Here is a 576,716-nt window from a genome sequence, read left to right as displayed (position 1 = left end):
TGCCTCACAACTTTTCTCTGTCTTGCACAAACATTGTGTTCCAGAGGAAATGCAGTTCCCCAAAGCACCATGCTCTTTTCCACCCCTGAACCCTTGCACGTGCTGTGCCCTGCCCAGGCCCCCTTTGCTGGCCTTGTGGTTCCTGGTGGCCCTTCAGAACTCAGCTCTCGTGTGCCATCTCCCCAGCTCACATCAGATGCTTCCTCCCCTGGGCTCTCGTGACACGGGCATGTACCTCCCTGCTCAGTGTTTATCTTGTTGCATGCTAACTATTTTTCTACACACCACATCTTTCTCTCACGAAGCTGTGTGCTTTGTGAGAGTGGAGTCCAGGTCCTATTCCACCTGGAACTCTAGAGAGAACTTAGACCCACCCCTGGCACAGAGCAGGCACTTGGGTGTCTGTTGAACTGAACGGAAAGGCTTTGGACTCAGATCCTGTGTTTCATTCACCACCTCTAATATTAGTCTCCCTGGCGCTGGTTGGGCCAACGTGCCATGAAAGCCACATGAAGGGCTGACCTCCAGCCCTTCAGCCCCTGAGGGACTCACCATGCTTCCCACACGTGTTGCTTTCCCTTTGCCACAATGTCACCCCCACTTTTGATGGGTCCTCAACTCTAGTGTAGCGTAGGCCCCAGACAGGCACAGGGACTTCAGGGTCTGAGCCAAAGTGGGGACTGACGGCATTTCAGAAACCTCTCCCCTTGCCGCCCCTGCCTCTCCCGCAAACGTATCCACTAGGCTGACACCTAACACTACAGCTTCACTGCCGCTGTGCCAGCGCGTCAGAGAAACATGCCCCCTTTTGACCCTGGCTTCTTCCAGCAGCACGTTTGTGAGCTGCGTTCCACTGTCACACACAGCGGTCATGAGGTCATCTTCACTGTCGTGCGGATATGCCCTAACTCGCTTATCCAGTCTGCCTTCGATGGCTATTTTGGATGTTTCCCGTGTTTGCCCCTTACATGTGATGCTGCTATGAATATTTCTGATCAGTCTTACAATGAGCAGACATGCGCATTTCTGTTGAAAAGAAACTTGGAAAAGAAGACTCACTGCATCATGGGGTAGGTATGCAATTTGTCAGCTTTAAAAATATTGCCAGTTTGCTGAAGTGGTTGCACACCATTTTTTTTAATAACAAAGAAAGTCTAAGCCTGCACAAACATACACATCCACCTCCCAATTCCCTACATGGTTGTTGCGGGAGGGGTAATGGTAATAGTGTTCAACGGGAAGGAGGGGCCTGAGTGGTTGGAGCACTCTTGCACCTTTGGAATTTTGGAGCATGTTAAAGTATAACCTAGTAACAATTTTTTAATTTAAAAAAAGAAGGGAGAGAAAACCCATATGCTGTTCAGACACCTTCTCCGGGTCTTTGTTAACAGCCCAGTTTCCACGCACTCTCAGACCCCTGTCTCAGAGTGATACACTCCATCCGACCCCTCTGTTCTCCCCCACCCCACTTACAGTTTACTTTCAATGTTATTTTGTATTGATTTCAGGTGTGCAGGTTAAGAGCTTAACAATCAAATACTTCACATAGTGGTTCCTCAGTATTTCCAGTACCCACCTGGCACTATATACAGTTACTGCAACATTACTGACTGCATTCCTTATGCTGTACTTTACATCCCCTTTACATCCCCTGTAACTACCGATTTGTACTTCTTAATCCCTTCACCTCTTCCTCCCAGTCCCCCAACCCTCATCCCTTCTGGCAACCCTCAGTCTGTTCTCTATGCTTTTACCTAAATGCCAACAGTTATCAGAGAACAGAGAGCTCCTCATCTGAGAAGGGCGGCACCGTCCCCCCTGGGAAGGCACTCCCAGCATGACGTGGAAGAGGACTGACAGAGCCTTGGAGAGAACTGAGGAGACAGACGATAGCAGTGGGTGAAAAAACAGGGCCAATCACATCCACGAATCCCAAGGAGACATAGAACTAAGGTTGGTCCAGATTCACTGGAGATTATCTGGCCCAGCTTGTTAGTTAGGAAGGGTTTAAAGGGCAAGGGTGGCAGAGAAAAGGGAAGAAAGAAACCCCACCCAAAAGTGTGGGGGGGAGGCAGGTGGAGAGTATATGTGGATGGTGGGGCACTGCTCCCCTTCTCCTTCCCCCTTAGAAACTTCCACCCATATTTTCCCTAACACATACACACCATTCCAACCCCCAAAACATGAGACAGTTCTCATTCAGTGATACCACCTGCTCACTCAGACCTAGGGGGGAAAGCACACAGAGCCCTGGGTCCAGCTCTCACCCCACCCACCCCAGCCTGCAACCAGGGGGCAGCAGCATCTCCAAGTGGAGCCAGCTGCTGAGCTGGGCCTGGAGGAGGAGGGAACCAGCTCCTTGTGGCTGCACAGCTGGCTCTCAACCCCGCAGCCTTCGGGAAGCGTGAGAAGTGGGTAGGCAGCCAAGGGTTACCCACCTGCTTCTCCCCTTTCCAGCAGAGTCAGAGTATGTCATTCACTCACTCATTCGTTCATCCCCTTAGCAAAGCAAATACCATGGACCAGGCTCAGTGACAAAGGACCAACATTACTCTGCTGAGCTTATGACTAAGACAGTGTCTCTGGCTTGATGAGATTTTGGAGCAGGCAGGAAGATTCCCACTCTCCAATGAAGCTTTTCCTCAGTTTCCCTGAGATCCCACCATTAGAGTTGCTTAAATGTAAATCAGCAACAGGATATGGGGCCTGGAACTCAGACAATTTGGGAGGGGGCAGTCTTAGAAAAATAATTCAAAATGGCAATTTTAGGAAACCACATGACCATGGGAACACATCACTGTGGCCCATGGCAGCGAGTGAGAGAGACCCGGATGCTTCAGCTTCATGAGCTCCTAGGTAAACCTGGCTAAGGCCCTGCTTCTTAGAAGTGCAGGTATTGATGAAAGGAACCAATCCGCAGGATTAGGCTCATGGAAGGATGCTGGGCACTGAAGGCTGGCATTCTGACAGGGATTGGGGCTCCAGGACTGAGTGAGACCCAGGGAAGATGGTGGGAAGACTCCTCCCCCACCTGTCTGACATCTCTCCCACTGTGGGCTCAGAGCACAGTCCCTGTTCCCTGTGGAGAATCTGCTCCCTCCTTTCAGGGGCAGCCTCTCCCCTCCTTCCCAGCAGAGTCAGGGAGGAGGTGCAGCATGCAGAAATGTGGCCAGTCTGAGCTTTCCCTCCACCGGGGGGTACCTTGAGGAGAGACAGCAATGCCCCCACAGGGAAGATGGATGAGCGGCTTCCACACTGACCCTGTGTGGACTTTCCCTCTCTGAGTTTCAACCCTGTCTTCACGCAGGCTCAGGGCAGTAGCTGGAGTACGTACCAAATGAAGGCCTGTGAAAGCCCAGGGCCTCTCACGATCTTCTGAGCCAGAGACTTTCTGTACAAGGAGATGATGGTGCCTGTCTCCATCTCAGGTCTTTACAATTGTAATAAATGAAATAATTCCTTTTTCACCCTGAAGGCCTTTCTAATGATGACACAAAACCTAGAAGTTGTAAAATAGAAGTTTGATAAATTCAACTCAAACCAAAAAAAATTATTTTAAATTTCTGAATTGCAGAAGCTGTCATAAACAAAACCAAAGGTCAAACAACAAACTTGGAAAAGTATCTGTAGTTAACATCATAAACATACAGCTAATTTCCCTAATATATAAGAAGCTCCTACCACTCAATAAGAAAAAAACCTACAATCCTCAATAGAAAAAAGTGAGCAAGAATATCAACAGGTAATCCACAGGAAAGAAAATTTAAATGACTCAAACATTTGAAAAGATGCCCAACCTCACCTGCAATAAGGGAATTGCGTATTTAAACTAGCACTGACATACTATTTCTACCTATCAGATTGGCCAAGGTCAAACATTTACTTGGCAAAGAGGTGTAGAAACACGACTCCATTCTTCCTGCTGTGCTCATAGATTGAAACAAACCCTCTGGAGAACAATTCGGCAATGCTATTGAAATTGTAAGTGCATGTTTACTCTGTCCCCCAATTCCACTTTGCCTTTGTAGTTCTTGCGTTTGAAACCATCTAACCATATTAGTTATTCAAAAGTAAGTTAAAACAAATTAGAAAGTTTCCCCCCTAAATCGAAGGGAGTGCCCACTGAGTGAACAAGCAGTTCTCATGACTCAGTCTCTGGGGGCTCAGCTTCTTACTCAGCTACACGCGATAGTTGGTGTATGTTTCTTGACCATTAAACAACTTCAAATAGTTTTTAGATGTTGTCACTTAATGTCGTATGCCTATCTACAATGGCTGGTTACTTAGGGAAAGGAAAACAAGTACGGAGACTGAGCACAGGAACCCAACAAAGAGGTACGCAATTTGCCTCCAAGTGCTCATCACCAGGTCTGTCGTTTGCACTCATCTGACCAAAATGATTTTAAAGCACAATAAGATGTCATGGGTTCTTCAAAAATACTATTGAAACAAAACAAGAAAGGACTGATTTTTTTCAATTCAGCTTTGCTTTTATTGGAAATGGAGACTATGTGTAGCCATGCCGTGATATGTGTGGAAACGTAAGGAGACCTTTCTCTCATCACGTGGAAACCACGCTGGCAAGGGAGGTCGAGGAACCAGCTAGCTTTGGTGATGTGGAATGGAAGGTTTCCACGCTCCACATCTCAAAACAGTGTCTGACAATTGTTGATGTTCTAACAGGAAAATCTTTATCAATCCACTTTAACATACTTTCAATCACTAATTTAAACATGATATGACTTGTCATTTTTAATTTGTCCAACAAATCATGCTTTTCCTTAAGTAGTAAATGGCAGTTACATTAGAAAAACTAAAATTAATCTTTTACATTGTAAGTGTTTAATTAAAATGAACTCTATAATTTTTAATAATTTCTAAGATATATATTTTAACTGAAAAATAGTCATCATATATAAAAAGTGCTAAAATGACCTTCCAAAATATTTTAGGCAATTCCCAATATTACCTATTAGTGTTGAAAAGTGTCAGAAACTTTTTTGTGTTTTTTTATTTAAATTATTTCTTATTTTTCAATCAGAGTTGACATACACTATTGTATTAGTTTCAGCTGTATACCCCAGTGTTTAGACATTGTATAATGTGATTATCCTGATGAGTTTCCTACCTGTCTGACTATTATTGAATATATCCCCTATGCTGTACTTACATACCCATGACTGTTTGTAACAACCAATTTGTACATCTTAGTCCCTTCATCCAACCCAAAAACACCTTCCCATCTGGCAATCATCAAAATATTCTCTGTATCTATATGTCTGTTTCTGTTCTGTTTGTTTATTTTGGTTTTTAGATTTATTTGTTGATAGACATGTATTTATTGGTATTATATTGTTCATATCTTTTTGTCTCTTTTCTTCTTCTTAAAGAAGACCCTTTAACATTTCATGCGATACTAGTTTGGTGACAGTGAACTCCTTTAGCTTTTTGTCTGTGAAGCTCTTTACCTGTCCTTCAATTCTAAATGATAGCTTTTCTAGGTAGCACAATCTTGGTTGTATGTCCTTGCTCTTCATCACTTTGAATATTTCTTGCCCTTCATTCTGGCCTGCAAAGTTTCTGTTAAGAAATCAGCTGACAGTCTTATGGGAGTTCCCTTGTAGTAACTAACTGCCTTTCTCTTGCTGTTTTTAAGATTCTCTCTTTGTCTTTAAACTCTGGCATTTTAATTACAATGTGTCTTGATATGGGCCTCTTTGGGTTCACCTTATGTTGTACTCTCTCTGCTTCCTGGACTTGTATGTCTATTTCCTTCAGCAGGTTAAGGAGGTTTTCTGTCATTATTTTTTCCAAATAGGTTTTCAATTTCTTGTTCTCTCTCTTCTCCTTCCATAATGAAAATGCTGATAAGCCTGAAGTTGTCACAGAGGCTCCTTACACTATCTTCATTATTTATTGGATACTTTTCTCTTTTTGCTGTTCTGATTGGGTGTTTTCTGCTACCTTATATTCCAAATTGTTGATTTGATTCTCTCCTTCACACACTCTATCGTTGATTCCCTGTAAATTATTCTTCATTTCAGTTAATGTATCCTTCACTTCTGACTAGTTCTTTTTTATGGTTTCCATCATCTTTTTCATGCTGCTGAAGTTTTCACTAAGATCCTTGAGCATTCTTGTAACCATTGTTTTGAACTCTGTATTTGGTAGTTTGTTTGCTTCCATTTCATTTAGTTCTTTTTCTGAAGATTTCTCCTGTTCTTCATTTGGGACCTGTTTCTTTGTCTCCACATTTTGATTGCTTCCCTATGTTTGTTTCTATGGATCAGGTTAGAGCTGCTATGTCTCTGGACTTGGTAGAGTGGCCTTGTATAGTAGGTGTTCTGTAGAGCCCAGTGGTACAGCCTCCCCTGTCCTCTAAGCTGGGCACTCCAGGTGTACTCTGTGTGGGCTGTGTGCACTGTCCTGTTGTAGCTGAACCTTGATTACTGTTGGCATCACTGGGAGGGTACTAACCCCCAGGCCACTCAGCTGGGAGGACCAGCTGCTACCACAGTGGAGGAACTATTGTGCTAGAGTAGACCCAACAGAGCAGCACTTGCTTCTTTGGGGCTTTAGTGCTCACCAGTATGTCCCTCGAGTGTGTCTGTTGTGGTGGCAGTGGTAGGGTTGTAATCTGGCATGATCTGAAATTGTCCATAGAGTACACTGGCTCTGGGGCCTCCCAGGAGGGGCAAGGCTGGCCACCACCTGTACCCTGCCTGGGGACACCTAGCACAAACTACAGAGTAAGCTGCAGATGGCTACTACTTGTGCAGGGTTTGGAGGTGCTCAGGAGAGACTAAGCTGTGAACCAAGGCAGGCTGTAGCTAGTGCCAGGCCTGGGGCCACTTAGCAAGTGATACAGGGTATACAGAGGCCAGATGCTGCTTGTTTGAGAGATTTTAGGAAAGTCCCTGAAAGATTTTAGGGACATCTGAAGCATGAGGCAAGACAGGCCATTTCATGGAAAAGGCTGCAATTTGGTGGGGTGGAGTCTCAAGGAATCACCAGGGTGGGGCTGACAATGTGAGCCAGGTTGATGGAGACTCAGATATAGAGCCTGCCTGTTGGCGCTATGTGGGGAGAGCTCAGCAAAGGAACAATGGCCTCTGTTAGCAATTTTGTCTCAGAGAAAGCTGCCCCCTGCTCTCGTCCTGATTCCAGACAATGCAGCTCCTTCCCTGGTATGTCCCTGGTACCTTTCAAGCTGCTGCCTCAGCACTGGAGCTCAGAGGGAGTAAGTCAGAGTAAGTCCATGTGTGGGCCCTCCAAGGGGAAGTGCCTGGGACTCCAGAAGCCCTGTGTCCCAATCTTCAGCCACAATCTTCTCTGGTGTTTACAGCAAGAAGTTGTGGGGACTTGTCTTCCCAGCACTGGAACCCTGGGCTTGGGGGCCTGGTGTGGGGCTGAAACCCCTTGTTCCTCAGGGAGGATACCTACAGCCAAAATATCCCTCCAAATTTTTATCCAACACTCCAATTTTTATCTGACACTCATAGATGTGAGACCAGTTTATTTTGCATCTCTGCCCCTCCTACCAATCTCCATGTGGCTTCTTCTTTAATTCCCTAGTTTTAGGACTTCCATTCAGTCAGATTTCAGGCAGTTCTGAATGATGGTTGTTCTTCAGTTTAGTTGTAATTTTGGTGTGGTTGTGGAAGCATGTAAGTACTACATTTACCTACCTGCAGTGTTAACCAGCAGTCTTTTTCCAGGTTTCTTTTCATGTCAGAAATTTTTGAATGATAGCCATAGCTTAGATAAACACTGTCTAAGCTATGACAACTACAACATTCTTGGCTTCCAAGTTTAACAGCTAGACATGTCATCCCTCAGCATGTGTGACTGTCCAAACGCTAACAAAGGAAGCCAAGCCAGGAGGTAGTTAAATATTTTCTTATAGATATTCCCTAACTTCAGCAATCTGTAATACTCATGATCTCACTTTAGCTTTGCAAAACTTCTAATATCTATCTATCTATCTATCTATCTATCTATCTATCTATATTCCATCCATTCATCCATCTACCTAATTATTCCCACTTTACAGACAAGGCCCAGAAAGGTTTCTGTCACTTGCCTAAGGCACACAGGTGTCAAAGCCAGGCCTACAACTCTCTCTGCCACTCGGAGTGGCTGTAACAATTCCCAGCTTTTCCTCCTCTCCTCATCCTCCTTGTATTCTGAGGACAAACCTGGCACTTTATAATGAAAAGTGGTCAGAGCAATGGTGTATGGGGTCTAGGAGGTGGACCAAGGCCAAAGGGTTCTTATGTGGTGGGGACTGGGGAGGGGGGACTGGGGCAGAAGACCTGGGCAGGGGGCACTGAAGTCAACATCAGCAATTCTGCTCTAATGGATGGCTGAGTGATACTCAGCGGTCTCATTGCCTGATGGGACCGACATCCCCAGAAAAATCTGCTGACTGAGCACTGGTTAATGTTTAAGTACCTGAAATGGTAGTAAGCACCAAATCTTGTGGAGGAGAGGTGTTCTGATGCAAGAAGCATGAAAACAGAGACTTTAACCCAGGAGTGGGTCATCGTCCTAACTTGCACCATGTTTCTCAGAGGCCAGGAAGGGGCTGCCTAGGTTAGGCTGGTGAGGCCCCTTCCCAGGAGTCCTGCTCTGAGCCATTCTTAGCAAGGGGGAGGGTGAAAGACCCTTGAGTTCAGGGGCCCCTCCCTCATCTTAACTGAGGTCAGTTAAGTCAGGTTGGGCACTGAATAGTGGTTTGGCTGATTCATTTTCAGGGGTCAAACTTTTATGAGTAGGAAACTACAGAACACAGAAGAAAGAAATTGAGGAAGATAGAAATAAATGGAAGCACACACTGTGTCACTGTGTTCATGGGCTGGAAGAGTTAACATCATTAAAATGTCCATACTACTCAAAGCAATCTATAGATTCAACACAACTCCTATTAAAATACCAATGGCATATATCACAGATCTAGAACAAATATTCCAAAAATTTATATGGAACCAAAAAAGACCCTGAATAGCCTCAGCAATCTTGAAAAAGAACAAAGTAGGAGGGATCACAATACCTGATATCAAACTATATTACAAGTCCACAGTAATCAAAACAGTCTGGTATTTCCATAAGAACAGATACCTAGATCAATAGAACAAAATAGAGAGCCCAGAAATAAACCTATGTCTTTATGGACAATTAATGTTGGACAAAGGGAGCATGAGCACACATTGGAGTAAAGACAATCTCTTCAATAAATAGTGCTGGGAGAACTGCACTGGTATATGTAAAAAACAAAAAATGAAACTAGACCACCAACTTACACCACATACCAGAATAAACTCAAAATGGATAAAAGAATTAAATATAAGTTGTGATACCACAAAAATCCTAGAAGAAAACACATGCAGTAGAATTTCAGATATCTCATGTAGCAACATTTTTGCCACTACATCTCCTAGGGCAAGTGAAATAAAGGAAAAAAATAAACAAATGGGACTACATCAAATTAAAAAGATTCTGCACAGCCAAAGAAACCATCATCAAAGTGAAAAGGGAACTGACCATATGGGAAAACATATTTGCCAATTATACATCAGAGAAGGGTTTAACCTCTAAAATATACAAAGAACTCATATGACTCAACACCAAGAAGACAAACAATCCAATTTAAAAATGGACAAGGGACCTGAATAGACACTTCTCCAAGGAGCATCTACAGATGGCCCATAGACCTACGAAGAAATGCTCAACACCACTAGCCATCAGAGAGATGCAAATTAAAACCACAATGAGACATCACTTAACTCCTGCCAAAATGGCTATCATTAATAGACCAACAAACAAGTGCTGGCGAGGATGTGGAGAAAAAGGAATCCTAGTATATTGTTGGTGGGAATGCAGACTGGTGCAGCCACTGTGGAAAACAGTGTGGAATTTCCTCAAAAAATTCAAAATGGAACTGCCTTTTGACCTACTGATTCCAATGTTGGGAATATACCCTAAGAATCCTGAAATTCCAACTCAAAAGAATTTATGCACCCCAATGTTCATAGCAGCACTATTTACAATAGCAACATTTAGAAACAGCCTAAGTGCCCATCAGTAGATGAGTGGATTAAAAAACTGTGGTACGTTTACACAATGGAATACTATGCCACAGGAAAAAAAGAAGGAATTCCTACCTTTTGCAACAGCATGGATGGAATTGGAGACTATTATACTAAGTGAAATAAGTCAGTTGATGAAAGACAAATACCATATGATCTCACTTATAAGAGGAACCTAATGAACAGAAAACACTGATGGCAAAATAGAACCAGAGGCATAGAGTCATGGAACAGACTGACAGCTATCAGAGGGGAGGGGGGAAATTGGGAGTGATTGAAAGAAGGTGAAGGGACTAGTCAATGAACACATATTAAGGACCCATGGACACAAAAAATGGTGTGGGGATTGACTATGGAAGTCGGGGGTGGGCTGGGTGGAGGAGGACAAGGGGAAAAATTGAGGCAACTGTAATAGCATAAATGATAAAACATTTTCAAACACTCTTATGGGCGTGTAGTTGTCTGACCTTTATCCCTCCCCATCCTTTTGCCTCCTGCTGACAGGGTCACTTTAAGGGCAGGGAACCACCGATCCCTGAAAGTCTGAATGTCCCCTGGCCCAAGAAATTGGAAAATAGTAAGAGTTCATGTGGCTGAGTCATAGAAGAGGGCATCCAAGTAGGACTGGTGTCCACAGCCTGTTTTCCCCTTGGCAGAGGCACTGGGCTTCCCAAATGGGGTTGCTATTAGCTGGAACAATTGTCTTAAACCACTAGCACCCCCTTCATCACCATCAGCTTCATCACCACCACCATTTGAAGGCTAAACAGGTGGAGTTGTATTTCATGTACTCTGTCCACCCAGGATGGGAACCAGTTCCTTTGGGGGCCAGGAGAACTCTGAGCCCTATATTGAGGCTGTTAGTTGCCATCTTGTATCTACCCTCCTCTTCTTCCTTATCATACTGCTGTACTGTTGGAAGTGGCAAGGTACTCAGCTTAAAACACACAAACATTTCCCAGACTCCCTTCCAGAGCAGGGTAACTGATGATACATTGTTGAGCCTGGGGGCAGGCAAGGGCTCAGAAGAAATAAAAGCTCCTGACTGAGCTGACAGGTGCCTTTTGCCCTCTCACAATCCTTCCTTCCTCAAACTTGGGTGTGCTGGTTGGAGCTCCAGCTGCCCTCTTGGACTATGAGGTAATCCTAATAATGAAAACACATGCAAAGGATGGAGAGAAAAAAGCTGGAAGGAGCCTGGAATATCATGACATCACAACATCACGGAGTTGTCACAGCAACTCTGGACTTGGGAGAAAACAAATTTTGAATCTCTCCTACTAGCAACCAAATGCAATTCCTGACTGAAGTATTGAGCTTTCTTAAATTCCCCTCTGAGCCACCACAAGGTGCCATCCCCTGAAGATCTCAGCCATGAGGGGATGGTGTCACACACCATTGTCTTTGGGCAGCGGTTGGCGGGACTGGGTTGGGAGCAGTGTAGAACTTGATCCGGTACTCAAACTGGAGACACCATCTACCATCGCAGCACCTTTGACAGAGGGAAGAGTCCTTATCACCGAGTTATCAGAAACAAATCAAAAGGCTTTGGAGCCAAGGTTGACTTCCAATCTCAGATCCATAAATTTCAGCTCCTCCCCACTTGCTCACTCTTCCAGAAGGCTTCTGGGCTGATCAGCAAGCCCTCCTAGGTATCACCACTGGCTGATATCCGTCTAAAGCAGACACCCCATTCCCAGAATCACATCTGCTTGGCACATGTCTGGTTTCAGCCATAGCTGTGGTAGACAAGCCCGTGTGAGCTTGGACTCATGCCTCCTCAAGGTGGCTGCTTTCTGCCCCCAGACTTTCCCCAACATCTCAACAGCCTGCGTGGTTCAGCTCACAGCTTGGAAGTCCAGGGGCCAGCTTCAGTCAGTGGGATATTGGGCCCTGTGGACAGATGCTCCAGCCTCCTGTCTTGCAGATGGACTACTTTTGGAAACAGCATGTACAGTTCTCAGGAGGTCTCTGCCTCATGCCGCACCTCACAACCCTTCTCTCCTCCTTCCCTGTCTCAGTCTTCTCATTCCCCTGCTCCTGCTTCCTGGAACCACCTCCCAGACAAACCACATCCCCAAACCTGTATTGCAGGCTCGGTTTCAGGGACCCCTGAATGACTCTGCCTTTCACCACCTTGCTCAGCTAAGCCCTGAAATGACATCAGACACACATTCCTGTTTCCTGCCTGACGTCGGTGAGCCCTGAGGACCCTGGGTGGATGGTGTTGGTGGGCTCTGGAAGCAGAAGTTCCCTGAGGACAGGAATGGTGTCTATTCACTGTAAAGTCGAGCAGATTGTCAGTTGCCCAATGTATTTTTAAGTGCTTGAAGATGATGGTGATGATGATGATAGCAATTATGATGATGATGGTGATGCTGGCAATCCTATAAGCTGCATGAAGACAGCCTGGACCAACATTGTTCTTGAGGGTCCCTCAGATGTCTCTAGATGAGTGTCCAATGGGAAAACTATCCAAACAACCAGATCTTTAACAGCAAAGAGCACCCTCTGTGGAGAGAGAGCAACTACCCATCACATCCAAACTTATAAATTCATATCCTCTTCGACCCAGAAATTTCACTGAATTTTTTTTTCTGTAGATCGTATGTGCACCAAATGCCATATGTATAAGGCTATCCATGGAAGCCTTGCTAATATTAGCAAATAGTTGGAAACAACTTAAATGTCCACCATATAGCACTGGTTCCAGAAATTATGATATATATAAACAATGAATATCGCACAGCTGTGTAGGAAAATAGGGACAGCCTTCACGTGGTGACAGAATTATCTTCAAGAGCAGAACAGGATGAAAAGGAGAAGGGATGTGGTGGCTAAGGACAGGAGTAAATAAGACTCACTGACTTCGGGATCATGTGTCCGTATTAATTTTCTTAAAAAAAAATAAGAGGAACAGTTTAACAGCAAATGCAGAGATCTTTCATAGCCATATCCATTTATTGCACAGATATTTATCAAGAGCCTGCTGAGTGCTGGGCAGTGTGCCACAGATTAACAGTACAAGGAAGACTTTCACTAATGCCTTGTATGGGGTGGTAGGTGGGTGCTGCGGGAGACTGTAAGTGAATCGACAGTTACAACTCACTCATACATGCCAAGAATGCAGGAAGGACAGATGCTGTGGGTACAAAAAAGAAGGGCAACTGAGGCCAGATACAGAATCCAGAAAGGCTTCCTGGAGGCGGTGGCACTTGTTTCAGCCTTGAACGATGAGTACTAGTCAGCCAAGGGAGGAAAGGGGAAAAGGGAAATCTGGGAAGAGAGAACTGCAGGAGCCAAAGTTTGGAGGCATGGCCCAGCCTGACAGGGGACATTGAGAGGATGGCCAGTTTCAAACCAAACTGAAGGGAGTTCATGCTCTGAGGTAGGAGCCTTAATAAAAACCTAGAAGTACATGTCTCTTTTACTAAGAAGCCAAATCAGCACTGGAGGAGGGGCTTCAGTTCTTGAGGCTTCAAATTGCTTTTCTTCTCCTCCCTCCAATCTCACTCAGTTTAACCCAAAACCAGGCTGGAGTCAACCTCGCTGTTAGAGACTGGCTCCAGCATGTCACCTCCCTCCGTCCTGGATGTCACACTGGATCAGTCAACAAGCATTTACTAAGGAACCACAGGGTCCTGCCAGACACTGCTGAGGGGCACAGGAAGAGTTTAAGAGACGTCTTCGGCCTAGGAGGAGATAAACTTTACACAAGAAATGACCTAAAAACAGAACAACTCAATTTATGACTTTATGTTTAAAAGCAGGGACTCAGACAGACACCTTGTGCGGTGTTCACAGTATTATTCACAGAAGCCCAGAGGTGGAAGCAACCCGAGTATCATCAACAGATGAATGGGTAAACAAAGTTTGGTCTGTCCATACGATGGAATATTATTCAGCCGTAACAAGAAATGAAATTCTGACACATGCTACAACATGGATGAACCTTAAATGCATTATGCTGCCCTGGCTGATGTGGTTCAGTGGATTAAGTACCAGCCTGTGAACCAAAAAGTCGCTGGTTCAATTCCTAGGCAGGGCACATGCCTGGGGACCAGGCCCCCAGCTGGGGTGTGTGAGAGGCAAGTGATCGATGTATCTTTTGCACATTGATGTTTCTCTCCCTGTTTTTCTCACTCCCTTCCCTTCGCTCTAAAAATAAGTAAGTAAAAATCTCTGAACAAAAAAAAGACATTTTGCTAAGAAAAGAAGACAGACACAACAGGACAAGCACTGTGTGACTTTATTTATGTGAAATACGTAGCACAAGTTCTGCAGTTCTCTCTTCCCAGATTTCCCTTTTCCCCTTTCCCCCTTTGGCTGACTACTACTCATCGTTCAAGGCTGAAACAAGTGCCACCGCCTCCAGGAAGCCTTTCTGGATTCTGTATCTGGCCTCAGTTGCCCTTCTTTTTTGTACCCACAGCATCTGTCATTCTTGACATGTATGAATGAGTTATATAGAGACAAGATCATAGAGTCAGAAAGTAGACTAGAGGCTTCCTGGTAGGAAGGGTAGTCTTTGCGTAGCAGGTACAGAGTTTGTTTGGGTGATGAAAAATTTTAGTGATAGTGATGAGGGTTCTACAACATTGTGAATGTAACTAATGGCACTGAACTGTGCACTTAAAAATGGTTAAAAGAGCAAATTTGGTATTTGTATTTTACCACCAAAAAAAGTTTAAAAAATCATTGCCAAGGTGAAGGCGACAGTGAGGCCTCAGCCAGTCTAGGAGGACTCCTTGGGGAGGGTGACATTTGAAAAGGTCTGGGAAAATGTGAGCATAAGAGAAGGAAAAGCACTGTGATGGAGGTGGGGAGGGGGTGAGAAAGGCCCCAAGAGGGGTGGATCTGATGGCCTCTCGTGGACCAGGTGGAGGCGACTAGAGAGTCATGAGAAGCAGGGGCTGGTAGGTGGGAGAGGACCTTTGATCCATGGTGTTCATGACATAGAAATACAGCAGGGAAAGACTGAACACTCCAGGCAGATATTACTAATTCCATTTTACAGGTGTATGAACTGAGGTTCCTCAAGACCTAGAGATCTGCTCAAGATGGCAAGTGGTACAGTGAGGATTTGGTCCAGAGTCACATGGCCCTAACACAGTGGCTCTCGGCAGCCCTGGCTGCACGTCGGGTTGTTCTGGAGCACTCCAAGGAAACACTGCCAGCACCCCATCCCCAAAGGCCTCGTTCTCATCACCTGGGGTGGGGTCTGAGCACTAGCTTGTTTGAAAAGCATCCCCGGGATTGAGTGTGCAGGCAGGAATGAGAACTCTAGGGCTCAGCACATTTCATTCCCTCAGCTCTTGGGAATGTTGCTGTCTAGTTGCTGTCAATCTTGGGCAAGATGCTCAACTTCTTGAACCTCATCTGTAAAATGGGCAAAAAATACTTGTCTTGCCTCCCTCACAAGGCCATATGATGATGGTGGTTATCTGAGTTTCCCTTCACCCCCTTTGTCTCGTCTCTTCTCTTCGCAGAGTGATCCGCACCCAGGCTACAGCCCGAGACAGGCGGTGAGGGCAGGGGCTGCCCAGAAGCTCTGGTGCCCGCCCACTATTGACAAGTCAGCTCAGGGGCTGCGGGCACGGGAAGGTAAACCGACTAAGCAAATAAGTAAATACACTGGGAATAATGGTAGCAAAGTTTTTCACCATCAGAGAGGTGCTTTACAGATGTGGAAAGAGGGAAGGCTAGAAAGGATCATGAGGCTTGGGACAGAAATGAGGTATTGAAATAAATTCATGATTTTAAAATCTATTTACACCAACAGATACTTAAATAGTAGAGATGCCTGTGTGGGGTGTATTATGTGTGCATTGTATATATATATATATATATATATACACACATACAGTTGAAATTCATTATTTTTAAATCTAGATGTAATTGACACGTAACAGCCTCTTAGTTTCAGGTGAACAACATGACTTCCACACTGGATACCCTGTGAAACGATCACCGCAGTCAGTCTGGGCAACATCCATCACCACACACAGTTGTAGTTACAACGTTTTTATTTCTTGTGATGAAAACTTTTAAGATCTATTCTCCTAGTAACTTTTCAATATGCTATACAGTAGCGTTAACTATAGTCGCTATGCTGTGCATCACATTTCTGTGACTTATTTATTTAATAGCTAGAAGTTTGTACTTTTTAACCCCCTTTACTCATTTCACCCACCTCCCCCAACCTCTGGTAACCATCTATCTGTTCTCCGTACCTGTGAGCTCAGAGGTTTGGGGTTGTTTTTTTTTTCTTTTTAGATTCCACATACAAATGAGGATCATATGGTATCTGTCTTTCTCTGTCTGACTTATTTCACTTAGTATACTGCCCATGAGGCCCATCCATGTTGTCACAAATGACAAGACTTCCTTCTTTCCTATGGCAGAATAATATTCCTTCTTTATCCATTCATCCATCAATGCATACAGTTTGCTTCCACATCTTGGCTATTGTAAATAATGCTGCAATGAACATTGGGGTGCATATAACTTCTCCAGTTAGCATTTTCTTCTCTTTTGGATAAGTACCCGAAGGTAGAATTGCTGGATCATATGGTAGTTCTACTTTCCATTTTGGGGGAGGTAGGGGGGACACTCCCACACTGTTTTCTATAGTGTCTGTGCCAATTTACATTCCCACCAACAGTGCACAAGGGTTCCTTTTTCTCCACATCCTCACCAACACTTGTTATTTCTTGTCTTTTTGATAATAGCCATTCTGACAGGTGTGCTGTGACAGCTCAACGTGGTTTTGATTTTCATTTCCCTGATGACTAGTTATTGCACCCCTTCTATGTACCTGTTAGTCATCTTGATATTGTCTTTGGAAAACTGCCTATTTTTGATGGGGACTGTTTGGATTTTTGCCACTGAGTTGTATGAGTTTAATCCTCATTACTCACCAATTCCATATTTATGAATTCATCTACTTGCTAAAATGTATTTGCAACCCCAAAATAAACACTCATGGTCATCACAGTCATGCACAGAGCAGTGAAAAATTTTAGTTGTTCAGTGGGCGTGTTCCCAGGTCTCCACTTTCTTGTTTTTGCTCTCATACTGCAAACGAGCATCCTTTTAGCAGTCTATGTAGTGCCACTCTTTTCTCATTTTTGCTTTTGGTTGGTGAGTTTGCTGTTTACAATGAACCCCAGGAACAGTGCTGAAGTGCTGTCCAGCATTCCCAAGTGCAAAAGAAAGCTTTGATGGCCTTATGAAGAAAACATGTTAGATAAGCTTTGTTCAGGCATAAGTTACAGTGCTGCTGGCCAATGTCAACAGTGTAATTTAGTAAGGTGCCTTTAAACAGAAAAACCCATAAAATGAAGTTATGAACTGATTGGTTGGTGAAAATATTGTAACCAGAGGCTCACAGGAACCTAAGCCTATATTTTCCCTAGGGGCAATGGTTCAGTGTTGATGAACACAGTGTTGGTTGAAACTTTAGAAAGTATAACCACTGTGAAACAGTGAGAAGTGGCTGTATACACATGTGTGCCTTAACTCTGTCTTCTGAGAGAAGCCACCGTGCACCCAGACCTCAGTTTCTAAATACTATCCTCCACTGAAAGGAACCAGGGCTCCTTGCAGACATGGTTAACTCCAGAGCTGGAGTAAGGAAACTGCAGATGAACCCAGAAAGTGTTATTGTGCCAGAAAGTAAGAAAATGCTCCAAGAATGATGGGGATATGTCAACAGATGCAAGGAGTCAGCGTGAAGCTGGTCTGTCTGGCCCTATCTGGGGCCATTTGAAAACCAGAATAAATAATACTAGCAGATTTTAACCAATCACATAAAATAGGAATCCATGAGATAATCCTGATATAAACAAGTAAATGGGGGAGATAGGAAGGTTTTCCTTTCAGCAGAATGCGAACTAGTCAATGGTGGAAGGAATGCTGAAAAAAGAAAAGTTCTTATTTGACAACCACCAGCGACGTTTGCTTTAGATGGGAGTTGTCAAAAGACACTCAAGCTCAGGGGCAGAGGCTCAATGAGGGCCAGGATTTTGGTATAATCTTATAACGTCTTCCCACAAAACATGTATTAATTAGATAGGGGACATGGTGACGTGGCAGTGGGGGAGCCTGGCAGATACCAACCTGATCAAAAAATGAAGGCGTGGAATCGTTCTGTGGTTTTCCTGTCAAGAAAGTATGGATGGCTTGGGTCTGGTCAGGAGAAAGTGTCAGATTAACCCAAGCGGAGGGTCATCCTACAGAGCAGAAGGCCTGAACTCTTTAAGACTTGTAAGAACACACAGGGCAGGGAAACACGGAGAGACTATTCTGGGTTGAGAGATGGATAAGACATGACAACTCAGTGCAATCCTTGGTTCCCAGTTCCATCCTGGACCAAAAAAGGAAAAAGACATCGTTGGGACAGTGGGCAGCATTTGAACAGGACAGCGGACAGAATGGTCATTTGTAGCAATGTCAATTCCCTACTATGGAGAGCCATTGAATGATTCAGAAAAGAGATTATTCTGGTATTTAGGGGTGATGGGCATCATGTCTGCAGCTTGCTCTTAGATTCAGAAGAAGATCTATGAGTGTACATAAAAGGAAAGAGGGTGACAAAGCAAATGTGGTAAAAAGATTAAAGAATCTGGGTGAAGGGATTAAGGAAGTTCTTAGTACTGTTCTTGCACTATTTCTACAAATTCAAAATTATTTCAAAGTAAATTATTTTAAACAACAGAAGGCATACACAAGTGCTTTGCCGAAGGAAGAAAGGTAAAGAGACTATGGTTACACATGTTTTAGAACGTGAAATTATTGTGAGACGGCGTGCTGTGGGCTGGGGTGGTGGTGTTGCCATGGAGTGTGCACTTATTTATTTTCCATCCCCCAGATTAACCCCTTCTTCCCCAGGATGGCAGGAGATGCAGTCCACGTTGTGGTGAGGGAAGGGCCACACCTGAGCAAACACTGAACACAGGCTCCGCTGGGATGAAGGCTGCGCTGAAGTGTTTATGACTCTTCGTGTCTTATCAACCTTTCCTGTCACAACTTCTGCTCTCTGCCATCTGTTTATTCAGACACTTATGAAACAACACAGCCCCCTGCCTTGCTCAGAGCCTTGGGAATATCCACACAGTCCTGCTGGCTGAAACAACTTGCTTTCTGCTTCGCTGGCTGAGTTTCCCACCCCTCGTGGGCCTCTGTCTCAGATTGGGGGGTGGAGACCCAGGACAGAGAATAGGGAATCACCAACCCAGAATCACCCAGCAAGGTCATGGCAGGGTGGGGTTGACTGCAGTTCAGCGCTATAGGTATTTATTATGGGCCTACATGAGCAAGGTCTAACAAACGTTTCTTTCAACTCTGCTGTGCCAGGAGCCTACTAACAGTTACAGAGAGGCAAGAAAAAGGAAGGACACCATCACACCACCACCACTATTGTCACCACCACCATCACCACCACCATCATCATCTTTTTCATCTCTGTTACAGGTTGTGTTATAGCCTCCCTAAAAATGTTGAAGTCCTACCTTTTTTGGAAATAAGGTCTTTGGAGATGATCAAGTTCAGATGAGGCCATTAGGGTGGGCCTCAATCCAGTGGGACTGGTGTCCTTATAAAATGGGGACATTTGGACACAGAGAGAGACATGCACACAGGGAGAATGCCATGTAGATACTGGGGTGATAGGTCCACAAGCTAACAATTACCAGCAACCACCAGAACTTAGGGGAGAGACATGGAACAGACTCTCCTTCATACTCCTGAGAAGGAACCAACCTTGCCAACACCTTAATCTTATACTTACATGTACATGTACTGTGAGACAACAAAAAATTGTGAAACGATATGTTTGTATTGTTTAAGCCACACAATTTGTGGCACGTTGTTGTAACATCTCTAGGAAACTAATACAATCTCCACCACCACCAGCAACATCATTACCACCACCACTACCATCTTCACCACCAGCATCATAATCATTGCTACCTAACTAATGTAGGTGGAGCTACTTACAGGCCATCACTCTTCTGAGTACTTCATTTACGTGAACTCATCTAATCCTCACCAGAACACTATGAGGTAGGTACTGCCACTATCCCCGTTTTCCTTAGAGTATGAAACTAAAGCTCAGAAAGGTAAAATTGACTTCCCAAGGCCATATAGCCAAAAAGTGTCTGTGTGTTGTCCTCCACAATCCCTGACTCTTCTCCTTTCCTCTCACCTCAACAGCTGTCTTTCTCCCCCAGCCGTCAGCCGGCGTGCATGTGTCCCGGGCTCATCTCCTCCTGCTTTAACTGAATGAAGGCTTCCACACCATGTTCATGCTTCTCAGGCCCTTAGGGACACAGGAGTGAGTGAGGATGGTTCATGGAGTCCTGTCCCCAGTGCTGGTCCACCCTTTGCCCTTAGAGTGCCTGCTCCCCACAGACTCACGATTGTCTCAGCCCTGATACCAGCAATCATCAGCAGAGGTGTCAGTCACCTTTGGAGGCAGGTTTCAGGTGGATTTTGATGAGTTTTTATTGCTCCTGTTGATAACCAAGAGCATTAGTCAGGTACACAGTAATTGTGACTCAGAAGGAAATCAATCAGATAGGTGAAGGTATTCTCAACAGCTATCAGGAAGGACCAGGGGTACCGGAATTTCCATGGGGTTCTCCACATTTTCCATTGTGCCCAGCCCCATTCTTAACCCACAAAAATGCTTCCATCAATGTTTGTTGAATTATCTTGACATGTTTCCAACACAACCAGAGCCACTACCTTTTTTATTTATCAAATCCACTTGTCCTTCTCCCATCCTTTCCCGTGTTTATCCTAATAATTATTTCTATGGAAAGGGTAGGTCATGATCAGAACTCTAACAGTGTTCTCAGGTTTGGGCCTGTAGGGGAAACTTTTCTAGCCTGTTGGGAAGGTTTGTGGAGGCTGCAGGTGCTTGCAGACTAAGGTTCTTATAGAGCTGGTCACTTTTCGCAAAGGCTACAGCTGTTCATAGATCCCATAGCTATTTGCAGAGCCTATCTTTATTTGTAGAGCTACTAGTTTGTAAATGTTTTTAAAAATTTTTGTCACAATTTATAATTGTAATGATAATTTTTAAGTCACAATTTATAATTGTTTAAAATATGCAGGTGTTTGCAGAACTTGAAGGTGTTTGCAGAGCTTATAGCTATTTGTTGAGACTGCAGCTGTTTGTAGAGGTCTTTGTTATTTGCAGATGGTATAGTTTGCAAAACTTGTTGAAGTTGATCAGATGTTTCTGGCTGGGCTTTTCTCCCAGAGCTAACCATGGGCTCACCTTATTAAAGCACAGGTAATGTGTCCAACGTGGTGCTGAGAGATTCAAAGGGCACAGAAGCATGAAGAAAGGCTGCTCCATACAGCTGAGAAACAATTATGGAGCACACATGGACCACCATGAGAACAGTCCCGAAAGGTGCACAGGGTTGGGGGGATGGGAGCTAAGTCAGGATTAGCTCACCTGGTCCTTATATACATCTGGTACCATGCAGCTACAGGTCACGGAGGCCCCTCCCATGGTGGACCCCATCCCCACCCCACACTGGCAGCTTTAAAGTTGCCCTCTGCCCCCTGCATCACACCAAAGCACACAACTACCTCTGTCCTGCCCTGCCCTCATTAAAACTCTTTTCTCTTAGGGTCCTGACCCTAGCTAATCCACAAAGAGAAAAGGGGACAGATTTGCAACAAGTTTTTAGCCACTGGGATATGAAGGACATTCATGTTTTCAAATAAAAACCTCAGAGGCTGCTGTACCATCACCTCCATGGCACGTCCCCTGATGGAAAGATCTGGGCACAGTGGCAGCAGCAGGCATGAGGGAAGTACATGACAACCTGGCTGCCCAAGAGGAAGGCTTGCTCTGCAGGAACACCCCACTCTCTGGCCGCAGCTACAGCCTGATTGAATCTTTGTTAACTGAATTCTCTTTAACTAGTGACTCACATGCCCATTTCACAGCAGGGATGCGTCCAGAATGAGAATCAGTTCCAGTCTAGGCAGGAACTGAAGGACGACTCAGTTGGTTCAAGGCAGTGATTTCTACAGAACCGAAAGGTCCGTCTCTCTGTGTGTTCCTATGTGTTTGTTTTTGTAAACATCAGGCTGGACTCTGACCAGACATGTAATTAACGGCTGTTTGGATTCCAGTTGCGAGTTCAGGAGGCTGGACCAGTTCTCCCTCTCCTATCTGTCCCAGCCCTGGGATCAGTTTACATCCTTGACTCAGCGAGCCTTTCTCTTTCTCTCTGAGAGCTCTGAAGCAAGCCACCGCCGCTAACATCTTAGTTTTCCATCCTGGGAACTGGAGCGGAGCAGTTTGGTCCACTTGGGAGAAGACAGTAGCCATCTGGCGGTTCTGACCACTGAATCTCTCCCTTCAGATTCCTAAACTCCAGGTCCTTCGTCCCCACTGTTCTCTGGGCTTCTTTAGCACCTTACCAGTAGTAACCCCCCCCAGTGAGCGCATTACCTCTCCCACGTGCTGTGCTCTCTCCCCCTTATTCCAAGCTTGGCAGTTCACCCAGCTGTCCAGGTAAGATGAACCCTTCCTCTCCGAGTCCTGATACTCCTGCCTCACACACCCCTCTCTCACCACCTTCTAGCTGCGCAGCACTCCACCTCACCCTTCCCGGGGCGAGGCAGCAGCCTCCTCCCCACCGTCACCAGTCCCCATCTCCAGTCAGGGCCCCTACATTGCAGAAAACAAGATAAATTAAACCATACGTCAAGGTTTTAGTCAGCAGGGTCTTTCGGGGCTTGCCTGGAAAAAATATTTCTTGCTGCTTAGTGTTTAATATTTTTGTGTCCACAAGCAACAGGCATTCATTAGAAAAAACAAACAAACAAAAACAGAGCTTCTGGTCAAGATGGTGATGTGGGCAAAATGGCTCATCTCTTTGCACAACCGCATCAAAATTACAACTAAAATATAGAACAACCATCACTCAGGAACATCAGGAATCAAGTTAAATGGAAGTCTGACAACTACGGAATTGAAGAAACCACAACCATCCAGACTGGTAGGAGGGACGTGGACTCAGAATGGGCTGGCACCACACCAACGCAGATAAAAATTCAGGAGGGATATCTTGGGAGTGAGAAGTCCCAGATCCACTCCAGGCCCCCCAGCCCAGGATTCCGCTGCCAGGAAGAAAAGTTCCCACAACTTCTGGCTGCAAAAACTGGTGGGTATTGAGTCAGTGAGGAGGCTGCTGGAGCCCTAAGCAGTTTCTTTTGGAGAACCCACACATGAACTCATCTACTCAGATTTACTCCGAGGTCCACACCAGAGTGACAGCTTGAAGGGCACCGGTGTAGAGACTGAAGTGTCTGGCATCTGGGAGAGCAGAGGCCGCTGTCACTTTGCTAAACCCTCCCCCCACAGAGCTGGTAGGTTGGTACCATAACTGAGACTACATCAACCTGGCTAACACTGTGTAACAGATCTCAGAGATCCACAGGGGTTCCACCCCACCCAATTTACAGGCTGATGCAAGCTGCTTTTCCATAAGAATGGCTAGTCTTGACTCCTAGATCCTATCAAAGAAGCAACAAGTGGCTTCAGTGAGCTCTAGATTAGAGACATAGCTTGGCTTCACCTGGCAATCTCCAAGCCCAGCACAAGTAGCAGCCACCTCAGATTGCTTTATAGCTCAGGCTGGATGCTCTGGGAAAAACACAGGTGGAGGCTGACCTTGGCCTGTACCACCTGGGAAGCCCCAGAACCTATGTACCCAGTGGACAGCTACAGACCACATTGGAGCACCACCAGCCTGTCCCTGCACGGCTGATCCTCCCCAGAGGTTGGAGGTAGGTGGTCAGTGGTCACAGACAGTGCTTGCAGCTGACTGGTCTGGGTAAATTCCTCCTATTGATCTGCCAAGAGCAACCAAGCTTCAACTACAAGAGGAGGGTGTACTCAGCCCACACAAAGGGCACACCTCGAGTACCAAGCTTGGGCAATAGGGGAGACTGTGCCACTGGACTCTACAGGACTCCTATTACATTAGGCCACATTGCCAGGACATGGAGTCAAAGCAGCTCTACCTAATACATAGAAACAAACATGGGGGTGCTACCAAAACAAGGAGACAAAGAAACATGGCCCAAATGAAAAAACAGATCAAAACTCTAGGGAAAGAGTTCAACAAAATGGAGATAAGCAGTCCATCAGATGCAGTGTTCAAAACACTGTTTATGAGGATGCCCAAAGAACTTACTGAGGACCTCAGCAGCATAAAAAAGACCCAGTCAAAAATGAAGGACATACTAATTGAGATTTAAAAAAAAAAATTACAGGGAAACAACAGTAGAGTGGATAAAGCTGAGACTCAAATCAATGATGTGGAACATAAGGAAGCAAAAAACAACCATGCAGAACAACAAGAAGAAAAAAGAATACAAAATAAATGAGAAGAGTATAAACAGCTTGTGGGACAACTTCAAGAGGTCCAACATTCACATCATAGAGATGCCAGAAGAAGAGAAAGCAAGAAATTGGAAATCTATCTGAAAAAAAAATAGTGAAAGAAAAAACTCCCCTAATCTGGTGAAGGAAATAGACATGCAAGACCAGGAAGCGCAGAAAGTCTCAATTACGGACACAAAGAGGCCCACTCCAAGGCACAACATTAATAAAAGGCCAAAGGTTAAAGATAAAGAGAGACTCTTAAAAGCAAGAGAAAAGAAGTTAGTTACCGGAAGGTTGCCAGATGGAAGGGGTGGGAGAGAATGGGTGAAGAGGTGAGGGGATTAAGAAGTAGAAATAAGTAGTTATAGAATAGCCATGGGGATGTAAAGTATAATAGAGGAAATGGAGTGTCCCAAGGCAGAGAAATTGTACACATTACCCTTGGACATGAACAATGGTAGGGAGATTGGCTGAGGGAGTAGGGGGCACTGGGTGGAGTGGGAAAAAGGGGGAAAAATCAGGACAACTGTAATAGCATAATCAATAAAATATAATTTAAAAAAGGGAAAAAACTAAAAAATGCACATAAGTAAACCAAGGCAATACAAATTACTCCTTTTATTCAGATACAATTGCATACAACATTGTGTGAAAGGTATACAACTTTTGGTTTGATACATTTATATATTGCAATATAATTACCACTGCAACATTAGCTAGCACCTCCATCACGTCACCTAGTTATTGTTCCTTTTTTATGGTGAGAACCTTTAAGATTTAGTCTCTTAGTAACTATGTGAAAATCACTCTTAAACCTACCACCCTTTCCACCTCTTACTACCCTCCCCTGCAAATAAAACATTGTTAACCTTTTAGTGTATTTATTTCTGAACATTTTTCTTTTTCCTATTTGAATATTTTAAAACACCACTGATGTTCTTTCCCACCACAAATGAATTTGTTTATTCAGCAAATATTTGTTATAAAGTGCCACCATGTACCAGGCCCTGGGCTGGATGCTGGGAATACAGAGACTGACAGTAAATTGGAGGAGATAGATAGAAGAAGAAAAAAATCATGTGCATTAACTTATGGTTCTCAACTGTGATTCTTCTCACTAAACCAAGGTGCAGGGAAGCATGTGTGCGTACAGTAGGGGCCATGAGCTTGTCATGGGGACTTGTGGAGGCCAGGAAAGGCTTCTCCAAGGAGGAGCGTGGCTTGCCAGAAGGAAGGGAATGTGTTTGGGGAAGTAGAGACTGAATCCACAAACAGGGCTGACTTACCCATTAGCCACAGCAGGTGGTGTCTCAGGACCATCACACTAAAAGGAGCCCATGCAAATGTTTTCATATCTTTTAAAATCAAAGGAAAAAAAATGAAGTTTTAGCTAGAAGAAAATATTTTAAATATATTATTCATGTATTTGTCTTTCTATTAATACATTCTTAAAATATACAAGTAATTTATGAGGGAAGGGACCCCACAAAGGCAAAGATGTCCATGAAAGTCACAGCGTGGTCCTGGCCTGAAAGTTCATGTGGCTGGAGCAGAGAGAATGGACTGAGAAGGTGAGAGATGCGACCAGAGAGGCGGCTGGAGCTTCCCTAGAAGCTGAGGTAGGACAGGAGGACTTTGTGCTCCAACGACAGCAAAATGGAGAAGTGACAAGTCCTTTGAGTATATTGTTTAACCTCTAGAAAACCATAACAAAACCTTTTTTAGACCATAATACCAGATTATACCTTAAAAATATTAACATCTTGGAAGGAATAACAGTGATGACATAGCGAATGTACTTAATGCCACTGACTTGTACACTTGAAAAGCACTAAGTAGTAAATTTGATGGTGTGTATATTTTACCACAAAAAAAAAAATTGAGGCAGCAGATAGTCAATGGGGGAAAAAACAAAAACTTTTTAATATCATCAAATGTCCATTCGATGTTCACATTTCCAGTTGTTGGATAAATGTTACAAGTTGTTAAGCTGCCTTGTTCATGTTTTTTACTGTTTGAATCAAGAACCAAATAAGGTCTATACATGTAATTGATTACTCTCTTCAAAGTCTTATAATCTACAGGTTTCTGCTCAATCTTTCACCTTCCCTCCCATCTTTTTTTCTTGTTATTTATTTTTTTAAATTGACTTGGCGGGGGGTGGAGAGAGAAGCATTGATTTGTTGTTCTACTTATATATACATTCATTGGTTTATTCTTGTATGTGCCCTGCCTGGGGATTGAACCTACAACCCTGGTGTATCAGGGACAAAGCTCTAACCAACTGAGCCACCCAGCCAGGGCCTGTTTATTTCTTAGAAGATTTTTGACTTGGATTTGGTTGATAACATCCCAGTGCTGTAGTTTAAAACATATTCTTTGCCCTCTGTATTTCCTACAAAAGGTAAGTTGGATCTAGAGAAACGATCAAATTCAAGTTCAATTTTGGCAAGTCTACTTCAGGGTACTGTCTACAAGGGGGCATACTTTGTCTGCTTTGTCTCCCTTCTGGGGATGTTGATAGCCACAGATGGTCACATTAGTGCAGAACCTCCCAGGTTCTGATGCTGTGGCACCAGGGGGAGCAGGTTAGGGTCTCAGGTGAGCCCAGTTTCTTCCTCTTTATCCAGGGAAGGATGTGCTGGTGGATGAAGGGGCAGTTCTGGCCCCTGGGCCAGCTTTCCACCACCGCTGAGCACCGACAACTCTCCCTCTTGGTAGGGAACTTCTCTTGCATACAAAGCCACTCCTAGCAAATGAGGACAACCTCACCTGGGCTTTCCTTATGCCTTAGGTTTTTAGCTTTGGAAGTCAGCCGGGCCAATAGTGTCACACTCCAACAGGTAAAAGCCTAGCTTTGTAGGGTCACAGGGCTGGGTGCTGGAGGGACAAAGTTCACTCTGGCTCCTCCTTGTCTAAGTGCTCAGGGGCCTCTGCCATTGGACCAGTCTGGGTGCCAAGCCTGGCTTCTCCATGTACCAGATTGGGCAAGTTACTTCCCCTCCCTGAGTCTCAGTTTCCTCACAGGTAAAATGGGAATTAATACCAGGATTACCTTACAGGGTTGGGAGGGTAAAACCAGTAATGCATATAAGGTGGTGGGTGCAGGGCCTGACATATGAGAAGCGTGCAGTAACAGTTGCCCGTGTCATGACTGCACTCGTCCCTTCCTTGGCCTGACAGTAAAACAATTCAAGGAAAAGGGCTAGGCCACGCTCATCCTCAGTAAGGTCCTTGAGCTGGCCCCCAATCAATGGCTTTTCCAGACTAGATTAGCTTGAGTCGCTGACACAGGGTAAGAGGATTTGGGTCACTGGTGTGAGGAGACAGGTGTTTTGTGACCTGGGACAGGAATTCCAGTTTCTTATGATATGAAAGGAACAGTAATAGATACATTATAAGCCCCATAATAAGGTATGGGGCCCAAAGCCCCAGGAGCCCCAGTGCCTGGTGAACCATCAGCCAGAAATATGTGTCCCAGGAATCAAAGGCCAAACTCCTGTGTGTGCTCAAGTTCTGTTGATTGCCCAGCTTGCCCCTGGATGTTTGCTCAGGAGGTAGAAATTCCAGGAATCTTGGTCCCTCCTTCCCCTTGGCATACTCTTCATCCTCCTCCCTCCCACACTCTTCTCCATCCTCGGGCCTCTGTCCCATTTGGTGGACAAGTGGTCAATTGTCTCTGGGATCCTTTTCCCTTAGGAGCAGACACATTGGGGCCAGATGTGACTGTTGCAGGCCTTAAACACTGGGTCTGACTGAGGCCTCCCGGAGTTGCTTAGGGCAGCCAGAGGGTGAGCGAGCTGAGGGGAGCCTGGCTCAGTGAGAGACTGTGTGGGAGCCAAGTGTTCAGGCAACAGGGGATGGGAAGCAGATTTCCATGGGGGCCACACTCCAGAATGCAGCAGGTCCTGCAGACAGCATAACCTAGCAGAGCTCCAAACAGTGTCAGCCCCTGATTCATGAAGCTGCTAGCTCCTTAACATCTACTGAGTTATCCCTGCCTCTCACTGCCACAGTTCCTACCTTCCTCCTGGTCCCCATTGTCTCACCCCTGGGCTCTTGTTCTCACCTCCTAAAGGATACACCTGATTGGGTGAACTCTTGAAAACGCTAGAGATAGGGTACTTGCTTAAAAGCCTTCCAGGCAGAGTGCTTCAACTTTTTTATTTCATCCACCCCCCTGGCTGTCGGGTGAAGCCTGTGGACTTCTAACTAAGATGAAGTTTTAAATGCACACAATAAAATGTGCCACATTTTAAAGGCAACCAATTATATTAGAACACAATAATCAAAAGTGTTTTAAAAATAAAATTTGTGTATAGTAATATAAAGTCAGGTGCCACATATTGACTTCAATCAAGGATGGACGGCATGCACAACAGTGGTCGCATAAGATTGTAATGAGCTGAAACTTTCCTATTACCTAATGAAATCATCACAATGTCATCGCACAAGGCCTTACACAAATCCTTTTGGCTGCATTACAATGTGTTAAAATTGCCTACAGCAGTGATTTGTCAACCTTTTTCATCTCATGGCACACATAAACTAATTACTAAAATTCTGCGGCACACCAAAAAATATATTTTTTACCAATCTAACAAAAAAATAGGTGTAATTTTTATTCACTCACAGCAGATGGCTATTATGTTGCTGTTTTCTTTTTTATTATTATTATTTGACAATCTAAGGGAAAGGAGGTCAGTGGTCATGACTACATAGTCAGGTACTGGCATGTTTTAAAAATTCTTGCAGCACTCAGGCTGAAAATCACTGGCCTATGGTATTCAGTACAGTAACATACTGTAGGTCTATAGCCTAGAAGATGTAGGGGAGCAGAATTTGTCACCCCAAAATATGTTTCTTTGGCATAGGATTATTTTAGGCTGGTTAATTTTTAAAACAGCAGATGTGAGAGAAGCTTGGAAAACTACATTGAAGTTACCCTTGTAAAATATATTTACATTTGTAAGAAAAATCTCCATCCTAGTGGGTAGCTCAGTTGGTTAGAGTGTCCTGATACCCCAAGGTTGTAGGTTCAATCCCCCAGAGTTGCAGGTTTGATTCCTGGTCAGGGCACATACAAGAAGCAACTAATAAATGCATAAATGAAACAACAAAACAATGTCTCTCTTTCTCTCTCTTCTTCTCTCTCTAAAAATCAATTTTTTTAACTTAAAAAAAAGAAACATAATTTCCATTAGTAAGGGTATCCTCCTGGTTCTACCGGGAAGAAGAGTGCGACCTTACCCTTCCTTATCTCCAGAAACTCTTATCCAGGGAACAAAGACTTAAATCTGCATAACTATCTATTTAAGAATGTTCAAACCTGTAGAGAATTTTTATGAGTTTATTTGAGTCAAAACTGATGACATTTGCCTGGAAACAAGATCTCAAATGCTCCAGAGAATGACAGTATTGTTTTAACACTTCTGTTTGCCTGGTGCCCCGTCCCCTTCCTTTCCACTCACCTTTTTCCTCTTTCTCCTCATCAACCAGCTCCACTCAATGTTTCCAAACCTCCCTGCCTAAGGTGCTCACAGAGTGGTGCGGCCCTGAACAACCTTGGTCAGGGGTAAGGGCAAGGTGCTCCTGGGAACCCACAGAACTTGCATACAAGTTTTGGTGGACATGTGCATGCTCTGAGGAAACACTCAGATACTCATCATTGTGACCAAAACAAATAAAAAAGGTTAAGATCCATAGAGGTAAATTGTTAGGGTGTTAAAGCCATACTCCTTTCCTGGATTTGAAAAGAGGTCTTAGGGAGAGGGCAATGTTTAATGGAAAAGGAAATACTCTCAAATGGTGAGATTCCAGGGACCACTGACAGTTTGAGAGAAAATTCTGGGGATAGGTCCCATAACACACACCACCCTGCTGTGTCCCTCTAGAAGTGACCCAGTCTAAGGAACAGCTTTAGATGACCTCTGAACTGGTCAGCAGGGGCTTCTCTTGTTACTGAGTTGTTTATCCTGGTAGCAGAAATTTTAGATGTTGTTGCAAAGCAAGAAAATTCTGATATTATCATGTTCCCTTTGTAAGAAAGAGACTTTTAAAGAGGGATGCAGATCTACCTGAAATCTCTAAATACAAATAATTCAGAATCAGTGCTTGAGCTCTGCTCTCACCCCCTGTGAATATGTTTCTCCACAGCTGAACTGACTCTCAGAGCAAAGGACATGTAGCCTTGGTGTTAAGGGGAACGGAAGTCCTGCTAAGACAACACTTCTGTGATTCAATTATTATTACCTGTGACTTAGCCACATCGCTCTCCTCAATGCCTGGCTAATCCTTGTAACTTCAAATGTCTTACATTAAATTAACAAGTTCAATTTTTACTACTTCTTGTGGGTTTTTAAATATATATAAATGATTATTCATAAATTTGATGCCAGTTTATAAAATTTAGCATAGCATTTTTACCTTAAATCTTACATGTTACATAAAATTTACCATCTTTTTAAGTGGACAGCATGGTAATGTTAAGTATATGCTCATTGTGCAACAAATCTCTAGAACTTTTTCATCGTTACAAAACTAAAACTTGATCCTTATTGAACAACTTTTTTTCCCCCTCCCTGTCATGGCCACCGACCGGCAGTGACCACGGAACGCTGCAGATGGCTCGTCGAAACACGAGAAAAACATACACATGGACAGCCGAGTCCTGTGGAGAAATAGGGACAGAATGGCCACCCTCCCTAGGGGAGACCGCCTCATTCGCCTGCCCGAGCACACTTTTATTGGGTTCGTTTGCATAAAAATTCAGGTAAAGCTCATTAATCATTGCCAGGAAGTAAGGATCAAACAATAGATAACAAGGAAGTCTGAGGGCCTATTTTGAGTCAGGGTCAAATAGCTAAAGAGCTGTAAAACTTTGAGGAACAAACTTACTTCTTGCTTGGACCCTTATCATTTCATTGACAGCATTCTAAACAAAGCAGGTTTCACAGGATTTTACATATTCTTTCTTAGGCCTGATCACCTAGGGAACCTGCCCTTTCCAGCACAGGGCTGCACCACCCTCTGTCATTGTTTCAGGCTTAGATGGAGCAAGGGAAGTAAGGCAGCCAAGAGATTAGGAGATTTTCTCTCAGACAATGAGGACTCAGGCTTCGTCAAAGCCAAGGGGCGAGGATCCATCACCCCCTTTTGCTGTGGCCCCCAAAGTCCTTCCTTGGGGGCCTCCCATGTGATCATGCCTGTCTTAGGTTGTTCCCCCCTTGGGGAATCTTACCCGTCATTGGCTAACCGACCAAGCATTGGGGTTCAGTTATGGATGAAGTAAAAGGAGCAGAAGCAGTGCTCCTGCCAGGGAGACAAGCTTTTGTCTTCTTGTTGGCTTCCAGTCCAAGGTCGTTCCCTCAGCCTTAGCCTTGGTGGGAGTTACAGCTTCTGATACCAGGCAGGGTGGTCCCCAACACCTCCCTTCACCCCTGGGCCATTGCTCTTTCTCTTTCTAAGAGTCTGACTTACACAAACCAAGGTGGTATGGGCTATGTTGATGTAAGAACAATTTTTATAAGAGTTTATCTGAGCCAAAATTGACTACAGTGTTGGGAAACAAGATCTCAGATGCTCTGGAGAATGACAGTTTTGCAGTTTCTTTTATACATTTGGAATTAAGGAGGGATCAGAAGGAAGATTATATAAAGATAGAAGGTAAGATGTCTCTATGTTTGGATTAAAGGATACAAGATTAGGGGCTCCCTTGAGTGTGGTTATATTTCCCAGGGGATTAAAAAGTAGGCACAAGATGTTAACCTAGGTGTACAGGAACAATGGACTTTGCTTAAAGCAAAGATAAGCTTTTTATCTTTTTAAAAGATTTTAATTCTTCACTTTTAGAGAGAGGGAAGGGAGAAAAAGAGGGAGAGAAACATCAGTTGCATGTCCCACATGCCCCAATGTCACAGGTGGGCACAGGTAACCAGGTTCTTGGTGATCGAGGACAAAGAGTTGAATCGAACACACAGAGTTTATAGCATAAAGAAAGAGAGAAGATTTATTAAGCAATAGTACACTCCACAGAACAAGGGAGCAGGCCAACTCTGAGCAGAGATTGATCTCCTGGGCTGGAAGGATTCTATTCTTATAGGGCAGAAGCTTTCTGGCTAGTTTTTGGTGGGCTTCTATTGCACATGTACAAGTAGTTGCATTTCAAAGCTACTGTACATGCGGTCTCCCAAGATTTTTCTTGATGGGCTACTGGAGAAGAAGGTCCCACAATGTTAACTTATTATAATGTTATTATAATGAAGCAGAGGTCATGTAGCATCTTCTGCGCAGGAGCATTCTTGAGTCACCATGATTCAGCGCTTTTCCAGAAAGCAGGAACAACTGGTCTTAGAGGGTCTTTGTCTTATGTGGATGTCCTTTGTCTTAGCCCTGGGGCACCTCCGCAGTTTCCTCTTTCCTGACTATCTCCTGCCTCACCAACCCAGCCCAGGACTGCCCACAACCCAGGCATGTGCCCTGACCAAGAACCAAAAGGTGCCCTGACTAGTGACCTTTTGCTTCTCAGACGATGCCCAACCAACTGAGCCACACAGGTCAGGGCAAAGATGAGCTTTTTAGTAAAGAAGTTACAGGACTGGGATGTGACTGCCCACCATGACCTGCTCAGTTAGGAATTTATAATCAGATCACTCTGTGAAGTTACTTTCCAGAAAACCGTTCCCATTCTATTTTTGTTTTTGTTTTTGTTTCTGTTTTGTCCACAAGAGCTAGAAAGCATTTTTTTTCTTTTTTAAGGAATGAAGGTTTTCAAGTGATTGTGCTATTGAATTGCTTTATGCTCTTAATGAATCTTTATATGCCTCCTTAGGTAAGGTGGGGAATTTCAGAGAGGGACTATTACCCTTAAAATTCCTAAACAGAATATAAACAGAGATAAAACAGTAAGTGTTTCAGCATTATGAAAGCATTATCAAGTATTTCTCTTTCGAGAGGATAATCCCTTCACCTTATTGAAAGAAGGAAGTCACAAAGGTGAGGAGGATCTTTTTGTGCACAGAATTTAGGAGCACGACCTTGAGGAAACAACCAATCTGCTCTGCCAGTGCCTCAGTGTCAACCCAGGTAAGTCTAGTGACCTATTGCTGTCAAGGTGAAACTCAACTCAAAGCCAATTGCTTTTCAAAAGATGGCACACTGAAATGATTATCAGCCACAAGCTGATAAATAAGCATAATAATAAAGTCATTGAAATACCTTTATTTATCAGCGGTGCACCCTGTGCCCCTCCCCCACACACCCACTTTTTCCTTTCCTAATCTTGAGGCTCAAGTTGTCTAGACATTCATTAGTTTCAGCACAGATTATATTTCTAAAAGCCCTCACTGGCTGCCGTGCAGAGAATGGACATGACTCCTGATCTCCATCGGAAATTGCTGATCCAAATGTGTGGAAGGGGCTAGGGAGGGTGGGGGAGGGGGAGGAGAAACACCTTCAGTATGGACGGGGACAAAGGAGACAGAGGCAGGAGCAGGGAGAATGGAGAGCTGGGTTGAGGGTTTGGGAAAATACAGGAAGATAAGGAGGGGGCAACAGAAGGAGAGGGTGAGGGGAGAGTGAGCATGACATCGAGAGGACTGGAAAGAGAAAGGGGTCAGGAGATGAAGAAATAGGCAAAGTGGAAAGACAAAGTGGCAATTATAAAAACTTCGAGTAAAAACCAATTCATCTTAAACTATGCTACCATGTTTTTTGTGAGACAGTGAAACTGGAATAGGAAGAGGACCTTTATTTTCTTAGGAAGAGAACACAGTCCATTGGTGGGAGAGGAATGGGACAGAATTTTCCAAAGACAGAGCCCGTGGTCTCTCAAACTGTCCACCCCACGCTGGGTGAACTGTTCACACCACAGTCCCTGACTTTCTCCACCCAGAGAGGGGGAACCAGACAAACGCCTGGTCTCTGGAAGGGCTGAGGGCTGGGGAGTGGGACCTTCCAGGAGTTTGGTGCAGGCTGGGGAGGAGGCAGGCAGGGTGGGAGGGCTGTGTCCAGGGTTGGGGTGGGGTGCCTGACTGTGAAGGCTCCCTCACATCCAAAGGGAGCTACCCCAAGACTTCACTGAGGCTTCAGGTAGAGGCGAATCAGGAAACCTGGGCTTCTCAGCTTCCTACTCAAGCCTTCTGGGACACACACCATGCCATTGAGGAGAGATGGAAACATATTCAGTTTTCAGGCCTGCATCCCTAGCCCCTCTGCTCCAGCCCAATTTGGAGATCCCACAGATACCTCTCCCTTCCTACCCCTCAAGTAAAAACTGGCCTAACTCTGGACACCTGAGAAAAGACCACCTATTTCCCCCATAGGAAAAAAAGGCCTTGGCCAGGGAGCAGTGAGTGGACTTGACCTGCTTACTGTTGCAACTGCCCCCACACAGGCCAGAGAGGGTCAAGGCCACACCCGGGTGCAGAGTACGGAAGGGGTGTGTCTCTCCAACTTCTGGGTGTTGCTGGTTCAGAGACTTTGGACACACAAATGCACCCCAGCACCAGCTCCCTCACTGCAAAGTGGGTATAATGACAAACCCTGCTTGTGACGCTTGTTGAGGGTGTAGCACTACCATCTGGAAATTGTGGCTTCCTGACAGTAACTGCTAGCAAGGTGTGTGAGAAATATCATAGGCAGGCATGTTTTTGTTGTTTAATAAATTTGGTTAATTTTATATTGAGATATTATCAACATATAACATTATATTAGTTTCAAGTATATAACATAATGATTTGATACTTGTATGTATTGTGAAATATACAACACAATAAGTCTAATTAAACTCTATCACCATATGTAGTTGCAATTTTTTTCTTGTGATGGATGCTTTTATGACTTAGACTTTTAGCAACTTTCAAACATGCAATAGAGTATTATTAAATAAGCCATCATATTGTACATTACATCCTCAAGACTAATTTATTGTACTTCATAGCTGGAACTGTGTACCTTTTGACTCTCTTCACCGATTTCATACATCCCCACCCCCACACCTTGCCTCCAGCAACTACCAGTCAATCTCTGTATCTGATACCTTGGTTTTTGTTGTTGTTGTTGTTTTCATTCCACTTACAAGTGAGATCATACGGTCTTTCTCTGTTTGATTTATTTCACTTAGCATAATGCCCTTAAGGTCCATGCCTGATGTTGCAAATGGCAAAATTTCATTCTCTTTTATGGCTGAATAGTATGCCATTATACAGATATACGCTACATTTTGTTTATCCATTCATCCATGGATGGGCACTTAGGCTGTCTTTATGTCTTGGCTATTTTAAGTAATGCTGCAGTGAACATGGGGGTGCATATATTTTCTACAATAGTTAGTGGCTTTAGTTTTCTTCAGATAAATACCCAGCAGAGGAATTGCTGGATTATATGATGGTTCTATTTTTAATTTGTTCAGGAACCACCATTCTGTTTTCCAGAGTGGATGCGCCAATTCACACTCCTGCCAGCAGTGCACAAGGGTTCCCTTTCCTCCACGTTTTCTCCCATACTTGTTATTTCTTATCTTTTTGATAGCAGTCATCTGACAGATATGAGACGATAGCTCGTTGTGGTTCTAATTTGCATTTCCCTCATAATTAGTGATGTTGAGCATCTTTTCATGTATCTGCTGGCCATCTGTATGTCTTCTTTGGAAAAAGGTCTATTCAGGTCCTCTGCCAATTTGTTAATTAATTTGTTGTGTTTTGCTATTGAGTTGCATGAGTTCTTTATGTATTTCAGACATTCATCCCTTACCAAACACATGATTTGCAAATATTTTCTCCCATTCTGCAGGTTGCCTTTTCATTTTGTTGATGGTTTCCTTTGTGCAGAAGTCCTTTTGGTTTGATGTAGTCCCACTTGTTTATTGTTGCTTTTGTTGCTTTGACTTTTAGAGTTGGAGCCAAAAAATCACTACCAAGACCCTAAGATTGATTCAAGAAACTTACTATGTTTTCTTCTAGGAGTTTTATGGTTTTAGGTCTTACATTCAAGTCTTTTACCCATTTTGGCTTAATTTTTGTGTATGGTGTAAGATAATAGCCTAGTTTCATAATTTTGCATGTGATTGTCCAGTTTCCTCAATGCCATTTTATGAAGAAACTGTCTTTTCTTTCATCGCATATTCTTAGTTCCTTTGTTGTTCATTTATTTCTAGGCTCTATTTTATTTTATTGATCCATGTATTTGTTCTCATCAAATAAAAAAATACTATACTGTTTTGATTACTATAGCTTTGTAATATAGTTTAAAATAGGGTATTTTTGATGCCTCTAACTTTGTTCTCTTTTCTCAAGATTGCTTTGGCTATTCTGGATCTTTTTGTAGCTCCATATAAATTTGAGATTGTTACATACCTTTGAAAAACGCTATTGGATTGGCTGGGGTGAAGGACAGTGGTGGAGGGGAAATGCAGACAACTGTAATTGAACAACAATAAAGTAATTTAAAAAAAGAAAAGAAAAATGCTATTGGAATTTTGACAGAGATTGCACTGAATTTCTAGATTGCTTTGGTCAGATGGACATTTTAATAATATTACTTCTTCCTATCCATGACCACAGAATATCTTTTCATTTATTTGTGTTTTCTTTGACTTCTTTTAATCAATATCTTAGTTTTCAGTGCATGGGTCTTTCACCTCCTTGGTTAAATTGATTCCTAGGTATTTTATTTTACTTTTTGATGCTATTATAAATGATATTGTACTCTTAATTCCTCTTCCTGATACTCCATTTGTAGTATATTGAAGTGTAATTTAGTTTTGTATATTGATTTTATATCCTATAACTTTACTGTATTTGTTGATTCGCTCTAACTGTTTCTAGATGGAGTCTTTTTTGAAAGGATTTTATTAGTTATCTTTAGACAGAGGGGAAGGGAGGGAGATAAACATTAATGTGTGGTTGCCTGCCTCTTTTGCACCCCCAACTGGGGACCTGGTCTGCAGCCCAGGGATAGGCCCAGGCGGGTAATCCAACTGATGACCCTTTTTTTCGCAGGCCAGTACTCAATCCACTGAGCCACACCTGCCAGGGCTTGATGGAGTCTCTGGTAGGATTTTCTGCACATACTCTCATGTCATCTCTAGTGACAGTTTTATTTCTTCCTCTCCAATTTCAGTGCCATTTATTTATTTATTATTGTACAGTTGCTCTGGCTATAACTTCCACTGGATGTGTGCTTTTGACTATTATTTACTTTTTCATTGCTGAAATGTTTAATAAGCATATACTATGTAAGAGGCCCCGGGAATGTGTCCAGACTCCCCACCCACAATCTGTCATTTTAGTGTTGTAGAGTATATTAGAGTTATACAGTATATTTGAAAAAATTTAGTACCAGGAAGAAAATATGGCTAATAAGGGGGATCAGGAATGCGTGGGGGCGGGGGGGGGGCGTTGCAATTTTAAATAGGCCTGGGAGTATCAAAGAGGTGAGTTCTCCTGAAGCTAACAATGTGTGTGTAGTGGGGATGTGGTAAGGGAGGGGTCTCGCACAGAGTGCTGCCTAGACTGGTCCTTCCCCGTGTGGGGGTCTCACGCCAGAGCAGGCGAAGCTGGGACAGAGTGAGAAGTCACACCATTGTGGCTGGGTTAATGCCTGCTATCCTGGTTCTCCACAATTTCTCCAGTCCCTTTCTGACCACCTTTCCCCAGGCTTATAATTTTTGTAAGGTGTTTGAGACAGAGGCTGAGATCGAGTTTTCTTGGCAGAAACACCAGTAAATGAAAACCGACTTACAGTGAAAATAACAATAGTAATAACTTCCTGATCCCAGTCATTAACACGTTAATTTTATTTAATACATTAGTACTAGTACCAAGCGCGAGTCCCAGAGACCACAGCCGCTCAGGCTTTCAGCACCCGGCACCAGGCACCAGCACGAGGGAAGCGCCAGGAGTGTTGAAGCTCTACCCAGCAGACTGCGTGGGGCGTGGTCTGCGCGGGGGCGGTGCTGGCGAGGGGCCGGCCCCGGTCGGCCCCTCCCCCACGGGGGGGGCTCGGCGCAGGCGGGCGGTACGCGCTCGGGAGCTGATTAAAGAGGCGCGCGGAGGCGGGCGCGGTGCTTCCTTCAGTGGCTCGCCTAGGGTGGCCCACGTGTCTCCCAGAGTCTGGCCCTGAGTTCCCCAGCTGCTTTCGCCACTGTAATCCAGGGCGACCCCTATCCCCTAGGTGTGTGCTCATCCCCGGCCCGCGTGAGCAGGGCCACGCACAGTTGCCAGCGCTCAGGGGGCCAACTTGGAGAAGCAACTTGTTCGGAGAACCTCGCCGGGGATACGGAGCACTGCGCATGCGGAGCTCCAAATTCAAACAGCTGTTTCCAGAGGCTGGAGGGCCGGTGGACCCGGAGCCACTGGGTCTAGGGGACGCTTTCTTGAGGAGGCGGCCTCTCGGGAGCCATGGTGGACCGGGGCCCTTTGCTCACCTCGGCCATCATCTTCTACCTGGCCATCGGTGCGGCGATCTTCGAGGTGCTGGAGGAGCCGCACTGGAAAGAGTCTAAGAAAAACTACTACACACAGAAATTGCATCTACTCAAGGAGTTCCCGTGTCTAGGCCAGGAGGGACTGGACAAGATCCTGCAGGTGAGGCGCCGCTTTACCCGTATAAACGCCTGAAGCTGGCTGCAGGTTTAGGAGTGATGAAGGGCACCCCTCACAGCTTTGGATGACCCACAGTTCCTGTGGGTTGGCCTGGGAGTGATAGGAGAGAATGTCTCACCAAGGATCTGGCTGCTGGTATCTTTCGTTTACCCGTGGACACAGGAGTCACCCACGCGCGGAGGCTCTTTGGAAGCCAGTTTGTCCAGAGAGAAGAATTTAGGGCTGACCTCCGGGTGAACCGGGCCCTGCAGTGGCTCGGTGTGGGTACCGCCCTCCTTGGAGGAAGGCTGTGGGGCGGATAAAAGCATTTATCTTTCCTTGGGGACGCTCCGGGAGTTCGGGAGCCGAGCGAAGTGTCACCCCCCACCCCACCCCACCCCCAGCGTCTCCACCTCCCATCTCCGGGCCAATGCCGCTCCCGCACGGCTTCTCTTCGGGGATGTGAGCCCGGCAGAATTGCGGGCGAGTCCTCAGAACCAGCCTAAGCAAAGATCCCCTTCTCCCCGTAGGGCTGAGGAGTCGGGTAAGGGGCTTTGTCGGGCCTGAGCCACTGGGGTGGGGGCTGGTGACTGGAATGCTGGAGATGCGCTCAGGCTTCCGGGAGAGCTTATCTGTTTATCAGGGAAGGCTAACTCCAGGGGCTTGGAATTAAACTTTGGAAAGTAGTAGGTTGAACAAAACAACAAAACCCAGAATGTTCCTTGGGGTGGGTGGAAAGAGGTTATGCAGAGTGGGAGGTGGTGGGGAGAGTTCCTCACCCATGTTAGCATTGGGAGTTTCTTCTGGTTCATAAGCCCTATGGATGGCTTTGCCCTCAGTGGGATAAACCGACCTTTCACTGGGAATAGAGGCCTCTACGGCAGATTCCTGAAGGCTCTTAGCTTCAACCATTCGCCCTTGGCCTGCACTAATGGCATCCCTTCAGTGAAATGACCAGGACCAGAGTAAGATCCGGTGAGGGTTCTAGATTGTGAGGTGGAATAGGAGTAGTTGATCTAAGATGTTACATTTCTCTTGGGGTGAAAGATGCCATAAAGGAGGTTTGGTGAGGAACAGCATTTAATCTACAGCAGTCCTCCAAAACATTATGGCTGTCTGGCTGTCTCATTTTTCTGGCCTTGATTTCCCCATCTATAAAATGGAAATGAACCAGTCCTTGTCTGTCTTTCCTGCCCTGAACTGTTGGAAGGTTGAAGCATTGGAAACCATGAAGCTGCTTGTGTTTCCCTTTTTGTCCCCAAATCATTAGACATTCACAAGTGAGCATGTTACTGCCTCCTGGCAGCTGGGCAAGTAGACTTGTTCTCTCTGGGACCACTGGAAAGGGGCAGGCTCAAGCCAGCAGGTTGGTGTTTGATTTCAGTGGGGAGGGTTCCCAGGGTGGGGGCTCGTGGGATGTGAGGTTGGTAAGGAGGATGAACTTGAGAAGGTGGGCTAGCTTGTGATGGCAGGAGTTCTGGGGTGACGCCGGTTCCTCTGGCTGGGTATCTGCCCTGTGTGCATGTGTTGGGGAGGGGTCACTTTATAATTTCCCTTGAGGAAACAATTCTTCTGGACAACGAGCTGTTGTTTAGTTTCTTCCAGGGCTTTGTTTAGAGGGGAAGAAGTGAGGCGAGTATGATAAAGAATCGAGCTGCCCTCGAAGTTTCCCTCTTCGCTGCTCCTCCACCAACCACTGCAGGGGAAGGAAGGAAAGAATTCAAGGCTGAATGTGGGAAAATAAACTTCAAAACAGGAGGAGAAGGGAAAAGGGGGGTCAGGGTGAAGCAGCCTGGTGCAGCTGGTGGTAAGGAGCTTTGGGGTTAGACAGCTTTCTTAAGGTGTTTGAGCAGACAAAATGTCTCTTATTTTGAGGTCCTGTTAGATACCATCCCCAAAGCAGGCAGGTAACTTTTAGAAAATGGATTTGGGCATTTGGCCAGCACGATTTAGAGATGATTATGGGTAGCCCTGTCCCCATCCTCAGCCAGAAACTCTCCAATCATCTCCAAATGGTTGAGTCTCTTCTCTTCATAGGAAAACCCCAAGAAATGAAAACCAGTGGAAGCATTTTGTTAGCGTTACTTTTAGTCTCCAGAAGTCTTCTGGGGCTCGGCTTTCTGATGCGACTCTGGGCATTGCCTCAGACCAGAAATTGGTTTAACGGAAAATGAAAACTCAAAAATCTTTCCATTTGGGTTGTTTGGGCATTTTCCACCTGAACTTCTGAATCACCTTTGTAATTCTAAAGAAGTCCCTGGCTAGGAATTCCTGGGGTGGGGGCAGGCTCTTGGGAAGGGTTGTTGGAAGGGTGTGGGGGTGGTGCAGTCTAGGTTGGGGTTTTTCTCACTGGAAACTTTGCTTTCAGATTTGTGAGGAAGGGAGTTTACACACCTTTCTTTAGATCTTTGGAAATAGGCCCTGAGTTATCAGGTGCTTCCTCCCCGTTCAAGCTGTGGTTGAATTGAGGCAGAGGTTGACTTTCATATGCTGTGTGCGCCCCACCAGCCTTGTACCACGTGGTTGCCCTCCTTCCTGCCTTCAGAACCATTTTGAATCCTTTGTTGTGACCCTTGTTCCACCAGGGTTTGGGGGACCCTGTCCCCCAGCCTCTTCCTAAATTGCAGAGGCTCCCGTGAGGAGAGTTAGCATGGACTGATCCCCTTAATGTTGGGCATTGTGGGCAGTATCTGCATTTTGTGAGAGAGGGTACAGTCTGATTTTGCCGTCTGGCTTGGCCATTTACTCATCAAGCCATTTAAATATCTCATCTGCAAGATGACGGTCTGGTGAGGGTCAAATAAAGGAGCAGCATTCAGCTAGATATAACTTAGGCGACCAAGCTGTCACTTGCACTTGTAGTACACACATTGATCAAGGCAACTGGCCCAGTGCTTTACCTGTATTAGTTCAGGTACTCATTATAGCCCCCTTACCTATTTAGATAAGGACGCCGAAGGTCAAGGAAGTTAGAGTGGCGTTGGTGACAAATCAAGAAAGTATGGCCTGGGGTGGGGACCAGCTGCCTGCCTCCTCGCACACCCCTGCCCTTCCTCTTGGGCATGTGAAGTTGTTCGGTGGTTGGTCTGTAAGTGAGTTTAGTAAATTGGTTCAGCTGGACTCTGGTCTGCTGGGAAATTCTATTTTCCATTCCCCCAAGAACAGGCCTCTGCTTGCAGGCTCCTCTATTCTGTGCCCGGCTGTGCTGCTACCTCCTCCGTTAATGAAGTAGGCGTCACTCCGCTGAACCCCACTCCTCTGAAAGCACAAAAATGCAGAGGATTGGGGTAAAGGGGAAGAATGAGTCTTTCTCGGCCGTCACCACTGGTGTGCAATGATCATAAACAGGAGGGATTTGAGAGCTCACCAAGCACCAGGGCTTCCATTAAGCACTTCACATATATTCTTATTTTCATCTAATCGTGGTGACCAACCCCAGTTACAGATGAGGATGAGGCTCGGAAAAAATGATATCATATTGCCATTCTCACAGTGCAGAGTCAGATTTCAAATCTAAGTGTATTGTATTCCAAAGTACATGGAAATTAGTCAACAAGCATTCATTAAGCACCCACTGTGTGTCAGACACCAAGCAAGGTGCCGGAAGTGCAAAGGTGAATTAAGACACAGCCGAGATCTGGCTGGCTGCTGGAGATAAGAATGGATAAACCCACCTTGACAATGGTTTGTGAGGGCCCCACAGAGGTGTTCAGGGGGGACTCTTACTGAGCACCGCCAGGTCCAGCCTGAGGGGTCAGGGAGGGCTTTCAGGAGGAGGTGACCTCAAGCCAGAGTGGGGTCTTGGAATTAGGAGGGTTTAGCAGGGTAAAGAAGAGGAAAGAGGATGGGGTATTGCTTTGTGCTGTGGCTCTTGAGATGCCCAAGTCTCATGGGTGTGTGGTAAGTAGGGGTCACCCCAGACACTGCCCTCCGCTGGGGCACCCCATCCCTAACTCTGGCTATTCCGAGACTGCTCACATAGATGACCAGTTCCCAGGAGCTTCTTGGATGTTACAGACCTCCTTTACTGCCTAAGCTGCAAACTGTGTTATCCTATTGGAAGGTTTTCTCTCCCTTTTATTTTTCTGGACCCCCACCTACTCTGTACATGCTCTAGTTCAATAGTGAGGCTCATTCCAATTTTGAGGTCCTCACGTCCTGTTGTTAACACTAATCCTCCTCCTAAAATATGAAAAATACAGCCATGTGGTAAAATTACATCTGACCAAAATGCTCAGAATGGGCCACATTCATTGAATTTTTTGGAGAATCGAGGGTTAACATGAAAACCTCTTTTGTGTCAAGCCGTGTTAGAAATTGTAAAAGTGCACTGGTCCATTTAAATGCCTTTGTAAGTAAAGGGGACACAATAGATCTTTTGATTGTCCAGAATCATGGAGGCCCCCACGTCATTAGTTCACATTTGAACTCTCACCTTCTAGGAATGGAGAAATGGAGAGCAGAGAAGTGGGTTTGGGAGAGGAAATGGAAGAAAAGGGTCCCTTCCCAAAGGCTCTTCCCCCCCTCCCCCCAAATTAATGTTTTGCTCAAAGTCCAGGCAGCACCTCCTTTTTTTTTTTTTCGGATTGATAAATGGGCCTTAGTTAACTGTTCTGGTTAGAGTTTTAACAGTAAAGTGAATTTTTATTGAATGATTTCGAGAATTTTACTAGAGCCCTCAGGACAGTTACAGATGGCATGCTAATAGAGACTTACTGAGGGTAGAAATTAGCAAGTGTTGAAATGTTCTGGAGGGGGGGCTTCTTATTGTGGGGGGGGTGGAGGGTGAAAGGGAGGTGATGACTGCTGCTTCTAAGTATTTTCCTGGGGTTTTGCCATATTTATAGTCTGTCCTATAAAAGAAACAGAATCTTCCAGTTTTGAATGCTGTGCTTGGCTGACTCTGACCTCAGGCCATGGGCTTTCATCTTGAACTTGGCTGTTGGCTGTTAGATCAGGCTCAGCCTCAGAACTCTTATGTGTGTGTTTTGGAGGGAGCGGGAGGAGCAGGAAAGTACAAGGCTTTGGGGAGCAGAGGAGCCATGCTCCTGAGAATGGTACTCCCAAGGCAGTCTTTGTACAACTTGAGAAGTTAGATCTAAGTGGTGCTGCTGGCCACAACCAGGTGATACAGAGAGGCCAGGTGAGGTGCGTGACTAGGAAAACACTTGGAATAGATTTATCTCCCTGTTTTTGGTGTTCCTTTTGGGGAGTGGAGAAGGTAGAGGACAGTCTCAGAGATTCCCGGGAGCATCCCGCCAGAGCAGCCCAGCGCCACGGCCTTGGCCTGCCGCCACAGGGCAGAGAGATAAGGGCTGGATAAGGAAGCTCTCTGAGTTTAGCCAAGGAATTTGTGCTTTCCAAATTTTTGCAATTTTCAAGTCAGGGAGTGAACAGCATTTCAGAAAGTTTCTCTTCACAACCGTTTGTAACTTAAAAGAAGTGTAATATTCTCCTGTAAAACTAACGGTCTTTCTCTGGGTTGGTCCCTTCACCCCATGAATTGTTATGATAAGGACACTTCCTCCCTTTTCTCCTTCTGATATGATAAGAGTATCAAAGCCCACAGAGCTCAGAACACCGCCCCCCCCCCCAAAGAGCCTGCCCATGCTCTGTCATACCCCAGCTTTCAGTTAAGATACTACTCTCTTTCTTCCCTGAGCCCCTTGGGAGGTCTGGGTCCTTCTCCCTGCCAAAGACATCCCCCATTTGATGTGACCCTCCAGACTATGTCTTAGTTACACCTTTGTGTAAACGTGGGGCAGTGTAGTCCAGCTCTGTATAACTGCCTGAGGCCTCTGGGCTTTTTACCAGCAGTTAATCTGATCTCTGAACTTCAGAGACCTGGGCAACATTAAGGAATCACAGAGGAGTCCCTTGCTGCCAGCTGTCATTTCTGTGTTTGCTGAAGCCTCAGAATCCAGACGCAGCTCCAGCCCCCAGGAGCTCAGTCTAGCTGGGGAGAGAAACAGGGCCCTGGTGGTGAAATGAGGGGAAATACGGTCCTGGTGCTGAATGATGGTTTACAGATGGTTGAGGTTGGAGAGACGGATTCGGGTCAAAGGGCCTTGGAGAATTCAGTTCCTGTTTCCTGAGGCCTGTAGAACCTCTTGGCCTGCAGGGGATCTGGCCCTGAACAAAACATAACCCCTGCCCTCAGGGAGCACCAGATCTAGAGAAAGAAAGGTAAGGAGCTACTACCTGGTGGACATTGGTAAGTATACTGGAGGTCCCGAGTGTGTGCCATTGAGAGGTTCATTTCTGCTCTGGAACTTAGAGAAGGGGGCTTTGAGGCAGGCGGGAAGGATAACCAGCCCCTGTGAGTGTTCTGCTCAGTACTTGCTATATGCCAGGCATTGATCTGGTGCTTTACCTGTGTCTCAGTGAACCAGTCCTATGGGTCCACTCTTATTATTGTACCTGTTGTGTAGGAAACCAGAGGCCAGAGCATTTGCTGGGGTCTGCACAGCTAGCTAGAGGCTGAGATTCACCATGCCTTGCTGACTTCAGAGGACCGCGAGTGGAGGTAGAGCCCAGGGGTTTGGAGTATCAAGTGTGGGCGGTGGTGCAAGCTAACAGTTCCTGAGCACTTGCTTGGCTGGCATATGCTGTGTGAACTGTTTTGTGCACCATCTCATAAATCCTTGTTGCAGCCCTGTGCAGTAGGTACTTTTGCTGGAACTTCCTCATGGGGGAGCAACAGAATGGACCATAAGTCATGGACCAGAATGGACCAGAGGTTCCATAAGTCAATCGAGGCCATACTACTCAGAAGTGGAAGAACAGGGATTTGAACTCAGGGCCCACACTGAACCATTTTATTTTACATGAGGCCACAGTGAAGGTGGGAAAAACAAGGAGCAAAGGCCTACAGGTGGGAAATGCAAGCAAGGTTTGAGTGGTGTCTTCAGAGCAATGGGATGACTTTCAGGAGGATTACTCAACTGTGAGACTTCAGCAAGTCACCTCCTCATCTGTGAAATGGGATGATAGTACAGGAGCACCCACATGCCTGCAGAATCCTCATAAACACCTAGTCATAGTGCCCAGTACATGTGACAGGTAACTGGCCATGTTTCAGCTGCTGTTCCTGCACCCTATCTCTGTGGGGGGCAGGGAGCATTCCCTACATGCTTCAGGCCCCATCATGGACAGAACCTCCAACCTGCATGCAGGTAGAAGCACAGGTGATAAAATAAATGCACCACATTCCTCCATTTTCCATTTTCTGCCAATTTATCCACAACCTTCTCTAAAGAGTTCATGGTCACCACCTTAAATTATGAAAGGTTTACTTCCTTTTCTTCCAGCATAGCCCTGCTCCCTGCTCTGGAGGAAAGAGGAAAGGCTTTCCCTGCTCAGTCCTGGCTTGTCCCAGGCCTTAGTTAAACCTTTTCCCTTCTGGAGGATTCTCGTGTCTGATGGTCTCATGGGTGACCTCCCTAGAAGTGGCCACGTGGGATCTGGGGGTCAAAGCTGTACCCTCCTTGGAGGCAGACACCACCCACTTCCCCTCTCAGAGGGTCCTTGGTAGCCAGGACTCTTTGATTGGCTTGAAATGTATATTCTATTTTTCCTCTCCTCTCTGTAAATATTTGGGTTTCCTGCCTAAATATCTAGGGAGGATTGTGTACTTCTGGCTGTTGTCACCTCCCATGGCCCACTGTAATCTTGCTGTAGCCACTCATCCGGTCCCCTTGATGGGGAGAGGCCTGCCTCAAAGTCTAGGAGAGAAGCCCAGTCGAGTCCCTCCCTTTATCTAAGCAGCCGGGTGCTTGTGTCTGAATCACTGTGTAGAGAATAGTTCCGATTCTCCCCACAGTGCTGGTCTGTGCTGTGAGATCTCACCCCTCTCTTCTCTACTTTCTTCGAGTAAATTCATCCATTCTTTCGAGAGGGCTCGGAATGCCCGTTAATGGTTGGGGCCACAGCTTCCCACCTTGGCCCTGGGTTCCCAGGCCCAGCCCACAAGACATGCTCCGTATGTGTGTGAGTTTTAGGCAACCACTGACTTGCTCAGAACATGCCTTTTGGGCCTGGGTGCCCAGCATTGTGCCTGGCTGTGGCGGGGACACAGAGAGCCGTGTGGACCTCTGGGTTAGAAGTACAGTTAGGAGGGGAGGAGCCTCTTACAAGATAAGGTGGTTACCTGGGTAAATGAGCCAGGCCCAGATTCTGGCCCTGAATCCTGGAGAGGTGAGGGGGCGTGCCATTATCAGAATTTACTCCCACCTCCCCCTTCAAGCCACAGGCGGTGGGGCCATGTTTGTTTCCTAGTGGTTAAGGATGGGCCTTCACGTCACCCGAGCACATTCCTTCATCGGAACACCCTTGGGAGTGACAACAGCCGAAAATGCAAGTAAAGCTCGCTCAGTTCCCAGTTAACCTTTAAGACCAGCTTAATGTTATCTCCTGTTTGAAAGATTTTACTGAACAGACTGCCCTCTCCCTCCCTGGGTCTGTTTGTCTCCAGGAATCCCCTTCTCTGCTCTCGCTACCCCTTGGTTCATGAACTTTTCCTAAACACTTACCCCTGGGATTAACAAGGCAGTCGGCCTGAGCACGTTTAGCAGGTCTGTCCCTGCAGGGTTTAGGAGCAGGATGGTTGCGGCGCTTTCTGCTTTCAAGGAACTTGAGACAAAGCAAATAGTCAGTCCTCCATTCAGCAGATGCTTATGTTGCACGTACATCACGCAAACATCATGCATGTATACTATGTGCCCAGACCTATTATTTGAGACCTGCTGCAAAGAGAAAGTTTCATCCCTGACTTTTGGAGAATGTCTCCAGGCCACAGACTGCAGAAAGCAAGAAGTCAAGTGATGTGGCAGTGGTGGAAGGGGACGGAGCGGGGAGTGGACAATGCCCCTCTGCCCTGCCCCTTCTTTGTGGAAACTTGTTTGATCTTCAGAGCCTTCTGAAGAGGAGGAGCAGGAGGGAGCCTGGGCTGTCTGCTTGGGAGAAGGGCATGTTCCTAGCTTATATCTCCTTTGGCATGACTGGAGCCTGCACTGGGCCTTTTCTGCCCCATGGCCCACCCCACAGGGCACCCCTTCCAACAGCTGACCAAGGATGCTGGCCCCAGGGGAGGGCTCTGCACACCCATCATCTGAGGTACCTTCCTGTGACCTCTGTGAGGTCTGACAGTGAAATGCCATCCCATTTGCCAGATGGAAAAAACCAGGCCTGGTGAGGAGCTCAGGGTAGACTGTCTCTAGAACCAAGCTCGAGTTAAACTTAGCCCCTATGCCTAGTCCAGAGCCTTTCTTTATGGAGCTGTTTGTCACCCCACCTCTAGTCCCTTTTTAAATGACCCTTAAATCAAAACCTTGATGGTTTGGGAGCGTAGAGTGCTTACTCAGCCTACACTAAACTGGTCTGCCTGGCTTCTTAATGTGCCCAGCACACTCCTTCCTGTCATCTCGGGTGCCAGCTTCCTCACCCACCGGTGAGTTTTTCTGGGATAAGAGGCAAAACTTGAAATTGTGGTGAACCATAGACCGAGAAAGGAGGATGTTTTTTGGGGCCATCCAGAGCCTGGGGCAGAAAGGATATGATACCTTCCCAGGGAGTTTCCGGTCACAGGACACCGCTCCCCATGTGTCTGTGCCCAGGAAGCTGTCGTTGGCTGGTTCGGAGCCTTGGAGGCTGGCACGGCCGATGGGGGCAGAGGGTCAGGCTCTGAGCACCTCTCCTGGCAGCGAATCATGAAATGTTGAAGCTGGAGGGAGCTTACTGGGTATCTAACGGGTCTCCCTTTACAGCCCTGGAGATAAGGCTCAGGCTTTGTGAGGTTATTTAACTTTGTCAAGGTTGCCGGGCTTGCCAGGGGCAGGGTTAAGTGCAATAGAGGGGTACTTAGAGCTAAGTGGGTCAATTAGGGAAGGCTTCTTGTAAGGAGTGGCCATAAGTGTCAGCTTAACAGGTGATCGCCACACCTAATAGGTTCCCTGGTCACTGCCACAGCATCTGCCATCCTTGGGGTCAGATCCAGACCCCCAATTCAAAAACCCTCTGTGGCTTCTCCCTGAGACTAAGGGTCAATGTTCCTGCTGTGGCCCAGGTGATCTGGACTCTGCGACTTGTGTGGCCTCGCCTCACCCCACCCTTGGTCCCGGTGCCTCGATACAGACAGGAGGCCATCTCATGAGGGCGGAGAGGCCCATGTCCCCTGATACCATAAATGACTGGGGAGGGTGGCTAAGGCAGGCACGACAACTGTCACACAGCACTGGGAACACGAGCTGGCACTTGCTGAATTGAAGGAAAGCCTGGGTGGGACAGGTCAGGGCCATTTCACCAACCCCCAACAACGTAAGACAGGGGCTGTGGGGAACCTCATTTTGTAGGTAAGGCAACTGAGGCAGAGAACTTGAATGACTTAATCAAGGTCATGCCGCTAGTTACTGGCCTGAACCCAAGCTTTCTGAGTCCAGAGCTCTGCAGAGTTGCCTCATTTTAGACTCCCCGTGTCCTAAATTCCCGCCAGTCCTACCGACCTTGCTGAGCTACCAGACGCTCCTTGGGACTGTTTTCTGCTTGGGCTTCATTTTAGCACCCAGCACCCAGCATCACTCTGCTCTCTTCGTTTGGCTTTGCACACTGCTGTTTCTGACCACATTGACCATATATAGGTTTGTTTGCATTTTCAGTGTGACAGTTTTAAAGCAGGAAAACCTGAGTTATGTAAGTGGGTGCCGCAGCTCGGAGTTGGGACTGTCAGCTCGTCCCCTGACCCTTTGCTGCAGGATTTATGGATCAGAGGGCACAGAGACCAAGTCCTCAAGGAAAATCAAGGAGCTGGAGGGGGAGGCACAGTTGCCTCTGAGCTGTGGGGTTCCTGTCTGCGTTCCACATTATCATTTGTCACCTCCCTGGTAGCTAAATCCACACTCATGACACATCTCCCCATTTGACTTCCCAGGGCTAGCCCCAACAGGACTCTGGTCTGCACCTTGGGAGAGAATAGCTGGAGCCTTGCCTTCCCCCTGGGGTGAAGCACGCCGACACGGCCTGCACTGCTAGGGACAGACTGGTGATTTTGCTGCATGCTGAGGACTGGGGCAGGTCCTTCATGGGCTGAATGTTTATTTTGGCTTGGGTGCCCTTTGTGTCTAGGCAAGTTTCTTGTTCTTCCCATGCCCCCGATGCAGGATGGCACCTGTTCACAGACCCTCTGTAGGAGAAAGAACAGCAGCTCATACCTTCCCCATCGCTCCTGTTCAAATAAAACTCTTGCCTCCCAGGTCATGGAATGCATCCTGACAGTGTTAGCTTTGGAAGGGTGCCCTTCCCTTCTCAGCATCCAGGCCCCCTTTCGAGCAGCGGGTGGCAGAGCCGCCTCTCACCCAGGGATAAATGCTGAGTGGACTAAGTGGAGCAAGCTGTGCACTAGTGTCTTGTCGGCAACCCCCGGGGAGCAGGAAAGGGGAGGGTGTCCTGATTATCAGCTTTTCCACACCCACCTCTCCCATCCCCCAGATGCTAGCTGAGGCCAGAGATCTACTTATGAGTGGCCTGGGAGGGGACTAGAAGACAGTTGGGGCCTGGCTTGGCTGATTTGCTGTGTGACCAGTTCAGGTCATTGCCCCTCTCTGAACGAAGGACTTGTTCAGTAAGGCCAGTTAGACATTTACTGAGCACCAGCTGTATGCCCAGTGTTGTTTTAAGGGTCTTGGATGTTATGAGAAGGATTAGGTATTATCCCTGTCTTGTTAATGCACGACCCCACCCCAGTGTACGTTAAGGATTGTTAAGTAGGGTGTGACGTATTGTGGGGGTGGTCTCAGGTGCTCCAAGGTGAAAAGTTGCAGTCAGGGAACATTCCCCTGACCATCCTGAGCCTGGGGCTTGCCTTTCTTTGAGCCCTGTCATTCTCTGGACACCCCCTCTCCCACCCCAGCGACACTGGACATCTGCCTTGTGTGCACTCCCTCCTCCTGCCCTAATCCCACAAGGCCCTCAGACTGTGCCCCATTGGATTCCAAACCTAGCACCAATAAAGAGGGTAATTATTAATGAATGTCTTGAGAACCGTGAAGCTCTTATGTCCCTCTCCTTTGGCCCCCATAGCTCCCAGAGCTCAGAGGCAGGACCAGCAGAACCCTCCTTTGCCTTTCAGATGGGTCCACCCCCAATCTGGAAAACTGCTGGCTCTAACTCCCCCAGTGGGGGACCCATCAGGCCGGATTCTGCCCTCACCCAGCAAGCCCTCTGGGACTGTCCTCCCCACCCCCCACCTCACCTCTTGCATGTACACTGGCCTCTTCCCTGGGGACACTCCGTTCCCTTGGGACAGGTCAATAGGGTGCGTGGTGAAGTGCGTCACCAACTCCCTGGTTCAATCTGTCTAGACCCAGGACAGAATCCTGAGAGCGTGGGCGGGGGAGGCAGGTGCCTGGGTAGGACACCAGGGGCACTTTGGATCCTGCTCGAGAAGGCTCCGGTGCTCACCAAGCATGCGGGGACTCGAGAGTTCTCAGATTCAGGCTATTTTTTTAGTTTGCCCTCTCTTTTCGGAATTCCCCATCTCCCTCCACCTGCTTTGTTAGGGTCACTGTGTACATCTTAGACTTCCCCCTTCCTGAAGCCAGTTCCCCAACTGTGCACACACTGCTCCACACCTCTCCTGGCTCCTCTGCACAGTTTGATCCTTGCTTATCCGTTGGCTTGCTGGGCTCTGGCTTGTGGAGTGAGGGACCCTCAGGCCGCCTGCAGCGGCCAGGCTAGGTGGCGCGCACGCTGCCTGGGTGGGGGTGGGGCGGTTTCCTGGTGTCTCAGTTTGGTGTTTCTCAAAGTAGGTCTGTCTAAGCCAGCGATTTTCAGCCGTTTTCATCTCATGTCACACATCAGCTAGTTACTGAAGTTCTGCAGCACACCAAAAATATGTTTTTTGCCGTTCTGACAAAAATAGATATGATTTTGATTCATTCATACCAGATGGCTATTGTCATTTTTTTATGCAACGATCTAAGGGGAAAGAGGTCAGTGCTCCTGACTAAACACTCAGGTAGTGTGTGTTTTAAAAATTCTTGCGGCACACCATTTGAAAATCGCTGGTCCAAGTCACGAGCCAGACTTGAAGTCGCAGGAAAACAAGCCCGGTGTGATGGCAGAAGGCGGCTCGGGTCTGCGTGCAGCTCCTGTTAGCACTGGGTCAGGGAAACCCAACAGGTGGGAAGCAGGCAGGCGCTGCTGAGTGGTAGGCAGGGTTGTCGGTGCCTTTGTCTTCCTCCGCCTCCCCAGTCTTCTGTAATGCTGTTGTATTGCTTTCAAAACAGCAAAGTTGAGTTTTTTTTAAAGGGTAAGATAATGCATGTGTCATTAGCCCCCTCCACACTGGCAGTTTTTTAAAGGATTTTAAAAATTTATTTTTAGAAAGGGGGGAAGGGAGGGAGAAAGATGAGGGAGAGAAACATTGATATGAGACAGAAACATAGACTGGTTGCCTCTTGTACACACCCCAAGTGGGGACCGAACCCACAACCCAGGGATGCACAGTGACCCGGAATCAAAACAGCAACCCTTCACTTTTTGGGATGACACGGAACCAGCTGAGCTACACCGGTCAGGGCTATACTGGCTATTTTTAATGTACAGTGTACACAAAACAGATAAATATGGTTTAACAGAACACACACTGAGAACTCACACCCCTTCTACAACCACTAAACACCTTCAGGGGAAAGGTCTCAGAGACTGGGGGTGGTGTGCGGGGGGACATATGCCCGACGGGCTTTTGGTCTGCAGACCTGGAGATGTGAGATGGGCACAGGAGTCACAGTCACATGCAGAGAGTGTGGCTCCTCAGCACAGGCCTGGCAGAACCAGGGGGCTGTCCCCAGTGTTGGAGGCAATGTCCCATGCCTAGAGGGGATTGTTCAGAGCCCCGTGGACAAGTATATCTTTGCCTCTGTGTGTACCCAGGTCTCCCAAGCCCTGTGGAGCCCAAGAAAATCTTGCCCTGCCTTTCCAATTAACAAAAAAAGCAAGCACAGGGAAGGCTTGGGACAGCCCAGGACCATGCAAGGAGCCCACTGTGGACCTCGGCTTGGGCAAACCTGAGGGCTCAGGGGAGGCAGACCCTGCCTGGGGAGGGATTTGGATAGTGACCACCTGCACGTCACCAGTTAACTTTATTACTACGTGATATGACTGACTATTATAGCTGGTTAATTTTAAATTAAAGTTCATAAAATCAAAGTTTAGATCTCCAGTCACACCGGCCACATTTCGAGGGCTCGGCAGCCACAGGGGACTGCTCCGATACCGAGCGTTCCATCAGCACGGGGCTCTGATGGAAAGCACTGGAGTGTTGGCGGGAGTCTGTCGGGGTTTCCAATGGCACCCCAGCTTCTCTGCATGCCTAGGCAAATTTCCATGCCTGCGCTGGGGTGGGAGAGGGGAGGCCTGGCCTAGCGGCTTTGGAGTGGGGAGGGTGTGCTGAGACCCCGTGGGAGGGTTTCCCCATCCCCACACACCAGGAAATTTGCAAGCTTTCCCTAGGTGAGCATACGCACTGGTCCCGTTTACAGAAAACAGAGTTTTCAGAAGCCTGCTGACTGGCTGCCTTGCCCTGTCTGTCCCACCAGACTCAGATGAGTATGTATTTGGCAGTACATATTTGGCAGAAGGGCCCAACCCAGCGTCATTGGTCCTCCTTGGCTCCACTGGAGGTGGGAACAAGCTGTAGAAAGTGAATATTTTTTTGTGTATCTCTAACCCCCGGCACCTCAGCCCACCAGTCTGCAGTGGTGTGCATACTATTGCCCAGTCCTTTGGAAGAAAGCTTTTCCTAAGGTTCAGGGTCACAGGTCAGGTGAATCTGCTGGCCACATGGGCACATCTGCCCTGTGGGATGAGCACTATGAATGTATCTTTGCACCACAAATCTAGACAGAATGGAGGAAAGGGGTGACTGGCAAAATGGCAGGGCTTTCCTAGTTATGAATTGGGCCCAGGGTCAGGGGCCTGGGCCAGGGAAGGTGGAAGATGAGGGTAGGGAGGCGGAGTGGGCGGCTCCAGAGCAGGCAGAGCATTGGACTGGGAGACAGCCCTGGTGTAGTCTGTTCATGGCTTTTGGCGTCACTTTCCCCATCAGTGTTTGGGCTTCTTGTCCTACTGTGGGCCCCTTTGCTTGGACTTGAAAGGGACATGGTATGGGTCCCAGGGGCTGTCCTGGACTCACCGTTGGCTTGCCTGCTGCCTTGTCATGCTGTCTCCGCTGTCGGGTAGCTCCTGTCTGCCTGCCTGCATCTTGTGAGACTGCGGGGGCCTCCTGGAGGGGCCTCGATCTTACACTCCCTTGTTTAGCCCACAGCGTCAGAACACACGGCTGGTGCTTAGCAAAAACTTAGTAAAATCAGCTGACCCAACTTTGAGCTGCCCAGTTCAAAAAAAGGTTGTCCATGACTCTCCTCGCATCTTTCTTAGTGTTAAATTACTATGGTTACATTGTTCTGTATGTGGGTTGGGACTTGGTGACTGGCCAGAGGTGGCATTTGTAGTAGGCAGACACTTTTGCCCCTCCCAAGAGGGGAATGGCCCAGGACCCCGAGGTGGGAGCGAGGGTGATGGGAACCCTTGTTGCCTTCTTCCTGGGAGGTGGTGCATGGGTGGGGGTGGGGGGGAACAGGCTGTGCCTTGGATGCCCACTGCTAGGTCACTTGTTTAGCCCTCAGCAGCATGGAATGGCCTGCTTCAGCAGCCTTGAGGATGAATGGTCCTCACTGGGTAAGCCTGAGAACTGGCCACCCCACCCGCCACTCACAGCGTTTTGTGGAAACTGAGTTCCCCAGGGACAGGATGCAGTCATGTGAGGAGTGGGTCTTGCTCCCCTACCCCACCCCTAGGTGACTTGGAAATTTGGTGGCATTTACTTTCCCATCTTCCAGCTTCCCCTGGCTGCACACAGTGCACTGGGAGGCTGAAAGAAAGCCTGCCCCGACCATGCCAGGGTTTAGAAGCTAGGAATTCAGAAGTCAGGAGCATCTTCAGCTTTGCCTGTGTGCCTGCTTCATGCTCTTCACATTCACATCCATCAAGCCTTTGGCCTCACAGTCTTGAGAAGTGTGTGTGTGTGCTATGGGGGTGGGCAGGGATGCAGCATTGTTCCCATTTTACACGTGAAGAAACAGTGGTCCTGACAGTGGGGCCGGGGGAGCACTGACGTGTGTGTCAAATGTTCCTGTACTCTGCTGGGAGGATAGGGGGCCGCCAGAGCCTGGTGGGCATCAGGGATTAAGCAGCCTTGGAAATCTTAGCCTTTGTGAATAAGGGAGAGAGAATGTGCGAGTGTGTGTCAAAGGCATGGTCCTGGGTTTCTGCCCCTGCCTCTGCAGTGAGGCTGTCTCAGAGTCAAGATTCTCGTGCTGGGCCACCCAGAGAGTTTCCATTTCCTGTCCCCCTGCCCTGTCCCTGGTCTTGGGCCCCAGGTTGGGGACAGGTTTTTCCAATCCCCACACCACCCCTCACATCAGTCCAGCGTTCCTGTGTTAGGAAGCCTCTGTACTTTTCCATACCTTCAGCACAAAACAGCTCTGTTTCTTCGCCCTGGTCACGTTCGCGCCTGGTCGGCTGGGGATGGGAGGTGGAGGGGGGACTGTCCCCACAGCTCACTGGTTGCATACATCAGGCTCCCTCTCCTTTCCCACACTGTCTGGGGGTCCTCTTTGTGTCTCATTCCTGTGGTCTTCATCCAAACGGGGGTCGTGGTAATCAGAGCCCCCAGTGCAGCTGCCGTGGTGTGAAGTCTGTGCCTGGAAGCTCCGGGTGTGCGGAGTCTGCACATTAGGGCAACACGCCCCATGTATCTGGCCCCCAATTACAGTTTTGGGGCATGATTGTCTTGGCTCCTGTCTTCAGCTGTGGTTCAGTGGGATCTGATCTGGACTTTGGGGGCCATTGAGGCAGAAGTCTCCCTTGGCCCACAAAGAGTACCACCCATCCCAAAATGCTTATGCCAATTTGCCAGTAGTTTCTTCTACAATTTATTCCAGAGAGGATGGAGGCCAGCTGTCGTCCGTCTCCAGCTGGAGGGTGAACCGAAGGAAATGGGCTTGGACTGCAGCTGGGGGGACTTAGGTGAGAGTCAGACAATAAGGAAGGGTTTGGTGGCAGGTGGTTGCCCCTCAGGAGAGTCCTGTGGGGGGCTTTGTGCAGAGGGATGGGAGTGGGGCCGTGCTCGGAGGCAGCAGGCCAGGCTGGGGTGGGAAGGGGTGTTTTGTGATAAACAGGCAGGGGGGTTACTTCATAGGAGTAGAGAAATTCAGCTGCCCATCCCCGCTGCAGGGTTAATACCACTGCCCAGTACATCCTGGGCTTTTGACTTTTTAATTAGTAAAGAGGTTTACAGTTTAACCATCATTAGGTCATCCTGAACAAGTTATATAAAATGGGTAGGTTTAATAATTCCTAATCATCAGAACTCTAGCCTTCAAGGATGGGCAGTTTACTCATTACCCAGAGCCGCCAGCATAGGTGAAGGGGGGCAGGCAAGGAGGAAGGGGCAGGTTCAGAGGCTGCTTTCTGGAGGCCTGGGTGGAAGAGAGTTTGCCGGTGGTTTGGGACAAGAAGGTGGGGGGTCAACCACAGCCCTTCTCTCAAGGGTGTGGGTGTTTATGGGAAGGGTTGAGTGGCAAGGTTCGGGCAGGTTCCCTCCCATGGTGGCGGGAGTCCGGGGATGTTGATGGGGGAGTCTTGGCCTCAGCGCCCCTGCAGGGGCCCCAGGAACAGGGCCGGTACTCACCAGGGCTTATAGGAGAGCTTTGTGGAGCACAGCATGCTTCCTTTCCACTGGTGGAGGAGCAGGGAAGCAGAGGCATGCTTGGGGAGACCTGTGGCCCCTGACTGTGACTTCCCTTCCAAGCCCCCACCCCCTTCCTCATGGTTCCAAAGTCTGCAGTGCTGCTGACTCACCAGGGCTGGGATCTCTGGTGGTTTTGGCCTGGCGGACAGGTGGGTGGGGTGAGGTAGGGTAAAGGCACTGAGGCAGAGAAACACAGAGACATCACTGGGCTGCCCGTACCTGCCAGGATGGCCCACCTCCTCCAGCGGAGCCAGAACCAGAACCCATGTTCAGTATAACACCGCACCCACTCTTTTGTGCCCCAGAAGGAGACATGGTGGAAGACATACATCTTTGGAGACTTGGTCATTTATTTGGCAAATACTGAGTACCCACTAGTGCCAGACTCTGTTTTGGGAAAAGGGGTGAGTGAAGTCTCTGCCTTTAGCACTCACAGTCTATTTGCAGGAGATATAGGTTAGGTAACAGAAACCCACAAGAGTGTCATGTGGTAATAAGTACGGTCCCAAGCCCCAGCCTTCCGGGTGGTGATAGCGAGGAATAGGGCACAGCTGTTGACAGCTAGCCCAGCGCTCATCCACAGCTCTGGAGGTCCCCTGTGCAGCGGGCACAAACCCTCAGAACTGAGCTGGCCTCCCCAGCCCTTGTCCTTCCCACATTCACTTTTCTGCCTAGGACCAAGCCTTGCATCATTTTATGTAACCTGTACCCCAATCCGATGAGGCCTTGGTACCCCCACTTTCCACTGTGTGGGTCTAGGACAGAAAGTAAAGCTCAGAGAGGTGAGAAGACATGTCCCAGGTGACCTGCTGGTGGCTGGGGGATCCAGGGTTTGAACCCAAATGTGTCTGCCCCAAAGCCTGGGCCTTCCCCCTCTGCCCCATGCTGCTGGCAGAGGGTTCCCGCATTGATGTTGGTGAGTTTGGAGGTGGACTGGCCATCCCAGCTTGTGTCGTGGGGCAGGCCAAAGTGCGGAGCTGTGTTCTGGAAAGCAGGAAGCAAGCTGGCACAGGGTGGGGCAGCTGGGCTGACAACAAACCAAATCTCCCTCAGGTCATCTGCCCAGATGGTGAGATGGCAAGTCAGCAGTTTCTGTGACCTCCTTTGTGGCCTGCTCAAGGGCTGTTTTTAGAAATTTCGAGTGGCTGGTAACTTCCCATGGTTCCTTCTTTCACCCTGTAAGATCGGGGTAACCTAAGGCATCTCCAGGAGTAGGGGGTGAGGAGCACCAATCCTAAATAATACTGAGATTAGATCATGGGTGTGATTGCTCAATCCTGTTACAGCGCTTCGTCAGCTGTCACCTGTGTCTGCCTGCTCCACTTTGGTTGGCATTTCTTAGCCGGGTCCCAGGAGCAGGGCTGGTGGTCTGGTTATTTCTTAGGAAGGGCCCTCAACTGAGAAGTGGCTTCTGGCTGGCTCTTCTCTGCGCTTTGTTATCAGCTTGCTATGTGACTTTTACCATGTCACTACCTTCTCTGGTTAGTTTCTTCAGCCACCAAATGGGAGTGGTAATATCCATTTTGTCTGTCTTCCCTACAGAGCCTTAAGTCTCAAGTGATTAGGACCAGAGGAGTTTGTAGGCACGAAAGTTGCCTGATGCATGTGGGGTTTTGGCAGGAAGGAGGGAGGTGTGGACTTGATGCTCTCCTTACTCTCTTACAGAGGAGTTGATGAGGGTCAGAGAGGTTTGCTCTGCTTGGACAGGACAACAAGCCAGGAGCCAAATCCTATGCAGGACCTCCCACTGCCTAGTGACCCACTCCCCTGTGGGGAAGGAGGAGGGGGCTGTTCTGTCCACCTGATGTGCTCGAGGGCTGAACAATTTCCTGCCCTCAAGTTATTGATCCAATACTTGGGAGACACCTTTTGGCACCAGTGAAAGCAGAAAGATGTCAGGCACTCCCAGGACGTGGATTCTGGGAGTAGGGAAGGGGCCAGGTCATGAACCCAGACCCCAGGCCACAGCATCCCAGACAGGGAAGAAGAGACACCAGTGCAGGACCCTGGGCCGGGCCACAGACACTCCAGAGCAGGGCAGTGGCTATGAACTGGGGATAGAGAAGTTGCTGGTGGAAGGAGGATGTCCCTCTTATCATTTAAGTCTCCGGGCATCGCACCTGCCCTGAGTCCTTTAGAGGATGGCGCAGGGGTTGATTTTGAGAACATAGCTCCAGAGGGTCATCTGGCTTGTTTGGGCCAGAGGAGGCTCTTTGCTGCTCGCAGGGCCACCTCTCACGCAGCAGTGCTGTGGGCCTGGGCCGGAAAAGCTCCCTGTGTCCCCAGACATAGGGAGTTCCAGTCAAACCCATCAGCTGGGCCTTCCAGGTGCCTCAGAATGCTTGCTGAGCTCCCATCCTGACCTCAGACCCCTCCAGGCCTTCACTGTTTGCTTTAGCCAAACCTGCAGCCCTCCCAGGTCAGCCAGTCCTGCAAAGCTCCGCTCTGGGCTCGACTCCCACGGGAGGGGCGCCCCGCTGCCAGGGGGTTACCGTCCCAGCCTGAGAACAATGGGGGCAGGGTCACCTCCTTTGTTTTCATTGTCCCTTCTGAGTGAGGACAGGGCTCCCGGGCCTGAGAAAGTCGGAAACCCAGAGGTTTCTGCTGAAAATGTGCTCACATCTGGCTTGGGCTTGTCCCTGTGAGCGTGAGACCTACCAGTGCCTCTGGGTTCCGCAAGGGCTGCTGAGAGATGGCCCGGGAGGGCCGGCGAGGGGAGAGCCCAGAGGTAGATGAGACAGTGAGGCATCTGTGGCCTGTCTGCTGGCTCCAGGGAGGGCCAGACCTGGGCCTTCCCTGTAGCAAGGAAAGATGAGGGTTTGGGCCTAGGGCAGTGGTTTTGAAACTGGCTACATATAATATTAGAGTCACCTGGGGCAGCTTTCAGGCATGTCTGACTCAGGGCGGAGGACCAAGGAGGGAGTATTTTCCTAGGCTCGCACAGATAACCTCCACGTGCAGACCAGATTAAGAGGCAGTAGTGGTGACGGTGACCCTGTGGTGTGCATCGGGGGTGGGGATGGTGTCCCACCTTCCCTATTGCCTAATGAGGCTGCCTGGGTTTGGGGGGTTGAGGCAACAATTTGTCTTTCCTTCTCTCTTCTAAAAACATGAATATTTAGGTAGGTATTGGAGCAAATCTGAAAATTTAACAAAGTCCTTGTTGCAGTAGCTGAGGTCTGTTCTCAATGGAGACGTTTTGCCCTGTCCCGTTAGGCCGCTGCACTTGCCCCCCCTCAGACACCCAGTCCTCTGGGAGAGACAGGGCCTGGTCGAGCTGGACCTGCAGCTGGCGCCGATGTCAGCATGGCACCAATGGGCCCTCGCCAGTACCTTGCTCATAAACTGGGCCTGCGTCTGAGCCACACCCTGGTCACCTGGGCTAAGGCCGGAGGGCGGTGAATACCATGGATGCCTTCCCTCTGCCCTCAAATCCTCCCTCCTCAAGGAGATAAAAGGCCTGAGTCCAGCGCCCATACCTCTCCTCTACGGCAGTGGCTGCACGTCTGGGTCACCTATGGAGCTTGTTGTGGCTGAGGCCCAGACAGCCTCACAGATAACCTTCGAGGGTCGCACTGTATCAGCCTGAACTGAGAGCCACGACCTCAATGGCTGTGTGGTGTCTAAGGCCCCCAGGCCTCAATTTCCTCACCTGAAAACAATCCCAGCACCCCCTGAGGGAAAGCTCAGGAAGTTTAGTCTGTCAGGGAGATGGAGAGTGAGGGAGGGAAGATAATTGAGGGATTAGCTAGTAGAGTTAAATTCTCTAATTGGTCTCTGTAATAAGAGTTAACAGGGCCTTACCTTCTCTGCAGGATACTTGGGATCTGCCAGCAGCCCCATCAGACAGAGGGGACTAGACAGGGACTGACAGCGGTACTCACTACCCCTCAGCCTGCTCCACTCCCCCACAGAAACTGCTGCAGGGTGTTGGAGGGAGGCCCAATATGTAGGATCTGGGGTCCTCCCCCTCCACCCTGTATCTTTCTGTGAGTTCCTTGTGTTAAAGAACTTGAACTTGAAACCATTGTTTCAAATAAGCCCAAACTGCAAATATTTGCCTGAAAAGTGCTCAGTCTGTCCTGTTCAGACTTCCCCTACCCACTCACTTGTGGGGCCTGGACTGGATGGACATACAGACAGACAGGCATGGACACATACGGAGAGCCCAGCACAGAGACAGGGCGGGGCAGTGGGGTGGGGACTGGCTGCCTTGTGAAGTGGAGGCAGCTGTCAGGAGGTTGGAACTGGGGTTCAAAGAAGTCTCCATGGTCCCCAGGCTCTGCCTCACTTAAAGAGCACAGTGGGGAGACAGAAAGTTACCACTGTGTAGCATTGTGTTTTCTGCAGGCAGGAGACGGGTCGGGGCTGGGAGCCTCTGGGTGACAGAGATCAGGAGAGATGGGCCCTCTGAGGGGTGAGGGGTGAGGCAGAACGTCTTAGGTATACCTCTGTTTCTCCTGCCCTCTGCTTTGTCTGCAGAGAGCCTTTTAACATACACTTCCCTTTCCCCCAGGTCCCTGGACTCCGTTTGTCCAGTGGCCTGGGGACACCTGGGAAACACCTGCTGAGCCTCAGTTTCTCTGTCCACCCATGGCATGTCCACCCATGGCACTCTTCTCCTCAGTGTTGGAGAAGACACCCTGTGGCCTGAGGAAGCCAAATGATCAGACTGAGAAAGGACAGTCTTCACTGCTCAACAGGGAAAGTTGGGAAGAGGTGGCAGGTGCAAGGAAGCTTGGGGGCCGTGTCCCTGTTCTCGCCTAGGCCTGTCTTTCCCCCTGGGTCTCAAGTCCTACAGGGCCTGGTTTCCTAGCAAACACATACAGTCATATCTCTGATTGCAGGTACATTTATTCAGTGCTCGCAATGTGTTAGGTACTTTTCCTATGTTCAGAGTAGGTGTCAGTTTGGGCAGATGGAAAGACTGAGGCTGATAGGCTGATGGGTGCTAGCAGCTGAGAGACCCCTCTAGATTCACACCCAGGTCAGTCCCACATTTCCATGAGCCTCTGCCTGGGAGAGAACACAGGTCTGTCTTTTGCTCTCTTGGAGTTTCCAGAGGGGACAGGCCTCCCCTTCCTGCAGGAAGGACAGTCTCTCTGGTTACCCAGGGACTCTCCCAGCCCCACTGCGCTCGCTCTGCCTTCTTGGATGAGGGAGCCATTGGATGACTCCCTCACCTCACCCCAGCCCCAGCCCCCGCCCCCAGGACCTTCAGCCCCTGTCCTCTGTTCTTACAGCGTGGTGACCAGCCCCATCCCCTACCCCCTGACACCAGTTGGATGCTGCTGGTTTCAGCATCCCCTGCATCCATCCCCTGACCCCACCAAGCCCCACTCTTGCTGGGGTCTGACTTTGCTTGCCATCTTCTTGCTGGATAAAGGCTTCTACCTTGTTGCTGATGAATTTAGTTAAAATCTAACTGCAGAATGATGCTGGGGAGGTTGAAGGAAGGACATCAGAAAATGAGTTAGTTCAAGTCAGAGAATTCACCCTCATTTACTCAAGTTAATTCAATCACTCATTTAACAAATATGTATTGAGCACCTACTATGTGCCAGTCAGTGTTTGAGAATACAGTAGTAGAAAAGAAAACATAACAGTCCTGCTCCTGTGGAGTTGGCCTTCTAGGGGAATCTCCATTCCTGTGGATGTCTCCCTTGCAATGGCCTGGGAAGTTATGTTCCAGAGACTTGGCTTCACTCCCTGTAGCCAGATAGCTCCCCGCAACCCCGCTACCTGACCCCTCAGGGTTACTAGCTGACTATCTGCATTCACACCCCAGCTCCACCACTGAGTAGCTGTGTGACCTTGGGCAAGTTACTTAATTAGCCCCCATGCTTCATTTTCCTCATCAGTAAACAAACAAGGGTACAGTAGTCCCACCTTATTCGTGGTTTTGCTTTCTGCAGTTTTCCCCACATTCAGCTATAATCCAAAATATGAAATGGAAAATTCTAAAAATAAACAATTCATAAGTTTTAAGTTGCATGGCATTCTGGGTAGCATGATAAAATCTCTCATCATCCTGCTTAGTCCTGCCTGGGGATGTGAATCATTGCTCTGTCCAACGTGGGTACGCTGGGAAACCCCCCTGTCAGCCCCCTGGTGGCCATCTCAGTTATCAGATCGACTGCCTTGCGTGTGAGGTGTTCGTGTTCAGGTCACCCTCATTTTAGTTAATGGTGGCCCCAGAGCACAAGAGCAGTGATGCTGGCAATTCAGGTAGGCCAAAGAGAAGGCATAAAGTGCTTCCTTCAAGTGAAAAGTGTGCGGGGGGCGGGGTGGGGGGGGGGGACGGGGAGAACACAGTATATTTAGGGTTGGGCACTATCCATGGTTTCTGGCATCCACTGAGGGTCTTGGAATGCATTTGCCTTGGATAAAGGGGATACTGTAATCGTATCTGCATTACAGGGTTGTATATAGATTTCAGTGAGCCGAGTTAAAAGGCTTTGACTGGTGCCTGTCTTGTACCAAGTGAGCGTTTATCAGCTAGTATTCAAATATCAACTATTTTATAATCTATGATTGAGTATTGATAAGCCACGTCCACCTCACAGGGTGGCTGTGAGGGCTGGGTGAGAGGAATGGCAAAGGTTCTTTCTGGGCTGCCCCATGCCTTGCACATGGCCCTAAGCATCCTTTCCCCTTCCCAGCCAGAGGGACCAGGTGAACCTAGATGGAATTAATTAAGGATGAATGCAGCCCAGGGCCGTGTATCAACAGCCCACAGGCCTAGTCTGGAAGGCTGCTGCATAATGGGAAGGAGCTCTGTGACCCCCACGTGATGCCTTCCATGTGTGATGTCTGCCACGGGAACTGGCGGCAGGGTGGGAGTAGCCCTGTGGGTGCCAGATAGCCACCATCCCCAGATAGGCTGCCTTCCTCCGGTTCGCCGCACCCTGCCCCATGACGGGAAAGCCCGACCTCAGCCCCAGCTGTCCTGTCCGAAGGTGGGTATTGTTTCCTAATCCCTGCGTGTGCCTTCTCCAGAACTGCCCTCTCATCAGGATGCACCCCTTCAGGAGTGGGGGACATGGCAGATGCCTCTGCATGGGGAACCCTGGCCTCACAAAGATAAGGAGCTGTCTGGGAACCCAGATTTCAGACAGTGAGAGCCCAGGAGGGAAGGGTGAAGGCAGCTAGTTGCCTGAAGCCAAAGGCAAAGGAATGAATTTGGCCTCCTGGAGGGCCGGCTGGGGAATGCTGAGCTCCTGTCAGAGTGGACAGACTGGTTTGAGGGCACTGTTTTTTCAGCTGGTGTGAGGGGTGGAAGTATGCTCTGGCCTCCTTCCTGTGGCCTTTGTGGGAAGTGGGAAGGGTAACAGTGGCTTGGACTAGCGTGGACCCAGACGGGCAGGGCTCTCCTGGCTTCACTGCTTTTAGCGTCCTGACCTTAGGCTACTTAACCTCTAAGCCTTAAGTCCTCATTTGTAAAGTGGAAAAAATTATAGTTTCTTCCCAGCAAGATTCTGTCCTCATTAAATGAGCTAAAGGCTTGTGAAGTGCTTAGCATAACACTTGTTGCATAGTAAGCCCTCGATAAATCATAGCTGCTTTATTATGAGGATGACAGAGGCAGCAGGGAGCTCTGTTCCGTCCCCACACGAGCTGGGCCTGGGCAGTGTGCAGGGTCTCTCTCTTGTCACTGTCCAGGGTTGTGTGGAAAATGAAAATATTGTCTTGTGTGAATTTGGGAGCCAAGTTAAAGAATCCTGTGAGTGAGCAGGGGCCACCTCCTCCTGCGAAAGCTGTTTCCCTAACCCTGGGGACAGGACACCGGGTCTAACTGGATGTTGGCCTGGCTTCCCCACACCACGCCCCCTACCCCCGGGATGACCTCAACCTGGGTCAGCCCCTCTGTTCTAGGAGACCTCCTCCTCCCTTGCGTGACCCTGACCATAACCAGTGTGGAATCCCGACCAGAGCTACAGCTGCATGTGGTGGGGTAACAGGGAAGGAAAAGACACCCCAAGTTCACATTGGGAACTTTGCTCCCGAGATGAGCTGTCCTCATCCATCAAGTGATGCCTGGCAGAATCCTGGCGGAATCGCAGGAAGAGCCCAGTCGGGTTAGGGATCTGCAAGCCCCAGCGAGGGGTATCTAACATGCAATAGCGCTGAAGTCCTGTGTCTCTCCCCCGCATTGAGATGGAGACCAGCTGGTTCCCAGGCCAATGCTTGGACTTGTGGGCAGAGAGGAGGCAACCACAGGGGGCGCTGGGGCACCCAGGGCAGGCAGCAGTGAAAGGAGGGAGGTGGGAACTGTGCTGGCTGGCAACCAGGCTCTCTAGAACCTATTCCAGTTCTGCCACTTACCCTCTCAGCCTCAATTTCCTCACCTAACAAGTAGGCATAAATACTACCACTGCATTATTGTAAGGGATAGTGGTGCCTCTAGTCCTGGGGGCGTGAGGCCCTGAGGATGCCCCCTTTGCCTGTCCCTCTCTAGGTGACCTTGAGAGACAATAGAGGTCATGTGGCTGCAGCTCCCTGATAACTCAGGGCCAGAGGCTGTGGCTGTGCCCTAGAGGGTGCTCTGTCATGGGGTGAAGGGCAGGAAGCTCTGCTTTTCTGACTCAAAATAATGCCCTCTTCGCTTACTTGTCTTGCCAGCTCTTGTTTTCCATGTCTCTTTAGCATTTCCTAAATGATTCTCAAGTCACATAACACCTTTGGTACCCTGGTTTCTCTTCAGATTGGATAAATCTTTCTCCTTTCAACACCTTTGGCAAGCCAGTGGTTCTCAGTGGGAGCAGTGTTGGCCGGCACGGTGCGGGGCTATCCTGTGATCGAACCACATTTAGCCTCTGGGCCCTGCCCACTCAATGCCAGCAGCACCCCCACCATCACTGGAATGGATTTCGTCTCTTTGCTGCTCCCTCCCTGGTGCCTGACACAATCCTCCCCTGCCCCCCAGACAGCATTTCTAAACACTTCCAGAATATGCTGCCACCCTCAGGGGAGAACCCCTGTTCCAGCCACACCTTCAACACCCCTGATGTACAGTACTCACACTTGGTCTAAACACCTTTCATTATCCAGAAATGGACAACTGCCAAGGACAGTCCACTCTGAGATAGCTAAACGTGCCACCCCTGTGCCCTCTTGGACCCTGACCTGTTAGTTCACATGTTAGTTAACATATCATGTGAAGTTGACCAGAATGGAACAGAGTGACCCCGAATGGCCTGACCCAGGGAGAACAACGGGCTGCTACCCGCCCCACCCTGAGTAGGTAATGTGTTGACATGGCCCAGGACGTATTTACTTTTCTTTTGGTAGCCACCCTGGTGTTTGCTGGTTTGTGCTCAGCTGATACCCAGGGACTTTTCCCCTCTATACTTTCCAGCCCTATACTGGTCTTTTCTAACCCAAAGTGTAAGACACGAAAAATTTAAAGGGTTGTCATGTCTTGTTGGATCAGGCCCAGTTTTCCAGTACGGATGTTTCTGCATCCCAGACTGTCATTGCAGTGTGTTAGCTATTTTCCCATCCCAGCCTGGTACCCAATTTTGCATCCTTTGCAGATTAGACTGGTCATCCATCTCTGTCCTCACTTTGTTGTTGATTAAAATATTGATGAAGCCAGGCCTTTGGCATGATAGTGGAGACCTCAGGCCAGGTTGATAATGATCAATACTTCTTTTTCTTTATCTGCTCTTAAATGGACCCAAATTAATCCCAGCTCTACCCTACATCTCTCTGTCTTGTCCACATGAATATCTTTAAACCCATGTGTTCGGCTGCCTCACTAAATCTAGATTTACTGCATGTAGATTTCCACCCAACTGCAAGGCTTTGCAACCCCTTTGGAGGGGGAGATGCACTTCACCGAGCATGACTGGTTCTTGGCGACCCTGGGCCGGCGTTCAGTGCCTACCACTTCCTCTCTGAGTGTGCCAAACATTCTGCTGTTGAGAAGTCTGCAGGAGTTCAGGCTGGCATTGCCAGAATCCACCCCTTTTGTCTGTATGAGAATAGGGGTAGCTGGTCTCCTGAAATCTCTTCTGTTCCCTGGGATTCTGTGGGGATGACCAGAGGCAGCACTTCAGGCACATCTTTCCCTGGTCAGTGGTACATTTCTCACTGAAAGGTGTCCTTGTGTGTTCTCTTCGTCGCTGACAATTAACTGTGCTCTAGTCTCCACTCTCAGACGGCTGTCCGAGTGGTTCTGTTTGCCCTGCCATCTGTCCTACATCAGGACACAGACAGCCTCATTCTCCTGCTTCAAACACAGATGTCATTTTTTAGGAAACCTCTTGGATGGACCTTCATATTTGTTGTAGTTCTCCTGTTGGGCTATTAGTATCAACATGTTCTGGAGCCTTCACGTGGACATGGCCTGGCCTGCTAGACAGCCAGCTCTCTGCGAGCAGGGCTGAAGGCAGCCTCTCACAGCCCGCAGAGAGATGCTGTGGAAATGCTGCAAGGAGGCAGGGCAGCCAGTGTTGTGGTGTGAGGGCCTGTCAGACAAGCATAGCATAGTGGGAAATTCTTTAATGTCTGCAGATCCGTTTACACGGGCCTGCTGCTGCTGCTGCTGCTGCAGACCCCACGTTCCTTCAGAACAACCTGCCCATTCCCTTTTCCCACCAAACTTCAGTTGTGCTGCAGGTGGGTTAGAACTACGGTTTTCCCATCTCTCCTGCTTCCGTCCCTCACTGTCTTCCCTCAGACCTAGGCTTGATTTTTTTATTGGAAATATGCCTGAGTTCCTGATATCTGGACTGGATGGGACATCCATGGCCCTCCTTGGGGGCAGACCTGGAGCCCCGGATCTGGAGCAGACCCTGGCCCTTGTGAGCTGCCTTTTGGGGTCCAGGCCCTGCCATTGATAGGTTGGGGTGACTGGAAGCAGAACTGAAGGATGAGTTGCAGGAGTGTCTAACCTGCAACCCAGGACGGCTGTGAATGCGGCCCAACACAAAATTGTAAACTTACTTAAAACATGATGAGATTTTTTTGGTGATTATATGTTGCGGTGTATTTAATGTGTGGCCCAAGACAACTCTTCCTCTCCCAGTGTGGCGCAGAGACACCAGAAGGTTGGATACCCCGCTAGAGGCAGGGTCTGGTCAAGTGGAAACAGGTTTGGCAGCTATCAGTGCTCCTCGGACAGATAAGGCCTCCCCTGGGGCCTCTGCCTGGACTTCCCCTTGTGGCCTTTCATCTGCAGCACACAGTTGCTGGAGGCTCTGTGGGGACTGCCAGTGCCATTTTGAGTCACTCTGAAAAGTATGTACCTGATGATCCGTCCTGTCCCAGATGTTGAAATTGCTGGGCCCATGACTGAGATAAAGGACTCCAGAAGAAGGAAGGGGGAGCCTGTAGGGGGAGAGGATAGAGTCCCAGGCAGGGAAAAGGAGGTCTTGGAGGACAGATCCAAGAGGACACTGAGCTTGACCTTCACAGGTGTCCTGACAGTGGGGGTGAAGGGTGTATGAGGGGCCCTCCCAGGCCAACCTTACAGTAGAACACTTCTCTACGGAGGGCTGAGTGTGGCGTAAGGGTCCACCTGAGTGCCTGCCTCACATCTGCCCTCTTCAGGAGGCAGAACAGTCTAGTATAGTGGTTCTCAAAGTGTGGTCTCTGGATCAGTGGCTTCAGCGTCACCTGGGAACTTGTTAGAAATGCACGTTCTTGGACCCCTTCCCAGACCTGCTGACTCAGAGACTCTGGTGGGGCCCCGCTGTCCATTCAACGAGCTCCCCAGGTGACTCTGGGGCACCCTGGTAAATTTGAGAAACACTTGCTCAGTTAGAAGAGCCAGATTGCCTAGAGCTTTACTTACCATTTTCTGACTTATAATGGTGTGAAAGTGATATGCATTCCGTAGAAATATACTTTGAATTTTGAATTTGAGCTTTTTCTTGGCTAGTGATATGCAGTAGGATACTCTCTTGTGGTGCTGGGCAGCAGCAGTGAGCCACAGCTCCTAGTCAGCCCTGTGATCACGAGGGTCAACAACCTACTCTCTATAGTGCACTGTGTTTTTGTTGCCAGTGTTTTTGGAATGCTGTGTTATGCACATGTTTGAGGTAGGCCAGGCTAAGCTGCGATGCTTGGTAGGTTAGGTGCACTAACTGCATTTTCAACTTACGAACTTATGATGGGCTTATTGGGATGTAACCCCCTTATAAGTCGAGGAGTAACTTTACTTAACAGCTGTGTGACCTTGAGAAAATCACTTAACCTCTCTGATCCTCTATCAAATGTATTGTCATCTATAAAATGGATGTAATATTACCTCTTGTTATTGTGATGACTACATGAGAATTCTTATAAGGAGTTTAATAGAGCGTGGTCACTTAGAAATCATCTGCTAGGCTGTCCTCCTTCGATCTTCACTGTCTCTCTGTTTAGGTGGTATCTGATGCTGCAGATCAGGGCGTGGCCATCACAGGGAACCAGACCTTCAACAACTGGAACTGGCCCAATGCAATGATTTTTGCAGCCACCGTCATTACTACCATCGGTAAGTCTTCAGGGACCCTCAGGATACCCACTGCCATGCGTTAGCTCCACAGAGCATTATAGGAGTACAGTTCCCGTCCCATGGCCACGTCAAGGGAAAATTGGGTCATTTGCAGCCTGTCCTTTTGACACTTTTCCTGGTGATTTAGTAAATCCTTGGTGACTAGTTGTGCCTGGGAGCCTGTGTTCAGGAGTCCTGACCTGAGCTCTTGAAATGACACGGCCTGATAGTCAGAGCCATGCAGGAGGTTGCACAGGTTGCACACTGTACAAACCCAGCCCGAGCTTGCTCGCCAAGCTGCGTGTCGGTTCTGGTTATCTATGGGTGACTGCATAAGCAGCCACTTCAGAAGTTAGTGACAAAAAACATAACTTCTTATCTTTTGCCATCCCGTGGGTTGACTGGTTTCAACTGGCCGGCTCTTACTGGAGGCCTTCCAGGCTGTAGCGGTTGCGGTGGCCGGTGCCAGAGTTGCCTGAAAGCCTCACTGGCAGGCGCTCACGATGTCTTCTTCCATCGCGTGTTTGGTAGTGGAGGCTGCCTGTTAGCTGGGAGCTCAGCTGTGGTTATCTCACAATGTGGCAGCCGGGTTGCAGTAGGGAAAATCTCAAAAGCACGCATTTCAAGAGATCATGGGAAGAAGCAGCAGTCTTTTTAGACTGAGCGTACCCACTGTTACTAGTCAAGCAAGTCGCTAAAGCCCAGGTTCAAAGGGAGGGGAATTAGACACCAGCTTGACTTCAGCAGCAGCGGGGGTGCAGAAGAAAGGCCGGGATGAAGAATGTCCATGTTTGGAGACCTTCTGCCACAGTGGTTCTGGGGGGTCTACCCAGAGACGGCGTCTTTTTCTGATATGCACGTGGATGTCACACAGACTAGTGGAAGACTTGCTGGTGGTGGAGGCTTGGTCTGCCTTCAGCAAGCTTCCAACCTGATGGCAGAGACAGCCCCATCCCACTGTAACTGTTATAAATGATCATGATCATAGTGAGACCGAGGGAAAGGTCATTTCCTAACTTTGGCATTAGATCAATAGGAAGTGATCTTGGAGAATGGGCCTCCCTCAAGTGTGTGTGTGTGTGTGTGTGTGTGTGTGTGTGTGTGTGTGTGTTAGAGGCAGGGGTCACTCTGAGTCTGGGCCCAGTACCCCCGTTATGGCTCTGTTGCTCTGTTCTTAGCTTTACTTCTCTTCTTCCTCAGGCTATGGCAACGTGGCCCCCAAGACTCCCGCTGGTCGTCTCTTCTGTGTCTTCTATGGTCTCTTCGGGGTGCCCCTCTGCCTGACGTGGATCAGTGCCCTGGGCAAGTTCTTCGGGGGACGAGCAAAGCGGCTGGGCCAGTTCCTCACCAAGAGAGGCGTGAGCCTGGTATGCCCCTAACCCTAGGTGCTAGACAGAGATGGGGAGGGGGGCACTGGCAGGAGATGGAGGATGGGAAGGATCCGAGAATTGGACAGAGGTGTTAGATGGCCAGAGGGCAGTTTCAGAGCCCCCAGTTCTCCCGGGTTGGGCTGGGAACACTGCCCCTCCCTCCTTTCCTGGGTGGTGAGCCTCCTCCCAGGTGTGGTGCCCTACTGGCCTCCCCTCTGGCCACTTTTCCAGCCCTGGAGGTGTCCCTGTTGGGATCCCCTAGTCTGCACTGCTGTCTGACTTGGACCTCCCACCACCCCATCAGCGGAAGGCGCAAATCACGTGCACGGCCATCTTCATTGTGTGGGGCGTCCTGGTCCACCTGGTGATCCCACCCTTTGTGTTCATGGTGACTGAAGAGTGGGACTATATCGAGGGCCTCTACTACTCCTTCATCACCATCTCCACCATCGGCTTCGGGGACTTCGTGGCTGGTGAGTCCCGCCCTGCCCCCTTGCCTCTGCCTCCCCACCTTCTCTTTCTCTGCTTCCCCAATCTCAATTCAGCTGACCTTCATGGGGACCCCCAGTAAGCGTTTGTTTCCTGGGCACTTCCTCTACCCAGTAGGGTCCTTACCCCACCCTGCCAGTTGAAGGAGAAACCAAGGCACAGAGTAATTACAGAAGACTCCTATTTCCCGTCCTTGGGACATGGCTTTCTTCTCCTTTCCTGTCTTCGTGTTAGTGTCCGAGCTCTCCCTAGCAGGCTGAGGACTGGGAAAGACACATGAGTGACCACCTCCTGGACTCAGGTGCACTGGCTAGGAGGAAGGACCTTCCACCTGCAGGATTTGTGCCTGTTGTTCAGAGAGCCCCTGGGCCGAGCCAGGGCCCCTCCTTGTCACAGAGCTGCCTTCCTTCCATCCTTTATCAGAGTTGAGGAAGCTGTCCCAGGGGCTTGGCTCAGAGACCCGAAACTTTGCTCTTGCCACAGGAGGCTTAAACACAGAGGCCTTCTTCCAAGCTGCCTGGGCCCGGACACTCCCTCCTACCCCTCCCCTGCTTAATCTAGGCAGGAGATAGGATTCTTTGGCCCCTCTGTCTGCCCAGTCACTTGGCCACTCTAGTACTTGTGCCTGTGGCCTGCATAGCATCCTGGTTCTTCATCTTCTTGACACCCTGTTTGGCTGCATTGCCCCAGTCTTTGTTCCCCCAGTGCCTGCTGCCCTGCCCAGTTGACCTCAGCCTCTGCTCTGGGGGCCACTGGTCTCCCCCTTTCCTTCTCAGGGGGCAGGGGCAGGTCACTACCCTTCTGCCCCATTGTAAGTGGAGACTTGGAATGCTGGGAGGGGGTGGCTGAGTGGGGGAGGAACAGGAAAGAGGCCTGAACACTCCACTGATCTGGCAGATCTGGGCCTGCTGTTTTGGGAGATAAATTTAGACAGAAGCACAACCCTGCCATTGTGTAGCCTTTGGGGCCCAGAGCAGGCAAAGGAGAAACCTTTGTGCTGGAGCAGCACAGCAGGGCATTTAGGTGTATTTTCTCAGCTCCAGCAAGATGCTAAACCTCCGCCCCAGTGTCCTTATCTGTAAAACTGGTTTAAAAAACAAAACAAAACAAAACAAACAAGCCCCTGCTAAGGGAGCCCCCATTCTCCAGTGCCTTTTCCAGGTTGTTCCCAGTCTCCTGAGGAGGAGTGGGGAAGCACAGGATACATAATGATGCACATCAGTATGCTGGAAGAGGAAAGTTACACGAATCTCAGATAATCCCGGAGTGTAGGAAAGCAACCAGAACTGTGCAGGGTGACCCCAGAGGGCTCCCTGGAGCAGGTGTCAGAAGTCTGGCCATGGGAGGAACCAATTCAAGGATGTCAGAAACAGGAAATCAGGAGGCAGGCCAGACCTTACTGAAGGAGAATCAAGGCTGTCCAGAATATTTCCTCCTGGGACCAGTGCCCACAGTCCTCTCAGGCCAACCACCAGCCTCATTTCTATCGAACCCATGAGTCCATGCCCTCACTGAGAGTATCAGAGCCCTCTCAGGTAATTTCCATCTTGGTTTTCACTGAACTATAACATATACCCCCCAAAAAAGTACACAAAACAGCTAGGTGTGGGGGTGGTGACTAACTGAAAGGCAAACATTCATGGACTGTTCCGTGAACCTCCCTCAGCCCAGCGGAACCACTCTGACTGGGAGTGGCCCTGCAGAATGATGGGACTGCCCAGCTTCCAGAGCAGGCCTCCTTCCTTTCTCAATGTGTCCCCTTCTGTGTTCTCATGCTGTGCCCACTCTCAGATGATAACAGCTTTGGCCTTTGAGTGTTTCTGGATCCCACTGACCCTCCTCCTGACCCTCTGGGCTTTCTGTTCTGTCCTCAGGTGTGAACCCCAGTGCCAACTACCATGCCCTGTACCGCTACTTTGTGGAGCTCTGGATCTACCTGGGGCTGGCCTGGCTGTCCCTCTTTGTCAACTGGAAGGTGAGCATGTTTGTGGAGGTCCACAAAGCCATTAAGAAGCGGCGGCGGCGGCGAAAGGAGTCCTTCGAGAGCTCCCCACACTCCAAAAAGGCCCTGCAGATGGCAGGGAGCACGCCGTCCAAGGACGTCAACATCTTCAGCTTCCTGTCTAAAAAGGAAGAGACCTACAATGACCTCATCAAGCAGATTGGGAAGAAGGCAATGAAGACGAACGGGGGTGGGGAGAAGGTCCTGGGGATGGGACCTGGACCGGGACCGGGACTGGGACAGGGACCAGGCCCCGGGCCAGGGCCTGGGCCTCAGGGGGACAGGCTGACAGACGTCCCTGCCTCCCTGGCCCCCCTGGTGTTCTACTCTAAGAACCGGGTGCCCAGCTTGGAAGAGGTGTCTCAGACACTAAGGAGCAAAGGCCATGTGTCACGGCCCCCCAGTGAGGAGGCTGGGGCAGAGCCCCCCGAGGATAGTTCCCCAGCCTCTGAGGTGTTCATTAACCAGCTGGACCGCATCAGCGAGGAGGGCGAGCCGTGGGATGCCCAGGACTACCACCCACTCATCTTCCAGGATGCCAACATCAGCTATGTGAATGAGGAGACCGGCCTCTTGGACGAGGAGACATCCAAGTCCTCACTAGAGGACAACCTGACTAGGGAGGAGAGACCCCAGGAAGAGGCTGAGGCTGAGGTGCCCCTGAATTTGGGCGAGTTACCCTCATCAGACGAGTCCACCTTCACCAGCACCGAGTCGGAGCTCTCTGTGCCTTATGAACAGCTAATGAACGAGTACAATAAGGCAAACTGCCCCAGGGGCACGTGAGGTGGGGCCAGCTCCCCACTCCACCTTTGACTGCTTCCATTACCTTTATCCTGGGGCATCCTGCCATGCCTGGGAGCCCCTGGAACTGGGAGTGGGGAGCCAGGGGCCCGCCTCACCTTTCATCCCTACAGCTAAGCAAGGTGTGTGTCCAGGACAGAGCCTCTGTTCTCCAGCTGAGTGGGCACCCTGGCAGTGGGAGGCATCTGTCCTGAGCGTAGCTGGTTTATTTGATGGTTCAAAGACATGTGTGGGCTGGCAGGGCTGACCTTTGCCCCATCGTACGGTTGAGAATGTCACACGGTTCTCTTAAGTTGTGGCCTCGGCCATTTGAGTTTACCAGTATTAATGAGCTGCTTCTGTGTGTGGGCTCAGCACTGAGCTAGGCATTGCTGGAGGGATAACTGGTGTGGGGGCTGGGCACTCAGGTCTCTGCTGGAGCAGGGCCCTGCCTAGGGCAAGGATTTAACCACCTCCCAATCCCTCTGTCTACCTGACTGGCCCCTACTTCAAACCTCCTTAGGGAAGAGACTGCCTGGGGGAAGGGAGTGAGGAGATAAAGGGCAGGTACTGCAACACTCCTGATACCAGGGAGGCCTGGGGGTGCCCCTGGGGTCCTAGACCTTATTGATGTACTGAGGCCCAGCCCAGCCCAGCCTGGAGACCAGCATCCTGTCTCTGGCACCCTTTGGCCAAGTGATGAAGGGTGCAGGCTTTCTGCCTCCCAGAAAGTGGTGGGCGGAAGAGTAGGGGAAGGCCATGGCCACCGAAGCTGCGACTCCTGGGGCTGGTCATCAGGGAGCTGCAGGAGCCAGCTCAGCTCTGCCCCCACCTCCCTGTTTCCCTGTGCCCAGAACAAGGACCTCACCTCTCACTCCCCAGGTTGCTCTGGGCTCACAGGTGGAAATGGCCAAATATGTGAATCAGGCTCCTCCCCCTAGCCTCCTCTGTGTGTGTGTAATAAAGGATTTGTGATGGGGGAGCAAAAGATAATGTGAAACTGTATACAGACTGTCTCTGGTGAGGGGCTGCAGAGTTCTTAGGTTCTCCATGATGCACACTCTGGGGCCTGTCCACTCTGCCCTACGTGTTTTGTTATTTTTTAAATAAACTGCTGTTTTTATATACCTGGCATCTGTTGTCAGCTTTAGAGCCAAAGGGGGAGAGAAGGAAAAAGAGCAGAGTCCTAAGGATCGGGACATTCCCTGTTCAGTCTCTTTCCTCCCAACTCAATTGGGCCTTTCTCAGTGACCTCGGCCAAGGTCATGAAAGAGTCCCTACATGGACTGGCGGGTGAGCAGAGTTGGGAGGGCACCCATCACAGGCGATGGATACGGGGCAGGAGGTGGGTGACCACCCTTGACCCCAACACCCTCTCTGCCTCTTAGCCCCCTCCCCAATACTGTGGGTCCAAGCAGGGCCAGAACCCACCCCCCCCCACACACGTGAAGACTGTGACAGGCACATGTGTCCACACCCCTACTCATCCTGTAACCAGGGATGTGCTGGCTGGACAGTGGGGCGAGAAGCAGCGGCATTCTATTTTTCTGTGAAATGTATTAAAATGCTCGTCTTAGTTTCCTCACCCCACCTTGCTGGGGTGTCACTGGCTGTTCTGGAATCACACACACTATGTACACACTGGCAATGATGTCAAATGTAATTTATTTTAACATTTTTACAATAAAACATGAGATGGACAGGCCAGCCTGGTATGTGCTGTGTGGGGTGCAACATGGTGAGGCAGTGCGGGAAGACTGGGGAGCACTGAGGACAGCCTTGGGGGGAACTGGGGTCTTGGCGTCTGGAAGGGAGAAAAAGTTGAAAGATGAGGTGATGGAGGAAGAGCAGGGTACCTAAGATGAGGTGGACAGAACAGGCCTCTTGGAGGAGGTGACAGCGAACAGGTCTGAATGGGCTAGGGAGGACCATTGCAGAAGAGGGTCTAAGAGCCAGGAAGAAGAGTGAAAGGGAGAGGAGAGAGTAATAAACTGGAGGCACCAGTCTGCCCAGCACTGGTCTACATGCTTTAACTCAGTGATATGTGAATGAACTCGGTTGGTCTTGCAACAGCTCTGTAAAGCGGGTATTACCTCCCCAGTTTTACAGGCGAGGAATCAGCCCCTGAGGAGTGACTTGTGCAAGATCTCAACAGGTGGGGAGCCTGGATGCAACCCACAAGGCCCCGCTCGAGTGAGGGGAGATCGGTGCCTTCTCTGACAGTTCAGGGCTTTCCTCACACCGCCACAGGCCAGTCACAGTGCTGAGTCTGCTGGGGGAAATGAAAAGTTCTGTGATTTCAGGAGTGACTATTTTTCATGAGGGTGCAATTGGTTTATAAGGACCATTGTTTAAAATACCAACGGATTCTTAATTACTTGATAACATCCCTCCCACTGCCCAAACATCACACACTTCCTCTCCCTCCCTCTCTCCCCTCCCCACCCCCTACCTCCCCACACACAGGTCTAAGGTTCTTGGGTTTTGCTTAGGCCCTTTCAGCCTCAGGGTGACAATTTTGTCACACTAAGCTACCTTTATTTCGCACTTGACCATTTCACAATGTCCTTCGACAAGTACGGCTCAGAGCTTCCCTGTGACACGGGTCATCCAGCCCCATTAGCAGTTAAGGAGATGACGACTGAGGCAGTTTCGCAGAATTGTGCACATAAGTGATAAGGCACAAACGAGGTTGGGGTGGAGGTGTGGTCCTGGCCACTGTGGCTAAGATCAGTTGGGAGCTTTCTGAGCAAAAGGTCTGGAAATGGTGGGGAAGAGCAACTGGAGCAGAGGATGGGGCCTGGGAGGCACCCCAGGTTCCTGAGGGATCAAGAGCATAGGAGGGGTACTGTGCAGAGGGCACAGTCACATCGCAGGTCCTGTGGAGGAGCGGAAGGTAGAAGATGTGGCTTGGGAGTCAAGGGAGAGGGCCCTGGAAGGAAAACCCCTCTTCTGACACCAGATTCGTAACCCAGGTCAGTGAGACCTGGGTGAGACCTACAGGCTCATGGGGTACATCACTCAACCCCCAGAGGTCCATGGGGCTCCCAGGCAGCACTCCCACTCCTGTGGGCCCCCTCCCAGCAGCCTCCTGGCCCCTGGCCCTCCCTGCTTCTCATAGTGGGCGGGCGCCCTGCACTCCACAATTACCACCTGGCCTCCCCATTCATTTCTTCAGCTAATGTCCACTGAGCACCTACTATGTACCAGGCTCTGTTCTGTGCACTTGGAAAAGAACTAAAATGGACAAAAATCCCCATCTTCATGGAGATTATGGTCTAGTTCCCTTTGCTCTCATTTCTGGCCATTTCTCATAAGTACAAATGCTTTGTACTTATATCCTGTCCAAGCCTCCTTCACACTTCTCTCTTCTATTTTGTCTTTCAATCCTCTTGACAGTTGTTATTATTTTTTTGCAAATGCAAACTATCAATCAGCAGCAAAACAGCTTCCCTGACTTACATTACCATTCCTCAGCCTTCCCTCCAGAAGTTCCTAATCTGATGGGGGAGACACCCTCAGAAAGCCCAAGTCTGATGAAGGAGATAGTTCTTACCCCCAGAGTCTGCCATCTGAAGGGGAGCAGAGCACAGAAATAAACAAGCACAAACTCTGTGTCCCAGCTGGGCCTCTGCCCTCCATTGTGATCCCGGAGGAGTCACTCAGCTCCCTGACAGGACTGACAAAAAGAAACTGGGAGTCTGGGTTTCACCCCACTACTAGAACTGGCCAGTGCGGATCATCCTTGGCCCCACTGCACGGGAGTTTCCTAGAGCCCGGGGCAGCCTGAGGGGGAAGGATGAGGTAGGCAGAGTTTTGCTGCTGTGGGTGGGGTCTCCTGAAATAGTTCAGCCATCCCTGCCAATTAGCTCTCCACCCTTGAAATAGCAGGTCCCCAATTTCCAAACTCATACACAACTGGTCCAGGAACCAGATGCCAGTTTATGTTTTGCCGGGATGTGTTTGCGTAACAGTGAGAGTGCCTCCCCAAATCTCTGCCCCTTCTCTCCATCCTGGCCACCATCCTGGCCACCATCCTGGTCACTACAGCCCCTCACCTGGATCCCCACAGTGACACAGGTTCTGCCACCTAGAACACTGCCACTCCAAGTGTTCATTGAATGAATGAATGAGCCCCATTAGGTGTTGGTTGCCCTTCCACCTGGCCAACACCACAACCAGCGGTGTGTATCCTAAATTCGGATCTGATCCCTTTATCTCCTGCTTTAGACTCCTCAGGGGCTCCCATTGCTCTTCTCAACCCACCTCTCTCTCCAGCCTCATCTTCTACCCTCCCCCACATCTTTCTGGCCGCAGTGAAGTTTCTCAAATGAGCTAGGCCTCCCCAAGGCCACGCAGTTTTCTCTGCCAGGCATATGCCCTGCCAGTCTCCTGGCTAAGTTTTAAGACCTGCTGAGGTTCAAGGTGGACATAAGCTTCTCTGGAAAGAGTTCCACAATTACCTGTCCCACCCCCACTCTGGATTCCACATCGTTGTCCCTCTTCTGTGCCCAGAACATCTTCCCCAGCAAGCCCGGTGCTTCTGTGCCATTTCTGGCTGCCTGTCTCCTGGTCTCACACACTCCGCACCAACCTGGCAGCCTCGGAGAGAAGAGGATGTGGCTGGCTCACCTTTGGATCCCTACCTCTGGGCCTAGCATGGAAGAGGGCTCAGCTGTTCGGTGTTTACTGAATGGAGGGTGAATGAACCCGAGTCCGGGACTCTTATTGGTAATTCAGTTCCTCTCTTCCCAAAGTAGAGGCCAAATCCAAAGGTAAGGTTTGGCTCACAAGAGCAAACCTCAGCAAAGCTAGGTGGATGATCTTAAGGGACCTTGTCCCAGGCTGTGTGGCCTGATGAGTCACCTAAATTTGCTAAGTCACCCAAACGTGGTGGGCAGGACAGGGACACAGCACACCTGATTTCTCCACATGCCAGAAAACACCTCTGTCCACACCCCCTTCGGTATTGCCCCACACTGCTCTGCCCTCACCTCGAGCCCTCTCCTAGGCAGTCTAGTGACCACTCCCTGATGACCTGCGGGGCTCGGGGCAGGGCAGGGCGGGGCCTCCCACCCCAGTGGCCCCCAGTGCCCATCCTTCCCTCTGGAGTACCTGTGCTCAAAGCAACCACTCACCTCAGCTCCCAGCGGCCAGTTTACAGAGCCCTTTCACATTCATTCCCTCAGAATTACTCAAGAGGCCTGGGTGCAATATTTTACAGCCCCCATTAAGGGGCTTTTCAAACAAAGAAACTGGGTGTCTTGGTTTGGTTTCTCAGGAGAGGAAGGACTAAGACCAGAACTGGGGGATGTTTGGAGGAAGTAGCAGAAGGGGAGGGGGAGATATAGATGGGGAAATAGTGACAAGCAGTTCAGGGGACATTGTTGAGCTCGTCCACTGTGGGCATCTGGACCTTAGTCCTGCTGGCAATCCCCTAGAGAACCTGTCCAATATAGGTCAGAATTTTTCCTCTGAAGGGCAGGGGACCTGCATGTACCCACCAATTCCTGCCCTCATTGCTTAGGGATGGCTCCAGGGGCACTAATGCCCTCCTTCTTCCCACACACGCTGGATGTGACAGACTGTTGTCAATGGCCACGACAACATCTCCCATCCTACATGCTGGTCAGCAAAGTGACCTCACCACTCCCTCAGCAAGAGGTGGAGTCTGTTCTTGCATGTGGGCTGGCCCTGGGACTGTTGTGATCAAGAGAATAATATGCAAGTGACCTTCTGTGCTTTCTGATCCCACGTGTCAAGAAGGCCTAGCAGCTTCTCCTTTTGTGTTGTTGGGGAAGCAAGACACCTGTAGGAAATCTGAGCACCTTGAGACTCATGCTCTGAAGAACCAAACCTGTCGGGTGGAGGAGCCACATGGAGAGAGAGCTTGTGCAGCCAGGGCGCCATCCTGGGACATCTTGCCCAGAGGAGGCCATGAGTGCAGAGCCCAGCCATCCCCCCACTGCAGACTCATGAGCAAAAACACGGTGGGTGTGGTTTTAAGCCTCTACGTTTTGGGGTATTTTGTTAAACAGCAAAAGACAACAGGAACCCTGACTGGGCCTGCCCTGAGCTAGGTGAGCTTCTGCCCAGTTTCAGAGAAAGCTCTGAAGTGGAGAAGCAGAGAGGCACAGAGGCACTCGGAGCAGGCAGTCGGCAGCACGCCTGGGGCTATCTGCAGGAGCTGCACTGACAGCCAAAGAGGACCAGGGGAGGGACACAAACAGCATTTACTGCCCTGACACTAAAACTCCCTCAAGTGGCAGAGTAGAGACCAAATGCCACCAGGTCTTCTAACTCTTTACACAAGATCAAAGTTTTTCAAGATATTCCCTTTTACTCTGGGTGCTCCGGGCCTCTCTGCTGTGTTTAAACAGTGCTGTAGGCCTGGAGTGTGTATGCTACCAACAGGCCATGTGGCCTAAACTGTCACACCTGCCATTGGTGAGATATAGGCACTGACCAGGACACTTTATGCCTGTGATCTCATTTAGTCCCCACAGCACTGTGAGGTCAGTATTCTGATCCCCATTGGGAAGCTGAGGCTTGGAGTGGTTAAGGAACTTGCCCAAAGTCACACAAAAGTGGAGCCTGGGCTCTAACCTGAGAACCCAGAGCCTGTACTATTAACAACCATGCAAGCCTGTGTTATTGAGCAGAATGAGTTTGTCCACCCGGTGCCAGCAGAGCCAGCAGAACCAAACACTAAACACCAAGAACTACAGTGGAGAAATACTGGCTATTTTATTGATGAATGGCACCATCCAGAAGAACGGGAAGCTAATGCCCAAAGCCCCAACTCCCCAGTGGCATACAGGTTACAGATTATATAGGGCAAAATCACAAGACACTGTGGGCTAGGGGTTCAGGTTGTGATAGCAGCTGATTGGTTGAGGGCAAGGTAGGGGTAATAAGTCATGTCTTGAGGTCTTGAGGAGAGTTCTGAGGTCTGTTCTGCCACCTCTCTGACTGGTCTCATGGGAAAGTAGCCAGGGGGTCATTCCACCTTAAGGCTCAGAAACTGAAACATAAAACTTTGGTCAAGATGTTATTGTTAGCCTGCCAGAAGTCCGGACCTTGTGATCATTAGTCAGGTCCTGGCTACTGTCTTCTGCTACCTTGGGATTTGCTGATTACTGGTGGCAGGGCCGGGGTGGGGGTAGTCTCTGAGGGGCATATATATAGAGAGAGATGATTTCTAGAGCTAGGATCTAAAGCTAAATTTAATCCAAGTCATAAGGACCCTTGGTTTCACCTGCTGGAGAGAGCCTGTCCTGCTCAAGGGCGAGGGAACCCAGAGAGGGTGCCCAGGCTGCAGCTGCCTGCCACTCCTCACTGGGAGACAGGGAGGTGAACTAGTCAGCAGATCCCAGCCCTGCAGGGGCCGAAGCACCAGGGGATTCCTGGGCGCCGCCTCTGGAGATTCTGATTCAGCAGGTCTGGGGCAAAACTCAGAAGCACCCAGGTTCCGGGGAATCCCTGGCTGGAGAGCTCAGAAGTCAGGTCTCTCTGTGTTCCTGGCATCCACTGCCAATCCCTCTCTGTCTGTGTTTACCTCCAGACATGTTCAACTTCCTTCTCATTCTTTAATTCCTCCACCTGCCCTCTGGCCAGCTGAGCTGGTATGTGTGGTGTTGACATCACATTCTATTAAGTTCAGAAGGCCCGTATTTGTTGAGTGTCTCTTAGGTTGCCCAGAACACCTGTTACTGGGAACAGAGGAGGGAGAAAAACGAAGAACAATTACCAACGAGGTGATCGGGCCTTCACCTCTGTCTCTCTAATCACTTGGGTTCCCACCCTCAGCAGTTCACTCAGGGGGAAGGTTCTGATCCACTGGTCTGGAGCCCATTCATACCAGCTCATGAGAGACCCTGCTTAAAGTTTCAGAAACTTTACAAGATGGTTGCATTAAAATTAAATTACATAAACATACAATTAAACTGTATTAAGAATAAAGGTAAATACTCAAAACTCATCATTTCCTAATTACTTTATATATTATGGATTATCCATGCTTTGAGATTATCCATGCTTTATTTGCATCTACTGTTAGGTGTATGGTGGAAATATTACACAATGGTATTCTACTACTGTGTTTCTCTTCCTAACTTCATGTTCTTTGACATCTTGTTGGTAGCTCAACATCAGCCACAGTGGCAGTATTTATACCACAAAAATGATCAAACCCCACACATTAGGGTTCTCCCCTCCCCAGAAAGCCAGATGTCAAACACTGACCAGAACATCACAGCACTGACCTTCTTCTGGACTGGCTGTGTGGCCTAAGTGGGGAGGGGGCAGTGAGGTTTTGCCTACCTTGGAAAGGAGAAGCAATATCTAGGTTTCAGGGGGAACTTATTTCATAAAGTTGTCACTTGCAAACTCCCTTGGGCCCCTCAGACCCGTGTTGACTTGGGTTGAGAATTCGAGGCCCGTGAGAGCTGACTGTGAGGGTAATAAGTGTGCAGGTTACCCACGTATGTACATGGAAGCTCTTGGGTCATCCTCCAAACTAGAGGCAGAAAGGGGACCATAGGCCTTATGCAGGAGGCACTTCTGCCTTCAGCTGGAATTCTCAGACCGCCCAAAGCCTGGTCCAGGAGCTGCCTTGCACTCCGCCCAGCTGCACTATGGCTTCAGCTAAGCCCCCACCCCCTGGGTTTCTTACAATTAAAGGGGAGACCGTCTTAGCAAACACTAGGTCTGACAACTGAATCAGGGAGATTAGGTGAGTTGGGATCCAGACTAAGGCTTCAAGGATCAAATTGCTGAGCAAAACCACCTGCTAACACACAGGATTATATGCCTGATATGAGCCAACACAGGAGGGAGTCTAACGCCTTCCAGAAAGTCCCCACCCCCAGTGCAGGGGAGGAAGTGACTCCATGCAGGTTGTCCACAGTCCAAGTCAGAAGTGTGTGCTTCAGAGGTCTGGTGCTCCTCAGCCCCACCCCAGAATCCTCCCAGCAGTGAGCCAGCCATAGTAGGGCCCACCCCTCAGGACAGGCACTGTCCTGCAGGCCACTGGGCATGCTCTGGGCTTGAGAGCCACTTATCATGCTGTCCTTTAACAAACACAACTTTCACTACCACTTGCCTTTGTGGCAGGCTCTGTGCTGGGCACTTTGTAAGAGGACCCAGGGAAAAGGTTTCCCTTTCTTCAGTTTCTTCCACTCTCATTCCCTATGTGTGCATTGGTAGTAGGAAGTGGAAGGAGAGGTCATGTGGGGTTGGTACTGGGGATCCTTAATGGCCCATATAGAACTGCAGTGTGTTAGTCCAGGTTCTCTAAGAAGCAGATGCCATGGCTGGATTCAGCCAGGAAGGATTGTATTGGAGGAAGCAGCTGTGAGAGGTTAGGATCACCATCTAACCATGATGCAAGTCCAATCCTGAGTGATGGTGGGATGGGGGTGTCAGGTGGAAGCATCCTAGACAGCCATGCAGGCTAAGGGAGGTTGGGCTAGGCTTTTGGTGGGTTCTCCAGCCAAAGGCAGCTCAGTTGAATCCTGGATACCCTGCTCTCTATGTCACTGGCCAGAGCAGCCCATGGTCTAGGCACAAAGTTGGCAATGGATTTCAGAGGCAGCAGCTGGAGCCTTCAGTCAGTCATGCTCCTTGCAGTTGGAGGTGTGTGGGGTGCACTTTCATGGCTGCCACAATTATGGGGAAGCAGCAAATATGCTCATGTGGAAGTCAGATGGTAGAGAGAGGAGAAAAAAATAAACACACAGAGAAAGGCAGAGGGGCACGCATGCATGCATGTGTGTGCGTGTGTGCATGCATGGGAAACATTAAGCCAGAGAGAGAGAGAGAGGGAGAGGGACTGAGAGTAACAGAAGGTCAGAGAGATAAAAACAGACAGAAATAGAGAAGAATAAATACCAGAGAAGACACATTTCTAGCCCCAGGCATCTCCACAAGGAGATGCTGGTCTAACCTCTGGATTTCCTTGGGATAACCTGCTGAATCCTGACCACAAACTTCTTTGCTTGAGCTAGCTAAAGTGGTCTCTGATTGTTACCATGGAAAGAACCCTCATAGCAGCATCCCCAATTCTCAGCCCCAAAGACCTGACCTGTCATGCCAGAAGAGGTACCCCAAGACACCAGTTAATGAGAAGTTATTTCTTCATGCCCCTCCTCAACTGGGTGGCCTGGCTCTACGCTAACCTAGAAAGACCCTCTGGGCTGCAGCACCACCCCTTTAAGGTTTTCTTCTCTGCTCTTCTCTACCAGACAGGTTTGTGACTGCTAGCTTGTTCTCCAGTGTGGGGGGCAGGGCTCTGCCCACAGGGCCCGCCTGGCTGCCGTGAATGAGAATAAGTCTACCAAGACATGATCTGCTTGGGGAGGAAAGGTGGCCAATCTCTCAAAGGAGAAGGGCCAGGAGCCTGTTCCTCAATGGGCTTTTATTGGGTTCGTTTGCATAAGAATTCAGGTAAACTTGCCAGGCAGTAAGTATCAAACAATAGATAACAAAGAACTCTGAGGGCCTATTTTGAGTCAGGGTCAGATAGTAAAGAGCTGTAAAACCTTGAGGAACAAACTTACTTCTTGCTTGGATCCTTATCATTTCATTGAGAACATTCTAAACAAAGCAGGTTCCACAGGATTTTACATATTCTTTCTTAGGCCTGATCACCTGGGGAACCCGCCCTTTCCAGCACAGGGCTGTACTACCCTCTGTCATTGTTTCAGGCTTAGGTCAGGCAGGGGAAGTAAGGCAACCAAGAGATTAGGAGATTTCTCGCAGACAGAATGAGGACTCAGGCTGTGTCAAAGCCGAGGGGCGAGGGTCCATCACCCCCTTTTGCTGTGGCCCCCAAAGTCCTTCCTTGGGGGCCTCCAACGTGATCGTGTCTGTCTTAGATCATTCCCCCCCTGGGGAATCTTACCCGTCATTGGCTAACTGACCAAGCATTGGAGGCCAGTTATGGATGAAGTAAAAGGAGCAGAAGCAGTGCTCCTGCCAGGGAGATAAGCTTTTGTCTCCTTGCTGGCTTACAGTCCAAGGTCGTTCCCTCAACCTTAGCCTTGGCAGGGGTTACAGCTTCTGACACCAGGCAGGGTGGTTCCCAATACTCTAGATGGTACATGGGTGTCTGCCTCATCTCCCCAATGAGCAGGTAGGGTTCACACTATTCTTGGGCTCCCTCAGATTCCAGGCTCAGCCCTCTCCTAACTAAAAAAAAAAAAACCTTGGGCAAGTAACTGCACTTGCCTGGTCCAGTTTCTTCATAGGAAAAATGGGGACCATAACCTACCTGAAAGGTTAGCATGTAAGGTGCATGGCATTACTCCATGTACCTATTTGTAGAAATAACAGATACACTATTGTCATTCTTTTCACACTAGGAAACACTTAATGATGATTCATTAAAGTTCCAGGGAGAACTGTGACTGGACAGAGGTTATTTTCCTCTACAGACCCTGACAATTCAGTGCTCTTTCTCTACTGCCCCCTCGGGGAGACATTAGGTAGCAATATACCTGGGATGTACCTGAAACTAGGCCTCATATGAACAATTCTTTACATTCACTAGTGCTTTCCAGTTCTCTGTCTCCCCTAATCCTTTCAACAATCTAATGAAAGGGGAAATATGTATTCTTGTTTTAATGTAAAAATCTAGTGGGTTTATTGACTTGCCCAAGGTCAGAGAGCTATTGAGGGAAAGACCCCCAAGATTTCATCCCACTTCCACACCCAATGGGAGTCAGAGATTTCAGGGAATCCAGCTTGGTTCAGCTCCAAAAAAATGCTCTGAGATTCCTCCTTAACTGGCTGTGCACCCTTCTTCCAGTCTCTTTCCCCCTCTGGTTCTGAGCTCCCCAGTACCCCAAAATCTACCTTGAAACTCGGAACCAAATGTTAGCTGCAGGGAATTTATTCCTTCCAGAAGAATCTATTGAGCACCTTTTATGAGCCAAGTACCACGTTAGCCATTGAATATTAGTGATAATCTAATGATGGATTTCAACCCTGGCTGCATATTAGAATCAGGGGGGCATTTTCAAAGTACGTCACCCAGATCCTACAGCAACCAATCAGAATCTCAGCAGAAAGGAGTGGGATAGGGGAGGGAGGCCAGTTATCAGAATGTTGTTTTAAAACTCCCTAGGTGATCTAATGTGCCCTCAGGGTTGAGAACCTCCAATCTACTTGAAACATAGTTCCCCTCACGTTACGGAGGAAGAAACTGAGGCCCACAGAGGGGTAGTGCCTTGTGCGAGTCACAGATCTGAGCCTGGTTCTTCAACCTTCAAACTTCTAGTGTCCTTTGTGCGGGTACTTGGTAAATATTTGCTGAAAGTATGCATGGATGAATGGAGTGGGAGCGAGAGAAAGGTGGTGAGTGTAGTAGGTATGTTTGCGATGCTTTCCCCACCCACAGTCCTCCCTGAAGATGGGACAGCCTCCCTAGGTAGCTGTCTTTGAACCATGTGACCCACCTTGGCAAAGCTGATTGGACTAGAAGAGGAAACCTGAACCATGATGGACCAATGAAATGACCTGGTAAGACATTTGAAATTAAGATATTGAGAGAGTGGGCCAGTAAGCTGTGGTGAGCTGAGCCGGAAGATCATGGAGGCTTGGGAGTGATGGTAGGCATTTGGGATCATGTATGAGCCAGGGAGTAGGGAGAGGAAGAAGGTGTGCAGTGAGAAGTAGGAGGATAAAGCAGATACATAGCAAGAGTGACAGTGACAAGGGATTAGTCAGGCCTTGGTTCCCTTGAGAGCTATATCCTTACATTGACCCTCACCTTTTATGACTAGTGAGTTCCTAGATACCGGAAAGGCCTTGTCCATGGGAACAGCCCATGCAAAAGCCTTTAGCCACCAAAGACTTTTATGCGTCCCTCACTTTGCCCCTGACCCCCAAAAGTGTCCCACTGAAGAACTGAGATTCCTGTCATTCAAAGTGCTCAGGCAAAGGGTTGGTGTCTACGTCTTTGAGATATTGGCAAGTTGCTCTCATAGGTCTTGTTTAACCACATGCTTCTGAATTTCCACAATGGGCAGGCAGAGGAGTATTTTAAGGTTGTTTTTTCTGCTTCTCAGTGCCCAGTGCCCCATGTATGACACCTGATCCCTGGCAAGGAAGCCTGTACCCCTGGGGATGGGAGTGGGGCACACGGTAAACAAAGAACACAAGAAAGTTCCTCTGACCCGCCCCGCACATCAACACGCACATCCCCACGGTGGAAGAATGGCAGGGGTGGAGAAACAATGGGAACCTGTGAGTCATGGGGGTAGCCCGGATAATGTTCCTTCAGAAAAGCTCCCTCTAGCCTTGTCCAGAGGAGCTTACGTAGGCAGCTGACAGGCAGTGACATTTGGAATGACCCTCAATTCTGGGCAATCATTTGCCCTGCCCTGGGTGACCTGGGTTTTCTCCTTATCTCTTAATTCAACTTTTATTTTTGGCGAAGTGATATATATAAATACTTTTTCAAAGTCAAATAATACCACACACATGGTAACGGAAAACAGCAATTGCCTGGTTCATCCTTCCCCACGCCCAACCCCCAGCAGCAACTTCTTTTAGACCTTCCAGCTATTTCTTCCTATCTTTCCTCCACTTCTTTAAATAACATATAGTTATTTTTATCTCATTATTGTTTTTATTTTACTTTAGTTAGTATAGATTATCTTCCTACTACAAAATATGAGGACTGGCTCCATTCCACCTCCAACTCACATACTTTCTTTCCTATCCTCCCAATATAGTTAACCTCAGTTTGTGGTTAGATCGAAATTTGGTGTTTATAGTAATTATGACTCAGTAAATATTACATGATATACTTGGTTTACACTTTCTTTCTGGCATGACATTTTGCTTTCTAAGTTTTTTTATTTGCTTAGTTTTATATGTTTTAGTCACAAATTCCCAAAATCCCTGCTACAATTATAAAACTTTTCTCAGAAGAGTAATCTATCAGTCCCATTTTTTTTTCTTGGTGAATTGCTTTTAGACCCGACCATATTTATGCTCTTGGCTGGATGGCTACCCTCTAGGCCTGCTACATAGCTAGCACCCTAAAGTGTTCAGCATTCATTGGCAACTCCCTTTGCCTCCTTCCTACATTGGAGGCCATGTTTTTTTTTAGTCCAATGCTTTCTACCTCTTTTCATTTACCTCATTTTTTGATGGAGTAATTCCTTCATATCTTTCTGAGAAATAGTATAAGGAGGCAAATTTTTTGAGACCTTGTGTATCTAAAAATATCTTTATTCTACCTTTAAGCTTGACTGATAGTTTGGCTGGGTATCTAATTATAGCTTGGAAATGTTTTCCTTCAGAATTTTGAAGGTTTTTTTTTTAATTATTGTCTTCTAGCTTTCTGTGTGGCTATGGAAAAGTTCAGTGATATTCTGATTCCTAGGCTTTCTCATGTGATCTCTCCCTCCCTCTCTCTCTCTCTCTCTCTCTCTCTCTCTGGAAACTGGAAACATTTTAGAATCTCTTTATTTCCCAGTGCATTGGTTGGTGTAATTTTTCATTCACAGTGCTGAGCACTCAGAGCTCCCTTTCAATCTAGTAGCTCATGACCTTTGGCTCCTGTCTATGCTTATTACATTCTATCTTTCTGAGCTCCTCTTGAACTGGTTCTCTGGTTTTATGATTTTTATTTTTTTTCTTCTTACCCTACTTTTAAGAGGATTTTCTAAACTTTATCTTTCAACCCTCCTGTTGTTCAAAACAATTTTTCTACCTTATCTTTATTTTTGTTCTTTTTCCCTCTAATTTTTATTAAGAAAATTATAAATTTACAGAAAAAGGTAAAAAAATAGCGTGCTTAACATCTCTCCTCACCATGTAAGTCAGTGCCATTCACTGGAAACATAATGTGAGCAACATATGTAATTTTAAGCTTTCTAGCCATCACACTAAAAAGGTAAAAATAAACAGGGGAAACTAGCTTTTATATTCTATTTATTTTAAAATATCATTTCTGACTTCCGGCAAGATGGAGGAATAGGTGGACGCACCATGCCTCCTCGCACAACCAAGATTAGAAAACCAATAATTTACAACAATAATTTACTATCAGAATAACACCCAGATCCGGCAGAGGATTTATCTGAATGGAAGTCAGGCAGCCAAGAAGTTGAAGTAGACGCGTTCATCCGGACTGGTAGGAGAAGACGAGCCGGCGGGCGCGGGGCTGGCTCGGGTCGGCGGCGCACGGAGGTTGGGGGAAGGTTTGGCGCGAAATCGGCGCAAAAGCCATCCGGCGCGCAAGAAGGCAGCGGTGATCCCTGAGTACGCAAGCTGCAGCTGGCAGACCCAGAGGGGCAGCGATTGTGGACCAGGGCAGAACTCGCGGCCCAGAAGCCCAGACAAGGGTCTGAGTCCAGGGGAACGGAACTACCGCCATTGTTTTCCCCCGCCCACCCCGCCCCCACATATAACGTCACAATCTAGCGACTGGGGTGCCCAGCCCCGGTGAGCACCTAAGGCTCCACCCCCCACCGTAACAAGAGCAACCAGACCAGAAAAAAAAAAGGAGAGACAGGGGGAAAAAACAAAAAACTATGTTTTCAACAGAGCAGATCAGTCCCCCAGGACTCATCCTTTTGAGCGACCAAGAACTAGCCAATCTATCAGATGCGCAGTTCAAAACACTGGTGATCAGAAAGCTCACGGAACTGGTGGATTTTGGACGAAATTTAGATGAAAGAATGCAGATTACCATAAAACAGATGCAGGAAGACACGCAGAGGAGAGCCAATAGTGAAAGGAAGGAATATGAGTCTCAAAACAATACAGTGGACCAGAAGGAAGATAGAATCAACCAAGCAGGAAAGCATGATGAAATAAGAATTCAAAAAATTGAGGAAAAGATTAAGAGCATCCAAGACACCTTTAAACGTTCCAATATCCGAATTATAGGGGTACCAGAATCGGAAGGGGAAAAGCAACAGATTGAACATGTATTTGAACAAATAATAAAGGAGAACTTCCCCAATCTGGCAAAGGGAACAGTCTTCCAAGAAATCCAAGAAGCTCAGAGAGCCCCAAAGAAGTTGGACCCAAGAAGAAACACACCAAGGCACATCATAATTACATTAGCCAAGGTAAAAACGAAGGAGAGAATCCTAGAAGCAGCAAGAGGTAAGGGGACAGTCACCTACAAAGGAGTTCCCATCAGACTGTCGGCTGATTTCTCCAAAGAGACCTTACAGGCAAGAAGGGGCTGGAAAGAAATATTCCAAGTCATGAAAGACAAGGACCTACATCCCAGATTGCTCTATCCAGCAAAGCTCTCATTTAGAATGGAAGGGCAGATAAAGTGCTTCTCAGATAAGGTCAAGTTAAAGGAGTTCATCATCACCAAGCCCTTATTTTATGAAATGCTAAAGGGACTTATCTAAGAAAAGAAGATAAAGAAAAAACATGTATAGTAAAAGGACAGCAAACTCACAAATATTAACAACCACACCTAAAGCAAAACCAAAAGAAACTAAGTAAACAATTAGAACAGGAACAGAACCACAGAAATGGAGGGCACATGGAGGGTTAGCAGCAGGGGGGTGGGAGGAGGAGAGAGGGGGAAAAGGTATAGAGAATAAGTAGCATAGAATGTAGGTTGAAAATAGATAGGGGGAGGGCAAGAATAGTATGGGAAATGTAGAAACTAAAGAACTCATAAGTATGACACATGGACATGAACTAAAGGGGGAAATGTGGGTGGGAGGGGGTACAGGGTGGAGGGGAGAGAAGGGGGGAAATGGGACAACTGTAATAGCATAATCAATAAAATAAAAAAAATATATCATTTCTGCCTGCAATCAATATAAAAAATTAATAGGATATTTTATACTTCTCTCTTGTTTTACTGTCTTTGAAATTGAGTGTGTATTTTATACTCATAACATAACTCAGTTCAGGTGATTTAAAGTGATTAGTAGCCATAAGTGACTAGTAGATTGAATAATGTTATTATAAATTATCTGCCTGTATATTTGGGCAGAACCATTTGAAAGAAATTTATAGATGACATTATGCTTGATTTTGGAATACATTAGCATTCAGATCCTAAAATTAAGGACACTCAGCTACATAAACATACAACCATTATCACAGCTAAAAAATTTACAATAATTCCCTACTATCTTCAATATCCTATCCATACTCAAATTGTCCCAACTGTGTCCAAATTTTCTTTTATAGCTGGTCTGCTTGAGCCAGAATCCTATCTTGTTTCATTTGGTTGTTAGATCTCCTTAGTCTTTTTAAAATCTATAATACTTGTCCTATCTTTTTGTTTCTCCTGCAACACTGACACTTTACAGGTCTGGGCAAGTTGTCTCTTTTTAAAAATATATATTTTATTCATTATGCTATTACAGTTGTCCCATTTTCTCCCTTCACTCCCCTCTACCCTGCACACCCTTTCCCACCCACATTTCCCCCTTTAGGTCGTGTCCATGGGTCATACTTATAAGTTCTTTAGCTTCTACATTTCCCATACTGTTCTTACCCTCCCCCTGTCTATTTTCTGCCTACCATCTATGCTACTTATTCTCTGTACCTTTTCCCCCCTCTCTCCTCCTCCCACTCACACACTGATAACCCTCCCTGTGATCTCTATTTCTCTGGTTCTGTTCCTGGTCTACTTGTTTGCTTAGTTTGCTTTTGTTTTAGGTGTGGTTGTTAATAATTGTGAGTTTGCTGTCATTTTACTGTACATGTTTTTTATCTTCTTTTTCTTAGATAAGTCCCTTTAACATTTCATATAATGAGGGCTTAATGATAATGAACTGCTTTAACTTGACCTTATCTGACAAGCACTTTATCTACCCTTCCATTCTAAATGAAAGCTTTGCTGGATAGAGCAATCTTGGATATAGGTTCTTGTCTTTCATGACTTAGAATACTTCTTTCCAGCCCCTTCTTGTCTGCAAGGGCTCTTTTGAGAAATCAGCTGACAGTCTGATGGAAACTCCTTTGTAGGTGACTGTCTCCTTATCTCTTGCTGCTTCTAGAATTCTCTCCTTCATTTTAATCTTGGGTAATGTAATTATGATGTGCCTTGATGTGTTCCTCTTTGGGTCCAACTTCTTTGGGACTCTCTGAGCTTCCTGGACTTCCTGGAAGTCTATTTCCTTTGCCAGATTGGGGAAGTTCTCCTTTATTATTTGTTCAAATAACTTTTCCACTTGTTGCTCTTCCTCTTCCCCTTCTGGTACCCCTATAATTCGGATGTTGGAATGTTTCAAGATGTCCTGGAGGTTCCTAAGCCTCTCCTCATTTGTTTGAATTCTTGTTTCTTCATTCTTTTCTGTTTGGTTGTTTCTTTCTTCCTTCTGGTCCACTCCATTGATTTGAGACCCAGTTTCCTTCCCATCATTACTGAATCCCTGTACATTTTCCTTTATTTCACTTAGTGTAGCCTCCATTTTTTCATCTAGTTTGCAACCAAATTCAACCAATTCTGTGAGCATCCTGATCACCAGTGCTTTGAAATGTGCATCTGATAGGTTGGCTATCTCTTTGTCCCTTAGTTGTATTTGTTCTGGAGCTTTGATCTGTTCTTTCCTTTGGGCCATTTTTTTTTTTCTGTCTTGGTGCTCCTGTTAGATAGTGAGGGGCCGAGCCGTAGGTGTTCACCAGGGTGGGGCAACCCACATTGCTTGTGGGGGAAGGGCCCTAGAGGGAACTGGCACTTGCTCTGCTCTCTGCCAGATTTCAGTCCATTCCGCTGCTTCCCCCAAGCAAACTGTGCCTTTCTGGTGCTGATTTCCATGTAGATGGGCTTGTGTACATTCTAGCACCCTGTGGATCCCTGCAACAAACTCTCCTGTGAGGTTGGGAGTCTCGCCAGGCACCTCAACCCCCACAAGTGTTTTCAATCAGTGTTCTGAGGCTTTATTTCCTCAAGCTGGGACCCTGGGTTGTGCAGTCTGCCTCGCTCCCCAGCTTTGCCTGGTTTATCTGTGTGTGAATGTGGGACCGCCCAGTCCACCAGCCGCCTTGTGTGTGGCATCCCTCCACAATCCACTGCCTCACTGGGTCTGCCTGCTGCCACCCCGAGCCTGGGGTCTGCCAGCCGCCGCCTGCGCACACAGGGTATGCCAGTTACCACTTTTTTGCCACAACTCCTCTCTGCTGAGCCGCCCAACTCCATCCCTCCTATCGGTCTGGATGAATGTGTCTATTTTAAATCCTTGGTTGTTGGACTTCCATACAGTTCAATTTTCTATCAGTACTGGTTGTGTTTTGTTTCTAAATTTTTGTTGTCCTTATTTTGGCTGTGCAAGGAGGCACAGTGTGTCTACCTATGCCTCTACCTTGGCCGGAAGTCAGCAAATTGTCTTATAGAGTGTCCTACATTCTGGATTTCTCCAGTTAATTCCTCAGAGTGTCATTTAATTCATTCTACCCCATGTAATATTTATTGGAAACTGAAAGTCAGATTATGGTTACATTCAGGTTAGCTGTTTTTAGCAAAGTTACTATATAAGTTGTTATATTTTCAATTTTCAAGAGCCATTTCTTATTCTGTAAATGTCACTTTTTATAGCATCCTGTTCTTGTTTCAAAGGTTGCAGTATTTTTCTTATTTCTGACAATATTAACTATTTCAAAGAAATAAAAAGGATTCTGCTTTCTGTATCATCTACCAGTTATTTGATTATTTTGCTTATTTTGCTTGCTTTGCTTATTTTGGTTTCTCTTTTTCATAGGGATGCCTCTCTTCCAATGTTCAGTGATCCTCAGTTATCTATTCATATTTAAGACTAAGGTTTTGATTATATGAGCAGGGCTTGTGCCTAGTGGACTCGGTGGCAAGCTGATTTCTTTTTTTTTACTTAGAAACCACTGAATGTCAGCATTTGTAGGACTTTTCTTTTGGGCCAATTTCCCTAGAGAGAATCTTTGGAATTTGCTGGGGGTTATAAACCTGTTTTCAATGTTTTGATGCAGAGTGGGGAAGGGCTCAGAGAAACTCACCATTTGGTTTAGACTTGTACCTAATTCCCTGCTTCAGCTGTGTAAAACTCTCTGTTGCTAAGGCAGCCCATTTTCTGCTAGAGTGGGGAAGGCAGTGGCTATTTATGTAAGAAGTAGTTGTGGGGGGTGGACCTGGGCTCCCTTTATTCACTTCCAACCAGTCCTCCTTACCCCCACCCTACACCCCCTTTTCAGAGGGGTCTGGCCTTTCCAAGTGTACCAACAGCTTGAAGCAACCTGCTTCTTATTGCTGTCCCCTCCCTCCCCCCATCCCTCTGCCCACCCACCATAGGCAGTTAAGATACAGTTTCTGCTGAACTCTTCACTCTCTCCTTCTCTCTCCTTGTCCTTGTGGGCTCTACCTTTTCAAGATCATCTCAATGAGGTTTTAGGAGAGGAAAAAAAATAATCAGTCCTGCATGCTTTCTCTTCAACAATGACCCATCCTTTGGAGGTGAAAACTGAGGTTTAAAGAAAGTTTGGGAGGTCCCACATTCAAATTCCAACCTCACTAAGAAGGCATCCTGGCCAGAGACCTGGGAGAAGTTTGACCCCTGAAAACTCTGCTCTATGGCCTGGCTTCTGGGGAGGAAAGGGATGCTAGGACCTCAATTTTGGCCACAACACTGGAGCTCTGAGATGGCCACTTTGCCCCAAGCCAGCTCCTGCATGGCCTGTTACATCTCCAGACTCCAGCACAATTGCTGGGGCCTGATTACCTACTCACTGCCCCCAGGTCCTGGCCCTCCAGGGCCTGGTCTTCACCTGTCTCTGAACTTGCTTCTCCCTTTTGCTTTTATTTTTTTCATTTATCTTATTTTCTCACTCTCAATATCTCTCCTTCTTTTTCCTCTCTCCATCTATTCCTCTCCATCTATTCCTTTTTTCCTTTCCTCCATTTTCTCTCACTCTTTTTAAAAACAGATTTTATTTACTTATCCCTAGAGAGAAGGGCAGGGAGGGAGAAAGACAGGGAGAGAAACATCGATTGGTTGCCCCTTCTGCGTGTCCCGACTGGGGATGTGCCCAGGCACGTGCCCTGACGTGGAAGTGAACCAGTGACTTCTTGCTCCTCGGGACAATGCCCAGCCAACTGAGCCACACTGGTCACAGGTCTCTCTTACTCTTTCCCTCTCTCCCTCTCTCCACCCATCCCTAACTTTCTCCTTTGGTAAATCAGGGGATGTTAAATCTATATTAGTGGTTTTCAACCAGGGTTGATTTTCCCCTCCCTCCCAGTAAATATCTGGCAACTGGGGTGGGGGTTGGTGCTACTGGCATCTAGAGGGTAGAGGTAGGGATGCTGCTAAACATCCTGCAATGCACAGGACTGTCCCCACAACAAAGAATTCTCTGGCCCCCAATGCGAATAGTGCCAAGCTTGAGAAACTCTGATCCCCTGCAATCCCTGCTTTACACACACCCTCTAGTCTCTCTCAGAGAAAACAAGAGTGGAGAGCAGAGGCCCAGTGAGGGAGGCATTGCCAGCAGCTGGCTGGGGTGAATAGCCCAGAGAGTGGGCGGGATTCAGCCTCTGGAATCTGCTGGTGTTGGTTTTGGCCTTCTCAGGGTCAGACAATCTGGTGAGAAAGCACTCCTTAGCCACTCTAACAGTTGCTGCCAGCTGTTTACCTGGCTGTGGGACCACCCCTGGTCCTGGCTCAGGAGCAGGTAATGAAAACACAGCCAGCCCACTGCCCACCCCTTCGCAATGGGCAGAAGGAGTAGCCTCTGACAGGAAGTGCAAGCCATGGAAACCTAACCTCTTCCCCAATCTATCCTACTAACCTTCCAGAAACTCTCCTAGAACTCAGCGTGATGGAGCTCTGCCATGACTGCCATGACTGTAACCCTACACTACCAAAGCCTCCACAGGCTGCATTTACTTCCTGAAGTCGGTAAGAACAGGGGTGAATTGTGGGGTAGAATGGAACCCAGCCCTGATGAACTCAGGGAAGCAGGCCAAGAGTTCAAGTCCAAGAGGAGAATCCTGGAGAGACCTGGCTGGGTGCCCGGGCTCCAACTCTAGGTTCAGACTATGAATCACTCCCTGGAGTCCTCCAATATTCATTCTACCATTCTTACATAGTAATAGAATTTTTAGCTGGGCACATGGCTACCCAGCAAAAGACTACATTTCCCAGATTCTCTTGCAGCTAGTAGTGGCCACATGATTAAGTTCTGGCCAATGAGGCATGAACAGAAATCGCAGGTACAGTATCTGGATCATGTCTTCAAAAGGAAGAAGGGTGAAAATGTGATGGCAGGAGCTGGAGCATTCATTTTTAACCATGTGAAGCACTATGTGTTGGGGGTGGCAGAGCAACAAGGTAGAAGATGTCTGTCTCTGTACACAATAACTTTACCATCTACTCAGAGAAATGAAGTTGTTTCTTATTTAATACTGTATTTTGGGGTTTCTTTCTAATAGCAGCCTAACATGCATCCTAACTAAAATAACTCCTCAGGAGAACTGACTTCTGGTCAAGATGGCAGCATAGGTAAACACCGCTCACCTTGCACAACCACATCAAAATTACAACTAAAATACAGAACAGCTCTCAGAACTCTCAGAAATATGGTTGAATGGAAGTCTGACAACTATGGAATTGAAGAAACCGCATCCATCCAGACTGGTAGGAGGGGTGCAGACATGGAACAGGCTGGTCTCACACCCATGTGTGGTGGATAAAAATTTGGGAGGGATATCTCAGGAGCAAGGAATCCCAGCCCCACACCAGGCCACCCAGCCCAGGTTCCAGTGCCAGGAAGGTAAGTCCCCATAACCTCTGGCTGCAAAAACCAGTGGGGATTGAGTTGGTGGAAAAAACTTCTGGAGTCCCAAGCAGTTCCCCTTAAAGAACCCACATATGAAGTCTTACTTCAGTCTTACTCAGTCTTACTCAGACTCACTCCCTCTGAGCTCCAGCACAGGGGTAGCAGCTTGGAAGGTACCAGGGGCATACAAAGAGAAACTGAAGTGTCTGGAATCAAGGTGAGAGGTGGGGGACAGCTTTCTCCCAGACAGAAAGGCAGGCAGAGGCCATTGTCCCTTTTCTGAACCCTCCTCCCACAGAGCCACAGGGCTGGCAGGCTGGTCCCATTTCTGTGACTCCATCAACCTGCCTAAGACCATTTGCCCCACCCCAGAAACTCTGTCCCACCTGACTTATGGGCCCACCCAAGCTGCTTTTTTATATGAATAGTTGGTCTTGGCTCATGCTTCACAACTTCCTACATCCTCTGAAACAAGAACAGCCAACCTCTGTGAACCCCCAGCCACTGTACCTATTGCTAAGTGGTCCCAGGCCCGTCACTAGCAGCAGCCAGTCTAGATTCACAGCTACGCTACACCTGGGAATCTCCAAGCACAGCACAAGTAGCAGCCATCTCAGATAGCTTTATAACTTATGCAGGGTGGCCCCAGGCAAAACACAGGTGGGGGCTGACCTTGGTCTGCACCACCTGGGAAACCACAGAGCTGGTGCACCCAGTGGACAGCTACAGACCAAGTTGGAACATCACCACCCTGCCCCTGCACAGCTGGTCCTCCATGGAGGTCAGAGGTTGGTAGTCAGAGGTCACAACCTGTCCTTGCAGCTGAATGGCCTGTGTAAATTTCTCCCATTGACCTGCCAACAGAAATCAAAGCTCAACTACAAGAGGAGGGTGTACTCAGCCCTTGAGTGCCCAGCTTAGGTAATAAGGGAGGCTGTGCCACTGGACTCTACAGAACACCTTCTATATTAGTCCATTCTACCAAGACCTGGAGCCATAGCAGTTCTACCTAGCACATAGAAAGAAACAAATACAGAGAAGCTGCCAAAATGAGTAGACAATGGAACATGGCCCAAATGAAAGAACAGATCAAAACTCCAGAAACAGAAATGAACAGAATGGAGATAAGCAATCAATCAGAGGCAGAGTTCAAAATATTGGTTATAAGGATGCTCAAGGAACTTAGTGAGAACCTTAGCAGCATAAAACAGATACAGTCAGAAACAGAAAATATACTAATTAAAATACAGAACAATTTACAGGTAAACAACAGGAGAATGGATGAAGCCAAGAATCAAGTCGATGATTTGGAACATAAGAAAGCAAAAAACAACCAATCAGAACAAGAAGAAAAAAGAATGAAAAAACATAAGGATACCATAAGCAGCCTCTAGATAACTTCAAGAGGTCCAACATTTGCATCATAGGAGAGCCAGAAGGAGAAGAGAAAGAGTAAGAAATTGTACATCTATTTGAAAAAATAATGAAAGAAAACTTCCATAATTTGGTGAAGGAAATACACATGCAAATCTAGGAAGCACAGAGAGTCCCAAATAAGATGTATGCAAAAAGGCCCACTCCAAGACACATCATTAATTAAAATGCCAAAGGTTAAAGATAGAGAGTCTTAAAAAACAGCAAGAGAAAAGCAGTTAAGTTACCTACGGGGGAATTCCCATAAGACTGTCAGCTGATTTCTCAAAGAAACTTTGCAGGTTAGAAGGGATTGGCAAGAAATATTCAAAGTCATTAAAAGCAAGAACCTACAGCCAGGATTGCTCTACCTGCCAAAGATATATAAAATCAAAGGGCAGTTAGAGAACTTCCTGGACAAGAAAAAACGAAAGGAGTTCATTATCACCAAACCATTATTACAGGAAATATTAAAGGGACTTATTTAAGAAAAAGACGGTCAAAACTATTAACAATAAAATGGCACAAAATGCATATTTATCAAAAATCGAATATAAAAAACGAACTAAGCAAACCAAAAAACAGAGACAGAATCACGTATATGGAGAATGTTTTGATGGTTGCCAGATGGGAGGGGAGTATGGGGAAATGGATGAAGAGGTGAGGGGATTAAGAAGTACAAATAAGTAGTTACAGAATAGCCACGGGGATGTAAAATACAATATAGGAGCTGGAGTAGCCAAAGAACTTATACACATGACCCATGGACATGAACAGTGGTAGAGGGATTGCCTGACAGAGCAGGGGACACAGTGGAGGGGGACAAAAGGGGGAAAATTAGGGCAACTGTAATAGCATAGTCAGTAAAATATAATTTTAAAAAGGGGGAAATAAATAAAAGTATCCTCCACAAAAATAAATAACTGCTCAGTGAACTTTCAACATGAACTACTCCCAGCCTAGGCAAGTATGTGTCACTTCTTGCATCCCCAATACTTTTCAGATGAGAAACTCATGACCCAAGATCACATTTACAGTTAATTTATGATGAAGCTGAGGCTTAAGCCAGGTGCAAACCAGTGGCCTGGATGAAACCCAAGGTTCTTTCCATTTCTCACATTCTAGGATTCTCTGAAACCCATTAATCAAGGGGTGTGGCAGGCACCTTGGAACTCTGGCTTACTGGAGATGTTTACACACAGTCTCATCTCATACAATGGTCTTTTCTCCAGCCACACTGAGCTTTAGTTTCTCAAACCAGCCATTCTCCATCTCAGCTCAGGGCCTTGGTTTGTACTATATCATCTGCCTGGACTATGCTTCTCCCCCTTTTCACCAACGTAATCTTGTCCAAATGCAGCTCAGGCAACACTTCTTTAGGAAGGTCTTTTCTGTTGGTCCCACTAGCATGAAGACTCCCAGAGGGAAGATACCATGTCTTTTTCTTCTTTTTTTCTTATTATTGTATCCTAATGCCTAGTAGGGTGCCATAATTAACAACTGTAAAATGAATGAATGAATCTATATGAAAGATCAGAGGTGTAGCCACACCTAGAGGCGGGGAAATGGCTAGACTGACCTCACAAGGGGCCTTCCAGTTTCAAGAATGGAGTCTACTAAGAGTGATGTCCTCATCTATGCCTCACCCATGAGGAAACCCTCACCCAGGGCCCCAGAAAGCTTCTAGAGAAACACCTCCAGAACTTGAATATGTATATAGACAACCAGGTCTGGTTCAGTAGGTCTGGGCTGGACCCAAGATTCTGTATTTTTAAGAAGCTCTCATGTCATGCTGTTGTTTGTGACACTTTGAGTAGCAAGGCCCTACGGGTCTCAGATTCTCTCCAGGAGTTCATCTGTCCATTTGTTAACTCTCTTGCTCAGTCTCTGCATGGGATGCCAGAGCCCTTAGTCCAAGGAGGCAGGTCCTGTGTCCTTTCAGCCTTGAGGATAGCATCCAAGATCAAGGCCTAGTCTGTTCACCCCAACTGTGCCATACTACAAACCTGGCAACCGCACCCTACATGCCCTGTCCCTGCCAGCTACCACCTCCTTCCCTCTCCTGGCCAATTCTCCATCTTGGCCTTGGCAGCAGCTGTGACAGCCTGGACCAGAGCCATCCCTTTAACTCTGTGTTTTGCCAGGATTTATTAATTGGTTTTAAAACACAAAGGCTGTGTGTGTCTGCGTGTGTATGTGTGTTTAGGGAAGCTATATCAGAAAACTGAACATAGCCTTGTCAACAGAGGTCCCCTTGATTGCAGGGGGGCAGTGTGTGCCTGTCTGTGTACCCCTTGGTGTTGATGTCCGGGCGTGTAGGCTTGGGCCTCTGACTCTAATGCAGTGCTCTGAGCATGTGATGTGGGGTGGAGAAGAAGAAAGGAAGGGCTGGGACACCAGCAGCTTCATCCCTGAGCCTCCTCTTTCGTCTTCACTGAATAAACATCTTGTTTGTCCACCAGACAGTGGCCAGAGGTCATACACTTCTCCTGCTGCTCCCCCAGAGCTCAGGACTGGCTAGACCTGCACAGGAAGTCTAGCTAAACTATAATCCAGCATGGGAAATGCCAAGGCCGGGAGGGACATGCCAGGCCTGTTAATGGGACCAGGCAGTGCCCAGGCCCCATGTACTTTCATTACACAGTGGCTCAGAACACAGTCTCCTCCCCACACCACTCTCACCTCCCTGGCACCTCCTGGAAGCACAATGGGGCCGTTGCAGAACAAAATCTCATCCTTGAATTCTGTCTTCCCAGGAGTTCCCAGACAGCTGGGAAGGCTCTGGAGCTCTGTATAAATTGAATCTCAAGCTCTAGTGCCCCATCTTCTCTGCCAGGGTCTGCTGCGGAGGCCAGGGGACCTCACAGCCTCACAATCCAAATCCTCCTCCCCTCATCTGGTCAAGACTAGGGCAACTTCAAAAAGAGAGTGAACTCCCCATCAATAGGGGTGTGACCTATCATGGGGAGACTAGCTCTCTTACCATTTTGAGCTTCTACAATTATAGAGGACAAATTCTTCACCCCTCTGCCCTCAGAATGACTGAACTGCAAGGATGACAATTGGTCCTGAGTTTAAAGAGTCCTAGAAAAGCTGACTTTACAGCATCTCTGTATTCTCTGTTCACTCATGACTTCCTTCTCTACAGTTTTCATTTGCAGAGTGTTAATTCCAATGGATAGCTTCTAGTTTCCATGTTTATGAATGAATTGGAGTGGCCCTTTTCTTGGGACAGAAAGTGACTAGAATCATGAAAATAACAGAATGTTTTCCAAATATTATGGGAATTAACCCTATGCAGGGCCCTTCCTGCTCACCGCTTGAGCAGGAAGACTCAGCATGGAAGCCTAAACAAGAGCAATGGGACTCATCCCTGGAAGATGCTAAGGCCTGCTCTCTCCTCTGGGCTCTGGAAGTGAAGACAGGTGTGTATTCATGTGTGCATGGGTGTGCGTGGCAGGGGTTGGGGGTGATTCTCTGTTCCTTGGACTGGCCTCCCATCTGGAGCTGGGACATTTCATGCTCAGCCCACTTCTCCATCACACCCTATCCCTCTGATGTCCTCAGTCATTGTATGTGCTCCTAGACCCTTCAGACCCTCCTCCCTTAGCAGCCAAACCATGCGTGGGTCATGTGAGGCTGGCAGGGAGCAGCTCAAAGGGATGAGGCTCACACCCCATTCTGGCTACCATGAGATGAGGACACATCTCCCGGTGTGGACAGTCCCTCTCAGAGCCTCAGAGGTTCAGCAGGTTTAAAGCCCCGAGTTCAGATGAGGTCCAGAGCTTCACCCCTGGCAGTTTAACCTCAACCTCTTCCCTGAGCTGTCGCTGAGTCTGGGTTTCTGTAGTCCTTGGAGTCTGGACTGTGTTCTTGGCATTTATGGAGATTTGGACTTCTGAAAGTATACATTTGTTTGTATGTGTGTTTCTGTATGAGCACGAGAGAGGGGGGAGGGAGGGAGGGAGAGAGGGGGAGAGAGAGAGAGAGAGAGAGGGAGAGAGAGAGGAATAGAGGCAGCAAGACAGTGGCAGGGAGAAAGAGGGCTACTCTATCAGAGACCTTTGAAGACCAGAAACTGTCTCCCCTCAGACTGAGGCTCCTTCAAGGCAGGGCGATGTCTCCCCTCAGGCTGGGATTCCCTGAGGACAGGGCAATGTCTCCCCCAGTCTGGGGCTCCCTGACAATCTGATCTACTTCAGATGGAGAACTCTTCTAAACCACAAGTCCTCCTGTATGTTCATACCACGAGGGTTCAATGAGCCAGCTTGCCTTAAACCTTCTCTAGAAGCCCGGGGATGCATTCTCTTTCTGGGATGGCATTTAGGGACATCCATCCTGGGGGTTCCTTGTTAATAGAGACAATTTGGATGGACTTGGAGGCATGGGACTCCCCCACAGGGCTGTGGGGAATAGAGGTGAGGGGGCCTGCCAGCTGACTGCTGCCGCTACCTCCTGTTCCTGAGCTCTTTTCCTCCCTGTGCTGTGGGGCAGACCACCGGAGTCTGAGACCTGCAGCCCGTGGCAGTCACTGACAGAGCAGTCCTTCTCCTGCGGTGGCAGCAAACCGACTCCCGGGCGCCAGCGCGGGGCCAGGGCAGCCTGCCCAGGGCTTGGCACAGCAGGATCTCTGCTCCTCCCTCTCTGGCCACCCAGGTGAATAGCCTCTCAGTCCTCACTCCTCGGCCCTGTGGGATCCTGAGGGCCTGGCCCTTCTTGTCTGTCGTGGTGCCTTTTTTGGAGTAGGAAGGGGAGGATGGGTTCTGGAGCCAGAAAAGGTACAGAAGACATGGACAAGGACACGAAGAAAACAGGAGAAATCATGAGGAGGGTGGCACATGGGCACAGAGACCATGAAACTGGAGAGGTAGGGGTGGGTTTTTCAGTATTTCAATATTTATCTTGACATTTTTGCTTTGTCACCAAACAAACAGAATTCCCACTAGAATTTAAGCTTTTTTTTTTTAACTCAAAGGCAATTTATTAATAGAAAACCATAATTTAAAGAATCCTGTTCAGAGATGGTGACCCTGGTGACCTCCCTTCTTGCGGGTGCTGTCAGAGGGGCGGTGGCAGGGGTGGGGTGGCAGCCTCAATTGGTGAGATCTTCATTCCAGAGCAGGCAAGCACTCCGAGAGCTGACAGGCCCCTGGTCCAGGGGTCTGGGCCCTGTTTCCTACTGTGGCCCAGAGGACAGTGATGCCCAGCGCCTTGCACCTCTGGGCCACACCCTGGGCAACTAACATGGCAGCATATGGAGAGGACTCATCTCTGTGAGCCAGTCACACTGCAGATGGTTTCCTTGCCAGAAAGATCGGCAACAAAGTGTCATTGAAGGATGCAAAGATGTGGCAGACACCCAATACATTTTCTCCTTCAGCACCTGAGGTCCACGGTTGGTGAACTGTTCTTCATTTTTCTCCTTTCTCTTGTGAGGTGCCATTTCTGTGCATCTTCTCCAGACTCCACCACCAGGAAGGGAAAAAAATAAAATTTAATATTTGTGTTCACCGTTTCACCTATGCAGCTAGTTGCCTGGCACACCGTAGATGCTCAATTAATATCTGTTAATTGAGTGACAGATTCTAACTGGTATGGTTTTATGGGCTTTTGGACTTTTCTATGGTGTTTCTGACAGTTACAAGCTTCCCCTGCTCTCCCTCCACAGCCACCAAGGCACACCACCCAGCTGCCCACAGGTGTGGGGTGGGCCTGGTGGCCAGGAGACCTGGACTCCAGGGTTGATTCTGCTCCTCTTGAGGTGAGGTGTGTAGCCAGACAAGTCTCTGTCCCTGGGTCTCAGTTTTCCCATGTGCAAAATGAGGAGAATGGATTGGGTTAACGGTTTGCAAAGACTTTTCCTCCCCACTCCCCGAAGCAGTAGAACACTTTCTTCAAAGAAATCTTAAGGGAAAAAAAACCTCAAAATACAAAATAGCTGATGCTCGAGGTTCTGTAAAGGGGCTGGAGTCAGTCCACCCTGCCCCATTCTTCTCCTCACAAGTTCTCTGCAACCCCTCTTGGGGGGCCAGTCAGTTCTGCTGAGCACGCAGTTCCCTGAGGGCCAGGAGGGAAGGAGTAAAGGCCGGAGCAGCCCCTCTCTGCCCACAAGGCCCAGGGAGCAGCAGAGGGGGTGCTCCGTGCGCATTCCATCCTAACTCAGTCCCCAGGGAGGCCTGAGTGAGGGACCAGTGATTCTGAGTTGGGGGTAAACATGGGTGTTTTTATGGGAGATGCGGGTGGTGGGTGGGGAGGGGGGCTCCTCCAGCACCAAGTCCAGCTCCAGCTCAGGAAACCCTGGAAGGACTAGTTTGAGTCAAAGTTATGTGTCCTGAAAGCTGGTGAGACTCTCTGGGAGCAGGGGCTCTGAGAATGTCCCAGAAGCAGAGCCTCCTCCCCACCTGCAAGGGAGGAAAGCTCTGATCAGCCAGCAGGTCATCACAAGACGCCACTGCCCTCTTGTGGTCACACTGACAGTGAAGCTGAAGTCCCTGATCCTGGGGGGTGCTCCAAGTGCCTGGGGGATGAGGACCCCCCCAAAGCCAGATTCTCTCTGTCGGGTCAGGCCCAGGGAGCTCAGGATATCTCTGCCTCCGCCCTCCCTTTCTCCCCACGCCCAGCTCGGAGATTTCCAGAACAGGAAACCAAAGTCACACAGCTCCATGTACCCAGCTGCAGGCTGGGAGTCAGAGACCCGGTGTTTGAACACTGCTGGCTTCAACGCGCTGTGTGCCCCAGATAAATCAGATAACCTCCCTGGGCCTCCAGATCCTCATTTATAAAATGACACTAACACTTTCTGTTCTGCCAGCCTCAGGAGCTGTTGTGAGGGCTTGTGAAACGCCCTTTGCGTGAGGCCCTGGACAGGTACAAAAGGTCCAAACTGGAGAGTCACTGTCAAGAGGGGAGCAAAAGAGGCAAGGCTGGGAGAAACCAGCCTGGAGAAACCGGTGCTCAGGAGCTGGAGAAGATGGTCCAAGGAAAGCGGGAAGGAGGAACTCACCAGGGTGAGCCCAGTAGCAGGCCCCCATGTTTCCTCCCCCCTCGCCTTTAGAAATTCAACTCATCTGCAAGAAATTCAGCCCATCTGCAGGGCTTCTCACATCCCAGCAATTCCCTGACAGGAGCTGCCCTGACTCTCCAGTCCCCCACTGTTGAGCCTTGGGCTGCCTCCATGGGGAGACACACATGATGACATCAGAGCCCTCACGTTCGCTGAACAACTGATGCACAGAGATCACGGTGTCGACTCCCCCCAGCCCCGAGGCACACAGAACAAGCATCACCTTTCCTCTAGTTCCCAACAACGCGGTCATTCTGTCTGAGGCCTCACCTTCACATTCGTATTTCTCGCAACGGTCTCTCACAGCAATGTAGACATTGTCTACCATGCATCTGCACACTCTTCCAGCCTGTCTCTACCCCTTATCCAATTCCAAAGTCACGTCTGCATTTTAGGTGTTTGTTACTGCAGCAGCCCAGAACCCCCAGAAGCTAGGAGAGAGGCCTGGGACAGCCTGTCCCTCACAGCCCTGAGCTGGAACCACTCTGCTGACACCTTGATCTCAGACTTCCAGCCCCCAGAACTGTGAGACGACACATTGCTGTGGCTTTAAGCCACCCAGTGTGGTCACTGTGTTACCGTAGCCCCGGGAAACTAGCACGCGTCACTTCATCCTCAGCTGCCGCAGGGCAGCCCCTCATCGAAGGCTCTGACCCCACCTCCTTCTCCAGTCTCTCCAGCTGGCCCCACTTCCTCCTGTGACCTCTGTCCTTGCATCCCTGCAGTGATCCCAAATCAGATTCCCAGTCCCCTCATGGTTCCACCTGTTGAGTCCCCATCACTCTCTTGACAATGATTGTCATGGCTCTTGTTTTCTGCCCTTGTCACGTGCCAGGCCCAGGTTAGTTTTACTTCCATTCTGTCACTGAATCCTCACACGAGCTAAGTGCCAACATCATCCCAACTTCCCAGAGAAAGCTGGGATTCAGAGAGGCTAAGTAACTCACCAGTGTCACACAGCTGGAATACGCCCCCAGGTTTGTCTTAGCTGCAAGTCTGTGCTCATAACCACTGCACACTCTGACCTCACACCCCCTGTCCTGCCTCTCTCACAGCCACCATTTCCAACTGCCTGCTGCACATTCCACCTGTGTCGCCCGAGGTCCCCTCCAGCTCTCTGTGTCTAAAACAAGCTCAGTGGTCCCCCTCACACACCTACCTCCCCGCCCAGCAGCTCTTCCCGCCACTTCCTGTGAGGGCCTTCTCCTTGACCGTGCTCCTGCCACTCTCTGGGTGCGGGAGATGCTGGGCCGCTTCTCTTTGAAGCCCTAGACTATCTTTTCAATTTTAAAGTGTTATTTACTGATTGATTTTTTTAAAAAGTTAAATACACTAGTATTTACTTTTTTTTTTTTGCTGTACAGTTTCATGGATTTTAGCACATGCCTAGTTTCTTATAACCATCACCACAAACAGGATACAGAACAGTTTTAACAATGCTAATCTCTGGAAACTTTGATCTGTTTTCTGTTCTGTATTAGTTTCCTGTGGCTGCTATAACAAATTACCACAAACTTAGTGGCTTAAAAGAACAGAAGTTTATTTTCTCACAGTTCAGGAGGCCAGGAGTCTAAAATCGGTATCGCTGGGCGGAAATCAAGGTGTTGGCAGGGCGGCGTGGCTCCTGGTGGAGGCTCTGGGGAGGAAATTGCTCTCTGCGTCATCAAGGGTCTGTGTGGAGGCTGCCAGCATTCCCTGGACGTGGCCATATTCAGTCCGTCCGCAAGGACAGCATTGCCAGTCTCTCGCTCTGTTCCGTCGTCCTATGGCCTTCTCCTCTGCATGAAGCCCCCATCTGCCTCCCGCCTCTTACAGAATGTAGGACCCACTTGGATAACCCAGGGTCGCCCTACCTCAAGATCCTTCACTTAATCACTTCTGCAAAATCCTTTTTTTGCTAGATGAGTTAACATTCACAAGTTCCCGGGATTAGAATATATAGATACCTTTTGAGGGGGAGGGGCATAGTTTAGCCTACAGCATGTCTCTGTCACCTTTCTCAGAAGGTCATATAAATGAAACCTTGTAATCTTTTGAGACTAATTTCTTCTATTCAGCAAACGCCTTTGAGAGCTATCCAAGTTGTTACATGTGTCCATAGTTCATTCTTTTTTATTGAGGAGTAGTGTTTCATCTTATGAGTGTATCAGTTTCTTTGTTCACTTACCAGTTGAAGAACATTTGAATTATTTCCACTTTGGGTGACTATAAATTGTGCTGTATAAACATTTATGGACAGTTTTTGTGTGAACATAGTTTTCATTTCTCTAGAGTAAAAATTCCAGGAGTAGGATTGCTAGGTTGTGTGTTGTGTGTATAACTGCAAGAAATGGACAAACCATTTTCCACAGTCACTAAACCACTGGTATTCCCATCAGCAATGCAGGAGAGGGCCAGGTGTTGCACGTCCTTGCCAGCACTTGGTTTTAGCTGTATTTTTTTTAAATTCTAACCGTTCTAATAGGTATATACTGGCATGTCATTGTGGTTTTAATTTTGAATTTCCTTAATGACTAAGAATGTTGAGCATCTTTTTATGTATGTATTTGCCATCTGCTTATCTTCTCTGGTGAAGTCTGCTCAAACTTTGTCTGTTTTTTTTTTTATTATGCTGTTTGTTTTCTTGCTGTTGAGTTTTGAGAGTTCTTTCTATATTGTAAAGACAAGGACTTTGCCAGACATGATTGGCAAATATTTTCCCCCATTCTGTGGCTTGAATTTTCATTCTCTTTTCTGTGCCCTTAGCAGAATAAAAGTTTTAAATTTTGATGCAACTAAGTTAATCTTCTGTTTTCTTTTATGGATCATACTTTTGACAACATATCTAAAGTCAATGTCACCAAGACTTTCTTTGATGTTTTTCTCACAAGAGTTTTATTGCTTTACATTCTATATTTAGTTTGATAATCCAGTTTAGGTTAATTTTTGGATATGGTATAAGATACAGTCAAGGCCATTTTTAAAAAATATAGCAGTACCTCAGTATTTGTCATTAATTCATTCTGGAACTTATGACAAGTGCCAAAACTGACAAGTACCAAACAAATTTTTCAAGTGACAAGGGATGAAGTGTTTTCTCTTGCAGGGTGGCATTGTGACTCATACAAATTCTAGCAAGTAGTGAAATATTTTTTTTTTCTCATCAAAATGCAGTAAGTACCAGGTTAAGTGAGTTCTGAAGCCAACAAGTACCAAAGTATGACTATATATGAATATCCAATTGTCCCAACACCATTTGTTGAAAACATCTCACTAAATTGCATTTACACCTTTGTCAAAAAATCAGGTGATCGTAAAAGTGGGGGGCTGTTTCTGGACTCTCTGTTTTGCTCCATTGAGTTATATGTGTATTCTTTCCCTAATACCACATTGTTTTAATTACTATAATTTATAGTATGTCTTAAAATCAGGGAAAATTCTTCTATTTTAATTCTCTATTTCAAAAATTGTTTTGGCTATTCAAGTTTCTTTACCTTTCCATGTAACTTTTGGAATCAGCTTCTTTATATCTACAAAGAATCTTTTTTGTGTGTGTCTTTGTAATTGTATATTTAAATTTATTTGGAGATACCATCAAAAGTTTACATTGTATACTTTTCTGAATATGAGTCTTGGCCCCAAGTCCAGCACTAAATCTCCCTGTAGGTCCCGGGTCACTCTTTGACCACTCCACATGTAGTAGCCAGGTTCTGTTAACTCGTTCTTCCATTAACTGGCTCACTGGAGTCCACCCTTCATCGTCACTGTCAAGGGTGTTGCATAAGAGGTTCAGCTCTTATGACTTATGTCTTATGACTTTACTCCTGAATGAGCGTTATAGGTTTCTGCTGATCCCTGCTTAGCCCACACCACCCTTCTGCATCTTGCTGAAATCTGTACTTGGAACCCTTCACTGGCTCCCCTTTGCTTATTGAAGCAAGTCCAGATTCTTTAGGTTGGCATTCAAGGTCCCTTCAGTCTGATTGCTTCCATTCTCCCAGCCTTCTCTCTTCCTTTACCCTTGATATACCTCCTATCTGGTTGCACTGGGAGGAGATATCTTCCTCTTTGAAGGCCTCAGAGTTTCCTACTTCAGTGTCCTTACACTTGCTGCTCCTTTTGCCCAGCGTGTCCATCAATCCCCTGCTGCCGGCCCCTCACAACCCTTCTGTATTCATCTCCTGCTGATTGGTATAGTCAAACAATGTTAATTACTGAGCATTCTACTGAAGACACCCTGGCAGACAGGAACACACCCCTGTTCTGCAGGACAATACATGTACACAAATAGCTGGAATGCTATGTAATTTGCGCTAAATGCCAAATCTTAAGGACTTAGAAATTCAGAGAAGAGAAGACAAATGCTTTTAGAGATAATCAGAGAGTTTTCTTCAAGGCCTAGGCCAAATTCTACTTCCTCACAAAAGCAGACCTACCTCCTAGCAGCCTAAAGAATGGGTGTGTGTGGCTCTGACTAGTGCAGCTCAGAGGAATGAGCACCAGCCTGCGAAGCAAAGGGTCACTGGTTCGATACCCAGTCAGGGCACAGGCCTGGGTTGTGGGTCTGGTCCCCAGTAGGGGGTGTGCAAGAGGCAACCACACATTGATGTTTCTCTCCCTCTCTTTCTCCTTCCCTTCCCTCTCTCTAAAAATAAATAAATGAAAGCCTAAAAACAAAAAAGGAATGGGCGTGTGCATGTGCACACACATACATTAAAGGTGGGGTGGGCAGGAGGCATGTGGGAAATCCACCTCTAGTTTATGAAGGGAGCTTAGTGAACTCCTTGGTGATTAATAATATTTATTTATCTGTATAACAGGTAGCTTGTTTAGTAAACAATAAACAATTCTTGTTTTGATTACTCAGAGAGAAAAAAACAATATTACTTTAGAGTTTGGGAAATTCAGGGGGAAGAAATACCAGGCGTAGCTTACACACACATTATGAGACTAAAAGAAAAGGCATATAGTACTCATTACCTGACTCTGAAAGGGAAGTGGCTGAAAGAGTTTCAGGAAGGAAAGTCCAGTCCCACCAATGGCTGATTATTGCTATAGGAAGTAAACAGTAGAATGTAAAGACGCTGGTGCTTCTTCTTTATCTTGGCACCCCCAATACTAGACTAGCAGGCACTCAGCAGATAAGTGCAGCAGGCACTCAGTAGATAAGTATTTGAGCTCTGCATTGTTCTTGACTTGTTTGAAAAGTTGAATGGAACATTACTGGTTTGGTTTTAGAACCCAGAGATAGGTACAGGCAGGCTTACTCGGAGGAAGAGCCAAAAGACTGTGGCACAGCCGCCTTTCAGCAGCATTGATAAATCACAGGCTAAACTTCCAAGAAGACTTAATTTCGAGCCCTGGCTGGTGTAGCTCAGTGGATTGAGCGTGGGCTGTAAACCAAAGTGTCGCAGGTTCGATTCCCAGCCAGGGTATATGCCTGGGTTGCAGGCTATAACCCCCAGCAACTACACATTGATGTTTCTCTCTATCTCCCTCCCTTCCCACTCTGAAAATAAATAAATAAAATCTTTTAAAAAAGACTTAATTTCTTGACGTTTCTACCAGTTTCTTCCCTATTCCCTAATGTCTCAGCTGGCAGGGTCACTAATCCTTCTAAGAGTGACCATTTCCAAGCAGCTCCTCCTCATGCAATTGAGACCTTCAAACTTATTAAAATGCAAAATGGTCAGGGCTAGCTAGGTGCTATATCATTTAAGCCTCTAGGTCCCTCTCCCATGCCAGGCCCTAAAGCAGGTGTTTTTAACTTGGGAGCCAAGGATGGGCTCGGGGGATGCATGAATCCTTTGACACTGTTTGTCAAAGTGTGTGAGCATATGCATATGGGCATCTTTTCTGAGGAGGAGGTTCATATCCTCTGACTAGACTCTCAAAGGGATCGGTGACTCCAAAAAGATTATAAAATCTCTGCTTTGGGGAGACAGGCCAAGCTGACCCTCAAAGACGGAGCTTGTTGTCTAACCGAATGAGTCAGAGCAACAGAAGACATTATTGAACCTCTGAACATAATAGAAGCTTTGATCTCTCTCCCTTTTCTTTGCCTCTCTGCTCTTAACAGCACCCCTCCGTCAGGCCCCTCCCCTTTACCACCTTGGGGAGTAAGGAAGGAATTCAAATGCAGAGAAGTGACCATATGTCCTTCCAAAGGTTTATGAAAGAAAGGAAGAATTTTATAGTCTTCTGGGGAGATAGATTAATCCACATTAGCTCGAGGCAGAGGAATCAGGCTATTTAAGATAACATCATCTAAAAAACAACCCTCTTATTTGTCTCCAGATCAGGTGCCTGGGCTCTGTATAGGAAGCTGATAAATGATTTAGTTATGTTTCTCATTTGGGAAAAGCGCCTGCTTTTATCTCTGTGATTGCTTCTTTATTTGGCAACTCACGAACTTCTTATCCGTTTTCCCTAGTATAATTGCCTGGCCCCTCTCCACTGCTAGCAGTAATGTAAGCAGGTTTATCTTTCCATTTTCTTCTGGAGTTTAATATTGTTTAAGCAAACTAATTGTGCTCTATTTCACTTTGCTTTATTTTCCTGTGCCAGAGTTAGCAATTGGCTATCTGGGTTTTACTTGTTCTATTCCTTCATAAAGTTTCACTTATGAGGTTCCCCATCTCTTTCTTTCCTTGTGTAAGCACTGCTCTCCCCCCTATACTAGGATAAGCATAGCTCTAGGGGAGGTGGGATATGCAGAGGTAAATGAGGTTCAGGCCCTAACCAGAGTTACTAGTGAGAACCACCAAGGTTGTTCATTGTACAAGGGTGCCTGGCTAAGGAATCAGCGGGGACTGAAATTTAGCTGCCACTCTGCCTGCACAGCCATGCACCCTGGAGCTAGCCTGTGTCCACTGGGAGGAAAGAATGCTTTTTTTTTTAAGTCCCATATGGGCTAGAAGCAACCCTTCTCTTAGTATATAGTTGTTATTTACTAGAATAAAGGCATATTAAAATCCTAGACATCCAATTAGAAGTCTTGACATCCAGGTTTGGTCCTCAATACTCAGGAGCTTCTTCTCTCTGAGTCTCAGTTTCCTCTTCTGTATAATGATTGTGTTTGATTCAAATTCACTTTGGACTCTCTAATACTTGTCAAATTTAAGTGAAGTGATTCCACTCATCCATCTATCCATCCATCCATCCATCCATCCATCCATCTACCCATCCATCATAAGAATATGGGCATCCAGGGGGACAGATGGGGTTAGCCCTTGCAGGAAAGAGATGCCACCTGGTGAGACCTTTTCCAGTAAAGTATGCTTTCATGATCTCTGATGACAGATATCTGTCTTTGACAAAGATCCTTTCTCTCCCATCTGAAAGTCAAGGTATTTACATGTCTCACTCCAGAGAGCAGTCATGTCATTATAGATACAATCAATCAATACGATCAGCCCACAGCCAGTCATGCAGCACAGAGAGACTAGAGGATGTGTGGGCTGATCCACCCACTACCTCAGCATGAAATATGACCACAGCTATAAAGACTAATGAACTTCGCTCTCACAGCCTCTGACCCCAGGAGAGATGGTGGGTGTTTTTACAATTAAAGCACCTGGAGTCCAAATAGAAGGCAACAGACAATTATAAATATTGGATGAAATTGACCTTTGGTGCGTGGGGTGGTCATAAAGCCATGGCCAAGCATTGGGCCAAGCATTCGAGCAGGAGGGTGTAGGTGGTGTGCTGAGGCAGGAAGTGAGAGATGGCTCTGCTGGGAAAGTGATTCTTTTGGGGGTCCCATCCCCAGTACCCAGGCAGGCAGGCTGGGGCATTTTGCTCCTTCAGAACCCATTTCTTTCATCTGTTAAAAGAAAAGCCTGATTTCTTTTATCTGTTAGACCCAGCCCTCTGCCAAAGAGTGTTTGCAGTGGGTAGTAATAAAGATACCTCACAGTAAATTTCAAACAAGCTGGAAGGCTTTTTTAAAGCCTCGCTGTAGAGAGTCAACATTCATTCATTCACTCATTGGTCTACTTGGTGAAATAACACCCAGCACTGTGCTGGATACTCAGTTTGGTCCATATGGTCCTTGTCATTTAGGAGTTTATGAGGTGATTGAGGGTGAAAATGTATATTAAGAAACTAGAGAAACTAGGTTTCCTGGTATATAGGGATTTAGGAAAGGCTAAGAAAAGACCTAGCTTGTAATCCTCATTCTGCTGCTTCTGATTAGGTGGCTTCAGGACCTCAACTTCCTCAGCTGTTAAATGGATCGTGGGACTAGGTCAATCAGTGGTTTTTAAACTTCCACAGGCATAAGGATTCTCTAGAGAACTTGTTAAGCTGCAGGTGCTTGAGAATTTCAGAGATTCTGCTTTCCAGTGCCTGCAGAGGGCTGGAACTTGGACTTTATTAGTCCCCTGATCCTGACCCCACCCCCTGGAGGATTCTGATGTCAGGGTCTCTGGACATATTTTGAAAAGCTCTGGGCCAAACACTCTAAATAAAGGTAATTTTCTTGAAAACAGTTCAATAGTTCAATGGTAGGCAGAGAGTAATCAGATGGGAAAATGAAAGAGCCAGGGGAGCTCAGAGATGGGTGATTTCAGAGTGAGGGGGGGACCAGGATTTGGGTGCTCACAGAGAAACTGAGGTTCAAAATTGCTAGGATGTATGAGGTTTGGCTGAGGCTGTGGTTCATCCTTCAATCCCCTGAGGGAAGAGAGGAGCTGTGTTTCTTAGCTATCAGTGCCACCTCCAAGAGCAAGTACATGGTGAGCTGTTGAAAAATGTTTGGGGCTGTCACTGCATGCACCAATGGAGTCACCTCCAACCATTAGGATGGGACCAGTTTCTTGGAATTTGGAAAAGAAACGGGTATTTATACATATTATATTTTCATAACATTTAAAAATATTTATCATTACCTAAACTATGAGAACTAAAACCAAAACAGATATGTAGCAGGATAAAGCTTAAGAGGTGATCTTTATTTGAGTAAGTCCAATTTTTTTCCCAACTTAAAAAATTCAGAGTTGGCTTACTTGGTCAGGCATAGGCAAAAAGGAAAATAAAAGAAATTGTAAAATGGTAAGCACAAGCCCAATATTCAAAGTAAACACTTCTAAAGCACATAAATGTTCCCAAAGTTCCATTCAGTGGCTCAAGCTGGAAGTCCAAGAGAAGGCCGTGGTTTGTCCTGTGTGTGACACCAAGAGGCAGGTGTGTGCATGAGGCAGTATATGGGGATGCTGAAATGTGGAGGCCACTCCTTGGATGGGAATGGCCAAGAGACTAAAGATGTAGAAGATGCACATCTGTGAAATACTTGAATGGCCTTCATTCCTGGTGAAAGCCCAGAGAATCTTCTCGTTCTGGAAGAGCAGTTCCAATAAGAATCCAAGAAGGAAAATGGGTGGAGGCCCCTAATGTGGCTGCAAGTTAGGTCCAGTCACCTGGGGAGGTGGCATCCTCTTATTGGTGAGATCACATCAGCACTCCTGGGACAGCATCAACTATGTCACCCACCATTAGTGAAGGAGAGAGGCTTCTAGAACTGGGTAGAAGCCAATTGGAAGTCACAAGTTCACTTCTAGATCCAGACTTTAAACAGAGAAGGATTCACTCAGAAAAGCAGACCATGATTCAAGAGACAGTCAGGGCTAGCTTTGTGGACTTGGTGTTGCACAGGGCCTGATACCCAGACAGCCCCATGCTTGGCTTAATGCTCTGCTGTTGTCATCTTGAAATTCCTAGCAATGTTCTCTTTGAACTTGTGTTTTGGCTTTCTGAGCACAGAATGCCAGTGGACCCAAAATGCATGGAAGTTGAGTGAGACAAGGTACAAGGTAAGCAGTGTGTGAAGTCTGTGACTGAGTTAGCCAAGCTGCTGACAGCCCAGAGAGGCACACTTTCCCTTAGAACAAGAACTGGCTTCCAAAGAAGAAAGAAGGCAGTGGCATTCTAAGACACATGAAAGACCAAGCAACTTTTCACTTATGCTACTTTCCTGTATTTGCCAACCTCTTACACTGAAATTGATGACATTAAAAAAAAAGGAAAATATAGGGTAACTCAATAGTTCCTTTCTCTCAGTCCTTCCTTACTCATTAGTAGGCCAAAGGTAGAGAGTCTTGGTAGAATGTACAGGAATCGAGAAGCAAAACTTAAAAGTTTAGTTAGTTTTTTGTAGCATTTCTACCATTCTGGTAAGGAGTAAATACATATATGTAACTGAAAATGCAAGTTTGGTTGCCTGCCTCAACAAAAGCCAAATTTGTGAGACAGGTGCTGGTGCAAGAGGAAAGAGGTTTATTCAGGTGCTACTACCCAACCTGGGAGAATGGTGGACTCCCATCTCAAAGACCATCCACTGATCCTGCTTAAGTCTGCAGTTCTTATAGAGATAGGGAGGGGAGGCCTCTTTTCTGTCCAATTATCTTGCCAGGTAATGGGCTCTCAGGCCCTGTCCATTAATCTTTCTAGTGTTCTGACACACTTAGGTACTGTCCACTCATATTTCTGGTCTTTGGCATTCTTGGTTCCTATCTATTCATATTTCTGGCCCTCTCAATGTAAGAACCTCCCCTGCACCATCGTGGCCAATGGGAGAGACTCCCAGTGCTCTGTCTACTGTAATGTGTATACATGTAACTACAAAGTGAGAATTGTATAATTTCAGTGATTGTGCATACAAGATAAATGCTCCTATATTTAAATGCTCATATATTTGCATTTAAAATGCCATAGAATATAAAAATGAGTGGTAAAGTTCATGCTAATAATGAGGAAATTTAATTTTTCTTAGATTGACATAAAAAATAGAAAACACTACATCAAGTCAGACACTGCAGAAAAAAGAAAAGAGCTATGTATTTTAATATTTTTAATGGCATTTTTCTTGCTTTGTGGCCAAGGGACAAATTTTTATATTGCACTGTGCCCAGCAAATTATGTAGTTGGCTCTTGGGTAGATAACACCTTCAGTTCTGGCAGGTGGATCAGAGGGCAGTTTGAGCTCAGAAGAGTTCTCTGTAGTGGGATTTTATATCATATCTTTTTGGAGTTACAGTCACTGGAAGCATTGGTGTCTTGGTTTTACTTGTATTAGTTTCTGACCTCAGCTGGTAGCTTGCCTCTTCTCTCCAAAATGAGTTCTTTCTGCAGCACCAGCAGTGTGCCTGCTTTCACAGACTTTCTGACCAAGATGAGCAATTTAGGGTTTATTACATCTCATCCACCCCTACTCCATAATTCTTCCTCCTATTCATAAAGTCTCTGCTATCAGCTTTCACTCCCTCAGCACCTGAGGGCACTCTCTCTCCGCCTCCCCATTCATCCTCCTGCAGAGCCATGCCTCTCTGCCAGTCCAGGTCATTAAGAACCTGTGCTCTGGCTGTGAGGCTGTGCATCCATTTTCCAGGTGAGCTTTGATGGAATGCTGTGTCCCAGGGTCAGTGTCCAGCTTCTTTGTGCCTCTAGCTCATGCCTCATCAGTCAGTTAGGGTTGGAAATGGACTACATTTGTCAACCATTCTTGTTTTCCCTGACTTTTGTCTTCTCACCCTGGTCATCAGGCATTTCAGCAGCCCAGCACAATTATTCAAAATGAGAGTCTCATCTTTTTGTGCAATAGAGCTTCTTCTAGAACTTTCTGAGATTTCGATAGGATTTGATTTATTTACATAGCTCAGTATTTCATTCATTCTGATCTTCATCATCGTATTTTTGTAACAATTTAAGGCTGGAATTTTCTTTTCTTGAACTTAATAGTGCACAGGTATATCTTCACTTTATTTACATTATCTTTATTAGAGATTCTGTTCCCTTCTGGAAGTTTTATAAAATACCAGTAAGAATGTGTAACCTTTCCATAGAATTCCAGGTTTCTAATAAATTCTTTACATCATGCTCTTCTTAGCTCCCCAAATAGCAAGCACATTTCCTGTGCATTTGAGTTATTTCTTCAAGTCATCTGATTGTATCTTTAAATCCAGACACTTCCTGAGCTACAGGTTTTGGGGGGTCTTGATGTCTCTAAAAAACAATCTTTGCTGTTTTTATATTGTTCTTAATTGGATAACCTTTTATTTTGGAAATTTTGTACCTACAGAAAAATTGGGAGATTAGTGTCATGAATATCCCATATACTCCTCATCAAGATTCACTAATTATTAACATTTTGCCATATTTTCTTTATCTTTGTGATATATACTTCTTTGCTGAATAATTTGGAAGCAAATCACAGATGTGACACTGCATCCCTAAATATTTCAGCATAATTCTCCAATAAATAAGAACATCTCAGAAAATTAATAATTCCAAAATTTAAAATACAGCCCAATTAAAATTTTCTTATCTGTCCCAAAATGAATCTGACAACTTCTCAATCATGTTTAAAAATTCTGCTAAGATCATTTCAAACTACTGAGCAATCTATTATTTGATCACTTGATGTCTTCTACTCTTCATGCTAAGGCACATCCCTGCCCCCAAAGAAACAGGCAAGTGCACCAGTCTCAGGAAGGAATAGAAGTTCCACACCCAGGGCACATGATAAAAATCCAGCCTGGATGAAATTTCTTAGGTAGGGTGGCCAGTAGATCTCAGTATATCAATTTAGGAACTCTTCTCCACTGCTGTCAGACATAGTTGCTTTCCTGAGTTTATTTCTTGGCCAAATTCTGAGGCGCTGATGCTTCCAAGCTCTGGTGCAATTAAGTTCCCAGACTCTCCCAACATATTTAAATTCTTTTCAGGCATTTTCAGTCTAACAGAAAAATGTTAACTTCTCTACCAGCAAGTGCCTCATGTAATTCCTTGCTATCTTCCACTCTGAGTGTCATTTGGGATAGTGTTGATCCTCCTATAGTTTCTTCAGAAAAAGTTCAGAGAACAGTCTTTCCTAAGTTCTTGCATGTCTAAAAATGTTCAAATTTCTATTTTTAAAATAAAAACTTGGTATAAAAATTTTAGATCACACTTTCTTTCCTCGAGGAAATTTTAGGACTTGCTCCACTGTCTTCCAGCTCTGAGAGCCGACTCCGAGGAGCCTGAGCACAGCGGGCCGCTTCTCCTGTTCTCTCTGCCTAATGGCCCCAAAGCATCTTTCTGTGATTTTGCTAGAAGGGGTTTTGGTGATGAGAACCCTTGTCAATTTTTTCTGGAATCAGCTATCCCTTTTCAATAGCTAGACAATTCATGTCTTCCTTGCTTTCTGAAAAGTTTCAATGAATTGCGTCTTTATTTGTTCTATTACATAATTTCTGGTGTTTACTTCAGACCACCATTTGTGTGTGTGTGTTAAATTTTCTCAGCTTTTTTTGTCCTTTTCTTAATTGTTTTTTTTTTTGTAGTGTTTTTCGTACATTTTATTGAGGTATAACTATAAACAAGAAAATGCACATATTTAGTGTACAATTTGATAGATAAGTTTTAACACATATATACACCCATGAAACCATTGCCACAATCAGTGAACATATCACCCCCAAAAGTTTCCCTGTGTGCTTTATAATCCCTCCCTAAATTCTTTCCCACCCCTTCCCCATTCCCGTGTACCACTGATCTGCTTTCTCTCATGTTAGATTAATTTGCATTGTCTAAAATTTTATATAAATGGTATTGCACAGAATATATCCTTTTTACTCAGTATATTGAGAGTCAACCATGTTGTTGCATGTATCAGTAGAAGTGGTGAGAGCAGACATCCTTGCCTTGTTCCTGATAACATGGGAATTTTTCACCTGAAGAATCATCTCTAGGTGATTCTCTCCCTTGACCCCTGACCCCCTGCCTCTTCAAGTAGTTTCTTCACATGCATGCACTTATTTTTAATAGATTTCAGTTGAAGCCTTCAGAGGGGCCTGTGCGGATCCCTGGAGTTATCTGGAGCGTTCGCTCTTGCTCTCGCCCTCTTCCTCTGTTCTCTCTATATTATTCCCTGACAACTCTAGTCCCCTTGAGACAGGATAGTTAAGAAGCAAGTGGAATAGGGAAACTAAGATAGGTGAACACAATAACCAAGCTATTTACAGCCAGGTGGAAGGTGGTCACCGGGGCAGAAGGCCCTGAGTGCCTGGCAAAACTGGGGAAACAAGGACCTGGCCCCCAAGGTACTCTTTCCTCCCTGGAGACAACATCTAGGCTTCAGTTGTGTTTCAGCTCCAGGCCCATAACAGCAGCAAAACCAGGTGGGTGATGCCAGAGCCAACTGTAGTGACTAAAGACCCTCTGCCCTGTCACTGACCAATCAGTGGAGACCATGACCCTGAAAGGGAACACCTGGAGAACTGATGAATATTCTGCTGAAACCCTCCTCTGAGAACTGCCCTAAGATTCCCACCTGCAAGAAAGAAGTAAAAACCTCAAGACAAGGGACCCAGATAATTCTCTCCCTCTAGGAGCACCTCTGAGGCATTTTCCTTCTCCCCCCTCTGACTTCTTTCCCTACAAGCACACATCTCCTAAACTCTAAGCAGGGGCGTCCAACCTTTTGGCGCCTCTGGGCCACACTGAAAGGAGAGTTGTCTTGGGTCACACATTAAATACACAAACACTAATGAAAACTGATGAGCAAAAAATAGTTAAGTAAATTTATGATTTTGTGTTGGGCCGTCTCAGCCATCCTGGGCTGCATGCAGTGGGTTGGATACCCCTGCAAGGCAATGGGCAGCTGGCAGCTTCTCCCAGGCTGATCCCCTGGACCTGTTCCTATAGCCCCCTTTGCTCTGACTTCCCAGTGAGTTAAGGCAGCCCAGCCCAGGCTCTCCTGTTGCTCCTTCTATGCTAAGCCCTTCCTTGTTTCACTGTCCCCAACTTTAATAAATGGATCCTCATAGTCACCTGGACTCGTGTTGTGAAATCTTTCCCAAACGAAGTCAAGAACCAACACACTACTAGCTGGCCCTAGGCAGACCCACTCAGGGCCAGGCCCCTGTCCGGTAACATCCTTAATCTTCAGGTCTTCTAGCTCCTTCTACTGAACTGAAAGATCACCAGGCTCTGACTGGGTTTTCCCTTCTCTGTGCTGTAACTGGGGACAATTGTAGGATTTGTCTCATTTATTTACCATCTCTCAGGGATCACTGAACATCATTGGTGACATCCAGTATTTTGAACATCATTGCTTCATATAGTTTGTCTGCTTTTTAGTTTTATTGTTTTTTTAATGAGGGTAAATCTAAGTCCCTGTTATTCTACCAGTTCACAAGTAGAAGTTATTGTTGCATAGACTTTTGTTGAATAAACTTTGAATGAGGGGTATTTTTCCTCCATCTGATACTTGCAGGAGCTCATGCAGGAAGTTATGTTCCAAACCAGCAGGATTTTCCCTTAAAACCCAGGCCTGGTATTAAAGTAAAACCTCTCTCCCCACATTCTCACACTAGTATTTGTTAGGTCGGAGTCGCTCAAGAAACCAGATGGACACAGTGAGCTAAGGAGAACAGGGTTTATTAGTGGGGAATAAGGGGGAAAGTGGAGCCAACCGAGGGAGGTTAAGAGGAAAGTGAGGCCAACCAAGGGAGGTTGGGACTTAGATCAGGGTTTTTAAATGCAAAAACCTGTGGCTGAGGTATTAGAGTCTGATTGGCTAGAGCTGGTTGCTGGGTGAAAGCTGCATCGTGTTAGGCCAGATGAGCCGACCCCAGACCCCAATCTTCTTGGGTAGGGTCTACAGGCAGCTTCCTACAGTGCCCTTTTCTCACCTGGTGATTTTCATTCCTCCTAGGCCTGCCTAGATCTAACAGTATTTTCTTACAAACATGGTAGGACTGTGTGATTGCTACCCCTCTCTTTCCTTCCTCAGGACCAAACTAGATCCAGGGAAGTTGTTTCCTGGTCTGGGTGCTGAATTTTACTCTTTTAAGTAAAGGACTCAGGTTTTAAAACCTAAGGTGTGCCCTCACCTTGGACAAGTGTACTTTGCAAACTCTGAGGTCTGCAGCCCCTACACTCTCTCCTTTTCCTTCCCTTGCTCCTGATCTACTTCTACATCTTTTGACACTCTTGCCATTTATTTAGAGTTTTGACTTTCTTATAGTTTTAACAAAATAGAGTTTACATTTCTGTTTCATGTTCTCCTTGTTTCTTTTAGGGGATTTCCAGAAGGACAGAAAAACATCAACTTGAAACTATCATCTTCAAACTGGAAGTCAGGGGGCATGCAATTGCCGTGGTTGTCTCGAGTATATTTTTTACATCTCCACTAAGTCTGGCACAGTCTCTGATCTCTAATAGGAATCAATAGTGTTTGAAGAATGACTATCAAGCCAATACAGCAATCTCCTTATAAACTAGGCCTGCATATTAAGGTAACCCTTTCTTCCTCTCTACCAGAGATGTCCCAGAAGACATGGACATCTTTCCCCCATTGAGTCTGGAGCTTCCTCAGGCATGGATAGAGCTGATGAAAGTCTAAGAACATGAGGCTGTCTGAAGTCTGTCTTCCAAGAATGTGGGCTTTTGTGATGGGCAAATGTGAATTTGAAACTCAGCTATAACATTTGCTATTTGTTGGACCTTATACTCATCAGGGTTTTCCAGAGAAAGAGAACCAATAGGATGGAGATAGACAGATTGTTATAGAGGTACTATTTATCTACTTATTTATCTAACTATATATTTCCTCTATATCTACATCTATCTATATTTTTTAAAGCTATTTTTAAAAGATTTTATTTATATGTATTTTTAGAGAGAGGGGAAGGGAGAAAGAGAAGGAGAGAAACATCAATGTGTGGTTGTCTCTCACATGCCCCTGACTGGGGACCCAGCCTGCAACCCAGGCATGTGCCCTGACTGGGAATCAAACTGGTGACCCTTCAGTCAGCACGCTGGCACTCAATCTACTGAGCCACACCAGCCAGGGCTGGCTATCTATCAATCTATCTATCTAAAGAAAAATTTTAAGGAACTGACTCATGTGTTTGTGGGGATTGGCAAGTCTAAAATCTTCAAGGCACGTCAGTGGGCTGGAAATTTTGGCAGAATTAATATTACAGTCTTGAGTCTGAAGGCAATCTGAAGGCAGAATCTTCCTGTTGGGTGGGTAGGGAAACAGACTTGAGTCTTTTCTCTTAGGATTTCAACTGATTAGATGAGGCCCAACCACACTATGGGCAGTAATCAGCTTTACTCAAAGACTATTGACTTAGGGGTACTTCCTGTCAAGATGGTGATATAGGCAGATATGGCTCACCTCTTCACACAACCGCATCAAAATTACAATTAAAATATAGACCAATCATCACTCAGGAAAGCCAGAAATTGAGTTGAATGGAAGTCTGACAACTATGGAATTGAAGAAACCACATCCATCTAGACTGGTAGGAGTGGCGGGGACATGGAATGGGCTGGCCCCACACCCATGTGGATAAAAGTTCAGGAGGGATATCTTGGGAGTGAGGAGTCCCAGACCCACACCAGGCCCCCCAGTCAGGGATTCCAGTGCCAGGAAGAAAAGTTCCCACAACTACTGACTGCAAAACCCAGCGGGTATTGAGTTGGTGCTGCTGGAGCCCTAAGCAATTCCTCTTGTGAGGAACCCATGGACTCACCTACTCATACTGACTCCCTCTGAGCTCCGGCACCCAAATGGTAGCTTGAAGGTCACCAGTGGCATACAGGGAGAGACTGAAGTGTCTGGCATCTGGGTGAACAGAGGCCATTGTCTTTTGGCTGAGTCCTCCCCACACAGGTCCAGTAGGCTGGTACCATAACTGAGACTCCATCAGCCTGGCCAACACTGTGTGACCCACCTTGAATTCCCAGAGATTCCCAGAGACTCCGTTCCACTGAACTTACAGGCTGACCCATGCTGCTTTTCCGTAAGAATGGCTGGTCTTGGCTCCTAAATCCTATCAAACAAGCAACAGCTGGCTTTATTGAGCTTTAGATTAGAGTCACAGCTTGGCCTCACTTGAGAAGCTCTAAGCAAGCCCAGTACAAGTAGCGGCCATCTGAGATTGCTTTATAGCTCAGGTAGGGAGCCCTGGGTAAAACACAGGTAGGGCCTGGCCTTGGCCTGCACCACCCAGGAAAACCCAGGGCCAACATACCCAATAAACAACTATAGACCACATCAGAGCACCACCACCCTGCCTCTGCACAGCTGATCCTCCACAGAAGTCAGAGGTTGGTGGTCAGTGGTGACAGCCGGTCCTTGCAGTTTACTGGCCTGGGTAAATCCCTCCCATTGATTTGCCAACAGCAATCAAGGCTCAACTACAAGAGGAGGGTGTACTCAGCCCACACAAAGGGCACACCTCGAGTACCCAGGTGGGTGATAAGGGAGGCTGTGCCACTGCACCCTTTAGGACACCTACTACATTAAGCCACATTACCAAGTCACAGAGTCAAAGCAGCTCTACCTAACACATAGAAACAAACACAGGGAGTCTGCCAAAATAAGTAGACAAAGAAACATGGCCTAAATGAAGACAGATTAAAACGCCAGAAAAATTGCTGAACAAAATGGAGATAAGCAATCTATCAGATGCGGAGTTCAAAACACTGGTTATAAGGATGCTCAAGGAACTTGAGTGAGGATCTCAGCAGCATAAAGAAGACCCAGTCAGAAAGAAAGGATAACTAATTGAAATAAAGAACAATTTATAGGGAAACAACACTAAAATGGGTGAATCTGAGAATCAAATCAATGATTTGAAACATAAGGATACAAAAACAACCAATCAGAGCAACAAGAAGAAAAAAGAATCCAAAAAAATGAGGCTAGTGTAAATGTCCTCTGGGACAACTTTAAGAGGTCTAACATTCACCTCATAGGGGTGCCAGAAGGAGAAGAGAAAGAGTAAGATATTGGAAATCTACCTGAAAAAAGTGAAAGAAAACTTCCCTAATTTGGTGAAGGAAATAGACATGCAAGTCTAAGAAGCACAGAGAGTCCCAGTGATGATGGATACAAAGAGGCCCACTTTGGGAGGCCCACATCATTATTAAAAGGCCAAAAGTTGAAGATAAAGAGATACTCTTAAAGGCAAGAGAAAAGAAGTTACCAGCAGGCTGCCAGATGGGAGGGGTAGGGAGAGAATGGGTAGGGGTAGGGAGAGGTAAGGGATTAAGAAGTAGGGAGAGAATGGGAGGGGTAGGGAGAGGTAAGGGATTAAGAAGTACAAATAGGTAGTTACAGAATAGGTATGGGGTATAAAATATAGTATAGGAGATGCAGTAGCCAAAGAACTTATATGAATGACCCATGGACATGAACAATGGGGACGGGATTGCCTGAGGGAGTAGGTGGTGCTGGGTGGATGGGGGCAAAGAGGGAAAACTCAGGACAACTGTAAAAGCATAGTTGATAAAATATAATAAAAAAAAACACTATTGATGTAATCACATCTAAAAAATAACTTCACAGAATCATCTAGACTGGTGTTTGACCAAACAACTGGGCACTGTTGCCTAGCCAAGTTGATACATAAAATCAACCATCACATACCTTGTGTAATTTATTCAATCTCACTGATCCTCAGTTGTCTTGTCTTTAAAATGGGGCTATTGTTATATCTTCCTCACAAGACTATTATGAAAATAGAATTGGGTAAGTATATAAATCCATAAGTATATAATAACATAACATCCATCATAACACCTGGCAAATAATAGGTACTTACAAATGAAAGAGACTCTTGTTTTGTCTAGAAGATATGCCTTGTATGGTCTCCTGGAATCTGGTCCACTCTCTTCCATGTTCCCCTACCCTCTGTCTGTACTAAGGGCTAGAAGTTTCAAAATCTAATATGCTAGACTCCCCTGCAGGTAGAATTTAGGCTGGGGTAAATTTAGGCAAGATTTGGAAGGAGAAAGTAAACAAGATTGGACAGATATGCTTGCAGCTATCAAAGGCCAAGTTCTAGCTGCCAGTCACCAGCTTCTTGAATTCACATCATTGTGAAAGCAGCAGTAGCAACAGCAGTTTCCTGACTTCTGGCCTATAGCTGTGTAGGTATGACCTTGAACCAGTAGCCTTGAAGTGGCCCCTGGCTTCTATTTCTCTTATAAGCACCCAATTGCTTATATTAAGTCTAATTTCTTTGGGCCTGAAATACCTAGAGTGGTTTCTGTTTCCTGTGCTGAATCCTGGCTGCTACGTGTGGCCTCATGATGTGCTTCCTTCTGCTTGCTGGAGGGTCTACAGATTGGCTGGCACTCTACCCACCAGGTCTAGGAAGGCTCTGTGGAACTTCCTCAACAGGACCTGTCAGAAAGCGTCAAGGCCCCATGATTAGAGCTGTCATGATGATGTAAGAAACAGAGGATGCACCAGCAACAGTCCATCCAACACAGAGCATTTTACTAATTGTACTGATGGTGCTCTTGCTTTGGATTAAGATCTCAGTGTAGAACAGACTATTCTGCTAACTGGAAACTTTCATTAACATGATGCCACTTATCACAGGGCTGGGTGTGTGGTCTGTTTCTCAGCAGGCAGATATTACTGCATTGTAATATTTGTAGCTACAAACATTTGGGTGCATTTAAAGGAATGTCTCCTTCAAAAAATAAAAATAAAATTTCCCAAATGAGAACAAAGACCACAAAGTCTTCATCATGAGATAGCAACAGTGGCCTCTTATCCACCCATGCCCTATTCCCCACTGTAGCCCAGTTTCAGGAGGGTGAGATGAAAGAGAGATTCACTCAACAATCCCTGGAATACTGGGTGAGAACCACAGATACATTGGTGGGCTGGGGGGTGCTGACTTAGTAATGAGCCCAAGGTTAAAAATTAAAAAAAACATGGAGAGACAGATGGGCCAGGGAACATGAAGACAGACAGACTATGACTGCTGAGGGCAGGAATGGTATACAGAGGGGAACTATTTCCTTAATATGTTTAATAACAATAATTTCTACTTTTATTAAGTGCCTACTGTATACATTTCAAATATGATCTTATTTAATCCTCATAATTTTATGAGATAGGATTATTAATCCCATTTTACTTATGAGAAAACAGGTTTAGAAAGATTAAGAGAGTTCCCCCAGGACCCTGGTGGGAGCACGACTCAGCTCTGAACTCAAAGCTAGGTTTACAAATACTGAGCTACACTGTTGACTCCAAGGATGATCAGAGGTGTTATACCAAAGAAGGGAATAAAATCCAGTTTGCAAAACAAGTTTTAAAAATTCTGGATTAGAGGAGTTCTGGGCAAGATGGAAACGTAGGTGGATACACTTTGCTTCCCCCACACAACCAAAAGAAGGATAACAACCAATTTAAAAACAAAAAGCAGCCAGAACTGCCAGATATTCAAACTGCATGGAAATCCGACAACCAGAGTAGAAGAAATATTCATCCAGACTGGTGGGAGGGGCAGAGACAGAAAGCCAGAGCGGAGAGGATGAGTGGCAAGGCAGTGGACTAAGGTGGCTGCCAGACCAGGATATCCCACATTCATGTGTGGATAAGCCAGGAGGAACAACTGAGGAGTAAGACAGACTGAACACCCAAGGTTCCAGCATGGGCAACTAAAGCCTCAAACCTCTGGCTATAAAAGTGTGTGGGGGTTGTGGCAGTGGGAGACATTCCCAGTCTCACAAAAGGGTCTGTTTGAGAGGCCCACAGGATCCTAGAACTTACACAAGCCCACCAACCTGGGAATCAGCACCTGAAAGGGCACAATCCACTTATGGGAAACAAGGGAAGTCATGGAAGGTGGGACGAGAGCCAAGCAAGCTAGCAAGCAACATTGTTCCCTCTCAGACCCCTCACCCACAGACAGCACCACAACACAGTAGCCTGGGTTGCCCGCCCTGAGAAATACCTAAGGCTCCACCCCTTACAACATAATAGGAGTTCCAAGACATAAATATGGCCTAAATGAAAGAATAGATCAAAACTCCAGAAAAAGACCTGAGCGATGAGGAGATAGACAACCTCTCTGATGCAGAGTTCAGAACACTGGTAATCAGGATGCTCACAGAAATGACTAAGTATGATCACAACGTAAATGAAGGCTATGCAAAGTGAAATAAAGAAAAATATACAGGGAACCAACAGTGAAGGGAAGGAAGCTGAAACTCAAGTCAACATTTGGAACAAAAGGAAGAAAAAAAAACATCCAACCAGAACAGAATGAAGAAACAAGATTTAAAAAATTAGGAGAGGATAAGGAACCTCTGGGACAACCTTAAACATTCCTAGATCCAAATCATAGGAGTGCCAGAAGAAGAAGAAGAAGAGCAAGAAATTGAAAACTTATTTGAACAAATAATGAAGGAAAGCTACCCCAATCTGACAAAGGAAATAGACTTCCAGGAAGTCCAGGAAGCTCAGAGAGTCCCAAAGAAGTTGCATCCCAGAAGAAACACACCAAGACACATCATAATTACATCACCCGAGATTAAAGATAAGGAGAGAATCTTAAAAGCAGCAAGAGAAAAGGAGACACTTACCTACAGAGGAGTTCCCATGAAACTACCACTGATTTCTCTAAGAGGCCTTACAGGCAAGAAGGGGCTGGAAAGAAGTATTCAGTCATGAAAGGCAAGGGCCTACATCCAAGATTACTCTATCCAACAAAGCTATCATTTAGAATGGAAAGACAGATAGCGTGCTTCCCAGAAAAGCTCAAGTTAAAGGAGTTCATCATCACCAAGCCCTTATTATATCAAAAGTTAAAGGGACTTATCTAAGAAAAAGAAGAAGGTAAAAAACTATGAACAGTAAAATGACAACAAACTCACAACTATCAACAACTGAACCTTAGAAATAAAAACAAAAACTAAGCAAACAACTAGAACAGGAATAGAATCATGGAAATGGAGATCACAGGAGGCTTATCAGTGGGGAGGGGAGGGCAAGAATGGGGGAAGAAGGTACAGGGAATAGGAAGCACAATTGGTAGGCACAAAATAGACATGGGGAGGTTAAGAATAGTATAGGGAATGGAAAAGCCAAAGAACTTATATGTTCAACCCATGCACATGAACTAAGGGGGAAATGCTGGAAGGTGGGAGGTGCAGGGTAAAGGTGGATAAAGAGGAGAAAAACTGGGACAACTGTAATAGCATAATCAATAAAATATATTTAAAAAAGAAAGAAAAAATTCTGGATTAATCAAAGCAAAATAGGTTGGGTGTTTTGTCTGTTTTTGCTGCAGGACTTCTCAGAGCATTTAATATGCTATCAGATGAAGAGATAGAACCATTGAAAGATGGCCAGGGAGGAAGAAGAGCCTTTTTTTCATACAACGTTGATAGATAGAAAGATATAATTGCATTACCTAAAAAAAAGTATTCTACATCCAACCCCAGGCAAAATACCGAAGAATGAGAATGGAGAGAAATTTTTTTTTTTAATATTTTATTTATTTATTTTTAGAGAGGGAAGGGAGGGAGAGAGAGAGAGAGAGAGAAAGAGAGAGAGACATATCAATGTGCGGTTGCTGGGGGTTCTGGCCTGCAACCCAGGAATGTACCCTGGCTGGGAATCGAACCTGGGACACTTTGGTTCCCAGCCCGCGCTCAATCCACTGAGCTACGCCAGCCAGGGCTGAGAATGGAGAGAAATTTGTGTGTCCAGCAATAGACATCTTTTTAGTGTAGGAAGGAATACATATGCACACACACTGTATAAACCAGACATTGGGAAAGGAAATCTTGACTAAAGTAGTCATCCTTAGGTGAGTTACACCAAAGGGCTGGTAATTTGTGTTTATTTTTATTTTCTACCCTTGTAATGGAAACATCTGCTGTGTTTTATACTACTGCAGACAGAGCTGGCTACCTAATTTGCAGGGCCTGATACAAAATGAAAATGCAAGATTCCATGTTCCAAAAGCAGGAAAAAAAATTATTGTTAAGTACAAAAATAGCATTTTTTCCTTTCTTGTTCAGTTCTCAGTTGGTCATGGTGTTTTTTTTATTTCCTATTCAAATTTTTTCTAAATAAAGAAAAATTAAAGTTTAGAGTTATTAGCATAAATTTTACTGCTCTGCAAATTATGCAATGCTTGTTTTAAATGCAGACTATAAAACCAAGAGCAGGGCCCTTCTGGGCGCAGGACTGTGACTGAGCAAGTCACATGCCTGTAAAGCCAGTCTGGCAGCATAACAACAGCAACAAAACAAACATGGCTTTTACAATTTTCAAGCAGTTGATTTTGTGCTCTTTGTATACAACTATCAGGTTTCTGACATTTACAGTGTTTTCCTGTGGGAAGTTTGGCGTATCTTTGACCAACAGCATCCACCTTTAAAAGACTATAATGACAGCTTCATTAGATGCAGAGAGAGAGAGAAGAGTCAGCAAGAAAAATGTTCCCTTGCACTTCTTGAAGCTGTAAATGTCACTGCTCATTTCAAGGAAGTGTTCCAGGACCAGGGCTGATAAACCAATCAGGCAGCCTCAGGTGAAGGCATTTCATAAATGTGTTTGGAACTTGCCTGGCAGCTTCAGGGCTGAATGGACTGCAGAGGCCAGTGGCTGAAGGAGAGAGAGGGACAAAAAAAAAAAAAAAGACATGTTTCCAAACAGGAGGGGCAGAGAACACACACAGCACTGGGGAGAGCCCCTTTCTTCCTGGAGGCTGGGACAGAGTTAGATCACTTGTCTGCCTTTTCCTCCCCATCTTTCCTGGCCACATGGGACCTGGTGCAAGCATGTCCATGCCTTATGCCTACGTATAACTTATGTTCCCACTCATTGGTGCCTTTCTTTGCTTGTTCATAAAACTAGCACTTATGACCCTCAAAGCAACTTTATGAGACTATTTATCTTTCCCATTTTCCTGGTGAATCAGCTAAAGCTTCAAAGAATAATGTGATTGACAGATGTCACCCAGTCACAAAGTGGACTTCCCTGAGACTGGAGGCCAGGCCTGTCTGGATCCACAGTGCATCCTTACCCTCAGTCTTTCCCTGCCTCTGGATATCATCCTGAGCCCTGACTGTCTGAGGTCAGGTACTGGGTTCCACATCACAGCATTGGCTTCAGGCTGTCTTCTGGTCTCACAGGGGTTGAGGATTTTACTAAATACTGCATGCACACACATACATACATGCACACATGTACAAATGTAGTGTATAATCTAAACAGAAATCTTTACCGTCTGAGCATAGCCTTTTGAATATCCTTTATGGCAGCAAATCTTTATTTCTGAAAGTATAATTTAATTTTATTTCTGAAGGTTTTAATTTTTAGAAATGGGAGAAAATCATTTGGAGCCTGTGATATTGCGATTTATAATGAGAAGTATATATATTTGGCCTTGTCCCTAGTCCCTGACACAGGGCTCCTAAAATCCTCGGAAATTCCTAAGTGTTAAAAGCCCTGGAAGAATCTTTTGTTTTAATGAGGTGACTCTGGGTGGGCTCCTGATGGGAGCTGATCATCGGGAACACCAAGCCCTGATTAGAAGCTTGGAATAGAGAAAATGAGACAGATAGCTGAATACAATGGCAGAGCAATTTACAATCAGATACAGGTGGTCACTAGGGCAGAAGGCAAAACTGGGGACACAAGGACCTCAACCCCAGGGTAACCTTGAAGATAACATCTAGGCTTCAGCTGTGTTTCAGCTCCAGGCTCAGAAAAGCAATACAACCAGGTGGGTGATGCCAGGACCAGCTGCAATGACTAAAGACCCCCTGCCCAGTCACTGACCAATCAGTGGAGACCGTGATCCTGAAAGGGCACACCTGGAGAACCAATGAATATTATGCAAAACCCTCCCCTGAGACCTCCCCTATGGAGAGAGACACACACACACACACACTAAGACAAAGGACCCAGGCCTCTCCCATGCCATTCCCCTTTCCTTCTTCCCCCACTTCTTCACAGGCATGTGTCTCCTGAACTCTAAGGCAATGGGCAGCTGGCAGCTTCTCCCAAGCTAACTCCCTGAACCTGTCCCCATAGACCCCCTTTGCTCTGACTTCCCAGTGAGTTAAGGCAGCCCAGCCCAGGCTCTCCTGTTGCTTCTTCTATGCTAAGCCCTTCCTTGTTTTACTGTCTGCAACTTTAATAAATGGATCCTCATAGTCACCTGGACTCGTGTTGTGAAATCTTTCCTACATGAAGTTAAGAACCCACACAGTACAGCTGGCCCAGGCAGACCCACTCAGGGCCAGGCCCCTGTCCAGTAACACCTAACACAGAACTCCTAAAATCCTTAGAAATCTCTACATCATAAAAGCACTGGGAGAATCTTTTGTTCTAATGAGATAATGCTGAGTGGGCTCCTAATTCGGGGAGGATATTCAAAAAACCAAGCTGTGATTAGAAACTTGAAAATTTCAGCCCCCTCAACACCCCCATTTCTCTAGAGAGGGGAGAGGAGAACAAGTGGAGTTATAGTTGATCATGACTACATGAGGAAGCCTCCATAAAATACCAATAGTATGAGGTTTGGAGAACTTCCAAGTAGATGAACACTTCCAAATAACAGAAGGGTGGCCCAACCAAGTTCCCCAGGGCAGATCTCCTGTGCTCAGGTCCATTCCAGACCTTGCCCTATGCATTTCTTCATCTAGTTGTTTGTCTGTATCCTTTATCATAGCCTTCAATGAATTGGTAGATGTGTTTCCCTGAGTCTTGTGAGCTGTTCTAGCAAATTAATTAAACCTAAGGAGGGGGTCATGGGAACCTAAGATTTGTAGCAGTTGGACATAAATTGTGGGTAACCTGGGAACCTATTCCTTGCAATTGGCACCTGAAGTTGGGGACAGTCTTATGGGACTGAACCCTTAATCTGTGGGATATGACATTATGTCCAGGTAGATAATGTCAGAATTGAGTTATATTATAGGATGCTTAGCTGATGTCATGGATAATTGTTTAGTTGGGAGGGTGGGACCTTACACATTTAGTGACCAGAAGTGGTGGGCAGACCTGTCATAAGTGATATGTTCTGTGTACAAGTAAAGAAAAAAAGACACAGAGGAGAAAGACTTAGTTTTTTCCAATACAGAGCTTGATACTTTAGTGGGCTATGAATTTATTTAGTGGAAAGTGGTCAGTCAGGATAGGGAAGGTATGTGGATGTGGATGTGTTATGAGAGAAACTCCCAGAAACTCAGGTCTTCTCACCACCACAGTAAAGAATTACAGATCAGTGAGTCTATTATTGTGCAAGCAGGGTTTATTGGTGACTTGTTCTCATGGAAGAGAACAGGCCTTGCCAAAGCTGGGGAGAAAGGCAAGGGCAGAGGTGGCAAGAGCAAGAGAGAGAGCCTTTGCTCTGAAGACTCTTATATAGTTGGCAGGAAGGGGGAGGGTGAAGAAGTTACATATGGATTGACAGGTAAAAGTGATGCTAGTTTTCCAGGGCGGGGTCTCGAATAACCAAAGGTGTTAATGGGCTTCTTCCTTTAGGCACTATGGGCCCTCTCCAACCTTTTAGGCCTTGGGATGATAGCACAGTTTCAAAGGCTTTCCCTCCCAGATAGTAGAAATACACAGAATTTCAAGGACCTCTGAGTTAACGGGTGGGATGTGTATCCTTCCTCCTCCCTGCCTTGGTTTGCTATCTATCCTACCTAACAGATGTATTAATGTATTTTACTGCCTACCTTGAGCCATGCATCCTGCCTGATGTTGCTGTCCTACTCCTTAGCTTGTCAATGGCCATACCACAAGATAAATATTATTGTTCCCATTTTCCAGGAAGGAAATCAAGGCCAAAGGGAGAAAATTACAATCCTCTGTTAGTTAGTGGCAGACTGGAACTAGAATCTAATTTGCCTTAAGGGAATAAGAGCTTTTTAAAAAAATTGTTCAAAATATAAGAAGAAAAACCACATGGCTACAAAGCAATGAGGTGCTTTTCTAATTTGGCTCTAAGAACTGGCTCTGCAGATAATTTTAAATCAATGAATCTGAAAATGTTTTGAGAAATGACAGCACCATTAACATAAGAGTCAAGTTCCCAAGGAGACCAGCATGATGAAAACAAACACCCCACTCGGCTGCCTGTGCATTATTTTTGTTTTAAGTCAGAACATTTTCTAGTCACATTAGATACACTTCTTTAGAACCCAGCATCTTGGCACTGAGCAAACCCTGGAGACCTAATTTAGCACCCTTGTTCCAGGAAGGCAAAGCTCAGCACCAGCGAGTAACTTGCTCAAGTTCACACAGGGAACTTATGCCAGAAGCTTGACAAAAACCCAGGTGTTTGACCAGAAAGTGCTGTTTCCCACAACACACTGTCTCCTCCCCACTGCTCTCAGCTCCCAGTGCTACATCTTCCTAACAACAACAGTGAACATTTTTAAAGAGAACTTTCTGTCATACACTTGGATGTGCATTATCCTATTAAGTTTTACCATCCCCATTTCAAGGAAACCTTACCATTCCCATTTCACAGATAATAAAACCAAGGCTCAGGGAAATGAAATAGCAGGGCCAAGTTATAGAGCTAGGAAATAGAGGCCCCAGGATTTGAGCCCAGGTCTGCTCACCTCTCGGTCTCACATGTTTTACAACACCCAACATCCATCCTTTGTCTGAGCTTCTTCTTCCTCCTATGTCCTTTAGGGGCCCAGGAGAAGGCATAGCACATTCCAGTTAACCCACCCTCCCTCCAGCTGGTCACTTCCCTGCTTTCCGTGTTTATGAACACAAATAGCCTGACCTCCTTGCACGTTTGTTTTGTTGGAAGCCTGCCTTATTCCCTGGGAACCCTGAAGAACAATGAGTTGTTGCTCCAGCCCTCTGGCCCGGTTCCCATCCGGGACTGCTTCCTCAGATTCCCGTGCTCACACTGGCCCCCAGCACAGACTGCCCAAGGCCCCTCCAACGTATCTGTGAAGTGCGTCAATCACTTGTTTACTTGCTTTTCCTGCCTGGCCCTGGGGGTTCCGTTGGCTATTTCTTCTCTCTGGAAGTTCCCTTGAGGTGAGCTTTGATCTTCAGAGAGGAGGGGGCAACAGGAAGATGATGAGAGATGCTACAAGTCTGTAGCATGTGATTCTGGGAAGGAAAAAAAAAAGCCTCTCTTAAAGCAATCAAGGATGCTGCTGAGAACGTCTGTGCATCCTGCCTGGTTGGAGGTCTTCCTTTTCTCTGGGACAGAATTGGAAAGGGATAACAATTCCACAAGCCAGAAGCAAATGCCTTATGCCTTTCTGTACTCAGCCCAGAGTATAATGCATTGAGTAACAAACCAATGTACAACCTTTTCACAAAAAGCCAAGGCTGCAGATCCACCGCCCCCCCCACCCCCACCCCCTTCCCCGCCCATTGGAGGGAGATGTGCCTCTTTCCCTGGGCAAGGCTGCTTGTAAAAACAGCCTGCTGCAGGGTCTGATTTGAGAGCTGACAGGAGAACATCTCTGGAATACTGCCCAGAATACCACCCCATTAGCTATTTATTTGGGGTTATAAGGGCTTTTTGATCCTCAAAATCTATATTAACATGAAAATGCAACCCTGGGCGGGGGAACCTAAATATTCAAGTATCAGAAAGGGCCCTGCAGGAAATGATAAACACTCAAAAGGGTTTAATGGAAGAAAACTTAATATGGACTATTTATAGGGATGTGCGGGAGATTAAAGGAACAGTAAGGTGTGACAAGGAGGGAGAGAGTAAGAAATTCTTTCCCTTCTTCCTACCCTTTACTATGTTCACAGTGCCTCCCCTTGACAGAACCCAGCTCACAACCAAAGAAGAAAGGAGCCTGGGTGACCCCGTCATAGAAGCCAGCCTCTGGTGCACAGAGCAAGGTAGACAGGGCAGAGGACAGACCAGGAGGGGCAGGGCGACAACACACAGCCACCCGTCCTCTCACTAACAGCTTAGGGAGTGGTTCGAAATTGCTTCTTTATGCAGAGCTGTCTGTCATGGAGCTCAGGTTATTACATCAGGATTATTATTATTATTATTATTTTATTTTAATTGTTGTTCAAGTACAGTTTTCTGTCTTTTACTCTCATCCCAGCCCACCCTCCCAGCCCTCCCCACCTCCCTCCCATTTCTACACCCACCCCCTGTAGTTTTTGTCCATCTGTCCCTTATACTTGTTCCTGTAAACCATTCCCCTGAAATTCCCTCCCCTCTCCCCTCTGGTCACTGTCAGCCTGTTCTCTATTTCAGTGTCTTTGGTTATATTTTGCTTGTTTGTTCATTTTGTTGTTTAGGTTCCTGTTAAAGGTGAGATCATATGGTATTTGTCTTTTACCACCTGGCTTATTTCGCGTATGCTCAACCTAATAAATGAATTTGGCAAAACAGCGGGAGACAAAGTCAATATCCAGAAATCAAAGGCATTTTTGTATACCAACAATGAAACAGCAGAAGCAGAAATCAAGAAAAAAATCCCATTCAATATAGCAAAAATAAAAATAAAATACCTAGGAATAAACCTAACCAAGCAGGTAAAAGACTTGTACTCAGAAAACTACACAACACTGAAGAAAGAAATAAAAAGACACAAACGAATGGAAACATATACCAGGTTCATGGATTGGAAGAATTAACATCATCAAAATGTCCATACTACCCAAAGCAATTTACAGATTCAATGCAATACCTATTAAAGTACCAATGGCTTATTTCACAGACATAGGACAAACACTCCAAAAATTCATATGGAACCATAAACAACCCCGAATAGCTGCTGCAATTTTGAGAAAGAAGAGCAAAGTAGGAGGGATCACAATATGTGATACCAAATTGTATTACAAGGCCACTGTAATCAAAACAGCTTGGTACTGGCATAAAAACAGGCACATGGACCAGTGGAACAGAACAGAGAGCCCAGGAATCAACCCAAGTCTCTATGGTCAATTAACATTCAACAAAGTGGGCAGCAACATAAAATGGAGTAAAAATAGCCTGTTCAAAAAATGGTGTTGGGAGAACTGGACAGCTATGTGCAAAAAAAAAAATGAAACTTGAGCATCAACTTATACCATACACAAAAATAAATTCAAGGTGGATAAAAGATTTAAATATAAGCAGTGATACCATTAAAGTCCTAGAGGAGAACATAGGCAGGAAAATCTCAGATATTTCATGCAGCAACATTTTTACATCAGGATTCTAAGTGCTGTAAAATCAGTTTATTAAACTGGCCTAAAAAACCTCAGTACTGAGCTGCTGGTTGGGTATTTTAGTTATTCCTGCTGCCTCTTGATCAGGGCTCTGAGAGAGGGAGGACCTCCTGGCCCTTTTCATTTCCCTCCATTTAAAGCCCAGAGAGTACATGTGAACATGTGATTTCATTAATTCACAGGTTGGCTTTGCTTGGTATGTAAATTTTACTATGAAGTGTATTATATATAGAAGAGTACTTTCAAATATATGTAGAGTTGAAAATACAGTACATTTAACACCTATGTACTTATCATAAAAATTAAGAAATAGAACATTAACTGGGACCTTAGAAGTCCTCCAAATACTCCTCTGTAAATAAAACCTCCAACCTCCTCCCCAGAGGTAGCCTTGTGTTGACTTTTGTGCTAATCATTCTCTTGATTTTCTCAATAGTTTTACCACCAAGGTATGTATCACTAAACAATGTGTATTAAGTAGAAGCACAAATCCAGCTGAGGATGAAAGGGCAATCTTGCTTCTGTTTGATCAAAGTGTCCAGGGGAGATAAGTTAAACAAAATCTTTGGGTGAGTCTTGTTCCAGTTGCCCCAAGAGTTTACAAAAGTCCCTTCTGGGGAAGTCAGTGAACAAGGTCATGAGCTGGGAAACAGGGCTCACCAGAGTTGGGAATCTGGTAGAGCTGTAGGCAGGCCAGCCACTGAATACGCAGAAGAAATATGGTCCAGAGCATGGATTGCTCTAGATTTTCTGCTTTATCACAGTCTACCTTCAGCTTTGGAAGTATATCAAAGCAGAGCACTTTTGTGGGGTGAAATGAGCAACTTCAGCTGATCCATTAAATAGATCATAGCAGAAAAAGCAGCAACCTCATTAGAAATGATTAAGGCAAGTTAAGAACTTATCATATCAGCCAGCCTCACCCAGAAATTCTGTCCTCAGGTCCTCACACTCCAAAAAAGGATCAATAGCAGTGGGGATCTTGGTGATGACAGCTCTCACCCAGCTACAACCAGCATTATTCTAATGTTGACATTTATGATGGTCTTCTCTTATTTTTATTCTGTTTTCTTCTATTTTCCTTCAAGCATGTTTGCTTTGGGGGGATGGGAGTAAGATGAAATGCCCCCAATATTATCTTTCCACCCAATTAGAGTTTTTTAAATGTCTCCTAGGAGATTTCTCATTTTCAAGAGATTGTTAACATCACTTGAATTTCTAAAAAAAAATAGCATCCTGTTCTTGTTTCATAGAAGTTCTTCTTAGATTTTTCAAAGTATATTGGCCATAAAGTGTATTTGGAAAAATTTTTTCCTGCGGTTTTTGTTTCCTCCAAAATACTTGGGTTTTGTTTTGATCTATGTCTCCAGTAATACATTCTTACCTTAGATGTAAAACTTGGCTATATGCTTATGATAATGAATGGGAAGTTTAAAAAAAAACTAATTGGGAGTTCTGAGCAGGGTGTGGGGCCTGACAACTCTGAGATTCAATTCAAAGTAGGGAAATCTGGCTCAGCTGTTTGCTAGGAGAACACTAAATATAGACATTTACTTTTCAGATACCCAAAGAATGGTTTTCCAGTATCTTGCTATGAGGGTTTAAGAGTCTAGATGCTAATGTACTAGAAGCCAGTTAAGGCAATAATATAAACATATTCCAAGTTAGTCCTATGTCAGAGCTTTATTTTTAATGAAGTAAGTCTTCAAGAATAAGATGTGGGAAGGTCATTGTCAGTCCATGCCTACAAAACCTGTTGTAACCTTGTTATCAACCAGGCTTGGCCTTGCGGTAGTAGAAAACTGGGCATCAAAATGATGGGGTTGGAAATAACAAATGAGGTTTGCTGAGTATTTCTCTTATTTAAGAAGTATGGTAGTAGATGTATGTGTATAAACTTGTTTAATATCCACAAGAGGTCTGCATGGTAGGCATTGGAGAATTACTGAAAATTTATATTTTTTATTTTGCAGTAAATAATGACCAGTGAAGGTTAAATTAGCTGGCCTAAGATCAAACAGTTATTAAGTGGCAGAGTTAGGATTCACACCCCAGGCCTTTGATTTCGAAGTTCTTTATTATTACTTTATTTAAAAATTATTTTTTCTGAGTACAGAAATATGTGCTGTTACAGCTATTTTAGAAAATACATAAAATTCCAAATCCATATGTTAAAAATATATAAGGCCACCCAAACACTGTGTAGTATTCATAGGGACACACCATAATTTATAATAATAGTTCATCATTTATTTGACTGTCTCCTAATTTGGAATCATTTAGGTTGGTAACCTATTCTCTTTTTACTACATGGCGCCAGCCAAAGGCAGCAAGCATGACTAGGAATCAGGGTCAGGAAGGAGCAGGATTGTGGGCAAGTCCCTAGGTAGAGAGCTGCTGATCGAAGGCAGTTCAGATGGATGTGGTTCAGTACCCTGGAGAGCTCCATAGAGTACTAGTCTACGAGGAACTGAGCCCAAGGACAGCCGGAAGATCTTAAAAGTTCTGAACTACTTCCCCAGAATGGAATGTCTAAAAAGACAGTACATAACTGTGATTGGAGGTCTCTTTGTCCTTAAGAGATTCATCCTTATCACTCCCTAATTCAAAGATATTTATGGGAGTAGGTCATTGTTCTCATCACTATGCCTTTTCTCATGCTGTCCATTTCCTTAGCTGGAATGCTTAGCTAATTTCTACTTACCCTTTAATGTTCCATTAATTTCTCAAAAAAATTCTAAGCTCCCTTTACCTACCCCATCAAAAACTTCCCCCTTTCTTCTTCTGCATTCCTTTTGGTCTTCCTATATATCATACTGGATTATAATTTTCTGCTTGTTCTAAGTAGACTATGAGTTTCTTGTGGGTAGGGACTGATTCTCAGTTAACTTTAGTCTTAGTAAGTACTCAATAAATAATGTTAAATATTTGATAAATGAGTGCATTTTCTGGATAGCTACTGGAGAGCTATTGAAAGTGGTTCTCAATGAGGGACAATTTTGTCCCCTGAAAGACATTTGTGAGTGTCTGGAAATAATTGTTGTTAACTCAGAGTGAAAGAGGATGTTACTGCCATATAGTAGGTAGAAACCATACATGTTTCTCAACATATTTTTATGCACAGGAGAGCCCCCACAAAAAATTATCTGGCCCAAAGTGCTACTTGTGCTGAGGTTGGGAAACCCTGTTTTAGAATAATGAAATGGGTTTAATCAAACCCTTCTTTCATCAGTTTGAGTCTTCAGAGAACAGTGAGTCCAACTGGCTCATTTTACAGATGGGAAAATTGAGGTAGCTTGTTGTGGGACCAGGGCAAAAGCTTGTACCATTATACCCTCTCCACACAGTTGTACATGGCTAAGATTATTTTTACCCATTTAGTACTCTGAGTGATATAGAAATAGAATAGTTGTCTTAATGCCCACTATCCTGGGTTCATGAATCAGGTATGGGAAAGAAGACCAGGGAAAAAATTTTGAAGTCACTGAATGGGTACGGCCAACCATCTCCCACCCCACCCTTGCATTGGCCTCTTTTCCTCTGGGAATATATGTTGTCAATCCAGGGCTGAATGAGAAGAAAGAGTTCTCTCAAAGGCTCATTTCTGAACAATTCCCAATCTGCTCCAAGAAATGAAAGATTAGCCTGTGGAAGAGTGAATTAATTTTAACCCACTCTGCATTAGAACCAATTAAAGCTCTGGAGGGCCCAGCCTGCCACAGGAGAATTCACTCTAATTTCTGCAGACCAAGAGGCTCCAGTATAATTTTTCTCCCATGAGCAAATAACAGCATTTAGGGAGACACACTCAAACTCCAAGGGTTCAAATGCCTCATATTTAGAATGCTCCTTATCCTAAAAAGTACCCTGATCAATTCTTCTCATGAGCCAAATCTGCCATTTTCCCAGCAGTAATCACATGTCTGGACTTCTCCCATTCAGCTCAGTTGACTTAGAAAAGCCAAGTGATTCAGGCATGGTATACAGTGATTCAGCAGAGGAAGAAATGTAGAAAAAAAAAAAGAATCTGCATGGCATCCTGAATAAAAGTGACTTCCAATAAATTTGGTAAACCATCTTCAAGGGATTCAGCTGAATGTGTTAAGCATTTATTGTATATCTTAAGTGTCTGGCGCATATGTGATTAGTCGAAAATTATATTTGTGGGTCCACTAAACTCTGAAATGATGCAAAGGGGAAGATAGTAGCTGCAGAAGGAACTCAACTTTATTTGCTGAAGTTTGCCTTGGAACATCAGAACCTGTATCTGTCTGTATTGGCTGCTGCTGACCTGAGAATGGGAAGGTGGGGCAGGTGGAAAAGGATAATAGGCAGCAGGTCCCAACAAGGAAATGCTGTCTCTTCATCTCTGTTCCTCATCTCCTTCCTCTCCCCTGTACCACCCCCTGATCACCTCCTACACACACACACACCATAGGAAGAAGTAGTTTAGCAACTCAGAATGTGGACTTAAGTAGGTTTAGATTTGAATATCTGTTCTGCTCATTTTCTAAGCCTTGAATAGGGATTAATACTGCTAATATCCCCAACTTGTCAAATGGTTTTAAATGAAATTATGTATATAAAGCATAGGGTTCATGAAGGCATTGACAATGTTCTAACATCACCACAGGGCTCAGTCTCTGCCTGGACAAGTTTTCTGAAGGCCAAGTAATTCAGTTGGTTAGAGTACTGCCCCAATACATCAAGATTGCACATTTGAACCACAGTTAGGGCACATGCAAGAATCAACCAATTAATGTATAAATAAGTGGAACAACAAATCAATCTCCCCCCCTACAAATCAATAAAATAAAAAAATAAATTTCTAATGACAGGAAGCTTAGTCCATGGGATATGGATGGTAAAATGTAAGAAAAAAATCCTTATTAGAGGTCCACTTGAAATTTTGAGGTCTGATGACTTCTCAAAACTCTTTACAAGATTTAAAATGGTTGGATTTGTGGTTAACCAAACTTTTGTGGTTAAAAAACCATTTTATAAGATGTAAACATCTTGTAAAACAGTTGGATTTGTGGTTAACCAGCTCAGTACTTAAGTTTCTAGAGAATAGACTTGCCGTTTAGCAGACTTGAAGAAGGTCCAAAACTTCTTGGACATGGCAATAACCCAGGGCTTAAAGTTTAGAGAGAACATTAAACAAGAATCACCCTGCCATAGGTCCAAACAGAGAAAAATGCTTTAACCATGAAAGAAAAAGAAATCCAGTTGATGGATCTGCAATTAGAGCAAATACATAGTGGTGATAAGTCCCTTAAGTGCAATGGTGCCCATACCCAGCTCTTTATCATAACCACTGGAAGAATTTTACAAAAATATATAAATTCCTGAGCCCTATTCTGGAGATTCAAGGGCCATGTAGGGGCTCAGGATCCTGTTTGTTTATTAAAGTGCTGAGGTGCTTCTGATGATCAGTCGGATTTGGAAACAGCTCAAAAGGTGGATGGCTTAGGCCCATGGGATCCTGCTTTAGAAGTGATTCATTGAGTATTAGCTTCTCGACTCTATTTCCCTTTGTAAAGATCTGGCCCATGTCTCTCCAAAATGATATAAAAAGCAATTTAGGAGAGTCTTAAGGGCCACCTGGATCTGATTCCCATTTCAGGGGTAGTGATTTTGGAATATGTGACTAAGAAATGAAACTAAAAGTGACAGCCATTATCATTTTTTGACATTCAAGTCCAGCACAGTAAGACCCAACCTTCTCCCACTACTTCCCACCAGGCATTCAAAGTGTCTTCAAATATATCTTGAACTTAAAAAAAAAATTCACATCTTCTTCCCTCATCTGCAATGTGCTCAGCTTCACTAATAGAGACAGTATGACCTGGTGGTTAAGAGGCTGGCCTTGGAATTAAGGCAGGCTGGAATTCTGACGTGGTTGTGAGCCAACCTGTACTATGCTGGCAACACCCTACAAATGGCAGAACAACAAGATAGAAGGGGCCTGGGTCACTGCCCAATGATACTCTCAAGTGATGCTGAGAAGGAAAACAATATAAAGTCCTATATTGTTCAAGCCACTATTATTTTTGGTCTTTATTCAAAAATCTTAAACTGTATCCTAACTAGTAACCAACAACAATAGCACAAGTAATAATGGTTGCTACAGAGGATGCATTTGGTGCTGGGTAAGCATATCTAAGGAAACCAAATCCTACCTGGGGAGTAAGCCCTGGGAAGCTTCCTCAAGGAGATGTTTAAGTCAAGCATGCAAGATGAGTGGCACTTAGACAGGAGAGGAAAAAGGGAAATGATGCCCCAGATAAAAAGAAAAAGTATGGCAAAAGTACAAAGGCAGGAAACAACATAGGATGTTTGGGAAATTAGAGTTTAGCAGAGCTAAAGGGTCAGGTTTGAATAGGAAGTAATGAGGCTGGGGCTTGGGAGAGGATTTTATGTGGGAAAAGATGAGGGTGTGGTGACATAATAAAAGCTCTAATTAGAAAATCCTTCACCATGGAATCTCTTGATGTCTCTTACCAGCTCTTGGTAAGAGAGAGGACTGAAAGCCAAAGAAAAAATTCTACATAGTTTCCCCCTATTATTAGCTTTCTGATGGAGACTGTAAATTCATACAGGGACTCAGTCCATGACCCAAACAGCTGGATTTCTTATGAGACAGACAGAAAGGCTACAATGGCTCCTACAAAAAGACTGTGGGAATCTAGCTCAGCTATAGCCCTACCAAAACCACCTGAAAGTGACCTCAAGTGAGATTAGTGGTTAAGTAAATTTGACCCAAGCCTATTTTTAAAAATATTTTATTCATTTATATTTAGAGAGAGGGGAACAGAAGAAGAAAGAAGGGAGAGAAACATCAATGTGTGGTTGCCTCTCATGCATCCCCTACTAGGGACCTGGCCCGCAACCCAGGCATATACCCTAGACTGGGAATCAAACCAGCGACCTTTGGTTTGCAGGCCTGTGCTCAACCCACTGAGCCACACCAGCCAGGGCCCAAGCCTATTTTTAAAATATACTTTATTGATTATGCTATTACAGTTGTCCCAGTTTTTTTCCCTTTGCCCCCTCTACCTGGTACCCCCATTCCCTCCAGAAATCCCACCATTGTTCATGTCCAAGGGTCATGCATGTAAGTTCGTTGGCTTCACATTTCCCACACTATTCTTAACACTCCCTGTCTATTTTGTACCTACCAATTATGCTTCTTAATCCCTGCATATTTTCCTCCATTCTCTCCTTTCTCCCTACCAGCTAATAGCCCTCTAAGTCATCTCTATATGTATGATTCTGTTCTTGTTCTGGTTGTTCACTTGTTTTTTGTTGTTGTTGTTTTTTAGATTCAGTTGTTGATAGTTCTGAATTTTAATGTTCATAGTTTTGATCTTCTTTTTCTTAAATAAGTCTCTTTAACATTTTATATAATGGCTTGGTAATGATGAATTCCTTTACCTTTACCTTATCTGTGAAGCATTTTATTTACCCTTCAATTCTAAATGATAGCTTCATTGGACAGAGTAATCAACATGGGAGGTCCTTGCTTTTAATCACTTTGAATATTTCCTGCCTGCAAAGGTTCTTTTGAGAAATCAGTTGACAGTCTTGTGGGAACTCCTTTGTTCCCATAAGCAAGCAATGCTCTGCTTTTCTCTTGCTACTTTTAAGATTCTCTTTATCCTTAACCTTTGGCATTTTAATTATGATGTGTCTTGGTGTGGTCCTCTTTGGATCAAACTTGTTTGGAACTCTCTGTGCTTCTGGACTTGTATGTCTATTTCCTTCACCGAATTAGGGAAGTTTTCTTTAATTATTTTTTCAAATAAGTTTTCAATTTCTTGTTCCTCCTCTTCTCCTTCAGGCACCCCTATGATTCGGATGCTGAGTATCCTTTCATATATCTCTGGGCCCTCTGTATTTCATCCTTGGAGAAATGTCTGTTCAGGTCCTTTGCCCATTTTTAATTGGATTATTTCTCTTCTTGGAGTAGAGTCGTGTGAATTCTTTATATATTTTGGAGATCAAATCCTTATCCAAGGTATCATTTGCAAATATGTTTTTCCATATGGTTGATTCCCTTTTCATTTTGCTGATGTTTTCTTTAGCTGTGCAGAAGTCTTTATTTTGATGAAATTCCATTTGTTTATCCTTTCCTTTATGTCCCCTTCTCTAGGGGATATATCGGTGAAAATATTGCTGCATGGAATATCTGAGATTTTCTTCACTATGATCTCCTGGAGGACTTTTATGGTGCTGCGACTTATATGTAAGTCTTTTATTCATCTTGAGTTTATTTTTGTATATGGTGTAAGTTGGTGGTTGAATTTCATTTTTTTGCACATAGCTGTCCAGGTCTCCCAACACCATTTGTTAAAGAGGCTATTTTTACTCCATTTTATGTTTTTATGCCTCCTTTGTCAAATATTAACTGACCACAGAGACTTGGGTTTATTTAATTTCTTGAGGAAATTCCATACTGTTTTCTACAGTGGCTGCACCAGTCTGCATTCCCACCAACAGTGCACTAAGGTTCCCTTTCTCCACATCCTCACCAGCACTTGTTTGCTGATTGGTTTACAATGCCCATTCTGACAGGTATGAGGTGTTATCTCATTGTTGTTTTAATTTGCATCTCCCTGATGGCTAGTGATGTTGAGCATTATTTCACATGTATGTGGGCCATCTGTATGTTCTCTTCGGAGAAGTGTCCATTCAGGTCCTTTGCCCTTCTTAAATTGGGTTGTTTTCCTGCTGTTGAGTCATATAAGTTCTTTATACATTTTGGAGTAAACCCTTGTCAGATGTATCATTGGCAAATATGTTCTCTCATATGGTTAGTTCCCTTTTCATTTTGATGGTTTCTTCAGCTGTACAGAGACTTTTTAATTTGATGTAGTCCCATTTGTTTATTTTTCCTTTATTTCCCTTGCCCTAGGAGATATATCGGTGAAAATATTGCTATGTGGAATGTTTTCCACCAGGACTTTTATGGTATCACAACTTGTATTTAAGTCTTTTATTCAGTTTGGTACTTTAATGAGAATTGTGTTAAATCTATAGATTGCTTTGCATGGTATGGACATTTTAATGATTTTAATTCTTCCAATCCATGAACATGGTATATGTTTCCATTTATTTGTATCTTTTTCAATATTTTTCTTCAGTGTTCTATAGTTTCCTAAATACAGGCTTTTACACCTTGGTTAAATTTATTCCTATATACTTTATTTTTCTTTTTTAAAAAATATATTTTATTGATTATGCTGTTACAGTTGTCCCATTTTTTCTCCCTTTTATTCCCCTCCACCCTGCAGCAGAACTCCCACCAGCATTCTTCCACCTTAGTTCATGTCCATGGGTCGTACATAGTTCTTTGGCTTCTCCATTTCCTATACGATTGTTAACCTCCCCCTATCTATTTTCTACCTACCATTTATGCAACTTATTCCTAGTATCTTTTCCCCATTCTACCCCTCCCCTTCCCCACTGATAAGCCTCCATGTAATTGTGATCTCCATTTCTGTGATTCTGTTCCTGTTCTAGTTGTTTGCTTAGTTTGTTTGTTGTTTTTTTAGATTCAGTTGTTAATAGTTGCGAATTTGTTGTCATTTTAATGTTCACAGTTTTGATCATCTTCTTTTTCTTAGTTAAATACCTTTGACATTTCATATAATAAAGGATTGGTGATGATGAACTCCTTGAATTTGACCTTATCTGGGAAGCACTTTATCTGCCCTTCTATTTTAAATGATAGCTTTGCTGGAAAGGCTACAATGGCTCCTACAAAAAGACTGTGGGAGTCTAGCTCAGCTATAGCCCTCCAGATTCTGCCCAGACTTCTACACGCAGGCCCAGGCAGCTGACTCCTCAGCAGGGTATGAAGCTTTGCAGGGTGGGATGACAGGAAGTCTAAAGGATGGGTAACTTTATTCCCCCAGGATGATACCATGCTCCACCCAAAGATGAGGAGTGCTTCGTGTAAGAAAGGTGGTGTTTGTGATGTGGGAGAGTGACTCAACACAGAGGTCTCAGTGGCTATGCCCTCAGCTCTCTCCCCAGAGCCACAATAACTCCAGTCTGCCTGACCCCAGGGTGAGTGGCTGCAAATGAGGTTTTGTGTGTTGGTCCTTCAGAGGGCATCTGTGTCTCTAGCAGACTCCTGTCTCCCCGTGGCAGACAGAATCCCTGCTGCTTTTCACAGCCAGATGTTATGTAGGTGCCTCTTTCTGGCTTCTGGTGCTCTGCACTGGGGAGCCTGGCATGGGGTTTAGACCCCACACTCCTCAGTGGGAACTTTGGCAGCTAAGATATCCCTCCAGAATCTCAGCCACAGCCCATGGGGGCAGGGCCAGTCCTTTTCATGTCTTCACCCTTCCTACCAGTCTTAATGTGACTTCTGTAAATCCTTGGTTATAAGACTTCTATTCCGCTAGTCTTCATTTGGTTATTCAGGTTAATTGTTCTATATTTTAGTTGTAAATCCAGTTTGGTCCTGGGAAAAGGTGAGTGTAACATCCACCTAGTCAGCCTACATCTTGGATTCCCCCTAACCCACCGGGAAAAAAAAAGCTTTTTAAAGGAAGAACTCAAATAGAAAATGTTTCCACAGGATACAAATCTAGAAAAGTAACAGAGAAGTTGGAAACAGGCCTAGTGTTGGGTAGGAACTACCTCCCCTCCCCTCCCCTCCATCACTTCCACCTTACTGCAGAAGCAGTAATGTTCCCCAGGATGCAGAGCACTGAAATGACTAACAGTTGAGCAGGCAACCAACCACCAAGCAGAGTTAGGGGCACTGGCAGTGTTGCTGCTGCTAAATCATGCAAAAGAAGCCAGCTGTGCCTACAAGCCTCAGCAGCAGCCAATGCTATTAGGATGAAAGATGGATCTATTTGGGCTCCAACCCTGGTGTTCAGGCCAGACTCTAGAAAGTCAGGGCTGAAGAGAAATGGAAGGGTTTAATCAGGAGTTCTCAGGGAAGAGGTTGAGTAGCCAACTTTGTCAAATATCAGAAAATACACTATACAGACGTGTGTGCATGTATTTTAGCAAAACAACCCATTTATTCAAAAGACTGTTAAAGGGCAACTTGATTCCCATACATTAACTGTGGTGTAGCAAGCTCCTCTGAAACACACAATGTCTATTGCTTTCTTTATGTGCATTCTCAATTTGCAAAGAGATTCTCCTGCAAATACTTTCAGGTAACTTTGAGTTTTGGAATGTGATTTACATATAGATTATCTTTGCTGTAATTCTATGAGCTTTGTCTGATCATCTGTCCTGCAAGTCCATGGGACAGTTCTCTGAGTATCAGAGCTAAGCACAATAGAACTCAAAATAGAACAAAGCAAGTTAGATGTTAGATGGAGGAAACTCACAACCTGAGGTCTTGGAAGCTAAAGGGAGTTTACGTGGTGCAAAAAGGGGGAACAAGGAAGCTTAGATAATGGAATCAGGCAGGACTGGGAAACCCAGCAAAGACTGTTGAGGCCTCCTGGAATACAAGATCCCAGTAATTATGGGGAGAGGTGGGGGACAGAAGGCAAAGCTCAAACTAGCAGCAGCTGTAGGAAGTTGCAACCACCAAGCCAAGAGCAGTTGGGAACAACAGGTCAGGCAGCAGTACCTTTCAAAGCAAATATACGATAGTAATGTAAAGAAATAGACTATCACCAGAAATACATATTGTCTACAGCAGTGCCCACCAATTATATAACCTCGCCAGTTTTCCTTCTCTGGCCTGTCTTCCCTGTGTAATTGTCTCTTAATGAGTCTACCTCCCTGACTGGATCTTAAACTCCTCAGGGTTGGGACTGTATTTTATTCGTCTTCGTATCCTTAAAGCTTGGCACAGGCTGGCATATAAAAGGTGTTTGATCAACATTTGCTGACTGAATGGTCTCTAAGTCCTTGGAGAACAGAGTCACAGAATGATGCATCGGTCATTTGGACTCTGTCCTCTACAGAGTCCAGTATAAAGTATGGGCCAAATTGTCTTCCCAGCTGTCCGGAACAGGCTGCTTCAGTTGAAGCACTGTGGCCCTCCCCTTTCCTTCCTTTCTCTTTTCCTTCACTTCTTTATTCCCATCTCCAAATAACATTCTCCTCGGATTATCTAAAGCCCTGTTTTGTTTGCCTCAAACTTCCAGACAGAGGGCTCATAAATATGAAATAGCAATCAGCTCTGTAGTTTACTTCCCTTTCTGCAAGCAAGTCATAGGCCTTGTTTAGGTCTTATGTAGGTATTAAGTTTGGGTTATCTTGGAAGATTCTGAGATGATTTGAGTGGAAGGGGTTAAATGGGAAAGTGACTCCAGGAAGTGCTGATAGTGGAGCAGGTGAGACACCAAAGGGAAGAAAGGTGATATATGTGCTTTAATAAGCAGGTACTACTGTGGGCTCATTTCCTCCTGAGGACCCTGGGAGACTGTGTAATATCTCAAGGTCATTCCCCACGGGGATGAGGGAACTGGAGTACTGTTCCATCAACTCCTGTCCAAAACTGGTTGAAGGCTATTTGATAGGTGGGGGAATAATCCCCCCACACTGCTAGTCTGCATCACGTATTAGTTAAACATACTCCTGCAGCCAGAAAGTCCCAGGTGCTGATACTGGGTTGGCCAAAAAGTCCATTTAGATTTCTCCATAAAATAAAAAGACACATTTTTCATTTTCACCAATAACTGTATTGATTTGGATATTTTGAGTATGTTGGCTATCTCCTGCTATTGGCTACTAAGGGGTAGAGGCCAGGGGTGCTGTTTACATTTTCCAATGAATAAGACAGCCCCACAGTGAAGAATTATTTGGCCAAAATATCAATAGTACCAAGAAACCTGGCAAACCACTTTTAACATGTTCAGTCAGTCACAGCACTTTTTCTGTATACTGAACAAATTATTTTTCATGTTTCGGTTGCATTTTTACCTTTCTTGAAATAATATAGCATAATATGCCAAAAATATTGTGTATTTTCTTCCATCTTCAATACTAAAATGGGTGTACAAAAATTCACAATTTTCTGGGTTTTTTTATTTTTTAAAATATATTTTATTGATTATGCTATTACAGTTGTCCCATTACCCCCCTTTACTCCCCTCCCCCTTGCACACCCCCTCCCACCCACATTCTGCCCTTTAGTTCATGTCCATGTGTCTTAAGTTCTTTAGCTTCTACATTTCCCATACTATTCTTGCCCTCCCCCTGTCTATTTTCTACCTACCATCTATGCTACTTATTCTCTGTACCTTTTCCCCCTCTCTCCTCCTCCCACTCCTGTTGCTATCCCTCCATGTGATCTCCATTTCTGTGGTTCTGTTCCTGTTCTTGTTGATTGCTTAGTTTGCTTTCGTTTTAGGTGTAGATGTCAGTAACTGTGAGTCTGCTGTCTTTTTACTGTTCATATTTTTTATCTTCTTTTTCTTAGATAAGTCCCTTTAACATTTCACAAAATAAAGACTTGGTGATGATGAACTCCTTTAACTTGACCTTATCTGAGATTAAGTGCATGCTGATATGACAGCTGTCACAATATAATCTAACAAAATTGTTTTGAATGAAGTTAAAGACAACTAAGCGCTACTAGAGCCACCTTACAGAAAAAAAACTAATCTTTTTGGCTAACCCAATAAAAAGAAGCCATTAGCATGTCCACCAATAGTGAGATCTGAAGGCATATGGGCAGTGGCATCAACACTTTATATGACACATTCTTATCCTGATGACCCAAGGTTTTCCATTCTCTCTTCCCAGTTTGATCTACTTGGACTGAAACAGAGTTCTCCATTTGGAAGAGATTTGGCAGTAATCTCAGTTAACCAATCCCTTCTTCAGTTCCAAAATCCTCTCTACAACATTCCTGACAGGTGCTCAGTCAGCCTCTGCTTGAATGCTGCTAGTTTCAGGGAGCTCACTGCCCTGGAAGGCAGCCCATGTTGTTGATGTTTTTGAGGTGTTGAAAAAAAAACCCCTTTTTTTTTTAGATTCTACATTTGTCACCTTGTCATTTCCAACTGTTGGCCTTAGTTCTGCCTTTTGGTGCCCCACAGAATGATTCTCCTGCCCCATTCACAGTAGCCCCTTTAACAGTGTTTCTAAAACTGTTAGGTTTTCCGTATGACTCTTGTTCTCTAACCCAAATCATCCACTGCCTTCACCAGTCTTGCAACAATATGGTCTCTAGACCAGTCTTTCCCACCTGGGGCCAAATTTGCCTCCTAGGCAATGGAGGCAAATTTTTCTCCAGGAGACATTTTTGGTTGTTATAATACTAGCAACTATGAATTATGGCCAAGGAGGCTGCTAAGAATCCTACAAGATAATGGAAAACAATGCCCTCAAGAGGGTACTCAAGAGGCAACCACACATTGATGTTTCTCTCCCGTTGTTTCTCCTTCTCTATACCCCTCTCTGAAAATGAATAAAGTCTTTAAAAAAATTATTGGAATCTCATTGGTGAACACAGGTGCAAAATTCCTTTAAGAATTACCGAGCTGAAGCTAGTTTTTAATTTTGTACTTTATAAAGTAACTGAGTTTTGTTTATTCCAAGAGTGTGGAGCTGTTTAACAGACACTCTATTAATGTAACTCACTGCATTAATAGATTGAAGAGGTGGGAGTCAGGAATACACACACTCGTGCACACACACACACATAATTTCATATATACAAAGTTTTTAATAATAAAAATTAAATTCATACATTATAAGAACACTTTGAGACCTTATTTATTAGAGGAAATGAAGTCAGATCAGCAGTTGTTCTTCATGATCATTTCTTTCATCTTTACTTTTTTCTATTCTTTCAGACTCTTCCAAAAGGATTTAAAGAGGTTCACAAAGCACTGAGATAAAATAAATCTATAATAAATCAGAGAGTGAAGCAAATGGGAAACTTGGTTACCAGAGCAAGATAAAGCTGGGATAACATTAGCACTTGGCTGGATATTCCTCATTTATTCCTCTCAATTCTCTTCCCATCCTTCTCCTGCTCTCTGCTTCTTTATGGGCTCTGTAGTACCCAGCTTCTCCTATAGCTGCAGGTCTTGCTGGGTTCTAATGACCACTCTGTCCTCTTGCTGCTGAGGCCTAGAGGCTGATAACACTTTCTGTGAAATGACCCTTGCCTTGCTGGTTTCCTTAATCCCTCTACACTTTTGTAACAAGCTCCTTCACCAAACTCTTTTTATGTAACCCTTTTGAAGGTTCCATGTTTCCTGCCAGGGAACCCTGATTGCAGTAGCCCACAAATTGCATGCCTTAAGTCTAAAAGCCTACCAGAAGTAGACCATAAATACAGCTTTAAAGTCTCAGTGTGATTATCAAGTGGGAAACACAATCAATGAAAGAATTCCTAGTCCTTCAAGAGAAGCAGACCTACTACCTCTCTGTAGCCTTTGGCAGCAGTTTCTCCTCCTGGATGCTCCACAGGAGGGCCAAAGGACAGCGCCATCCGGTGTGTTGTGTCCTAGGATGCTGCCATAGTGGAACCTGGCAACTGGTAGATGCCAGTAAAATCCTCAGGTGATGCCCGGCACATCTTCCTTGGCTTTCCTTCCAACAACACTTTTTAAACAAATCTATACAAGCTGTGTTTTCTGATACCTCTTTGTGGTTTCTGGAGCTGGGGGTCTCCCTAGCCCCTTTACCTGGTGTTAAACTTTTTTTGTGTACCAAGAAACCTGGGTGCACAATTCATTGTATAAACTGGAAGGGGGGGGGAGGGGGAGGGGGGGGGAGGCAGTGCGCGTGCAGAACATATTTACTCCCAAAACCAAGATGAGCAAGAAATTTTCTCTCATTTCTTAATCAGAGGTCACTGTGGTAAAATGACCTCATTCTTTTCCGTCTTACAAACCACTTCTAATTATTCAGGGCTCAGTCCTAAAATATCTTCTCTGCTTATCCACATTCACTCTCTAGTTGATCTCACCTAGTCTCACAGCTTCCAATATCATACATATGCTGATGATTCCCAATATGTATCTCCTGTCTTGACTTTTCCCTGAATTCTAGTTTTTACTATCCAATTGCCTACGTTGGCTATCCAATAGGTATCTCAGACTCTTGTCATGTCCAAAATAAAACTATCTATGTTTATTCCATAATCCTCTCTCCCTGATCTCCCATCTCAGCAGTGGGTCCCAGCATCATTCATTGGTTGCTTAGGGTGTGTGTCTGGGGGCAAGGGGAATGGGCAAAATCTACCATCCTTGATTCCTTTTTCTCACACTCCACATTCAATCCATCGGCATACCATGCTGGCTCTGATCTTCAAAATATATTCAGAATTGACCAACTCTCACCATTTCCATCACTACCACTTTATACCTAAAACCACAATCTCTTATACTACTGTATCTGCTCCAAACTGGTATTTCTCTTACGTTTTCACTCTCCCGTGGCCCCACCTCTAGCAGCCAATGTGATCCTATAAAAATGTCATGTCACCTCTTGCTCAGAATCCTCCAATAGCTTACTATCACACTCAGAATGCAATACGAAGTGTCCATCATGGCCTGTACAGTTTTACGTGAGCTAGCCCTTGGATACCTGTGCATCTTTATTTTCTACCATTCTTTTCCTCCTTCCCTCTCCTCCTTACTCGTTATACTGGCCTCCCTGGTGTTCTGTGCACAGGTCAATCACACTACTTGAGGTCGCAGAATCTTTGTACTTGCTGTTTTCTCTAAAACACTCTTCTCCAGATTTTCACATGCATCACACATTTTATTTAGAGCTCTACACAAACAGCAAATTCTCAGAGAAGCCTTTCCTGGTCATTAGCTCCAAATAGCCCCACCATTCCTATTATCTTCTTCATAGCATTAAGCAGTACCTGACATTACATTAACTATAAATATGTAGTTATGCATTTGGTTGTCTGTCTTTCCATTTAGAATGTAAGCACTAAGAAAACAGGGGTTGATTTCATTCACTCCAGCATCTCTAGTGCCACAATACCTGCCACATAGCAGGCTCTTGATTTGTTTAATGAACAAAAGATGCCATTCTAGTTTGTCTAGTTTCTTGATTCAAACAAAGCAAGATCCAAGACATGTTTGAGTCTCAATTATGTTAGATGCTTAGAGCTTTAAAAAGTATATCTTACAGTCCTTGTCCTGAATTGTGACCTTTTGGGTGAGAAGTGATTGGGAGAGGGCACAAGTGAGCCCTTGATGTACCAGAACAGTTCTTTAGCTGGGTAGTAGTCACACAGGTGTATATCTAAGTACAAACTTATTGAGCTGTACACTTAGGATGTGTGTATTTTAAGGTGCACTTCAATTAAAGTCTTTAAGTTTCTGACCTATCTAGATGCACCAACAGGTAGTTTCCATTGTGGCAACAGCAATGATAGAGATATGCACAGCCCTGCAGGCAGTGAAAAAGCCACCAGCCAAGTGCTAAAACTGGCATACGCGTTAAAAAGAAAAGACTGCATCCTGTTTTCGTTCCAAAAAGGTCCTTCTTCAACGCCCGTTCCCACGGACATTCTTCAACGCCCTGGGATAACATTTCCAATCTGGTCCCCAGTACGCGCTCCAGCTGCTGGGGAGCAGATCCCTGACCTCAGATGGAGGAAAGAAGAGAAACCCGGGTCAAGAGAGAGGGACAATGGAGGAATCTTTAAGCTTCAGATTCTTAACTCCTATGCCTGAGAAGATGGACACCACGTCCGCGTGCTTTCGGAAGGGACTATTAGCACATACAACCCACGGAACGTCACAAACCTAGCTCACGCTGGAACGCCAGACCCCAGCGCGCACGCGCAACAAAGTGCCGCCGCTACGCAGGCGCACTGCGGCCTACCGCCGCGCTAAACTAGGCGCAGATTCTCCGAGGTCGGCGCGCGCTCCCGGACTCCCGGGAGTGAGGCGCGCACCATGGAAGAGCGGTTAGCCGAGTTCCGGGCGGCCCGAAAACGGGCGGAGCTTGCGGCAGAAGCCAGCACTTTAAGCCAGAGCGCACAAACCTCGGGAAAGAAGGCGGAAGCAACTGCAACTCCAAAGTCAGCTTTGGGCTGGCTAAAACTGTTCCTGGTGTGGAAACGGAGGCCCGAGAGTTCCCAGGCCCAGCCCAGCGTAGTTCAGGTGAGAGGCGGGAGGCCTCGCCTCCAGGGACGTGGCTTCTGGGCCGCTTTGGAGGCTTCTTGGGAAATTCCGGCCGGCCCCGCCCCTGCTATCACGTGGTAGTCTTCAGGCCCCTCCCTGGTAAGGGATTGGCCTGCCCGATCACGTAGCGGCCCCGCCCACGGGTCCTGGCCCACAGGCCCCGCCTCCTGGGGTCTTGGGGGCGGACTGCTGGCGGAGGCGGAGCTGCTGGCACTTTTCACCTGTTCCTGGAGTTGGGTGGCACGTATGTCACACGTGTCAACACTGATGAGTGGGTTTGACAAATTCTTTTTCAGGTAGCTCCGGATTACTGGTGGGAAGCAGGGTCTAAGCAGTGATTTTCAACCTTTTTCATCTCATGGCATACATAAACTACTAAAATTCTGTGGCATACCATAAAACACATATTTACCAACCTAACAAAAAAGTAGGTATAATTTTGATTTATTCATGCCAACCAGCTACTGTTACATTGACTGCTGTTAATTTTTAAAAAGCTTTTATTTATTTATTTTTAGGGGAAGGGAGGGAGAAAGAGAGGGAGAGAAACATGAATGGGTTGTCTTCAGCACAGCCCCAACGGGGAACCTGGCCCTCAACCCAGACGTGTGCCCTGAGTGGGAATTGAAAACCAGTGACCTTTCCGTTTGCAGAGTGATACCTGGCATACTGAACCACACCAGTTGGGGCTGCTGTTGTAATTTTTTTATTTGACAATCTAAGGGGAAAGTGGTCAGTGCCCCTGATTAAATAGTCAGGCATTGCCTGTTTTAAAAATTCTTGCAGCACACTAATTGAATATCGCTGGTCTAGGTGCTGGAAGAAAGCACCTCTGCCCTTGAATCATTAAGAGTTGAGTTGAGTTAGTTAAGAGATCATCATTGTGACACCCTGTGGTTTTGTGAAACCTTTCCACAACTGTGTTGAGCCACAGCACTCTGTTAATGGAGGGTAAAAGGTCTAATTGGATAGCGATGAAAAAGTGTCAGTAATTAAGGCTTTATTTGATTTCACACCTGGACCGCGTGCAGCCAGTAACCCACATGGCCTGTGCTTTAGAAATGGTATTTGAATACTAAACCTGTGAAAGTGTGGTAGTTGTAACTGCCAGAGGAGGCATGTGTTTGTGTGTTGCTGTTGAACAAGAGAAGCTTATTCAGGTTCCACAATGCATCTTGAAGGTGAAAACAATATTTAGATTAGTATGATAGTTTTGCCCTTTAATTCTTTTAGTAATCTTATTTTACAGATGAACTTAATTCACATCTCTGTACCTTCATTTAGTTTTCACTCATGAGTAAGGTGACAAGGTGACTTGCATGTGAAATTGGAGTATCTAAGTGGGAATACAGGACAAAGTACCAAGGGAAAACCAGTGCTTTGAGACAATCTATGACATAACCTTTGTACTTCAGAAGTGTAATAAGAGCCAAAAATTCCTTCCGAATTCCTTATTAAGTTCATTTATTATTGCACAACATTTGGTTTTAGGGAATTTTTTAAAATCGTGAATTGTTACTCAGTTTTGATATTGTTCTCTATGACAGCATTCCAACTGATTTGCAGAAAAAGAGTGCTGCAGGGTTCAAACAAGCCATTTTCTCAAGTGCCTTTTGTCTCAGGGTAACTTTATTGTTGACTAGAACTCACTGAGCACAATTGCTTAAGCTTTTGGAATCCACGTTCCTTACCCCTTTTTCTTCCTGCAGATAAAAAAAAATGTCTCACCCACACAATGAGTTTTTGGCTATATGTCTCATTGCCAAAGGAATATGAGATCATTGAGTTGAACCCAGAGAATCTGAACTTGGAGACAGCTTCCACTATCAGAACCCAAAAGCTGATTGCCTGACAAAAGGATGAGAAGAAATACTGGACCTTTGATTGGTTCTTATTAATCAAGCTGTTTCTGTCCTAAGTTCATTTTCATTGACTCAGTTATCACTCCTGGGTTTGCTCTGGTGTGACAATTCTCATTAAATTGTTTTTTTCTAATTTATAATCTATCTCTGCCTAATAATTTTGGTGGCACACAGTGGTGTGTCAGATTTCTTAAGCCTTGTATTTGTAATTACTTTTGTTCAGTAGTCATTGATAAGGAAGCATCCACATCCTCTCTCCCCTACTCTCGGATTTAGCTTGGGGAAATGCAGTCCCCAAAGTATAATATAATATTTCTTTCTGTGACAAACTTCCACAAGATTAGGACAAAAGTGCTTGCAACTTTCTAAAATCCTGTAGAAACCCCCTGTCTCCCTCCCCAGACATATTCCACACCAGCCCCCAGGGCACCATCTCGCCCCAAAGTTCACTGCCCACACCTGTCTTGTAGCTCCTCACCTCCAACCCTTGGCTCAGGTTGGCCCACTGCTCAAATGCACTTATTCTTTGGAGTCACCTGGCTAAGCACAGTCTTTGCATTAGCTCCTCAAGTCCAGAAGTCTCCTTTTAGTTTCCTCCTTTCCCTCGCCACCATTCGTTCATTCAGCAAAATCCTAGCATGTGCCCACCTTGTTCAAGCTACTCTCCTGAATTTGGGGAGACAGTGTGACAAAGACAAAGCCCTGCTTTCACAGAACTGCTGTTTGGGCTTGGGGAGGCAGATAGTAAACAGAAAAACAGAATGATGAATGCTATGAAAGGGGGAGAAAAACACACACTGTGATAGTGAATTGGGGGTGTGGGGTGCAGTGTGCCACTTTAAATTGGGTGGGCAGGAGAACCTCACCAAGGGGGTGACATTTCAAAGAAGGAGCCACTCTTGCAGAAACCTGGGGACAAGGCCAAGGACACATGTAATGGCATTTTTGTTGAGGTTTATAGAAGAGGGAGCCAATGAGGTGATAGGAGGGGACTGGGGCATTCCTCTCAGAGAGAAGTATAAGTGCAGAGACCCTGTGGTGGGAAGCAGCTTGGTACTTGGTGAATGGAAGTAGGTATCTTCCCTAAACCATGCCTATATATGCTTTGATGACCACAAACACTTCCCACTTGCACACAAGATGCACTTGAATTAAAATGCCAAATGAGGCAGAGGAATTCCCCATATCCCTTCACTCCTTTCTTTGTCTCTTTGCCAGTTCTGTTAAGCATCCCCCACTTCCTTCTACCTCTCTGATCCTTCCACTTGCCATCTCCCATAAAGTCTCCTAACTAACAGGGGCTTTGGAGGGAGATCATCCTCAGATCCTAGACCAACCTCATCTCTGCCTATCACTAGCTGTGTGACTTTAGGGGAGTTACTGAACATCTCAGTGATTCCTTATCAGTAAATTGGGAATAATAATGCCTGCCTGGATTATAGGAGAGCAGGGATTTTGAAATCACTTAGTAAATAAATGATGGCTATAAGGATTATTTTTATACTACCTCAATAATATAATAAATTCTGTTTTACTGTAAATTTCAAGTCATGCACTGTCTTGCTGATGTTGCTGAAAAAGAAAGCTCTAATGAATAATATTTCTGAAAGCAACATAAATCAGATGACCTGTATTTTTTTATCAGGACCAAATAATATTTGTGGTCCCTTCTAAAATTAAGTGGAAAGTAGGAGATATAACTGAAGAAATGAACGGACAGTTCTGCTGTTTATTGAAAACCTATGTATGGGTACTGCGTTTGGCTCTGGAGACATCAAAAGGTAATGCCAAGTCTGTGGCTTCATGGTAGCAATCGAGGGACACATGCAACCTATATTAAAAGAGAAACACTTCAGTAAGTATAATTTTGCCTGTTTATTTTCTTAGACAATTTTTTTGATAGTCATCTGTATATCATACTGTGTGTTCACCACCCTGAGTAAAATCTCCTTCCATCACCACTTACCCCTTCTTTACCCTTTTCTGTCTCCCCCTTCCCCTCTGGTAATCACCATGCTATTGTCTGTGTCTGTAAGTTTTCTTTGTTCCTTTTCAAAAGATCTTATTTATTTTTAGAGAGATGGAAGGAAGGAAGAAAGAGAGGGAGATAAACATTAACTTACGAGAAAAATATTAATCGGCTGCCTCTCACATGCCCCCAGCTGGGGACCTGGCCCGAAACCCAGACGTGTGCCCTAACGGGGAGTCCAACTGGAGACCTCAGCGCACTGAGCCACACCCGCCAGGGCTACGAGTTTTCTTTCTCTTTGCTTAATCCCTTCACGTTTTCCACTCAGCCCCCTGCCCCCTCCCCTCTGACAGCTGTCAGTCTGTTCTCTGTATCTGTGAGTCTGTTTCTACTTTGTTAGTTTAACTTACTGAAAAAATAAATAGAATTAACAAAAAAAAGAGAGATACTTCAATGCTGAATAGTTTGGTGCTCAATGAGAAAGAGCCAGTCAGTGATTGGGGAGGCAGAGGGAGTGCCCTCTGTGCCTTCTTGGCCTTCCGTAAGGCCAAGAAGGTCAGGGCACACACAGCTTGGCAATCGTGCTTGCCTGGGAGGAAGGCAAGGGGCTGAGGGTTGGAGAGGAAACAGAGACTGTTCCAGGCCACAGACAGGTAGTGTCTTTGGGTAGTAAGACCAACTGAACTGGAGTAGAGGGTGCATTTGTTCAGCATTACATTGTGTTGTACAGGAGATTTTCTTAGAACATCATTTTTGAAATGGTAAGTCATAACCTTTTAGTGAGTGTTGACATCAATTTAGACAAATCTAGCCCTCTGTTAAATTTTAAAAAATAGAATAGAAAATGACAGCTTCATATGTAATGAAGGTATTTATTGATTTGTGAAATGTTTTTTCTGTTGCATATATACATATACATGTACATGTGTATTATGCATACTGGGTCACAGTACAAAATTTTAAAAAATGTTTTAATTGTAGGTCATACCCAAAAAAGTTTGGAAAATATTGGAATAGAGGTCAAGCTCCCTAAACCTACCTAAATACTTGTGTCTCCCATTAGCACTCAGCGCAGGAGTCTGTGTATTGGCATTTCTAGTACTGGCATTTCTATCTGTTGAATAAATGGAAGGCCTTGGATTCTAGCCCAAAAAGTTTAAATTTTAACCTGTAGGCAATAACAGTTTGTCAAAGGCTTTGTGAACAGGTGGTCGACTGGTATGTGGGAGATTCGTTTAGCAACTGTATGCACAAAGAATGGCATGAAGAAGGAAGAGACAGGAGGCAGAGAGTCCTCTCAGGAGACCCTGCCTGAGTCTACGGATGTATAGGATGGTCACCAGATGGGTTGTGGCTATAACAGTAATTTTTATTTTTATGTGGAAGGGGTTTTTGTTTTCTCTTCTGGTGTAATTCTCATTTTAGAATGATGTCACTCAAAATTTTAGCTCATCTAATCCAATCAACAAACATTGAATCTGTGTGTGAAGTATACATGTGGTTCTTGCATTATCAGTTACTGGGGAGCTTCTGTGTGAGGCACAAATTAGTGCATGTTAGCATCAGACTCATCTGAGAAAATGTCTCTCATGAAGGGGAACCTGTCCACGTGCCGTACAGTTTTTATCCAGTCATCCCACTAAGTGCTGATCAGTTTTGATTCAGTCAGAGCAGAGCAGGGCAGGGCAAGGAAATAGACATCAATGAGCCAGAAGCTTTCCCGGAGCAATGGGAGCTGTATCTTCAGATTGGTTTTCATCCTCTCAGGCCCATTACCCTTTATTCTTTCTTCTGTTTGTTTGTATCCTAGGAAGCCTCTCAGCCCAGGAGCAGCACATCACAGCCCCCACGGAGAACAGCCATTCCCCCGCCATTGCCACAGGACCAGTCCTTCCTGACCAGCATCACCTTCTTGAAGGTTCTTCTCTGGTTGGTCCTGCTGGGACTATTTGTGGAACTGGAATTTGGCCTGGCTTATTTTGTCCTATCCTTGTTCTACTGGATGTATGTCGGGACACGGGGCCCTGGAGAGAAGAAGGAGGGAGAGAAGAGCGCCTACTCTGTGTTCAACCCAGGCTGTGAAGCCATCCAGGGCACCCTGACTGCAGAGCAGTTTGAGCGAGAGTTACAGTTTAGACCCCTGGAGGGGAGATAGGGCCAGCTGTGTGTTATCAACTAGCCTCCTAGCAACTCGGCCCTCCTGGCATATGGCCTGGCATATGGACTTGTGGGTTTGTTCAGGTGTCCCAGATTAAGGACAATTTGCAAGTTATTCTTTTGACCATGCAGTTCTACCTGCTTTCCTTCATCTTCTGCTGCAGTTTCATCTCTGAACTTGTATTTGGTTTTGGTGAAACTCCCTGAAAGACACTCACTATAGGTTTGATGCAATTTATAAAAACTAAATACTCAAAAGGAGACTTGTTTGTCTCATTATTTTGAGAGAGATGATTTTAGAGCACCAAAAAGGCACTGGGGAGATAACTGTAAAATATCCAGCTCTTTGTTTTAATGGTCAGGTCCATCAGGATTGTGCATTAAAAGTAAATGTTCTCTTTAAGCCTTTTCATGGTTATAGCATTTTATTTCCTGAAAGGCTTAAGTTGCAAGTTTTGGTTTTCGGGGTCTTATTTTTTTTTCTTTCTGTTTTGTTTTGCATTTTTGGTCATTAATAGTATTGAAAAATAAAAATATCTTTAAAACTGCCACTGGTGTGGCTCACTTGGTTGGGTGTCCTCCTGCAAAGTGAAAGGTCACCGGTTTGATTCCCCATCAAGGCACATTCCTGGGTTGTGGGTTTGGTCCCTGGTTGGCACGCATATGAAAGACAACCAATTGATGTGTCTCTCCATCTCTTCATCCCTTCCCTACTCTCTCTAAATTAATTAAATAAATTAATTAAATAAATAAAACAGCTACTTTTCAGAAACAGATCCTATTGCCCATCTCCATCCTCTACTCTCCTCAGTGATTCTGCCCCTACTCAGTGAAGGATGATAAGAGAAGACAAAGCGCTGGGTGACGTGTAGGGTGGGGTCTCACAAAGTCGATATGGGTAGATTTGATAAGTAGTTGTTAATGATAAAGTCAGCCAGAAAAAATTCTTGAGTGTGTACAGAGGGGACCTCTGGAAGTGGAACTCCAGACTTATTGGTTGCTTGGGGAATTTCTTGTATTCTAAGGGCTTTAGAGTAAGCAGTCCCCATGCCTGTGGGCCTTTGGTGAGAAATTATGTAAATATTGATAATTGGGCATGCTTTCATTGTTTTCTTCAGTACAAAGTCAGAATTTGGGTCATGAAAATTGGGCTAAACAAATCATTAAAAACTTTTTTAGTAGATCATACTGATGAATAAGAGGACTCTAGTTTTAAAGCAATAGTGTTTTCCAAACTTAAGATTTTAAGAAATTAATGATTCCTCAGCAGGTTTCCCACTTCAGAATTCAGTTATTCTTACACTATGAAGGTAACTTTACTATTTATGAGATGTCATTTGTAATGGAGGCCTGCTGTTAATTCTTTTTCTTTTTATTCTTGCCTGATTCATTTGTTATAGCAAACTCTTAGCTCAGTTTAAAGTTAGCTTTTATTCATTGAATGCCAGTACTCTACTAAGTGCTTGAGATACAATGAGAAAAGTAGACATATCCCCAGTTCTTCAAGCATGCAGTCTAGCCAGGAGTGGGGTGGTAGACAAAGTAAAACAAGCATTTTCAGCAACACAGTGAGATAAGTTTTAGTTATAAGATGTGTACGGAGGGCCCTGGCTGGCGTAGCTCAGTGGATTGAGTGCGGGCTGCGAACTGAAGTGTTGCAGGTTCGATTCCCAGCCAGGGTACATTCCTGGGTTGCAGGCCATAACCCCCCAGCAACCATACATTGATGTGTCTGTCTGTCTGTCTGTCTGTCTCTCTCTCCCTCCCTTCTCTCTCTAAAAATACATAAATAAAAAAAAAACTTAAAAAAAAAAAGATGTGTACGGAGAAGATGTTCTCATTTATCACACTTTGTGGTCAGCTCACCCCATGTGTTTCAGCCCTCAGTGAAAATTCTGCTACTCATTACTCCTCTCCACAGCCCTTTGCTGACTGGGAATTTAGCTGTCCCTCAGAGTCATCCAGTTGAGCGGAAGGTCCTTTTAGTTCATAAAGAAGTCTTTTCTCCCATGACTTCTGTGTGAGGTGCATCTGTGGAGACTGTGGGAAACAGATGAATCCCTATCAAACGTTTTGATTGCATTTAAGATACATGATTCTGTTTTCTCATTTATTTTCTTAAGGCTTTCTTCATCTCCCTGATATTTTACTTGGGCTTTTCCATTTCATAAAAGCCAATACAAGGAAGAAATCTCTTTGATCAATAAGCATTGTTCTAGGAAACACAGAATTTGCATTTAAAAAATATATAATTCAAACTTTTCCCTAAATCAAAGTGCCTGTAACTCTATAGTAGGAATATTGGATCCAATTAGTAATCCCAGCAAGATAGAGACTTCTCTTAAATATAGAAGAGAATCAACTTATGAGTGGACCTCACTAGTGTTCTTTGAAAATGTAGCTGCTTCTTAATTAGGCAGAACCTAGATTGCCAGAAGCCCCTCTTTCGTGGGATTTTCTGGGAACCATTTGTCACCTGTCCTTGCTCACTTCTCAAAGGTTGCATAAAGACAGCATTAACTTCTAGGAAAAGTGGGGTGTGAACCAATTAAATGCTTGGCGGGGAAGAGAGGAAAGGACTGTATGTATTTGCTGTTCTGATCAGACCATTAAGCTTTAGGTGCAGTCTTGATTTCCTGAATTTAGAAAGCCCTATTGATCTCAGAATTTCCACTCAGAGCCTGACCATTAGCCCAGCAAGCAGCTTCCTTTAAAAGGCTTCTTCTGTCATTAGGAAACTTGAATCCCAGGGTTGCATTTAGTTCCTATGATAGCTGCGTGCACAGGTGAAGTAATTTCTATCCATATCTTACCAGTAAATTGCCTTTTGCTCTTATTCACATTGTCCCTATCTTGCCTATTCACAGGGACTGTTAAGAGAGCCTTTATTTGTAGGGCTGGAAGGGACCCCAAAATGCCATCAAGTGTGTCCCTCCTGCCTAGGGCAGGGCTGCATTTATCCCTGACTAAATTTTCCCCCTAGTGATCCCTAAAGAAGAAGAATCCAGGTACAAAATTCAGGCTCTTCTAGGCAGTTCTTCATCAAAAGAACTTGAGCCATCCCCCTCACCACCACCCCAGGTTATTTCTTCTCATTCTAATCTCAGTGGACACTAAGCGTCCCTAGAGTGGTAAAGCCTTACTCAGTTATCTCTTTGTCTTCTCTGTTCTTCAGGCTAAGCCATATGAGCTGTGCCTCTGTGACAGTCACTTTGAATCTAGCCCTGACTTGCTCTGAGGGTTCCGGGTCTGGGTGGGGGGGGTGAATGACTGTTGGTAGGTGCAATGACTGTTCTGAATAGCTCTGGAGTTTTATCAGTGATGATTTAGTCATGTATATTTTGCACTATTGGGATTGTGCTTTGAGTCTCAGAGATCTTCCATATTAGCCTTTTGACTGATCTGTACATAAAATTAAGCTCACAAGCTGCACAAAACAGAAATTAGGAAGTTAGTTGGCAGAACAAGTGATCCTCAGTTGGGCAGAAGAAAGTAAAATTCTAACTGTGTTTTTGTTTCCTGCCACTCACACTGTAAACCTATTTGCCAGCAAATATTTGTAGGCACACTGGGCTTGGCACTGCTGGGGACGTAGAATGAGCTTCTGCAGTCTGAGTCCCCTGTAAGGGCCAGGCTGCAGATGGGGCTGGGGTGCCATGGAGCATCTTGCCACCAGGGGGTTGCAGGGAGCTGCCGCTGTTCATCAGGCCTCTTCCCATCACACTTGATAAGTTTGTCACATGGAAAACCTCTGGGATGTTATCTGCACCACTTCTGCCACTTTCCAGGCAGTCTTCTCATTCTTAAGATTCACAGAGGAAAGGGTTCAGCAGGGGTCCGGAGAGAGGCACAGAAGCTGCTAGGGTAATTTATACATATTTTTAAGTAAAACAACAGTTCTCTAGACTTAGCAGGCAGTATTGCAGTCAAGGGGGTTAGCACTGTGCTTCCCCACATCTGAACTTTGTGGGGAGGAAAAAGGCTAGTAACTTACACAGCTGGCAGAGAAACTTGATCCCTAAATCAAGAGAGTAACATTTGAACTGTATGCTTTGGTTTCTGTCACATATACTTTTATTTCACAACATTGGAGCCATGAGTTAAAGACTTGAATCCCCGTCTCCAAAAGCTGAGAGAGAACACAAACTAACTACACACAGAACCACATTATAAAGCATGTAACATAACATAGAAGTTTATAAAGGTATAAGATGTGTGTGTGGGAGTCATCAGAAAAAGGGATTGCTTTCAAATCTAAATTTTATACTAGGTAGGATTGTCACTTGTCTATGAAAAAGGCTAAGTTTATCTAAGTCGAGGATGAATGTTCTGCCAAATGTGGTCTATGGACCACTTGCATTGGGATCTCCTGTGGTAACGTTAGCATGCAGATTCCAGGCTCCCCCTCAGACCCACTGACTCAGAATGTCTGGGGGTTGGACCCCAAGACCATGCATTTTAGTAACCACCCTGGGATAACCTCTAGTTTACTAAAGATAGGAGCCACTGATATAAATCATAAATGTTAGAATAGGAAGAAAACAGTATACATTAGATCCAAACCAAGAAAGACAAATGTATATTTTCTTTTATCTTTTAATTAATTAAATTTATTGTGGTAACACTGGTTAATAAGATTATATAAGTTTCAGATGTAGATCTCTATGATACATGATTTATATATTGCATTACTCGCCCACCACTCAAAGTCGAATCATCTTCTATCACCATACATTTGGCCCCTTTTACTCTTTACTACCCCCTTCCCTCTGGTTACTGCTACACTGTTGTCTATCAGTTCAGTTTTATATTCCACATGAGTGAAATTGTATAGTTCTTCACTTTTTTTTGACTGATTGACTTTGCTTAGTGTAGTATCTCAAGGTCCATCTATGTTGTCGCAAATGGCAGTATTTCATCTTTTCTCATGGCTGAGTAGTATTTCTTTGTATATATGCACCACTTCTTCTTTATCCAGTCATCTGTTGAAGGATGCTTTGGTGGTCTCCATTTCCTGGCCACCATAAATAGCACTGTGATGAACATAGGGTGCTCATATCTTCGAAAATAAATGTTTTCAAATTTTTCGAATAGATACCCAGAAGAGGGGTTGCTGAATTACATGGTAACTCTTTTCTTAATTTTTTGAGGAGTCTCTGTACTGTTTTCCATAGTGGCTGTTCAGTTCACATTCCCTGCAGCAGTGAATGAGGGTTTTTTCCTACACAACCTCTCTAACATTTGTTATTACTTTTCTTGTTGATAATAGCCATTCTAACAAATGTGAAGGAGTACATCTGTTGTAGTTTTGATTTGCATTTCCCTAATCACTAATGAAGTTGAGCATCTGTTCATATATCTGTTGACCATTTGTGTGTCTTCCTGGAAAAAGTGTTCAGGTCCTCTGCCCATTTTTTAATTGGATTGTTTGTTTGCTTGGTTTTAGGTTGCATGCATTCTTTACATATTTAGGATATTAACCCCTTGTTGGAGCTGTTGTTTGCAAGTACCTTCTCCTAATCAGTTGGTTGCCTTTGTGTTTTGTTGGCAGTTTCTTCTGCTGTGCAGGAGCTTTTTAGTTTGATACAGTCCCAGTCATTCATTTTTGCCTTTACTTCCCTTGCCTTTGGGGTCAAATTCATAAAATGTTCTCACCCTGGCCAGTGTGACTCAGTTGGTTGGAGCATCATCCCATACACCAAAAGGCTGTGAGTTCAATTCTCGGTCAGGGTGCATATTTGGGCTGTGGTCTGATCCCTGGTCGGGACACATATGGGAGACAGCCAGTCACAATGTTTCTCTCCTCTCTCTTTTCTCTCTCTCCCCCAACCTTCCTCTCTAACAGCATTGAAAAAATGTCCTTGGCGAGGATAAGAAAATAAAATCGAATGTTCTCTATGACCAAGATTCACAAGTTTAGTGCCTATGTTTTCTTCTATGTGATTTATTATTTTAGATCTTATTTTTGATCTATTTTGAATTAATTTTTGTAAATGGGGATAAACTGTAGTTTAGTTTTATTCTTTTGCATATGACTTTCCAATTTTCTCAGCACCATTTATTGAAGAGGCTTTCTTTTCTCCATTGTATGTTTTTGGCTTCTTTGTCAAAAATTATTTACCCATATATATGTGGTTTTATTTCTGGGCTCTTCAATTCTGTTTCATTGATCAGTGTATCCTTTTCTGCCAATACCATGCTGTTTTGATTATTTATGCTCTATAGTATAATTTGAAGTCAGGTAGTGTGATACCTCCAGCTTCATCCTTTTTTTTTCCTAAGGATTGCTTTGGCAATTGGAGTCTTTTGTGGTTTTATACAAATCTGATGATATTTTGTTCTATTTCTTTAAAAAATGTCATTGGGATTTTGATGGGGATTGTACGAAATCTCTATATTGCTTTAGTAATATGGACATTTTAACTATGTTTATTCTTCCAGTCCGGGAACACAGAATATCTTTCCATTTATTTTGGTCTTTTTCCATCTCTTTTAATAATGCTTTGTAGTTTTCAGTATACATATGTCCTTCACATTCTTTGTTAAGTTTATTCCTAGGTATTTTATTCTTTTTATTGCAGTTGCAAAAGGAATTGTTTTGTGTTTTTCATGTTTTTCCTGAAATTTCATTGTTAGTGAATAGGAATGCAGTGAATTTTTGTCCATTGATTTTGTATCCTGAAACTTTGCTGTATTTGTTTATTGTTTCTAATAGTTTTTGTGGAGTCTTTAGGGTTTCTATATAAAGAACCATGTCATCTGCAAAAAGTGACAGTTCTTCATTCCCAATTTGGATGCCTTTTACTTCTTTCTTTTGCCTGATGCCCTGGCTACGACTTCCAGTATTATGTTGAATGAGAGTAGTAAGAGTGGACATCCTTGTCTTACTCCTGGTTTTAGAGGAAAATCTTGTAGTTTTTCATCATTGAGTATGATATTAGCTGAGGGTTTGTCATATATAGCCTTTATTATGTTGAGATACTTTCTTCTACACTGGTTTGATTGAGTACTTTAATTATAAATAGATGTTGTATCTTACCAAATGCTTTTTTTTGATCTTTTGATAAGACCATATGGTTTTATCCTTTGTTTTGTTAATGTGGTGTGTTATTTTGATTGGTTTGTGTATGTTGAACCATTCTTATACCCCTAGAATGAAGCCTACTTGATTGTAATATATTATTTTTTAATGTATTGTGGTATTGGATTTGCTAGTATTTTGTTTAGGATTTTTGTGTCTGTATTTATCAGAGATACTGGCCTGTAGTTGTATGTGTTTTGGTGTCAGGGTTATGTTGAGCTCATAAAATGTGTTAGGAAGTATTGCCTCTTCTTCAATTTTTTGGAAAAGTTTGACAAGGATAGGTATCAAATCTTTGAATGTTTGGTAGAATTTACTAATGAAGCCATCTGGTCTTGGGCTTTTATTTTTTGTGAGGTTTTTTTAATGATTGTTTAAATTTCCTCACTGTGATCAATCTATTTAGATTTTCCAGTTCTTCATGATTCAATCTAGGAAGGTTATATATTTCTGGTAACTTACCTACTTCTTCTAGGTTATTGAATTTGGTGGTATAGTCTTTTGTAGTATTCTAGCATTATCCTTTGTATTTCTCTGATGTCTGTGATTACTTCTCTTCCATTTCTTTCTTTTTTTTTTTAATCAGGTTTTTTGTTTGTTTATTTTTTTAAAGATCTTATTTATTTATTTTTAGGGAGGGATGGGAGGGAGATAGAGATAGAGATAGAGATAGAGAGAGACATCAATGTGCGGTTGCTGGGGGTTATGGCCTGCAACCCAGGAATGTACCCTGGCTGGGAATCGAACCTGGGACACTTTGGTTCCCAGCCCGCGCTCAATCCACTGAGCTACACCAGCCAGGGCATAACTACACCAGCCAGGGCGTCCATTTCTTATTTTGTTTATATGGAGTCTTTCCTCTTTTTTCCTTAGTAAGTCTAGCTAGGAGTTTGTCAATTTTATTAATCTTTTCAAAGATCCATCTCTGTTGTATTAATTTTTTGTATAGTCTTTTAGTTACATTAAAGGAGGGCAACAAAGTTTGCTATTTGTCAAACTGTTCTTTTGGAATGTTAAAGCTACCCAAAAAAGTACATATGGCTTTAAAATGATGAGGAACTAACTCCAAGGACTGTATGGTAATTAAAGGTACTTTATCTTCAAAGTTTTTTTTTAACACAATTTTACAAAAAGAAGCACATCCTCATTTTAGAACATTTTGGAGCTATAGAAAAAATAAAGTATTTTAATTTTGTACTTCTATGCATATATTTCAGAATTCAGGAGTACATAAGATCTAGAGTGATAAAGTCTCCCTCCTACTGTGTCACGTTTGTTCTTTCTCAAGCCCACAACTGGTAGCATCCTCTATACATTATTCTGCCTTCTGCTTTCTTTTTTCTCTTTTAGGTTTTTGGGTTTTATTTCTTTGCAATTGAAGTTTTTATGTATATAAGAGAGTGACATGATCCAGTTTTCATGGTTGAAAGATCACCTGGGCTATCATGTGGAGAGCAGATTCTCTGTGTCATTCATCTGCTAGTCCATCCATCCACCCAGCTGTTCATTCATCCATTCATTTATAGAGCATCTGATTTATTTTTTCCATTGGTGAAAATATTTGTGCATTTTTATTCAGCCATCTTTTCAGATTTGATTGGCAGATATTGACATTATGGCAAAATTATTGGCTTATGATGTATCTTTATACATTCTACCTTTTATGTTAAAGTGGAAGGTTTTAACTTGGGGAAATCAATAATATTAATGATAATGATAATTAAAAACTAAATCAGAATATCCTAAAAGTTAAAACAATAAAAATTACAAACATTTTAGAAAAGAAGCCAAATAAAACCTGTAACCATTTGTTTCCAGAACAAATACACTTATGCATTCATCAATTTAACAGTTTTGGACAGCATTTTACTGAATTTTTTTTCTGAATTTATTCTTTCATAATGAAAGAACTATAATCTATAAATTTGACCAAATGAGGCATAACAATCCACTAGCCAGCACCTGCTTTTTCAACCTATATGACTCTATCAGATTTTTCCCTCTCTATCTTTATCCATTTATCTCTGTCTGGGGATTTGGTTCAAGATTTCTCTCTCTCTCTCTCTCTCTCTCTCTCTCTCTCTCTCTCTCTCTCTCTCTCTCTCTCTCTGTCGCTCTCTGTTTTACAATTCTATTAGTTAATTTACTTCATTCATATTTTGCCAGTTGTTCCACTAATATTCTTTATAGCAAAATAGAACTTTTTTTTCTGCTTCAGTATTCCATCCTGGGTCATGATTTCTTATGAAGAGAATCAAAAGCCTAACATAGTATCTACTCTGAGCTTCACCAGAGCTTTATAGAGAATGTGCAGTCATGGTCCCTTTTCTCATGGAGCTCGCAGTCAAACGGGGGAGGCAGTCAATAACCAGACAGTTACAGTGCAGTGTGGTAATAAGCACTATGAGAATGTGATGTCTAAATAAGAATCAGAGCATAGAAAAGGGATAGCAAAACTGTCAAAACACTTATAGAATCAGGGAGGGCTTCCTGGAGGTGGTGACATTGTCTTGAATTCAAAGGAGCATCATTCCCTAGGGAAGAGGGCAGGGGGGCAAGGAGGTAGCATTTCAGGCACAGGAAACCATGTGGCAAAAGGTGGTAACCATCGTGGAGAATAGCAAGCTTGGGAAAATTGATAAATTCTGAGGCTTTCTATTATTTCTTCCCACTAGTTGATAGGTATTTATATCAACTAGTATGTGTGTCTCATATATATGAAAACTATTGATTTTAGTATATTAATATTATACTAGCTTTTGCCTTTTAATGAATTCTCTTACTAATTATAATAGTTTTCAAGTTGATTTCTACTGGATTTTTCACAAATTATTTTTTTCGAATAATATAAAATTTAGCTCCTCTTTTTCCAGTTTTTATATTTCTAGTTTTTTCTCTATTTAATTACACTAAAATATCCAGGAAAATGTTAAATCAGAATAATAGTCAATGATATCTTTGTCTTGTTCTTGACTTTAATGAGCATGCTTTAGTATTTTCCCATTAAGCATGTACTGGCTTGGGGTCAGTGGATGGACTGATAGAACTCTTAAGACATTATTAAAAGGCTTTATTTCCTTAAAAAAGAATAGATGTTGAATTCTACAAAATTTTTCAGTGTAATAGATACCGATTATGTGATTTTTCTCTTTGATCAATTAATTTAATCATGTTACAGATTTACTCATATCAGAGGATCCTTTTATCCTGCTATAAAGAATTCTTAAATGTAATGTACTATTATTTTAATATGCTAATATGTTCTGTTTATTAATATATTTTCAGATTTATTTATTTATTTATTTTTAGAAAGAGAGAGGAAGGGAGGGAGAAAGAAAGGGAGAGAAACATAAATGTGAGAGAAAAATATCAATTGATTGCCTCTCACAGCCTCCAGCTGGGTACCAGGCCCACGGCGAAGGCATGTGCCTTGACCAGAATCAAACCGGTAACCTGTCCACCTGTGGAGTGATGCCCAGCCCACTGAGCCACACCAGTCAGGGCTCTGTTAATATTTTTATTTATATTTTTAAACAATAATTTTTATGAGTATATAGTCTTTTTTTCAGATTTTGGAATATATAAAACCATATTTTTAGGTCTTCATTACAGATTGTATCCTTTTATGTATCCTCACTGAAGGACATCTTTTTCTTTTTTTACTAATTTTATTTTATTATTTTTTAATTTTTATTGTACTTTTTTCATTACTATTTAGTTCCCTTATACACCTTCCCGGCAGGAATCACTACACTGTTGTCCATGTCCATGAGTCCTTTTTCCTTTTTGCTCAGTCCCTTCACATTCTAACCTTCCCCACTAGCTGTCATCCTGCTCTCCATATATGTGTCTGTCTCCATTTTTCTTGTTAGTTCAGTTCTTTAGATTTCACATATGAGCGAAATCATACGGTGTTTGTTTTCTTCCAACTGGCTTATATGACTTAGCATAACGTTCTCCAGGTCCATCCATTCTGTTGCAAAGGATAAAATTTTCTTCTGTTTTTTACAGCTGAGTAGTATGCCATTGTATAAATGTCCCATAGTTGTTTTATCCACTCATCTACTGATGGACACTTGGGCTGCTTCCATATCTTGGTGATTGTAAATAACTTGGCAATGAACATAGGGGTGCTTATGTTCTTTTGAATTAGTGTTTTGAGTTCCTTTGGATATATTTCCAGAAGTGGGATTGCTAGGTCAAAAGGCAGATCCATTTTTACTTTTTTGAAGTATCTCCATGCTGCTTTCCAGAGTTGCTGCAGCAGTCCGCATTCCCACCAACAGTGCAAAAGGGTTCCCCTTTCTTCACATTGTTGTCGGCACTTGTTGTTTGTTGATTTATTCATGGCAGCCATTCTGACAGGTGTGAGAGGATATCTCATTGTGCTTTTTATTTGTGTTTCTCTGATAATTATGTCAGAGATGTTGAGCATCTTTTCATGTGTCCATTGGCCATCTGTATATTCTCTTTGGAGAAGTGTCTATTCAAGTCCTTTGCCCATTTTTAAATTGAGTGGTTAGTTTTTTTGGCATTGAGTTTTGTAAGTGCTTTATAAATTTTGGATATTAACCCCTTATCAGATGTATTGGTGAATATGTTCTCCCATTCTGTGGGTTGTCTTTTAATTTTGTTGATGATTTCTTTTGCTGTGCAAAAATATTTTAGTTTCATGTAGTCCCATTTGTTTATTTTTTCTTTTGTTTCTCTTGCCTGGGGAGATACATCCAATAAAATATTGCTATAAGCAATGTGCAAGATTTTGCTGCCTATGTTTTCTTCTAGGGTTTTTATGGTTTGAGGTCTAACATTTACATCTTTGATCCATTTTGAATTTATTCTTGTGTGTGGTGTAAGATGGTCTAGTTTCATTTTTCTGCACATGTGTCCAATTTTTCTAACATCATTTATTGAATAAACTCTCTTTAGCCCATTGTATGTGCTTGCTTCCTGTGTCAAATATTAATTGACTATAAAGGTGTGAGTTCATTTCTAGATTCTCTATTCTGTTCCATTGATCTATGGGTCTGTTTTTATGCCAGTACCATGCTGTTTTGATTACTATGGCCTTATAGTATAGTTAGTATCATATTAGGTAGTGTGATTCCTCCAATTTTTTTCTTTCTTGGGATCGCTGTTGCTATGCGGGGCCTTTACTGGTTCCATATAAATTTTTGAAATGTTTGTTCTAGTTTTCTGAAATACGTCATTGGAATCTTGATAGGAATTGCATTGAATCTGTAGATTGCTTTGGATAGTATGGACATTTTAATTATGTTAATTCTTCCTATCCATGAACATGTTATGTGCTTCCACTTATTTGTATCTTCTTCAGTTTTTTTCCTCAGTGTCATATAATTTTCCAAGTATGGGTCTCTTACATCTTTGGTTAGGTTTATTGCTAGGTATTTTATTCTTTTGGAAGCAATTGTGAATGGGATTGTTTTCTTAATTTCTCTTTGTGTTCATTATTGGCATGTAAAGCTGCAACTGATTTCTGGATATTGATTTTGTATCCTCCTACTTTGCTGAATTCATTGATCAGTTCTAGTAGTTTCTTGGTGGAATCTTTGGGGTTCTCTATGTACAGTATTATACAAATAAAGACAGTAACTTCCTATTACTTGATTTATTGGCCTTAAATTATATACTTTTTACCTGTGGCTGTGAAAGATGAGAAAGTCAACATACCTACACTGCTTTATACCTCCTATCCATTTTCTTTTCCTTATGTTATTTGTTATATCATTTCTATACCATTAAGGTTTATAACATCTACATTTCTGTTTTTTAATCATAATTTTATTCGATTTAGTCTTAGTCATACCTATACTTTTTTTCCACTTAATTACAAACTGTGAATATATTCTCATGTGCTTCTTATACAATATTGATTTTTTTAAAAATTTTATTTATTTTTAGAGAGAGGGGAAGGGAGGGAGAAAGAGAGAGGGAGAGTAACATCCATTGGTTGCCTCTCGTCTTGTATGTGCCTTGACTGGGAATCGAACAGGCAACCTTTTTCTTTGCAGGATGATGCCCAGCCAACTGAGCCACACTGGTCAGGGCTACAATATTGATTTTGACAACTGATTAATATTTCTGTATCAATAAATATACCATTTATTTAGCCAATCCCTATTATTAAACACTTAAATTGCATCCAGTGTTTACTAGTATGAATAGTATAAACCAGGCTAACCTCTTTGACATTTAAAACTATATTTCTAACTCTTGGAAAAGAGGCCAATTCCTATCAGAAGAGTGGTCTCAAACTTTAGTGACCATTCACATCTCCTGAGGATCTGCTTAAAATGCAGATTCTGATTCTGTAGTTCTGGCCAGGGCCTAAGATCCTGCATCTCAGACAAGTTCCCAGGTGCTGCTGATGCTGCTAGTCTTTGGAACGCTTTGAGTAACAAGGTGTTCGAATATACTTTGTGTCTGTGGGATTTTGCTTGGATGAAAAAAGTGCTAGAAGACATTGTAACTGTGATTCTCAATGTGTTTTATGATAAAATTTAAAACAGTAGGTTTGTATCAAAGTAATCTGTAGCAAACCAATATTTTTTGTGCATGTTCATTTTGCAAGATTACTTTATGTTGCAAATCTCCCCAGTCACTTGGAGGGAAGTGTTGAGAACCTGGGGACCCTCAAATAAAGCAGAGGTCAGATGGGTGCCCTGGAGTGAGTTGGTGAAAAGAAGGCTTTGAACCCCAATCTGTAAATGGTATCTGCACTCCTAACCCTTGAAGACGTGTGTTTTGTTTGTTGGGTGGGTGGTTGTTTACGTGGTTTTATCCTACCAGGCCCTAAGTGATCTGGCCCTTGCCTGCCTCTCCCATTTATATTTGCCTTTTACCTTCATCCTACATAGGGGTTTGGCAAACATCCTGTAAAGGGCCAGACAGTAAATAGCTTCGGTGACCATGTTGTCTGTGTCACAAACTACTCAACGTTGCCATTATAGAGCAAAAGCAGCCATAGACAATACGTGAACAAATAGATGTACCAATAAAACTTTATTTATACAACGAAGCAGGGATGGGGGGCAAAGTTTGCTGACCCCTGCTCTACACACAAAATAATCTTCTGCTTTAGGGTCTTCATACCAGTTGTTTTCTTTGCTCAGAATTCACTTCCCTTAGATGATCCCAGGATCAGTTCCCTTACTCCGCTCAGATCTCTAAGATGTCACATTATCCAGAAGGCCTTCCCTGACCACCCAGTCTGAAATAGCATCCCTCCCCGATGTCTCCATGCCCTTTCTTGCCACTCTGTCCCCTATAGTACATACTTCATCTGGTTGCTTTACAAATAATATTGATTATATTTTGATAATTCCTAGGGAAAAGTATACGTGTTTATGGAAGTTTATTTACACTGGAACATCTCCATAGACAGAAATAGATTTGTTATACAGAGTTTGTTGTAATCATATTCCTTCTAATGACTTTCCCCCTGAGATTTAGACTGAGTTTGGCTGTACCAAAAGTACTATATGGGAATATAGTTTGATGTGAAAGAATTGCTTTGTTCTAGGTCCCCCAATTAAAAAAAATGTCTTTGGCTATTCTGGCTCTTCTTATGGATTATACCAGGTTCTGCCCCTACATGTAATTTTGAAGAACTATTTATGGAAAGAGGAGAATTTTCTATACAGTTTGCACATATCAAAAAAGCAGAGGAGGACTCATGCCCTAATGAAAGGCTAGTCAATGCCAGGTGAATAGGGAAATGGGAGACATTTCCTGAGGTGAGATGATCAAACAGGAAATCCTGCTAGGACGTGATAGCTTGGGAGGACCCAGCCCCAAGGAGGGGGGAGAGGGGAGGGGTTCTGAAGAGTCCACCAGTGTGTGAGTGACCTTGCTGTATGGCCTTGGGACACTCTCCAGTGCAGCTGAAGAAAGTCTTCCATGTGGGCAGCTAATGCAGAGGGTGTGTGAGCCCCACATGCCATTACGGAGATGACTCCAATTTGGGGACATTACTAGGGTTCAGGTGGCTTGGCATACTCCGACAGGGCCTGCACCATGGATGCAGAACATCTCAAGAGCTGTCACATTTCTAATGTGAGGAGTGACACCAAGACTAACTCAGTCAAGGAGCCTGAGAGGCATAGGACCCCTCCGGCCAGAAGAAGGGCCGTGTCTGAGAAGCAGGCAGAGTTCCAGGCCAGGAGCCTGGGAGAGATCCATGGCTGCAGCTGATGCCGAGACTCCAGGAGTGCGGCATCTTACCTGGACTTGTGGCCCCTTCATACTTTGTTGGCAGCTTTCATCATGATTTTTACCAATTTCTAAAAGAAGGTGTTTTTGTAAATACCTTATGTAAAATATGGTGTAATTGTTGTTTTTCTTGATTGCTAAGAACATTTCAACACAGTATAATTTTTAATGCAACACAATTCTTTTATATAATATGAGTGTACGTAAGATGTCTTCTCATTTGTATTTTTAACTGTACATTTCCAAAGGATTCAGTTGGAAGGACATTGGCTTTGCTTAACCAGAGTGAGATGGATTTACTTTAGTGCATTTTGGTTCTCTAGTCTCCATCTCCCATACCAGAATTTGAAGGATGAAAGAGCTTGAGGATGGTTTCATTGTGAAGTGGCACCTGATTGGTGGGTACCCACAGAATTCAATAAATTCAGTTTCCTAGGAATTTTGAAGGTTCTGAGATTTCTGGAAGGCTAAATATATGATAATAAAACACCTATCTCTCTGAGCCAAAAATGTGTAGAAATGGTTATAGGTTGTTAAAGAATGGACCTAAATGGTAAATCATAGGCTTTTGTTGTCTATTACATTTGTGCCTTTGTGTTCCCAAGTCCTGAACTCTGTTTCTAAATTCACCTCAGGTCACTGGAGCTAACAAGTCTTCTGTAAACATTATTTACTATTTCAAGTCCTTGCTTTTTTGCCCTGGAGGTACAGAAAGTTAAAAACAATAATTGCTTGTCAGTGCCCTCCAGGTGTTACCAGCCTACTTCAGCCCCAAAGCAATCCATCTCTTGGCATGGGACTGCTGGTGTTTATAGTTCTCAGCTATTGATTTTTGTTCTTAGAGGTTGTATCATGGATAAATTCTGAGCTCTGCTGGTCCCTCATGAAATGGAGACACAGTAAGTCATTCTAACACTGGTGCCCTGTATCAGTGGGGGGAAAAATTTAATTGTTGGATTTACTCTAGGCTGTGGGCCTTTTGTCTTTCTAAAATTATTTTGTTAGTTAAAACGAACCTTTGTACCAAAGAGAATAACCTGTCACACCTTGGGGTTAGAGAACTCTGCAGAGAAACAGCTCAGATTTATGAAAGAAGGAGTTAATAACAGCGACTAGACATGGGCTCCTCCCTTGGATCCCTCTACCTTGCCACTTACAATTCTCATTCTTCTTTCCACCTCTGCATTTTCCTCCTCTCTTATATTGCAGTTTGTTTCCCTATTTAAACAGTCTGCTGTTTTCCTTTATGTACTTGTCTTATGTTCTGGCCTTTTCATTATTTCTTTACACTTACCCATCCCACCTTTGGGGACAGTTAATTTCTACTCCTTCCTTGTCCCATGTTGGGTCTATTTTCCCATATTCTCCAGCTATCTGGCTATACTCGTTATCCATTCTGATTTGTACAGCTTGGGTCCCCCCGCCACCCTCCCCACTATTTCTCATAAGAGAGACCCCGCTGCTCTCAGACTTTCGCTTTATCATGTTGGTGAGGGTGGTGGGGTGGGGCAAGGGAGGGAGGGAAAAGAGAGATTAAAGGACAATGAACTACATGTGTTTCTGGCATTGAATTTTTTTTCTTTTTCTTTTTTTAAAAGATTTTCTTCTATTTATTTAGAAGGAGGTTAAGAGAGGGAGAAAAAGAAACACTATGAGAGAGAAATATCGATTGGCTGCCTCTCACACTCCCCCAGCTGGGGACCAGGCCTGCAACCCAGGTGTGTGCCCTGACCAGGGATCAAACTGGTGACTTTTCGCTTTGCAGTACTATGCCCAACCATGCATGCTAGCCATGGCTGGCACTGGCTTGTGAGAGGATAGTGAGAGAAGATATAGGGAGGGAGGTGATTCCCAACCCTTGGCATGCCAACATAGGTGGCATATGAATGAGATCCTTCACAATGTGGAACTCAGTTATCCCCATATATGGGGCATCAATCACTTGAGTGTGGCTTTTTTTGGAAAGTTTTCATTTATTTTTTAGAGAGGGGAAGAGAGAAAGAATCACCAATGTGTGGTTGCCTCTTGCGCTCCCCCTACTGGGGACCTGGTGCACAACCCAGACATGTGTCCTGACTGAGACTTGAACCTGCGACCCTTTGGTTCACTGGCCGGCACTCAACCACTGAGCCACACCAGCCAGGGCTGAATGTGGCTTTATATTCCATGTGAATATGGATGTGTCTGGAGTCCAAGAATCTTCATTCGTTACCCCCATGGCTAGGCCTCTGCAGAGCAGGACAGCCCTCCTTGCCCTTTCCTCAGCCTCAGAGTTAGCCCTATTAAACCATCATGCACACTCTTTTCCTGAGGTTGCATCTAACTTACAGTCCTACAAATGGGGTCATTACAGTTGGTCTTTGAACAATGCAAGGGTTAGAGGCACTGACTTCACCCCTGCCCCATCAAAAATTCACGTATCATTTTTGATTCCCCAAAACCTTAACTACAGTCATTCTTCAGTATCTGCAGAGGATTGGTTCCTGCAGTCCGTTGATACAGAAGTCCATGAAGACCCAAGCCTCTTATAAAAAAATGATACAGAACAGTGCCTACAGCCAGCCCTTTACATCCATGGATTCTCAGCCTGGATCAAAAATACTGTTTTTGATTTGTGCTTGATTGAATCCACAGATGGATTCAAAATCCAGGGATAGGGAGGGCTGACTATTTATAGAAAAAATCTGAGTATGAGTACATCCTCAAAGTTCAAACCCATGTTTTTCAAGGGTCAACTGTATTGGCTTAGGTGTTTCCCTGGAGGTGGGGAAGGGAGAAACAGCTCTGAGCTCCATCTTGCTCTAGCTCAGTGTCAGAGTAAAGATGTAGAAAGGTGAAAAAATCAATATGCAGACATGCCAAAATGCAAATATTCTGTCTGCAGATATCAGGAGTTGGCAATATTTGTAGTTTGCTCTCAGAGTGAGAGTTATTCTGTTTGAACAGTACAGTTACCATAGCCTGTCTAAAAAAGAGTTGTGTTTAAGGATACATTCAGGTAAGTACATTGATCTTCAGCAGGTAACTGAAATGGTAGAGGAATTAGGGCGAGTCTGCTCTTCTATAAAAGTGAATTGCAAACCTGGAGAGCAACCAAAGATTTAAATTGGTGAAAAGTTCATTGTTCTGAAGGTGAATCTCTTTTTAAATTATATTTTATTGATTATGCTGTTATAGTTGTCCTGATTTTCCCCATTGCCCCCTCCACCCAGCACCCCCACCTCCTACAGGCAATCCCCCCACAATTGTTCATGTCCATGGGTCATGTGTATAAGTTCTTTGACTACTTAATTTCTTGAACTACTCCATTTCCTATACTGTACATCCCCATGGCTATTCTGTAACTACCTATTTGTACTCTTTTTTTAATACATTTTATTGACTATACTATTACAGTTGTCCCATTACCCCCCTTCATTTCCCTCCACCCTGCACACCCTCTCCTACCCACATCCCCCCACCCCTTTAGTTCATGTCCATGTGTCATAAATTCTTTGGCTTCTACATTTCCCATACTATTCTTGCCCTCCCCCTGTCTATTTTCTACCTACAATCTACTTATTTAAGAATCTACTTATTCTCTGTACCTTTTCCTCCTCCCACACCCCTGTTGCTAACCCTCCATGTGATCTCCATTTCTGTGGTTCTGTTCCTGTTCTAGTTATTTGCTTAGTTTCTTTTGGTTTTGCTTTAGGTGTGGTTGTTAATAATTGTGAGTTTTCTGTCCTCTTACTATCCATGTTTTTTTTTTTTTTTAAATCTTTGTTTCTTAGATAAGTCCCTTTAACATTTCATATAATAAAGGCTGGATGATGATGAACTCCTTTAACTTGACCTTATCTGAGAAGCACTTTATCTGCCCTTCCATTCTAAATGAGAGCTTTGCTGGATAGAGCAATCTTGGATGTAGGTCCTTGTCTTTCATGACTTGGAATACCTCTTTTCAGCCCCTTCTTGCCTGCAAGTTCTCTTTTGAGAAATCAGCTGACAGTCTGGTAGGAACTCCTTTGCAGGTAACTGTCTCCTTGTCTCTTGCTGCTTCTAGGATTCTCTCCTTTATTTTTACTTTGGCTAATGTAATTATGATGTGCCTTGGTGTGTTCCTCCTTGGGTCCAACTTCTTTTGGACGTTCTGAGCTTCCTGGACTTCCTGGAAGTCTATTTCCTTCACCAGACTAGGGAAGTTCTCCTTTATTATTTGTTCAAATAACTTTTCCACTTGTTGCTCTTCCTCTTCTCCTCTGGCACCCCTATAATTCAGATGTTGGAACGTTTAAAGATGTCTTGGAGGTTCCTAAGCCTCTCCTCACTTTTTTGAATTCCTATTTCTTCCTTCTTTTCTGTTTAGTTGTTTCATTCTTCCTTCTGGTCCACTATTGATTTGAGTCCCAGTTTTCTTCCCATCACTATTGTTTCCCTGTGCATTTTCCTTCATTTCACTTAGCATAGCCTTCATTTTTTCATCTAATTTGTGACCAAATTCAACCAATTCTGTGAGCATCCTGATCTCCAGTGCTTTGAACTGTGCATTTGATTGGTTGGCTATCTCTTGGTTGCTTAGTTGTATTTGCTATGGAGCTTTGATCTGTTCTTCTGTTTGGGCCATTTTTTTTTTTTTTTTTTTTGGTCTTGTCATGTCTGTTACATATGAGGGGCAGAGCCTTAGGTGTTCACCAGGGCAGGGCAACTCACGTCACTGTGTTGTGACACTGTATGTGGGGGCAGGGTCCAAGAGGGAACAATGGCACTTGCTCCACTCTCTGTCAGACTTAAATCCCTTTTGCTGTTTCCCCCAAGCAAACTGGGCCCTTCTGGTGCTAATTCCTGTGTGGTGGGCTTATGCACATTCTAGGACCCCGTGGGTCTCTCCAACAAACTTTCCTGTGAAGCTGGGAGTCTCTCCCTGTGCCTCTATCCCCATAGGTGTTTTCAGTCAGTGACCCGAGGTTCTGTTTCCCAGGGCTGAGACCCAGGGTTGCGAGTAGCGTCTCGCTTCACAATCACCACCTTGCTGGGCCTGCCCATTGCCACTCCACACCCAGGGTCTGCCAGCCACTGCCTGCACACCCAGGGTCCACTCGCTGCAGTCTTGCATGCCCGGGATGCCTTACATGCCTGGTCCCACCACTCTTTGTGCCTCGACCCCCTCTCCACCGGGCTGCCTGACTCCACCCCTCCTACTGGTCTGGATGAATGTGTCTATTTTAACTCCTTGGTTGGCGGACTTCTATACAGTTCAATTTTCTGTCAGTTCTGGTTGTTATTCTGTTTCTAAATTATTGTCCTTATCTTGGTTGTGCGAGGAGGCACAGTGTATGTACCTACGCCTCCATCTTGGCTGGGAGACCCCTATTTGTACTCTTAATCCCCTTCCCTATTCACCCATTTCTCCACACCCTCCTCTCATCTGGCAACCATCAAAACATTCTATGTATTGATTATTCTGTCTCTGTTCTTGTATGCTTAGTTTGTTTTCTAGATTCAGTTGTTGATATGTATTTTTGCCATTTTATTGTTCATAGTTTTGATCTTTTTCTTAAAATAAGTCTCTTTAACATTTCCTATAATAATGGTTTGGTGATGATAAACTCCTTTAGTTTTTTCTGGGAAGCTCTTTATCTGCCCTTCAATTCTCAATAATAGCTTTGCTGAGTAGAGCAATCTTGGCCGTGGGTCCTCACTTTTTATGACTTTGAATATTTCTTGCCAGTCCCTTCTAGCCTGCAAAGTTTCTTTTGAGAAATCATCTGACAGTGTTATGGGAACTCCCCTGTAGATAGCTAACTGCTTTTCTCTTGCAGTTTTTAAGATTCTCTCTTTATCTTTAACCTTTGGCATTTTAATTATGATGTATTTTGCAGTGGGCCTTTTTGCATCCATGTTGTTTGGGACTCTGTTCCTGGACTTGCATGTCTATTTCTTTCATTGAATTAAGGACGTTTTCTTTCATTATTTTTTCAGATAGATGTCCAATTCCTTGCTCTTTCTCTTCTCCGTCTGCCCCACTATGTGGAAAATGTTGGACCTCTTGAAGTTGTCCCAGAGGCTGCTTATACTATCCTCATTTTTTGGATTCTTTTTTCTTCTTGTTGTTTGGTTTGGTGGTTTTTGCTTTCTTATGTTCCAAATCATTGATTCTATTCTTGGCTTCATCCACTGTACTGTTAAATTGTTCTTTATTTCAATTAGTGTATTCTTAATTTCTGACTGGATCTTTTTTATGCTGCTGAGGTCCTTACTTTAGTATCCTTATAACCAGTATTTTTGAACCCTGCATCTGATTGATTGCTTATCTCCATTTCATTTAGCTCTTTTTCTGGAGATTTGATCTGTTCTTTCATTTGGGCCATGTTTCTTTGTTTCATCATTTTGGCAGCCTCCCTGTGTTTGTTTCTATGTGTTAGGTAGAGCTGCTTTGACTCCATGTCTTGGTATTGTGGCATAATGTAGTAGGTGCCCCATAGGGTCCAGTGGCACAGCCTTCCCTATCACTCACCTGGGTACTGGAGGTGCAGCCTTTGTGTGGATCAAGTACACCCTCCTCTTGTAGTTGAATGTTGGTTGCTGTTGGAAGGACAATGAGAGGGATTTACCCAGGCCAGTCAGCTGCAAGCACTGACTGTGACCACTGACCACCTACCTCCAACCTCTGTGGAGGATCAGCTGTGCAGGGGCAGGGTAGTGGTGCTCTGATGTGGTCTGTAGCTGTCCATTGGGTGCATTGGTCCTGGGGTTTCCTGGGTGGTGTAGGCAAAGGTCAGGCCCCACCTGTGTTTCACCCAGGCCACCCTGCCTGAACTGTAAAGCAATATGAGATGGCTGCTACTTGTGCTGGGCTTGGAGATTCCTAGGTGAAGCTAAGCTGTGAATCTAGGCTGCCTGCTGCTAGTGCTGGGCCTGGGGTTCACTGGGGTCAGCTGTTGCTTTTCTGAGAGGATTTAGGAATTTGTTAAGCATGAGCCAAGACCAGCCACTCATATGGAAAAACACCTTGGATGGGCCTGTAAATTGGGTGGGGCAGAGCCTCTGGGGATCTCCAAGGTGGGTCAAACAGTGTTAGCCAGGTCGATGGAGTCTCAGATGTGGTACCCATCTGAGATTCCATCTTGCTGTGTTGGAGGAGGGTTTAGAAGAGGGACAATGGCCTCTGCTCACCTTGATGTCAGGCACTTCAGTTTCTCCCAGTATGCCATTGGTACCTTTCAAGCTGCTACTTCAGTGCTGGAGCTCAGAGGCAATGTGTCTGAGAGCTCAGAGGCAGTATGTCTGAGTAGGTGAGTCCGTTTGTGGGTTCTTTTTTTTTCTTGTTTTCCCTTTTTTAAAAATATATTTTATTGATTATGCTATTACAGTTGTCCCATTACCCTCCCTTCATTTCCCTCCACCCTGTACACCCTCTCCCACCCACTTGCCCCTCTTTAGTTCATGTCCATGTGTCATACTTATAAGTTCTTTAGCTTCTATATTTATCATACTATTCTTGCCCTCCCCCTGTCTATTCTCTACCTACCATCTATGCTACTTATTCTCTGTACCTTTCCCCCTCTCTCCCCCTCCCACTCCCCTGTTGCTAACCTTCCATGTGATCTCCATTTCTGTGGTTCTGTTCCTGTTCTAGTTGTTTGCTTAGTTTCTTTTGGTTTTGCTTTAGGTGTACTTGTTAATAATTGTGAGTTTGCTGTCCTTTTACTATCCATGTTTTTTTTTTAAATCTTCTTTTCTTAGATAAGTCCCTTTAACATTTCATAAAATAAGGGTTTGGCAATGATGAACTCCTTTAACTTGACCTTATCTGAGAAGCACTTTTCTGCTCTTCCATTCTAAGGGAAAGCTTTGCTGGATAGAGTAATCTGGGATATAGGTCCTTGTCTTTCATGACTTGGAATACTTCTTTCCAGACCCTTCTTACCTGCAAGGTCTCTTTTGAGAAATCAGCTGACAGTCTGATGGAAACTCCTTTGTAGGTTACTGTCCCCTTATCTCTTGCTGCTTCTAGGATTCTCTCCTTCATTTTTACCTTGGCTAATGTAATTATGATGTGCCCTGGTGTGTTTCTTCTTGGGTCCAACTTCTTTGGGACTCTCTGAGCTTCCTGGACTTCCTGGAAGTCTATTTCCTTCACCAGACTGAGGAAGTTCTCCTTTATTATTTGTTCAAATAACTTTTCCACTTGTTGCTCTTCCTGTTCCCCTTCTTGTACCCCTATAATTCAGATGTTGGAATGTTTAAGAATGTCCTGGAGGTTTCTAAGCGTCTCTTCATTTTTTTGAATTCTTATTTCTCCATTCTTTCCTGTTTGGTTGTTTCTTTCTTCCTTCCGGTCCACTCTATTATTTTGAGTCCCAGTTTTCTTCCCATCACTGTTGGTTCCCTGTGCATTTTCCTTCATTTCTTTAATCATAACCTGCATTTTTTCATCTAATTTGGGACCAAAATCAACCAATTCTGTGAGCTTCCTGATCACCAGTGTTTTGAACTGTGTATCTGATAGGTTAGCTATTTCTTGGTCGCTCAAAAGGATGAATTCTGGGGCACTGATTTGTTCTTCTATTTGAGCCATCTCTCTCTCTCTCTCACTCTCTCTCTCTCTCTTTTTTGGGGGGGTCTGGTCACTCCTGTTATGGTGAGGGGTGGAGCCTTAGGTGTTCACCAGGGCTGGGCACCCCAGTCGCTAGATTGTGACATTGTATGTGAGGGTGGGGTGGAGAGGGAACAATGGCGGTAGCTCCATTCTCCATGGGATCTCAGTCCCTTCCCTGTGATCCTAGGTTGCTCGCTCTGCCCTGCTCCACAATCACCACCTCACTGGGTCTGCCAGCTGCCGCTTGCCTACTCAGGGTTCACCCACTGTGATCTTACATGACCCAGATGCCTTACACACCCCCGGTTGCCTTATGCACCCAATTCTCCCTGTTCTCCGCGCTGCGACCCGCCCCCAGCTGCTTGTCTCCACCCCTCCTACCAGTCTGGATGAGTGGGTCTATTTCAACTTCTTGGCTGTCCGACTTCCATTCAGATAAATCTTCTGTCAGTTCTGGGTGTTATTCTGCTTCTAAATTGTTGTTCCAATCTTGGTTGTACATGGAGGTACGGTGTATCCACCTATGCCTCCATCTTGGCCGGAAGTCCTCTGTTTGTGGGTTCTTTATAAGAACTGCCTGAGGCTCCAGCAGTTTCTCCCCCTGACTCAATCCCCACTGGTTTTTGCAGCCAAAACTTGTGGGGACTTTTGAAGATAAATTTCTAACCAGCAGCTCCATTCAACTTCTGTGGCTGCTTTGCAAACAAGGCTTGTGCTTTTACGGCATTTTTAAAAAATGGATTTAATGGACTGAGTTCATTTAAACAGGGATATCAAATGAATGAATGGAATTAGAATACACATCCATTTGGCCATCAGTCTTTGTTTAAGCCACTCAAGCACCCAACTTTGCTAATTAAATGACATTGCAGTCCTTGTGCAAACTCTGTGATGGATAAATTAGGACTTGGTAAGTGCTTTGAAGATGAAAGTCACAATATGAGTAATAAGCAAGTTTTTCCCCTTGGGCCAGAAACAGCATCTTTTGTGTTTTTCCACTGCACTGTGAGTCACATAGGTTGACCTTGCAGAAAACCTCCTCTCCCAAAAGAAGAACAAGAAAACTCATAATAATGGCAGGCTTTTATTTCACTTACAAGGCAAATTAAGAAAGAGCCAGAACCTGTTCACATCTGTACAAGGAATTATACATACACATTTGCTACCTATAGATGCAGGTTGTATTTCACATGAATTTCTACATGGAGAAATTGCATGAACATGATCTCGATTAAACACTCATGAGGAGCAAACATCCCACAAAAGCACTGAAGACAGAAATTCAGCTTTGTCCCTCCAGCAAGCTTGGCTCTCACCTCTTTTGGTACATTTAAATAATTTCATCAACCTCCCCTCCAAAACCAAGGGGATTGTTGAGGTTTGGACGATGTGATTATTTTTAGTGGGAGGAGCATAGAAGAACTACAAATTTGGAAACAAAGTGTGCGCCCTCTGGCAAGACACAGCCCTGCCTGTCTGGGAGGCACCAGGCCCCTTCCTCACAGCTCCACAGGCTGCCAGGCAAAGAAACCAACAACATGTTCTATGCTCCAAACTTGGCGGGTACCTCTTCTCTCCCCACATCCAAATGTTCTCATTTATCTGTTTTTCTTCTGCTGGATTGCTTTGGCACAGTGATAATTAGTCATGCTAGGTTGTCCGGGTTGGCTAATTACCGATGGTTTTGACAGGCCCCTTCAGAAAGTTTGCATACCCCCAGTGTAAATTCAGATCCAAGCGCTGGGGGCAGTGCTCTGGCTGCACTGGAGTGTGGAGTGTGGGGCATCACTGTCAGGCCTGGCAGCGCCTCCCTGTCAGCTGCACCCCCAAATTGGTCACAGCTGAGAGGAGGGCATTCACAGCATGGCTGGCAGGGTCACTTATTACTGAGGAGGAGGAGTGTGGGCAGCTCATTGTGGGATGGGGGTTGAGGGGGTGGGGGGTGGATGCATCAGAGGAAAATGCACAACTGATGGATGAGGTTTTGAAAAGCTGGCTAACATGGCCAAAAGGAGGAGGGAAAACTCCACTCTGACAGATTCAGATATAGGCCAAGTCCAAGAGACTTTGGAAAGTTAATGGGAAAACAATTATTCTTATCTGCTTCCTGCCAATCTGTATCCATTGACAGAGCAGAAGTAATTATAGATACTGTAGACACACTGCAGCATTAAGTAAAGTGTTTCAATTACACTGCTTACAACACTTCCTGATACAGCTCTCTTCGCTGGGCTGGGGAGCTGGTTTGAGCAGCAGGTCCTACTGTAGGGGCCTGATGCTGCTGTTTGTGGAAGTTTCTCACATTGGGGTATTTTGTTTCCCAAGAAAACTTGCTCCAGTGAAAAGAAAGAAAAAGAGTTGATACTAATTTGGTTTCTATTGCATATTTAGAATGTCATTCACATAGTTGTCTTAGCAGAGTAAGATGACATATTTTGGAGGTTTTCATGTAGTTTGTCTCAAAGGAGCCAAAAGCAGGGTCAGCACTGTAGATTAGAATCAGTGGAGGAACAATAAACCTTTGGAATAGATTCTGTCTTCCTGGAGCACGTAGCAGGCATTAGCGATAATGGGAGCCCTGTCTGTGCATGGAGAGGAAGCATCTATCGCTCAGGATCTCACCCATCCTCGCCCTGGGTAGTGTGGTCCCATGACCTTCACAGTGGGTGGGAAGATTCTGGATTCATCATCTCCTAACTTTATGCTGCTATGCACAGGACAAAAGACACACACACACACACACACACACACACACACAGAGTGTCCTTCGCTCATGCAAGAAAGAGACTGGAGGGAATGGGGACGGAAGCTCCTGAAACATGACCCATACTGATGAGGTAACCAGTCTTTCCAGGCATGGACGTGAACTGACTCTACTTGCCTTTCGTAGTGGTTGTGCCACCTTTGCCAGGCTAAAGCTGCCCAGTTTGCTGGTCTTCTCCAACTTCAGGGAGTACTACAGAAATGAAAGGGAGGTTCGGGACCTTTGTTAAGGCTCCTTTAGTCCACTCTGTGTGTCTGTCTGTACTTCTCAAACAAGAACAGGTGCATCAGAAAAACAGTAAGCCAAACCATTAACTCTGCATTTGCAATGTGAAATGGCTCACTTGCTGTTTCTATGCATACACATGCTGTTATACACTTCATTGCTTAATTTTAAGATAAGGAGGAATGTACTGGAGTAGAGATAGTAGAGCACAATCTACCCCTCCTCTCAGTAGTGTAAGTCATCAAGGAGATGGTACCTTCACCACACATTTGCTGCTCCTTACCATTTAATGGAAACCCCAAATAACATGGCTGAACTTTACTTTAGAGCATCTTGTGTGGCCATTATATTTTTCACCTGTCCCTCTCAGAAGCCTCACTTATCTGAGAGGCAAGAGTTGGCCTGGGTCCTAGCCCAGATCTGCCACCATCTAGCACTGTGACTTCGGGCAAGTCACCTCTGCAAGCCTCCCTCCTCACTTCTGTAGCTCAGAGCAGGATGATGGGTCTCCAGGCTTTCCCTGTTCTTGAGTCTCCAAGAACTCCACTGGTGTGGTCTGCAGCAAGAATTGCACTGAGGCAATTGAAAATCATTCCCACAACGTGAGAAGTTCTTCAAAATGGAAGGAAACTTTGCAACATGTGGTTTGTTTCAGTTTTGTGATTTAGCTGCTCCAAAGATTAAAATGGTAAAGACAAACTGCCAGGATTTAAGCCCCTAATAAATTCGAGGGAGCTGGCCAGAGTGCTGAACTCAGACCTCGTGGGCTGCACAGCTCCCAGTGCGCACACCCTACTGGTCACCAGCAATATCCCCAGGACAGAGGCAGGCAAGGATGTACTCAGCAAGCTCCAGACTTAGGGCATCAGGTGTGTAAACAGCTAGTTGAATTTCAGAGTACACTACATTTCATAGTTCTCAGACCTATGAGTCATTTTTCACTTAGGAGGGTTTGGGGATAGCTTTGGAAGGAATGCACTGCAGTTCAAATGAATAGTAATAGTGTGGATCTTGGGGCAAAGAAAATATTTCCTTCAGTTCAGTATCGGGCATGTATCCAAGAAGGAAAAAGTTACTCAGTGTTAAAAGGTTTGGAGTGTGGGGTGTGATGAGCCTTCTGAAATCAGAAATCACTGGTACCAGTTGGGAAAAGAACTCTACTTACAGTTTAAACCAAATTGAATGAATTTCCCAGGGCCTCCTAACTAAACACAATTTATTTATTCTCCCCACAATTCTTCCCCTGAACAATTTATTTCTCGCAGATAGTATCAATGTGTCTCTTTGTTGCTGTGCAGTGTATTAATATTCACTAAATTTTCATTTATCCAAAGCCAAAACGCTTGCACCAGAGCTGTACCCCCCATCAGCCCGCCAGTTTTCATCTCCCCACTACCCCCCCCCCCCAAGAGAAAGCCGAATGCGAGGCATCGACCAGGAAGTCGGCCCTGATCCCAGGGAAGCAGGAATGGCCTTGTCCCCAACAGTCAGGGAGGCAGCCTGTGCACACTCCTTTCTTTTGCCTGAGGCCCCACTTCCCTATTAACATACACACAACACTAAAGCTGAAGTATAAGAAATTTTCTGCTTGATGTGTTTTATGTCCCATTATTATTCTCCCTGCACATCACATGCCTCTCTGAGGGGCACAAGAGAATGCATGGTTTTGGAGGAGGGTTCCCGCCACGTAAAAAGGATGAGGAAGGAGAGACGGACTCATAAAGGAACTCATCTGCAGCCTCTCCCTCTGCTCTCCGGGAGGTCACGACTCCCAAGAGTGCTCCCCTGCTCTGGAAACGTCCTTGGCACCCATGCACTCCGTCACCAGCCCCCCAGGGTCGACTGGTTCCCTTTTCTCTGGGAACCCATAGCGCAGCTGTGCGTCTGCTTTCTTATCATGGCTGGGGCAGGACCGATAGGTTTCTGCTCTCATTATTTATGGGGTGAGACTGGAGGCAGGGCAAACGTTAATGAGCTCTAAGGGCAGAGTGCGATCAGTGACTACCCCACTCCCCCCAACAACATCACAACCACCACGGTGATTTAGTTCTTGTTTTCACCAGGTGGGAGAAATCAGAATGGCACGTTTGCACATACAGACTATTCGCAGCAATAAAGAGAAATGACTGAAGTCTATACAGGCTCCCAAGTTGCGGGGGAGGGATTTCAGAGGGAAAAAGACCCAGAGCAGGGGAAGACTGTCTCCATGGTAACAGTGGGGGCTGGCAGTTGTCCCATAAGAGTCTCTTCTTGGTCACATTCCCTAAAGTTAGAGGAGGCACCCGAACTCCCATGAGAGAGAATCTGGTCAGAAATAAAGTATTTCCATGGTGTGGTGCAGGCAACTCTCTCAGCCCTCTGGGTTCTTGACAGCAGCAGGTAATCTAAGCCCCCAGGCTGGACACTGCTAACGTTCCCTAGGAGACCCCAGAGGATTCTCGAGCATCTCTAGAATAGAATTCAGAGTTCATATCTGGGGCTGCGCTTCCTGGCAGTGGGCCTGCCCTGGTTCGCTGGGCATGGCAGGGGCAGGCACCAAAGCAGTTCTTACAGATGCCCAGGGGAAACTGGACACCAGCAAAGAAAACCCTAGAAGCAGCTGCTGGTTATGGCCCAAACAAACCTCCCCAAAGAGAACTTGGGTGGAGAGATGAGGGGGCAAGCTGAGGGAAACAAGTGACCTGGACACATGAACAACATCCCTTAATGAGGAGACAGATGGGGGTGGCGACCCCCACCCGAGGCTAGCGGAGTGGCCTGCATTACCCAAGCTCTGTGTCTGGCTGAGGTTATAGCGGCCTCTTTCCCAACCACCTCCTCTGACAAGCCACATCCCACTAATAAGCCATTGACCTTGAGTTTGAGTCTGGGGCTGATTTGCTGCTCTGTCTGGGGGAACCCCAGGGGCCTGTGGCTTAGCGGGAAGAAATCCTCATTTTAGCAGCAATAGCTTTTCCTCTCTTCCCGCCACAGTGATCAAATTAACAGGCTGCTTCTCCTCAGAGAAAATGTGTCCACAGGTCCCGGGAGGCACTGCCCATTTGCCTGTCTGATGGGTTGGGGAAGGGGAAGCAGGGATGTATGTGTGTGTGTTCCTCCTTTCCCCGGCCCCAGGAGGGTCTCCCCAACCTGGGATGGCCTCCCAGCCCGCCTGCAGTGGGACCACAGGCGGGTGGGTGCTGGAGGTTCAGCTGCAGGAGGCCTGGCAGGTAGCTGTGTACATGCTGCTCCCCACCGTGCCCCCACTGCTCAGGCTGCTGGTGGGACACTTGAGGGGCTTCATGCTGCTGTCCCTCTGCATGTGCAAGTGCTCAAGACGCCAGCGCTCCCAGCTCTTCCGAAACTCCATCTGGACCTTCCGTGGGAAAAGGAGGGAAACAAAAGCCATCATGCAACCAACTGCCCACAGAATGGCCCCGTTATTACATTAGGAGGGAAGGGGAAAAATCCACTGCATTATATTAAGAGACACAAGTCAAGGCCTTCAGGCGCCTAAATTAATATCCCAATAAAGTTGTTTATTGTTGTCTCCTATTTTCTGCCTCTCCGCAGGAGAGAGATGGGCTTGATGATTTAATTGGTCTCTTCCATCTCTAAACTCTGACTCAGCTAAGTACCTTTTACAATCCATCACAGTATTATTTAACGGAAGAGGCAGACATGCGGGGAGACGGAGAAGGGAGAGGGAGGAAGAGGAGAGAGAATTTGACTTCGGAGCGCTCTCTCCAGGTTTCAGCTTGGACGACAGAGAAGGGGACGGCATGCCCCCACCCCTCACGGTGCCCACAGTGGACTCGTCTAAACCCCCCAGGGGCTTCACCGGGGAGGAAGGAGGACAGGATGGAATGAGGCTGAGCCTGGTGCCAGCAGTGAAGCGGCAGCTGTGGACCAGGGCTTCTCAGCGTGTATTTGAACTAATCCCATCCAGGAACTAGTCCCAGTCCACAGGCGGTGTGGCCCAGGTGAGTTCAGTCAGCCAGAATCCCTGCTATGCTGGGCTCAGGCCTCTCATCAGGAAGAGCCTTTTCAAGAGGGCTGATGGTTGGGACCTTGTTGTTGGGCATAAAGATCAAATGCAACTACTACTGCAGATCCCCAAGTCACCTAAAGGCTTGTGGCAACGCAGTGGTGATCTAGGTCCCCCCAGAGGGCCTGCTGGCTCCTGCACATCCAGCCCAGGGCATCTGGGAGGCTCTTCTAGGGGACCTTCCCACAAGTGTGCTTCTCAGAACTTCTCTGATGTCCCCTGCCCCTGCCCTCAGGTCTCCCCACATCGGGATGTCTGGGACCTAATTCTCTCCTCTTAGGCCCCAGCCACTGGGACGGCCAGCTGGCAGCAGCTGCAGGTACGCAGCCCACTGACAATGCCCCCATTAGTCCCCATACAAACATCCCTCTTCTCCTCCTGCTGCAAGGGCTGTCATCCACTAGCTCAGCCCTCAAGACGTCTGGTGAGGCTGCATGCCTTCCCTTAAAAGGATGTTTTCTGCGCTGACTGGAGCTGAGATGCCAGAGCCTGCCTGCAGGATGGGCCCAGTATCCCAGGCAGCACCAAGCCCGTGCTTGGGTGTGGGAGATGGAGCAGACACCACGTGTAGCCCCTTGTTGCATGCCAGCTCCCTGCCCAGCTAAGTGTGTGTGGTGTGTGTGTCGACAGCTAGGACAGGGACATCTGAGGATAATCATGGCCTCTGCTTGTGCAGCATCAAGGAAGGCCAAACTTGTCTCATAGCCCTTAACTGCAGAGAGGAGGAGAGAGATGGTAAACTGAGGCACATCCCTGGGAAGCCACCTCAGGGACTGAAGAGGTCTCATGGATGCCAGCAGGACATCAGTCAGGACCAGGACTTGTCAGAGCGCTAACACTGGTGTGCCCTCTGTCCCCATCTCCCTCAGTGCTTTTCTGAGTCTTGGCTGTGGTCCCTGTCATTAAAAAGCATCATTTATTGGGAGCTTACTAAACGCCCAGCATTTTCTATGGATTATTTAAATTTCACAGCAACCCTGGGAAGTAGCTCCTGTTAGAGGAAACTGAGGTGCAGAGTATGTATTTCTCCAGGTCTCAGCCAGGATTTGAACCTTGATCTGAACTGCCTCCAAAGCTGGTCTCCTCACCACTGGCCCTGGCCTCCCACGACCTGCTGGGCTGCCCCGGAACTCAGCTGGGAGTGCCAAGAGGGCTGGCACCGCGTCTCCCCCATCCCTTGTCCTGAACCTGGCATAGCACCCAGCATACAGTAGGTAGTGGATAAATGTTTGTTGCAATGAGCCAAATGAATGAACAAGTAAGCATCTAATAAGCATCAAATAAACATCTGACATTGGGTTCCTCGATACTGGGTTATTACAATGGACCAACTAAGACAACAATGCAAATCTGGACATGGCTCCGGCACTGGTCAGGGCCCTTGCCCCCAGGTTTATCCTGCTTCCCACGGCCTCTTTGGTCAGGTACCATGCCAAGCTCTGGGGTTCGAGATGAACTGGTAAAGCTCAATCACTTCCATTTGCACTTGGGGAGAGAGGCAAAGTGACTGCCGGGGTCACACAGCCAGGCAGTGTCAGCACTGCACCAGCACTCAGGTTCCAGGGTCAAGAGCCACAGTGAGAGAACACGGGCTGCCATGAATCCACCCCCGGCCTCCCTGCCCTGGGCCCGCTCCCCACCCATCAGCAGCAGGTGTGGGCCTTGGCAGGCATGCAGGACCAACGTTCAAGCCCTTTTCTCTTCGGGTCACGAGTACCTGGCACTGCCATGGCAACCCTGGGTCTGAAGAACAGCTCTTGTGGGCAGAGGCCTCTGCCCAGGGGCCAATATGCTTTTGTGGACCAGTGATAGTGACAAGTCTGTCCTTGTGCCTGGTGGAGCCAGGGCATGAGGTGGCTCCAGGAGGGTTTAAAGGTGCAGTTAAGCAAGACAGGCTCTCCAGGTCCCCTGAACCAGGCCTCCTGGACTCCCAAGACCCCCAGGGGAGAGGTGAGCTGGGAATCTGGTGCTTCGCTTATTTGCCAAGGGCAGAGTGGGGATATGTGCCCACTCTCCCTCCTCACAGCTAAGCCAGCCTTGGGAGGAGGGCGAGGGGGAGGTGACAGGTGACTGGGCTTTAAGGACTGGAATCAGGAGAAGCAACTGAGTCAGGGTCTAGGTAAGATGCACCGCAAAATTGGTGGGAAAGCCATTGCTCGTGCGTGTGCAAGTGGGGGCAGGAGTGAGTGTGTGCCACCAGCATGGCTTTGGCGAAAGGGGATGGGTAAGTGGGAAGTGGGGGCCTGGGGGTGAGAAGGTGGCAGCAAGGAGCCCCATTCCTCCCTCATAGGCCTCTGTCCCCCTGTCCCCATCCCACACGGGGGTACCTGCCAGCCTGCCCTGTCCCCCAGAGAATAAAGTAGGCGAGCTTAGGACTGGGTGGCACATCATCCCTCTGGCCGAGAACCATTCCTAGAGGGAATGCCACCCCTGAGTGTCCTGTACACCCACCTGCCTTCCCTCCTCACCTGGCCTACCCCACACAGACTCTGGCCAGCCCTCTGAGACCTGCCCACGGAACAGCCAGAGCCCATTTATGGGCCACCCCCGGACTGTTGCTGCCTCCGCCGCCCCAGCCACAGCAGCCCTGATGCATTAGTCGGCACCCCTCCCACCGCCTGTTAGCTCTGCCACCTTCTAGCCATTGGATCAGGACTATTCATTTCACTTTGCTGAGCCTTAATTTCCTCATCTGTATAATGCAGATAAAGTCTGCTGCACAGGATTGGGTTTAATAAAACCTAACACACAGCAAGTGCTCAGGAAACGTTTCCCTCTCTTTTAGAGACCTGGCGTCCACATGCTGTGCGCATTATTACCTCCACTTTGCAGATGAGGAAACTGAGGTTCAGAGTCGGCGTGTAACTTGCCCAAAGTCACACAGCTCATTAAGTGAGGTGGCTTGGATCAGAGCAGAGATCTGACGCCGGAGCCCACATCCTTCATCTTTCCTGCAACATCGCATTGCTGCCTGGAGCCATCTCACAGGTCCCTGAAGCACCAAGGCTCCCACCCACTGCTCCTGTGTCCCCCACACCCACTGCAGAAGCAAAATTTGCATTACTGTGCAGACTTTTAAGATCTCTGAGCTCCGGGATCCCAGACTCAGTGACCTAGAAGCCACGCAGAGTGCTGGCTCTTTGATGAACAGTGTCCCTGGGTCACCTGAGCTCCAGCCCCACAGATGCAAACCCTTACCTGGGCCTGAGTGGAGTTAAGAGAGTCCTCAGTTTCCCCCTGGACTGTTGGGTGGGGGGACGCCTATACCCCCGTCCCTGCTGGGGGTTAATCCTCCTATGAAAACTTCCCCGGGTGGCTCTGTGCTGCCCGGAGGACTATTATTTGTTTTCTCCTCTGGAAAGAAATGCAGTGGGGTAGGGGGGCTGTGGCATTTGTGGAAACCATTTTGATGGCACCACAGACAGAAAGCCCCTCCTCCCAGGAGCTGGCCGTCCCAGAGAGGGGTGGGCTGTGGTCCTGCAGGGTCTGCAGGAGACGGTGTGGGGCCAGCAAGAACGTCCTCCCACCCCAGCAACCAGACAGCCCCTGGGGAACCCACGCCTCTCCAGGGTAGACCGGGCTCTTGCCTGCACACATAGAGGACAGGTGGCTTTCTTCCTCAGGCAGAGTCCCTTTGAACCCTGGCTCTGCCGTGCTTTCCAGACCAAACCCAGGCATGTTTCTCACTCTCTCTGACCTTCAGTGTCCTCAGGTGTGAACAATGGGAATATCAGATCCAGAATTTTAGCAGGGAGTTTTTGGGGGAAGAGGCTTTGAAAACGAAATGAGATAGTGATTATTAAAGCCCCAAGTCTGTTGAATGCATGTCTGGCCATGAGCCTGGGCATGTCTGCTGAATAACTTTGTAACAGTCACTTAACATGAGGCTGGGTCTTCCCCAAACTCACGGATGATTAGGGTATGCCTGCACACACATGCGTGCACATACATGCACACGTGTGTGTATGAGTATATGAGAGAGAGACCTACCCATGCACAGAAAACAGAATACATGGACAAGATGCCTCCACAGGTTTGGAGAGTAGGGGGTCTGAGCTGAACAGACTGAAGGGAGTCCCCAGGGCACAACTCCAGAACGGCCAATGGCAGCAGCCCAGCAGGGTCCTCACGTCCCCCCTCAAGCCTTACCTCACTGTTGACAAAGCAGTACAAGACAGCCACCATCAGCCCCTGGAAACAAGAGTCACGTCAGCAGGGAAGGAGCAGGAGGGCGAGGCCCTGCAGACAAGCCCTAGTCTCAAGCTCCTCAGGGCTCCAGCCCAACCACCCCCTGCTCAGGTTGGGCAGCCCGGGAGATGGGGGTGGCAGCCCTTCTGCTTTCCTGTCTGGAGGAACAAGAAGCCCTCTTGCCCAGATACTGTGTAGCTCTTCACTCACCCCTTCTTTGAGGGACATATGACCCCAGAAAGGACACCACCTGTGACTGTGGGGAATTTTCCCTGGCCTGGCCCCATTTGTTCACTCAAGTGACGCATGCTCCAGAACTCTGATCTGTGTGTGCATGTGCGTATGCACGTGTGTGAGTGTGTATATAAGTGTACACACATGGCCCACATGCTGGTGGCCACCCCATAAGCCTCCTGAGGGGCTGGGACCAGTTTCTTATGTTTCTACACACCCACCGGCACTCCCAGCCCTGCAGCATCATCTAATACCAGAGGAGAAGATCGATTCTTAGCTTTGGAAACTCCATGACTATGCAAATTGGTTTTAACACCTCTGAACCTCAGTTTCCTCCTCTGTATAATGGGAATAATCCTGCATAGCCCCTGGGGTTCTGTGAGGATTAAATGCATAGTGTGTATAAACCAGCTGGCAGGGCAGCCCCCTGACCCGTAGCAGTTCAGTAGATGCCAGGCTGGGCACCGCTACATCTGGGAACGCTTCCTGTCCAATGTGCTTATAGAAAAGACTGGCCTGGGCACTGGGACACCTGGGGATTCCAGCTCAGGCACTGCTCCACCTGTGTAATATTGGGCAAGCACCACTGTGCTCTAGGCCTCAAGCTGCCTATCTGCCTGGAACGGGCCTGTCTCTGCCCCACCCCCACTCTGGGACTTGGCAAGAGAGGGACCCTAGCCATGAGGTCACCTGGAAGGAGGTGAAGGAGAGCTCTGTGAGCAGCTTGATGAAACGCAGCGTCCCCCGGGCGTGCTCGTCCATCACAAAGGCAAAGATGACCTCATGGGTCCCCAGCAGGGGGATGAGCGTCAGTGTGGACTTGGCAAGTCTGGGGGTAGGGTGGAGGTGTCATTCTGGACCTCTCCCGTGACCTCTTCTCCCCTTTCTGTGCCCTCAACCCCCACCAAGCCTGGCATCTGGGCAACAGACACCCTCCCACCCCCAATGCCCTGGGACAGGCTACTTGGAGGGGAGGACATAGAGGTCGAGCCACCTCCCCACTCAGAAGCCCCAAAGCTGCCCAGGTACAGGGATGAGGGTAAGACTTGGGGTCCCAGACCAGGCCCAGGTGGGAGAAGGTCATGATGTAGGGTCCCAAGCTCAGCACCCCAGGATCTCTGTCTCTGCTGGAAGAAGGGGCCGAGGGCACCCAGCAAAGCCAGCTCAGTTACATCACCTGCACTTGATGTCCGTCTTGCACATGAGATTGGCTTTCAGTTTGGATACCACAATGCAGATGACTCGGACAAAGATGAGGAAGTTCACCTGCAAGGCAGATAGCGGGGTGGCTGGAGGCCTTCTCAAGACTCTCCCTCTCCCCAGTCCTCCCCCCAGTACACCCCAGGGCCACCCCACACTGCCACTCACCCCAATGGCGAAGAGAATGGGCAGCCGGATAATGAGCCAGTAATTCATGTTTGAGTTCCTGGTCCAGCAGCTGGAGAGGGGAGAGGACACACACAGGCACCCGGCTGGACATAGACCCCAGCTCACAGTCAGGCACAGGGACACAGAGGTACGTGTGAGCAGACACAGTGACACACACTGAGCCACACAAATACTGCCTCTGGGAGCTCCCCAACAACCAGTCCCACAGACCCACACAAAGCCCTTCCAGACACACACACACTCACACATGCGCACAGTCATAGATACACAGTCACACACAGAGAGATACACACACCCCATGCATGAACCTGTGAACATGATCATTTGTGTACCTGGCACCACACAAAATGACACTTTGTTCACAATTATTACAAAGGAACCTGCAGAGGGCGCCACATACCCCCAGGCCCAGCACTAGTTGTTGTGGGTGGACAGGGGGAATAGAGAACTAAAGTCATAAATTAAGCTCTGGTCCCTCAGTTTATCCTCCCAACAGATCATAGCCACATGCCCCAGGGGCCAAGGAGTCACATCAGGAGGGGGGATGTCGGCACACTCACCCCTCATCCTCATAGAGGTACTTGACAATGCCCCAGGGGATGACAAACAGCAGGGGAACACCTAAGAGCAGAGAGGAAAGAGAGAGGGGAGAGGGGCTGGCAGGCCAGAGCTACCCACCGCCATGCACACCCGGAAAGCCTCTCCTTACCCTGGCCTCCTCCACCTCCAGCCCCTCCCCTTGCCTGGCCCCAAAGCACACTTTCTAGAAGGTATGGAACTAGGATGATCCAGGTGCATGAACGGAGTCAGCAGGAATGACGCCCCACCCCCGACTCCCCAGACTCTTCCTTTCCAGGGTCCCCATCACATTGTGTCTTTGCTCCAGCTCTCCAGTCTGCCCCTGACATGGGCCAGCAACACTGTCAGAGCTTGCCCCCAGGGTTCTGGCTGGGACACAGGGACACAGACACCCCAGCAGCAGAGGGACAGGGCCATGGGAGTGGGGACAACACAGTGGATGAGGAGGGAACAGGCCAGCCCTCTGATGCCCTTCCCCCACGGCCTCAGCCCACATGCCTATCCCCGCCAATTCCTTCAGGTACCAGAAGCCCTGCCAGTCACCTGTTCCCTGCCCACACACATCTGCAAGTGGCCGGGAAGAACCTGGAGTAGAAATAGGAGCCCTGTCCTCGATGCCAGCAGCCCGAATAACTGTGCATGGTGGCCCACAGTAACAACCACAATAACAGCACTTCTACTTGGCTAAGACTTGACTGGTATGGTAGCAGGCTCTGGGACAGCCCCCAAAGATCCCCACCTCCTGGTGGTCACACCCTGGCACAGTCCACCTTGTACCATGGGTAGTCTCTGTGACCAATGATGCACAACAGATGTGATGGCGTGTTACTTCTGATAGTAGGTTATAAGAGTCTTGAAAGGTTAGAAAAGGCTTGTCTTGGGCTCTCTCAGTGTGATCACTCACTCTGGAGGACACTATTGCCATGTCATGAGGACACTTACCTATGGAGAGGCCCCTGTGGCAAGGAATGGAAGCCTCCACCCAACAGCCAACCAGGTCCTAAGCTTCCTGCGCTCAGCTTCATGAGTGAGCTTGGAAGTGGATTCTCCAGCCCCAGGTAAGCCTTGAGATGGCAGCTATCCTGGTTTACGGCTTGACTGCATCTCTGTGGGAGACCCTGGACCAGAGGCCCACTAAGTTGAACCCAGATTCCTGGCCGTTGAAACTGCAAGATGATAATTGTTTTAAGCAGCTGAGTTGTGGGGTCATTTGTTTGCAGTGATAGGCAACTAATACAACTGGTTTCCAGTTAGATCCTCGTTTGTCTTCAGAGCCTTAGTGCTCAGCTCACCCTGAGAGCTCAATGTGTGTTGCTGGCTTATAACTGGACTGTCCATCCTCATGTGACAGATAGCAATGGATCAGGAGCTCAGGAGGGTACAGGTGGGACCAGGATGCAGGACTGCAATCCCATGCCCATGCCAGCCACCCTCAATGGCTTTCTCTACTAACTCTCTCCGCATCTGTCTTTATGACTGCCTCTCTCAGGGTTGGAGATATGGTGTCTGAGATAGGTAAAAGTGTGCATATTTAGGTGTGTGGACACAGATGTCTGTATGGGATGAAGGGCTCCATGCATGTGCATGTGTGGCTGTGGGCTTCTCCCCCAGCAGCACATTTCCAAGGCAGAATATACTTCATAGCCTTTCCTGCCACCATCATCCAGATCCTCAACACATGATGTCCTCTCAACAGCAGCTCATATGCCTAGAGCTGCTGTGCTTGACAACTGCAGACAGGGAGGGAGGACACAGAGACGCCCACAGCTTCATCAGATATGTCTCTCCTTGGCCATTTATTTGAATACAACGGACCTCTCAGCACCCATGATGCATTAGTAGCAGGCTTTCATGAGACTGGGCAAGGGACAGGTGCCCTCCAAAGGGCACCTGGTTCCCTTCGCATATAGTGTGGAGTCTGCCACATAGAAGATGCTCAATGATAATGGAATGAATGAATGAATGAATGAATGATGAGGAAGCCAATATATCAGTTAAAGAAGGGAAGGTCTTCAGGCAAGAACAACTCCCTGAGCCACACGCACATACAGAAGCCTCCTTCTTGGTCACCCCTAGCCACATGCTGTCCTTGCTTCCAGAAGCCCCACTCCAGGACTGGGGAGCTCACTCATGTTACCAGACCTGGGGAACTTCATTCATTCATCACCATCTCTGTAACAGAGTCTTTTTAAAAACACAGGCACAGCTCTGTCACATGCAAACATTACACACTCCCTGCTGGCTTCATTTTTCTCCCATTTAGAAAATCAACAAGATAGGCCAGAGAAAAAAAAGCTGGAATTAAGTAAGACTCACAGAACCAGCTCCAAGAAGTAAGGAGGCCCTCGTCCATCAATTGCCTCCCTCCTGTACAGCCTCCTCATGGGGGTTATGGGGGTACTCAGCCGCCATGGGCTGTGGCAGCAGCTGACATGCCTTTTGGGAACTCCCCGGACTGTGCTGGAGTCCTAACTTTAATCCTTCTGCCCACACATGAAGCCGCACACTGTTTCCTAAGCACGCCAACGCGGGCTAGGCCTCCTGGCATCACAACAGCGCAATGGCTCTCTGAGACTTTCTCTGTCCTGTCTTTGTTCCTTAAGAAAAGTATGCTCTGATGGGAGAGGGGGGCCCCCAGTTCCTGCACTTATACCCCCTCAGATCCTGAGCCCTGAGCTGGGGAGTGAGGTGGTGGGAAAGGACTGGAGCCCCTCCCCCATCTCCTACCGAGAGACCTCAGGGCCCTGTGTATCCCCACCAGTCCTCCACCAACCACCCCCACTCCACTGCTCACATCACAACGGCCCTTTGATTGTTCCTATCCTCAGGTCACCATGGTGACAGATACTACCAGTGCTGACGCTGTTTCCCAGAATGGACAGACACTGTCCCCCACCCTGAGGAGAGCCTTCCCAGAGCTCTCCTCTATGGCCTAGCCTGTACCCACCCCTGGTTAGCTGCAGGGCTCTCCAGCTGCCCACTGCCGCCGGTCTGACTGCTCTAGTGGGGTGAAGAGGCCTCGGAGAGCAGGAAGGCTCAGCAGGGAGGAGGGAGGAAGGGTGGGAGCAGGGTGCTGAGTGCAGAGGCTAGATCCGCCGGTCCACCTTGCTCAGCTGGGTCCACAGGGGACTGAAGAGGAGGTACAGTGTAGGCTAGAGACCACATGACAGGCAGTGGGGCCCAGAGCCTGGGATTCAGGAGGCCTACTTCCAGCACCTGCTCTGCCCGTAAGGCCCTGCCCTCCCTGGGCCTCAGTGCCCTCAAACATTGATCACATTGAAGCTCCCTTAGAGGTGCTCTTCCACACTGGGGCTACACAGAGCCAGGTGGCTGAGGAACAACAGCAAAAACCAATGAAGGGTGAGAGAGAGCACAGAGCCAGGGGCCCAGGCAACCTGCTTGGCCTCCAGAGGGGTGGGCTAGACTGGGACAGCCTTGCAAAGGCCCAGGGGCAGAAGCCAGTATGGGACAAGGGACTCTGAGGGAGGAGGGTGGCTGTGACTGAGGTGGAAGTCCCCGGGAGCAGCCTGAGGTGGGTGAATGAAGTGATCACAGGAGTAAATGGATGAATGGCAAGCTGGAGGGAGTGTCCTGTGGGGTGCAGGGCAGGCACACGGCAGATCAGAGAGGACCCAACGGCATGGTCCCCTTTGGCTCCATCTCAGCAGGGCCCTGTGGGCTGCTCCAGACCAAGCCCAGCTGCATCTGTTTTCTGGTAGTGAGGGGACCTGGGAGTTGCTGCTGCTGGGTGTCCCAGGCCCTTCCCCATCCCACCCCTTTCTCATTGGAATCCCACAGAGTGAGAGGCAGAAGCACAACCAGAAATGTTACAGGAAAAAAAAAAGATGCAATGGTTCTTGGCAAACTTTTTTGGCTAGGACATTTCCAGCTGGGCTCCAGGTACATCGGCGGTCCACCCTTCCCTCTGCTGACCTCTGCCACCTGCCCTGCTCTCCTGTGAGCCATCCTCTTCATCACCATGTGACAGAGCTAGAGCCCTCAGCCCCCACCCAGGAAACCCCCCACCCTGAGGCCCAGAATTCTCCATTTCCCTCTGGGCCTGCGCTGCCCAGAACTGACTGGGTGCGGGTTCCATCCCCAGAGGGTGTTAGGAGCAGGGGTGTTCAAGGACAGTGCAGGGCTGCCAATGGTGTATGCAGTAGATTTGGCTGGAGCAGAGCCCTCTGCTTCCATAAGGGAGACGGGTTATGAAAATGAGGGGGGGTAACCGTGACCCCTACAGTGTCTCGACAGCCCCATGGGCAGTAAGCCCTGTGCCCAGGACAGAGTTGTCTGGTGGTCCCTGTGCCTTGGCCCAGCAGTGTGTTCCGAGTACCAAGTTGGCACTGCAGGGGCAGCCTGAAGGCAGCGGTTCAAAGAGGGGTCCGCATCACCCACCCCGCATGCCACAGGTCGGGCTGGGAGGTGTGATGAATGGCGGTGGGCCTTACCCCAGCCTATGCTCAGGTAGAGCCTGAAGACGCGCTGCTCCGAGAAGACTGAGATGGCCAGCAGCGTGTACAGGTACACACCCTCCACCAGGAGCCAGTAGTAATTGGCCGCCACGCAGTACTGCATGAGCAGGAACACCAGGCGGCAGCCCAGGGAGTCCTGGGGGCAGAGGAAGGGTCTCCAGGGGACAACAGCTCTGCCCCTGCCTATCTTGACCACACTCCCCCTCCTGTACCAGCTGCTTGCCTGCCACGGTGAAAGTAGGGTAAGAGAGCTAACACCTGGCTAGCACTAGTGCTAAGAACTTGACCTCCCGACCTGCTTCAGCTCATTGAATCCTCACTGTCCTGGGTGGAAGAAACTAACATTATCCCCAGCCAGGTAAGAAAACCGAAGCTCAGGAAAGTTAAATGACTTGCCTAAAACTATACAGCCAGTAAGCAGCAGAGCTGGGTTTCCAATCCAGGGCTGTCTTCAAAGACCACTCCCCTGTGTCAGACTGAGAACTCCCTAAGGACAGGGGCCCTGCCTCCCTCCTGGGACTCCCACGGGTGCACTGCCTCTCCCGTCAGACTGGGGACTTCCTGAGGACCAGGCCTGGGCAGCTCTTGCCTTTTTTTGTGTCAGGCCTGGGTGGGGTGGGGGAGAATAGCCTTCCCCAACCACCCATCCCTCCCCAGGTCCTTCCTGGACACACCACACACCTGGTAGGAGAGGAGCCCGTCCCACTGGTGCTGCTGGGCAGCCGTGCTGTACATCCACTTGAGGGCCGCGTCCTTCACGAAGACGGACAGTGCTCGGAGGATGAAGGACGCAAACAGGTTCAGGTGGATGTAGTTCCGGGTGCAGTGCAGGTGTCTGGGAGAGAAAGAAAGCGGGGCCCTTCCCTGGCACGATGGCCCGCAGTGCTGCCGCACAGTCCTGGGTTCTTGGGCCAGCACACAGCTCAGGCACGTGTCTGGCTCTGGGACCGTGCTCCTGTCTCCCTTCCTCTGAGCATGCCCTTCTTCCCCATAACCTTGAAAACCCTTTTGTTTAGTTCAAGTCCTGCCTCTCCATGAAGCCTTCAGCTGTGTGGCCACTGCCACCCCCACCCCCCATCCACATTCTATCTTCTGTCTGTGGCATCTTCTTCTTTTTTTTTTTTAAGATTTTATTTATTTATTTTTAGAGAGGGAAGGGAGGGAGATAGAGAGAGAGAGAGAGAGAGAAACATCAATGTGCGGTTGCTGGGGGCTGTGGCCTGCAACCCAGGCATGTGCCCTGACTAGAAATCGAACCTGCGACACTTTGGTTTGCAGCCCACGCTCAATCCACTGAGCTATGCCAGCCAGGGCTGGCATCTTCTTTTTTATAAAGTCATGTGTGACTCAAGGGATGAGGACTACTTTTCCCAATGGGGACTTTTTTTTTGCTTCTTGATGACAGGGCCCACTTCTTTGATGCCCACAGGCTGCCATACAGAGCACATACATGGTAAGAATTCAAAAACAGCTTTTCAACCGGCCATGTAAAAACCCATAGCAAACTGGAAATATAAGGGCATTTCTAGACTGCTGAGGGCTATCTACCCAAGCTGGGAGCAAACATCATTCTTAACTGAGAAATTTTAGAAGCATTCCCTTTAAAATCAGAAAAAATTAAGGATCATCTAGCCTTAAGAAGCTATCAACACATTAATTCAACATTGAAGTACAGATCCTAGCCACTAGAGTACGGTGAGGGAAAAGTGCATAAGACCTAAGAATAAAGAAACAAAGTTGTTATTATTTGTAGATGATAGATTATCTTCAAAGAAAATAAGATACTTGACACACAAATTATTAGAACTGAGAGAGTTTGGCAACCAACAAAAATTAAATTTTAAAAATTCATTTACAATATTTTCAATTGGCTACCAAAAATAAGTCTAACACAAGATAGGCAAGATCTCTATGGAGAATACAATAAAACTTGCTTAAAATCACTGAAAATGATTTAATAAATGAAAGAGATATCACATTCATAGCTAGGAAGACTCACTCTCTTGAAGGTCTAAATTCTTCCCACATTAATTTACAAATTCAAAATAGCTGTAACAAAAATTCTAAGAGTTTTGGACTTTTTTAAAATGAAGTTTAAAAACTTATAAAGAAGAGCAGTGGGCTGAGATTAGTCCAGACACTCCTAAAGAACCACACAGTAGGGACCCCTGCCATAGACAAACAGACCAGCGAACAAGAATACAGAGACAGACCCAGCCAGAGATGAGGGCATCTCTGAGATGAGGGCAGACCCTTGCTGCCTGGCAGGGCAGGCACTGCAAACCAAGGGGAAAGGGTGACCAGCAGTAAATGGTCCTGAGACAATGAACTATATGCATACATGGGAAAAGAAAATGAAACCTTTATTTTCATCATAGACAAAAGTACACTCCAGACCCATCAAAGAACCACAAGGGATGGTAAAACTTATGACCCCAGGATAAGGAAAGATTCTCAAACAAGACCATAACAAAATTTAGTCTTTAGAAAATGTGATAACTTTTTTAATCCTCACCCAAAGATATGCTTGTGGATTTTAGAGACAGAGGAAGAGGACAGAGAGAAGCTTTGATGTGAGAGAGAAACATGGATCAGTTGCCTCCTGTATGTGCCCTGACCACAGACTGAACCTGAAACCTAGGTATGTGCCCTCACCGGGAATTGAACCCAAAACCTTTTGGTGTACAGGATGATACTCCAATCAACTGAGCCAACTGGCCAGGGCAAAAAATGGTAATTTTTAAATCACCATTTAAACTGATGAAATTATTTTTATCAATGATAACATTCATTGATGAATTTTGTTTATCAATAAAAACAGATAAAATTGATATATTTCATTTCAATAAAATTAAGGTCTCTGTGCATAAAAGCCACCATAGTAAGTGAAAAAAAACCCCACCGACTAAGAGAGGACATTTCCTGGTTTGGTATCTAGACTATATAATGAAAACCTAAGATAAGAATAAAAAAACAAAAAAGCCAGTAAAAAGTAAGCCATTCTACGAGCAAGCAATTCACAGAATAAAACATTTTTAAAAATGCTGCTCTCTCTAGGAATCAGAGATATGCAAATTAAAATCATAATGAGATATTTCACATACTTTAGATTAGCAACAATTAGGTCTGAAAATACTAAACAGTGGTGAGGATATTAAGGGAAGGGAACTCTCATTTACTACTGGTAAGAGGGCAAACTGGTATGATCACTTTGGAGAGCAACTTAACAACACCTAATAATTTGCAAAAGCATGCAGTATTCAGATTAGGTGAGTCTACTCAGAGGTATGTGCCCCTGGAGAAATGCACAAGGGGTCAGAGGTAAGAATGTTCATTGTAGCAAGGTTTATAATTCAGAAGAGAAAAACTTCAAATGTCCACTAAAAGAATAAGAGAGAAATAAACTGTGCTATATCATACAATGGAGTGCAGAGTGACAGTTAAAATGAATGATGCAGAACTACCTGTGTCAACATGAATGAATCTCAGAAAAACATTGTTGGGCCAACAATAACATTGCAAATTATATGCCCAACATGCCATGAAAAGTAAGCAAAAGTCAGGCTATATGTTTTCACAGATACTTACAAATGTGGTAAAAGCATAGAGAGATGCCTGGTAAGCAGCCCCATTAGGGATTCTCTCTCTGGAGACAGGACAGGGAGGAGCATTACCCTGGGAAGCATAACTGTGTGGTTCTCAGGCTGGACGGTATGTGCATAGGATCACAGTATCAGCCACTGTGTTTTCGAATCACTGAAATGCTTCATAATAAAATGCATTCCTTGAGTGAATGCATTGAGCACTGACTGTGTGCCCAGCACTGACTGTGCCAGGTACCATGGGGAGCCAGGAAGGCTGCCGCCTCTCCTGTTCCTGCTGATGGAAATCCTGAGCTCCCTGCCCTCAGAATCCCTCCTGCCCTTGAAGCCAGTCCCTGGCCATCCCTACCAGGTGCAGAGGGAGTGGGAAGAACCTGGTACTCTGGAGGAGGTTCATCTAGGAAGACCATTCTAGGGGGGCTGACACACTCCAAAGAGCAGAATCTCTAAACCCCTGAGGTTTTGTCTAAAACTAAATTCCTGGTTATTTGAGTTACACATGCTTCCTGGATAGGACTTCCCTAATTCTACCATCCACTGTTAAGGTCTGGGGAGGAGGCTTTGTGTGTACATGTGGTGTTTGTTTTTCCTTTTTTACAGTATCATTAAATGCACACATTAAACCGTAGAGATTAGACTGAGCACATAGCGTCGGGTCCCGTGTTTTCAGCCTCATACTCTATGGTGTGAGCTCTCCGGAGACCTCTTAAGAGAAGAGCCTGCTACACTGTTCCTTTGGTTTGGTGTTCCCTCCTGTATCCGGGGACAGAGCAGGGAGTTGAGAGGAGGCCCCAGGCCCCTTACCTGAAGCCGAGGAGGATGGCTGAGGCGATGACAAGGGCAGAGAAGGAGAGCGCGTAGCCCACTGTGTAGATGATGTAAAGGGACAGCAGCTGGTCCTCCAGGGGGCTCTGTGTGCACACAGGGACACAGTGTACCTGGGCACCCCATGCCCCCCTCTCCCACATCCTTCTTTCCCATGAAATGGGGTAGAAGTGGGGCCCCAAGTCTGGCCCCATCAGGCACCTGAGTACTAAGAAGAAGAATAAACTATGGTCTCCAGAATAAAGATGAAGATGGTCTCCAGATTTCCAGGACCATGTTTCAAGGTCAGAGGTGAACACAAGCCACCTCTGTCCAGAAAGCATGGTGTTCAAAGTCCCCACAGGCAGTGGGATGGACGATGACCATACCCAGTGCCCAGGGTCCCTGCTCCAATGAAGTTGGGACCCTGACACCCCTCGGGGGCTCAGAGACTCCATGTTCAACTCACTCTCTCCCCTCGCTTGGACTCCTCACACTCTGACACGTCCCTCCAGGGCAGGCTGGAGTTGTCCTTGTGCAGCCATAGGCCATCAGCTGTGCAGAACCGGTACACGTGACCCTGCAGCACTGGGGTGGAGACACGTGTGAGCTGAGCCTTGGCCCAATGCCACATACCTCTCAATCCGCTCCACCCTGGGGGGCACGGTGCTCCCCTAAGACTGCCCTCTTGGAGTTAGTTAACACTTCTTACACAAACCACCCCCCCCACACGCACACAGACACACACACACATACACACACGGGCCTTCCTGGCCTGCCATATGCCCATCTGGTCCAGAGACAGGAAAGGCAGTCCCCAAGGTGTGAGCCACCTACCCCGCCCTCAACCTTTCCTCATGGCTACACTGTAACAATCTGATGAAGCCCTGTCTTTGAGAGGACATAACTACCCTATTTCTGTGTCCTTGTCCCAAGCCTCAAATCACACGACTAAGGTCTGTTGTGGACCAGGAGTGGCCCTAACAGCCTGAGCACCACCTGCTGTGAGTTAAGTTTCAGGACTCAGTGCTCATCTCCATCCAACACTCCTTGCACGGAGCACACCCGAGGAAGAGTGGGTAGGGAGCTCCTAAGAAGAAGAAAGAGATGGGGCCCTGAAGTAGGGAGCCCCAGTCTGAGGGAGACATGGCCCTGTCGTCAAGGAACCGTCTCCTGAAGGAGGAAAGGAGCACATTTCCTGGCTTTAGGGAACCAAGACATTCACAGAATAAGAACTAAAAAGAGCTCGAAAAGGAAGAGCGTAAATGCAAACCAAGAGAGATCAAACACAGGCCCTCTGAGCTGTGCCCATTCACTCACATCCTGGCTAGCACCTGATGCTGAGGCAGTCCCCGGGGCCACGCCCCACTGTCCACACCCCCAGGGAGACGTGTGGTGCGGCCCAGGTTTGCTGCGATGTCGCAAGGGGGGATAAAGGGTTGCCATCTCCCTGCATGAGAATGAGTGTGACCCCAGGGCCAGGAAACTGGGGACTAAATGGGGAGGGGCAGTCGGTAGCATAGGGTGATCAAGGAGGGAAGCTGGAGTCAGGACAGATTTTAAGAGATTTAAAAATTCTAAAGGACTAAAAGGTTTAAAGACTAGCCTCCCCAGCCGGGGGAGGAAGGAATAGAGTGAAAGAGAGAGAACGGACACGCCACCAAGGCTCTGGGTGGCAGTGGCTGCGCAGGTTTGCAGGTGGAGAGGTGGCCATGAGAATCCCGTCTGTGGGAGTGTTGTGGCCCCAGAGGCTACCTCACTGTGGCCTAGGAGGGATGTGGTCATTACGACAGGGGCTGTTTCACAGTCCACAAGCCCTCCACCCCACTCCCGACCACTGTCATTTGCAGGAGACCTTCACTGCAGGGTCTGGTGACAGCCATCTTCCCACCCTGTCAGGCACCTGCAGGGCCTGTCAGAGAGACCTTTGAACTCCCTAACATTGACCCCCAGTTCTTCAGGGCAGCCTCCCTGCTTGCTCTCCTTGTTTCTCCTGCTCCCTGCCATAAGCAAACCCTTAACCAGGTCCCCCTTCACGAGACAGGCGTATCTAGTAATACAGCAAGGTAAGTCAGCTTGCAGCCTCGCTGCTAGACAGCCCCGCCCTTAAAAGAGACCTTCACCTGGAAGAGAAACAAAAACCTGAAAGTGTAATGGCAGGACTTCCAGCAGCGAGAAGAGCTATGTCCCAGCACCCCCTAATGCATTTATGAGCAAAATCAGGCAAAGACAAAGGCATAGCAAGGGCAGCGCATGGTCTGATTTTAGCAACTGAAGGGTCATCTCAGGCCCCGAATGTCCCCTGGATGCGTCTCTTATCTGCTGGGTGGATGCCTGGAATTTCCTACCAGAAGTCAAGTCTTTTTCTGGACAAACCAGTGGTAGATAACCCCAGAGCGGTGCTGGGGATCTGGGCTTACCCATGGGGAGTGAGACTGATGTCAGAGCCTCTCTGGCAACCCATTTGGGGTGAGAAAAGAGGGAGGCAGAAGGGCCTGGGGAGGGAGAGGACACAGCCACAGGGCACAAACCATCAAACAGCTCACTCACCCAGGACTCAGCCTGCAGCAGTGTGACCCTGATACTACCTGCACGCCGCAGCTGGCTCAGAGCCTGGCACTGCACAATTGCTGGTGCCCACCCGTCCTGCCCCTTTACACACCATATCTGCAGGCTGTGCACTCATAGGATCTGTTTTGAACACCTGCTGTTGACACCTTTGAGCATCACAAGCACCTGAGGAGGTAGGCACAGTTAATCCTATCTTACAGGTGGACAAATGGAGCCTCTAAGGAGCCAAGTGACCTGCCCAAACTCTGCCAGCCAGGCTGCAGCAGAGTCAGGATTTAGACCCCCAGGCCTTTGCCTCCAAGAGCCAAAAGTTAGCAGCCCCACTCACTGCTAACAGTCAACAATGGCCTTGTGCCATTTCTCTCCTGCCCTTCCTGAGGCTCGCACTGGCCAACATTCAGTACCCTCCCAGCAGGTCCTCTTGTCAGTGCAGACCCCCCGCAGGCAGCATCATTCCCAGGCTCTCGTTCAGGGCCATCAGGGAGGACGGGAAGGTGGTATGCACACAGACAGATGTGTGTGTTACTGGCAGAGCGTCAGGGATCACTGCGTCCCTGAGAGAGTCTACGTAAGGGTGGCTGTCAATTATCCTTCAGCAGTAGCAAATATTAAAAGCCAGGGCTGGTTCCTGGCTGGGCTATGGTCCCCAGACGCCCATCATGGCTGGGGGTGGAGTGGGTCCAGGCACGGCCCTGCTTATCGGCTCAGCTTTATCTGGCCCAGGAGCTGCTGGTAAATCAGCCAGGGACTTGGCTCTGGTTTTGTCAACACCAGGAGGCAGCCGGCCGCATGCCAGGAGGCCCAGGGATATTTCATTAAGTCAGACCCTGGTGTTGGAAATAAAACCCCCTATTAAACACTTCCCCTCCCGGAAACTACAGCGGCGTCTGTAATCAAGCTAACAGCCACCCTTCCACGTGGACACAGGGCTGCAGAGAGCTGCTCATGAATCCATTAACTCCAGCACCCTGGCAACGACAAGCAGTGGCAAGGACGGGGCGGGTGGGGGGCTCTCTTACGGACCAGGAAGCTGAGATCCGGTCGGTAGTCACAGGCCCTCCCCAAAGTGGTGGAATGCAGGCAAAGGCAGGGCTGGAACTGAAGGCATCAGCTTGGGGTGCAGGTGGGGGTGAGGAGTAGGACATCACATTATGGCCTAGGAGGAGAAGCTCAAGTTCTGAACTACACAGAATCAAGTTCAAATCCTGGTTCTGCGTTCAACCAGCGATGGGACCTTGAGCAGATGCCTCAGGTCTCAGCTTCCTCATTTGTAAATAGGAGCCATAATGACTTCCCAGGTCTGTGGTGTGAGGATTAGGAGATAAAGCGTGTGAAGAGCCTGGTGCATAGGAGGCCTTCAAATCCTGGTCACAGTGGCAGCCCTGCTGCTGCCCCCACCACAATTTCTCAAAAGGGTATCCCTTCACTGAGGCTGCGGCTGGGGCTCAGGACACCACCTCTGACAGAACTCCTCCAAGGCCAAGCTCAGGCCTCTTTCTCCCTGTGGCAACCCCTGCCTGCCGTGAAAGCTCCCACACTCAACGTGACTCAAGGGAGGCACCTGTCAGAGTTTCCAAGACCTGAGAGAGCAATAAACTATTTTAAAAGCATTTCATGACTCTCATATCATTAGAAGTAAGATAACAAACAGGTAGAGAGATCAGGAGGGGGTAGAGGTAATGAGACCAGGATGTTTTGTAACAAGCAGATCAGCTGTTTGTGGGTAAACGGAGGCTGTTGGAGAGCCCTCAAGCTGCAAGAGGCTCTCTGAGGCCACTCTGGCCCCCTGGTTACAGAGAAAATCTTGTTGACACCAAGCATCTCCTTTGAATACTTTCCCTCCACAACTTATCTGCCCCTGCCCTCTCCGTGAGATCCAGAGTCTCAAGTCCTGAATCAAAGGGGCCAGAATTTCACAGCAGCCTTCCCTCGGGTGTTGTGTAGCCCTGAGGCCTGGCCCCATCTCCAAGGTGGTGCCTGGATGTCCTCCCTCCCTGGAGGGCCCTCTTCCCCCCTTGTCTACCTGCCTGTTCTTTCAGGCCTGGCCCCGTGTCACCTCTGTCTGGAAGCCTTCTTGACACACCCCAGGCAAAAGAGATGGCTCTGACCTCCCTCAGTGTACTTCCTGAGCTACTGAGCTGACTTCTTCAGCCCCATGGTGAGGGGTCACCCCTTCTTCCCAACACACAAATTCACACACCCCTAAGTTCTCACTGGCATTCCTAGCCTCTGACAGACATAACCCAGGTGTCTGGGAATTGTTTTGAATTTTATTCTTTCTCTAGTCACTTGTTCCTCTGCCCTGCTCTATGCCCCAGAAGGCTGACCCCTGTGGACAGCATCACTTTGGCTCTCTGACCCCTACTGAGTTTGACCCGTGGGAGGCACCAGCAGAAGGTAGGTGGGCAGAAAGAGAGAGGCTGGGGTATTTCTCCCTTGCCCCCTTCTTGCCTTGATTCTGAGGTTTTGGCAGTGGCTTCAGCCTGCTGGGTGGCCTCTCTGTCACTGTGACCTCCAGCTCAGGCCAGGAAGCTGAGATCCGGTCGGTAGTCACAGGCCCTCCCCAAAGTGGCCCTCATAGCCACTTCCTGTCCCACTTGGGTATGGAGACGCGAAGCTTCCCACAGATGTAGTCCTTGGTGCTTTAGGTACTGTATTGGCCCCTTAGCCCTGCCCAGCCTCTGTGAGTAACCCCGCCACTAAATTCTCTTCTAATTCCCAGCTGAGGGTGTTTCTGGTGGGACCCTGCCTGAGACACCCCCTTCCTTCCGCCCACCTCTTAACCCATATTCACAGGATACTCCCTGATCAGCCCAAGAAAGCTCTAGAATGGCCCCCTTCCTGCTCCCACCTGCCTTGCCTGGGAGTAAGGGAAGCCCCCAGTGCAAGCCTCTGCCCAGGGGACGGCCAGGACAGGCCAAAGACAGCGACTACACTGCAGGAGCCCGAGTGGGTGTCTCTGCAGACCCCTAACTCAGGGACAAGGGAGGGGAGGCGGTGATTCTGAGTGTCAGAAAAGGGCATGAATTAGCTTGGTGAGTCAGGGTGGGGGCGGAGGCTGGCAGGGGGCCTGTGCAGTGGCCGTTATCTTCATGCAGAAAGCAATAAAACTGTGTTCGCTCATAAACGGGCACCGCCAGGACCTATTTCCTGCTCAAATAAAATTAAAGGTGATGGATGGAGCCAAGAGCAGCAGGCAGAGCTGGGGGCAGCTTAGTGCTGAGTGATGGGCCCTGTCCTGAGCCTGGCTCCGGGGGGTCTAGAGGCACAGCCCAGGCTGGCCAGGCAGCCATCCCAAACCTTTGGAGGCAGGGAAAGTGCAGGTATTTCGGGAGGTGGGCGAGGTAAATAGGGTGGGTGAGAAAAATTAAATTTTACCCAGGGGAGCCAGATGAGGCACAGAGAGGTCTGAGAATTCGCTCAAGCTCACACAGCCACACAGAACACTGGCAAACAGAACTATCAGATTGTAAAATTCAACTTTCCCGTCTCTAGAAAGAGGGCAAGTAGCTCACTGTCTCCTTCAAGCTTCCCTCAAGCTGTGCCCAGCCAGCAGAGGCCCAGGAACACACGTATGCATGCACACGTGCATGCACACACACTCAAGGAAGCCTGGTGTGACAATTATACACTGATTCTAAACCAGACTCCTGAGTGAATCCTGCTTTTTACAAGCTGTGCGAGCTTGGAAAAGTCAGCTAGCATCTCTGTGCTTCAGTTTCTGCCTGTGTATAATGGGAAGATAATCAGAGTATTGGCCTCACAGGGTTGTTGTGAATATTAAATGAGTACAGGTATGTAAAGTGAGTGTGAAGGGCCACTGTGTGTGTGTTAGCCAGGTGCCTGCCTATTTCCTGGTCCAGCCTCCCCTTGTGCACCTCAGGGTGCGGCGGGTGTCCCGGGAGGGTACAGAAGGAGAGAGCCTCTTTAGGACTCCTGCTGGGGCTTCACGTCACCTCAGTCCTGAGTCTGAGGTAAAGCTCGTGCCAGGCCCTGCCAGGCACCCTGATGCTCCACTAAAAGGCCACCTCCTCCAGGAAGACTGCTGGCTTCCCATAGTACGGCCTCATTCTCACACTAGCATCTAGGCTGGTTTCTGCTTGGTCTCAGGTCCCTTCGAGGCACCGTGGTTAAGATCACAGGCTGGGTCCAAATGCTGGCTCTGCCATTTACACCCTTTGGAGCAAGTGGCTTAAACTCTCTGAGGCCTTAGCTTCCTCATCTGTACAAGGAGCATATAACCGTGGGGTAGTTGTAAAGATTAAATGAACACCATGCTTTTAGGTAATACTTGGCACACAGTAGGTACTCAGTAAATATCAGCTATTACTATAGTTATTATTATAAGACAGTGTCTTTTCTCCCCTTATAGAGATGAGCTCCTTGGGACAGGGTGCTTGTGTCCTGTTAGCCTCCCTGATACCAGAAGTAGATGGGGTAGGGGTGAGGGGTCAGAGCTCGCCCTGCAGCCTCCATAGGTCTCTGTACTCCAGTGACCTTCTCACTTATCTGGTCACACTTTTCCCAGGCCAGGTGTCCCCTGCAGGCAGGAGTGAGCTGGGAGGGCCTGAGGGACAGCCCCACTAATGCCCTGATCACTCCTCCCATTGGGTTCAGCTGACTACTGAGGCCCTGAAGAGTCAGAAGGTGGGCAGGTACAAACACCCATCATACACACACACACACACACACACACACACACACACACACCAGCGCAATGACACCTCTGGGTAATGCCCCTCCCTGAAACCCCAGGATCTATTCCCGCCTGGCTCCTCTCCTGACTATTAGATGAAGGACTAACATTTCTCCCTTAAATCAGACCCTACACTTCTCCCGTCACCTACCTGCCTGCATAGGCCTCAGGCCCACGTTACATCAGATACCCCCTACTGCCCTTTCCCCTTACAGACGCCCATAAGGAGGCCCAAAGGCCCTCTGGGGTAGGGAAGGCTGTGTCCCAGCGGAAAGGAAACAGTGTGCACCCTACTCCAACTCCACCCCCGACCTCCAGCCTCCTGGACACGGGAAGGGTGGTCCATGAGTGGGGGAGGGGACTCACCACTGTCGGCCCAGGGCAGGTACCAGGGACAGCTGATATTCACGAAGGAGCCAGGTGGCCCGTCTGGCCAGCAGGCATAGTCATCGAAGGTCCGGTTGCAGAACAGGCCTGGGTGCAGGGGGAATGGTCCTGAGTTCTGGCATGGCTGAGGCACCCCTCCCCCAGGGGCTGGCAGCTGGTGGGGCAGAAACCTCCACTCTGCTAACCTCTGCTGAGCAGTTTCTGTATGCCAAGCACTCTACCCCCCCCAGCAGGTGCCATGCAAGCAGACTAGGCCACTTACCAGCAATGGGAATTTGAGCAAGTTACTTAATTTCTCTCTGTTCCCTCATCTGTAAAATGGGGGTGATCCAGGTTCCACAGGACTTTGTGGGGACAGATAATGTATGTTACATAGATAATCTGAGCATAGTAAGTGCTCAATAAGCAATCCCCACAGGACTATTCTTAAATTATACACTGCAGATGGGGGGCAGTGGCAGGTCACATGGCTGCTATAACCTTCCTAAGATCACTGTGTTATGATTGCAGGATCAGGATTTGAACTCAGGCCTGTCAGTCTCCTATCCTGTGCTCTTTAAAAACCACCCCCCATCCTCCAGCCTCTCAAAACAGTTATTCCTGTAAATACACTGGTTGGGCCTCCAGCCCCTGTGCAGGCTGGGAAGTGCTGAGGAGGACAAAGAATGGATAGGCCAGGTCTTGCTCCTGAGGGGCCCACACCAGGGACATGGGGAAATAGACAGCAGCAAGATGACATCCGAAGCACAGGGCAGATGTGGCATCCTAGAGAGGCATATGATCCCCAACCAAGGCTTGGGGACCTTCAAAGCCTCCTTGCAGTTAGCTGTGTGAGGGCCCCACCTGGACTCACCTGTGGCTGGGGGTGGAGCCTCAATCAGGAAGCGCTGGCACTGGCGTCGATATTCTCGCCATTTCTGCACTGTCTCGGAGAGGGACACAGTGGCACCCTGGGGAGAAGACAGAAATAGGGGCCCTTTGGTTCCAGTCAACCTCTTTTCTAACCCCAACCCCCCAATACACTTGGTTTCTGGGTGTCCAGGAGACCTCAGGGCCTCAAACTCCACTAGGCGGAGGGAACAAGTTACGCTTCAGAGGGATGTTTTTATATCTTTATCCTTCCCAGGGGACTGGGGCACAGTTTCATGTGTAGCAGTGCCCAGCAAATGTCTCCTAACTTGACGTTGCTAGGGGATGAGTTGGGGGGAGGGAGGGGAGAGTGGGTGTCACTCTCACCCCACCCCACCTAGGGGAAAGCTCCTGAGAACCCCAGCCTTCGTGATTGCCAGGGCTCCTCTCTGGGACCCAGTCAGCCCGCCCACAAAATCCTCACACTTTCAACCATTCTAGAAGGGGAAGTGCAGGCTCAGTGTGGGAGAGGGACTCAGTCAAGGCCACACAGCACCCCAGGGAGCAGAGCTAAGGCTAGACCCTGCAGTCCCCCAGAACAGTGACTGTGCTGACTGTGCTGGAGTACTTGCAGGGTGGTGTGTGTGGTGGGACTCAACGCCAGGGAGCCTGGTAATTTGATTCCTCCCACACAAAGCAATTTGGGGGGGGGGCAGGGGGGGGCAACACGACCCCCCAGGGCCCCCTTTTAACATAACAACACAAATCAATATTCAGCTGAGCTTCTATCAACTAGACAGGGAGGAGACCTGAGGGCATGTGGTGAAGGAGTCAGAAAAGTTCCAGAACTCGGAGATCAGGCCTGTAATGGGAAGGGTCCCCCATGTGTGAATGGAAGAATACAAACCTCAATTTTCAGGTAAGGTAACAGAACTGGCTTTTTAGCACAGAGACCCAAACGAACCCACCAAAGTGAGAATGGTCCCTTCTGAACATTTTTGTGTACTTCCTTTAGATATGTCTTGGGACTGTTTCTTTATTTTATTTCTTTATTTAATTTAATTTTATATTTTATTTTCTGAACAGGCTTAAGATGATAAATGTTCCTCATGTGGAGGCTGCAGGTGCTGAGATGACCAGGGAGACTCCTGTATACAGTTTAGGACCTATACAAAATTGAAGACGAAACTTCACTTTTTGAAATTACAAAATATATACGGGTGCTGAAATCAAAATAGCTTGTTTTTAGAAGCTCGCACCCTTGATGGGTGGTGCCCTAAGCATGGACTGGATCTGGTTTTTGAGTAATCCTACCCACGTTGTAGCCGAGTCCTGGTTTGTGAAACACTGCCCATAAAAGACACAGGTTGTCACGTGCTGGTCCCTGCCCCACAGGAATCCCCAGGGAGGGGACCAAGCTTGCCTGAGCCCCAGCTTCTTTCCTGCAGTAAGTGTGCTGAGGCCACATGAGCTACCTGAAGGATGGAGCTATTCTCAGGGCAAAGTTCAAGTGTGTTTGTTAAACAAATAAATAAAATAAACAAAGAATCAAATTCAACAACAGCAAAGGCAGTGGCATGACTTCAGCTACAACTGAGGGGTCAGTGCAGTCTTCACTGGAAGTAGGTGTGGTAGCTCCGCCCCCAAATCCCTTTTCCTTCTTCTCCCAGCCCCTGAATGCAGCAGCTGCCCATGTGGGAGGGCAGACAGGCTGGGGAGATTTCCCCTGATAGCTCTTTTTAGGAGGAAAACAGGCAGGAAGCAAGGTCATTGCTGGGAACTGGGGCAGAAGGTACATCTGGGCCAGTGAGTGGGGACAAGGAAGCCGATGGAAACCAGAAGTCTCAGGATGGGAGGGGGTGTGGGGTTAAAGACTAAGGTCAGCACCTTGAAGGCCAGCCTGGCCACCGACACCCCAGGGAGCTTCAACACACAGGCAGCCCTGCACCTGCTCTACCTTCAGACTGGGGGTCCCTGAGGGCCGGGTCATATCTCCCCTCAGACTGGAGCTTCAGTTATAAGGTGAAGAAATCATGGGGATATAACTTACAGCATAAGGAATAGAATCAATAATATCATCACAACCATGTACTTTGACAGATGGTCACTAGACTATTGTGGTGATCATGTCATAAGTTATATAAATGTTAAATCACTATGTTGTACTCCTAAACTAATATAATATCATATGTCAAGTATAACTAAAAATAAATTTTAAAAGTAAAGTGTGGTGAGAACACACAGAGACAAGTAAGAACAGAGTCTTTGTCTCTCCCCTCAAACAGAGCTTCTTGACAGTGGGGATCCTGTCATCTTCCTGCACCAGCATGGGGTCTCCCAGTCTGCTCCTCCCTCTCCCTTGAATCCCCCCTCCAACGAGTCACCTGGGCCGCAGGCCTCTCCCCAACCCGGTATCCATGGAAGCCAGAATGTGTCAGACTCTGGGTGGCGGTGTTGGGGAGCAAGCGGGAAGGATGGGCAGACACAGGAACACAAAGATGTAGGACACGGCTCTGGTCTGAGAGAATCCCCAGGCCAGGAAGTGTCGCTCACTCGTGGGTGGGGTGAGGTCTGCAGGACACAACAGAGAAGGCAGTGTGTGGGAGTGCTCAGGGAGTGGTTGGGGCCATGCTCAGTATAGACTGGAGACCCCACAGGGATGGGGAGCTGGAGGTGGATTAAGGGCGTGTGGAGGGTAGACTGGGCAAGCAAGGGGTTCAGCAGAAGAACCCAGCAGGGACGAAGGTAGAGGTAGGGACCTTGATGGTCCGGGGAGCAGGGGAAAGCCTTGGAATGATGTTCAGGAGGACTCACCGGGGCAGGAAGAGAGCAGCGGGAAGAGCCCGGAACAGAGGCAAGGATCCGGTCTGGGACGGGGCTGGTGGCCACCCAGTACGGCTGGGCCCAGGTGCTCAGGTGAGCTCAGTTAACACAGTGGTAGGGAACAGCCCTGGCTTTGGGCCCAGACCTGGGCCTGACACTGAATTAATAAATTAATTCCCAATAAATTAAGTCTGTGACTTGTGCAAGAGTTTTAACTTCTAGCCTCAGTTTACACATGTGCAAAATGGAAATAACAGTCCCCACACATCCAGGCTTGTTTTGAGGATCGGGTGAGTTAATGCTTACAGTGGTCCCTAGGCCAGGGAAAATGCAGGGTCGGTGGCAGCCGCTCTCTCAGTTTCTGCTGTTTACAGGGGAGGAAAGAGAGGAACAAGCAGCCTGGTTTCCTGGGGAGTCTGCACCCCACCCCTCCACCACTTTTAGGATCAACAAACTCTTCACACCAAGCACCAATCACCTGCTTAATCTGTGACATCTTCCAGCAGCGACCATAGCTGGCGGCAAAGCCAAGTGGGGACCCTGGGGGCTCCATGCCCAAGGGCAGGAAACAGTGAGGGGGGACAAGGCCCTGACCACCAGCCCCAACTGCATTTCATCTTCCTGTGCTATGAGGCCCTGCTCCAAGACTGGTGAGGTGGGGCTGGGGCAGCCGGGTGGCGGGGAGGACACAGTGGTCGGTGCCCCTGCTCCTCACAGGGCAGCAGAGCTGGCCCAGAACACAGGGCAGCCACGAGGGGGCCTGTGGGCCTAGGTGAGGTCTGGCTGGCAGTTTTGAAAATTGGGACTTGCCAGGCTTCATGGGATCTCTCTGAGGGGGGAGAAGGCAAATGGTATGAAGTTTACAATAGGAGGGGGTGTCTCTCAGATTCAGGAGTTTGGGGAGGAAGCAGGAGGTGACAAAGGATGCCGGGAGGGAATGGTGCGCAAGCACTGAACAGGATGAGTCCCAGGACCTCTGGCCTCCCCACCGCTTGGCTTAAATCTCAGCTGGGATCGAAGGGACACATTTCATCTTTTGGGGCCTGAGCTCTCTCACCTATAATACGGGCATATCATTGCTCTCAAAGAGCCACTGCACAGATCCAGCCAGCCAAAGTCGGTGAAGATCCATATGAGTTGATGAGCCCTGTAGCAGTGGGCAGTGTGAGGAGCAGAGAAGAAGGATGTAGGTGGAGTGGGTGCTCCTGAGATGCTGGGTGTCCCCACCCACACTCTGAAAAGGCACCCTCTCCAAAGACTGGCTGCTAACCTGAAAAATTCCTCCTGCAGTTTCTTCGAATTCTTTCCTTTTCTAGGTACGTTTTGACTGAAGGGAAGGAGGAAAGAGACCTTGCCTCCCTGGGCCACAAAGGTGGGAAAAATGGGAGAGGGCCTCCTGAAAGAAAAAAGGAGGGCTCCTTCCAGGACCCCAAGGCTCCTTCCTCTCTGGCCACTTCCCAGAGCCCAAACTACTGGCCCCTGTGCCCTGGAGGGGTGCACCTCTCCGACCCCTGGTTCTGAGACAGCCCCCGCCCTCACTTTTTTCTGTCTTAAGGGTTCCAGATACAAGAGCTGAACGACAGGGAAAGGAAAACGGCACACATTCTCACACGCACAACATCCCTCACACAGACACACGGACATGCTTACTTACTGAGACATGACCCAGAGTCTCTCTGGCACACAAACACACACAGTCAGATACACACTCACATGCTGAGACACTGTCCCCAAGACACACCCCCCCCCAACTGACATATTCTCAACTCACACTGTCACATACACACATACAGAGAAACAGCCACGCACTCTGTGACAAGCACTCTGTCACCCACACACAGGCTCATACTGGCAGACACCCAGTCACACACAAAGATGTCACATACACACACACCTTCCCATTGACACAGTATCACACATGAAGTCACAAAGACATACACACCGTCAGACACAATTACATGCTGAGATGTATTGCACACAAGAAAACTGTCACACAGGGTCATGTACAAAGACACAGAGAGACAGGCCCACACAGCCCTCACCCCTGGTCTGTCTCCTTCTGTCTCTCCCTCCCTCCCTGCTTCTATTTCTGTATCTCTCTAACACACACACACACACACACACACACAGGAATCTGCATAGACCAGGTGGCACCAGAGGGCAGGATGTGATTTCCTGGTTGCCCCTGCCCCAGCACCCCCCTGGGTCCATGTGCAGGAGCAAACCCTTCTCAGAACAATGTCCATGCTGGGCACTATACACCCAGGAATTCCGCCACCCCTCAGGGGAGTGCAGACCCGGAGCCTCCCAGAGCCCCTCTGCAAGCCCTATCCTGCTGCCCTGGAGAAGGCTTCCAGGTTCCAGAGGACAAATGAGTCAGTTCTGCCAAGTGACAGAAGCTGCTGCCCCAGGTACCAGTGTCTCAGTCCTCTCCACAGCCCTGTGTGGGAGAGCCTGTAGTCCCTATTTACAGAGGAGAACACTGAGGTTCCAGGCAGTCAGTGGTCCTCTGCAAGATCGCCAGCTAATAGCAGACTGAATATGTGAACCCAGGTTGTCTGGTAATTTTGGGTGTCAAAGGCCTGCCTGTCCCCCTGCAGAACAGCTCCCTCACAGGGCTCTTGGGAAAGTAAGGAATAGAGGAGGGGTGGTCCTTCCCAGCAGCAATAGCGTGGCCTAGGTTCCCTTCTTCAGAGCTCAATTTGGCCACAGCCTGCCTGCAGGGAAGCTGCTTCCAGCCTGGCCAGACGCGGAGCTCTCACTCTCTGACGTTCCTCCAGACCCACCCGGGTAGGCAGGTACTGGGCACAAGCCCAGCTCCGGACCCCGTGTTCCTCTCTATTCCTGACCAGCTGGGTCACCTTACACAGGGAACACTTCTTTCTTTCTGAGCTTTTGTCCCCTCATCAGTGGCATGGAGGGAGTAACTCTAGTCTTGCCAGCCTCATGAACAGAAAACAGAATGCAAAATTTACCATTTATTAGAATATTACATGTGGGCATGAAGTTGTGTCACAATTATTGCAGTCTAATCTCAAAGTCCCTGTCCCTCAGATCTCCATGGCAGCCAGGGATGCTCAGGTCCCCCTACAAGAGCGTACCCTGAGGCTCCACACTTTCTGCTCTGAGCCTGGCTCATCCTACCCTCCTCTGCCTCTCAGCCTTGTTATGGTGCCAAGACATTTGGCTTTTGCCCTTGGTCCAGGGTTGAGGAATGAGGGGATTAGAAGAAAGGGCAGGTTCAAAGAGCCTCTCTCCTCTGGGTAAAGGAAGGCACTTTGGGGAGAAGACAGGCAGCCCCCAGCACCTCTCCTCTTCCCTTAATCCAAACCAGTCTGCAAACTCGGTCTGGAGCAGGTTGCAAACCCCATCCCATCCCATCCCAGCCAGGGGAGGAGGCCAAGGTGAGAGAGAAGCACGTAACTGGTCTGTAGTCCTGGCTCCAGAAAGATCCCAAGTGCACCAGGAGAGCCAAGACCCCAGCTGAGGGTCTGGGGGCAGATGCTGTGGGAGGGAAAGGTGTCTCTTGCACTAGGGCCGAAGCCGGCTGGGGGGCAGGGAGAGGGAGGGAACCTGGAAAGAAGTTTGAGGGCTGAAAAGGTGCCGGAACCTTAGCTGGGAGGCACATGTGTCCACATCTGGATTGTCAAGGGGTAGAGTAACCCCCCCCCCAGGGCAGTGGCCCCGATTCTGATTCTGCCTCCCACCTGTGCTGGGACACACTTCCAGGCCTGTGTGGGCCCACTCCCCGAAGCTCTGGGGATAGGAATGGGAGAGCATGGGAAGAGGCAGTTCCTGACACAGGACTGGCACCCCAAGCCTGTGCCTCCTCTTTGCTCAAGCATCTCACAGCATCTTTGGCAACTCCCCTTCCCAAAAGCAGGCTGACCACAGCCCCCAGAGCCAGAGCCTGGAGACGGGAAAGACAGGTAAGACAGTGAAGGCCAAGAAGAGGGGCTTCAGAGGTCCTCGCTGTGGCCTGCTCTCCAGTGGCATGCAGGAGGCCAAGGTATCTGTGTCTCAGCCTGTGCTCTGGTGTGTGTTGTCAACCAGGGGTCCAGTGGGGGCTTAGGCTAGTGTATGGGGAGACTGGCTGCAGGAGCGGGAGCCTCCTGCCTGTCTGCGGCAGGGGCTGGCAACGGGCGAGGTGGGGGGGGGGGGTGCGACAAGTTCCATCTGGGAGGTCACCAGGAAGGACAACAAGCTGCGTCCCTGGGGCTATGAGTCAAAGCCTGTGCTGGGGGGCTGGTAAGGGGTAATGGAGCAGGGTGTCCACACCCTGGCCCTTTCGCGCTCCCAGTCTTGTTGGGGTCTCAGACCAGCGAGCGTGCAGGTTGGGGGTAGGCACTTCGCGGCAGGGGTCGGGCGCAGTGGGAGGGAGCGAGCTGGGGCAAGGGCAGGGCGACTGGCCCGGGTTTCCAAGGAGGAGTTGGGAAAGTGTCTGGGGAGACGCGGTGCAGAAGTCGGCAGCGCACGGCGGCCGCGGGGCAGCCGGCTCACAGGCGGAGGGGCCGGGGCGGCCAGGAAGCCGGCGCCTTGCCTGGGACGGCGGCGGTCGCCCGCTGGGCAAGCCACCTCGGCTGCCAAGCCACCTCGGGCACCCAGCGCAGGGTGCCGGCTCCGCAGTCCCTGCATCCCTGGAGGTCTCGGCTCCCTCCCTCTGCGGTCGCGGAGTTTCTCTCAAGTCCCACCGCCTTTGCCAGGACCCTGCGGTGCCTCCGCCCCCCTTCCCGGGGCCCGCGGCCTCACCTGGGGGCGGGGGCCTGCCCTGCCCACCGTCCCGAGCAGCAGCAGTGCCAGGCGGAGCGGCCCCGGGGCGCGGGCCATGGCGGGGCGCTCAGGACTGGGCCACCGCTGCCACCTGCGGAACCGCGCGCTGCGACTAATCCCCGGCGGGCGTCGAGCGGCGGGCGCGGGGGAGGAGCCGGCGCGGGGCCGCCCCGCCCGCGGGAGGGGCCAGGCAGGGTCCCCAGCCATCCACCCCGGCCCCGGACCCCCCCCCCCCCCCCCCGGCAGCCCCGCCGTGCCCGTCAGCCCCTCCGGGTCGGGAGGTGCAGGGTCCTGCGTCCTCATCCCCACCCACGCACCCCGCCCTCCTCCCAGGTGCCCCTGGTGAAGGAGAGCTAAACCACCGCCACCTATTCGAGGCACCGCAAAGGAAACTGAGGTCGGAGGAGCGCCTGGGACTCGTCCAAGGTGACACCGGCCCTCAGACCCCTCCCGGAAAATGTAGCCCCGGGAGCTGTGAGTGACTAGAAAGACAGATCCACTCGGGGGGCTGCCTCCTTTCCGAGACCTCTCATTCCCGAGCTCTGTCCCTAGGGCAGCCCTGGGACAGCCAAGGTTGGGGAGGAGAAGGGACACGACGAATGGATGGGTGGAGTCTGCTGTTGGGGAGAGGAGGTTTCCCCCACTCCTGCAGCCCCCCGGGCCCCTGCACTGAATCACTAGGCTCTTAGAATCTCTGTGTCCGCTTGATAACGAGTGCCCACGGCTGTTCCTGTGACTCCTGCATCTTTGTCTCCCGGTGTTTTACCGGCATTTGCATCCACCTGCAAACACAGTGCGGGCGGGGTGGGGGGGGACCGGGGGCGCACCACTGGCCCGCAACCTGTGGGAGGGAGTGCTAAGAAGGCACAGACTTTCTGTCCCCCAGTGACTGTGACCAGTTGGGCGGGAAAAGGAGTTTACCCTCCCCCACCCCCAAAGAACTTTGATGTCACCCTTGGAAAGGCGTGGCAGAGCAGCACCCCCGCCCCCTGCCCTGGAGCCTGCCTGGGGCACGTCTGGAACATTCCGAAGGGAAAGAGGTTGTGTGGGAATAGCTGTTCCTCAGGGGGAGAACAGCACTTTTTAAAGCCCAGAAGGAGGGTGGATCTGTCTGGGAGTCATTTATTCCCTCCTCTTCCCAGAAGTCAATCTAACAGTCACCTTCTGTGTGTCACTGAGGATTAGTTTGTTCAGCCGAGCATGACAGAAAACCCCAAACAACCCGCGGCAGTAATCGAGGGCTGTGTCCTGTAACGCAAGGTTGGAGTTTCAGCGAGGGGTGGAGCATGGCTGCGTGATCATCTGGGGCTGGGGGTCTTCAAGCCTCGGAATTCTTGTGGCCCAAGGTTTCCACCTAATGACCCAAGGTGGCTGCTCCAGGCCCAGCCGTGACTGCCACATCCCAGCCAGCAAGGGGGAAAGGGAAGATGATGGGGGCACCTCCTCCCGAAAGGACACACCCTGAGAGACACACTTGTCAGTCCCACCAGTGGTCAGAACTCAGACACAGGGGCAGTCTTGGCTTTGAAGAAGTCTGGGAAAAGTGCCTTTTATTCCGAGCAGTCACTGGCAAGATTAAATACCAGGACATTTACTAATCTAGAAGAAGGGAAATACAGTTAGTTGACCCTTGAATAACACCAGGGTTTGGGGTGCCAACGCCCTCACCATTGAAAATCCACACATAGATAACTTTTGACACCCCCAAACTACATTCATCCCCTAGGACATGCTTTCCTTGGATTAGCTCCAGGATCCTCACAGATGCCCAAATCCCCGGATGTGGAAGTCTCTTACAGAAAATGGAGTAGAACAATGCATACCGCCAGCCCTGCCGTATCTGGGATGCCCAAACACAGATGGGGAGTGTTGGCTGAATCTGCAAACGGGGAACTCTCAGGGACCAACTGCATATTTATGGGGAAAAAATCTACATGTGAATGGACCTGTGCAGTTCAAATCGGTGTTGTTCGAGGGTCAAGTGTATATATACCTGGATGGATGGATGGATAGCTAACTATTCAGAAACAGCTTGCAGGCCCTGCCATCCCAGGGTGGAGGTTGGGGAGAGGAGGGGTAGACAGAGGAAGATAAGGGCTAGAGAAAGACAGATAGAATTGGGCCTTTACTATGAACTTATCAACCTCTAAATTACATTTATTCAGGTAAGCATCTGTTGAGCACCTGCCACATGCCAGGCACCGAACTAGCCCCTCCCACCCCCACTTGTGGTAAAGTGGAGACTAGTCAGTCTATCCTCAGGGAAATTCTAGTCTAATGCAGGAGGGAGACATCAAACATGTACTTACTGGCACCCTGTAGATTACAATTACAATCATGATCAGCAGGTGATTAGAAGTTCCGCCCTCTGCAATTAATAGAGCACTTTCTGACTGGGAGGGGAGTTTTGGGTTCAGCCAGTGCAGGGCAGGCACCCCTAGGAGCAGCTCTCAGCGTGAACAAACAGGAGTGGATGGATAGATACCCAGTTCCTCACCACTTGATCAGGCCACTGAGACTAAGCCCCAGCCTCTGGCGGTGGCAACCTGCTCAGTAACACACTCACTGCTGGCTTCCTTCCCTGGCCTGTCTCACTTCCCAAAAGTAGGGGACTAGTACTTCCTGGGGACCCCTCCCAGACACAAATAAACTACTTGTTCTAAGTCCTCTTCTCAGGATTTGTTTCTGGGCTAGCCCAGCTGAAGACAGTGGGAGTAGGAGATTATCCAGGGATGGGGGTTGGCCCCCTGAGCCCAGAGACACTTGGGTGGCGATTACCCAACCTCTCCTTTTACCCAAAGGCTCTGAGTTGCTTACCACTCTGGACTGTAACTGTCTCTTCATGACACAGGCTGTGAAGGAGCCAGCACGCCGTATTTCAGCACTGGCACGGGCCTGTACCTTGTAATAAGTGCATAGTGTTCGCACAGCCTTCCCGATTCTGTCTCGGCTGTGATGGGTGGTACCAGGTGCCATGTCCTGGTGCCTCCGTGTGTGTGTGTGTGTGTGTGTGTGTGTGTGTGTGTGTCCCATAGCTGCTGGAGGTTGGGTGTTGTCTCCGCAAATTGTAAGTAAGCTTCAGAGTAGGTCCAAATTCTGATTCTTTTCTTCAACAACTTAACTGCTCTCCCTCCCTCCTTATCTAGTTTCCTAGAGGACTTTCTTTCTAAAACCCTCACCTGACCTCATCCCTGAGCCTGTCCATTGGTTCCCCACCCCCCAGCACCAAGTCCTCCAAACTCATCAGCATCTAAGGAGTCAGCTTGGATCGATTCCAGCTTACATTCCAGCTAAACCTCTCAAGTACTTCTTCCCATCTCTTTGCAACACGGTCCCTTCTGTTCGAAGTGTCCTCGACCACCCTGCCTCCCTGAGCTCTGACTCATACTCCAGGACCCTGCTGAAACGGCCCCCTCTCTGAGAAAACTTACGGGACCACATAGGGGCTTTTGTCAGCTGCAGGGACCTGGAAGGGTTTCCTAACAGGGTTCTCAGGGTTCCCCAACTCCTTCCCGCTCTCAGAGTCTCAGAGAAGAGGTCACCTCTACCTGGAGGCTTTCCATGATTCCACCCCCTTCTTCACTTTCTTCTGAGTACTTTGGAACCCTCTTGGATGTTTGCTGAGTAATCCCTTGGTTTTTCCCCAAATAGGGGTCTTGTTTTATTCATCTCTATACCCACAGCACCCAGTGCCAGGCTGGCACATGCTAGGTATTCAGTGTCTCTTGTTCAAAACACTAAAAAGAATGAATTGAAAAACTTAACCACATTCTTTTTTTTTTTTTTTTTTTTTTGCAGGGGGAGTCAGCCAAAGGGGCTAAGTTTTCAGACAGTTTATTTTTTTATTTTTAATATATTTTATTGATTATGCTATTACAGTTGTCTCATTTTTTCTCACCTTTATTCCCTTCCACCCTGTACATCGCCCTCCCACCAACATTCCCCCCTTTAGTTCATTTCCATGGGTCATACATATAAGTTCTTAGCCTTCTACATTTCCTATACTATTCTCAACCTCCCCCTGTCTTGTTTTCTCCCTACCGTTTATGCCACTTATTCCCTATACCTTTTCCCCCTTTCTCCCCTCTCCCCTTCCCCTGCTGATAACCCTCCATGTGATCTCTATTTCTGTGATTCTGTTCCTGTTCTAGTTGTTTGCTTAGTTTTTGTTTTTGTTTATTTTAGATTTGTTTTTTGATACTTGTGAGTTTGTCATCATTTTACTATTCATAGTTTTTATTTTTTTCTGAGATAAGTCCCTTTAACATTTCATACAACAAGGGCTTAGTGATGATGAACTCCTTTAACTTGACCTTATCTGAGAAGCACTTTATCCAACCTTCTATTTTAAATGAGAGCTTTGCTGGATAGAGTCATCTTGGATGCAGGTCCTTGCCTTTCATGACTTCAAATACTTCTTTCCAGCCCCTTCTTGCCTGTAAGGTTTCTTTTGAGAATTCAGCTGATAGTCTTATGGAAGCTCCTTTGTAGGTTACTGTCCCCTTATCTCTTGCTGCTTTTCAGATTCTCTCCTTATCTTTCATCTTGGGAAATGTAATTATGATGTGCCTTGGTGTATTCCTCCTTGGGTCCAACTTCTTTGGGACTCTGTGAGCTTCCTGGACTTCCTTGAGGTCTATTTCCTTTGCCAGATTGGGGAAGTTCTCCTTCATTATTTTTTGAAATAGATTTTCAATTTCTTCCTCTTCCTCTTCTCCTTCTGGCACCCCTAAGATTCGGATGTTGGAGCATTTAAAGATGCCCTGGAGGTTCCTAAGCCTCTCCTCATTTTTTTGAATTCTTGTTTCTTCATTCTGTTCTGGTTGACTGTTTATTTCTTCCTTCTGGTCCAAACCATTGATTTGAGTCCTGGTTTCCTTCCTGTCACAGTTGGTTCCCTGTGCATTTTCCTTTATTACACCTTTTGTAGCCTTCACATCTTCTTCTATTTTGTGACCATACACAATCAATTCTGTGAGCATACTTATTACCAGTGTTTTGAACTGTGCATCTGATAGTTTGGCTATCTTTTCTTCACTTAGTTGTATTTTTGCTGGAGCTTTGATCTGTTCTTTCATTTCAGCCATTTTTTTTTCTCAGTGCACCTATTATATTGTAAGGAGCAGAGCCTTAGGTATTGGCCAGGGCGGGGGAACCCGTGTGTGCTGTGCTGTGGTGCTGTATGTGGGGGAGAGGTCCAAGGGGAAACGATGCCACTGTTCAGCTCTCTACTGGCTTTCAGTCACTTCTCCTGCTACCCACAAGCAAATTGGGCCCTTCTGGGTGGATGGGTTTGTGTACATTCTAGAACCCTGTGGGTCTGTCCAACAAACTCTCCCGTGAGGCTGGGAGTTTCTCCCTCAGCCTCAAGCCTCACAGGTTTTTTTCAGTCAGAGGTTTTGAGGCTTTACTTCCCCAAGCTGGAATCCTGGGTTGCACAGTCTGTCTCACTCCCCAGTTGTTCCTCCTGGTTTATCTGCACGAGAATGTGGGACCACCTTCTCCACCAGCCACTGCCTTTCCCGTTCCGGTCCTCCAGCCACCACATTGCTGTGAGTCCTCTCCACCCCTCTTGCCCATCTCCTCCCCTCCTACCAGTCTGGATGAATATTTTTTTCTTTAACTCCTTGGTTGTCAGACTTCCATACAGTTCAATTTTCTGTCAGTTCTGTTTGTTTTTAAATTAGTTGTTGTCGTCCTTCTTTTGGTTGTGTAAGGAGGCACAGTGTGTCTACTTATGTTTCCATCTTGGTCAGAAGTCTCCCACTTAACCATCTTCTGTCAATGTCTCATGGCTCTTCCTCATTAGTCCATGAGCTCCTGGAGAGAATGATGTTTCAGTCTTTGTCTCTGGATAGCCAGCATTGGCACAGGCCCCGGCACATGGCAGGTGCTCTGTGACATTTATCCCAATGGCAATGTGTCAATCCAGGGTCCAGTAAAGTGTCTGACACATATAGTAGGTGCTCAAAAACTTATCAGAAGAAAGATGCACTGGGAGAGAGAGCAGATTATGTACTGGGGAGCACAGTTCTCGCCAATTCCCACCCTGCTATCAGGACCCCTTCTCAGGCTCTGCTGTGGTCTGAATGTTTATGCCCCCCCCCAATTCATGTTAAATCCTAACCCACAATGTACTGGTATTAGTAGGTGGGGGCTTTCAGAAGTAATTAGGTCATGAGAGCTGAGCCCTTGTGAATGGGACAGGTGCCCTGATGAAGGAGAGCCCAGAGTCTCCCTTGCCTCTTCTACCACGGGAGGACAGAGGAAAAGTGGCCACCGATGAACTGGGAAGTGGACTCTTACCAGACACCAAATCTACCATGATCTTGGACTTCCTGCCTCCAAAACTGTAAGAAGCATTTGTTGTTTATAAGCCACCAAGCCTATGATATTTTTGTTATAGCAGCCTAAGTGGACTAGGAGAAACCCTCTAGAATGAAGGGCAGGAAGCTCCCTAAGAAAAGAAATTTGAACAGATGGAATACTATTTCCTAAACTAACAATAACCATGAACAAAAACAATAGCTACACTTACCAAGCCCCCACCCTGAGCTGGGTGCTGCTGAGTGCTCAGGGTGTCCCAATCTTCTCAGGTATTTTGCCCATTTATGGATGAGAAGACCAAGGCTCCAGGATGAAAAGTAGTTACTCCCAGAGCAGCCCTGGCAGCATCCCGGGGCACCTGCCCCAAAGGCTGGAGCAGTGGCCCTGGGGAGCCACTGAGTCTGTGGCAGTGCAGAGGGTCCTGGGAGCCCTCTGTGGCTCCTTCTTCTGCAGCCCAGAGCTCTGGGTCCTGCTCCTACCCTCATGCCCAAAGCTTCTGTGGCCCTAAAGTGGGTCACCTTCATCTTCTATTTAAAAAAATTCAGTTTTCAGAGTATCTTCAGAAGTGCAAGGGGGAGCAACTGCTGTGTGCATCTGAGGATAAGATGCAGCAAGGCCTGTCCCTCTGGAGACAGATCCCAGAGCAGGCCACCCCATCCTCCTTTGTCCCTGGCTGAAGAAAACCCTCTCCTTGGTAGGAAGTCTTAGCCAATGGGCAGGACAGAAACTTTCACACCAGGGAAGATGGAGAGGGAGGGAGAGGGGAGGCAGAGAGACCAGGGGTGGGGGTGGGGGCAGGAGTGGGGGTGGGGAAGGAGGACAAGGGAGAGGAGAAAAACCTGCTAAAAAGACAGATGTCTCTTGTCCATGTTGTTCAGGTTCCTTTCCAAGGTCTAAGTTCCTAAGAAAATTGTTTATTTTCCAAAACTGAAGATCATATCCCTCTTCTAGGGGACTAGATGGGCAAAGAGCCAACATCTTTTAGCTGAATACAAGCATGCATGCGGATACACACATATCTCAGAGCCTGTCAGTCTCGGGTGCAAATCCAGTTCCGTTGCTCACTGGACATCTCCAATCCTCAGTCTGACGGTCTGTAAACTGGGGGTAATAAGAAAGGCCAACATTTACTGAGCACTTGCCTTCAGCCAGGCTCTGTTCCAAGAGCCATGTGAGTGTGGCTTCATTAATGCTGCCCACCAGCTGCACCCTAGTTGTTGCCTCTCCAGTCTGAAGACCTGCTGCTGGGATGAGGCATGGGCCACGGGAGCGGGCCCAGGAATCCCCCTTCGGCCAGGAGAACCTGGTTGCCAGCAGCTCCTGGGGGGCAATGGAGTAAGTCTCAGGAGGATGCCCCTGCAGGCAGAGGCTCCACCCTGGGCCTCCTGCTTCTCTTCTCTGATCCTGCCCTTTGCCTCTGACCCACAGCTTCTGGGAGGAACCCTGGTTTGTGAAGTGGCATCATTTTAATGTCCATTGTTCTGATGAGGACCTGGAAGCACAAAGCGTGAAGTAACTGGCTTTGGACCCAGATGGTTTAAGATAGCCCAAGAGACCCAAGACGAAAACGCACCCAGACCCGGCACACTGACTGCACATTCCCTGTCTTTAAAAAAATATTTTGTTTATTTATTTATTTTTAGAGAGAGAGGGGAAGGGTGGAAGAAAGAAAGAAAGAGAAACATTAATGTGTGGTTGCCTCTCATGTGCCCTCCACTGGGGACCTGGCCCGCAAACCAGGCATATGCCCTGACTGGGAATCCAACTTGCGACCCCTTGGTTCATAGGCCAGCACGCAATCCACTGAGCCACACCAGCTAGGGCTGCACATTCCCCACCTTGCAGAATTGTAGACAATTGGGCGCAGCACTAGCCCAGAACCTGTCACACAGCAGCGCTCAGTAAATGACAGTGTTCACATCACTATCATTCCCCTGGCCCTGTCTTCCTGGCTGTGGTTGCACCAGCTGTACCAGCTCTCAGCAAGCGACACGCATGGCTACTAATGCCTAGCGGCTCTGGATCAGTGCATTCCTTCCTGGCCCAGGTGGCTACAGCCAAATCTCTGGCTCTGGGGGAACATGGACGCCAGCTAGACCAAAAAGGCCCTTCCTCGAGCGGAGTTACTATTGCTGTCCCCACTCGCCATCCAGCCGAATTTCCCAGGTGCTGGGCCCTGTCCAGCTCTGGGCATTCAGCTGGGGAGGATTTACAGCCTCTCGAGCTATAGTGATTATTGCTGTCTTGGGAGATTGCAGCACACCATATTTCCAAAGTGTCAGACATCGTTTTCATGACTAATTCCTCTGTTGAGAGGACGGGACTGCTCTCTCTTTACAGAGGGAAACCAAGTCCCACAGCATCAGGGGATTTGCTTGAAGTCAGTTAACGAGGTGTTGGCAGGGTTTGTGCACCTCTGGACCAAGGAAGAGAAAAAAAAGTAAGGTTCCTCTCTCTTCTCCACATGGGGGGAAGGTGAGAGAGAGCCCAAGGGAGGAGGGAGTCATGGGGAGAGGGCTTGCTGAGAGTGGCAGAGCCAGGGAGGGTGTCAGGTGTTGCCCTAACAGCCACCTACTCTTCCTTTTGAAGAAGATTGTGTGGCAGAGCTGGCTGAATGCTCCCAAAGTCGGGGCACATGGCTGCTGTTGTTCGTTTCCTAGAGCTGCTGCAACAAAGTACCTGAAGCGAGGTGACTTAAACAAGAGAAATTTATCGTCTCACAGTTCTAGAGGCCAGAAGTTGGAAATCAAGGTGTCACCAGGGCTGGGTCCTTCTGGGGACAGGGAGGGAGAGTCTGCTCCACCCTCTCTCCCAGCTGCTGGGGCTCAGGTGGAGCTCGTGTCCTGCCCTCTGTGCATGTCTCTCTGTGTCCAAATTTCCTTTTCATATAAGAATGCTGGGCACTTTGAATTAGGGCCCACCCTCATGACCTCATTTTAATCAAATTACCTCTGCAAAGACCCTGTTTCCAAAGAGTCATATTCTAAGTTACTGGGAGTTTGAACTTCAAGATCTCTTTTTGAGGGGTACAATTCAACCCATAACACACCCAGTCCACATCTCCCAGTTTCCCTTGATGCTTAGTGACCAGCGGAATGTGCAGGGAGTTGACTGAGGGCACCTCCAGGCTTGGCTCATGAGACCTCCCACACAATCCTCCACACCTCTCCTCCATCTTCCAGCGGGACACAGATGATGTATTGGACACCTGCAAGGTCCCAGGGGTCTGTGGAAACACAAGACAGAAGGAGCCTGGACTCCCAAGTGACTGCCCAGAGCAGTTTCCTGCTCACCTGCACTGGATTGTATTGTGTGAAGCTGCTGAGATTCGGGCGCTATTTGGCACCGCAGTTAGCTTACCCTAACAGGCTTCTTAGAGCATCTGTCTGGGGACAGGGCTAGTCTGTCCAAGCAAAGGGCTTCTGAAGGTCCCCTCTTTGTAGCTGCCATTGGGTGAATAGGGCCCCTTCTCTGGGCCCTTCTCCTCCCTTGGTCCCCTCACCTCACCCACGATGCTCCATGGATGGCAGCATCGGCAAGGGGACTCTGGGTCTGTGTGGCCGTGGCTCCTGGGCCTGGAGAGCGGACGTTCATTCTTACGCATCTGGCTCCTCTCTACATTTGACCCCTGGCTCTTCCTACCTGGCAGCCTTTTTCTCTGGAGAGAGGCAGGGCACCAGGAAGGGAGTGGTTATGACAGAACCCCTATTGTCCCTTCACAGAATTAAAGCTCTGCAGAAAAAGGGGAAATGTGCCAAATCTTACATGTTTGGAAATCAGATGAAAGGAAGCATCACACCGGTCCTCTCACTGTGGACTTTCAGTGCCTCCGTCATGGCTGAGAAATCCACTGTGACCAAAATGAGAACCTAAACCAATGTCAACACGATCTAAAACAAGAGGTGTCGTCAGACTGACGTGGTACCCGGCCCACTGGCAAGCAGCCTCCTTAGAGACTCTCCCCAGCTGTTCCTCTCTCACAGCTGCTTCAGGCCAGCTGGTCACTGGCTACAGAGGCCTGGGGAGGAAACACCCCACAGAGGAGCCTGCAAGACCCCTGGAGAGATGGCTCTGGAGCCAAGTGGGGAAGCTACTGCTGGCTTTCACGAGCCAGGATCACCTCTGGGATCAAGGGCACTGCAAAGCCTTTTCAGGGTCTCCCCAAGGCAACGGACAGCCAGCACACAGGACAGGCAGAACCCCCAGCAACAGCCTGACCCTAGTCTGGGAGCCCTCTGGGTCTCACTCTCCCTGACTCACTCAGGCAGAACAAAATCACCTCCCTTGTGTTACATAAAAAGAATGTGATAACCCACTCACTTCCTTCTCCTAAATAATAAAAAACAAATGCAAAGCACAAAACCAGCAAGTTTCTGGACCTCCTTCTCCCAGTAACCTGCACCATCATGCCTTGGTTGTCATCTGCGACCACCCAGGACCTCACAGGTCACACCCAGGACCCAGACTGCAGCAGCTGCAGCCATCAAGGACTGACAGTGCCAATGTATCCCACCCCTCCACAGCATCACAACCCAGAAGTCTCCACTCCTCCTCTGGTCATTTCTCTCAGCCCTGACTTGTGACATGGTAATGCTCCAGGATTCGAGACTGGCCTTAGGGGAAGCTAGGAGTCAGCCTCTGTTGTTGTGTTCTGACCTCCAGACCTGGCCTCAGCAGGACCTGCAGCTTTGCCCGGCAGGTGACACTTTCCGAGGACCCAATCTATTTCATTCTTTCCCCTCACAAGTTCAGCTCAAGAGTCACTTCCTTCCCTGCTCTGAAAGCCCTCACTCCTAATGCACTCAGCCGCGCTCTGGTTTCTGGCTCATTTGCCAAACAGGATAGCAAACAAAGCTGCTGAACCTACTCAGCACCTAATGGCTCAGAAGTCCAGGCCCCTGCCTTCCAGGTGCTGTTAGAGAGCTCCAAAGGGGTGTGGACCCACAGAATTAATTCCAAGCATAGCAGTTTTGCCTTAGGAAAATGAACAAACACTTCTCCAAGACAAAAGCTGATGACACTGTGCTGTGGGAGGGGTTGGAAGCTGCAGGCGTCCGGGAATGAGAGGCTGCAGAGGCTCTAGCAGCATCAGCAGGCGGGGCTCTCAGCAGTGGTCAACACCAGGGCCAAGACCCTAAAACTCCTGGAGGCAAAATGAGGACAAGGGATGGATCCTCATCATCAAGCCAGGCCGCTGGGTCCTGGACCTGAATGATTAAGTCCCTGGAGATCAGTCTCTTTTCTCTGTGCATCAGGAGTTTGAGATCATTGACTTTTTTTCTAGGGATGCCCCTCAAAGATGAGGCTCTGAGGATCATGCTTGTGCAAAAGCAGACCTAAGCTGGCCAGTGGGCCAGGTTCAAGGTAACTGTAGCCATTGGTAACTATAGCAGTCATGTTGGTGTAGATATCAAGTGACCCGAGGAGGTACCACTGCCATGTGCATGGCCTTCACCCTGGTGCAGTGGGGCTGCTGGGAGAACAAACTCCTCATGCCGACACTGCGGCTCTATGCTAATGGGCCTCAGCCCTGCCCCTGGCATTGTCTCGGCCCCTGTGCCCAGGAAGCTGTGGTGGATGGCAGGTCTTTGGCAGCTATGCCAGCTTTGCTGAGACCACTTCAATGTTATGTCCAAGACTCACAGCCCTGACCTCTGGAAGAGGAGTTTTCCCTAAGTCTCCCTATCAGGAATTCACTGACCCACACCAGAGTATCCATGGGTGGCCTCGTTATGGTGCTTGTACACAAGAAAACTCAGTAAATTAAACCTGAAAGCAAACCACCAAACAAAACCCTCACAAACATGAAGTCCGGTTAGGTACTATGGAGCAAATTCTTGTATAGACTCCCTATTACCACCTGCGTTTGGGGAAAGGCCCTGGTCAGGGCTTGGGAAGACCTGGGCTCTCATCCTGGTTCTTCCACTATTTTCCTTTGTCCCCTGAAGCAGATGGGCTCAAATTTCCGTCTCGATTTTCTCATCTGTGTAATAAATAATCTCTGCTATTGCCTGCTTACAGGCTGGTTGTGAAAGTTAAATGAGATGTGTGCATACAAGCTTTGGAAACTAGAAAATACCATTTAAATATCAGGAACCACCACAGTCGTACCCATATTGTTCTTGACCCCCATGGTTACAGGCTTTCCTGTCATCTCTCCCTGTCACATGTCTTGTGCTGCAGCCAACCCAATGTGTTGTCGTGGTTTAAACCAAGCCTGCCATTGTCCACAACTGGCCTTTGTTCTGGCTGTGCCCTCCTCCTAGAATGCTCTTCCTCCTTATTTCCTTTGGTCAAATGCCATCCATCCTTCATGGCGCAGTCTAAATCCACTTCCTCCAAAGACCTGGCCCCATCCTCCCTGAGAAAAACCAAGTCTCTCTCCTCTGCACTCCCATGCCACATCCTCTTTAATGCAATGACCACTCTGAGACTTACACTGTGTGCAGAGGCTGTGCCTTCTGCCACAGCACATGCCTGAGGGCAGGCTTCCTCTTGCATCTCGCCCACGTGAAGTTTGTGCACAGAAGGTGCTGACGCCTTTATCATCTTGCGTTGCAATGAGTTGGAAAGGACCTCAAGAGGTAATCAACATGATTGGGGCCTTGAGGCGGAAGATGAGCGTGGCCAAGCTCCAGGGAGCAAGTCTATAAACATCTTTTGACAGAAAAGCCCAACTTCAAAGCCTAGCATTTTTAGATTATATTTGCATTGGAGGCTTTTAAAAGAACAAAACTTTAGATTTATATTTATGTGAACAGATGTGGAAAGGAAATCAATTTCTCATAGGATTGGCTTGTTTTTTATCGCAGTGCTAAATATTATGCACCAAGTGACAAATTAATACATAAATTGACATAGAGACACCTACATGCTCTCCCCTAAATGAGAAAGGAGTGAGAGGCTGCCTGAATGTCTTCTCATGGCTGGAGGTGGCAGGTGTCCGCATGGCATGTGTCAGTCAAGTTGGGATTCCCCGCAAAGGTGCTGGAGGTGAAGATGGCTCTAACCGAGATGGCTCTAAAGGAGCCTAGGCTTTTCCCTAGAAGAGGGGAGTTGCTCACATATGTTTTGGGGAACACATAATATAGCTGCGCCATCTTGTCTCTGGCTCTGAAGTTTTGGGGGGCTGCAAGAAAGATGGAAGAAGGGCTGGTGAGACCCTGGCCCCTTCCCACCATGCCCTCCTCCAGGGTGGGAAGAAGAGAGAGGAGAAAAATCCCAGACTGGCCCTGAGAGCAGTTCCCTCTGGGCTGGTGGGGGGGGGGGGCCTGCCTGCCCCAAGTGACCACCTGTCACACCTGGCATGGCTCCCGGAGTAGGTAAACGAAGTGTGAGCGTGACTTTCCTCCCAGATGCCAGTGTGAGCAGGTGGGCAGGAGAGGTCAGGGTAGAACTCATCTGCCCATCCCTGGGGCACCTGTCCCACAGTGCAGGGTTCCATGGCCAGGGGAAGGGTTTGAGGGGAATGTGGGCCCTGGGACCCACTAAGGGACACCAAAGCCACCTGCTGACAGCCGAGGACTGGCTTGGCTTCCAGAGAAAGCAGATCAGACAGAAAGACAATCTATTCTCCAAAATATTTCCATAAACATGGAAAAAAACTAAAAGTGACTACTTTCCCCAGGAGAGAGGATGACACATAAAAGACAAAGCTTCTGACGTGGTGTAACTAAATGCCAAACAGTTAGTTCTTTGCTTTGGAAGTGGTGGCGGGGGGTGGGGGAGAGTGTGGAGAGAAATTGAGAGAAAGAGATTTTCCATTTGTCTGGCAACCTCTCATTCAGGTTCTTATCATGACGGACAGTGGATGTCCTTTGGGGGACAATCGAAGAGGAACAATAGAAAGGGGAAGGTTTGCGCAATCAGGAAGGAATACATGAGAATCACAAATGACAAATGGATGTCATTATCCCCTCAGACACAGGTTGAAATCCCTGAGCACATGTCTGAGGGGGCTGGGGTTCCAGTCACAGAAATACCCATGAATGTGTCAGGTGGCAGACTAGGAAAGAACCCCCACATTCATTATACCATCTTCAAGAAGCTGTGAGGGAGTCAGGGAATTAGGGGCATCGGATACCCACATCAGGTCAAATGAGGGTTTTGCCTGGAAATAGGAGGGGCTTTCGTGAATCAGCCACAGCCCGAGTAAGAATGAAAGGAAAGGCAGGGAGCTGCTGCCCCACCCCAGCACATGAGTGAAGTGGAGAGGGATTTTGCTGCTTCCTGAGGACACTTGTTTAGTGCAAGCTGTTTAAAGAAACAACTGCCCCCCTGCCACATTCCCAAGGAGGGTGGTTTTGCAAGCCCAGGAGGAAGGGAAGCCGCTGCAAGCCCCCCTGTCCCTGGTTCCTTTCTGGGAGAATGGAAGAGGTCAGGGCAAGCCGCTAACCCAATAGCTTCTAAGGAATGGGTATTAGATGAAGAACATTTTCATTTCTTTTGCATTACTCCAAAGTACTTATATTTCTCTCAGAAGGTTGTATGTCAATCAAGAGTTGAGTGTTCAAAAATTATGCTTCCTCTCTGCAGTCAAAGCCAGATGCTGGAATAAAGAAGCCATGGAATTGACTCATTTTCTTCCATTTGCTCAAGGTACAAAAGACACTTTTTGTCTAAGGCAAAATAAAGTTCTATACTTCAGAAATACTTAGGGAATTTATGGATCTGAAGAAAATAGCAATTAATAACGGATGCTTTTAGATTTCACTTCTTTGTGTTTGGGGATCTTTTCAAAATCTATGCTGTTACTCTGCTCAGTCCAGGGCTCCCTCAGGCAGGGACCCCCTCTTCCCCAGCCATTCAAAGGGACAGAAGTCCTACCTTTCAGGTCTCCCACCACTTCAGGCAGGCACTCTAGAAATCTCTTTATGGCAGGGGTATGCAGATGTCTGCCTGAACTTGTTAAGATCTTCTGAGGAACCATAAAGAAGAAGCAAGGGAAAATGTGTTCATGATTTGTGTTCAAATAAGGGAGGTTGAGTAAGCAGGACACGGACACCAGCCCACAGTGGGTTTATGGAGACGAGACAAATTCACACGGACTACCAAGTCCCGTGGAGGAAAAGGGACGGCATGGCAAGGGGAGAGCACCTCGGAGCAGTCCAGCTACTCTCTCAAGAGGAGAGCGCGCCGCCCCTGACCTTGACAAGCTTTTATTGGCTTTCCAATAGCATACATCAAAGAAGGTTTTCCTTCATTATACTTCGGTTTGATTTAGGTGATTACTTTTTACAGATAGCAATGGAAGGGATGTTATTGATTACTTCTTACAAATTAACAAGGGAAAAATGTTGCAAATGCAAGGGAACGATACAAATAACAGGTCTGGTAACCCTTCAATCCTTGGGAGAATTAGCACAGACTTCAGGAAGTTACTTTAAAGATACGCAGTAAGGATTTGCTGCCTGAACTTAGAGTGAGGGAGTTTTAGCAAGAGCAAGTCACAAAGCAGCCTAGTTATAATGCAGGCCTGATTTCCCATGGGAGAACCCATCCATGGGTATGGTCCTGCGTGTGGACTTGCTCCCCACTGGTTTTCCATGTAGGTGCTAAGCTACATTTCCACACCCTGCAAAGCAGTTCCCTACAAAACAGGATGAGAGGAGACAAGGGAAAGAGTGTGGAGGAACAAAGGTGTCACCTTGCATGGGCTGCCCAGGTCTTCTGGCAGGTCATGGCCACCCCCCACCTCGCTGCCAGGAGTGTGGCTGAGATGGCCTGACAGCTGCCTGGCCTCTCAGCACCCTTGTCCCAGTGGAACTTCTTGCAGGGCCATCTGGGATCCACAGCTCCAGGGGCCTAGTGGAGCCCTTTGCTGTGACAGTATTGCACCCCAGTGTCTCCCTCTGCCCAGTCCTGCCTCCTTCCTCCCCCTCAGGTGGTGTCCCTAGAGCTCTGCACACAAATCTCCAGCCCAGACTCTGTTTCCAGAGAACCTGACCTAAGACAGGGAGAGGTCCAAACTTTTTAGTGTTTTGAATGGGTAGACAATTTTTTTATCCTCACCTGAGGACATACTTACTGATTTTAGAGAGAGGAAAAGGGAGAAAGAGAAGGAGAGAAACACTGGTTGCCTCTCATACATGCCCCAAACTAAGCAAATGGCAACCCACACATGTGCCTCCACTGGTTGCAGGACGATGCTCGACCAAATGAGCCACACTAGCCAGGGCTGAATGGGTAAACGACTTTTAGCAATATAGAAAAGTGTTGCAAGCCAATGTCTATACAGCCCTAGATAATAGTTGATGGAGTCATTATCTATTCAATATTAGGCATGTTTTTGGAATTATGCTATACAGGCACCTTATTTTATTGTACTTCACTTTATTGTGCTTTGAAAGTGTTGTCTGACAAAATGGGAGGCAAGACTCTCCACTGGCAAAAACATTACAACTCACTGAAGACTCAGATGATGGGCAGCATTTTCTAGCACTAAAGCATTTTTAAAAATAAGGCATGTAAGTTTTTTAGACATGATGCTATTGCACACTTAGACTACAGTATAAACATAACTTTTATATGCAAGGGAAACAAAAAAATGTCTGTGACTCTCTTTATTTGGATGGTCTGGAACCAAACCTGCAATATCTCTGAGGTAGGACTGTACATCCTAACTATTCCTAGAGTGTTGTCCTGTGACTTTTTTTATATCTAAAGCAGAACCATTTTTAAAATGTATTTTATTGATTATGCTATTATAGTTGTCCCATTTTCTCTCCCCTTTATTTTCCTCCACCCTGTACTCCCCCCTACCAATATTCCACCCCCCTCCTTAGTTCATGTCCATGGGTCATACATATGACTTCTTTGGCTTCTCCATTTCCTATACTGTTCTTAACCTTCCCCTGTCTATTTCATACCTATCGTTTATGCTTGTACTCCCTGTACCTTTTCCCCATTCTTCCCCCTCCCCCTCCCTGCTGATAACCCTCCATGTGATCTCCATTTCTGTGATTCTGTTCTTGTTCTAGTTGTTTGCTTAGTTTGTCTTTGTTTTTTAGGTTTCCTTGTTGATAGTTGTAAGTTTGTCATTTTACTGTTCATAGTTTTGATCTTCTTTTTCTTAGGTAACTCCATGTAGCATTTCATACAATAAGGACTTGATAATGATGAATTCCTTGAACTTGACCTTATCTGGAAAGCACTTCATCTACCCTTCCATTCTAAATGAAAGCTTTGCTGGATAGAGAAATCTTGGATGAAGGTCCTTGCCTTTCATGATTTTGAATATTTTTTCCCCAGCCTTTCTTGCCTGTAAGGTTTCTTTGGAGAAATCAGCTGACAGTCTGACGGGAACTCCTTTGTAGGTGACTGTCTTCTTATCTCTTGCTGCTTCTAGAATTCTCTCCTTCATTTTAATCTTGGGTAATGTAATTATGATGTGCCTTGATGTGTTCTTCCTTGGGTCCAACTTCTTTGGGACTCTGTGAGCTTCTGAACTTCCTGGAAGTCTATTTCCTTTGCCAGATTGGGGAAGTTCTCCTTCATTATTTTTTCAAATAGGTTTTCAATTTCTTCCTCTTACTTTTCTTCTCTGGCACTCCTATGATTTGGATGTTGGAACTTTTAAAGATGTCCCAGAGGTTCCTAAGCCTCTCCTCATTTTTTTCAATTCTTGTTTCTTCATTCTGTTCTGGTCGACTGTTTATTTCTTCCTTCTGCTCAAAATCATTGATTTGAGTCCCAGTTCCTTCCCTTCACTGTTGATTCCCTGTGTATTTTTATTTCACTTTGCATAGCCTTCACTTTTTCCTTTATTTTGCAACCATACTCAACCATTTCTGTGATCATCCAGATTACCAGTGTTTTGAACTGTGCATCTAATAGGTTGGCTATTTCTTCATTGCTTAGTTCTATTTTTGGAGCTTTGATCTATTCTTTAATTTGGGCAGTATTTTTTTTTGTCTCAGTGTGGCTGTTAACATTGTAAGGGGCAGGGCCTTAAGTATTCACCAGGGTGGAGCTCTATGTGGGGGGGGAGTGAGAAAGGGAAAAATGCTGCCTGCCCGGCTCTCGCTGGCTTTCAGTCACTTCTCCCACTGCCCACAAGCATATTGAGCCCTTCTCATGCCGATTCCTGGGTGGGTGGGGAGTATGTATATTCTAGGACCCTGTGGATCTCTCCAGTGAACTCTTCTGTGAGGCTGGGAGTTTCTTCTGCTGCCACAGCCCTCTCCCTGCCCCCAGATTTTTATAGCCAGAGGTTTTGAGGCTTTATTTACCTGTGCTGGAACCCTGGGTCAGGTGGTCGGTCTCACTCCCCAGTTGTTCCTCCTGGTTTGTCTACACATAAATGTAGAACCGCTGGGTCCACCAGCCACCACCTCACCCTCCCAGCCCTGTAGCCACCACCTTGTTTTGCGTTCTCTCTGCCCCACCTGCCCATCTCCACCCTTCCTAACAGCCTGAATGAATGTTTCTTCATTAACTCCCTTGGTTGTTGAGCTTCGATACAGTTTGATTTTCTGACAGTTCTGGTTATTTATTGTTTTCAAATTTGTTGTTGCCCTTCTTTGGGTTGTGTGAGGAGGCAAAGTATATCTACCTATGCCTCCATTTTGGCCAGAAGTGAAGCAGAATAATTTTTTAAAAGCTTAAAACAACATTGAAGCTTCTATTTGACACCCAGGATTAAGTCACTGAGTTACTTTAACTGTGAGTGGCTTTTTGGCTTTTTAAATGGGAAGGATCTCCATAGCTCCCTAAATTTTTTTAATTAATGTCAGTGAGTTATTTTTACACTGTTGCTTTTTTTATCCTTTACTGAATTTTGTTCTTCAAAATAACATCTTAGTTACTTTTTCTTTTCTTTTGCGTGTGGACAAGACCCAGAAGTGTGCCTGTGTCTTAGGACTAGACCCCTTATCTTCTCATTTAGCATCTCGAGATAATTTCTCTAGCCCCTTACAGGTAAAAATGCACCTGCTGACCTGAAATGTTCAAGAAAGCCAGGAAAGAGCTTGTTAAATAAACATATTGATTCCCTTCAAAATTCCAAATGTTAAGTTTACATTTGTTTGCACACATACAAATGTAGACATTTGCCTGGTAGTCTCTCTTCTATGCACATTATTATTTTCATCCACATAATTAAAGCTGTTCAAATTAGAAAGCCAGAGAAATATAGATTTACTATTTTCTATGCACAATTTTGAATTTTAGGCATTTATGCAATAGATTCCAGCTTAAAAAAAAAACTAATACTGCCTTGCAAATTTCATCAGAGCATGGACTAAAATCATTCAGCCTGAGTTCAAATCCCAGCTCTGTCACTTATTAGTTGTGACACCTTGGACACATTATTTAGTTTTTCTGTGTGTCAGTTTCCTCATCTGTGAAATGAAAATGACAATATCAGATATTACAGAGTTGGTATAAGTATTACATAAGTCAGTTCATGTCAACTGCTTAGACTAGTGCCTGGCATAAGGTAACACTGTGTTATTTAGTCTCAGACTTCATCATTAGCAAGCACAAACACACAGATCTTTGAGTCTTTCTCCAGAGACCCCAGCAGTTATTTATAAAGACTTGCCTAGGAAAATAGCTCATTTCCCAAATTGCAATGGCAGAAGAAATATCCAACCAGACTTTCCAGGCTATAAACTGCTACATCTTTCAACCTTTCCTGATCATTATTTATCTCATCTGCTTGATTTCTGAATTCCCAAATTTTACCTCTATACTATCTTTCAAATGACTTGCTTTATTTCCATTCGAATTGTCTTCTACTTCCAGCCCTCATTTCATGTTGTTTGGTGTAGAGCAATAGCCTCCTGACTGACCTACTCACTCCCATTCCTGTAGCAGTCCAGAACCGCTGTGGCTCCCATATCCCTTCCATGGTATTATAGACCTCCCAACATGGCCCCCCGACAGTACCTCCTTTCCCATCATTTGCCTGTGTTTACCAATCAAATCACATTATGTGCTCTCATTTACTCTTTCAGAAATTCTGTCAGTACTTATTGGGGTGCCAAAAAGCTAGACTCTGCTTTCAAGAAGCTTGCTATAGAGTGAGGAGACAGATATATATTATTAATTCCTAGGATTGATTGAAATTGTTAAGTTCATTTGCAACCAAAATGCAGGAGGTGCAATAAATCCTACCTGGGGGAGTGATGAGGGGGTTATGGAAGTTCTCACAAAGGCAAAGAAAGAATTAGGTGGTATAAAGAGGACTTTTCTTTACAGTGTTATTGAGGTATAATTGAAGTACAGTGAACTGCACACATTTAAAGTGTAAAATTTGGTACATTGTGACCCTTGTGAAACCATCACCACAACCAAGAGAAGGAACACAACTATCACCCCCTAAGTTTCCTCCTGCTCCTTTGCAGTCTCTTTCTCATGCCTCCCTCGGCCTCTCCCACCCCAGGCAACCCCTGAACTCCTCTCTGTCACTGTAGACTAGTTTGCATTTCTAGAATTTTATTATAAATATGTGTGTGTGTGTGTACAGAACCACACACATGCACTTTCTTTTTGTCTTTAGCATAGCTATTTTTGAGATTCAACCATGTAGTAGTGTGTATCAGTAGTTGAATTTTACTGCTGAGTAGTAGTCTATAGGATGTACCATAGTTTATCCATTCACCTATTGGTGGATATTTGGATTCTTTCCAATTGTTAGCTGTTATAAAGTTCCTACAAAGATTCATATGTAAGTCTTGTCTTTGTATGGAAATCTCCTTTTATTTCTCTTGGGTGAATGTCTAGGAGTAAAAAGCTTGGGCCATATGGTACTTGCATGTTTAAGTTGAAAAAACTGCCCATCTGTTTTTCAAAGTGTACTATTTTACATTGCTCCCAGCCATGTATGAAAGGTCCAGTTGTTCTATATGGGAAAGTCTTCCTTGATAAGGGAACAATGTGAGGATGCTCAGGGAACATCAAATAGTCCTAACAGCAGAAGCAATGGGCTACAGGCAGAAATTGTGTTTTAGGCTAGTTCATGAAAGGTTACAGTATTTGGAGTGTATGCCCCAGGTGATGATAACTCACAGAATGCTTTTGAGAAGGGGACTACATGGTCCAGCCTCTGTCTCCGGATGTTCCTAGTACCAGCTTGGTACCATCTATGGAAAGACCAAGATCCAACTGCAATGTTACCTTTTTTCAAGTTCATCCCTCACCCCTGAGTTTCTTTAACCATCCTTTAAAGTCCTTCTGTCCTTTACCCATGGCCCCAAGTCACACTCACATTACAGGTGAGTCCTCTACTCATCTCAGGTCTCTTGACAGAAGATACATCACCCCTAAGACCAATCTCTTTTAGAAGATACATATTTAGGCACTTCTTTTGTGATCTTATTTTTATGCAAAGTTCAAACTAAAATAACATTTTAAGTCTTGTTCATTTTGCAGAGGCCAAAATGAGAATATGTGGATTGATTCCAAGGAAGGAAAAAAGTACTCTTTCTCTCCTTGCTTCAGTTGGCTTAACCCTCTTGTCCCCAGTTCTTTGCTCTTTTATGCTCACCAGGTCTCTCTCACTCAAGCATGGCAAATTATGTAATTGGTGAAAAGCAACAATTTTGCTAAGAAAATGGCTATGTGTCTATGGAAGTCCAAGGGCTCAAAATGTCCATGGAAACCATTTAATGGGCCTAGAGAAAGAAAGTAGAACTAGACCGCAGCATTTTTTGTGAAACTAGGAATGGCTGAGAAGTACCCACCATAAAGACCATTTTGAGGCACTTCTTGGGTGCCAGGTGCTCATCCCCAGGGGGCCTTTGCACCCATTTCTCTCCTCTGTGTTGACACAGAACAAAATAATCTGCAACAGTGAAAAAGTTCCCAGGAAATGGTCTGTGGCTTAAAGCAGCCTGTTATACTCCTACTTGACTCACATATTTTCCAACTCTTTCCCAGTTTTCCATAAGATATTCAAGTTATTAGAGAACATTGAACCTGTTGATCTCCACAAACCTACCATGACACACCAGGGTTTAGACTGTGTAGTTTGCGTTCAATCATTTTAGCAACTGGACAGGAATATGACTAAAACCTGTGTTTTATTTGGGGTCTTGCATTTTGGTTTGCTCTGTGTTTCACTTCCTCTGTGCCTACTCAGCACAGCAGAGGGGTCCAAATTCTAGTCCCAGTTTGGGATGACATTCTTTCCAGAGAGTGCCATTCTTCCCTTTAGTGTGCCTGCTGGCCAAGGGAAATACCAAAATGCTTGGGCCAGGGGCTAGATTACTTTACTTTGCAAACTGCCCTGGAAAGTTCTATGGCTCTGACACTGAATCAACATTAGGAGCACACCAGAGTCACTGCTACAATTTGCATTTCATACTATATTTTCTACTGTTTGAAAGTACACTAGATGATGGTGGAATTTCCTCCAGGGTCTTCCCCGGACCCAACGCCTGGGCTTTTGTTCCACCTTTTTGTTTCTTCATTGACTTCTCTGGTCAGGGTGACAGAAGGATGAGAGGGGAGCAAGATGACTTGACTAGCTTCCCTCCTTTAGAACAGACAGAGGTAATGGAGCTTGTGAGCTCAGCTGGGGGCAGGCAAAAGGATTCTGGATGGGAAGACCAGTCGAGACACTTCTTCACTTTCCTGAAGCTGCATGAGAATTCAATATAGGACCCCATCTGTTTTGCTAAATTGACCATTTCCTTTAGCAGGAAATAAAGGTTCAAACTGAGTTTCAAACTAGCTACAGAGTAAGAAATAGCTTCTCTTTTTAAAGACTTTGGTCTTTAAGGCATTAAGCATATAACTTAATTTCACTTGATGGATTTTGTTTTCCCTTCCCCATTTGCTGCCTAGAAATGTGTGCTCCATTATGTCCTGCAGAGTTGATTTGGAAGGGAAGAGCTGGAAACTCAGAGTGCTCTGGGCCTCAAAAGCACTTAAAAATACCACACAGCAGTAAATCCTAGAGGTATAGTGGGGCCCCTCTAGTTTCCATTTCACAAACATGGACAGAAAAACAAACTCAAATGAGCAAAGAACAACATTAGGAAAAAAGTGGGCATGGGAAGATTCTATTGAAAGGAATTTATTAGAAAGAAAAATTTGCATTTACTGGATTCCTTAGAATGCAACCAATGAATACTTTTATTTTTTTAAGTATATTTTATTGATTATGCTATTACGGTTGTCCCATTTTCTCTCCCCTTTATTTTCCTCTGCCCTGCACCGGTCCTCCCTCCAGCACTTCCCACCTTAGTTCATGTCCATGGGTCATGAATATAAGTTCTTAGGTTTCTACATTTCCTATACTATTCTTAACCTCCCCTTGTCTATTTTCTACCTACCATCTATGCTTCTTACTCCTGTACCTCCCATCCTCCCCTTTCTTCCTACCTGCTGATAATCCTCCATGTGATCTCCATTTCTGTGATTCTGTTCCTGTTCTAGTTGTTTGCTTAGTTTGTTCTTGTTTTTGTTTTTAGGTTCCCTTGTTGATAGTTGTGAGTTTGTCATTTTACTCTTCATAGTTTTGATCTTTTTATTAGATAAGTCCCTTTAACATTTCATACAATAAGGACTTGGTGATGATGAACTCCTTGAACTTGACCTTATCTGAGAAGCACTTCATCTGCCCTTCCATTCTAAATGATAACTTTGCTGGATAGAGAAATCTTGGATATAGGTCCTTGCCTTTCATGACTTTGAATACTTCTTTCCAGCCCCTTCTTGCCTGCAAGGTTTCTTTTGAGAAATCAGCTTATAGTCTTATGGGAACTCCTTTGTAGGTAACTGTCTTTTTTTCTCTTGCTGCTTTTCAGATTCTCTCCTTATCTTTAGTATTGGGTGATGTAATTATGATGTGCCTTTGGTGGGTGCTTCCTTCCAGCTTCTTTGGGACTCTGAGCTTCCTGGACTTCCTGGAAGTCTATTTCCTTTGCCAGATTGGGGAAGTTCTCCTTCATTATTTTTTCAAATAGGTTTTCAATTTCTTCCTCTTACTTTTCTTCTCTGGCACTCCTGTGATTTGGATGTTGGAACTTTTCAAGTTGTCCCAGAGGTTCCTAAGCCTCTCCTCATTTTTTTTTTTTTGAATTTTCGTTCCTTCATGCTATTCTGGTTGACTGTTTATTTCTTCCTTCTGCTCCAAATTGTTGATTTGAGGTCTGTTTTCTTCCCTTCACTGTTGGTTCCCTGTATATTTTCCTTTATTTCACTTTACGTAGCCTTTACTTTTTCCTCTAGTTTGGGACCATACTCAACCATTTGTGAGTATCCAGATTACCAGTGTTTTGAACTGTGCATCTGATAGGTTGGCTATCTCTTCATTACTTAGTTCTATTTTTGGAGTTTTCATCTTTTCTTTCATTTGGGCCATATTTCTTTGTCTTGGTGCACCTGTTATACTGTAAGGGGCAGAGGTTTAGGTATTTGCCAGGGTGGAGCTGTATGTTGGCGAGGAGTCAGAGAGGGAACAATTTCAGTTGCTCAGTTCTCAGCCAGCTTTCAGTCACTTCCCCTGCTACCCAGAAGTAAATTGGGCCCTTCTGGGTGGGTGGGTTGGTTTGTGTACATTCTAGAACCCCGTGGGTCTCTCCAATGAACTTTCCTGTGAGGCTGGGAGTGTCTCCTGCCACTGCAGCCCCTACAGGTTTTTATAGCCAGAGGTTTTGAGGCTTTATTTATCTGCACTGGAACCCTGGGTCGGGTGGTCTGTCTTGCTCCCCAGTTGTTCCTCCTGGTTTATCTGCATGCAAATGTGGGACTTCTGGGTCTGCCAGATGCTGCCTCACCCTACTGGTCCTCCAGCCACCACCTTGCTGTGTGTCCTCTCCACCCTGGTTGCCTATCTCTGTCCCTCCTACCAGTGTGGGTGAATGTTTCTTCTTTAACTCCTTGGTTGTCAGGCTTTCCTACAGTTTGATTTTCTAACAGTTCTCATTATTTTTTATTTTTTATTTTCTTGTTGTCCTTCTTTTGGTTGTGCAAGGAGGCAAAGTGTATCTACCTATGCTTCCATCTGGGCCAGAAGTCCAGATGAATACCTTTCAATTTTTAAAATTCAAACCTTCCAAAGACTTCTGATAATAAATATTGGACCTCATCTAAAAAGTACTTAAAATGGAGTATTGTTGCCTAAAATAAGCATTTCTTTAGAAATATCATCTTGAGTATTGATATGGGGAAAAACACAGACATAGGCAATTACAGAATATCAACTTTTTAATTTAGAAAGGTAACCAAGCATTTACCAAGGAGAAAAGACAGATTTCTGAGTCTCTCAGTAGCAATGGCCATCAACATGGCTCCTGTGCCCTCAGCAAGTGGAAATGAACTTACTTGATGTCACACAAAAGGGCCACTCCTCTGAGGATCCAGTGATCTGGAGACAAGACTGTTCGCAAATACACCACGGTGATGAAGGTCAAGTCAGTTCTCCTGGGCTTCTTGTAGATGGGACACACGTACAGCTTGGGGTCCTTGGGTGCAGTGGAATTGATGGCAAAGACATGCAGCACAGGCAGCTGCATGAAGAGCACCTTGGGTGTGGACTCCGTGAGCTTCCCATTCCGCCTATCCCAGGATGCTCCATCCATGTAGAGCCCATAAATATATACACCTTCCTGGAAGAGTCAAGCAAAAGGTAATAGGGATTTTAGATAACAGCTAGTAGGTGGGTAGGGGGTAGGGGCTGGAGGGATTGAGGAAAAAGGACTCATGGACAGGACAACAGTATGGTAGTTGCTGGAGGAAGGGATGGTAATGGAAAAACATACAATAAAAAGTAAATCAAAATATTTAATAAAAAATTAGGTGTTGTGAGATGGGTATCCATTACTGTAATAAATGGAATATGTTTGGAAAGACAACACACATGAGTCTTACAAAGCTCCTAAAAGATGAAACCACTGCTGGGCATGCTATGTTACTGTTAACAGTGAACCAAATTTTACCTGCAGCCCATCTCAAGGTTACGAGACAAGTAAAAATATGTGTGTTATTGGTTATTTGAGTGTGGCATCGGCTGCCTGGGACAACAGCCAGCCAGCTGTATTAGATCAGCTCTGCAGGGACCTAAAAGTCTCCCAGGGGTGTGGTCTGAGTTGGTGTAGGGTGCGAGCATGGAACAGGATTTGGAGCTGGGAGCCACATGGGGTCTCTACTTATGCCAGGCAAGCCAACCTATGGCTCATCTCAGTGACAGGAGGAAGCAAGGTTTGTGCCACCAGGCTTGGCGAACGGGAGAGTCAGAGACCTACTCCCACTCCCAGCCCCCAAGGCTGGGGTGGTAGATGGAGATTGGGTGAGATGGGCAGGGAGGGCACAGTGGGTCCAACGGACCCACTCATGTCTCTCTTTCATACAACAGGACCTGCGTTTGAGGACCCACCATTAAATCAGGAGACAAGACACACACAGAGAAAAAACTTTTAAAAGACATCAGGTTAACATCAGCACACACTTGTGAAAGGGACTGCCTAGTCAACAGCATGGAGGCTCTGTGCAGTGCCTTCTGAGGTGAATGGCCACCGTGGGCGGGAGGCTTTGTGGGGAATGTATCCTTGAAGGGTGTGCTGCTTTTGGAAAGATGGGAGGCAGGGGGTGGTTATTCCAGGCAGGAGCAATACTACAAAGAGAGGCAAGGTGGGTGGGAAGCCCCAGCATTTTATTCAGCAGAATATTCAGTGGTTATAAAAATAAGTTAGTGCTTGAGCAGGGAACAGTCTAGATGCCAAGCTAGAGAGTTTGAACTTTATCTTGTAGGCAGAGGGGAGTCATAGAACATGTATTCAGCAAGACAAGAGAGGTTAAATTGAATCACAGGAGAGGCTCCAATAATTACGTCAGCTCATAAAATATATTTATGTGGTTTATGGCTACCATTTTTCCACTTCTAGCAAGAATAGGGTAAGGGGAAGTAAGTATAGTTTATAATAAATGAGAGTTAGATTAGTTGCAAAGTGTTTTCCAACAGAATAAGGGCCATATTTTTTAAATCAAATACTGAGGTACGTGGTTTGATGGTAAAACCATGGGCAATCCCAGAATATCAGAACATCATTAGTTACTGGAAGACAGTTACTACGTGAACAATACAACCACATTGGTACCATCTGACAGTAAATTGTAGCCCTTGTAGGCTCCTGTCAGTCTCAGAACCTTACAAAGCCATAGTTGGAAAGTGTAGTGGATTGAATGGTGTCACCCCAAGACTCATGTCCACTTAGAACCTTAGAATGTGACTATTTGGAAATAGGTTCTTTGCAGATGTAATTATTGTAGTGAAGGTCATACTGGATTGGGAGAGGCAAATTCCTACATGGCTGGTGTTCTTCCAAGAAGAGGAGAGGACACACAGAGACACACACAGGGAGAAGGCCATGTGACAATGGAGGCAGAGATTGGACTGCTGCAGCTACATGCCAAGGAATTCCAAGGATTGGTAGCAACCCCCAGAAGTTAGAAGAACCTGGGACAGATTCTTCCTTAGAGTCCTCAGAGGGAACCAACCCTGACAATACCTGTTTCAGACTCCTGGCATCCTGAACTGTGAGGGAACAATTTTCTATTGTTCTAAGCCACCCAGTCTGTGGTACCTCGTTACAACAGCCTTAGGGAACTCATACTGATCTTGGTACCCAGAAATGGGTGCTGTTATGCCAAATACCTAAAATTATGGAAATGACTTTGGCATTGCATAGTGGGAAGAAGCTAGAAGAATTCTGTGGCATGTGATAGAACAAGCCTATACTGTTGCTGGAAATACAGAGATTAAAGGTGCTTCTCTCAAGATAAGGAAAGGTAATATTTGTTACAAAGTGGCAGAAAGGGCCAGAATTTAGAAATCACATGGTTCATCCCCTCATTTGACAATTGAGAAAATGAAAGTCACAAAAATGGAAATGGGGACTAATATTTATTGAGTGTCTATGTGAGGTCCAGCACCAAGCTTAGATGATCCCATTAAATTCTCACAATCACCTTTAATGAGGTGGAAGTATCCTCCTCATTTTACAGTTAAAGTTGAGGCTCAAAAAGTTAAAGAACTTGCCCAAGCTCAGAGAGCAGGTTGTGTCCAGTGGCTCCCAAAGGTATCTGTTCAGGGTCTCGAAGCTGGGGGGTGGGGCATGCTGCTAGAACTGGCCCCAGTTCTCAGGACCACTGGTCCTTTTAGTGTCTACTAGTACCCTTGACACTCATCCATTCTGTAAGCAGCTCACAGCTGTAGCTGGAGATATATGGAAAATCCTTTTCAGCAAACACAAGGGTAGCTTGTAATAATAAAGAAATGCAGTCTGGGGAGTTCCTAGAACTTGTCATTAATTCTCATAACAGCAAGCGGAGGAGGCCGTGACAGTGAAGTCTTCTAGTTATAATTGAGGAAACCCTGGCTGCAAAGCTGGTGGACTTGACTGAGGCATGCCTAGGTCAGCTTTCAATAGAACCTGAACTTCCAGCCCCAGCTCCAGCACTATCTGTACTGTCCCAGGTGCATACCACAGGGGGTGATGTGACCTCCTCTTTGGTCTGCCGCAGAACTTCATTGTGGATGGTCACGGAGTCCAGGGCCCAGCCTTTGTGGGCACGGGTCACCTCTTGTCTCATTGCTGTCAGGAAGCCTTAAAAAAAAGAAAGAAAGAATTCTGATGGCTTTGTACAGTCCACTTTGGAAACAAAGGGAACAGTGTTAATTGTTGTTTGCTCATCAATCTCCAAAGGTGTGCCCATCCAAGAGGAGCTGAGATCAAACACTGAGGGTGGGGAGGGGGCCATTTTTTTCAGTGTTTTGTTTTTATAGTAACCTACAATTAGCTAAATATTTCTTGTGAGCTCACAGCTGGAAAACAGCAGCCTCTGTGCCTCAGACGAGAGCCTTGGTTCGAAATTCTCCCAGGATTCCAACTACGCAAGTCCTATTAAGGGTTGTAGCCCAGTCCTAATTTACAGCCTCTATTGAAGATACAATATCTAGGAATAAGATTGTAATACTGAAATATTCTGAGAATAGCATTTCAATTAAAATTTGAATCAAACCATTATCAAGCTTCTATTTGCTATAATGGAACAATTTCATTTAGTCATAATGCCAAAATAGAAAACCCAACTTTCAATTTGATCAGACAAAGCAATTCCACCAGAAAGGAAAGCTACATGTTTTAATATGCATAATATAGATATTTTAAGATAATACATGATTCTGCATGCTGTGATTTTTCTTTAAACTTAATAGTTGCAATCCATGTCATTCAATTCAATAAGAGAAGGCTTTCTTGGAGAGTAGCATTTGATGTTAGAAACTAAACCCTAAACTTCAAAATCACAGGAGAATTTACCTGTGACATATAGTACATTGAGGCCTCCAGGTTAATATTGAACATCATGCCATGCCAAGTTGCAAGGTATAATTATAGGTGGCAGAGCAAATATCCCTTGGAGTTGGAAAGAAAGAATAGGCCCCTAGCTGGCTTAGGGAGAGGTCAAATTTTCCCCATTGCCAAGTTCTTCCCTAGTTATTAAATTAGACACTTGGGAGGCACTCAATCATTCATTCGTTTGTTAAATCTTTTGGGGGTGGCCACCATGTACCAGGCACTGCTCCAAGTGGGATGACTACAAAGAGGAAGGGGCCACCCACAGACCCAGCATTCAAGGAGCCCGTCTAGAGGGAATGTGGAGGGAACAGGACACAATGTCGCTCTGAGCAAAGATGTGAACAAAGTTAAACCACACAAGAATTGAAAAGATGAAACTGAAAGTGATGCTCAAAACATGCATAGGAGTTTGCCAGATGGGACAATTCCAGCTGGAGAAACAGCATGTGCGAAGAAGGCACGGAGGTCTAGGCTAAAGGTGAAGCAATACTGGCAGATAGGGTTAGAACAAAGGTAGAGGTGAGATTTTTCAGGGTCAGGGTTTGGACTTGATTTTGTGGATTGTGGAAAGCTACTGAATATTTAAAGTAGGCAAATGATTTGGCTCATATTTATATCTTAAAAGATTTATCAGAGCATTCACTAAAATAGGATTTTAGGGCTACAGGAGAGTCCTTGCATTAATTTTTTTTAAAAAGTTGATCAACCAGAATAGCTGATTAATAGCCTTGTATAGGTAATTTTTCTAAAGCTTCTCAAAACCAATAGTTCCTAGTAGGAAACGATGATTTATGACATAAAAAGTTAACTCTAAGGGCAGGAAACGTGGTGGAAGTTTGCCTGGCAGCAACTTTCTTGCTTTATGTCTGCAGTCACTTGAGGTAATTTGATCAGCATGTAATCACATGGATTTCCATGTTAAATACCTGATATCCCATACTTTAGTAGTAAAATAAACAGTTTGTGTACTTGCCAGTCAGTGGTAAATATGACTGCAATAATAAAGTCCAATTCTCCCTTTTACGTCACTTAGTGAAAATGTCATTTTCATCATTCAGCATTAACTGCACATCTATGTGGTGTACCCAAATAGAGTACTTGGAATTCAATTGACCCTGTGTTATATTTTAAAATTCCTCACTGATCTATGATTCTACAAGGTCATAATACATAAGACATGAATCCTGATCTTAACCATCCATCTGCACAAATTTAATAATTGAATTTTTCTATGACATTTTAAGTTCCAGCTAAATTGCAAATTTAATCTCACTCCATATGGCACTCAGGACAATACTGTAGGTGCCAGGTGAGGATTGAGCAGGATCCTCTCTTCTGCAACATCCCTGTGACAAAGACTTCCGTCATTGTCACAGAGCTCTGAAAATCTCCAGTGCAGTTAAAGAGATGCCATCTCCTATCTTCTCCCTGACCTCAACCATAAGCCTCTTAATGTTTAGAAAGCACCCTTCACCAGCTAGTAGGTGAAATCTAGAATATACATTATTCTGGGCTATAAAGACAGAAAAGTTAAATAAACACATTTGAGGCTTGAGAGCGGAAGGGAGGTAACTGTTCCATGGGCCGTGCCCACTAGGAGAAGATGGAGAAGACACATACTTTTTCCAATTCTTAGTAGTTTCGATTTGGCTTCCTAAGAAAAAGAACATGATCTTGTGGAATTCAAACCATAATAAACCCACTGAATTGTTCATTACTGAGTTTAAAAAATGAATGACTTTCTTGTAGACTGGTATCAACTCTAATGGAATCAAAATCTATGCTTTCTGAAACCTGAAATGATCACTGATTTTTTTTTGAAGCTTGAAAAGCAGTACTTTTGTTTTGGCACCAATTTAATTTTAATAATTCTTAAACCAAATTTCAATCATCGGTGGTGGAAAAGTGATTCTTACATTCATATGTTTGACTCTGAAGTGAGAAAGAAAAAGTTGGGGAATGTCTTTGATAATAATAACCTTTCCATTCTTCCTGAGATTTAACCACCCCCATGTAAATGGGTGATTTGACTATTCAAACATCTGAGTCACACGTGGTGTTAGTGAGGTGCTTTAAAATTTTTTTCCCTTCAAAACTTAGATTGCATAATGATTTCTTAAACCACTTGTCAAGCTTGTTTGTTCTTTAAAAAAAAATTCACTGTTAAGCAAGGATTATACTTTGGAGACTCAGGTCTAAAATAACACTTGTTATGTCTTAATTCATGTAACAGCAGTAACCTAACATTTCAGCAAACTAATTACTGCCATTTGACTGTGCAATCAGTTGGCTTAAAGGAAGCTGTAGAGAGCTTTCAGGATCATTTCAAACAAGGTCTTAGAATGGATGAAAGAAATAACTAATTAGGAAGATTGTGTGCCTCGATTTTGTAGGGAGTTGGTTGGCACTCCGTAATGATGGTTCTATAGGCAACACCCTTTTATTCTTTTAATGAATGAACCAGTCCTTACGTAATGGGCTTAGGTGCTCTTTGGTATTTCCTGTCTTATCACTTACGAAGCCTCCCAGTAGCATCTTTGAAAATGAGGAGAAATAATGTTCCTGCCACAAGTTTATGACAGGCAGTTTTTCCCCCAAATAAGAAGAAAATGGAGTTCATTGTTAAGTAAATAAAAGATCAGAAACCATTAAACAAAGATGGGGTTGATCCAACCAGTTGAATAAAACCACAAAAGCCACTTTTCCTGATGCTTTGCTAGGTGCTGTAAGGCAGGATGCTGAACTTGGTTAAACACTAGAAATACCTGGGCAGCCTTTAAAAATCCTGATTCCCAGACCACAGCCCAGATCAATAAAATCAGAATATCAGTATTGTTTCAAGGCAGGGCTTCTCAAACTTTGATGTTCACAGGTATCACCTGGGGAAGGAGCTCTTATTACAACGCAGGTTGTGATTCAGTAGGTAGGTCAAGGGTGAGGTCTGGGATTTTGTGTTGCTCTCAAGCTCGCAGGTGATGCTGATACTGCTGCTGCTGGAGCACAACACTGGGCAGCAAAGGGCTAAGGCCAAGCTTCTGCACACACCAGAATGACCAAAGGGAGCTTTTAAGAAAGTTATCTGCACAGACTGCAGAGGCCTCCTCCCCAGAGGTTCTGATGTCACTGGTCTGGGGCCCCGGCATTAGTTTGTATTCAAAGCTCCTAGGTGATGCCGCTGTGCAGGCAAGGCTGAGAACCCTGCTCTGTGAAAAGACCTGCCGAACAAGCCACCAATGGGTCACTCATGCCCACATTTGTTTCAAAACGTTTTTTTCGAAAAGTTGCAAGAGAAATACCTCATGACACAAGCAAAATATGAAGAAGGCTTTCAGTAGTACTAGTCACTCTTTCCAGAGTGCCCTGAGACACAGGCGCTCTCTGAAATGTCTTTAATCCAGGACACAGTTGGCTCCAGGAAAACCTGGGTACAGGCTGGAGGGCTGAGGCTAATTCTCTTGACCAGGTGGGGACCAGCTAAGCCTAACGTGTCTCACATGCCAAGATGTCATTCCTCACACTGCTCTACCTTCACCATGTGCAACTTCATGTGTCCTTTGCTTCTACCCAACCTCACACTTCTCCCTGCCCTCCCAAACCTTTCCACTTATTTATGAACAAACTCTTAAATTATGTTCTGCCTCATCATAGAACCTCTCTCCACCTTCCTGCCCTCAGAACCTGACTCAACTCTGAAGACACTGTCCTTCCCAACCACTGCTCCATTTTTGTAAGGATCTCTACTACTTTGACAACCATGCCCCATGGTCACATGCCCCTCCCCTCATTGTCCCTGCCAAATGCCCTCTGCTCCTATTCACTCACTGAGCATCCTGCCATCACCTGGGTCTCTTTGGTATCCTACTCAGCATCTTGATCTCTTAGCTCCTTGAATCCATCCTTTTTGAAGACCTGTTCCCTTTTCTTCATTTGCTTTCCTATTTAGTCTAGACCCATCCTTTTTATCACTTGCCCGGCAAACCCCCAATCTAGCATGAATCCAGATGTCCCCCTTCCTACACCCATAGCAGTCTGCTGAATAATCCTGAAACACACACACAGCTACCCCCATGGTTAACTACCACCAGCTTCGACATTCTCAAACCACCCAGCCTTCCTTCCCTATCCCCCTCATTAGCTCTCTTTCTCAAACTTCTGCCACTCTCCCTAAGTCTCTCCTTCAACATTTCTTGTTCCTGAGATCACTTCTCCTCCTCCTTCAAAGACAAAATAGGGAGCATTAGATGGGAAACTCCTTTATCTTCTTGCCACTAAACCTACAAACCTCTTGCATTTACACTCATTTCCTCGTAACTCTTGTTGCAATGGGTGAGGTGTCCCTCCACCTGCCTGGAGTGCATCTTTGCCCTGGGGAGCCATCCCTCTCCCTCCTCTTTTACCCTCTCAGGTATCTTTGCTGCTTCTCCCTATCCTTCTCCCTCTCTCCTTCCCCTTCTCACCAGTATTAGAATAAGCTCAAGTTTCTCCTATCATTAAAAGAAAAAAGAAAATCCTTTCTTCTTACAGTGAATCTTCCCCATTTGCTTCTCCTCTTTTAAGCCAAATTTCTGCCATCACCTGGGTGGGTCTCTTTGGTGGCCACTCAGCATTATCCCTGTTGTCTATACTCAGCCTCTGTCTCTTCATTCCCTGGTCTTCCACTCCCTCACCTTGAAGTCTGACTCCTCTACCTTCCCACCCAATCCCCTGAGACTTCTCTTGCCACCAGTCTCCTTTTTGATAAAGCTGTCTGACCATTTGAGCTCTATCTTACCTGACCTCTGGAGGCATCTGTCACTATTTCTTCCCCTCCTCTGTTGTCTTCATAACACTATGCTCCCCTAGTTTCTTCTTCCAAGCTGTTTTGACATGAAGGGACTATTCACAAGAGTTTGTGTGATCTGGACATTGGCAAAACACAAGCAAACAGGAGAGAATCCTGAGAAGGCTAGTGTGGAAAGAAGATGACCAGATGGTAGTGCTGGTGAAGTCCACACTTCACTTGGATGGAATATTTGACATTGGCACTTAGAGGTGAAGGATCAGAATCTCACACTGAGACTTCAGATGAGTCAGTCATAGGTAGAGATGAATAGCTGCATCAATGAAAATGACTGAGATCATCAATGAAGGGCCGGGCCCAGGGCAGAACTTGCCTAAGGAGAGCCCACAAAGGGACAAGAAGCAGCCCTCTGAGAGGTGGGAGAAGAACCAATGAAGGTACTGGACAGAGGCCAAAGTATGAAAGACTTTGCAGAATGAGTCTCCTAGTGCAGTCAAAGGGAATGAAGTTGGTGGGAAGATCACTAGGTTTAGCGGCCTTGGAGAGAGCAGTTTCAGTATAGTGATGGAGGAGGGCCAGGTTACAAGCAACCAGGTGGCTGGTGAGGATGGCCACTGTGTGCAGAGACTAGAATTACAAAGGCTGTGGCCATGACTAAAGCCAGTGCATCAAATACTCTCACACACAAAGGCAAGGAAGGTCGGTTGTCAATCACTCTGGAAGCATTTCTAGGATGTCCACAGTCCTATTGTTTTGTGATTTGGGACCAGCAGGTGAATGCTATCTCTTAGATTGAGGTCCATTTACTTGGAGTCCCTCAGATGTTAGGGACAGCTCTGGGTCTGCAAAGGGGAGTTGTGGAGCATGGTTAGATTGTTAATAGGTTAGAAGGAATTCCCTGGTGCCTTCAATCCTGAAGCTCTATTAACCTTTGGTGTGCTCTCCCATCCAACAAACATCAGGCTTTTATAACTATTCTCATGAGAAGCACTCAGAAGTGACTGCTAGCTCATGGTGCTGCCCTGATAACAAACAGACAGGCAAGAGGTTGTAGATGATTTTTATAGTAACAGGATAACAGGACAGAAATGATCCATCTCCTTGCTTCAGCAAAATCCTAACTGAAAATCATGACTTGTACAATATTAATAGTGAATAATAAGTTGTCAACAATATCTGCCACAACTGACTGGTACAGCCTATAGAGATGCTGAGGAAAAAAAAAACAACAGAAAAACTGGCACAAAAGGCATTGGCCTCCAGACTGAGTTAAATATTTGGGAACTGCATGGTCAATCCAATGCAGAGGGGTGAGCCAGAAGAGCACACTGGCCTCTGCCTCCACTTCACAGGGAGCACTTGACAGTCACACTACCAGTGACAAAGGGTGGCTATCAGGTAGGAGGTTTCTGAAAGGCAGTCAATCCCTTGGCTTGAAGTCAGACTCTTTACAACTCATAGTCTTTGGGTTCAAACACATCCCCACATACCACACACACACACACACAAACCAGAGTCTACACCATGTGTACATAAGGTTCTTTAGGTTCACACCTATGAGAAAAAGAGACCAAACACACCCTCTGAAAACCTGAGAAGCACAATGTTAAACTATATGTGAATATGCCTTCCAATGACGTCTAGGAAACCCCCATGGAGCACACTGGTTCTCCTTGTCCTGAGATATCTCTTGGGAGGCAAATACACACATTGCCAAAAACTGTACCATTGAGGAAATACTATAGGGTCATGGGTACAACAGCTTGACCATTGTTTAATCAAATTTAATTGCCACATTGTTGAGCTTGTCAGTGGCTACAGAAATGATTTGGAAGGGGGAATGGAAATACAAGATTAGTTCCCTGGTGGCTGACTCGGCTTCTTCAAACGTGACTAACAAAATATCAGGCCACCATAGTGCAACTGAGCAGCATGAGCTCAGACACAGAGTGGGGGACAATGAGGCCCGACACCTGTCCTTCCAGTAGCATGGACCTCAAAGGCACCAAGGTCTGAGGAGCAATCAGCAGACGCATGGTGGGAGGCACACCCAAACAGTATCAGATACACACTACATTATAAGAGCACACAATAAATGGTCATACATGAGCAGAACATTTTCAAATGCATTATAGTCCAGGTGATTTTGACAATACATATTTGTGATGTAACTACAGCCTTTTTGTAAATTCCACTGTTTTATGTGTGCTTTTTAATTTTTAAGTATATTTTATTGATTATGCTATTATAACTGTCTCATTTTTTGTCCCCATCCACCCTGCACCCCTACTCCCTCCAGCACTTCCCCCACCTTTAGTTCATGTCCATGGGTCATAAATATAAGCTCTTTGGCTTCTCCATTTCCAATTCTATTTTTAACCTCCCCTTGTCTATTTTCTACCTACCATCTATGCTTCTTACTCCCTGTACCTCCCATCCTCCCTTTTCCCCCTCCCTGCTGATAACCCTCCATGTGATCTCCATTTCTGTGATTCTGTTCCTGTTCTAGTTGTTTGCTTAGTTTGTTCTTGTTTTTGTTTTTAAGTTCCCTTGTTGATAGTTGTGAGTTTGTTGTCATTTTACTGTTCATAGTTTTAATTTTCTTTTTTCTTAGATAAGTCCCAAGTCCCTTTTACATTTCATACAATGAGGATTCAGTGATGATGAACTCCTTGAACTTGACTTCATCCAAGAAGCACTTTATCTACCCTTCCATTCTAAATGATAGCTTTGCTGGATAGAGAAATCTTGGATATAGGTCCTTGCCTTTCATGACTTTGAATACTTCTTTCCAGCCCCTTCTTGCCTGCAAGGTTTCTTTTGAGAAATCAGCTTATAGTCTTATGGGAACTCCTTTGTAGGTAACTGTCTCCTTTTCTCTTGCTGCTTTTCAGATTCTCTCCTTATCTTTAGTATTGGGTGATGTAATTATGATGTGCCTTTGGTGGGTGCTTCCTTCCAGCTTCTTTGGGACTCTGAGCTTCCTGGACTTCCTGGAAGTCTATTTCCTTTGCCAGATTGGGGAAGTTCTCCTTCATTATTTTTTCAAATAGGTTTTCAATTTCTTCCTCTTACTTTTTTTCTCTGGCACTCCTATGATTTGGATGTCGGAACTTTTCAAGTTGTCCCAGAGGTTCCTAAGCCTCTCCTCATTTTTTTTTTTGAATTTTTGTTCCTTCATGCTATTCTGGTTGACTGTTTATTTCTTCCTTCTGCTCCAAATTGTTGATTTGAGGTCTGTTTTCTTCCCTTCACTGTTGGTTCCTTGTACATTTTCCTTTATTTCACTTTACATAGTCTTCACTTTTTCCTCTAGTTTGGGACCATACTCAGCCATTTCTGTGAGTATCCAGATTACCAGTGTTTTGAACTGTGCATCTGATAGGTTGGCTATCTCTTCATTACTTAGTTCTATTTTTGGAGATTTGATCTGTTCTTTCATTTGGGCCATATTTTTTTTTTTTGTCTTGGCAGGCCTGTTATGTTGTAAGGGGTGGAGCCTTAGGTATTTGCCAGGGTGGGGCAATCTACTTTGCTGCATTGTGGTACAGGTCTGGATGAATATTACTTCTTTAACTCCTTGGTTTTCAGACTTTCATACAGTTCGATTTCTGGCAGTTCTGGTTATTTTTTTTTAAATTGGTTGTTGTCCTTCTTTTGGTTGTGCAAGGAAGCAAAGCATATCTATCTACAACTCCATCGTGGCTAGAAGTCCCAAACATGTGCTTTTTTAACTAAAAAATTTTACTTAAATGTTTTGAACTGAAGAAAGACATTATTTCATCAAAGGTGACTGGGTTAGAGGATATACATTCAGGGGATATGTTCAAATTGAGAAATCAATGATTGATTCCAAATAGTGGCAGAGAGGCTTCCAAAGCAAAGGGACTTTATCTGCTCGCACATGGCCTAAGAGCATGCATGGATTTGCTGTGATCTTTATCTTTTCCAGATTTGGCCAAGCAACAGGGAATGGAAAATAATTTGTCTCTCATGTCAAGAGAAGGAAAAGGAAGCAGAGAAGTGATTAGTATAGAGGGAAAGTTGACTCCACTCTTCTATGCTAAAAAAAAAAAAGCAATCAGATAAGGCTCTGTGTCTGTGTACGTGTGGGTCTGGGGCTTTCCAACATGTGGAACATCCTGAGATGCAGAATCAAACTTTAGCTTGAAGCAAGAAATGAAGAAAAGAGATAGGACTGGATTATTAAAAAGTAAAGATAGGTACAAAAACAAAAAACATAAAGTGTACACCAGCATTTGTATTTAAGTATTGTTCTAGCTTGTAACACTTAACAGAAAGTAACAATTAAAGATTAGTTCATATTAATATTGTTCTATTTTAAGTCATATTTTTCATGAAAAATCACTGGAAAAGATTGTGTGCTGTGATCTATGATGTAATCATCTCTGTCCATGGAAAGCCAGGGAAAAACCAACCCCCTCCCCTGGTTTCTGTATATCAAAAATATACTTAACAACTTCACAGTTTTTAAAATTACTGATCTTTGCCTTTCTCCAAAACTCCAAGTCTGCCAACACATATCCCACCTACATGTGCCACCATCACCATCTGACAAATGTGCTCTCACCTTTCCTCCCAAACTGGGCCTCTTGCACTGCTTGGTCTTGCACCTGCCTTCAGCCCTCCGCCACTGCCATGCCCTCTGCTCTCAAGGATTCCCATGTAATCGCTCCATCCAGTCTGTCCCCTCCTCTGTACCCGGTTAAGGTCCCAGGCTCTCTCCCTTATCCTGGTAAGAGTCTCATTGCTCTGGGTCCATATTCCAGTCTACCCTCCACTTTCTCCTGGGATGATATGATACTTGGTGACTTCCTATTGCCTTTAGGATGCAGCCCAAACTCTCCCAGGGAAATTTATGCTTCAGCCTCACTCCCCACCACCTCTGCTCTTGCTTCCTGAGCTCTGGCCACACTGTCTCCTTCTTTCTCTGGACATGCCTTGTCTTTGCTCAGGTTGCTGCCTGGAATGGTCTTTTTCTGCATCCTTGCCTCTGCAGACCTTACTCACTGCTTCCAGTGGGAAACTCTTCTCAAGCTCTGCCTCAGCACAATTCATCTCTCTGTCCACAATGTAGAGCTTAGTTCTCACATGGGGGAGGGGGAGGGGATAACACTTAACACATTGCATTAAAGTTGTTGGTGTGTCTGTTTCACAGACCATATTATTGGCTCCTTTAGGGCAGGAATCAGGTCTCAATTTGTCTCTATTGAAAGCACTGAGCAAAGAGCTGGCAAATGGAAGGTGGTTAAACAATCCTAATTAAGTTAAATGCTATTTCTTCAGGCTCCAATTACATGGTGACTCTTACTGAAATTGAGAGCTAGTAAGTAGACACATGAAATCTGAGAACCATAATGAAAACTTTCCTCCCTGAATTCAATGGAAATTCCAGAAGAAAAATAGAAAGTGAAATCTGGGGCTGTCCTTTTCAAATCTAATATGTATAATTTGGTAGGATCATAAAAATTATCATGGTTAGAGTTTTAAATTTAGAAAATGATACGGCCTTTGAAAATGCATGAAGTGAATGTATGCATGTACACTGAAGACAATTAAATGTATACTTTTTAAGGTATACAGTTTATTTAAGTATTACTTATACAAAGAAAAGTGCACAAATCATGCATAGAACTCAATGCATTTTCACAAGCGAATACAACCATGTAACCAATGTTCAAATCAAGAAACGGATCATTTCCAGACCATAGAGGCCTCCATGTGCCCTTTTGCAATCACTGCCTTCCCCTCTAGGGTAACTACCATCTTGCCTTTTGACACCATGGAATGGTTTTACCTGTTTTGATTCTTTGTACAATGAAATCATACAGTATACATGCATCATACACACATTACAATGTGTTCTGTTTGATGTTCTTCACTTAACATTGTTTTATGAGATTCAGCCAGATTGCTGCAAGTAGCAATGATACATCCTAAATCTGAACGTGGAATGCTTCTTAAATTGTATTATTAGGGGAACTAAACAGTGCTGAACTATGAGGAATCTACCATTTCTTTCTTTTGGCCAAGAATTACCTGAAGTAAAACTATCCATATTGTAGTCAGACAAGAAGTTGTCGTATTTCTGAACTTTATGACCTTTATGAGATCCAGTCAGTAATTTACTCAGTAAATATTCCTAAAATGAAGGAATGAATGCAGAGCACTTTTCAAGGAAAAAAAAAAAAACTAACTAAGGCAAGGGCAGGGCAGACTCAGAGCTCACCAAATAAAACTTTTGCTTCATGATCATTTTTTAAATCAGTCCAATTTTCTGTACCTTTTGCATATTTTGGCACCTTATTTTTGTAATTTTTATAAACATTTAAAAAGTAAGGTTTGAGTGAACATTTTTTTTTTTACTATTTCATATGCCCCGACCACAGACTGATGGCTTGCTGAAGTGAGTGAGAAGAAAAACAAAGGTTTGGCTACTGTATTGTAGAAGGACTATGGCAGAAAGAATTTCAGATTGAACTTGTAAAAGAAATACAGAAGGATCATCTGTGGTCTCCAACCTTTGAAAGCACACTTAGCAGGCTGTACCTCTATGTTGTTTTATATAAGATAAATTTATCACACAGCGCTATTATACAAACACCCACGTCTTCCAAGTTGCCCACTCTTCTATGAGCACATACCTTGGGGATTAAAGAAGCCAGTCATCCAGAACACATTGGGCCGCCCTTCAAATATCCAAGTAGAAAACTGAGCATTCCTTTCCAAAAGCTCAGTGAACCAGAAGCCCAGCGTGGATGAGTCCCAGGACACTCTTTTCCATATCTGAGGTATGCGAGCATCGTACATGTTGTCCAGGGCATCTCTCAAGTTCTGAAAAAGATAAACTATAAGAAGAAGAAAGACCCACAAAAAAAGGAAATGGCGAGTGAGATAAGCGCTCACCTCACTCATAATGATTGTTCCTTCAATGGCCAATTTTAGATCACTCAGGCTATTGCGAAGTATTGAGATGACTTTTTGCATTCTGTCGATTTCTTGTCTAAGAAATATGTTCATTGAATTAAGATGTCCCATCTTCATCAAACGAGCTTTCACCTAAAACAAAGCATACAGTACAATGAAGGGGATTTAAAAAAATCATCTGTCACCTCTCTTCCAATGATCTCTCCTTTCTCTGTTCTTTTCTTCCTGTGGATGTATCTTCCAGCCCAAATGAACTCTAAAATATCTCTTGCAGAACCAGACCTGCCATTAAATTCCCCATTTTCTGGGCTTCAAAAATTACTGTTCAACTAAAATGATTTTTATTTCCCATTGATTGTACTTAGTTGATAATTGGAAATGTACTTTAAAAAGCTAAAATAAAATTGTAACTTTTTCCCCTTTCAAATGATTGTCAGTTAAAGCCTAATTTAACCTTTACAAGAGTACATCTTGGAATACTTTAAAAAAAATAATGCTTAACAGAGTTATTAGAAATCTTACAGAAAGTAGATACAGCCCAAACCTTTCAGAACAGTTATTAATGAATGTGATTGGCTGTGGTTTCCTCAGATCGCTGTTGCTGTGGCGAGGGTGACTAGGCGAGGCTTTCCTAATTTAACCATTGAAAATATTTGACTTTGTGGGAGAATCATTAAGCACCTGTCATTTGTTCCTTTTGATATATCATTTAATGATCATTTTGAAGAGATCAATATAAAAGCTTCTGGTTAAAGGAACAATAAAGTACAATGATTACTGGTAAATAAGCCAATGCATATACACATTTCGATTTACAGACATTTGCCCAATAAAAGATTGACTAAGAATACTGGCAAGAGCTCATAAAGAGATTTGAACTTTCCGCTGGCCACAATCGAAGATCCGCTGGAGTAGGAGAGCTAAGATAAACACACAGAGTAGGAGAGAACTTAGAGTGATGTTGCAGTCCAAAGAACCACCAGGTTGCCAGTAAACTGCAGGACTCTCGGCTGGGGATACCTGCTGCCCCTTCTTGAGTCCCGAAATGTTAGAGATGGATGACAAGCTTCAGAGTCACCGGGACCACTGTCCTCATTTTACAGAACAGCTCTCTGGCACGACACAGAAGTTCCCTGTTCAGCACCGGACACCTCTGCTTTACGGCAGCTATGAAGCACCTCCATCCAGTAAGCAAGGGATGAGGAGGGAAACACAAACTCAGAGGGAAGCAGTGATGTAAAAACTGAACAACCTGGACAGGACAAACTGTGCAGACACAGCAAGTAATACTGAGACCCCAGTCTAACGTGCTAGTGGAGGCCCCTAACCAGTCTGCCACACAGCCTTCAGGTATTGTCCTAAATTCCTGGTTTGAGCCCTTTATCCTCCAGTGGCTAACTAGCATACTTATCATCCCCTTTAAATAGTGACTACTCTGTGGAAATTCACACTTAAGGAAATGGGAAATTATGTAAACATTTTTGCAACACCACGTAAGTGGGAAATTAAGCCCAGGTGTTGGCTAAAATGTCAAATCAATAGCACAGGTGACTTTTAGTGCCCTGACAGCCCCAAACACATGGCCTTGCCCTGCATGCCCTGCACAGGGTTTTAAAAGAGAAACTTCCCTTGCAATAGAGACGTGCTTAGGAAAAACTTACTCTAGAAAGTCTGATTTTAGCACTGATTTTATTTTGATTGTGATTATTGTCCCAGCCTAAAATTGTGATTTCACTAATAAAATGAAAGATTTGCTGTAGTCTCATATAGGATTTTCATTGCATCTGAGACCGGGTAGTAATGTTGCTCCTACAGTAATGTGGCTCTGTTTTCACTGTGGAAGTCAAAAGTATAATTATATTTCCATTTACCACATTACCACCATGTATGAAGAACAAATCTCTTCCACAAAATAAACAACACTAAAAACTAAGAGATCTTGAAAAAGGAAGCAATTTTAGAAGTCTCTTAGCATGAACGCCCTCCCAGACAGTAATCCCTGTTTAGTGGCACCCGCCACGCTCAGCTCCTGCTAGGATTTTGCCAGAGCAGAGGTCTTGGTGAAGCAGCCCTGACTGAGCCTGAACGGCTCAAAGTATCCCCAGGTCTCAGAACCTCCTCTGATCACATCAACCTGTGGTCTAGTGGTACCGAGTAAGTTTTATCCCTCTTTCACATGCCAGTTTTTAAAGTCTTTGAAGGCAGGCATTATGCCTCACCTGTCTTCTAAAGATCACTTACAATGAATCACTGAAAGTACATACTTAAAATATTTTCTCACTATAACTATCTCTATGTGAAGTCATTGATTTTAGAATTATGGTCAAATGTCTCGGTATTCATCTACACAATGGAAACAAAAATTGTCTTAAGAGGCAAGAAAATGTTTTTTTATTGTTGGGGGTATTCATTATAGGTTGGAGGATGATGGGCTCCCAGCTGACAAGTGCATTTTTCTCAGACTTGGATGCAGGACAGGGCAGACACAGCACCACTGTTACACCTGCATTAGGGCATCAGCCTCTCACGTTTTGGTTGAAAACCTAACCTTGACTCAGCTTCCCCTGATGGCTCAGGGGAAGCTCTGGCCATCAGCACAGAGGTGTAGAGGCGAAGAACAGGAGAGAGGACACAATTTGTCCTCTCGCATGAAGAAGGAGGACAAGTTGGAGGATCTCTTACAGAACTTTCAGACCATCCAGAAATTTTACCACAAACATTTATTTAGATCAGCAGTTCTCAAGGTATGGTCTGGGGGTCCCATGAATTCCCCTGAGATCCTTTCAGAGGGTCAACAAAGTTGAAATGTTTTTATAGTAACACTAAGACTTTATTTTATTTTTTCCCTTTCTCTCTCAGGAGTGTACAGAGGAGTTTCCAAACAGGCTACATGACTTGCTATCACAACAGACTAAATGCAGAAGCAGATATGAGAACCCAGCTGTCTTCATTAAATCAGATATTAAAGTGATTTGCAAAACTAAAACAATCCCACTCATTACAATGAACTTTTTCATTTTGGAAAATATATTTTTAAATAAAAATCTCACAATGTTAACATGTAATGGGTTTATTATTGTTATTTTATAATAAATTAATATTTTTGAAATTTCTCAGTTAAATTTCTAATATATTAAACATCAGTAATTTACCCACATTAAAAAAAGCTATTTGAGGTCCTCAAACATTTTGTAAAGGGGTCTTGAGACACAAAAAGTTTTGAGGAAAACTGATTTAGATTAATAAGCAAACGCCTGGAAGGTTAAAAAAAGTAGAAAATGATTGCCATCCAGAGTGGGGAGTGAATTCATTAAATGGTTTGCTTTCCTATTATCTAGCTGAGAGGACTGGAAAATGAAAAGTTTGGGGGACAGGGGACAAAAATAGTGGCAAATTTAAAGGATGGACAGAGCAGACTTGGGTAAGAGAGGGAAGGAGAAGTTTCCAGCTTCGTGGGTTAAGATACTGGGGAATCCAAAGATAGGAAAAGGGTACAGAGAAGGTGATTGAAAGAGAAGGTGGGGTAGAAAGGAAATAGAGAAAGATGTCAGCAAAACTGCATATCATAATTTGCAAGGTGCTTGAGAAAAGTAAGGAAGACCAAAGGGTAAAAAGAAAGAGCTGAAAATGAAGAAGGAATGAGCAGAGAAGGGAAGGGTCGAAACATCCCATCCCAGGATTGAGCTCAGCTTTTGTGGAACCCAAAGATAGCCCTGCACACTGGAGGGTGGGCTGGGGGAAAGGCTGTAGCTTACCTCATGAGGAACGTAATCAGGAGGCAGTTTGCTCAGCATATCTTCAGATAATCTATAAACAATGGCTTCCCGGGTCTCTCCCACTCCACCTCCACTCTCTTTGGGTTGAATGTTGGTAATAGTTTCAAGAACAGCAGAAGCAGTGTTACTCTGGTACCTGATAAAAAGTGGGAACTTTTCAGAATGTAGTAGGGAAATATACCTTCAGAGATAATGATCAAAGCTAAAATGAAATGATGAATCACTTAAATCCAGCCCCCACAAACCACCCCCCACCAAAAGGGAGTGAGGACTTCACTATCAATCTATAGTAATTTTAAAAAGTAGAGATCCACTTTACAGTGTCCTAAGAACATCACAGAATTGAAAACCTCTTCCCCTTCAGGGAAAGAGATTCTACAGATGTCCCCAACTGTCCAAGGCAGTGCTGTACAATCTTGTTTGCAACTAACCTAACTACCTTCAGCCGGACAGCAAACCCACCTCCTTTCATCCTCTTTGGCTTATGGACTGGTGCTCAGAAGCTGCCACTATATTAAAATTTGTTAGATCAAAGAACACCACTCATATTTTCCCAACTATAAATTGTTATAAATTTCCCAGGTCTTTTCTGTTTTGTTTACTTTCCCACCTGTGTTATGATTGGCAGCCATCTGCTCCACCTAACTGCAGTCACCCACCCTTAAAGACCACATATTCAATAAAGATTTACTAATGTACCAGGCACTGAGCTAGGTGCTAGGATATGGTGGCAAACAGGTCCCTGCTTTTTCCCCTTCTCTATTGGAGGAGGGGACATTAGTCAATATCATTGTAAGAAATTCTGTGGAGAAAAAAACCAGGTGCTTTAAGAGAGTATAGTCTGTCCCTCTCACTCTTGCTGCCTAGCTCTCATTGGGCTGGCCAGATGCTCTGAGGTGCAGGAACTTAGGTTTTGCTGGGTCAACCAGCAATCTTGATATACAGATGGCATGTGCAAATGTGAGTGTGTGTTGGAGTTGATTTACACTAGAAGATCAAGAAAAGTCTCTCAAAATAGCATATGTAAGCTTAGACCTGAAGGATGAAGGGGTAGGCCAGCCAAGATGGGGTAGGGTGGGAGGTGGGAAAGGACATTGAGATAAAAGGCCTGGATATGAGAAGGAATTCAGTGCAAGGCCAGGGAGGTTGGAGCCAGTGAGCCAGGAGGAGAGATGAGGATGGAGATGAAGCAGGTCACTACTTTCTAAGGGTTCTGACCATTGCCCTGAAGGTCATGGGCAACCACTGAAGGCTTCCCAAGCAGGGACATAACATGACCAGATGTAAATTTTTCTGTCTTTTCTGAACTAATTTACCACCTATTAACATCACATAATTAGATTGGGATTACTGTTTTGCTTGTCAATTTTGTCTCTTGTCCATATGTAAAGCATACATCTCCTTTCATAAGTGTTAGAGGCAAGTCTAAAAGAAATTCAACGAATGCTTGTGATTATTTGTTTAAGTAATTTTTTATTTTAAGTTACAGTTGACATATAATGTATTTTTTCAGGTATACAACATAGTGAATATAGTAACTTGTTTTTATGTTTTATTTCTTTAGACACAAGATAGGCGTTTGTGGTATGTCTGTACATGTCAAAATTTTAAAGGGTAGACCTTCAGTCCAGCAATTCTACATCTAAGAATTCATCCCAAAGAGAGAATCAGACTTTCCATTTCTGACAGTATAATGCAATTGGTACCCTGAACAACAATCCTGAAAATAACGAAAAATTCTGGGTAAGATATGAAAAACATCTTTTTAAAAATACATTACTGAACTAGCAAAAAAGTAAGAAATCCTCAGGGTTCAACAAGATATAGAGTGATGCCCTGACTTGTGAGGTTCAGTTGGCTGGAGCATTGTCCCACAAAGCAAAAGGTCATGGACTCAATTTCCTGTCAGGGCACATGTCTAGATTGTGGGTTTGGTCCCCAGTTGAAGGAATGTACAAGAAGCAACCGATCAATATGTTTCTCACATCAATGTTTCTCTCCCTCTCTTTCTCCCTCCCTTCCCCCCATCTATATACACACACACATACACACACAGAGTCTGTCCAGAAAAAGTCCAGTCATTGTTAATATAACAAGAACAGTTTCATGACATCGATATAACCTGGCAGCTAAGGACAGTGGACTGGAATGCACATGCAAGAACAGTGATGACTTCACTGTAGTAGTCAGTGGGGGCAGTAGATGCTGTTGAGTAAGCATGTGTACTGTGTGGCCATTACATTCAAAATGACTGAGTGTGTAGAGCAATCAATCTGCATCAAATTTTGTGTTAAGCTTGAACATTCCTCCATGGAAACTATTTGGGTAACTCAGAAGGCCACAGCTATGGGCAACCAGCAAATGGCAGCTTCATCACAACAACACACCCACTCATGCATCACATCTTGTACAGAGTTTTTTTGGTGAAACATCAAATCACCCAGGTGACTCAGCCCCCTATAGCCCAGACTTGGTGCCCTACAACTGCTGGCTTTTCCCAAAACTAAAATCACCTTAGAAAGGGAAGATATTTCAGACTATCGATGAGATTCAGGAAAATATGATAGAACAACGGATGGAGATTGGGAGAACTGTGTGAGGTCTCAAGGTGCCTACTTTGAGGGGACTGATGTGTCATTGTCCTAGGTACAATGTTTCTTGTATCTTATATCTTCTTCAGCAAATGTCTTTATTTTTCATAATACATGGCTGGATACCTTCTGAATATATATACTGAGAGAGAGAGAGGGGGAGATATTTGGAATGCAGAGAGATAAGCCCTGGGGGCATCAACTAGTTGCTGGTGTTCTTGATTTGCTCTTTGGATGGTTAGATGGTACAATGAGAGAGGAGGTAAGCGATAGACCCAAGGTGGGAAAATCTAATAGGAAACTCACACATAAATCTGGGGCTTCATAGGGCTATATACTTAATGTAAGGGTAAACCAGAAATAACCTACCAGTCAGAAGGGAACTGTATGTAAATTGATCTATCTAGCTTGGCATTGGGTAGGAAAAAATCTTTCCTGAGAATTTTTAATTCACCAGGTTTGTGATATTAATTAACATTTATTCATATTACCTATGTGATTTGAAAAGCCTCAAGCCAAAAGTTTATCTTAAGATGCTCCCAGGAAGTCCCAGGTGGCACATGGGTAGAAGCAGACACAAATCTTCCCTGGAACAAAAATCTTCAGTCCAAGAATCTAACTGTTAATTTCCAAAAGACATGAGCTCACAGTCAAAAGTTAGGAAACTCGTAAAGAAACAAGGAGCTGTGAGCAAGAGTCTGCAGAAACAATAAAAAGCAGAACCAGACCTGCTAGTGTCTCAGATAGTGAATTTTCAGATGCACATTATAAAAATGTTTTTACTACACTGAAGATTTTAAAAGGCGACTGAAAATATAAGTATAGAATTGGAACTATAAATATGAATTGCATATTTGAAAAAGAGCCAAATAGAACTTCTATAAATTATTGATGCTGCAACAAATTACCACACAATCAGTAGTTTAAAACAATATGAATTTACTATCTTACAGTTCTATAGCTAATAAGTTTGACAGAGGTCTCATTGGGCAACAATCAAGGTACTAGCAAGACTGGGTTCCCTTCTATAGGCTTCAGGGGAAGATCCATCGTCTTGCTCACTTGAGTTGAATTGTTGGCAGAATTCACTTTCCTGCAGGTGTAGGTATAAGGTCCCCAATTCCTTACTGTTAGGTGAGGGTCTTTCCCAGCTTCTAGAGGCTGTCTGCATTCTTTGGCTCATAGCCCCTTTGGCAAAGACAGACTAAGTCCCTCTCTTGCTTCGAGTCTTTCACCTTCTTCTATTGCATCTCTCTGACCCAGTCTTCTGCCTCCCTCTTCCACTTTTAGGAGTTCATGTGACTAAATGGTGTACATTTGGATAATGTAGGATACATCCCCATCTCAAGCTTTTTAAGTTTAATAGCATCTATAAAGTCCTTTTTATACATAAGGTCACATATAGGTTTGTAGGGTTATAGGATATGGATATCTCTGGGAGTCCATTATTCTGCCTGCCATAACAGTTAACAATGGATTAAAACAGCAGATTAAATAGTGCCAAAGAAAGAATGATAGAACTGGAAAAGAGATCTGAAAGTATTATCTAGAACACTTCAGAGGGAAAAATAAATAGAAAATATGGAAGAAAGGTTGAGAGACATGTAAGCTAAAGCAATAAGCTCTAACATATACCCCAGAAAAGTTTTGGAAAAATAGAAGGGTGAGAATTTAAAAGTGATAAAATAATGACAGAATTGATGAAAGATTTGAGTCCTCAAACTGAAGAAACTCAGTGCATCCTAAGATAAACAAACAAACAGATAGAAATCCAGAGGTAGACATATCATAATGAAACTGTAGACAACAAAAAATAAAGAAAACATCTTAAGCAGTCTGAAAGAAAAACAGGTTATCCAGAAACAAGTGACAATTAGACTGACAGCCAATTCCTCAAAAGCATCAATGAAAACCAGGAGAAAATAGAATAATGTATTCTACCTACTAGAATAAAGGAACTACAAACATGGAATTATATACCAGTCAAAATTATTTTTCAAGAATGAGGGCAAGACAAAAAATTGAGTGGACATTTCACCAAAGAAGCTATAATAATGGTCAATAGTACATAAAAAGATATTTAACTTCATTATTTATTAAGAAAATGCAAGTTAAAACCTCCATGAGATAACACTTCACACATACAAGAATGGTTACAATAAAAAAAACAGACAATTACAAGTGTTGACAAGGATGTGGAGAAATTTGAACCCTCATACATTGCTGGAGGGTACTGTAAAGTGGTGTAGCCACTTTGAAAAACAATTTGGTAGGTTCCTAAAATGTTAAGGATAGATTAATCATATGACACAATAATTACTTTCTAGCTATCTATCAAGAGAAATAAAAAGACATATCTACACAAAGAATTGGACATGAATGTTCATAGCAGTATTACTTATAATAGCTAAAAGATGGAAACTACCAAATTCCCATCAACTGGTGAATGAATAAACAAAATGTAGTCTATTCATATGTTGGAATACTATTTAGCAATAAAAAGCAATAAAGTACTGATACATGCTACAACATGGGTGAGTTTCGAAAACATTATGCTAAATGAAAGAATCCACACCCAAAGACCATATATAATTCCATTTATAGGAAATGTCCAGAAAAGGCGAATCTATAAAGATAGAAAGTAGATTAGTGGCATCCTGAGGTTAGGGGTGGGCATGGGAATGGATTACAAATGGGCACAAGGATTTTGGGGGGTGAAGGAAATGTTCTAAAATAGATTGTGGCAATAGTTACACAACTCTATAAAGTTACTAAAAACCATTGAACTCTCTATTTAAAATGAATGAACTTATAGTAGGCAAATTATACTTTAATAAAGCTGTTTTTCCATAAAAAGAGGGCAAAATAAGACATTTTCAGAGAAGAACAAAAAAATTTACCACCAACAGGCCTTCACTCAAGAAAATGCTAAACAGTATACTTCAGCGAGGAGAATACTTATTTTGATGGAAGGTTTGAGGTATAGAAAAGAATGAGTCAGACTGGGTGACTTAAGAAGTACAGACTGGTAGTTACAAAATAGTCATGGGGATGTAAAGTACAGTATAGAGAACATAGTCAATAATATTGCAGTAACTATGTGTGGTTCCAGCTGAGGCACTACAAGTATTGAGGAGACACTTTGTAAAGTATATGATTGTCTAACCACTAAGCTGTACACCTAAAACCAATACAAAATAACATTGAAAGAAAAAAACATTAAAAAAAGAATGAGTCAATGCATGGGCAAATCTAAATAAACATTGTGGTATAAAACAATAACTATATGTTCAATTGGGATTAAAAACAAGATAAAATTGAAATACTGAAATGTCAGAAGAGAAATGACTGTAAAGTTACCTAAGAGATTTTGATAGGGAGGAGGGTAAAGACGTTGATTTTAGGCTTAATTTAAAAATGAATGTTAAAATGGCTTGGGTAACCAGTAAAAAAATAGAAACAAAGCACATAACATACAAATTAGCAGAGGGGAAAAAATAAAATAAGAAAAGCTTATATTCAGCAAAAAGTCAAAATGGAGGAAGAAGAAAAGAAACAAAACATAGGAATAGTGGTGCAAAGAAGCAACATTTTATATTTATTCTTTATGTTTTATACAAACATTATAAATGCTCTTGTACTTATTCAATATGTTTTAAAAAGAAGCAATCAGACCACTGTACAAAGATGTATGTAAAAGGCTGTTTATAACAGTATTTGTAATGACTCCTGGTAAGGTGCTATAAAAATATATCCAACCAGTAAAAATGGTGCTGTAGCTCTATATTTACTGATAACATAAAGTTGTTGAATTGAGAATACTGACTAAAATAGCATGGTACAAAAACCAGTTACAACATGATCAATTTTTGTTGATAATGCTGTGCATATAGGCATAGAGAAAACCTAGAGTATTTTGATAGTAAGATTTTTTATGAGCTTTTGCTTCAATGATTACTTTCTATTTTCTGTACTGGTTCTTTCTCTCAATGAGAAAGTATGATTTTTCTAACAAAGAGGATTAAAACCATTTACTTTTTGGAAAAATATGAGAAAAATCCCCACAAATGTCAAGAAACCAAGAGAGATGAATTAGTGACAAATGTTTAAGGTTCAATGAAATGCATCTTACAAATCCCTACTAATCTTTATGCCCTGCCAGAACAGCCCCCTTGTGCCTTTTCTCACAGAACATGGAATGAGAGAATTACACTCTCTTTTTCTTCATCCCTAGATGTGAATTAAACAACCTTCTGTGAAAATAGCCCCACTCATTGGCAGAATCCCAAGGAGCTCCTGCTAAAGTTACCCAGGGTTCTTTGCTTATGAAAAAGCCTCATTTTGCGCAAACTGAGGAACACTGAATTATTCAGCTGACCTTTAATTTATTTGGGAAACCAGCTTAAGAACAGAGGGGATGCTTCTGTCTCCCATGTTTTTATTTGATTATTGGGTAGGATATGCCTGGACCCAAACCAGCATATTGTAACAGCTGAATCCTTTCCAAAGTGCCAGCTAAGGTGAACATACCTGCCCCATGCTTTATGAGCTGGGCTTTCAGTCAGATGATGTACAGTGAGGGCCCTATGACAGGTCTAGTGAATGTTTGCAACCCAACCAGAGTTGGGAACTTAACTCCACATTACCTTTAAACATAGAATTTCACAGTAGAGACCAATAAGGTAAAAGTTCATTTTTTAATAAATTAAAACTGATTGGTATAATTTTATATATAATTTTAATTTTATTATTTTATTACTTTTGGGGTGAGCAAATTCTATTCATTGAGGTTTTAAAATATTCCAAAAAACATTATTTAAAAAGTTGAGGTTTTAAAATATTCCAAAAAACATTATTTAAAAAGTTGTTCTGGCCAAGATGGAGGTGTAGGCAGATATACTTTGCTTCCTCACACAACCAAAAGGAGGACAACAACAAATTTAAAAACAAAAAATAACCAGAACTGCCAGAAAATTGAACTATATGGAAGTCCAACAACCAATAAGTTAAAGAAGAAACATTCATTCAGACTGGTAGGAGGGGCAGATAGGACTCCCAGCAAGGTGGTGGCTGGAGGACTGGGGCAGGTGAGGCAGCAGCTGATGGACTGGGCAAGGCGGTAGCTGGCAGATCAGGCAGTCCCACATTTATGTGTGGATAAACAGGGGGGAACAACTGGGGAGTGAGACAGACCATGCAACCCAGGGTTCCAGAGCAGGCAAATAAAGCCTCAAAACCTCTGACTGTAAAAAACCTGTGGGGCTTCCTGCAGAGGGAGGAACTGCCAGCCTCACAGGGGAGTTGATTGGAGAGGCCCACAGGGTCTGAGAATGTACACACACACACCCACCCTGGAATCAGCACTAGAAGGGCCCAATTTGCTTGTGGAAGCAGAAGAAGTGACTGACAGCCACCAGAGCTAAGCAAGCTGCATTGTTTCCTCTGCAACCCCTCCCCAACATACAGCACCACAATGTAGGGATGTGAATTGCCCCACCCTGGCGAATACCTAAGGCTCCACCGCTTACTATGTAACAGTGCACCAAGAAAAAAAATTATGGCCCAAATGAAAGAACAGATCAAATCTCCAAAAACAGAACTAAGTGAAGAAGAGATAGCCAACTTATCAGATACAGAGTTCAAAACACTGGTAATCAGGATGCTCACAGAATTGGTTGAGTATGGTCACAAAATAGAGGAAAAAATGAAGGCTATGCAAAGTGAAATAAGGGAAAATATACAGGGAACCAACAGTGACAGGAAGGAAACTGGGACTCAAATCAGTGGTTTGGAGCAGAAGGAAGAAATAAACATTCAACCAGTATGGAATGAAGAAACAAGAATTCAAAAAAATGAGGAAAAGCTTAGGAACCTCAAAGACAACTTGAAATATTCCAATATCTGAATTATAGAGGTGCCAGAAAGAGACGAGGAAGAACAAGAAATTCAAAACTTATTTGAAAACATAATGAAGAACTTCCGTAATCTGGCAAAGGAAATAGACTTCAAGGAAGTCCAGGAAGCTCAGAGAGTCCCAAAGAAGTTGGACCCAAGGAAGCACTCACCAAAGGCACATCATAATTACATTACCCAAGATTAAAGATACAGAGAGAATTTTAAAAGCAACAAGAGAAAAGGAAACAATTACCTACAAAGGAGTTCCCATAAGACTGTCAGCTAATTTCTCTAAGGACACCTTACAGGCAAAAGGAACTGGAAAGAAATATTTAAAGTCATGAAAAGCAAGGACCTATATCCAAGATTAGTCTATCCAGCAAAACTGTCATTTAGAATGGAAGGGCAGATAAAGTGCAGATAAGGTAAAGATAAAGGAGTTTATTATCACCAAGCCCTTATTATATGAGGTGTTAAAGGACTTAACTAAGAAAAAGATGGTAATCAAAAATATGAAGAGTAAAATAACAACAAACTCACAACTATCAACAACTGAACCTAAAAAACAAAAACTAAGCAAACAACTAGAACAGGAATAGAATTACAGAAATGGAGATCACATGGAGGGTTATCAGCAAGGAGGGGTAGGGGGTAGAATTAGGGAAAAGGTACAGGGAATAAGAAGCATAAATGGTAGATAGAAAATAGGGGGAGGTTAAGAATAGTATTGGAAATGGAGAAGCCAAAGAACTTATATGTATGACCCATGGACATGAACTAAGGTGAGGGAATGCTGGTAGAAGCAGGGGTACAGGGAGGAGGGGAATAAAGGAGAGGAAAAATGGGATAACTGTAGTAGCAAAATCAATAAAGTGCATTTTTTTAAAAGAAATTTGGCCTATTAGAAACTAACATTAGAACCTGATAGGGGTGTTTTTTAGTCTCCTCCTTAAGCTAAAGAAAAACTAGGTGCACAGAGGGAAAAAAGACAAATTGAAGATTATGTAATTAGACAGGTAAGCTGCCAATAAAGTTCTTTAAGTTTCAACTCAAAGTATTTTTTTAAATTTTTATTTATTGATTTGAGAATGTGTTGGGGAGAAAAAGAGAGAAAGAGAGGGATTGGTTTCCTCTTGTATGTGCTGTGACTGGGAATCGAACCTATAACCTTCCCATATTGGGACGACACTCTGATCAACTCAGCTGCCCCACCAGTGTTTAACCCAAATTTTGAGAGCAGTTGTCCATACCTTACATCTCTTTGTAAAACCAGAAATCCAGCTCTAGAAGCAACTGAAACCCACCTATGTTTATCATTCCCACTTCCTAAGACTAAAGAGAAAATAGGACATTAGGGTGTTTTTGAACATACAAACTGCTTCTATGGCTCTGAGATTCCCTTATGAAGGAAAAATACATATCTTAAGTGCTTTATTCACAAATATATATATATAAATATATAATACATAAATATATAAATATATTATATATATATTTAAATCTGAGCCATTTAAGCAGATCAATTTACCTTATTTATTTCAGCTGATCTTTTCTACACTAGGGAGTTTTTCTTTGTAATATTTGTTTCATGGCTGAAAGATCTCTGTGTCTCTCTGTATGTTCAGGTATGTTGTGGTATTTTCTACATCTGGTGGAATTGTTAATATTTTTAAAGCTCTATTAAATTGTCCTAAAAAATAAAAATAAAAAATAAAAAGTTGAAAGATAAATCTATCAAACATATACACAATGGAACATATGAATAGAGAACAAAACATACTAGTAAAATGGCACAAAGGGCACTTGTAATCTGTTTCTGATTTTTTATCATTACTGATTTTTGAAGTATGGTGCTATCCTAGTTTTTAAAAATCATATATATATAAGTGAAAGAAAAATAGTAATAACAATATCCTGTGCCAACCCACATTTTCCCCCTTTGATAATAGTACAGTGTGGGGCAAAACTAGATTTATAGTTGTGAGTCCATGAAACACAGTTTATTCTTGTGGTATTATTTTTTAATTATCATATTATTTTCCATATGAACAACTGTAAATCTACTTTTGCCCAACCTTGTACATAGTAATAGCTGGTGTCTTATAAAACAAGCTGACATGACAACAAAATGAAGTTATCAACAGTCAAGGATCCACATGTTATTATATAACAAATTTACTCAGAAATTTAAATGTGAATGTGACTCATATTACTCTATGATCTCATTCTAGTACACAGTGAAGGCAGACTATGTGGATGAAGTTCTATGTTAGAGCAGACAGGGTGTCACCATTGCTGATGTCTTAGGGAGAGCCAGGAAATACTAGCTAGTCTGGGTACCATTGAATCTCTGACTCTACCGTGAACTCTGTGTCCCCAACTTTCCATTGGCTCCCGGGCACTGTTTCTTCAATCAAACCACTCCCAAACTTAATTTGTTTTCATTTTCCCTTTTCCCTCACCTGAACTATTCCTCACCCCATGTTCTTTAACAACATCAGTGTCTTCACTCAGCTGCCCAACCTACAAACTTCAGAGATGGCCTCCCCCTTGATGTCACTCCCCAGCTCCTGTTGGTTTCCCAGTCCTATTTCCAAATCATATCTAGCATCCATCTAGAAATTTTCAGCATTCTCATCCTTACTGTCTTTAGAACTGTCACAAATTCTTTCACATGACATCTTGAATCTTCAAAAGCCAGTCTCTGCATTTGTATCAGCATCATTGTTAGGTTACTTTTTTCCTCAAGCCCTTCCTTTACCAGGCTCTAGGCACATTGAACTTGGTTCTCCAAACGTACCACACAATTTTATATCTTTGTGCCCCTCCTTAGAGAGTTCTTTCCCATAGGTGCCCTCATGTACGTTTTTTGCACTGTGCTAAAGTGTCTTATTTTTAATTGTATGTATTTAAGGTGTACAGCTTGATGATCTGATGCGTGTACACACCCTCACTTCATCATCTTCCTCTTGCCTTGCATTCTGTCCTTCTTGCCCTGGTGCTGCAGTCACTTCCTCCCCATCCCTCTCCAGCCTGGGAACTCCTGCACTTCCGTTAAGGCACAGTTCAGATGTGGCCTCTCTCACTTGCTAGCTTACTTTGATCCCTAAAGCTGAAATTTATTGCTCCTTTGCCTTTGTTCTCATAGCAATGTGTGTGTGTCTTCTGATTTTAGAGTCTACCATATTGTATTACATAACTATTTGCCATCCATTTATTCTTCCCTAACAGCTGATAAGCTCTAAGGGCAAGGACTGTGTCTTACTGTTACAGGGTGCAGCCAAAAGGGGGGACCCCAAATGGGCATTTAAAATGGGGTGCAGAACTCGAGGTGTCTAGGAGATTTTAGGATGTCTTCATCCCCCCTCAGGGTGTGGGCTGGGGGAAGGGACACATGGAGCAGGGCCTTTGAAAGTTGTTTTTACATAGCAACAGCCTTGCAGCTAACCCCTGGTGTAGTCATTTAACATATCTATAGCCTTTGGCCGGTCGCTTAGATATGTTAAATAGCTGTGGCCAGGCTCTGAGCCAGGGGAATGGAAGTAAATTCCCCACCAAGACATAACTGGGGGCAGGTCCCCCAAGTTACAGCGCCTGCATGGGAACTTGGAGATGACTGGCTCCAGGACTTGGGGCCACACCTGCCCAGACTCATGATGGCAGCCCAGTAAAGCTGGAAGGATATGAGTTCTGGCTTGTGAAGCTGAGTGTGGGAGGAGTCGGAAATGGGGCTGCAGAGGAAGATTGGCGCGGGGATTTAAACCGAGATGCAGCAGCCATTGAACAGGGGGAGAACCATGCAGCTGTGGAAGTGCAGAGAAGATCACAGCTATTGAGAGAGAACCACAGCTTTAGCAGAGTGAAGACTCCCGCAGCCCTGAGAGGGAGAACCATGCGGCTTTGGCAGAGTGGAGACTCCGGCAGCCCTGAGAGAGAGAACCACGCGGCTTTGGCAGAGTGGGGACACCCGTGGCCCTCGGAGAGAGGACCACGTGCCTTTGCCAGAGTGGGGACCCCCGCAGCTTTAGAAGGGGGAACCACCACCTGGTTTTAGCAGAGATCTCAGCGACTCAGCTGAGGGTTCCGGGAACCCAGGGAGGTCTCCCAGTTGAGATGGAGTACTAACTGGGAATAACCAGACGACTGCCTGAGCCATGGACTTCTATTTCCTTTCCTGAGATACGGTACTCTGGACTGGGCAAAGGGGGAAGGAAGGAAGGACTGTGTCTGTTTGTGGGTGTTTTAAGGGACTTTGGGATTTTGGTGAAGACATTAGGTCACTACTTTAAGTCTGCATAGCATTAAATAAACATTTCCTTTCCTTTTCACAAATCTCTGGCATTGAGAGATGTCTTTCCTCTGGCGGTGGACATAACGGACCTGGGGGCTTTTTTTTTTTTCAATAATAGTATATTGTCCCAGGCCCCCCCTTGTTTGTTCTATAACATTACTAACACCTAAGTTGGTTAGGGACTGACTTCTCACTAAATATTTGTTTTGTGGAATTGGGGCCAATTGGCTTGAATTTCATTAAACCTCAAATATAAAGAAGAGCAATTCTCTGATATTTAAAGGGTATGAAAATTTAATTATTTGTTTCATCTTAAGGTAACAGTACATTATCTTACTATTTGTCTATTTCTCAGCATTTATATATCAATATATATCAGATTTCTTAAGGTCAAAGAGAAGAAAACCACTGTAAATTTCCATTCATACTAAGAAAACAATGTATTCTTCCTATCTGTTCTAACTAGGTATAAAAAAGGGAAACAACCTCATATCTAGGTGATATGGACCCCATCATTATGGATAAAAATGAGACATTCACACAGACTACTGAATCTGGTGGAGAAAAAAGGACAGCATGACTTTTCTCTCAAAGGGAGCAAAAGCCTCTGCCCTTGCTCCAATGAGCTTTTATAGTCTTACTGGACATGTTACAAGAAGGACCTCATTAACTATGCACAGGGTCGCTTTAGGTGGTTACCTTATACAGAAAACAAAGGAGAGGATGATGGTAATCACATCACAGAAGAGGGGTATTTGCAAATGAAAGGCAAAAGTAGTTGGACCAGTTACACTCATCCTTGGAAGGTTTAGCATGGTTTTTAGGGAGCAGCTTTGCAGTAAATGTCCTCAATCCAGGGTGAGGGAGTTTTAGCAAAAAGCAAGACTCATAGCGGCCTAAGTACATTGCAGGCCTGATTCCCCACGGGAGAACCTATCCGTGGGTGTGGGTCCTGTGCATCTCCCAGTGGGAGCTGGGCCCACACCACGCAGAGCGGTGTTCCACACTTAGGATTCTCAGGCACTCTCTCACTCACCAGCTTGAATCCTCTCTGCAAACACTCTGCATCAGCGGCTGGGAGCCAGCAGCACACACTACTGCAGACACAGCTACCCTGCTCTGGGCCAGCCGGCTACATTCACCAGCATTCCAGGGAGGGGCCAGTGGAGATGCTGCTGCTGCTAGATCTCACTGAAGAAATACTTTCATGGTAGGCCACTTAATTAAATTTTTTAGGTGATTTAAAAACAGTCCTCAAGACATGGCTATGGGGAAGAATTCCTAAAAAACTGACCCATTTTGCATGAGAGCTGGACAAGCTCTCCCAATTACCTCCCGATCAGATCAGCACACACAAAGCACTGAATGCCACAAGTGTACAACTTCCATTTCATTTCTTCTTCCACGATGTGATTTTAAGTTTGCAAGGGCAGAAAAGGCAGAGAAGCCTACTGAACTACCTATAATGGAGAACTGCAGATATCTCTATATACCTAAAAAATCCAAGGGCTTTCAGGAAAACTGGCCCTACAAATAAATGCTCTGAGATGAAGAAAGAGAATGATAATGAATCGATTTGCTTTGGTGCTGAGTTACTTCTAGAAGAAATTTCCCCTTGAAGTAAATGTGGGAAAAAGCTCATATTGGTCTTGTAGCTTGGTGGTGTGGGGAGTCACCTAGGTCATCTCTGTTGGGTAGTCATGGATGATATAAATGTGAAATAACTGAAAAACACAACTGCTTCTAAAATAATTAACTATCTAATGAGATATTAATGCACTATCATATCCAAATCAGCCTAGATTTATATAAATCTTTGCACATGAAACATCATGTATAATGAGCATAATTTTTTAAAATCTGAAACTTAGCAGTGTCAGCTAACATGAAAAGAAATACAATTAAATTCAGACTGCATAGAAATGAATATAGAAGTTGTAATAAGACATTTGATAAATTCCAGAAGGTAGAAAATATGCATAACCATTAATGAGAAAACAAGTGAAAATAAATAACTGTTTTTGACATTGAGATAGTTCAATTTGCAATGTCCTTGGTACCTTATAAATCTAGATAATAAAACTATTAACTTTGCATAGCGATTAAACTATGCATTTTTATGGTTCCTGTCACCAAGGTACCTAAGCTCTTGGGAGAGATTGAACTTATTTTAAAGCATTTATTCAGCTTGGTTTTTCTCTTCTACTTCAGGGATTCTGCATTCTTAAGCAAGGACCACAGGGAGAGACTTGTGGTCCCCTTTCCCAAGTCTCCTTCCCCTTTCCCATTTGTGGATGCTAATGCCAGAGTGCGGATTCTGATAAGAATGAACACAGATTCTCCACTATGGCCCAGTTACAGCCCGGAGCCTATCTGGAAGCCAGAGTGCTTTGGAATGATCTGGACAGTCAGATAAATTAATAAGGATCCGTGTAGCAGTGGCAGTCATATAGATTTAGCCTGTGTATCTCAGAGAGTCTACCCCCCTCATGTGTCTTCAACTGTTATCTTTGCACAAACACACTCAAACCTCTTACCTGGGCACCAGTCCCCGTTTCTCTCCCCACTTAGATGCATCCCACTGTCTTTCCTAATTCAACATGCCCCAAGCAGGACTCTAAGTCCTCCACAAACACACTGTACCCAACTCCTCCAGCATCTCAGCTGCCAGACCAGAAAATGACAGGGGAACCCTTAATTACTTGTTTTAGTTCACATAGAACGTGGAGAGTTCTGTCTTGCTGGAGTGAGAAGGAAGTACTTGGAAGGAGACCAGGGATAGACTTTAGCTAGGAAGCTGCGCCTGCTATTCCTTACTGCCTCCTGGTGGCTGGTGAAGGAACAGTAGGGGTTGAAGTACAGCCCTCCCAGAAGGCTCAAACGCCAGAGTGAGGCCCGGATTCTAGTTGCCAGCTATTTCAGAGCCCAGAGGACAGAAGGATCAAACCTAGGACAAAGCTTACTCAGAGACCGAGAAAATAACCAAACGCAGAGCTGTAGAACAGAGCCTACTACCTGAGCAGGAACCAGAAAGGGGCCAAGGTCTCTGGGAAGAGGAGAGCAGGGGTGGGTGGGGAAGACCCTACAACAGACCTAGTGGGAAGTTAAAAACAAAGAGAAATCAAGAGAGGGCCACAGGTCTCTAGTTGTCTCTAGCAGAAATAGCCCTTCATTTGAGGCAGAGGTCTAGCGCTTTTTACTTGACCTCACTCAGTGTGGTGGGGCTTGCCAGATCTGACAGTCTTGTTTGGAAAAACAGCTATGCCATACATAGCATGCCTGCCAGCAATGGGTATAAGCCTTTGGACAGAGTTACGAAGAGAAACTTGCCAAAAGACCAAGGAGGTTTGCCATGCCCTCTCTACCCTGCAGGTAGCAGCAGCAAATGAATGAAAACTGTAGAAGGTTCCCAGCTACTGCCCTGCAGCTTCGTCCTATCCTTGCCTCACATCACCACCCCTAGTTACAGCCTGCAACATCACAGACAGGGTCTCCAAGAAGGTCGATTAGCTCAAACAGCCATTAACTTCCTGCAAATGTGCTCACTTTCACACAAAATAAGAGAAAGTAAATTAAAACTATGCTGAGGTAACATTTCTCACTTGTTATACTGGTGAAAATTTAAAACTTTGCCAATGCTCTCTTGATAAGACTGTGAAGAAGCAGGCACTCTCACATTGCTGGTGAGAGTGAGAGCACAGCCCAGTGCAAGGGAACGTGGCAGGACGCGCTAGCCCTGGATTCAGCAATCGCATCCACAGCAACATGCCCTGAAAACACATCTCTAGCAATAAGAGAAACCCTGAGCATGAGATCATTAATTGAGGAATTATTTGGAATAGTTAAGTATTGGAAACAACCCTACATGCCCATCCACGGGGGCCTGAATGAATGAACCATGGTACGTATGAACAAGAGCAGGCATGCACCTGTAAAATAATGAGGAAGGCATCTATGAACTGATATGGAGTGGTTATAACATACATTGTTATGTGAAAATGGCAAGATATAAAATGGCAAGGCAAAAAAAGTATATATATACACACACATATATACATATACATACACATACACATATACATATACATGGAGAGAGAGAGAGATAGTATGGCAAATTTGTTTAAGAGAGAAAGGGTAGTAAGAATATCTATGTACATGTGTGTGTATATATGTCTGAGCAAAAAGAAACACAAGGAAGATAAAGCAGAAACTGATGCATTTGGTTGGCCATAAAGAAAGGGGGAAGTGGGTTGGAAGTGAGACTTCTCTAAGAACACCTTAGTATCTAGTTGTGACTTTCAGTCATGTTCATGTGTCACATAATTAAAACATCAACAAAGATGAGAAAAAACCTAAAATGTAATACAAATAAAAACAAATGATCCCTGGCCAGGTGGCTCAGTTGGTCAGAGCATTGTCCTGTATACCAAAAGGTTGTGGGTTCAATCCCTGGTCAGGTATATGCCTAGATCATGGGTTCAATCCCTAGTCAGGGAGCATACAGGAGGCCACTGATCAATGTTTCTCACATTGATATCTGTCTCTCTCTCTCTCCTTCCTCACTCTCTAAATGCTATAAAACATATCCTCAGGTGAGGACATTTTTAAAAAGTTAAAAAAAAACAACAACCCACAAATGTACCTATACATCAATTGATAGTATAACCAAACAGAAAAAAATCTGAGTGACATTTGGACATAACACTCTGTGCACCCTCAGTGGGATTTATTTCAAGGGCAAAAAGAACAGCAAAGAAAGCTGGACCTGTACTTAGGACATTTGTTTGTGGCAGAGGCATTGGCAGGGTTGTTCAGAACAAGGGAGTAAATACAGGGTCCGGCGGAAGTAAGGCCTGCTGGAGGTGGTTGGTAGGGTAGTAGTATGTGGGTGTAATAAGGTAAAGTTTTAATTTGAACACTTCCTCTAAAATGTCATATGGTGTGCTTGAGTGTGATATTGCTATTACAGGATTACATGCTTATGATTTTGTAGTAAAAGATTTTGTAATAAAAAGGGGGTGTTATTTGTGCTGGACACTGTATACTGAAGTTGCTGGGAACCGGAGTTCTCACCATGGGAGAAAGGAGATAACAATACGGAGTGGGGGAAGACAAGGAACAGCTCTGAGGTTTGTAATCGGAATTGGAGTTATTAGTATTAGCTTATGACATTTTAAAAAGTACATATTTCCTGGCTCTGTCCACTGAGAGGGGTTACAAGCACGCATGCATGTGCACACACACACAAACAGAAATAAATGTGGTTTTATATGGACATAGCTGCAGATATTTAAACAGAGGTTTAAATATAGAAAGAGAAAAGACAAATGGAACAAAATGTTAATAATCAGTGAATCTCGGTAAAGGGTATATGAATGTTAACTGTGTACTTGCAACTTTTCTGAGGGTTTGTAATAGCCCTTACAAAATAGCTCAAAATAAAAGTCAAGGGAAAAGTACTTTGTCTCTCTATTGTTTCACATTTGAATTACATTTTAGTTGCCCTGTTTTGGACTCTTTCGAGCTCTGGTTTATCTTTTGTGCGAGCTGGTGACCAGAACTGCCTACGGCAATCCAGGCACAGGCACGCCATCCTCGTTAAGTCAGGGCGAGACGGTGTCAACTTGTTTTATGTGCTCCTTGGCAGGGTCCCACAGCACACGACGGGATCAGATTTCTAGGAACCAGCTCTCATGGCTCCTCAGGCTCTTGCCAAGGATGGAATCAATGTTCAGAGCCTTCCTATGTAAACCGTCTCAACTGCTAATTTACAAGTGCATTAAAACTTTATCGGTCATTTTCCTGCCCACTCACATGAACTCATGAGATCTTTCTACAGATTATCCCCATCCATCAGATCCTCCACAACCTGGAAGAATTTAGGACTTCTGTCACATTCAACAATACTCGCTCAGCCTCAGGCCTTGGTTAGCACTGGAGGAACAGTAGTGAAAACAGGCCAAAGTTTCAACATAATGGAGCTTATGTTAAATGATGGCAGCCAGACAACAGCAAACCAATAACTTAGTACAGAGTATGTCAGTTGATGATAAAATCTATGGAAAAAAGCAGACAAGGAGGATAGAGTCTGAGGCGGGGGTTGGTTTGCAGCCAGGGAAGTCTTCTTTGACATTTAAGCAAAGACTGGAAGAGGTGAAAGGTGAGCTGCAGTGTTATCTGCAGGGAAGGACTTGCCAGGAAGTCGAGTATCCAGTGGGGAGAGCCTCTGGCCTCTCTGGTGACAGGGAGCCAGCAGGAGCTAGAGTGGGGCGGCAACTAGTGAGGGAGGGGGCAGAATGAGACCTGGCTGAGGAGTGGGGGCAGATGGAATTATTGGGCCTTGTAGGTCACTTGCAGGTCACTTTTGGTTTTTGACCTTGACTTGGAGTAAGATAGGAGCCTTCAGAGGGTTCTGGACAGAGGAGTGATGTGGTCTGAGTCACATTTTTAAAGTCTCAGCTAAAGCAAAATTATTTCTCTGTTTTCTCTTTCAGATAATGTTTAAATCAATTCACAAATGGGTCTCTGAGGAATTCCTTTTATTTCTTCACTTTTTTCCTATTTCCAGCTAACTTTATGACAGCTTTTATTCTTTAAATAACAGCTAGAGTCACCACTAAAGAGCCATCAAGTTTTCTCATGGGGTCTGAAGGGAGCATTAGCCACGTGGGCCTTCAGAATCATGCCCACATCTTTGAGGATGAAAAGAACAGGAGAGAGGTTAGAGGGAAGGGGGAGGTTAGCATCAACATGGGTGACCAGAGGCCAGGAGGCCAAGCCTGGTGGAAGGGTGAGGTGCCCGTTCAGGGGTGGGAGCACAGGTGGACTCCGGGGCTCCCCGGCAAGGGTAGAGAACCAGCTGGGGACGTCCGCTGCAGCTGCAGTGAGTGACTGGGAGAGGCACGCCGCATTCCGTCTCAGCCAGGATAGCTTAGCATCTAGGCAGTGAATCTTGGTTTCTTTCTATGTCCTAAAACCACTCTCCTAGACATAAACTTATGCCCATCCAGAGGGGAATCTGAGCTGGGGCTTCCTGGAGTCCTCTCTGTGGAGCCAAGTGGTCCTGATTTCAGGTGTGGACTTCCAGAGAGATGAGGGACGAGACCCCATCCAAAGGAAGGGTCCTAGTAGGGGCTTGGGACCCGGATGCATTTCCTCTCTTCACTCATTGCCTCTTTCCTCAGTGACTGGAGCAGAGACCTCAGGTGGAGCTATGACACCCACCTTTCACGCTGGCTCCGTGTCTGTGCCCCGTGCTCACTGCATTGTGCGCATGGTGGACGGTTAGTGACAGAGAGTGCCAGTGAGCACGTGACTGAGCAGGACCATGAAAGAGAGAAGATCAAGCAGAAACACCATCTGCATCCTCCTCTCTCTACCCTCCTGGCCCTATTAGATTCTGTTTATTTTTAATGGATTTTTTTGAGGGAAGAGGCAAGGAGCTGGGAGACTACAGTCCTATCAGTGGAGAGCATCAGCACCAATAACACCAACTGGTTTTATGACACCACAGAGAGGTAATCAATGCATAAATTAGAGCTTTAATGTTGTCATAAACCCCAGAGCATCAGGATTTAGTGAGGGGAGAGCAGCCAAGATACGACAAAGTTGTAACTGGGGGACAGAAAGTGACGCTATTTTTCACAATAAAATAAAAAACAGGGAAAGGAGAGAGATTAAGAGAGAAAATGAAACGCACAGTCTTTGCCAAGCTGAGTTATAAATGGCTCCTTCAAATTTAAAAAATGCCAGGAACTTACGTGATATCAGCATTTGGGTGAAGCCCAAAGACTTCGGGGTTATCTAGGGAAGGCAGTGACTGGATGTATTCAAAATACTGGTCCAAGGTTTTGCATAAAGGTATTTTATATCCAGTATAAAAACAGAAGGACGGTTCAAACATCTTCTCACTGAACCAGACCTATACAGGAGAGAAAATAGAAGAAATAAAATCGATACACATCTAAATGAAAACTGCTATTGTAAAAGAGGGAGGGTTGCCTTATTTCCATGTTAATAGTTTTTAATATTGAGGTTGAAAGCACCCGAACACAACCACTGATAGAATAATGAGCACACTGATGAAGAAAAGAGAAAGGCCACAAGACAAAAACAATGAAGCCCCAGCCTCTGTTTAACAGCAAAGAAGATATTTGCTAACAGTGGAGAGGAGAGAGCCAACCTGGCAAGTCTGCTCGCTGCTCTAGTGACTGAACGACCCTCAAACCACTTTTGAAGAGGAGTGGCAGTACTACAGAGTAGATGAGGCAGTGCACACACACACACACACACACACACACACACACACGACTATCTGGCATTTTCAGTGCCACGCTTCTCCCTCAAGTGGGGCTCATGCCAGGGGGCTTGGTCTGTGTTCACTGTGGCTCACAGCAGTGCTTAGCACTGTGCGAAGCCAGGGAAACTTCTCCCAAACCTCTCCCTTCCCACCCTGAGCTGCAGAGCTCCCTCTGTTAATTAACTTCTGTCCTTGGCTACAAGAAGCAAATGTATCCAACCACCTTATTGTTCACCTTAAGGACATCATTTTCCCATTCCATATGAACTGATTATCCGTAATGTAACAGCAAGAGAACAAATATATACTTGGTGTGAATAGACTTATTCTGAAGAGGAAAAAAATAATAATACTGAATGCCTATGAGCCAGATTTGAGGCAATGACTTTAGTATCGAACAGAGCAATTTTCCCCATCAGAAGGGCAATAATGGGAACACAGGAGGGGCAGAAATGCAGGTAGGATGTCTGAATCACTTGGAGGACTTGACGTGGAAAGAGGTGGGAACTGTGCCTTACTTTGGTTAACCACACCTTGTCTAATGTCTTCCCTCCAGCTCTTCCTCCAGCTTTTTTTAGTCCAGTGATTACTCTGAATATGAAACACCTGATCTCTTTTTTGCTTTATTTTCCACACTTCTATCCTATTCAAGTTCTTTACACAAGGTAACGAGCTTAGAACGAGAACAGAATGCAAAGATGAGACACACACAGTCCTTTCCTTTGAGGAGCTTGTGACCCAGCAAAGGGCTAAGCCAATTACATAACAGCCACAATACAAAGTGCACTAAGGTAAGGACCAGAGGAAATAAAATAAGAAGAGTACTAAGGAGGTTGGAAGCAGGAAGAAAGAATAGCCATATGGAGGTCAGGTAAGGCTTTACCTAGGAGGTGATTTTGGCACTAAATCTCTTTGGCATTTTGATAGTGGAGACCACACAGGCAAAAGCATAGAATAAATAATGCAAAATGTGAGGTGGGTCGGGGAAATGATGACGTCTCAGGTGAATATAGTGTGGTGGTAAGAGAGAGGACAGGAAAATGAAGCAAGGCCATTTTATGGACAACTACGGATGCCAGGGTGATGACTGGTGTACATTTAAGAATGGGGAGCAGATGAAAGTTATTAGAGAAAGTGCTATGATCATGTCATTCATCAGAAAGACTACGTTTCTGGTGATGTGGATGACTAGGGAGGGAGTGACTAGTCACATAGGCAGCAAAAGACCACAGTGAGTTCTGTGTTGTCAGATGACATATCGGTAAAAGCAAATTGAAGTTTTTTCCTGTTTTCCATTATTTTATTTATACAAACACAAATAGCTGCATTCATAAACATACAAATAGCTGAGTTTACCCAATTTGGAGGACAGTTTGGGGGTATAGTCAAAATACAGAATATGAAGTCCACATGGAATTACTTTGAGAGATTCTAGGAGGTATTTGACAAAGATAGACAGTCATACTCCAAAGACAAGAAATAAGGTACGGCAATTGTTGGGTGTAGACATGCCATAGGATGCTGAAAATAGAGAAAATAAACAGAGGTTCAAAGATTAGAGCCACACTAAAAGTCACAGGAATAGAGGATCCAGTTTGGAGGCAATGATATACAATCAAATTGATTCTCACTCAGGCAATGCTAGACAACAGTCAGGGTGAAGGGGCAACAAAGAGGTTAGGTCCCCTAGTTGAAAGATAAGACTGAAATACCTTTTTTTTCCTTTTGAACCTCACATACACAAGTGAGCTTATCATATTCCTTTATTTTATTGTTCTCATGAGTGTCGGCCACTTTTATCTTAGTTTTTTCCCCCCCATTCAGCCCAGATATCCACTCTGGCTCCTTCCCTCTGAGGGCATCTGTTTAAATGTACCTGACCCCTGGCCAAATGGCTCAGTTGGCTGGAACACTGTCCTATACAGCAAAGGGTTGCAGGTTCAATCCTCATCCAGGGTCAGGACACAAACCTAGATTGTGGGTTCAATCCTCTATCAGGGTGCATATGGGAGGCAACTGATCAACGTTTCTCACATTGGTTTCTCTCTCTTTCCCTCTCTCTCCCTTCCTCTCTCTTAAAAAACTCAATAAAAACATATCCTCGGGTGAGGATTAAATGTACTTGATCTATGTCCTTGAATATACATTTACCCTTGTGAGATACCCACGTATTACTTTATAGATCTGTTTGATTTCATTAAGCTCTGCACTCAGCAGCAAGTGTCTAAGATCTGTGCATGCTGTCATGCAGACCATTTCTTCCAGGTGCCACACTTAACCCACAACAGGCATCCACAACATTAAATTATGCGTTCCCCCCGTGACAGACCCCTAGGTTGCCTTCAACTTCCTACACACCAGATCACCACGAACATTTGTACACATAGCCATTCATGGATTCTTTTCTAGAAATGTTCTGGAATGTACCTTACCCAGGATACTTAATTTCAGTGAATTCTGCTCAACTGCTTCCCAAGAGGTCTGTACCAGTTCAGCCTCCGGCAGCTGGCTCTTACCTCCACACCATCACCCACCTTTCTCCACACACAGCTTCAAGAAAACTTGTAAAAAGGTTGAAAGAAAAATCCACTTTCTGGTCAACCCCCAGTTTACCAAAATACCCCCAAGGTTTGTGCTTCCAATTTTGTTGAGGTTTTAATTTTGTTTAGGGGGAAAATCATTGAAAGAGAGAATTAACAATATAGATTCTAATATAAAGAATTCAAGTTACCATAAAGTACTCACATGCAATTTTCTCCCACTTAGGTAATGTATATTGCTTCTTTAACATGAACAAATTTTAAGAAGACTTTTGGTCTGGTAGGTTATTCACCCTATTCATCCATAATTGCTAAGGAATAATGTTCTCTAGAAAATGTATACATACCAGTGTGATACATGTGGATTTTATCAAGCACAGGGGAAAAAAAACCCAATACTTCATTAATTTTCAATTGTCTGTCCTAATGCAAAAGACGAGAAAACTCAAATTATGGTTCATTTTCCAATCCCTTTTTGGGGGGCTTGAAGTCCGTGTGATTCCAGGGCAAGAGGCGGAGAAATTACACCCACTGTTTCAGGGAGGGGGGTGGGGAGAGGCCCTGGGCAGGAGCAGCTCCTCTGTGCTGGGGACGCACTGACCACAAGCACATTGCTAGTTGGTTTGGTTTGGGTTTGGGTTTGGGTTTGAATTTTGTTTTGTTGGCTGATTCTTTGCAACAGTTTGGCTTAATACTTTTTGTTCCCTTAAGTTTGGCTTACCTATTACAAAAATATTTTTACTTAAAAGGAAAATGCAATAAAATGTGTCTCCATGCTTTTCCCCCCCAAATTGACTTACTCTAGCAAAGCAATTAAGTAGACGTTTATCAAAGTCATCTGTCACTCTGCCTCCATACTGTACTTCTCCAATCATGTACCGAACTGTACTCCATGACACACCCTGTATTGAAAATAAAAAGAATTAATCACTGTCAACTCAAACAAATAATTTTAAACATTTCAGGCCTTTCTTAGAGGAAAGGTCTGGAAAAAAAAAAGCACTAGCTAGGCTGCATTTAAAAATCTTATTACATTATATTAGTAACTCCTTTGCCACTACATGACCGGAACTGCTATGATTTGTTCACAGAAGAAAAATCCACAGCGCTAAATATCCATGAATATATTGCTCACTGATTATTAAAGTATGGGGAAAAACTGTTTTTTACTCCACAGATGTAATCACCTATAATGCTCATTACAGTAATGCCAAGCTGTTAGAGAAGAAAAAGTTGTGTTTAGTGAAGAAAAGAAAAAATCAAGTAATCAATGTTCTAATATGCTTTGTTAACAATAGTTTTTTATTTTAAAATCAACTCAATGCATTTGAGGTAGGAGAAGTAAGGATGCTTGATTTTACTTTCTGTTGGTTAAAACTTTATTTTTCAGCTTTATGGCCTTTCAGAGAAATTATTTCAAGAGAACTGTTATTTGTATATGCCAAAGTGATAAATATTCACAGAATATGAACACATGTGATATAATTGTTCATCAAAATGTCATAGTCAATTTATTATCCCCTTGTAACTTCAAGGAAAATGGTTTGATTCTAGATTTTCTGCCTGCCCATATAAAAATTCATCATGGTTTACCATCACCACTAATACAAAGTCTCTACAATTTTCTTTAAAAAATATTTTATTTATTTTTAGAGAGAGGGGAAGGGAAAGAGAGAGGGAGAGAAACATCAACGTGTGGTTGCTTCTCACATGCCTCCTACTGGGGATGTGGCTGCAACCCAGGCATGTGCCCTGACTAGAAATCGAACTGGTAACCCTTTCATCTGCAGGCCCGTGCTCAATCCACTGAGCTACACCAGCCAGGCTATAACTGTCTCCAAGATCTACTAGGAGAAGAAAGAGAGTAGGAAATTGGTATTTATTGAGCCCTCATTATATATAATGTACTGTGCTTTACAAGGGCTAACTCACTTATTCTTCATAGAAGGCATGGTCATTTTATAGATGAGGAAACAGGTCCTGAGAAGCTCAGAAACTTGCTCAAGATCATAGAAGAAATGGATGCCAGTCCTCTGTAACATATGTGTGGAAAGCCAACAAGGTTTGCAGTCTTAGTTCTGTGACCTTGAGGAAGCCCCTTATTTTCTTTTGTCATTATCTCATCAGTAAAATGGGGATAACAGTAATGCCTTCTGTATCTATCCCACAGAATTGTGAAAATAATAATGAAATCCTTCCTACAAGAGCACTCTGAAAACTGTGAGGTGCTATACAATGATTAGTGACTGTTATTTTAGAAATTGTTGCTGTTTATCTGCATAAGCTTAACCATCTGTTAAGATGTGGCTTTGGGTGAGAAGGAACATCCCCATGGGCTGGAAGATAACATTTTCTCTTCTAAGGAGGCATAAGTAAGAGAGAAAATGAGAAGTTTGATTTAAGGTGAATGCACTCTCTGGAAATGCACTCTGACCCTTGGGTGTGATACGGGGAAGGCTGTGGTGTAGTGCAGTAGAGGGCGGGGGAAGGCAGCATGAGATAGAGAGTCCGAATGCACTGCTGTGGGCAGCAGGGTGTTAGGGGAAATGGCCGGCCCAGCAAACAGCTGACTGCAACAAGCAGTCCCTTTTCAGGGAGGTGGGGGGACTCAGCAGTCCACTGCATATCAGGCTGAAAATGTCTGTAGAACCTTGATTAAGGACAGCAATAAACATGGAAAAAAGATTAAAAATAGAAAAAAGAAAATATTTTACTCACTTTTTTAATATCGCATTCATCAAGGTGATTCTGAATGAACTGAACACTAGCTGTGAAGTCAGCAGAGTTGAATTCATAGGGAATATTCCATCCTAAGGGGCCAAATTTGCGGCGCTCCTTAAAAGCACCAAAGAAAAAAACTGAATGAGATTTTTAAATTGTCTGCAGTTGATTCCTTTTTTATTATTTTCAAAATATAAAGTAAGTAAAATTAAGGCATGATGTGAAAATAAGTTGATGTAAAAGAACAGCATACATTTTCTGGTATAACAACCACTGAAAATGTGATTCCCTGGCTCAAGAACAAATCTCCAAATGTTTGCTCAATTGCAGCTCTTAGGTTGAAAGAGAAGTCTCGGTCTCCATTGCCAACTCAACAAAAAATGCAATAGGTGCTCCATAAACATCTGTTGAATGAATTCATTTATTCTCTTGGAAGTTTGAAATGTTAAATGTAAGGTTTTGAATTTTTGTTTTTCAAGTTGAATAACTTAAGCACTCAAGAGCATTTATTTAGACTCCCTGCTGGTTTCACTTTGTAATCTTGCATTTCAGATTCTAAAAACTAAATATTTCTGTTGTAAAACATGATGCATCTATGTGTCTTAAAGTGTTCTCATTGCCCTCATTTGTACTCTCCTATGAAACACTGGTTGTTTCCAATTACCAAATTATGCATAATAATCAAACTGGTCTCAGATCAAACGTTTCAACTGCCTTGATATTCTGGAGACCATTTTAAAGGTATGTTGTGTAAGAATTTATCATTCTAGGCCCTGATCACCTAGCAAACTACATAGATGAGCTCAACTTTTTCACACCATCAGCCTTCCCTGCCACCTCCAAAACACAGCCAGTCTCTAAGGAAGATCCAATGATTTCTTTGGATTACCTCTTAGGCCTTTGACATTTGACCCTACCACCAGAGGTGAGGACCCATGTGGAAAGCAGAGTCCCTATATATCTATGGGAAGATGTAATTACACTTTTCTACCTCTAAATGTATTTTTTGTCTCTTCTGCCTTCCCCAACCCAACACACATACACACATGCTGTTTTCACAAACTAGTCCATTCCTTTTTTCTGAAGCTGCTTCATGCTTCAGATCCTGAAAAATACCACCATTCAAAGAAATCTAATTGAATTTTAGTTTGGACAAGTTCATGGACAGGTCAGAGAAAAATTTCAGACAAAAGCATGAAGGTTTTAATTTCTGATTTTCAGGATATGCTTTTAAAATATTAAGTAAACCATGAGAATTAATTTGGGTCCAGATGTCTGGCTCTGGGAGATGAGACTAAGGGCAAACACGTAACTTTCAAAAATGTCTACTCCCATAACTTCTACACCTGTCCTTCTTTAGGTTAGGTTGTCAGGAGTTAGACATTGGTATGGTGTGACTCCCACCACTGTCCCTTAGTTAATCAAAGATGAACAGCCAGTCCCAAAAGAGCCAACCTGATTCCTTCTTCCAGGAATTTGGACTCAGGGTTCAGAATTGCTATTAGCATTTACCCTAGTCAGTGCTTAACTGGAGAGACTAATAAACTTGAGAGCTGTGAAGCACCGTCTTACTCCCCGAACATAGGGAAGGTGAGAAGGAGCAGAGGTGTGGCCTTGAAAGGAGGAGAGACATGTGGTGCAGTCCCAGATACAAGAAGTGTGGCTTTCAATGGTGTCAGCTTCTCTTGATGGCTTTCTGCTTTGTGGTCTCGGCATTCATGTTGCCTTGATGAGATTTTTCTAGTTGTTTCATGCTGAATATCTAGTCCTGTACCCATATTCTGAGCCCTGATAGTGAAAAACATCTCTCATTTTTGTCTCCTCTTTTGCATCTGTATCTTGGGGTAAGGATCATGGCTGTCTAATGAACATTATTGATAAGTATCAGAGTGAAAGGCAATTTTTCTCTTATACTCTGGGGGGAGGGGTCATTTTCAAGGCTGACACAAGGTTTTTAATTTCTTGAGTGGATCCCAGAAACACTGAAGTGAGCCTCCTCCAGGTTATTCTAGAAGCAAGGGTGGGTTGGGAAGGTCTATGGAACATTTACTAGCATTCAGCTAACATTAAGTCCTTGAAATTTCTTCTATCTTGAGGTCTTCAAAGAGGAAGAATGCTAACAGCTGACTGGTGAAATGCAAATGTTTTCTCATTTTTTAAAAAAGAATCAAATCTAAAATAGTCTCACCTATGCTTAACTTAATTTTTTAAAATTTAATGCTCAATTAGACAGAAGACTGAATGAAGAATAATTCTTTCCTTCCAATTATTGAAGCAGCCTGTATTGGCTATATGGAAACACTCCCATTTATAAGCACTGAGCAATTATAATTCAGTTGTTCCTTAAAATATGATCTTTGAAAATTGCAAAATGCTGAGATTTGCCTCACTTTACATTACTTATTATCAATTTTCATTTAAAGCATTCACTTTTTAGGTTGATTCACTAAAGTCATAGACTGTTTAGTTCATCTTAGGGGAAAAAATCATGGTGGGTATCTTTTCTTTCACAAATGTCATTTCACTGTCTTGCTATTTGTTTGCACTCACTGATCTCTCTGTGACAATGAAGAAAACATTCTAAATTACCACCTTAAAATGCTATCAGGATAGATCACAAACCATTGGGACTTAACAACTCATTTGGAAGCTCAAAAGCAGGAGACTGCTAGAATTTACAATGTTCAATTATTGCCAATTAGTATTTTTGAAGCTATGGAATGAGTCCTACATGATATAATAGAAAAATATTAAAATCAATGTATTTTCAAGAAGTTTTAACCTAGTCGAGAAAATAAGGACAATGTAATAGTAAGTATAATTAACTGTCAAAATTTAACCGATGATAAGCCTGAGGGAGACATTTAATCAGAGCATTCTGGGAAGACTAAAACTAAAGAATGAAGCAAAAGCCCGTCTCCCCTGAAGAAGGAAGAAAATACTGTCTGGCTTGGCGAAGGCCTTGGACGAAGACAGGAAGGCAAAGCTCTAACATCTAGGAGAAGGGCGCAGGTAAACGTTCTGCTGCAGCAGAGGGCGACCTCTGGTGAGTAGCTGGAACTACGCACCTATGGGATGGTTCGGAGATGGAGGGGAGACAGACTTGAATGTCAGGATAAAGAGCCAAATCACGATTCAATGGGAGGGAGTTATTATCCACTATTAAGTTGACAGTGATGACTTTTGGAAAACTAGTCTACTCACTCAATTTAACCAACACAGTAACCTCTTTTCAGTCCAAAGAATATACAAACACAAAATTACTAGAGAATTATGGAAAACTTGGACTCCTTCTTAGAACACTAAAGAAGGGTTGCTCAACAAAGTCATCATTTTGATGATGTCAAAACTATTTCTGATTTAATGTTAGAGTATGCCTCAATTCAGTGATCCCACCTCTCACAACCTAATAAAGAATCCCTTCACTTGCATCTTCAAAACAAGGATCTCCTTGGAGCAGCACACCATATTTATTTAATACCTGGAGCTAACATAGATGACAAAATGCAATCCATACTAGACAATGTAAGGGAAATTTTATTAAGTAAAAATAATGAACAGAAATTACAAGAACCACTGGGAAACACTATAGAGAAAAGTGTAAAATAACTTTTTAAGAATCTGTGTCATATTATTGTAATTATACTGAGGACATTTAAACTAAGAACTTCTTTTTTTTTCTGTACAATTTTCTCAACTAAAAAATTAACATTTTGGACCACACAACTTTTAAAATCTTATCCAACAGTAAAAGCCAATAGGAGTGCAATACTGTAATTTTTTAACAGTAGTAAAAATGTTTAACAATTTTTTAAATTATTGTTCAATTACAGTTGTCTTCATTTTCCCCCCAACACTCCCTACCGCCCCACCCCAACCCTATCCCCCTTTGGCTTTTCCATGTGTCCTTTATATACATTCTTTGATGACCCTTTCTCTGTTTTACCCCATTGTCCCTCTCCTCCCTCCCCTATGGTTACTGTCAGTTTGTTCTTTATTTCATTGTCTCTGCTTATATTTTGCTTGCTTGTTTGTTTTGTTGATTAGGTTTTACTTATAGGCGAGATCATATGGTTGTTTTTCACCACCTGGCTTATTTCAATCCTAGCACACTATTGGTGGGAATGCAGACTGGTGAAGTCACTGTGGAAAACAGTTTGGAATTTTCTCAGAAAACTAAAAATGGAACTGCCTTTTGACCCAGAAATTCTACTAAAAACCCTGAAACATTCAAAAGAACATATGCACCCCAATGTTCATTCATAGCAGCACAATTTACAATAGCCAAGTGCTGGAAGCAACCTAAATGCCCATAAGTAAATGAGTGGATCAAAAAACTGTGGTACAATGGAATACTACACAGCAGAAAGAAAGAGCCCCTACCCTTCTCGACAGCATGAATGGAACTAGACTGTATTATGGGTTTTTTTAAACATATTTTATTGATTATGCTATTACAATTGTCCCATTACCCCCCTTTATTCCCTTCCACCCTGCACACTCTCTGCCACCCACATTCCCCCCCTTTAGTTCATGTCCATGTGTCCTAAGTTCTTTAGCTTCTATATTTCCCATACTATTCTTGCCCTCACCATCTATTTTCTACCTACAATCTATGCTACTTATTCTCCATACCTTTCCCCCCTCTCCTCCTCCAATTCCCCCGCTGATAACCCTCCATGTGATCTCCATTTCTGTGGTTCTGTTCTTGTTCTAGTTGTTTGCTTATTTTCTTTTTGTTTTTGTTTTAGGTGTGGTAGTTAATAATTGTGAGTTTGCTATCATTTTACTATACATGTTTTTTTATCTTCTTTTTCTTAGATAAGTCCCTTTAACATTTCATAAAATAAGGGCTTGGTGATAATGAACTCCTTCAACTTGACCTTATCTGAGAAGCACTTTATCTGCCCTTCCATTCTAAATGAAAGCTCTGCTGGATAGAGCAATCTTGGATGTAGGTCCTTGCCTTTCATGACTTGGAATACCTCTTTTCAGCCCCTTCTTGCCTGCAAAGTCTCTTCTGAGAAATCGGCTGACAGTCTGATGGGAACTCCTTTGCAGGTGACTGTCTCCTTATCTCTTGCTGCTTCTAGGATTCTCTCCTTCATTTTTACCTTGGCTAATGTAATTATGATGTTCCTTGGTGAGTTCCTTCTTGGGTCCAACTTCTTTGGGACTCTCTGAGCTTCCTGGACTTCTATTTCCTTTGCCAGATTGGGGAAGTTCTCCTTTATTATTTGTTCAAATAACTTTTCTACTTGTTGCTCTTCCTCTCCTCCTTCTGGTACCCCTATAATTCGGATGTTGGAACATTTAAAGATGTCCTGGAGGTTCCTAAGCCTCTCCTCATCTTTTTGAATTCTTACTTCTTCATTCTTTGCTGATTGTATGTTTTTTTTTCTTCCTGCTGGTCCACTCCATTGATGTGAGATCCAGCTTTCATTCCATTACTATTGGTTCCCTGTGCATTTTTCTTCATTTCACTTATTGTAGCCTTCATTTTTTCATCTAATTTGCAACCAAAATCAACCAATTCTGTGAGCATCCTGATCACCAGTGCTTTGAACTGTGCATCTGATAGGTTGGTTATCTCTTAGTCACTTAAAAGTACTAGTGTGGGGCTTTCAATTCTGTTTGAGCTATCTTTTTTTTCCCCTTTGATCTGGTCACACCTGTTATGTATGAGGGGCGGAGCCTTAGGTGTTCACCAGGGCAGGGCACCTGAGTCGCTGGGCTGTGAAGATGTATGTGGGGGTGGGGTCCAAGAGGGAACAATGGTGCTTGCTCCACTCTCCATCTGACCTCAGTCCCTTCCACTGCTTCCCCTGAGCAAAGTGGGCCCCCTATTGCCAATTCCCGTGTGGATGGGCTTGTGCACCCCGTGGGACTTTCCAACGACCTCTCCTGTGAGGCTGGGAGTCTCTCCCCGTGCCTCAATCCCCACAGGTGTTTTCAATCAGTGCCCCGAGGCTCTATTTCCCAGTGCTGTGATCCTGGGTTGTGTGCAGTGCCTTGCTTCACAATCACCATCTTGCTGGGTCTGCCAGTTGCCACCCCTCAGCCAGGGTCTGCCAACTGCTGCTTGTGTGCCCAGGGTCCGCCCACTATGGTCTTGTGTGCCCCGGATGCCTTATGCACCAGGTCCCAACATTCTCTGCTCTCTGTGCCTCGACCCATGCTCAGCTGCCCGACTCTGCCCCTCCTACCGGTCTGGATGAACGTGTCTATTTTAACTTCTTGGTTGTCTGACTTCCATACAGTTCAATTTTCTGTCAGTTCTGGTTGTTATTCTGTTTCTAAATTGTTGTTGTCCCTATCTTGGTTGTGCAAGGAGGCACAGTGTGTCTACCTATGCCCCCATCTTGTCCTGTAGTCCTATTATGTTAAGTGAAATAAACACCATCGTGTTTGCATAAAGCAAGGGATATCTGGGTTAATTTGGAGGGGTCAATTAGCAAATCAGGTGTTTAGCTATTATGTCCAACACTAGAAAAATATGTCACAACCTATCCAATTCAGAACACACTTTCCTACATCAGTTACATCTCAAGCTGTAATGCTCACCCAAATCACTTGGGCATTTTATTACAATACAGACTCTGATTCAGCAGGTCTGGGTTGGGGCCTGAGATTCAACTCTTACAAGCTCCCAGGTGATGTGATGCTGCTGGCCCAGGACTGCAAGGCCCTAAAGAACTCTGGATTTTTCTATCAAGCTAGCTATATCCTAACCAAGTAAAAGAAAATCTTTAGTTAGTACCACAGCACATACTTTTGAAATTAAAAAAAAACAGGAAAATATGCTTGAGTTATCAACACTCCCTGTATACTCATAAAACTGGATAACAGAATTATAAAAAATGGGGAAAATCTTGAAAGATCACCTCTTCCTGCCTCTAAGTGAACAGAAGGGGAAACAGAGACCCTGAGAGGGGCATGACTTGACCAACTTTACTTACATAGCTAATTGATTTTGCAGCAAGTACTAAAGCCTAGGCTGCCTGACACTTTGTGAAGTGCTATTTCCAGTACTACCATCATTGGATTTTAAGAGATAATCAACCTTTTATTCATAGACATGCCACTGTTGGCTTTAGGGCCTTAGCAAAGGGGATTTTTTTTTCTGGTTTAACCCAAATACAAGTCATGTTAAGTGCAAGCACACTTCAGCCCATGACTTGACCACAGTCCTGCTGTTCTTCTGTTTAGCATTTGGATAATGCCACTAACAACACAGGTTGCCACACTGACCATATGGAAAATATCCCAATCACCTCTCCATGATAAGCACAATGGAATTAAATCATCACCAGTAGGAAGAGAATCATAAAATATATTATTTGTGAATTGGGAATTAAAAAACAAAGCTAAAGCAATATTTGTATTAGAGTGTGATAAGGTCTAGCAAAATGAACACTCCCCAGATAAGGATGCATGAAATAGGCTTCAGTGTAATTTACAATCCAAAGGCCACAATGGGACTTACTGAAAATAACCACCCACAAACAGTTTACTTGATTTTAATTATCTCAGGGTTGGGGGACAGATAAGCACCAGCCTTCTCTGTTGGACAGTGTGGAACCCTACAAAATGGTAGGGGCAATGAGCCTGAGTGTAAGTATGCCCAGGGTGTTCTGGGCGGAGAAAGGGGTGCTCTGCATACACCGTGCAGCTGACGCATGGCTTCTGGTTTAAGCCTCAGGGACGGGAAATTACAGAAAAGTGGTTAAAGAAGACTCTTCATCTCTCTGTGTAATCAAGGAGTGAATCAAGTATCTGAACATTGTACAGCTTTCAAATACAGGACCAAACACAAAATTTTAATGTAGAACAAAGCAATAATGGAATGAAAAAATCCCATTGACAAGTTGCTGGATAGCCATAAAATTATCAAATTACTTTTTAAAATCATTTTTTATTTTCAATTACAGTTGGCATACATTGTATCATGTGTATACCCCAGTATTTAGACATTACATAATATCATAACTGATCCTGATAAATCTTGCATCCATCTGACACCATAGTTATTAGACTATTATTGAGTATATTCCCCATGCTGTACTTTATATCCCCATAATTATTCTATAATAATCAATTTGTACTTTTTAATCCCTTCACCTATTTTGCCCATCCCTCCAACCCCCTTCTCATCTGGCAAGCATCAACACATTCTGTATCTATGATTCTATTTCTGTTCTGCTTGTTTGTTTATTTTGTTTTTTTAGATTCAATTGTTGATAGATATGTATTTATTGCTATTTTGTTTATATTTTTTATCTTCTTCTTCTTAAAGAAGACTCTTTAACATTTCCTATAATATTGGTTCAGTGGTGATGAACTCCTTTAGGTTTTTCTTATCTGGGAAGTTCTTTATATGTCCTTCAATTCTAAATGATAGCTTGCTGGGTAGAGTAATTTTGGCTATAGGTTCTTGCTTTTCATCACTTTGAATACTTCTTACCAATCTCTTCTAGTCTGCAAAGTTTCTTTTAAGAAATCAGCTGACAGTCTTATGGAAGCACCCTTGTAGGTATCTAGTTGCTTTTCTCTTGCTACTTTTAAGATTCTCTGTCTTTAACTTTTGGCATTTTAATTATGATGTGTCTTGGTGTGGGCCTCTTTGGGTTCATCTTGTTTTGGACTCTCTGTGCTTCCTGGACTTCTATGTCTATTTCTTTCACCAGGTTAGGGATGTTTTCTGTCATTATTGTTTCAAATAGGTTTACAATTTCTTGCTATCTCTTCTTCTTCAGGCACCCCTATGATGCAAATTTTGGTATGCTTGAAGTTTTCCTAGAGGTTCCTTACACTATGTTTTTTTTGGGGGGGGGATTCTTTTTCCTTGTTGTTGTTCTGAATGGTTGTTTTTTGGTTCCTGACATTCCAGATTGCTGATCTGATTCTCAGCTTCATCCACTCTGCTGTTGAACCTACTAGATACAGAATTCAAAACACTGGTTATAAGGATACAATACGGACCCCATCTCATGGGATCCACAAGAGCCAGGGTCCATGGCATTGTGGATGAGATACGAGACAAATTCACACAGACTACCAAGTCCTGTGGAAGAAGAGGGATGGCGCGGTCACTCTGAATGCGCCTCGGCCACTCTCTCAAGAGGAGAACACCGACCCTTGCCTTGACAAGCTTTTATTGGATTCAATTGCTCAGGAATACAGGGTGCATACATAAAACTCATCAATCATTGTCAGGCAGAAATTGTTAAACAATAGATAACATTCAAAGACCCCAGAGGGCTTATTCTGAGTCAGGGTCAGACAGTTAAAGTGCCCTAAAACTTTGGGGAACAAACTCGCTTCCTGCTTGGTCCCTTATTATTTAAACTGAGGGTATTAGCAAATGCATAGGATTTTATGCATTCTTTCTTAGGCCTGATTGCCCTAGGGAATTCACCCTTTCCAGCACAGGGTGGCACCGACTTCCAGCATTGTTTCAGGCTCAAGTCAGGCAGGGGAAGTAAGGCAGCCGAGAGATTAGGAGACTGCTTACAGACAGAATAAGGACTCAGGCTATGTCAAAGCCGAGGGGTGAGGGTCCATCACCCCCTTTTTTTATTGGCCCCTCAAGTCCTTCCCTGGGGGCCCCCATGATCATGCCTGTCTTAGGTCATCCCTCCCTTGGGGAATCTTACCCATCACTGGCTAACAGATCATGCATTGGAGACCAGGCAGGGTGAAGTAAAAGGGGCAGAGGCGGCACCCCTGCCAGGGAGATAAGCTTTGTCTCCTTAGTGGTTTATGGTCCAAAGGTCACTCACTCAGCCTTAGCCATGGGGGGGTAGTTACAGCTTCTGAAACCAGGCCAGGGTGGTTCCCAACAAGGATACTCAATGAACTTAGTGAAACCCTCAATAGCATAAAAATAGAAACCAGTCAGAAATAAAGAATACACTAATTGAAATGACAGAATGAAAAAACTCCACAGACAAGTGGCTGGTAGCCATAAAATCATCAAATTTAAGTATAAGGTAAAAGTAAATAGCAAACAACCTGGAAAAGACAGATAATCACTGTGACTCCTCCACCCAACACCACCGCCACTCTCACTAGTGGGGAGTAGGGTCAAAGCGTGCATCTGAGGTAGCCAGTGTAGGACTTGACTCCTAGGTCTACTGATTACAAAGTGAACTTAACCTCTTTGAATCTCAATTTCTTCATTTTTAAAATAGTGATAATCCTACCTTGAAATGTGGTTGTTAGCATTACATGAGATGGTGCACATAACATTCCTGGCCACCATAGGCACTTTGGAAACCAAGCTCCTACCTAGATAATCCATTTGTTCATCCCACAAATACTTATGGAGCTCTAGCAATGCCCCAGCTGCTGCTATGATGGGAAGATTCAGCGGTTACAAAAGGACAAAGTCTTTGCCCTCAAGAGGCTTATACTCTAATGGCCAGGGTAGAGAAGGGTGGGAAAAGGTGATGAGTACATAAACAAATACATTCTTGGCAGGTGGGGAAAAGTGTCAGGAAGGGGAAAAAGGCAGGGTGAGGGGACACAGTACACAGATCAACCTTATAGAGGGGCTTTCCCAAAAGGCCACACAACATCGTGAGCATCCCCAAAGTGTGCAACTGCTGCAGACGTTACCTGCACAGTGGAGTGCAGAAATGCCACTGTGTAAAGCATTGGCTTCCACATGGGTAAATTACTGATATCCAGGAGGTCTTGATTAATTCCTGCAAATGTTCTTTTCAAACCCGCACGTATGCCTTGGGGTGGCTCATTAGTGAATTTGAGAGAAGTCTGTCATAAAAAGCAAATGGTAATTTTGTTTCTATAAGTTACTGTAAAGGATAAAATAGACATTACAATATGTCAGAAAATAATAAACTTATGGTACATAAAATATGACATTGATCAGAGCTGAAACCCAATAAATTAGTACCAAGTCTTAGAACTCTTCTGTGAAAATACATGCTATACAGTCTTGGTGATCAGAAGAAGTGATTTTGCGGTACCAACTCTACTGGACTGAAAAGCCCTGTTGTGTTTCCATCCTTCAATAATGCCAATTATGCTATCTTTATTTGTGTAATTCTCAAGAAAAAGACACTTATCTCCAAATAACAAACCTGGAGCAATGTAATTGGAAATCGATCGTGGGGCTCGGTGGTTATCCATACTCGGAAGGAATCATCGTTGGCCTCAATGGTAATTATTGTCTCTAACAATTCTTCCATGAATTCCAGGCCAAGGTGACAATTTTGCAGTAATACCCAGCCACCCTATATTCCAAAATGATTTCATATTAATTTCTTATAACTTTTTTGCTATGATTTTAATAAGAACAAAATGTACAAATGAGTTCTTTTTAAACCTTTGCTTAGGGCATGTGAAAACTCTTTTGAGCCTATATTTTTAATGAAATTACTGTATGTAAAAACAATAATTTCTTCTGCTACTGACAAAGCTGTTCATTTGGAATCAAGTGGCTCAGAGTGACTGTATTCTGCCACCCAGTAGGGAAGAGAAATTGAAACTACAGTCAAACTTGTATAAGTACAGTGTGTGCACCATCTAATGGTGGGAATGGGGATTTTGGAATTTGTAACTTAAATTGTTCTTCCTACAGTAACTCAGAACTGACTTACCCCTAAACTATGGTCAGGAAGAGAGGCACATACCCCTTCATGAAAGTTGTACTTGGTGAATTTTGTAACATTTGCTACCATAAATACTAAATCTAATTTTTTGTTATCACTCTTCCCATAATTCCTGAAAGCACAAAAAGTAACCATCTAAATACTTGATAAAAAAACTATCTTTAACAATATAATTCACATAACCATCACTCCTATGTGAGAAAATAGTTTACTAACCAGATGAAGTTTTGCCCCCCTTATATAACAAGATCAGATTAAATACAGCTACAAAATATGGAGCACAATAAACATATGGTAAGGTTTGTTTATTACGCTTTCTAACGTGAGAGAAAAATACAATATAGCCTGGCTTAAACAGCAAAGTTTGTGTTGGTCTAGACAACTGAGATGTCCAGGGTAAGATGGACTTTATGGGTAGTTTGTGCCTTCATGGACCCAGTTAACTTCTGGTTCCCCACTTCGCATTCTACAGTGTCAGCTTTATCCTACATCTGGTGTCCCCAGGTGGCAATGTGGCTACACTTGGTCACTTTTTCACCCCAATAATGCCATTATTATCAGTACTTATCCCACCTTGAGAAATAGAACATAAAAGTTGTAAAAGGTACTTTTTCAAACATGGTGTATGTAAATGCACTTTCTAAAAAGTTTCCCACTTGTAAAAACTAAAGAAATTATTTTGGGCCCAAAGTTCAACTGTCAAGTCACGCAAGTAAGTGAATCATTCGATTTGAGTAAAAACAATTATATGTAATTGCTTTCATAGATATAAATTAAATACAATATATTACTGAATTTGATTAAGTGATAAAAATTATGGCTTACAGCACCTGAGAATTAATGACCAGGGAAAAAACTGATGACCCAAGCAGGGCTTTAAGCCCATTAACACTCTGTAGTCATTAATTCCTGGGAAAAACTGCACCAAAGTTGCTACAAACATTAAAAAGCTTAAAAATAAACCAAGATCTTATCTTACTTTCATAAATTGTGCAATTTCTTATTATAAAAGCTGAAATTGTTATCTACCAAATATTTCTAGAAAATTAATGTCCTGTTTATTTATTAGGTGTGACAGAAAACGTTTTTCAACAATCTATCCAGTGTACAATTTCCAATAAAAACCATTATCAATATTTAAACATACTATCCTCAAATATATCTTATTTGGCACAAACTATCCATTAATGAAAAATGAAAGTATAATTTTAACCAAAAATTGAAATTTAACTGTTTCAATCTGTCACTCACTTCCTTAGCATTATCTATTAATACTGATCATGAAATTCTAAGACTGCTAAGAGCTATATCCTTAGGAACTGGAAAGTGTGTATGACAAATTGTGAAAAAAATTTAGTGAAAACATGCCCTGACTAGTGTGGCTTAGTAGGTTGGGCATTGTCCCGCAAAGTGAAAGGTAGCTGGTTCGATTCCCAGTCAGAGCAGAGGCCCGGCTGCAGGTTTTTGGTCCCCAGTTGAGGTGTGTATGAGCGGCAACTGATCAATGTTCCTTCCTCTCTCACGTTGATGTTTCTCTCCCTGTCTTTCTCCTTCCCTTCTCTCTCTAAAAATAACTAAATAAAAATTTTTTTAAAATAATGAAAATAAAATGGAGCATATACTATAGAAAATGAAACAAGTTTTTTGTGGGGATGTCTGAAGCAAACTAGCCTGAGATTTAAAATTTACAGGTAATCAAAGGTTGATGATATATACATAAAGAGAAGTAGGAAGAATGACTGAGCATCACAGGCAGAGTGCCGCACTGTCACTGTGGCAGTCCTAGACAGGCCTGATGGCTAGAGGGACAAGAGCGAGAATGTTGTATTAGAAGTGTGGGTTCCTTGCTCCGTACCTGCTGCATTGACATCTGAATCAGCTTTCGAGCATGTACTTCTTGTCCTTGCCCCATTGAGATGGTTCTGCACTCTGTAACACAGGAGAAGGTTCATTATGTTAAAACATAAATTTTATAACGGGACTGGGACAAAACATTAATTTCTGAATGGTCATAGCCTCCCTAGGAAGGAGCTGTTATTACTCAAACAAGTCTGGCCTTGGGTCATGTTGATGAGAGAAATTAGTGGAGCAGTAACTGGAGGAACCACCAGGAGAGGGAAGGGCAAGGAAAGTGAGACAAAAGGCACAAGCTTGGGCTTCTAGAGTGTTTTGGAGTCTTTGGGAATAACGAGAAGAAAGACTGATGGTGGTAGAGGCGGCTATGATATTATCACAGATACTTAGAGGGAAAGAGAATTTTTACATTTTGCTGTATATTTTGATGAGAAACCTCCATGGTGTTTTACAGATGCTTCAGGAAAGATTTAATTGGATTTTTATTCTGTTAGGATGTCAGACTTGCAGGTTTTTTCGTCTGTTTTATTTTTGTTTTCATGTTTATCCATTTTCTGAGATGGAACTTGAGGCGGCTCAGCCCAATGTGGGCCACATTCAGGTTAAATCGCCACCTCAGAAGTGAGAGTGAAGAGAAAGTGGAGGTCACTCGGAGATCAGAAGTGTGATTATAATTCAGGGGAGAACACACCACTTAGGCTCATAAGTACATTTGATGTTCCAGGCAGAGAACCACATTTGTGTCCTGCCATTTGAATTCACTAAATTGAAGAAATCTATGAATCATGCTTGTGAAACTTGAACTGGAAATTAACTTTTAAGCACGACTTTGTGGACCCAGATTTTCTTGAGTTTGGGAGGCATGATCTCGGCACGGGGAAAGGAGGTCAGTGGAGATGTTGTGAAGCAGCATATGCTCTGCCCTACTCTGCTGAGTGAGTCTGACTCCTCAGAAAAACGGGCTGCTGTGGTTGGACAAACAATGAGGCTACAAGGGACTGGAAAATTCAAGGGATGGGGAGGGAACCGGAGAAGAAGTTTTCAGGATACACCATTTAAATGGCACTGTGTGGTTAATGGCCAGAGATTCCATTAGGGCTTGTAGGTGCAAGATGAGGGATCCAGGGCCTCAGGAGGAAACTTTGCAATGGGCGCCTAAGAGAGTACTGCTCGGAAAATCAGGAACTGCCATAGGCCAAGGCTATTGAACAAAGCTGGACATCCCCCCCGAGCCCATGATTTCTCCTGCTTGAGTGGAACCAGGCACTGCTTCCACGGGCATCTGAGAAGAATCTACACAGCCTGTAAAAGGAGAAGAAATGGGAGGTGGACCTTCGGTGGGAGGAGCCTCTGGATGGTACCAAGAGATACTGAACACTTCTTATGTTGGGAAAACACACAAATGCCCTGTGGGTCAACAGGGAAAGGCTGATATGGACAAAAAGTATAAACACGTGAATGTGAGCCAAGATCTATCTCCTCTCCTTCAACTCTGAAATACACCTTCTAAAAAGAACTCATTTTTGCTCAAGTGACCTGAGTTTCTTCTATTGATCTCCAGGCTTGGGGTCGAGAAAAGACTTAGAGACAGAATCTGACCACTTTTCCACATCTCTATTTTTGTGCCCCTGGTCCAAGTGACTGTTGCCTTTTGCCTGGATTTTTGCAATAGCCACCTAACTGAGGACCTTACTTCCACTGTTATCCCCTAACAGCCTTTCTTCTCACTGCCTATAGGAGAATTCTGACAAGCTCTAAGTCAGATTATGTCCATCCTCTGCTCAGAACCTTCTGATGGATTCCCATTTTATTCACAGCAAAATCCAAACCCCAATCCAAAGTTCTTACCTACAGCCTCTGAGGCCCTACACAATCGACCTCCACTGCAGCCACACTCTACACACACACACACACACACACACACACACACACACATCCCTTTTCTTATCTCACCACTCTTCCCCTCATTCATTCATTTTTCTCCTGCTGCACTGGCCTCTTCATGTTCCCTCTGCCTGAAATGTGTTTCCTTGTCAGGGGCACTGGCTCACCTGCTTCACATGTTGGGTCTTCCCCACCCCTCAACCAGGCCTTCCCTCACCATCCTATCTAAAACATCACAACCCCCTGTCCCCGCCATCAGTCTGCCCCTTACCCTCCTTCTTTTTTTGCATGTTATATAGTTTTCTTAGCATGGTATATATTCACTTGCTTATCAATTACTGTCTGCTTTGCCCCCACAGTAGAATGTCAGAACCAGGAGAGAAGGGGCTTAGATCAGCACCTAGACAGTGTATGGTCCTCAGTAGATGCCCTGGCTAGTGTGGCTCAGTGGACTGAGTGCCGGCCTGCGAACTGCAGGGTCACTGGTTCGATTCCCAGTCAGAGCACATGCCTGGGTTGTGGGCCAGGTCCCTAGTGAGAGGCACGCAAGAGGCAGCCAAACATTGATGTTTCTCTCCTTCTCTTTCTCTCTCCCTTCGCCTCTCTCTAAAAATAAATAAATAAAATCCTTTAAAAAAATAAAGTTGATATATAATTCACATATCACATTAAAGTATGCAAGTTGATTATTTTTTATTTTATTTTAATCATTGTTCAAGTACAGTTTTCTCCCTTTTACTAATTATGTTTTTAGTATATTCATAAAGTTGTAGAACAATTGCTATTATGTAATCTCAGAACATTTTTCTCAGCCCCAAAGAAACCTTACTCATTGGCAGTGACTCCCCGTCACCCCTCTACCCCTGCACTAACTAGAAAAACCACGGAGAAAAAACAAACCAAAAGTGTCTTCTTTGAGACAATCAGCAAACTGACACCACAAAGGGGATTCTCAGAGACAACCAAGGACAGGGTTCTGCAGGAGGGTTGCTGCAAGGAATGCAGTATAATTACTCTTTCGTGGTCAGGCGTTGGGTTGTATTTTTTATTTTTTGGCTGCTTGTATTTAAGAGACTTCAGTAATATTTCCCCTGCCTTTCCCTTTCATTCCAAAATTAGGCTTGTGTCTCTTTTACTTTTCCTCTTTCTTTCAAAAAAAACATTTTATTTCTAACTAAGCAATATATATTCATGGTGAGAGCCTTGGAAAATATAGGAAAGTATAAAGAAAAAAATTTAAATCACCAATATCCCTCCCTAGAGACCTTCATTCTAATCTTTTTTAATATGCACAATCTACAATCCCTTACCCTCATCTCCAAATTCAAAGCACTCTAAAAACTGAAAATTTTGCCATAAACTTATTTTAGTGGCAAAAACTGACCTGCATGGACATGAGGCTATTTATAGTCTTTGATTTATCACTATCTTTATGAATATTAATACTCTTCTCTGCAGTGTATTATAGAATATGTGGAATACTAAAAGCTGGAAAATTTTTATTTCTGAAACATATCTGGCTTTTGAATAAGGAATTGTACACTGATCTGTGTATGTGTATATTAAATATATACATATTACACATTACATAGACACATAAAATAATATACATGTTATTTTATGTCTCTACTTCTTAACAGTACATTGTGAGCATTTTACTGCCATTAAATATTATTGAAATGCAGTTTTTTTAGATGTGCAAATTTTCTTTTTTTTTATTTTAATGGTTGTTCAAGTACATTTGTCTGTCCTTTACTCTCATCCCAGCCCACCCTCCCATCCCTCCCCACCTCCCTCCCATTTCCACCCCCCCACCTAGTTTTTGTCCATGTGTCCTTTATATTTGTTCCTATAAACCCTTCCCCGTTTCTCCTGAAATTCCCTCCCCTTGGAAAGCAGTTTTTAATGGTGATACAGTATTCCTTTATGCTGCTCATTCAGCCACGACCCTTCCATATATTTAAGACATTTCCAATTTCTAATATTATAAATACCATTAGATTAAACATCCTTGCTTATATATCTTGATGTGTATCTCTCAGTATTATTTCAACTTTTTCTTATTCCTGTTAAGTCTAATAGTTTCTTAGTTGTTTTTTTTTTTTTTAGGAGAAACCTTACATATTAAATCCTCTTCCAAGTAGGATACTTAGAACAGAGCACACAAACCATCTTAAAGAGGATTTGTGACGTGTACAGAGGACTGCTGGTGTCCCCGGCTGCAATGGAATGCTGTCCCAACCCAACTCTTAGCCTCAGTTGTGCTTTAACTTGAGGTGCTTCTGACATTCAGAAAGAAGTCTTAAAACTTTATCCAAATTATCTATCTTGTCCCTCTCGTTTTGGACTCTGGTATTATGATCAAGGAAATCTCAGACACTGCAATACTATCAAACTATTCAATATATTCTTTTTATTTTTTATAGCTTAACTTAAACCATATAAAACCTTCATCAATGTAGAATTTTACTTTGGAGTTTAAGGTGAGGTAAAACTCTTTACTTTTTTCCGCTATATCAATATTATTTATTTAATTCATTTACCCTCCACTGATTTGAAACGTGAATCTTATCATAGACTAAGCTAATATATGTACTAGAATCTAATTTGGTGCCTTTTATTTTGCTGTGTTGATCTGTTTATCTACTCTGAGCCATCCTCATACTGATTAAATTATCTCAATTTGATAAAGTTTTAAGAACCTCATGGTGTTCACTCCCCATTATTCTTTTTCCCTTTCAAGCTCTCTGGGCTATTCTTGTCCATTTATTGTTCTAGATGATCTAAGATCCCTCTATTATCCCATTAGAAAAAAATACCGTTGGAATTTCAATTAGACTTGCATTCAATTTATAGATTAATTTAGAGACGATTGACATCTTTATAATATTGAATCTTTATCCTGGGAATGTGGTTTAACTCTCCATTATTTTATCCTACTTTTATGTCTATAAGAAAGTTTTATAGTTTTCTTCTAATGGCTATTTTAAAAATTGTTTCTCAGTTTTACTTTTATTGCTATAGTGAATGGGATTTTTACATTTTATTTTATACGATGCTCCATTGATTTTTTAACATTTATTTTGTGACCAGCCACCTTACTGAACTATCCTGTTGAGTCTAATAGATTTTCAGTTGATTCATTTTTTTAGACAATTACACTATCTGAGAATAATGATGTTTGCCCCTTCTTTCCCATAGTTACATCTTTTATTTATTATTCTTACAATGCATTAGCTACCTCTTCCACAACAATGCTGACTACGAGTGGTGGTAGCAGACATCTCTATCTTCTTCCCGAAGTCAGTGTGCATGTCTCTCGTCGGTCATCACCGAGTATGACGGGGAGGCCTGAAGTTCGTATTCATCACCACATTAATGAAATATTTTTCTAGTTATGCTTTTTAACAGCCAAATACAAATATTAACTTTCTATACAAAGCTTTTTTAGCATCTATCAAGGTAATAATATGATAGCCTAAGGGAAAGCCTTTTACTTATTGTTGTGGTAAGATTTCTTATTATCATACCTTCTTATTTCAACTATGCATTTTTACTTGGTCAGGATACATTATTATTTTTTGCATGTTGTTTTTTTGTAATGTTACACTGAATTCTTCTTGTTTGCATTTTAGCTAAAATCCTTATATTTATATCTATAATTTGATCATTCTGTGTTTTTCTTTCTTTTATGCAGTTACTAGCTTGGTTTATTTTTGGTATCAGAATAATACCATTCCCTTAAAATAAAGAGGAAAGTGTATCTTATTTTACCATGTCCTAGAATGGAATACAGCATGTGAAAGTTTTGAAGGACTTATCAAAAAAAATATCATCCAAACTCAGAGCCTTTGCCGAAGTAATAATTTCAAAATTTCTAATCTTTCCTCATTTTCATTATTAGCCTATTTAGATTTTTCTATAGTACCTGAGAAAATTTTGTAATTTTGTATTTTTTTAACAAATTAGTGAATTTTAATGAGACGTTAAAGTTTATTACTGTAATTGTATATTATTCTCTTGTTATTTAAGTTTTTTATCTGTGTACATCATCCTCATTCATTCTTTTGTATATTGCGAGTCTGTGTTTCATTTCTTCTCTTTTACTTGTGTTTGGATTCTGTTTTTAAACCTGCCCTTCCTCTGGTACCCCACCCTCCCCCACCCAGGATCCTGGTAGAGTTCTCATGCTAAATCCATGTGTTTTCTACCCTTATGCAGGCACCCAGTGCTTCTCTGCAGAATTTATCTGCTCCAAATCTCTCCCTGCAGAGTTTGACAGGCACCAGACAGTACCCATTGTGAGTTTTCTTTCTCTTCTTTTCCTACAAAAACTTATTTGATTGGTCCCATCCTTTGAGATGCTGTCTGGTAACTGGTTAATTCATCCAAATAAAGGCAGTGAGAAGGAATAAAGGAAGAGAGCACTAAAGTGAAGTTTCCCAGTGAGTCCTGAATCAGATCTGTCACCAGCTAGCTCTCTGGCCTTACACTGAGACCTTAGTTTCCCCAGCGGTAAAATAAGGTATGTAGCTGGATTTCAAGATTGCCAGAGTCTGATCTACCTTGACCATTCTATGATTGTTTGTTATCCAGTTATCCAAATAAAATATTTCTAGTTGAAACTAGGTTAATATGGTATTCTGTCTACATAATAGTTTCATTTTAGCAGATATTTTGGGAATTTTTAACCCAAAGCAGTGAGTAGCATGTGACTTTCTAACATTCCTAAAAATGATTTAGTGAGTAGTTCTTTATAACTTCATTGAGTCCTTCAGTATCCAAATCAAATCTACTTTGTTTTAGTCTCCTAACAAAGTATCCAATAGAAGCTTGAATGATTGTTGGAAAAACAAATTAGGAGCAATGGAATTAGAAATCAACAAACTGCCAAGCAAAGCAGTATGATAACATGTAATAACACTAAAGGTGATACAATTCTGGCCTTATATATTTATTTAATTTTATAGTTAAAATTCCTCCCAAAGAAGATCTTGAATTTAATTCTATTTTAAACCCTTGTCCAAGACAACAGCATTATTAATATTTGAAATGGTAAATAGTTGAACGTGTTCTTCTTCTAGGAAAAATATGCCTTTCTAAGAAATGCTCACTACTATTCTAGCTCCATATATGTGATTCCTGCTATGAATCTATTGCCACAGCAACAGTTCACTGACTGGCCCAAAAAGGAGCACAAGACCAAAGCAAAACCAATGAATTTCTTCCCTGGCTATTTGGACTTGGGATTAAGAGAGTAAAGGGAATTTCCCTGAAAGTGCCGAACTTACTAAACGTGTCAGCCCACAAGCCACCAGAGGCCATGAATTCTGTCACATGGAGATGGGTTGTGGCAAGGCAGAAATAAAGAAATCTATATGCAGAGAAAAATGGAGCACAGAAGCAGCTAGACAAAGACCCATAGAAGGCTAGATCTGAAAAAGATTTGCAAGTTACAAGGCTGTGAGACGGGCACCACCCTTAGACCAGCACAGATGACTGGCATGCTTCAGTAAATACCAGAGCTAAACAGACCATTTTAAAGGTGGTTAATGAGACTTAACCATAAGAGATTGCCAAAAAGAAATAATAATTTAAACATGAGCCCATATAAAACACAGAATGGTGTAGTGACAATGAACAGAACAAAGTCAAGATGAGAAAAGTGGGAGCAAACATAGACCATGCTACCACAAGCTAATGATTTACAGTAACTTCTTAGTGCAGAGGGACATATGGTGAACACTTGGAGATAACTGAATTGACTTTGTATCATGTTTATATTAACTACATAATAAGTGCAATGTAAGTTTTATTTCATAGAGTAGGGTTAGTGATTCATAATTAATCACTTTATGATCTTTATAAAGATGTGAATGAATCAACCTGGCAAATTATACTTATAGAGATCTGAACCTGGAAGATCCTAAATGGACATTCCAACAAGATCCAAGTTTTCTGAGGAAGAAGAGCAGGTCAACAGCCTTCCTACAAGATGATGGCTCAGTCCTGTCAAAATGGGCTCTGCATCATGAAGGTCCCTGTCCTTTGGTTCTGCTGACTCAGTCACTGCTCTCACAACTTAGGTGTTTATAACTCCTCGCTCTGTCTCCTCCCCTTGGAATAACATTCCTTCCATTTCCCACCATCCCTGCCTAATGAAATTTTATTTATTTTCTTAGATCCTTCTCAAAATATCATCAGTGTGATCTCTGCACCCCATGCAGTCTGAGTAGCTCTGGATCTTGTAATCAGACATGTTCATGTAACTCTGTTACAGCAGTCGTCACATGGTTTTCAATTAAGTGTTTACATGTCTTTCTTTTCCAGCTGTGTTGATTCATCTCTGTACTCCTCAAAACTATCACACTGCCTGACTAAATGGTCATTGAATGAAAGCATGAATAAGCGAATCCTCAATTACTATGCATTACAATGGTTATAGCTCTTTAACATTTGCAACAAAACAGACTTTGTTGTAATTTTATATAGACATGACAATAAAATTTGCTTTTTTATGTTCATTCTTGCTAATCTATTATCCATGTAGTATGGTTATCTGCTTATAACTTTAAAAAAAAGTATACAAGTTTGTTCCTCTGCACAAAGATATCTCTTTCCCAACCTCACTCTAGATCTGCAAAGGGAGGAAAGAAGAAGGAGTTCAATATTTTTTCTAACTCATTTTTATGGATATATTTCCAATCAGTTATAAAGCTATGAAAGGTAAAAGTTGAGGGAAAATGTGGAAGTTTTGCTAAATTTCATAGATTGCTGATCATACCCAGCTTCAGTTTCTTGGCCAATGCATCAATTTGAATTGTGGGATCAGATCCCATGGACAGAAAACATATCAGAGGTGTTCGCGTATCACTTTCTTCCCAAGTTTTCTCCAGATTTAAGATAACTGGTTCTGTGTACTTCTCTTCCAAAGAATCTGCAATATACTTTCTTGCTTGAAAAACAGTACGGTCTGGGCACCAAGACCTAGAAATGAATATGAGTTACAGGAAAAAAAATGTAATCTATTCATTTTATATTCTATCTAATTCTAAGCACATAAAGAACTTATTTAATTAGCAAAGGACAAAAAGCTAATTCTACAGTATGCAGTACTGTGTAAGAGGGATGGCAAGGTTTTCTATTCCTGGATGAGTGCAAATTTAATGATGTGGTTTTGGTGCTGGGCATTGGCAAGTAGAGCAGAAACAGTAACAACACAGTCTGTTGTCAGTCTGGAAGGGGACTTAGAAGTCAGCGAATTCAAGTGTCTCATTTTCATTTTTTAATTGAATTTATTGGGGTGACATTGGTTAGTAAAGTTACACAGTTTCCAGGTGTACAATTTTATAACACAACATCTGTATATTGTTCATTGCCCCAAATCAAGTCTTCTTCCATCACAATTTATCCCATTTAGCCTCTGCTACCTCCCTCACTCCCTTTTCCCTCTTGTAATCCCCACACTGTTTTATCTGTGTCTGTGACAAGTACCTCATTTTCAAAAGAAACAGCAACTACTCTGAGACTTTAATTGACTATTTTTAAAAACTCCATCAAGATTATCCCTGGTAACTGAGGCTGTTAGCTTCAAGTAAGCAGTTCTTCATTAAAACTACTACACAGGGGCACATTTATTCTTTGACAGATTTTTACCAAGCACCTACTACACATCAGGCCCCACTCAGCAGAGAAGCAAGGGGAGGTATCCTCTGTCAGCTCTGTACTGACCTACTGCAGACCAGGAAGCTCTGCAGTCTTCCACAGGAGAATTAATGTGTCAAAAGTATCATAAGTATGTTGATCAGCAAGCATTTATTTAATACCATCTGTGTTGCCTACATTGTTGTAAGTTAGAGTCATGACACATTAAATAATGTCATTTGATATTTAAAACTGCAGACAAATTCTATAGGTTACACTGTTCACTTGACAAAGATTCAGTTTAAAATGATGGATAAAAGATAGACAGATCTATTCCAATAAAAAAACAAGTAGCTCTTTCAGACTCTGTAGACCATGAGGTCACCACTGCTGACTGCTGTGATCAGTTCTGAAGAATGACAACATAGGAAACAACTTTTTGTAAAAAATGCAAGCTAAGTTAGGCATATAACACTGGGAAAGACAAAAACTACTCTAAAATTATCCAACATCTTTTTGTTAACCTTCTCACCTGCACACAATTCCAACCTCTTGCCTCAACCACCAATCTAATCTCTCTGTCTCTCATTCTCTCTCTCTCTCTCTCTCTCTCTCTCTCTCTCTCTCACACACACACACACACACACACACACACACTGATCTTCTAATATAGAAGCCTTCTTTGAGCTACTGAATATTGAGAAAATGTGGGGAAGATTCAATATGGTAGAGAAGTAAGTGGAAGCTACACTAACCTACTCCCAGGACCAATCTGGAATTAAAACTGAACTGTAGAGAAATCATCCTGAATAATCAACTGAACACTAGATGGAGAGAAGCCTTATGACCACAGACAGACAGTGAGACTGGTAGGGAATGCAGAGGAGGTGTAAGAGAGCTGGCTGGACTCCAACAAGTGGCAGCTGAAGTTCTGGAGGGATATTTCAGCAACCAAGGGGGTTCCTCCTGAGAAAGGTGGAGTCTAAACCCCAAGCTATGCTCCCCAGGCTACGGCATCAGAGCCAGAAAGAAAACCAGATAACATCCAGCTCTAAAAACACCAGGGTTTCTGTCTGCCAGGGAGAGATGGCTGGAGACACAGAGAGCCTCTTAAAGGGCCAACCCACAATATTTTGTTTGCAGCCACTTACCTTGGGGTACTCCAGGGAGAGGGCAAAATGGGCTAGAAACACTTGAGGAGAGTCAGGGGTTGGTGGCTCTGGGGAGAGAACTGAAGGAAGAGCCACCAGGATCCCTGTGTTGAGTCATTCTCTACACTGCAGATGCCATCTTTCTCACATAGAGCACTTCTATCCAACTGGCACAGCTTAAGGGGAAGCAATAGCCCCACCTTCAGGTATTACTCTGCACCACCCTGTGGTTGCTTAAGCTACTGATTATGGCTTGAGACTATACCATTGATTAGTTTAACAACTAAGGCAAAAAATATAAAGCTACCAAAATGGGAAGACAAAGAAATAGACCCCAAATGAAAGAACAAGAGAAGTCTCCAGAAGAAGAACTAGATGAAATGGAGGTAAGCAATTTATCAGTTAAAGAATTTAGAGCAATGATTATAGAGATAATCAGCAACATGATAAAAGACATAGAAACCATAAAAAAGGACCAGTCAGAAATAAAGAATGTAATATCCGAAATAAATACACTGGAAGGAAAAAACAGTAGGTTAGATAAAACAGTAGATAAAAATCAGTGATTTGGAAGACATGGTAAAAATAAAAACACTCAGGAAGAACAGCAAAAAGAAAAAATAATTTTAAAAAATGAGGAGAGCTTAAGAAACATTTTGGACAACATGAAGTGTAACAATATCATGGGAAAATCCACATTATGGGGAAACCAGAAGGAGAAGAGAGCAAGAAAGGGATTGATAGCATGTTTGAAGAAATAATGACTGAAAACTTCCCTAATTTGGTGATGGAAAAAGTCTGGGAAGCTTAGAGAGTCCCAAAGAATTTGGACCCAAAGACACCTACACCAAGACACGACATAATTAAAATGACAAGGCTTAAAGACAAGAAGAGAATACTAAAAGCCATAAGATAAAAGCAGATAGTTACATACAGTGGAACACCAATTAGACTGCCATCTGATTTCTCAACAGAAATATTTCAGGTGAGAAGGGAGTGGTGTGAAATATTCAAAGTGATGAAAAGCAAGGACCTACAACCAAAGCTACTTTACCCAGCAAGGCTATCATTTAAAATCAAAGGAGAAATGAGGAGCTTACCAGACAAGAAAAAAACTAAAGAAATTTAACACCAAACCTGTATTGCAACAAATGTTAAAGAGCTAAGAAGAAAGAAAGATAAGGAGAAGGAGAGGAAGAGGCAAGAGAAGAAGGAGAGGAAGAGGCAGGAGAAGGAGGAGAGGAAGAGGCAGGAGAAGGAGGAAGAGAAAGAGAAAAAAATAAAAACAGAGGAAAATAGCCTAACAATAAATGGCACTAAATGCATATCTATCATTAATAACCTTAAACGTAAATGGCTTAAATGCTGCAACCAAAAGACATAGGGTAGCTGAACAGATAAGAAAACAAGCCCCATATATATGCTGCCACCAAGAGACTCATCTCATATCAAAAGATACACACAGACTAAAGTAAATGGATGGAAACAGATATTTCATGCAAATGGAAAAGAAAAAAAATCTGGGGTAGCAGTACTTATATCCAACAAAAAAACTTTAAAAGAGGACTTCCAGCCAAGATGGAGGCAGAGGTAGATATACTCTGCCTCCTCACACAACCAAAAGAAGGAGAACAAAAAAACTTCAAAACAAAAAAATAACCAGAACTGCCAGAAAGTTGAACTGTATTTAAGTCTGACAATAATAGTGCTAAAGAAGAAACATTCATTCAGATTGCTAGGAGGGGTGGAGACAGGCAGCTGGAATGGAGAGGACAGGTGGCAAGGCAGTGGCTGGAGGACCAGAAAAGAAAGGCAGCAGCTGGTGGACTGGGGTGGGCAAGACAGTGGGTAGTGGACCAGGTGGTCCCCCATTTGTGTGTAGATATACCAGGAAGAACAACTGGGGAGCGAGACAGACTGAGCAACCCAGGGTTCCAGCGTGGTGAAACAAAGCCTCAAAACTATGGTTGTAAAACCTGTAGAGGTTGCAATGGCAGAAGAAACTCTCAGTCTCACTGGAGAGTTCCTTGGAGACACTCACGGGGTCCTAGAATGTACACAAACCCACCCACTTGGGAATCAGCACCAGAAGGGCCCAATGTACTTGTGGATAGCAGGGGAAGTGACTGAAAGCCAGCTAATATTGAACAAGCTGCATTGTTCCCTCTTTGACCCCTCCCCAACATAGAGCAACACAACGCAGCAAAGTGGATTGCCCCACCCTGGCAAATACCTAAGTCACCACCCCTTACAATGTAACAACTGGGCTGAATATCATTGCAAAATGGAGGAGAAAGTGAAGGCTATGCAAAGTGAAATAAAGAAAAATATACAGGGAACCAACAGTGAAGGGAAGGAAACTGGGACCCAAATCAACAATTCAGAGCAGAAGGAAGACAAAAACATTAAACTGGAACAGAATAAAAAAAACCAAGAATTCAAAAAAATGAGTTAAGGCTTGGGAACCTCTGGGACAACTTGAAACATTCCAACATCTGAATCATAGGTGTGCCAGAAGGAGAAGGGGAAGAATAAGAAATTGGAAAACTATTTAAAAACATAATGAAGGAGAACTTCCCCAATCTGGCAAAGGAAATAGACTTCCAGGAAGTCCAGGGAGCTCAGAATCCCAAAGAAGTATATACCAAGGCACAGCATAACTACATCACCCAAGATTAAAGATAAGGAGAGAATCTGAAAAGCAGCAAGAGAAAAGGAGACAGTTACCTACAAAGAAGTTCCCATAAGACTATCAGCTGATTTCTCAAAAGAAACCTTCTAGGCAAGAAGGGGCTGGAAAGAAGTATTCAAAGTCATGAAAGGCAAGTACCTATATCCAAGATTAGCCTATCCAGCAAAGCTATCATTTAGAATGAAAGAGCAGATGAAGTACTTCCCAGATAAGGTAAAGATAAAGGATTTCATCACTAAGCCCTTAGTACATGAAATATTAAAGAGACTTATCTATGAAAAAGATCAAAACTATGAATAGTAAAATGACAAAAAACTCACAACTATCAACAACTGAATTTAAAAACAAAAACAAAAACAAACTAAGCAAACAATTAGAACAGAAACAGAATCACAGAAAGGGAGATCATATGGGGGGTTATTGGTGGGGAGGGCCAGTGGGGAGAATAGGGGAAAAGGTACAGGGAATAAGAAGCCTAATTGGTACGTAGAAAATAGAGAGGGGGAGGTTAAGAATATTATAGGAAATGGAAAAGTCAAACAACTTATATGTACAACCCATGGATATGAACTGGGGTGGCAGGGAAGCTGCTGGGGGGAGTACAGGGTGGAGGGAAAAAATGGGAGAAAAAATGGGATAACTATAATAGCATAACCAATAAAATATATTTAAAAATGAAATAAAATAAAAAATAAAACAAAGGCTACAGTAAGAGACAAAGAAGGATAATACATAATGGTAATGGGGGCAATCCAAGAAGAGGATATAACCCTAGTAAACATTTATGCACCCAACATAGGAGCACCTAAGTTTGTGAAGCAAATCTTGATGTTCATAAAGGGAAAGATCAACAAAAATACAGTCAGAATTGGGAATTTTAACACCCCATTGGCTTCAATGGATAGATCTTCCAAACAGAAAATCAATAAGGAGACAGCTGCCTTAAATTAGACAATAGATCAAATGTATTTAATTGATATCTTCAGAGCATTTCACCCCAAAGCAGCTGAATATACATACTTTTCAAGTGCACATGGAACATTTTCCAGGATAGACCACATGTTAGGACACAAGTCTCAATAAATTTAAGATTGAAATCATATTAAGCATCTTTTCTGACCACAATGCTATGAAACTAGAAATCAACCATAAGAACACTGGAAAACAAACAGAGACATGGAAGCTAAATTACATGTTATTAAACACTGAATGTGTCAACAACAAGATCAAGTAAGAAACAAAAAATACATTGAAACAAATTAAAATGAGAACACAACAATTCAAAACCTGTGGGACATTGGGAAAGCAAGCCTAAGAGGGAAATGCATAACATTACAGGTCTATCTCAAAAAACAAGAAAAAGTTCAAATAAACAATCTAATTTCACCTTAAAGGAACTTGAACAGGAACAAACAAAGCCCACACTAAGTAGAAAGAAGAAAATGATAAAGATCAGGGCAGACATAAACAAAATAAAGTTGAAAAAAATTATACAAAAGAACAATGAATCCAAGAACTGGTTCTTTGAAAAGATAACAAGGTTGACAAACCTTTAAGCAGACTCATCAAGAAAAAAAGAGAAAGAACCCAAATAAATAAAATCAGAAATGAAAGAGGAGAAATAACAACTGATACCAAAGAAATACAAAGGATTGTAAGAAATTATTATGAACTATATGCCAAGAAACTGGACATGTGGAAGAAATGGACAAATTCCTAGAAACATACAATCTTCCAAAAATAAATCAGGAAGAATCAGAGAATCTGAATAGACAGATTACACCTAGTGAAATTGAAGCAGGAATCAAAAAATTCCCAACAAACAAAAGCCCTGGACCAGATGGCTTCATTTTACCAAACATTCCAAGAACTAACACTTCTCCTTCTCAAACTACTTCGTAAAATTCAAGAGGAGGGAAGGTTCCCAAACTAATTTTACAAGGCCAATATTCCCCTAATACCAAAAGCAGATAAAGACACTAAAGAAAGAAAATTATGGGCCAATATCACTGATGAATATAGACACTAAAATCCTCAACAAAATGTTAACAAACTGAATACAGCAATGCATCAAAAAGAACATACATTATGATCAAATGGGATTTATTCTGGGAAAGCAAGGTTGATACAACATTCACAAATCAATAAATGTGATTCACCACATTAACAAAATAGATTAAAAACACATGATCCTATCAATAGATGTAGAAAAAGCATTTGATAAAATCCAGTGCCCATTTATGATAAATACTCTCAGCAAAATGGGATTAGAGGAAACATACATAAACATAATAAAGGCTATATGCCAAACCCACTGCTGGCATCATATCAATGGGCAAAAACTACAAGTGTTCCCCTTAAGATCAAGAACAAGACAGGGATGTCCACTTTTACCTACCTTATTCAATGTAGCATTGGAAGTCCTAGCCACAGCAATCAGACCAGAACAAGAAATAAAAGGCATCCAAGTTGGAATGGAAGAAGTAAGACTGTCATTGTTTGCAGATGACATGGTACTGTACACAGAGAACCCCAAAGATTCCACCAAGATACTACTGGAACTGATAAATGAATTCAGCAAAGTAGCAGGATACAGAAATCAGTTGCATTTTATATGTCAATAATGAAGTAACAGAAAAGGAAATTAGGAAAACAATCCCACTCACAACTGCTAAAAAAATAAACCACCAAGGAGTAAACCTAACCAAATATGTAAGAGACCTGTACTCAGAAAATTATAAGATAATGAAGAAAAAAATTGAAGAAGATACAAATAAGTGGAAGTACATCCCATGTTCATGGATAGGATGAATTAACATCATTAAAATGTTTATACTTCCCATAGCAATCTATAGATTCAACACAATTCCTATCAAGATTCCAGTGACATATTTCACAGAACTAGAACAAATATTTCAAAAATTTATATAGAACCATGTTGAGAACTGCCCTGCCTAGTTTCAGAAGGCTATAACCCCCCCCATGGCTAAGACAGAGTAAAAAGACCTTGGGACCATAAGCCACTAAAAAGACAAAGCTTATCCTCCCAGCAGGGGCACAGCCTCTCCCCATTTACTTCACCCTGCTTGGCCCAGGGAAGGTGACTGATTAGCCAATGATGGGTAAGATTCCTCAAGAGAGGGACAACCTAAGATAGGCATGGTTGCAAAGGGGCCATCAAGGACTTAGAGGACTATAGAAAAGGGGTGATGGACCTTCACCCCTGTGAACAGCATGTGTCATAGCATGAGTCCTCATTCTATCTGTATAGTCTCCTAATCTCTTGGCTACCTGTATCTCCCACTTGATTTTAAGCCTGAAATAAATAATGCCAGGGGCAGGTGTGGCCCTGTGCTACAATGGGTGGTTTCTGGGGGGCAATCAGGCCTAAGAAAGAATGCATAAAATCCTGTGAAACCTGCTTTGCTAAGAATACCCTCAATTTAAATGATAAGGGTCCAAGCATAAAATGAGTTTGTTTCCCAAAGCTTTATGGTCCTTTGGCATCAGTCTAGCTATCTGACCCTGACTCAGAATAAGCCCTCATAGTTCTTTGAATGTTATCTATTGTTTGATCATTACTGCCTGACAATGATTGATGAGATTTACCTACCTGCCCTATATTACTATGCAAATTAAAGCCAATAAAAGCTCATTGAGGAACAGGCTCAAGGCCCTTCTCCTCTGAGAGATTGGCCATCTTTCCTCCCAAAGCAGATCACATCTTGGTAGACATATTCTCATCTACGGGCAGCCCAGGGAACCTCTGCAGGTAGAGCCTGCCCCCCCTGACCCCAGAACCACTAAAGGCCCTGCATAGCAACAGCAATCCTGAAAATGAAGAACAACATTGGAGGAATCATGCTACCTAATATGCTGCTATACTATAAGGCCATAATAATCAAAACATCATGGTAGTGGCATAAAAACAGACACACAGATCAATGGAACAGAATAGAGAGCCTAGAAATAAACTCACACCTTTATAGTCAATTAATATTTGACAGAACAAGCAAGCACATATAATGGGCTAAATATAGTTTACTAAATAAATGGTGCTAGGAAAATTGGACAGATATGTGAAGAAAAATTAAACTAGGCCACCTTCCTACACCACCACAATAATAAATTCAAAATGGATCAAAGACTTAAATGTTACACCCCAAACCATAAAAAATTCTAGAAGAAAACATAAGCAGCAAAATCTCAGACCTTGCTAGTAGAAATTCTTTTATTGGATATATCTCCTTAAGCAAGGGAACAAAAGAAAAAAATAAAGAAATGGGACTATGTCAAACTAAAAAGTTTTTGCACTTTTTAGAAAGGAAATCATTGACAAAACTAAAAGACAACCCACAAAATGAGAGAACATATTTGCCAATACATCTGGTAAGGGGTTAATATCCAAAATTTATAAGAACTTACAAAAGTCAACCCCAAAAAACAAACAACCCAATTAAAAAATGGGCAAGGGACCTGAATAGACACTTCTCTAAAGAGAATATACAGAGGGCCAACAGACATATGAAAAGATGCTCAACACCACTTATCATCAGAGAAATGAAAATTTAAACCACAATGAGATACCAACTCACACCTGTCAGAAAGGCTACATCAATCAATCAACAAACAAGTGTTGGCAAGGATATGGAGAAAGGGGAACCCTTTTGCAATGTTGGTGTGAATGTAGATTGGTGCAGCCACTGTGGAAAGCAGTATGGAGATGCCTCAAAAAATTAAAAATGTTCTTCCTTTTGACCCAGCAATCCCACTTCTAGAAATATATCTGAAGGAACTCAAAACACTAATTTGAAAGAACATAAGCACTCCTACGTTCATTGCAGCATTATTTACAATCACAAATATATGGAAGCAGCCCAAGTGTCCATCAGTAGATGAATGGATAAAACAACTATGGAACACTTACACAATGGAATACTACTCTTCTGTTAAAAAGAAGAAAATGTTACCTTTTGTGACAGCATGGATGGACATGGAGAACATTACTCTAAGTGAAATGAACAAGTCAGAGAAAGATAAGTACCATATGATTTCACTCACATGTGGAATTTAATGAACAAACTGAACTAACAAGGAAAATGGGGACAGACTCATAGAGAGCAGGATGACAGTTAGTAGGGGGTGGCAGAAGGGGTGGAGGGATTGAGCAAAAAGGAAAAAGAACTCATGGACATGGACAACAGTGGGGTGACTGCTGGGAGGAGGGGTATATAATGGTACTAAAGTAATGGAAAAAATACAATACGGATTAAATCAAGAAAATAAAAAAGAGAAAATGTGAAAAGTGAGAAAAAATAGAATGTTCTTTCTTAACATAAATTTGAAAATTTTGCTTCTACTTTAATAGTTACTCCTGCATTATACATTTTTATAGCGCAATATTTATGGTTTTTTCTCTGATGAAATTGAATTTCAGCTTCTAAACTAATTGCTTTGTAACTTTGTGAGTTTTAAAGGAATAACTTCAACAATAAATAATAAAATGAATAATAAAAGCATTTTTCATGGTTTTTTTTTGCTAAAAGCACTATATAATTAATATGTTGTCAAAACATACCATTCTTTGCCACCATCACCATTTTATTTGCCTGTCAAGGAGCTAAAGAATTGCCATAAAAAACTGTAATTTCAAAGCATATGCATTTCTTATATTAACTACCAGAACATAGAGAAGTAGACTCACTGAAGTAAGTCTATGATTTGATGGTACGATGAGTGATGCTTCCAGCTCTGACAATACCTATTCTTACCTGATAAGTAAAAGTTTGTGGCAGGTGTCCAGTGAATCATTATATCCATCAGGGATAATTTCTTCCTCTGGAGCATCTTTATCAAACCAGCTTTTCCATCCCTTCTCATTGCGAGATATCTAAAATAAACAAGCCAATTAGCAAGCCATAGGAATATGGAGTTGAAATATAACCTTAGAAGGTTATTCTTTCCAGGCACATCATTTTTCAACCATAACTACACAGTTTACCTTTTTCTTCAAAATAAATGACTCAAATAACACAGCTATTACTATTCCCTTTTAGTTTTCCCATTGCTTTTCTACATTATTCACTGAAATTGGGGCAATGTATCAATTACACTAAATGATTGGACAGGAAAAAAAAAAACCCATACAGCAAGGTTTCTCAACCTCAGCACCATGGGCATTTAGGGTCGAATTATTTTTTGTTCAGGGAGCTGTTCTGTACATTGTGGGATGTTTTGTAGCATCTCTGACCTCTACTCACCAGATGCCAGTAAGACCCTTCCCTCAATTCATGACAATCAAAAATGTCTCCAAACATTGTCAAATGTTCTCTGGGGGGTGAGGGTGGCACAAAGTTGCCCTTGGTTGAGAACCACTGATAGTGACCATTCTAAAAAGCAAACCTCTAAATGTTGACTTCTACTTAAAATATTATTAGATGGAAAAATCAAAAGTTTCATTTTCCCAGTGATCCCCTGCCTTGAGACCTTAAACCCAAGAATGGAAGAAGTCTTTCCAAGAGCTGGTCTCAAATACCTTTCAGAAGCATGGAGAGAACTGCAGAGCTTCAGAGGCATTGAAAGGTGCTCTGTGAAGCCCAAGTACTAGAGAAACCAATGACAAAAACTACATATCAGGGAGCCTGGCACTGCTCTTCAGCAACAATCAGGCTGCATTATTTAGGTCATGTTTGCAAGCATGTTTAAATAGCAATGGTAAGCCCTAACAGCAATAACAAATGATCATATAGCAGAGACTACATGCCAGACCGAAGCACTGTCCTTTTCCTCCATTATCCCCACTTTTTACTGAGGCATAAAGGGGTTAAATAGCTGCCCGAAGTCCACATCATGCCAACAATTCATCATATAGGATACAGATAGTGTGAAAATTAATAACAAAACTATTAACTCAGTTGCTCCAACTTTGTCTCTGGGACACTAAAAGATGGAGGAGGATTTCTGATACGTTTCACAGCTGTCATCTTTCTCCTGGCTCTCCCTAGTTGGCTGCTCTCCAAGAATCTGCCTGTGCTCTGCAGGCCTGGGTGCTGCTGCAGACCCATCCTAATGCACTGGTTCCTGGGAACTGCAACCCACAGCACCCTCTGCAGGCCTCCTCAACACTAGCACTAGAGAGAAGGAGGCACAGGAAAAAAGAGGGTATTTATTTTCAGCCTACTGGTCTTCCAACTGCTAATTTTGAAACTTACCACAGTAGAGCTTCCAGGGCGAGCTGCATCTGTGATGGGCAATGGGATAACTTCCAGCCCCTTGAGGCCAATCTCCATTTCCCTCTCCTTTTCCTGGCCCTCTCTGTTAGCAAAAAACCACTTCCAGGTGTTAAACAGTTTGGCCTGGGATGCCAAGGCTGGGAAGCTACTGATTGAGGTTATTTTTGTTCCAAATGCTGATACCCAATCAGCTATGAGATTGATCTCCTCTACTTCCTCTCAGACAAGCCAACCCAAGGGTACCCTGATAGTAGGTCCCCAGTTAACTTCTGCTACTTTCCTGAAAATGACTCCTGCTCTCCCCTCTGGCCCATCCAAAGGCATACAAAAAGTTGTAGACAAATAACTCCTGTTGTCAGGGAAACATCATGAGGTCTTCACTGGCCATGTGGCTTCAGGCAAGTACTTAACTTCTTTGAATCTCCATTCTCTTATCTGTAAGTCAGGATTCAACAACACTTCCTTTGCAGGGGGATTGTTGTGATTGTTGTTGCCCAATACTTAGCCCATAGTCAGCAGCAGTAGCTACCAGATTCTATACCATGGGTACTTAGAATCTAATTAATAGAGGCAAAGGATAATGCATATGCCTCTATTGATATAACCCATCAGCACAGGGCTGGGATTTTGAGTGACTTTTCCAGTGGTGCCTGAAGGTCTCCCTTGCCCAGTCTCCCAGTAGACAAGACCACCTCCCACCTCCCTGCCCCCACCAAAGTATTTGTTTGAGCTTGGGGGACTCATCTGTGATTGTACTACAAAACAAACCTTACTGTCCATCACAGATGGATCCAGGGACTTTATCCAATCGACTCTGACCCAACCAGGGCTGAACAGGTAAAGAATTTATCTACAGTGTGCTAGAAATACCACTAAGTGGATATACGTAGTTTACATGCATGGGGCGGGGTGGGAGTGGTTCAAGGGGAGTGAATCACAAGATGACAGCATGAGGCATCTGCCAACTTGTAGTCTACCTCTCACTTCATCTGTCCATCATAAGCAACCACCAAAAGGATGATTATTATTAGCATTGACACTGGGATACTGCAGGGCCTTCATCAGTGACAAGGAGTTGTAACTAACAGACCCCTATAATAAACAATTATATCTATTTTAGGTTGCGTAATTGTTTTCCAGTGAGAGTTGGATCAAAAACTAATCCACAAAATCAAATTTACTTTTCAAATAAGAAAAAAAAGGAAATCAGAACCCAGTTCACCATTTTCAATATTATATACTTCACCATTTTACACTTTCACCACTAAAATCACTGAATTTTTATTTTATTATTTTTAATTTTTTTATACTTGTCTGAAGCTGACTGGAAGCAATGGCTAAATTAGTCATGCTGCCAATTCACCTTCAAAGGTTTCTTTAGCACATCAGAAGTTATCTTTTCTCTTGACATAAAGAAAAAAGACAATGAAATATGCACAAAATGATTGACTTTTTTAAGAAAGGACTTCAACATCTAATTTGCTTCAAGTTCAAATTGCACAAATTATTTAATCATAGGCAGAAGTAAAAACATCAAAAGCCTACAACAAAAGGGTCCACCCACTGGGTCGGATTCTGACAGCAATTCAAGCAACTTGTAAATGACCCATGCCCACCACACAGAAGGAAAAGGCAGCAGCTTACCCCTATGAAAAGGTTCCTTCTGGAAGCCCCCTCTTCAAAATCCCCCTGGAGAGCCACGGAGCCTTAAAGCCACACTGTTGTATTGACTCTTTTGGGTGAAGGATTTGTCACCAGGAGGCCCCAATTAAAATGGACTGGGTTTGTTTGGGTATACAGATCTGTACTTTTTTCCAGTCCTTTATTACCTGGTTCATAATTTCTGCAAATTGTGGAAGTTTACTCAGCTCCACAAGGTTCAGCCAGGTCATATCGAGGATCCAGCGAAACGGTTTGGGAGGGCAGGCTTTCAGATCCAAGGCTGCTCCTCCTGGGGAAAGGCAGCAGCAGGAATCAGGTCAGCTCATGTTTTATTTTTAGAAATTTACTTTCCAAGTCATAAAAACAAGATAACAAGATTACAGAAAAAAATGGGAAAATTGGAAAATAGTCACATTACAGAAAATGTAATTATATTTTTTGGTACATTTCCTTCAAGTCCTAGTGTTTTATTTACTGATTTATACCATCTTATAAAATACAGATGGTAATTCCTTGCCATTTTTCACTACAAAGAATTGTTGTCGGGTGGTTGTGGTTGTTTGCCTTTTTATTGTTTTTTTAACAATCTTAAATGTATAATTTTGGTATCAATGAATAGGCTGATCTTTTCATGTGTAATTTGAAAAATCACTCCTCCAGAAGTTTGATATTCAATACAATTTGTTACTAGGTCAAAAAGATAGGTAGATGGTTAGATTGAGATAATACGGCTGTGAGGTTTTATGGGGGTAAGTATGGTTCAAATCATTTATTCATTCATTTATTTAACAAATATTAATTGGGCATTCTTTATGTAACTGACATATTCCTGGCACTGGGAATAAAGCAGAGAAAACCAAACAAAGCTCCTGCTCTCACAATATGTTAACTACAGGGTTGGTTCATATTTTGAAACAAATCTCAAGTGAGCATACCCAATGTGGCGATCTTCAACATAGACTATATTTATGATTTCAAAATTCCTCTACTGCATGTCTTTAGTGATGCTTTATCACAATAATTCCAGCTCTGTTGTTTAATTCAGATTATACAAAACAGTGATTTGGAACTTTTAAATCCCATTACCCTCCTGAAGAACTCATGAAATCCCTCTACCAGCCCTTAGGCAAAAAAGGAGGGGAGACGACTACAAGGCTCTGCTCCCACCTCCAGCATCTGTCTGAGATGGTGAATGAGCTGAAACACTCCTTTTGTCCCTTTGTTCTACCCACAGGGTCAGGGATTCTGAATGCCTCAACACCGTTAGAACAGGTAAACCTTCCTCACCACCTGCTGCGTGCACCACCTGGTAAGAGGGAAAGCCTTACTCTGCACCATTTCTGCTAACACCAAGTTCACTGCAGAAGCAACCACTGGAGTCACCTGCAGACTGAAGGGATTCTGCTTCTCTGACAGAGACAAAGTCATCCCTTTTCTTCTTGGTTGTTTCCAAAGCAGTGTTTTCATAAGCCTCAAAGATATCAGGAGGGGACATTTAGGCTGCATCATTGTTTCCAGACATGCTGTACACCTAAGCTAACCCAGAACAATCACAGTCCGTTCTATACCCCCAAATAACCTGGCTCGACACTCGCTGGCTGCATAAACTTGGACAAAGAACTCATTTTTCTGTTTCCCCTTCTGTCACATATCATCTGCCAGATTGGTTGCTGTGAAGATTAAATAAATTATTGTAGTAGAAAGCTTAGGACAGTCTTGGTCCACAGTAAAAGCTATGTAACCATTAGCCATGGTATTGATATCAACTCTCCTTCTGTTTTGGAACTCTGGTCCAATCCAACCTGGAAGGCAAGAACACACCCCTAAGTGTCATTTGTCCATGGTTTATGACAAAAGAACGATGATATCTTTCTAAAATAACCAGGCAGGGAAAGCAGGTAAACCAATTATGCTACAATGCAAGATTGCCCTGGTATCTATTTCACTTTTTAAAGTGTTCTGACATTCTCAGTTGAAATAGAAAGTCAAAGCCACCTTCCAAATATTGCAGAGAACAAGTAGAAACTGATACAGTCATTCTTGGAAAATCAAACATTCTTGGGAAATCAAACAATTCTGCTGTGATAGATAAGCCTTTCTTCTTTCTCCTGTAAGCACTGAGTTCAAAATGACAAAAAAAAAATCAGTGACCTAAGGACCGTATTTGTTCACTTTGAAACGACCATCAAAAACAAGGTCATGCCATCTTTTAAAAAATAATTTGGTCAAAATGTAAGCTAGTTCAAAACTAATACAAACTGTACAATAAGCCAGCTTTGGGTTATTAAAAAAAAAAACAACCCCCCAAAACCCACCTCTTTTACTGTCCAGCTAACTATACTTTTGTCAATCAACTTATCATACAATCCCAAATTAATCTTCCTAAAGCACTGCTCTGTTTATGCTACTTCCCTGCTCGTAAAGCATTCAATGGCTCCCTATTGCCCACTAAATTAAATCCAAACTCCTCTCACTGGCTCTCCCGGCACTGTACAAGCTAGTTCTCCTTGACTCTCAGACTGATGAAATAGGGTTAAAAATGGGTTCTCACCACAACCCAGATGTGCACCCTTCTTTTTTTTTCCGTGTCAAATCTAGTTCTCTTCACAAATTCCTTTCCCACTGTGATGCTGTGTTTCTCAGTCTCCTCTGATCTACACACTTTATCTCACAGAATCCAGTCTCTTTTAGGTGAGAGCTCTGGTTTGGCCGAGTTTGTTGGGCTGGTAGGGGTGAGGTGGTGGGAAGGGTATTGTGTCTTGACAGGGAGGGTGCCTGAGACCTGCATGCTGCCCTCTAGGCTCTGTGTGTCTTGGTCACAGGCTGGGATTCCAACTTGTGTCCTCTGGACAAATCCTGTATGACCTGTAGGTACACTGGGCTGTTATCCACAGGAACTGGTCCTGTGTCCAGTTCCAGTTCCCCTGTGCTGCAGCTTCTTGGCTTATACCCAGGCCTCTCGTATGTGCCAACCTCCTCATCATTTCCATGTCCACACTCCTGCTTGCCAAACCTCAGGCTTATCCATCTAGCTACTCCATCCACCAATGCCACAGAGCAGCTTCCATGCTGGACATGGCTCTGGGCAGAATGCAGGGGCATCTTCTATCTGGATGTTTCTTGAGCACCCTCCTTTACTCATCCAATGCAGAGCCTCAGGAGACAGGGAAAGGATAAAGACCTTTGTATCTGACCTCATTCTGTCTCCGACTCTTTGTCCTTCCCATGACCCATTGTGGGCCAGGTTTCCTACTTTTTTGTACATATCTGTCCCCACCCCAGGGGTCATAGTAGCAGATGGGATTCAGGAAGCAAAGTCAGCTCACCCATAAGGACAAATCTAAAAGTATACTTCCCAACCCACTTATATCCCACAGACAGGAGGCTTTCTAAGTTGTGAGGCTCATTTTGCCCCCGCTGCTACCCAGATTCCCACATGTTTCAGTGTCCCCTTCCCCCACTGCCCAGTGCCCCAATAACTGAGGATGTGTCCCTAAGCCTGAGTGAGAGCTTCAAGGTGACTGAAACAAGTCAAAGTAATTTCCTAGATTTGGCAAATTCAACCTTATTTTATTTAAATGTCACAGAGACCACCCATGCATCTGTACCCTCCCCTACAGAGCCTGCTGCATCTCTCCCAGGTGGTACTAATCATTTTCCCCAGGGCCTTACAGCCTCCTGTACATGGAGGTAACTGTATCATGCTGTCTTACTCCTACATGTCATTTAAGACATCAATTCCTAAGGAAAAAATATGAAGCAAATGACATATTCTAATTTCCTTTGAATTAGGAGAAATAAAAAATCAAAGAAGAAATTTTCAGTAATTATGCAAAACTGTTTACAAAGTTTCTTAAATGGTAATCTATCCTGGACCTGAGGAAGAAATTAACTAAAGTAAGAAGAATGATAGAGTAATAAGAAGTTATGGGTTACTATCCTGCTGATTGTGAATTGTATGATGAGGATAAAAGTACATCACATCCTTTCACCTTGCAGTGCCAACTTGGAAATACTCTGCATTTCCTTCTTAGATGATCTCTTTTGCCCCCATGGCCTTGGTTGTAATTCTTATGCCCTGTCTTTGCCATTGTCTGACTTCTAAATGGTCTGGCTCACCCTGTCTAATTGTCTGCTGGTTATCTCCAATTCAATGTCACCAGGGCTATGGGAACATTCAATTTCCCTTCTTCCAAATACTGTACATGCGAGAACAGCATTTCCTTGATGTTTCTGAAGTTAGATGTGGCCACATGTCATGCTTCGGCTAATGAAATGTGAGCATAAGTGATGCGTCACGTATGGGGTAACTTTTAAGAGCCCCCATCCTATCACACAATTTGCCACATCCCATCCCTCTGCCATAGTAACTATGGAAGCAATGTGGATTCCTACGTGACTGTGACAAGCGTGCTGGAGAAAGAGTGAAGGAGAAGTATGCCTTTGCTGTGCTGAGCCATTGAAATTTGGGGATTGCTTTTATGGTCAGAAAACCTAGCCTGTGCTGACTGAAACCAAGTGCCAAAATCACTTTCATTATTCCCGTACTCTGACACTCCTAAACTAGCTCCTCTTCCAACCAACCAGACCGGAAATCTCTGCACATACACAAAATTTCACTTCTGACCCTTCTCTTGGCTCGGACATCCAGTCCATTTTATGGTTATGATCCCTCACCTCTGTTTCTTCTTTTTTATTCCCACTGCCTTAGCCCTAGGCTGAGAATGCCTTCCCTGTGCCAGGGAAGATTATAATAGACTCTCCTGATTTTTTTCTCTAACCCTGTACATGTCTGCCAGAGTAATCTTCCTAAAGGACAGTAAGTGGCTCCTAAAGGACCACATCACCACCTTACACAACACCTTGTTTCTCATTAGATCAAGAAAACCCTTCCTTTAGGAATCAAGTTTTACCCATTTACCTATTATTCATTTCTTTCCTCCTTTTGTTCTGTCTCAGCTAGGAATGTTTCCTTCATTTTTTCATGGGTCATTTTCAAATGCCATTTTCTCTTTTGTGGGGGAGAAGGGCAGCTTGAAAAAGACTTATTAAATTATGTACAAAAAACGAAAAAATGAGGAAAAGATTGGATCATTTTCCCATGTAACAAATAATCTCAAAAACTCACAGCTTAAAGTGTAGAGGCCTATTTTCCAAGGAGCTTTTCCTGATCTCACCAACCACAGGTAATCTCTCCCTTGTTTTAGACCTAACATTTTTTTTTAGCTCTCTTATAACACTTAGGTTATTCTGCCTCATATTGCAATTTTAAAAAATATTTTATTTTTAAAAATTTAAAAATTATTTTATTTTTAAAACTATTTTTATCCCCAGCATGAGACTGTGGTTTCTTTTAAAGCAATGTCTGGTTTATCCTTGTATTATTTCACAGACTCCAGCACGAAGGGCTTGCATAGCATGTGCTCGATACATACTTGTTTTAGTGAACTGAATAAAATACTTTTGTTTTAATTATACTTTTAACATGGAGATGAGCAATGAATGGGATTAACTTCAAATATGAAATACAAGTGTGCCTATTTTACAGTGCAAAAAGTCATTACGCTCCTTGCTTAAGGAATTGCTCTCTTGCAATAGAAGGCTCATCCCCAGCGTCACTTTTCCTCCCTTTAGCATCTGGCCTCCTAATCACAGGCAACAGTGATCAAACTCCACTTAATTACGTAACTAAAAATCAGAGTTAACACCAATCTGAAATAAATTACCTTAAGTGAACAGAGCACAATGAATGGAAATTAGAAAAAAAAAGAGGGGTATAAATAAAGAGCTTCACTTTCCTTAGAACACAATTTTTCTACTGTATTATAAAACTGAGTCTACAGTATACCAAAGAACATAAAAATAATATCCCTTACATACCACATCCATATTCCAAACCCTTCACCTTTAATGAAAGCCTGAAACTCTTTGTGCTTCACTGTTCCTCTCTGGAGATCAATCTTCAAGGTCATGAGGAGGATAAAGAGGAACTTGTGGTTTTCATACAGGCCTCTGACAGAGTATGTAAAAACTTCGTATGTCAGGTACTCGATAATATTTGTAATTCTCTTTTGAGGGAGTGGAGACTTCTCAGATCTGCAATACATTTTAAAAATCAAAGGAGTAAAAAGCTTTTTCTAAGAGAGTAGGAAGACAAATATTTTAAGTTACTCTCTCGGGGGAAGGTAGGGAGGCCCACCTAGCCATGGACTGGTCAAATAATTTCAAGAACTGGGCCAGGGAGGTCTGGTACATGATGTTGACCATGCTCATCTCTGTGATGAGAAAGTAGAGGATGCTCCCACGGGTGGCAGCAGGCCGGAACTCCTCCTGAGCCATGTTGATCTTGATCTCCGTTTCTGCGGCCACGTGTAACTTTTCACTAACTTCAGCTGCTGTCTGCTTGGTGGTTCGGAGGACACCAATGAGAGACTCGTCATCTACCAAGGACCCTAAGAACCAAACAGGAAGACTATAGTACTGTGGGACACAAGATGGGGAAGCTGGAAAGCAAGGTGTATCTGTTCAGATATCTCGTTAATTGTCAGCTCCACTTCTTCAAAGCCCACAGGGTAGAAAGGCAGACCCTTAGGACACCAGAAGGCTTCTAGTCCAACTACCATCCGATGTCTGAATTCTTCTAAACATTTCTGCCGAGGGGATTCCTCTGCTCTGCCTAGAAATCTGTATTCCCAAGACAGCCCACGACTGGCCTCTAAATGTCTAAAGACAAAATCCTGTCTCCATCCACTCCCACAGGTTTCAGGTGTTCTTTATGTGGCATGGCTTTCACTACGTCATCATCCTGATGGTTCCCCTCAAAGCACCCTGAGCTTGTCGGTTCAGCTGGTCTCACAGCGGAACTGAGGCGAATGTTCCACACCAGCTTGCAGGGCAGTGGTGCACTCTCTACTCCCGCTTTAGTGGAGCAGCCCTTGCCCCTGAGCACTCTGGTCCCTCTAGGTTTCTTAACAAGAGCAAATTAGGTGAACAGTGGAGATGTCTCACCAGGAGAAAAATCCTAATTTTAGTTTCACTCTTCAGTATTGTTTGTATTAGAAATAAGGCATTTTTTACAGTAAATTCCATTTTAAGATATGGAAAGACACTTTGGACATGAGGAGCTACTGGTCATGATATCCGCAAACAGCAGTGTTCTGGCCTAGCTTAGAATTTGGAGTGGTGGGCCAGTGCTGCCGGAGGGTGCAGTTACTCTGACGGGCCTGCTAGGTCTACCACAGATATCCAAACTGCAATTACCCTCACAGGGAAGAGATCTAGATCCAGCACACTCCGGCTACACCAGGGGAGGAGCCCTCAGCTATCTTTTCTAATATTTAGAATCCCCAGGGGTATTCAGATGGTGGGAGAACGAACTCACTACACCAAGAGACAGACAGCTTTGCTGGCACAAGCAGTGTAATTAAGGCAGGAAAAAAGGACTTTTCCTTGAGGTCACCTTAAATGTACTGCTGGAGACTTTTTTGAGAGTAACACATAATCTTCCAGGAGATTAAGATTATTTTTAATCCAAGGATTAAAGTGCTGCTGGTAAGTGTTCCTTATTAGACTTCTAATAAATGGTAGAATTTACATTGCAGTAATTTGCCTAATCAGAACACTACAGTGTTAGTTGAATTTATTTCCATTGGATAAAATATTTCTACAGAATCAGAGATAGCAGATCCCCAAATCAGAGTGTGCTTTAATGATCTGACTGTCCAGAGGAGAATTTATCCCTGGCTTCTAAGTGGGAGGTCAAGTCAAATCAAGAGTAAGATGGGTCTTGGGTACGCAAGTGTCTCAAACACAGATTACACACACCAGACCCACTTTGGTAATTGTGTTTCAATGGCAAATGAGAGGGTCAATCTAAAAAAAATAGATTGAGCACACTACTTTCCTTTGGGCAAGCAAATTAGCCTATTATGAGTTACCTAGCTCTACTAGGAGCCCTTATTTTTCTCAGAAGGGGACAATTATATCAAGAAAACTGTGTTATTCTCAAATACTGAGACTCTGTTTGCTAATTCAAAAATCAAATTCTCTGCCATCCCTCTTTAATATCCACATGGAAATTGCCTTGTGTGTTTTTGCATTGATAACTCAACTATTTCCTAAGATTTGTAATCATTAGGCCATTGAAAAGAGAGTAGAAGAAATCCTTATTCAGAATCCATTATTTGACCACCTCTTAATAACACAATACCTTTTGTAGCACTTAATTTGTAGAGGAGGTTATCTTCAAGTTCTTTCATCTTCCGCTTATTAAAAGTAACATCCTCTAAAAGTTTGACCCTCTCAGACTCTAACTCCTGTTATTAAGAACCACAAAACAACATCAGAATGTTACCAATTATTATGGCAAATCCCATTTACTAGAGTTTATTATCAAATTTTAAAAGTTTAACCCAAAGTGCCTTTTGAATGAAAAGAAATTACTATCATTAGTCAACCTATCTTTCTGTATTTTTATTTCTCTGTGCAGTTTTCTTAAATTATACCCAGTAGCATTAAGTTTCCATAGCATGCACACTGGCATGCATGAGATAACCTTGCTAAAATAATTTTGCTCAATTATCCCCAGCTCCCTTTCCAGCTTTCAGTTTATTTAAATTAGAGCATCCCATTCTCTTGGACCTGTTCCCACATTGCCTCTGGGAGAAGTGCTAACTTTATTTGCAGTCAGAAGTGGTAGAAACAAGGAGGCATTAATTAATTTCAAGGAACCATGAGGCAACCCAAGCCAAATGTGAGGTCTTCACTTGGGATCTGCCTACGGGAACTCCAGATACCTGGTTTGGCATAGCCAGTTGCCAATACAAATCCATTTTTCATTATTTTGCAGCTCCTTCTACCTACCAGTGGGGCTAAATTGGATGTTTGGGAGGTATCTTTTCTACATGGATGATGCCTTTTTAAAAATTACATTTTGAAAAATTTCAAACTTCCAGAGAAGTTGCAATGAACTCTTATAAACCTATCACCTAGATGCACTGAATAACATTTTGCTTTATCAGTCTTTCTATATATATAACAATTATTATCACTATTGCCAAACCACTTGCCCATGCTATGATCCATTATCCTTAAAAACTTTACCATATTTCCCAAGAACCAAGACATTCTCTTACACAACCATAGTACAATTTTCAAACTCAGGAAATTTAACATGGGTATAATACTCTTGCTAAATGTCGAGTAAACTGAAATAGTCTCAATAGCATTCTTTATAGCACTTTTTTCTTGATCTTATACATAATCATACCTTGTACTTAGAATTGTGTCCAAAGGTGTTTTTAAACTACTTAGTTGAGAAAGTTTCTTAAAAAACTGCTTCAGAAATCCCACCACTTTCAAAAAGTCTTCTTAAACCAATCTGTCAATCAAAACCCATAGCACAGCATCTGTCTGCATATCTGCTATGACTTGCATTACAGACTGTGTGTAGCTTGTCCTTCCGATTAGATTCCATACATATAAAGGGCAGGAACTTATCCTATTCATTCTCATATTTTTGGCAGCACTTATCTCAAGGCTTTGCAGAAAATGGTCTCAACTGAAGAAATATTTGTTAAATTGAAGTGTGCTGAATTTAGTTCATCAACTTTATTTTACATCTGGAGAAACTGAGCATCCAGAAATATTAACTCCAAATAACATTCCAATATAATGTGCACATCTAGTGACTGACAGAGAAAGGCCTTATAGCCTTGTTGTCCAACTCCAAGACCAGTGTGCACTACTACTACACTGTCAGGTCTGCAGTGCTTAATGGGGTGGTGATAAAGGTCATGGCTGCATTTCCAGGGGAATAGCTAATGAATGGTTTCCATTAAAACAGTCACCCCTGGGTGGCAGTATAGGAACACGTGGACAAAACAAGTACCCATTAGCTTCCTTTTCAGTATGATATGAAAAACAAGCACCATGGTCCAGTGGACACTGTGAGCTTTACAGCATGACCTGTACAGTTTATGCAGGAAGTTTGGTGGGGGTGATGTGGGGGAGAAGTCCACATGTTCTTATAGGTTAAGACTCTCTTCTCTCCAGTCTCCATTTGTTCATCTGTAAAACGGAAGTATGAGGGCAGAATTGTTAGGTGGGCTAAACATTACAGTCAGGATGGCCTTCTGCAGATTAAGTGTGTGCTTTGTTTTTTCCAGCAAGATTGGGGATAGCACATCTCTGGAAGAGGAAGCTAAGGCCTAGAGGAATGAGTGTGCAGCACTCTGGGGACATGGACTGTAGCCTTAACAGAGGAGTAGCTGGCCTTACAGAAGTTAGCACAGCCTGCACAACTGCACCAGTAAGGAATCATTCCAGAACAGACCAACAGCACCAGGCAGACCACAAAGGAAGGACTAATTTTCAGCAGTTGACATCGTGAGGCTCTAAGAGGTGATGGGAGATGACAAACTGAGGGCCCATGCTCTCTCTGCCTTGCTGTGGAAGTAGAACAGATTCTCTTTCTGGGTTGCATAAGCCCTGGATTGTTTGTTAACTAAGATCAAACAGCTCATGAGAGTGGAAGCTGGAACTGCGCCCCTTCACTCTACCACACTGGCTGCTTTTCCAGGGCCTGCGCTAAGGGAACCATCTTAACCAGGACAATTTTGCTTTTCGTTTCACTGAGTCTCTCTTTCTTTGGTGGGAGTATCATTTCTCCTCCCATTTTTGAATGTCTTTCCTCTGTGTTTGTGTCCATCTATTCATATCTCTTGCCTTTCCCCCTTTCCTTGTCCAGTCTTCTTTTGCCATTCTTTTTCTCACTTCTAATTTTAGGCCTCTGTGGTCTTACTATTTCTAACCTTGCCTTGTCCTTAAACCCTTAATGTTAAAATTAACTATATTTAAGCAAATATAAACTTCCTTGGATTTTATGCAAATATATTTATATGTGCAAATATATAAAATTATATTTTATGCATATTTAATATTTTCTAAGATTTACCCTAAACTCAAATTAGTTTAATCTTGTATTAATTTCTTAGAACAATCCAGTCTTATATTGTTGTTTATTTTATTAGAACCATCAATTATACTTAAATAAGTTCCCTGCTGAAGTGTAAATTTCATTTAATTAAAATGAAAGTATGGCTGCTTATATTATTAGATTACTAGTTATAGTAGTTGGAACTACTACAATGGTAATAATATTCAGAGGCATTTCTTTTTCTCCAGGATCCTTATTTTATTGAATTCTTCAGGTATACCCAAGACCACCCATCCACAGGACTATAGTCAACATACTCGGGTCCATACCCAAGTATATTGACTATACCCATCCACACACGCAAGCCAACATACCCAAAGGTTTAAAGACAGATGTAGGAGGTAGAAATAGGTGTGTGTGTGTGTGTGTGCGTGCGCGTGTGTTTGAAGTTGGAGGAGAGGTGAGTTATATGACTTCTTGACAGGACTTAAGGCTGCAAAATAAATATTTATGTTAATAAAGGTAAATACGATATACTTAATTTTTTCTTGTCCATATACTTAACAATTTCCCAATACAGTTTGACATTTACTATCATTTATTTTACATTAAAGTTCTTTACCTTAAGAGATTTATTACCTGTTTCTCTGTTAGAATTACTCTCCTTAGTAACTGATTCTCAAGTCCTTTCATCGTAACGGTGAAGTCAATGACTGATGTTTTAGCATTGATCTCAGGTGTGAAGGCAGGGTTTGGTAACTTTGTAGTAATATAAAGTTTAAATGTACTCATGATATCACATTCCTTATCACCGACTTTCACCTATATCAATTCAAATACAAAGTTTAAAAAGTGTAAAGGACAGGACAAGAAATATGGGTTCTATTTAAGAAATAACTCACCAAAGGTCAGTGCTGTGAAACTTGAAGGAATTGCAAAGGAAAGGTGGAAAATTTTAATCACTGATCTTAGAGAATATAGCCTGTTCCTTTAGAATAATTTAGATTTGCGGTTTTGCTTGAAGATGCTTTTAGTCATGACACCAATCAAATTAAATGAAAAAATGTATCCAAAACAAATGTTGAATAAAAGAAAACTCAAAGATTTGACTATTTTTTCCACTTGAGAAAATTGTTTTCTACTATGCAAATTTGTCCTGTTTATAGAAAGTGTCATTTCTTTTTCCATTTCACAGTCATATCTGAAGCATATTTAGCAACAGAAAGGGTTAATAAAATTTTAAAAGAAAAAATGCCAACATATTTTTCCAGAATGATGACATGTATCTTAAACACTACAATTTGCAGCATACTGAAAAAACAACAGATTTTGCTATTTAAAACTCAGGTGGAAATTATAACATTTTTAAATAACTTAAATTTTTAATTAATCTTAATCCTGCATTTGATGGAAAACCAAGTCCTGAAGGGACCACCATATTCTCAGGCACTGTGCCTTCACAATGCAGATAAGAACTGGGGGTCTTTTAAAGGATCTTCAGGAATGGTGATTCTACAACCTCCTTTGGCATATTAAACATGGCATATAAAAGAATTCGTATTATGAATAATGTTTTTTCTAAATAAATCTCTTTGTCTAATAAGAAAAATTAGAATTCTTATTCACTGGTATTCATAGAATTAAGTTGTCAAAAGCAAAAACACTCAATCAGAAATGCTGTCATTCGAAAGAAAGAAAGAAAGAAACCAAAGAAGCCTAGAAGTAGAGAATGACACCAACTGAAAAAGCACTTATACTGAAAACAATTATAACCAACAATTAGGAACAGGATTCCATAGCTTTCAGCAAAGTCCACAATTTTAGACTGAAAATTAATAAAGGGAGAAATGAATAAATCAATGTCCATAGATTTTATTAAAATGTCATTTTCTGTAGTGAGAAAATACAGGTTTTATTGTATAGATGTATATATGGCTTGCACAACCAATTCTCTTGGAGTTGCTAAAATATATATCTTTTGTGTGAAATATTAATATCTTATTATTATGAGCAATGTCTTTCCTTGCTACATTATTTAGCTTCAGTGAAATGGCTACTCTTACCAAGATATCGCCCTCACCCAGTATTTTTTTTTTCAGAAGCATCCCTGCTTTCTATTTTATTTTACTTTTTAAATATATTTTATTGATTATGCTATTACAGTTGTCCCATTTACCCCCTTCACTCCTCTCCTCCTTGCACACCCTCTTCCATCCACATACCCCCCTTTAGTTCATGTCCATGCGTCATAAGTTCTTTAGCTTCTACATTTCCCATACTATTTTTACCCTCCCCTGTCTATTTTCTACCTACCATCTATGCTACTTATTTTCTACTTATTACCTTTCCCCCTTTCTCCTCCCACTCCCATGTTGCCAACCCTCCATGTGATCTCTATTTCTGTGATTCTGTTCCTGTTCTAGTTGTTTGCTTAGTTTTTTTTTAGGTTCAGATAGTTGATAGTTACCAGAATGGGGAAGTTCTCTTTTATTATTTGTTCAAATAAGTTTTCCACTTGTTGCTCTTCCTCTTCCCCTTCTGGTACCCCTATAATTCAGATGTTGGAACATTTAAAGATGTCTTGGAGGTTCCTAAGCCTCTCCTCACTTTTTTGAATTCCTGTTTCTTCATTCTTTTCTGATTGGATGTTTCTTTCTTCCTTCTGATCCACTCCATTGATTTGAGTCCTAGTTTCCTTCCCATCATTATTGGTTCCCTGTGCATTTTCCTTTATTTCATTTAGAGTAGCTTTCATTTTTTCATTTAATTTGTGACCAAATTCAACCAATTCTGTGAGCATCCTGATTACCAGTGTTTTGAACTGTGCATTTGATAGGTTGGCTATCTCTTCATCGTTTAGTTGTACTTTTTCTAGACCTTTGATCTGTTCTTTTGTTTGGGCCATTTTTTTTTGTCTTGAAGCACCTGTTATGTAGTGAGGAGCAGAGCCTTAGGTGTTCACCAGGGCAGGGCAACCCACATTGCTGGGTTGTGACACTGTATGTGGGGAAGAGGTCTGAGAGGGAACAATGGTGCTTGCTCTGCTCTCTGCTGGATTTCAGTCACTTCCCCCACTTCCTGCAAGCAAATTGGGCCCTTCTGGTGCTGATTCCCTTGTGGGTGGGTTTGTGTATGTTCTAGGACCCTGTGGGTCTCTCCACTGAACTCTCCTGTGAGGCTGGGTGTTTCTCCCGGCACCTCAACCTCCACAGGTGTTTTCAATCGGTGTTTTGAAGCTTTATTTTCCCACACTGGGACCCTAGGTTGAGTTGTCTATCTTGCTTCCCAGTTTCACCTGGTTTATCTGCACATGAATGTGGGACTGCTAGGCCCACCAGCTGCCTTGCTCACTGCATCCCTCCACAATCCACCATCTTGCTGGGTCCACCAACAGCTGCCTGTGTGCCCGGGGTCCACCAGCAGCCCTGCCAAGAGTCCCCTCTGTCCCGGCTCCCCAACTCCACCCCTCCTACCTGGTCTAGATGAATGTGTCTACTTTAATTCCTTGGTTGTCAGACTTCCATACAGTTCAATTTTCTGTCAGTACTGGTTGTTTTTTTGTTTTTAAATTGTTTTTGTCCTTATTTTGGTTGTGTGAGGAGGCACAGTGTGTCTACCTACACCTCCATCTTGGCTGGAAGTCCATCTGTATTTTTATATATTATATATTTTCAAAGAAACACTGAATATGAATTTGAAAATTATTTTTTCCAGTGTACCAAATACCTGAAAGAAATTGCCTTCACTGCTATGCTCAAAAAGATAAGTAGATGTCACCATTGTTCTTTTTTATTTTTCCTTCCTTCCTTCCTTCCTTTTCTTTCTTCCTCTCTACTTCCTCTCTCTCTCCCTCTCTTCCTTCCTTCCTTCCTTCCTCCCTCTCTTCTGCCCTTTCTCTTCTTTCTCTTTCCCTCTCTCTCTCTCTTTCTTTTCTTTTCTTCTCTCTCTCTCTCTTTCTTTCTTTCTCTCTTTCTCTCTCTTTCTTTCACAAAGCTCACCTTGAAAGTGGTGCCTGATTTAATGAAATTCTTTTCTAACACGTTATCCAGGACTGGATCCAGCTCTTCACGAATGTCCTCAATGAGAAGGGGTCTGCCCAAGGAAAGGCTGTCCTCCAAGTGTGTGCGGAAATATTTATGGTTCAGAGATGTCACCTGAAAATAAACAATTCATTACTATAGAAATGGTACAAAGAATGTGCCTCCTTCTCAGTGTAAACTAAGAGTTGACTAAGAATTTTCAGGGCTGTATAGGAAGCCTTGCTTATAAAAATAGAAGTAACAAAAATCAATAAGTATCAAAGCTTGGTGAGTACCTGGATGTGAAAGCCCTGGGCATGTGGCAGGCTCTCTGGGGAGAACAAAGAACACCCATGTTTCTTGGGTGCATGGTCAGAGCTCTGCTCCACAGCTGGAAGAGCAGTAATAAAGAATTAACCCTTTTACACTTACACACTACAACCACTCAGAGGAAGCAAAGTAACTTGCATACTTGTGATGTTCATTATTTCTCAGGACTCCTGTGAGATGATTTTAAAAAATAAGCATAAGATTGTCAGAAGTGATATAATGAGTCAAACCAAGGGTTCATCCACCTATTCTCTCTCTAGCAGTGGCACAATGGCTGAATATGATAGATACTTGCCAACCTAAAGACCACACATTCACTTTTTACTTTCTTGTAAAATATAAAAAATATTCTTATAAAATACAAGAAAAATATTTTAATTAGAATTCTCAATGCCTGGTAGAGTCACCCACTCATAGACCAATGTTTCTTATTAGTTAGAATAGACACACAGGGCTGATCTTCGCATGAGCCAATTTCCTTTGAACTCCTACTTCTCCTGTCATCCTTCCCCCAGCCTAAGTGTGAGGATTCTGGAAGGTCAAGTCCTCAGCTCTCTGTCTCCTTACAGCCTATCCTCTGAATTCAACTACTGACTTTATGCTACTGTGAGTGCTCATCTTAAGATTCAAGGAAGATCCACTGGGCCAGCAAGTGATTAGAAGAGTGGAATTAAAAACTATTACTTCTGACTTGCTGTGAAAACAAGAGGTGGAATTGAAAAATTAAATAAGTACACCTTTGTCCTGTTTTGATAAAAAGGAAATAACTAAAACAAAAATCTCACACATGAATTCCCCCCTCCCATGGAGAACTCTTTTTAATACGAATGCTGTGCTATGAAAAGCCTTACTATGAGTTGATAAGGTAAAAGAATCTAAACAGAGAGCTTTAACTAGCTTATTAAACAAGATAAAACAAGGTCCCAATAAGACTAAAAGTAATTGTCCTGCTCTATTTCCCAAGAAATAAATTCTATTTTTGTGATTTCCTTCCCAAGTGTGATGGTTAATTTTATGTGTCAACTTAAAGGATGGACTAAAGAATGCCCAGATAGCTGGAAAATGTTATTTCAGGGTCTATCTGTGAGGGTTTTTTCAGAAGAGATTAGCATTTGAATTGGTAGACTGAGTAAAGAAGGTCGCCCTCACCAGTGTTAGTGGGGGGGATCATCTGATCCTTGGAGAACAAGGTGGAGGAAGGGTAAATTGGCCCTTGGCTTGAGTTGAAATAACCATCTTCTGCCCTAGGATATCAGCTCCTGGCCCTTTGGCCTTTGGACTCAGACTGGGACTTATACCATTGGCTTACACGGTTCTCTGGCCTTTAGGGTTTGAACTAGAACAACACCCCCAGCTTTCCTGGACCTCCACCTTGCAGAATGTGGGACTTCCCAGCCTCCATAATCCCATGAGCCAATCTTTCATAATAAATCGTTCTATATATCTATATACAGATATCCTATTATTTCTGTTTCTCTGGAGAACCCTAATACACTAAGTTAAGAAATAATAGTTTTCAACTTGTTCATTTATTTAAGATTACCTTTTATCATCTTCAGATCTTTTATAAGCTTGAAATCACACCATATAGTCAGAATTTCAGGTTTAGTTTCTTGATCTTTCTTGTACAGAAACACTGTGTCATAGCCACCACTAGACCCCGGGTCATCTGCACAGATACAAGGTGACCACTGGGTTCTTTATAGGGGAACCTGGGGGACAGCTTCCCTTTCCAGAAGTCTGCACTGTAGGTCCTGGAGAGGACACTGAAGGTGGCCTCTGCACAGTTGCCAGGTGAAGTGCAGCCCTGGAATTTAACATTTATAAAGTGCTTCATTTTTCATTTTGTTTTCCTTCTCAAATCAAGAAATACCAAATTTTGTTTCATTTTGTTTTCATTTATGTATTTGTTCATGTGCTGATTCACATATTCAGAAAAATCATGTCTTCTGAGTAAGGAGAATATATTTTCAATCTGCCTATATTTCAGCAGTAGATAGTTTTTAAAATATGAAAGTGTCTCTACCATATGCCTGTTGCTTCTTCAAGAGGGTTCCTGGGTCTGAATTATATCAGGAAAGACATTACCGAAGACTATTCAGTAGTCTTCTAAGGAGGCTTATATCAGGAAATAAGAAAAGATGAGCAGGGAGATCAATAGCCAGAGGCAAGAGGACTGGAATAAGGGACAAATTACAGTTCAGTTGGATCCAGACAACTGAGTTAGCAGGAGTGCACTCCCCTGTGAATGTGGGTCCTCAGAAGCTGCCTTCCCACTACCTCCATTTCCCTTCACTCTTCCCCTCCATTTACACTCTGACCCTTACCAGGATTTCTCTGGGTTGTCTAAGTAAGCATAGACTGATGCATTGTGTTCTGGAGTATTAATGAGGTGGGGCTACCTTAGGGATGCTCATGAGCATGAGGCAGTGTCCACCTGCCTGCTAAGCAATGATCTCAGAAGGAAATCTTTCAGTATCTCACGATTAAATATGGTGTCTGCTGTAGGCCTTTTGTAAATGCTCTTTATATGACACTCTATTTTTAGTTTTCTGGAAGTTCTATCATAAATGGGTGTTTAATTTACCAAGTGCTTTTTCTGCATTTATCAAGATGACCACATGATTCTTCTGTATTTTTTCCTATAATGATGACATACTTTGATTAACGCCTTTAAATTCAATAAATATCATAATTTGTATTCTATATAAAGAGCTGTACAGAAAATATAAAAATGGGGTAAAGCCATAAACCTGGCCAGCAAGAAGTTTATGGTACATTAGAGATAAAAGAAAAATCTGAAAAGAACAATAATTCCAGACAGACTCTAAACCCACAGCAGAAAGACAAATAAGACATTATGAGGAATCAGGACATACTGTCTTAAGCTGAGGACACAAAAAAGTCTTTATGAAGGTGGCATAGATGTGGACTTTGAAGAATATTTAAGATTTTTATCTGTGATACAAATAAATTTGGCAGTAGGGTGGAGAAAGACATTCCTACAATGATGACACACTTTGATTAATTCCCTTATATTCAATAAATATAATAATTTCTATTCTATATAAAGAATAGAAAAGACTATTCTCATTAGTAGAAATAGTACAAGCAAAAATATGGATCCAGAAGGCTTAGAACAGTGTCTAGGAAACAATGGATGGTCCATATTAGTAGCTGAATTAAAGTATCAGTGGTAACAAGACCCCCAAGGGAGTGCTGGAATCCTGCCCTTTTTGCACCCCTACCTTAAAGTTAACAACTTATTAGACTTCAGCTCTACTATTAGACTCTAGTATGCTATGGGAATACCAAGTGTCTGAGCTAGGTTGGCGCAAGTGGCCTGAATCATGAATTCTTTTGTTGCTTTCCTGTAAACCCACACCCAAGGCCCAGAATAAAAGCCATATCCAACCTTGGGAAAAGCAACAGAGCCAGGGAAATGGACAGAGAGGGGAAGGGTGAGATTAACAGAGAGCACAAAAGAGAGAAAATATCAAAGTCTTTGCCCCAAATCCCTGTTACAAAACTCAAGTGTGTAAATCAACAACCAATTAGAGAGATGACAGCTTTATGGCTAGAGAATTCAACAATAATTTGTGGTAATTTTCATGATTTTAAGATTACTTTCCCCTGCACCAAATGGTAAATACCTGCAGGTCATTTTCTTTTTCCTTTGATTTAATCCAAGTTTTGCCTTGAGTTTGTGGATCTATAAGAAGTGGGTATCTGGTGGCCTTTGTCACAATAATTCCATTCTGAATTGACAGGTCATCTCCTGGTAATCCCTGCAGTCCCCACTCGCCAATCTGAGTAACAGGAAATGAATATGGCCATTCAAAGGAGAACAAGAATGTTTTCGTTAGTAATTAAAAGTACCATGATACAAAAAAACTTGAAATTTGCAGGTATATTTTTCTATTGAGAGTATGCAACAGGTACCTAGAAAAAAAACCCCCAACCTTGTAAATGTGAACAAAGTAATATTAAATTTTAAAAAACAAATGTATCATATAATAAATCCTTTCTATAATAATTCAAGGCTAGGTTTAGTCCTGTATGTTGCATTTTCATGCTTATGAGGAAATGTTGTTAAATTGGCCACATGAAGCATGGTTGCTGAACATTCAGAGAACATAGGGGCTTGAAATATGGTGACACTGGCTTTGTGGGTGGGACCCAGATGGGCTGGAGTTAGCCAAGATACTGAATACAGAGAGTAAGATGTCAGAGAAGATAAGCCCCAGGATAAGCCTCTGAAACTTTCCCTTTGAGCACTTTGGTTCAGCTTTCATGGTGTATAGGGATTGCACAGCTAGAGGCAGAGAAGTTAGGGGAAATGAGACATTGTACTGGCAGGAGCTCATCAATGACATTAAAAATATATTTCCTTTCCAAATTAAGAGGGAATTGCCCTCCTGCCTTCCCATGGTCAGTAAAACCACCTGAAATCCAATGAACTAACTAGCCTCCATCTTTGTTAAATTATCCCAGCACCTTCAAAGGCTATGATTGGTAAAGAATACCCTGGCCCACTTAGCCTCATCAGTGACCCACTGCATCTTCAATACATTACCTAGTCCCTGTCGGGACTAGTGCAACATTGTTTAAATTGGAAAAGATTAATTTTTCAGTTGTAAATAGAGATAACATGAAATTAATAGCATGCCACCTCTAAGGCAACTGGGGAGCATATTCACAAATCAGAAAAGCAGCTCATGAATACAAATTGCCTGGAAAGCATTTAATACCACAGAAGCTCTGTAAAGTTTACTGAAAATTGACAGAGGCATCAAATTCCCAAGAAGGAAGGTTAACATGGTAGCTCACGCTATCACTCAGCGATGCAGAACATGCTGCTGTGTTGGACACTAATAAAGCATTGCTAATGACCGAAAGAAGGTTAGTAACAGTACTTACAGCCTAGCTGATGTCTATATTTGCCTAACGTATTTGAGAGAGAGTGTAATTTAATAGGACTGGTGTAAATACTGAAGGGTTATAAGAAGAGCTCAGTATCAGCAAATCTGTAACTCACAAATAATCTTTTAGTTCATAGCAATGGAACTGATATTAATTTGTAAGCAGGGTTTCTTACAATGAAAAGAAACTTTTATGCAACAAAGGAAATTCATTTTTGGTGCTCACAGGCATTTTGAAAGCAATCTTTTCAATTAAATGAAAAAGCAAACAAATTTGGTGAACCCTTAGTAAGAAATAAAATGAGACTGAAATTCAAATATTGTGTGGAAAGTAACACTTACTGTTGGAGGATCCACCAACATTGAAATAAGATTCAGGTTTTCAGTGAAAGGAATTCTCCGTGCTCTCAGCTCCATCTCCCATTGATCTTTAAGCAAATAGTTCCTAAATATCTGATTGAAAGGACCAAGGTAGGAAAGGAATCCGGTGCACAGCAATATATCACCTACGAGTCTGTTAAGGAAAAAACACATCGTCACCTACCACAGTTTAAGCTCTCACATTAAGGAGTTCGAAAGGCCACAGCAGTTTTGTTTTGTTATGAATCCTTCTTTGCTCTGTGCCCTTGGAAGCCAGACATGGCAGAGACCATGCAAAGAGCAGCAGCGATGGCCATATTTGGGAGGTCAGGGAGCAAGACAGAAGGTTCCTGCTGAAGCCACAGGTCCAGAGCTTTGACTCCCAGAGGAGAAAAAGATCCTGTTCCTCACCCATGGCAGGTCCTGTTCAGAATCATTCTTGGTTAGACTATTTTTCTTTCTCATTCCCCTCTCTGAGCTTTCTGAGCACACCAATGGTAAAAAGATAGACCAACAGAGCAAGCCCATAGATCGTCCTGGCAAATCCAGACTGTATGTGAAGCACTCTCACTGAAAACCCACACTGCTGAACCAAAATTGAGACTCAAACTACTTCACAAAATTTTCTTGCCTCTTTGACTGAGAGAGCGTTACTTAAGCTGTAGGCAGTTTCTTAGAAGGTGGGATTCAGAGACGGATATTTGGAAACAAAGGAGAAACACTTCTCACGGGGATTTGGATTTTATGTTCTCTAAATGTGACAAAGAGGTGGCATTTGAGGTGGTGCCAAAGATAGAGAACAGAGTGAGTATAACGAAGACCAAAATTTGTACCTATTAATCTGAGCTTTGAACTCTTTACTTTGCTGAGTCCATCGGACTTTTTCTCCACTCAGTCCATCGATGAGAGTGGAAGCAGCCTGCATCTTTTTCCGGCACATATCGGCATCGTTAAGCAAATCCTACATTCATAAAGGAAGAAGGTCTCAAAAAGAACTTTTTAAATTGCTGATTAAATATCCATTATATCCACATGTAAAGATAGATGGAGGAATTTCTTAATGTGCACAATAAGTATAATTTAAAAATACAGTGTAAGTGAAACTTTACATTTTAAATTTTGGTAATTTATTCTGTATATAGTTATTTTACATTACAAAATTTCAAGAAAAGCACATAAATTAAAGTAGTATTTCTATTAAAAATTTCAAAATAGAATCAAATCAGTTCAAATATACCATTTTAAATCTTTGATTTGATAATTCTGAGTTCTTTGCAATTTGCCAAGATTTTTTCCCAGAAAAATCCTGCACAACAGCCATGTGCTGTAGGCAGCTTGTGTCTGTCCACAAAAGCCAATTGTTAGATTTTCAGGAAATGTGTGTGCTGGTGTTAAATGTGTGTGTTAAACAGTCATTGTTAAAAATTAAATTATATAAACTTATAATTAAACAAATTACATTAAAAGGAAAGGTAAAGTAACCAAAACACATTACTTCCTAATTATTTACTAGGTTTTAGTATTGCCTAGGTGACGTTATTTCAGTCCACTGTGTCAGCACGGTGGAAATCATACCTAATGGTGTGCTGCTGCCTAGGTTTTTCCAAATCTGGGTTCAGCATCATCACACTGACAGCTTAAAACTGGCAGTGAGAGGAGTAACTAGATCACAGAAAGCAGCAAACCCTGCAAACAGGACTTTCTTCTTCTCCAGACCCTGCCCCTCACAAGCTGACTGCTGAGCACTTTATCAGACCACCACCACTTACAACCTACCTCAGAGGTCATATCAGGATCCCCATTTGATGGATAACTGAGGTCAAGTGCCCTCAACTGCATGATTAATAAGTGCATGAGCTGGACCTAAAACTAGTTTCTGTCAAGTGAGTCCTCTTTAGGTATGACATCACAGCTTCCTCTTATAGAAAGTGATTATTAAAAAAGAATTTGAAGTGTCAAAGATCCAAAATAAGTAGACATTGCTAGTGAGTAAGAGCATTCAGGTAAATTTTTTGTCATAGACATTTACCTAATTTCTAAATACAACACATACTTGTGTAACTAGACTGTACATTGTTTCAGTAATTTGGGGTCTTTAATCTCACCATTTTCTCATTCATGGCTGCATCAAATTTTGCTTGTACTTTATCCAGCTCAGCTTGTTTCTCATCAAGCAGTGCCTGTGCCTTCCCCAGCTCAGCATTAGCAACTGCTAAACGGCCCTCTTGCTTGGCCAGGTTTGCCTTAGAAGGGAGAAGAGGTGATTAGTGTAGAGCTGTATTAGCACTGCAAGACAGCTGTGACAGTAGATTACATAATTTTGCCCTAACTGGTTTGGAGGTCATCTATTTCAGTGTTTTTAGCTGGGGAAGCAGAGGGTCTTACAGATACTTCATTTATGTATTTTTCTTTTAATTATTAATGTTACATATAGAAAACATGGAAAATGCAACCATGTATAGGAAGGAGAACAAAATTACCCTTCAGTTTACCCAGAGACAGTCTGTGAGTATTGTGTTAAGAAGCTGACAACTAGCATTTTGATTATTTTTCCACCTAATATAGTCAAATCATTTCCCTGTCCTTAAAAACCTTTTCATGAACATCAGTTATATGGCTGCACCATACCCTGCAATTTGTATGTATCATCATTTATGTAACGTTTTCTGTACTTTTAGACATTTCTTTTTTCAGTTTTAATTATTATAAATAATGCTGTGGTAAGTACTATTGGGTATGTAAACATTTTGGATGGTTTCCTTCCTTGGTATAAATTCTTGGAAGTGAAATTACTGTAACAATAGTTTTTCATCTTTTCCTAAGTCCTATAACATGGTAATTACATTTTCTTATAACTATGAAGTATTTAATCAGCAAAGTAAGATAGCCCCAGAGACTTCTGGCATAGAAGTTTTTGGATCACTTTCCGATTTTCTTTCTCAATATTTCATTTATTTAAATTTAGCCATTTCCCCCAGGAAATTTTCATTTCATTTATATTTTCCAATGCATTTACATATAACTGCTTTTTAACTATTTAAATCTACATGTCTGTGATTATATGGATTTATTCTTCTATTCTCATTTGTTCTATATTTTCTTCTTGATTAGATTTTCTAAGGTCATATCTCTGATATTTGTTTTTGTAAAGCATCAGTTTTTAGATGAACTCATTTATTCTACTTTTGTCTTTTCTCCTTTCTCTTTAATGTTGTTTATATTAGCTCTATTCTGCTTTCCTTAAATTTTTTGTATATGTATTCTTGTAAGTGAGTATGTATTGGATTTACTTTCTTTGAGTCATTTAAGGAAAGAAAATGTACTACTTTACCACATCACAAAAGTTTTGGTAACTATTTTTTGTCATCATTCTCTAAATAGAAGTGACTTTTTTTTAATGTAAGCTTTCTAATTTTACTGCTTATTATCAAAGAATGAGGTTTCAGCCCTCATTCTGGCCGGGTAGCTCAGCTGGATGGAGCACTGTCCCAATGTGCCAAGGTTGCAGGTTCCAACCCAGTCAGGGTACATACAAGGATCAACCAATGAATGCATAAATGAGTGAAACAACAAATTAATGTTTCTCTCTCTCACTTTCTCTCTCTCCTTTCTCTCTCTTTCTCCACTTCCTTCCCTTCCTCTCTCTCTCTCTAAAAGTCAATCTTAAAAAAAGAACGAGGCCTCAGCAATTTTTGCTTCTGAGAATTAAATCAGGGTCTTCTTTTAGTATTGAACATCATCAATTTTTGTAACTGTTTCTTTGTTTATATTTTAAAAGTTCAATGTAGCAAATCAACCTTAAAAATAATATAGGTAAAATCTCTATGTAAATATTAATTTATGCCTACTCAAGATTCACTACATAATTTGCAGGGCCCAGTGCAAAATAGAAACATGGGGTCCCTTGTTAAATATTAAGAACTTCAAGAGAATGACAGTAAAGCATTAAGCCAAGCACAAGCCCTTAACACAGGACCCTGTGTGTACAGGTCACATACCCACAAAGCCAGGCCTGTGGCACCAGGTGTGTGCTAGATCGATACTGTGAGCCACAACCTAAAATTACAACATTATTTTTATTAATCTCCAGTTCACATAATAGATTTTGTTTTATGTGACTTAATACTATTTTATTTATTGCATAAGACATTATTACAATTAAGTCTCACTGTGGACTTAATTGTTAAGAATCAATATTTTTACTAATAAAAATGATGGCTCTTTTAGGCCTTTTTTTCTTGAATTCTAACATTTATAGTAACATTTTTTTCTTGGTATATTTTTGTTTTGGTGTTTTGATATAGTCTCACCATTACCCTTTGTTAAAACTTTCTTGCTTTTTATTTATTTTCTACTTGTTTTGAAGCATGGAGTGTAAAGAGGCAGTCACTTCTATAAAGCTTATCATAAAAACCAGTAACCCTCTCCCCCCTCCTCCACTTTCCATTCCATAGAGCGACCACTTTCAACTCTTTTAGCTTTACAGGGCTGGGGTTAGGCAGCAGAGGTTGTGTTTGTCTGGGTGGTATCTTTTATGACTCCTTTGCATTCCTGAGAAAGCCTTCTGTTCCTTCAGACATGAAGGACAGTCTGGCCCAGTGTAGGGGGATGTGTGTGTGTGTGTGTGTGTGTGTGCGTGTGCGCACATGTGCGCCCATGCATTGTTTACCCTTCAATATTTAAACCATATCCTTGAGAATGTCTTTTTGTTCCCCCATACATGTAGGGCAGCTTGGCCAGATATTGAATTCTTGGACCACTGCAATTTCCTCCTCAATACTCTTTGCATATGTTTTTTCATTATTTTCTAGTATTTAGGATTAACAAGTCGGCTTCAGTTCCTTGTCTGAGATGTCCGAAACATATAACAGATATAAAAAGAATGAGAAACTGAGAGGACATACAGAAAAGAAGAAAAACTTGGTAACAAGGGCATCTACCATTGTTAGTCAAATTATGCTTTGTTTTTAAATAGCAGTCATATTAATGCTTGATTTTACTAAACTGATTTACTAGGAGAAAGAGGGAAATTTTTACCTTCAGAGGCAATACTTCTCTATTGATGCCATAAAATGTTGCCATAGCAAGTGTCCAAGAAAGCAGACCAGCCACATTCCCACAGACTTTTTTGGCACTTTCAAAAGTGTAATCATCCATGTTAAAATATGGCTGTAGTAACTCCACAGTCTCTTCATTAATAGTGTCCTTGGGAAACTGCTGAAGGCTCCACAGGAATCCCGTCGCACTCATCAACTGAAAAACAGTACTGCAACCTATAAGTTCTGGGAGAAGATAAATACTTCCTTTCTGAGTTAGTACGTGCTTCTAAATTGATTTTTAAAAAAGAACTAACAGTTGATTTTCTCTAAACACACAAATCAAGACTATGACAGTAGTCAACCTAAATCTGTAAATACAAACTGCCTTCTCATTTCCACTGTGAAACAGTAAAAATAAAAGCTACTTACGTTTCCTGCCAGGTGGGTGCATCTGGGTGCTGCCAACCACACAGGCCTCCATTTGGAGACTGGGTGGGGTTGCCGTCAACGCTGTGCCCACACTAGCCACTGGTCCTGAACAGATTTTATAAAAAGGAAGCATTCAGCCTAAGAATCTTTCCCTACTTATGCTTTGGGAGATGCAGATTAAGATAAAACTATTCAATACATAACGGTTGATTTTTATCTGCCAGCTTGTCTGGTCTACATTGAGTGTCCTGGGATAAGGACACCAACGGACCTCACAGGGCCTACAAAAGTAGATTTTACTTACTTTTAATGACTCTCCCCATGACGGCTTACAGCAAGGTTTTTCTGGATCCATAGTAACAGGGTCAATTTTCTTTTGAAATAGTAACAGAACGCAGTCCATGATTCTCATAATAAGATGTGGGGGCTTTGCAAGCTTCCTGACTGTGGCAATATCATTTGGTTTGATAGTCTGTTTTGGGAGTTAGGAATCAATATATTTTTTTGTTAAGTAGTATTCATGGTCATATGGAAATCTAATACTTTTAAATAACTAAAGTAGAAAACTTTAAAATGTACCTTCCCCAAACCCTGACATTATCTCCTCAAGGGTTTGCATTCTGAGATTTTTTTCCTAATAGCTCTTTTATCCTAGAATGGTGATAGGATTTTTGTTGGTTTTCATTCTTTTTCTTATGTTGCTTAGAACTAATTTTTTAGCATATCACTACTGTTCACTGCCCACCAGCCCAGACCTTTGTTAGCAACAAACCTCACTCATGGGTAATATTTAGATAACTTGCATCTTGAAATCAGAGTCTATATTATGTGTAGATAATAAAATAGGACAAAGGCCCTGGAGAGCAGAGGTCCCACTTTTGGTCTTCATTTTGAGGGCTGCACTATCTTTGGAAGTGGGGAGGAATTCAAAAGAGACATAAGAATTTATTATATGCCTAATGAAAATATTTTTTAAAGTTTCTATATGTGAGTTGGGTTTAGAATAAGTCATTACCAGATATTCGGGGCAAGAAGGACTGGGATATCCAAGATGGAGGTGCAGTTAGATACATGTTGCCTCCTCAGGACAAAAGAAGGACCAAAACAAACAAACAAAAATGAAAACAAAAAACAGAACTGCCAGAAAATCAAACTGTATAAAGTCCAACAACCAAGGAATTAAAGAAGAAATATTCATCCAGACTGGTAGGAGGGGCTGATGTGAAGCCTTGGTGGCTGGAGGACCTCAATGGGCAAGGCAGTGGCTGGTGATCCCACACTTGCATGAGGATAAACTAGGGCGAACAACTGAGGAGCAAAAGAAACTGCAAAACCCAGGGTTCTAAAAGGGAAAGAAAGTCTCAAAACCTCTGGTGTTAAAAACCTGTAGGGATTGTAGTGGCAGGAGAAACTCCCAGCCTCACAGGAAAGTTTGCTGGAGAGACACACAAAGCACTAGAATGTACACAAATCCACACACTGGGAATCGGCACCAGAAGGGCCCAATTTGCTTGTGGGTAGCAAGGGAAGTTACTGAAAGCCTGGTGAGAGCCAAGCATGCAGCACTGTTCCCTCTCTGACCCCTCCCTCATATACAGCAAAGTGGGTTGCCCCACCCTGATGAATACCTAAGACTTTGTTCCTTACAACAGAACCGCTTGGCTGAGACAAAAAAACATGGCCCAAATGAAAAAAATGAATCAAAGCTTCAAAAATAGAGCTAAGCAATGAAGAGATGGCCAACCTATCAGATGCACAGCTCAAAACACTGGGAATCAGGATGCTTACTGAAATGGTTGAGTATGGTTGAAAAATAGAAGACAAAGTGAAGGCTATGCAAAGTGAAATAAAGAAAAATACACAGGGAACCAACAGTGAATGGAAGGAAACTGGGACTCAAATTAACAATTCAGAGCAGAAGGAAGAAATAAACAGTCAACCAGAACAGAATGAAAAAAACAAGAATTCAAAAAAATGAGGAGAGGGTTAGGAACCTCTGGGACAACTTGAAATGTTCCAACATCCAAATCATAGGGGTGCTAGAAGGAGAAGAGGAAGAGAAAGAAATTGAAACTTATTTGAAAAAAATAATGGAGAACTCCCCCAATCTGGCCAAGGAAATCCAGGAAGTCCAGAAAGCTCAGAAAGTCCCAAAGAAGTTGGACCCAAGGGAGCACCCACCAAGGCACATCATAATTAACTGCCCAAGATTAAAGATAAGGAGAGAATCTTAAAAGCAGCAAGAGAAAAGGAGACAGTTACCTACAAAGGAATTTTCATAAGATTATCAGCTGATTTCTCAAAAGAAACCTTGCAGGCAAGAAGGAACTGGAAAGTATTCCAAGTCATGAAAGGCAAGGACCTACATCCAAGATTATCCAGCAAAGCTATCATTCAGAATGGAAGGGCAGATTAAGTGCTTCCCAGATAAGGTCAAGTACAAGAAGTTCATCATCACCAAGTCTTTATTATATGAAATGTTAAAGGGACTTATCCAAGAAAAAGAAAAAGATATAAAATATGACCAGTAAAATGACAACAAACTCACAGCTATCAACAACCAAACCTAAAAGACCAAAACCAAAAACAAACTAAGCAAACAACCAGAACAGGAACAGAATCACAGAAATGGAGATCACATGGAAGATTATCAGCAGGGGTGGGTAAGATGGAGGAAAAGGTACAGAGAATAAGAAGCATAAATAGTGGGTACAAAATACACAGGGGGAGGTTAGTTAAGAATAGTATAGGAAAAGAAGAAGCCAAAGAACTTCTATGTACAACCCATGGATATAACTAAAGAGGGGAGTGGAATGCTGGTGGTGGGGGAGAGTGCAGGGAGGGGGGAAATAAAGGAGAGAAAAAAATGAGACAACTCTAATAGCATAATCAATAAAATATATTTTTTTAAAAAGAAAATCTCCTAAGACTCATTTGACTCAGTGATCTCTCTCTCCTATGTTGTTATGGAACCCATAAAGGGAGTGGGGATGAAGAATGTGTCCTGGTCATTATCACAATTTTATAAATGATTACCATAAATCAATCCATGTGACAAGTACAGGAATTATCCCATATAAAACAAACAAAAATAGCCGTGTCCTCATAATTTTCCAATGAAGAGAGAGAGAAAACAATTACAGTAAACTAGGATTATCTGTCAAAATATAAGCACAGAGATGATAGGAAAATAAAGGAAGAACCAAAAACTTCCTGGAAGGTGTGAAATCTGAGCCTGGTCTTAAAGAATGACTTACCGGGCAACGAATGTTAGAAGCATTCCTGGCAGAGGGAGAGACTAATTTAAACAGACCATAATTTTTTCAGAAGCCTCTAGGTTTTTCTGTACAGCTGGGTCGTTCTGTGTGTAAGCACAGAATGACAAGAGAGTTCAAGGAGTAGACAGAAGCCAGTTTAGCAGCGGCACAGATATTATTCAGTACTCTCCATGTGCCCAGAAAACTGTATTCATTACTACTACTGTTTACATTGAAACTTCAAGGATCAGTGAGGAATTATAATCCTCATGGAGACCCCGGAAAGTTAAGGCAACTTATTTAAGAAGTAGTGGCCATGAGAAGCAAGTGCAGATCTGCCTGCCTCCAAAGCTGCACCCTCAGAGCTGTGGATGCCTTGACTGGATCCTAAGAGTAATGGGAACCACATGGGGACTTCAAAAGGACTGACGACATAATCTTAACAGTATGCTGGAGGAACCGAGAAGGCTTTCTTTCTATGTAATCTGAATCCCTTATGCTGTAGGTTAGGCTGCTAATCACTAGTGTTCTCAGTTCTTATTTATGGCACGAAGCTGATTTATGGCTTGAAAATAGTGAGTTATGGGAAGTGAAGACTTAAAATATTAGAACTTTGAAAGCTTAATCAGTGAAAAGATTTGTTTGCAGACTGAGAAATTATTATAAATCACATTTGTAATTCAGTTCGATTTTGTGATGACAAAAATCCCAGTTATTTCATGTGATCAAACATGGTGCCTGCCCACACTTGTGCTGGGAGGGGTAACGATGCACTCGCTACTCACATTCAGGGCTGCTTCCGCTTCTTCCAGCGCAGGTTTGGCTGCCTCAAGCTTCGACTCAGCTTTTACTTTTTCATGATCAATTTCATCCACAATTTTTTGGGCTTTGTCTTTTACCTCCTGCACTTCATTTTTTACTTTGGCTGAAGCTTGAGCACTTATTGTGACTTCTGCTAGTACCTTTTAAGTTGAGGAAACACATGAGAGCAAATAGAAACCTGTGAGCAGAATTTACAGACTTGAGCAGTGTGGGAATATTTATTCAATATAATATAAAACATGAATAAGAGCAAACTTATTTCTCATCTAAATCATCTGTATTTTAAAGTACATTTTTTGGACTATAAGACGTACCTTCTTCTCCACCCTCCCACACAATTTGGGAGGAAAATGTAGTAGCGACCCTGCTCCTGCCTCCTATGACCCCACTCCACCACTGCCCCCCTCCCACAGCAAGCCAGGTAAGCTACATTTGGACTATAAGATGCACCCCCTTTCCCTCCCAAATTTGAGGGGAGTGCATTTTATAGTCTGAAAAATACGATATATTAAAGAACGACCCAACACCTATTAAAACCCAATTACATGCAGAGAGCCAACACAAACAGCACAAAGGGCATCCCAAGAGCATTAAGTTCAGGAGATCAAGCAGACTGCTCCACTAAATCCCACAGGTCTCCTACCATAGAAGTTCACACCAGAAACACAAGGAGTCAAAACAGATCAATTTAAGAAGCAGAGGTAAAAAAGAAGAGTCTCACAAATCATGGGAAGACAAAGAAACAATACCCAATTGAAAGGAAAGGAGGAATCTTCAGAAAGAATGCTAAATGAAATAGAGGCAAGTAAACTATCAGACATTGGGTTCGAAACAATGTTTATTAGGAAGCTCAATGAGCTCAGTGAGAATTACAAAGAACTACAGGGAAGCTACTAGGAACTTACTGTGAACTACATCAGCATGGAAAAAGACATAGAAACTATCAATAAGATCCCGGAGGAAATGAAGAATTCAACTTCTGAATTGAAGAACATGATAGAAGGAATTAAAAGCAGGCTAGATGAAGCAGAGGATCATGCCAGCGAACTAGATGACAAGGTAGAAAAAAATTCCTAGAAAGACCAAGAAAAGGAAAAGATACTCAAAAAGAACAAAAAGGGGTTAAGGTGCCGGAGAACAACATGAAACATAATACTCTCCATATAATAGGGATACCAGAGGAGAAGAGGAGCAATAGATAGAAAACCTGTTTGAAAAAGTAATGACAGAAATTCATCCTTCCCTAATTTGATGATGGAAAAAGTCACAGAAGTCCAGGAAGCACAGAGGGTCCCAATCAAAAGGAACCCAAAGAGGCCCACTCTAAGGCACACCATAATTAAAATGGCAAAATTCAAAGACAAAGAGAGAGTCTTAAAAACAGCAAGGGAGAAACAACAAGTAACATACAAGGGAGCCCTGATAAGGCTAGCGGCTGACTTCTCAATAGAAATACTATAGGACAGGAGGGATTGACAAGAAATATTCCAAGAAATGAAAAGCAAAGGCCTGCAACCAAGATTATTCAACATATCAGGGCTCTCAATTAAAGCAGAAGGTGAGATAAGGAGCTTCCCAGACAAAAGAAGGCTAAAAGAATATACCTCTACCAAATCAGCATTACAAGACATGCTAAAGGGACTGTTCTAAGAAGATGAAGAAAAAGAGTGAGAGAGAGAGGAACACAAGTACAAAGGGGAAAAATGGCAATGAATAAGTACCTATCAATAATATTTTTAAATGTAAATGTATTAAATGTTTCAGTGAAAAGGCATAGAGTAGCTGAATGGATAAGAAAACATGACCCACACATATGCTGCCTAGAAGAGGCCCACCTCACAAAAAAAGACCTACACAGACTAAAAGTAAAAGGTTGGAAAAAATAATCCAAGCAAATGGACAGGTTAAAAAAGCCAGGGTTGCAATACTTGTATCAAACGAAATACATTTAAAGATTTGTTAAGTACCTACTACATGCCAGAACTTAGTGAAGTGCCTCTCCTAACTCTCTCTTGTTTCAGCAACTGCCTGAGGATCAAGACTTCAGTATCTATTCTTTTTTTAATTACTGTTCAAGTACAGTTTTCTCTCTTTTACTCCTATTAAGTATCTATTCTTAACTGCCTCTCAGGGAATGGAAGCTAAATGCAGTCTGAAACTGGTGGGCTCATAGATAAAGGAGCAGCACACATATACTCATATTCCTACCACCTTGGGGGCAGAATCTTTTTTTTTTTGTAACTCTATAAACTCTTCATCTTATTCTTTTCCCTGCTCTACACAAACTTCAGATGAGACTTGGGCCATCCTAGAAACCTAGAGCATGTAGGGACCTTAATACAGTCAAGCAGAAATTTTCTAAATAATGAGAGAGCAAGAGAGACAGACAGAGCCAGAGAAGAAAAAACAGTCTTAGACCCAGTAGAGGATATGATAGTTTAGGTATGTCTTGGTATAAGTTAAACAAAAATATCTAATGGTCTTTGGGAACATTATCTTACCAGAAATACTCTGTAACTTTATACCCTGCAAGTTTACAAATGTTTTGTTTTAATATGGAAAAATGTACCTCACCACTCAGTATAAAATAAATGCCAACTCACTTCATCTGCTTTTATAGAAGCCACTGCCAACTCCTTTTCCTTTACTGCAAGATCCTGAGAGAGTTTTGCAACGGATTCACTTGCCTCCATAAGCTTATCAAGACCTTTATAAACACACATATATACACTCTTGCTGAGTATGTGAATATACTTCATCAAATATTTATTCAACATTTACTACATATAAGGCATCATATAAATACTATAACAAATACAAGGTAATTAATTATGGGCAAAAGCTTTAAAAACACACAAATCTTAAGAGCAACTGACTGGATTTCTAAGAATTTCAGCAGTGGGATGAAGAAAATAGCTCCAACTGAGGAAAATTATTTAACTACATTTAAGGGAAAGTCACAGCACCTTACCGAGTAACCTTAATCACTGAACTTACTTGACAAACATTAGTCAAGTAACTTACTTGACAAACAGATGCTGCCTTGGCTTTGCAAACACTTTGTAACTGTCATTTTTTGCCTTTGACTAATATTGCAGCTGAGATGGTGAATGGGACACAAAATCTATTAACAATTTTGTTGTCCTCTTCATTATAAAAATGAAAATAACTGTGAAGACCTATGCAACTGGCCCTGTGACTTTCAATACCAGAGAGCAAAATAACTGACTTTCTCAAGTTCCACCTGGGTTTTAGACAGAAGTGTTTCAGTAAATGTTCAGCATCTGATCTCCTGAGGCAGAAGGGGAAGCAATCATTTATGTTTTCAGTTTCCGAGGTGTCAGCACTCCCCCATGGCTGAATTCAAGCTACCAAGAGATTCTCAGTAGCACACTGTTATACAATATTTCTACCATACAGGTAGAATGAAAATAATGTCAAGAATACTAATAATAGCAAAATAGAGTAAAAATAACTAAGAAGTGGTTAGGTTTTGAGTATTTATTGCCTTCATTTTTAATATAATTTAATTATAAGTTTATATAATTTATTTTTTTAATAAAAACTGTGTTTAAAAACCAGATCACAAAATTCCTAAATGTAATAATCAGCTCCCAGGAGCCAGTGCAGGTGGCTTCAGCACACCACCCATCCTGGAGCATCAGTGGAAAAGCTGCAGGAAGGTGAGCCATGAGAACAGAAGGTTTCTTTCTTTGTGTTTCTATCGTCACTATAACTTCACCAACCATGGAACTCAGTTACGCTCTGTGACCAAGTCTTGTGTGGGAGAAGTAAAAAGAAAGCATTAACGTATTCTGGAATGTTTGGACCAAATGCTTTCTGGACATATAACCTATTCCAATTTCTACTTTTTCTACCTATATATACTGAACACTCAGAAAACCATCACTCAGGTAAACGTTCTCTTTTTGTTTACATTTGTTTTGCCTTTTCCTTTGATAGAAATCTGAGCACTAACATTGCAAAGTTTATATGAATTGAGGGAAATTGTAATGAAACCAAAAATTGAAACTGTGGTCAGTTCCCAAAAGCTGACTGGTCTCCATTTGCAAGTGACTGTGGTGACCTGCTGCCAGAGTTGGAAACTCGGAAAACCCAAAGTTGAAAGAGCTGGGAGAAATGGTGATAGAAAGGAAACAGGCCACCTCTGTTTCGATTTCTTCTGCCCAGAGTTTCTTGACAGGTCAAATGACCCTTAAGGGCATTCCTTCAAGATAATCTATTACTAACACTAAAGTCAGTATTTTATTTTCAAATACAACAATATCCACCAAGCAAAATGTTGGGATCCCTATCAAACAAGCCCTTAAAATTCCACTCTGCTTACCAATATTCATACGCTCAGCTTGTTCATGAATATATTTCAACTTTTCAGTATAAATGTTTTTATAACCATTTATAAATGAGAGATAAGACTTAGGAGTCACGTGTGCTCTTCGGCGGTATCTGAAAAGGAACATAAAAGCGATCTTCATCTCTGCCATTCTGGTGTACTCCCATACATTGTCAGAACAGATGCTCTTCCCACTGTGAAATCGGGGTAATTCCTGAGAGTGAGTCACTAGCAGGAGGGCAGACTAGGGGTGAGGTGGAGAGAATGCTAAATATCTGATATCTGGGCCTTTTGGGGGTCTTTAACTCCGCTCTTACACAGCTCTGGGCTTCTGTTTCCTCATCTGGAACAGTGAAGAAAGTCGGTGCTCTATACTTGTCAGAATTTTGTGAAGATAAAAAATACGTAAATATACTTTGTAAACTTTGAAGTTCTGTACAAATATTAGGGGTGAGTGGTTGAAGTGAATTTGTACTGAGGTCTGTTTTCATTTAACTAATACTGGCTACACACCTCTTCACTTCTAGGAACCGGCTGAGTGGGCTTCCCAAGGTGAAAGCCACTCTCCCCCCTGAGTTCCTGGATTGTTTCTAAAATCAAAGTAGCCACACTTGATTCAAACATTCAACTCACTGTGGGCTATAGTGTAATAATTCTACTTAACAATAGAAATAAATAAAAAGAATTAGTTTATACAGGAGAAACTCAAGTCAAAGAAGAGCTCCACGCATACTATAAAGTCATTAATTTTGCACTTTGGGGGTTCAGAAGATTTTTAAAGTTAAAATATTTTAAAGACTTAGCATATATATGACTATCATTAAAGTATTATGTAAATATTACATTCAGAATGAACTTCTACAACCTAAGAGAGTATGAAAAATTTGAAAAACACACTAAATTTTTCAAAAATATACACAGGTTTTTGTAGCTGTATGAAGTAAGAATTTCTCTCTACAGATAATGGTAGCTGGAGGAGTTCGAATGAGGTAGAAAGAAAATCTTCCTAACAGTAAAAATTAATACCCATGAATTCACCAACAGAATCCAGGAGATCATCTACAACTATTCAAGAAGGTGGTCTAGGTATAGATTTCTCATAAACTTTTGTGAGATAAGGAACGCTTGGAAAGATCAATGAAAGTGTTACCCAGATTCCCTATGCAGAAAAATAGGCACAGTCTTTCTGGCAGGTTCAGCACCCTTGAAGCCCACCCATTAAACCTTAGAGACAAGCCCACTCTTCCAGAAATCCACGCTGGCACTACATTCATGTCTTGTCATATACAGTGACTATCATGTTTGTGGTGGGCAGTGGTATTTTTAAACTGTTGGACACCAGCCTTCACATATAACAGTATGGTTGCTTTTAGTGACTAGATTCTCCTACAGTCAATTAAAATTTTGGTTCATAATTATTTGGCATAAAATATGATGAAACATGCATCACTTTATCGGCTAAGTGATACAAATACAAAACCTAAATGTTCTCTTAACAGAAGGCAATAAAAAAACTTTAAAACAGTGCACTTCTTTAATCACAATAAATAATGCCTCTGAACAAGAAACTAATTTTAAACAGTTAGGTCACTTTTGAAAAAAATTAAGTCAACAAAATAGAGTGATTAATTAAGCATGTGTTACTTCGAAGTCTGAAAGGGAAAAAGTACTTAAATTAAGTATGGACATTAGTTAATTTTTAAAGCTCATTATTTACCATCTTTTCAACATATAATCACTAGAAAATCAAAGCAAGTAAAAATCTAAGTGCAGCTGGGACTCTGTACTCAATTGATAATGACTAGTTCTTTATGGGATGTTCCTTTCAATTTCTCTTTGGAGGAAATTTGTGGTTCTGTAGCTTTCCTGCTCATGTGATGTCACCTACCTTTGGAAATAACTTTCACAGCTCTCTGAAACCATGTCATGGAAGAGGCCCATTGTTTCTACAACTTGTTTTTTGGTGTCACTAGAACAGACAATATTATAGCCTAAAAGGAAATAGGAGGCCACGGCGACCAGCGCCTCCTTTGGCCAGCGACTGAACCAATCCATAGTGCAGCCTGATATCAAGCCAGGAAATTTCAGGGACCGAGCACGGAACCTCTCACCAACCTATTGACAGAAAAGTTGGAAAGCATTAGAAGCATAAACATCATAAATCATCTAGAGATAGGCTTGTGCATGCTAAGCCAACAGTGTGACATCACAATTTTTAAAAAACCTTGAACTACATTAATAAATAAAGTGTCCAGATGAAGGGAGGTAGTATTTCCTTACTCTCCCCTGTTCTAAAACTACATCTGCATTCTTAGATTTGATTCTAGGAGCTACCTCTTAAGAGGAAACTGACAAACTAGAACTCTTCTAGAGAGAGATAACCAAGACAGTGAAAGGCCAGGGCACTAGTACAAATGAGAATAGCAGAAGGCACAGGCAGTGTTTGATCTAAAAAGAAAATAATTCAGGGAGTTTGCAAAAACTTTCTCAAACTATGAGGTGCTGTATGTGGGAGAGGGGATGGGTTCATTTTATAGGGCAGAAACAAAATCACAGGGGAGAAGACAGAGAGACAAAATTCAACTGGTTGTAAAAAAGACCTTTCTGGCTGTGTGATCATCTAAAACTTAAGCAGATGCCATGTAAATCTGTGAGACACACCCACCCTGCACCCAGAGCAGAGCTGACCAACAGAACTTTCAGTGATGATGGAAATTTTCTATATATGTGCTTTCCAGTATGGTAGCCACCAGCCACATGTAGTTATTGAGCATTTGAAATGGAGAAAATGGGATGAAAAATTGGATTTTTATTTTTATTTAATTTTAATTAATCAAAATTTAAATAACCATGCATGTCTACTGGCTACTATATGGACAGTATAGTGAGCTACTGATAGTCAAATCTACATCTGGGACACAGTAGATGGTATGTCTAGACTGGAGGTGGAGCTGGACAAGATCATATTACCAAATCCCTTACAATTCAAATAACCTATATCTTTAGTAATGAAAGTTGTAGCTTATGCAATAATTTCAAGTCAGATGAATATTTTACACTTTGATATGAGATTTTGGTAGTAGTAAAGTATTGATTTTATTTCAATATAACAAGTGTTAGTTTCTGAGTAAATCATCTCATCAGAGAAAGTAAACCATCTAAATATATTTAAATAAGTAACTCCTCCTACATATATATAACTAAAATAAAAACTCACTGGAGAGAAGCAGAGAACAACATGCAAGTTCTTCCTCGATCTTGAAATAAAGTATTCATACAGATTATCAAAGGTAGGAGGATGGCGAGGTAGCTCCTTTTTCATCACCGATATCAGACTTTGGGTGATTTCATCCATTTCATCCCGTGCAAACAAATTGGAGATCTTTGAGGAACAGACAAGATAGTGTTCTGTGTTTTAACTGTTTTCCACAGCCAGTTCACTGCCAAAATCTGGTCCTCTTTTCCCACCTATATGTCTTCTTTTGTTCCTATTTTCTTTCTGCATCTCTACAGTTAAACTGCTGGTTTGCCAGAGATTACCAAGAGTATAACTATTTATTGAGCAAGTTGAGCAGTTTCATCAGGAGCAAATTATGTTTCCTTTTGCTCCCATAGCTATCACTATAGAAACGATCCCTGAAAGTATAGTCTTAAACAGCTATCACTAAAGTGCTATCTCTCCACCATTTCTATCATTTCTTTAAAATGTCCATGATGCTCTCTGTTCTCTGAGTCATTGTCAGTCTCAATTCTGTCTCCAAGGTAGTTAACGAGCTCCCATACCAATAAGAATCGTAGACACCATGGTGAAGGAAAGAGTTAACACAGCAGTTTTAACTCTTTTAAGAAGAGTTAAGAAGGTTTAATTTTAAGAAGTATCCTTGCAGGGCTGGCATCTAGAAATTTGACTTTTGGAATGTCTCCTCCATTGCTAATTAATAAGGTTGTTCCACTGTACCCAGACTATTTATACAAAAATTGGAATAGATGGGGAATATCTACATTCTATCTGGAAGTCTAGAATTTGGGTGGTTGTGGCTAGGCAGGGAGTGACTACATGGCCAGTGCCAATAAAACTGTTGGACTCTGAGCCTCAGACAGCCCCCTGAACACAAACACAGGGCAGGTGTCACAGCACTTTACCGCTGGAGGGAAAACACATTCTGCATGGCCCCTCTAGTGAAAACACGGAAAGCCTGAACATGGATTTCTCCAGACTCCACCTGATACATCTTCTTCCTTACTGATCTGGCTGTGACTCCTTACTGTGTTGCTTTAATAAATGTTAGCCATGAGTACAAGTATATGCAAAGTCCCTTAATTCCTTTCAATGTAGTACCATGCATGTAAGTGATCATGGTAGTGCTGATACAAGTAGTGTCAGAAGTGGTACCACTGACATCTGCTTACACCTAATGGAACTCTTCTAACTGTTCTATATCCCTGTTAAACAGGTAGGTGGATGGATAGATAGATGGATAGGTACTTTGCTCCCCCTAAAATAAATTATGGGATCAAATTGAAGACTTAAGAGACAAATAGGCAATCATATGTAAAATGGAACAAAGCATACAGAAAATCTAGGGGTAGGCAGCATTAATTTCACAGGAACTTCAAAACTTTACCGAATTGCATATGTTAATCATTTCTAAAACAAAAAATGTGTGATGAATAGCATCATGTACCAAAGGTTGCTGAAGGGTTGCTCCTTTTATGTATTCAAATATAATTTATATTTTTAAAATATGAGCTTTTCCTCTAGCTTTGAGACCTACCTCCCCTGAAGATAGTAGGTTGTTAAGATATTCTAGAAATGCCTCATCTTTTATCTCATTGTCAGTAAAGATGAAGGTGATGCCTTTTCCTTCAGCCCCAGCAACTTTGTATAGAAATTTTAAGTCATCTATTAGATTACTCACATTATAAGACCTAAAATAAAAGTGGTAAAAATTTAAAATTAAAATATACATACAGTCATAATTTATCTCAAAGTACTATATAACCCAGGTCATTAGAGCATAACTACACCTGCTCCAAGAGATGTTAGTAATAATGCCTGCTAAAAACACAGAGATTTGAGCAGAATCGCTATATGTTACCATTCAAACCACATGTTTTATTTAACTTAAAAAGTGAGTGGGGAATTTATCAGAAGTGACTCATGAAGAGTAATTGAAATAGGGAAGTGAACTTTTATTCTCTGCAATCTGACAGTCCTCAGCAGCTGATTTTCCCCAAGGGTATACATGTATAATATCTTAAACTAATTTGAAATTTAGATGAGTTTGGACTGATAAAAAAGTAAAGATAAATTATGAATAAAATCAGTGGTAAATTATATATAGTAATTTGTGCATCTCACTAAGTGCCTAGATACAGAGAAAACCTACAGAAAGATGCATTATGCAATGTGATATAAATAATAGAAATGCTATAATTATGTGGTTACAGATTATAAAAAGATCTTGGTCTCTGTTTTTCTGTTTCCTACTAAATGTATGTGCTACCAGACCTGATGTGATATATAAAACTAAAGCAGCTATTTTTTGAAGTGCCTACATATAAATCTCAATGAATAAGTTGATGACAAAGACTATGAAGAAATCCTCACTTGAAAGAGGTTTTACAGTTCAAGTAATAGGGAGTTCCAGGTAAGCCTTAGGGTACAATGAAAAGACTATGGGCATCGGAACCAGAAGGATCTGGATTCAAATTCCCTTTCGGCAACTTTAGAAAAGTTCCTTCACAAAGAATGAAAAAAATTCCATGCAAATGGAAAAAACAATACGGGGTAGCAATACTTACATCTGACAAAATAGACTTCAAAACAAAGGCCATAATAAGAGACAGAGAAGGTTAATAATAAAGGGATTGATTGAACAAGAGGATAAACATGTACCCAACACAGGAGCACCTAAATATATAAGGAAAATCTTGGTGGGCATTCAGGGAGAGATCAACAGCAATATATAGTCACAGTAGGGGATTTTTTTTTTAAAGATTTTATTTATTTATTTTTAGAGAGGGAAGGGAAGGAGAGAGAGAGAAAGAAACATCAATGTGCAGTTGCTGGGGGCTGTGGCCTACAACCCAGGCATGTGCCCTGACTGGGAATCGAACCTGTGATGCCTGGTTCGCAGCCCGAGCTCAATCCACTGAGCTACGCCAGCCAGGGCACAGTAGGGGATTTTTAACACCCCACTGTCACCAATGGAAAGATCTTCCAGACAAAAAAATCAAGAAAACAGCTACCTTAAATGATAACTGGATCAGATGGATTTAATTCATATTTACAGAACACTTCATCCCAAAGCAGCAGAATATACATTCTTCTCAAGTACACATGTAACATTCTCAAAGACAGACCACATGTTGGGACAAAAAATAAGACTGAGCTCATATCAAGCATCTCATATGGTAGAAACTGGAAATCAACTATAATAAAAACACTGAAAAACATTCAAACACATAGAGACTAAATACCATGCTATTAAACAATGACTGGGTTAACAATGAGATCAAGGAAGAAATAAAAAATTACCTGGAAACAAATGAAAATAAACACACAACCCAAAATCTATGGGACACATCAAAACAGTCCTGAGAGGCAAGTTCATAGCATTACAGGCTTACCTCAAGAAGAAAGAAAGATGTCAAATAAATATCTAATCCCATACCCAAAAGAACTACAAAAATAACAAAACCCAGAGAGAGAAGAAGAAAGGAAATAATAATGATCAGAGCAGAAATAAATGACATAGAGATTTAAAAAAAATATAAAAGATAAATGAAATCAATAGCTGGTTCTTTGAAAAGATAAACAAGATTAATAAACTTTTAGCCAGACTCATCAAGAAACAAAGAGGGGAACCAAATAAATAAAATCAGAAATAAAAGACGAAAAGTAACAACTGGCATCACAGAAATACAAAGGATTATAAGAAAATACTATGAACAACTATGTGCCAAAAAATTGAACAACCTGGGTGAAATGGACAAATTCCTAGAAACATACAGTTTTCCAAAGCTCAATCAGGAAGAATAAGAAAATGATACTGAAAAAGTGATGAAAAACTCCCAGAAAACAAAAAAGTCCTGGACTAGATGGCTTCACAGGCAAATTTTACCAAACATTTAAAGAAGAGCTAACAACTGTCATCCTCAAACTATTCCAAAAAATTCAAGAGGAGGGAAGACTTATAAGTTATTTTTATGAGAATAGCATTATCCTAATTCCAAGGCCAGATAAATACACTACAAAGAAAGAAAATTACAGGCTAATATCTCTAATGAGCATAGATGCTAAAATCTTCAACAAACTATTAGCAAACCAGATCCAGCAATACATTAAAAACATCATACGTGATAATCAGCTGGGATTTATTCCATGAGTGCAAGGCTGATACAATATTTGCAAATTAATAAATGCAAAACACCACATAAACAAAAATAAAAATCACATAATCATGTCAATAGATGTAGAAAAGCATTTGACAATATCTAGCCAACACCATACTCAGTGTTTCTTAAAATCAGCAACAAGACAGAAATTTCCATTTTCACCACTCATTCAACACAGTACTCTAAGTGTGAGCCACAGCAATCAGACAAGAAGAAGAAATAAAAGACATCCAAATTGAAGAGGAAAAAGTAAAACTGTCATTGTTTGCAGATGACATAATACTGTAAATACAAAGAAAACCCAAAAGACTCCACCAAAAACTACTAGATCTAATATATGAATTCAGCAAAGCAGCAGGATACAAAATTAATATTTGGAAATTGGTGGCATTTATACACACCAAAAACAAACTATCAAAGATATTAAGAAAACAATTCCATTTATTATTGCAACAAAAATAAGTTAAGGGACACAGGAATAAATTTAACCAAAGAGGTAAAAGACCTGTACTTGGAAAACTATAGGACATTGAAAAAAGAAATTTAAGAAGATACAAATAAGTGGAAGTATATAACATGTTCATGGATTAGAAGAATTAATATCTTAAAATGTCCATACTACCCAAAGCAATCTATAGATTCAACACAATTCCTATTAAAATACCAATGTCATATTTCACAGATATAGAACAAATATTCTGAAAATTTACATAGAACCAAAAAAGACCTCAAAGAGCCTCAGCAATCTTGAAAAACAAGAACAAAGATAGAGGTATCACAGTACCTGGTATCAAACTATAACATGGCCATTGTAATCCAAACACCCTGGCACTGGCTTAAGAACAGGCATATACCTCAATGGAACAGAACATGGAGCTTAGAAATAAACTCATGCCTTTACGGCTAATTAATATTTGACAAAGGATGCAAGAGCATACAATGGATTAAAGAAAGTCTCTAGCCCTGGCTGGCATGGCTCAGTGGATTGAGCATGGGCTGTGAACCAAAGTATCACAGGTTCGATTCCCAGTCAGGGTACATGCCTGGGTTGCAGGCCATGACCCCCAGCAACCGCACATTGATATTTCTCTCTCTCTTTATCTCCCTCCCTTCCCTCTCTAAAATAAATAAATAAAAATAATTTTAGAAAAAAGAAAGTCTCTTCAATAAATGGTGTTGGGAAAATTGGACAGGTACATAAAAAAATGAAACTAGACTATTAACTTACACTGTACACAAGAATAAGGTCAAAATGGACAAAAGAGTTAAATGTAAGTCATGAAACCATAAAAATCCTAGAAGAAAACATAAGCAGTAGGATCTCAGACATCTTGTGTATCAATATTTTTGCTGATATACCTCCTAGAACAAGGGGAAAAAATAAACAAATGGGACTACACAAAACTAAAATGCTTTTGCACAGCAAAAGAAACCATCAGCAAAATGAAAAAGGACCCCACTGTATGGAAAAATGTATTTGCCAATGATACATCTTGTAAGAGGTTAATTTCTAAAATATATAAATAACTTACACAACTCAACACCAGGAAGACAAACAATCCAATTAAAAAATGGGCAAAGAACCCAAATGGACATTTATCAAAAGAGGACATACAGATGGCCAACAGACATATGAAAAATGCTCAATGTCAGTAATTACCAGAGGAATGAAAACTGAAGTCATATTGAGATATCACCTCACACCTGCCAGAATGGTTATCATCAATACAAGTGCTGGCAAGGATGTGGAAAAATGGGAGCCCTGGTACACTGTTGGTGGGAATGCAGACTGGTGCAGCCACTGTGGAAAACAGTGTGGAGTTACCTCAAAAAATAAAAAATGAAACTGCCTTTTGACCCAGTGATTTCACTTGTGGGAATATATCTTAAGAATCTCGAAACACTATTTCTAAAGCATATGTGCACCCCTGTTTATTGCAGCATTATTTACAATAGCCAAGATCTGGAAATAGCCCTAGTGCCCATTTCCAGAATGGAAAATTTCCATTCCTGGTACATTTACACAATGGAATACTATGCGGTCATAAAAAAAGCAAATCTTACCTTTTGCAACAATAGCATGGATAGACCTAGAGATTATTACACTAAGTAAAATAAACTGTTCAGAGAAAGACAAATATCACATGATCTCACTCATATGTGGAATGAACAAAATAAACTGATGACAAAAATAGAAACAAGCCTGGATACATGCAACAGACTGACAGCTGTCAGAGGGGAGGAGGCAAGGGGGACTGGATATAAAAAGGTGAAGGGATTAACCAAAAAATCATATATGCATAAACACACAGACACAGACAACAGTGTGATGATAGCCAGAGGGAAGCGGGGGGTGGCTAGGTAGAAGTGGTCAAGGGGGGGGTGGATGGAAAGAGACTCTGCATGGGGCAATGGGTGCATGATGCAGTGTGCAGATGATATTTTGTTGAATTATACACTTGAAACCTGTATGGTTTTATGAACCAATGTCACTACAATAAATTCAATTAAAAAGGTAATAATAAAAAGTTTAAAAAAGTAAAAATAAAAGTTCCTTCACATTTCTCAGCTCTGTTTCCTCATCTGCAAAATGAAGGTAATACCTATTTGTTAATGTTGTTGTGCGCATTACAGATGATGTTGCTTAAGTGAACTTAAATGAACAAACAGCTGATTTTTAAACTGGCATTGGCTACACCCTTTTGGGAAGCACTACAGTAAAATTTTATAGACATTGGCAAAAGGGACTCCATTAAAAAGAAAACATACATCCCTTTCAAAATAATTCCCAAGAGTTAAATTCATTTAAAAGAGAAATTGGTAAGATGCTTTGCAAAATGGAACACAGCCCACCCTTCCTGCAGAGGTGCTGTGGCCAGGTCCTGCGGCCAGGTGCTGCTGGTATAATCCTCCCTCTGACTGGCCAGTCTCTTACTTGACCAGGCAATGAGGTCACAGAGCCACTTTGGCTGTGTTTGTTGGTTTGTTTTTTAATTAAATAGACTGTTATGTATTGTTTTTGTGAAATATGGGCAGTCACAACACATCCTTCTCCAGGTACTGACTCCTCTCTTTTGTTTCCATAGCTACTAGCTTCTTGAGGAGTATCTATACTTATCTCTGCTTCTTCACTTGGTTAATGCAATGTGGCTTCTGCACCCATCCACTCCACTGAAAGTTTTGCACAGTGACTGTTAGTTACCACTTTTCATGATTTAACACCTTCAGGCTCCTGCTCTACCTCCTTGGCTTCTAGAAACCACTCTGGAGTTCCTCCTGTCTTGCCTCTCCTTCTTACCCACTGCCCCTTGCACACCCCTTTTCCTATGCTGAGAGACCCCAGAGTTCTCTCCTGATCCATCCTTTCTCTTTGTTATGATCCTGTTCAAACTCCTCATTACCTTAAGAGAGTTGTCGTCACTGAGATTCCTATACTTCTATCTCCAGAACCCTCCTGAGTCTAATTAGCTATGGAAACTATGTGTTCTGTAGACATCTCACACTCAACACATACTGAACTGAATTTTCATTTTATCCCTTTAAAACTGTTCATTTATTCATTTGTTCAACATATATTTTTACAGTTGGTTAAAAGTACCCACTTTATAGTACTGGTAGACAAGACAAAGGTTACAATAGTCTGTTCTCAGCCTGATGAGACAGAATTGTGAGCAAAAGCTTTTATTTTTAAATTTTTTATTGTTTATTCTATTACAGTTGTCCCAATGTTTTTCACTTTTTTAAAGCATTGTGACAAATACCACTAGAGAAACTAGGGCATCATCCTAGACTCTTCGTACCTTTTTTTCACCCCATGTCCAATTAATTACTAAGTTTAATCAATCGTATCTACTTTAAACTGTCCCCACTGACTCCTCTCTACTCCCACTTTCCTTGCTGTTTTGCAGTGTGCCCAGGATTTGATTTGATTAAGTATGGTAAGACATGCAGGCACAAAGAAAGTTTATACTCACAGATCCTTAGAAGCAGTAGGAGACATACCATACCACACAGGGCCCCATCGGGAAGCACCAGGCTAGTCAGGCAGCAGGAGTGAGGGGAAAGCATAGACTACTAACAACAGACTTTCTTGCACTTTCCAGGAGAAAGGCAAAGCTAGGCAGCCTCAGCAGATTCAGGATTGGCTAGTTTGAATAATTTCAGCAGGCTCTGGGGCATAGACGCTACTCTCAGTTGACCAGTCCTTGACTGGTGTTGTTAGGGCAGAGGAATATTGCTTCCTGAAAGGTGAAGCCAGATAGAGGCTTTGTTCAGAGTATGGGCTCTGGATTGGTAGCTTTGCATATGAAAGGCACGTTTCTGGGCTAGTCCTGGGAGGAGCAGTCTCTACCGAGTCAGCAAGGTCCCAGTTGCCAGAGCATCAAGAAACAGAAAACAAGACAGTATAGTTAACACACCTACCTTAATTTAAGCTTCTGTCATTTCTAACTACAATGATGGCATCACCACCTACGCCAGATCACAAACTCAGATACCTCCAGGAGTCAGGCAGGTGTGCCAGTGAGTGGAGCAAGGCTGGTGTGTTCTCAGGTGAACTGCAGAACTGCACGTCCACCTAAGTAGGCAGCTGCTGCTCAGCTCCAGCCACCCAGGAATGTAGGCCCAATGTTGCCAGAGCCCTCACTTATTTCAAAAGATGTCAGAAATATTTTTGTTTATTTATGAGAAATCTCCCAATTTTTAAATGTTGACAACTGACTAACTTTAATTAATTTCCAAATATTTTGTTTATAATGCTCTCATAATTGTACCTTGTTAAATTTTCATGTATTTGGCAGCAGTGCTGTCTGTGTGTGTAAGTTGAAAAGGCAATCTAAAATGTATACAAAAATACAGAGTGCTAAATATTCAATACAATGTTGAAAAACAACAAATTTGTTTAAGACATATTAAAAGGTACCAAAATCAAAACAGTGACTAACGAAGAAAAGAGAAAATTAACCAGTGAAAGAGACTACAGTCAAATATATGATCAGTTGATTTATGGGAAAAAACAAGGGCAAGGGCAAAGATGTGGAGGAACTGAAACTCGCATGAACTGCTGGTGGAAGTATAAACTGATTGAACCAGGAAAACTGCTCTGCAGAGCTAATATAGTCAAGCATATATATCCAGCAACTCTGTCTCTAGAGTATACTCAGATACATACAAGAATATTCATAAAACCCTACAAATGTTCATAAACATTACAATGGGTAAACAAATTGTGCTAATATGTGGTAAAGTTGAAGACCGTACAGGAATAAGAATGAACAAACTATTGGTACATGTCACATCATGGATGAACCTTACAAGCAATGCAAGCAACAAAAAAGATATAATAGAGTGACTGTTGTATGATTCGATTGATATAAAGTTCAAAAATCGGCAAAACTAATCAATAGGCTCAGAAGTGAGAATATTACCCTTGGGAGGGTAATGACTAGGATATGCCATGAGGGGTACTTCTGGGGTGCTAGTAATGTTTTATGTCTTCATCTGTGGGCTAGCTGCACAGTTGTATGTACTTTGTGACACCCAGGACTTGTGTATACCTCCTTATGTAAGTTACACTTCAACAGTTTACTTAAGAAAGAAATACACCAAATTGTTGTATTTTTTAAATAAACATTTTACCCTGGAGAAATTATAGAAAAACTTATTGTCTTGTTTTACTTTATCTTACCTGGTTAATGTTATCTGGAATATTTGATATCCAGCTATAAAAGAGGCCAATCTTGACAGACTTTGTTTTCCTGAACCACCAACACCCACCAGCAATGCATTTCCACATGATGTTCGAATTATTCGTGAAATCTGTTTTGAAATAAAATAGTATTTATTTGAAAATAGAATTCAACCATTTTTATTTTCTTGTCCTAAAATGGTCCAAGATTTGACCATATAGCTTCCAGAGTATATTAAACATTTTTCTTAAGTGATATATCTCAGAATTCTAAAAATTAAAGTTCACATTGACTTATTCTATTCAAATGATTTCCCTGCCTATCTATATTTTCATTATGAAAAACAGACCAAATTATCTTTCCTATCCTATGTCAAAACTATTCTATGTGTGTATGCAATTTTTTTTCAACTTGATGGTGGAGCAGCTCTCGCCAATCTACGGAAATATGTGTAGAATTGTTGGCTTATTCTTTGTCAGCCTAACATGCTGACTTCGCAGACACCTAACTCTACCATGAATGCTACCTCTAGCATATCTCTCCCAATAAAAATTCTTTAAATGTATCAAAATTCTACTGGCAATGGGGACAGAAAGGCATTTGTAGAAAAATAATTAGAGAAACAACCTTTATAGTCCTATGTTGCTTTTCTATGGCTGATTTCTTCAGTAAAGATAAGACTCAGATTGTGGTTCAAGTCTTATGCAGGCCAATTTAAGACATTGTGAAAAAGCTGTCTTTTTACATTGACACTGATGAGGAAGAAAGTCTAGATGGATCCCTAAATTCATTATCGACACTAAAAAGAACTTTTTAAATCTAAGTTTCAGAGATGACAGATCATGTAATGATCTGTCAAGTAATGATACCTTGATATGTATTGATTCTTTCATTATATTTTTGACATGTTAATCTTTTATATGGTTTTACATCTAGAACAGGGTCCCACAGTGGGTACCAAATAATTACTTGCTGAATGGTTGAATATCAAACAGCCCTAGGACATCTAGAAATTCACTGACTTTGCAGGAGACAACTGTACAGTTGTTCATATGGAAAATAATACAATAATTAACAAATAATAGTACAAGAATAAACTGTTTCACATATTCACAACTGTAAACCTACTTGTGCCCCACCCTGTATTATGAACACAGTTACCATATTTTGCTGTGTATAATATGCACCCATTTTTGGCTCAAACTTTCCAGAAAAAAATCTTTCATTTAAATTTTTTAATCCAATTTTTACTTATCTGTATTTAGATACTTGTTTTTTGTATTAAACAATATTTTAACATTTACTTTTGAATATATTATGGTACCAGAAATTTTATGTAACAAGTAATTACAAAACACAAGAACAGATACAAGGTACAAGAAATTTTATGTACCAGTAACAAATTAGTACTATCCATGTATAATGCACATCCTTATTTTTCCTTGAAAAATTTGGGCACAAATTGAACATTATACATGGCAAAACATGGTGAATGCCTCTTCTTTATAAACCTCTCTACTCTGTGTTCTGACTCTTGGAAAACTCCACAGAGATCTATAAATTATACAAATAAACAACCCCATTCTGTAGTTTCCCAGACTTGGGTCAAACCATACTTCTTTTTGGTGCTGCCTCTAATTGGATTCTATTTTTTCATCAGTTCTGTATACCTGCTGTCCTCATTCACCATCAATTTGCCCCTAACCTATAAGCCAATCATGAGACTGACATTTTAAAAAGCATCAACTTTTCTTTTTTAATTGATTATGCTATTACAGTTGTCCCAATTTTTCCTTCTTTGCCCCCTCCACCCAGTACCCAGTGATCCCCCCTCCTTCGTTCATGTCCATAGGTCATGCAGATCAGTTCTTTGGCAATTCCATTTCCTATACTTGCTCTTAACAACCCCCTGCCTATTCTGTAACTACCAATTTGTACTTTCTAAGCCCTTCACCTTTTCCTTCACTCCCCCAGATCCCCCCTCCCAACTGGCCACCATCCCAGTGTTCTCCATATCTATGACTCCGTTTCTGTTCCACTTATTTGCTTAGTTTGTTGATAGTTACGTATTTATTGCCATTTTAATGTTCATAGTTTTGATCTTCTTTTTCTTAAATTTAAGTCCCTTTAATACTTCATATAATAATGGTTTGGTGATGATGAACTTTTCTAGTTTTACCTGGTCTGGGAAGCACTTTATATTCCCTTCAATTGTAAATGATAGCTTTGCTAGGTAGAGTAATCTAGGTTGTAGGTCCTTGCCTTTCATCACTTTGAATATTTCTTGCCAGTCTCTTCTTGCCTGCAAAGTTTCTTTTGAGAAATCAGCTGACAGTCTTATGGGAACTCTTCTGTAGGTAACTCTCTGCTTTTCTCTTGCTGCTTTTAAGATTCTCTCTTTGTCTTTAACCTTTGGCATTTTAGTTATGATGTGTCTTGGCGTGGTCCTCTTTACATTCATCTTGTTTGGAATTCTCTGTGCTTCCTGGCCTTGTATGTCTATTTCCTTCACCAAATTAGGGGAGTTTTCTTTCATTATTCTTTCAAACAGGTTTCTAATTTCTTGCTCTTTCTCTTCTCCTTCTGGCACCTCTATGGCAAAAATATTGGTACATCTGAAGTTGTCCCAGAGGCTCCTTACACTACCCTCGATTTTTTGTATTCTTTTTTCTTCTTGCTATACTGATTGGATGTTTTTTTCTTATGTTCCAAATCATTGATTTGATTGTTGGCTTCATCCACTCTGCTGTTGATTTTCTGTAAACTGTTCTTTATTTCAGTTAGTATATCCTTCATTTCTGCCTCGGTCTTTTTTATGCTGTTGAAGTACTCACTGAGTTCCTTGAGGGTCATTATAACCAGTGTTTTGAACTCTGCATCTGATAAATTGCTTATCTCTGTTTTGTTTAGTTCTTTTTCTGAAGTTTTGTTCTGTTCTTTCATTAGGGCCATGTTTCTTTGTCTCCTCATTTTGGAAGCCTCCCTGTGTTTGTTTCTATGTATTAGGCAGAGCTGCTATAACTGCCTGCCTTGGTAGTGTGGCCTAATATAGTAGATGTTCTGTAGGGTCCAGTGGCATAGCCTCCTTTATCTTCCAAGCTGTGTACTTGAGGTGATCCCTCTGTGTGGGCTGAGTATACCCTCCTCTTGTAGATGAGTGTTGATTGCTGTCAGCAGGTTAATGGGAGGGATTTAACCCAGTCCACACAACTGGTAAGACTGGCTATACTCCTGGCCAGCAACCACCTCCCTCCATGGTTTGTGAAGGTGATTGGATGGTGCTCAGATGTAGTCTGTAGCTGTCCACTGGGTGCACAGGCTCTTGGGTTTTCCAGGTGGTGTAGGCCAAGGTCAGCCTCCAGTTGCGTTCTGTCTGCAGATGGCTGCAACTAGTGCCAGCCTTGGGTGGACCTATAAGTCGGATTGGGTGGACCCTTAGGTAATTGCTAAGACAGGGTTTACAGTGTAAGCCAAGTTATGGAGATTCAGATATGGTGCCACTGCACTGTGGCTCTGTGGCAGAGGTGGCTCAGAAAAGGTGCAATGGCCACTGTCTGCAGTTCTATCTGGGAGGAAGCTGTTCCCCAGCTCTCACTCTGATGCTAGACACTTCAGTTTTTCTCCCCAGATGCCACTGGTGCCTTTTAAGCTGCTGCCCCAATGCTGGAGCCCAGAGGGAGTGAGTCTGAGTAAGACTGTGTGTGGTACAAGGCCTTTTAAGATGAGAGGCCTGAGAATCCCATAGTTTCTTCTGTCAACTCACCCCCCACTGGTGTTTACAGCCAGAAGTTTTAGGGACTTATCTTCCTGGCACTGGAACCCTGGGCTGGGTGGTCTGGTGTGGCAGTAGGATCACTCCCAAGATATCCCATTGTTTTATATCTACCACATGTGGGTTTGGGACCAGCTGGTTCTATGTCTCTGCATCTCTGCCCCTCCATCCCTCCTACCCATCTGGATGAATGTGGTTTCCTTAATTCCTTAGTTGTTGGACTTCCATACAGATTGATTTTCTGATGGTTCTGAGTGATGGTTGTTCTATAGGGGTTCTAATTTTGCTGTGGTTATGCAAGGAGGTGAGTTACCTTTACCTACACCTTTATTTTGACCAGAAGTCCAAAAGCATCAACTTTTCCTCCATGGGGAACAGAATTCCCATTATACTAAAATGTGATTTAAGGAGGGAATATTTCTTCCCTGGGTTCTTCAGCTTACTCTCTTACTTACTGGCTCAGCATGTCAAAAGCTCTGAACACAAAACCCATCAATTTTCCATTGAAAAACAATTTCTCTCATACAGATTAACTCAAATAAGGGGTTTCTGATTAAGTCTTTGGTTTCTGAGACAGTGAACTAACCCAACTTATGGACACTCTTCTATATGCTATCTGATACTATGTATTTATTCTCTCAAAAAGTTTACCTGTGAAATTCACTAAGTTTTTACATGATCTATCTATGTCAATAAATAGTCAACATCAGAACCTTAATAAGATGAGTCATTGCATCTTTAAAAAACACCAGATCAAGAGATGTTCCTCTAATGATTTCATTGAACTGTCTTTGGTAAAACTGGAGTCTTTCACACAGAAAGTCAAAGGATGGTATCTATGAGTGGGGAAAGAGAGAGAGAGATAATATGTAAAATCCAAAATTTATAAAAGTAGCAATTGTAAAGACACTCAAAAGTTAATTCTACATTTTTTAAAAAAGAAAAACCTAATGCATTTCCAAAAATTTGTCATGGATTAGTTGACTTTTATTTATTTCCATTTTCAGGAGCTTAACTTTCCAATAAGAAACTATCCCCGACTTTTCCCTCCAAGAACCCCAGTAGCAACTCCTATCCATGGCAATGAATTTTGGAATATAACAAATATTTTTCTCAGTTTTTATTTGCTTCTTAATATTATTATGAATTTTTTTATCCTCACCTGAGGACATTTTTTTTCATTGCTTTTTTGTAGAGGGGAAGGGAGAGAAACATTGTTGCAAGAGAAAAGCATCAAGTGGTTGCCTCGAGAACATTCCTGGACCAGGGACAGAACCGGGTACCAAACCAGCAACATTAGGTATGTGCCCCAGAGGGCAATAGAGCCCACAACTTTTCAGTTCTGGGACGACACACCAACCAGCTGACCCACACCAGCCAGGGCTATTTATGGTTGTTTTTTTTAATATACAGAAGCCTAACATTGTTTATATAGTCAAATTGTTCTGAAATATTTACTTATTTGCTCTGCCAATTGTTTCTCTCCAATTATTTCTGGATCTATGTGCACTGAATTACTTTGGTATATAACCCTGTTTAAAAAGTCCCCCTAGAGTCTTGTTTCAAACTTTATTAAACCTATGCATTAATTTAGGAAGAATGATGTGTTGCTCTTTAATTGAGTTTTATCATGTTTATTCCTAAACATTTTACATATTTTTGCTGTTGAATAAAGTACTTTTAAAATATTTTCTATCTTGTGATTATTGACAAGAATTGGCAAACTTTCTCTGCAAAGGGGAAGATAGTAAATATTTTAGTCTTTCTGGCAGGTACGTTCTCTGGAACAGCTTCTCAAAGCTCTGCCATAGTTGTGTGAAAGTTGTCACAGACAATTTATAAATAAATGGGCATGGCTATGTTCTAATACAACTTTACTAATAAACACTGAAATTTTAATTCCATGTAATTTTCACATGTCACACAATATTATTATTCTTTTGATTTTTTCCTATCCATTTAAACATGTAAAAATCATTCCTAGCCCACAAATCTAACAGAGAATAGGCAGCTGACTGGATCTGGCCCATTGATTATAATTTACTAACCTCTGGTATAAAGATAGTTATTGAGTGTTACATTTATATCATACTTGGTCATCTGACTGAACTCTTAGTACTTAAAAAAGATTTTAAATACTCTAGGATTATATGAAGAGATAACCATATCATCTGCAAATAAAATGATATTTTTGTTTTCTCCTATCTGATAATTACATCTATTTTCTTTTTGTCATTTTGTTGCAGTGCCTGGAACTTTCAAAGCAATATTAACTAACAGAAATACTATCAACCATACTTGTCTTATACCTGACTTTAATGGAACTGCCACTAAATTTCCTTGAAAAAAATATTTTACACTTGGCATGTGATGATATGAATCACAACTCATAACAATGGAGAAGTTACAGCAACTCCATTGGTATAGGGAGAAATATCTAGTTAGGTGAGTGATCCAAAAAACTCTCTTTAAAGGTGAAAATAAATACCAGTTCATAGATTTTGGGTACTTCAAACAAAGTATCTTCAGGTTCATCACCAGTTGGTTCAGGCATCTCACGGAGAAAATCTACAAAGTATGGCTCAGGAAGAATATATGATACCACATCTGAGCTGACACTTTCTTCAACTGCGCGAACAAGTTGTATATTAAACCAATGCTCATCTTCAGGAGTTATAAATCTGAAAAAAAAATATCCAGTTGTAAAAACGCAAAATATGAAGAGCAGGAAAACCATGCTCTTTCCTGGGCATGGTTTCAGTCTCTCTTCACCTCCTCTCACCCCACCCTGCACCTCCATCACGTCAGAATAGGGAAATGATGTCTGCCGTCTGACAAGAAGGACCTAACCCATCTAACATAGTTACAACATTGACAGTGTTACTTATAGAAAATACTGACGAAGACAGTCTCTCCTTGACCAAACTTGGGCTCCTCTGAATCCACTTCCCTCAACTCTTGGACTTCCATGTCCTTCTTTGCATCACCCAATTTTAGCATGAATCTTGTCAAGTACAGTTAGCCAGAATCTTCCACCCGCAATACCTGGTCACCCTCCATATGTGACAAAATTCCTAATTTTCCTTCATCCCCCTGTGGTAACATGTGATTACCTGGCCTGCGATAATTCTATTTAGGTCAGTTTAGCCAGAATCCTCCTGTACCCCCAACATTTCATCTTGCTGATTTTCCATCCACTGGCTTCCCCCTCTTCCTCCTTGGCTATAAATTCCAATTTTTTCCTTGTTGAATTTGGAGCTGAGCCCATTCTCCATCCCCTACTGCAAAACCCTGTAACAGTAGTCCCTATACCTACCACGATGTTCCTGAATGCTGACTGTGTTCCTGACTGTCTGAACAAGTGTCATGAATAATTTTTTTTTCAGTGATACAGGCGAGTCAACTGGGTGAGGTTAAAGGTCTCTAAAACTTGCAGTGAAAGTACAGAAGTGACTTTCAGTAGTGGGCAAGCGTCTTTTTTCTGGGTCTGTGGGCCCACAGTGCACAATAGCAAGGGGAAGAGAGGAAGAAGGGGACTAACATTTGACAAACACCACCTGTGTGTGAGACGCTGTGGTGGGCATTTACAACTCTGAAAGACTGGCATCCCCATTCATACTTTATAGAGGAAATGGGCTCAGAATGATGACTGAGTTAATGTACCGGATTTCACCAAGCAAAACCTACACAGAGCTCAACTTTTTTAGAAAATGTACATAACTGTAATTTATCTCTGAATGTTATCAGCTCTCGGATAATGTGGTGATTTAAAAAGATGTCATGCTGAATTTGGCAGAGAATTTTTTAAGGTGACCAGCAGGTGGGAAATGGCATCAATGCTTCACAAACCCCAAAGAAAATTAAGACACTGCTCCTAACTCTACTGATTTGAGTAGGTGACGCAGGATCTAGTCTATTGCATAAACGATTGGTACAGCACATTAAACTCAGGCCTGTGATACACACCTGTCTGCAACCACTCTGTTGCACTCGTGTTTGAAAAGTGACAGGAGAACAGAGATCGAATCACACTCTTCGGCTTTTATGGTTAACATTCCTTGCCAAATTCTGGAAAGATCTCGAAGATTGAAAATGTAATGAAATTTAGAAGGAGTTGGCAGCATCTTCACCTAAAGATGGAAAAAAATTGATACTCTCATTCGCTTTTCAGATAAACTAAAAATAGAACTGTTTTTAGAACTATTTTATTTCACAAATCCTATTTTAAATTAAATAGGCTCAGTATCAAACCAAAGTTAAATTATATTTTCATTGCAGCACTGACGGAAAAACATATATCATAAATAAACCAACAGACAATGTAAAAGATCATGAGCCCCAGGATGGGACGGATTCAAGTATAATGCACTAGGTGCAGATTCCAGCCTCTGTTCTACCACCATTAGTTGGCTTTGAATAAGTCACTTCCCTTCCCAACCTTGATCTCTTAAAAACTACGTGAGTTGTGGGAATAAGCATTCCTAATAATTAATAACCTTATTTCTGTTATATGGAAATAGTTTATAACAAAAAACTGAATGTGAGTTGATCATCATGTTCATTTCTAAAGTCAGTAATGACTATGTTCTACAGATTGTTTTCATTAGGGTCCTTAATGTGTTTGTATTTCCACAAATGTATTTGTATATTGGAATCTAAATTTCACTAAGGGGATCCAAGCTCAGTCAATATTAATGCTTTCATATATCTGTATACCTAGAATAAATTGACAGGCAAGTATAACATGCAGCTGTTAAGCACTAGGTGATATTTCTGAGTTTTGTTTGTTTGTTTGAATACTAATTTACTTGTTATTTCTACCAACTTGTAGAATCTAAATAGGCAAAGCTATAACAATGACCAGTTAGACATGGCTTGGAGGTGTAGCAGGTGTGGGAAGCACTCTGGGCTGTGTATAAAGAGTATAATAGATGTCATTAGCATCATTTCAGAAAGCAAAACAATGATAATTCTCAAGATACAGAGCAGACTCTGCATATGATTAATTCAGGGGAATGAATGGTTCCTTTAATACTGATTCATGGAATATATTCTTTCTTTGTTGAAATAGTACCCCATTGAGTTTGGAGAGTGATTTTTATAGGCTAATTCACAATGGAAGTTAAAACAGCAGGTAACAAGGGAGTGAGAATGAAAAGAAGTGTTATTTCTCTCTTTATTCAGTCCCATGCCAAGCTAAAATGTTTGTTCTACTCACAAAAATGTAAATCATACACTTATATTACAAATATGCAAAAATAAAGAGACAAGGCTATGTGAATATTGCTTTTTCATCTTTGCTGTAGAAAACATAGCCATTGGCAACTGAAGCAATTATTAAAGAGAATTAAATAAATTCCTTTCTTTCCCTCTTCTCACTTATTAGCCTGCTATTTCCCTTTAATTTCTGTCAATGTCTTTCTTTTTTCACCTGCTTCTGTTTTAAAACTATGTAAAGTAATTAAAAGGTGAAGTGTTACACAAGGTGAGTGGATTAAGAAAGTGCTTTGTGAAGTTAGGTGATTTGACAAAAAAATATGAAGAGGGCTGTTTATCAGGGGGTGGAGACAGGAGGAAGATTCATTTACTTTTCGATGACTCTGTCTGAGCACCTCCCACTGCCCTCGGGAAGATACCACAGTGAGAAGACAGCTGCATCTACTGCCACTGGGGAGCATCCATTCTAGTGGGGGAGCCTGATGATAAATAGGAAGCAAATATATTGATAAACAAACAATAATGATAAAAATCGTGGTTAGAAAAAACAGATTCTAGAGATAGATAATGCCTGAGGTCATGGACAGTTAGTTTAGAAAAAATTATCCAGGAAAGCACCTCTGAAGCTAAAAATGATGATAATTAGTCAAATGAAGTATAATGACTCAGAGGCATGAAAACTTGGGGTCTTCTGGCAGCAGCATGAGAAAGGCAGCAGAGCTGGAACAGAATGATGGAAGGGAAGATGGGTCAACATGGGCCAGCTCAGGATCAGGTGCACAGGCCAGAAACCCAGCATGGTGTTGGGTTTCATTGCAAATGCAACTGGGAATCTACTAGTGGTTTTAAGAAGAAGGAATGATCTCTGGGTTACTTTTTTAAAAAAGCACTTTAGGGCTGTGTAAAGAACAGACTCAAGGGGGGCAAAAAAAATAGCAAGGTTGGTTAGGAAGTCACTGCATGGTCCAGGGGGCAGGTGATGAACACATCTATCAGGGTTCACAGTGAGATGGCACTCGGTTCTTGGCTTTGGGATATATTTGGAAAGCATGGTTACTGATGGATTGGATAAAGGGAATGAGAAAGACAAATCAAAGACGGTGCCTAGGTGTTTAGCCTGAAAAGCAGGATAAATGTTGTTGCTGTTCACTAAGATGCGTAAGTCTGAGGAAGTGTCATGTTTAAGGACAATAAAGAGTTCTGTTTGGACATGTTAATTTTGAGATGGTTATTAGATTCAAAACAGTGACGTCTACTAAGCAGTTAGAAATATGTCTGGAGCCAAGCAGAGAGGCCTGGAATACAGGTATTGATTTTGAAGACATCCACACAGAGATGGTGTTTAAAGCCTTGAAGCTGGGTAAGATTGCCTGGGTAAAGGCTGGAGCTAGAAACTGAGTCCCAGCATCCAGATTAGGGGCACTCCAATATTTAGAGAAGAAGAAGAAGGGGCTTAGGAAAAGTAATCAATGATAGAGGAAGGAAACCAAGAGGATGAGGCCCCTCTGAAGCCTGGGGAAGAAAGTATTTAAAGGGACCGTTTATGTCAGATGCTACTAAAAATCAAGTAAGAGGAGGAAGAAACTGGACTTTAGATTTGGCAAGATGGAGTTCCTTGGTGACTTTGAAGAGAGCGGTGGAAATGAAAGCTCGTGCACAATGGGTTGAAGAGGTAAAGAAAGGTAAGGAAGTGGAGCTAGTTAACATTCATGTAACAAAAGAAGCTTTGATAAAAAGACACCGGGAAAACCAAAGCTTTTCAGAAAAAGTATGTCTAAAGGCACACTAAATTGAACAACAGCCCCACTAGAAAACAGATGGATCTTACCACACTCAATTCCCAGTCAGACCTTACCATTCATTTTGGAGTTTATTTAAGAATGGCAGAACAGCATGTGTGAAGACCCTGTGCTGACAAGGAGCCGTCTTATGTAAGGAACTGGAAATGATCACTGTGAGGGCAGATGGTAGGCTCTGTGGAAGAGCATTTCATGAGACACACCAATTCCCCTTCTGATAATTCTGTACCTAGAACTGTCCACCCAGGAATCTGAAAGGCCGCCACACCCTAGTTTTCCCCAGGGTATAAGCATCCACACAAATGTGTGCAATTGGCCTAATGAATGCATAGTGAACTATGATGACTAATCCTTATCTCCTTCACAATTTTCTGGCAAATATATATCAACTTTATCTTTAGCTCAAACCTACATTTAATTGCTTTTTCATGAGTCTGCCTTAAACCCATCTGGTGACAGCTAGGGGTCTGCTGAGCTTTATTTAGGGAACTGACTTGTATTTTAAAATCTAGCCTATTTTTAAGTACATTTCCATCCATTTACTAACTCATGCTCAACCTCTGAGTAACATACAAGTTAGACTTTAAGTTTTGATTAGCTAAGAATATCTGGAAATCCAAGTATTGACTCAGTTAGTAAACATTTGTGTCTGATATAGTTTGGCAGGGTGGGGGAGACAGACACACACAGAGTTACAAATCAGAGTAACAAGTAGAAAAGCAGTGTTTTCATTTCAGCAAAATTCTACTTTATCTTGGATGTCATATCTGGTTTATAGTAATACCTCATACATATGGAAAGCATCCTTCAATCAGAATGTTTGCTGCCTGGAAGGAAAAGTTGTCATAAATCTATTCGAGCATCTAATTTATCTTTTATAAAATAGCATTACCACATATAATGTGATGATAATTTCATGAGCCACAAGGTGAGAACTAGGTTGAATAATATTTGACTTTTTTTTCTTATTATTGACAACAGATGACTTGGTACCTTGGTCCATTGCCACAGCACTCTGCCCGCTGAAACTAAACTTGAAATCATCTCACATATTTCAGGTTTGAACTTTCTACAAGGATCAAAGTATCCACAGCCAATAACTCCTGAAAAAAAAATGAAAACAAGATTCAAGGTACAAGCTTACTAGAAGATTATAAGTTACATGTCTATCCCTGTGAATTCATCACTCCAAGACTGGCTAGGTGGTGTTAAGAATTTCTCAACTAAGACTGGAAGTCAGCAGTGAGGCCTGCAAAGCTTAATATGCTGTGATAAGCATTTTATATGGATTAACTCATTCAACCCTCCCAACATTTTATGAGAAAGAATGTGAGGTAGATGTTGTTATTGTTATTCCCATTTTAATGAGTTTAGTAACTTGCCCAAGGTCACACAAGCTGTTCAAATCTGAGATTTTACCCACATAGCCTGGCTCCAGAGGCTGTAAAAAAGCACTCATCCTGAAGTGTAGGAGAGCTGGGAAAGAACTTAGAGACTACTTTCTCATCTTACAGAGGAGACCAGGCCCAGGCAGGTAAGGTAAATTGCTCAAGGTCACCCAGATTGCTTGTTGGTAGACTTGGAATCTACACGCATATCTCCTGACCTGCAGTCAGTCAACACTCTGGCTTGGGCTGGTCATCTAATGATTCCTAGGAAACATCTAGCACAGTGACAGTCTCATATAATCTCCCTCAGGAAGGACTGAATTATGGATTTACAATGTGTTTGTTTTTAGACTGCAAAAACAGGTTTACTCTACTTCACTCCAGTGAGTTGGTATGTTGAGCGATATGTTCAGTTCTGAGCATGGAATTTTCAGAGGAATATGACTAGGAATATCTGTTCAGAGATGCACAGTAGTTTCATGAAGGGTGGGGCAGCTAAACAAACTGGGTTCCATTCACACAGATTTAAGAAGAGCAGCCTTGAGGGAACATGAAATTGTACTCCAAAGTCACGGCTGCTTGTGCCAGATGCCTGTAAGCCCCTTTGCTTCCTGAAACCCTCTGATTCTAGGTTTCCAACTTCCTGTGGGAAAAATGTTATACAGGAAGCATGAGATCTGGAATCAAAAAATAGAATTAGCACCTCAAACCTCACGTCTGCCATACACTAGCTAAATGGCCTTGACTGGGAGGTTATTTCTCTTCTCTGAGCCTCAGTTTCTTTACATATGGTTTGTTTCCATATGTAATTTTTGACATTAATCATATAAAAAAGTGTATAAAATAGTTGAACGAGCAAGCCAATGCTCACGTACAGACCGCTAGATTGAGAACACAGCATGGCCCCAGTACACCAAAAGCCCGGCTGTCGATCACTATCCACCCTTTTTCCCCTAGTGGTAGCTACTGCTCTGACTAGGTGATAGCTTTGCCATTTATGTTTCTGAACTTTAACTTTTTTTACCCTTAATTTTTGAAACTTAATTTAATGGAATCATATATTTCTCTGTGACTTGCCCCCTTCACTCAACATGTCACTTCTGGCTTCATCCGTGTTGAAAAATATAGCTGTTTCCTCAGATTCACTGCTGCACAGCATTGCACTGTGCACCTGTGCCGCAGTTTACTTATCTGGTTTTACTGTCGATACATATTGGGGTTATTTCAATGTTTCTGCTATCATGAACACTGTTCTATGAACATTCTTGTGTAAGACTTCTGGCACATATATGAAAAATCATGCATATGGATTAAGGACTTAAATATGGAAGGTGAAACTATACCAAGTGGGGAAAAAATATAGGAGACCATCTGCATGACCTCTGGGTAGAAAAGGACTTCTTAAACGATACTCAGAAAGCACAAGCCATGGAGGAAAACAATGGTAAATTGTTATATCCTGGAACCGGGACTGCCAGGGGTGTGCCCCAGGCGGCTCCAGCCCGCATTCCCGGGGCTGGCAGCAATTTACGGACCCGCCAGCAGAGGGCGAGAGTCCCACTCGCTTCGCATTCTCACGAACGCCTGATTTAGTAAGAATTTTCCATTTCTGCTAACCTAATGGGTATGATGTGGCATTTCCTTGTTGTTTTAAAATTTGTTTTTCTGAATACTAATGCTTATCACCTTTACATTTGTTTACTTGCCATTTGATTTCCTCTTCTTAAAGTACCTGTTTTTCATTGCCCATTTTTATATTAAGTTGTTTGCTTTTCTCTGAATAATTCATAAAATTTCTTTAAATACTAAGAATACTAACTTTTTTGTTGTGTTATATGGGTTGAAATATTTTTTTCCACTTTGGGGCTTGTGTTTTTACTCCATTAACGTTACTTTTTAGATCAACACCATCTATATAAGTTCTGTATAAGTTCTTAACCTATCAAATTTATCACTTTTTTCTCCTTATGGCTTATGCTTTGTGAGTCTTAATTTAAAAAGTTCTTTCCTACACAGAACTCTTTCAGATATTTTCCTGTATTTTCTTCCAAATGTTTTATGAGCTTTAATTTTCATATTTAGATCTTTAATCCATCTGTATTGATTTTATTCTTGGTGTGAGGTAGGGGTCCAATTTCAATGATTTTCCCATAAAAATTACTAAACATCCTAGTATCACCTATTGAAATTCTGTCCTACCCCTTCTGGTTACAGCACTTGCTCTGTCAAATAATTAATGTCCACGTACACATCCATAGGTTTCTCTTGTGGGTCTTCATGAACATAATTTTTGATGGTACAGTTTATGTGAGCCTAAATGTCACATTAAAATATTCATTTTTATTAATACTTCAAAGTGCTCCATTTGACTTGGTATATTATATTGTTAACCTATGATCAATGTGCAGTCACTCAGCCCAAATTTCTCTTATTAACCATGCCAAGAAAACCAAAACATAAAGGTGTGCTTACCTCTAAAGGCAACCTTCAACAAGGCTATTTCTAAATTTCTGAGTCTTAAAATGGGCTATAAACATTCTTCTTAGAATTTACACCCTCTTTTCTGGTATTTAGCTCTCTATTTCAGATATTTAATTCCCACCTCAAACAGAGCCTTTTATCTCTTAAATAAGATTTTGCATGGTTTATGTCCATATGTAATGAAATTAAACACCAACGACAGTCATACCAAAAATTTTGTCTATTGAAGCATTTGAAGGCAATGTGCAATTAAATACGGTAAATTGTCTTTTTAAACGCTGAGGAATGTCATTGCGACCCCCCCCAGGGTGGATCATCGCCGCTATGAGCTGCACATCCACAATAGTGGTGAAGTCTCCAGGCTTGTCCAGGCTGTACATCCCTTCCATTTCCATCATTTGTCGCACAATCTCATTAGTTATCTGAAATGTGATATAGTAATATTTTAATAACATATCATTATCATATTCTTCTGTATCTCCTATAAAATAGTACAAATGAGATTAGAAGAAAATATTCAACTTTTATCGGTGAAGTGTTTGTGAATGTTGATGATCACCTTCAAGGTTATTTGACTTAAACAATCACCCATGAACTCTAAATAAGTTCAATAAGTATGGTGCAAGTCCAATGTGCTCTTCATCACACTGATAAAACTAATTTCCAAGTAAATTTTGATAGGTGAATTATGGAATATTTGGTATAATTACAACAGTGCTCAAAGTTACAAGTTTTATTATAAATATCCTTCACACTAAAAATTCAACACCTCAAAATACTTAAATCAGAATGTGAGATAGTTTACTCCTGAGTTTTCAGTATTGTATTACTGAATGTTTGGTTTTAGGTTTTGTATCCTTATCTTTTATGCAGCCTCTAACATTGTTAATGCTCCCTCCTTATTGACGAATTTTTCTTTCCTGCTTTCAGAGGCTCAGTTCTTTTAGGTTCATCTCTGACTCTCCCAACTACTGTTTCTCCACCCATCCCTCACATGTAATGTTCTACAGGATTCCATCCCTCCTTTTCTCTTCCCACTAGATCAGGGGGTGCTATTGCAACCCTGTACCCAAAAGAATCTCCACTAGGGAACTCTAGCTTCAGATTCCTTTCTAAGCTTCACGCCTATATATCTGAATTCCTACTGAGCATCTCAAAGTGATGACACATAAGCACCTCAAATATAGCTGCCTTTCACTAAACAAACATTTAATGAGTGACTACTGTGTGTCTGACTCTGTTGAGCACAGACAGAAGTCCCTGTCTGCATGGAGCATACATTCTAGTGGTGACAGAGAATAAGTCTTTGTGGAAAAAAATAAAGCAGAGAAAGGAAATAGGTATTGCTCAGGGATACAACTGAATATGGGGAACAGGGGTGGCTTCTCCTCACAGGACATATAAGCAAAGACTCGAAGAATGTGAGAAAGGAAACCCATCTAAATGCTAGGGGAAGAGCATTCCAGGCAGAATAAACAGTAAATGCAGACATGCTGAGTGAACATCATATCCAGGGTGTAACAAGGCTCAGTCAATGTAGTTGGAACAGAGTCTTGGGGAGATAAGATCCAACAGGGTAGGGTTTTTGAGTCATGGTAAGAATTTTGGCATTTATACTCTACAAGTTTCATGGGAGGATTTTGAGCAGAGGAGTGTGTCATGCTATGAATCATGTTTTAATTGCTTGCTGATTTGAGAATAGAGTGAGAGGGGCAAGGGAAACAGGAAAGCAATTAGGAGACATTTTTAATGGTCCTGAGAGACTGAATGTGGCGTTGCTATTTTTTGACATGTAGAGCACTGTTGGAAGAACAGATTTAAAGAGCAACAGGAATTTGGCTTTGCAGATGTTAAGTGAGAGATCCAACTACACACTCCCAATTGGGTAAATGAGCCTGAAACTGAGGAGCTCTTCAGTTTATAGATGGTATGTAAATATGCTTCCAGCTCTCATGACCTGATAGAAACTGCTGAGCAGTCTATCTGCCCTGGAACCCTGCTGAATAGGAGAAAAAGGGGAAGAAAAAGGAATAAAAACCTTTCGCTGGGAGGCTGCAGCTTCAGAATGACAGCTGCATAGATTTGTACCTTCAGTATACATAGTCTAAGTGGGCCAGAGGCTTTCAAATCTTAACCGTGCTTTGATCCTTGAGTAAGCTCTTAAGGATCTGGCAGAAGTAAACTCAAAACCTGTCTGGTTGAGGGCATATCCATCCTAGGCTTCAAGAAACAGCCACAGATAATTTTTCAAGGGCAATGACCAAGCAAGAAGCCAATGATACATACAGAAAATGAGAGTCTGGAGCTGCACAAGAACTATTCAAACCACAGAGAACAGAAACAGACCCACATGGACTTCACATGCTGGAATTAAGAAACAAAAATTAAAACAACTGTGCTGAAACTGTTTAAAGAAATAGACAACACATTTCAAAATACATGGAAAGAATAGGAAATTATTAAAAATGACATTTTTGAAAGAAACGAGAGTCAGACTTCCGGCCAAGATGGAGGCATAGGTAGGCACACTGTGCCTCCTCGCACAACCAAAATAAGGACAACAACAATTTAGAAACAAAATAACAACCAGAACTGACAGGAAATTGAACTGTATGGAAGTCTGACCAAGGAGTTAAAATAGACACATTCATCCAGACCATTAGGAGGGGTGGAGTTGGGCAGCTAGGCAGAGAGGGATTGCGGCAAGAAAAGTGATGGTAACTGGCACATAAGGCAGCAGCTGACAAACCCTGGGTGCACAAGACAGCAGCAGGCAGACCCTGGGCTCGAGGGCACTGGATGGCAGACCCCAGGCACAGGGTGGCAATGGGTAGACGCAGCGAGATGGCAATTGTGAACTGAGGCATGATGCACAAGCCAGCTAGCTAACCAGGCAGTCCCACATTCCAGTGCAGATAAACCAGGTGAAACTGGGGAGCAAGACAGATCTTGCAACCCAGGGTCCCAGCACTGGGAAATAAAGCCTCAAAACACCAACTGTAAACACCTATGGGGGTTGAGGTGCAGGGAGGAACTCCCAGCCTCACAGGAGAGTTTGTTGGAGAGACCCACAGGGTCCTAAAACCTACACAAGCCCACCCACACGGGAATCAGCACCCAGTTTGCTTGGGGGAAGCAGTAGAAGGGACTGAAATCCAACAGAGAGTGGAGCAAGTGTCATTGTTCCCTCTTGGACCTTGCCCCCACATACAGCGTCACAACCCAGCAACGTGGGTTGCCCCGCCCTGGTGAACACCTAAGACTCCACCCCTCAGTGTAACAGGCTCAACAAGACCAAAAAAAAAATGGCCCAAAAGGAAGAACAGATCAAAGCTCCAGAGCAAATTCAACTAAGTGACAAAGAGATAGCCAACCTATCAGGTGCACAGTTCAAAGCACCGGTGATCAGGATGCTCACAGAATTGGTTGAATCTGGTCACAAATTAGAACAAATGAAGGTTATGATACGTGAAATAAAGGAAAATGTACAGGAATCCAATAATGATGGGAAGGAAACTGGGTCTCATATCAATGAAGTGGACCAGAAGAAAGTGGACCAGAAGAAAGAAAGAAACAACCAAACAGAAAAGAATGAAGAAACAAGAATTCAAAAAAAAAATGAGGAGAGGCTTAGGAACCTCCAGGACATCTTTAAATGTTCCAACATCCGAATTATTGGGGTACCAGAAGGGGAAGAGGAAGAGCAACAAATGGAAAACTTATTTGAAAAAGTAATAAAGGAGAACTTCCCCAATCTGGCAAAGGAAATAGACTTTGAGGAAGTCCAGGAAGCTCAGAGAGTCCTAGAGAAGTTGGACCCAAGGAGGAACACACCAAGGAGGATTCACATCAAGGAGGATTCACACCAATATGAATACACATCATAATTGCATTACCCAAGATTAACATGAAGGAGAGAATCCTAGAAGCAGCAAGAGATAAGGAGACAGTCACCTGCAAAGGAGTTCCCATCAGACTGCCAGCTGATTTCTCAAAAGAGACCTTGGAAGCAAGAAGGGGCTGGAAAGAAGTATTCCAAGCCATGAAAGGCAAGGACCTACATCCAAGATTGTTCTATCCAGCAAAGCTTTCATTTAGAATGGAAGGGCAGATAAAGTGCTTCTCAGATAAGGTCAAGTTAAAGGAGTTCATCATCACCAAGCCCTTATTTTGTGAAATGTTAAAGGGACTTATCTAAGAAAAAGAAGATAAAAAATATGAACAGTAAAAAGACAGCAAACTCACAGTTATTAACAACCACACCTAAAACAAAAACAAACCAAGCAAACAACTAGAACAGGAACAGAACCACAGAAATGGAGATCATATGGAGTGTTAGCAACAGGGGGGTGGGAGGAGGAGAGAGGGGGAAAAGGTACATCCATAAGTAGCATAGATGGTAGGTAAAAAATAGACAGGGGGAGGGCAAGAATAGTATGGGAAATGTAGAAGCTAAAGAACTCATGAGTCGTGGACATGAACTAAAGGGGGGAATGTGGGTGGGAGTGGGTGTGCAGGGTGGAGAGGAATGAAGGGGGGAAATGGGATGACTGTAATAGTATAATCAATAAAATATATTTTAAAATAAAAAAGAAATGAGAATCAAATAACTAGTAACTAAAATTAAAACTCAATAAATAATTTGACAATAGATTGGACAAAACCAAGAAGCAAACTACTGAAGTGGAAGAGAGGGGAAATTATCTGCAACATAAGCATTAGAGGAAACAAAGTTTTGAATTTACAGAAGAGTGTTACAGAAACATAGAGGGCAACAGGGGTATCCAACTTTTTGACATCTCTGGGCCACACTGGAAGAAGAGTTGTCTTGGGCCAAACATTAAATACACCGTGACCCATAATCACACTCCAAAAACTTGCACAATGTTAAATTTACAATTTTGTGTTGGGCCACATTCATAGCCATCCTGGGCCACATGCAGCCTGTGGACCACAAGTTGGACATCCCTGGATAGAAGAAAGTCTAATATTGGTACATCTGGGATCCAAGAAAAGAAGAAGGTGAGGCAGAAGCAATATTTGAAGAGATAAGGGCTAGAAATTTTCTCAAACTGATTAAAGAGAACAAGCAGGTTCACAAGTCCCAGTGAATCCCAAGCAAATAAATACAATTAAATCTCCATAAAGGAGCATCATTTAAAAAAGAAAAAATATAGTAAAGTAAGGTAAAGAGAAAGTCTTAAAAGCAGCAAATGAAAAAAGGCAGGTTAATTACAGAGGTGCAATGCTTAAGGATAGTTCATTACTTAACAACAGCAAAGAAAACAGAAGACAGGAATAATATATTCAACACTATGAAAAAAATAACTGCCCACTTAGATATTTATATTCAGCAGCAATGTCTTTCAAATAAAGATGATGAAGTAAACACATTTGCAAACAAACAAAAACCAAGCATTAGTCATTAAAAGACCTTCTCTGAAGAAAGTTTTAAAAGCAGAAAAAACATAATACCAGAAGGAAGGCTCAAGACTCAAGAACAAGTAAAGAGCAAAGAAAGTGATAAATATATGGGTAATGCAAATGAAGAGTGAATATATAAAATATTAAAAATAATGTCTCATGGAAACTGTATTTTAAAAGAGAGTTATAGACTTAAAATACATGTCAACAATAAAATAAGAAGTCAAGAGAAAGATGAAGGAAATTGAAGTGTTCTAATGTCATTGGACATACAAAATGAGAGTTAAAGATCTGGTCATGTTTATTTTTGATTATCTGTGTATGCAGGATGTAGGGTAACCTCTAGAACATGGAAATTAAGTACGGTATGTAAATAATAAACAAAAGGGAAAATCAATTTACTCAGAGAAGCAGAAAGAAAGCTGCAACATGTCTATGCTCATCTGAGAGTGAGGAAATGGAGGTGTCGGAGGTCTGGGAAAAAGGAAAAGGTATGAAATAGTCATCTCCCAGAGCATGGGCCTACTACAAAGGAAATGTGGTACAGGAATACACAGGGCAAACATAAAACATGAGATGCAGTATGATTGTTAAAGAGCTCGGCTGAGATGCATGATTGTGATTTGAAAGTGAAACCAGATGTGGTTTTCTCCAGCCAAGTTTAGCTGCATAGGTGCAGGTGGATGGAGAGTACACAGCAAATTTCACCAAGGCTTCAACGTGATTAAGGCAGATGAGCAGAGGGTGTATGCTACAATGATTGCAGTGATGGATCACGGAATTTTAGCTGGGAAGAGAAATGAAGAAATGGCAGGAAATGGGGATAGTTTAATGATGATAGGAAAAATGGATAGCAGGTCAATCTGGAGCAGCAGAAGGAATGAGCTGCAAGAGTGGACATGGTAATCAGAGAATGAACTGCTTGAGACTGAGATGCTGAAGGAGTCACACTGGTAATGACAATGTATAGGGTATGACTGCATGAATGAGTCATTCAGCCAGCATGGGAGGCATGATCATTGGAGGAGGCCAGGGAACTAAGAGGCCAAGATCATGTATGCACATACCAGCATCACCAAGAATTATGACAGTAGGTTGTATAATTTGCAGGACCCAGGGCAAAATGAAAATACAAGGCTCCTTCTTCAAAAATTATTAAGAATTTCAAGATGGTGACAACAGAGCATTAAACCACATGCAGGACTCTTTGAAGTGCGAGTCCACAGTTTGCACACCCACACAGCTCAGCCCTGATGACAGGGACAGTGCTAGAGAGAGTAACAGTGATCCAGGAACTGAAACCTTCAGGGAAGGAGGGGTAATATCTGAGGGCAGAGGGCAATGAGAAGCAAGGAGGACATCCTCCTCACCTGCAGGCCCAGGGGTTCAAATGGAGAAGTCTGCAGGGAGAGCGGTGTCCTGAGTTTCCATTACAGCATGAGGTGAAGGAAAAGTTCAGAGAAGTCAAATTTACAGTGAATTTTGTGGATTAACACTGGCTTCCAGGGGCACACAGAAAGGAGTGGGGAAGTAAGAGAGGAGATCACAGAAGGGTCAAGCAGAGTTGTCTGGGGGTTATTCTCAGGATGAGCACAGACCCGGGGTCCTGGCCACCCAATGGTACCTGAGGTAAACCAGGATAAAGGGCAGGATGGGAGGGGTCCTGCCAGCTCCAGGTAGAGGGTGCTGATGAGGCAGTGCATGGAGGAAGGAGAGAGGTGCTGGGTATCTGACAAAACATGCAGAATTCTAGCAGCATCAGTGAGGTTCCCTAATGGGGAATGACTCGGATTGAAGATGACCATGACTAGGACAGTGATATGTGACAGAGTTACAAAAAACAAGTGTTTTCTAATCAAGTACTCCTTGGAGAGTATGTAGAGGAAAAGGTAAGAGAGCAAGGCTAAAACCTTGGAGAGGGGAAGAGAGGAGCCAGAAAGGACACGGAAATCAAGTAGCCAGAGAGACAGGTGGGCATGTTGCGAAAAAGTGCAGGGGGATTTCAAGAAGGGAGAATGTCACCTGGAACCGAGAAGTCAAAAAAGTCCAACAGCTGTTACCAGGTTTAGTAAGATGAAGATGATTTGATATTTTTACATATGACCAAAGTACTTATTAAATATAATCTATAGGAGATATTTTAGTCATACCTGATCTCCCCACTCATTAATGATGGGCATATTAATATCATCAATAAACACAGTCATTTTTCTGCCTCCTGGTGGCCCATATGTGCTTCCCATTCGCTTATCCACATAGCTTTCAATTGTTCTCTAGAGAAAAGGAAATGGTTTGTCTTATGCATTAGATCCCAAGCCACATTTCTAAAAATGATGAGCATATTTTCCAGAGTAGAATATAATTTATGTAATATGTGTAAATATCATTAAAATATGTATTGTGAATTAAAAAAATAAGTTATTATGATATTAATCATTAATTTATGTTAAAAGAGATACACTCAAAAGTACAGCTTCAGTCTCAATTTTAGGCTATTAATCCAAATTTTAGGCTATTAATAAATGTTAGACTATTAATGCAAATATGGTATATGGATTTGGCTTTAATCTCAAACTTAGGGAGGTTAAACAGCTGCATGCCAACTGCCACACCCTTTATTTTGATGTTATTTTCATATACATGTGAAAACATTTCATATATATATGAATATTTTATATGCATACACATTTCTTATAGCCACCACTTAAATACGTATTTAATATATTGATTACTACAGGAAACGATGGGTTTTACCTGAAACATCATTGGTTCTGTGGCAGATGAAAAGTTTAAACTTTTGGATAACTGTACTTCAGGGTCGTATTTTTTCAGATAGGCCTTAATCATTACGGTTTTTGCAGTCCCCTGCTCTCCTGTGAGCAAAACAGCCTGTAACCGCAGGATAAGCATGTTGAAAGTGTTATTACATATTTAGTTTTAAATATTTTATGGTTCTAGTGGCCATTCTTTCATTCTATAAAGTACAACTTATTTTTTAGAATTATACCTACACAAAATATATCATAGTTGAATTAAAGATTTAAAAGTAAAAAGTATGCTGTAAAAGTGCTGGAAGGAACATGTGACCACAGGAGCATGGAAGGACTTTGTAAGCAGACGCCCACTCCCCTCAGCAAGGCGGGAGTCAGCAGTTCAGAGGATTTCAGTGGAAGTGTGCCCTGGGACCTGGGGTTTATTTCCCAAACGTGTTTCTCCCACTGCCTCCAGCCCATTGTGCTGGAATTCAATTCTTCTATCTGTCGCATAAGAAAAGGAATGGTTTGCAGTCATCTAAGTAAGACACTATCAAACTTACTTTATTTTGTTTTGCAATGGTGTCTATCAAAAAGTTTGTTCTAATATTGTCAACATTTGGAACCAAAATTGATGAATACTCTGGAATACTGTCAGTTGGGTAAAAATATGGCTGAAGTTTCTTATTCCAGTGCTCCCAATCACCTATACAATAAGTAAAAATCCATCTTAATAAAACTACATTCTTTGAAAGTAATCAGAATATAAAAATACAGGTACTATAAACAATCAACAGAATCATAAAACATTTTAAACACTTTCCTAAAACATGTTAACCTACCTGTTTATATAGACTACCGTCTTCTGTAATATCTAATCTAATATCTGCCTATCTAATACATGTGGCATTGATAATTAAATTTGTTTTGACTCCTTACAAAGTTTTCAATTGCTAAATCATTCATCCAGAGAGATGTGGCCTGAAATGCAATCCAGATCAGCCAGCGGTGAGCCCAGTGGCATGTTTAGTATCTAGTAGGAAAGCCACATCCCCTGAAAGGATGGGGAAAACCAACAAGGGATGACTGGTCACTGCACCACGATGTTTGCCATGAAAAATGGGAAAACAAATCTGGCCCTAAAACCAGTGTCATAGAGTCCTCACACTCTGACTTATAGTAAGTAGTAATTTACTGATTGGTATTATTATCATGATAATTATTATTACCACATTTCATCAATTCTAAGAAGAACTTTTATTATATCTTAGCATCTCTTGAATGATGCCTTACAATCACTGTTGGTTAGACTAACTTGGTCAGAGCTATTCATATTGTTGCCATTTAAAATGAATTACTTGCATGGTGGTTGTTGCACTGTTGAGTTTAACTGCTATGTTAGATATCTTCAAAACGATTTTGCTTTGATTTGGAATTGTACCAAAAAAGTCGCTGCGTACACAGACTGCATGGAAAGAGATGCGAGGATAACTTTTGAAGGTAACAAAGCAACATTCATCATTGGAACAATAACCTCAATTTCAGGTTTCCTTGCAAAATAATCAAGTCATATGATAAGTGTATGTTTAACTTTTAAGAAACTGCCAGACTGCTTTTCCAAAGTGGCTGTACCATTGTGTAGTGCATGAGAGTTCTTCCCACTGCACATTCTTGCCAATATTTGGTGTTATTTTTAATTTTAGTCATTCTAGTAGCTAAATATCCCATTGTAGTTGTTTTTAAAGATCTTATTTATTTACTTAGAGAGGGGAAGGAAGGGAGAAAGATCAGTGTGCAGACCTGGCCTACTTCTCTGCTGGACCCTGTATTATCCTTTTTAATATACTATTGGATTTAATTTGTTAAAATTTTATTAAGAAATCTGTGTCAATGTTCTTTATAATGTCTTTTTCTGGTTTTGGTATCAGGTAACGTTGTCTTTATAAAATGAGCTGGCAAGTGTTTCCTCCTTATATATTTTGGAAGAGTTTATGTAGAATTGATAATTACTTCTTCCTTAAGTATTTGATAGAATTCACCAATGAAGTCATCTGAGCCTACAGTTTTCTTTGTAAAAAGGTGTTTTATCTACAAATTCAATTTTTAAGTACCATAGGGATATTTAGAGTATTTCTTCTTGATGTTTGGCAATTTGTATCTTTCAAGGAATTTGCCTGTTTCACCTACATCATCAAATGTACTTTTAATAATGTCTCTAATAGTCATTTCTTTTTTAAAAATATCTGCAGGATCTGTAGTGATATTCCCTCTTTCATTCTGGACAATGGTGATTTATGTCTTCTCTTTTCCCCCCTGATATCTCTGGTAAGAGATTTATCAATTTTATTGATCTTTTCAAAGAACCATCTGTGGGTGGGCTCTGGATTCTAAGAGAATTCATACCTACACTGAAGGATGCATTTAATTTTAGTTTGCATTTTGACTTAGACATCCTTTTTATCATTCCAGTTCTTTAACAGCATCTTATCGCATGCTGTAAAATCATTGGTCACTCTGGTTAAAGATGGCCAGCTAAAAAATTTCATTTACTTGAGTCTCTTTATAAAAGTCCTTTAAAATACAAACTCACTTAATGCTCATATTTAGATGATTCCCCTACCCTCAAATGGGCCTAGTGTCCCCTAGATCCAGGCAACCCTGTATTTTACACTTTCCAAACAATTTGTAATTCTTCAGTCTTTGGCCACTGTGGGGTAGGTGCAGCTATGCAGCAGTGTGGCTTTGGGATGAGGACCTAAAGGTGTTTCTTAAGCAAACACATGAGCAGCCTTCTTGTCTTTAGCTCCACTTTGCCCAGTTTCCAATGCCTGGGCCCTTTGAAGGTTCTATGATATGTACCATTGCTTCTCGAATCTTCCCTCTGCTGGTGTAGGGTTTACCTTTGTCCAGTGTGCTAAGTCAACTGCCACATACCTTTCTGCTTTCTTGCTTTCAAAATGTAGCTATTGCTATCTACTCTCCTCTTCTTTTGAGCTTGTGCATTAAAAAAAATGCCTTTGCTGTTTGGGAGTTTCAGAAAGCGTCAGAGGTAAGCACAATTGTTGGGAAGCATAAGTTTTCTTCCCTGGGACTTAGAAGAACTGAGAGCGAGGTTCTGGATAAAAGCACCAAGATCAAGGGCATTTCTTTTAGAGAGAGGTGAGCTGGGCCCTGCAACACATGGGAGGCTGCATCTGCTACGTGAAGAAGACTCATCTGTTTGGCTCACTCTCTAGTTATTATGACATTTCCAGTAGGGAAGTTGTGGGATTGATATGTTCCTGCATCACGAAAAATCTGTGTTCTCCACACTGCTACCTTTCCTTGTCAAGCATTAGAAAGCAGCTAGTGTAGGAGGTATTGCTAACTTATTTATGCCAAGAGGAGGAGAAGTCAAAAGTCTCTATGCCAATTCCCACCATGGCCAATATGCAAAATTATATTACTCTTTGCATATATGCCCTTCAAAAATGTATGAGAAATTGTTATTCATAACTGGTTTACTATTTCCCTACAGAAGAGTTCATGGAAGTTTATATTTTTCCCATTTAAAAAATGTCATTTCATTTTAGGTATAAGTCACTATGCTTACCATAATCAGTAACATAAAACTCATACATGGTTTGATTTGTGTCTTTAGGTATTTGTGGTAAGTCTAACTTGCTTTCATGATTTCGTATAAAGGCCTCAAGCTTCTCTCTGCTTTCCAATTCCAGAAGGGCTCCTAAACTCCACATCAGGCCAAACACAAACAGTTTATGAAGATGTTCAACACATGAAACACCACCTTCTTCTTTGGAGGGAATCAGACCTTCCAGAAGAGTGAGAGACTGAAAATATTTAAAATACAATTAAATAAATTTTTACATTTAAATGGTTTACATTAAAAATTAAATGATAGTAAACTTAGAAGGAAGGAAAGAGAATACAAATATATCTGCACACACTGCTGGTCACTGTCCAGCAGCATCACCACTCAGAAGAAGAGCTGTCCTGCTTTAGAAGGGCCGCAGGGCCTGGCAGAAAGGCTGCTAACCTGGGAATCTGGGGGGCTGGTTTCTACTCCATGCTAATGATACTAACCCGAGTTTTGGTTTTTTGATCTGAAAAGTGAAAAGCCTAGACTAAATGTTTTCTAAGGCAGTTTCTGGTTCTAAAATTTGGTTATTCCAAATTGTCTAGATCAAAGATTTTCTTTCTTTTTAACATTTTGCAAGGAACAGCAAACTGTGGCCCCAAGGGCCAGCCACATGCTGGGCAAATAAAGTTTTACGAAAACAAGGTCACACTCATGTATGTTTTGTGTGTCAGCGGCTTTTGCAATAAACAGCAGAATCGAGTGGTTGAGACAGAGAGTTGTGCAAAGCCTAAAATGTCTACTAGCTGCCCCTTTAAGAAAGTGTGCCGACCCCCATTCGGCATCAGAAAGAAATGTATGTAGAGTAAGACATCAGTCTTTCAAAACAAAATTATTTCAAAATAAGATTTCCACTTACATTATGCATCTTAAAGTAATTACTACATATTTACTTCAGCCTCATGCACTATTTCTTACCCACCCACCCTCACTGACTGATGCCCCTTATACTAAGAACCACAGCACTAGAATGGATAAGAGATCACCTCTGGGCTAGAATTTAAGCCCTTAAAAATCTATACTTAGTTCTGTTGTTGTTTGTTTTCCAAAGATTAATAAGAAAAACTGAGTGTGGAAAAAAAGATACTATAAACTACTTGAAGAATTGTTGAAAAGTCTCCCTATCTACTATATACTAAATTTGCATAGCCAACATTGTCAAGTTTTCCTGAATGCCATCAGCTCCTTTTTGTACTTTTCTATAGAACTGCAAGATCTATTTTTTTATTTTGTCTACTCTTTTTATTGGACATACTTTCTGGAAGGTCACTAAGCTCGATGATGGGGAAGACAGCTCACTCTCTTCCCCTAACAACAACTCCCAAGGAGGTGAAAATGACAAGAGAGATGGCAGTAAGAGCGTGAATGAGCTCTTTAATAGGAATCCAACTTCTCAGAACCTTGGCAGCCAAATGATAAAAAGATGCCTATGCACTACATAAATTTTTATTTCAGATGCCTCTAAACTGCAACTGAGTAGAAAAAAAAAATCTCAAATCTAAGTAGTGAATACACAAAAAAATCTTACTTGCACAATATAGTTGCACTCTAGGAGTTGCATTTTTGGATTGAGGTTTAGTTTCATAAATGTATATATATCTTCAAATGTTTTATTATACAGAGTTTGGAATACAGAAGCTTCCTGTGCAGTGCGCTTCTTCAACCATGCCTGCAGCAAAGAAACAGAGTCTCTGTTTACTAAGAAAGTGAAATATGGAAAGATACCTAATGGGCATCTGTAAGTCTCTCACCGCACCTCTAATATCGGCTTCCAGTTGAGGGCAGAGCTGCTGATGTAGACCATGCCCATTCTAGAAACAGTGGCAGGAGAGGCGTTCTCAATATTGTGGACTTCAAACAAAAGCTTACAATTAGGGGACATGGGGATGCGATCTCCATTAGCTAACGTGAGCGTTTTATTGTCATCCAACACAGAATTTAAGTTCTCAATCCAAATGGCATCTACAGGGCCATCTAAAATAAGGAATATGTTTTCACCTGCGTATAATTAGAACAGAAAATTAAGCAAATACTGTTAATAATAAACTGGCAGGAAAAAATTGATCACAAAGGAGAGCTTATGTATACCTTTTTTAGCTTTTAACGTTTTTCTCCACAGAGTAGAAAAAATCCCGTCTGTCCAATCATTGGTAGCAGTGTCCAGTCTGCCAAACATCTGAGGCGCAGTAATAGCTTTTGGATTCATTCGCATTTCTCTGTGAGGCCTCCCGCATTCTGTTAATGCCTTCATCAGGATGGTTATAACAGTTGTCTTCCCTGAACCACTGGGCCCAAGAGTCATCAAGCCATGACGTACCAGGGATGTTTCATATAACTAAGCAATGAAATGAAAACAATCAATTGGAAAGTGTAACTTACAAGTCTCCTGCTGACACAGTAATGTGCTGAAATGAAAAAGCTTTTAATAATTGATTCACTAAAGTAACTGGCTCACTATTTTAAAAATGAGAAAATGTAAAACAATGGTTTTTGTTTTACTAGATTTGGATAATAAATTAGCACCAAGTTATAAAGAATCTAACAAAGTTATGACAATGTGGAACATTAATTAAATTTTGGAAATAATTAATTCTGAAACTTAGGATCTTGTTTTTGCTTCTTAAACCTTGTGATTTTGTTTTGTGATTTTATTCCTCCTGATTTTGTTTTGCTGATACTTATCCAACAGTTTTTACCATTTCTCGGCATGCAATGTGATTATATCGCCCCCTAGTGGCAGAAAGCAGAAACACAAGCCATCGTGGTAAAGATCCAAGTATACATCCACCTTCTGGTTCTCCAGAAGCATAGGTTGATATGAGGATTCTCATGTAAGCAATTTACTTGGTGAATGCTCTGAAGAGAAACCATTAAGGAAGGGGGGAAGCCAAGCAAGGTGTGATAAACTCCCCAGTACTGCCTGTTCTTTGTGTCTGCCAATAAAGTGGCTCCAGTTCTCCAGGAGGGAGTGGTGAATGTGGGTGAATGTATTAGAATCCCAAAGAAACTGAGAAAGAGCACATGGAAATGGTAAAAGAGACACAAAAGACATACTAAAACATGGACAGTGTCTGTTACAACATCCTGTCTATTGTTTTGTTAATAAAAGTCAAAGACCAGCCCTGGCTGGCATAGCTCAGTGGATTGAGCGCGGGCTGGGAACCAAAGTGTCCCAGGTTCGATTCCCAGCCAGGGTACATTCCTGGGTTGCAGGCCATAACCCCCAGCAACCGCACATTGATGTTTCTCTCTCTCTCTCTCCCCTCCCCTTCCTTCCCTCCCTAAAAATAAATAAATAAAATCTTTAAAAAAAAAAAAAAGAAAGACTTGGAAAATTAAAAAAAAAAAGTCAAAGACCTCAAAGCTGATCAGACATAGAATTTGAGTTCTCCTAACACGTATTTCTTTCCTTAGAAAGAAATATTACTACTTAAACCATAGTTTAGAAGCAACAGAGGCACTGGCCATAACATTATACTAAAGAATAATGCTATTGACATCAAAAAAGAACACAACATTCTAGTCCCTCACCCACTCTCAGATGACTAGGATTTTAGTGCTCAGCATACTGAAGTGGCTGTCACAGCAAGTGAAAGTGATAAACAGAAGGACACCAAGAGCCAGTGTGGCTCAGTTTGTTGGAGTGTCATCCCATAATCTAAAGTGTTACATATTTGATTCCTGGTGAGGGCACATGCCTAGATTATGGGTTCAGTCCCAGGTCAGGTGTACAAGAGGCAACCAATCAATATTTCTCTCTCCCATTAATGTTTCTCTCCATCTCTCTACCTCCCTTCCCCTCTCTTTAAAATCAATAAGCATATTCTCGGGTGAGGATTAAAAAAAGACACCAAGAGATGCAAAGATTCAAAGTTCAGTGTAGGTGTGTAAACATGCCCACACACAAAGTAGGAGCAAAGCAACACTACCAGAGTCTTCAGGCTCCAAACCTCCAGAAGGCACCCAGCCACGGGCGATACTGCCAGGCTGGCTCAAGAAGCCAGCTGGACTATTCCATCTCCCTGGGTTTTTATAACTTAATATCCCCTTGAGATTCACCCAATCTTCTCACCTGGTATAAGCACCTCAGTAAATTACTGCCTGTTTATTGTGAGGCAGGGTAAATCTGTTCCATCCTGCTAGAAGCAACACATTCTCCTGAGGATTCTTCTTGCATTGATGTGTTTTAATTTAACTTCAACAGTTACATAAAATAAGACTAATATCATAAGTTCTTCTCTTAAAATGGTGATCTTTAACAACACATGCTGAATGGCAGCAAAGTAGGTGGGAGTGGAGCCCACCTCCCCCTGCACACAGCTGGAACACCTAGCTAATTTTCTAAGGAACACAATGAATAGCCAACAGAATCCTAGCTTATACGAAGTTTGGAGGCCAAAATTGTAGAGGACATTGAAAAACAGATGGTAAGGAGATTGCATTGGGACAGTAAGGTCCCTGGTACCTGCATGGGGACCAAGGCTCCTGCGGCCCTGGCCGCATACCAGCCATCATGGTTGGTGCGGCTGCAGGATTTCTGGAGGAGAGTTAGATCATCAGCTCCCTCCCCTACCAAAGCAGGGAAGACAGCGAGGCACCAGGAGAGACCTGGATACTTGAAGTCTCTGAGGGGAATAAAGACAAAGTGGGAGATGCACAGACATGGTGCAGTGTTCACCCGCTGGGACTATAGACGCCAACTAGGTCATTACCAGAGAAATTGGGGAGTCAGGTGACACCTGATGAAGGGAGAAGAGTTGGGCCGTGTCAGACTCTGACCCAGACAGTCTCCAGTCTGGTTGGAAGTTGGGCCATGTGAAAAGCTGGACACTTGTTAAGAGTGGTGAGCTTAAACAAGTGGATTGTACTCCAAAAAAGGCTCTCAGCCACTGTTTAAGGAACTCTCGCGCAGCAGCTGGTGAAGAGGAAGGAAGCAGTGCACCTCACAGACCATTCAGCAGAGGGCAGCCAGGCTCAGGGAGTTAGCAGTCCCCAGAGACACTTAATTTAGTGGGGGAGCTGAATTGCCCTAAAGAGACTTTGAGAGTGTGTATCACCCAGGCCAGCAAAGAGGGAGAAGGTGGTGTTTGAGTTGCGCCTAATCAGTGCACCTCATGGGCAGCACAAGTGGTGGATTAAAGGCACTGGCCTGGCGCAGATGGACAGTGGTGGCCCCAGCAGTGCAGGCCGTGCATGGAAGACCTGGGCTGGAGGCTGGGCAACAGCAAATATTGCAGTCCAGACCTGGACTCCATCCTCACAAAACCACAGGAAGGGAGAAAAAGCGAACCCTAGCTCCCTTCTGCCTGCTGCATCCCAGAAGACCAAAAGAATTTGCTTGGCAGGTTTAAAGTCAGCAGGAAGCTTTTTTTCTCCTCCCCCCTTTCTTTTCCCAAGTGAGCCGATAAGACCTGGAGCTGTGAAAGGTCCAGAGAGGGATCCAGAGAGGGAGCACAAAGCTAATACCAACATCTGAGAAACTGAGACAAATTTCACTTTGCTGTCCTATAGAACTTACATTTTATTGTTTATTCGTATTATTATTTTTTCATTATTTTTACTTCTTTTACTTTATTAGTATTTTTATTTCTCTTCTTTCTGTTTAGTTTTCTTCATATTGTTTGTTTGCTTAATTACATTGTTTGACTGGTTTTCCTTGTTCTCTCTTTCATATTGTATTTTAACTTTCCTTCTTTCACTTGAGTCATATTCCAATAACACACTACTCTTGGTCATGTACTTTCTATTCCTATTATTCAGATCATATAGTTCCTGTCATATTATTGTTGTTCCAGTATCATTGTAAATAATTGTTGTTCCACACAATTGTAAATAATACACAGCACCCCTCCATGGTCTTAGCCCATTTCACTATCTTCCTGAGCTTTATTATTGTTGTGGTTAACTCTGTTCTCTCACACACTACGTCTACTTTCTATCCTTCACTCTCACTACATCTCATCATCTAACCTTGCACAAAGGCTCTGTTTTCTGGATTCAGCTCACAATCCTATCCCCTCTAACAAGAGTTGTATTTGTTTTTCATCTTTTATAAAAAGTGGCTAGTTGGTTGAAATATCAGTTAACACTATACTTATCCAAAGGATCTCCTATTTCCTCTCTACTTGTTGATACTTTAAAGCCCATATACTCTCTTGCTGTAGCAACCCATTTTGCCTTCCTTCTGCCACTGATCACATACAAGATTAGGTGGGAGCTGTGATCACTAATATACCTGCTGGAGGAGAGACCCCACCAACAAAGAAATCACCAAGAGGTAAAAACCCAAGTACAACAAGAGAGCCCATACAAATGGAAGAAAGGGAAACCCTAGAGCATCCAGACAAGAAGATAAAAAAAAACACACCTCTGAATTCCACAGAACTCCTACCACAGAAGTTCACCCTACAAAGACAGCTAGCAAAGTGGAACATCAGAAAGCACAGAAACAAACAAATAGATTCACCTAAAATGGGGAGACAAAATAAGAACCTGAAATCAAAAGGAATGGAATACTCCCTACTAAAAGAGATCAATGAAATGGAGGTCAGCAAACTAACAGATGTAGAATTCAAAATAATGGTTATAATGATGTCCAAGAAACACACAGACAATTACAAGGAACTGAGTGAGAACTATAATATGAAAAAGCAAATAGAAACTATAAACAAAAACAAGGAAGAAATGAAGAATACAATTTCTGAAATAAAAAACACACTAGAAGGAATTACAAGCAGGCTGGATGAAGCAGAGGATGGAATTAGAGAGCTGGAAGACAAGGTGGAAAGAAACACCCAGGTAAAGCAGCTGCACAAAATAAGACTCAAAAAATATGGAGATAGCTTAAGAGAACTCCAAGATAACATGAAACGCAATAACATTTCAATCATAGGGATATCAGAAGGAGAAGAAAAGGAACAAGGGATAGAAACCCTGTTTGAAAAAATAATGACAGAAAACTTTCCAAACCTGGAGAGGGAAAAAGACACATAAGTTCAGGCAGCACAGAGGGCCCCAATCAAGATGAACCCAAAGAGGCCCTCTCCAGACACATCATAATTAAAATGGCAACTTTTAAAGATGAAGAGAGAATCCTAAAAGCAGCAATGGAGAAACAAGTGACATACAAGGGGCACTGATAAAACTAGCAGCTGATTTCTCAACAGAAACCTCCAATCCAGGAGAGAATGGCAAGAAATATTCCAAGTAATGGGGAAAAAAAGGCCTGCAACTAAGACCACTCTACCCAGCAAGGCTCCAAATTAAAATGAAAGGTGAAACAAGGAATTTCCCAGGCAAAGAAAGCTGAAAGAATACACTTCCACCAAACCAGCACTTCAAGATATGCTAAAGGGACTGCTATAAGAAGAGGAAGGAAAAGAGAGAGAGAGAGAGAGGAACACAGGTACAAAGGGGGAAAATGAATAAATACCACAAATAATAACCTTAAATGTTAATGGATTAAATATGCCAATCAAAAGACACAGGGTAGCTGAATGGATAAGAAAACATGACCCATACACACACATATGCTGCCTAAAAGAGACTCCTCAGAAAAAAAAGGCCTACACAGAGTGAAAGTGAAGGGCTGGAAAAAAAAATATTCCAAGCAAATGGACGGGGGGAAAAAGCCAGGGTTGAAATACTTTTATCAGACAAAATAGATTTAAAGACAAAGGCCATAAAAAGAGACACAGAAGGACATTTCATAATACTCAACAGGAGAATTTATCAAGAAGACATAGGTGTTGTAAACATACGTACACCCAACATAGGAGCACCTAAATATATAAGGAAAATCTTGGAGGACTTCAAGAAAGATAGAGACAACAACATACTTACAGTAGGGAATTTTAACACCCCACTGTCAAAAATGGATAGATCTTCCAAACAAAATATCAACAAGGCTATTGCAGTATTGAACATTGCCCTAGATCAAATGGACATAACTGATGTATATATAGGTTCTAAATATATATATGGGACTAACGGAGGGGGAAAGGGTAAAGGGTTTTCATGAACAACTAACTATACAGGACACATGGATAAAACTGGAGGGGGGGCATGAAATCAGGGAAGGGAGGTGGGGATGGCTGAGGTATTGGAGAGAGGTGGGGGGAAAGGGCAGACAACTGTACTTGAAGAACAATAAAATTTTTTAAAATAGGGAAACAAAACAGAATTTAGTCTGTGGTGAAGCTTTTTACTGGTCCCAGAGAAATAAGAATAATTAATACTCAACTATGGGATTTTTATAAAGCTAACCTAATCCATTTTTTTAAAAAAATATATTCTACAAAAACCAAAGATGGCGTCGGAGTAGGAAGGAGCAGATTCGGCTTCCCTCTGCTCAGGGGAGAAAATCCTGACTGATCTATGGAGTAGAGAAACAAGCAACCAACATACTTCAGCATTTGTGAAAATAGGGGACCAAGGATTGTAGCGGAACCGAAAAACTGAACCCTAAGAAGAGTGCGGCAACAAGACAAAAAAGAATAGGTGGAGGTGGTGAACACCAGGATACCCACTGGAAGAGGAAACCCAACAACAAAGGAACCACTAACAGATAACAACAGAAGAAGGTGAAGGAGGGAGTAGTAACCACACAAACCTCAATCCAGGGCCTATCTGGAAATACAACTAAACAGTAGAGACAGTACCCAATACAAACAACTGAACAAGAGCAAGAGAGAATTCTTTAAACCTTATACACATGGAAGAACCAGCTTCAACACAATCTTCCCTCACCAGCACAACAAAATACAGGAGGTGGTGGACAGAGTGACCTGCATTTAACCAGCTGGTGGGAAGGAACCACCAAAGAAAGACCCAACAACAATCAAAACCCAAAGGCAAACACAAAGCCAACTTAAATGACAGCCCAAGACCAGTGAGCTTGGGAGATCAAGGAAACTGCACACTGAAACTCACTGCTATTCTACTAAAGAAGTTCACACCACAAACCCAGGGATCCAGAACAGATCAATATAAGAAGCTGAGGCAAACAAGAAGAGTCTCACAAACAATGGGAAGACAAAGAAACAATCCCCAAATGGAAGGAAAGGAGGAAGCCTCAGAAAGAATGCTAAATGAAATAGAGGCAATTCAACTATCAGATATAGAGTTCAAAGCAATGATCGTCAGGAAGCTCAATGAGCTCACAATGAGCTACCAGAAACTACAGGGAAGCTACAATGAACTCAATGAAAACTACATCAGCATAAAAAAGGAAATAGAAACTCTCAACAAGGGCCAAGAGGAAATGAAGAATACGATTTCTGAACTGAAGAACACAGTAGAAGGAATGAAAAGCAGGATCGATGAAGCAGAAGATTGGATCAGCGAGCTAGAGGACAAAGTAGAAGAAAACACCCAGAAAGAACAAGAAAAGGAAAAGAGGCTCAGAAAGAATGAAGAGGGATTAAGAGAAATGCAAGACAATATAAAACATAATAATATCTGTATAATAGGGATACCAGAAGGAGAAGAAGAAGAACAAGGGATAGAAAACCTATTTGAAAAAGTAATGGTGGAAAACTTCCCTAATTTGATGAGAGAAAAAGTCACACAAATCCAGGAAACACAGAGAGTCCCAATCAAGAGGAACCCAAAGAGACCCATCTCTCAAGACACATCATAATTAAAATGGCAAAATTTCAAGACAAAGAGAGAATCTTAAAGGCAGCGAGGGAGAAAAAGGAAGTAACATACAAGGGAGCCCCAATAAGGCTAACAGCTGACTTCTCAATGGAAACACTCCAAGCCAGAAGAGAATGGCAAGAAATAATCCAAGTAATAAGAACCAGAGGCCTGCAACCACGACTACTTTACCCAGCAAGGCTCTCAATCAAGATAGAAGGCGAAATAAGAAGCTTCTCAGACAAAAGAAGTCTAAAAGAATACACTTCCACTAAACCAGCTCTGCAAGAGATGCTAAAGGGACTGCTTTAAGGAAAGAAAGGAAAAGAGAGAGTGAGAGAGGAACACACGTACATAAAAGGCAATGAATAAGTACCTATCAATAATAACCTTAAACGTAAATGGATTAAATGCTCCAATCAAAAGACATAGAATAGCTGATTGGGTAAGAAAACATGACCTACACATATGCTGCCTACAAGAGACCCACCTCAGGATAAAAGACCTGCACAGGCTGAAAGTGAAGGGCTGGAAACAAATTTTCCAAGCAAATAGACAGGAAAAAAACCCCGGAGTAGCAATACTCATATCTGACAAAATAGACTTCCAAAAAACGACCATAAAGAGAGACCCAGGAGATCATTTCATAATACTCAAGGGAAGAATCCACCAAGAAGACATAAATATTGTAAATATATATGCACCCAACATAGGAGCACCCAAATACATAAAGAAAATCTTAGAGGACTTCAAGAAAGATATGGACAGCAACACAATTATTGTGGGGGATTTTAACACCCCACTATCAAAAATGGACAGATCTTCCAAACAAAATATCAACAAAGATATTGTGGCATTGAACAATACCCTAGATGAAATGGGCTTTACTGATATATACAGAACCCTCCATCCCAAAGAAGCTAAATACACATTCTTTTCAAATGTACATGGAACATTTTCAAAGATTGACCACATGATAGGACACAAAACAAGCCTCAACAATTTCAAAAAAATTGAAATCATACCAAGCATTTTCTCAGATCACAAGAGACTGAAGCTAGAAACCAACCCCAAGGAAAAAAACCCAAAACACTCAAAATCATGGAGATTAAATAGCATGCTATTAAACAATGAATGGGTCAAGAATGATATTAGGGAAGAAATCAAAAGGTTTCTAGAAACAAATGAAAACAAACTCACAACAACCCAAAACTTATGGGATACAGCCAAGGCAGTCCTGAGAGGGAAGTTCATAGCGATACAGGCCCACCTAAAAAAGTTAGAAACATTCCAAACAAACAACCTAACCCTACGTCTACAAGAACTCGAGGAACAACAACAAAGACAGCCCAGAGCAAGCAGAAGGAAGGAAATAACCAAGATCAGAGCAGAATTAAATGACATAGAGACTAAAAGCACAATTCTAAGGATCAATGAATCCAAGAGCTGGTTCTTTGAAAAGATAAACACAATCGACAAGCCTTTAAGCAGACTCATCAAGAAAAAAAGAGAGAAGACCCAAATAAACACAATCAGAAATGAAAGAGAAGAGATTACAACAGATACCACAGAAATACAAAGGATTGTAAGAAATTACTACAAAGAACTGTATGCCAAGAAATTTGAAAACCTAGATGAAATGGACAAATTTCTAGAAAAATATAATCTTCCAAAACTCAATGGAAAAGAAGCAGAAAGCCTGAACAAACCAATAACAGCAAAAGAAATTGAGGCAGTAATCAAAAAACTCCAAACACACAAAAGCCCTGGACCAGATGGTTTCAGGGGAGAATTTTACAAAGCATTTAAGGAAGAACTAACCCCTATCCTACACAGACTATTCCAAAAAATCCAAAATGATGGAAGACTCCCAAACTCTTTTTATGAGGCCAACATCATCCTAATTCCAAAACCAGATAAAGATACAACAAAGAAAGAAAACTTCAGGCCAATGTCGCTGATGAACATTGACGCTAAAATCCTCAACAAAATATTGGCAAACCGCATCCAACAGTACATTAAAAAGATCATACAGCATGACCAAGTGGGATTCATTCCAGGGATGCAAGGATGGTACAATATTCGCAAATCAGTAAATGCAATACATCACGTAAACAAAAGCAAAGACAAAAACCACATGATCATATCAATAGATGCAGAAAAAGCATTCGATAAGGTACAGCACCCATTTATGATAAAAATACTCAGCAAAGTGGGAATAGAGGGAGCATTCCTCAATGCAATAAAGGCCATATATGAGAGACCTACAGACAACATCATACTCAATGGGCAAAAATTAAAATCTTTTCCACTAAGATCAGGAACAAGACAAGGATGTCCACTTTCACCACTTCTATTCAATATAGTACTGGAAGTTTTAGCCACAGCGATTAGACAAGAAAAAGAAATAAAAGGCATCCAAATCAGAAAGGAGAAAACAAAACTGTCACTGTTTGCAGATGACATGATAGTGTACATAGAAAATCCTATAGACTCCACCAAAAAACTGCTTGACCTAATAAATGAATTTGGCAAAACAGCGGGATACAAAGTCAATATCCAGAAATCAAAGGCATTTCTGTACACCAACAATGAAACAGCAGAAGCAGAAATCAAGAAAAAAAATCCCATTTGAAATAGCAAAAAGAAAAATAAAATACCTAGGAATAAACCTAACCAAAGAGGTAAAAGACCTGTATTCAGAAAACTACATAACACTGAGGAAAGAAATCAAGGAAGACACAAACAAATGGAAACATATACCGTGTTCATGGATTGGAAGAATTAATATCATCAAAATGTTCATACTACCCAAAGCAATTTACACATTCAATGCAATACCTATTATAGTACCAATGGCTTACTTCACAGACATAGAACAAACATTTCAAAAATTTATATGGAACCATAAACAACCCCAAATAGCTGCTGCAATTTTGAGAAAGAAGAGTAAAGTAGGAGGGATCACAATACCTGACACTAAACTATACTACAAGGCCACTGTAATCAAAACAGCCAGGTACTGGCATGAAAACAGGCACATGGACCAATGGAACAGAACAGAGAGCCCAGAAACAAACCCAACTCTATGGTCAATTAATATTTGACAAAGGAAGCAGCAACATAAAATGGAATAAAAATAGCCTCTTCAACAAATGGTGTTGAGAGAACTGGACAGCTACGTGCAAAAAAATGAAACTCGAGCACCAACTTACACCTTATACAAAAATAAATTCAAGGTGGATAAAAGACTTAAATATAAACTGTGACACCATTAAAGTCCTAGAAGAGAACGTAGGTAGGAAAATCTCAGATATTTCATGCAGAAACTTTTTTACTGACATGTCTCCTAGAGCAAGGGACATAAAGGAAAGAATAAACAAATGGGACCTCATCAAAATAAAAGCTTTTGCACAGCTAAAGAAAACAGTATCAAAATAAAAAGAGAACCAACTGTATGGGAAAACATATTTGCCAATGATACCTCACACAAGGGTTTAATCTCCAAAATATATAAAGAACTTACACGACTCCACTCTAAGAAGACAAGTAACCCAATTAAAAAATGGGCAAAGGACTTGAACAGGCATTTCTCCAAGGAGGACATACAGAAAATCCAAACAACAAAACAAAGGAACAAGCAAAATATAACCAAAGACACTGAAATAGGGGACAGACTGACAGTGACCAGAGGGGAGAGAAGAGGGAATTTCAGGGGAGAATAGGAAGGGTTTACAGGAACAAATGAAACAATGTTCAATATTGCTAGCTATCAGAGAGATGCAAATTAAAACCACAATGAGATACCACTTCACACTAGTCAGAATGGCCATCATAAACAAAACAACAAACAACAAGTGTTGGAGAGGTTGTAGAGAAAAGGGATCCCTAGTGCACTGTTGGTGGGACTGCAGACTGGTACAACCACTATGGAAAGCAGTATGGAACTTCCTCAGAAAACTAAAAATGGATCTGCCTTTTGACCCTGTGATTCCACTGCTGGGACTATATCCTAAGAACACTAAAACACCAATACAAAAGAACCTTGGCACCCCGATGTCCATAGCAGCACAATTTACAATAGCTAGGTGCTGGAAGCAACCTAGATGCCCATCAGTAAATGAATGGATCAAAAAACTATGGTACATTTACACAACAGAATTCTATGCAGCAGAAAGAAAGAAGGAGCTCCTACCCTTTGCAACAGCTTGGATGGAGCTGGAAAGCATTATGCTAAGCGAAACAAGCCAGGCAGTGAAAGACAAATACCATATGATCTCACCTTTAACAGGAATCTAAACAACAAAACAAAGAAACAAGCAAAATATAACCAAAGACACTGAAATAGGGGACAGACTGACAGTGACCAGAGGGGAGAGAAGAGGGAATTTCAGGGGAGAATAGGAAGGGTTTACAGGAACAAATTTAAAGGGCACATGGTCAAAAGCTAGGGGGAGGGCGGTAATGGGAGGGAAGTGGTGAGGGTTGGGTGGGTGGGCTGGAATGGGAGTAAAAGGCAGAAAACTGTACTTGAACAATGATTAAAATAAATTTTTTTTAAAAAATTATATTATATTCTGAAGTTATGCCCTTCCCACCCTGTTTTGGAAATTAAATGTCATTTCAAGTGTGTAAAAAAAAACCCCACAACAACACATGCTTATCATTATACTGATAATAGATTAAAGTTTCTTTACCTGCACAAGTTTGAGATTCCAGGGTGGATGGTTTATCAAACCTTCTAACTGAACCTGGTTTGCTACTGCAGCTTGTAGTTCTACGTAAGTACTACTATCCAGTTGTAATCCTGGAAACAGGTCATTGATTAAGCTGAGGAACAGAGGTTCATCTTCATCAACCTAAGATGGCACAGAATAAATTTACTCATTCAGTCAACAAATGTTCATGGACCAACTAGGAAGCACACAGCACTTGTCATTTCATGCCTAGAGAATAATTTATTACTTTCCTCCCCAGAGTAGTACTTTCTCCCAATTCTAGTACTTTCTCCTGAACACTACCACTGAATCCACATCACCTATAGCATCACACCCAAAATTCTTTGCATTCAATGTCTTCTATAGTCTACCACTCCGAGGTTTGACCTCATACAGACAGGTATACACATTAACCTTAAAAACATGCAATAGTCCCAACCCCATGAAAATAAAATGCTAATATTTGTTTAAATAAGGAAAATATATATGGCTCTGCATAACTGGCTCATCCAACATCAGCTAGAAAACCATCAGAGCACTGTTCTCATTTCTTTTTTAGCTTTTTTTAAAAATTGTGGTTCAAGTACAGTTGTCTCCATTTTCCCCCTACCCCCCAACCCCAGCCATCCCCACTTCCCACCCTTAATCCTACCCTCCTTTGGTTCTGTCCTTGTGTCCTTTATAGATGTTTCTGAAAACCCTTCACCCTTTCCTCCTGCATTATTCCCCTCCCACCTCCCCTCTGGTTACTGTCAGTTCATTCTTAATTTCAATGTCTCTGGTTATATTTTGCTTAATTATTTGTTTTGTTGATTAGGTTACACTTATAGATGAGATCATATGGTATCTGTCTTTCACTGCCTGGGTTATTTCACTTAGCTTCCAGAATTCTTGCCTAAGAATTTCAAGAATCCTTAAGGGAAGTAGTGAGGTGTATTGGAAGGAGAAAAGTTGGTATCAGAAGATCTCATGGATTTTTGTTCCAGTTTCTCAACTAACTGTGCTTGTAGATGGGTTCTCCAAACTCTATGTCTCAGTTCCCTCCTAAGTAAAATGGCAATAAGCACACTAGCCATCCAAATCCCAGAGTGGCTATGAGACTCAAATAAGACAACACCCCCAAAAAGGTTCTGTAATAGTCGTGAACTACACAGGGGTTAATTGTCCGTTCTTATAACTACAATGTGAGCTTCCTTAGAACCATTTCTTCTTCAACCTTGTTCTCCTAGAGTATGGACACAATACAGAGAGTCCCTTGAATAAATACCACATGAACCTGCCCATCAGCTAGTTCAAAACAGCCTGGCTCACTGTGACAAGAGTGAAATCAATGCAATAACTACTATAATCCCCACAGCAAGCTTTCAATGCATTTTTAGAAAACAGAAATAATGCTGATGTTTTGGGGGAGACATAGCTGAGATAAACCAAGCATACACAGATAAAACAAAAAGTTCTCGTGGTTCCCTGTGAATCCAGATTTTCATGTTTAGTACATGTCCCATTATGAATAATGGTAGAGTACTGGACTAAAATTTGGGGGCTGAAGCCCACTGATGAATCCTGTTTTACAGCACACACCTAACAAGAAGATGCATTTCCAGCCCTCACTGGTCATACAGGCCATGGGGAGTCACATACCCCCCTGTTACTGTAATTACTAATGCTCACAGCCTAACATGAGCAACCCCCACTTGTCAGCTAAGTAGAAAGAAACCAGGTCAAAATCCAGAAAGAGGAGTAACTCAGAGAAGAGAGATACCAATTTAGAAAGGTTCATGTCTCTTAGTCCTCTCATGACAATGCTTAATTCACTGTCTTCTGGTCTGGCTCTTTTCTGAGATCCAAGTGTCCTCAACACAGATAGGATATTTCTCAGCCCAAAGTCATAATGAACCTAAGATGGGAAAAGAGGGAAGAAGAGCATTTAATTGAAAATCTCTACCTGAAGGCCCACTATATACATATAGGTAGGTATTCTGGCACATATACTATAGTTTTAGAGTAGCTGAGCTGCAAAGTTTTATTAGCTAAATTCTTTCACCTTTTATTTAACTGAAAAATGACCATTCCGTTGGAAAGATCAAGCTGTACTATACAGTATTCACACGTTAAATATCTTCTGAGAATAAAACAGTCTGATGCATTCTGAGAGGCAGATTTAAAATACATAACAAATAGATTATATACTACGTGACTCCATTTATATAATATTCTTGAAATAAAATTACAGAGATGGAGAGAGGATTAGTGGCTGCAGGGGGTTAGGGGTCTGGGAGAGAGGTGGCTGTAGCTGTGAAAGTGGTAGCATGAGGGAACCCTGTGGTGATAAAACAGGTCTGTATGTTGACTGTGGTGGTGGTTACATGAATATACACATGCGATGTAATTGTACACACACACACACTGAGTGCTGGTACAATTAGTGAAACCTTAACAAACTCTGGATTGTATCAGTGTCCATTATCTGGTTTTGTTACTATACTATAGTTATAAGATTTCAACTTTGAAGGAGGTGGGATAATGAATACATGGGCCCTCCCAATACATTTCTTTACAACTTCTGGTGAATTTATAATTATTCAAAAATAAACAGGTCTTTAAAATGCATAACCAATAGGGCAAAGCAATTATAAATATACTTTAAAAAAGAGTCAATGAGATTTTCTTAAGCTTGCTGATTAGCATTTATCAAGGTAAAACTGCTCAGTAAAATATCAAGTTTTATATCTAGGGGAAAAAATAAATGTACAGTTACCTGCTTAGTAAGTTGCTCCTCACAGAGTTTGTAAAGAACATAAAACTTTTGAGCCAAGATAACATTTTCAAGAAAACCACAGCTTGCAAGTTTAACTCGCATAATGATCTGAAAAATTAATATAGTGAGATTTTCAACAACTTGTATGAAAAACAAGAACATAAATCACATTTTTAAACCCAATGCATACCTGTCTATCCGGAACCATCATAGCGACTGTTCTAAACTGAATTTTTAAATTTTCTGGTAGTTCCTGGCGCCCAGCATATCCAGGGTTCTAAAAGTTAAAAGTGTTTAATTTTTAATTGATGTCACATGACTCTCTTACATATTTCCATTTTCATTATACTAAACAAGACACACACACTACTTTGTGTAGCAAAAATTAAGCATCTGTTTATCTATTGGTTAAGAAAACAGGAATAAAAAAATGAATAAATACCTAGACAATTATGATTCAAAATATGTTATGGAAAGAAGAAGAAAATTCAGGATTTCATACTGACATACTTAGGTAATTTTTATTTCCTCTCTTCAATTATTCTTTTCAGTCAAAATTATAGAGTTCTTTGGCTGACAAAGTACCATTTTAAAAACCCATGGTGGTGAAAGGTAATAAAAACAGGTATGATAAGAAAAATACTGAAAAGGACAAATGTAGAGCTAGAAAGGAAGTTAAGTCCTCACAAGTAGCTATAGGTTGAGGACAGGTCAAACCCAAAAGTCCCAAGGGTAAGGTTAGGGGTTCAAAGGCAAACAAGGCAAAGAGAGGTCAGTTACTTTCGGGAATTACACTAGACACCCACAAGCCCTGGCAATTTATTGGGTACAATCAATGGGCAAGATACCTTACTCTATGCTGGGAATACAGAGATTGCTGGTTGCCTATCAGTACTCCTCCTTTTCTCCTTCCTTAGTCACAATATCCCAGCTGCAAGCTGGGAGCATCACTACCCAGATTAAAAGTTACATTTCCCATCCCATGTGACACTGTGAGATGTAAAGAGACACTGTATGAAATAACTGCAACAAAACAGTGATGCTTCTATAGTATTTTCATCATAAGGTGACCTAGAGGTTAGAAACCATGATGGAGTAGAAACACAGAAGAATCTTAAATTAATAAATCCTTATGTATTAAGCCACTGTTTTTCATGTCTCAGTTATTCACAGCCTAACCTAGTATCTAATTGATGTTTCCAATATTATCCTTACTCCAGGGAGAACGTTAAACTTCTTTTAAGAAGCTTATGCTGTGCCACAGTTATTACAACAAGTATCTCCATCCCATTTTCTAAGTTATAACTGATCACTTCAGGACCATTATTTACCCCCAGCTGCTTTTCAGAATCTGCTTACAATATAACTTATCAGAAACTTTCCTTATTTTGCTTCCTATGGTTTATCAAATGGAACAGTTAAAACGCAGAATACTTTGTGTTATCTTGCAACTTAGAGATTTAACTAAATAGAAAACATAAAAACACTAGGTAAAACTGGTTCAATGTGAACTTCACTTCTCTAATTCATGGAGACCTCTACTTGTTCTTGTCTTTGGTTTTCTAATTGTACAACATTCAATCCCAAAGCCCTGCCCTCAAACCTCAAACACGTGGTAAATGAATTTGCTGCAGTTCTTTCCTGTAGGACCTTAATGAATTATTTGGGAAGTTTTAAATCATACTCATCACCCTTTCCTAAGTTTCAGAGAAAACCAAACGTGGAGGGTAAGTAGTCAGGTGTTGATGTTAGACAATATCATTTTTCTCTAACTGGCTGTGTGACTTGAGCAAGTTTTTTAACCTCTCTGTTCTTCACTTCATGTACCCCAGTTATAGAATAGCTACCATGCAAAATAAAGTCCTGACTACACTCCCCTGCCCCTTTGAAGTTAGGTGTGGCATGTAAATTGCTTTAACCTATGGTTCTGACTTGTGTCATGTCTGAACAGAAACTCTAAGAGCCACAGCATAAATTGTTCATACTCTTTCATGTTCTCTTTTTCCTTTGCTACAGAAACCAGCAAAGATTGAGAGAGTACCAGAGGAAGGACATGTACAGTGGACCCTGCCCTCTCCACCAACCCCATCAACAGGGAGAAACAAATCTTTGACATATTAAGCCACTAAGATTTGGCTGTCGTTACTATAGCTATCCTGTCAGATACAATACAGAAAACATATAGCCCATCACCTCACACATAGTAAGTGTTCAATAAATAGTAGCTATTATTATAATTAACATATCACTATTTTGTTTTCTGTCTAGGGTATTTTTAATACTCAAAAAAAATCATATGATTTAAAAGAGTAGCTCTTGACCCCTAGATTATCAGTCATTACCCACTAATAGATACTTTCTTATACTTAAGTCTAAACCAACTAAATTGCATTTAAAACCTATGTTCTCACCATTGTTAAGAAGATTCCAAATTCTGGATTTAAATCAACACAATCACCATCAGAAAAAATAAACTGTTTTTTTCTTTCTTTTCTTGCTGTCAAAACAATATAAATTTGTTGGGCTGCCACTGATAAAACAGGCAATTCAATTCTGTTAAATTCATCAAAACAGCCCCAAGAACCTGACTGTGCAAGACCTGGTATGAAAAACAGTTAATTTGAAAAGTTTTACTTCTTAACAGCAACCATTTCTCCAAAATGCTCTCAAACAATTACACACTGAAATACAATTTATATAAAATTTCAAATCTGGCTATTTAGAACGACATATTCAATTCCAGTGATATAAAGAGATTTCATTATGTGTACACCATCACCGAGACATTGAACATAGCACACTGTGACATGTCACTGTGCTATGTTCAGACTTTTCCATTTTTGCCAGTTTGGCCAGAGTGAGACCAGCATCTCACTATTGTTTTTTGCTTTTTAATAATTTGAAGAAAATATACCAGGACATAGGAGAGCTGAGAATACACAAGTATGCTTTTTCTGCCAAACAAGTTACACTCCCACCAGCCGTGGATGATTATTTCTGTTCCCCTATATCTTCCTACCAAGCTGGGAAAAAAAGTCATACTTATATGGTTGTTAATCTGGTGTGTACAAAATGGAATCTCTTTGTAATGTACAATTCTTTGATTAAGGGTCATTTGACTTTCTTCATTTGTGCAATGCCTGTCTAAGACTTCCTCATTTTTCTATTGGGTTATCTCTTTCTCATTGATTCACAGGCTTTACTCATATATTTGGGATAGTAATCCTTTGTAGGTAAAATACATTGCTAATGCTGTTTCCAAATTTCTGGCATGATGTTTCTCTCTTTTTGTTATCCACTGATAAACAGATGTTTTTAACTTACAGTAGGCAGAGTATCAATTTTTATATTAAAAATCCCTTTTACTCTGAAAACAAAGATATTTTTATTACCTCCCAAAACCCCTTACAGTTTTGCCTACCACATTTAGACATTTAATTCCCAGAACTAAGTTTTATATATGATTTAAGCATCCAATTTTTATATATGTAGGGATCCAATTTCCCTTTTTAAATATTAATCAACTGTTGTCCCAGAACAATTTATTGTAAAGTCTGTCTCTTCATCACTGATTTACAGTAATACCTTCGCCATCTGTCAAGTGTCCTTGGCTTATTTTTGCATTCTCTATTATATTCCACTGGTCTATTCATCAATCCCTGCACCAATACTACACTCTCTAAATTACATTATAAATGGTATCTTTCTGAATTCATTTTCTGGTTTTTATGATTTATCAAGACAAAGTTTATTTTGTATTGATTTTATATTCTAGAAAACTTGCTAAATTCTATTTTTCTATAGATTTTGTTGAATTTTTTAAGTGTACTATATCACTTGTAAAGAATAAAATTTTTTCTTCCTTTCTTTCCAATCTTTGTATTTTTGTTATTGTTTTTTACTGCATAGGGTAGGATCTAAAGTACAGGGGTGATTAGAAGAAATAATAATGGGAATGCCTATCTTACACCTCATTTCAAAAAGAATGCTTTCAAATTTTCAAGTATGATGTTTGCTTTGGATATCCTTTATCGAATGAGCCATATGAATGAATATTTGGGGAGTAATTTAAGGAAAGTAAGAGTAAGGGATCTGAGGAGGAAATGTGCTTTGAACACTTAGAAACATCAGAAAGGTCAATACGGCTGTAGTAGAGAGAATGAGGGGAGCAGGGAGTATTAGGAGATGGAATCAGGTCAGAACATTACAATGGGGAGCGGGCAGGTGTGATTGTGTAAGGCAACACAGGCCCATTGTACAGATTTCGGCTTTTACTCTGAGTGAAGCCACTAGGCAGCTTTCAGCAGGAGAGCATCACAATCTGGCTGACATGCAGAAGTATTGTTGCTGTGCTGTTTTGAGGCTAGAATGGAGAAGGCAAGGGTAAATACAGGGAGGCCAATTAGGCGGCTTTTTGGAATAGTGCAGGTGAGAGATGACGATTGGCTTGAACCAGTGTGACTGCAGCAGGGATCAGAGGTGATCAGATTTGGAGTGTATTTTGAGGGTAATAGAGTTTGTTGACAGTGTAAATGTGAGTATGAAAAAAACCAAAGACTTTTTTGTCTGAGCATCTGGAAGAATGAAGTTGCTACTTAGTGTGATGGGGAAGGCTGAGGATGGATTAGATACGGGGAGAGGAATAATAATATGGGGAGATGTCTAATAATAGGTTTAGACCTATTATTACACATTTCAGTGGAGATGTCAAGTAATAGATATTAGTTATATGTATGAATCTGAAATTTCAAGAAGTTGAGGCTAGAGATATAAATTTGATCACAGACAGTATTTAAAGTAGGGGTTTGTGTGAGATCACCAAGAGAATGCATGTAGATAGAAAAGAGAGGACCACCAAGCGCTGAGTTCTAAGACTGAAGTACTCTCTAATCTTTTTTCTTCGCTCATCTGAAACCATCTCCTACCTATCTTTCAAGATTTTCTCACAATATCCCCTCCGCAGATGGTTCTCCCTCTTCTTCTCCAGTGTTTCTATGCTTTAAAAAAAATTAGTCATTTCAGTGGAATCTAATGCTGGAAGAAGTCACATGTGTCATTGGCTTATTATCTTCATTTTATCCCCTCCACCATTGTTTCCACCATTGGTAATAAATTGACTCCACTTTCATAATCCAATACATATTCAACTCATGGACTACAATGCCAGTAATATTATTGAACCAATGAAACTGATGATATCCAGCCATTTTTGACCAAGAAAAATGGTAATATCATATGCATCAACCAATACTGAGTTTGTTATGTGGGAAAATATCACTTTAGATTTATATCAGAAAATAGCACAAAAATAAATTCACCAAAAATAATTTAATTGTTTGACACTTGCCTTTAAAAATCCTTCCTAGCCCTCTGAAATCCATTTGATCTGAGCAGTTAAACACGACCACATACTTTCCCAAACATCTTCCCATGTCTTTTGTAGTTTCTGTTTTGCCAGTGCCCGCAGGTCCTGCTGGAGCACCTCCCATGTTCATTCCCAAAGCCTGTGCTAAAGTTATATAACATCTGCAAATGTCAATCGGATAGGACATTGTGAGTATGGGGTAACACATTCCAGTAAAGCACAAGCAATAGTCCATTGTGATTGGAATGGGCCTGTTTTCTTTAGAATTTAAGCTGCTCACATATAAGATAGGCAACCAAACAAGACTGGAATACCTGACATTCATTAGTAGTAGTAAAGTGAGTGACTGCAAAAATTTCTTGAGACAAACTTCCAAACTCCACAACAAGCTGCTACAAGCCAATTCTAACACACCATTGAAAATTGTTTTACTATGAAATGTTTCATTTATTCAGATAAGTTGAAGAATAATCTAATAAATCTCCTTGTATCTATGATCTGGCTTCGGTGACATTTGTTTCAGAACTAAATAAAACTTAGTAAAGCTTCATGACACATGAAGCTTTATGTATAAACATCAGTGGAAGGGAAAATATGTTGACAAATTTATGTGGCAGTGGCACTGGGCAGAGGAAGGAAGCTGGATGAATCCAGAGGAGGCTGAAGGCTGAAGAGGAAGCTGAAGACCAAATTTACATGTTGTAATTTTACCTGGAGGCAGCCCTATGTAAAGTAATGGCAGAATTAATTGTTCTAGGATCCAATTTAAGTCAATTCTACAAACATTTATTGAGTGTCTTCTGTGCCCAACATATTGAACTGCTGCAGACATATAAAGATGAAAAGGACTCAGTTCTAGTCTAGTGTCATATACCAGAAAAAACTATGAGGGGATCTGCCATTACCTGACTGGCAGTTCAGACCTGGCCAAGAAACTGCACTTTAGATATCAATTTCCACATGAAAAACCAGGAGACTAAATTAGACAATCCTTCTTTGTGACTTTAATGACTTCCTTTATGGTCCAGAGATACTTTTCCACCTTGCAACCTAAAGTTTATTATTAAATTACTCATAATCAACATTCAGGCTTGCTTTTATTCTTTTATCTTTTTCTACTTTATTAAAATTTAATGTACATTACTTGTAATGTTCATGTATTTCACTTAGACTGACTTTGATGAACTATCATAGACCTAACACAGCAGCAAGAAGATTCTGTTAATATTTCAAATGCAATTTTAAAATAATTTTAAGCACATTACTTAATTATAAAATGGAATAACAAAAACTGTTCCCTACCTATCTGTTAATGGAGTGATAACAAGTCGATCGGTGCATCCCAGAAATTCATTTTGGTAAATAAAATCAACATTTGTAATAGACACTACAGTTTGATCCAAATCTTCTTTAAAATAAAATCTACTCTGTTTTAGCCACTCAAAATCAGTTACTGATTTGATATGCATTTTTACCTTAAAACATAAAATAAAAAGAGATTGCATATTAAATTACAAAAGCATAAAACATAAGCATAAGGTCAGTTGTTACTCATTCATGAATGATTCTCATTCATTTAAAATATATTTATTGAGTCCCTCCTTGGACCTGACACTATGCTGGCTAAAGAGAGAAAGACATAGTTCCTGTATTCTGGGGTTTACAGAAAATGACAAAAGATAGATAAATAAGTAATTGTGATAAAGTAAGAAATTCAGGGTTTATGAAAATATACACCAAAAGGACCTAACCTAGTATAGGGTGTCTGAGAAGGATACCCCGCCCCCCAAAAAAAAAGGAAAGAAAGAAAAGAAAAGAAAAGAAAAGAAAAGAAAAGAAAAGAAAAGAAAAGAAAAGAAAAGGAGGAAAGAAGGAAAAAGAAAGAAAGAAGAAACATCAAAATTAACACCTGGATAAATAGTAAGAATTAGCTGGGGAAATAAAACAAAAGGGGTGGGTGATGGAGGGGTGGGAGGGCAAAATATCTCAGGCAAAGGCAGAAAAGATCTGGTTGGCATGTTCAGGAAACTGAGTGAAGTTTATTACAGCTGAGGGACTCTGGAGAAAGGAGTAAGAGCTGAGGCTTCTTGGTGCATGGGAAACGATTTGGGCATTGTTCTCACAGCAATGGGAAGCCACTGAAGAGATTAAGCAGAGAGATGTTTACATATGCACATATGCCTTCCTACACCAGCACTGTGGCCAAGCCAATCAACCTGCCTTGTCACCACTGTATACCTATGGGACAATCAGTACCAGGCTCCCTCTGCAATGGATACAAGAAACAGGAACCAGGCAAGCATGTTTAGGAACAACATCCTACCACAGTCACACTCCGGGATGTTTTGTGACTCCACTGGCAAACTTGGAAAAACCTAGTTTTTCTAGCCCTGCCCATTCAGGGGAATCAACATAGGAAAATGGCAAATGGTCCCTTTCACTGCTCTTAAAACCAGTGGCTCACTTCCAGGTCATTCACTAACACTAAAAAATGGACCACTGACAAATATACAATGTTCAGATCTCCATCTAATCAAGTCTCCATGCTATGTGCATGCTTGCCTTTTGTTGTATTGTTTCATTGTTAATGACCTTGCCTTCCCTCCAGTTAAGAATTCTTGCTTCCCTCCTAAAGCACAGTTTGTATTTATCACCTTAAAAGAGCTACTTTTGGGTAACATAACTGGTGCCACTCCCAGGGACTCTGCTCTCTAACATGGGACCTACAGCCATGGAGATGCAGTCAACTAGCTACTTTCAACAATCCATTAAGATGGTGAAAGGAGATGAAAGAGGATTAAGAAAGAATAGCTAGGGGAGACTTCCAGTCAAGATGGTGGTGTACTACACAAATACAGTACTTAAATTCTCCCATAACCACATCAAAATTACAACTAAACTAGAGAACAACTATCATTTGGAACCATCTGAAATCTAGTTGAATGGAAGTCCTACAACTAAGGATTTAAAGAAGCCACATAGAGACTGGTAGGAGAGGCAGAGACGCTGAAGGGGCTGGTCCCACACTCATACGTGGAAGATAAAAACTAGGAGGAGGAATATCTCACCTGCAGAGGTCCCCCCCGAGGAGTGAGGGACCCAGCACCACACACCAGGCCTCCCAGCCCGACATTCCATTGCCAGGAAGATTAGTCCTCATGGCTTCTGGCTATAAAAACCAGCAGGGAATATGGCTGAGTAAGACAGAGAACTTCTGTAGTCCTAGGTGTTCCCCTTAATGGACCCACACACAGACTTACTTGGACTCACTCACTCAGAGCTACAGCACTGGGGCAGCAGCTTGAAAGGTTTCAGGCACATACCGGGGAGGAACTGAACTGTCTGGCATGAGAGCAATAGCTGAAGGGGTAGCTTTCTCCCAGACAAAAGTGCTGGCAAATGTTATTGTTCCTTTTCTGAGACCCAACCCTCCCCCCATAGACCTGGCAGGTGGGCACCATATCTAAGTCTTCATTATCCTGGTTCATAATGTTCTCCCCACCCTCATGATTCCTTGAGAACCCACCCCACTCAACTTATGGACCCACCCAAGCTGTTTCCAGAGGCTTTTCTACACAAATGGTCTCTCTTGCCTCATGCTTCAGACTTTCCTAAAATCTCTCAAATAAGCAACATCTGGCATTTGCAGACCCTGTACCTCTTGCTACCTGGCCCCAGGCCTGGCACTAGTAGCAAAAGGCTTTGGTTTGAAGCTTGGCCTCTTTGGGCACCTCCAAGACCAGTACAAGTAGCAACTACCTGAAGATAGCTCTGTGGCTGTCCTCACACATCCCAGGAGGCCCCAGAGCCAGTGAATCTGGTGGACTCCTTCAGACCTCCACGAATGACACACTCGGGAGGACTTCATGAAGCAAGTCCTGCTCTGCAGGGTCAGCTCCTGCACAGCAGCTCCTCTGCTGCACCCTCCCAGTGATGCAAACTGAAATCAAGGCTCAACTACAATTGGACAGTGCACATAGCCCACACAAGGGGCACCTGGAGCACTAAGCTCAGGAGACTGGGAGGCTATGCTACTGGGCCCTAAAGGACACCTACTATACAAGGACACTCTACCAAGTTCAGGAGATGTAGCAGCTCTACCTAACAACAGAGAAACAAATATAAGGAAGCAGCCAAAATGTGGAAACAAAGAAACAGGTCCCAAATGAAAGAATAGGAGAAATCTCAAAAAAAAAAAAAAAAGAACTACTGTATTTTGTCACATATAATGCATACTTTTTGCCCAAATTTTTGAGGAAAAAATAAGGATGTTCATTATACATAGATATAGTGATTACATACCACAAGTATAATAATCCCATGTATAATGTGCACAAAAACATGGGTGCACATTATACATGGAAAAATACGGTAAATAAAATGGAAGCAAGCAAACAACCAGATACAAAGTTCAAAATACTGGTTTTAAGGATGCTCAAGGAACTTAGTGAGAACAGCACAAATACATGACATGGAAACCATATAAAAAGAACCAGTCAGAAATGAAGGATACATTAACTGAAATAAAGAATAATTTACAGGGAATCAATAGCAGAGTAGATGAAGCCAAGAATCAAATCAGTGATAAGAAATACAAGGAAGCAAAAAATACCCCAAACACCCAATCAGAACAGCAAAAAAAAAATGAGGATAGTGTGAGGAGCTTCTTGGACAACTTCGAGTGTACCAACATTTGCATCATGGGGGAGCTGGAAGAAGAGTGAGAGAGCGTGCGAGCACGCTATTTGAAAAAAGAATGATGGAAAACCTATTTGAAAAAAAGAATGATGGAAAATTTCCCTAACATGGTAAAGGAAGTATACAAGTCCAGGAAGCACAGAATCCCAAACAAGATGATCCCAAAGAAGACCTAACATCATAATTAAAGACACATCATAATTAAAACGCCAAAGGTTAAAAGACAAAGAGAGAAATCTTAAAAGCAAGAGGAAAGCAGTTAAATTACCTACAAGGGAGCTCCTATAAGATTGTTGTCTGGGGGGTGAAGATGGGAGAAATGGAAAGATGTTAGTGAAAAGGTACAAACTTTCAGTTATAATACGAATAATACCAAACTTTCAGTTGGTACACTTTCAGATTCCCAAGTTCTGGGGATCTGGAGATCTGATGTATAACATGGTGACTGTAGTTAATAATACTTACTATATTGTATACTTGGCATTTGCTAAAAGACCACACACGTACACACAAAATGGTAACTATGTGAAGTGATAGAGGGGTTAACTAGCTTGTAGTAAACATTTCACACTGTATACATAGGCCTGTCCAGAAAGTATCCAGCTATATAATATGAAAAACAGAGGTATTTCTTAAAAAAATTATAAGATACAGAAAACACTGTACATAAAACAATGATGTCTCATTCCCCTTAAAAGTAGGCACCTTGGGATCTCACACAGTTCTCTCAATCACCATCAGCTTCCTCATCACATTTTCCTGAATCTCATCAATTCAGGAAAATCTCTTCCCTTTCAAAAGTGATTTTAGTTTTGGGAAAAGCCAGGAGTCACAGGGTGCCAAATCTGCACTGTACAGGGGCTGAGTTACCTAGGTGGTTTGATGTTTTGCCAAAAAATTCTTCATGAGATGTGATACATGAGCAGGTGTGTTGTTGTGATGAAGCTGCCAGTCAGCAGCTGCCCATAGCTATGGCCTTCTGAATCATGTAAATACTTTCCATGGAACAATGTTCAAGCTTAACACAAAATTAGATGCAGATTTGTTGCTCTACTCACTCAGTCATTTTGAATGTGATGGCCACACAGTACACATGCTCACTCAACAACATCTACCACTCTTACTGACTAGTACAGTGAAGTCATCATCGTTCACACATGTGCATTTCAGTCTATTCTCTTTGGTTGCCAGGTTACATCAGTGTTGTGCAACATTGTGTTCTGGTTATATTAACAATGGTTGTACTTTTTCTGGACAGATCCCATATATCAAATTATCACACTGTATACCTTAAATATATATAATTTTTGTTAATCTATACCTTGCTAAAGCTGGAAGGGGGAAGTTTCACATGAAAGTAAAATATAAATAAAAATGTAAAAATAAGATCACAATAAACATTTTTTAATACCATAAAAAAGAGCATTGGCTTATATCTCAAAAGAAACTTTGCAGGCCATGTGGCTCAGTTTTCTGGGCATTGACCCACAAAGTGAAATGTTACTGGTTTGATTTCTGGTCAGGGCACATGCCTGGGTCGCAGGTTCTTCCCAATTTAGGCATGTACGAGAGTCAACTGATCTATGTTTCTCTCTTACATTGTGTTTCTCTCTTCCTCTTTCTTCCTACCTTCCCTTCTCTCTAAAAATAAATAAATAAAACATTTTTAAAAACCCTTAAAAAACAAAGAGCCTCTGCAGGTCAGAAGGGAATGGCAAGAAATATTCAAAGTGATGAAAAGCAAGGACCTACAACCAAGATTATTCTAGCCAGCAAAGCTATCATTTAGAATCAAAGGAAAAATGAAGAACCTCCCAGACAAATAAAGCTAAAGGAGTTCATCACCAACAAACCATTATTATATGAAATTTAAAGGGTCTTCTTTAAGAAGAAGAAAAAAGGAAGAAAGAAAAAAAGACAAAAATATGTACAATACAATGGCATTAAATATATATCTCTCCATAACTGAATAAAAAAAAAACAAAATAAACAAACAAGCAGAACAGAAAGAGACTCATAGGTACAGAGATCATTTTGACAGTTGCCAGATAGGAGCGGGGTTGGGAGGATGGGTATAAAAGACGAAGGGATTAAAACATACAAATTGGTTGCTACAGAATAGTCATGAGGATGTAAAGTACAGCATAAGGAATGTGGTCAGTGATGTCCTGGCAGCTATGTGAGGTGTCAGATGGGTGTGGGATTCATTGGGATGATCACGTGAATTGTTATATGGCATCTATTCACCATGTGTATACCTGAAACTAATGCAATATTGTATATCAACTGTTATTGAAAAAAATGATAAAGAAAAACAGTTAATATTTATCGAGTTCTTACTGTATAACAGACTATTCTAAGCATTATACATGAAAAAATAAAATGCAAATATGCTGGCCAAGAAATCTCATTTAGTTGGGATGCAAACTGACCATGAGTTCAATAGTGATTAAGACAAAAAGAAAACAGTTTCATGTCTTAATTGTGTATAGATTTTTAAAATCCATTTTGTATGGAAAGTAATGCCTTGCTCAGCCCTTAAATTTAAAAGCATTTTCTTCCATGGGACTTCAGTTTTAAGAGTCAGTGAAGATTCACAGATATCACCCTCGATAGCATACTGCTAGCAGATACAGTACTGGATTCTATAAGAGTTTCTTGAGGTGGGCTTCAGTGAAAGCTACAGTATAAGGGTAATTGCAATTCAGTGAAAGCAAATCTATAGAAGGCCAAAGAAATAAGGCCTTAATGTGCTTGATGATTAGCTTGCTGCAGAGATAAATACTGGAGCCATGTTTTTGCTCTGGGAATCTTGTTGAAATGCAGATTCTGATTCAGTACATTGTGGAGGGAGTAGTGGGGGAAAATGCTAGAGATTCTGCTTTTCTAACAAGCTCTCAGGAGATGCCAAAGCAACTGGTCAGAATACAATACTTTGGGAAGCAAGGATCTAGATTCCAAGGGAATAGACTGCATGTCCTTCAATCTTCAATAATATAACTTATCTGATCAGAGCTTTTGATAGAAGTTTGAAACAGACTGTGTGTGATCATATCTTCTAAAAAAAGGGTCCTAAGTTGCATGAATTATGTGTCTTTAATAAAGAAAAGAGATGCCTTTAAGATGAATAAAATATAAAATAAAACAATGTTAAAGACAAAGGTAGTCAAATGTTGGTATATCAAAACCTCCTGGTGCCCCTCAAGGCCATTGGTTACTAAGGGTTCTATTTACAAAGATAATTCAAATACTACTCCTCTCAATCCCATCCTACAAAACCTTGTCCAAATCAAGCCCATGATATCCTGTTGGACACCATCAGTTAAGACAAATATCCATGAGAATTCTCTGAAGCCTGAGTCTATTTGATCTGGGCTTCCTTCCGAATCAGCTCATCATAACTCATGACCAATCTCACCTCATTTGTATCACATCCCTGTTATTTGGTTTAATCAAACAATTAGTTCACATCACATCAGTTGACTTTAGACTTTCAGAATGGCAAATGTGAATATACATACATAATTATTTAAACCACCAAATATAGATATTTGCAGATGTGGTTTATATGTAGACAGTTATGATAAAGGACGATGTAGAAGTTAGGGGATATGTATAACACTTAATTTCCCATTACTAGCAGCACTAAATTATTAACTAGTATACTACGTTATTTTACATTAAGAAAAAAGATACTTTACCAAGTCATCAAAAATATCTCTCTGATGCACATGAATAGTAATTAGAGTTTCAAATTTCACTCTTTCAAACTTGCTTAGGTCATGTGTTGTCTGACTAATTAGGAGATTTAGAATATCCAAAAATTTCTGGTTGGTCACTTGCATAATTTTCCTGTCATCTTTTGCATTATTTAAAGCCTCTTCTGAATCATGTGTCCACAGCATCTGAAGTCCCAGAAGGCCAACCTACAAATCCAGCAGACAAATAAGCCAAATATTTAAAATACAACCTTTATTTACCTAATATATAGGTAACCTAAATATAACCAATATTTATAATAAAATTTGGTGGTCACTTACATGACAGTGAACAGGGTTTCACTCCTTTTAAACTAAAAAAGGGACATGCATTTCTCCACTCCTAAAAATAGCTTTCTAAATGTCTCTTTGCAACTTTTTAAAAAAGATGTTATTTATTTATTTTTTAGAGAGGGAAGGGAGAGAGAGAGAGAGAAACATCAATGGGCAGTTGCTGGGGGCCATGGCCTGCAACCCAGGCATGTACCCTGACTGGGAATAGAACCTGCGATGCCTGGTTCACAGCCCATGCTCAATCCACTGAGCTATGCCAGCCAGAGCTCTTTGCAACTTTTTAAAAAGATACTCTGCCTATCTCCTTTCTTGACCTCCACTCTCTAATATCCATATCTTTATCTAAATCAACTTTTCTGATGAGAGAGAGACAGAAAGTGAAAAGGGAGAAGCATGTCCTTTGTCTCCTGGTGAAGGCAAAAAGGAAACTGTGAGTGAATATCCCCTTACCTGCAATTTCTACCCCAGGTAAGGGATTAAAAGTGATCAGAATATCCCCTACCATCACCTCTTCCATGTGGCACTTGTCCCCTTGGGAGCATTTGTTCATCCGCAGAGTTAAGGTACAGATACAAAATCATTGGGACCAAAAAGGAACCCCACATGTGACAGAGGAGTGGGAGCAGTGTGAGTGGCATGGCGTTTGATGTGGGTAAAGTAGAAATAAAACCCCTTCCTAATCCCTGCCTCCTCAGGAACTTCAATGCTTTTCCCTACTAGAACAGTGGCCAATCCTGGGTCTGTAGGTGAAGCTAAATGAAAGCACCTGGCTAAGGTGAGCAACAGAATGTGGAGGAAATGGCCAGTGTCAGGCAGATCCCAATAGCAAGAAAATTCTGACCCTGATGGCAGCAGAAGACGGCATTTACGATAGGAAAAACAAAGAGAAACAACAGGAACAGCAGTGTAAGGCTGTCTGATTTAAAGACAAACAGACCAGAAACCCTGAAAAATCACTGCATAGACTACTATGCAGTGATTCTATATCCTAAAAACATATCTTAAAAATGACTACCCTGAGTCATCATGAAAAGTCTAAATTATGTTTTTTACTTAATTTAAGAAGGCAGAGGACTTAATGATAAAAACTGGAAGAGTCTCATTAAAATAAAAAACAAAGTAAGAATGCTCATTCTTTTCAATATTACTTGATGCCTGTAATAGGCACATTAAAAAATACTGAAAGGGAGTACACTAAATATTTATAGTCATCATTTCCAAGTGATAAAAATATGGAAAATTTTTATATTCACTGTCATATTTTCCCAAAAGTTTGCATTGCATTTATAATCTTAGAAATGTGTTTTAGAAGAAAGCAGAAATTTGAAACAAACTTAAATAAAACCTTAAATTTGCCAGGTTCATTTACAATGAACCTTATTGTAGTCAATAAGTTTCAGTTCTTTGAGAAAGTTGCTCTAAAGAGTAATGTATACAATGAATGAATATATATTGAATATATATTCAATACTCTTTAAAACAATTTTTCCAAGGAACTGAAATTTTCCCACTTCAATATTAAGATTTTTATTTAAAATTTCACTCATTTGTGTATATATGTATATATGAACACTAAAGATAATCCTTAAAGCTAGTTAACTTTCCTGCTATCTCCTGTTCAACCTGACAATTGCTTTGACCTTCCTCTTCAACTGTTCCACCTTTAATGCTAACTCCTCTGTCTAATCTAGACAGAGCCTCTCCTTCAGAATGCACAGGATGATCAAGCTCTCCTGGGAGGGAAAAGTATGTTGATTTAGTCCAAGGAGCTATTTTCTCAGTTTATCAAATAAAGTATTTTATAAAGACTTATCAGAAAGTTAATGCTTATAAAAATGTTAAAGTTTGCTAAGGATATTATACATTATTTTAAAATCACAATATTAAAGTATTCCCTTCAAAAATGTTGATTCTGTATCTGTACTTGTGCCATTTGAATAAATAATTTCACATTACTTCAGCTATCTCTGCTCTGTGTCCAGCACTTCAGAATTGGGAGTGCAGGTTGGCAGGGACAGATGGAGAAGAAATATGGTTTGGGCAAAAACTGCCTACATTTTCCTCAGATATCTCTTGTCTTCTATCCCATACTATCTCTGACCCAGATAGTCATCACTTTTTATTTATTCTGGCTGAAAATGTAATGACTACTGGAATTTTCTACATCTGATGTTAATAACAGTTGGCACATTACAGTGCACTTTTAAGAGCCAAAAGACTAGAGAGTGGGAACACCTGCTCCAACCTCAGCGCGTGTCAAGGTCTTCTCTCCTTCAAACGTTAGTTACATGAGAAGTCCTCCTTTAACAGATTTGCCAATTTTTAGTCACTTGAAGGGAAAATAAGCAAAAAACAAGATGGATTCTGTTTCAGGAAAAGATATGCTCATTCCATTTACATATATCCACACCCATATCTATATCAGTGTCTATATCTACCTATGTTTTTTATATATAAGATGAAATTTTCATATAAGTGGTTTTAGTCTCAGTGTATATCCTTAATGATGAGAGAACAGTGGCAAATCCTCTTCTGGGGGATGGGATGGGTGGGCCTAGAGTGATGTCGGTGGTGAGCAGGTGGTTGGGAGCTGGGTAGGGCTCCCTAATTAGTTCAAAGCTACAACAGCCTCCACACCATCAGGCTGATTGCCTGATGTATCCTTTCCCCTTATTCCGTTTCTTATAACCATTATTTAAATGCTGTGCGTTCTCACCTGTGCTGGAAAGTGACTGAGGAAAGGTAAGAGTTGAAATCCTGAATCACTGATTTGATAGAATGCAGATCGAATTATGTTGTGCAATGATGACATCTGCATTTTTAACAATTCCAGAAGCCAAATCTCTACAGGACCTTTGGCCATAACAGGATTATCCAACTAAAAAATATATTACAAATATATTACAAATTGATAATAATTTTGGGTTTTTACAAATGTCACACACTTGATAAATCATAGTTCCTCAATGCAAAGCCAATGGCCTTATATTTATTTTTCAATATTTAAAACACAAGTAAAATCAACTAATACTATAGGTAGAAGGAACTATAAAGATCATCTGGTCTAAAACTTTCATTTCAAAGAGGATAAAATGAGTCTTAGAGAAGTTAAATGAATTATTCAAACTAGTCTGTAACAGAGGGCTACAGAACTAGAAAGCAAGTCCACCCCACCTCCCTTTTTTCATAAGAGAATTGCATCCTCCTCAACCTAAATTTTTAAAGAAATCCTAATAACAAAAGCTTAACCAAGTTAAATTACAATAATTTTTTCTCCTTCTCTTGATATAACAGCCAGGATACGATCGTATTCTTTTGCATGAAATGTCACCTCATTTATGTTGTCAGATACTGCAGGGAGATGTGGCTGTAAAAAGCACAAGACAAAGCAAAAACATCATACATTAGCCCAAACAGAAAGCCACTGAGATGTTTTTAAAGGCCTTAATATTGTTAATCCTTGTAAAAGATTAAGAATTTACTTCATTATTTCAAAAAGAAAAAAGACCCTGCTTTGACCCTTGACTGAACTTGGAGGCCCACTTTTTAAATCCAGCCCTGAAGAATGTACTCTCCAAGTCCTTGCCTGCCTCTCTTAGACTATAGAGACTGTCCCTCCCCAGCTCTGTCCTGCTTTCTCTCTTCTCCACCTGCCTTACACAGCTTTTACTTCTCTCTTTCCTCATCCCCACAACTTCCTGGAAACCAACAGGGAAGATATTATTAGCGGTTTCCTAGATTCCCAAATCAGAACTGGCCCAGGGGATGGGTGTTTCAGTGCCTCCCACAGCCAGTTCTCCATAGTTTCTCTCTTCCTCTGGCAAGTATTGCCTTTGAAAATGGCTACAAGCATTTGAGTATTCTGGATGGAAAAAAGGACAAATCAAAATCACCAGCTCTCTGGCTGGAGTAGCTCAGTAGATTGAGCTCGGGCTGGGAACCAAAGTGTCCCAGGTTCGATTCCCAGCCTGGGCTGCAGGCCAGAACCCCCAGCAACCGCACATTGATGTTTCTCTCTCTCTCTCTCTCTCTCTCTCTCTCTCTCTCTCCCTCTCTCTCTCTCTCTCTCTCTCTCTCTCTCTCTCTCTCCCCCCTTCCCTCTCTAAAAATAAATAAATAAAATCTTTAAAACAAAATCACCAGCTCTATCTGATCTAAGAATATTTAGATTAAATACTTATAATAATGAATTACATTTAGTAAGCACATAAGGCATGCTGGATATTTTTCAATGAATTAGCTTACATAATCTTTATGGCAATCCTATGAGATGGGAACCCTTAATATTCTGGTTTTGCAGATGAGAAAACTAAGGTGCAGGAAAATTAAGATGCTGGCAAAGATCATCCTGCTGGTGAGTGGCATAATCAATGACCCTCACCTCAGGTTGATGAGCTCCAAATACATAGAAAAATAGGACATTTTATAATCAACATAATTTTAATACTCCTTTCCTGCCTCCACTTTTAAACGTTAACTTCATTTTTGTTACCCATTATGTATGCTGTGGGAAAATAAGAGGTTTAGGTAATAGATACTTAGAGTATACCTGTATGGTATGGGAATCACTGGCTTGTCCAAGAATTTCCAGGAGAACTGGATCGGATACAAAGAAGAATCTTGGAAATAGTAATCGCTTCTTCTCCAAATACCTTTAAATAAAGTCACATTACCAAATGGTATTTTTCTGAATTATTTAATTTTAGCCAAGATACAATCACTGACATGTTCATAAGATGATAGCAAACACCTATAGTCATTTCCCATTTGCCTCTGAAATGTTTTGTTAGAACCAAAGTCCATGCTACACCATATATGTCACTTGGGAAAATGAAAGAAAACAAGAAAGGGATTCAGATCAAACCTGCCCCATCTACCATCTTCTTTCTCATCAAGAGCTCTCCTGTGCCCCAAGAGTATTGTGAATTTCTTAGTATGGCTTAAATCCAGGGTGAACATACAATCTATCCACAAACCAGCACATTTCGAGTGAGAGCAGGGACGACTAACCATTAAGCTAAGACAGAGCATAAACTTAGACAAAACAGTATATATGTTCACCCTATTTCACACAGAAACCGAGAATGAACTGCTTTTTAAGAAAATTATTTCTGAATTTGTCTGGTTAATTGTGCTCTTAGTGGCATGTTCAGCCTTACTCCATGCCAGTGTTGGGCTGATTGGAAGCCCCATAAAAGACAGGTCCCCATTCTGTTCCTTGGAATCTGTGAATGTGAGCTTAACTGGAAAAAGGGTTGTTACACATGTGTTAAAGTTAAGGATCTCTAGAAGAAATCATCCTGATTATCCAGATAAGACCTAAATTCAATGTGTCCTCATAAGAGACACAAGAAGAAAAAAAATGTGAATTCAGAGATAGAGACTGGAATTGTTTAGCCACAAGCCAAGGAACTCCTATAGCCACCAGAAGCTAGATGAAAGAAGGAAAGATTCTCCCTGAGAGCCTTCAGAAGCTGCTGACACCTTGAATATTCAAACTTCTGGTTTCCAGTACTGAGAAAATAAATGTCTGTTGTTTGAAGTCACCCAGTTTGTGGTAATTTCTTACAGCAGACCTACAAAACTAATACAATGCTTTAATTCACCCACCCCTAAGATGAAGGTGTCTTTTTTTGCAGAAAACTTAAATTTGTGTGAAATGTTAAATTCCTATCACCATTCCTACCATTACAACCAAACCAGAAAGGTATGAACCTGTTTGAGATAAAACACCAGTGCATATAAAATGATTAAGCCCTTACTGACCCTGTCAGTGACTTCTGACATACTTCCAGCTGTTCGTGTAAATGAGGTAGCAGTTGCCCCATGGTTTCATCTCCAACACAGCAACTGATCACATTGGGATTCTCATGAGCTCGCTGCATTATCTTTACCCATGACTTGTCAATATTCTGAAAGCGTTTTGCTTCCTAAAAACAAATTCATAGTCAGTAAAAAATTAGCATTTGGATGCTTGAATAAAGGAAAAGTATTCACTTTGGAATTTTTTAATAAACTTATTCTTCAAATGAGCCTCTATTAGTTTCAGTCTGCTTAATTTTTTTATTGTTTGTGCTATTACTGTTGTTCCCACTTTTTCTCCCTTTTCCCATCTCCACCCAGACCCTCCTGCTCCCTTCCCTCAGTCAGTCCCCATATGGTTGTCCATGTCCATGGGTCATGCATAAATATTCTATGGTTAATCTCTTTACCATCTTTCATCCAGTCCCCTGCCCCCACCGCTAAGAGCTATCAGTCTTTTCCATATATCTATCATTTTGTTTCTATTTTGTGTATCAGTTTATTATGTTCATTAGATTCCAGGTATAAGTGTGATCATGTGGTATTTGTCTTTCACTGACTGGCATATTTCATGTAGCATAATAGTCTCCAGGTATATCTGTGCTGTTGCAAAAGATAAAAGGTCCTTCTTTTTCACTGCCACATAGTATTCCACTGGGTAAATGTACCACAGCTTTTTTATCCACTCATCTTCTGATAGACACTTAGGTTGTTTCCAGATCTTGGTTATTGAAAATAGTGTTGTTATGACCACAGAGGTATGTGTGTGTATGTATATATATGTGTGTGTATATATATATATATATATTTTTTTTTTTTTTGCCTTTTGGAATTCTAGTCTCAGCAATCTTGAGAAAGAAAAAGAAAGGTGGAGGTATCATAATACCTGATATCAAACTATACTATAAGACCACTGTAATCCAAATAGCCTGGTAATAGCATAAGAACAGACATATTGATCAAAGGAATAGAACAGAGAGCCCAGAAATAAACCCATGCTTTTATGGTCAATTGACATATGACAAAAGTTTCAGGCTACATAATTTAAAGGTCAGGCAATTCTTTTTTCATCTGAATTAATTCCAAAGTCACAAAACTACTTATTGAAATACTGATTTATCACAATAGTTGATCACTTGTTTCCTTACATTTAATACATTTTCCAAAGTGCCATACAATTAATTTACAAAGCTATCAACTTCCAGCTCAAATCTAGTCTTTTAGAACTCTTGGTGTTTTGCTTTAAAGAGAAAACTGAAGAAGCATGAAAATAATTTGGTCTTAAGATCCTTGGAATAATTACAGCTCAATAATACCCCAGGAAAAAGAAAGAAGAAAACAGTAAAAACCTCAAGCAAAGCTTAACATTTTTGCAAATAAAAATTTTCTATTTACTATGGATGATAGTAAGCTTTGCATTCAATTGCAAAAATGCCTCTAGAAATTGGCATAATCTTCCTTATTTTAAAACTTTTAAATGCATTTTTTAAATGTAATTTTCTGACAAAAAAGAAAAGACTTGTTTTAAAAATGTGTTATAAAGGAAAATCCATCACTTTCAAAACTCATGCTTGATTTTTAATCTCTATAGATCCTATTTGTAGGTGTGGAAACTGAAAAAGAGCAGGCTTAATTTTATAAAAGGCACATTACCTTCACAGAATAAAGCTATTAGTGAGTTATTGGCATTTATTTAAAAGGCTCCAACAGAGTTGTTTTAACAATTTTGTTATGTGCTTCTAAGGCAAAATTTCTATGCCCCATGGTATATTTCTAATCTATCATTTGTGGACTTGGTAACAGTTAATTGCACTTACAGAATACAGATTAATTTTAATTCTGTTCTCAGTGGGATATTACAAGATTACCTCTTAGAAGAGATGAATTGCTATAATTTTTTTAGATTATATATTTTATATATTTTATTTTCACAGCTCCATCACAAACATCTGTTTATTTTATTTTTTAAGATTTTATTTATTTATTTATTTATTTATTTATTTATTTATAGAGAGGGGGAGGAAGGGAGAAAGAGAGAGAGAAACATCAATGTGTGGTTGCTGGAGGTCATGGCTTGCAACCCAGTCCCTGACTGGGAATGGAACCTGCGACACTTGGGTTCGAAGCCCGCACTCAATCCACTGAGCTACACCAGTCAGGACTGTTTTATTTTATTCTTGTTTATTCTATTACAGTTGTCCTAATTTTTCCCCCTTTGCCCCCTTCATCCCACCCTATCCCCTGCTACCACAGTCTATCCACACCCCATTGTCCTATAATTTAATAGTACCATCCTTCAATGTATCTCACATACTCAAACAACCTGAAGATTTTTTCAGTTCGAAATACATGGTTTTTTTCTTTCTGCAAATGTAAATCAAAGGTCACTTAGAAGCCCTAGCTAATGTGTCTCGGTGGGTTGAGCACTGGCCTGCAAACTGAGAGGTCCCAGTTGAATTCCCAGTTAGGGCACATGCCTGAGATGCAGGCCTGGTCCCTGATTGGGGCATGCAAGAGGCAACCAATTGACATTTCTCTCACACATAACTCTCCCTTTTTTTCCCTCCCTTTACTCTCTCTAAAAAATAAAGACTTAAAAGAAGTCGCTTAGGAAAAAATTGTTTTGTAAAGGGCCAGATAGTAAATATTTTAGGCTTTACAAGCTATGTAGTCTCTGTTATAACTACTCAACCCTGCTGTTGTAATGCTAAAGCCTTTAAATAGAACATATATAAATGGAAATGTCTGTGTTCCAATAAAACTTTATTTACAAAAACAGGCAAGTGAGCCATAGTTTGCCAACCCCTGGTGTAAATAACCAAAATATGGCCATATGTCCTTGTGAAGACTTTTAAAGAGACATATAGACAACACACACCAAATTATTCTATCAGTAGTTACAAAAACCACATTTACCTGAGGCAGCTGTTTGGCAATATCTCCACCTACAAAGACAGCTTCAAGATAAACCCAAAGATTCTGCACTACTAGCCACTCTTCAATTATATCTGAGGAAGTGGACAATTTATACACCCAATTCTGTATATTTTTTTTAAATGGAGCATTGTATCTAAAAAGAATGAGAAAATGTTACATTTCAATGATGATTCAGAAAATTAGTGTGGTCTAACAAAGTAAATTATAGGAGAAACATTCTTTTGGAAATAAACATTTTTTTTTTCCTAAAAGGCAGTCACTAATACATTTCTTACAAGCTAATGAGATTGTTGCTTTTTTATAAATAAGAATCTTACAGTGATTTCCCTTATTGTTCCCATGTATTAGGTAATCAATAGGAAAATGGGCCAAGTTTTATGACACAGAGGTCTAGAAAAAAAATTGTGCTGGTTGCCTCTGGGAGTAAAGGGAAAACGAGGAACAAACTGGTTTTCCAAGACTTTTGTGAGCCAAATCCAAGAAGGGACCACCTATGAGAAAAACACGTATTTGTTATTATTATGTAGAACTACTACCACAAAGCCAGGGTCAAGCTTGAGGTCTGATGTCCACTTGCAGATGTGTTCTTCCTGCCCATCGACTGCTAATTCTACCAGGCACTATGCCTAAATCCTGCAATGCTAGAGATCCAAGACAGATACCCCAAGACAGCACAGTCCCTGTTTTATGACCATCACAGTTAGTGGTAGGGTTTCTATCACAACAAAGAAAGAAAAATGAAAGTGGATGCCATGAGGAAGTAATGGGAAGCTACTTGGTACGGACCAAATTACCTACAGCTAGATTAAAAAACTAACTTCAGCTTGGAGCAACGTCAAGGAGTTTTGATATGGTGTAGTGGCATGTCCTAGTGGAGTAGCACACACTGACTAGGGTCTTAAAACTTTCCTTGACCCAGGACAGGGTGACTTGAAGGTGCTCACATACAAAATGGAGTTCTCCTGGGTATAGTCTGATGTCTGAGTTCTCTGGAAGTCTTGTTATGCATAGATGTGTAAGAGAAGTTGTACAAAAACTGATCCTAGGAGGTAGGTGAGTTGTTCAGGCAATAAGAGGCGTTTTTCTCAACACTCATTATACATTGACCATCTGGCCACTGGTCTACAGCTAAAAGGCAGTCAACATGCCAAAAGCATCTTCAAGTCAAGAAATGCAAATCATTTCAAGGAACTGAAACTCCTAGATATTTGGGGCCAAAAGTAGTCTTACACATAGGAAAAAATAAGAGTTATCTTTGATGATATGTAAGTTCCCAAAATGAAAAAGAAAGATCTGAAATAAACAGCATACCCAGTTTCTGTCCTTTGGCCAGGTACCTGCATTGTACAGCTCTGCATAGAGGAACCTGCCAGGACTGATAGGAATACTCATGGAGCCCCACGAAATCAGGATCCACCGGGAAAGTGTCACACATTCTAGGCAATAGCTAGAGTCAAGTCTCACCCATGGAGATATATAATTTCCTTCTGAAGTCACATCCAGGTAGCCCTAGAGATCCAAAAGTCACTGCCTGCTAGAAGATCAGTCTGTGATTAGTTCTGGAAAAGGCTTTCTAGATCTACTGGTGCCACAAAATTCTCTAAGAGGAGAATATTCTAGAATGTAGTGACTTCTTAGATATACTTTTATTCTTTCTTAGCAGGGCCTCAACACTGATTTTACTAGTACTATCAATAGGTATACTAATCAGGTTACATACAAGTTAAGTATATAAGAAATAAAGAGAGCCTTCGAATCCGGAATTCCTTGACCACAGACACTGTTCAGGTTAATCTACAGTAATTCTTCAAGAGGTTATCAACCAGGAAATCAGAATGGCAAAATTTGCAGTGAACTCTGGGGAAATGGTAGCCTGTGAAGTCCAGGAACCATTGAATATCATATAGTCACCTTTGCTAGGATTATTCAGATTCCCTAAAAGCTAAAGATGCACCCTAGGATCTTAACCCCAGTAAATTCAATCCTGAACTCCCTGGACTAGGAGCTGTATGGATTAATACATTACCCAAATACAAGACTACCTCTGGGGCCAGAGGTCATGCAGGATGTCATTCATTAACCAGAGATCCCAATGTGCAGAAGGGGTACTAGAATCCTCATGCACCCTGTACACTGACCTCTGTTAATGATGGTGCTGTAAATTATTTCTTAGGTGTGTTAGCATAAAGAAGAGTTAAGAATTACTACATAGTCAGCCAGGGGATTAGAGGGGGCTAAAGCCCAGACCAAGGTCTGACAGTATACTCAATCTGAGTCCCACTGGAACTTTTTAAAGCAGCATGAAATCACATCACCTTGGAGACCATTCAGTAGTCCAATGATGGACAAGTTACCTCATTCAGGCCACAGAGAACCCAGCACAGATATAGCCATGTTTCACCACTTAAAAAAACGTAAATCGGTAAGTGCCTAGCCCCTAATGGTATATTCCTTTCATGTGTGGCCAGCATGCTTTCCTGGGTCATTGGGTGAATAGTTGAGCAGGTTTAGCCAAAGAGGGCAATGATGACAAATCAGAGAAATGAAGGAGAGAGAAAATAAAATAAAGAGGTCATCTCAGTGGGGAATCAAGATGTTCATGAGATAAGTGTTAATTTGAGGGAGAATAATTATGGGGACCATCAAAAAAATAGGAAGGGTATATGAGTACCATGAAAGAGAGAGGGAGGTCATGATTATTAGGGAGAAAAAGTAGTTCACAGCAGGACAGACAAGAGTTAACACTTTAGGTCAGAATCATGTTTTGCTGCAATTGCAAAACTGGGTTTTATCTAGTATTTCATAACCCTACAAACAAAATAAAACCTCTGCCCCAAATTATAAAATTACCTGTTGCTTAGTAAGGAACCTAAGACCATTAAACTATCCTCCATCAAGGTGATAATTTCTCCTGATTCACTTCCTTTCAGCAGGAGCTCTCCCTTTCCCTTAAACGCTGCAAAACTCAGGTTCTGGTTGGTCCAGTTATCAATAACCAGAGCCAGCTTGGCTTCAATATCCTTCTCCTTAATAGCAGATATGCAAATATCCTTCAGGAAGAAATCAAAGAATATGTCACAACAGGTTTCCATTACAAGTTAAGTGCACTGTAAAATCATGTAAATGTTGAGCTTAGACCCAGTAGTCATTTAGTCATTTTATGGGCAAGAAAACCAAGGCTCAAGATCATTGTGTTGCAAGTTCAAACTCAAACCTTCTGTGACTCTGACTACTAATTATTTTACCATATTACATACATGAAATAATGGAACTTAAATCATCATTTGATATTTCAATTGGACTTTTTGGGGCCAAAAGGAAGAGATAATCACATTTGCTCTATTTCAACAACTTGCTATGAGAAAATAATGAGAATATATGTAAAAGTCTTTTGAACTCTTTAAAGTAACATAAACATTGCTATATTTCTGCCTGTTTGGCCCTAATATAAATACTTCATCTGCTTAAAATTCAAATTTATTTTCATCTTACGGGTTTTCCTGTTTTTTTTTTCCTTAGAATCCTTGATATGAAAACCTCACAAGCAAAAGTAAAAGTAAGCAATTTCCCCCACCATGCCTCAATTTATTTTCTTAAAATTTTTTTTATTAATCAATTTTTAGAAAGAGAGTGAGAGAGATTTGTTGTTCTACTTATTTATGCATTGATTGGCTGAGTCCCATATGTGCCCTGACCATGGATGGAACCTGCAACCATGACACATTAGGATGATGCTACAAGCAACTGAGCTACCTGGACTAAGCACCTCAATTTATTCTCATACTTAGAGTCAAAGAATTACAGAGATGGAAAGGAATTGAAGGTTGCAAGCTATTTCCATAAGTAAATACAATACAAATTAGTGTGTGATAAATGTCATAAGAGTGGTATCAACTGCTATGAATTCTGAAGAGGGAGAAATAACTTCTGCCTGTAACGAGGAGGAAGCATCTGAGAGTAAGTGGGATTCCAAAAGGGGGTTACTGGGGAGGAAGAGGACATTCCATAGAGGGGTGAAAGACTTCCTTTAGAGGAAGTGGATCCAGTAACAGTAGAAATCAGGCTTGGCTAATAGCAGGTCATGTGGGACAGGGCAAAAGGATGTATTTGGTGAAGACAGCACTAAGGGTCTGTTCTGAGATATGAGTAGTTGATAACTGAATCCTAGAATTCCTAGGAATTGTAAAATAAAGTTTTCAAAGCACACGGCTATATTCCTAAAGTGTAGAAACATACTTATAAGAATTAGATGACCACGAAAGTGTTTTTTAACTCTTGGTTTCTTTCAACAGTATTTCCTTTTTTAAAAAATCCTTTCTTTTTTTTAAGTCCTCACCCAAGGATATGTTCATATATCCTTTTTTTTTCTTTTTTTTTTTTTGAGAGAAAGAGAGAAAGAGGGACAGACACACTGCTGTGAGAAACATCAATTGGTGGCCTCCCACACACATCCTGACTGAGGACTGAACCCACAATGTAGGTATGTTCCCTGATCAGGGATTTAACCCACAACCTTTTGGTGCATGGAACAACACTCCAACCAACTGAGACACTCAGCCAGGGCTCAACAGTATGTCAATGACATTTATAAACAGGACAAAAATTCTTTATAAAAAATTGGCATATAATATGTTTCTAAAAAGAGGAAGGGGAGGCAGAATACACAAAGCTGAGATAACTATACTTATATCAGACAAAATAGGCTGTAATAAGAGACAAAGAAAGTCATTATATAATGATAAAGGGGTTCAAACCAATTAGAAGATACATTTGTAAATATTTATGAACTCAAGAAAGGCACCCAGATATATAAAGCAAATATCAGCAGACCTAAAGGAAGAAATAGACAACAAAATGATAGTATGGGACTTTAATATCTCACTTTCATTAATGGATACACCATCAAGACAGAAAATTAATAAGGAAACACTGGCCCTAAACAACACATTAGATCAGATAGACCTAAGAAACATATACAGAACATTCCATCAAAAAAAACAACAGAATAAAAACCACAACAAGACACCACCTCACATCAGTTAGAATGGCTATTATGAGATAGTCAACAAATAACTTGTGTTGGCAAGGATGTGAAAGAAAGGAAACCCCTGCACACTATTGGTCGGACTGCATATTAGTGCAGCCACTACGGAAAACAGTACGGACATTCCTCAAAAAACTACATATGATCTATATATGCCCCAGCAATTCCACTTCTGGCTATTTATCTTTAAAAAACACTAACTTGAAAAGATATATTCACATCCACTGTAGCGTTATTTATAATGGCCATGCAATGGAAGCAACTTAAGTGTCCACTGATAGATGAAAGAATAAAGATGTGTGTGTGTGTATATATCGATATCTATATATCTATATCTATATATAACTGAATATAACACAGTAACAAAAAGAATGAAATCTTGCCATTTGTGACAACATGGATGGACTTCAAGGTTATTATGCCAAGTGAAATAAGACAGACAGAGAAAGACAAATACCATATGGTCTCACTAGTATGTGGAATCTAAACAAAAAAAAAAACAACAAAATAAATGATCAAGCAAAACAAAAACAGACTCATAGAAACAGAGACCAAAGGAATGATTGCCAAAGGAGTGGGGGGTCGGGAGGTGGGTTATAAAGGTGAAGGGGAGTATAGTCAATAATAATGTGATCAGTTTGCATGATGACAGATGATTACTAGAATTAGTAGGGTGATCACATATAAGGCATAAAAATGTCAAATCACTATTTTGTACACCTGAAACTAACGTAACTAATATAATACTGTACACCAACTATAAATACATAAATAAATAAATAAATAAATAAATGCAACAGAACACACATTCTTCTCAAGTGCATGTGAAACATTCTACAGGATAGATCACATGTTAGACTACAAAGCAAGTTCTAATAAATTTAAGACTATTGAAATCATGTCAAGCATTGTTTATGACTACAATGAAACTAGAAATTATGAACTAGAAATTAATTACAAGAAAAAATGGGAAAAATCACAAATATATGCAGATTAAACAACATGCTACTGAACAACCAATGGGTCAAAGAAGAAATCAAAAGAAAAAATCAAAATATACCTTAAGTCAAATGAAAATGGAAACAGAATATACCAAAAGATATAGGATGTAGCAAAAGTAGTTCTAAGAGGGAAGTTCATAACAATAATTGCTTACATTAAGAAACAAGACAGATCTCAAATTAACAACTTAATTCTAAACTTCAAGGAAATAGAAAAGGAAGAACAAACAAAGCCCAAACTTAGAAGAAAGGAAATAACAAAGATCAGAGTGGAAATAAATAAAATAGATACTAAAAAGACAATGGGAAAGATCAAGGAAACTAAGAGCTAGTATTTGAAAAGATAAACAAAATAGACAAACCTTTAGCTAGACATACCAAGAAAAAAAGAGAGACAATTCAAATACATAAAATCAGAAATGAACGAGGAGACATTATAACTGATACTACAGAAATATGAATTGTCACATAAGACTACTATGAACAATTGAACGCACATGAATTGGACAACCTAGAAGAAATTACTAAGTTCCTAAAAAATCACCAACGAAGACTTAATTATGAAGAAACAGGCCAATTACTATAAGGAGATTCAATCAGTTATCAAAAACCTCTCAACAAACAAGCCAAGGACCATTTCAAACTTTTCCAAAAAATAGAAGAGGAGGGAACACTTCCAAACCAGTTTTATGAGCTCAGCATTACTCTTATAGAAGACCACAGAAGAAAATTACAGGTCAAACTCCCCAGTGAACATAGATGCAAAATCCTCAACAAACTATTAGCAAACTGAATTCAACAGTACATTAAAAGGATCATATACCATAAACAAGTGGGATGTATTCCAAGGATGCAAGGATGTTTCCATATCCACTACTCAATCAATATGGTACATGTTAACACAATAAATGATAAAAGTCATATGATCATCTCAATAGATACAGAAAAAGCATTTGAAAAAAATCAACATCCACTCATGCTGAAACCTGTCAATAAAGTAGGTATAGAGGGAATGTACCTCAACATAATGAAGCCCATAAGTGAGAAACCCACAGCTAACACCATACACAACAGTAAAAGCTGAAAGCTTTCCTTCTAAGGGCAGGAAAAAGAAAAAGATAACACTTTTTTTCAACATGGTACTGGAAGTCCTGACCAGACACATTAAGCAAATAAGAAATAAAGACTTCCGTCCTGGCTGGCGTAGCTCAGTGGATTGAGCGTGGGCTGGGAACCAAAGTGTCCCAGGTTCGATTCCCAGCCAGGGTACATTCCTGGGTTGCAGGCCATAACCCCCCCCCCAGCAACCGCACATTGATGTCTCTGTCTCTCTGTCTCTCTCTCTGTCTCTCTCTGCCCCCTTCCCTCCCTAAAAATAAATAAATAAAATCTTTAAAAAAAAAAAAGAAAGAAAGACTTCCAGATTAGAAAGGAAGGAGTAAAATTGTCTCTGTTTGGAGGTGACGTGATTTTATAGGAAGATTCCACACACAAAAAAACTGCTAAAACTAATCAACAAATTCAATAAAGTTTCACAATACAAAATTAATATACAAAAACCAGTTCCTTTTCTACACACTAATAACAAACTAAAAAAAATTTAAGAAAACGCCATTTACAATTGTATCAAAACAATAAATTAACAGAGATAAAAGACCTCTAGAATGAAAATTATATGACACTAAAAAAGAAACTGAAATTCGACGTGAGTAAATAGAAAGACAGTTTATGGCTCATGGATTAGAAGAATTAATGTAGTTAAAATGTCCACATTACCTACAGATTCAAAGCAATCCCTATCAAAATTCCAATGCCATTTTTTTCACAGAAATATAGCAAACAATCCTAAAATGTATATGAAACCACAAAAGACGCTATATAACCAAAGCAGTCTTGAGAATGGAGAAAAAATTGGAGTTATCATGCATCCTGATTTCAGATTATATTACAAAGTTATAAAAATCAAAACAGTACGGTATAGACACAAAACAGACACAGAGATCAATAGAAAAGACTATAGAGTCCAGAAATAAAACTATATGTATATGGTCTATTAATTTATGACAAAGGAACCAGGAATATATACTGGGAAAGGACAGTCTCTTCAATAAATGGTGTTGGGAATACTTAACAGCCACATGCAAAAAATGAAACTGGGCCACCATTATACATTATACAAAAACCAAAAATTCAAAAATGGATTAAAGACTTGGACTTAAGACTTGAAACCATAAAATCCATAGAAGACAAATAGGTGGTAGAATCCTTGACATTGGTCTTAGCAGTGACATTTTTTTGGATCTGACTCCAAAAGCCAAAGCAACAAAAGGAAAAATAAACAAGCAGAACTACATCAAATTAAAAAGTTTCTGCACAGCAAAGAAAACCATCAACAAAATAAAAATCATCTTAATGAATGGGAGAAAATATTTGCAAATCATAAATTCAGTAAGGGTTTAATAGCCCAAATATACAAAGAACTCATGCCCTGGCCAGTGTGGCTCAGTTACTTGGAGTGTCATCCCATAAAACTAAAGGTTGCAGGTTCGATTCCCAGCCAGGGCACATGCCCAGGTTGCAGGTTACATTCCCAATGGGGGTGTGTATGAGAAGACAATTAATTGATGTTTCTCTCTCACATTGATGTTTCCCCTTCTCTTTCTCCCTTTCCTTCTCTCTAAAAAGTAATAAAAAATGTCCTCAGGTGAAGACAAAAAATAAGTAAGTAAAAATAAAGAACTCATAAAACTCAATAACAAAATAACAAACAGTTTGATTAAGAAAATGGGAAGAAAATCTGAATAAACACTCCAAAAAGACATACACATGGCCAACAGGTACGTGTAAAGGTGCTCAACACAGCCATTCATCAGGGAAATGCAAATCAAAATCACAGTGATCTATAACTTCATGCCTGTTAGAACAGCTATCATCACAAATACAAGAAATTACAAGTATTGTTAAAGATGTGGAGAAAAGGGAATCCTTGTGTACTGTTTGTAGGAATATAAATTGGTACAGCCACTATAGAAAACAGTATAAAGATTCTTCAAAAAAACTAAAAACAAAACTACCATTGATCCAGTAATTCCACATACCCTTGAATAAAATGTCTGTTTGTATAATTTTGTATAACTTCCATAAGTGAAAAATGAGATAATCTTTAATGAACAATCTTATAATGTTATGTACCTCAATGTCATCCTTATTTTTAAGAAGTGGTGCTTCCATGATATTTCTAAGACAAAAAGAATCAGATTCCACATCAAATGGGGTTCCAGTTAACTCAGAGATTCGATCCCAGTGTCTCTGTTTCATTGCTTTATTGGTCATCATTTCTAGTAGAGGACATGACTCACTGAAATCATCAATTCTTTTTTTCAGATCCAAAAATGCTTGCCAATCTTTAAGTCCTTTTGGAAGTTTACGACACCTTTCAGAAAAAAAAGAAAAAATTATTTCATCTATACATTTCTTTGAAGGTATTATGCATTTATAGCAATGTAACAGGATAAATTCATTTGTGAAATACTTATAGGACACTAAGAATATAAGTACTATAAAAACATAAGCTTAATTAATTGAAACTCACCTGTTTTGAAATTCCTGCAGTTCTGCATTAATTTTTTCAATGTCTACATCACCCCAAAGTATTTCATAATAACCACTAATGCTGCCCATAACAGTATCATACAGTCCATACAGCTTCTGAAGCAAGTTGAGTTCCTTTCTGGAAAACCAAATAATTGAGCCATTATATATTACGTATTTTATTTGATTCATTTTTATTTAATCTTTATTGTATTTTTTCCATTACCATTTAGTCCCCTTATACTGCCCTCCCCCCAGCATTCACCACCCTGTTTTCCATGTCCATGAGTCCTTTTTCTTTATTTTAAAAATTCCATTATTAGATAAGCAGAATTCATCCAATCAAATATTTCATGTTATGTGTATAAAACCTTGTAAATCCCAACATGCATAGAACTCTGTCATTTTCCAAAGATTCTATTAAAGCTCTGTAAATTAGGTCAAGTTCACCACTCTGAAATATTCCAAACCACACTGTGACCTGACACTGACAAATGGTTTGATTGTTATTAACATACCAATCATTGTAAACAATATGACCAAAAGTTGATAACTAAATCAAAACCAAGACTAAAGTTTTATTTGATTTTTTTCTTTCAAATGCACACTAGATTTTTATGAAAAGGTCTGCCTTTAAGTCTGACATTAAACATCACATTCCTACCAAAAGCTTCTCCTAATGTGCTCAAATGGAATTATATCCAAAGCAAGAATAAAAGGAGGGATTCCAGGTGCACCTAAGACACCAAAAATTGACCCCTCAACAGCATTTGTAGATTCTGCCAGTAATTTCTCAACCATTAGCATACAAAGAGGGTTCAAGCTAAAATTTACTTATGTTTTTAATGGAGTAAAACTCATTTTATTTTCCATTTCCCATATGAGTACACTAGACCCTTTTGTAAATCTAAGACACATTCTAGAATCCTAGTTACTTTGTCTTTCCATTTCTTGTTTCGTTTTGCTAATTCATCATCCTAGGAATTACTTCATTATTAATTACTGATTATTCCTAACTGTACCAAAATCATGAAATCTCCTTTAAGGATGATGCAATAGTGATTTTCTTCTTAATGGGCTTCCCAAAGAATTGCATCAATTTACAAGAAAGTACAAAAAAAAAGAACTCTGGAAATGCCATTTTGTAATCTTTTGGATTTTTGTTTATTTAGCTTTCACTTAATTAACAATAGTTAAGAACTCAGAATTTTTCATATTCTATCTAAAACATCAAAGAGAAGGAATTTGATAAAGGAAGTTGCTAAGTATTAAATGGAAAAGAGACAGAAAGCAGCACTCTAGACTCTAAATTTTGATAGTGAAACAGACTGTGTAAGTGAAATCCAGACTGAGTCTTTAGATGATGACAATTTAGGTCAATTTAATTTATTTTTTGATCATTTTTATTTTCAATAACAGTTGACATACATTATTATATTAGTTTCAGGTGATTAGACATTACATAATTTAGTAAGTGATCATCCTGATATATCTCACACCCATCTGACACCATACATAGTTATTAGACTATTATTGACTATGTTCCCCATGCTGTACTTTACATCCCTATGACTATTCTGTAACAACTGATTTGTATTTATTAATCCTTTTATCCTTTTTGACCATCTCCCCAACCTCCCCCATATCTGGAAACTGTCAAAATGTTCTCTGTATCTATGATTCTGTTTCTCTTCTGCTTGTTTATTTTGTTTTTTAGATTCAGTTGCTGATAGATATGTATTTATTGCCATTTTATTGTTTATATTTTTAATCTTCTACTTCAAGAATATCCTTTAATATTTCATATAATACTGATTTGGTGGTAATGAACTCTTTTGGCTTTTTCTTGTCTGGAAAGTTCTTCATTTGTCCTTCAATTGTAATAGCTTTGCTGGGTAGATTAATCTTGGTTGTAGGTCCTTGTTTTTCCTCACTTTGAATATTTCTTGCCAATCCCTTCTGGCCTGCGAAGTTTCTTTTGAGAAATCAGCTGATAGTCTTATGGGAGCTCCCTTATAGTAACTAAGTGCATTTCTCTTGCTGCTTTTAAGATTCTCTTTTTGTCTTTAACCTTTGACATTTTAATTATGATGTGTCTTGTCACAGACTTCTTTGGGGTCATCTTGTTTGGGACTCTCTGTGCTTCCTGGCCTTCTATGTCTATTTCCTTCACCAAGTTAGGGAAGTTTTCTCTCATGATTTCTTCAAACGGGTCTTCAATTTCTTGCCATTTCTATCTTCTTCCAGCACTCCTATGATGCAAATGTTGGAATGCTTGCAGTCGTCCCAGAGGCTTCTTATATTATCCTCACTTTTTAGATTCTTTTTTCTTTTTGCTGTTCTGGTTAGGTGTTTATGGCTCTCTTATATTCCAAATCACTGATATGAGGGTTGGCTTCATCCAGTCTGCTGGGAATTTCCTGTAAATTAACCTTCTGAATGAGTGTATCCTTTACTTCTGACTGGTTTGTTTTTATGCTGTTTAGGTTCTCAGTACATTCACTGAGCATCCTTATAACCAGTGTTTTGAACTCTGCATCTAGTAGACTGGTTTTCTTCCTTTTTAGTTCTTTTTCTAAGTTTTGTTCTATTCTTTCATGTCGGCCATGTTTCCTTGTCTCCTCATTTTGAAGCGCCCCTGTGTTTTGTTTCTATGTACTAGGTAGAGGTGGTATGTCTCCCAGGCTTGGCAGAGTGGCCTTATGTAATAGGTGCTCTGTAGGGCCCAGTGACACAGCCTACCTCCTCAATCACCCAAAGTGGGTACTCAAGTAAACCTCCATTATGGGCTGTGTATACTCTCTTCTTGTAATAGAGCCTTGACTGCTGTTGGCACAACACTGGGAGGGATTTACCCCCAGGCCAGTCAGCTGCAAGGACTGACTGTGACCTCTGACCACCAACCTCCAGGCACTGTGAAGGATCAGATGTGCAGGAGCCCACCCCACAGACCAGAACTTACTTCAGCAGGGCTCTGGTGTCTGCTGAGTTCGTTCCCTGAGTGTGTTGTTTTTGAAGGTGGTTGGGTGTGGTGCTTCAATTTGCTGTGAAGCTGTACACTGGGTATGCTGTCTCTGGGGCCTCCTGGGAGGTGCAGGCCAAGGTCAGCCACCATCTGTGTTCTGCTCCAAGCCACTCTGCATGAGCTACAAAGTGATCTGCAGATGGCTGCTACTTGTGCTGGGCTTAGAGGTGCCCAGGAGAAGCCAGACTGTGAATTAAGCCTGGCTGTTGCTTGTGCGAGGCCTGGGGCCACTTAGCAAGAGATACAGAGCTCATTGAGGCCAGATGCTACTTGTTTGAAAGAATGTAGGAAGATCTGAACTATGAGCCAAGATAACCCATTCTGATAGAAAAGCCACTGGGAACAGCTTGGGTGGGCCAAAAAGTTGGGTTGGACAGAGACTCAGGGAATCACCAGTGGGTGCCAAATAGTGTGAGCCAGGTTAATGGAGTCTCAGATACGGCTTCTGCCTGCATGCTCATTGGGAGGGCTCACTAAGGGAGCACCGGATTGTGCTGGCACTTCTGTTTGGGAGAACGCTACATCCCCAGCTCTAACCCTGCTGTTGGACAATTAAGTTCCTCGCTATGCCTTTCAATCTGCTGCCCCCATGCTGGAACACAGAGGAAGTAAGTCCATGCAGAGCCCTTTAAGAGAAACTGCCTGGGACTCCAGAAGCTTTTGTCTTCCTCAGCCTCAATCCCTGCTGGTTTTTATAACCAGAAGTAATGGGGAATTCTCTCCCTGGTAGTGGAACCCTGGGCTTGGGGGTCTGGCGTGGGACTAGGACTCCTTGTTCCTCAGAGGGGACCTCTGCAGCTGAGATATTTTCTCCCAATTCTTATCTACCATCCATGAGTGTGTGACCAGCCAATTCCACATCTCCATGCCTCCTACTAGTCTCACTGTGGTTTCTTTATTAATTCTGTAGTTGTAGGACTTCCATTCAGCTCGATTCCATTCAGTTCTGAATGGTGGTTGTTCCTTGATTCAGTTATAATTTTGATTTGGTTGTGGGAAAAGGAGGATACTGTGTTTTACCAATGCTTCTATCTTGACCCTGAATTTTATTAAACTCAATGACTTATGAGTAAACAATATATTTCAGTAAAGGCAACAGCTTCATCATGCAATATTTTTCAACAAGAACTTATGCCATATCATTCATCCAAAAAGATGTAACAATGTTCTTTTATTATTTATGATGTTTATGTAAGTTTTATTTGATACATTCCTTAAGTAGACAAGTGTTGAAGGCAGGCATGTATTCAAAGAAAATAAAAGATAATGAAAAAATTCACTGAATCAATCATTCAAACCTTGAAGTGATGATTTTTGAATTTACATTGCAAACAAGATGATCTCCTCTTCAACAAAATTATCAGGGTCTGAGTTTTCAACAATCTTGAGTTTTAACAGTGCAAGAAATATCAGAAGTGTAACAGTGTAAGAAAAATCAGAAATGACAATAAACCAGAAGTTTTGGAGATAGACATGAACTCTAGAATCAGTGTTTACAGGATGGCTGTGCTCCAGGTTCAGGCATGACAGTTGGTGAGCAGCTGGTTGCATTCAAAAGTCAGTCTCCATTTCATGTCTATATATTTTAAAACCAGGACATTATGGAGTAAATTTGGGTTTTTACTGTTTAAGTTCTCATTAAATTTTCTAGCATAATTGCTTTTTAGCCCTTTATTCTTACTTCTGTCATTATTCATAAATTACTTGATATAAAAAATAAAAAGGGGTCCATTGGTCCAAATGATATATAAGAATGATTATTTTCCCTGGAACACTAAGGGTTCAAATAAAACACTGAGTCTCAGACGGAGTGTACAAAAAAAGTTAACTAGAGTTTCCAAAATATAGGTTTCCTAGTCCCCAATCCCAGAAATTCTGATTTAGTATGTTAAGGCCAAGGACCAGACATCCACAATTCTAACTCAACTGATCACTGAGTTAAACTTGGTGAATGACTACTTTAGAAAAAGAATACAAACCATCTACCCTAAATGGCTAAAGCATTAATTTATGTTCAGACAAGGAACATAAAGGAAAGAATAAACAAATGGGACTTCATCAAAATAAAAAGCTTCTGCATGGCTAAAGAAAACAGCATTAAAATGAAAAGACAGCCAACTGTATGGGAAAGCACATTTGCCAATGACACCTCACACAAAGGTGTAATCTCCAAAGTATATAAAGAACTTACATGAATCCACTCCACGAAGATAAACATCCCAATTAAAAAATGGGCAAAGGATCCAAACAGACACTTCTCCAAGGAGGACATACAGAGGGCCCAGAGACATATGAAAAGATGCTCAACATCATTAGCCATCAGAGAAATGCAAATTAAAACCACAATGTGATAACACTTCACACCAGTCAGAATGGCCATCATAAACAAATGAACAAACAACAAGTGCTGGTGAAGCTGTGGAGAAAAGGGAACCTTTGTATACTGTTAGTGATGTAACCACTGTATAAACCAGTATGGAATTTCCTCAGAAAACTAAAAATGGATCTGCCTTTTGACCCAGCAATACCACTGTTGGGATTATACCCTAAGGATCCTGAAACACTAATTGAAAAGAACCTATGCACCTCAATGTTCAAAGCAGCACAATTTACAATAGCCAAGTGCTGGAAGCAACCTAAATGCCCATCAGTAAATGAGTGGATCAAAAACTGTGGCACATTCACACAATGGAATACTACACAGGAGAAAGAAAGAAGGAGCTCCTACCCTTTGTAACAGCATGAATGAAACTGGAAAGCATTATGCTAAGTGAAATAAGCCAGGCAGTGAAAGAGAAATAACAAATGATCTCACCTATAAGTGGAACCTAATCAACAAAACAAATAAGCAAGCAAAATACAACCAGAGACACTGGAATAAAGAACAAATTCACAGTAACCAGAGAGGAGGGGGGAGAGGGATAATAGGGGAAGGGCCATCAGGGAACATGTCTAAAGGACACATGGACAAAGCCAAGGGGGGAATGTTCAAGAGTGTGGCAGGGGTCATGGTTGGGTAAAATGGAGACAACTGTACTTCAACAACAATAAAAAAAATTTTCTTCACATAATTTCAGGTCTATTCTGTCATGATATTTTCATGCTGTGACTTTGCAAGATGTTTAGGAAAGTTCTTTCCTGAAGCCAAGACCCTAATAAGCTAATACCACTGTTTTAACTCTGCCTTTAAGGAAAATTATATTTTAAATTCTATCAAAATATAATTTTTTAAATCTTAAATCCATTGTTTAAAATCAATTAAATTCCTTGGGCTTCAACCTTCATGAATTCTATGTCTACCCAATTAAAAAGAACACTTAGCATAAATGCAGTAAGAAGAGATTGTGAGCTAAGGATGGCTTTCCTTTAAATAACCAAAAGTTATCCAAAATTGCAGTGCTTCTGAACAATCATTGACACTATTCAAAAACAGCAAAAAGAAAAAAAATAAAGCACAGATGAAACTTGGCCATCAATACTCAGAATTTTTGCAATCCATTTTCTCCTATTCTAGAACATTGCTTTTGTATATGGAGACTATATAGACAATTGGTCAGGAATAGCCAAGAATAAAGGGAGGATTTAGGAGTGATCCAGGGGAGCCCGTCTCCTCAATAATAATGGTTTTAATGATGACATGATTCTTCTAATGGACAGTATTTAATTATCTGCATATAACACTTATAAAATTTTTACTTACCTCACTTTGTGTAAAACCTCATAGTCAGTCACAGGTAACCCAAAAAGTTGCTCACCAGATGAATACGTAACAAACTTTCTCCACAGATCATCGAAATTGGCCTACAGAAGCGTTTTTAAATTGTAGTAAAATATAATTAATTCAGACCCCTTTAAAGTAGAATATATTAAAATTATATTACATTGAGGTTTATTTAATACTGTCTATGAAACAAGGATTTGTGAAGCAAATTTATGAGATACTAAGCTATCAAAAGAAAAGTTAACCACTTAGGGAAATTAACTTTCAAACTTTCTGAAAGTATTCATTTTATATAAAATTATTTCTTTAATAATTTAAGTGGTCCCAGAAGACCTATATTTCAAGTTCCCATAAATATGTCTATAATTCAGTGTTTAAAGCTGCATTTAAAAAATCTATAATTCAGGCTCTATCACTAATTTAGACTGGTCATCTCTCCTGCAGAGTCCAAATGAGTGAAGCATTAGTATAATCCACTCAACCCTGTTTTCTCTGTAAGCTATAATGAGTTGCCAGAATGAAAGATTCCATTTTAACAAAATGAAAGAACAGAACAAAACTCCAGGAAAAAAACTGAACAAAATGGAGATAAGCAATCTATCAGATGCAGAGTTCAAAACACTGGTTATAAGGATGCTCAAGGAACTTAGTGGGGACCTCAACAGCATAAAAAAAATCCAGTCAGAAATGAAGGATATATACTAATCAAAATAAAGAACTGTTTACAGGGAATCAACACTAGATTGGATGAAGCCAAAAATCAAATCAATGATTTGGAACATAAGGAACCATTTGAGAGAATTCTAATAATTTAAATAGCAAAGTTAATGCACATTTTTGGAATTGGAATTGGAATCTTCTGTGGTTAGAATGCTAAGTATTAACAGTGTTTAAAGCACAAAAACTAACAGAACTAATCCACCTGTGACAAGACATGTATGCTCTACTTAAATGGTGTAACACATTACTAAGGATGCTGAATTTCCAGCACTGGAAAAAACATGGCATCAAACCTCACAGTGCTTGGATAGTGATATAGGTCTGCCAGACACATTAGCATATTTTACAGGTGCCAAAACAGGAAAGCATGAAGACACTAGTGGAACTCCAATAAACTCTTAGTTCCCAGAGAGCAAGAGCCATGTTTTGCACTTTTTATATTCTTTGGTGGTTAGTATAGTGGGACTATGCAAACATTAGAAGAGATAAAAACTTCAAAGTTAGCATGCATTGAAACAATGACATCTAAAAGCTTGTTAATGCAGTGAAGACTATTGATAGATGCCAATCACATGCCCTTTTTTTCCATTCAGGTCCCAAATAATATAGAAAGATCCACAGTACCAGATGAACAGGGAACAAGGTATCAGCTTTGTCAACAAGCCAGCCAAGTGCACAGTGATCCCAACAGAGTAAATAAATTTGCATCAGAGACCACCACTGAGACCTGAGGCCCACTGTGAGGGGTCCTGCTTCTTCCCCAGATGTAGATCTTGGCAACTGCTTCTTTGGGAGGGCAGAGGAGACCACCTGTTTTGAGGAAAGTTGGGTCTGCAAATCTAACCCCAAGTCAGACATCCAGCAAGATGCATGACCAGAAGCCTGCTTAGCTCACACCCCCAAGCATAAAAAGCAGAACAGAAGATACAAGAAGGCTAGAGATGGGCCTTGCATTGTCTTTTCAATAAAGTGACCACAGCCCTGGTACAAGGGCAACACCTTAAATCCCTAGTTGCTGACCAATAAATTGGTAACTCTTGAGGGAAAGACAAGGAAGTGGGTCTACCTTCAAAATATACTCAGGCTCCAATCAATTCTATTAACACCAATACCACCACTCTGGTCCAAGTTACTATCACCTTTCACCTGGATTATTGCAAGAGCCTCCCAGTTAGTCTCCCTGCTTCTACCCTTGACTGCCAATAATCTATTCTCAACACACTAGTGCTCCCCTGAAAACAGGAATAAGATCATGTCATTCCTCACTCAGAAGCAAGCCCAATGTCCTTCCTGAGTCTGCCATGTCTCTACAGTCTGTCCCCTCAGTACCTCTCTGCCCATATTGCTATTGCACTCTCCTTGCTCATTCTGCTCCTTGTTGCTTCTCATGTATACTCTTACTCAGAGCCTTTGCACTTGCTCTTGCCTCTGCCTGGAAATCTGCTCCTACAGATATCTGCCTGGGCTCATTCCCTCATTTCTCTAGATCCCTGTTCAGTTACTGCCTTCTCAAGGAAACCTTCTCTGGAGACCCTATTTTAAATTTCACCTCCACATACGCACAGCCCAGCATTCTACGGCCCTTCTTTGCTTGCCCATCCCCCTTGGCACTTATCACCATCCAACATTACTATCACTTTTCAGTATTTATTTTGCTTTTATTGCTGAGGGGTGTTACTTGGCCCAACAGGTAGGCACCATGTGAGCAGGCTGGTTTTAGTCCTGGCTCCTCCAGAGACTCAGGCCTTTCCCTGGGACTTTGGATCCAAACCTGAGGACTTCAGTTAGCAAAGGAGAAGTGCTGACAAGAGTGACAGGAGGAGGTGGTTTTAGTCCAAAAGTGACCACCGTATTTCTGGGGAGAGAAGAATGATGACAATAACAAGGAGCTAGATTATTGAGAGTATCACATGTAAGTGAAAGGTTTATGCCTGCTGCAACTCATGAAAACCCTTGTCAACACATTCACCTACTTTATAAAACCCACAAGAGTTACTGGGCCACACTGACCCTCCCTGGAACCAGGCACCAGAGACACTGGGATCTGTGACAGATGATTTTATTCCACTTTGCACAAGTTTATTCCACTAGGGACCAGCTGCAACCTGGTTATTTCAATGATCCTAAAGAAACACTCCTGATGTCAGAATATAGTTATTATATTTTAAAGCACTCAAATCAAGAGAGGTACTTGAAAGTTATATACCTTATGAGAAATTCTAGTTGGTTATGATGGGAAACACCTGAACTACCCTTTCCACTCTCAGAACCTGCAATTTGAGAGATTCCATCTAACTTGATTGAAACTTTTTGGCAAAAGAGTGTATGGAACCAGTGCAAAGCATCCACAGAATATACACATAGAGCAGCAAGAATGAGATCACTGTCTCTACTCCTCCACTTATTTACTTGTGGTAAAAAACTCAATTGTCAAGCAATATAGAGTAACTTCTGGCATAGACAAAGGGATATTCAGAAATGCCAACCCAGTATGGGGCAAAACAAAGGTATAAACTATACAAACCCTTCATATGGCAAGATTTGCTATAAAACATGGGTATTCCTCGTAAAAAAGAAAACACTGGTTTTTGGATAGCAATTCTGTACATTCCAGTGGGATGAGCACAGAAGCTGCTGGAGTGTATGGCAGGCAGGAATTGGGGCCAGGAAAGAAAAGAGAAAAGTGAGGTCTAGAGGGAGGCACAGGACAGGGAGATGTTTATTACTATTCCTGTATTTTTTTAAGATTTTATTTATTTATTTTTAGAGAGGGAAGGGAGGGAGAAAGAGAGAGAGAGAGAAACATCAATGTGCGGTTGCTGGAGGTCATGGCCTGCAACCCAGGCATGTACCCTGACTGGGAATTGAACCTGCGACACTTTGGTTCACAGCCCGTGCTCAATCCACTGAGCTACGCCAGCCAGGGCCCTATTCCTGTATTTTAAGAAGGAAAGACAAACAGTTTTTTAAATGCTGATGGAGAAGATTTAGTAAAGGGGAAGAGACTGAAAATAATAATAAGGGTCAACCTAAGAAGAGACAGGGAGAGAGTAAAGAGCCCCCAGGGATAGGAAGAGAGGCACATCTCTCTAAAATTTACATCACAGACTCTAATTTTCCTCTGTAAGTTTGGAGACAAGGTCATCTATTTCAGAAAAAGTTCCAAAACTATCCCACCCACATCTGTCCTGTAAAATTTGCCAAGGCTGGAAACCCTCATCCTTTCCCCTGCACCCAGGCTCCAAGCCTATGAAGTCGGTCTCTTTACTAAACTCAAAATCTATACAGTTTTCTTTATTCCGAGTGCCACTTCTTGGCCTTAGTCTTTACAATTTCTTCTTTGTATTAGTGAAACTGCCAATAGCTAAGCCACTCTCCCTCCAAAACACTTGGCACACTAGTGCCAGAGAAATCTTTTAAAAACACAACTATTGCAAAAATCCCAATCTAACCATTTCAGTCCCTGATCTGAGCCCTCCAGCACCCAGAATAGGTGAACAGCTCCTCATTACAATGTGCAAGGCCCTCCTGTTGGTGATCGCCACTCACCCTGCTGCCGCATCCCTCATAACTATCTGCTTTGCCCACTACACCTCACATGATACTCCTTACATCTCCCTAAAGCTCCCACTTATCTCCTCATTTAGGGGCTGCAAATTCTGCCTAACTTGTATTTCCTCCTTCTTCTCCTGGTAAGGTGCAGCTTGGACACCTCCTCTGTTTGCTCCACCAGCCCCCATCTGGGTTGAGACCTCCTTACATTTGTTTCCATACCATGAGTTCTCATAACTAGATCATAGTGCTCACCACATGATGTTGTAGTTATTTCTCTAGCTCTCTGTCTCTACCAGGTTTTAGCAGCTTAGAGATAAGAACCATTTCTTAATCATTTTTCTGTCCATCAAGTCACACAGTAGATATCAATAAATATTTATTTAATAACTGAGAATGCAGATGGAAGTGGGGACATAAAGGAAGCGTGAACATATGATACAGCCATTGCAGAAAACAGAAGAGAGAACAGGAACAAATCACAGAGCTGTCTGATGCTCCTAAGGAGCCAGCTTACATAGGAATCCATGAATCTGAAAGACATTCATCCAAATGAGGATGTGTGTGATTTTGTCTCTAGATGTGCTTGGCAATCTGAGTGTGGAAAAAGATGGTGAACAGATGGCCTGATCCAATGAGTATTGCATGGTCCAAGGCAGGACAAAGGAGCAGGGAAGTTGAAAGTCATGGATTCAGAAGGAAGAAAATTAATGAATACAAAGGGAAGACAAAGAAATCATTAATATTTAAAATCATATTTGATACATTTTCTTATTCCATAATTTTTTATCACTTTACATACAAATGAGATGCTTGGAACTAGAATAAAGTACACACTTAAGTTCAAAACCAAATTCTTACTCCCTAAAAATACAGAGAGATACTCTGTGGGAAAGAGCATGGAGGGACACAAGAAAAGGAATCAATTACATTATTTAGCAGATCAGAATACAATTAAAATCTGTATGTACTTTAAACATTAACATTGTAAGGTAAAAACACATAAATTTTTACCTAAATGCATTTTAAAAAATAGTAACACATTATCAATTGTGTAACAAAACAGTAGTTTTATATGTTACAGAAAAACTTAGTTTTACCTGAAATATCTGTAGCCTGTTGCTAGCTTCTTGGGGTGGTATGTTTGGAACCATGGGTCCTTCCTATAATGAATAATATAACCTCCATGTTAATTTCCAATCATATGTACCTATTAATTTACTGGACTTAGCTATTATTTTTTTAAGATTTTATTTATTTATTTTTAGAGAGGGAAGGGAGGGAGATGGAGGGAGAGAGAGAGAGAGAGAAACATCAACGTGCAGTTGCTGGGGGTTATGGCCTGCAACCCAGGCATGTACCCTGGCTGGGAATCGAACCTGGGACACTTTGGTTCCCAGCCCGTGCTCAATCCACTGAGCTATGCCAGCCAGGGCGCTATTATTTTCTTTTAAATAAACATTTTTAATTGAAATGGTCTAGTTTTGTCCTGTACATAAAGTTGTCATTTGCTTTTTTTTTGTAACAGTTTATTGAGATATAACTCACATGTTATATAATCCCTCATTTAAAATGTACAATTCAGGGGTGGGAGGGGAAAGGCAAAAAACTGTACTTGAATAACAATTTAAAAAGGCTTATAAATAAATAAATACATACATACATAATACAATTCAATGGTTTGTGTGTGATGGAGTTATGTGGCTGTGACCACAATCAACTTGAGAACATTTGCATCACTCCAACCTCCATTCATTTTTAAAGGATTTTGACATAGCTGATAAAAAATGTGACCAAATTTTATCCTGTATGAAGTCTGTACCACCAAAGCTGTGTTTCATTTCACTTATGATTATAAGTGATGACACTATGTGCATTAGAATAACTGTTACAGAGTTCGGAGAACAGCCCCCTTTCACTAACTCTTCAACCCCACGTGGAAATACAGATGCACACAGGTTTAATACTTGGAAGAAGCAGTAGGTAATCTCTGTTGAGTTGAGCCAGAAAATAGTTGCAAACAGGACCGCGGAGAGTCTGTGCAATCATGAATGTTACGGATAGGCAAAATAATACACCAGATTCTCGGTATAATAGAATTACTGGGCAGTCAAATGTTGAATAGCCCAATTCAAAAAGGTAAGTTTAGTACATGTAAAAAAGTAAGTGTAATATAAGTAGCACCAAGGGCCTAAATCTCTTATGAATCCAGATCCACTGTAATCACTAAAAGAAAGTAAAATATTTTAGGAAATATGTCCAATTTCTGAGTTTAACATAAAGGAAGTTGACACTACCAGTCATTATTCCAGGTTGAACTTTCTGGGACTAAGTATGACATTTATTATTTATTTTCAGTGACACTTTTGGTTCTCTAAGAGTAAGTGAAAAAAATCAGTTGTGTAATACCCTGCAATTAGGGCATTTATAATTTCTTCGAGCCTTTCAATAACTGTATTGCATTTTCAACCATGAAAACTCTGGCTCTGAGAGAGGGCAAAGCCAGGCCTTTTGCTCCTTCCATGGTCTTTAAAGTTGTTGCTCCTTTTAACAGTTAAATCTTCTTTTTAACTCTATAAAACATGCTTGAAGGAGCAGCTATTCCCTTCTTTATCACTGTGGTAGTCTCTTACAATGTATAAATCACAATGTATTTTTCAGGGTTCATCACTTTCATTTCATATGAACATAACAGCAGACACATTAACACAGAGCATGCAAATACTTAAATTACCATCTCATATGCTTCTGCAAAGTTCATTACATCCTCACGAAACACTTCCACAGACTCAAGTAGGTTACTTTTAAATTTTGGCTGCACTTGAACTAGTTCATCTTGTACAGAAACCTAAGGGGGGAGAAAGAGTACTCCATGTGAGAGTGCAAGTACCATATGAACCAAAAACTACAATTCTATTCTAGCAAGTTTGTCTTTCCACAAATGTCCTGTATGAACAAAGACATCTTTGAAATGTTTTTGTAAAAAAAGAAAAAAATCCACAGAAATAAATTACCCAAATGCACCAACAGGAGATTCAAATCATTCTAGTTCATGACCCAAGGGGCAAAGACATCTTCTCTAACTGCAACTAGAAAGGCTTTTTGGCTAATCCATCTCAGGCCATCACTTATTTCTATGGCCAGGCAGTTACTTCTATAGGCCCAGTCTGGGTCACATGCTGTCTCTGGGGCCAGGACAAGGTCTAGAATTAGGAATCTCTAGTAGGAACCGACCTAAAGATTCTAGTAGGGATTCTAATAGGTTCTTAGTAGAGATTTAGTAGATTCTAGTAGGTCCCTACTAGAGATTCCAATGGTTAAAGCTATTCCCTAAAAGAAAGTGATATTACTCTGGGTTTAAAAAATATATAGCAATGCCCTCCACAACAGTCTTCAAAGCTTCTGCTTAAAACTTCAATCATAACACCACTTAATTCATGCTTATTATCTGTTGGGCTCTTTACATGTTATCTCATTTAATCCTCACAACAACCCTGTTTGGCAAGTACTAACACTATACCCATTTCACAGGTGAGAAAACTGAGGCACACAAAGACTAAACAATTTCTTCAAGGTCTCAGCACCAGTACAAGGCAAGGTCAAGATTCAAAACCTGGCAGTAGGGTTACAAGGCCCCTGCTCTTAACTGCTCTCAACAGCAACACCTATCTTGGTTGGAACATATACTGCTTTAAGTTCAATGGTGATTACAGTATGGAATTGTCTATCTCTACACTAAAGGATGGGTCAGTGGGTTTAACACTAATATATAGTTAAAGAGACAGAAGAACAACTCACGTGTTTTTCCATTGAACAAGAGAAAGCTGAACTTCACTAAATCTCAATGGAGTGTTCCCCATTTCCTTCCTAAGAGTCACTCTCCTGGCTAACCAGCAAGCATTTTTCAAAACAAGCAATTACATAATAGTTAACATGAACTTAAATAAACATGAGCATAAAAATATTTTATATATATTACCTTAAGTGAGCTCATAACCACATATAAAAAATTCCTAAAATATTCCTAAATGACCACATGAAGAAATTTAGAAACAAAGGTTATTAACTTGCATATGATCACCCAGAGATGGAATCACAAGTCATGACCGCAGTTTCAGCTCTGCATTGTTGTTACTATGCCTTGCTTCAAGCTCAGTGACAAATCTTTCCATAAACAAGAAATTTTAAGCCACTGTTAACTTAATTAATGTTCAATAAAATTTTTTAGTATAATTAAAGAATCTGGACCCTCCCTTGGAGTTCATTTTTAATGTCTATTTTATGGTGTGTAAATATTTACCTACTTTAAAAATGCTTAGGAGAAAAATATATACCTGTAAGTGCATACATTAAAAAAGATCTCAAGTCAGTAACTAACCATCCACCTTAACGAACTAGGCAAAGAAGAGAAAAACTAAACCCACAGCAAGAAGAAGGAAAGAAGTAATAAAAATAGAGCACAAATAGATGATATAAAGTATAGGAGACTGTTCTGCATGGCAATGGGGAATGTAGTCCAGCCCAACTTGGAAAATCTGGTGCAGAGTAAGTCGGCACACAGGACCCACACCCACGGATAGGTTCTTCTATAGGGAATCAAGCCTGCATTGTACCTAGGCTGCTTTGAGTCTTGCCTTTGCTAAAACTCCCTCACCCTGAATTGAGGCAGCAAATATTTACTGCATATCTTTAAAGTAATTTCCTAAAATGTGTGCTAAACCACCCAAGGATAAGTACAACCAGTTCAACCACTTTTTCCTTTGCATTTGCAAATATCCTTTTTCTTTGTATTAATTAGCAATTTCCTCCCCTTTGTTATCTGTAAAAGGTGACCACCTAAAGCAAACCTGTGCATAGTAAATGAGGACCATCCTCAATGTAATGTGCCCAGAAAAGCAATAAAAGCCTGTCCAGGCTAGGGTCAGGGCCCTCTCTCTCACTCAGGGAGTGGCCATGCCATCCCTTTTTCTCCACAGGACTTCTGAAGTCTGTGTGAATTTTTTTGTCGCAGCTACAATACATGGACCCCACAGGCTAGAGTCCACATCAATAAAGAATAGAAAATCAATAGAGAAAATCAACAATTCTAAAGTCTCATCTTTGAAAAGGTCAACAAAACTGATAAACTTTTGCTTAGACTAACCAAGAATAAAGGAGAAAGGACTCAAATTACTGAAATTAGCCATGAAAGATGGGATATCACCACCTACTTTACAGAAATAAAAAGGACTATATAGACACAATCAACAGCAAACAGGCAACCTACAGAATGGAAGAAAATAATTGCAAATCAAGTATCTGATAAGGAATTAACATCCAGGAACAAACAACCCAATTCAAAAATAGACAAAGAACTTGGACATTTCTTCTCCAAAGAAGATACACAAATGGTCAGTAGTATATAAAAAAATACTCAACATCATGTATTATTAGGGAAATACAAATCAAAACCACAATTAGATACCGCCTCACCCATTAGGATCCCTACTATACCAAGGAAACAGAAAATAACAAGTGTTGACAAGGATGTGGAGAGATCAGAACCATGTGCACTGTTGGTGGGGATATAAAGTGGTGTGGCTGCAATGGAAAACAGTATGGCAGTCCTTAAAAAATTAAAAATAAAATTACTACATGACCCAGAATTCTAGTGCTGCATAAATATCCAAAAGAATTAAAAGTAGGGTGTCAAAGAGATATTCATACATCCATGTTCACATTAATGTTGCTATTATTGTGGATAATAGCAACATTATTCACAACAGCCAAAAGGTAGAAACAACCTAAGTGTTCCTGACAGATAAGTATATAAATAAAATGTGAGATGCATATATATATATATAAATATTATTCAGACTTGACAATGAAAGAATTTCTGACACATGCTACAACATGGATGAACCTTAAAGACCTAATATTAAGTGAAATAAGCCAGTCACAAAAAGCCAAATATGTGTGATTCCACTTTATAAGGTACCTAAAGTAGTCAAATGCATAAAGAGAGAAAGTAGAATGATAGAGGCTGAAAAAAGGGAAAATGGGGAGGTGCTGATTAATGGGTATAGAGTTACAGTTTTACATGATGAGAAAGTTCTGGAATTTGATTGCACAACAATGTGAATATACTTACCACTACTGGACTATATACACTTAAAAATCATTAAGATATTAAATTTTAAGTGATGTGTATTTTACCACAATTAAAACAAAACTTAGTACAAAGCTACAATAATCAAGACAGTATGGTACTGGTAAAGGAGTAGACATATGGATCAATAAAACAGAATTAAGAGTCCAGAAATAAATCCTCCCATTTATGGTCAACTTTTTGTCAACAAGGGTGTCAAGGCAATTCACTGGTAAAAGGATAGTCTTTTTAACAAATGGCACTGAGACAACTGGTATCTACATGCTTTTATATTAAGGTGGACCCAAAACTCACAACACATAGAAAAATTAACTCAAAATGTATCAGAGACCTAAATGTAAGAGCTTAAAATTATAAAACTATCTTAAGAAAACAATAGTAGTAAGTCTTCATGACCCTGGGTTAGGTGTTGGTTTCCTAGATATGATACCAAACACACAAGCAAAAAATAAAAATGAGAGAAATTGGATTCCATCAAAATTAAAAACTTTTACTTCACAAGACACCATCAAGAATGTGAAAAGACAAACACAGAATGAGAGAAAATATTTGCAAACTCTTTGATAAAGGACTTATAACCACTCTTACAACTCAAAAACAAAAAAATAAGTAGCCCAATTTCAAAAACAAGCAAAGGATTTAAATATACATTTCTCCAAAGAACATACACAAACGGCCAATAAGTACATGAAAAGATGCTCAACATCAATAGCCATTAGGAAAATAAAGTACTAATACATGAGACAATACAGGTAAACCTTGAAACTATTATGCTAAATGAAAGAAGTTGGTCATGAAAGACTACATCTTGTATAAATCTGTCTATATTAAATATCCAGAAGGGGCTAATCCATAGAGATAGAAAGTAGAGTAGTGGTTGCCACAAGCTGTGGTGGGAAAATAAAGAATAATTGCTAATGGGTTTAAGGTTTCTTTTGGGGTGATGAAATGTTCTAACACTGGATAGTGACAGTGCTTGAACAATTCTGTGAATAGTTAAAAATCACTGACTTGTATATTTTGAAATGGCAAATTTTATGGTATATGGATTACATATCAATAAAGCTATTAAATAATACATATTTAGCTTTTAAAAAGTATACAACATACTTTTTTCTGGATGACTTAAATAAGTCACTATAAGTGTTAAATTAGAATTTATAAATGAAAAATAAAGGAGTTTGTACTTACAGCTTTGCTCTGCAATTTGTTGAAAGAGTATCTCAAAGTATCAACTGCTTCTGATTCTTCTTTGGTTACTTCAACTTCAAATCTGTTTAAAATAGCATAGGCTTCCTGTGGAGTAAGAGTGGAGCTCAGAAACATCAAAAAGAAAGTGTCAAATGATTTAGATGTCTTCGAGAAATACATGCCTATGTCTTAGAAAGTAGACTATTCCAGGAGACATGTTTCCAACATTAAATGTTTAAAGATGCACCTCTAGATTCTCACTGACATTGATACTGACTCCAGATTCTCATCCCTGAATCTGCATTTAGTAGTGCCTAGGTGATTATGATGGAAATGTAGACAGATGACACTGAGACACTACCCTAGAAAATACCCCTAGAATCATTTTCTGCCTCTCTCTCCTCCTTGATCTTGTGTCAACACCATGCAAAATATTTTCTCATGCTCTATTAAAATGGTGAGCCGGTTATATAAGGAATGGAACAAAATGATGACATGGGAGATACACCAAAGAAAAAACTTGAATGATTAAAGAACAAATTGGCAACTGGCTTTACCAAAAGAATTCACATTGAAGAACTGAGCTTCTGCAGTCAGGAAAAAAAACACTAAGATAATTTGTTAAATCTTGAAGAATGGGTGGTCAGCATCCAAAATTCCCAATTACTAAGATTTAAAGAAGTAGTAAAGGTGTGAAATTAATTAGCTACTAAAGAGTATAAACTCTAAATGGGTTCAAGATGGTGATGCTCAGTCATGAGACTGGATGCCAAAAGGAGGCTGTGGAGATGCCAGTTCCCCAGGTATTGCAGGCAATAAGGGAGTATACTTTCTATAGAGAATTTTTAAAAACAGAAAGAAAATGAATTAAAAATCTGATTTTTATTATCATCATGGGCCAGAAATTCTAAGTATTAGCTGTAAAATACTTATGGTGGACAGAATAATGGCCTCCTCAAAGTTGTCCACAACCTAATCTCCAGAACCTATGGTTATCTTACATGGAAAAAGGGGCTTTCTAGTGTGATTAAGTTTAAAAATGTAATTATCCTGGGAGATTATTCTGGGTTAACTGGGTGGGCCCGATGTAATCACAAAGGTTCATACAAGGGAAAGATGGAGGCAGGAGAGTAGGAGTCAAGGATGTGATGACAGAAGCAGGGGCAGGAGAGATGTCATTGCTGGAAAGGGCCACAAGCCAAGATTGTGGTCAGCCTCTAGAAACTGAAGAAAGCAAGAAATGGCTTCTTCTTTAGAGCCTCCAGGAAAAAATGCAGCCCTGCTGACATCTCAGTTTTAGCCCTATATGGCCCATTTTAAGACTGCTGATCTCTAGGACTGTAAGATAATAAATTTCTATTGTTTTAAGCTATTAAGTTTATGGTAATTTGTTATATCAGCAATATAAATTGAATACAACTCTAGTCCCTAAAAACATCTACTGACTTAAGTTCCTACAGTTTCCCAGTGGAACTTAAGCCTAAATGGACCACTCCCACCATGCTGCCCATGGCATGCCACTGGTCATAAGTGAGACCTAAACTGGTTTTTAAGGACACACAAAGATATTTGGAGAACTTGCCTAACATGTGAGATAGTGCAACCATTTCCTTTTGTAAAATGTTGGTGCCAGCATAAAAAAAAAAAGAACACTGTTTATACCAGTACAGTATTATTAATATACTAATATTCTTTTGTGTACTGTATACTGTTGGATAATTGTCAAAATACCTCCAAAGATACCAATACTAGAAAGGAGAAATAAGCAGTGTGCCATAAAATAAATGAAGAAGTATGTTAACAGAATAAGCTTTTTAATGTGCCTCTATTTTGCTTTTTAAAAAATAGCATTTTAAGAATGAAAAATGCAATCACTTCTTACTTCAATTGGCCCCAAAGTCATGTCCATTTGAATTTCATTATCACGGATACAAGACAAGGCTTCCATTGCAAACCTGACATCATCTAAATCACGAATAGGTCTAGATAACTTTTTCAAGTATTCATTAATAAATGTTATCATGTCTGACATTTTCTTTTTGTATTCTTCATTCAGATATCGACAGAGTAACATCTTCCATGCCTTAGCTTCAATTGATAAGGCCAATTTCATTGGCTCTGGTGAAGACAAGAAAAGATCAAAATAGAATACAACAGATATTCTGAAATGATTCATTTTTAATCTGAGCATCTATAACTGAAGTGTCTCATTTGATAGTCACTAACCACATGTGGCGTATTAAGCATTTGAAAAGCAGTCAGTCTGAATTAAATGTGCTATAAGGTTAGTAGGTTTTGAAGATTTAATTCCCATTCCCATGGAGTATGTTAGGCTGTGCATGAGGACACTACTATAGTCTGTGAAGAATTTCGGAAATTACTTCTAGCCCTGTGCAATGGGAACCTTGCTCTGTTTTTGGCCATCCCATTAGCAGCCTTCACTCTGCACCCCACTTTTTCTAGGTAACACCACACAGTACAGTGTAATATCTTTTTTGTCTGCCAAATCTGCCCATTTTCTTGTTATAACACTTCCTGCCTCATGCGCATCATTAGAGAATATGTATAACCTGACACTGTACCTGGGCCTAGCTGATTGTCCCAGTCAATCTTGACCTTTCATGTACTAATCAGAACCCATTCCCCTGAGAGAAAAGTCATGCACAGAGGGAAGAAGAAATGACAGTCACAGAGAAAGGATTTTCTCAGCTTCCTATATTGACCCTGGTTCTGGTCCACTCTTAAAGCTCTTGGATTCTGGGATATACTTTTCCCCTTCATATAGCTGAAACAGGTTTCCATTCCTTGAAAACAAAACAGTTCTAACTAGTCAACTCTACATGATCAATCCTTACCCATTCCCCTTTTCTCTTCTCAGTACCCCTTAACTCCACAGCCCTGACAAGACTGCTCCCCTCTCAACTTCCAACAGTAAATGTGAGAGGACGAGGGAGCTGAGGAAAGCATAGCCTGAGAAGAGACACACAGCCAGTTTGCCAATTGGGGCTGAGAGATCCTGTCTCATGAGGTCCACACCTCCTGGGCCTCTTTCCTCCCTTTCCTCAGCCCAGGGATTCAGCCTAGTTTCCTCTTTTTATAATCTAATTATTGTCACCATTTTTTTAGTTTTCTCTAAGAGCAAGCTCTGGGCCAAATGGAATACTTGTGCTACAGTTAATTTTTGTATTAAGGATCATAATGCTAACCACTATGAGGAAACAGACAGAACATTAAAATAATAGGTAGAGTACAGTTTCCAAAATGCTATAGAAGTTCTTATAATTATTGCCCCTGATATATAGTCTTTGTTTCTAGCTAAATAATACCCTCAAGATTTGTGATTCTTCTCCAAATTAAAGATATAATAGGATTAGTATAATACCAGTATAACTATTATAATTAGTATAATACTATTATATCTTCCTATAGATATAATAGTATTTAATCTTTATTGAACATTAACTATTTGCCAGGTATTATGCTAAGCATCTTATATAAAGTAGTTCACGAGGTGGGCACTATCACCAGCAGAAGAGGGGTCAAGTAACTCTGGTAGTCAAATTTGAGAGCCACAGTTACACTGACTGCTTGAGCATAGATCTGAAAATCTACTTAAGGTGGATAGTTGATGTAAAACAGGTCGATCATTCAAATATCTTCTGAGGATAAAATCTCACAAATTTAAGACAAGACTGATTTACCTCTGTAACCATGGCAATAAGTAGCCACCACTACCAGTTTTAAACCCAAATCATAGACCAATTCAGCTTAGTTCACATACTTTTGCAAATTAATCAGTGTCAGCCCCTCTCTTCTGAACATCAACCAATCAGGAGGAACATACTCAATAAACCCACCTTTGAGTGCCAACCAATCAACAACAGCCATACCTGAGCAAGCATCCTCCTACAGATGATGTTAACCCATTTAGGATCACAGCATGAGACCTGTAGTCTGCTCCACTGGGACCACTGTGTCTGACCAGCATAGCTCGCCCTCACTACAGTAAGCAATAAAGTCAGCTTGGGCTTTTTATTTCAGACATTAAATTGTTGTCTCATCATCCTCTGATACTCTAATCCCAGGTAGATTAACTTCTCAGGAGACCTCAAACTGTCTACAACCCCTCCTCTGTACTTTTAGTTACTTGATTGCCAATCAAGGAACTGCAGCATATTAAGTGTATATTAAGCCACCTTGGTATAATATATATAAATACATATTACATAATGTGTATATTTTATATATGTATGTATAATACATATATGAAAAATATTAGTGGTCCAGAACATGCATATTATGTATATAATACATACATGAACAATATTAGCGGTCCAGAAATATTTAATATTTATACTATTGTACCAAGTTAGCTTAATGATTGCTTTCTAAATAAAGTAACATTTCATGTAAAAATACAGCTATTTTATATATTACTGTTAAAATACCTGTGTGCAACTCAAGTGCTCCTACAACAATAACAGGCTTCAACTCATCAATCTCCTGTTCAAAAGTAGCATAGTGCAGAATTTCTGATCTGATTTCAGTCAGAGAGGGGTTGTTAGCCAGAAACTCCTGTAGTAAGGAAACAATGTTTTCTTTAAATTTGACAGTACAAATCTTACACTTATAATAGTTACATCAGAAAATTGTACTTGCTTATGTACTTTTCCACTTGTATGTACTATCAGGCCAGGGGCTTGATAAAGAAATGAATGAACTAACTGTTAGCCTTGGAAGAGAGGCTATGGGAGGGAACTTCACAAAATAACAGGAATGGCTGTTCAGAGTTCTCAGGTTTCCTTGAGTCTAACCAAAAATACAGCTGAGTCTTTGTAAGTGTGCCACACCCTGAATACCTGCCCTCTGGGCAGTCTGGAACAGAACCAGTACTCAATTGTTCAAGCAAATTAAACATAATCTGCCTGAGTGTCATTATTATCAATTGCCTCAGTGTCAATGTGAGAATTACACACAATATAACGTGTTACATGCTTGGCATTTATAGGTTCTTGACCTCTGCTCATGAGCTCCTGTCATTATCACTGATATTTTCTTGGTGTTCCCACATGCATTAGATATAAACAATTCAAACCCCACTGCATCACAAGTAGTAGAAATACACCTTCACTTTCACATCTCGGTCCTCTGTCCAGAGCGTCTTGTATTTCTGAAAGTCCTGTAGGGCCTCATGGGCCACTTTTCTTAGAGAATTCACAGAGGAAGAAAGGAGGAGGACCAACTTGGAAATATCCTTATGTTCAGCTACACCTGGATAAAAATTCTTCAGCTTCCTTGCAGGAAGCAATTCTTCAAAAGATCCTGAAAACAAATGTTTTTAAATATAGATAAAATCTATATTCTACTTTAAATATTATATCAATTTCAATATTTATAGACGTTTTCAAGCTGTATTTTTAAAGTCTCTCCAAGTAATTAAGAGCTATTCTCTTGCTATCTTCACTTATTCCAACTAAACTTTTGATGTATTAAATGATTGAGGTCTAGATTTCTTTAATGTGGAAAAACTATGTTATTCAGAGGGGAGACATGAAAGACACTGATTAAACACCCCCACCAAAATTTTTTTAATGTCTTCCAAGGAAAGGTCAAAGAGTTGAAATTGCTACCTTCCAAAATAGCATGGTGGTTAAAGGGGAGGCACAGCATTTATTACCCAAAAAGCCTTTGGCCAGTTATTTAATTTTCACAGAGATACTTGTGAGAATGAAACTGAAAGGTTTTCTTAGGCTCCTCTGAGGAAAAAAATGCTAACCAGCCACAAAGTTAGGCAGTATAGAGCTTTATTGGAGTTTGCGCATCCAGGCGAGGTTTCCCGGGCTGAGAAAGTCACCCCGAGCAGAGAATACGGCAGGGTTGTATTCCGGTGGGCTCTTTTCATGGGAGCTAGGGATTGGTCCCCTTTGAACAAAGCGGCAATATATCATTGATGGTTCTCCTCGCACCCTGGTTTGAGTCAGACATCTTTTCCAGGTTATAGTTTAGCTGCCATGTTTGTAGTTCAGCTGCCATTTTGCCCTACCCCGCCCATCCTGACAGAAATGAGACAACATATGTTTGTCTCAGCTTGTCATGTGGGATACAGAGATCATCCAATCACTATTAACCATCACTATAAACATCTCTTGCCAAAATCTGGTCGTCAGAGCCTTGACAAAAATCCTCAAGTATTTTCCATCAGAGAGCATACAGATAGATACTGCTGTTTGATTCAAACAATGCATTACTTTCTATAATAGTTGCTAACAATTAAAAATTATGTGATTTCACACAAAATTCCAGATTTCAGTTTTCTCTTAAAATGGTTTAACCTGGCAGTACAGTGCCCACATTCCTTCATGGCAACAATTAGCTGAAGCCGAGTAGTATCTCCTCTAAGGCCAGTCACTCATTTGCTCTTTTGTCTTATATTTAATCAAAATTATAGCAAAAGAATATGGCAGGGAATAGGCTTAATTAAATTAATTAACTAATTGACTAACATTGCATGTCTGAGTAGTTCTATCCCATTTACTGCATGGAAGTATTCCATTGTGTCAATATACCCCTTTTTGTTTATCCATTCACCAATTTTGGACATCTGGGTTGCTAGCACTTTAGGGCTATTACCAATAATGTAGCTAAAAACATTCATATACAAGTCCTTACATGAACATCTGATTTCATTTCTCTTAGATAAATTCTTAGGGGTCAAGTTGCTGAGCCAAATGGTAAAGATACATTTAACTTTTTAAGGAAATGTCTACCTGGTTACAATGTGCTGTACCTTTTTACACACCCATCAGCAATCCATCAGAGTTCCAAGTTCTTTGTCAACAATTGGTATTGTCAATGATCGTATTTTTACTTTAGCCATTCTAATTGGTGTGCAGTGGTATCTCATCATGGTTTATTAAATTTGCATTTTCCTAATAACTAAGGCTATTGAGCATGTTTTCATGTGTTTATTGGGTATTCATATTTCTTCTTTGTTGAAATGACTAATCTTTTGTCCATTTGGAATGAGGGAAGTATCTTATTATTGAGTTGTAAGACTGAATAGTATTCTGAACACAAGCACTTTATCAGACATGTGATTTGCAACCTTTTCTCCCAATCTGTGGCTTCTCTTTTTAATGTTTCTAATGGTGTCTTTTGAAAAGCAAAGACTTTTAATTTGAATGAAGTTCAAATTATCATTTTCTCTTTTATGGATCATGCTTTTGCTGTCCTATCTAAAAAATTATTATGTAACCCCAAATCACAAAAATTTTCTCTGATGTTTTCTTTTGAATATTTCATAGTTTTAGTTTTTCTATAATTGACTTTGAGTTCATTTTTTCACTTAGCATAATGTTCTCAAGATCCATCCATGTCATCACAAATGGCAGTACTTCATCATTTTTTATGGCTGACTAGTATTCCACTGTATATATGTGTCACATCTTCTTTATCCAGTCATTTGTTAATGAGATGAGTCCAATTTCATTTTTTGCATATGTATAACTAATTGTTCCATCACCCTTTGTTGAAAACACTCTCTACTACCCCTCTAATTTGATTTGATATCTTTGCAGAAAGTCAAGTGACACTAAGAGTTTATTTTTGGATTATGTATTCTGTCCCACTGATCTATGCATCTATTCATAAGTCAATACCACATTGTTTTGAATACTCTAGCTTTATAGCAAGTTTCAAAATCAAGTAGTGTAATTCCTCCAGATTTGTCCTTCTTTTCAAAATTGTTTTGGCTATTATATGTCCTTTGAATTTCCCTATTCCCTATTAAAATTTTAGGATCAACTTGTCAATTTATCAGAACAGCCTTCTTGGATTTTGATTGAGATTTCATTAAATCTATAGATCAATTTGTGGATAATTACCATCTTAACAATATGGAGTCTTCTAATCCTTAACTATGGTGTTTCTCTCCATGGTGGTATCTTTCAGCAATGTTTGGTGGTTTCCATTGTACAGACATTATGCTTCTGTTAAACTTATTTTATTCTTTGTAATGCTATTGTAACTAAAATTGTTTTCTTAATTTTGTTTTCAGATTGCTCATTGATAGTATTTAGAATTATAAGCGATTTCTGTAATTTTGTATCCTACAATCTTGTGGGTTTAATTCTAGTTGTGTGTCTGTATTCCTGAGGGTGCTTTTATAAGATCATGTCATCTGCAAATAAAGACAGTTTTACTTCTTTCTTTCCAATCTGTATATCTTTAATTTCCTTCCTTATCTTAATTCATTGGATAGAACCTCCAGTATAATTTTGAATAGATGTGATAAGTGTCAGTGGTCTTGACTTGTTCCTGATCTTTGGAGGAAATAATTCAGTCTTTCACCATTAAGTATAATGTTAGTTGTAGATTTTTCATAGATGAACTTTATTAGGTTGATGAAGTTCAATTCTATTCCCAAATTGTTGAGTATGTTTATCACGAAAGAATGTTAGACTTTGTCAAATGTTTTTTTCTGTGTTTATTGAAATGATCATGTAGCTTTTATACTTTAGACCATTAATAGGGTATGTTTTAGATGTTAAACCAACCTTGCATTTCTGGAATAAACCCCTTTTGGTCATAGAATATACTCATTTTTATATGTTGTTGTATTGGGTTGGCCAAAAAGTTCATTGTTTTTTCCTGTAAGGTGGCTCTCGTAGTGCTTAGTTGTTTTCAACTACATTTGAAACAATTTTGTTGGATTGTATTGTGACAGCTGTTGTATCAGCATGCATTTAAAAAAAATTTTATCAAAATTGGTGAATTTTGGGGTAGCCTTTTTAATTTGAAGATAGAAGAAAATATGCAAATTTTCAGCATTTTATGCTGTATTATTTCAAGAAAGGTAAAAATGAAACTGAAACTCACAAAAAAGATTTGTGCAGTGTATGGAGAAGGTGCTTGTGACTGAGCTAACATGCCAAAAGTGGTTTGCAAATTTTTGTACTGCATATTTCTCACTGGATGATGCTCCATGATTGGGTAGACCAGTTGATAGCAATCAGATTGAGGCACTAATTGAGAAAAATCAACATTATATCATATGGAAGATAGCTGACATACTCAAAATATCCAAATCAATAAAGTTATTAGTGAAAAAAATGTGTCTTTTATTTTACAGAAAAAAATATAGAAACTTTTTGGCCAACCCAATATTCAGTTTGCTAACAACTGTTAGAAATTCCAGTATGGTTATTTAAGGATCCTTTAAAGAGTGTATTTAAATATAAAAACGTCCAGTTTACACATATTTTCTTCTTTGCTTTGAACTATGTATGTCTTAAGAATCTTTATATACCCTGATGTCATAATTATATTATACTATGTTTTATTCTAAAAGTTTGTTTGTGTGTATATATAGAGAATAGAAAGTGTACATACACATACATAGAATGTGTGTGTGTATATATATACCCACTATTAACTTGTACCCACTTACATACCCACTATTACTATAGAATATAGAAGAGTAGGTATATAATTTAAGATACATTTAAGTTTTCCCATATGGATAAAAGTCCCTAGTGCCATTTATTAAATAGTATATTCTTTACCCTTTGATTTATAATTCCATCCAAGTCATAAGCTAATTTTCATATATGTGTTTCTGCTAACTCTGTCCTGTTCCACTGATCTATGATCAATTCTTGGACCGTTAAAAGACTGTCTAAATTAGTTTGACTTCGTAATACTCCTTGCTATTTGGCAGGCCCCCTTACTTTGTTTCTCTTCACCAATTTTTGAGCTATTTTTGGCTCTTTGTACTTCCATATAACTTTATAATAAATTATTAAAATTAAATTAAGAAATTATAGAAAAATTCTGCTGTAATTTTACTGGAATTGTATTGAATGTGTAAGTTAATTAAGGAAGTGGCTTCTTCATGTCATAAATTTATTCTAGTATTCCATGTCATTAAATAATAATCATTTTCTCCAAAAATGGTGTGAAAACTTTTTTACATTTATTTATACAGTACTTCATGGTTTTGTGGCTACTGAAAATCTATGTTTTCTTTTATATTTTTCCAGATTTACTGAAATATGATTGACATAATTGTATTACATTTTAAGTAAATTATTGGCCAGTACAGAATTACTTTTTATTTTGTATAATTGGTTTTTATGCATATATATCACTGAACTTTTTAGTTATAATAGTTGTCCTGGATTCCTTGAATTTTCTATGTATTATCATTAAGTAAAAACAATCTTAGGCTTCTTTTCCAATTACTATTTTAATTTTTATTATCTGACTTCATAGTGAAGATCTCCAGTAAAATATCGAATAAAAGTGATAATAGCAGGCTTCTTTCTTTATTCATTTTAATGGAAAAAAATTTTTAATATTTTCCATGGACAGCATTATCAGAAAATCCCTCATATTCCTAGTTTGCTGGAGGATATGTGTGGGTGAGTGAAATATATTATATGTACAGAAGCATATATGACAAGTATAATATATTTATCAAAGAAGAATTAAAAGTATATAAAACATATACTGATGAAAAAAAAAAGAATTTCTATGTACTCAGTACCCAGGTTAAGAAGAGAATGCCAAGATACTAGGAGTTCTCTCTAGGACCTCTTCAATCACATTCCCTTACCCCCAAGTAACCATTATCCTGAATTTTCTTTGAAGATAAACTTGAAGACAATCCATTGTCTTATCTCTAAACAATACGTTGTTTAATTTTGTAAAAAACTGAGCCATATGGACAAACACAGCTATGAAAGAAAAACATTAATTGCTCACGTTACATGAAGGATCCAAAGAGAAAAGAAGCTAGAGTCTCTGGGACTAGGCTTGCTTCAGCTTTCTACAAGTTTATAAAAGCCCTTTTGGGGGAAGCCATGGGGTAGGATCATAAATGAGTCCTATAGAGAAAATACAAGTCTCATCATAATCAAGGCATCTGGCAGGGCTGTGTTTATGAGCTAAGTAATGGGTGTCCAGCAGGAATATAGCCAGGACAGTGGGCTAACTCATATTCTCCTAGATCAGCATACCTTCCTCCAGTTTTCAAATGTAGGTCAAAGCAGAACACTCCAAAGAGTGAAATAAGTTTCTTTGGCTGACCTAGGGCAATGAGAGTAGAGCAGCAACTTCATCAGCACATGGTGAAAGCAAACAAGCACAGACAAAAAGATGGACCAGGTGCACCCAGGCATTCAGTCTTCAAGTTAAAAGACAGTATAATGACACCAGGCATCTTGATGAGGGCAATGAAAACTTGTCTGTCTCTTGAGTTACACTGGTGGCCCTCTAAGCTTAGAATACAATTGTTATTGCGTATTCATCTTTGATCGTTTACCTGGGAATTCCCTTCGTCTCTCACTGTATTTCACTCCTGTTTCCTACATCCCATGTCTTCTTTCTTATTTTAGTTTTTCATTTGAAAAGGGTACAACCTTCAGTAACTTCATGCAAAAGGGTACATTAAGGGTAAATTTGTAAAGACATTCAATGTCGAAAAATACCTTTATTCTACCATCATACTTTTAGTTGATAATATGGCAGAGAACAGAGTTTTTATTTGCAAGGCTGTTGTTGATTAATCCAAAGATTCTTGCACCTAGTGGTTTTTAGCTTCACATTTAGTCTGCTATAATAATAGAAAACAGTGCACTAATAATAAGACTATTGGATTCTAGTCCTCTTATCTGAGTTCATTCCTAGCCCATCACTAGGTCTGTATATACACAGACCCATTGACATGCTTTTTTTTTCCCCAGACCACCTTGCTCTGATTTTCCAATGTTGCTTCTTCTAGTTCCCACGAGTCCAGACATTCATCACTGCCCAAGAGTACGTGTATATCTTCACTTCATATCATTTCTTCCTTCTTCAAAAAGATATGCCTCTTTAAGCTCTGCCCAGTGAGGGAAACACCCCCCTTACAATCCTTAAGGATCACTCCTGAGTAGGCTGTAGTACAAAGTCCATTTTCAGCTCACACCAAAACATCAAGCCAACGCATTGTACACCAGGCCTGAGATTTTTTTTGTCCTTCATTGGTTGGTTGTAGGGAACACCCAATGGGACTATACAGGTAAGCTGGGAGAGCAGTGTTTGTGTAACACAGAAAGGTGGCACCAGGGTCTAGGCCTGGTTCAGGGTTCAGGTAACTTACATGGGACCTTATTTTTAATTTGCATTTCCCTGGTTACCAATGGAGGTGGTATGGTTTCAGAAAAATAATTTGACCTTTTTTTTAGATTCCACATACAAATAAGATTATACAATATTCTTCTTCTGTGTCTGTCTTATTCCACTTAGCATAATGTCCTCTGGATTCATCCATGCTGTCGCCAATGGCAGGCTTCCTTCTTTGTAAGGCTAAATAACATTTCATTGTAAAAAAACTCAAACTCATAGTAACACAGAGTAAAACAGTGGCTACCAGAGTCTGGGGAGTGGAGGAAAAGGGGAGATACTGATCAAAGGATACAAACTTTCAGTTATAGTTATAAGATGAATAAGTTCTGGAGACCTAATGTAGCATAGTAACTATAGTAAATAATAATGTATTATTATTATTTACTATAATAATAATAAATAATAATGTGCTTGAAATTTGCTAAGAGAATAGATCTCAAGTATTCTCACCACATACACACAAAAAGATGGTATTTATGGGAGAGGAAGAATATGCTGATTACTTTGATTGTGGTAATCATTTCACAGTGTATATATATTTCAAAATATCATGCTGTATAACTTAAATATATAAAATTTTCATCAAAAGTAAATAAAAATTTTTAAATGTGGCAGATCAGCAAAGAAAAGAAGAAGAGGAGGAAGAAGAAAGAAAAAAAAGAAGAGGAAGAAAAAGAAAAAGAAGAATGAGGAGGAGGAAATTAGTAGCAGTAGTTGTTTGACTTTCTGTATAAGACAGTATCCAAAAACGCCCCTGAAATTTTGGGTCAGCATCATATCATGCTGGTAATTACTTAAGGGAATAGCTTATATTACTTTATGCCCAAGGAACACATGACCCAGACTATCTAAGCACCATGTTCTAGCAAACTAAGTTTATGAGACCAAATACAATGATCTTATTTTCATTTTTAACTTTGAATCTAAAATTATGATAGTAGAACTGTGATAAAATCTTTATTCACCCATGACCAAAATCAGGAGAGAAATGTCTGCATGTAATGGAGGATGGAGGATGGAGAACACTAGTTTTTTAAATGTAAAACTTAACAAATAAAATTATAAAATGACTTTTAAAAATATTTATAGTATTGTCATACCCAGGAAGAATCAGAGAGAACACTTATTAATTGTTGTAATTCTAAGATTCTATTGATCTGAGGTTTGTTTTAACATTCTTACTTTCTTCCTTCTTCAACTGTTTTCCTGGGCTTGGATGGGCCAGGTCAGTAGTGGTACGACTGCCACTGGTGATGAGGGCCTTCAGGGGACGGGTCTGTTGTTGCCCCCAGTGAGCCACACCTCTGCTGACCTCCAGGGTTAACTGGATCATACGGTTAATGGCTTGTTGAATGTCATCCAAACTCGGAACCATTACCTGTGAAAAAAAGAAACAAGTTCTTGGTTCTGCTAGCACATAAAATCCACCCCTGTGATGCTCACCACTCCTATTGCCTCCCCTGAGTGAGAAAAGCCTCAGCTGGCCCAGGAAAAGCTGCTTTCAGGAGAGGATGAGAAGGAAGTACAAATTGCATGAAGGCTTTTTCTATCTGAAGTTTTCCCATTCTACCTCTTCCCACAGGCAAAAAGGTGAAATAGTACTTGCCATTCTTTCCCTGTGAGGTTGGTTGGATACAGCCAAAAATTGTGGACAGTGTGTTGGATGTTCACGAAGCAAAATAAGTGAAGGAGCTATGCTGCCAAGAGTCTGACCTCAGCTGTCTGAACTGGGCCAAATAAGCACAGGAGCTACCCTCCAGGAGGCCAGACTATGTAGATGTGGCTTTAGGTGAGTCACAGATTGGCCCTGCCTGGCCTCATCTCTTGGCCCCTCACAGGATGCACCTCAGTCATCCTGTGTGGCTTTGGGTTTGAGATACCAATACGCAGCTGGGATGGTTGAGACAAGATCCGTGAGAAGGCACAGGGTTTCGTGGTGCTCAGGGCATAGGCTCTCTCTCACTTTCTTTCTATTCTGCATCTTAAGTGGGTTTCCTCACAGTCAAGTGTTCAAGGATAGGGATTTTGACTTCTGACATGGTCTTACTTAGATAATTTAATGTTTAAAGTAAGAAAAAGCAAGATATTTAGGACACTTGCTAATTGACGGCTGAAAAGATGCTTTATTCAACTGTTACACTAACCCTCGGTACACCATGTGCTATGCAGAGCAATTTTTATAAGATATTAATCATAATATTTTTATTTTTGTTAAATAGTAAGGTGAAATAAAAAAATACATAGGACCAAGAGTTTAGCATCAATGAAGGTTCAGTTCTACTGCTACACTCCTTAAATACATTACCAAAATATCATTGTGTTAATTTGACTAATAATACTTACCACATTAGGAATTGCAAGATGTACTTCAGTTTTTATAAAGGAAATAATATCATCTGACTGCTTTCGTCCATATAGACTGTAATAAGATAGACATTTAGCTGATAAACCTTAGCCTATAAGTTCATAAATAGTTTGCTTAGCTATAACACTCAGTCATAAAAAATAAAGACCATTTTCAAAATACTGAATTACATGAAGAGAATATTATTTATAATGAAAGTATAATTTCAAATAACTATGAAAACAAAGTCATTTAATATTCTTAGAAGTAAAATGTGAAGTCTCATATACATTTTCTAGTGTTTTAATGCTGTTCTCTCTTTGTAATTAATAATGTTTACTAAAAGCATTTTTTCCCCAGCCTCATAACAGGCATTATGGTGCTGGGGAAAAAAGATAACCAACAAAATGAACCAACCTATACACCAATGAAAAGCATATGCCTTCATGTAGGGTCCAGCACAAGTAACACCCTTTTTTATTACAAAATCTTTTATTGCAAAATCATAAGTGTATAATTCTGTAACATAATAATACCACACTCAAGCACATCATATGACATTTTAGGTGAAATATTCGAATTAAAATGATAAATTATTACACCCATAATATTACCCTACCAACCACCCTCAAGCAGGTGTTACTTCTGCCAGACCCTGTATACTTTTTTATATGTACTTTTTTGTAAGATTAGACAGGAGGTTTTATGTCAAAGCTTTCCAAAAACTTTCTTTTTAAACAGTATCACTCATGCTCAGATATAAGTACAGATACACAAACACATGAGTGCAAGCAATGAAGGACACAGATCAGAGCTGCAAATCACTTTGGCTCTCTCCCTCTGCCTTGACCTCTGTCCCCATCCCAGGCAAAAATTATAATAAATGTCAACTTCCCAAGCAAGAAATGCTGTCATTACCAGAAAACTACACTTCCATTTATGGATACAGCCTACTGCCTGCAGCTCCAGTTTTTCCAGAAGATGAGGGTCTGGGCAGACAGAAGCAGAGCTACAGTATCCCTAAGCCAGGCTCTTGTGTGCTCCCTGCTGAACCTGCCATACCCTGGTATCTCTTCAGGGGGCAGGAACTGTGAACCCATTAAATCTGGCTCTGTATTCAAGGTTCCAAGGGTGATGTGAAGGCAAGAGTGAACCTCCTAGATAAGGACAGAGCGAAAGAAAGACAAACACGTAAAAACAAAAAAAATCTATGGTTCAAAACGACTTAGAAATTAAAATCCCAATAAGCATGACTATGCCTAACAGTAAGAAAGAAAACTAAAATACCAGTAATTGAACCAGCAACTCACTCCGGATAAAATTCAATGTAGAAAAGTATGACAAACTCTAAAATAAATGTAATGACAATGTTCAAAGATACAATGAAGACTATCTTCCAAAACAATGATAATAAAGAATTGCTAAACTAAAAAGGCAGAAATGATACAATACCCAGAGGATAAGAAAAAGTATCAACTGAAATATTTAAGATGCAATAGGTGAGTCAGACAAGGACTTAATCTCCAAAATATATAAAGAACTCACACGACTCCACTCTAAGAAGACAAGCAGCCCAATTAAAAAATGTGCAAAGGACTTAAACAGACACTTCTCCAAGGAGGACATACAGAGGATCCAGAGACACATGAAAAGATGCTCAGTATTGCTGGCCATCAGTGAGATGCAAATTAAAACCACAATGAGATACCACTGCACACAGGTCAGAATGGCCATCATAAACAAAGCAACAAACAACAAGTGTTGGAGAGGCTGTAGAGAAAAGGGCACCCTAGTACATTGTTGGTGGGACCACAGGCTGGTACAACCACTATGAAAAGCAATATGTAACCTCCTCAAAAAACTAAAAATGGAACTGCCTTTTAACCCAGCAATTCCATTGCTACTATTATATCCTAAGAACCCTGAAACATCAATCCAAAAGAACCTACGCACCCCAATGTTCATAGCAGCACAATTTACAATAGCTAGGTGCTGGAAGCAACCTAGATGCCCATCAGTAAATGAATGGATCAAAAAACTATGGTACATTTATTTACACAATGGAATTCTATGCAGCAGAAAGAAAGAAGGAGCTCCTACCCTTTGCAACAGCATGGATGGAACTGGAAAGCATTATGCTAAGTGAAATAAGCCAGGCAATGAAAGGCTTATTGATCTCACCTTTAACAGGAAACTAATCGACAAAACAAACAAATAAGCAAAATATAACCAAAGACACTGAAATAGAGAACAGGCTGACAGTGACCAGAGGGGAGGGAATTTCAGGGGAAAAGGGCAAAAGTTTGCAGGAACAAGTATAAAGGACACATGGACAAAAACAAGGACGGGGGGCGGGCAGTGGTGGAAACAGGAGGGAGGTGGGGAGGGCTGGTGGGGTGGGCTGGGATGGGAGTAAAAGGCAGAAAGCAGAAAACTGTACTTGAACAATTAAAATTTAAAAAAAAAAGATGCAATAGATGAAATCACCTTATACTAAATACAGAGATACCTGCCCATAATGTAGCCCAGAAATGCAAAAAGACCAAATGTGTGACAGAGTAGTTAGGACATAGGGAGGAGAGGACCCAATATTAGAGATAACCACACATCCATTGTGCCCAGGACAGTTCTGGGTTAAGTTCATCCTGACATGTCATCTGAACCATGCACCTCACTAAAAGAGTGTCCTAATTGGAAGGATAAATTATGTGCTCAATCCATTCAATGTTCAGTTACTAGAAGTTCCATAAGAAGAGAATATCCCAAAAGTAATAACTGAAGAGGAAGTAGCTGGGGATTTTCAAGATTAAGGAACACTATATACACTCAATAGAAAGTGTAGTCTGAGAACAAAGCAGGATTAAATAAAGACAACTCCTCACAGGGGAAAAGAACTACAGAACATCAAGGATAAAATACAGTCTTCCCTTAGACTGACTGCAGACTTCTCATCAGTAACAAACATCAGAAAAAAATGAAAAAGTACTTTCAAAGTGCTGGGAGACAAACTAAAAATTTTTATCTAGCCAAACTTGTGATGAAAGTAGGAATGCAAAAAGGGCCTTTTTAGTTAAAATGAAGAATAAGAGAGTGTTCCCCTCATACATCAAAATAAAATGTCACAAATGATTACAACTATATCAAAAAATCACAGTAAATGTAAACAGACTAAGTTCTATTTTTAAAAAAGATTGAGATAATCAGATTGAATAAAAACAAGCATGTATATGATGATTTTAAGAGGAAAAACAAAAACTGCATAGTAAGTTTTAAATGAAGAGACAAAAAAGATACACACAAAAAAAATGCTGGGAAAGTAACATTGATGACAGATTAAAAAAGAACATGATGAATCAGGATTAATATGCATAAAGAGGTTCACCACCTAAAAATAAAAGTAGCAGTTCTCTAAGAAGATCTAATTACTATGACTTTGTATACACCACCTAATGGTATAACTTTAAAATACATAAAACAAGAACTGACTAAAACAGAAGGAAAATTTGACAAGTTTACAGTCACACAGGGAGATTCAGCAATGAAAATCCAAGGAATAAATCTGACAAAAATGTGCAATACTTCTACACTGAAAGTTATAGAACTTCACTGAAAAATATTAAAGGCAAATCCGTGATTCTGGTAATCCATGACTCTGGATGGAAGATTCAATATTGTAAGGAAGCTAACTATCTCCAAATTTTTTACAGATTCACTGTAATCTAAATAATCTTCCCAAAAGAAATAATAATTTTCAACAACTTTTGCTTAATTAACTATGGAAAAAAATATACTGGTTTCCTACCTCACACTAAATACAAAAATCAATACTATGTGGATTAAATCACTAAATCTAAAAGATAAAACTAAAAAATTTTAGAAGACATAATGAAGTAGAAAAATATTTCTTTTAAAAGACATAAGAAAATCACAAATTACTATGAAAAAGATTGATACATGAATATTTTAAAGAACAGATTGACAAAGTTGAATAACTTGAATATTTTAAAACCCAGCAAAGAATAGATACCTTAAAGAGAATGAAAAGATGGCCACAACTGAGAGAAGATATTTGCTATATTATCATCAACGAACTAATATGTTGAGAGAATGAATCCAATCCAATGGATTGGAAAAGGAGGAAGGGAAGAGGCAGAGGAAAAAAATGGGAGGAGGAGCAGAAGACAGGACAGTGAAACATAAGGGAAGGGAAGGAAAACACAAATTTTAAGGAAGAGAAAGCACAAATGCCTCATAAACATAAAAATATGTTCAACCTCATCAATAACCAGAAAAATGATAACTGAAATTCCCATGAGAAGCTATTGCATACCCCCTATGCTGGCAAGACTTTTTAAATTGACAACACCAACTGTGTGCACGGGTGGGGAGCAATGGAACTCTCACACTAGGCACTGCCTGGTAAAGTGAGGCATGCACATACGCTATGGCCCAGCCATTACACTCTTCACAAGTACAGCAGGAGAAAGGTACAAGAATGTTCACAGAGGTTTTATTCAAAATAGTCCAAAACAGGAACAGTCCAAATGACCATCGCCAGTAGAGCAGAAAAACAGATTGTGTATGCTCTAACTATACAGAAGTGAAAATAAGTTATATCAACACAGATTAATCTAAAAAACATAATGCTGAATTCAGTCCAAAACAAGCAAAAGTAAATGATATGTTGATTAGGAATACAAATACATGGTAAACTCTAAGGAAAACCAAGACAATGATAAACATGAAGTTCAGGATAGTAGTTACCTTTGGGTGAGCCAGGAGAGGACCAGTAAGGGGACTGGATGTATTCAGTGTTCTTCATCTTGGCCTGGCTGCTAAGAACTTGGTTGTTCATTTGATCACTGTTCTTGCAATATTACCCTTATGCTTTCATACAGTCTTTTCATGAACACTATATTTTAAATTTGTTAATTTTTAAGTTAATAAAAAGAGGTGCTCCTATTAGCATTATGTTATGACAGTATTACCAGACACATTCAGCATATTTTCAACTTGCCTTGCAACAAATATTCTTCTTTTCATTGTGTCCAAAGATAATCGTGTAGCTTTTTGAAGACTGTCTAGTAATTGGTGAGAAAAGAAAGCATAGACCTCTTTACATTCCTGTAATAAGAAATTATATTACAGTTGGTACAAAAAAATACAAAAACTCTAACACACCCAAAGCAAGAATATTAGAAGTGTCATGTGAAAGATGAAAAATAATGGACTATACAATTTCAATTATATTATAGAAATAAATCTAACCCTAAATTACTTGCTTATTTGTTAAAAGAATAATGAAAAGTTTGCTTTCATAAACACTCTGGAAAACCACAAGGACTTACTGAAAAGCCAAAACTCAAAAGTGGCTTATTCAAAATAATCGTGGTTTGCTCAATACTCAGTAATTCACTCAACAAAACTGAAGCATTTATTAAGTGTGGTGCACTTCTCAATACTTAGAGGTATAGGCATAAAAGGATATGTAGTCACCATCCTTAAAATGTGTAGCATGGTAGGTAAACATATTTTAAAATGTACAACACCAATGTATATGGCACGAAACCTGCACTGTCTTGGGACCATAGTTTGCCCCTCTCTCCAAGCCCCTCTTTGCATGCAGAGAAGTAGCAAGTTTACTGGTCAGAGTGCAGGATAAATATTGAGCCTGGACAGTGGTCTAGGTACCACATCTTGCTTACATATCCAAGGGCCAGTCTCTGCCCATACTATGCCTCTCCAATCCCTGCCCCTCTGTGACTGGGTGGGTGAATTGGGTTGAGCTGGGTTGAGCTGGGTCAGAGGGGGGGCTCAGCAGGTGTGCACAAAGAGAAGTAGCTTTACCAGGCTGAAGCACAGGTGTGACATGATCAGATATTTACATTAGATAGACCATTCTGACAGCAATGTGAAATGTGGATTTGAGAGGCAGAGGCTATTTAGGAGGTGACTGCACTGATGCAGCTCCAGGTAATCCTCCAGTTGGAAAGGATCTGGTAGCACTCAGTCTTGCTCTACAGACCCCAGCCAGAGGTGAAGGGAATGAAACTGGGAGAGAAGTGTTGCTGGCATGCGAATACATTCTGCTCTCTCACGGACTCCTGCCAATTGCTAAGGGCGGTCTGGCGCATTGTTCTAGAAGAAATCCAGAGCTAAAATCTACACTCAGCAGGACAGTGTTTCCCCATCATTTACTGATATCACCCTTGAGCAAGGAGGTGGGAGTATAACAAAGTTGTGCCATTTGTTTCCAAAACTGTACTCTTTCCTTACAGTTTTGTTCCCTTCAACTCTGGCTGGGGTCTGTAGAGCAGGATTGAGTGCTACCAGATCCTTTCCAGTTGGGGGATTACCTGGAACTGCATCAGTGCAGTCTCCTCCTAAATAGTGTATGTTCAAGAGTGTAAAAGAATGCAAAATAGAGAGAGAATGAAGATAAGTATCATGAATTAAAAGAAGACTGACAGGGGCAGGGAAGCAGGAATGAGCACAGATGTGGCAGTGGCACTCAGCAATGATGCATGGCCAGAAGGCTGAGGCAGAAGGAGAAAGAAACCTTCATTTCAACACTTCTCAACACAATGTGAATACCTGCCCACTCAGGGTCTCTCCTGGGGAAGAGTCTACAGGCTATTTGCGGTGCTAATTAAAAATGTGGATCCCTGGGCCCTGACTGAATCAAAATCTAGGCTTGCAATACAGGTAACACTATTAAACACAATAACTGAGAAGAAAGTTCTCCATTGAGTCAAACAGATTGACACTACAATCCCAGAAGAGGCATTTACTGTATAAGAAAACATGGTCAATTACAATAGGAGAAGATAACTATATACATGTAGTTGAAAAATCACATTAAAATTTGATGATGTTGGAGAAAACTGTAATGATTACCATATTTTTCCAGGTTCTACAGTGCAGAATTGGAAATTATATTTTCTGGATTTTGTTATAAATCCAAATTAGTTGTATATCGACATAGAATGGCTGTAGAACCTCCTGAACAAAGCACCATTCAGGGTCATCTACAATCCAACAGGGCATAATCCTGTGAAGTACAGTAAGGTTGTATCACAATAAATACCTTTTTAAATTCATCTTCTTTATCATTGACAGCCACCTCAGTCACAACACTAGTCTCATAATCAGGGTTTTCACCATCTTCTGCTTCACTTCCAAAAACAACATGTTTCCTCTGCTCTATAGATAAAAGACAAAAAATATGTAACATTTAATGCTAAGCATTTGATTTACTATATATGGCCTAAACTTCTTTTAAAACTCTTTCTTAAAATGTTCTTAATTTAAAAACTTAAAATTCATTTCTGTAGGAATCATTCTTGAATGCAACTTAAATCACCCATCTCAATAGAATCGTTATTCCACTGAGAAATATACTCTTTAAATACACGTTTAGTATCTAGAATTAAGAAATACATAAGGAGGGTTTTACATACTATCTTTGTAAAATATTTATTTACTTTTTGAGTTTTATAATTTAATGAATGGATATTTTTGTGTTTTGACACTTCAGAGAAAAACTAATTAAACAAAGGGGGAAAGCTCTAAGCTAAAGAAGACATGGTATGGCTAGTTGTTTAAGCTCAGAGTTTCTCATCATTAGCACTATGGACAGTCTGGTTGTTGGGGGCTGTCCTGAGCATTTAGGATGTTCAGCAGCATCTTGGTCTCTACCCACTAGAAGCCAGTAGCACCTCCCCTTGCTGTGTGACAACCAAAAATGTCTCCAGGCCTTTTAGAAGGCTGTATGTGTGTGTGTGTATGTGAGTGAGAGAGAGAGAGAGAGAGAGAGAGAGAACAAGAACATAGCAGACCTGAGGCTGCTATCCATGGAAAGGCCTGCTTACAAGGTTGGTCCTTGGTTGGCATTTGGGAACTTGGATTTCAGAAGGGTTCCCACCATTTCTAACTAAGCAATTTGCAACCTTTTTCATTTCATGGTTCACATAAACTAATTACTTAAATTTTGTGGCACACCAGAAAATATGTATTTTGCTGACCTAACCAAAAATATGTATAATTTTGATTCATTCATACTGATGGCTATTATTATATTGGCTGTTGCTATTTTTTTTGACAACCTAAGTGAAAGAGGACAGAGCCCCTGACTAAATAGTGGGTGTGCATGGTTGGGTGAAAATGGAGACAATAGTACTTGAACAACAATAAAAATAAAATAAAAATAAATAGCCAAGTATTGCATGTTTTAAAGACTGTGGCCACTGGTTGAAAATCGCTGCTCTAACTAATACAAAGGGTTCACTGTGCCTGTCTGAACAGTTCATGCAAACAGTGTGGTTATGCTGAACACCTGCTCTGCTTTCCTTCTAGGAGTCTGGAATTTGGGTACCTGCTAAGCAGAAGGTGTCTACTTGCAAACATATCTGTAACTATCATGATTCAAACATTATAGCTAGTGAAATTACCTGGTGCCTGCTTTTTTTTCCCACTGTACTTAACTTCATAAATACTTTCAAATATTGATATAAGTTCTCTGACAGCCTCCTCCACATGCTTACTTTTGTGGTTTAGAATCTCAGCCCATTCTTTTGTATATGTCTATTAAATAGAGAAATGACTTATTAATTTCCATATGATTTAAAAATACTGTGAAAATTATTAATAAATCTATAATTAACACTACTTGAAAATAACTAGAGACAGTTGCCAATAGCATAATGTTTCATATCCAAAACTGTCAGTGACTGAAGACACAGCTGCTAAGGCCCACGTCAAGAACAGGAGAAAGAAGAAAAATTCAGTTTTTTACTATTATCTGATTCAATCACACACAGACATCTACATTCACATTTATATGATGGGAAAAAAAGGCTAAAGAAGCAAAGAGATGAGAATGTTAAACATTTAAAATAAGAAATGGTTTACAAAAAGACAATCCAAAGTGTTACTGAGATTCAAATGAGATGAGACTTTTAAGTGAGCATGGTGTTGGATTCCAGGCATCAAAATTTAAGAGCTTTGTGTGTATTAATTAATTTATTACATGACAACCTCTTGGGATAGGTAATATTATTGTCCTCATTTCACAGCTGAGAAAATTGAGGCTCAGGAAGAATAAGAAATTTGACCAAAGTCACACAGTAGGTGGTTAAAATAGAGTCTTGACACCAGCTTTGACTGATTCTAAAAGCCTGTGCTATGCCTTTCTAAATCTTTTTTAATGCTCAGAAGAGGAGGCTTTAGGAAGTTGAGAACTAGCTAAATTTAAAAAAGAAAACAGGTACATAAAGTGAACAGGCCTGTTGACATACCCACAACATCCATACATTTTAGAAAAGAGAAAAGCAAATGGGAGCAGCCAACTTGGGCCTTCCAAACCACCTCTGCGAAGGAACAGAAGCCTATCTATGCAAACTTCTCCCAACAAGCCTTATGAGGTCCACATTCTCCGTGCTGCCCTCATGTTCCTTTCTTGGCTACTTGACTGAGGGAGATACTTCTAAGTTTGTTGCTTCCATTTATACAACCTCATCTGTATCTAAACCCATCCTCATCTTTTGCCAGTTTCATGGGAAATGGTTTCATCTCCTCCTCCCCAAAGACATTCTCTGATACTTTGAACACCCACCAACTCTTCTGACTCTGCTCCATCATTCCCTCCTTCTGTTTTGCCTAATTAGTCAACACAGTGTTAAACATTGCAATGATAATGGCTAAGAACCACTTCAGTCTAGCAGAAAAAAGGAGTTTTAAGCAAGTAGATACTTCCAGATAATCCTGGCAGATTGACCACATGTAAACACACATTTACATGATCCCTTGTTTGCTTTGAAATCCCCTAAGAACCATACACTACAAATTAAACATGACAGACTGAAGACACATGTTTACTTGGGCAATCCTCTGATACCTCCAGATATCTCAAACACGCACACACACACACACACGCACACACACACACACACAGAGAAGTCTTTTTAAAACAATGTGCCCACAAGAATAAATGAGATGATGCCACATAAATTCTTCTGTATGTTTCCAACACTATATAATAATAAAGTTAACAGAATTTGACAACTGGTGCTGGGACAACTGAATATCTACTTGCTAGGGAATGAAATTGAATCCTTCTCTTATACTATATACAAAAATTAACTCACAATGAATCACAGACCTAAATGCAAGAGCTAAAACAATAAAACTCAAAAAGTGATAATCATAGAGCTTCCTAATCTTGGATTAGACAAAGTTTTCTTAGCTATGACACCAAAAACAAAGCAACAAAAGAAAAATAAGATAAATTGGATATCATCACAATTTAAGAACTTTTGGAGTTTGTAAGACAATATCAATAAGGTGAAAAGACAACCCACAGAATGGAAGAAAAAATGCAAATCATATATCTGATAAAGGACTAGAATCTAGAACATATAAAGAATAATTACAAGTCAAAAAATAGACATTTCTGAAGGGAAGTATACCATAGGTTAATAAGCACATGACAAGAGATTCAACATCACTAATCATTAGGGAAATGAAAATCAGCACCTCAGTAAGGTACACTTCACAGCCACCAGGATGGCAATAATAGTAAGTGTTGACAAGAGATGGAGAAACTGGAACTTTGTATAAGGCTAGTGGGAATGTAAAATAACACAGCTGCTTTGGAACATAGTCTGACAGCTCTTCAAAAGGTTAAAAGTGGACCTGGCTGGTGTGGCTCAGTGGATTGAGTGCCTGTCTGCAAACCAAAGGGTCTCCAGTTTGATTCCTGGTCAGGGCACAGGCCTGCGTTTCGGGTCAGGTTCCCAGTGAGGGGTGTGCAAGACACAACTGGTCGATGTTTCTCCCCCTCTCTTTCTCCCTTCCTTCCCTCTCTCTAAGAATAAATAAATGAAATCTTCAAAAAAATATAAAAGTTGGAGTTTCAAATCATCTTTTTAAAAAAGGTTAAAAGTGGAGTTAACGTACAACCTAGTAATCCCACTCCTAGGTATATACCCATGAAAAATGATCATGTATCCTCACAGAAACTTGTATACTATGTTCACAGCAGCATAACTTGTAATGGCCAAAAAAACTTAAAAGGTAAAATCATTTCAAATTTGCAAACTCTTAGAACAAAATGTTAAAATGGGGCATTCAGCACTGTGTCCATTACAGTCAAGGCTCCAATGCTGAGAACAAATGATTTTAAGATCCTTCACATTATGAAAAACAGCTCTTGAAAGGTAGCAGAGAAGGCAGGCAAACTTCAGCCCATTGTCCACCCTGAGGTTATAGAAGGCAAGCCTGATCATTGCTAGACTTGGAGAAATACGTGTAGGGAAGTTTAAAAAAAACTACTCATAAAACAACTAATACTAATACTAATACTAATACTAATACTAATACTACTACTAATAATAATAAACTACTCAGAGACCCTGATCCCTGTCCTCTAGAATCTGGGGACACAGGGCAGTGCTGGCCCATACCTAAGTAGTCCTGAGGCAAGAGGCTGACTGGGTATCCCAAGCCCTGAAGGCAAGAAGAGGTGCTCTGGAAAGAAATTTCTTTTTCATAGAAAGAGGGGCAAAGGTAACTATTTTTCAAAGGCTAACTGGGCCCCTTGTGATGGAGCCACCCGTGGTTGTCTTGAAAAGACAATAGCAAGGTGACTCAAACCAGCAGGGTGGGTGTAGCTGAAAGGAGTCCTGATGGCTCCCAAATGTCTGGGTGACTGAAAGGGAAAGTCTGTGGTAGTTAAAGCCATGACAATGGATGATATTGTCCCGGGGGCCTGCACAGAGGAAGAAGAGCAGTGAAGCACTGATGGAACCCAGCACAAAGTTGGGACATTAGTAGAATAATGTCTAGTGTGTGGCCACTGGCGGGAGCTGTTGAAGCCTGTACATCTTTGGAGCTGAGGATGTTCCAAAACAGCTATGATATCTAAATGCAACTCACACAGATTTCTAGAGTGTAACTTTATATTTTAGGTTTATGATTAAAATGAGCATTTTTATGATTAAAATAAAATACATAAATGCATACCTCATTGAGTGTCAACATGTCTTCTACTTTGGTAGCACCACTTTCAGGCAGAGAAATTAACACAGTTTTGGCTATCTCCTTTAGAACTGTATCAATATGCATCTCACATAAGTCACTGATCTACCAACAAGAAAAAAATGTGGAAGAAAATTTTTCTTTCATCCAAAATGTATTTGATTTATAAACTAATTTAGAGGGCTATATCTGGAAACTTGCCTCCAGAGCCCAGCATAATTTGGTGGAAATTTTAGAAGTATATCTGCAAAGAATGCTTGACATGGAACTAAAGTTTTATTGAGAAGTAATGTGTACCATATATATTCTCTTTTAAATCCTCATTTGAGCCCATGAACCGTCACTATCCCAGTTTTACAGTGAAAGAAAGCAACGCTCAGAGATGTACGGTAACCTGGGGAGAAACACATGCCTAATGAAAGGCAGAGAATCCTCCTGAGATAAATCTAACTCCCGAGCCTCTAAGTTCTGACAGTTACACCACGCTGCTGCCACTGACAGACTAGCACATCCAAAATGATACGCGTGTTCTATGTAGCAAACATGGCATAAATCAACAGACAGGCGCCAACTAGATGGCTGCCTCATTTAATATTAGATGCAGGGGTATTTGGGCACTCTGTCCTGCCATTTTCCACCATCTCTAATTATCCCATTGTGGAAAATATACTGTGGAGTTGACACATCATTTTAACATATCAAAGGCAAGGTAATTCAGAAACAACAGGTAATCCTAAATGAAAGGGGCTCAAAGTAGTTAAAGAAATATAAAGCATTATTTTTTTTTAACTTAATGGATTCCTTTTAGTAAAAAGTCAGAGCTTTCAAAGGTCATCAAACTATTACTCATGTGTGAGTATCCATGTAGGTAGTTTTTTTAATATTTATCTATTTTACCTTCTTTAAAAGTTGATTGAACATATCCAAAACTGAGTCAACTTCTTGAAAGAAGCTTTCTAGTGTTAAAGATGACCATGTTAATATTGTGAGCCCTTGTCTCAACACAGATTCCACCTAGAAAAAGAAACACAAAGTTTCCATTATTAACATAAGCATCTGTATTTATTAAAAAGACTTTCTTTTATTGCTTGGAAATATTATGTGTAATATTTCCTTAATCATATTTCTCCCCCATTATACATAGCAAAGGTGACTTTTTGTTTTTTATTAATCAGCTTTGGCCACCTGGGAAGCAATCGTGGTTTCTTAGAAAGTACTAATTATTTAGATTTAGTTGTTTTGCAAAGGCAACAAAACTTAGATGAGAAACCATTCTGTAGGAATAATAGAGCTATAAAGTTGAACTAGAAAGATAGAGGGTCTAGGTAAAAAACAGATGTTCTAAAATCCATAATCTAACTTTAAATGGCAAGAAAATCAGTGTAAACCTTCAGCATTACCAACCTTTTTCATTTTAGGTGTCATGAGATTGACAAAGACAGAAGGCACTTCCTGACATAACTCATCATAGTACTGCAGAAGATCCTGTCAAAAGTCAAAATGGCGTGTTTTACTTTAACTTATTTTAAAACAACAGACATATTTTGATCCAGACCAGCAAGGTTTCATAACACCCATTTCCTCACAATCCTGCCAGATGGAGGGTGCTCGTTTCAACTTGTACTAATTTACTGTACTTTTTCCTCATTTGTAAAGTGCCTGTCCATCCCCTTCAAGCAGTGAGTCAATAGGGCTTTCCAGAGTTGCATTTTTCATATTCATTATTTAATTGTCTTTATAGATTTATGCTATTTTAAATAGCTTGGATAATTATCTTTTCATGATGTCTGTCATTACACATTTTTCTCTTCCTGTTGCTTGTCCTTTGACACAGTAAAGCATACATACCACTGATGCCACACTTGTTTTCTAGAATCAAAATCAATGTCCACACAATCAGAATTAATGTTTTGCTGTTTTCTTGTATATATCTTTCAGAGATGAACCATAACAATCAATTTTTGTCCATTTTGTAATTTATTGCACTGTGCAATGGGAGATATGCGTTCAAGTTAATTTTCCATCAAAGTAATAACGTTACATTGTTTCAAATGTTTACTTACTAGTTTTAGAAGTTATTAATTCCTTCCCTGCTTTTTTCTTCACTTGTAGTTGAACTTTTAAGTATACTTGACACTTGGCAAAGGACTTTGACTGTCCTGATATCATTTGATACTAACTAAATCCTGAAGGACATAATGCAGGTGATAGTATCCTCAATTTACAGCAGTCAATTCTCCAAAGCCACAACTAACCAATAAAAAACCTAGGGATTTTTATGTTGAAGATAAAGTTTGCACAATGCCAACACACCTCTCGGGTTTGTTTGTTTTTTTATAGCAATTAAGTACTATTTTGATACCAGCTAAACTTATTAAACTCTTAGGAGAAAGCATGTGCATAAATCTTCATGACTTGCATTAGGTAAAGATTTCTTAGCCTAACACTAAAAACACAAGAGACAAGAGAAAAAGTAATAAACTGAACTTCACCAAAATTAAAAATATGCTTCAAAGGACACTACCAAGAAAATGAAAAGAAACCCCACAGAATAGGAGAAAATATTTTCAAATCATTTATCTGATAAGGTATTTGTATCTAGAATATGAGGTCTGTCCACAAGGTATCCAGCCATGTAACATGAAAAACAGAGACATTTATTGAAGAAGACACAAGATACAAGAAACATTGTACTTAGGACAATGATGCCTCAGTCTCTTTCAAAGTAGGCATCTTGGGACCTCACACAGTTCTCCCAATCTCCATCAGCTGGCACATTTTATTTTCCTGAATCTCAAGAGTCTGAAATCTCTTGCCTTTCAAAGATGATTTTAGTTTTGGGAAAAGCAAGAAGTCGCAGGGCACAAAATCCGGGCTGTAGGGGGCTGAGCCACCTAGGTGGTTTGATGTTTTGCAAAAAAAACTCTGCATGAAATGTGACACATGAGCAGGCATGCTGTCGTGATGAAGCTGCCAATCACCAGCTGCCCATAGCTACAGCCTTCTGAATCACCGGAATAGTTTTCATCAAGGAATGTTCAAGCTTAATGCAATATGGGATGCAGATCTGTTGCTCCACTCACTCAGCCATTTTGAATGCACAGCCACACAGTACACATGCTCACTCAGCGACATCTACCTCCCCCATCGACTAGTCCAGTGAAGTCAGTGAAGTCATCTTTGTTCACGCATGTGTATTCCAGTCCACTTTCCTTGGTTGCCAGGTTATATTCATGTCTCACAAACCATTCTTGTTATATTAATGATGGCTGGACTTTTTCTGGACAGACCTCGCTTTTAACTCAGTAATAAAAAGGCAAATTAATTCAGTTTAGACATGGACAAAGGATTTGAATAGAAATTCCTCCAAAGATCTACAAATGAACTAGATGCATGTGAAAAGATGCTCAACATGAAAAGATGCAAATCAAAACCGCAGTGACACACTACTTTACATCTAAATGACGCTCAAATGAAAAAGATAGTAAAAAGTTTTGACAAGGATGTGGACAAATTGAAACCCTCATGCACTACAAAATAATGTAGTCTCTTTGAAAAAAGTGTGTCAGTTAGTAACAATGTTAAACATAGAGTTACCAAGTTACTGAAACCCAGCAATTTCACTACTAGGTATCCCCACTAGAGCAGTGATTTTCAACCAGTGTGCCTCAAGAATTTTTAAAACATGCAATGCTTGACTATTTAGTCAGGGGCACTAACCTCTTTTCCCTTAGATTGTTGAATAAAAAAAAAATGACAACGGCCAACAAAACAATAGCCACCTAGTGTGAATGAATCCAAATTACACATATTTTTTGTCAGATAGGCAAAAAATACATTTTTTGGTGTGCTGCAGAATTTTTGTAATTAGTTTATGTGTGCCATTGAATGAAAAGGGTTGAAAATGTCTTCCCTAGAGAATAAAAACATGCATCTCCCCCCAAAACTTGTATACAAACATTCACAGCATTATTAATAATAGCCAAAAACTGAAAACAATCCAAGCATCCACCAACTGATGAATGGATAACTGAAATGTGGTATAACTATACAATGGAATCTTATTTGACCATAAAAAGAAATAAAGTACTCATACATGGAACAATATAAACTTTGAAAACATCATGCTAGATTAAAGAAGCCAGCCTCAAATGTCCAAACTAGGCAAACCTATAGAGATAAAAAGTAGATTTAGTAGTTGCCAGGGGAAGGTGTATCTTATTAGTATCCTTAGGATTAAACATATTATAAAATAGAATGCACTTAACCTATAAAATTATAATATCAAGAATATGTGTTAAAAATTGTTATGCATCATTGTCACTATCTAGAAGTCTAAACCTGATTTGTAATAATCTTTTCACTTTCTGTGTTCCAACTCCAAATCCTTCCTTTTGTTTGCATTGTCAGTATTTTAATTCTATCAAGAATCAACAATGATACAAAATAGAGGGCCCAGAAATAAACCCACACATATATGGTTAATTAATTTACAAAGGAACAAGAATATACACAGGAGCCAGAAACATATAATAGGAAAGGATGGTCTCTTCAATAACTGGTGTTGGAAAAACCGGACAGTCAGATGCAAAAGAATGAAACTGGACACCTATCTTATACCATACATAAAAATCAACTCAAAATACATTAAAGAGTTACATTTAAGGCCTGAAACTATAAAACTCCTAGAATAAAACATAGGAAGTAAGTTCCTTGACGTGAGTCTTAGCAATGATTTTTTTTTATTTAACACCAAAAAGCATAAGCAACAAAAGCAAAAATAAGTAAGTAGAAACTACATCAAACTAAAAAGCTTCTGCAGCAAAAGAAATCATCAACAAAGTGAAAAGGCAACCCATGAAATGGAAAAATATATTTGCAAATCATATATATGATAAGGGGTTATCCAAAATATAACCCCAAGGGGATATCCAAAACATATAAAGAACTCACAAATTCGAAAGCAAAAAATAAAAATAAAAATTCATTTAAAACATGAGCAGAGGAACATTTTTCCAAAGATGACATACAAAAAGCCAATAGGTACATGAAAAGGTGCTCACATCACAAATCATCAGGGAAAGGCAAATCAAGATCACAATGAAATACAGATTACAGCATAGGGAATATATTCAATAATACTGAGCTAAATGTGTATGGGGCCAAGTGGGTACTTGAAGACAGAATGAGGGACAGTGAACCACTCTGTAAAGTCAATTATTTTCTAAGCACTTTGCTGTATATCTGAAATTAATACAGAATAATATTAAATTATTTTAATTTTAACTATTTTTTTTAAAAAGATAAAAAATGAGTGTTGGGAAGGAGGCAGAGAAGAAGGAACCCTGGGAATGTTAATTAGTGCAGTCACTATGGAAAACAGTATGGAGGTTCCTGAAAAATTAAAAATAGAACTGTCCTAAGATCCAGCAAATCCTGCTTTTGTACATATATCCACTGGGAATAAAACCAAGATCTCAAAGACATATCTGTCCTCCCATGTTCACTGCAGTATTGGTCACAATAGCTAAGATAGGGAAACACCCAGTGTCTGCCAAAGGATGAAAAAATAAAGAAGATGTAAGATATATATATATTATATATATATATAAGATATATATATTATATATATATCTTATATATATATCTTTATATCTTTGCTTATATAATGGATATCATTCAACCATGAGAAAAAGGACATCCTGCCATTTGGCACAAGATGGATGGACCTAGGCCTCACGCTAAATGAAATAAGTCAGACACAGAAATACAAATACTGTATGACATCACTTATATGTGGAATATAAATAAGCCAAACTTGTAAAAGCAGAAAGTAGGTAAGTCATTGCCAGGGTCTGGGGAGAGGATGGTGAAAGGATACAAGCTTTCAGCTACAAGACAAATAAGGTCTGACGATCTACTGTGTAACATGGTGACTGTAGCTGATAATACTGTATCATATCATTGAAATTTGCTTAGAGAGAACTTAAATGTTCTCCCCACCCCCCCCCCCAAAAAACACTGTGTGTGTGTGTGTGTTGTGTATGAGATGAATGTGTTAATTAATTAAATGGAAGGAATCTTTTCCCAATGTATATGTATATCAAACCATCACAATGTATACTTTAAATATCTTACAATTTTATTTGTCAATTATACCTCAATAAAGATGAAAAATATAAAGAATCAACATAGAAACAAACTTCCCCTCAAAGCCATGTCAGCACAACTACAATGATACATTATTTCCAAAAAGAAAAAGGACTACTTCAAAAATTATTAGAAAACATAAATTATCTTACCTGCAAATGCAATTTGTCTGCTTTCAATTTGTTTTCCAATTTTAGCAATCTCTTTGCCTGTTCTGGTACATCCAGCTTCATTTTTATCATGCACTTAGTTTCCCGAACAACTTCCAGAATTTTGGGATCAAAATTAACCAGCAACTTCCCTGATTCTGGATGTCGCACAAAAAGTGTCGCTTGTAAAGCTATAAATAAACAATTCTTGACTTTAGTAATTTGGGATTTCTTTTCTGTTTCCAGCTCTGTTTCACTTGCCTCTCTTCCGCACTGGACTACTGACTTCTTTAGAGCAGAACAATAGCTTTGGATATCCCAGGTTCCAAGGCCCAGCACCTGACACACAGTCGGTGCTCAAGACTTAGATAAATAAATGTAGTGTCTATAAGGTCATAAAATCAGATCAAGAGAGATAAAAATGGGCCAAGAATGGACAGCCCTTGTGCTGTGGGCTACCATAATTTTCTGAGTGGGACTAAGTGACCTGTGATACAACGTCAGTTTTTTTTCGTAGATGGTGATTTAACCCCTAGGAGAGAACTGGAAGATGTGCACAAATACAAAAATATGACCTGCCTCATAGATGTCAAACCCTTTTCCATGCCTAACCCCAAACTGGCTTCTTAAAGGACGTTTATCTGAATGAAATATCCATCTTGAATTTTTGATAACTAGGCTCATTACTAGTAAAAAAAATTATTAAACATCATTGCATCATTGTGAACTCCTAGAAGTTACAAAAAACATTTTACACTACATCTGAACTACTTACTACATAAATATCACTCATATAAATAGGCATTTTAAGGTGTGCTTTTTATTATGAATCCCTGTGGTTCATGCTGAGAAGCCTCCAATTATCTGTTATTGTAGCATGATAACAAATAATAACAACATACCTATAAACAAGTATGTGCTAGCCTGGATTATAGCTCATATGAACAAACACTACTAACTTGAGAATGTCCCATGTATCCTCCAAGCCTCACGCTACTGCACAGAATGTGGCTGCATCAAATATCTAGTTAAATAAAGTAGTCTGTATATCCCCTTGAAGTCAGTGGACTTTTACTCATCACATAAAATTAATCTTGATATGGTTCTTAATGATGCTAGTTTCATGAGAATTTCGACTAAAAATTTTATCCAGTTCATTTGGAATCTTTTAAAAATGGGGCTAGAAATCATTTATCCTTCCAAGTAACATCCAAATTAACCTTTGAACATTCATGTAATAAAATCTGTCTTCCTTAAGGCTATACTAAGCTTTCTTGAAAGGACAAAATGGTCAGCAAGACCATTAACAGTAATGACAGCCAGTAAGTCCTCTCCAGGATGGAGTGAACATTCATCCCACGTGAATCATTATCAGAGAAACATTACAGAGAAACCAGCTTGAAAAGCTTGATATTAGGTCTCCAATTATTATTCTGTGTTCCTTTATAGTTAAATATCAGCACATCACTGTAACAAGAAGCCTTCCACAGCAATTCATGCCCATTAGCCTGTGTTCACATGAAGGCAGATTTGAATCCCCACCCTGACACTTCCAAGCTGTGTGATCTTGAGCAAGTCATTTAACTGGTTACTCAGTGCCTCAGTTTCCTCATCTGTAAGATGAGGATAATGTTTTCTCATAGGGTTGCCATGAGGATTAAAGGCAGTTCTATATGTAAAGTACTTAGACAAAGACTGGTACATGGTAAGCAGTATATAAATGTTAGCTATGACTATTATTTAAAGGCTACAGAGACAAAATCAACATAGAGAGTGTCCTTGGAATGTGTAGGCATTGGAACAGATCCACGAAGCAATAAGAGTCCTGGGAAAGAATTATAGTATGCGGAGGACTCTAGAGAAGAAGGATATTATTTTCTGCCAGGAAGAATAAGGAAGGGCTTTATGGAACAGCTGACTGTTGAACTTGTCTTAGCACATGAACAGAGGAGAGAAAGAACTAGCAGGACAAAAGAAAGTAGGAAAGTGCAGGGTATTGCAGAAGCTATATAGTACATGCTCCATGCTTCGATTGTTCAAAATTCTCTTTTGCCTTTCTCCATAATGTGAATTTTAAGCTTCCTTCATGAGAATTTTAAGCTCCTCTGAGAGTGCTACTCCACTGGCAGGCTTTCATTCAGATCCATAGGGTCCTGTCATTTGCATTTCCCAGAACTAGCTGGCCTGACAGAGCAACCCATTAAGGATTTCAGTGAGGTGCCAGTTGGGGAAGACACCCTGAGGGGCTGGGACCTTGTCCTCCAGGACACAGGTGTACAGGGAAACAACAGCCTGTGTGTATGCTGTGTCCTCAACAGCTAAAATATGTGGGTCTGGAACCAAAAGGCAGAAATAAGAGTGGCCCGTCTCACTGTCTCTCCTACACTTCCTGTGCCTGCAATCTGTGCTCCATGGAAGTGGAGATCCCAGGGTGGGAGGAAGAAACTTTTCTACCAGAAGACACAGTCAGAGTTCCACCAAGGTGTGGATAAGAGCTTAAGGTTGGGGTGAGACAAAGCACGGCCAATGACTGAACCCACATGATAACAACACCCCAGATGACGCCAGCACAGATGAGTGATTGTTTAGAACCATCCATCTTCTGCCTCACATTGAACTCTGTCCAATGCCTTAGCACCCTCAGAGGTACTTGGATGCAGCCCCAATATTCTTAATTTACTGGAGCTCAAAATTGAAGCTAATTGTTATAGAAAAAGGAGAGAGGATAGAGGAAGAGAAAGGTGAAAAGGAAAAAGGGAGGGAGGAGGGGAAGAAGGAGATAAGAAAGCTGCAATTCTTTCTCCCCTGATTGGGACTGAGATTTGAATCCATAACAAGATAAAACTAAATATGAAAACTTTCCTAAATTTATGGAGAAATATCTATAAAGAGTCTTGATATTTACTTTTAAATACTGTTTTTCAGGGGAAGTCATAATCTAAGTATATCAATTTTAAGGTCATGACAATTTTTACTCATAAAATCAGATTATTTACTATAAAGAAATAATGGTATCATCCCCAAGCCTAAATTTAATCATTGTAAGATCACATAAAAGGGATGTAAAGCTTCCCCAGAACCATGAACTCATTCAGAATCACTTGACCCCCCCTCTGCAGCATCACTGCACAGCCCCATACACACCATACTGCAACTGCGAGATCTCTCGGACCCAGGCTGTGTGATAGACCACCTCAAATTCCACCAGGACATAGGAAATTTTGTTATACTGACGAATGACAGCTTTACCTTCTGTACTTGACAAAATTTCTGAGTTTTTCTGTTTTTCAAGGAAAAAAGAAAGCTTTATTTTAAAATAAGTCAGACAGTGAAAGACAAATACAGTATGATCTCACCTATGAGTGGAACCTAATCAATAAAACAAACAAGCAAAAAATATATAACCAGAGACATTGACATAAAGAACAAACTGACAGTAACCAGAGGGGAAGGAGGAGAGTGATAATGGGGGGAAATAGGGAAGCTGTCATTAAAGAACAAATATAAAGGACACAGGGACAAAGCCAAAGTGGGAAGGATCGAGAGTGGGAGGCAGGGATGGGTTGGGCTGGGGGGAGTGGTGGAGGGAAAATGGAGACAACCGTACAGGAACAACAATAAAAAAAAGATGCTGCTTGTTTTCATTCAAATCATAAAGCTCTTTGGATATAAAATGGCATCAAATAAGTATGCTACCCATTTAGATTTTCATCAAAGTAGAACAGAGATGAGGAAGGCTATACAAGCTAGAGATGGAAGTAGGGAAATATTACCAGTAGAAAGGAAAAACTAGAAAAGAAAATAAAAGATTTAAAAAGAAAGGTCTCTAGCCCTGCAGGCAGCCCAGGCACTGAGAGCCTCTCCTTCCAACTCTCCGTTCCCTCCCCACTTTTCTAGACAAGATACAATGGACTGACTTTCCTTGCACTATGGATACCAGAGCAAATTCCTAAATTCCAGCACCAAAAACAGTAACCCTATATCAAAGGAAAAAAAGCAAATTTTTAAATGTAAATGACTGGAAGTTTTATTTTTTGAATTACATGTGTCAAAAACAGGGCAGTCTTTGCTCTGCCACTATCGAGTCAATCAGCAGTCGAGCCTCCAGCCCAGACTCGTGTGCGAGGCCAGTGTTTTAATGATTTTTAATTTTGAGAACAGTAAAATAAATGATAGTAGCTAAACAGAAACAATAAAACTTAATATTTAATAATTCTTAAGTAATAATGTTACTTGCAAGACTATTGTTTGGTAGTATTTTGTTCTGAATTTAGGCATAAGACACAAAACTAAGCCACCCGTCTATACTCTGTTACCCTGTCTCTTTAAAAACCAAAGCAAACAAACAAACAAACAAACAAAAACCCCAAAACAAAGAGCAGACAAACTGGCAATTTCAGAATGTTAACAGGGCCTAAGAGTATCCTGATGTTTTTCGGAAATCTAATACAGATCTTAAGGACACAGAGAATTAATGTACTTTATTATTTCCTGCTCTAAGTCTCAGGTCTTCATATAGGAATAGACTGAGCATGTCTTCACCTTTACTAATACACAGCAGTGACCCAGCTGTCCACACATAGAAGTAAGCTCAGCACTTGGCCTGTACTTTATTGTCTTCAAAACAATTTTTAAAAGGCTTTATAAAGTGTCCTGTATTAAAAGTCATAAAGTTTAAGATTAACCCCCTTAGAGATAACTGTAATTAAATGGGCTTATCTACCAAACACAAAAGAATTGACTTAGTGTCTCTCAAGCATATTTATAAACTGAGCATGTTTATAAACTAAATTTTCTTCACCTAGTAAAATAATTAGCTCTAAGTACTTTCTTAGACATAAATATTATAGAATAAAATGCTTCTTGTGTTAAAAATCACTATAACCCACATACCACAACGTGAACCATTGGCTTACAAAGAAATAGTTGATGGGCTCACTTATCCGGCGATAGAGCTGCCTCACCCAAAGTATTTTTCCTGCTATTGGGGGCATGTTGCGAGCCAGAGGAGGATCATCTTTTTGAGAATGATAAAGCTGTAATTAAAGATCTGGTATTAATGTTTGAAATTGAATATGATGAAAAAGGCAAAAAATATAAAGCTATATTTGTACTGATGTTTTACCATTATTCTCATGTTTTATACCAAGGAAATAGCTAATACATATAACCCCTTAGTGCACTTCAGAGATTAATAACCTGAGGTTTGGAAATTATGATATTTATAATATATGGCACTTAATTCTCTCTTAACCCTTATTTCCCATTTCATGTAGAGTTTTTTCTGCCTTTTATCTCGATTTTTAAGGAGGCATTCAAAAGGAGGAACACACTGCTTCATTACATCTGTCACAATAGTCTCTGGAGCCCATATCTCTACACACAAAAACACTAGCTGTAAAGGGCTTTCCTATGCACCATGAATGCTGTCGCGCAGACAGTCCTCAGGAGCACAGGGCTGTGCATCCGGCTGACCAGTGACAGACACTGCCAGCATCTGCCCACACAGACAGGGGAGCATCAGAGAAACAGAGCAGTGAAGGGATTGCTCCTGGAAAGCTTGGCACAAAATAACAATGGCAAGTACTTTTGGAATACTTCTGTGTTTTTACAAAAGTACCATTCTACTTATAAAAATGATACTAGCCTTCTTAATAGCTTCGAGTTCAGCCACGTAACACTGAAGAATACGCTCAACTGTGTGATTTATTTCTAACTGAAGACAGGGGATGTTCAGCTTCTGGAATCTAAAAGTAATTAAAGGTGAATAATTAAAAAGTAAATGAGAAACATACTTAAGAATTGCTGCAGTCCTAAAAATCTATTCATTTACTCAGCTGACAAATACTCATACCGGGCCTCACACATTTCCTAGGGACACAGTGATGAACAAGGCAGATGTGTTTCCAGCTCTCTCAGAGCCTATGTCATCTTAGGGAAAAGGGAGCTAGTCAGCCAAGAGTTACATAAATAATTGCTTAAATTACAAGGGTGTTGAGTGGGTGGCCAGTTAGCTCAATTGGTTAGAGCGTAGTGCTAATAAATTACAAGGGTGCCAGAAATGCATATTAACAGGGAACCCAGCCAAGCCTGGTGAGTCAAGAAAGACTTCCCTGAGACATTTAACTGAGATGAAAAAGATGAGTGGGGAGTTGGCTTAGCAAGGATGGAGAGGGGCACACTGACTATCCCTCTGCCAATATTGACACTCACATGATTCCAAATAGCTGTAATAATGACAATTTTGTTGACCAAATATTACTTTCACTTAGAGACTAAGTAATGCACAGAAGGTACTAGAGCCAGAACATTCTGATAGTAAAGTGAATTAACACCAGCATACTCTAGGTTAGAGAGAGAAAGAAGTAAAGATAGAAAGAGAGAGAGACATCACCAAGAAAATAGTACCAGCCAGCTATCTGTACAGTACAGTCACTAGTCAAAATCACTTCATCTGTTTTGACTCTTATGATGGCCTCCTAAGGCAAGGTCTCACTGCTATTATCCATCATTAGAGAGACATGGAACTATAGCAAAGCTGGATCCTAGCCCAGATCCACTGGCTCTCAGGACAGGGTTGCCAGAGGGTCACTAACATGGGTCATCATGAATCCTCCCTGAGTTGGAAGAAAATGACGCCTAGTCCAGCTTGTCCCTCTGTCCCTCTCTAATCCAGGATTTCCTGTCCTTTGGGGGTGGGGGACACTGTTGTCAGGAATAAAGAGAGAGGAACTACAGGAGCACTCAAGAAGGAAAATGGAAGTTTGGAGAACTACTGCTTTCACTCTCACTTTTAGAAGTCCTTTCAATATGCAGAATTAATCATTATTTGTTCCCTTTCCAATAACACCTATGAAATTAACCTCAAAAATATTGTATAGCTGGGGGAAAATATAAAATATTTCAAATTGAAAGACTTCATGCTACAATAATGTAATGAAAAATATATTTCAAATGTTTACCATTCTACTTAATGATAATTAAAGAGTAATGTTTATCAGTTTAAAAGTTTACCTAGAAGATATTTCCAAGGACATCTTATTTGGAATTGTAGTTTCAAATATAAAGTTATCCCAACTAGAAATTATATTGCTTAATAAATTATAAATACCTTTGAAGCAGCTGAAGAGCCTGCTGGGAAGATAAGATTTTTCCAAAAGTACTGTTCATAAATGCCTGTATTTGTATCTAAAATAAAATATTGATATTTAATTACTTTTGACATTTAGAAAGAGACTAGTTTTATTTAACAATAATTAACGATTTTCCTACAGAATCAAAAGAGCCTTTCAACACACCTACCATCTAACAATCTAAAACCACAAAGGTTTTTAAAACCATTTCTAAAACTGCACTGAACACCTGAAGCATCACTACTTGGAAGTGAGATATGCTCTAAGTACAAAATACACACCACATTTCAAAGACTTAGTACAAAAAAGAATGTAAAGTATATCCATGATTCTTTTATTGATGACATGTCAACATGTAATATTTTGAATATGTTGGGTTGAATAAAATATATTATTAAAATTAATTTTATCTGCTTCTTTTGACTATTAGGAAATTATAATTGCATATAACTTGCAATTTGTTGCATATTATTTACTGAAAATTACTGACACACAGAATTTAGGAAAGCAGTGAGTATCCCTTACCAAGCATATTTCTTTGGGATATTTGGAATTTCTAAACATTTTAGTAGAGCAATGTAATGACACTATAAACACCCAGAGTCAACAGGTGTCACCTGCCAACATCACTGCTCTCAGAAACCTCTTTACCATGCTAAGGATAAACCAGAAGAAAATATTCTGCTAAGACCCCCACCCTGCCAAGCAGTGAATTCCAAACTCCTGGTACCCAACCAATGGAACTGAAGCACTCTATGCAAATTCCTTTCACTTACAGATTATATTGTTATGGTCTACTAATCTACACCACAATGTTACTCAAACATTGAGAAAGGAAGGAAAGTTAAAACACTGACACCTCTCTTAAAGAAAATATTTTTTCTTTTTTTTCTATTGCTGTTCTATTACATTTTTCTCAATTTTCTCCCATTGTTTTCCCCTGTCCTGCTCCCACAGTCAGTCCCCACCCTGTTGTCCATGTCCATGCTATTAAAAAGTTATTATGGCCTCTAAATATACTAAAGGCTAAAATTTGTATCTAAGACCACAGTAAAGCCTTCAAAACATATAATCTTTATTAAACAATCATAAAAATAAATTAAGCAATAAGTTATTTTTTAAAAATACACAAATTCCCATCACTATAAAGCTATAACTTGCAAGCCTTTTAGAAACAAACCCCACCCTGCCCAACTAGCCAAACACTGAAAGTAATAACTAAAATATATCTTCATACCAGAGTCTCACTTTCAGAAACTAAAAGGAAATCCATTTAGTTTCCAAAAAGAAAAGGTGTTAGAATCATTTTTATATTGTCCAGAGTACATGTATATTGTTCTTTAAAGAACTGCAGACTCAGGAACTGAACAGAGAATATTCTTGTCCTTCCCTGTGTCTCCAGGACATTGTGTATCAAAGAGGAGACCTTTCTGTGGGGTTTAACCCTGGGTTTGCAGTAGTTTTCAGGATGTGAATAACTGAGGTCATATAAACCCAAAGGTGAGAGAGAAATATGGCACAATCTCACCAGATACATTTTTACTACCCTTCATCCCTGAGGTGCCCCTGAAGCTACGACAAACAGGACGAGGGCCTGTGCAGAGCTGTCCTCTAAGCTGCAGAGAGAATGTGGCCATAAAGTGCAGTGCCAAGGGGACAAGGATCCACCTTCCTATTCTGTCCTCAAACCTTTTCACACTTAATACAGAGAGTAAAAACGACAAATTTTTCCTTAGACTGGAAAAATAACATTGGCTCCTTGGCACAGCAAAAATTGACCACAAATTTTAATGAAATAAAAAATTAACCCTAACTACAATAGTCCTTTGGGCTTCTGGTTACTCACTGACATCTTTGGTTAAATATGCCCACTTTCCATTTTTTAAAAGGCAGAAAGTATTTTGTGGACTGGTTAAAAAATTATTCATACTAGTAAATATTTTTGATCCATTTGCAAGAGTAACTTATAATTAATAGGAAATATGTGAATTCCAGTATTATTGATTATATTTCAGCTTTACTAAAGTAAAAGTATGTATAATTACTTACCTCTAATCCATTGATTTTTGACATAAACTCTAAGAAATCTGTGTCAAACTCTGTCCTTCTTGGATCCAGAATGTCATATTGCTTTTTCTTAACCCCATGATATATATTTTTAAATTTTATTGCCATTATATCTATTCCCTCTATGGTAGAATTACTCAAAGCTGAATATGTTTGCACAACAGTTATCATTTCTGTAATCTTAAAAAGAGAAGTTATTTTATTTTTAAAATGGAATATTAGCACCTTCCCTGGAATAAGCTCTTAGTGAAGCATTAATTCAAAAACAGATCAAGAAACAGCCCTGGAATCATTTAGCTAAAACCAACCAGGGGAGATAAAACAGATGGCAAATCTCTGTCACTAATCAGTACTACTCCCCAACTATTTAAGATAGATGATGTTCTGGCATATCTGGAGAGAGTTTACACCCTTTCTCAGAATTTGACCATTTTGTCTTTCAAAACAAAATCTGAAAAAAACTTTTGTAAATGTTTGAATAGTTTCATCCTTTTATTCTTGAGAATTTTCTGAAAAGCATTTTGCTGGGTCACTGGATTCAAAAGTTTTACCATTCTTTGTGGCCCTCCCCTCACTGTAGCTCTGATATGTAGCACTAACATAACTCCACACCTGTTTTCCCTTTCCCTTGCATCTAGGTAAAGGGAAGGCCCAAGACTGAAAAATGACTCCAGTTACTTCTGACCCATGAAGAGCCCCAGGAAACCCTCAAAATGGATTTTATCGCAGGAATGGCTGCCTCCACCTCAATGTACCAACACCACCTACTTCACACACACACACAAAAATTCACATTCACAGACTAACCTTCATCAGTGATTCCCCCTTTGGATTCCTGCTTTGGAGAACAATGCTCAAATCTCTCCAGGTTTGTTTTCTGTTTGGCCATTGAACGAAGGGAAGATCTGTCCAATGGCCAAACAGAAAACACATCTGTTTTCACAGGAGCCCTCCAAATACTACACACCATGAAGACAATACTACAGAGCCAGCAGAAGTCAAAGTCTCTGCACATGTCAATCCACATCACCATTTTCTGAACAACTGTCACTCTTATGTCACTATTTCTGTATATTCCAAACCTACTGTCATCCTAGAAGCCAGTCCAAACCTTGAGGAAATACGAACCCCCTGGAATTTATAGCATGCTGTGTATGCTTTATATAAATATGAGAAACAGTTGGGCTTCCTACTGAAACATACACTCCACTCACTTTTAAAAAAACAAAAGTAAACTTCAAAAAGCAAACTAAAGAACTAAACTACCCACCTGCTCTGTTATTCTACCCCAAGACTCTGACCTTTATCCCTTACCTTACAGTGGGCCCTACCATAAAGCCCATTCAGCCAACTCAGTGACCATTGCTCAGTGACCACTGCTACACAAAACCATGGCCACACTTCAAGGTAAGTTGTATAGTCCATCCTTTGAGAATGTGGATACCAATGTCCACCAATTATACTTGTGGGGGAAGCCAATGAGCAAAAGGATTCTTACCAGAGGAGAGGCAGTAACACACAATCAGGATGCACTTTAAGTAGGCCTCTGGGAGGTGCTGCATTAGCTCTGGCTGCTGAGCCCTTGTGCCATGATGTTTTTAAGACTAAAGAGGCATGGCTTCTCCATAGACAGGGCAAGGGGAGTAGCTAATGCAGTTGGTCATTATGCCCACTCTTTCTAACATCAGGAATGCCTGGGCTTCTATAAATGAACACCCATCATGCTCAGCATTACACCAACCACCAAAGGTCTCTACCGCTAATGGGCTAACCATTAAGGCCCAGTCCTGAAACTCCATCAAACATAAAACTGCACTCAAGTTGGTATGGGTTCTGGCTCCTGGAAAAATTAAGAGTAACCAGGATCCACCTCCAGGTTTATACTCTACTGGATTCAGAAACATTAAGTATCTTTGTGGAACAGGTCCTGACCAGTGAGGCCTATTTATTAATTTGACACATGCCATTATCCTTCTAATTGGACCCCAAGAAATCCCTAGTGTTCACAAAACAGCCCCATACAACAGTTTACTAGATATAGCACCAAAATTACAAGCAACAAAAGAAAAACTTGGTAACTTAGACTTCATCAAAATTAAGAACTATCACACTTCAAACAAAGGACACCATCAAGATAATGAAAAGATAATCCACAGAATATATATGATTTGCAAAAAATATTTGCAAATCATGTATAATAAGGTACTTAGACCCATAATGTATAAAAAAAATACCATATGATCTCACCATTAACAGGAACCTAATCAACAAAACAAATAAGCAAGCAAAATATAGCCAAAGAAACTGAAAGTAAGAACAGGCTGACAGTAACCAGAGGGGAGAGGGGAGGGGATAATGAGGAAAAGGGTGAAGGGTTCACAAGAACAATTATGAAGGACATATGGACAATAAGGGGGGGGTCAGGGGCAGAAATGGTGGAAGAAGGTGGGGATGGCTGGGGTTGGGGGAGCACTGGGGGGAAAAGGCAGAAAACTATTTGAACAACAATTTTGAAAAAAGAACTCTTATAACTCAACAATAAAAACACAAGTAACTAAATATAAAATGTGCAAAAAAAATTGAATACAAATTTCTCCAAAAAAGAAATGAGCAGTAAACCCTTGAAAATATATTCAACATCATTAGTCATCAGGGAAATGCAAATCAAAAACCACAATAAGATAACACTTCACACCCACTAGGATAGTTAAATTTAAAAAGACAGATGACAACAAGAGCTAACAAGGAAGTGGGGAACTTGGAACTCACAAATTGTTAATGAAAATGTGAAATGATGCAGCTTCTTTGAAGAATAGTTGGGCAGTTCCTCAACAATTTAAACACAGAGCTACCACAGGGCCTAGCAATTCCACTCCTATGTATATACTCCAGAGGAATGGTAACATATGTTCACTCAAAAATCTACACACAAATGTTCACAGCAGCACAAATGTTATTATAACAGCCAGAAAGTGGAACAATCCAAATAACCTTCAACTAATGAACAGATAAATAAAATGTAGTATATCCATACACAGAATATTGTTCAGCAATAGAAAAGAATGCTACAACATAGATGAACCTTGAAAACATTATGCTAAATGAAAGAAGTCAGTAACAAAAAAACACGTAAGATTCCATTTACATGAAATGTCCAGAATAGGTAAATCTGTATAAGAAGAATATTAATGGTTGTTTAGGGCTGGGAAGAGAGGGGCATGGGATATGACACTGCTATACATTACATTGCTAATGTATAGAGGATTTCTTTCAGTGAAAATGAAAGTGATCTAAAATTAGATTGTAGCAATGGTTGCATAACCCTGTGAATACATTAGAAAATGCTGACTTATATACTTTAAGCATGCATGAGCAATGATGACTTCACTGTACTACTCAGTGAGGGTGCTAGACGCTGTTGAGTGAGCATGTGTACTGTGTGGTTGTCACATTCAAAATGACTGAGCAAATAGAGCAACAAATCTGCATCAAATTTTGTGTTAAGCTTGAACATTCCTCCACAGAAATTATTCGGATGACTTAGAAGGCCACAGCTATGGGCAACTGTTGAATGACAGCTTCACCACGACAATGTACCCTCTCATGCCTCATGTCTTGTGCAGTTTTTTGGCAAAACATCAAATCACCCAGGTGACTCAATTCTCCTATAGCCCAGATTTTGTGCCCTGCAATTTCTGGCTTTTCCCAAAACTGAAGTCACCTTTGAAAGGGAAGAGATTTCAGACCATCAGTGAGATTCAGGAAGATATGAAGAGGCAGCTGATGGTGATTGAGAGAACTGCGTGAGATCCCAAGGTGCCTACCTTGAAGCGGACGGAGGCATCATTGTCCTATGTACAATGTTTTTTGTGTCTTGTACCTTCTTCAATAAATGCCTCTATTTTTCATATTACATGGCTGGAAACCTCTAAAAAGACTCCTTATATATGAAAGTCCCCACAGAGTAACTTGGTTCTCTTTATCACCCATACTTTCCTATCCTGGTTGTGTCAGGGGATTATAAATGAAAAACAGGCCTCTGGACATGACCAGGAAATGCACCTCAACCTATAGATAATTCCCTCAGCAACTTCCAACAAATGATAAACAGAAAGCTAAATACTACCAGGACCTAAGGAGTTAGCAAGGTGGTAGTGGGAGTGGTGGAGAAGGTGGTACTGAAATGATATCTTTGTAAGCTTTTCAAAGGATGACTCCAAGAAGCCATCAGTATGGACTGTCCTATACACCCTGAAAAAAAAATACCACTCCTTTGCAGCCAGTATTAGTAAATGAATTAAAGGTGCAGAAGATTCTAAAGCATGTCTGCCCAGCCAAATACATCACCCACACACTATGTATAACACACTAACAATGGCCTAGAGAGAGAAAGGCACATATATCCAGATATGACATCAATACTGGGTTCTGCCAGATATTGCTGTTACTTCATCTCACACTTTTTCTCAGCCTACTACAATGATAAGAGCAGAGGCTTTTAAGCCAAGCTTCACAGGTGCAGGTAGAATTGAAGGAGAAAAGTGAAAGTTTGAAACAGTTTTTCTGTATCTGGCAGAAGACAGTAATCAGGAATTAAAAATAAGTTATAATAAAATGTAGTGAGTAATAGTGAATGAGTCATATCAATAGTGAGACAACAGATCTGGAACAATAATTCCCAATGCTGCTACATAAAGTAATAAATAACCAGAAAAGTGTGGCTAGGAGCAGATGCTGTGATGCACAATGCTTACCTTCTCCAGCCTTTTGCAGAAAGCCTCGAAGTTTCCAAATATATACATTTCTGAAACCTCAAAAGATTTTTCCCCTGAAGATTCTAAAATCTGTTTCCTTGTTTTGTGGAAAGATGCCTGATATTCCTTAAACAGAAAAATGCAATCCTGTGGAAAAATTAAAAGGGGGAGAAAGTGTAGTGAAACATTTGTTCAGGAGTCAAAACTTCAAAATTCACACAGAGCTGATAATCACATCAGCCTTTCAATGAGGCCTGTTGCTGTTAATATTAAAAATTCAAGTTTTCTGACTACCTATTGAAAAGCTTGTGAGAATGATATTTTTAATTTACATTGTATTTTCATCTTCTTCATTGTCACTATTTCCCCTCCACTCTTATCCTTATCAAAGTATGACATATACTATTTTATGTTTTCCTGGCTGATTAGAACTCTCAGGGGGCTAGAAATCATCAGTTCTATCAATCTACTAGCAACTATCCATTTATTCAGTTGGCATCTGACTTTTAATAAGCATTCCTTATGTACAGGTATATAAACATTAATATTGTAATTTCTCATCCAAACATCCTTTCTCCACAAAGAGATGGTAAAGTCTTTGATGAGTGCATTGCTGAAATGTTAATATTTGACTAGAGCCCCACCACTGACCAGTTCAACTAGGCTAGTGAACCTAGTAGAAATTTTTTTTAAAAGACATGTTTACTAGGCCCAGTAGGGAATTACTGTCATGTCATAATAATAATAAATTCAAAAATGTTAAACTTTTTCAAAGCCACCCATGGACAGTTAAATCTTTTTCATAATGCCATTTTTCTGGTTCTGACTTTTCCTCATATAAAGAATTCTTGTGATTACAACAAAGATGAACCTTATGGTAAGTGATAAAGTTTACTCAGATAATCCAGGATAATCTCGCCATCTCAAGGAAGGTCGGGTGAATAGCACCTTAATTTCACCTGCAACCTTAACCCTTGTCATTTAACATGACACATTTATGGTTCCAGGGATTAACACAATACTCTCTAGGTCCACCCATGTTGTTTCAGAGGGAAATATTTCATCTTCTTTTATGGCTAAGTCATATTTCATTATATATATATGCACCACTTTTTAATCCATTCATCTCTTGATGGAGACTCAGGTTGTTTCCATATCTTGGTTATAGTAAATAATGTTGAAATTAACATATGGATATATGTGTTTTTTTAATTCAGTGTTTTAGGTTTCTTTGGATAAATACCCAGAAGTAGAACTGATGAGTTCTTCTTCATCTCTCTCTTATAGTCTTTCTTTTAAAGTCTATTTTGTCTGGTGTAAGTATTGCTACCACGGTTTTTTTATTTGTTTCTTTGTTTCCATTTTTAATGAATATTTTTCCACCCCTTTACTTACATTCCCTGTGTGTCTTTCCATCAGAAGAGAATCTGTTATGGAAAGCATATGTAAGAATCTTGTTTTGTTCTCCATTCAGCCACCATGTCTTTTCATTAAATATTTAATCTATCTGCACTTCATTAAATATTTAATCTATCTGCACAATACAAAAATAATTTTATTTATTTCCACTTTATTGTTCATATTTTTATGTTTTCTTCTTCTTAAAGAAAATAAGCTCCTTTATCTTTTTCTCATCTGTATTATCTCTTTATCTGTCCTTCTAAATGATAGTTTTTCTGGGTAATCTTAGTTGTATGTCTTCGCTTTTCATCACTTTGAGTATTTCATGCCAATTCTTTCTAGCCTGCAAAGTGTCTGTTGAGAAATCAGCTTACAGTCTTATAGGAGCACTCTTGCAGGTAACTAACTGCTTTTCTCCTGGTGCTTTTAAGATTCTCTCTTTGTCTTTAACTTCCGGCATTTTAATTATGATGTATCTTGGTGGCCCTTCATTTTGTTTGGGATTCTCTGTACTTCCTGAACTTGTATGTCTATTTCCCCCACCAAGTTAGAGAAGTTTTCCATCATCTAATTTTTTTCTCACCTGAGACCATTTTACTCATTACTTTTTTTTTTTTTTTAGAGAGAGAGAGAGAAAAGGAGGAGAAAGGGAGAGAGAAACATGGACTGGTTGCCTCCTGTACACACCTGGATTGGAGATCGCACATGCCCAGACCAGGGATCATACCCATCTGGACCTGAGACCAAACCTGCAACCTAGGTACGTGCTCTGACTGGGAATTTAATCCATAACCCTTCAGTTACAGGACAACACTCCAACCAACTGAGCCACACCAGCCAGGGCTCTATCATTATTTTTGCAAGGAGGTTTTCAATTCCTTTCTCTCCTGGTCCTTCTAGTACCCCCACGTCATGATTTTTGGTATGACTGAAGTGGTCCAAGATGCTCCTTATAGTTATCCTCTTTTGGGGGGATTCTTTTTTTTTTCTGTTCTGAATGGGTGTTTTCTGTCTCTTTATCTTCCATATCACTGATTCAGTCTTCTGCTTCATCTACTCTACTGTTGATTCCCTGTAATATATTCTTCATTTCAGTTTTTGTATTCTTCATTTCTGTCTGGTCCTTTTTTGTTTCCTCTTTCCATTTTTATTTTTATAATTATATCTTATTGATTATGCTATTACAGTTGTCCTGATATTTTCCCCTTTTCCCCCTCTACCCAGAGCCCCCTACTCCCTCAGGCAATCCTCCACCATTGTTCATGTCCATGGGTCATGCATACAAGTTATTTGGCTACTTGATTTCCAATACTGTACCTCACATCCCCAGGGCCATTCTGTAACTACCTATTTGTTATTCGTAATCCCCTCACCTCTTCACCCATTCTCTTCCTCCCCTCTCCCATTTGGCAACCTTATAGGAACTAGCTTTTTTTCTCTTGCTTTTAAGAGTCTCTCTTTATCTTTAACCTTTGGCCTCTTAAGACTGATTTGCCTTGGAGTGGGCTTCTTTGCATACATCTTATTTGGGACTCTCTGTGCTTCCTGAACTTGCATGTCTATTTCCTTCACCAAATTAGGGAAGTTTTCTTTCATTATTTTTTCAGATAGATTTCCAATTTCTTGCTCTTTCTCTTCTCCTTCTGGCAGCCCTATGATGCAAATGTTGGAGTGCTTGAAGTTGTCCCATATGCTCCTTACACTATCCTTGATTTTTTTGGATTCATTTTTCTTCCTGTTGCTCTGATTGGTTGATTTTGCTTCCAATGTCCCAAATCACTGATTTGGTTCTCTGCTTCATCCACTCTACTGTTGTTTCCCTATAAATTGTTCTTTATTTCAATTAATGTATCCTTCATTTCTGACTAAATCTTTTTATGGTCTTCAAGTCCTCACTTCTTGAGTTCCTTGAATATCCTTATAATCAGTGTTTTGAACTCTGCATCTGATAGATTGCTTATCTCCATTTTATTTAGTTCTTTTTCTGGAATTTTCATATGTTCTTTCATTTGGGTCATGTTTCTTTGTCCCCTCATTTTTGGCAGCCTCCCTATGTTTGTTTCTATGTATTAGGTAGAGCTACTTTGACTCCCTGTCTTGGTAGCATGGCCTAATGTAGTAGGTGTCCTGAAGGGTCCAGTGTCACAGCCTCCCCTATCACCCAAGCTGGTTATTCGAGGTGCACCCTTTGTATGGGCTGTGTATACCTTTCTCTTGTAGCCAAGAGAAGGTTGCTGTTGGCAGGTCAATGGGAGGAACATAACCAGGCCAGTAAGCTGAAAGGGCTGGCTGTGAGCACTGACCAACAACCTTGACTCTCCAAGGAGGATCAGCTGTGCAGGGACAGGGTGGTGGTCTCTCACTGTCCACTGGGTGCATTTCATAAGCTTTTTAAATACAAGTGTGGCAGTCACTATCTCCCTCCTTTATTGGTTCACCAAGTGCTTCTGGTGATGTTTTCAAACCACTGCTTTATGAGCTGCTTTGGTCTGTCTCTGTGTAACTATGTATCATACATGGCCAACTCCAAGAACCACATAATAATCCTGGTTTTTCCACTGTTTGGAATCAGGTATTTTCAGCAAGAGAAACTATTCTAACTATAATTCTTCATTCTTTGTTTCCTCTGACAACTCCTTCTATCCTCCAAAGTTCCAGTGGTCAGAGCACAGCAGTTTACATCCTTGGTAGAGGGCAATGGGCATTCTTGCTGGCTCTACTTCCCAGACCCAGCCTTGTGCCTTGGCTCTACAAAGCTCAGGAACTAGCACATGAAGACAGCCAGTAACCATTTCTAGACAGAACCTTCCTGGAGTAGTCATTTCTTTCAGACTTTTATAAAACAGATCACTTTAATTTTCTCCAAACTTTCCCATAGAATAGAAAAGGGAAATACTTTCTTCCCCTCTTCAACCCCTACTCATTTCTTAAGGGCAGTCTAAAGGAAGGAAAATTATAATCTATCTCCCTCATTAATATTGCTCTGAAAAATCCTAAACAGAACTGTAGCAAACTGAATTTGAGTGTTTAAAAAGAGGTTATTATACTAAGACCAACTTCAGTTTATCCTATAGATATTAGATTGTTTCATTTTAGAAACCCCAAATATTTCATCCACTACATTAACAGATTGAGGAGAAAAATATTATAAGCATCTCAAAAAATACGTGCAGAAATTTTTTTTCAAAACTCATTCATAACTTTAAAAAAATCTCCTAGTATTAAAACTAGAAATAAAATTACATTAATGTAATCAACAATGTATTAAAAACATACAAAAGCATCAGGTTAAACGGGGAAATGCTAGAAACATTCTACCAAAATCAGATGCCAACTGTCCCCATGTCTATTTAAGGATGTAGGGCAGTCCTGGTCAATGCAAAAAGGCAAGAAAATAAAATGAACAGGGGTTGGAATGAGAGGTGGGGACAAGAGTATATGAAATGGCATACAAGAGGTGTTTGATAAAGGCCACCATAGATAAGATAGGGATTAAAATATACCCTAAAAGGAGCACTAAACATAAGTAGATAATTTTAATTTTCATATTCCCATGCTACCCTCTTCAATGTCTTATCAAAATTAACATTCTCTGTGCCTGAACAAAATAAACAAAATTGGGCGAGATAGTGAAAGTTTTACTTTATGAAAAGAAAAATACTTAAACCTGAATTTTCTTTAGTACGAGTGGTGTTTCCTGATCCCACACATGGTTAATTCCTCCATCAGTAATATAGGCTTTAGAAGCTGTCACCATTTGATTTGTTACCTAGAATAAATATTAGTCCCCAAAAAACATAAAGAGAGAAATAAAATTTTTCAATTTCTTAAAATTGCAAGCATAAAAATGATAAATAGTAAACTTATGGAATGAATTAATCACAGTATATAAAACATAAACAAATACACATTCTTGTCAAAGTAAAAAATAACCCAAAGTCATGTTTACCTACAACATGTAAGTCAATGTAACTGGGGCCATAAATTTAAAAATCAACTGTATTTTCCACTTATCTATTTCTCCTCTAAGTGTGATTCTTTGCTGTCCTTCAACATGCAAATCAAATATCAAGTCAACCACCTCTCATATCCTCCAAAATAGTGAAAAAATAAAGATAGCTATTTAAATGATCTGAAGGTTAGATCAAGATGGCAGGCTGACACACAGAAATTTTGGAAAATTTCTAAAATATGTCAAGCATGAGATCAAATCAATAGGAAAAAAATAGGGGGACCAGGAAAACTAGAACCCACTTGCAGAGGTTATTGTGAAGGTAAAACAATTATGGGAAGCTTTCAAGATGGGAGATGATGTGAGGGAAGCTGCAGGTGAAACCATTCACACTGAATTTGGAGCACCTTGCATAGCAGGCAAAATGACATGCTGAAAGGACAAAGCCCTAAGTGTGAACCACAGTCTTAGAGAGGTGTGGCTGTGCCCCAGGTAGCTACTGCATGCAAGGAGGACATGTCAGAGAGATGCTATTCACATTCCCCTCCCAATATAAGTCACACCCCTCCCCTACAAGAAACAGAACAAAAGTAAATTAGGAGTCTCAAATACAAAGATGGCCAGACAACCCAGAATCCTAAGCAACTGAAGAAAACAAACATGGTAACACAGGCATTAAACTCAACAGATAGGAAATACAGAAAAGATATATGTAAAATCTTTTAAAATATCTTTTATTAACCAAATTAATTCATGAGAAAGCTAAGAGAATATTTTACATCATGAGAACAACTAGAGAACATGGAAATTGAAATTTTTACTGACAAACTTTTATCTCTTAATGGACTGACCAGCAATTGGGACATAAGTGAAGAACATATGAGTGAGCTGAAGGGTCAAAGGACAAAGGTGGACCCCCAAAAATAGTTAAGAGAAATGGATGTTATTATATTCAAGGGATGAGAATAAACAAAACAGGTGGGTAAGGAATAATCAAAAGCAAAAGATGTAATTTCCCAGTAATGAAGGAGACAAAAGTCTTTGGATTGAAACAGCCCAGCAACTATAAAACAAAATAAATGTAAAAAGAAACTATCACTGAAATTTTAGAAGTTCAAGGATAAAGAAAAAATCCTAAAAGCTTCTTGGGAAAATAGAACAGGTTTCCTGTAAAAGAAAAGCAGTCAGATTAGCATCAAGTTTCTCATCAACAATCCTTTGAAGACAATATCTTCAAAGTTCCAGGAGAAAATTACATTGAACTTAGAATTCCAGTCAAACTAATATCTGAGCAGTAGTACAAAATGAAGCTATCTTCAAACATGCATGAATTCAGGAGGTTTACCACACACAGACCCTCTCTGAAAGAACCACTTGAGAATTTTTTTCAGCAAAAGAACTAATAAATCCACAATAGAAGAGAGGTGATCAAAGAAACTGACACTACTTAGATTTTAGACTTAATGCTTGTTGATTCATAATATTGAAAAATGTTAACAATAATATGAAACTAGAAATCTTAATGTAGGATAGAAATAGCAGTGTTACCTTTTTCAGAGTTATATGTGTGAATCCTTCCCTTGAAAACTTACCTTGATAAACAATGAGGTCATTCTCTCTGAGGTATTATAATACCTTGAAACACTGTGTATCATTCTGATGGCATTAATTAAATTTTGTATTCCATGTGCCATGGAAACCTAAAATTGAAATATGTTAAGTGAATTCCATTATATAGCTACAGGTTTAATAGCCAATATCCTATATCATTCAAAACTCTAAACATACATAATTTTAATCTTAGAGTCAAATTTTACTAAATGCAATGTGGTATCCTAGACTGGATCCTGGAAAAGAAAAAGAACATCAGTTTTCATAAATGTGCCAAGGGAATTCAAGATGTAAACAGGAGAAACTGGGTAAAGAGAATTTGGTATTATTGTTGCTTATTTAAAAATAAAATTTTACAGATAAAGTGATTTTAAGGATTAATAGTTCAAATTGCTCTTTTTAAAGATGAAGAAACTGATGTCTTGAGGGGTAAAGTAACTTAGATCAGAAATATAGGTAAAAGTAGAGATTAGACTAGAACTCATTCCATGTGTTCAGTTCAATTCACCTTTCAGCACTTGTACTAAGTGCCACTAGGTTCTGAGAATACTCGGTGAAATCTACACATAAAAAAACTTATTCTGGAGGAGGTCACGGCAGAGTGGAAGTGATGTACACAAACAAGTAAAACAAGCAGAACAGCACAGAGAAGAGCAGGACAAGTGCAAACATAGATCAAACAATCACTAATGTCTATTGAATGCTTACTACGAGCCAGGCACTAGGCAAAGAGCTTCACCTAGTATCTTAATATATGCCAACAATGACCATTTAAGGTAGATTTGATTACATGACATCTAAGACATCACTGCAAGGCTGTACCATTACTTTACATGACACTGGAAAGGGGGGGGGTCATCTCACGCCCACATAAAACCAAGCCACCAAATGGCTACACCACCTCTGTAAAGGTAAGCATGAAATAGAGGAGCCCTGGAGAAAAAGACAGGAACAAAACTTCTATGTCCCAATCCTACTCCTTGCAGAGGGAGCGAAAATAAATTCCCCTGGGAATTTGTACCACAAGCTGATAATGATTCACTGCAGTCTGATTCACACCAGTCGTACAAAAAACAAAACAGAGCAAATGCTACCACTCAAGGAGAGAACTAATAATCTAAGAGGGTGTCAAGTCACATCTACAATGATTCATAAAACTGGACTGACTATAAGATGTGCTCTGAGAGATGTTAAAATGTAAAAAAAATATTTTAGAATCTATAAAACAAAATACAGTATATTATTATTCCCATTCTGTACATAAGAAAACAGAGAGGTAGGGAAGTACCTTGATCAAGATCCTAAGGCTGTAAAATAACCACAGTTTCATGACTGAGATTTTTGAGACCTGCTTTCACCATGATGAAAGAACAGAGGTCAGTGGCATGACTGCCCTCAAGGAGCATGCTTTCAATTGTTAGAACAATATAAAATATATAAAAGATTTTTAAAATGGTGATGGAATAAATAAAACCTGGAAGAACTACTAATTCACATACTACACATCCTAGGTATGAGGTGTACTATAACATGACTAAATCAATTGTATGTGGTTTATGAAAATTAACATTATTTTATAGTTAACCTTATTATGTCGGAATTCATATTATATGTGTTATCTGTAGATAAAAAAGACTCTAATCTAAAAAATGTGCCCAGAAGGAGCCCTCATCAACCTCAATAAGGCAAGTCTACAAAGTACCCCTAGCTCCAATGAGGAAGGCTTAAGGATAGCATCAAATGGATCCATCAGTAAAATGCCCTTCATCTGAATTTTAAACATCATTTATAATAGCAGCTCCTTGAGTGCACGGTTCTTACCTATTTATACACAGTATTGAGACACACTTATATGTAAGATATATAATAGAAGATATGCCTAAAGTACAATACCAGAATGAAAAAATAAAACATTAAACATAAAATTCATAAAATTTATCAACAAGAAACAGAAGCATGAGTCCTCTGCACTTTTCCTGATCAAATGACAGTGATAAACTAAACAGAAATTGTCGGTTGCTTCTAATACGAATGAAAAAAAATGAGATAAAAAGAAGTTGTGGAGACTTCCGCCCAAGGTGGAGGCATAGGTGGGTGCACTTTGCCTCCTCACACAACCAAGATAGGGATGACAACAATTTAGAAACAGAATAACAGCCAGAACTGACAGAAAATTGATCTGAATAGAAGTCAGACAACCAAGAAGTTGAAATTGACCTGTTCGTCCAGACTGGTAGGAGGGGCAGAATTGGGCAGCCAGGCACAGGTCGGGGCACCGCGGGTTGCGGTGCGGAGAGCAGAGAGCATTGGGACCAGCGTGTAAGGCATCTGGGGGCATGTGAGGCATCCAGGGAATGCAAGACCGCAGCAGGTGGACCCTGAGCATGCAGGCAGCAGCTGGCAGACGCCGGCCAAGGGGTGGCAACTGGCAGACCCAGTGAGGAGGCAATTGTCAACCAAGGCACTGCACGCAACCCAGGATCCCAGCACTGGGAAATAGAGCCTCGGGACACTGATTGAAGATACCTGTGGAAGTTGAGGAGCACAGAGAGACACCAAGCCACACAGGAGAGGTCCTTGGAGGGTCCCATGGTGTGCACAAGCCCACCCACATGGGAATTGGCACCAGAGGGGTCCAGTTTGCTCCAGGGAAGCAGCAGAAAGGACTGAGGTCCCACAGAGAACGGAGTAAGCACCATTGTTCCCTCTCAACCCGACCCCCTCTTACAACGTCACAACCCAGAGACTTGGTTGCCCCGCCCTGGTGAACACCTAAGGCTCCAACCCTCATTCATAACAGGTGTGACAAGACCAAAACAAAGAGAGATGGCTCAAACAGAAGACCAAATGAAAGCACCAGAACCCATCCTTTTAAGCAACCGAGAGATAGCCAACCTATCAGATGCACAGTTCAAAACACTGGTGATCAGGCAGCTCACAGAATTGGTTGATTCTGGTCGCAAATTAGATGAAAAAATGAAGGCTACGCTAAGTGAAATGAAGAAAAATACACAGGGAACAAACAGTGATGGAAAGAAAGCTGGGTCTCACATCAATAGAGTGGGCCAGAAGGAAGAAAGACACAACCACACAGAAAAGAATGAACAAATAAGAATTCAAAAAAGTGAGGAGAGGCTTAGGAACTTCCAGGACATCTTTAAATGTTCCAACATCCGAATTATAGGGGTACCAGAAGGAGAAGAGGAAGAGCAACAAGTTGAAAACTTAGTTGAACAAATAATAAAGGAGAACTTCCCCAATCTGGCAAAGGAAATAGACTTCCAGGAAGTCCAGGAAGCTCAGAGAGTCCCAAAGAAGTTGGACCCAAGGAGGAACACACCAAGGCACATCATAATTACATTACCCAAGATTAAAATAAAGGAGAGAATCCTAGAAGCAGCAAGAGATAAGGAGACAGTCACCTGCAAAGGAGTTCCCATCAGACTGCCAGCTGATTTCTCAAAAGAGACCTTACAGGCAAGAAGGGGCTGGACAGAAGTATTCCAAGTCATGAAAGGCAAGGACCTACATCTAAGATTGCTCTATCCAGCAAAGCTTTCCTTTAGAATGGAAGGGCAGATAAAGTGCTTCTCAGATAAGGTCAAGTTAAAGGAGTTCATCATCACCAAGCCCTTATTATAGGAAATGTTAAAGGGACTTATCTAAGAAAAAGAAGATAAAAAAAAACTTGTATAGTAAAATGACAGCAAACTGACAATTATTAACAACCACACCTAAAGCAAAACCAAAAGAAACTAAGCAAACAACTAGAACAGCAACAAAACCAAAGAAATGGAGATCACATGGAGGGTTAGCAACAAGGGAGTGGGAGAAGGAGAGAGGGGGAAAAGATATGGAGAATAAGTAGCATAGATGATAGATGGTAGGTAGAAAATAGACAGGGGGAGGGCAAGAATAGTAGGGAAATGTAGAAGCTAAAGAACTTATGACACATGGACATGAACTAAAGGGGGGAATGTGGGTGGGAGAGGGTATGCAGGGTGGAGGGGAGTGAAGGGGGGAAATCAGACAACTGTAATAGCATAATCAATAAAATATATTTTAAAAAAGAAGTTGTGAAAGTACAAAAACAGTGGGTGTTTGAAAGGGAAGCAATTACATGACTCAATACTATTAGTACTTCTCTAAGTTCAAAAGAAAATGTTTGAAACATTCCTATATCAGAAAATGGTAAGAGCTCAATAACAATAAAATAATAATAATAATAATAATAATGTACATCCATAGCTAGAACAATTGAACAAAGTTTTTTTTTACAAATTACTAGGATAAAAAGAACACCAGAACTAAAAGATTTGAAAATTATGTGAATTTAAGCAAGTCTGTTAAACCAAGAAATTGAAATTAGTACACCTTAAAATTTAGAGGTCTTGATAACAAATAAATAGCATTGTATCTTTTTTCCAAGTTTAGCTTTTATAATGAAAAGCTTTAACTATATAGAAAAGTGAAGATAATAGTCTAATGATCATCAAGCACCATCACCAGATTTGACAAATATTAACATTATTTTTTACATCAAGAGCCACTTGTAAGTAGTCCTCCTACAGTAGGTGTTACATATGTGTATTTTATATTTGCTTCTTTAACTCTGTGTGTAACCCCAAATGCTTGTGACATAATTCTAATTTTCTTAGACAAATTTTAATTGCACATGTTACAAAGGTAGGAATTGAGTCATTGAGCTATAGTGAGCCAAGCAACAGCCATATTTCTCTATCGCCATATAACCTGGGTTTTTTTATTCATGGTTGCATACAAAGAAGCACCTAAGATGTTCTTATGTAAAACAGATTTTAAAGAGTGTCCCAACAGAAGTCCAGTTGCTGGTACTAGAGGTAGAAGTGAATAGAGAGTGACACTTAAGGAAGTCATAACTCTTCTTTATAAACAACAAATTATAAATAAATTAAAATCCATCATCTCTTTATATAACCAATTAGAAGACTGCTTCTGAGAAGTCTTCCTTTCCTCTTTCATGGGGATTCCTGATGGATGATGGATTCCCATATGGCAGTAAGAATTGCACCTGCCCAGGACTCTCAACCCACCCTTCCACCCCCACCCACATTAAATTTCTTGGCTACAAATACCCTTTAGGGATGGGTATGAACTACCCCTACATATCCCTCTTCTCCAAATCTAAGTGATATGGAACATAGACTCTTCCCCTTTCCCTGCTTCTAGTATAAAACTAGCACTTAACCTACCCCCAAAATGGCAGGTCAACCATGCCATATAGCCAACGGTGCCATGTATGTGGAGGATTTCACTAGCTCTTCAAAAATTAGAATGGAGAATGCTGAACATGTGTATTAGACACTAATATAAACACTATTATTTTAAGAGCATTTAAATTTAGAGAATACCTTGAAGAGGCAGCATAGTGAATTGGGAGAAAATACAATGTATAATGCCAAAGAGTGCTGGATTCAAATTCAGTCCCATCACTGATACTTATAGAAAAGCAAAAATTCATTTTTCTGATCTTTGAAATGAGGATTGTTGTGAATATAGAATGAAACTATATGGAAATGGCTACAATGCATACAACAAAGGGGCAGGGTTCTCAAGATTGTGGCCATCTTTAAAACTACAAGTGCCCTAAGTTCTCAACAAATACTAGTTTCCTTGATTTCCCCCCTCTATCTAAAAATATAATAAGATATTTTTTACTTTTTGTATTTCATATAAAACATTATGAAATGCCAGATAGTTTATGAATCAAAAAATATAAACTTTAGAAAAATAAAAGCAAATGATACTGTTAATATGTCCTTTAAAGGAACTCTCCTGTAAAGGAAATACTATGGTAGGTTAGTAACTAGAAGAGGGGTCCTGTCCTGCATCACTGATTCACTGAGTGGTGCTGGTAAAGTCACTGTATTTTCATGAGTTTTGATTTCCTAATCTCTAATCTGGTGGGTAGCCTCTAAGACGGCCCCAGTAATGTCCATCCTCGTAGTATTCACACTCTTCTATAATCCCCTTCTCCTGAGTGTGCACTGGCCTTCCTGATTTGCTTCTAAAGAACAGAAATGATGGAAAATGAATATATTTATCTTATTTAATTCACAAATAAGGCCACACTTATGACAATACTATATATTTAAATGTGGGTTAAAATAATATAGTTTTACTTCATTATAGATATGTAATAGGAAAATACAGCTTTTAAGTAACTTTTCTGCAATATGTTTTCCCCACACACACATAATAAGTTATTTTTAAATGCATTAATTTTTTAAACTATACTCTTAAAAGTGTACTTACTAGATCATAGTTATAGAGAGGTTGACATACTTTTTCTAGAGTGTACAAATATCTGACATTATCTTTTGATTCATTTGCTGTATCTGTGATTCTTGCATCCAAATCACGCCAATTCTAAGAAAAAAAAAAAAAGAATTCTGGAACACATCCAAATATATGAGTGTGCTAAAGTTTAATCAAGAAATTCAAGCTGTCTTCCCTAATCATATATACTGATATATACTAAAATAGTAGCTACTTATAGGTGATTGATATATCTTTTTAGTGTAGTATTTAAGATTAAAGTTATAAACACCTAAAACTGAAGATTCATTCCATTTGCAATTAACATCCAGCCCACAGGCTTAAATTGGATTTGCTGCTACTTGGAGTGAATTTTCTAGGTTAGCTATTCACATTATTCTGGGAATTCAAGTATGGGTCAAGTTATGAAACAGAACACCATTTCAGGAAAATATTCCTTATCAGCAAGATGAACTTTTCATAGCCAGCAAGAATGTGGAGAGATGCTAAGGGATTATGGTGTATTGCCTCATTCAACATATATAACAACTGATTAATAGCAACAGTAATAAATAACTCCTATAATCAATACCAAATAATTTCTGAATTTTTTTAATGGGGGGAAGATATAAACAACCTATTCACTAGAGAAGAAACGCAAATAGCCAACAAACTCTAAAAAATGACCAACTTCACTATTAATAAAGAAAAGGCAAATACAACAAGCCATTTTTCACATGTCAGACTGGAAGAAAAAAACTCAACTGATAGTATTTAAAAAGTTGTGGAGTATACAGCCTCAGAAATACTCTCAAGTATGCATATACAAGTTTTAACTGCAGCAGTGTTTGTGAATACATAGAAAAGAAACAATTTTCCTCAAAAAATTAAACAGAGTTAGCATCTGACCCAGAAATTCTACTCCTACCCCTTATCTCCATGCAAAAATTTGTACAACAATGTTCACAGCAGCATTCTTCACAATAGTCAATAAGTGGAAATAATCCAAATGTCCCTAACTGATAAACAAAATATGATTATCATCTTCAACAAAATATTATTCAGCTGTAAAAAGAAAAGATGTGCTGATGCATGCTACAATGTGGGTAAACCTTGGGACCATGTGAAGTGAAAGAAGCCAGTAAAAATGACTCCACTTATAAAAACCACTAAACTGTACACTTTAAACTGGATAAATAAATAGTATGTAAATTATATTCCAAGACTGTTGGCGGAAAAAATAAAGAAAACTGTCTTTCTTGTTTGTCTATAAACAGGAAAATGACTAGATAAAACTTGGTACATTAACATTCTGGAAAACTACATAGCTTGATGACAGGCATAACTCTCTACCATAGCTATTGGAGAAAAGGGTGTTGAAGAATAATCCAATATGACACTATGTTATAAAAAATAGAAACTATGTAATAGAAACTATTATATATTACAAAACTATACAATTTCATATGTATGTAGTATAGTCATATAAAAATATCACAGAAGATGTATTAATAAAACCAACAAATAGAAAACTGTCTATATATACTTACCATTCAGGAACAGGAGTTATGGTTTGGGACGATGTTTGATTAAGAGATATATGTTTTAACTCAGACATACACAACAGTAGAGTGGTTATCAGAAGGCAAGGAGGTGGGGAAGATGAAGTAGATAAAGGGGTCAAATATATGGGTATGGAAGGAGACTAGACTTTGGGTGGTGAGTACACAATGCAATATACAGATGATGTATTATAGAATTGAATACTTGAAACTTTTGTAATATTACCCTGATAAATTTAATTTTAAGGAGACATTTCTTTCATTCATACTTTCTAAATCTTTTACCAAAAAATCATTCATTATTTGTTATAATGATAAATTTTTTATATTTTATTATAAATATATACTTTTTTAAGGAAGAGTAAAAAAAAGGAAAAGGACCTGGAAAGATTCAAATGAAACTGTTAATAAAGATGACCTCTAGAAAAAAAAGGTAAAATACTCAGAATGAGATGTATGACAAGAGGGCATTTTTGCTTTTGAATTTCTAAGTAGTTCTTTCCTCAATGAGCCTCTGTTGATTTACAATTTCAAAAACAATTTAAAAATGAATGGCAATCATCCCACAGTAGTACTGTCAAAACCAGTGTGCAAAATATTGAAGACTAAATCTTCATTTCTATACTTTCTTTTCTTCTTCTGAAAGTAACTGTAGTATATGAGAAAGCCTTACTCAAAGTTTAATACTTCTGAACATGCGATTTCCACGTATGATGCAAAGAAGCAGTTCAATGGGTAATTTTCCAGTTGGTTGTTCTGAAGTATACTAAGCTTTAAAATACAAGGTCTTTACCTTTAACAGTTTGGAATGTGCAACATTAAGCACATTTATGACAGCCTTACAACTCGACCCTTTAATCTGTTCAATGATATAATTGAATTTGGCTGACATGCGTTTCCAGTGCTCCAATTCAGTGAGTGGACCTGAGTCATCAGCTTCTTTTCTCATCTGCTCACTCTCAATGAGTACCTACAATCAAAAAATTCACAGAATATAGAAATGTTGGTTTTTTTGGTAAAAACTAATTATTTTAATCTTTTCTAAGGAAGCTAAAAGTATAAATGACATTCAACACTTAACAATGTTAAAAATTGTTAGCAAACTAAGAATAGATCAGAACTTCTTTAACATGATAAATATTGGGTTGACCTAAAAATTCTTTTAGATTTTTCTGTACGATGGCTCTAGTAGTACTTAGTTGTTTTTAACTTCAGTTGAAACAATGTTGTTAAACTGTATTGTGACAGCTGTCGTATCAGTGTCAAAATTGTTAATTTTGTGTAGAAATGTTAATATTGAAGATGGAAAAAAATACATAACATTTTTGGCATATTATGCTTCATTATTTCAAGAAAGTTAAAAATGTGTGAAACACAAAAAAGGTTTGTGCAGTGTATGGAGAAGGTGCTATGACTGAGCAAATATGTCAAAAGTGGTTTGCAAACTTTCCTTCTGGAGATTTCTCACTGGACAATGCTCCATGGTCAGGTAGACCACTTGAAGTTGATATGGATCATCAAATCGACACACTAATTGAGAATAATGAACATTGTAACATGCAGGAGATAGCCAACATACTCAAAAATCCAAATCAATAAAGTTATTGGTGAAAATGAAAAATGTGCCTCTTATTTTACAGAAACAAACTAAATAGACTTTTTGGCCAACCCAATAGTACCTAGCTACCAAAAATCTATAGCAAACATACTTAAAGGTGAAATTTTAGACAATATCAGTTTAAAACCAAGAACAAGACAACTTTGACATTATTACCACCGACTTCCATTCAACCTGGTGACAGAGATCCCAAAACAAGATAAGTAAACAAAAGAATTCTGATAAAAATTGGAAATGAAAAAAACAAGGATGACAAAATCATCTTTAAAAACAAAAATCAGAGCTGACATTGTTGACCACATTCTAAACATTCAAGAATATCTAAAGACAAACTTTTACAATTAATAAAAGTGAGGTTGCTGTGTATATATATATATATATATTTCAGTAGCATTTTTTTTACAAACCATGTAACTAAAAATATAAATCTATAGCATTTGCTATAACAAATAATAACAATGATAAGATATTGAGAGATTAATGAAAGATATGCAAGATCTTTTTGGGGAAAATTAGAAAACTTACTTCCAACACAAAAAAAGACCTAAATAAATGGAGAGATATACTATGTTCATCAATGAAAAAATTCAATATAAAGATGGCACTGTTCTCTAAATTAAGGGGTTCAAAGCCTGCCCAGAAAGTATACACCCATGTAATATGAAAAATAGAGACATTTATTGAAGATACAAGACACAAGAAACATTGTATATAGGACAATGACACTTCAGTCCCCTTCAAAGTATGCAGCTTGGGACCTCACACAGTTCTCCCAGCATCTCTTTCACTGTTCAAAATGTCCTGCAAAATCTTTTGTTGGAATCATCATCAGCTGCCTCATTTTACTTTTTTGAATCTCATCAATAGTCTGAAATCTCTTCCCCTTCAAAGGTGATTTTAGTTTTGGGAAGAGCCAGAAGTCGCAGGATGCCAAATCTGGGCTGCAGGGGGGCTGAGTCACCTCAGTTGCCAATCTTTGTTGATTGCAGCCCATACACATTCAGCATTCTCAGGTTTTATGTTTGTTGCAGGCTTTCCAGAATGTGAATCACTTTCAGCAGACTCTTGACCATCTTTGAAGCATTTGTGTCACATTTTTATTTATGTTGCGCTCATTGTATCATCCCCAAAAGCCTTTTGAATCATCCAAATAGTTTCCACAGAGGAATGTTCAAGCTTAATGCAAAATTTGGTAAATTCATTGCTCTACTCACTCAGTCATTTTGAATGTGATGGCCACACAGTACACAGGCTCATTCAGCATCTACCGCCCCCAATGACTAGTACAGTGAAATTGTCATTGTTTATACATGCACATTCCAGTCCACTCTCCTTGGCTTCTAGGTTAAATCAACGTTGCACAAGCCATTCTTGTTATATTAACAATGGCTGGACTTTTTCCAGATAGACCTCAAACATTCAATGAATTTTTAATCAAAATCTCAAAAGGGATTTTGATGATACTTGACAAACTAGTCTTAAAATTAACTTGGAAGAACAATTAAACCAACATAATCAATGCAATTTTGAAGAAAAATACAGAAAGGGACTTGCCATACCAAATGGTGACTTATAAAAGCAGCATAGTGTAAGTACAAAAAACAATTAAGTATACCAATAGGATAGAAAAGTTCTGGGTTCCAAAACTTAGTATGTTACAGAGGTAGTATTACAAATTTGTTAGGAAAGAATGGGCTACTAAATAAGCAGTTCAAAATGGGAAAAAATGACTGACTATATGGAAAAAGAAAAAATTAGATTGCCACCTCATATTTTGCCTGCACATAAAAATAATTCCAGGTGGTTTAAATACCTAAATGTTAAAAACAAAATGGTAAAACTTTTAAAAAAATATCAAAGATGCCCTGACTAGAGTAGCCTAGTCAGTTGGGCATCATTTTCAATCAGAAATGTGGCCAGTTCGATTCCTGGTCAGGGAACATTCACACAGTGTCAGCCAGGTCCCCAGTTGAAAGCATGTGAGAGGAAGTGTGAAGCAACCAATCAGTATTATCAATGCTTCTCTCCCACATCGATGTTTCCCTTCCTTACTTTCTCCCTCTCTTGCCCTCTTTCTAAAAATATTTTTTTATTATTGCTCAAGTATAATTGTCTCCATTCCCCCCGCACCTCTCTCCCCTGCTCCTCCTGCCCTCAAGCCTACCCCCCTTTGGCTTTGTCCATGGGTCCTCTATACATGTTCCTTGATGACCCTTCCCCTTCTTTCTCCCATAACCCTCCTCTCCTCTCCCCACTGGTTACTGGCAGTTTATTCTTTATTTTAATGTCTCTGGTTATATTTTGCTTGCTTGTTTGTTGTGATTAGGTTCCACTAATAGGTGATATATGGTGCTTGTCTTTCACGGCCTGGCTTATTTCACTTAGCATAATGCTCTCCAGATCCACCCATGCTGTCTGGAAGGATGGGGAATCCTTTTCTTTCTGCTGCGTAGTATTCCATCATGTAAATGTACCGGTTTTTTGATCCACTCATTTACTGATGGGCACTTAGATTGCTTCTAACACTTGGCTATTGTAAATTGTGCTGCTATGAACATTGGGGTGCATAGGTTCTTTTGAATCGGTATTTCAGGATGCATAGGGTGTAATCCCAACAGTGGAATTGCTGGGTCAAAAGGCTGTTCCATTTTTAGTTTATTGAGGAAGTTTCAAGGGACATAAAGGAAGGGATAAACAAATGGGAATTCATCAAAATAAAAATAAATTTTAAAATAATACTGAAGATGGGCCCTGGCTGGTATGGCTCAGTGGATTGAGCACCGGTCTGTGAACCAGAGGGTCACCGGTTCAATTCCCAGTCAGGGCACGTGCCTGGGTTGTAGGCCAGGTCCCCAGTGGAGGGCGTGTGAGGGGCAACCACACATGGATGTTTCTCTCCTTCTCTTTCTCCCTTCCCCTCTCTCTGAAAATAAATAAATAAAGTATTAAGAAATATTGAAGATGGGGTAAAACTATAAAGAAAACCATGAAACTAATATCATAATTACTGAGAAAGTAGTTATTGCTGGGGAAAGAAAAGGGAATTGAAATTGGGAAGAGGAATGCAAGGGGATTGTTGGTGCTGGCAATCTTCTATTTCTTAACTTGTGCAAAGGTTATACAGGTGTAATTTTTCAATAATTTGTTTATTTCATTGTATTTATTCTTGTCTATTTCACCATTTAAAATAAATAATGTAGGAGAATATCTTCATAACACTTGAACAGAAATGGGTTTATGATACCAAATGAAAACAAAGAATACAAGGAGGACCAAGGAAGGATTAATATCCAGAAAATATTATTTAATTCAGTAAGATATCACCAAGCAATCTGAAAGATAACTAGGTAAAGAATATGAATGCAATTCAATAAAGAGGAACATAAATAGCCACTAAACATGCTCAACCTCAAATGTATTCAAGGTAATGCAAAATAAATCAGGGTACCACTGCACATCCAATATACTGGCTATGAATAAAAATCTGACAATCCCAAATGTAAGGAAAGATCTGAAGAAATGGGAACTCTCAGATGTTTGTGTAAAAAAAATTATAGTTAGTATTTTATATTTTATAGTTAACGTAACCAGTATTTAGAGGGCTTTGCTATCCCCACAAAATATCCATTCTCTACTGCTCTCAGCAGTTCCCCTGGGAAACTCTTGAACTAGTACAAAGGAGACCTGAACAAAGATATTCATTAAATACATATTTTTATTGTTTGCAATAGGAAAAAAAGTACAAACAACTATCTTTCTGGAGGAATAGATGATTAAACTTCTTTACCTCCTTAAACAGAGGATACTAGACATAATTTAAATGTCTCCTAGATGTCTGAACATCTATATAATAAATTGGTTTCTTCATAGAGAAATAGAAGTCAATTAATTAAATTTACTTATGCTAATATGAATGAAAGAAAATGTTAAAGGAACAATGAAACTGTAAAATGATCCTTAATTGTAGTGTACCTTCTATTAAAAATAAAGATTTTAAACACAAATACATAGTACATATACATATATAATTTATTTATATCTGTAATATAAAGCTTACAAATTTTTAAATGCAGTAAAAGTATAAAACTTTGACAGGAACGGGAGAAGTCAGTCACGGGAGGATGGCAGTGATGCAGAGGGAGGGAGAAGGCAGGGTTGGAGGCTTCAGAAGAGAAGATCTGAAGCAAAAGGTCTCTGTTTAATCTCAGTTACAGCAGTGTTATATCATTTTCTGTACTTTTCAATGTTTATGACTTTTCATAACTTAAATCGTCATTGTATTTTTAAGAATACGAATGAGGTAAAAATACACTGTTAATTTTTCAAACCTATGAAGGTTCTATTTTTAATTCATAAAAAGCTTTTAATTTTAAACATGGTTTATGGAATTCTTTCCTAATCTTATTACAAGCTTCTCCACCTCCCTAAATAGAGGATACTAGACATAATTTAAACTTTTTAAATAGCTGAAAGTCTATGTAATTTGAATAACTGAATTTAAAAATGGAAATGGACCTTGAAATTAACTTTAAATTTTAAATCAAACAACCCTTTTGATGTTTAATTCCTGTTACATTATTCATAGATGGCAATCCAGCCTCAAATTGAATGCTCCCAAGGATTCAGCACATTCCATTTCCATCTCTCTCCTTATAAACATCACTCTTGCTGGTCTTCCTTCTTCCTTCTAAGACCATATAGTACAAGTCTAATTTCACATTAAATCCCATCAAATAGTTGAAAACACTATGTCACTCCTATGCCCCCTTTTTTCCCCACGTCAAACTTCTCTATGTACTTTCCTTAAATGACATTGTTCATATCCTTGGTCTATTCTTCTCTGAACTGATCATTTCTTAATGACTTACAGAAGTTCTTTATATATTATATATACAAACTCTTTGTTATACATTCTGATAATATGTTCTCTCAGAAGGTCATTTATCTTTTAACTTTGTTTATGGTGGTTTTTGTCATATGGAAGTTACTGATTTTTCTTTTCTTTTTTTTTTAAGATTTATTTATTTTATTTTCAGAGAGGGAGGGGAGGGAGAAAGAGAGAGAGAGAAACATGAACGTGCGGTTGCTGGGAGCCATGGCCTGCAACCCAGGCATGTGCCCTGGCTGGGAATCGAACCTGCGATACTTTGGTTCGCAGCCTGCGCTCAATCCACTGAGCTACACCAGCCAGGTTAATTTTTCTTTTTTTATGTAGCCAAATCGATCATTTTTTTCTTTCATGCCTTCTGGGTTTTTTATCTTGTTTAATATATTACTGTAGTTTTATGTTATGTTCTACTTCCTTTACAATTTTTGTTTGGCTTTTCATATTACTATATTTTTATAGTAAAATTACTATAAAATATTACTATATATTTTTTTAAATCCTTACTGAGGATTTTTTTAATTGATTTTAGAGAGAGAAAGAGAGAAATACCAATGCAGGAGAAACATCAACTGGTCACCTCCTGTACGCACCCCAACCAGGAATTGAACCAGTGTTGTCCTGTACACGCGACCTTTTGGTATACAGGACAACACTCCAACTAACTGAGCAACCTGGCCAGGGCCTTCACATGACTTTTCTTTAGGATGGCTTCTCTCACACAACATGTTTTTGAGATTCATGTTGTTTTATGTTCTCTTTTTTGAGTTTTACCTTTCAAATCTTACAATACATCCTGAATTTATTTTGTGTATGACAAGAGATCAAAGTTTATTTCTGATGTGATATTTTTAAAGATCTCTCCCATTTTCTACATTGATTCTGCTTAATTGCATATCATTTGCTGCAATCGCCCAAGCTGATTTGCTTGTTTCAAGTTGCTAAATCTCTTATGTCAAACATTTTCTTTTCCATGCTCATTTTTGTGAATGAAAATCTATATTGATTGATCATAATAATTGGAGAGGGTCTCCTTGGCCATTGTGTAGGAGTGGGCTTGAATTCCACAATGGTTTACAACTCTCCCTTCCTCCTATGGCAGAGTAGTGGCTGTGGGAGTTCTCTAGTGCACAGTCATGCACATCAATTACCTGGTGACACCTAGAAGCAAATTCTGTGGCCAGTACTCCAGGCCTTGGTGGAGTTCCCAAAGTCCTTCAATTTTTCTACTCCAACCACTCCTTCCTCCTTGCAGCATAGTTCTTCGAGAAGTAATACTAGAAGAACTAGTATTCTAGTTCTTCACTAGAACTAGAGGGAGAACTAGTTCTGGTTCTAGTTCTTGCTTGGTCAAGATTTTTCTCCCCACTTAACTGAACACTTAACTGAACACTTTCTTTTCTAGGTCGACTGTCCTGTGCTCATGAACCAGAGATCTGTAAGCTGGCTCCTAGAGTCCTTTCAGGGCAATTACATGATTTTTTAGAGCAATTACGTGATTTTTAATAGTGTTTATAATATTGACATAAGTTGGCATCTCTCAGAATGTTGACATATACCCCATTCATAACATTGCTTTTGTTATTGCCAGAGAATGTATGTGGCCAGAGCAGTACTGACATAAATAAGCTTAGTTGGAGCTCTTTGTCAACAGACAATTCCATGGATCAATCAAGAATATTTATTTAGTGCCACTCTCTAATTATTTATTTAGAGACCGGTAGCTGCAGTTTCTTCATTGTGTTCTTTTCCTCTCTCCCTTCTGAAGAGTATAAACAATATACTCCTGATTCTTCACTATTTCGTTCTTAACCCATGTTGTTATAGTTTCCTCCTTAATGTGCAAAATATATTAAAATTGATATTGAGTGGTCCACAGAGAACAGTGAATTTTGTACTGGAGTCAAGAATAGGCTGGGTTTCACAACAGAATCTGGAAGACTCCTCTTCCCTTTACTTTTAGGGATAAATTATAGTGACTGTAGCACAGATGTGACTACGACTCATACCTGATGAAACTACTTGAGTTAGCTCACCTGTTCAATCTGTTTGTACCATATCATCAGCACGTCCTCTAGCTGACGAACAGTTTCCGAATTGCTAGCTGCAACTGTCACGTCTTCAAAAGCATGCAGTTTGGAAAAATCAATGTTGTCTATCTTCTTTAACTTCACTGTTCCCTCAATACTTATTCTAGCACCTAAAAGGAAAAAAAATGTTGAGAAGAGGTGTTTAATGTCAATGTAGAAATGTCATTGTGTGGTTTCAAGCTGTGATTACTAAAATGTAAGAGACCTAATACTTTATAAAAATGTTATATAATTCTAATTAACAATTAGATTGTGACTTGATAGTTTGTTAATAAAATTGTGCTCCAACAATATGAAATAATATAATTATATATTTAAGAATTTATAATAATGTATATGTTTAAATATGGTGAAAATTTTCATAAATAATGTAGGAAGAGAATCCTTCTGCTATAATGAAAAACAAAAATGAGAACTTATTTACTCCTGCAAAGATCCCCGGAAAGAGAGGTGCTAATGATCTGATATCTTATCTATAGGTCTGTAATAACTTTAATATCTTCTTTTAAAATGGAAATTTTTTCTCTAATGTTTATTTTTCATAACAGTCAATTTTCTCATTTTTAGTAAACATGAAATTTTATACTTACCATCTAAAAATGAAAGGTATCTGTTGATGGTTTCAGTGAAAATATGTTTTTCAGATTCTCCTTGTTTAGACTGGTTTAAAGCACCCCAATTATTTGTTGCAAGAATAGCTGGTAGAAATATCTTTGCCAGCATATTCCTAATCCCTATTAGGAGGCCTTTTGAGGCATCCAGAACAGTAAACAGCACTTCCTGAAAGAAAAGCATGCAAATGTGACTTCATATGCTGATCCCGTTAAAGAACTTAGAATCATAACCTATTTTATATTACAATAACCACAGACAATGCATTTTATAAACTACTAGAAAAATTTAAGTGGTTTTGAGTATTAGAGTTCTAACATCAACAAACATATTCTGCCCCCATTTTAACCATTCACATGCTTGGTGCGTCATTTCTGCAGAGGGAAGGAGGCATGTCCTGGAGCCTAGAGTATGTGTGTGAAATGAAACTGATCCTCTCGCATAAAGTTCTCAGTTGAAAGTTGCCCAGTCTCCAAAAAGGGAATCAGAGTAACTGTGTCAGTCTAGGAAAGGAGCAAAGACTAGCCCTCTGCCCAGAATTTTGCATGGAAAAAACACTGGCCAAAGGGCACAAACTTTGTTAAGATGAGTAAGTTTTGGGGATCTACTGTACTGCATGGTGATTATAGTTAACAAGTCCATATTATATATTTGAAAGCTGCTAGGAGAATAGATCTTAAATATCATCATACACACAAAAAAGAAATAGTAAATAGGTATTGGTAATGTTATAGTGGTAATCATTTCTCAGCATGTAAGTGCATTAAATCAACTCATACATCTTAAACTTATACAATCTACTATATCTCAATAAAGCTAGAAAAATGTTTATCTCTTTTAAAAAAGGTAAACATACCTCATGAATATTTTTAGTATTTATTAAAGTATCATTTTGACAGCGAACAAAAAATATACACAGTCCTTTTAGTTTATCCGGGGCTGCATTGTCTATATACAATCTCATCATTTTTGCCCCTTTGGTCACTCCAGCAATAATCCGACCACATTCTGAAAACAAAAGCCAAGAATTTAGCACATGATCACAGAATCGATCAATTGTGATAAATTACCCTTCAACTTACAGTGTCACTACTTGCTTCACTTTATTGTAAGAAGTTTTGATATGACTGTGGAATGAATTCTTTGTCTACAAAAAGATGTCAATATTGGATTCTTTAAGTGTGGTTTCCTGTGGTTCCTTTCCCTGAGCTCTGAACATCTGCTCCTTTTAGCCAGGCCTCAGACAGGGCCTTCACACAAACTGTCCTTCCATCTAACCCCCAATATTTTGCCTACCTAATTCCAACTTATCTTTCAGATCGTCGCTGAAATGCCATGTCTCCAGGAACCCTCAATGACTCCCCTGAGGCAATTCAGCTGTTTATTAAATATATTCATAGCACCCAATTTCTTATATTTATATTAAATTCTTTCCTTGAACTAATTTCAATGAAAACTAATAATTTAATTATAAATCTTTAACTTAAAAAACTATTAATACTATAATTTTGTTAAATGGCTGTTTATAATATTAATATGCAAAATCAAAGCTTTTCTATTTATATCAATAGCCAATTTAAAATATGACATATACAATTTTTAATTCCCCATCACAAAACCACAAAAATGTTTTATATGCCTTGTTTTCTTTCCTTTGGGTTTGGGGGATTCCTCCCAACCTGTGATTCTGGAGGACACCAGTCTCAGAGTCCTGCAGTGATGGGTACCTAAAAATCATACTAGACTCCCTAAAAGAATGTAAATCTTGAAGCCCTGGCCAGGTACCTCAGTTGGTTAAAGCATCATCCCAATATGCCACGGTTACAGGTTCAATCCTCGGTCAGGGCATGTACAAGAAGCAACCAATGAGTATATAAGTAAAACAACAAATCGATCTCTCTCTCATCAATAAAATAAACAAACAAATAAGAAAGAATGTAAATCTTGAAGAGAGACACAGAGATAAAAGAGGATTTAAGAGATGTCAACCTGGTGATGGACCCCTCCCCTACACACGCAAAAAAAACAAACAAACAAAAAAAACTACTCTGAAATCCATGGAAATACTCTATTTCTGCCCTTTCCAGGGCCTGATGGTTCAACTAATTCTAAAATTTGTGGACTACCCATTTTTTTCTTACATAAGCCACAGCCTATTTCTGTTGCTTGCAGCGGAAGAACACTGATACAATGTAAGAGCTTAAATGCTCATTCATGGAGGTTGGCACAGGAGCTACCTGTAAACTAAATATTCTCCCTTCCCCTTCTCCTTGATAAAAGAACCTGATTCTGTCCCATTAAGCAATGCGTACATTCCCTGGAAGAGTGCTTTCTCAGCCTCCCTAGCCCCTAAGAAACCATGTGACACAGTTCTGGTCAATAAGACATAGACAAGTTCAGCTTTCCTGGTAAAAGAGGAGAGGTGTGACCGGTGAAGCCCTTTCACACAAGTGCCTTGAACCTGGATGTGATGCCTAGAGTTTCATGGGGCAAACATGAATATAGAGTCAACATGTTAAAAATGGCAGGATAAAGGGGATCTGTTTTCTGATGGCACTGCTGAGCATCTGAACCACTGCTAGTCACTGTCTACCTTGTTACAAGAGAAAAACAGACCCCCTATTTATTTAAGATACTATTAGGATTTCTCTGACTTATAGCTGAACATATTCCTGGCTGACAGATCTATCAATAGGGGAAAGGTTTATAAAAATCACAATGCAACTATACTATGGAATACTGTACATTTTTTAAACATAGAAAATGTCAAGTGCAAAAAGCAAGTCAAGCCCTGGCTGGCGTAGCTCAGTGGACTGAGCGCAGGCTGTGAACTTAAGCATTGCAGGTTCGATTCCCAGGCAGAGCACATGCCTGGGTTGCAGGCCACAGCCCTCAGCAACCGCACATTAATGTTTCTCTCTCTCTTTCCCTCCCTTCCCTCTCCAGAAATAAATAAATAAAATCTTTTAAAAATCTTTAAAAATATATATATATATATATATATTTTTTAAAAGCAAGTCAGAAGTAAGATACATTGCCCTGGATGGTGTGGCTCAGTGGATTGAGCACCAGCCTGCGTGCGAACCAAAGGGTCTCCGGTTTGATTCCCAGTGAGGGCACATGCCTGGGTTGTGGGCCAACTGCCTGGTAGGAGGTGCTCCAGAGGCAACCACACATTGATGTTTCTCTCCCTCTTTCTCCTTCCCTTCCCCTCTCTAAAAATAAATAGAATCTTTTTAAAAAAAGAATAAGATATATTATATGGTCACAGTTTTAAAATGATAATTAGCATTTATATGTTAAAACATGCATATAAGAAAGACATATAGAGGAATAATTTACCTCTACATGTAGTTGATAAATGTATTACTTTGTAGGTAGCAAGAATAATGATTAAAAATAGGTCTATCCTTTCTTCTGACAATTCTCCTGAGAATTCTTCCTAAAGTCTTCCTAATCCACATAGAATTAGCTTCAGTGATTTTTAGTGAGGCATTGTTTATAGAAGCAAAAAGTTATAAACAATCTAAATTCTAATAATAGGAGATAAGTTTTGAAAATAATAATTACCTTAGCCTAATGAAATACAATGCGCCTGTTTAAAATTTAATTGTAAAAATGTATTTAATGGCACAGAGAAGAGAATATTATCAAATGTTAAAAGCTGCCATTGAGTAATATATATAGTTGGATCCCATTTTGTTATATATATATATACACACACACACAATATATATATATATATATATATATATATATATAGTACCTACATATTACAAAATGGTATTCGGCTCTACATGTTATATATCCAAGTCCACATATCTACATATATAACTATATATGTATATATACATATATATACACTCTACAAATACATCTCTCTCTGTGTCTCCTTCCTTTCTTCCTTATTATTTATTTATTTATTTATAGAGGGTATCCATCAAGGAGTTTCAAGTGAGTGGGAAGGTGGGTGATTTTTATTTTTCTTCTAATGGTAGATATTTTCTTTTAAATACTTTTCAGTTATTGTTTTAATTTTTAATAAGTTATGAAAACATGGACCATACAATAATACCCCAGCATAAGAACTGGGAGAGACAGAAAATCAACAGAGCAGACCTAGTCACTATGTATGAGTTTATATATTCTGCTAGGGAAGAAAGACACATATATTTAACAATTAAATGAAAATAGAAGAACATAATCAGATACTGTATTTTATGATGCAGACTTTAAATGCCACAGAAGTCTAGAGAATAGGGATGGGTGTGATTTGGCACATTCTGGGAGGGCTCTGTAGAAGAGAGTGCATTAGGTCATCTGGAGGAAGCACAGGATTTGGGTGGCTGGAGAGGAGGAAGGCATTCTGAGAGAGTCAGGAGGGCAGAGGAAAGTGCACGGAATGACTATGGTATGAACAGAAAGCAATGAAGGAACTGGCTTACAGGCAGCAGAAGGCTCATTTCTGGAACAGGAAATCAAACTACACAGATACTGTGTGTCCAGGTTACTCTGGGCCTCAGTGGATAAATGAAGGGTTGGACCCAATCCCACAACTAGCAGCACAAAAAAAGATTTACTTGGCAGGAGTAAGTAGTGTGAACTTCAGAGGGGAAATCTGGTACCAGTTTTTAGTCTGGAATACTAGGGAAGGCATGAAATACGGGTCCAGCCTTAAGGCAGCAGAGGAGGAAAGTGAGAAAGGACCAACAGGAAGGACATACCAAAGGTAAAATCCACAGAGTTTGGAAGATAAGTCTGAAACCAAAATGATGGCTGTGCACTAGTTACTAAGGCAAATGTTTAACAACTTGGTAAAGTGTCATCATTTTTAGGAATAATGTAAACAGTAGGGGAAGGCAGACAGTCCACCAGGCAGCTGTGGCAGATACAGGTGTGACCCAGGACCACAGGAGCGGCTGCTGAGCTTGCGGATGATTTTGTGACCACTTCCAGTCATCTGAAAACATGTGCGCAAAATGACTCCGCCTGTTTCAGGGAAAATCCAATTAAAGTCTGGTAAAAATTTGTATTCCCCAAGAGAGGTCAATGATTTCTATAAGGATGTTTTCTCCTTAAACCATTAAGGTAGCACCTGAAATACAGACTTGGATTGAAAATGCACTGTTTTGAAGATGTGAGCGTCTAGTAAATTTTCTTTCTAAAGATTTTCTACATGTAAGAGAAAAGACACGCTGAACTTTAACATTTATTAACTAACAGGAAGCACATTACCCTAGTAAAACATCCTTACCAATGCCAGGTGCATCTCCTTCCTGATACAAAAATTTCAATGTCTTAGAGCCATCTTTCATTAAAAAATAAGAAAATGGGTCCAGCTGTTAAATAAAAGAAAAAATGATGATCAATAAAATGACTAAGGAGCTATAATAAAATGAACCAAGCCCTGTGCTAGGCATTTTACATTCCTTATTCCTTATCATTTTCTAGATTTAACAAATGAGGCTCAAACAGTTTATTCAAGGTCCACAGTGACAGGCACATCAAAGGCAGGATTAGAATCTGAACTAATTTAACAAATTCCACAAAATTACTGTGGAATGTAGGGTGAATTCTATTTCCAAACTGACATTAATAAGCTACATATGTAACTGCGTGGCACTTACCTGACCCTCTTCATAAAATCTTATAGAAGTTAATGGGTGAGTCCAACTCTAGGTAACTATAAAGAATTTTTGTTAAAAAAAATATTCTTAAAAGCTGGCTTGAAGAATAGAAAACTTGCCTGATTAACTGTTTTGTTTGACCAATTATTTGAGTAAATGTTTTTAACAATTGTAATTTGACCAATTTGTAGCCAAACTAATATAAAAACAATTATAACAAGTCTTCCTATTTATAAGCATGAAGTTCTTATTTAATTATGAGCCAGAGTAATACTTTAAGTAAGTAGAAAACTAAGTAGGTCATTTAAACAAAAACCCTCACGCATCATTTGGGAAATACAGTTATTGAACCCACTAATTTCATACATTGTATCTCTTGGGCAGTGGGTTTCTCTTCACTTATCACATGTGGGAAATATCCTGGGTCTGGTGAAGCTTCTCCCCCTAGGACAATGGCTCTCAAATTTGAGTGTGTCTCAGAGAAGTACCTGGAAGCTTTTAGAAAATGCAGAATGCTGGGCCTGAGGATTTGCATTCCTAAAAGGTTCCAGGTGATTCTGAAGCTGCTGGTCCTGGGACCATGTTTGAGAACCACTACCTAAGGAAGGAAACGGAGCCACAGTGATGTGCAAGATTCTAGCCCTTAATTTTCTACTCTTCCATTTCACACATAAACTTGACTCTTGCACAATTATTTCAGGTTGTAACCTGATAGATACAGAAGCTGCCAGCACAGCTATTCTTGCCCAGTTCCATAAATACTTTCTTGCTATGTCTGACTTTTATGACCCATCAGCAATGAAAGCATACAAATTCTCAAAAGTAAAGCACTTGACTGTGATTTAAAAAAGAGATCACAACATAAAATGCAACAAATTCTTTTTTAGACACATTGTACTCCTGAGAGCAACAGAGTGAATGTTGTCATAGGCCTAGATCATGACTATGGATTAGGCAAATTTACCCATTACATGTAACATTTTACAAATAGTTCATCTGAGCTTCATCACGACTTTGCACTAGGTAAGGTGGCATATCATGCCCCTCTTGCAGAAGAGCTAAAAAAAAATTGGAGTGAATGATAAAAGGCACGACCACAGTACAGAGCCCGGAACTGGACACCAGCCCAGCGCCTCCAGATCTGTGCTCTTTCCACAGAACTACGTTGTTGCCACACTGACTTTGGAAAACACTGTCGTGTAAGTCAGGAAAGCATCGTCTGTGACTATCTTGACCACTGCTGACTGAAGGGAAGAGTGAAAGAGAAATGGTGAAAGCATGAATGTTAAGAGGGTAGATACCTCTGTATCAGTAAAGGTCCTGGCAAGAAAAGCATCCCAACAAAGGAGTTTTCAAAGAAACTTTATAATAAAGAGGCTACTTCTAAGGTCAGAGCAGGATCAGAGAAAGCTGTGGCCTTAGCAACAATATAACGGGACCAGCAAGGAAGGAAAGGAAAACCAGTGCCACCGCAAGGCCTGAAAGGGTGGGCATGGGGAGAACAGTGTAGCTGAGAGCAGGCTGAGAACTGGAGCTGTGGAAGAGGAACTGCTCAGGAGGAGCTGTAGTTATGGGAGAACATGATCACAGCCAGAAACAAGGCCAAGTGGGGAGGATCAGACTTCCCTTCTGCCCTCCAGGCTCCTGCCGGTATCTCCCAGTGGCTGAGCCACGTGGAAGCCACAGAGCAAAGGAGCCCAACTGATGGATTCTAGAGAGGTCAACCTTCCAGACCACAGAAAAGGGTGGAGCACAGTGGAGAATGGATCTCAAGGCAAACAAAATAACCACCATACCTTGTGTTGCCCACTACTTCCTTGTGCCTTTAATAAGCTGTTTTCACTCTGCACAGCACACTTATCTTCACATAAATGGAAAACTTTTTCATGTACAGTTTTCTAAATCACCACACCAACCCACTATACTCTTTGTTCCTTGTTCCATTTCCTTACTCACCTGTCTACCAGTCTTTATGCCAATTTACTATGTCCTTGCCACAAAACAAGCACTCTAATCTCTCCCAGATTTTGACATTGGTTTTCCTCACATCTTCCCTCCACTGTGGCTTTGCACTTCACAAACTAAGGAAACACGTTTCCTGGCTTGATTCTTCCCTTAAGACCTAGATTTCCCATTCTTTGCAGCCTAAGTAGTGTCTGGTCATGGCCTTAGTGGAAGGATAAAACCACACAAACCCAAAGTCTGAGACATACACTAGAAATGACAAATAGAAGGGTTTGTAGGCACATGGAACCCCCACTTTCTGGCTAGCATGCTAGCCAGCAAGAAAGACCTCCTCCAAGCACAGAATATGAGTCTGGAAAGCCACATGACAAATATTTAAAGGTGAATCACCAGCTCTGCAGGCACCCATCTCTAGGACTTAGTCCTAGAAGCTGTCCTCCCCTGAAGGCACTGGCCAAGCCCAATGTCTATGCCTAAACGCATTGCTGAGTTGCTGGGACTCCAATTGTGGGATGAGCCAAATTTGCAGCCTAGCCATTTTTAGGTGAAACGAGGTTGCTCACCCACCTGGTTTCCTCCCTTACCAAACACAAGAATGGTCCTTGGGACAGTCCTGAAGCTTGGGCCTACTGAGAAACATCTTTTTAGAAACTGGCCTTTTCTTCATCTCATAGTTATCTGCTCAGGGATGTGTACAGGTTGTTTTGTACCACTTTCTTCTACTTTAAGAACGGGCAGGCACACAGGCAGAGTTGCCCAAGGAGCCTAAATAATCTGCAGGGAAGGGAGGCCAGGAAAGTATTAAAACAGGCAAAACAAAGAGAAACAACTTGAGAATAACAATAAGAATCCTCTTGCTATATGGATGGAATCATCCACAGCCAAAACAGATTACAGAATTTGGGGGTCCAGTGCAAAATGAAAATGCAGGACTGCTTGTTAAAAAATTAAGAGTTTCAAGATGGTGACAGCAGATCACTAAACCAAGCGATAGGCCCTTCACCACAGGGGCCTATTTAACTACCCAGGTTGCATGCCCACGAAGACATCCTTGACCACACCTCTCCTTTCCCGCAGGGAACGTTGGTGAACTGAGAAACCATACTCTACTTCCAGTTGTTTGCTGTGGCACCTCTTGTTTTGTGTACATCTCCATGCATTTTTCTAGCCTTCACCACTGAAATACTTTAAAGGTATTATGTCTCTGCATCAATCACATTTCTCATCTCATATAACATACTAAGGGAGCTGGAAAATAAGTAATCCCATTTATACTGTCAGGGAACTGCTAATTATAAAGTTTTATAATGGTCTTGGAAGAAAGAAAGGGCAGATAACTTTCCACACCTTGACAACACACTGCATCAAGCAAGGGAGAGGCTCTTTCGGAACCATTCCACAAAATCGTGGCTCCTAGAGCAAGCTAGTAAGTTTTGCCCAAGTTTACAGGTCCCTGTGAAAGCAGGGTGTAGGGACCCTGATAATGACAACCTCATCACAATACCGCCACCCACCCAACTCTCACCAGTGCACTCAGTGGGACAATCAGCTCACCACCAAGCATGTACCTGCTCACTGGTCTTGCTGGGGCTCCAGTCCAGTCCACTTCACATCAATAAAAAGCTCAAGCAGCTTTTTATTAGTAGCAGTTAATTTAACAATAGAAGTAATTCTATTGCAAATCAATTTAGAATTCAAACTACCAGAAAGGAAGCTATGATACTGCTTCTGAGAGCTGCTAGGAAAGTCACAGCTTATCATGTTACTATAATTAGGGTGGCCATATAAATTCATCATCCTAAACTGGGACCCACTTATGAGTAAAAGGAAGGAATGTTAATAATTATAGGAGGAAAGTAAGCATAATCCAGGACTGCCCCTAACATGTTAAAATGCATGGTAATTGCCTTGTTGTTTTCTACTGTACTCATTCAATAGTCACTATTCCCTAACTCATATTTATGCAGTTTGTTTTTCTGTCCAAATGATCTGCATATGTAGTTCATATAATCTGTTCTTTTAAAATACGACTCTATCTATGCTTGACTATCCCTCTAACAACTTCTTTTTTAATCCTCATCAGAGGACATTTTTTCATTGCTTTTAGTGAGAGAGGGAGGGAGAGAGAAACATCATGTGGGAGACATCAATTATCTGCCTCTCACATGCACCCCAGGATTGAAACTGCAATCTGCATATATGTGCCCTCATGTGGAATTAAATGCTTTCAGTCTAAGGAAGGATGCTCCAACCAACTGAGCCACACAGGCCAGGGCTCCCTCTACCCTCTAAAGGCATTCTGAGTTAGAATTTTAGCCAAATTCTGTTGCTAACTCTTCTTTTTCCTTAGTTCTTAATAGTAGGCCTAACTAGAAATATCATTCAACTGGTTTTAATTCTATAAAATAAAGCTTCTCTAGTCAGTAAAATCCAGCCTTCTCTTTCTACATATCTTGTTGTTCATGACCATGACTCCAGTTTCTTAAATCGATCACTTCTGAAAGAGAAATTTAAAAAATAACGATAAGACAAACTTACAGATGGGCAATCCAAAATTAACTCTTCGACGGCTACTATGTCCAGCCCAAGGTTTTCTGATAGAATTTCAAATATATATTTGTATAAAGGGTCAATCTTCAGTTTTCGGTTTTCCCTCGCATCTCTAAATCTTGCCTAAAGAATAGAAACCACGTTCAAAGTTGTGATTATAAAGAAAAACAGAATATTTCATTTGAAATAAATGTGACATATAAGAAAAATATTATTATAAGCAAAACCTGTCTCTCTTTTAAAGTTTCCTGTAGAGTGGGAATGCCACTCATACTTCGGAGGTATCTGGATGACCTACGGGAAGACTGAGAAAGTGCTTCGGAAACCATCGACTGAGCTATTCGGGGTGCAAGCCTAGGTCGAATTCTGTGTGGTTCCGGTTCATCGTCGTCTGGAAAAACTATTCTTTCATCAGAAGAAAGGAGATTCAAAATATCGCTTGCAGAAGGAAGACGACTTTTTTCGGAAAGAGGGACTGTATCCTCCCCAGAGGCTGCCTCTCCTGCAGAGATTGCCTCTCCAGGGGCCTCTTCCGGTAGGTCCTGCTCGGTCCCTCCCTCTTTGCCGGAAGAGGGAGGAGCCTCTTCGCCCTGAGGGGGCGGGGCCAGTCCTCCCGGATCCTGAGGGGCATGGTCTTCTGAACCTGCTGAGGGAGGGCTCTCTTCTTCCGGAGGGCCTGGGCCGTCTTGCTCCGTGCTCATGCTGTCCTCTCTTTCCTCCTGCAGAGCACTTTACACTACAAAACCTAGAATTATAAAATGTTTTCTTTTAAAAATATACAATAAATTGAGTGCTGTATGTCCATTTATTCCTCCCCTTGAAGCTAGACAAGTAACAAAATCCTCTAATTCTCCTTTACTATGTATGTTACCTGGAGAAGCTGAATTTACAGGACTAGAGAAATGGTTTATTTTTCAATCACAGTTTATCCTCGATATTATTTTGTATTAGTTTCAGGTGCACAGAAAGATGATTTTTTAAAGGGGATAATGCACACACACGCACACACACACACACACCCTAGAGGCTTTTCAAACTTTAAAAAGGCCTCCCGATTATGATTCGACCGGAGGGGACTACTGCTCCACATATCCCATCCCCGTCACAGCAACCACTGCCACTGCTGTGAAGGCACCTGTCCTCAGGGCTGCAAAAAGATTGAGAGCAGCTGCATTAGAGCTCTGACTGGTGATGACAGCAGAGATACTGGCTCACTCGTCCAAGAAACCCGGCAAAGCACTACAGTGGACTGAAATGTTCCTTGCTGGGAGCACCACTGTGGCACAATGTAATTCACCAACCAAACACTCAACTACCCAGCCAGACATCTTTATGAGCATAACCAAGAACCCAGCAAAAGCATAAAACATTCTCTTAGCAGCCAAAACATCTCAAACATCAAATCCATGCTAAAATGTAATGATGACTATATAATGAACCAATGCTACCATATAAAGTAGAAATCCAACCTACTCATACACAAAACTCTAGTTATATAGGAGTGTGGAAGTTATGTGAGCATATAACCAGGAAAATTAGGAGACACTAGTGGAATGGGATAAAATGTCACTTACAGAAAAAATCCTATTGCAGGATAATAATGAAGCCTCCATCAAAATAAACAAGTTTTCAAAATATGGCTAAGATCCAGAAACCAGAGTAATAGTAAATACTTGCAGAACAAACCAATAAATTTAAAAGAAGACAGTTCAAAAAAGAAGAGGCTTTCTTCTTCTTCAGAGAAAGAGGCTTTCCAGTGAGAAATTCTGAGGACACGGACTCGGACTTGGCCTGAGGAAGACAGCGCTGCGTATGGAGGGACATCAGCCCTCTGTGAGGCACAGAGCCAGACTGTAACGGGCACCACATGGCTGCTTTCTCCAGTCTTTTAAAAAACAAACAAACAAACAAACACATAAATAACCAAATTGTTTTCTCTGATATCCAAAATTGGCCTACTCACAACAGAAATAGCCAAACTGACCTATCTTCCAGCTGCCAGCTAACCAGTTTACCCACCCATCATCAAGCTGTGCAAACAAGAAACACTGCTCCCAAATTGTCTGCAGCCATTATTTCCTTATCCCTCTCTTCTGTCTCTTTTATAAATCCTGGCTTTTTACCTTGTTCCTTGGTGACAATCTAATGTGAGTAAATTTGCTTGAAAAATAACTACTTAAACATCTGTTATTATTGGACACAACAGCAATCTAAAATACCCAGGATTTGTGTGTGCATTAAATTCTTACACTTGAAATTGATCTAGAGGAGTTGGTCATGCTATCTATAATAAATCATGAACAAGTGTAACACCCATTACTGAAGTCATATCAATTGCTTGTCACTCTGCTCAAATTTATGCTTTTGACTTCTGCAAAACAATTCACTTTACTTAGTAAGAAAATTGTGGCCTCTCTTAGAGGGTATTGATAGCTATGACTGTCTGGTTTCTGAAACCAACACAAAACTTCATATTTAATGGTAAATTTGAAAAATAAATGGTATATTTAACTTCAATATAATGGTAAAATACATGTACTGATTGACTGGAGAGTGTATCTGTAGGCAACCAGTATTCTTTCCAGAGCTACACTATTTTTTAAAGCTATTATAGAGCCTCCTTTATTTAAGCCATCAAGGGAGGGTTAAAGATGAATAACAATATTTTGTGAAAGAAATCAGGGAAGCATGCAATACATCTGAATGAGTTTTTCATCTAAAAATGGATACTCTTTATTAAGTGTTGGCACAGATTAAATCTTTAGAAAATGTTACTATCCAACACACTTCATTCCCTGAGGATTTCAAATGAGATTCATGGCACAATTTCAGAACCAGAAAAAGTACCTTGGAAATCACAAGTTCAACTCTCCCTTTTTAATGATAATGAAACTAAAATCTAGAAAAGTTTTGGTTCTTACCCAAGCACACAGCCAAGAATCATCTTTCTAAACTTCAAATCATATCATAACACTGCCCTACTTGAAGTCCTCCTCTGGGTGCCAAATACAAACTCTTGTCTTGTCCAGGGATTTCCTGACTCAGTCCAAATTTCTCTCCAATTTTTTTTTCTTTTAATCCTTACCTGAAGATATGTTTTTTATTAATTTTATAGAGAGAGGAAAGGAAAGAGAAACATCAAGGTGAGAAACCTCCCACCCCATACACAACCCTACTGAGGATCAAACCTGCAACCTAGGTACCTGTCTTGACCAGGAATTGAACCCACAATCTTTTCATGTGAGGGACAACACTTCAACCACCTAAGCCACCCAACCAGGCTCAAATTACTTTTATTGCCTTTTCCCTCTGTGCTGCCTGCAGTCACAGCAGCTCCAGAAGTTTCTGAAACAAATAATGTTTTCTTATCTCTAGGCATTGGTAAGGAGCCTAGTGAGAAAGACAAATGTACCAACAAATGCCTATAGTTTCATTACAGCCAGCTAAAGTGTGTAAAAGAGTCTGTAGTATAAGAGGAGAAAGTGTGGGGGGTAATCTCTAAAAGAGTATCTGTCAGTTAAGATAAGTCTTGGCAGGATACACTTGAGTTCCATGGACAAGACTCTGGAAGTAATAGTAACTGTCAACAATTACATGGCAAGTTCTGTGCATAGTGAAATATATTACTGTGCTTGATAAGTATATGTATACATATTAACATTCAATATATTTAATATTCAACATAAAAATTTTATATACTATATATATTTTGGCATTTTTTTCTAACACAAATAAACCTAATTTATTTCAGTCTTTCAACATTTATGGACTGCTATGATGATGGGTTTCATTTCTTTTAAAAATAAACAATCAGGAAAAAATTTCTTACTTCCAGTCAAGATGTAGGTGTAGCTAAACACAGCTCATCTCCTTGCACAATCATATCAAAATTACAACCAAACTATAGAACAACCATCACTCAGAACCATCAGAAATCAGGATGAATGGATGTCCGACAACTACGGAATTAAAGAAACCACATCCATCCAGACTGATAGGAGGGACAAAGAAGTGGGATGGGATGGTCCCATAGTCACATGTGGTGGATAAATATTTGAGAGGGATATCTCGGGAGCAAAGAGTCCCAGTCCCACACCAGGCCCTTCAGCCCAAGTTTTCAGGGCCAGGACGTTAAGTCCTCATAACATCTGGCTACAAAAACCAGCTGGGGTTCAATCAGTGGAAGAAACTTCCTGAGTCCCAAGCAGTTCTGAAACTGCAAAAGACTGGCATTTGTGCTACTTGTCACATACTAAACCCAATAAGCAGAGACAGGGATTAGATCTTTATGGGTGGTCTATTCAAATGGCTGGTGATCTGAGAAGACGGCGAGTTCATACCCTAATAGACCATCTTAAAATCCATTTTCAAATAGCCCTTTTTATAAGGAAAACAAAGTGTAGGTAAGGGGTTTGGAATTCAGGGAAAAGTTAACTGGGTTAAAGAAAACTGCAGTCTTCTCGCCCTGAGCAGTGGTCTTTAGCTGTGTCCTGGGCAGTGGTGATCTCACTCTAGATAGAATGGATCAGATACCATCTTGAATTGCTTACAATCCTTCTGAGGCACAAAGGTGGAGCTGCTTATGGTCTCCTGGAGTCAGGGTGGGTCATACCTTCAGTTTCAGGAACAGCTTTAACATAGGCATTCCCTACTAGGCTTATAACTATTTAGCTTAAACTAAAATTTTCCAACTCTTGAGTCCCTTATCAGTTCCTCTTAAAGAACCCACACACGGAAATAGTCAGAATCACTCCCTCTGAGCTCCAGCAGTTTGAAAGGCACCAGTGGCATATAGGGAGGAACTGAAGTGTCTGACATCGAGGTGAGAACTGGAGGACAGCTTTCTCCCAGAGAGAAAGGTGGGCAGAGCCTACTGTCCCTTTTTAGAACCCTCCCCCAACAGAACCACAGAGCTGGTAGGTGGGTGCCCTATCTGAGACTCCATCAACCTGGCTAACACCATTTGCCCCAGCCTGGAGATCCCCTGAGGCTTTGTCACAGCCAAATTATGGGTCCACCCAAGCTGTTAACAGTGGCTTTTCCTTAAAATGGTTGATCTTGGCTCATGCTTCACAACTTTCTAAATCCTATCAAACAGGCAACAGCCAGCCTCAATAAGCCCTCAGCCCTTGTACCTCTTACTAAGTGGCCCCAGGCATGTTACTAGCAGCAGCCAGCTTTGGATCACATTCACCTGCACCTGGGAGCCTCCAAGCCCAACACAAGTAGCAGCCATCTACAGATTGCTTTATAGCTTATGAAAGACGGCTGCAGGCAGAACACAGGTGGAGGCTGACCTTAGACTGTACTACTCAGGGAAATCCAGAGTTATGCACTCAGTGGACAGCCACAGACCATGTTGGAGCACCAGCCCCTGCACAGCTGATCCTCCATGGACAGTAGAGATTGGCGGTCAGTGGTCACTGGTCACAGCCAGTCCTTGCAGCTGACTGGCCTGGGTAAATCCCTCCCATTGACCTGCCAACAGCAATCAAGACTCAACTACAAGAGGAGGGTGTATTCAGCCCACACAAAGGGCACACCTCAAGTACCTAGCTTTGGTGATAGAGGAGGCTGTCACACTGGACCCTTCAGGACACCTTCTACATTAGGGCATGCTACCAAGACAGAGAGGCATAGCAGCTGTACCTAATACATAAAAACAAACACAGGGAGGCTACCAAAATGGGGGGACAAAGAAACATGACCCAAATGAAAGAATAGATCAAAATTCCAGAAAAAGAACTAAACAAAATGAAGATAAGCAATCTATCAGATGCAGAGTTCAAAACACTGATTATAAGGGTGCTAAAGGAACTTAGTGAGGACATCAAGAGCTTAAAAACTTCAGTCAGAAATGAAGGATACATTAATTGAAATAAAGAACAATTTATAGGGAAACAACAGTAGAGTGGATGAAGCAGAGAATCAAATCAATGATTTGGAACATAGGAAGCAAAATCAACCAATCAGAGCAACAGGAAGAAAAATGAATCCCAAAAAATCAAGGATAGTGTAAGGAGCCTATTGGACAACTTTAAGCACTCCAACATTCGCATCATAGGGCTACCAGAAGGAGAAGAGAAAGAGCAAGAAATTGGAAATTTATCTGAAAAAATAGTGAAAGAAAAATTCCCTAATTTGGTGAAGGAAATAGACATGCAAGTTCAGGAAGCACAGAGAGTCCCAAACAAGATGTATGCAAAGAGACCCACTCTAAGACACATCATAATTAAAATGCCAAAAGTTAAAGATTAAAGAGAGAATCTTAAAAGTAGCAAGAGAAAAGCAGTTAGTTACCTACATGAGTGTTCCCATAAGACTGTCAGCTGACTTCACAAATAAACTTTACAGGCTAGAAGGGATTGGCAAGAAATATTCAAAGTCATGAAAAGCAGGGACCTACAGCCAACATTGCTGTACCTGGCAAAGATATCATATAGAATCAAAGGGCAGACAAAGAGCTTCCCAGACAAGGTAAAACTAAACGAGGTCATCATCACCAAACCATTATTTTAGGAAATATTAAAGGGACTTATTTAAGAAAAAGATCAAAATTATGAACAATAAAATGGCAATAAATACATATCTATCAACAATCAAACCTAAAAAACAAACTAAGCAAAAAGAAGGACAGAGACAGAATCATGGATACAGAGAACATTTTGATGGCTGCCAGATGTGAGGGGGTTGAGGGGATGTGTGAAAAGGTGAGGGGATTAAGAAGTACAAATTACAGAATAGTCATGAGGATGTAAAGTACAGTATAGGAAATGGAATAGCCAAAGAACCTATGTATGCATGACCTATGGACATGAACAAAGGTCTGGGAATCCCTGAGGGAATAGGGGGTATTGGGTGGAGGGGCAAAGGGAGCGAAATTGAGACAATGGTTATAGCATAATAAAAAAGATATAACTTTAAAAAAAGAAAAAGATAATCAGTTAGAGGACTCACCCTTACCTATTTCAAAACTTACTGCAGGCTACAGTAATCAAGATAATGTGGTATTGGTATAAGGATAGACATATAGATCGGTGAAACAGATTTGAGAGGCTAGAAATAAACTCACACAATTATGATCAATTGACTTTTCACAAGGGTACCAAGACAGTCAAATTGGGAAATAATAGTCTTTTTCAACAAATGGTATTGGGGCAACTTGAAAAACATCTGAATACACATGTAAAAGAATTAATTTGGATCTCTATCTCATGCCATTTATAAGAATTAACTCAAAATGGATCAAAGACTTGAATGTTGTAGATATAAAACTGTGAATCTTTTAAAGGAAACATGGGTGAAATTCTGTGTGACCTTGGATTAGGCAGAGTTGCCCAAATCTTGGATTAAGGAATGTCTTTTAGTATGACACCAAAGCCACAATTAGTCAGAAAAAAAAATAAACTTCATCAGAATTTAAAACCTTTAGCCCTGGTAGCTCATTTGGTTGGAGCATCATCCTGATGTACCAACCTTGGGAGTTTAGTCCTTGGTTGGGGCACATACAGGAATCAACCAATGTGTGTATGGATGGGTGGAACAAGTCAATATTTTTCTCTCTTTCTCTGCCTCTCTCTCTAAAATCAGTAAGTAAATAAATTGTCTTAATTTTTTTTAACTTTTATGTAACTTTTCACACTACAAACAAAGTGAAAAGACAACCCACAGAATGGGAGAAAATACTTGTAAATCATACATTTGATAAGGATCTAGTATGCAGAATATATTTAAAAACTCTTACAACTCAACAGTAAAAAGACAACCCAATTTAAAATAGGAAATTAAAAAATGGGCCAAGAATCAAAATAGTTATTTCTGAAAGAAGATACTAAAATGGCCAATGAGCACATGGAAAGATGCTTAACATCACTGACCATTAGGAAAATGCAAATCAAAACCACAATGAGAATAACACTTTACGTCCACTGGAATATCAATATACAAATTTTTAAAAGACAATAAAAGGTGTTGGCAAAGATGTAGAAAAATTTAAGTCTTTATACATTGCTGGTGGGAATGTAAAATAGTACAGCCTCTAGGGAAAAGAGTTTGGCAGTTCCTCATAAAATTAAACACAGAATTACCATATGATTCAGTAATTCCACTCCCTGGTGGAATTCTACTAACAATTTTACCCAAGAGTAGATAACATATGTTCACAAAAAATTTGTACACAGATGTTCATACCAGCATTGTTTGTAATAGCCAAAAAGTGAGCATAACCCAAATGTCAAATTAGGTGATGAATGGATAAACAAAATGTAGCATATCCATATAATGGAAAATTATTTGGTCTCAACAAGGAATGAAGGAGTGTTACATGCTACAATGTGGACAAACTTGGAAAATCAAACTAAGTGAAAGAAGCCAGATACAAAAGGCCACATATTGCATGGGTTTATTTATATAAAATATCTAGAAAAGGCAAATCCATAGAGGCAGAAAGTAGGTTAGTGGTTGCCAGGGATGAAGGGAAGGACAAACTGGGCCTGTTAATAGGCATGAGTTTCTTTTGGAGTGATGGAAATGTTCTGGAATTAGACAGTGGTTATGGTTGTACAGCACAGAAAATATAACAAGACTACTGAAGTGTATACTTGAACATGTTGAATTTTATGTTATATGAAGTATATTTCAATTTCAAAATACTATTTTAAAAAAAAGAAAACATGATAAACACTGCACTAAGGAAACAACCAATTTATTGACAGTCTCTCAGGAGGTTTTAGTTTGGAAAACCTCCCTTCAAACCTGCTGGGTGGGGGGAACATTTTGAAACAAGAGAAAGTTAAAAAGAGAATCAGTTGAGGCATTGAGGAACTATAGGCACCAGTTTCCCCCTTTGTTCAAACGGCTGCTTGTAATCTTTTAAAGAAAGAATATTAAAAACTAAAAATGCTTCAATTATCTTGAATACCATTAGTTAAGTTAAACAATATATATAGTTACTATGGTCAGGCTAAATCCATAGGCTCAGAGAAGGAAAACTGAAAGCAATTTAAAAGAAAAGGAAAAAGAAAAAAAAGAAAACTGGGAGGAAGATAGAACATGAAAAGAGATAAGAAAATGAAAGCTTCTCCCCCCATTTCTGCCCCACGGCCACAGCTACCACTCAGGGTATTGAAACTGGGAAAGTCACCATTCATGCTGCCTGTCACCACCAGAATCAATAAGTAGAGATAATGATTGAATTTTTATTGGCACTTCATTCAGATGCCAGCGATCTGAGAAGACAGAGGGTTATGTACCCTCAAAAACCATCTTAAAATCTTATCTCAAGCCAACCTTTTTATAAAAATAAAAGGGTAGGTAAAGGGTTTGAAAAAAAGGTTAATCAGAAAAGAGTTGTGGTCCAGTGGCAATTTTCCTAGTATTGTTTTATCTGCTGGTCGACAATTCTTTTTTGGTTTTTGGGGTTTTTTGTATTTTATTTCTTTATTTTTAGAGAGAGAAAAGGGAGGGGGAGAGAGAGAGACATCAATGTTCAAGAGACACATCAATCAGTTGCATCAGTTGCCTCTTTCACACCTCCAACTGGGGACCATCCTGCAACCCAAGCATGTGCCCTGACCAGGAATCTAACCAGTGACCTTTTGGTTTGGGGGCTGCTGCTCAATCTACTAAGCCACACTAGCCAGGGTTGATCGACAATTCTTTATCTGCTTACATTCCCTCCTAAAACACAAGACCACTGGGGCATGGGGCACAAAGGTGGAATTGCTGGTTGACCTTCAGGAGTCATGTATTCCAGTTCTTGGAATAACAGCTTTCCATATGCATTAATCACTTAAACCTGTCGACTGTTACTACCGATAAAATCATTAACTTTTGAGCTCCCTTTTCAGTATGAGTAACTAATATAATGCCCAGGGCAATGGGAGTCACTCTGGGAGACAGAAAACAAAACTCTTGTTCTCAAGATTTACAATCTTTTTGGGGAGATAAAGTAATCTTCATGAATAAATCAAGAGTGTAAAATTGTGGAGTTGTGCTGGAAAAGGAATTTAGAGAAGGAAAAAAAAACAGTGTGGACAATATAGACAAAAAGGATTTCATGAAAGATTTGGACTTAATTGGCCTTGAAGGGTAAGTAGAACTCAGAAGAGGGAAGAATTTAGTTGGAAAAAAGCTTAGAATTATGCTATGTGAATGAAAAAGGGGCCAGATACTAAATTTGACAAGCTCAGGGGAGGCCTGCATGGTGGCCTGGCAAACTCAGAGACCCAAAGTAACCATATAGGATGATCTGCAATTAAAACTTCCTAGCTAAAAGCAAGTCATGGCAGGTAGTCATGTCCTAGGCAGGCATCTTCCTTGACAAGGGTCAATTTTTACTTCAACCGAGCCTATTGTCTTTTCACATCTATAACAAACCTTTGCAATGTCAGGGTAATTTCCCTTTTCCAGACCCTTCAGGGCACAATCTCATTGTTATTGCTATGATGTGAATTCTTAACTATCTTATATGCACCAGTGTAAAAGAAGTATGTGTCTATTCATTTTATTTTTTTATCTAATCCCAAAGATTCCCCTCTGCCCCGCTTTGCTTTCTCAGGCCTCCCTAACCAATGAATTTCATACAACCCTTTTACATCTTCCCTTTTGATTTGATGTATAAAATAAATGGTAAAACTGCCATTTTCCAAAGCATTTTCTCAATGCTTTGAATTGTTTTCAGTTTGGCTCAAATTAACTCATAAAAATTCTTACAGGTTTGGATGTTTCTGACATAAGCAACCATATCATATATGTTTTTCCAAAAGACCACATATAGCAAAGATTGAAAATCAGTTAAAATAGTTAAATAATAAGAAATAAAATGGGTTTTAATATAAGCACAGATTTTTAATATTAACATGGTAGTAAATAGGCTAGTTCTACTTAGTACATTTTTCCCCAGCAATCCTAGGGTGTTTTTAAAAATCTCATAGTCAGGAATTCATCAAGTTTATAATAAAATACACTGAAAAAGGTCATTGTGAGTTACTCTGACCATATAGTAATCTAAACAAAACATAATTTACAGACTCAATTTGGTTAAACACATTTAAATATAACATACATATATTTTCCACCTGTGTGTGTGTCTTCTTGATGGGGGACTCGATTTGAAGATTTTAGTTTAAGTAATACTTAATAAACTTAGTAATCAATGCATGTAAAAGTTATTGTTCCAGGGACTGAGGTATGACCCACCCTGACTCCAGGAGACCACAGGCAGTTCCACCTTTGTGCCCCAGAAGGACTACAAGCAATCAAGATGGTATCTGAGCCATTGTCCTCCAGGGAGAGATGTCCACTGTCCAGGACACAGCTAAAGACCACTGCCTGGGGCACAGCTAAAGACCACCACTTTTTTACCCCTTACCTACAGTTTGTTCTCCTTATAAAAGGGCCATTTTAAAGTAGAATTTAAGATGGTCTGTTATGGTAGAAACCCACCATTTCTGGTTGCTGCACTGACCATCTGAATAAAGCTCCCATAAAGACTCCCTGTCGCTGCTTATTGGGTCTGGTAGGTGACAGGCAGCACAAACACCGGCTTTTCCAGTTTCATATTCTCTGGTGACTCTGCCAGGACAGACTTTGGGACTCTCTGGTAAGTCTGAGTATTTGGCTGAGAGTTCCATTGGCTACCTGGACTGGGGGGCCCAGGGGTGTGGATTGGAGACTCCCTGGCAGCTGCCAAGTGGTTTCACATGGGGACTCTTTTTATCTGACTCTCAGCGCTTCCCATCATCATCATTTTGATTGAATCATTGAACTTTCTTTTTCAGGTTAAAGTCCTGGGTCACAACTTAGTCTGGTTCACAGGGCTCTGTCTGGGGCAAAAAGGTGCCTTCTGGGTTTTTTGTTCTTACAGAGTTCTTTCTGGTAGAATGATGGGGGGTGGGGGGAAGAGCTGTTCCAGTAAACAGCTCTTTGGGGCAAGTTTTGGCTGACTAGTCGACCTATGCTGATAAACCTATGACTAAATAAAAAGTATATTTTATTATAATACCGTTTGGCTTATGTATTACATAATCTAGACTCAGGAGAGTGCTGGCCACTGAATGGGTGTTTAAATTACTGTATTATACTGTAACTGGAGTTGTTTTGTCAAAGATCAGGGAAGTGGGACAAAATGCCTTAACTAGAAACTTTCACGAGTTCACATAATCAGGATGCAGGATTAAAAGGACATAGATTAATGGTCCAGAAAAAAAGGAAACTTGCCTTTGAAAGATAGCAGAAGGTCAGAGGAGAGGGCCCAGGAAGATCTAGATATGGCTGCTGTGAGCATGGAGCATGGCACCTCCAGCCCTGGAGGACCTTCCTCCTCACTGAAAGAACTGAGGAAAGTGGGCCTGAACTGGTCTTGCCATCTCAAACCCATCAGAGAACAAAATTCAGTGGAGGACAAGCCTCTACCAGGGCAGGGCAATACCCTTTGCAAAAACTTCCAGGGGTAATAGGGCCAGAGGGCCAGCCTGCTGTATATTGTTGGGCACATGCTCCATTTTCTACATCAGATCTGTTAAACTGGAAAAACTCTGAAAGGACCAGAGTATATCCTTTTAGAACAGATGAAGGAGTGCATTCAGACTTTTGAGTTCCTAAAGGCGCAGCTGGCTTCTACACCAGCCCTGGGGCTTCCAAACCTACTAAAAGCTTTCAATTGTACATACATGAAAGGCAAGGCATTGCCCTAGGTATCCTCACCCAAAGGCTTAGTGACACTTTGCTACCCATTGCATACTTCTCAAGGAAGGTTACACCGTCCAGGGGTGGGCAGCCTGCTTGAGAGCTGTGACAGCCACCTGTCAGCTCTTATAGGAAGCTGAAAATTTTCCTTGGGACAGCCTATCACAGTTTATGCACCCCACCAAATGTTGAGCTTGCTGGAGCAAAAAGGAAATTTGTGACTCACTGCTGGAAAAATGGGCAGGTAACAAGCCATTCTTCTTGACAATCCCAATGTCTCCCTCAAAACTAAGTTAAATCCTGCCTCTCTTCTCCCGGAGCCTGATTCAACTGCACTAATACATGGTTGTGCTGAGATAATTGATGAAGTTTATTCTAGCAGAACTGATGTACAAGACCATCCTCTAGAAGAGGCAGACCATTCTATATGCAGATGGAAGCAGTTATGTGAACAAAGGAAACAGAAAGGCTGGGTATGCCGTTGTGATTCTTGAAGGAATAGTAGAGGTCAAAGCCTTGCTGTTGGAACCTCTGCTCAGCCGAACTGATTACACTGGCAAGGGCACTGGAGTTGTCACATGAAAAGAGAGTGAACATGTATATCCACTCAAGGTAAGCTTTCCTAATTTTGCAATCACATGGTTCCATCTAGAAGGAAAAAAGAATGGTAAACCTCCAATAAAAAAGACATTAAGTATGCAGCAGAAATTTTAAAAGTATTAGAGGCTGTTCAAACACCTCTATAAGTGTCAGTTATGCACTGCCCAGGGCATCAGAAAAAGACTACTGAAGTGGCTAAAGAAAACAATCTGGCTGATCCAGCAGTGAAAAGAGGTTGCTAAAGGAACATTTACAATGCCTTTGGTACCTGTTTTAGATTTGTCACCTGTTTTAGACTTGTCACAATTTGTCCCTGAATATTTGACTGCAGACTTAGAGAAAGCTAACCGGGGTTTTTGATGAAGAAGGGGATGATAGTAGATGGAGAAAGAATAAGAAAGGAGTTATACTGCTTCCTGAACATTTAGTAGAGCCAGTCATGAAACATTTGCATGAAGCCACTCACATAGCATGGAGACCTCAGGCTTCTGGGAAGGTAGAGAAGATGAATCACACCTTGAAGAAAAATATAGCCACACTGTGTCAAAAAACTCATCCCCATTAGGATCAAGCTTTACCTATTGCCCTGCTCAGAATAAGGGTGGCCCCTCAAACTGGAATTCAATTGAGTACTTATGAAATTGTGTATGAGCAATCATTTCATGCTATGATTGGGGTAGGAGATATGTATATAGATTAAGAAGTAGAGGTAAAAAATATGGACAACAGTTAAGTCAAACCTTAGCTGTAATTAATGACCTTGCTTATATTAGACACCTCTCCTCTACAGATCTGCCACATTCCTTTGAGCCTGGAGATAAGGTGCTACTCAAGACCTGGAAGACAGGATCTCCAGAGCGCCAACTAGAAGAAAAGTGGACTGGACCTTGGGACATACTCGTCACCACCCTAACCGTGGTGAAGTTGGCAGTAATAACCCCTTGTATTCATCACACCCAAGTAAAGAAAGCACCAGAGGAACAAAGGACTGCAGAAACCCCAAGAAGACCTGAAAGTCATCCTTTGAAAACAATGACGTTGGACTAGAACTTCCAGCCAAGATGGAGGCATAGGTAGACATACTGTGCCTTCTCGAACAACCAAAATAAGGACAACAACTATTTAAAAACAAACAAACAAAAAACAACCAGTACTGACAGAAAATTGAACTGATGGAAGTCCGACAACCAAGGAGTTAAAATAGACACATTCATCCATACTGATAGGAGGGGCGGAGTTGGGTGGCTGCGTGGAGAGGGATTGTGGCAAAAAAAAAAAGCAGTGGTTGGTGGACCCCTGGCGTGGGGTAGCAGCAGGAAGACACAGCAAGATGGCAGATTGTGGACAGGCACAGTGCTCAATGCAGCTGGCTGACTGGGTGGTCCCACATTTGTGCACAGATAAACCAGGAGAAACTAGGAAGTAAGGCAGACTGCACAACCCAGGGTCCCAGCAGGGAAATAAAGCCTCAAAACACCGATTGAAAACACCTGTGGGGGTTGAGGTGCTGGGAGAGACTCCCAGCCTCACAGGAAAGTTCATTGGAGAGACCCACAGAGTCCTAGAATGTACACAAGCCCACCCACATGGAAATCAGCATCAGAAGGTCCCAGTTTGCTCAGGGGAAGTGGCAGAAGGGACTGAAATCTGGCAGAGAGCTGAGCAAGTGCCATTGTTCCCTCTCTGACCCCTTCCCCACACACAACATCACAACCCAGCGACTTGGGTTACCCCGCCCTGGTGAACACCTAAGGCTCCAACCCTCATGTGTAACAAGCACATCACAACAACAACAACAAAAAAGGCCCATATGGAAGAACAAATCAAAGCTCCAAAACAAATACAACTAAGGCACCAAGAGATAGCCTACCTATCAGATGCAGAGTTCAAAGCCCTGGTGATCAGGATGCTCACAAAATTGGCTGAATTTGGTTGCAAATTAGACCAAAAAACGAAGGCTACGCTAAGTGAAATAAAGGAAAATGTACAGGGAACCAGTAGTGATGGGAAGGAAACTGGGACTCAAATCAATGGAGTGAACCAGAAGGAAGAAAGAAACAACTAAACAGAAAAGAAGAAACAATAATTCAAAAAAAATGAGGAGAGGCTTAGGAACTTCCAGGACATCTTTAAACGTTCCAACATCTGAATTATAGGGGTACCAGAAGGGGAAGAGGAAGAGCAACAAGTGGAAAAGTTATTTGAACAAATAATAAAGGAGAACTTCCCCAATCTGGCAAAGGAAATAGACTTCCAGGAAGTCCAGGAAGCTCAGAGAGTCCCAAAGAAGTTGGACCCAAGGAGGAACACACCAAGGCACATCATAATTACATTACCCAAGATTAAAATGAAGGAGAGAATCCTAGAAGCAGCAAGAGATAAGAGGACAGTCATCTGCAAAGGAGTTCCCATCAGACTGTCAGCTGATTTCTCAAAAGAAACCTTGCAGGCAAGAAGGGGCTGGAAAGAAGTATTCCAAGTCATGAAAGGCAAGGACCTACATCTAAGATTGCTCTATCCAGCAAAGCTTTCCTTTAGAATGGAAGGGCAGAGAAAGTACTTCTCAGCTAAGGTCAAGTTAAAGGAGTTCATCATCACCGAGCCCTTATTTATGAAATGTTAAAGGGACTTATCTAAGAAAAAGAAGATAAAAAACATGTATAGTAATATGATAGCAAACTGACAATTATTAACAACCACACCTAAAACAAAAACAAACTAAGCAACTAACTAGAACAGGAACAGAACCATAGTAATGGAGATCACATGGAAGGTTAACAACAGGGGAGTGGGAGGAGGATAGAGGGAGATAAGGTACAGAGAATAAGTAGCATAGATGGTAGGTAGAAAATAGACAAAGGGAGGGCCAGAATAGTATGGGAAATGTAGAAGCTAAAGAACTTATAAGTATGACACATGGACATGAACTAATGGGGGAATGTGGGTGGGAGAGGGTGTACAGGGTGGAGGAAAGCGAAGGGGGGAAAATGGGACAACTGTAACAGCATAATCAATAAAATATATTAATAAATAAATAAACAAAAAGAAAGCAATGACTTTTTCATTACTTTTTGTTCAACCCCATATTATGGACAACTTATCCCTTTCAAATGAGATGAAAATATTTGGGTATACTTAGCAAAAAATGTTCTAAACACTTCTGACTTTTGTCTTGCAGGAGGAACTTATGTTGAACGAGTTTTCACTTCATGTCTTGTAGGTGTTTGTACTCTCTCAGAAAGCCTTTGAAATTATATTTTGTTTCAGCATATCAATAAGAAAATAACCTACTCCAGTATTTATAATGGGGAACCTGAGGTAATTCTAAAGGACAGGGAAATGTTTTCCTTAAAAGTCACTAATGTAGCGCTAGCTGGAGAGTGTGCAACTTCTGTCAATTGTGCTAAAAACTCTTTTGTGCTTTATCATAGCTTGTTGTTGCATACATTGTGCCCCTTATGTGAAACTGCAATTAAATGTATTCCTAAGCCCCCTACCAGACAGTCTAGTACTAAGAAATGTGCTCAACAGCAAAATGAGTACTTCCACATGAAATTGATCTCATAGAAATAAGACAGTTTAAACTAACAGTAGGGGAATGATGGGAGACTCAAAGTTGGAAAATTTTAGTTTAAATAATAGCTAATAAGCTTAGTAATCAATGCATGTAAAAGCTATTGTTCCAGGAACTCAAGGTAGACTCACTCTGAATCCAGGAGACCACAAGCAGTTCCACCTCTGTGCCCTTGGAGGACTGCAGGCAATCCAGATGGTATCTCAGCCATTGTGCTCCAGAGCGAGATGACTACCACTCAGGACTTAGCTAAAGACCACTGCCCAGAGCAAGAATTCTGCAGTGTGTGTGTGTGTGTGTGTGTGTGTGTGTGTGTGTGTGTTTAGACAGAGGGGAAGGGAGGGAGACAGAGAGGGGGAGGAACATCAATATATAGTTGCCTTTCACACACCCCATACTGGGGACCCGGCCCACAACCCATGCACGTGCCCTACTGGTAATCAAAGAGATGACCCTTTGGTTTGCAGGCCAGTACTCAATCCACTGAGCCACACCAGCCAGGGCTAAAAAGGGCCATTTTAAAATGTAATTTAAGATGGTCTATTAGGATACAAACCCGCCATCTTCTCAGATTGCCAACCATCTGAATAAAGCGCCCATAAAGATTCAATCCCTGTTTCTGCTTATTGGGTCTGGTAGGTGACAGGCAGTACAAACACCAGCTTTACCAGTTTCATTCTTACCTCAGTTTCCTTGGGATTTATGTAAAACTGTTTAAAAAAAGGAAAAACACAGAAGTGAATTCCTGAAACTTAATTAGAATACCCCTCATGGAGTACATGTTCTAAGTAAAGAGTTCAATGTGTGCTCTATTAATTGAGTGCTGTCACATACTAAGGACAGCATAAGCTCCTATTTTGTGAACATAAAGAATCTTTATGGTTGGTAGTTGGTGAGTACTGAATGTATGGAAACTGATAACTAGGTATTAATCACTATCATGATTGAGAAACAAATAAAGTCTAAAAAATTTCTATGGTTCAAATTTTTTATAAGGCAGCTATCTATTATATATATACTTAGAGATTCATTAAGACTCTAAATATATAGAGTCTTAGATGTATATGGTATATATAAATATATATTTTAATATATTATATATTGTATGTATATAATATATTGCATGATATAATATATATTATGTATTGTATATATAATATATAAATTATGTGCCCTTGTATATAAATTGTATATATTATATATTGTATATAAATATACAATATATAATATATAAATTTATGTGCATAAATATATACATTTATATATAAAAATGGTAAATATATACCACTGCTATTTGGGGGAAAATTTTGCCTAGGGAAGCTGTAGAATTCTTCCTCTAACAAAATAATTTGAAAAATAATAATAATTTGAGATGCAGTTTTTACATGGTATTCAAATGCCAAAGTGTACTTGGCATATAATGAACTTTAAATATAAAATATTGGCTTACCAATTCCAAACACTGATGCAACTATTTAAGTTATAAAATATATGCAGCTACATTATTTTATACAGAAAAATTCCTTAAAACTATAGCAAAATTTTGAATATGTTACATAGCTAAAATGGAAAACATCATAGTAAATATTGATTAGGTTACTGTATATACACATCATATGTGTTTGTAGGTATGTAGGTGTACACACACACGATGTTAGCCGTTCAACATGTTTGTTATAGCAAAAACACAGGAAGAAAAACACACTTCCTGGAAACAACCAAAATGTCCCTTAAAAAGTACCCAATAATTGTACTGTAATACCCTGCTCAATAAAATTTTAATGCAGACACTAGCAATAAAAAGGATTGCATAGAGCTATACGTACAGATGTAGAAAGATCAATAGATAGTGGTACATAAAAAAAAGAGCAAGATATAGTACATTCCATTATGATAGCAACTGTATGCATTTTTAAAGTGTATATACGCATATATATGTGGTATTTCACCTATTCTAAGATGCACTTTAAAAAGGTTTAATTGGCCCCAACCAGTGCGGCCCAGTTGGTTGAGAGTTGTCCCACCAAGCGAAAGGTCACTAGTTCAATATCTGGTCTGGGAAACCAATTCTCCCTTCCCCTCCCTCTAAAATTAAATTTTAAAACATCATAGCATCATTTAAAAAATAATAAAATGAAAATTAAAAACTAAAGTTTAATTGGCAACTGTTTTCTTTCCTTGCAGTTTTTCCTTTATGTAATTACATATAATATAGGGTGGGGCAAAAATAGCTTTACAAAAGTTTATATGGAAAATAATACAATAATTAAATAATAATGCAAGATACTCACATCAGTAAACCTACTTTTGCTCCACCCTGTATGCAATTTGCTTAAAATATCTGTACTTGCATACATTTATGTAATTCCTTAAAGCATAAGTACTTGCATAAAATCAGTAAGTTTAGTTTTGATAAAATGCACTAAAAGTTTCAAAATTTAAATTAAAAATTAAAAGCTTAAAATTGAAAATATAAAATGTATGTAATTGCATAAAGTCAGTAATAGCTTAAATTTCATAAAAATATATTAAAAGCTTCCCAGGAAAATTTCACAATAAATTATTAACTATGATTACCCTGAGTGAAGAAAACTGAAGGGAGTAGAGAAGAACCACACTGTTCAATTTTATACCTTTCTTTTTTAAAAATATATTTTATTTATTATGCTATTACAGTTGTCCCATTCCCCCCAATTTATTCCCCTCTTCCCTAAACCCTGCCTCCCACCCACATCCCCACTCCCCTTAGTTCAAATCCATAGGTTGTACATATATGTTCTTTGGGCTTCTCTATTTCCTATACTATTTTTAACCTCCCCCTGTCTATTTTTGTACTAACCATTTATGCTTCTTATTCCCAATACCTTTTCCTCCATTCTCCCTCGTCCCTCTCCCTGCTGATAACCCTCCATGTGACCTCCATTTCTGTGATTCTGTTCCTGTTCCATTTTTTTGCTTAGTTTGTTCTGCTTTGGGTTTTTTTTAGGTTCAGTTGTTGATAGTTGTGAGTTTGTCATCATTTTACTGTTCATAGTCTTGATCTTCTTTTTCTTAGATAAGTCCATTTAACATTTCATATAATAAGGGCTTGGTGATGATGAACTCCTTTAACTTGACCTTAGCTAGGAAGCACTTTATCTGCCCTCCAATTCTAAGTGATAGCTTTGCTGGATACAGTAATCTTGGATGTAGGTCCTTGCCTTTCATGAGGTGGAATACTTCTGTCCAGCCCCTTCTTGCCTGCAAGGTTTCTTTGGAGAAATCAGCTGATAGTCTTATGGAATTCCTTTGTAGGTGACTGTCTCCTTTTCTCTTGCTGCTTTTAAGATTCTCTCCTTCATTTTAATCTTGGGTAATGTAATTGTGCTGTGTCTTGGTGTGTGCTTCCTTGGGTCCAACTTCTTTGGGACTCTCTGAGCTTCCTGGACTTCCTAGAAGTCTATTTCCTTTACCAGGTTAGGAAGTTCTCCTTCATTATTTTTGTAAATAAGTTTTTAATTTCTTGCTCTTTCTGTCCTCCTTCTGGGACCTCTGTGATCTGGATGTTGGAATAAAGTTGTCTCAGAAGTTCCTAAGCCTCTCCTCATATTTTTGAACCTGGTTTCTTCATTCTGTTCTGGTTTAATGTTTATTTCTTCCTTCTGGTGCAAATCATTCATTGAGTCCAGTTTCTTTCCCTTCACTATTGGTTCCCTGTACATTTCTCTTCATTTCACTTTTCATAGCCTTCACTTTTTCCTCTATTTTGTGACCATTCTCAACCATTTCTGTGAGCATGCTGGTTACCAGTGTTTTGAACTCTGCATCTGATAAGTTGGCTACCTCTTCATTGTTTAGTTCTATTTTTGGAGCTTTGATCTGTTATTTCATTTGGGAGATATATATAGATATCTATAGATAGATAAATATCTATAGATATCTATATATCTTTTTTTGTATCGGTACACCTGTTATGTAGTAAGGGGCAGAGCCTTAGGTATTCACCAGGGTGGGGCAACCCACATCACTGCGTTGTGGAGCTGTATGTGTGAGAGGGGTCAGAGAGGGAACAATGACACTTGCTCCGCTCTGGGCAGGCTTTCAGTCACTTGTCCTGCTACCCACAAGCAAATTGGGCCCTTCTGGTGCTGATTCTCAGGTGGGTGGGTTTGTGCACATTCTAGGACCCTGTGGGTCTCTCCAATAAACTCTCCTGTGAGGCTGGGAGTTTCTCCTGCTGCCACAACCCCCACAGATTTTCACTTCCAGAGGTTTTGAGGCTTTATTTTCCCAAGCTGGAACCCTGAGTTGTGCAGTCTGCCTCTCTCCACAATTGTTCCTCCCAGTTTATCCACATGCAAATGTGGGACCACATGGTCCACCAGCCACTGCCTAGCCTGGTCAGCCAGCTGCTGCCCTGCCACAAGTCCTCTTCCTGCAGGCTACTGGTCATCACTCTTCGTACCGGTCTGGATGAATGTTTCTTGTTTAACTCCTTGGCTTTTGGATTTCCATACAATTTAATTTTCTAGCATTTCTTATTATTTTTCATTTTTAAATTTGTTGTCCTTCTTTTGGTTGTATGAGGAGGCAAAGTGTATCTACCTATGCCTCCATCTTGGCCAGAAATCCAATTTTATAACTTTCTGTATGGTTCTTTTAAAAATATAGTAACATGCCTATTTTACTTGTATTGTGTGTGTATATCACATATAATAACATATAATGTGTTTATATTTTCCCCTATATTAAGTCTTAAAGTTTAGAGCCTAAAATTCCTTCTATATTGTAGGGCTTAGCAAGAGTAATTCTACAATAAATAAGCAGGTCCTTACTCACCTTTCTGGCCCTAAGAGCACAGAGTGAATGCAGGACAAACAAACACTTGTGCATCTTCTCCCCCCTTTTCTCTCAGCTCCTCCACAGACAACCTACTGCCACATTAAATCATTTTAATTCTCACCACCCCTTCTCCTTAAGTTCAATTTTGGAGGTATTTTGGAGGTTTATTGGATGTCCACAAGTCATCCATAGTCATTTTCAGGGACAATAAGGTGTTGGCCTCCTCCACATGTAGGAATCCTGAAGTAAGCAAGTTGTGCACTTGTGTGCTAAGTAGACAGCCAGTTCAATCACACCCCTTCCTCTTGGATGGTTTCTATAACGCTATCCCCCTTCATTCGTGATCACTGAGAGTCTTCTGCATGCTTGGCCACTGTGACCACATACAAAGACTGAGAAGCCTCTCCAAAGCAATACGCTCAAATGGAGAGACAGACTGTTAAATGTATACATCATGGCCAACATCAAGAAAAGGTGAATTAACAAAGGGCTGAAAGAGACTAGCAGTGAAAGAAACTTGTGGAAGACACGCGACTGAGAAGGGAGTATTTAGGCAGAAGTTGGGGTCAAGCGGGGTACAAAAGCAAGAAAGCAGGAGAAGGCATAGCTTGCTTGCGAAAGTGGTAAATTCAGTGGAGACGTATGGGGTATAGGAAACTGAGGAGGAGAGGAGAAGAAAATAGGCCTGGAGGGATATGTATTTTATCTATTTTACTTTTGAATTGTTAGAAAGGGAAGTAGGGTGTGAAGTCGCTTGGCGGTCAAGTGAAGAGACTGGGCTTTACAAAGGGGGGTGATTCAGCTGGCGTTGGAAGGTGGGTGTTACCAGGCTGATTGGAAGGATTCTCTGGGAGGTGGAAGACTGAATTTCAGCAGGGATTCCAGTTCCTTAAATAGGGGGCAAAGCAGGCAGGACCTCAGCGGGCTGGAAACCCTCCAGAGCAGGGCTCCTGCAGCCGGAGCCTCCGTGCCCCTGCTCACAGCGTGTCCTCGACCGCACACTCACCGCCGCCGACCTCGGCTGGCCCAAGCCGGAGCGGGTCCTAGAAGCCGGGCAGCCTGGGAAGAACTGCTCTTGACTTTCTGCACAACCGTTGGGCGTCCAACGCCGGTTTGCTTCAGAACGCGCTGCGCAGGCTCCGAAGTTTACTGCTTCTGGAGGGTGCGGGACTCCGTCTGCAGGCGCCCCCGCCCCCGCCCGCTCTGGCGCTGAGCGCTAACCCTACGCAGTGGAGAAACGAAAGGCTGTTTAGGGGTCCGGGCCACTGAAGGGCAGCTGCTCAGAGATGGAAATTTGTGGGGTGGAGCCTGGGGAGGATTTCAAGGTATGCTTGGAGGGAATTGTCATGAAAGCGTGTAAATGTATAAAATAACGTTTTCTGTAATCTTTACATTTTCTGTACTGTTTCACTTGAGAACCTAAAATGTTTTCTGTTGCATTTCTTTGCTCAAAAATCTATGACTGATAATACAGAGAAAAGAAAGACTGAAGAAAACTGAGTACAGCCTCCACCCTCTCCTCTTTGCACTACTGTTCTGCTTTTCCGGCAACACTCTGACACGACGTGATGGGTGTGATTTTAATTAGGTGTTAAAGTCAATCTTTGAATATGGGGCAGATTCAATCCAAAATGAGAACTGGGAGATCTGCCAACTAAAAAAAAAATCACAAGAAAAGTTCATTAAATGAACCACGGTGCATCCATACTAAGAAATAACCATGTAGTGATTATACAGTGGGAGGAGGTTTCTGGCCCCGCAGCGGCCCCTGCACATCTTGTGGAGTATGTCAGCCCGCAACACCTAACTGTCCTGACTGTGAGCCGTTCCTTAGCCAGGAATTGTGGAGACAATTAAGTAGGTGGCAGCAACCATGGTGTGACTAAGGAGCTTACTTCCCAAATGAGAGGGACTAGCTTGTTTACTGCTTGCTACAAAAGATGCTGACCCCTTAGCCCTGGCTGCCTCAGCTGCCTCCCAATCTACTGCCTGCATCTGGGCCTATAGTGTTGCCCAGTGAGATCTGGGAGCAGAACTGGTCTCCCACGTGATACTGTAACAGGCTGCAGCCAGGGCCCCCCACACCAAATGAATTTAAAATAGGGTCCAGAACTTGGGGTGTCCAGGAAATATGAAAATATAGGCTATCCTCACCCCCACAAGTCTGAACTGGGGGATGGGACATGTGGAGCAGAGCCACTGAGAGTTATTTTGCATGTTAACAGTTGGCCAGCTTCATACCTGATATGCAAAAGTGGTTATGC

The 576,716-nt window shown here is 41.8% G+C and overlaps 4 protein-coding genes, 2 long non-coding RNA genes, 1 other non-coding gene and 1 pseudogene across 7 annotated transcripts; 2 read left to right on the top strand and 6 right to left on the bottom strand.

Moving 5' to 3' along the window:
- Positions 1-38,539: 38,539 nt before the first annotated feature.
- KCNK5 (potassium two pore domain channel subfamily K member 5) lies at positions 38,540-75,733 on the top strand. The gene is made up of 5 exons (XM_028510302.2): positions 38,540-39,095; positions 69,271-69,382; positions 70,583-70,749; positions 71,057-71,225; positions 73,116-75,733. The coding sequence occupies exons 1-5, from the start codon at positions 38,910-38,912 to the stop codon at positions 74,027-74,029; spliced, it is 1,548 nt and encodes a 515-aa protein (XP_028366103.1). The 5' UTR covers positions 38,540-38,909; the 3' UTR covers positions 74,030-75,733.
- A 27,403-nt stretch (positions 75,734-103,136) lies between these two features.
- Positions 103,137-105,123, bottom strand: LOC118500188 (annotated as a pseudogene).
- Positions 105,124-134,015: 28,892 nt separating this feature from the next.
- LOC118500187 lies at positions 134,016-154,252 on the bottom strand. Its single transcript, XR_004902739.1, has 2 exons — positions 154,175-154,252; positions 134,016-134,133 (listed from the first exon to the last, which is right to left on the bottom strand). It is a non-coding gene; the product is annotated as an uncharacterized LOC118500187 (long non-coding RNA).
- SAYSD1 (SAYSVFN motif domain containing 1) lies at positions 153,790-160,562 on the top strand. The gene is made up of 2 exons (XM_028509823.2): positions 153,790-154,292; positions 159,955-160,562. Exons 1-2 carry the CDS (start codon positions 154,086-154,088, stop codon positions 160,297-160,299), a joined length of 552 nt encoding a protein of 183 aa, XP_028365624.1. The 5' UTR covers positions 153,790-154,085; the 3' UTR covers positions 160,300-160,562.
- Positions 160,563-190,247: 29,685 nt separating this feature from the next.
- Positions 190,248-222,678, bottom strand: GLP1R (glucagon like peptide 1 receptor). The gene is made up of 13 exons (XM_028509968.2): positions 222,558-222,678; positions 214,990-215,086; positions 214,116-214,223; positions 206,952-207,070; positions 206,483-206,589; positions 202,758-202,911; positions 202,053-202,212; positions 197,583-197,643; positions 197,002-197,071; positions 196,811-196,899; positions 196,324-196,462; positions 195,361-195,402; positions 190,248-190,539 (listed from the first exon to the last, which is right to left on the bottom strand). Exons 1-13 carry the CDS (start codon positions 222,633-222,635, stop codon positions 190,372-190,374), a joined length of 1,392 nt encoding a protein of 463 aa, XP_028365769.1. The 5' UTR covers positions 222,636-222,678; the 3' UTR covers positions 190,248-190,371.
- Positions 222,679-248,094: 25,416 nt separating this feature from the next.
- DNAH8 (dynein axonemal heavy chain 8) lies at positions 248,095-553,356 on the bottom strand. Its single transcript, XM_028509424.2, has 92 exons — positions 552,998-553,356; positions 552,759-552,893; positions 547,883-547,967; positions 543,485-543,636; positions 542,607-542,796; positions 541,963-542,126; positions 534,217-534,393; positions 531,859-531,972; positions 525,546-525,653; positions 523,669-523,770; positions 518,601-518,747; positions 513,829-514,026; positions 511,758-511,834; positions 510,294-510,393; positions 509,563-509,682; positions 507,791-507,926; positions 504,650-504,837; positions 499,752-499,832; positions 499,245-499,361; positions 498,333-498,452; positions 494,762-494,894; positions 493,399-493,514; positions 491,329-491,435; positions 486,311-486,386; positions 485,150-485,345; positions 476,925-477,121; positions 476,248-476,374; positions 473,682-473,917; positions 471,800-471,904; positions 467,195-467,308; positions 465,561-465,623; positions 460,168-460,268; positions 453,444-453,581; positions 453,044-453,284; positions 446,657-446,856; positions 443,786-443,939; positions 440,834-440,997; positions 439,617-439,719; positions 438,330-438,434; positions 437,784-437,945; positions 434,717-434,941; positions 427,620-427,792; positions 426,300-426,478; positions 423,364-423,551; positions 421,143-421,229; positions 420,953-421,060; positions 419,957-420,091; positions 418,174-418,335; positions 405,926-406,172; positions 405,594-405,835; positions 405,366-405,506; positions 403,793-404,030; positions 400,764-400,906; positions 400,202-400,336; positions 399,598-399,720; positions 392,232-392,445; positions 389,148-389,257; positions 385,105-385,268; positions 383,627-383,819; positions 381,852-381,974; positions 377,366-377,496; positions 369,054-369,207; positions 367,496-367,660; positions 366,167-366,393; positions 364,273-364,391; positions 362,528-362,631; positions 359,888-360,064; positions 356,150-356,317; positions 355,415-355,630; positions 352,483-352,620; positions 351,211-351,338; positions 350,360-350,531; positions 348,749-348,904; positions 344,745-344,900; positions 341,386-341,568; positions 338,020-338,125; positions 336,010-336,262; positions 335,716-335,906; positions 329,978-330,099; positions 326,688-326,806; positions 316,214-316,416; positions 307,547-307,620; positions 305,161-305,313; positions 304,676-304,831; positions 294,053-294,169; positions 292,135-292,236; positions 288,256-288,416; positions 267,698-267,854; positions 263,922-264,074; positions 263,660-263,849; positions 251,340-251,461; positions 248,095-248,464 (listed from the first exon to the last, which is right to left on the bottom strand). Exons 1-92 carry the CDS (start codon positions 553,097-553,099, stop codon positions 248,177-248,179), a joined length of 13,842 nt encoding a protein of 4,613 aa, XP_028365225.2. The 5' UTR covers positions 553,100-553,356; the 3' UTR covers positions 248,095-248,176.
- LOC114495854 lies at positions 329,457-329,586 on the bottom strand. The gene has a single exon (XR_003684518.1). It is a non-coding gene; the product is annotated as a small nucleolar RNA SNORA19 (small nucleolar RNA).
- Positions 553,357-555,625: 2,269 nt separating the features above from the next.
- LOC118500186 lies at positions 555,626-566,938 on the bottom strand. Its single transcript, XR_004902738.1, has 3 exons — positions 566,857-566,938; positions 564,099-564,101; positions 555,626-555,637 (listed from the first exon to the last, which is right to left on the bottom strand). It is a non-coding gene; the product is annotated as an uncharacterized LOC118500186 (long non-coding RNA).
- Between the last annotated feature and the right edge of the window lie 9,778 nt (positions 566,939-576,716).

Source organism: Phyllostomus discolor, chromosome 4 (genome assembly GCF_004126475.2).
Source record: "Phyllostomus discolor isolate MPI-MPIP mPhyDis1 chromosome 4, mPhyDis1.pri.v3, whole genome shotgun sequence".
Taxonomy (NCBI): Eukaryota; Metazoa; Chordata; class Mammalia; order Chiroptera; family Phyllostomidae; genus Phyllostomus; species Phyllostomus discolor.
Note: the sequence above shows the minus strand (reverse complement) of the source record. Positions and strands in the feature narration are given on the sequence as shown.

Excerpts from the sequence above, each read along its gene's own strand:
- SAYSD1 (XM_028509823.2), top strand. The coding sequence starts at position 154,086 with ATGGAAGAGCGGTTAGCCGAGTTCCGGGCGGCCCGAAAACGGGCGGAG. Across the intron at positions 154,293-159,954 it reads CCCAGCCCAGCGTAGTTCAG|GAAGCCTCTCAGCCCAGGAG; the intron begins GTGAGAGGCGGG and ends TTTGTATCCTAG.
- KCNK5 (XM_028510302.2), top strand. The coding sequence starts at position 38,910 with ATGGTGGACCGGGGCCCTTTGCTCACCTCGGCCATCATCTTCTACCTG. Across the intron at positions 69,383-70,582 it reads CACCGTCATTACTACCATCG|GCTATGGCAACGTGGCCCCC; the intron begins GTAAGTCTTCAG and ends CTTCTTCCTCAG. Across the intron at positions 71,226-73,115 it reads CTTCGGGGACTTCGTGGCTG|GTGTGAACCCCAGTGCCAAC; the intron begins GTGAGTCCCGCC and ends TTCTGTCCTCAG.
- DNAH8 (XM_028509424.2), bottom strand. The coding sequence starts at position 553,099 with ATGGTTTCCGAAGCACTTTCTCAGTCTTCCCGTAGGTCATCCAGATAC. Across the intron at positions 434,942-437,783 it reads TCAGTCACTTTCCAGCACAG|GTTGGCCTTCTGGGACTTCA; the intron begins GTGAGAACGCAC and ends CTGGATTTGTAG. Across the intron at positions 418,336-419,956 it reads ACATGAACCTTTCTAAATTG|GTTGATGAAGATGAACCTCT; the intron begins GTATCTCTCTTC and ends GTGCCATCTTAG.
- GLP1R (XM_028509968.2), bottom strand. The coding sequence starts at position 222,635 with ATGGCCCGCGCCCCGGGGCCGCTCCGCCTGGCACTGCTGCTGCTCGGG. Across the intron at positions 202,213-202,757 it reads ACGGGCTCCTCTCCTACCAG|GACTCCCTGGGCTGCCGCCT; the intron begins GTGTGTGGTGTG and ends CTCTGCCCCCAG. Across the intron at positions 196,463-196,810 it reads AAGACGGACATCAAGTGCAG|ACTTGCCAAGTCCACACTGA; the intron begins GTGATGTAACTG and ends CCCTACCCCCAG.